General features: G+C 47.7%; 2 protein-coding genes and 1 pseudogene across 2 annotated transcripts; 1 reads left to right on the top strand and 2 right to left on the bottom strand.

The window, feature by feature from the left end:
- Nucleotides 1-1,789: 1,789 nt before the first annotated feature.
- LOC138489423 (zinc finger protein 551-like) lies at nt 1,790-28,570 on the bottom strand. Its single transcript, XM_069617141.1, has 2 exons — nt 28,350-28,570; nt 1,790-14,813 (listed from the first exon to the last, which is right to left on the bottom strand). The coding sequence occupies exons 1-2, from the start codon at nt 28,533-28,535 to the stop codon at nt 13,788-13,790; spliced, it is 1,212 nt and encodes a 403-aa protein (XP_069473242.1). The 5' UTR covers nt 28,536-28,570; the 3' UTR covers nt 1,790-13,787.
- A 145,883-nt stretch (nt 28,571-174,453) lies between these two features.
- Nucleotides 174,454-569,366, top strand: LOC138489425 (zinc finger protein 271-like; annotated as a pseudogene).
- LOC138489424 (gastrula zinc finger protein XlCGF7.1-like) lies at nt 261,232-273,217 on the bottom strand. Its single transcript, XM_069617142.1, has 2 exons — nt 272,975-273,217; nt 261,232-262,381 (listed from the first exon to the last, which is right to left on the bottom strand). Exons 1-2 carry the CDS (start codon nt 272,996-272,998, stop codon nt 261,980-261,982), a joined length of 426 nt encoding a protein of 141 aa, XP_069473243.1. The 5' UTR covers nt 272,999-273,217; the 3' UTR covers nt 261,232-261,979.
- Nucleotides 569,367-576,716: the final 7,350 nt, after the last annotated feature.

Below are 576,716 nucleotides of genomic sequence, written 5' to 3'. Positions count from 1 at the left end.
GAGGAGATGTTTTTGGTAGTCCAGGGTGATCCTGGTGGTCTATAGGTAATTATGATGTTTATGGTACAGTTAGGGGAGAGTGATAGTTTGGCAGTGAGGAGATCTGCATTTTTTCCCCAATGTTGGTTACATATTCTAAAGGTGAGGGGATCTTTGAATATGAGGGCTACACCTCCGCCTTTAGAAGTCTTGCGGTCCTGTCTCAGGATGGTGTAGACTTGAGGTAGGGCAAGGGATAAGGAGGGCCTGGATGCTTCATGGAGCCAAGTTTCGGAGATGGCTAGTAAGTCAAGATTATGGGACGTGATGAGGTTGTTGATCTCAATGGCATGGGCTGGGATAGAACGGGCGTTAATAAGTGCGCATTTTAGTTCAGTGTGCGCTGGTAAGGGTGGAGAAGGGTGTGAGTGCTTGGATTGAGGTTGGGGAGGGTGGTAGTGGGTGAGAGTTTGAGAGGAAGTGAATGGGTGGGGTTGTGCGTAGAGTGTTTGATGAGGGGAAGGATTTGGCGGTGTGTGTTATTGGATGGAGTGGGGATGCGAGAGCTAAGTCTCAGATTCCTAAAGTAGGTAGTGGGTGGGGAGCTGCGGTGAGTGATGTGAAGCTTGGTGGGTACGATAGTCTGTAGCAGCCTGGCTGGGGGGGCCTTGTAGTAGTCTATGCAGTGAGTAGACGTAGAGCAGACTCACCTAAGTGTCATGGAGAAGTGGTGAAAGTGCGGGCAGCAGAACAGCACCTACCGTCTGTAGTGCTCTGTCAGCTCCGTCAGAAAAGGCCTTCTTTCCTAAGCCTTACTTCATAGGCGGGCTAGTAGCCTGCCGGCTATTGGGGTAATGACTAAAACAAACGTGGCAGCCAATCCGATGCGAGGGAGGACAGGCAAACAGTGAGACAAGATCAGGCAAAGGTAGAAATCTGGGAGGCAGCCATCTTGGACGCTGTTTGCCTCGTGTGAATCGAGTGGATATAGGTCGGGAATCGAGATATGCACACAATATTGTGCGTGTAAATGGATAAAGGCAACAAGATTGTGTATGTCAGGGAAATCCCAACGGATGGTAGCGCTGATGGGGCGTGGATCAGAGGTGCACTGAGGGGCTTCAAGGCAGAGGGTTAAAATGCATGGAACTTACCTCCTCTGCACGGCGCTTCTGAGTTGGGTGTGCTGCTCCTGCAGCACATGGCGGCGACAACACTGGGGAGCTCCTGCTCCAGGGTAGGAAGGGATGGGAGTGAATCTGATTCACATCTGATTGACAGGGCTGTGCATGAGTGGGGGAGCTGCGAGCATGCCACATTTTTTGGTTACTTCATCTTTAGCAGCTGGGAGAGATCTGAAAAGTAACATCTGGCTTGATGTGCAGATGCTCAGTTCCACATCTGCACTATGGGAGCAAGGCCATTCTATGTATGTGTGTGATTGCCACCGGCCTCCCACTGGAAGATGTAAATGAAAGGTGAAGAGTACGAGTACAGATGCAGCAGGAGACCGATAGGTGTATTTGGGGGCAGTGGGACATGGGTAATGCAAATTAGGTTATATCCCTCCCGGAACATGCTCTTATTAACATTCAATTCTAAATACATGTGATGTAAATACGCGGGGGAAACACCTGTACATGTAGTCTGTCTAGCACACTCTGTTACATTTCCCTACCTCTTTCCCATCCTGGCTTTTTAGAGCACACCCCACACCACGGCTGGTTCTTGAGTTTGCAAAGCCTTGTGTTGCAAACAACGTGCAAAGCCCCCTAATTTGCTTAAATTTGCTGGAAGTGACACTTTTAAACCTTTACAAAAAATACATCACATATTTAAGAACATATACAAAAAGACAATCTGAAACAGTGTTATTAAAAGTTACTTCAATTCATCTCACATAATCGAATCTTACAATTTTACAGACAAAAAACACAGAACACATCCCTAAAAAGTACAAATATACAAAACAATTCATTATACCAACTAAAAGCAAAACAATATAACAATTCATACTCAATGGGAACATTCACAGCCCTACAATGTGCGATGCAATGATGGTTAAAAAGTTATCTAGAGATAAAAATCAAAGCAACATTCTCGCCCTGCTTAAGTCCAGACCAAAAGAGATTTTGGGTATGCTCAGGGTCAAGGTGTACCTCAGCCTTGAACAATCCAAGCCTAGTAGATCTTAAGTGGGGACAGCCATTTACCCAGTGTCTTAGGGTTTCCAGGTGTTCAATATTATTGCAGAAACAATAATTTGTGGTTAGACCTGATGCCTTAAAGGAAGCCCAATACTTGGTTCGTTCCCTGGTTGCGAATTGATTGAACCGAAAGCGCATATAAAGTGTGTGTGCTTTGTTGTATGAAAAAAGTTTTATATATGCACAAAGATGATCCCTCTTCCATAGGGAATTGGGCATATTCGCTATATAAACTCTAGGCTCTATTATTGTAACTGTACAGAGCCAATCATGACTGAAACGTTTCTATTTTACACTACAGGGACGGTGGAGGAGTTCCTCCTCACTCGAGTATGGAAGGATGGGTCTGTGAGGCCCCCCTCCCCTGCATTGTCCACCTACATGAGGCTCATGACTCGTCGGCAGCACGCACCTGGGGCCGGGAGGCAGGGCGGCTGCAGATCGACATGTGAGGCTGCACGGCCAGTAGCCTGGCATAACCTAGACACCATTTTGTAATAAAGAGGACTCCATTTTAAGCATGCTGAACCCAAGCCCATGCAAAATAGCTGGTGTACCGAGCTGCAGCTTGACCCCGACTTGACAGCACATGGAGAGGCCTGCGCTTCCCCCAACCTCCACCCCATGGCAAATCCGCTGAAAGCCCGTTCTCACGAGCAACTAGACACGAACAAGTAACAAAACAAACACTGTATCATTTACCTTCCGCAATACATCATTGCCCTAGAAGTGACCGGACTTGTAGTTGGAGTCTAGAAAAGAACAAACTCCCTCCCTCCCAAATGCACCCGACCCCGCACCTAACCCCTGTACGAATAATATATGGTGTACCTGACTCCCCTGCCCAGTTCCCCAGATGAAGCGTTGACCATACATACCAAGCCCTCGAGTTTCTCAGCCTAATCCTTGTTACTAAAGAATGTGCAGTAATGTATGGTAAATATGCAGTGCAGACTACTTATAGTAAAGCAAAGTGACCTCGGATAACTTCAAGATCCCCCCCCCCATGTTCTAAGGCCCAGTGTTCAACTACTCGATATATTCATGCTTGTGTATGATGTAACAAAAGATGACATATTACATGTAAGCCACGTAGGGTATTGAAGCAGATTGTAGTATAAGTGAAGCACCACATTGATTTGCTGCTCTTATGCTCTTGAACGTATGACTCAATCTTCTACTACCTCATGTTTTATTCGTCCACCTCTCTCATGAATAGCACGTATTAACATCGACCAATGTTATGAATTGTATGTGATATTGTTATCGTTATGAACTTAGTAATATAGACCATGTAAACAGCAAAACATATGTACTTTCCCTAACACTCCTGGCTTTAGCATTCGTCCCCTCCCAAATGGTAGAGTCCAGCACCGTGAATAGAAAGTTGCTTAGAACTACAAGGCCATCTCCACCTCCTCCCGCCAAGGCCCACAGGGGCTCGCTGATGAGCGAGCAGCACAGCCTCACCTCCCCACATTCCTGCTGGACCCACTTCAAGTATTTACCTCCCCCATGGCATAGACCGCCATGGCCAGGCCAAATGAATTATGAGCTACCTGGCCATAAATCCCACCGCCTTTGAGGTGCCAGCTTGGTGCCCCCACTGACCCAATGGTATCCCAGTTCACACCAAATCCAAAAGACCACAAAGGCAGTTATCAGTCCTTGTGCAAACATCCCTCGGAGTCATCCTTTACTGCATCAAACAGAGTAAAATGATGAAGACAGCCAAATCCATGCCCCCTGATAAGACACCTGGTCCCACGAGACTAGACCCCCTGCTACTGACAATTTTATGATGATGTATAGAAACAGCCTTGTATAGCATATTGTTTTCCTGTGTCCCCACACAGGCATTAGGTCAATGTGTTAGAAGTTTTAAATAACAACTTGGTACAAGTGAATGTGATGAATGGGTTTGAAAGGCCACAAGGGCAAGTTTCTAGAACTATTGTGGTAAATCTTCACTGACCGCCAGCGCTCACGAGCTCCACCCCGATGAGCCCAGCTGACCCAAGCACGTTGTGATGCCACCACGTGGACCTAGCTAGACATCGCCATTCAATCCCCAAGACTCTGTGGCCCCTATAGCTTACCTCATGCATGACGTGTATTTGTAATATAACTGACTGTCTTTGCTATTGTCAGACAGAGGGCTCTCAGAGTTTGCAGAGTCCTTTGCATTCCCTATTTGATTTAAATAAAAACCTTTTAACTTCACCCGCACTTGGTCGTGGTCTCATTCCCTCCTGGGGTGCGTCCTGTATTGCCTCTCACCAAGGGGGGTTTTCTACCTCATTGGGGGACGCTTACTTTCAGCGCATATAAAGTGTGTGTGCTTTGTTGTATGGAAAACGTTTTATATATGCACAAAGATGATCCCTCTTCCATAGGGAATTGGGCATATTCCCTATATAAACTGTAGGCTCTATTATTTCAACTGTAGAGAGCCAATCATGGCTGAAACGTTTCTTTTTTACACTACAGGGAGGGTGGAGGAGTTCCTCTTCACTCGAGTCAATATCACACAGAAGAGAACACATCCTCTGCCCATACAAATCGACGGAATAAGAGGAGGATTCCACCAACATTAGGTCCAAGTCCACATATAGTGAATTACAAGGTGGGTTTAGACATTTTGCAAAATGTAAGAACTATCTCCATCGGTATCTGGTACGTGGGGAGATTAGTGCCAACTCATGCCTGATAATGGCATTTGGCATAGAACTAGAAAAACCGAGCACCTCTTTCCAGACCTGTCCCTGCAAACAATTCATGTAATCACCCAAATCTAATAAACACAAATCTAATCCATAGAGTAGGATAAGCTCAATCTCCATCAAAGAGTAGGCAGGAGTGGCAGCAATGAGCATTGACACAGCCTAGCATATAGGCATTTCATGGGTGTTAAAAGCGCTCGAAATGCATCTAATAAGGAAGAATGATTAATTATATCCAAAACTCATTCAATTTTCTGTGTACCCATTGTTCAATACATTGGGCCTCATTACGAGTCCGGCGGTAACCAAGGCGGTAAAACCACCTGGTTACCGCCGGATTCGTATTACCATTCCGCCTCCATGATTCCTGGAATTACCGGGGCATTACAACCCGGTTTCCCACGAATCACTGAGGCGGAATGGTGTTAATCCCCATTCCCATTGAGTCCTATGGGACTCAATGGGAATGGGGATCATGGAAACACCGGCACCATCTCGTAATGCTGCCGGTGTCTCCTCGTCCGCCTGCAGGTGAGCAGTGTTAAACCTGCCAGGTCAGACCTGGCGGGAACATCACCTCCCGCCTGCAGGAGATGTGATCGCCCGGCATGGAAACAACGGTGGCGGCGGGTTTACCGCCACCGTTGTTTCCATACCGGCCGATTTGTAATGAGGCCCATTGTTTTGATTTTATAGGATTTTGAAAAAAGTACAATTTTGGAGTTGTTGGCATTAGCTTGCAAGTTATTAGCTACTGCAAATTGCAAAAAGAGATTTAATTTGGCTTGCAGCCCCAAATCCGTCCTATCAAAAAAGATAAGATCATCGGCGAAAGCCCACCAATGCAGTCTTAGCCTGCCCAATCTCACTGGTGTTTTGCTAAAAGCACTCCACAGGTCAGGAATATCACTAAGGTACAAGTTAAACAAATTGGATGCCAAAATACAACCTTGCTTAACCCCCGTGAACAAGGCAATAGATCTCCTAAGAGCCGCTTGAAGAGTGATCTGAATTTTAAATGAGGTATTGCGATGTAATGCTGCCACAAGCTGTACTAATTTGAGGGGGATTCAATACCTCACTAGTTTATTCCACAGTGCGGATCTGATCTCACAAAGGCAGATGAAATATCAAGAGATGCCATATAATTTGGACCCGATTACTATGCTTAAGATTATTTTAAAAAAATTAGCCAACATGTTAGTATTTAAGGGAGTCCCCATCTTTTTTCTGAAAGTCCACTTGGAAGCGTGACAGGAGGGCTGACTGTTGCATAACAATTTCTAAGTCCCTAAGAACCAAAAGTGCAAAAAGCTTAGAAGAGTCATTGGTAAGAGCTATGGGCCTATAATTGGAAGCAAGCAGGGATCACCTTGTTTAAAAATAGGGATTATAAGGGATTGAGTCCATGATATTCTAATACAGTTGGATATAAATATAACGTCAAATTTCATTTTCAGCAATGACGCCCAAAGGAGTGGGTCGATATTCAGAACAAATGATGGAAAACCATCCGGGCCACCGCTCTAGATGGATTAAATTTAGATATGGGCCATATAATAGCCTCCTCCTGCCAAGGACACGGACCCTGTATAAAAGTGCCCTCACATGCATCCAACACATCAGCAAATGCTTGCAGCAATTTATATTTGTCAGTAAAAAACTCAACCCATGCGTCCTCAGAAACCAGAGACTCCATGGTACCCCTGTTTTATTATTGCAAAGATGTTTAAGCATTATCTGATTATCCCATCTATGAATATCTATTCTCAAGGGCTTAAAAAGGTTTTTATGAATCTGACAAATACGTTTCTTTTCTTTAGCATAGTGCACCTGTAAAAGACTTTGATTCTGCAGATTTCTAATTTTCCTATTTTTTTTATCGTTTGGAGGCAGCCACTTTACCATCCAATGCATGTAGAGCTGGTTTCTCAGGTGCAGCCATAGTTGAGCCGCCAGTCCACTTTAGACAAAGCAGCACAATCTCAGATAAAATAGCGGCCCTACCCGAGGAAGACGGATCTTCAGTAGGCAACACCCCAGTTGACTCTACCCCTGCCCTACATTTATCACTTCATCTTTGATTCCATTTCAATGACATTCCCGGTCGATCAAATGAAAGAAAAGCGAGTGATGGATTAATTTCAAACACTGGCGCTCTAACAGCAAAAATCAACTCCAACATCAGATGGTCTCCCAAGCTCAGCTCCCCATGATTCATGGGTCCACAATTCACCTTAACAGATGAAGATACATACAAATAATCCATTCTAGAATAGAGGTTGCCCCTATGCTATGTATGTTTGTGGAAATCAGCTCTGATGGTCACCTCCAATTGCTGTAGATCCCATTCAGAGAGAAACTGGTCCCAACCCCTATCTGTTTGACCACTTAAAGAAGTTGCAGGGAAAGACATAGTACTTGAGTTAAACTTAAAACCCTCAGAGCAGTCACAATTAAAATCTCCCCCTACAATAATGGACAGTCAGGGCACGAAAGAACCAATTTCTCCAATAGATCTGATACATTTTGCTGAAATTCCTCCAAATTGTACTTAGCTGGATTCCAGTACAAATTAGCATATAGAAGTGACGATTTCTCTTCAAATGAATTAATACATACAGCTAGGTGGCCATCAGATGAAAGGACTAGTTGCGTTGCAATTTTTAGATTCCTATCAATTGCAATAGCTAATCCACTGCTTGGTCGACCTGAGTCAGCTTGTATCACAGTAGTAAAGGTCAAGTAACCTCTAAGTTCAAAATGGGAAGAGGCCATTGTTTCTTGGAACGCGAGAATTACATTACAGTTACATTTACATATTTTGCCATTGGTACGCAAAGAGACATCTTTTTGATAGGCACAGGAACTAATGGTCACTGTTTATATTATATATGGAGCAACACTATAATCTGTCTCAATAGGATTAAGATAGTATATTCAAAGGAACACACTGCAAAGTGCATCACTTCTATGGACTCGTCATTTTGGCTTACAAGACACAGGGCCTCATTACGAGGTTGGAGGTAGTCATGGCGCTTTTAGCGCCATGACTACCTCCAATACCGGTACCGCAAATTGCAGTACCGTTATTAGCTCTGAAGTCCCTTAACGGCTCCCTTCCATAACGCCTGGTTTAAGGGACCTCGTAGTAGGGCGGTAAGGGATTACCGGTGACGGTAATCCCTTACCGCACACCTCGTAATGAGGCCCACAGTTATCAAAAATGACCCTGACACCAAGGTTGTGTACCTAAGTGAAGGGATGAAGCTAGGAATTGAACCCAGTCTGCTGCTTATGAACTTGAACACATATTTCCTTAGGTCTGGTTGGTAAATATATATAACAGGCCAACCTGAGATGTGACATGGTAAGATTGTGCACAATGTAAACCACATTTGAAGTTCCTGAACAGCAAACTGTTATATTATATGGCATACAGAACCCCAGCCGTGTGTTTTGCTTCCCCAGCCTTGCATAGAGCCAATGGACATGCAGTCTGGGGAATGTGGGCCTAAAACTATGAAGTGGTGCACCTGTGCTTTCCTGTGCATTGCAAGGGACTGCGAAGCAAGTAAGGGAGAAAATCAGCTCCACATCAAAATGTGTTGGAAAAGGCTCCTGTGCACTGTTGGTGGCCTGGCATCAATTTGATTTTGTCCATTTGCTACCCTACAAATGTTATTGTCAACGGTGCCATTTTTCACAGAAAGTCTGCTGTAAAATGCACCATGTGAATCCATTATTTGAAAAGAAATTCTATGGGGAAGGATTCTTCCCAAACTCCCCTTGGTTTGATGAGGCTACCACGCTATGCTCAGTCGTTCATTTGCATTCATGAGCAATGTTTATGCCGCTTCAATTAGAATAATCACCAGCCGCCACTGCTCGAAACTTGCCGGGGATCATCTGCAGAATGCCCGGGTTGCACAGGAGCCCATGCAGTTGCGCTGCAGGTAGTGGAAGCCCATGTGAGAGTCAATAATCAAAAATGAACAGACAAATCAATAGTCTGTGTTTGTTGCCAGGGCCTTATTTTTCCTTTTAAAATGTGTTTTCTGGTCTTTAACTCATTAGTTTCTGGGCTGTTTCACTCATTCCAGGAGCTATTTGTGTTCTTTTGGCCAGAGTCCATCATTTCCAGGGTGTATTTACAGTAACTGTGAGGATGTCTGCCCATTAATGTATTTGATTGGTCCTTAGATCAACATGCGCGTCAGGGGCAAGCCGGGCGGTGCCGGTTATAAATAGATTGATATATATGTTATTTGCATAGCGCTCATACACAAGTGTTTCAGAGTGCGACAAGGCAAGAAAGGGGAACACGGGAGAACACAACAACGATCTTACTAGGCCCAGTGACATTGAGAATGCGCAAGTGCATGGGAGAGGGGGAGGGGAAAAGTGCATGGAAGAGAGAGTGGAAAGTGCAGAGCGGAGTAGAACAAATAAATAATAATAAATAAAAATAAATAGATGATGGGGGCAATAAACATTGGTAGTGCAGCCGGCAAGTGGCAAGTGCTGTGTTAATGGCAGCAGACTGGGTAAGTTTGATAAGTGCAGAAAAAGAAGAAAATGGGGGATGTTGGGGACTATATGGATACAGGTATAGTCCCCAGTGCAAGGGGAGGTCAGAAGGCAGTGCAGGAGGATGGCAGGGTGAGCAGGTACCTGGGCCCAGGGGACAGAGGGTGGCCGAGTGCACAGTGCCAAGAGAGAGCAGAATCAGCAGAGGCTAGGGGGGCGAAGGCAGAAGCAAAGAGGAAGGTCTTGTGGTGCTTAGGGTACCGGAGATGGCTCTCATCAGGTTTTAGAGTGGCAGGGAGGCTATTCCAGAGGCCGAAGACAGAGAACTACCCCCAGCATCTTTATTTGAGAAACAACTGACCCTGAGGGAGGTAAAGGTAGAGGAGCGAAGAGCTCAAGAGGGGCGGTATTTGCGGAGCGATAGCTGAAGGTATTTTGGACCCAGGCCCCAGAAAGCCTTGTGGACAATGCACAGGGTTTTGAATGTAATCCTTGCATCCACTGGGAGCCAGTGGAGAGATTTCAGAGCTGGAGAGATACGATCCCAGGGCTTGAGGCCAAGGTCAAGTCTTGCAGTCCTGTTCTGGATGAGTTGCAGAGGGCAGAGAGTAGAGGCAGGTAGATTTAGAAAGAGGCTGTTACAATAGTCCAACCTAGAGAGAACCAGAGCTTGGGGGACAGTGAGCTTCTGGGGGAAAGAGAGGAAAGGCAGAGTGCCTCTGAGGAGGTGCAGTAGGAAGTTTGACTTTTTTGAGACCTCAGAGATGTGGGCAGAGAAGGAAAGTGTGGAGTCAAAGATGACCCAGAGGTTATTAGCCTCGCAGGTGTGGATAGGAGGAGGGCCAAGGGAGGCCAAGAATTGCCTTGTACTCGCCACACTTACTGACTGCTTTGACACTTTTTAAACCTGTTCTGATTATTGTGTGATATTTAACGTGCTTTTAGAATTGTTAGATGCATTGTGAACCTTGTGTTTATTTCTCTTTTTCACCACATAGGTCCTCATTACAAGTTTGCTGGTCCCGAAACAAGGGTGTCGGTAAGTTCACCAGCACCATTGTTTCCGGACCGGCAAACTACGTGTTTGCCTGCCATGGCCACTGTGCTGGACAGGTCTAACCCTGCTGGGCACAGCGGCCGCAGTAGGCAGACCCTTCACGGAAGCGCCGGCACCGTTATTCTGAGTCACCACTCCCATAGAGTCCTGTTGGACTCTATGGGCATGGGGATTTAAATTTTACCAGCGCCTGACTTCCCGGGCTGCCAGACTTGTAATCTCCCGGTGGCACCGGGAAGTCAGGCGCCGATAGCTTTTTAAGAGTCTGTTCTGACTTGTTTGGTTCATAAAATTGCCTAATTTGAAATATACCTGCCCCCTGCTCTGCTATGTTTGGTAATGCGATAAGAACTACAATTCCCTTGCTTTTTGTAGTTCTGCGTGTTACATAATCCTTTTCAGGCGCATCAGCACCATTGTTTCAGGGGAAAAATCAGTCTGTGCTGTCCGTGTTTCCGCTAGTCTCGTTAAGCAATCTCGTTAAGTCACGGTACGCTGTTATTACTTTGTAATTAGCACGATACATCCATTAGAAGCAATACGTACTGCAAGAGTCAAAGGGCACATTACACGGATGGCGGTAAGGATTTACCGGTACCGGTAAAATACCGGTACCGGTAAATTCTTACCGCCTTACTACGAGGTCCCTTTGCGGGTTGGGGGATTTAACGCCTGCTTTTTGCAGGCGTTAAAATCCAACCCGCAAAGGGACCTCGGAGCTAATTACGGCACCGCAAAATTGCGGTGCCATAATTAGCGCCTTCCCCCTTCCCATAGAGCCCTATGGGGCAGAAATGGGAATGGGGAAGGGCAATGGTGGAAGGGGGATTTACTGCCCCTCCAACCTTGGAATGGGGCGGTAAATCCCCTTTCCACCAAGGCGGTGCCGGTATTTTACCGGCAAGAGCCATGGCGCTAATAGCGCCATGGCTCACCGCCTACCGTGTAATGAGGCCCAAAATGATTAATAACAATCAGAGTACTAAAATGATAACTACACACTATGCAGACATAGTAGTGAAGTACACGGGCCAAACGATTTAAAGAGAATTGGTCAGGGTACTATCAAGACTCCTGTTTCAAGTATAATATTATGGGGAGTGGAAATGTCCCAATGCCTATAGAGTCACAAAGAGGAGCAATAGCAGTGAGACATCTTGACACCCCTATATTACAATCTTAGATAGTCACTGTCTTCGTTTGCATACTGTTGAGGCTGGAGCTCGGGGGTCAGAAACACTGGAACCCCGTGCATTGGAGAGTCTGAATACCCCCGCCATCTCTATAAATGATCAAACTGCTCCGACAGACTTGTGTGGAGATAAGCTCCTTGTTGAGCCGACCACAGTGATGTTTGACAGCAGCAGGCCGAAGGAACCAGACCATGATAGGCAGAGGCCTGAGGGAATGATGAACTCTATAGGGACTGCAGTTACTCCAGGGGCAGAAGAACTGAATATCGTACTTTTGAATACGAGGTCTCTGTTCAAACTTGCAACAGATACGGCAGACCATATCTCTAAAGCTGGCAGCATGAGGCAGCGGGTCCTGCTTTGTCGTGGGCCATTTCAGCTCCATACAACTTGTCCAGAGTAAACAGATTGAATGGTGAAGGCGGGGGAGTAGCAGTGATCTAGAAGACAGACCTAGAGGCCTGGGAAGTAGATATTGCCGGAGCAGAAGGTTGCAAGACATTGCACATTGAAGTTATCATAGATGCTAATACTGCAATGCATCGGGCACTGGTTATAGACCCCCAACCTCGATGCCGGATTTTACTAACCAATTGGTGTCTGCAGTACTACCCATACTCAAATTAAATGCCACATTTTTACTCATGGGGGATTTGAACATGTGGCTAGGAAATTACTCAGATTCTGTTGCTTTGGAAGCTTTGCTATAGGAACTAGGATTCAGTCTGCTGGTTAACAAAGCAACTCGCGTTAAGCGTCATACCCTGGACTGGGTAACTACTTGTAATATACTTTTGAGTAATCCTATAATATCTCCTTGGCCATGGTCGGATCATTTCTTTGCTGAGTTTGACCTACTGCTCCCTGAGAAAGCAAGGCGCTTACTGAAGAGTAGTACATGGATTACCTCCAGGAGCTTAGGGAAACTTTCCCCTGAAGCTATTGAAGTCTTCATTGCACCATTAGCCAGGAATATAGCAATTCTGGACTCAGCCACGGAAGTAGCAAGTTTATATCAAAAGACTACTACTAAAGCCATTGATAGTATTGTTCTATTGAACACCAGACATGTACCATGTAAAAAAGTGAATACATGTTATTCTCCTGAACTGCAGAGGTTAATGATTGAGAAATATAAATGCTTTAAGATCTGGAACCATACCTATCATAGCGAGAATAAGGAGGTATATACTGCGAGACTTGTCCTTGGCCTCAAGCCCAGGAATTGTATCTCTCCAGCCCTGAAATCTCTCCATTGGCTCCCAGTAGCTGCAAATATCAAGTTCAAGACTCTCTGCATTGTCCACAAGGCCTTCTGGGGCCTGGGATCACAATAGCTCCAAATCTCTCTTCGGAAATATCTTCCTACTTGAGCTCTTCGCTCCTCCGCCTCCAACTCCATGAGGATCATTTGCTTCTCCAAGCAACGAGTTGGGGAAAGATCTCTTTCTTCAGCTGGTGCCTCCCTCTGGAACAGCCTCCCTGCCTCTCTGAAACTTGGGCAGTACCATCTCCGGTTCCAGAAGCACCTCAAGACTTTCCTCTTTGCTTCTGCCTTCTCTCTTCCTCTCCCCTGCTGCTCTCCTGTCTGTTACTGCACTGGTCACCTCGCTACCCTCTGAACTCGGCCCAGGTCTCCTGCCCGCCCAGTTGCACAACTGCCCTGCCCCCTGGTAAGCCCTGCACTTGGGACTGTATCTGCAAACCATACAGTCCCCTTACATGCACTTATTAGACAACTGTTGTCTGCACTTTTAACCCTCGCACTTGCCACCTGCTGGTCGCACTACTTGTTGTTTTGATCCTGTGTCTGGCACTTGCCCTTCCTCCCCTTTCCCTGGCACTTTTCTCCTCCCGTCTCCCCTGCACTTGCACAATCTCAATGTCAGTTGGCCTAGTAAGATTGTTGTCTTTGTCATCCTTCTGTTCCCCTCCCTTGCCCCGTCGTGCCTTGAAACACTTGTGTATAGGTGTGTTATAAATGCCATATCATATCATAGCCATTTTGTACAGAAGCATACAAAACCAATGTATGATACTAGAATTTACAATGCAGAGCAGGACACACATGAACTATTCAAAATTCTGAGAGAACCATTCAAGAAGCCATGTTCAACAAACTCTGGGTGAAGCTTTTCTCATGCTCTGTACACTGGTGTGGTCGCTCTCCAGTATGGATCTTCTGATGCCTGTACAGGGATGACTTATGACTGAAGCTTTTCTCACACTCTGTACACTGGTGTGGTCGCACCCCAGTATGGATCTTCTGATGCCTGTACAGATTTGAGCTCTGGCTGAAGCTTTTCTCACACTGCATACACTGGTGTGGCCGCACCCCAGTATGGATCTTCTGATGTTGGTACAGATGTGAGATACAAGTAAAACTTTTATCACACTCTGTACACTGGTATGGTCGCAGCCCAGTATGGATCGTCTGATGAGTGCGCAGATCTGAGCTCTGAGTGAAGTTTTTCGCACACTCTGTACACTGGTACGGGCGCACCCCAGTATGGCTCCTCTGATGCTGGTACAGATGTGACTTCTTAGTGAAGCTTTTCTCACACTCTGTACACTGGTACGGTCGCTCACCAGTATGGATATTCTGGTGCTGATACAGACCGAATTTCCGACTGAAGCTTTTTTCACACTCTGTACACTGGTATGGCCGCTCCCCAGTATGGATTGTCTGATGCCTGTACAGATTTGAGCTCTGACTGAAGCTTTTCTCACACTGTGTACACTGGTATGGTCGCACCCCAGTATGGGTCTTCTGATGCTGGTACAGATTTGACTTTGCAATGAAGCTTTTCTCACACTCTGTACAATGGTATGGTCGCTCCCCAGTATGGATCGCCTGATGCTGGAACAGATTTGTCTTTGCAGTGAAGCTTTTCTCACACTCTGAGCACTGGTAGGGTCGCTCCCCAGTGTGGATCCTCTGATGCCTGTACAGATCTGAGCTCCGACTGAAGCTTTTCTCACACTCTGTACACTGGTACTGTCTTTCCTCTGCGTGGGAGGTCTGATGCCTTGTCAGGTGTGCTGCATGATGAAAGTGCTTATCACGCTCCATGCACTCGTAGGACTTCTCGCCAGCATGGATCTTCTGATAGCTGCTCACTCTCTGTTGAAAAAAGAAAAGGCCCCTTGTATTATTTCATGTCAAAATACAAACTAAAAATCAAATGATCTAACGCATAACTGTTCATTCTCGTTTTACACAATCCAATTCTCAATAATTATAATAAAATAAACCTTTCTAAACCTTCACCAACCAGGAAAGTGAAAGGACAGAAATACTTGGTAGGAGAATACAACAATGATTTACATGTAGAATTTTGCATAGAGACATTTTGTATTTTATAAAATATTTGTGTCTCTGTTTGGGGATTTCATTAGTTAAGGGCAGTCCTCCAGATAAGGTGTGTATTGGCTCATTTTATGCAATTAAATCACGTTCATGCGCCCTATTTATGTTTTCCTTGCATATCATTTATGCAGGCAGCACACAGCGGTTGCTTGTGAAGTTCCCCGTTTTGTCTAGTGGTCCCTGGGGTAAAGGCAGAAGAGGGTGACAGAGGGAAAGGAAAACAATTTCCTGCAGCTCCCGCCAGGAGAAGCTGCGCACATGGTTTCACAGTGGGCACAGCAGTGTTCAGGGCAGGGCAGAGAACGCATGCCTGTTCCCAGTTCAGCTGCAGGACCAATCAAAAGAGCTTTCCTGGAAAGGTCCCCTCGTGCTGCAGGAAGCATCAGGAAAAGCAGAGTAAACTGTGCATGTCTTGCAGCTGATGAAAAAGCCATGACACCGTCCATATTGTTCCCAAGTGAGCCCAACGCCTGTCATTCCAGCATGAGAAGACTTTACACTGTGCCCTTTCATATTTTCCTTACTGCAGGATTGTGTTTCTTTTCTGCAAGTCCTCAGAAGACAAGGTGAAGGTGTCTGATGGGCTGAGACGCTGCTGCCAGACAAACTGAAGAATTGGTGCATCAAAAGCCCACAGTGACCAGGATTTCCATGAATGGGCCCCACAGCTCGCCTAAATGCTGAAGCAACCAATGCTACAGACAGGACACCTTCTTTGTTACCACTCTCCGGATTCATGTCTGTGACAAGAATCCACACCTGCTGAAAGATGTGTATGTGTGAAAGAGTGTTTGTAATCACTGCCTCATTGGTAGCTCAAGTGATTGGCCCTCATTATGAGTCCGGCGGTAGCCGTGCCGGTAAATCCGTCAGGCTGCCGCCGGACTGGTAAACAGTTACTGGCGCCTGGCTTGCCGGTAACACCGGGGTATTACAACACCGGCTGCCAGTAAGTCAGGCGCCGGTAACTATGTTGTTCCCCATTCCCATAGAGTCCTACAGGACTCTATGAGAGTGGGGACTGTTAGGGTGAATTCACAAAATATGCTAATTTCCCTTGCCTTTTGAGAACCCCAGCAACTTTGCTGGATTTCTAGAATTTTATTTTTTACCTGAGATGAGTGTGAGCCTTTTTTCCCACTCTTCCATGTATTTTGGTGTATGTTTTACTTTTGTGTTCTTTGGTTATGGGGTTTTTAAACAAACACCAAAGGCATCATCTTTTTCTTATGTGTCACACAGCACCTTCAGTGCAGTGGCACAGGGGTGTCTTTTAAACTCCCCAAGGGTTAAATACCTTCTCTGGGACTGACTACTGTCACCCAAAGCATGTAAAGTTAAATTGACTTTGCTAGTCTCTTTAAATTTACAGACCCAGCACACGCTATCTTACTATAGAGTGCTGGAGGGGTTGCCTAGCATCCCCTGGGTCTAAACACTCATGTAACAGTCAGATGTTACCCTTTCCTACTTAAAATGGCTGGTGGCAATGGTTTTAAACAAACTACCATGATTTTTTCGACCGTGAACACCGGTAGCTCTTCTTATTTGCCATTTCTTTTTGGAAAGGTCCTTCTAGTGTCCAACTCTGCGCACCAAGCCAGGTTTGGTCCCTTTGTTCGTTGGCCTTTAGCAGGCTTCAGTGCTGAAGCCCTCCTCTGGCGCCTGAGTGTCTGGGTTGGACAGGATGTGAGGGAGGTGCCAGAAACTCCCTGTGCTTAGTCTCCTAGCAGACCTGAATGCACTCTGGTGTGATTGGCCGGCTGGCTGTCCGGCAAGGACAGCCACCCTGCTGTGTGAGTGACAGCCAGGCTGGAATGAATGGGGGAAAACTGTTTAAAAGCAGGCTTCTGGGACTTGGAAAACAGAGTCAACCACTGGAACGAAAGAACCGAAGAGGAGCTGAAGGAAGACGACTGCTGCAACTCCTGGTCCACCGGTGAAGCCCTGCTGCAAGTCTGAATCACCTGAAACTCCATCAACAGAGAAGCCCTTCAAGGTTAACTTCTTCCCTTGAGTTTGGTGGGAACAACCAACACGTAAGCCGCCTGGACACCGTCTGCATAGTGGTAGAATTTTCTGCACAGTGCTGTGGAAAACCAGATAGCCAGTGGAAAGGATACCAGTTCGTGGTCTTCAAGGCACTCACACCTTAAACCAATGTTTATCCAAGCTTGTGGCCTCTTCCCTGGGCAGTGCAGGAACCTACCGACATCCTCCTTCTTGTCCCCACAACTGAAGCTCAGGAACAGCGAGATCTGCAGGAACTGCCAGGAACAAATGCCTCAGCTACAGCTCTTCTTCACTTTAAAGGTACTGTGCAAATGCAGTCAGGAAATCTTTTTGCCCGCTGTGAAAGTTTGTGAAACTTTCCCGACTTTGAAGGCTTGTCCTTCCCTAAACCAACATCTAACTTTTCGTCTGACCAAATTCTTCTAAGATCTGTGGCAAAGACTTAACTGTTTACTACCAGAACTGTGCTATCCTATACAAGACTCTGAACCATTGACTTTGGCCCAGGCCTATTGAATTGAATTGCTGGTTGTAGTTAACTGAAACCCTTTGCCCTGCCTATGAAAGTATTTGTGCCTTGATTTCTTTTAACCTTGTCTTTTTACTCCTTTTAAAAGTAATTGAAGTGCCATTTTGCTCCCACTTCAGGGGAGCAGAACTTGTTCAAGAACTTATGGGTTGTGTATTTGAAGTGTATTAGTATATGATATTGAGCTGCTCTTGCTAGTGTGATGTTTTCCAAATGACTGTGTAAATAAATGTATATTCTTTTACCAAGAAACCTTGAATAACTGGTTATTTGAATCACTGCAAGCGTTGGTCCCTTGTGTAACCCCTTGTACCGCTCACTTTACTCTTGAGATAAGTCTGGCTGCTCAGCCGCTGCTACCATAATACTGTGTAGTACAGGCTTGTACCAAAGGTCAAACTGTACTGTCACTTGTAGTCTTAAATGCATGTAGTGGTCCCAAAGGGTACTGCATGCAATTCCGCCTAACAGGGACCACTGAAACACTGGCACCGTTAACAGTGCCAGAGTTTCAGTGAAAATCTATGGGCGGGTGCCGTTCCGCCCGCCATGGCAGACCTGGTGGGTGGGAAGGAAACCCGCCCGCAGACTCGTAGTTTGCTGGTCCGGAAACAACGGTGCCGTTAAGCTTACTGGCACCGTTGTTTCCAGACCGGCAAACTTGTAATGAGGGCCATTGTTCCCAAAGGGTTCCTCATGACAGATGGATGCTGTTTCACCAACACACAGCAGTAAAGTCAATGGTCTTTCACTCGCACAGTAGCCCGTGAGCATCCAGCCTGCAGATTACACTCATTATTGTTTGAGGGTGAACAACTATTTTCACCTGCGTGCTGTACTACAGTACAGGGTTTCTATGCAAGCATCTATTCTGAGGACTGCACTATAAGGACTAAGTAAGCATGTCCTCTACAGGTTACACTATAGGGACTGGGTAAGCATGGCCTCTGCTGACTGCACCATACGGACTGGGCAAGCATCTCATCTACAGGCTGCACTATAGGGCCTGGGTAAGCATGGCCTCTGCAGACTGCACTATAGGGGCTGGGCAAGCATGGCCTCTGCAGACTGCACTATAGGGACTGGTTAAGCATGTCCTCTGCAGGCTGCACTATAGGGACTGGGCAAGCATGTCCTCCACAGGCTGCATTATAACGACTGGGCAAGCATGGCCTCTGCAGACTGCACTATAGGGACGAGGTAAGCCTGTCCTCTGCAAGCTGCACTATAGGGACAGGGTAAGCATTTCCTCTGCAGGCTGCACTATAGGGACTGGGCAAGCATGGCCTCTGCAGGCTGCACTATAGGGACTGGGCAAGCATGGCCTCTGCCTGCACTATAGGGACTGGGTAAGCAGATCCTCTACAAGCTTCACTATAGGGACTGGGTAAGCACCCCCTCTACAGGCTGCACCACAGGAGCTGTGTAAAAATGTCCTCTGCAGGCTTCACTATAGGGACTGGGTAAGCAAGTCCTCTGCAGACTGCACTATAGGGACTGGGTAAGCATGTCCTCTACAGGCTGCACTATAGGGACTGGGTAGGCATGTCCTCTACACACTACACTACAGGGACCGGGTACGTATCTCCTCTGCAGACTGCACTATAGGGACTGGGCAAGCATGGCCTCTGCAGGCTGTGCTATAGGGACTTGGTAAGCAGATCCTCTACAGGCTTCACTATAGGGACTGGGTAAGCACCCCCTCTACAGGCTGCACCACATGAGCTGTGTAAAAATGTCCTCTGCAGGCTTCACTATAGGGACTGGGTAAGCATGTCCTCTACAGGCTGCACTATAGGGACTGGGTAGGCATGTCCTCTACACGCTACACTACAGGGACCGGGTAAGTATCGCCTCTGCAGACTGCACTATAGGGACTGGGTAAGCATGTCCTCTACAGTCTGCACTATAGGGACTGGGTAAGCATGTCCTCTACAGGCTGCACTATAGGGACTGGGTAGGCATGTCCTCTACACACTACACTACAGGGACCGGGTACGTATCTCCTCTGCAGACTGCACTATAGGGACTGGGCAAGCATGGCCTCTGCAGGCTGTGCTATAGGGACTTGGTAAGCAGATCCTCTACAGGCTTCACTATAGGGACTGGGTAAGCACCCCCTCTACAGGCTGCACCACATGAGCTGTGTAAAAATGTCCTCTGCAGGCTTCACTATAGGGACTGGGTAAGCATGTCCTCTACAGGCTGCACTATAGGGACTGGGTAGGCATGTCCTCTACACGCTACACTACAGGGACCGGGTAAGCATCTCCCCTGCAGGCTGCACTATAGGGACTAGGTAAGCATGTCCTCTACAGGCTACACCACAGGGACTGGGTAAGCATCTCCTCTGCAGTAGAATGTCGTTTTAACAGAATTCCATATTTACAGATTTCTGATTGCAAAAAAGTCTAAATAAACCTCAACAAAAATGTCTGAAACAAGGAAATATAGCTACACAGGCCACAAACCTGCTGAATAGATTATTCATTTATGAATGCACCTGCTGAATAGGTTATTAATTTATGAAAGCACCTGCTGAATAGGTTATTCATGTATGATCATTAATGAATGCACCTGCTGGATAGGTTATTCATGTATGAATGCACCTGCTGAATAGATCATTCAATTATGATAATTTATAAATACACCAGCTGAATAGGTTATTCATTAATGATCATTTATGAAAGCACCTGCTGAATAGATTATTAATTTATGAATGCACCTGCTGAATAGATCATTCAATTATGATCATTTATAAATACACCAGCTGAATAGGTTATTCATTAATGATCATTTATGAAAGCACCTGCTCAATAGATTAATTTATGAATGCACCTGCTGAATAGGTTATTCATTTATGATCATTTATGAAAGCACCTGCTGAATAGATTATTAATTTATGAATGCACCTGCTGAATAGGTTATTCATTTATGAATGCACCTGCTGAATAGATCATTCAATTATGATCATTTATAAATACACCAGCTGAATAGATTATTCATTTATGATCATTTATGAATGCACCTGCTGAATAGGCTATTCATTTATGATCATTGATGAATGCACCTACTGAATAGGCTATTCATTTATGATCATTTCTAAATGCACCTGCTGAATAGGTTATTTCTTTATGAATGCACCTGCTGAATAGGTTATTCATTTATGATCATGTATGAATGCACCTGCTGAATAGGTTATTCATTTATGATCATTTATGAAAGCACCTGCTGAATAGATTATTAATTTATGAATGCACCTGCTGAATAGGTTATTCATTTATGAATGCACCTGCTGAATAGATCATTCAATTATGATCATTTATAAATACACCAGCTGAATAGATTATTCATTTATGATCATTTCTAAATGCACCTGCTGAATAGGCTATTTGTTTATGATCATTTATGAATGCACCTGCTGAATAGGTTATTTCTTTATGAATGCACCTGCTGAATAGGTTATTCGTTTATGATCATTTATGAATGCACCTGCTGAATAGATTATTAATTTATGAATGCACCTGCTGAATAGGTTATTTGGTTATGATCATTTATGAATGCACCTGCTGAATAGATTATTAATTTATGAATGCACCTGCTGAATAGGTTATTCATTTATGAATGCACCTGCTGAATAGATCATTCAATTATGATCATTTATAAATACACCAGCTGAATAGATTATTCATTTATGAATGCACCTGCTGAATAGGTTATTCGTTTATGATCATTTATGAATGCACCTGCTGAATAGATTATTAATTTATGAATGCACCTGCTGAATAGGTTATTTGGTTATGATCATTTATGAATGCACCTGCTGAATAGGTTATTCAATTATGATCATTTATAAATACACCAGCTGAATAGATTATTCATTTATGAATGCACCTGCTGAATAGGTTATTTGGTTATGATCATTTATGAATGCACCTGCTGAATAGGTTATTCATTAATGATCATTTATGAAAGCACCTGCTGAATAGATTATTAATTTATGAATGCACCTGCTGAATAGGTTATTCATTTATGAATGCACCTGCTGAATAAATCATTCAATTATGATCATTTATAAATACACCAGCTGAATAGATTATTAATTTATGAATGCACCTGCTGAATAGGTTATTCGTTTATGATCATTTATGAAAGCACCTGCTGAATAGATTATTAATTTATGAATGCACCTGCTGAATAGGTTATTCATTTATGAATGCACCTGCTGAATAGATCATTCAATTATGATCATTTATAAATACACCAGCTGAATAGATTATTCATTTATGATCATTTATGAATGCACCTGCTGAATAGATTATTAATTTATGAATGCACCTGCTGAATAGGTTATTCATTAATGATCATTTATGAAAGCACCTGCTGAATAGATTATTAATTTATGAATGCACCTGCTGAATAGGTTATTCATTTATGAATGCACCTGCTGAATAAATCATTCAATTATGATCATTTATAAATACACTCGCTGAATAGATTATTCATTTATGAATGCACCTGCTGAATAGGTTATTCATTTATGATCATTTATAAATACACCTGCTGAATAGATCATTCAATTATGATCATTTATGAATGCACCTGCTGAATAGATTATTAATTTATGAATGCACCTGCTGAATAGGTTATTCATTTATGATCATTTATGAATGCACCTGCTGAATAGGTTATTTGGTTATGATCATTTATGAATGCACCTGCTGAATAGATCATTCAATTATGATCATTTATAAATACACCAGCTGAATAGATTATTCATTTATGATCATTTATGAATGCACCTGCTGAATAGATTATTAATTTATGAATGCACCTGCTGAATAGGTTATTCATTTATGATCATTTATGAAAGCACCTGCTGAATAGATTATTAATTTATGAATGCACCTGCTGAATAGGTTATTCATTTATGAATGCACCTGCTGAATAGATCATTCAATTATGATCATTTATAAATACACCAGCTGAATAGATTATTCATTTATGATCATTTATGAATACACCTGCTGAATAGGCTATTCATTTATGATCATTTATGAATGCACCTGCTGAATAGATTATTAATTTATGAATGCACCTGCTGAATAGGTTATTTGGTTATGATCATTTATGAATGCACCTGCTGAATAGATTATTCATTTATGATCATTTATGAATGCACCTGCTGAATAGATTATTAATTTATGAATGCACCTGCTGAATAGGTTATTTGGTTATGATCATTTATGAATGCACCTGCTGAATAGGTTATTCATTAATGATCATTTATGAAAGCACCTGCTGAATAGATTATTAATTTATGAATGCACCTGCTGAATAGGTTATTCATTTATGAATGCACCTGCTGAATAGATCATTCAATTATGATCATTTATAAATACACCCGCTGAATAGATTATTCATTTATGATCATTTATGAATGCACCTGCTGAATAGATTATTAATTTATGAATGCACCTGCTGAATAGGTTATTCATTTATGATCATTCATGAATGCACCTGCTGAATAGGTTATTAATTTATAAATACACCAGCTGAATAGTTCATTCATTTATGATCATTTATAGATGCACCTGCAGATAGATTAATAATTCATGATCATTCATGTGGTGTATAGGCTATTCATTTATGAATGCACCTGCTGAATAGGTTATTCATTTATGATCATTCATGAATGCACCTGCTGAATAGATTTTTTATTTATGAAATGCACCTGTTGAATAGGTTATTCATTTATGATCATTTATGAATGCACCTGCTGAATAGGTTATTCATTTATGAATGCACCTGCTGAATAGGTTATTCATTCATGATCAGTTATGAATGCATCTGCTGAATAGGTTATTCATTTATGATCATGTATGAATGCACCTGCTGAATAGGTTCTTCATTTATGATCATTCATGAATGCATCTGCTGAATAGGGTATTCATTTATGATCATTTATGAATGCACCGGCTGAATAGGTTATTCATTTATGATCATCTATGAATGCACCTGTTGAATAGGTTATTCATTTATTTTATATATATTCTCTCACTTGACTACAAAATCCGACGTCCCCCTATCTAACTTTAACGTACTATGTTTACAAGAGACTTGGCTCATTCGAAAACCCTCTCTGGATGGATTCGAGCGGGCCCACTCCCCTGCCCACAAGGGCCCCGAAGGAAGACCGCGCTCGGGATTAATAACGGCGATAAAATCAGGCAGCACGCTGACTCTGACAAAAGTTATCAAAGGTACCGAATTAATCTGGCATCCATCATCGGCTGGTCCACCCCCTTTCCTAGTACCAAGAGAAAGTCCCAAGAGAAGATCTTACTCTTAAATATCTACTGGAACCCCCTGCGAATACCAAACGAGAGATTCTTGATGGAGCTGGAATCGACAATCGACTCGGCTTTAATTGAGAAAGACGTCAGACACATAATGATCGCAGGGGATTTGAATGACGATTTACTTACTCGTCAGGCAATTTCAGGAGGCGGGGCCGCGTTGTGGTCCAAATTAATGGAATCAAGAGATCTGCACAACTTGCATCTTATAACCGATACAAAGCTCAGTCATATCCCAACTTGGGAGAGAAACGGGGAAGAGGCAGCTATAGATTAAATCTACGTGTCCAAAAGCCTGCTGAAATTCTTCATCTGTTTCAAAGTGACAAGGACAGCCGACAGTGACCACAACCTACTGTCCTATGAGTGGCACACAAGCAGTGTGGAAAAACAGTTAATGAACATCACCTTAGATGTTAACGGCTACGGCACCCGCCTTCGTCTCCCGAATTTCGCAATCAATGCACTGACGCAAGACTACATAGGGTTTATAGTCAAAAAGTCAAAATAAAAAAAGTCGAAAGTCATAATCTCGAAAACAAAAGGTTGAGAAAAAAAAAATCGAATGTCTAATTTTGTATGGTTTTTGTTCGAAATGGGGGTGTTCCCCCAACCCCTGTTTTTTTTTTTTTATTAACTAAACGCAAAAAAACCATAAATAAAAAAAGAAAACATTTGATTTTTTTTTTCGACATTTTTTTTTCGACATTTTGGTAATTCGACTTTTTTTTCGACTTATTGACTGACCACCACTACGTAGCACGCACGATTCAGAACAGCACAGGCTCCAGGAACATTGCTGATTATTCTACAGCCCTGGCAGTCTTCAAAAGCACTGCAAAGAAATCCTTCAACTGTCTAACTCTGACAGTTCATGTCTTTAATAGACAACTGGTGGAAAAAAGGAAGTACATTAGAAAATTAAAAAGAGAAGCAGACAAATCAGGCTCCAAGACAAAAGGAGAGGAAGTAACGAAAGCAGTCAAACAGTACCAATCCTGGTTGAGAGCCACCAAACAGCAGAGAAATCCAGACGACGCAGAAATGATGCTGCGAACAATCTGCAGCAAGAAAATGAGGGACTTCTGGTCTTTAGTCAACGCCAAACCAAGGAGACAACCAGCTAGTAACCAACGCAGTGGGAGAACTGAGGTGGATTAAACACTTTGAGCAACTGTACAGAGCTCCCAAGAATCCTTCGGCACCCGCACAGCCAGCAATAAAAGCCGAATGGCAGATTCCTAGTGATAGAGAAACCATCATTAGTAAAATTAAAAAATGCAACGGCTCGCCGGATGGCATTACCAACTTTGACCTAAAACAAAGGGCCGAAAGCTGGGCAAAGTTTGTCGGAGAAGTATTTAAAAACTGCAATACATCGGCAGCCATTCCAAATAACCCTGCCAAATATCGCCCATCTCCCTTCTCCAACACTATATTAACATTCTAAAACACGCATTATTTAACCAAATAACTACATATCTGAAGTCTACCAGACTATGGGCCTCATCACGAGTTGGGCGGTAACACCGGCGCTATTAGCACCGGTGCTAATAGCCCTACCGCCAAAACCCTCTGCGATATTAGCGCCAGATCACGGGTTTGGCAGAAGGGTTATTGCCCATTCCCCATTAGGCCCATTCGGGAATTCCTCATTCACCATTGGGCCCAATGGGGAAAATTTGCGCTATTACCGCCGGCGGATTTCCCGCCGGCGGTAATCGCACCGAAAATCGGCAATTTTGCCGCAGATTTCTCCCCAGCTCAGAGCTGGGGGGAAATCCGCCAAAGCCATGATCTGGCGGACCCTTAAATGCAGCGGTAATAGCACTACCGCTGCATTTAAGGGTTACCGCCAGACTCGTGATGAGGCCCTATATCATCTCTTCCAATCTGGGTTTTTGCACAAAGCACTCTGAGAAAATAGCAATCACAGCTCCAGTGTTCTCACAATTGTTCAAAACTCCATACTCCCCTTGATCTCTCTGCTGACTTCGATGCTGTTGGACAACCCTCCCTCCTTCACACCCTCGCTAACATGGGAATCCAGAGCTATGCATTTGACAGGATCTCCTCCTATTGCACAGGTCACCCCTCGCCTCTGCACACCCTCCCTCCATAATCCAGAGCTCTGCACTTGGCTGGACCTACACCTATTACACAGGTCATCCCCCACCACTGCGCACCCCCCCTAACATGGGAATCCAGAGCTCTGTACTTGACTGCATCTCTTCCCATTATACAGGTCATCCCTCACCCTTGCTTACCCTACCTCCATAATCCAGAGCTCTGCCCTTGACTGGATCTCGTCCTATTACACAGGTCACCCGACACCCCAGCACACCCTCCCTAACAAGGGAATCCAGAGCTCTGCACTTGACTGGATCTCCTCCTATTACACAGGTCACCCCTCTGTCCTACATACCATCCCTAAAATGGAAATCCAGAGCTCTGCACTTGACTGGATCTCCTCCTATTCCACGTGTCACACCTCCCCCCTGCACACCCTCCCCAACACGGAAATCCATAGCTCTGCACTTCACTGGATCTCCTTCTATTACACAGGTCACCCTTCGCCCCTGCAAACCATCCCTAACATGGGAATTCAGAGCTCTGCACTTGACTGGATCTCCTCCTATTACACAGGTCACCCTCTGTCCTACATACCATCCCTAAAATGGAAATCCAGAGCTCTGCACTTGACTGGATCTCCTCATATTACACAGGTCACCCCTCCCTCCTTCACACCCTCCCTAACATGTGAATCCAGAGCTATACACTTGACTGGATCTCCTCCTATTACACAGGACACCCCTGGCCCCTTAAACCTCCCCTAACATGGGAATCTATATATCTGCACTTGACTGGATCTCCTCCTATTACACAGGGCACCCTGCACACCCTCCCTAACATGGGAATCCATAGCTATACACTTGACTGGATCTCCTCCTATTACACAGGACACCCCTGGCCCCTTAAACCTCCCCTAACATGGGAATCTATAGATCTGCACTTTACTGGATCTCCTCCTATTGCACAGGTCACCACTCAACTCTGCACACCCTCCCTGCATAACCCAGAGCTCTGCACTTGACTGGATATACACCTATTACACAGGTCACCCCTCGCCCCTGCATACCCTTCCTAACATGGGAATCCAGAGCTCTGCACTTGACTGGATCTCCTCCTTTTCCACAAGTCAACCCTGCTTCTGCACACCCTCCCTAACATGGAAATCCAGAGCTCTGCACTTGGCTGGATCTCCTCCTATTACACAGGTCACCCCTGCACAGACTCCGCAACATGGGAATCCAGAGTTCTGCACTGGACTGGATCTCCTCCTATTCCATAGGTCACCCCTAGCCCCTGCACACCCTCCCTAGCATGGGAATCCAGAGCTCTGCACTTGATTGGATCTCCTCCTATTCCACAGGTCACACCTCTCCCCTGCACACCCTCCCCAACATGGGAATTTGATTAGATTCCTCTCCCTTGTTACACAGTTCACCCCTAGCCCCTGGGCATCCTCAGTAACATGGGAATCCCGAGCTCTGCATTTGAAGGGATCTCGTCCTACTACACAGGTCACCTCTCACCCCTGAAAACCCTCCCTAACTTGGGAATTCAGAGCTCTGCAGTTGACTGGATCTCCTCCTATTACACAGGTCATCCCTCGCCCCTGCACACCCTCCCAAACATGGGCATCCCGAGCTCCGCACTTGACTGGATCACCTCCCTTGTTACACAGGTCACCTCTCGCCCCTGTACACCCTCCTTAACATGGGAATCCAAAGCTCTGCACTTGACTGGATCGCCTCCGATTCCACAGGTCACCCCTCGCCCCTGCACACCCTCCCTAACATGGGCATCCTGAGCTCAGCACTTGACTGGATCACCTCCCTTGTTACACAGGTCACCCCTCGCCCCTGTACACCCTCCCTAACATGGGTATCCAGAGCTCTGCAGTTGACAGGATCTCCTCCTATTACACAGTTTACCCTCACCAACATGGGAATCCCTATCTCTTTGCTTGACTGGATCTCCTATTACACAGGTCACCCCTCACCCCTGCACACCCCCGAATGGGTTCTCGTTTCTCTACAGTAAATGCGAAATATAAAAATAAGCGCTGATTTGCTGCCAACTGGCCCCATGTCACAAAGGTCACCTCCAGGATGTGCTGTTTATTTAGCCAACAGTGCAGTGCATGCTGGGAAGTTTAGCTTTTGGAGACCCATATATAATGGGACACGTGAAACTAAAACTCCCAGAATCCAAGGAGTGGTTGGCTAAAAGTCCAGGCATGGCTAAAGGGGCCCCATCATGGCATGGGTCCAGGTCGCAGCAATGGCCCCGGACCCCCAGAAAACCTCCCCACAGGCCTCTCACCTCATCTGGGCCCTGTCCAGACATCTCCCCCAGGGCTCTCGGGGGACCTTGGAGGGATGTCACGCCACTGGCTGCGGATGGGTTTCTCCCCAGTGATATTAAGGGGGTTCGTGCCCCTGATGTTGTTTGTATTTCTCCCCAGTGAATGATCGTTGGTCGATCTCTCCCTGGGATCTCGGGGGTCATGGAGGTGCTCTCCACTGGTGATGAAGAACCATGGTGGAGAGTAAGAGGCGGGACAGGAAACCCTCCTCCCCCGAGAGGCATCCGCCGAGCCGGCGCTGCACTGCGGCTGCGTAGAACAGTATGTGGGGCACTAATCACATGACCGGGAGGCGAGACACTAATCACATGACCAGGAGGCGAGACAGGAATCACCAAGAGGCGAGAGACTGATCACCAAGAGGCGAGACACGGATCACATGACCAGGAGGCGAGAGAGCAATCACGTGACCGGAAGCCCCGACACGAATTACGTGACCGGAGCATGCTCAGAACAGCCCAGCTTTATCCACAGAGCATGCGCAAGGCGAGATACTAATCACCAGGAGGGGAGACACTAATAATCAGAGCATGCGCAGAACAGGAGATGAAATCGCAAGAAAGCGAGAAACTAATCAGGAGAGCATGCGCAGCGAAGCCGTCCGAACTAAAGAAGTGAAAGTCTGCACAGCTCCGGGATCCGGTGTTGTATGGTATCCTGCATCCCCATGCCGCCGTGACGGGGTCAATGTATGCGGCAATCTGCGCACTACGCTCACTTGGATATCCCGCCCACCGAGAGATGGCTACAGCCATACAAACAGTGTAAAAATAAGATTGTGGAAATACAGCCTTATAGCCCGCCCTCCAACAGCACTCTTCCTGGGATTGGCCAGTGATGTCTTTGTAGCTCCGCCCCTCATTTGTGGGGGATGCAGAATATCATGGAAGGCGGGAGCGCGTCGTACCCCTGAACTCCTTCAAAGGAACAAGCTTCTTGGCACATTTTGTTTCTTCCAGGGAATTCTACTATATGCTCAGCTCATCAAGCACTACACATTTCCCTCCCCGAGTCACAGCCCCCGTGGGACACACAGGCTGCAATAAACTTGACAACTTGTTTCCTTTGTCATCAGCAACGTAGCCTTTCCAGTCACCCTGCAAATATGCGACAGTTAAAGCGAGCAACACAATAAAGCACCCATTGAAAATGTGTTTTCATGCTCTTAGTTCAATGTTCTAAAAACATAACATCACACCTCCAAACCTAAGTGAGTTTTTTACACCTCTTTTATTGCGTGTCTTTAAGTGCTGAAAATAGTTGGTACATTGATATTTTGCCTTTTGCATCTTATATCTTTCCATTCCGGATGTGGAAAATAAAGGTAGACTGATATTATTTTGGGCCAACATGCTGCTGCTAGTTACATGTTGTCATGATGCAGCTTGTGGGAGGCAGTGTTCGGCAATCTTCGGAGCCACGCTCACCCAGTAGTCTGCCCTCAGAGCTACCAGGTGGGCGTTGTTTCAGGGCCTTCACTCTGTCATGGGAAGCCGAATATCATACTGTATGGTATAATGTACGGCTTCCCATGTTGGGGGGTTCCCACCGTGTGTCGTAGAGAAGGGCACACAACAGTATGCTGCGCAAGTTATGTGAAGCCCCCGCTATACCCCCAATATGAATACTGTGCAAAGTTACATATTGCACACTACATTGGGAGAGTGATATGGGGTGTGCACTAACACGGCTTTCCCCACAGCAGGATCTGGGCAATACCTAGCATTCGCTCAGTTGTAAATTTACACATAGACTCGTCAGCATGTTATTATTTTAAACGGTATAAAGACTACAGTCAAAATAAGGAAAGTTGTACTGTGACAGCAGATGGGGCACTTAAACATTTATTATGGCATAATTAATTAACCTTTCTATATCTGATTCCAACATCAAAACACAAGCAAGTACTGCAGGAGCCTCTCTTAAGGATAAAGGGGAGGTGGGCTGTAGCAGCATCGTTTTATGTCACGGGGCTCAGTCACACAACTCTGTCATAATGCAGGGGGTGCACGGTAGGGTCTCGATTCAGCATGTGCCATTGGGAAGGGCAGTCAATAGTATTTAACAACATTTTTTGTTAAACTCCCTGGTCACCCCAAGCTTGGTAAACTGTTCACACGATCACACACTGCTGCAAGTGACGGGTATGGCATGCCCTATGTCATGGATACAGCACCATTGGGCTAATGAGGCTCTAGCCCCCTCCCTGAAATTTTGGGCTGTTCGTATGGGGATGAAATGCAGACTAGTGAGAGTCTGTGTAATTACTTTCCTTCTGTCCTCAGCAGTGCTGTTCTTCTGCCTGCATTCAGCCATCACGCACTACAATTGGGCATTTCCAGCTGAAAGCCCCCCTTCTCCTTACAGCTACAACTATCAATTCTGTGTCTGTTGCCAAGACAGATCTATGTGATTACTGTCCCCCAATGACTGTGACCCCCTAAATGTTCATTTCAACCCCATTTTCACCCCACATATATGCCGGGAGAGACACCAGCAGTCCACCTACATGTATTATGGTAATTCACATCCCTTGCATCCCTGGGGTTAACTCACAATGACACAAGTGGTCATCCTGTTTTACGTTTAATCTGGTCCCTACCAATGTATCAGCACCACCTATGTCCTCCCGGGACACCCCCATACCTTTTCATTGTGGGGGTGCATGATATCATGGCCTGAACGCACCTATGGTAATTCACATACCCTTTTTTTCTGGGTTTAACGTACACTGTCACACGTGGTCATCCTGTTTTATGTTTACTCTGGTCCCAAATGATGTAGAGGCACCACCTAGCCCCTCCCTGGATACCGCCATACCCTTTGATTGTGGGGGTGCAAGATATCATGGCCTGAATGCACCTATGGTAATTTGCATCCCCTATTTATCTTGGGGTAATTCACACTAACACAAGTGGTCTTCCTGTCTTATATTTACTCAGGTCACAACCAATGTATCAGCACCATCTATCTCCTCCCTGGACACCCCCATACCTTTTGATTATGGGGGATGCAATGTATTATGACCTGAAAGCACCTATGATAATTCGCATCCCCTGCCTTCCTGTGGTTAATTTACAGTGACAAAAGTGGTCATCCTGTTTTATGTTTAATCTGGACCTAACCAATGTAGAGGCACCATCTAGTCCCTCCTGGGACACCCCCATACCTTTTGATTGTGGGGGTGCAAGATATCATGCTCGGAACACACCTACAGTAATTTTCATCCCCTGCCTTCCTGTGGTATATTTACACTGACATAAGTGGTCATCCTGTTTTGTCTTTACTGTGGTCCTAACCAATGTAGAGGCACCATCTACCCCCTCCCAGAACCCCCATACATTTTGATTGTGGGGGGTGCAAGATATCATGGCCTGATTGCACGTATGGTAATTTGCATCACCTATTTCTCTTGGGGTAATTCACACTAACACAAGTGGTCTTCCTGTTTTATATTTACTCAGGTCCCTACCAATGTATCGGCACCATCTATCTCCTCCCAGGACACCTCCATACATTTTCATTGTGGGGGTGCATGTTATCATGGCCTGAATGCACCTATGATAATTCACATACTCTGTTTTTCTTGGGTTAGCTCACACTGACACAAGTGGTCACTCTGTTTTATGTTTACTCTGGCCCCAACTGATGTAAGGGCACCATCCCCTGACTTCCTGTGGTTAATTTAGACTGACAAAAGTGGTCATCCTGTTTTGTGTTTACTCTGGTCCTAACCAATGTAGAGCCATCATCTAGCCCCTCCTGGAACACCCCCATACCTTTTGATTGTGGGGGTGTAAGGTATCATGGCCTGAACGCACCTATGGTAATTCGCATCCCCTACCTCCCTGGGGTTAACTCGCACTAACGCAAGTGGTCATCCTGTTTCAGAATGCTATCTCAATGCAGGAAAGGAATTACCTTCGGGCATCAACGCCCACTCCGCAATGGGTGGGCGACATCTGCTGACCGGCAACTTGGTCCTCACTGCATACCTTCACCAAACATTGCTGCCAAGATGTAGCCCGCGGAGCTGATGCTCGCTTTGGGAGAGCGGTTTTGGAGAGTTTCCTAGTGTGAGGACTTTCATCCCGCCTCCTTAGAACATATTGCTTGGGGAGTCTATCTGATGAGGAATCTGAAAGAAAGGAGAGATTACTTACCGGTAATGTTCTTTCTATGGATTTTTTTCCCGCAGATTCCTCATCACCCTCCCATCCAAACCCACTGTGAAAGCTCCTGCAGTTTGATGAATACCTTCTTTACAGAAAGTATGAGGCAAGCTCCCTTTTCAAGGGCTATCTTATAACTTCTATGTGTTTTATGAAATATTTTATGGTTCCGTTCTTCACTTAAAAAAACAAAAAAGAAAGAAACAACCTCATTGGATGAATTTTTTCTTTGAGTTGTGGTTGTTGTCAGCTGAATCGTTAGATTCTTCCTCCACACCAGCTGAGCTCGGTGGAAAAAAGATGAGGAACTGAGGTACGGGGATATAGTGACGTGGTAAAAGTACGGCGACCGACATCACGTCCGGAGTCGATGACCACTGCATCGAGTCAAGAGGGATCGAAGACCAAGTGAAGGTACACTATGCCCCCTGTTGAAATGTTTTGGGCAACTGACACTGGAATCTCATGAGGAATCTGCAGGAGAAGAATCCATAGAAAGAACATTACCGGAAAGTAATTTCTTCTTCTGCACCACTTAGGCTGCAGAAGCGGCCGTGCTAGGCGGTGTGGCTTGACGTTGTTCCTCCTGTTAGGTCCTCTCCTCTAACCTCCCGCTACGACGGTGCATTGAGTAGGGAGCACAACGCTTTCTTGCAAGGAATTGAGGTCTGCAGCAATTCTTCCCAGCCTCATTAGCAGCCACCTAAATCTCTCTGTCTCGCTTAGGATACTTTCTACCCTACTTCCCCGCAGCGTACTACTTTCACCTTTAACACCTCGCTACTTCAAGCAGAGACCAGCAGTAAAAGCTAACGGCAGGAGGGCCAGATCGTTCCAGCCTCCCTGTCTGGGGTGGCCAGCGGTGGCCATCGACGGCCACACTTTCAGGGCCATAAAGGGCTTAGAGGCGTGTATGTGAGGTACGCATTTTTACCTACCTACTGCCTAGCCAGCTCTTTCTTGATTCACTTTTGGGGCTGCCTAACAGTGCCAGGCACCATTTAATTAGGCAACTTCACTACTTCTCGGATTACCAATGGGTGCTGACATTACCTCCATCCTTGGTGGGGTACGACCTAATGCCCCCCCCGACACCACAATAAGGGACAAGCCTTCTATGCGCTTCGTAACTCCGACCCCCGTAGAAGAAATAACACGCTATCTGAGGTTATAGCTCAAAGCGCCAAAAGGAGGCTGAAACTCCAGTCAGAGCAACATTCCAATTCAAAAACATTGCACGTTAATTAAAATCTTATGAGTGAACTTAAAAAAGTGACGAAAGGCGCATGTGTGTTCCCACGCATATCTACACCGCTCCACTTTAAAGCAGCTAATAGTACTGAGCAGGTAACTCTTAATGGGAGTAGCCCAAGGTACAAGGATCAAGAAGGGGTGTTAGTAGATTGCATCCCAAAAGTGGCGCATTCGGAGACACTACAAAACCCTTTAAATGGAGCTCAGATAGAGGGGCCATAGCCCTGTGTACGCATATGGGGATTGGTGACCCCACAAGTTCTCCGACCTGGCCAAGGTTTAAAGAACAGATTCTGCTGGATATTGCTGCCTGCACAAACTTGGAAGATTTCTACCAGTTGAGGACGTTCTCTGGTTTCAAGGACCGCACTACTGTAGCACACTATAAGCTGCAGACTATTCAAGCAGTAAAAGACCAACTTGATTAATTGACTCAAACCTCTTTGTTACCACAAGGGGTCCAGCAAAGCTGCCAAACGGATGGTGAACCGCTTTCCATACCTGGTTCCTCCTGGCAGGAGGAGCCTGGTTTACCCGTTTCCTTATTAGCGTTGGTACACCAACGGGCCGCTAACAATCTCTCTTCCTCCACTCCTGACTTAAATCCCTCCAACCAGTCATCAGTGCTGATAGCGAAACAAAGACCCTCTCGTTGTTTGAACATAAAGAAGAAAACCATGCCTAATATTGAGAACAATTACACAAAATCCTTTGTCATGGACTATAGGAACTTTGTAATAAATAACGTCGACAAGACCGAAAGAAAAGAAACTAGAGACTCACTACGTAACAAGATTCTTGCCTGGTTACGTCAACGTACCGGGCCTGGGGTGGTTAGATCACTAGACCTGAAATTTGTGCGCAGGATCGACTTGAGCAATTGGTGCTCTTCGAAATCAAAAGATTGTGTTATAGTGCGATGTGATTATAGGACTCTTCCTGCTTACCTTAGGCTTTGTAAATATATACCATGGGGCAGTTCACATTGTGAATTGATACTCTAGGCTCTCCCGTTGTTTGTATTTGCATTTGTATTTGTTTATTTATAACGCGCAGACCATCAGGCCCGGGGGCATCAGGGCGCAATTTGTACAGGGTTACAAGAAAAGAACATAGAGGCAGATAGATTACAATAAAAGTATACCAATACAGCATAATAACAATCTTAATAATTACATATATTACACATGGTACAGTGTCCCTAGGCTCCGCAGAGGAAGTATCCCTGAGGTAGTTGGGAAGGTAGCAGACCGGAAATCGTGCAGGGGAACAGGCGGGCTGAGTAAGTAGGACAGATGTCTAACACAACTATTGCTGGTCAAAGAGCAAAGATTTGGTTTTATTCTTGAAGGTGTTGAAGGAGTCTTCAGCTCTGATGGCAGCGGGGAGGGTGTTCCAAAGTTTGGAGGCTAGGACAGGGAAGCTAGTGCCTCCCGCTTTTTGGAGCTTAAACCTAGGGATAGTAAGGCAGTGAGTCTGAGCAATTCTTAGTGGACAGGCAGTGGAGTGTCGCGAAAGCCGACTGCAGAGATAGATCGGAGCCTTGTTGGCTAGGCATTTGTGCGTGAGGGCAAGCGTTTTTAGGGAAATTCTCTGCTTCAAGGGTAACCACTTTAGGCTAGTTCTGGCTTCTGAGATGTGGTGGTTACGAGGGATGTTCAGGGCCGCTCGAATTGCATTGTTCTGGGTGGTTTGGAGTTTGGACAGGTTTTCTTGGCTGGTGCCCAAGTATAGAGCACTGCAGTAATCTATTTTTGCCATGATAAGTGTTCTCGCTAGTGTGACGCTATTGTGGGTGGTGAGGAATGGTCCGCAGGCTGAAATGAGTTTGCACGTGTAGGCAGAGGTGGACCTGACTGCATTAGTTTGTCTTGACAAGGATAAGGTGGAATCCAAGTAAAAGCCTAGTGTTTTAGTGTCTTTCGAGACTTGTATGGAGTTGCCGTCTATGATGAATGACTGATAGGATGGCACAAGTTTGCTCAGGCGTTGTGATGTACCCAAGATAAGTAGCTCCGTCTTATCGTCGTTCAGACATAGCTGGTGCTGGGCCATCCAGGCCTGGATGACCAAGTAGACGTCATTGAGGGTCTTGGTGTCAGCAAGATAATCACCAGAGGTGGGAATGAGTATCTGGGTGTCGTCCGCATAGTTGGTGTAGGAGACACCCAGATAATCAAGCAGATCAAAGAGTGGTTTCGTAAAGATATTGTAAAGAGTAGGTGACACGCAAGAACCCTGAGGAACACCGCAATGAATAGGGGAGGGATCTGTGGCAGCGGAAGGTGCATAGACCCTCATAGATCTGTTGCTCAGGAAGGATTTGATCCAGGCCGCTGCGGAGGGAGAGAAGTTGGCAGCAGAGTGGAGGTGCCTGCAAAGGATCTGGTGGTTAACCAAATCAAATGCGGCGGAAAGGTCGAGGAGTAATAGCATTGCTAATTTGCCCTTGTCCTTCAGGACTTCGATCTGGGTTTTTAGGTCTAATAGAGCCGTTTCGGTCCCATGTCTGGGCCGAAATCCGGATTGTCGTAGACCTAACAGATTGTTTGATTCAAGGTAGTTTTGGATCTGCAGGTAAGTTGCACGGTCCAGTATCTTCAGCAGAAATGGTACTGTAGTAATAGGTCGGAAGTTCGTGGGTATGCTTGGGTCAAGGGAAGGTTTTATTTGTAGCGGGATCACCCAGGCGTCTTTAAGGTTGTCCGGGACAATACCTGTTTCAAAGGATGAGTTAATGAAGGCTGTAATGAATGGGGCTAAGTCATGGGCGCAGTCCTTAATGATGGGAGCTGGGCACGGGTCACCTTGGCAGTTGGATGGTTTCATCCTGAAGATGATGTTTTCTACTTCGGTGACAGTGAGCGGTGCGAAGGTGAAAGGTTTGATGTTGGCAGAGTTGGAGAGGGTGGGCCTAGTAGGGGAGAGTGAGCGGTTGTCACGCCTCAGGCAGTCCTGCTTTTCTTTTATTTTAGATTGGAGCATAGAGATTTTGTTTAGGAGGGCTGCTTGAATGTTAGCACACCATTTGCTGTCTTTCGTGCAAGTTTCTGGCGGGGAGACTGGGGTTTGAGTACTTTGTTCATACTATGAGCAATTTGGATGCTCTTAACAATTTCTTTTTGTCTGACACATTTTTCTAAATGTTCATCACAGTTGGAATTTACGCCAATAAGATCCTATGTTCTACTTATTTATTTTATGTTCTCTGTTGTCTTTTTACTTGTTGTATGTCTTGTACGCGCAATCATGCCTGCGGGTCAATTGTGCGCATAATAAATAATAAAAATTAAAAAAATAAGAAAACAAATGAATAAAAAAATCATTGCCCCATTCACATCTATGATATTGTGCATCTCCTGGTGCCAAAAGGGTACCCACTTATACAGCAGGTTTGCCTCTTTTCAATTAATCTGATTGCCAAAAGATGTTCTGAACTATGCTGCAACAACCATACATTCCATCAAACTTGCACACATACATCTATCAAATTCATATGCCAAGTATAGCCCCTATCGTACTACACCACCCAATCTGGGATTACTTATATTCTTATCCAGAAAACTCCACCCCCTCTCAATTCATCCTTGTCCAGCACCTCCTTTGACACCTCCGTTTCATTCAAAATATTTCTCCCTGAAGGCTCTCCATTCATACTCAATATAATTTCCGTTATCATATAGCATACCTGGTAGTCTTTCCATTTCAAAGATGTCTTTACCATTAGGTGCCCATTCTCTTTTTCCAGTAAGTTGCTAAGCACACCCTCGCTGCCAGCAGCCAGGCATGTGTCCCATCATATACCCTGGCAGTGAGTCTTTCCCATTCAGTGCCCGCTCTCTTTTGGTAGGTAGACCATCTCTTTTCCAGTAAGTTGCTAAGCACACCCTCGCTGCCAGCAGCCAGGCATGTGTCCCATCATATACCCTGGCAGTGAGTCTTTCCCATACAGTGCCCATTCTCTTTTGGTAGGTAGACCATTTCTTTTCCAGTAAGTTGCTAAGCACACCCTCGCTGCCAGCAGCCAGGCATGTGTCCCATCATATAACCTGGCAGTGAGTCTTTCCCTTTCAGTGCCCGCTCTCTTTTGGTAGGCAGACCATCTCTTTTCCAGTAAGTTGCTAAGCACACCCTCACTGCCAGCAGCCAGGCATGTGTCCCATCATATACCCTGGCAGTGAGTCTGTCCCATTCAGTGCCCATTCTCTTTTGGTAGGCAGACCATCTCTTTTCCAGTAAGTTGCTAAGCACAACCTCGCTGCAAGCAGCCAGGCATGTGTCCCATCATATAGCCTGGCAGTGAGTCTTTCCCATTCAGTGCCCGGTCTCTTTTGGTAGGTAGACCATCTCTTTTCCATTAAGTTGCTAAGCACACCCTCGCTGCCAGCAGCCAGGCATGTGTCCCATCATATACCCTGGCAGTGAGTCTTTCCCATTCAGTGCCCGCTCTCTTTTGGTAGGCAGATCATCTCTTTTCCAGTAAGTTACTAAGCACACCCTCGCTGCCAGCAGCCAGGCATGTGTCCCATCATAGACCCTGGCAGTGAGTCTTTCCCATTCAGTGCCCATTCTCTTTTGGTAGGCAGACCATCTCTTTTCCAGTAAGTTGCTAAGCACACCCTCGCTGCCAGCAGCCGTGCATGTGTCCCATCATATACCCTGGCAGTGAGTCTTTCCCATTCAGTGCCCGCTCTCTTTTGGTAGGCAGACCATCTCTTTTCCAGTAAGTTGCTAAGCACACCCTCGCTGCCAGCAGCCGTGCATGTGTCCCATCATATACCCTGGCAGTGAGTCTTTCCCATTCAGTGCCCACTCTCTTTTGGTAGGTAGACCATCTCTTTTCCAGTAAGTTGCTAAGCACACCCTCGCTGCCAGCAGCCAGGCATGTGTCCCATCATATACCCTGGCAGTGAGTCTTTCCCATACAGTGCCCATTCTCTTTTGGTAGGTAGACCATCTCTTTTCCAGTAAGTTGCTAAGCACACCCTCGCTGCCAGCAGCCAGGCATGTGTCCCATCATATAACCTGGCAGTGAGTCTTTCCCATACAGTGCCCATTCTCTTTTGGTAGGTAGACCATCTCTTTTCCAGTAAGTTGCTAAGCACACCCTCGCTGCCAGCAGCCAGGCATGTGTCCCATCATATAACCTGGCAGTGAGTCTTTCCCTTTCAGTGCCCGCTCTCTTTTGGTAGGCAGACCATCTCTTTTCCAGTAAGTTGCTAAGCACACCCTCGCTGCCAGCAGCCAGGCATGTGTCCCATCATATACCCTGGCAGTGAGTCTGTCCCATTCAGTGCCCATTCTCTTTTGGTAGGCAGACCATCTCTTTTCCAGTAAGTTGCTAAGCACAACCTCGCTGCAAGCAGCCAGGCATGTGTCCCATCATATAGCCTGGCAGTGAGTCTTTCCCATTCAGTGCCCGGTCTCTTTTGGTAGGTAGACCATCTCTTTTCCAGTAAGTTGCTAAGCACACCCTCGCTGCCAGCAGCCAGGCATGTGTCCCATCATATACCCTGGCAGTGAGTCTTTCCCATTCAGTGCCCGCTCTCTTTTGGTAGGCAGATCATCTCTTTTCCAGTAAGTTACTAAGCACACCCTCGCTGCCAGCAGCCAGGCATGTGTCCCATCATAGACCCTGGCAGTGAGTCTTTCCCATTCAGTGCCCATTCTCTTTTGGTAGGCAGACCATCTCTTTTCCAGTAAGTTGCTAAGCACACCCTCGCTGCCAGCAGCCGTGCATGTGTCCCATCATATACCCTGGCAGTGAGTCTTTCCCATTCAGTGCCCGCTCTCTTTTGGTAGGCAGACCATCTCTTTTCCAGTAAGTTGCTAAGCACACCCTCGCTGCCAGCAGCCGTGCATGTGTCCCATCATATACCCTGGCAGTGAGTCTTTCCCATTCAGTGCCCGTTCTCTTTTGGTAGGCAGACCATCTCTTTTCCAGTAAGTTGCTAAGCACACCCTCGCTGCCAGCAGCCAGGCATGCGTCCCATCATATACCCTGGCAGTGAGTCTTTCCCATTCAGTGCCCGCTCTCTTTTGGTAGGCAGACCATCTCTTTTCCAGTAAGTTGCTAAGCACACCCTCGCTGCCAGCAGCCAGGCCTGCGTCCCATCATATACCCTGGCAGTGAGTCTTTCCCATTCAGTGCCCGCTCTCTTTTGGTAGGCAGACCATCTCTTTTCCAGTAAGTTGCTAAGCACACCCTCGCTGCCAGCAGCCAGGCATGCGTCCCATCATATACCCTGGCAGTGAGTCTTTCCCATTCAGTGCCCGCTCTCTTTTGGTAGGCAGACCATATCTTTTCCAGTAAGTTGCTAAGCACACCCTCGCTGCCAGCAGCCAGGCATGCGTCCCATCATATACCCTGGCAGTGAGTCTTTCCCATTCAGTGCCCGCTCTCTTTTGGTAGGCAGACCATCTCTTTTCCAGTAAGTTGCTAAGCACACCCTCGCTGCCAGCAGCCAGGCATGCGTCCCATCATATACCCTGGCAGTGAGTCTTTCCCATTCAGTGCCCGCTCTCTTTTGGTAGGCAGAGCATCTCTTTTCCAGTAAGTTGCTAAGCACACCCTCGCTGCCAGCAGCCAGGCATGCGTCCCATCATATACCCTGGCAGTGAGTCTTTCCCATTCAGTGCCCGCTCTCTTTTGGTAGGCAGAGCATCTCTTTTCCAGTAAGTTGCTAAGCACACCCTCGCTGCCAGCAGCCAGGCATGCGTCCCATCATATACCCTGGCAGTGAGTCTTTCCCATTCAGTGCCCGCTCTCTTTTGGTAGGCAGAGCATCTCTTTTCCAGTAAGTTGCTAAGCACACCCTCGCTGCCAGCAGCCAGGCATGCGTCCCATCATATACCCTGGCAGTGAGTCTTTCCCATTCAGTGCCCGCTCTCTTTTGGTAGGCAGAGCATCTCTTTTCCAGTAAGTTGCTAAGCACACCCTCGCTGCCAGCAGCCAGGCATGCGTCCCATCATATACCCTGGCAGTGAGTCTTTCCCATTCAGTGCCCGCTCTCTTTTGGTAGGCAGAGCATCTCTTTTCCAGTGAGTTGCTAAGCACACCCTCGCTGCCAGCAGCCAGGCATGTGTCCCATCATATATCCTGGCAGTGAGTCTTTCCCATTCAGTGCCCGCTCTCTTTTGGTAGGCAGAGCATCTCTTTTCCAGTAAGTTGCCAAGCACACCCTCGCTGCCAGCAGCCAGGCATGTGTCCCATCATATACCCTGGCAGTGAGTCTTTCCCATTCAGTGCCCGCTCTCTTTTGGTAGGCAGAGCATCTCTTTTCCAGTAAGTTGCTAAGCACACCCTCGCTGCCAGCAGCCAGGCATGTGTCCCATCATATACCCTGGCAGTGAGTCTTTCCCATTCAGTGCCCGCTCTCTTTTGGTAGGCAGAGCATCTCTTTTCCAGTAAGTTGCTAAGCACACCCTCGCTGCCAGCAGCCAGGCATGTGTCCCATCATATACCCTGGCAGTGAGTCTTTCCCATTCAGTGCCCGCTCTCTTTTGGTAGGCAGAGCATCTCTTTTCCAGTAAGTTGCTAAGCACACCCTCGCTGCCAGCAGCCAGGCATGTGTCCCATCATATACCCTGGCAGTGAGTCTTTCCCATTCAGTGCTCGCTCTCTTTTGGTAGGCAGAGCATCTCTTTTCCAGTAAGTTGCTAAGCACACCCTCGCTGCCAGCAGCCAGGCATGTGTCCCATCATATACCCTGGCAGTGAGTCTTTCCCATTCAGTGCCCGCTCTCTTTTGGTAGGCAGAGCATCTCTTTTCCAGTAAGTTGCTAAGCACACCCTCGCTGCCAGCAGCCAGGCATGTGTCCCATCATATACCCTGGCAGTGAGTCTTTCCCATTCAGTGCCCACTCTCTTTTGGTAGGCAGAGCATCTCTTTTCCAGTAAGTTGCTAAGCACACCCTCGCTGCCAGCAGCCAGGCATGTGTCCCATCATATACCCTGGCAGTGAGTCTTTCCCATTCAGTGCCCGCTCTCTTTTGGTAGGCAGAGCATCTCTTTTCCAGTAAGTTGCTAAGCACACCCTCGCTGCCAGCAGCCAGGCATGTGTCCCATCATATACCCTGGCAGTGAGTCTTTCCCATTCAGTGCCCGCTCTCTTTTGGTAGGTAGACCATATCTTTTCCAGTAAATTGCTAAGCACACCCTCGCTGCCAGCTGCCAGGCATGCGTCCCATCATATACCCTGGCAGTGAGTCTTTTCCATTCAGTGCCTGCTCTCTTTTGGTAGGTAGACCATCTCTTTTCCAGTTAGTTACTAAGCACACCCTCGCTGCCAGCAGCCAGACATGCGTCCCATCATATACCCTGGCAGTGAGTCTTTCCCATTCTGTGCCCGCTCTCTTTTGGTAGGTAGACCATCTCTTTTCCAGTTAGTTACAAAGCACACCCTCGCTGCCAGCAGCCAGGCATGTGTCCCATCATATACCCTGGCAGTGAGTCTTTCCCATTCTGTGCCCGCTCTCTTTTGGTAGGTAGACCATCTCTTTTCCAGTTAGTTACAAAGCACACCCTCGCTGCCAGCAGCCAGACATGTGTCCCATCATATACCCTGGCAGTGCGTCTTTCCCATTCAGTACCCGCTCTCTTTTGGTAGGTAGAGCATCTCTTTTCCAGTTAGTTACTAAGCACACCCTCGCTGCCAGCTGCCAGGCATGTGTCCCATCATATACCCTGGCAGTGAGTCTTTCCCATTCAGTGCCCGCTCTCTTTTGGTAGGTAGAGCATCTCTTTTCCAGTTAGTTACTAAGCACACCCTCGCTGCCAGCTGCCAGGCATGTGTCCCATCATATACCCTGGCAGTGAGTCTTTCCCATTCAGTGCCCGCTCTCTTTTGGTAGGCAGAGCATCTCTTTTCCAGTAAGTTGCTAAGCACACCCTCGCTGCCAGCAGCCAGGCATGTGTCCCATCATATACCCTGGCAGTGAGTCTTTCCCATTCAGTGCCCGGTCTCTTTTGGTAGGCAGAGAATCTCTTTTCTAGTAAGTTGCTAAGCACACCCTCGCTGCCAGCAGCCAGGCATGTGTCCCATCATATACCCTGGCAGTGAGTCTTTCCCATTCAGTGCCCGCTCTCTTTTGGTAGGCAGAGCATCTCTTTTCCAGTAAGTTGCTAAGCACACCCTCGCTGCCAGCAGCCAGGCATGTGTCCCATCATATACCCTGGCAGTGAGTCTTTCCTATTCAGTGCCCGCTCTCTTTTGGTAGGTAGAGCATCTCTTTTCCAGTAAGTTGCTAAGCACACCCTCGCTGCCAGCAGCCAGGCCTGCGTCCCATCATATACCCTGGCAGTGAGTCTTTCCCATTCAGTGCCCGCTCTCTTTTGGTAGGTAGACCATTTCTTTTCCAGTAAGTTGCTAAGCACACCCTCGCTGCCAGCAGCCAGGCATGCGTCCCATCATATACCCTGGCAGTGAGTCTTTCCCATTCAGTGCCCGCTCTCTTCTGGTAGGCAGAGCATCTCTTTTCCAGTAAGTTGCTAAGCACACCCTCGCTGCCAGCAGCAAGGCATGTGTCCCATCATATACCCTGGCAGTGAGTCTTTCCCATTCAGTGCCCGCTCTCTTTTGGTAGGTAGACCATTTCTTTTCCAGTAAGTTGCTAAGCACACCCTCGCTGCCAGCAGCCAGGCATGTGTCCCATCATATACCCTGGCAGTGAGTCTTTCCCATTCAGTGCCCGCTCACTTTTGGTAGGTAGACCATCTCTTTTCCAGTAAGTTGCTAAGCACACCCTCGCTGCCAGCAGCCAGGCCTGCGTCCCATCATATACCCTGGCAGTGAGTCTTTCCCATTCAGTGCCCGCTCTCTTTTGGTAGGCAGAGCATCTCTTTTCCAGTAAGTTGCTAAGCACACCCTCGCTGCCAGCAGCCAGGCATGCGTCCCATCATATACCCTGGCAGTGAGTCTTTCCCATTCAGTGCCCGCTCTCTTTTGGTAGGCAGAGCATCTCTTTTCCAGTAAGTTGCTAAGCACACCCTCGCTGCCAGCAGCCAGGCATGTGTCCCATCATATACCCTGGCAGTGAGTCTTTCCCATTCAGTGCCCGCTCTCTTTTGGTAGGCAGAGCATCTCTTTTCCAGTAAGTTGCTAAGCACACCCTCGCTGCCAGCAGCCAGGCATGTGTCCCATCATATACCCTGGCAGTGAGTCTTTCCCATTCAGTGCCCGCTCTCTTTTGGTAGGCAGAGCATCTCTTTTCCAGTAAGTTGCTAAGCACACCCTCGCTGCCAGCAGCCAGGAATGTGTCCCATCATATACCCTGGCAGTGAGTCTTTCCCATTCAGTGCCCGCTCCCTTTTGGTAGGCAGAGCATCTCTTTTCCAGTAAGTTGCAAAGCACACCCTCGCTGCCAGCAGCCAGGCATGTGTCCCATCATATACCCTGGCAGTGAGTCTTTCCCATTCAGTGCCCGCTCTCTTTTGGTAGGCAGAGCATCTCTTTTCCAGTAAGTTGCTAAGCACACCCTCGCTGCCAGCAGCCAGGCATGCGTCCCATCATATACCCTGGCAGTGAGTCTTTCCCATTCAGTGCCCGCTCTCTTTTGGTAGGTAGACTATCTCTTTTCCAGTAAGTTGCTAAGCACACCCTCGCTGCCAGCAGCCAGGCATGTGTCCCATCATATACCCTGGCAGTGAGTCTTTCCCATTCAGTGCCCCCCGCTCTCTTTTGGTAGGCAGACCATCTCTTTTCCAGTAAGTTGCTAAGCACACCCTCGTGGAGAGGGCAGGAGCCCCCACATCCATCAGGAACGAGGACCCAGCCACGAGGACCCAGCCACGAGGACCCAGCGAGAGGTCCCTGCGAGGAGCAAGCTGCATCAACGCAGCAGCCTGCCCTCCCGTCTGCAGACACAACCAGATGCTGCATCCTGCCCCTGCTAGGGCACCCCATCGCTTCCACGGCTCCCTTTACCCCCAACATCGCCTTTAGACCGCACTCGCCGACATCTCCCAATTCCAAAATGTCGGGCGCGATGCTGCACGAAAACGAGGCTGAGACGCCTCCATGTTGCTAGGCAACGCTTGTTCGTATTTGTATTTAAATACAAACTCCCGCCGGCAGGCGGAAGAGCCGGCGGCCATCCAAAGGCCTCTTAAGGCCAGGCGACCCTGTTTGCCAACCATCTGCTTCCCCATTTGTGGAGAGGGCAGGAGGCCCCACATCCATCAGGAACGAGGACCCAGCCACGAGGACCCAGCGAGAGGTCCCTGCGAGGAGCAAGCTGCATCCACGCAGCAGCCTGCCCTCCCGCCTGCAGACACAACCAGATGCTGCATCCTGCCCCTGCTAGGGCACCCCATCGCTTCCACGGCTCCCCTTGCCCCCAACATCGCCTTTAGACCGCACGCGCCGACATCTCCCAATTGCAAAATGTCGGGCGCGATGCGACACGAAAACGAGGCTGAGACGCCTCCACGTTGCTAGGCAACGCTTGTTCGTATTTGTATTTAAACACAAACTCCCACTGGCAGGCGGAAGAGCCGGCGGCCATCCAAAGGCCTCTTAAGGCCAGGCGACCCTGTTTGCCAACCATCTGCTTCCCCACTTGTGGAGAGGGCAGGAGCCCCCACATCCATCAGGAACGAGGACCCAGCCACGAGGACCCAGCGAGAGGTCCCTGCGAGGAGCAAGCTGCATCCATGCAGCAGCCTGCCCTCCCGCCTGCAGACACAACCAGATGCTGCATCCTGCCCCTGCTAGGGCACCCCATCGCTTCCACGGCTCCCTTTGCCCCCAACATCGCCTTTAGACCGCACGCGCCGACATCTCCCAATTCCAAAATGTCGGGCGCGATGCGGCATGAAAGTGAGGCTGAGACGCCTCCACGTTGCTAGGCAACGCTTGTTCGTATTTGTATTTAAATACAAACTCCCGCCGGCAGGCGGAAGAGCCGGTGGCCATCCAAAGGCCTCTTAAGCCAGGCGACCCTGTTTGCCAACCATCTGCTTCCCCACTTGTGGAGAGGGCAGGAGCCCCCACATCCATCAGGAACGAGGACCCAGCCACGAGGACCCAGCGAGAGGTCCCTGCGAGGAGCAAGCTGCATCCACGCAGCAGCCTGCCCTCCCGCCTGCAGACACAACCAGATGCTGCATCCTGCCCCTGCTAGGGCACCCCATCGCTTCCACGGCTCCCCTTGCCCCCAACATCGCCTTTAGACCGCACGCGCCGACATCTCCCAATTCCAAAATGTCGGGCGCGATGCGACACGAAAACGAGGCTGAGACGCCTCCACGTTGCTAGGCAACGCTTGTTCGTATTTGTATTTAAATACAAACTCCCGCCGGCAGGCGGAAGAGCCGGCGGCCATCCAAAGGCCTCTTAAGGCCAGGCGACCCTGTTTGCTCCTGTTTGCGCTCTGTAGCGCACGTGTGGTCAGCCCCCCCTGGGGCAGTGTTTAAATCCTCTGCCCCCACAGAGCAAGCGCGACACGCTGCATAGTTGCATCTTCACACCATGAGGCTAAGGCCATCCAAATGGCCTGAGGCCGATAGCATCTGTAATCCACCAGCTACAACAACACGGCCACATGTTGACCGCCGCACCATTCTTCAATTCCAATGAAAGCCGACCTCCATACAAAAACTCCCCTGTCTTGAGCCTGTATGGAGCTGTAGGAGCCTGGGCCCACACCTCTGCCCTTCCTGCTCCAGGTAAGCTGCTATTGCTACCGTGCTGCACGATCAACCACTTACAGTTGGAACTCCTTACCTCCGTGTACCCACACACAGTCACTCCCCTAGCAAAGATCGTATTATAATGCCACTCCTCACCATGCTAACTAAAATCGACTTTTGGCCACCCATTGCCTGTGCACCTTGCTAGCGACCTATGCTCTTGTGCCCTCATTTGCTAAAATCGAATTATGCTTTTGTGCCCTGATTTTCTAAAATCGAATTTAGGTGAACCATTGCCTGTGCACCTTGCTAGTGACCTATGCTTTTGTGCCCTCATTTGCTAAAATCGAATTATGCGTTTGTGCCCTGATTTGCTAAAATCGAATTTAGGTGACCCACTGCCTGTGCACCTTGCTAGTGACCTATGCGTTTGTGCCCTGATTTGCTAAAATCGACTTTAGGTGACCCATTGCCTGTGCACCTTGCTAGGGACCTATGCTTTTGTGTCCTGATTTGATAAAAAATCGAATTTAGTTAACCCATTGCCTGTGCACCTTGCTAGGGACCTATGCTTCTGTGCCCTGATTTGTTAAAAATGAACTTAGGTGACCCATTGCCCATGCACCCCACCCAGGCTGATGCTGTGATTACATTAGAACACTGCCTGCCAGCGTTGGACTATTGCTCCCAGTCCACTAATATAATGCTGGCGCTCCTCAGCATCATCATGCTCCCTTTTTGTATAGTCCCTAATGCTACACTATGCACCAGAGGACATTTCATCAAGGTTGGCGAAGGACTAGTTAGACCAGGTTGCCCACGCCACTTCCCCATCCCCTGCCCCACCCCTTTCCTCCCCACACCATCTCCTCAGCCCCACATCTCACCCAACACCATCAAGAAGGTAGCAACCTCAGACCTCCCGTGCCGTAGTCCCAACCCGCCTATATACAATTACACCATACCTATCAGCATCAACCACACAACCACTCCCATCCTGGGTATTGAAAGATTCAATAGACTAATGTCTAGAACTAAAATGCCCCCACGAGCTACTTCACTCACTGCCACGCCCAATACGCCGACCAAACCAAACACCACGCCCGTTAATCTCCAACACAAAAGCCTCCACAACACACCACTCCAACACTAAACCAATAACATAACCACTGTTCCTCCCCCCATCGTAGATAACACACCACCCCCTGCCCCCCTCCAGCCTCAAAACTGCACTCATTAATGCCCGCTCACTAGGTGCCCATGCTATAGATATCCATGACCTCATTGAGGACCAACACCTTGATATGCTGGTGGTTACTGAAACCTGGCTTCACCCAGCAGCAGGACCACTTCTAACCCTTGCTATTCCCCCAGGATTCAGCATCCTGAGAACAGACAGAACAAATACCCAAGGAGGCGGAGTCGCCATAATAGCCAAAACCACCCTAGAAATCAGAGCTTGCCCAATAGAACAGATGCAAGGTTATGAACTCCTACTAGTCAAGTATACCTCCAACCCCAAAACCACTACCAACTTACTAGTGGTGTACAGATCACCCAATAAAAACACACACCCTGACTTGGCCATCCCACTACTCCTAACGCCCCTCATCAAGCCTAAAACTAAATGCATAGTCCTCGGAGACTTTAACCTAGGTTACAATGACCCCTTGGACTCGGAAGCATCTACATTTTATACAGCCATGTCAGAAATTAATTTCGTACAACTGGTAGATAAACCCACCCACTCAAAAGGAAGAACCCTAGACTGGCTTCTCACTCTTAACTCTCTAGTCACCATTGACTCCATCCTCCCAGTCAATTGGTTAGATCATTATGTATCAATTTCACTATAGACAACGCCAGTACAGAGCACATCACCCCTAAAAAACCAGAAACATTTGAAACTAGAAATATCAAAAAGCTCTCCTCTGACAAACTCACCCCAGCACTGAGTGCTGCCTTTGCCCATACGGTTCTAGGCACCAACAACCCCTCCTATCTAGCTGACCAATACCAACAAGGCCTTACCCAAACCATCAACCTACTTGCTCCCATCACCACCAAAATCCCTAGACCTGATAAACGCTCCTGCTTTTGGTTCAATGAGGAGCTTGTAACATTAAGACGCACAAAAAGATCACTTGAACACCTCCATAAGAAAAACAACACCCCAGAATCGGCATCAGCCTTCGCTGAAGCCAACAAAACCTATAAATCAGCAATAATCACCCAAAAAGCCAATGCCCTCAACCTCCGCATTACGAATGCGGCCTCAGATAGTAAAGAACTCTTTACTATCCTTAGAGAACTCGAATGCCCTTGTCAAACTTCAGCACCCTCTAACGCTAGCAAAGACTAGTGCACCACTATTCAAAACGCACTCTCATCTAAAATCCTCCTACTACAAAACAAAATTGATAGTAAAAAAACACTCCTAGCTGACAAATCTCCACCCACTATATCAATGACCACATCAAATGTCACTACTGGCCCCCCATTTCAATTCACTCCAGTGACTAACAAAGAGGTATTCGACACCATAATGAAACTCAAGGCTTCCAACTGCAAGGAAGACCAATTCCCCGCCCATCTAGTGAAACTATGCGCCCCCACTCTCACACCTATCATCACTGAATTCATCAACGCCTCTTTTCTCACAAACACAGTCCCCACTAGTATCAAAAAAGCTTGGGTGACACCACTTCTAAAAAAACCTTCCCTGGACCCAACAATACCCACTAATTACCGACCCATTACAACGGTCCCATTTCTCCTAAAAATAATCGACAAAATAGCCTACTGCCAAATCCAGAACCACTTGGAACAACATCACTTACTAGGAGACCGCCAGTCAGGATTCCGTCCCAACCATAGCACAGAGACAGCCCTCCTTGATCTGAAGATCCAAATGGATGCCACCAGAGAAGCAGGTAAAATCTGCCTTCTGATGCTCTTGGACCTCTCAGCGGCCTTCGATCTGGTTGATCACGATAAACTCTGTAACACTCTAGCAAACAATTTCAACCTAGCACAGAACGCTACCAACTGGATCAAATCTTTCTTGGCTGACAGGACTTCCAGAGTATCCATCGGCATAGAATCAGCAGACCCAGTGCCTGTCCCTGCAGGTGTGCCGCAAGGCTCCTGCCTATCCCCTACTTTGTATAATGCCTACACCAAGCTATTATTTGCAGCCTTGGATGCCATGGGTGTCATCTATACTAATTTCGCCGATGATACCCAAATCCTCATTCCCCTCTCAGGCAATCACGAACAAGACTCCCTCCTGGTTAACCAAATCTACTCACTCATCCAAAACTGGATGGCTAACAACAGTCTCTGTCTCAACGACGACAAAACCGAGCTCCTCATACTAGGCTCCTCCAGCAAAATCAACACCCTTGAGCCCGCTTTCAAATCATTCACCATCGATGGAACCTTAATCCCTGTTCTCAAACAAGTCAAGACCCTTGGCGTGTACTTAGATGCAACACTATCCATGTCCAAACAAATAAACACATTAGCTTCGTCCACTTCCTACACCTCCAACTCATCTCCCTCAGCCGTAAATTCCTCTCAACCAACAACTGTGTCACTCTAGCCAGAGCACTCATACTGTCTAAGCTAGACTATTGCAATATCCTATTCCTTGGCACATCCAAAGCCAACATAGCCAAACTTCAACTCATGCAGAACAAAGCCCTCAGAGCAGCTCTAGGCATCAAAAAATCTGAACATATCTCCAACACCAGAAGAGACCACCATTGGCTCCCCATACAAGCCAGAATTCTATTTAAAACCCTGAGCATCACCCACAAATGCAGGGCCAACAAAGCGCCCAAATACCTCAACAACACTGTCATGATGAAGCCCCAGACCAGACTCCTCAGGTCCAACAAAAACGCACTCCTCGAAACCCCCAGATACAAAAGAGAGAAAGCAGGGGGCAGTAGCTTCAAAACACTGGCCCCCAGACACTGGAACGCGCTACCCTCCCACATTATGAATGAAACCTCATTCCCCAAATTCAAAAGCCTCCTGAAGACTTGGCTCTTCAACAAGTTCTAACTGAACCAGAGCACCTACCTACCCCCTCCTAGTCACTACTTATACCTGACTGCTTTGTATATTTTGTATATTATTTATTCATTCCTGACTGCCCTGCATATTACTGTATATTTTTTGATTGCTACTCCTGTGTACCTCTATGTTCTTTCTAAGATTGCATTCTCTCATTGTCTGTAACTACGCCGTGGTACCTCCGGGTCTGGGCGTATAACAAATGTAATAAATAAATAAATAAAATACCCTGGCAGTGAGTCTTTCCCATTCAGTGCCCGCTCTCTTTTGGTAGGCAGACCATCTCTTTTCCAGTAAGTTGCTAAGCACACCCTCGCTGCCAGCAGCCAGGCATGTGTCCCATCATATACCCTGGCAGTGAGTCTTTCCCATTCAGTGCCCGCTCTCTTTTGGTAGGTAGACCACCTCTTTTCCAGTAAGTTGCTAAGCACACCCTCACTGCCAGCAGCCAGGCATGTGTCCCATCATATACCCTGGCAGTGAGTCTTTCCCATTCAGTGCCCGCTCTCTTTTGGTAGGTAGACCATCTCTTTTCCAGTAAGTTGCTAAGCACACCCTCGCTGCCAGCAGCCAGGCATGTGTCCCATCATATACCCTGGCATCATATACCCTGGCAGTGAGTCTTTCCCATTCAGTGGCCGCTCTCTTTTGGTAGGCAGACCATCTCTTTTCCAGTAAGTTGCTAAGCACACCCTCGCCGCCAGCAGCAGGACATGTGTCCCATCATATACCCTGGCAGTGAGTCTTTCCCATTCAGTGCCCGCTCTCTTTTGGTAGGCAGAGCATCTCTTTTCCAGTAAGTTGCTAAGCACACCCTCGCTGCCAGCAGCCAGGCATGCGCCCCATCATATACCCTGGCAGTGAGTCTTTCCCATTCAGTGCCCGCTCTCTTTTGGTAGGCAGAGCATCTCTTTTCCAGTAGGTTGCTAAGCACACCCTCGCTGCCAGCAGCCAGGCATGCGTCCCATCATATACCCTGGCAGTGAGTCTTTCCCATTCAGTGCCCGCTCTCTTCTGGTAGGCAGAGCATCTCTTTTCCAGTAAGTTGCTAAGCACACCCTCGCTGCCAGCAGCAAGGCATGTGTCCCATCATATACCCTGGCAGTGAGTCTTTCCCATTCAGTGCCCGCTCTCTTTTGGTAGGCAGACCATCTCTTTTCCAGTAAGTTGCTAAGCACACCCTCGCTGCCAGCAGCCAGGCACGTGTCCCATCATATACCCTGGCAGTGAGTCTTTCCCATTCAGTGCCCGCTCTCTTTTGGTAGGCAGACCATCTATTTTCCAGTAAGTTGCTAAGCACACCCTCGCTGCCAGCAGCCAGGCATGTGTCCCATCATATACCCTGGCAGTGAGTCTTTCCCATTCAGTGCCCGCTCTCTTTTGGTAGGCAGACCATCGCTGCCAGCAGCCAGGCATGTGTCCCATCATATACCCTGGCAGTGAGTCTTTCCCATTCAGTGCCCGCTCTCTTTTGGTAGGCAGACCATCTCTTTTCCAGTAAGTTGCTAAGCACACCCTCGCCGCCAGCACCAGGACATGTGTCCCATCATATACCCTGGCAGTGAGTCTTTCCCATTCAGTGCCCGCTCTCTTTTGGTAGGCAGAGCATCTCTTTTCCAGTAAGTTGCTAAGCACACCCTCGCTGCCAGCAGCCAGGCATGCGCCCATCATATACCCTGGCAGTGAGTCTTTCCCATTCAGTGCCCGCTCTCTTTTGGTAGGCAGAGCATCTCTTTTCCAGTAAGTTGCTAAGCACACCCTCGCTGCCAGCAGCCAGGCATGCGTCCCATCATATACCCTGGCAGTGAGTCTTTCCCATTCAGTGCCCGCTCTCTTTTGGTAGGCAGAGCATCTCTTTTCCAGTAAGTTGCTAAGCACACCCTCACTGCTAGCAGCCAGGCATGCGTCCCATCATATACCCTGGCAGTGAGTCTTTCCCATTCAGTGCCCGCTCTCTTTTGGTAGGCAGAGCATCTCCTTTCCAGTAAGTTGCTAAGCACACCCTCGCCGCCAGCAGCAGGACATGCGTCCCATCATATACCCTGGCAGTGAGTCTTTCCCATTCAGTGCCCGCTCACTTTTGGTAGGTAGACCATCTCTTTTCCAGTAAGTTGCTAAGCACACCCTCGCTGCCAGCAGCAAGGCCTGCGTCCCATCATATACCCTGGCAGTGAGTCTTTCCCATTCAGTGCCCGCTCTCTTTTGGTAGGCAGACCATCTCTTTTCCAGTAAGTTGCTAAGCACACCCTTGCTGCCAGCAGCTAGGCATGCGTCCCATCATATACCCTGGCAGTGAGTCTTTCCCATTCAGTGGCCGCTCTCTTTTGGTAGGCAGACCATCTCTTTTCCAGTAAGTTGCTAAGCACACCCTCGCCGCCAGCAGCAGGACATGTGTCCCATCATATACCCTGGCAGTGAGTCTTTCCCATTCAGTGCCCGCTCTCTTTTGGTAGGCAGAGCATCTCTTTTCCAGTAAGTTGCTAAGCACACCCTCGCTGCCAGCAGCCAGGCATGCGCCCCATCATATACCCTGGCAGTGAGTCTTTCCCATTCAGTGCCCGCTCTCTTTTGGTAGGCAGAGCATCTCTTTTCCAGTAGGTTGCTAAGCACACCCTCGCTGCCAGCAGCCAGGCATGCGTCCCATCATATACCCTGGCAGTGAGTCTTTCCCATTCAGTGCCCGCTCTCTTCTGGTAGGCAGAGCATCTCTTTTCCAGTAAGTTGCTAAGCACACCCTCGCTGCCAGCAGCAAGGCATGTGTCCCATCATATACCCTGGCAGTGAGTCTTTCCCATTCAGTGCCCGCTCTCTTTTGGTAGGCAGACCATCTCTTTTCCAGTAAGTTGCTAAGCACACCCTCGCTGCCAGCAGCCAGGCACGTGTCCCATCATATACCCTGGCAGTGAGTCTTTCCCATTCAGTGCCCGCTCTCTTTTGGTAGGCAGACCATCTATTTTCCAGTAAGTTGCTAAGCACACCCTCGCTGCCAGCAGCCAGGCATGTGTCCCATCATATACCCTGGCAGTGAGTCTTTCCCATTCAGTGCCCGCTCTCTTTTGGTAGGCAGACCATCGCTGCCAGCAGCCAGGCATGTGTCCCATCATATACCCTGGCAGTGAGTCTTTCCCATTCAGTGCCCGCTCTCTTTTGGTAGGCAGACCATCTCTTTTCCAGTAAGTTGCTAAGCACACCCTCGCCGCCAGCACCAGGACATGTGTCCCATCATATACCCTGGCAGTGAGTCTTTCCCATTCAGTGCCCGCTCTCTTTTGGTAGGCAGAGCATCTCTTTTCCAGTAAGTTGCTAAGCACACCCTCGCTGCCAGCAGCCAGGCATGCGCCCATCATATACCCTGGCAGTGAGTCTTTCCCATTCAGTGCCCGCTCTCTTTTGGTAGGCAGAGCATCTCTTTTCCAGTAAGTTGCTAAGCACACCCTCGCTGCCAGCAGCCAGGCATGCGTCCCATCATATACCCTGGCAGTGAGTCTTTCCCATTCAGTGCCCGCTCTCTTTTGGTAGGCAGAGCATCTCTTTTCCAGTAAGTTGCTAAGCACACCCTCACTGCTAGCAGCCAGGCATGCGTCCCATCATATACCCTGGCAGTGAGTCTTTCCCATTCAGTGCCCGCTCTCTTTTGGTAGGCAGAGCATCTCCTTTCCAGTAAGTTGCTAAGCACACCCTCGCCGCCAGCAGCAGGACATGCGTCCCATCATATACCCTGGCAGTGAGTCTTTCCCATTCAGTGCCCGCTCACTTTTGGTAGGTAGACCATCTCTTTTCCAGTAAGTTGCTAAGCACACCCTCGCTGCCAGCAGCAAGGCCTGCGTCCCATCATATACCCTGGCAGTGAGTCTTTCCCATTCAGTGCCCGCTCTCTTTTGGTAGGCAGACCATCTCTTTTCCAGTAAGTTGCTAAGCACACCCTTGCTGCCAGCAGCTAGGCATGCGTCCCATCATATACCCTGGCAGTGAGTCTTTCCCATTCAGTGCCCGCTCTCTTTTGGTAGGCAGACCATCTCTTTTCCAGTAAGTTGCTAAGCACACCCTCGCTGCCAGCAGCCAGGCATGTGTCCCATCATATACCCTGGCAGTGAGTCCTTCCCATTCAGTGCCCACTCTCTTTTGGTAGGTAGACCATCTCTTTTCCAGTAAGTTGCTAAGCACACCCTCGCTGCCAGCAGCCGTGCATGTGTCCCATCATATACCCTGGCAGTGAGTCTTTCCCATTCAGTGCCCGCTCTCTTTTGGTAGGCAGACCATCTCTTTTCCAGTAAGTTGCTAAGCACACCCTCGCTGCCAGCAGCCGTGCATGCGTCCCATCATATGTGGAAGATGTCCCCATTCCTCATCACTTCTCTTAAGACCAAACAGCACTTACAGAGAACTCTGCTCTCTGGAGATACCTTCTAGTTCTTGAATCCAGCCTAGAACCTTTTTCCAATAGGCCTGGGCTCTCTTACAGGACCACCACATGTGCCCGAAACATGCTAAAGCCCTACAGTTCCTCCAACACATTGTTGTATTGCTGTGATACCTTCCTGAACCCCCTTACATTCTTATTTTGGGGATGCAAGATACCATAGCCCCATACACAACCATGATAATCTGCATTTCCTGCCTTTTAGGGATTGACCCACAGACAGACAACAGGGTAGCCTGTTTATATTGATTGAAATCTCAAGATATGGTTCAGAATCATGTAGCATTTCCATGAATTACCCCCACCCTATTTTATTGTTGTGGTTCACGATATTATAGCTTCTTAGGAAAGCCTTACTCTCATTACAGTGATTTGACCATGTCAAGCAAAGCAAAAGAAAGCAATGGAATAATATATGCAGATCTCACCGGGTAACACATACAACACCTTTGATACCTCAGTCATACTTTACTTTACTTTATTATATTTATATAGCGCAGCCGTGGATCCTTAGGCATTAGGGCGCGTAACAAGATGGACAACAAGAAACACATGGGGGAATAAGAAGTAGGTGTGGTCAGAATACAGAATTAGTCAGATAGGAGGGAGGCAGGGGACGTGTCCAATCAAGTTACGAAAACAGCCACGTTTTCAGCTTTTTTCTGAAAAGACTCAGGGAGGTAAGACTGCGCAGCTCGGAAGGGAGCAAGTTCCAAGCCTTCGGCGCTGCAGCGAAGAAGGCTCAATTTTCAACTTTGTTTGTTTTACCTCTAGGCGTGACCAGCAGATCCTGATTATTGGGCCAAAGGGATCTGCTATTAACCCTTTAACAGATGAGGTTTTGCAAGTACAAGGGCAGAAGGCCGGATCTGCATTTAAACGTAATGACCAAAAGGCGGAAGCAGATGCAAGCTTCCACGAGGAGCCAATGCAGAGCCCGCCTCAATGCGGAGGCATGGTCACGGCGGGAGAGACCAACTACGACTCAGAGTGTGACATTCTGGACGAGCTGGAGTCTGTTGATGTCCGCTTTACATAGGCCCACCAGAGTACTACTACAAAAATCTATCTTAGAACAAATAATAGCTCTAGCTATGGCTGCTCCGTTATCCTGGGAAACAAAAGGTTTCAGGTGCACCAGAATCTTCACATAATAAACAGCTGACGAGACAAGGCAAGCCACGTGAAGCCTCATATTCAATAGTTGATGAAGAGTAACCCCTAGGATTTTTACTTTTGCCTGTGGATAAAGTTTCACGTCACCAAGCATAAAGCAGCAATAGTCAGGGTGCGCCGTTGCTAGCATTGATATGGTACCTACAGTCATTAACTCAGTTTTACTTCTGTTGAGGGAGAGATTATTGCCGTCCATTCAATTCTCAATCAGAGAGTAGACTCTATTAAGTTCACCTTCATCTGTGGCATGAAAGCCAGTCAGCGGGCTGACACATTGAGTGTCATCCGCATAGTTAGAAAACATGACTCCCTCCTGCTCCAAAAGGGCAAAGAGGGAGCCATGAAGATGTTATAAAAGCATGGGCAGATGCAGGCCCCCTGTGGCACCCCGAAGTCCACTGGCACTGGAGCAGCCTCTACCTCATCCACAGAAACCCGACTTTCTCTATTGGCTAAACACAACCCTATCTATTGAGCTGCGAGAGTTGAACGATTGGCCATCTCCACCATTCTGGAAACCAGAAAGGCGTGGTCAAACAAGTCAAATGCAGCTGACAAATCCAATGATATTAAGAGAGACGGAGATCCTTTATCCAATCGCTCCAAAAGTCTTGATTTCAATTCCAATAATAACGCCTCAGTTCCAAATCCCCTTCTGAAACCTGTTTGATAGGGATTCAAAATGGGGAATTCGTCGAGGTGTTTCGAAATTTGATTATATGCAATGCGTTCAAGGATTTTCAATAAGAACGGCGTATTAGATATGGCCTATATTTAAGGGGAACCTCCGGATCAAGGCCAAGGTTTTTTCAGTATGGGGGTGACACAGGCTTTTTTTTATATCCACTGGAACAGACTCTTCTGAGAAGGAAGAGTTGACGAATTTGCAGATAGCATCCAGGAGGATAGGGGGACAGGATTTAATTATCACTGAAGAGCATGGGTCTCCTTTGCACCTGGTAGCTTTCAGTGTATTACAACCATAGCCAGGTCCTCAACTCCGATAGGTATAAAATTAAACTGGGGAATGGAGGGGCATCTAACAAAACAAGCTCAACGGCATTAGGTTGGACATAGTTTCAAAAAATAAAAATAAAAACTGCTTGTCTACTCTGACAGATGTCAGGCGGGAGGCCTGACATCTGTCAGCAGATGTCAGGCGGGAGGCCTGACATCTGTCAGAGTAGACAAGCAGTTTTTATTTTTATTTTTTGAAACTATGTCCAACCTGATGCCGTTGAGCTTGTTTTGCATCGCATCTTGAATTTTTTGACACCAGGAGGCATCCTTAATTAAGGATCTTAAGAGAGAATGGGCCTCATTACGACCCAGGCGGTCCGGAAATAGCGGTGGCGGTAAACCCGCCGGCACAGTTGTTTCCGGACCGCCTGATCCCGACCCCTGCAGGCGGGAGGTGATGTTCCAGCCAGGTCTGACCTGGCGGGTTTAACACCTCCCGCCTGCAGGCGGACGAGGAAACACCGACAGCATTACGAGATGCTGCCGGTGTTTCCATGATCCCCATTCCCATTGAGTCCCATAGGACTCAATGGGAATGGGGATTTACACCATTACGCCTCCGTGATTCCCGGAAAACCGGGGTTGTAATGCCCCGGTAATTCCAGGAATCACGGAGGCGGAATGGTAATACGAGTCCGGCGGCAACCAGGCAGTTTTACCGCCTTGGTTACCGCCGGACTCGTAATGAGGCCCAATGATTTCAGTTTTTGCAGGTCCGGTGAAAACCAGGGTTTGCTTCCCTTCCCTTCCAGGTAGTTTCTGGGGTTCAAAGGGGCCAGGGAGTTGGTAATGGCGTCTAGGTTATCAATAAGAATTTTAGACATATCAGCAAAACAGGTGTGGAGTCCCCAAAGAGGGTATTAAGAGCTGATTATGGGTTCAATTTTTTCTCGGGTGAGCAATTTCAAGTTCCTCACCAGCATGGTATGGGGCTTTCTGTTTTTGACTTTTAAAGCGAGCGTAGCCAAAATCGAAAAGAGCACAAAGGCATGGTCGGACTAAGGACAGGGAGTAACCAGAAATTCCTGGCTATCCACGTTGTCCATTGCGACCCAATTTAATATGGGGCCCAGTTGGTGGGTGGGGACACACATTTTTTGCTCAAACCCAAAATCAGTGAGAGACAGCTCTAATTCTGCTGCCAGTGTGTCATCTTCGTGACGAAGCCAGTAGTTAAAAATCGCCTAGCAGGACGAAGCAAGAATTGGGCTTAAGAGTTGCTAGCAGATAATTAGACATTGCTAAAATGAAGTTTTCTGTTAGAGAGGGGGCCTAACTGTCAATTCTGCATTGAGACCCACTTTTATGTGCATGGCTTCTATACCGTCCATAATATGGCAATGTACAGGCAAAATGGTGAGGTCAACTTTATATATGAAGGCAACCCCCACACCTCTCCCTTCTGGTCTATGAGAGCAAGACATGACATCGCACTCAGGAATAGATAAATCTCAGGCAGGGCCAGCAGTATTGTAACCTCAGTGAGTGCTGCAATATCAATGTCATTATGTTCCACATAATCACAGACCTTGTGAGCATGTTTGATCAGGGATCTCGTATTTACGAGCAGCCGAGCTAGTTTAGGGCCCGATTTGATGACTCGTTTCACAAGCTCTGATGTAGTAATAACAGTTTCTGGGGTTAGAGTGTCAGACGGTGCCATGTCAGGCTGAGGGGGATGGTCAGCGCTAGTCAGAGTCCCCTTTAAGAATCCCAAATCGGTTGCTGCCCGTATCGGGGAAGTGACTAGGAAACACAAACATCCACACAGGGAGGGACGCCAAGCATCACGTAAGCAATAGGCAAATGAGCAGCTAATGAAATAGAGCATACCGCTGCTTCATCCACCATGCTAGCCATTCAAACGTTAGAGATGTTTCTTGCGGCTGTTATGTCCACCAATACTTCAGAGATTCCCATGGTTGAAGGCAACTCACCAGCAGCGTAGCTAGTTCCACACGTCCCGAACACGGACCGGCACAGACCGGTTTGCCCCTTTCATCCATCGGTGCCATGATATGAGTTAATAGTAGATAATGGGGTAATGGGCTAGTCATCTGTAGTAAGTGGGATACAGACAAGGTGGTTGACCAACAGAACACCTGCCAAATAAGTCAGGTGTTCAGAGTATTTATTGTAGACGTCAGGATGGATATGGGGTAAATGGGCATGGGTACTGGGATTGTTCTCATTCAATCAGATTTTGTCTTACAGCCTGGTATTTGGGATCGAGCAGGAGCTCTATGTGACTGTGCACAGAAGCACCCACCTCAGAAGAATATTCCCATACTGTGGTACCTTTATTAGAAGAGTTTACTAACCTGGATACCCAATACCTGCCCCCACTGGGATAGGTATGGAGGGGAAATGCAGCAGGGTCTATGGGAGAGCTCTGGAGTAGATATCAAGGCCCCACTGTGCATCTCAGGGGATCGTTCAGTTTGTGCACACTTTCCAAGGTCTTCAGAATGTGTCAGTGAGTTACATCCCTTCTGTACCTTCAGACGATGTCTGAATGAAGCCACTTGTACCTTGGGCTCTTGCATGATATAAACATCCAAAAGGGGATCTCAGAATGTAGATCCACTAAAAGGGTATTGGATAACAAGGTGCCTGTGTAGAGGAAACAGATGGTTCAGCCAGGTCAATAATGCCAGGGCCTGAGCCGCTGCTGTGGAAAATGAGGGAATATGAATGGCCTCATAACACCCCAAAATAAATGTGATCACATCACTTGCAACCTAGCAAGAAATGTCTTGTCCAGCCGAGAGAATTGAATGATTTTAAGAGCATCATGTATGACCTGAATGATGAAAGTCTCAGTGCTGAAACTAGATTGTTAATCACAAGAGGGCGTGTTAGTTGATCAAATCATGGAGTTGTTTGTCAACTGGCTACTGAAGGATTTTTCCAATGAATAGGAGGCTAAAAATCTGACAGTAGCTTACGAGATTGTCAGGGTTCAAAGTACTTTTTTTAGGAGGGAGGATAAATCCTGTTTTAGGGTCCTTTGAAAGATGCCTTGTGTGAGTGAGGTAGTTACTGTTTTGAGGAGGGAGGATGAGGGCATTCCTTTCCATGAGGCCAGGGAGGTGCAAGCTCTAACCAGTAGTCACCCTGGGAATGGTAACATGCAGGAGGATCTCATGGGGGGGAGTCCCTTCTTGGGGATAAGGACACGAGTCTGAGATACGTCAACTTTAACTCCCAAACCCTTGAGCTGATACCAATACCCCAGTACACTGGATGTAGGGTAAAGTCTGAAACAATGTGTTATTGTAACATTCTTTGGGCCGTGCATCGCCCGCTTTGCTTGGGTGCCCCCATAGTTTGGTGTCTCTGCTGCCCCTCCTCCGTCTTGTTCTGGACCATTCCCACAGTGATCTACCTCTGGGGGTTATTTGTCTGCATTTGGTTTCCTTCATCACACCCCAGGTTCATTACTGACAGGCTCTCTTCAGATGTCGTCCCCCTGTGCTGTCTCCCTTCCCATGTGAAGAGGAGGCCAAATGGGAACGTCCATTTGTAGGGAATGTTCTTATCTGTTAGCACTCTAGTTACTGGTTTCATTGCCCTTCGCTTCTGAAGAGTGGTGAGTGCTAGGTCCTGATACAGCTGGATTTGGAGCCCATTGATGGTCACTCCTGGGTGAGTTCTGGCTGCATGGAGTATTGTTTCCTTCATAGTATACGACATCAAGGCGACTAGGACATCTCTCGGCCTTGCTCCTTGGTCTTGTCTTTTGGGTCCTACTTTATAGATGCGTTCTAGTCACACTTCTCCAGGCGACATCCCCACAAGGAGACTCCCAAAGCATTGCTGCATTGTGTCCTTCAGGTCTGCATGTCCTTCAGGTTGCAAAAGTGATTTTCCAAATCTTCTGCCTGGAGTTCAAGGGTATGTGTGGCTCTCGCAACTTGTTCAAGGAGTTTGCTATTCTGCCTCACTTCTTCCGCCATTTCAGAGAGGCCTCTTTCTGTAGTATCCACTCTCGAGCCCAGGTCATGGATTTCTTTTCTCGCTTCTTGTAGGGTGATCTGTAGGTCCTCTTTCATTTTGGCAAATTGCATTTGGAAGGAGGTCACCATTCTGTCCTCCATTCCCTTGAGGCATTCCTTCAGGTCTTCTTTATTTAGTGCCATCATTGTTGGTTCAGTTTCTCCTAGTTTGTTCTGTGGTGGGGTCTTTGGTCGCACTGTCGAGGTGGTGTCAGTTAGCTGTCGCGAGCACTTCACCAACTGTCCTCCCTGTGGATCCACTGACCCTTTACCATTGACAGAGGCGGCCTTCCCTCTAGCTCCTGGCATCAGTAGGCCCCTCTTACTATCCCCACCAGTTGATTTCTTCTAAATCGAAGCTGAGGACTTCCTGATGATACTTCAGTTTGTCCCTCCCAGTCTCAGTACCTCCCTTCCTTTCAGTGTCTTAACAGGTAGTGCTCTGTCAATTGCTATCGGTCTGTGGGCTATTACATTCCGGATCTCTGTTGAAGGTACTGTGCTATATTTGCCTGCAGATTCTCAATCTCCTGTGTGGTTTTTGCCCGTGTCTTCCTGTGTCAGGGGGTGTGCTCATGTGGCTTCAGCAGTCTCGGTTAGTCTTCCTCGCTTTCTCCCTTATATGCAGTGAAAGGCAAGATTCTGCAGGCAGTGGGCATGTGGGTTTATGAGTAACATTGCTCTTGGTATGTGAGGTGGGAGAACAGTATTTTCCTTTTGTCTCAATGTGTTCTGTCCTTTTGTTTTGTGCCCCACTGCCTCCTCTATTCTGTCGTGCTCGCCCTGAGTTTTTTTTTTTTTCGCCATACCAGGTGCCTCTACTACACCGCAGGTCTTGCCTGCTTCAGGTTTATGCATCTTTCGTTCCGGTGCTACGTTCTCCCTCGCAGTTCTGTTTATCTGGTGGTGTTGCAGGCCTTCCCCAATGAGGAAGGCTTCCTCGCTTTGCTAAGTAAGTGCCTTGTTGAGAGGGAGGGGGGAAGCAATATATCCTCTGTAAGCCAATGCGTTATATTTTCGGAGACTCGCAACCCCTTCACCACTCACCGCTCTTTCAGCAGTTGCGTAAGTTCAGAGGACCCAGCGTGTGTTTGTTCCAGCATCGGGGGTGTTTCCAATGTCAGGAGTGTCCTCTCTGGTCCGGCTAGGGTCCTTTCCACAGACGACTGCACTGTCATCCATGCAGGTGACTCACAGTGCCGGGCTCCGGCACTTGCTGGGTCCTAGAGGGCCTTCTGTTCCTCAGGGGGGAGACAATCACTGCTTCCAGCGCCACCTCATTTGTGGTGGATGTCGGCTTTACCAGGGTCACTCCTCCACTCTCCCTCAGCTGTGCGCTTCCCTCTGGGGGCCTTACACCCTTTCCCGGGCTTTGGTGCTTGCTGGGTCCAAGAGGGGCCATTTGCTTCTTAGGAGAAGATAGTCACTGCCTCCAGCCACACTGTCCGTACTGGATGTCGGGTGCCTGCGCAGCTAACATGCAGGCGCCCGATGGACTTAAATGCTCAGGCTTTGGTTCCCTGAAGGGACCCTTATGCGAAATAACTCAGGATCACTGTATTGGTGACAGCCCGGATGCTTGCTATATCAGGCCCAGGCAGACGACTGTGAGTTACGTCCTCACATGCTGGCGACCATCTTGGAATCCAAGCCCTCACATTTTAACTACACTGTCATTAGTGGGCTTATCACATGTGATGTACAGACTCCTCATATGTCAGTGAGTCGCTCTGCTGTGCCCCTTTCACATGTGAAATGCAGAGCTGTCAGGTCTGTGAGTCTGTGCCTATAATGGACGATGCACAGAGCCATTACATTAGTGAATCTGTCGTGTATTTGTCACACACAGAGCCATGTCTGTGAATCTGTAGTGTACTTATCACACAGAGAGCCATGAGTGAATCTGTCTGCTGTGCTCCTTGCATGTTATGCACAGATCTATCACATGGCATTGAGCCTGTCTGCTGTGTGCAGACAGGCCAATACCATATCCCATACCATCCAACGGGGTCCTTCTTGGCCATCTTGGAGGCAATCTGATCAGAACCTAACAAGGTTTATAAATATGTCTGTGGGGCTGTGTAAGGAAGGCATGGTATCAAACAGTAAGACTGACACAAGTGATCACAGTTCAAGGGTGTTTATTAAATGTTAATTGGGTTTGAAAAATGCCTATCTTAGCCGAAATCTAAACATTGGAGCAAGCTATGAACATCGAAAAATAATAATGCAGCCCTAGTCGAGTCTGTCAAAATAAAAGGGTCTATACTGATAAACCTATTGCCAATCTTTACCTCTAAATATAAATAGTGTGGGAAATAATGCTATGCAAACGAGAAGTGTTCAGGAAATGATATGTCAGGATATTCAAGCCGTTAGCTTCCCTTCCCCACGTTTTCAGCACAGGACAAGGCATCACACTTGAGCTTACCACACTCTCTGGCTTCTCTAGCATGAGGATGCAGTTCAAACCATCAACATCCGGGCCTTCTGTGCCAAAGTCTCTTTGCAATTCAAAGGGCCTCATTACAAGTTTGGAGGTAGCCATGCCCTTAATAAGGGTCCGGGTCCGTGTCTGTGGTCCTTGACTGGGGAAATACCAGGCCATTCCGACTTTGGAGGGCCCAGTATTTCCCCATTCAGGGAACCTGGACCCGGACCATCCCCATTCCCATTTGAGCCCCCATAGGGCTCAATGAGAACGGGGAGAATGTTAACAATGGGCCCGTTAATGACAGGCCCATTGTTAACATGCTAGTCCCCTCACGGGACCCGCAAAGGACGTCTGGTTTGACCAGACGTCCAGAGCGGGTCTCGCAAGGGGACCTCATAATAGGGCGGTCTGGGTTTAATGGCGCCGGCAGCTCTACATAATGAGTCCCAAAGTCTTTTATTTCGGAGGGCCTGATGCAACACGATAAATATGAAAGTTCCTTACTTTTTAGGATTTCACTTATACAACTAATTGGGTTATTTACTGTTTACCTCGGGTCTTCCTCCACCTCGCTCAGACCCACTTTGACACTGACAGGCCGATTCATGGAATTAATGTGCGCTGAAAATTTCGGAGCAAGCATGCAAAAACGTGCAAATCGCAGTGCAAGTGCGAGAATCGCAGGGAAACCAGTGCACATTGATTCATGGAAGTCCGTGCGCGAATAAAATATAGAATGTGCGCTGAAAAACTAAGCGGCGCATGCCGGCGCACAGGTCATCTAACGGCGTGCGCCACGGCCACAGCGAAATCGCACATAGCGCGGCGCACATAACAAAAGTAGGCGGAACACGGGGCGTAACACTCGGAATGGGGAACAACGCGGGAAAATGTGGGCGTCACGGGGGAAGTACAGGAGGCAAGTGCGTGGAGCGCCCACACGCTCGCCTACAACACGTATTCATGGAATCGAATAAAGCAAACCAGCGTACGGTGAAAGACGCGCACAGGCCCCAACACGTCCGCCACACGAAGGCAGGCGGTAGCGTCCCTGGCAATGAAAACTAATCTGAGCCAAAATGTGCACTAACAAAAAGCAGGTATATACAGCCATGATGAATGTCCCATACTGTGGCCCTCTAGGACAAATGACGTGCAAAGGGTTACGTGACAATCACGGACACCCGCTGTGTCAAAAATAGCATGTGCGTGTATTTCGGGGGTGCACGGGAAGTATTACATGCGATTTGGCAGGGTACGTGTATTTCAGGGGTGCGCGGTTAGTTTCACACGCGATTTGGCTGGGTACGTGTATTTCAGGGGTGCGCAGGAAGTATAACACGCGATTTGGCTGGGTACGTGTATTTCCGGGGTGCGCGGGAATTTTAACACGCAATTTGGCTGGGTATGTGTATTTCAGGGGTGCGCGGGAAGTATTAAACGCGATTTGCCACGGTACGTGTATTTCAGGGGTGCGCGGGAAGTATTACTCGCGATCTGGCTGGGTACGTGTATTTCCGGGATGCGCGGGTAGTTTCACACGCACTTTGGCTGGGTACGTGTATTTCAGGGCTGCGCGGGAAGTATAACACGCGATTTGGCTGGGTACGTGTATTTCAGGGGTGCGCGGGAAGTATTGCAAGCGATTTGCCAGGGTACGTGTATTTCAGGGGTGCGCGGGAAGTATTACACGCGATCTGGCTGGGTACGTGTATTTCCGGGGTGCGCAGGAAGTTTAACACGCGATTTGGCTGGGTACGTGTATTAAAGGGGTGCGCGGGAAGTTTAACATGCTTGCCTACAACGCGCCAAAAAAGACGATCTAATCCGGAAACACGTACGCCAGCAGGAAGCAGGCGTACGTCGACCCGCGGGAAGCCGGCGTACGTCGACCCGCAGGAAGCAGGCGTACGTCGACCCGCACAGCATAAAAGTGCACGCAAACAACAAACAAGCCCAGACGCCAGGATGAATATACCGTTCCTAGCAGCAGTGACCGTGGGATACCGCAGGAGGAGGAGGAGGATAGTCAGGCCCAGAATTTTCACACCCAGAACCAGCCTTTTTGGGATGCCTGATGACCAGGTGTATGGGAGGTACAGGTTTCCATCTCACATAATACTCGACCTGGTGAGTGAGTGGGAGGATGACCTCGCATCACCCACCCTGTGCTCCCAAGCACCCCCTGGAGAAGGTCCTAAATGTACCTCACTTCTTGGCCACCGGATCATTTCAGCGGACAAGTGCCATAGTGGGTGGGGTGTCACAGGCCACGCAGTCAGGCTGCCTACACCAGGTGTTGGCCATCATCACTGCACGCCCATCAATCCGCAGGCACATATACCTGCCCAGAACACCTGCAGAAAGGCAGGCTGCCGCCCTGGATTTCTACGGGGTGGCACAATTCCCCAAAGTGCTAGGTGCCATTGATTGCACCCATGTGGCTCTACATCCCCCCAGGTCATCTGAGCACATCTATAGAAACCGCAAGCATTGGCATTCCATCAACGTCCAGGTAGTATATGATGCCAAGGGAATCATCACCTCAGTATATGCCAACTATCCAGGGTCCACCCACGACAGCTTCATTTAGAGAATGTCAACCCTAAACCGGGACATGGAAGCTGGGCGGCATGGCGATACATGGCTGCTTGGTGAGTATAAATGCCACTGCACATGCATGCATGTCAGATACTGAGTTATGTCACAACCCCACTAATGATACCCATCATCACCTCCCCAAGGGACAGTGCCTACCCTCTGAGCACCCACATGATGACGCCAATTCGGAACCCCACCACGCCACCCGCGGTAAGGTACAACACAGCCCATATTGCAACCCGGGGCATAGTGGAGCGCATATTTGAAGTGCTCAAGTCACGCTTTCGCTCCCTTGACCGTTCTGGCGGGCAGCTGTTATACGCTCCCCCAGTAGTGTGCAGGATCATAGTGGCAGCATGTGTCCTGCACAACGTTGCAACACGCTGGGGCCTGGCCGTGGACATGGTGGTGCCCCCACATCCCCAACCACATGCACGCCCGCTGCGAATGGGAGGGGAAAGGGCACGGGGTGAGGCAGCCCGTACGCAGCTGGTGGCTAATTACTTCACATAGAAATCACACCCCTGTGGAGTGCACACAGCCCTGGCACATACCATCTGACAATCAATGATGACTCAATCTGACAATGATGATGACTCAAAGGACAGTCAACTGTCACAACCATACCAGCCTGAGATTGTTCACCTGGAAGTGTTACATTGTGTGCATGACTACCTACACAAACACCACCAATGTTGTGTCATCAAAAGACACATCTATGGTGCTAAAATCATTACCCCCTTGCAAAATACAACATGAGAACAGTGCCATGTCACCCAACCCCTCCCCAGCACCGCCACACAACACACCATGGCATGTCATGCCATGTGAGAGCAAACAAAGTAATCCCCACAACATGACACAAGTGTCACAAAGTACAGTCTCTCTAATGGAAACTGCCCACACATAAAATGCTCCCAGTAATGTAGAACCAACAACACCCATTACCAAATATTAACCAACAATACAATTCAGCTACACAACCTCAAACCTAGCATAAACATGACAGTACTAACTTCAATTATTGGTAGTCTTACAACCTGATCATGCCAGCACATCGACCACTTCCAAGTGTTGCCGCCACGCAAAAGTGTAAGTGCACTGCTTACAACATGAACTCCATCTCCAAAGTAGACGGCCTTGTGAAGACATGAAGAATGACCCTGCAAATTAGGAGGAAGAAATTGATGCAGAGGCACATATCAATACACCATGCAGTGTACAATACAACTATAATATCCACTAGGAATGTATACACAGTATTGACTACAAACTCCCCACACAGCTCATGGGAGTCCAACGTCACTGTGTAAGTCACTGTCACTTGGGCACACCCTTTGCAAGCCCATGGAAACGGGAAGCAGGAGGGGTGTGTGTCTCACGAACCCAAGCATCTAACCCAAATTCAGGACAAGCCTGCATGTGCCCACCACAATACAATGGATGCCCACGGGAGCCACACAAGGCAACACACTGTAAAAAAAAAACGAAAAATTAAAAATGAAAAATCAAAAATGGCCATGTGTGGGCCAGAGGGGGTGGGGGAGGCCACCCAGGAGGTCCGAGGACAGGGTACACACCAACAGCCACCTGTGTGGATGTTGGGAAAAAAAAACACCTCCATGGGCCCATGGCCTGCACGGCTACGCTATAGTGAGAGAATCGCTGCTGTCGCTCTCCCTACCCTCTGCTGCTGCATCAGGAGGTGGTGGCACTATGGGAGGCAGCCCACGCAACGCCCTAGTCTGGTCCTCCATGGCAGCAAGCATGCGGGTGTGGAAGGTCTGGTTCCGGAGGATTATAGTGCGGAGATCCCCATGCAACAAATGACGTGATGCCCAGACCTCCTCCCGACTTGCCTGCATCTCAGCTGAGAGCGAACATGTGAGCCGCTCCAGCTGCTGTTCTGTCCTCATGGTAGCGGAAGCCTCAAGCTCAACAAGAGTCTCCCTGAGGTGACGGAGCTCTACCCTCAGGGCTTCCCTGTGGCCCTGGGACTCTATAGAAATGGCTTCCCGCAGAGTCTCCAGTGCCGCCCGTCTGTCCCTGTTGGACGCCAACATGTCCTCCATGTGGGATTGGCTAATGGAGTCTGTTGCCTGCTGTAGTCGCTCCATCAGCCTTTTGGGGGGGACAATGGAAGTGGCCACCCTATCCATGGCTTGAGCCATCATTTCAGCTGATGCTGCTTGTTGGTTTGCCATACCGTATATGGAATGCTCCCATGCGGTATTGCCTGGTGGCGTACGGCCACACCTTGGCGGTGCACGCGTTGGCGGGCACCACACCTGTCTGGGGCATGGCGAACTGCGCCTTCCTGTGCCAGCACTGCCTGAGGCTGCAGGACTGCATTCCCCCTCTGATCTGCTGGCCCAGGAACAGGATCAGATGTTGCGCAGTGTGACCCTGCATCCGTAACCACCAAAGGCGCCTCTACCAACACTGACATCCCCATAGAGGGTTCTACCCCTGGTGCAGGTGGGACGGACAGAACAGAATCCCTCTCAGTAAGACTTACCTGCAACGGCACATAGGTCTCATCATCCGAATAAACACCTGAATAGAGGTCTGGGGAGGTGCACCCAGAGACACCCCTTGAGAGAATGGTCTGCAGCAAGTGTGGGTTCTCACCCACCACCACACCACATCTCCCACTGGTGTCCGGTCGTGCCTGAGATCCCTCCTGGGTCTGCACCATCTCCTCAACCTCAACAGCATCAGGTGTGTCATCCCCTGCAAAAACATGAAAGACAAGAAATGGAAACAGGCATTAGCACCATCGCACACAATTAGGCCTGACAAGCTACAGAACCAATACTTGATTGACACATGTCCCACATGACTATAACCCTCCCATGCATGCACTGTCACAGAGTATGAAGGGGAGACAAATGGCAGACACTGATGACACCAAGATGGAAGATGAACACATTCGCTGCATGCTGGCTAGCAGTGCCATCACACATTGGCCTGTGAGTGGCATGTACAATCCACATACATGACACATGCCATGACACAGATGGCATGTACCATAGGCATGTCACATATGTGACTATAGGGCAGAGAAAAGCATAGTAAAAGTGGGGGAATTGAAACAATCCGCCGGAATAAACACTGAAAAATACGGAACAATGTTGTTGCAAGATGCCACTTCAAGGGCAACTGGCGTGATGTTGCGCAAAATGTCTACTGTGGGCAGAAGGGACACTGTAATACCCAAATCCGGGGCCCCAGAATGTCTTGGATGAAGCACATGGGTGACCCAAACCACTCAGGCACACACACCCTCACCTGGTGACAAATCAGAACCCCTCACACACACACACACCATACACATGGATCAAACACACACATGCATGTGCACTCAACGGACAATGCCTTGTAATCTGGCAGTTCTCCCACACCTTGGATTTGTTCCACTGTGATGGAGATCCCAGCAACATACTCATGTGGAGTGAGTTCAATGTCTTCTGGTGGAGACCCACCTCCAGTCACCAATGTAGCGGCATGACTTGAGGCCAGCTTTTTCTTTGCCCTGCGTTTAAGGTCATTCCAGTGCTTGTAGCAATCACCAGCTGTGCGCCTCACAAATCCAAGGGCACTTATGAGGTCCGCGATGGTCTGCCAGTGTGCCTGACGTTGAGCAGGTGTGCTCTTGCACCCTGGAGTAATCAACATTTCGCAGTCATGTGAGGTCACATACTCCACAAGTGCATCACGTTCGGCCTCATTGAAGCTAGGCTTCCTTGACGTGCCGGACTGTGTAGCTGTGTCTGGGGTATCAGCCTGTAGTGGACAAGCACTCTTCCTCTTTCTCTTCGAAGGTGGTTGGGATTGTGAGTGGCTTAGGCTGCTCTGGACAGTTGGTGCAGGAGCACTGGTGGACTTTGTAGTAGGAGTGTGTGAATGCACACTGACCTTGGGACTTGGTGCAGGCATTGTCTGAGGTGTGATGTTGGCAGGGGGACCGTTAGTCTGATGGACCAGGGCCGACACTGTCCTGGCTGGTAGAGTCAGAGCTGGGGTGGATGGTGCTGCAGCTGCCCCTGCAGCCTCCCCACGCTGCCTACTCGGGGCAGCAGATGACATAGCTGCCCCAGATCCACGTGGCCTGGTGACGCCAACTCGCACCGCCACACGTGGCCTAGACTTGCTGACCTGGAAGTCAGCCTGGGAGTCACCCTGTGCCAGGTCAGGTGCCACAATGGGCTGGTCCAACAAGGGCTGAGCTGGGATGGTCTCAGCCATGTTTCCCTCATCCATGGGGGGGTGCATGGGTGTCCCTGATTGGTCATCCACACATGGGGGGTACGGGCACCCTGCAAATCCTGGCCACGTCCCCTACCGCGCCCACCACGCCCACCTCTTGAGGCTCGGCCACCTTTGCCACCCTTAGCGCCTGGTCGCCTCCCAACCATGGCACTGATGTTGGTGTGCGTATGGGAGGAGCTGTAAACTATTGTCCTGGGCAATTGGGGGCCAAAGGGGTAGGGTACTAGATGGAATTTGTACCCTAGTGCTCTAACAAGGCTGTCTGTGACCCCTGGGGGAAGATGACGGGTCACGCAATGTACAGGCAGCCCAAAAACAAAAATAAACATGCACGCAACCCCTCGTAGACCACGTGCGTTGAAAAATAAACCCACACTACGCTGTGGCACCCAGAAAAACAAAAATAAGCGTACACGTAATACACGCAGCCTACAATGACCTCTGAAGGGGTACGCGACACACGGGGCAAGCACAGTTGCTAAGTACGTGCGGAACTCACGTCTTCCTGGGAAAAGAACGTGAAAAATATGTGCGTGTGCGCGTTGGCAACACCCCCGCCAAAAGAAGAATTGTACGCTGTCTGAGGAGACACGTCAGCAATTGGGGGTCAAAGGGGTAGGGTACTAGATGGAATTTGTCAGCTCGTTGACCACGTCAGCCTACTGGGACATGTCACCCAGGCCGGATTCCTCCGTTTGCTGGAGCTTGCTTCGACCCCCCTCCTCAACTGAACCCCCTATGCGCCAGTCGTCCTCCATGCCATCTTCCCACCCATGTGTCACCTAGGTGCCCTGTGGAGCTGCCTCTGACCCTGCAGCCAGGCTGGTGGACAACAGATCCCTACCACAGTCGGGAGTCGGACGTCCAGCAGGGGTGGCCACCTCAACAACTGCACCCCAGCTGGAGGAGGATGTGCAGGCAGCAGGAGCCAGGGCACAGACAGCGGCACAGCAGCAGCAGCAGCAAGGTGGGAGCCATGATGGCTCGGGGCCTTCATCATCGGAGGGGCAGGCATCGGCCGGAGGGCAGGAGGACCCTGGGCGGGAAGTGTCTTCCGTGTGGCAGCGGTTGGGCCATGCGAAAGATGCGGAGCGGCAGCGGGCGGAAGAGGCACGGCCCACGATGGTCAGGGCGGAGAACTCCATGCGGCTGGCCCTGAGGCAGGCCGAGTGCCTCGAGGCCATTCGCAGGGACCTGGAGATCCAGATGTCATCGTCCCTGCGAACCCTCTGGGCCATGGAAGAGGACCGCCTCCGGGACATCGAGCAGGAGTTCGATGATGCCCTGGCCCGGGACATCAACATGTGAGCCGTTAGACTTGCCCGCTGCCCTTGTAAATAGTTTGTTAGTTAGTATTAGGCTTCCTTTCATTTTTTCTTTATTTTGGACCGCTTGGACAATGGACCACTTTTTTGTATATAGTATTTTTATTAGGTAGTAGTTTTTGGTAGGTTTCATTTATTGAGTTGGGATCATGGACCCTGGATTCTTCAGTTGTACATAGTTCTGCATTGGATTCATATTTTTTAATATTTTTTTTGTGTTCACCATGGAGCAATGGTTTTTACTTTGTTTTTTGCCTTGGATTTGGATTTTTGGAATGTGACTTTGGACACCATTTCTTTTTGGATTTCTTTGGCTTATGATTTCTTGTTTTTCATTATTCCTCGGACATGGACCATTTCTTTAGTTATTCCCATTGATGTATGTTTAATTTGACTTACGTTCATGTTATCTTTAATATATATTTTTTAATTCTTCCATTTGTGGTATCATCTCATTGGTTTCATGCATGTCATGATATGGGTTTTGACATTCACTTGCACCTATTGTGTGTGTGTGACGGACATGTGTTCATTTGCATACTTGCCATTGGGGTTGTATCATGTCATTGCCTTTTCTATGTGGGGGGATGCAATACTTGGGTGGGTCTTTGGCCTGTGGAGGCTGGCCATAAGGGCCAGGGATGTAGATTCTGATGACATGTTGGCTGGGCGACATGAGTGGGGGCCTGCTGGCAGGTGCCCTGCACTGCTGGGGGGGGTGGGGGTGCAAGGGGACCTGAGTGGGACAAGAGTGGGGGCCTGCTGGCAGGTGCGCCTGACTGCTGGGGGGTGGGGGTGCTGGGAGACATGAGTGGGGCCTGCTGGCAGGTTCCCCTGACTGCTGGGGGGTGGGGGTGCTGGGAGACATGAGTGGGGGCCTGCTGGCAGGTACCCTGCACTGCTGAGGGGTGGGGGTGCAGGGGGACCTGAGTGGGACATGAGTGGGGGCCTTCTGGCAGGTGCCCCTGATTGCTGGGGGGTGGGGGTGCTGGGAGACATGAGTGGGGGCCTGCTGGCAGGTGCCCCGCACTGCTGGGGGGTGGGGGTGCTGGGAGACATGAGTGGGGCCTGCTGGCAGGTGCCCCTGACTGCTGGGGGGCGGGGGTGCTGGGAGACATGAGTGGGGGCCTGCTGGCAGGTGCCCTGCACTGCTGAGGGGTGGGGGTGCAGGGGGACCTGAGTGGGACAGGAGTGGGGGCCTGCTGGCAGGTGCCCCTGATTGCTGGGGGGTGGGGGTGCTGGGAGACATGAGTGGGGGCCTGCTGGCAGGTGCCCCTGACTGCTGGGGGGCGGGGGTGCTGAGAGACATGAGTGGGGGCCTGCTGGCAGGTGCCCTGCACTGCTGGGCGGTGGGGGTGCAGGGGGACCTGAGTGGGACATGAGTGGGGCCTGCTGGCAGGTGCCCCTGACTGCTGGGGGGTGGGAGTGCTGGGTGACATGAGCGGGGGCCTGCTGGCAGGTGCCCTGCACTGCTGAGGGGTGGGGTGCAGGGGGACCTGAGTGGGACATGAGTGGGGGCCTGCTGGCAGGTGCCCCTGACTGCTGGGGGTTGGGGGTGCTGGGAGACATGAGTGGGGGCCTGCTCGCAGGTGCCCTGCACTGCAGGGGGGTGGGGGTGCTGGGAGAAATGAGTGGGGGTCTGCTGGCAGGTGCCCTACACTGCAGGGGGGTGGGGGTGCTGGGAGACATGAGTGGGGGCCTGCTGGCAGGTGCCCCTGACTGCTGGGGGTGGGGGTGCTGGGAGACATGAGTTGGTGATCATATTGCAACGTGACATGTGGCTTGGCTGGGGTGCATGCCCATGGTGAATGGGCTGCCTGCGGGACATGGCCAGGGGATCAGGGTAGTCCCCTGTGGTGTGGGCTGCCTGCAGGGGCCGTGGAGGGGCTAGAGGGGACACCTGGCAGGACCCACACTGCCAATTCACGTGAAGGAATCCCCGCGCACCCCGGGAATACACGTACCCAGGCAAATCGCGTGTTAAAATTCCCACACACCCCTGAAATATACGTACCAAGGCCAATCACGTGTGGAACTTCCCGTGCACCCCCGTAATACACGTACCCCACTCGCACAGGCCCTTTTGCGTGTGTAACTTCCCGCAAATCCCAGTAATACGCTTTCCCTGCTTGCCGGTTGCTGTTTGGCAGCCCTGTGAACTGGTCCAGGGTTAGCGCAGCCCTTTGCGATGGTTTGGGGATTTTGATGGCTTTTCCTTGCGCGAGGGCGTTCTTGGGGGCGTAACTGGCACTGCTGCAGGGTCGCTGCGCCACTATGCGCCACGGCTGGATTTGGAGGCTGAAATCCATGAATACGCTGTGCGTGGAAATCGATTTTAGCGCACACGGCTGGCGCTGACATTCGCACGCGAACACTCTGTGCCAGCCGCGTGCGCCACTTTTGTGCGAAATTCTATGAATTACCCTGAAAATCTTTAATTGGTCTCCCTCTGCAGGGTCTTGACCAAATATTTCACATATACAACTTCTCTATTTCTTTAGAATCGAAGAGTTTCGACTGTGCACAGGATTTTGCTTGACCCGTCGCAGGGCCACTTCGATTTACAATTACTTGTTCTCTTGTTCTTGATATAACATTTTTCTCACTTTCACTTTTGTCACTCCTCAGCTGGATACCTTACAGAGACCTTCAATTGAGCACCCACGCGGCACCAGACCACTCTGTCAAAGGTATTGTATCTTGTTTTTAAAGTTCAGTCACTCATCAGCAATTCAACTTTACTCTTCTAATCACACATGTTTCAACAATGTTCGTTCCAGAGCTCGCCATACAATGTTGCTGCTTGCAACCTTGGCTTCCACACAGACCGGTCTTATAGCAGTCTCCCCAACTCACTGGCTGTGGTGATTTCACTGACACTGCTTTGTTCTTGGAGCCAAGGATGGTACCATGTTGGCTGGTGATTCTCCCTTGGTTATTGATGAAGGAGGGCCCCGGGTATCTCCAACACACAGTGCAGGATTCTTCAGCCTGGTTTCCTGGTCTTACGCTTTCTATTCTCGAGGTTCCTAGAAAGTAATAGTTCCTTGTCGAAAAGCTCAAGGGAACTTCCCTCCTTGAGATCCCCTTCAGCTTTTCCATCTTTCCTCTCTCGTTCAGCTGTCGTCTTGAAACTGCTGTTTCCTTGTGTGCTTTGCCTCACTCTGATTGTGCTCTCATGCCCCACCTTTTATCCGTTTGGGGAAGATTTTTGGAAGTCAGGTGTGTGTGATGGTCAGCAATTGCCTGATCTTGCCTGACCATTGTATTGGGACACGTCAGGTACACTGCTCGGGTGTAAGTCTGCTTTCTCTCATAGCGGGCTGTCCTTGAGAAAGTGTTTGTGTTGTAAAAGGGTGGGAGTAGAATTCCTAAATATTGTACCTGGTAGGATGGAGTAAAGGTGTAACAGGGAAGGAGATACCATGTTTCATTATCCAGTGTCCCACTCCACGAAGACTTCCTCACCCAGGTGATCCTCCCACACTGGTCCACCCCAGGGAACCCTCAAACCGTCAAACCAACCTACCACTTAGGACCACAACATGCCACGCCACAGAAAAGTATATTCGCCAGTGACAACAGCAATAAAAACGTTTAGATCGTTTCTACATCTGAACTACGGTGGCAAACTACGGTGGACTGTAAAGGACCTACAAAAGTTGGTAAAATGTGAGGACTGTCTCTGAGGTGGGGTCTGAGAGCCCTAAAGCAGCACAGCAAACTGCCATGCATTAGAGTGCTGATGGCCTTGGGCAGGAAGAGATGGGGTGCATGTAGTCTCTGAGGATATTTCAAGGCTTAGCAGGGTCCTGTCTGTGGAACGTGGAAAGGTGCAAACGCTGTAGAATCTGCTTGTTGTGGTTTTGTCCTCTTGACCTGAACAAGTGCAACCATATGCGCTTAATATGGGTAATAAGTGGTTGAAAACCATGACAAGCTACCTGCAAAAATGATAAGTGACTTTGGGCAAAAAGAAGCTCAAAGTTGCTTATAATAAGCGGACCTGTAGTGAAAGAAGATGATCAGCCATTTCCAGTGACAGAGCTGTTGGTCGGGGTCTATCCGCGTGGCCACGCTGTATTTTCATTTTCATGCTGTATTTATGGCTCTAAGCATCTGTGGGTGGGCGGGGCTACCCTGTTGCCCTATAGACCAGTTCGAGTCTGGTCCCTGCCCACAGCAGACAGTGGTTTACCATCTAGCATTGTCCGGAAGGCAAATTGCAGAACCGCTGGATTCCAGTCATGGTGGAATGTGCTCCTCTGCCAGCTGTAGTTTGGGAGTGAAGGTGGGGTAGAGCAGGCGAGCCCAGGGCTTTGGATGCCATGCGCCGCAAGGCACACTTGTTCGCACAGCAGGATTTCTTTTTCCCATGTGAACTTCCGTCTGGCTGCTTGCAAGATACTTTCATTTTCACACTATCATCTAGCACTGCACATTAAAGGGAGTTTTCTTTGGATCCCAACCACTTTTTGGGAAAGAAGTTTGCCATGGGCAAAGTTTAACCCTTAGGCGAGAAGCCTCTAAATGAAATCTTGTTAAAAAGGCACACGGGACTGACATGATATGATGTATGTTGCACTGTGCTTAAACTTGCAGCATGTGGCTAGTAAAGACACAGGATATGTGTGTGCTCTGTTACATGCGTAGAATGCATTTTAAAAGTATGGAAACCGGATTCCCGTGGGGGTGAGGACCACAAGTGAGCTATGCAGTCCCCATATTTAAGTCCTTCGAACAGCGGTGTTGTACAGGGGCGCTATGAAACCTACATTTCGGGGTGGGCTAAGTGGTGATGGGTGGGCCACTTCAGAAAATAGGCGGGGCAAACTTGGAGGCTCCGTCCCCACTGTGCTACCTCCACATTCCTCATGGTCTGGTGTGGGGACCAACTATCAAATAGTATATTTTAAAGCGCAATATGCAGAGGGGCGATGGAAGTCTTTCGTGAAAGTAGCAGCTTTAAAGTTTTACTGTGTTTCTTCAAGTACATTTTTCTGAACAAATACAGTAAAACTTTAACACTTTCAGTTTCGGGAAAGGCTTCCCTCACCTCGGTGCTTAACAAAATGCAAGTACGCACATCCAGGGGTGCACCTAGGCTAAAATTTATGCTGGGGCTAACCCTTCAAATGTTGGGAGAGGCGCTAAATTCAAAGACGGTGGAGGAGTGACAAACTTGTGTAGGGGCATCTAACTTCATTACTCATTGTAATGAGACTATTCTAGTGCAGCTTCAATGTTACAGTCAGTTAACTTTTTCCTTTAAGTCTGAAAACACCCACTTTTTGCAGATCCTAAAGGTCCTAGAAAGTGTGAAAATGGCAGATGGTGTGCAATGAAAGACTCAATATCATAGCATAACAGGACATTGCAGAGTGTGGAGCAGTACTCTGGACGGCCCAAGCAACCCCAGGGGCTGGGAGCAACAGGGGAGAAAATGTAATGTTGTTTCTTCCACAGTTAGTGCGCTACCCAAGAATCTCTGGTGCACTGACTGGTTGGTGAGACTATGGGCCTCATTACGACCCTGGCGGTAAGTTACCGCCAGGGCCGTGACTTTACCGCCATGGTGCTAACTACGTTAACGCCATGGCGGTAAGGGGATTTACCGCCCCATTCCGACCTTGGCGGGGCGGTAAATCCCCAATCCCCATTTACCCTTCCCCATTCCCATTTTTGCCCCATAGGGCATAATGGGAGTGGGGAAGGCGTTAATTACGCCACCGTAAATTACGGTGGCGTAATTAACACCAAGTTCCCTTACCGCCATGGTTTTTTACACCCGCTAAAAGCAGGTGTAAAAACCGCCATGGCGGAAAGGGAACTCGTAATTGGCGGTAAGGGGTCGGCGCAGCTAACGCTGGCGCTAACCCCTTACCGCCAGGGTCGTAATGAGGCCCAATGTCTGCCTGTTAAATCAAGTGTTACAGGACTGGGGGAGTGCCAGTGCAGCAATAATGCTATTCTATGTGAGAGTATTGGAGACACTAGCAGAGGAGCACCAGCATACACTTATTTGGGCCTACACTTATAAAAACGTCCCCATTTTAAGGGTGTAAACGTAATCACTTATAAGCACTCTAATTGTTGCAGCTGAAGTCAGCATGAGATTACATTATTTGCCTGGGATCACACACTTGTGCTAAACAGCGAAGCAGGGATTTTAACCCACTCTGCAATTTGGGAACGGCCACCTTCTTCCACGCTTTACTTGGAACAATTATTTAAGACCTACAATAATACTGTCCAATAGAGTTTACTTGCAAAATCCACAAATTGCATAATAAAGCATCATGACAACATGTAACTACTTATTGCAGCAGCAAGTTGGGCCAAAATAATATCAGTGTACCTATTTTCAACATTCTAAATGGAAAAATATAAGATGCAAAAGGCAAAATAGCAATGTACCAACTATTTTCAGCACTTTAAGACACAAAATAAAAGGTGTAAAAAAACTCACTTAGGTTTGGAGGTGTGATGTTATGTGTGGTTTTTAGAACATTGAACTAAGCATGAAAACACATTTTCATTGGGTGCTTTATTGTGTTGCTCGCTTTAACTGTCGCATATTTGCAGGGTGACTGGAAAGGCTACGTTGCTGATGACAAAGGAAACGAGTTGTCAAGTTCATTGCAGCCTGTGTGTCCCACGGGGGCTGTGACTCGGGGAGGGAAAAGTGTAGTGCTTGATGAGCTGAGCATATAGTAGAATTGCCTGGAAGAAACAAAATGCGCCAAGAAGCTTGTTCCTTTGAAGGAGTTCAGGGGCACAGCATACTCCTGGCTTCCATGATATTCTGCATCCCCCACAAATGAGGGGCGGAGCTACAAAGACATCACTGGCCAATCCCAGGAAGAGTCCTGTTGGAGGGCAGGCTATCAGGCTGTATTTCCATAGTCTCCAAGTTGTGGCTGCGAAGATTGCCGAACACTGCCTCCCACAAGCTACCATGGGGATGCAGGATACCATACAACACCGGCATGCAGTGGCATGCTGCATCCCTTGAACCATATCATGCTGCTCCCCTTCCGGGGTGTCTAGTGAAGCTCTGGACAATGGGGGAGGTGTAGATTTAGCAGTGCAGTCAGTGAGTGCTCAGAGAGGAGAGGATCACACTCAAGCTGGGAGTTAGGAGAGACATGAGCCTGGTTGAAGTTGGTAGAAGGCTTCAGGTGGGGTGGGATCTAGGAGAAGGTCTGGATCTGGAAAGGGGAGCAGGGGGCCAGGGGCCAAGTACATCCCGAGGGTGAGGAGGAGGGGGGCAGGGAGGAGTTGGGTGCCAGTGAATTGAAATGTCAGAGGGGAGAGGGTGGGAAGAAGGTGGGCCTTGCTAAGGGTCAGTCCAGCAATGCCACCTATTTTGGATGAGGCGGAGTCTGGCATTACCGCTTCTTTTGTTTTATGGGTGTAAACAGGCACAGTCATTACTCCTGATATGTTTTAGGGGCAAGGGAAACTGGGCCACCCGTATTCCCATGCCTTTTTTTTACACCCCAAACAATCATACAGAGAGGGGTGCGTGTTACTTTCCTTCTACTTTAGACACCTCTTAAAAGGAGGGGTTTGGACTAAACTCTGTGAGCACGAATGGCGTAGCACGTTCTGAATGACACAAGTTCTAGTAAGATTTTTGCCTTGTCCTCTCTCTGTCTTGCCTCCCTTGTCATGTCGCGCCTTGAAAAACTTGTGTATAGGTGCGTTATAAATGCCATATCATATGTTTGTTTGTTTGTTTGTTTCATTATTTATAATGCACGTCAGACCCAAAGATAACCGTGCGCAGCAGTACAAGAAATTGCAAAGCTTAGTTACAGGAATTCGTCAAGGTAAGAGGTAACTTTGTACATAATGTTTACAGGTATGGTAATATACATATAATTACTGATAAGCAGGAAGGCAAAAATATTTACAGAAATTACATACAATGTGTCGGTACCATCATGGAGGTACCCGCTAGGTCAGGGAGGCATTGACAGTTAAAGTACAGAATTTTGAGGTACAATTAGTGGTCATTAGATTTCAGCCATGCAGTGATATTAGTTCTAAAGTTTTGATATGGTTGGTCAATTCTCAGTGTGGAAGGCAGGGAATTCCATAATTTGGCTGCCTTCACAGGGAAACTATTACCTCCAATAGTGGATAGTTTGAATCTAGGGAGGGATGGACAGTCTGTCCCTATTTGCAGATCTGGTTGGTCTGGAGGATGTCATTTTGTGGAATCTGTCAGTAAGATAGATGAGGGCCGCATTATTGAGGGATTTGTGAGTGAGCGACAAGGTTTGTAGGAGGATTTTATCATTAGTCTGGAGCCAGTTGTTCTGTCGCCTACTCTCAGAGATGTGATCTCTTCTGGAGATGCTTAATGCCGCTCTAAGGGCATTATTTTGTAGAGTTTGGATTCTTCTGATGGTTGACTTGGGAGAGCCTAAGTAGAGGGCATTGCAGTAGTCCAGGCGTGATAGGATTAGGGCTCTAGCCAGGATAATGCAGCTGCTGTTGGAGAGGAATGGCTTACCCGGTCTGATAAGTTTTCACGTGTAGGCCGTTGTAGATGCTAGTGAGTTAACCTGTTTGGTAAAGGAGAGAGTTGAGTCAAGATAGACGCCTAGCGTTTTGACCTCCTTTCCTACCTTGATACAGTTCCCATCGATTATGAATGAAGAGTATTCGGCTCCTAGTCTTTTTAGATTGGTGGGGGTGCCCAGGATGATGATTTCTGTTTTATCATCATTCAGGCATGGATCGTGCAGGCCCGTCCATGCCTGGATGATGATGTATACTCTATTCACCAAGGCCAAATCCTTTTCCTAATTCCCTGAAAGCGGGAGGAGGATCTGGTTATCATCTGCATAGTTAGTGTAGGTGATACCAAGATGATCCAGATCATCAAAAAGGGGCTTGGTAAAAATATTGTATAGGGTGGGTGAAACGCACGAGCCCTGGGGCACTCTGCAGGTAATGGGCATGGGGTCAGCTGTTGATGTGGGCGAGAAAACCTTCATTGTTCTGCAACTCAGGAATGATTTAATCCAGGTTATGGCATCCTTGGAGAAGTGAGCTGCTGTGTCAAGGTGATTGCAAAAAATGGTATGATCAATCAGGTCAAATGCAGCTGAGAGGTCTAACAGGAGGAGCAGGGCTGATTTACCTTTGTCTCTAAGCTCGTCAATTTGAGTCTTGAGATCTATGAGGGCTGTCTCCGTTCTGTGTTGACGGAGGAATCCTGAATGTCTGGCTCCTAGTAAGTGGTGCAGTTCCAAATATTTTAGTATTTGCATATAGGCCACCTTGTCCAGAATTTTTAGGAGAAAAGGCACTGTTGTAATCGGCCTATAGTTGGTGGGTGTTGCTGGATCTAATGTAGGTTTCTTTTAAGAGTGGAAGTACCCAGGATTGTTTGAGGTTGGCAGGGATGGTGCCTGTGGCAAAGGATGCATTGATAAGTTTGGTGATGAAGGGTGAGAGGTCTCGGGCTGCATCCTTAATAAGCTGTGCAGGGCAGAGATCTCCCTGACAGTTGGATGATTCAAGGGATAGAATGATTCTTTCCACTTCGAGAATAGATACTTTGGAGAAATTGAATCGGGTAGGTTGGATTTCAAGGTTGTTCTGATCTATTACTGGAGGTGGAAGGTCCTTTAGAGAGGCTTTTTTGTTAGCTATTTTATTTTGAAGAGTGGAGATTGTATTGGCTAGTGCAGATTGGATGTCTGAACACCATTTTTAATATTTGAAGCGGGTATCTGGTATTTCTATTGGGGTCTCTATTTCTTTAAGGATGGTGAAAAGTTCCTTCATATTGGACTTGGCTTGGGATATGCGAGTATCGTAAGATATTCGTTTAGCTAAGCATATTTCTTTCTTATATAGGGATGATATTTTGGACAGCTTGAGTTTGTTGGCTTCAGATGGTACCAGTCTCCAGGCTGCCTCACTGTTTCTTTTTTGTTGTCTTAGGTTTTTTTAGGAATGGTGTGAGCCATTTGTTCAGGTGTGTTTTAGGCTTATTCGGTCTGAGTTTGAGGAGGGCAATCTGGTCCAAGGAGGAGGCCATCATTTTATTATATTCATTGACCAGGTTCTCAGGGTCAGTGCTGTCAGGCAATGTGTTGAGGGTGGGGAGTATGGCAGGGATAAACTTCAGATGGTACCAGTCTCCATGCTGCCTCACTGTTTCTTTTTTGTTGTCTTAGGTTTTTTTAGGAATGGTGTGAGCCATTTGTTCAGGTGTGTTTTAGGCTTATTCGGTCTGAGTTTGAGGAAGGCAATCTGGTCCAAGGAGGAGGCCATCATTTTATTATATTCATTGACCAGGTTCTCAGGGTCAGTGCTGTCGGGCAATGAGTTGAGGGTGGGGAGTATGGCAGGGATAAACCTGTCAGCTGTAATGCACTTTTTGTTTCTTGTTAGTGTGGGTGGAGCCCTAGGGGTAGGTGGAGGAGAGGGTCGGTTGGTAGAAAGCAAGAAGGAGAGTAAGTGGTGGTCAGTCCAGGCTAGCGGTAGGATGGAAAGCATGTTGGCGTGACAGTTGTAGTCAGCCATCCAGTCTAGAATTCTGCCCTTATTATGGGTAGCTTATTTGGATTCTCTCAGTGAAGCCAAGTTCTAATAGGATATTTTCAGTCACCAGAGCAGGCTGGTCTGCATGGTCATTAAAGCCCAAGTTGAAGTCGCTGAGTAGGAGTACTTGCGTGGAGCTTTTGAGATTGCTAGATAGTATAGAGTTGATGTCATCCTCAAATGTCCCTAATGGACCTGGGGGGCGATATATTAGGTGGATGTTGAGAGTTTTTTGTATTAGTCAAGGGTACTTTTATGAATAGTAATTCACACGAATGAGTGACAATCGGGGTGGCTAATCTCATGGCAAGGTTGCATTTGCAGATAATGGCGATCCCACCACCTCTGGCCCCTTGTCTATCCTGTCTCAAGATGGTATAGCCGTCAGGGACTGCTAGCATGAGCATAGGACCTGCTGCAGTATGTAACCAGGTCTCAGTGATAGCAAAGAAGTCTAGGTTATCCTTTTGGATCAAGTCAGCAATTTCCATAGCATGAGCTACTTAGGATCTGGCGTTTAGTAAGGCACCTTTTAGAGGGGGACTTCTGGTATTAGGCGTGTTCGGGTGGGGGGCTTGATTGGCTTATATTTACAGTGCAGGATTGTAGGTTTTTTTGTTCTAGATGGGCAGCTGTAAACTGGGTAAGTGCTTGCAGGTGCAAGGCTAGGCAAAGTTTTAGGAGTTTATTTTCAAGGTGGGGTCTGAGCTGATATATATTTTAGCTAATCTAGCTCTGAGACGGGTGTTTCTAGCTTGAGTGGTGCACGGGTTACTCAAAATTCAATATTGTCCATCATTAGTATCTGTGAGGGGTTTGGGAGTGTTATTGCTGGTCATGTTGGAAGTCATCATGGTTGGTATATTGCCAGAGGGAGGTGTAGGAAGTGTCATGAGAAAGAGTAAGATAAGCTGTATGCAGAACGCCAGGCCGACAGTCAAGCTAGAGGCTAAAGTGGGCATATTGGTTATAGGTGGGAATATCTTTCTAGAAGAGCCGAGGCCAGTGGACCCGGGCATGGTAATATATGTAGTATAGTTAGAGGAGTAATGCAGCTCTTGAGTACGGGTGGCTGTACTTAGTAGTGTGGTAATTCGGTGTGGGCAACATCAACATATGTCACAGCACCAATGTCATGTGGCAGCTAGCGATAGGCAGCGGTACAATGTATAATAGAATTTAGTTTATGACGCACCGAGGTGATGTAGCAATTCAGCAGCCGTGGCTCAGTGTGGCAAATCAACTAGGCTTAGCATAGCAACTCAGATAGGCAGCAATGCAAAGTGGGACTACAGTTAGGGTAACAGCAATGCAATGGTTCGGCAGCAGTGACTCAGTGTGGCACATCAAATAGGCTCAGTGTGGTAACTCAGATAGGCAGCAATGCAAAGTAGGACTACAGTTAAGGGTAACAGCAATGCAGTATTTCAGTGTAGCACATCAAGTAGGCTCAGTATGGCCACTCAAATAGGCAGCAGTGCAGAGTAGGACTGCAGTTAGGGTAACAGCAATGCAGTGATTCGGCAGCAGTGTTTCAGTGTAGCACATCAAATAGGCTCAGTGTGGCAACTCAAATAGGCAGCAGTACAGAGTGGGACTATGGTTCAGGATGTCAATAGTATGCAATAACAGTTCAACAAGGGGTGGCAAAGGGGGGAGGACAATGGATCAGCATAAAGTGTCAGTAAGGTGAGAGAGCCGTTCAACGTGGTAGATAGTTTGGCGTTGAGCAGCAGCAGGTTAGCTTAATGGGAGTGGCTATAATGCTATAGTTCAGAGTAAGGTGGTACAACAAGTCCTGGCCAGCACTCGAGGGGGAGTCGTTACAGAGCTGCGGCTGTGGGTGGCGGCAGAAGACTCAGGCGCTAGAACTTACTTGATGGTAGAAGTTTACTCGGTGCTGGTGGCCATACAGTGCGGCGACGAGCGGTCGGGCATCAAGCGTGAGGCTTGGGACTGTAGTAGGGCTGTAGCTGAGTGCCGGCACCAGGATCAGCAGAGTTGGGTGGCGTCGGAAAATGTGGGCATTAGATCTAGTCCTGGAGACGTGGGGGTGGTGGGAGTAAAGCGGCTGGGGTTAACTGTTAGCTCATCTTAAGGAAGCGGGTAGGTCGTCTGCATGGGAGGAAAATATAAACATTGGAGCTCTACAGGGCTCGGTCAGGTAGAGAGCCTTTCTCGGTTGCCTTCGTCGGGCCGGCTTTCGCCTGCCGGTGCCCCATGATTGGCTAACTAGCCCGGTGGCCCAATCACAGTGCGTGTGCTGCACAAAGGATATTAAAATGACCCAAGATTACGGCGGTGGCCATCTTGGAGTGGCAGAACCCTTGTGGTTAGGGCTGCCTAGAAAGCAAGTCAAAGGGTCCGTTTTTGGATCTAGATGCAGAGAGATCTTGATGGGGGCATGGATGTAATAAAGGCCGGATGCACCTTATTTGGGTGATTTTCAGGGGGAATTGTAACAGAGGACACGGCCTCTGCGCTAAGGAGGGGTAAAGCCTCCAGGCTTACCAGATGCACATCAGTGCCTGTGGGGAGGGGGGAACTGCTCCTGCAGTTACCTGGGAGAGGGAGCTCCTGCCCCAACCTTGGGATGGCTGTTGTGTTCATCAGGCATATCATAAGGCACGGCACACAAGGATCAGAGGTAACGGTCTTCTTTAGTCTTTCCTTCCTCTCCCAAATGACTCCAACTCGCTTGAACAACAAACAGAGAAACCGGACAGGATATTACGTCTCCCCCTTGTTGCATGTGAACCCCTCCTGGGAGCATGGTAGCTCCCAGGATGTTGTAATGGGTCACGTGGCAGTAGCCACGCGACCAACACAATAAAAGAGGCGAGCCGCTTCCGGCTCGCCAGTCACTCCCATCCTGGCTCCAGCGTCGTTCCTGTTCTGCACCAGGCTGGTGCTGCGCTGTGTGTGCTGGGCCTACGGACGGGGCCCAGCTTAAGGACGGTGCCCCTGCCGGGCAACGCCGTCCGGACGGTGCCCCTGCCGGGCAACGCCGTCCCTGTGGGTCCCCCGGCCATGTGAGGCGGGTTGGGGTTGCGACCCCGGCCTGGGTGCCCCCAGAGCCGGGGCCGCGGTAAGCCGGTTGCCAGCCGGCCATGTGTGGAGCTCCGGTGCCCCGGAGCGGGTGGGATGAGCCCCCACCCCTGAGTATGCGGCATGGGCGCCGCCAAGTGTCGATGCTGTCGGGTGCCACCCGACCCGAGTACGGGGCCGCCCGGTGATCCGGGACGGCCCCCAACAATGGCGACGAGGAACGGGCCTTTGCGTGCCCCGAAAGATCTTGGTGTGGCGGGCCCATCTACATCTGGGCCCGCGGAGAAGTGTTGGCGGGATGGAGGAAGTCCGCGGCTGGGCCGCAATGAGGTGAGGTGGCCCCGGAAGGCGCGTGCGTGCTGCGCCCCTCCCCCACCTTGGATGTGGACTCTGCCGCGGCGGGGGGAGGGGAGACGCATGGGCGGCGTCGGCCGCAAGAGGAAGAGGGCCCCTACCATCAGCGGCAGGAGCGGGGATGCTGGCTTTTCCTTTCCCCTGCGTGAGAGGGCCCGCGGCATCGGCCGCGGTGAGGAGGCGCTGCCCCTCCCCCACCCGCGATGAGGAGAAGCCGCGGCGTCGGCCGCAAGAGGCTGTGTTCCCCCTTGTTCCCGTGGGGGGAGGGATGATGTGCGGCGTCGGCCGCAAGAGGCAGAGGCCCTGCCCCTCCCCCACCTGTAAGCCGAGGGGACAGGGGGCGGCCAACTGCGCCGGGAGGAAAAAAAATAAATAAACAACGATGCGGGCCCAACTCCACTGGGCCCGCAAGGCAATAGGGAGCCGCTTCCCACCCATGAGGAGGGGGAGTGCCGGCGGCGTCGGCCGCCACGAGGAGCGGCTAACGGCGCCGCAGGAGGGAGGATGCCGGTTCCCCTCCCCAAAGAGCGCTGGTGCGGCTCACATCGCCGCAGGAAAAGAGAACGAGGCGGGCCCAACACCAGCTGGGCCCGCAAGGAAAACATGGTGGGCGAGCGGCCCGCCCGTCCCCCGAGGGAGACGGAAGAAGCCCGCGGCGTCGGCCGCGTGGGTGGCCCTCCCCCATCGTGGACATCTCCCCGGCATCAGAGAGAGGGGAGAAAAGATGATGCAGGCCCGATTCCAACGGGGCCTGCAAAAAGGGAACAAAGGCAGCGGGCCCAACACCAGCTGGGCTCGCAAGGACACGAGAGAGGAGGTGCACTGAGGGGTGTCGGCCCATACAAGTGGACCTAGCCGATGTGGCCCCTGGGCCTCCCCAGGTGCGGCTTTGCCGGTGTTTTGTGTGATCGTAGTAACTGTCCTAAATGAACTCTGGTGAGGGTGCGAGCTGGTTTCCGGCGACTCCATACTGAAGATGGACATCATGAGTGACATTCCCCGGAAGACTGTGAGCCGGCAGACATGGACTTGCTTAAAAATGGTCCAGTTAGTGGGCAATGTTGTGTGGTGCGCACCTGTAGGCTCGGAGTGCTTTATGTGGTGCCAGTACCCCCAGTGGTGCTGTTTAGTGACATGAAACCACTCACCCAGGTTAATAAAGGGTGTATTAGTAGAGTGGTTGTAGGAGTAATAGTGGGCAAGTAGCGGTATGTGTTTGCTTTGTTGTTTATTAAAAAAATGGAGTGGTGTTGCATGTGAACCCCTCCTGGGAGCATGGTAGCTCCCAGGATGTTGTAATGGGTCACGTGGCAGTAGCCACGCGACCAACACAATAAAAGAGGCGAGCCGCTTCCGGCTCGCCAGTCACTCCCATCCTGGCTCCAGCGTCGTTCCTGTTCTGCACCAGGCTGGTGCTGCGCTGTGTGTGCTGGGCCTACGGACGGGGCCCAGCTTAAGGACGGTGCCCCTGCCGGGCAACGCCGTCCGGACGGTGCCCCTGCCGGGCAACGCCGTCCGGACGGTGCCCCTGCCGGGCAACGCCGTCCCTGTGGGTCCCCCAGCCATGTGAGGCGGGTTGGGGTTGCGACCCCGGCCTGGGTGCCCCCAGAGCCGGGGCCGCGGTAAGCCGGTTGCCAGCCGGCCATGTGTGGAGCTCCGGTGCCCCGGAGCGGGTGGGATGAGCCCCCACCCCTGAGTATGCGGCATGGGCGCCGCCAAGTGTCGATGCTGTCGGGTGCCACCCGACCCGAGTACGGGGCCGCCCGGTGATCCGGGACGGCCCCCAACACCCCTTACATCAATGCACGTCACATTACTCCGTGTGAACAACAAACAGAGAAACAGGACAGGATATTACGTCTCCCCCTTACATCAATGCATGCCACATTACTCCGTGTGAACAACAAACAGAGAAACCGGACAGGATATTACGTCTCCCCCTTACATCAATGCACGTCACATTACTCCGTGTGAACAACAAACAGAGAAACAGGACAGGATATTACGTCTCCCCCTTACATCAATGCATGCCACATTACTCCGTGTGAACAACAAACAGAGAAACAGGACAGGATATTACGTCTCCCCCTTACATCAATGCATGCCACATTACTCCGTGTGAACAACAAACAGAGAAACAGGACAGGATATTACGTCTCCCCCTTACATCAATGCACGTCACATTACTCCGTGTGAACAACAAACAGAGAAACAGGACAGGATATTACGTCTCCCCCTTACATCAATGCACGTCACATTACTCCGTGTATTCCATCTGGATGGTCTCTTGCTCAGTCTCTTAGAAGGACTTTGTTGTACTATCCCTTCTTCTACCTCACTGCTTCTGCTACTATCAGTGTCCACATCGCCAGCCACGTGGCCAGAGCAGCTGTGCTGCGAGCTGGACACATCAGACGCCTCCTCACGAGTAGGGGCGCCTTCCACAAGTTTCTTAAAGGGTGATGGAATGACTCTGACCTTTAGCGGACAGCATTAACCCCTTTACTGCTTATCCTTCATGTCTTCGGGGCTTGAGGTGCAGGCTGACATAATTCTGTACATGATATGTACTAGCCCCGTTTGCAGAAATCTGAGAATACCTCCTCCTGGCACCTTTGCCTTGACGACATACATGAGCAATTTCCCGGGCTTGGCTCGGCCGGCCTTGTCTTTGTATGAGCAGGTTGTCTCAAACATCCCTTTCCCTTTGAGATGTGTTGTCGACCAGTAAGGATAGATGCCAATGTCTGGGTCCGGAGTTTGACAGCGTATTTCAAACCTTCATAGATCAATCACATTAACGGTGGCTTCCGTATGTCAGAAATTCATGCACGCTTCAGTTCAACTGCAAAAGCAGAATGGGACTGTATTCAATCGCCATCTTGTTGCCTATGGTGTGGACGTATCCTCTCTCTCGATTTCCGCTTGAGGAGTCTGAGTCCTGGTGCCGGGGCGATGATTCTATGTTATTCTAGGGGTATCTTCTGCTGCCTCAGTCTCCTTTAATGTTCTTCTGGAGTGGACTGGACACTTGTCCATATTCTTTCTGTCCTCCTGTTGCTCTTCTGGGCCTCTACTCCTCTGAGTCTTTACCTGCACATTCTCGATGCTTCAACATCTGCCAATTGCTCCAGTATCTCCCCCTGATCTGCTTCTAATGCCTTCTCCTCTCCATTCCCTTCACCCTTCTCCTTCCTTTCAAGGATGTCTCCCTCTCCTCTCCATTCCTTTCACCCATCTCCTTCCTTTCACAAATGTCCCCCTCTCCTCTCCATTCCTTTCACCCATCTCCTTCCTTTCACAAATGTCCCCCTCTCCTCTCCATTCCTTTCAACCTGCTCCTTCCTTTCACAGATGTCCCCCCTCTCCTCTCCATTCCCTTCACCCATCTCCTTCCTTTCACGGATGTCCCCCCTCTCCTCTCCATTCCTTTCAACCTGCTCCTTCATTTCACGGATGTCCCCCCTCTCCTCTCCATTCCTTTCACCCATCTCCTTCCTTTCACAAATGTCCCCCTCTCCTCTCCATTCCCTTCACCCTTCTCCTTCCTTTCACAGATGTCCCCCCTCTCCTCTCCATTCCCTTCACCCTTCTCCTTCCTTTCACAGATGTCCCCCCTCTCCTCTCCATTCCCTTCACCCTTCTCTTTCCTTTCACAGATGTCCCCCTCTCCTCCCCATTCCCTTCACCCTTCTCCTTCCTTTCACAAATGTCCCCCTCTCCTCTCCATTCCTTTCACCCTGCCCCTCCCATTCACAGGTGTCCCCCCTCTCCTCTCCATTCCCTTCACCCTGCTCCTTCCTTTCACAGATGCCCCCCTATCCTCTCCATTCCCTTCACTCTTCTCCTCTCTTTCACAGATGTCACCCCTCTCCTCTCCATTCCATTCACTCTTCTTCCTTTCACAGATATCCCCCCTCTCCTCGCCATTCCCTTCACCCTGCTCCTACCTTTCACAGATGTCCCCCCTCTCCTCTCCATGCCCTTCCCCTTCTCCTTCCTTTCACAGATGTCCCCCCTCTCCTCTCCATTCCCTTCACCCTTCTCCTTCCTTTCACAGATGTCCCCCCTCTCCTCTCCATTCCCTTCACCCTGTTCCTTCCTTTCACAGATGTCCCCCCTTCTCCTCGCCATTCCCTTCACCCCTCTCCTTCCTTTCACGGATGTCCCCCTCTCCTCTCCATTCCCTTCACCCTGCTCCTTCCTTTCACAGATATCCCCCCTCTCCTGTCCATTCCTTTCACCCTGCTCCTCCCATTCACAGGTGTCCCCCCTCTCCTCTCCATTCCCTTCACCCCTCTCCTTCCTTTCACGGATGTCCCCCCTCTCCTCTCCATTCCCTTCACCCCTCTCCTTCCTTTCACAGATGTCCCCCCTCTCCTCTCCATTCCCTTCACCCTTCTCCTTCCTTTCACGGATACTCCCCTCTCCTCTCCATTCCCTTCACCCTGCTCCTTCCTTTCACAGATGTCCTCCCTCTCCTGTCCATTCCTTTCACCCTTCTCCTTCCTGTCACTGATGTCTCCCCTCTCCACTCCATTCCCTTCACTCTTCTCCTTCCATTCATGCATGTCCCCCTCGTCTACCCATTCCCTTCACCCTTCTCCTTCCTTTCACGGATGTCCCCCTCGTCTCCCCATTCCCGTCACCCTTCTCCTTCCTTTCACGGATGTCCCCACTCTCCTCTCCATTCCCTTCACCCTTCTCCTTCCTTTCACAGATGTCCCCCCTCTCCTCTCCATTCTCTTCACCCTGTTCCTTCCTTTCACAGATGTCCCCCCTTCTCCTCTCCATTCCCTTCACCCCTCTCCTTCCTTTCACGGATGCCCCCCCTCTCCTCTCCATTGCCTTGACCCCTCTCCTTCCTTTCACGGATACACCCCTCTCCTCTCCATTCCCTTCACCCTGCTCCTTCCTTTCACAGATGTCCCCCCTCTCCTGTCCATTCCTTTCACCCTTCTCCTTCCTGTAACAGAAGTCCCCCCTCTCCTCTCCATTCCCTTCACCCATCTCCTTCCTTTCACCGATGTCCCCCCTCTCCTCTCCATTCCCTTCACCCTTCTCCTTCCTGTCACAGAAGTCCCCCCTCTCCTCTCCATTTCCTTCACCCTTCTCCTTCCTTTCACGGATGTCCCCCCTCTCCTCTCTATTCCCTTCACTTTTGATCCTTCCTTTCACGGATGTCCCCCCTCTCCTCTCCATTCCCTTGACCCCTCTCCTTCCTTTCACGGATACCCCCCTCTCCTCTCCATTCCCTTCACCCTGCTCCTTCCTTTCACAGATGTCTCCCCTCTCCTGTCCATTCCTTTCACCCTTCTCCTTCATGTCACAGATGTCTCCCCTCTCCACTCCATTCCCTTCACTCTTCTCCTTCCTTACATGCATGTCCCCCCTCTCCTCTCCATTCCCTTCACTCTTCTCCTTCCTTTCATGCATGTCCCTCTCGTCTCTCCATTCCCTTCACCCTTCTCCTTCCTTTCACAGATGTCCCCCCTCTCCTCTCCATTCCCTTCACCCTTCTCCTTCCTTTCACAGAGGTCCCCCCTCTCCTCTCCATTCCCTTCACCCTTCTCCTCCCTTTCATAGATGTCCCCCCTCTCCTCTCCATTCCCTTCACCCATCTCCTTCCTTTCATGGATTTCCCCCCTCTCCTCTCCATTCCCTTCACTCTTCTCCTTCCTTTCACAGATGTCCCCCCTCTCCTCTCCATTCCCTTCACTCTTCTCCTTCCTTTCACAGATGTCCCCCTCTCCTCTCCATTCCCTTCACACTGCTCCTTCCTTTCACAGATGTCCCCCCTCTCCTCTCCATTCCCTTCACCCTGCTCCTTCCTTTCACAGATGTCCCCCCTCTCCTCTCCATTCCCTTCACTCTTCTCCTTCCTTTCACAGATGTCCCCCCTCTCCTCTCCATTCCCTTCACCCCTCTCCTTCCTTTCACAGATGTCCCCTCTCTCCTCTCCATTCCCTTCACCCTTCTCCTTCCTTTCACAGATGTCCCCCTCTCCTCTCCATTCCCTTCACCCTGCTCCTTCCATTCACGGATGTCCCCCCATTCCCTTCACCCATCCCCATCCTTTCACGGATGTCCCCCTCTCCTCTCCATTCCCTTCACCCTTCTCCTTCCTTTCACGGATGTCCCCCTCTCCTCTCCATTCCCTTCACCCTTCTCTTTCCGTTCACGGATACCCCCCTCTCCTCTCCATTCCCTTCACCCTTCTCCTTCCTGTCACAGAAGTCCCCCCTCTCCTCTCCATTCCCTTCACCCTTCTCCTTCCTTTCACAGATGTCCCCCTCTCCTGTCCATTCCTTTCACCCTTCTCCTTCCTGTCACAGAAGTCCCCCCTCTCCTCTCCATTCCCTTCACCCATCTCCTTCCTTTCACTGATGTCCCCCCTCTCCTCTCCATTCCCTTCACCCTTCTCCTTCCTGTCACAGAAGTCCCCCCTCTCCTCTCCATTCCCTTCACTCTTCTCCTTCCTTTCACAGATGTCCCCCCTCTCCTCTCCATTCCCTTCACTCTACTCCTTCCTTTCACAGATGTCCCCCTCTCCTCTCCATTCCTTTCACTCTTCTCCTTCCTTTCATAGATTTCCCCCCTCTCCTCTCCATTCCCTTCACCCTTCTCCTTCCTTTCACGGATGTCCCCCTCTCCTCTCCATTCCCTTCACCCTTCTCTTTCCGTTCACGGATACCCCCTCTCCTCTCCATTCCCTTCACCCTTCTCCTTCCTTTCACAGAAGTCCCCCCTCTCCTCTCCATTCCCTTCACCCTTCTCCTTCCGTTCACGGATGTCCCCCCTCTCCTCTCCATTCCCTTCACCCTTCTCCTTCCTGTCACAGAAGTCCCCCCTCTCCTCTCCATTCCCTTCACTCTTCTCCTTCCTTTCACAGATGTCCCCCTCTCCTCTCCATTCCCTTCACCCTGCTCCTTCCTTTCACAGATGTCCCCCTCTCCTCTCCATTCCCTTCTCTCTTCTCCTTCCTTTCACAGATGTCCCCCCTCTCCTCTCCATTCCCTTCACCCTTCTCCTTCATTTCACAGATGCCCCCCTCTCCTCTCCATTCCCTTCACTCTTCTCCTTCCTTTCATAGATTTCCCCCCTCTCCTCTCCATTCCCTTCACCCATCCCCATCCTTTCACGGATGTCCCCCCTCTCCTCTCCATTCCCTTCACTCTTCTCCTTCCTTTCACGGATGTCCCCCCTCTCCTCTCCATTTCCTTCACCCCTCTCCTTCCTTTCACAGATGTCATCCTCTCCTCTCCATTCCCTTCACCCATCCCCATCCGTTCACGGATGTCCCCCCTCTCCTCTCCATTCCCTTTACCCTTCTCCTTCCTTTCACTGATGTCCCCCTTCTCGTCTCCATTCCCTTCACTCTTCTCCTTCCTGTCACAGAAGTCCCCCCTCTCCTCTCCATTCCCTTCACCCTTCTCCTTCCTTTCACGGATGTCCCCCCTCTCCTCTCCATTCCCTTCACTCTTCTCCTTCCTTTCACGGATGTCCCCCCTCTCGTCTCCATTCCCTTCACTCTTCTCCTTCCTGTCACAGAAGTCCCCCCTCTCCTCTCCATTCCCTTCACCCATCCCCATCCTTTCACGGATGTCCCCCCTCTCCTCTCCATTCCCTTCACCCTTCTCCTTCCTTTCACGGATGTCCCCCCTCTCCTCTCCATTCCCTTCATCCTTCTCCTTCCTTTCACGGATGTCCCCCTTCTCCTCTCTGCTCCCTTCACCCTTCTCCTTCCTTTCACGGATGTCCCCCCTCTCCTCTCCATTCCCTTCACCCTTCTCCTTCCGTTCACGGATGTCCCCCCTCTCCTCTCCATTCCCTTCACCCTTCTCCTTCCGTTCACGGATGTCCCCCCTCTCCTCTCCATTCCCTTCACACTGCTCCTTCCTTTCACAGATGTCCCCCTCTCCTCTCCATTCCCTTCACTCTTCTCCTTCCTTTCACGGATGTCCCCCCTCTCCTCTCCATTCCCTTCACCCTTCTCCTTCCTTTCACGAATGTCCCCCCTCTCCTCTCCATTCCCTTCACCCATCCCCATCCTTTCACGGATGTCCCCCCTCTCCTCTCCATTCCCTTCACCCTTCTCCTTCCTTTCACGGATGTCCCCCCTCCCCTCTCCATTCCCTTCACCCTTCTCCTTCCTTTCACGGATGTCCCCCTTCTCCTCTCTGCTCCCTTCACCCTTCTCCTTCCTTTCACGGATGTCCCCCCGCTCCTCTCCATTCCCTTCACCCTTCTCCTTCCGTTCACGGATGTCCCCCCTCTCCTCTCCATTCCCTTCACCCTGCTCCTTCTTTCACAGATGTCCCCCCTCTCCTCTCCATTCCCTTCACTCTTCTCCTTCCTTTCACGGATGTCCCCCCTCTCCTCTCCATTCCCTTCACCCTTCTCCTTCCTTTCATGGATGTCCCCCTTCTCCTCTCTGCTCCCTTCACCCTTCTCCTTCCTTTCACGGATGTCCCCCCTCTCCTCTGCATTCCCTTCACTCTTCTCCTTCCTTTCACGGATGTCCCCCCTCTCCTCTCCATTCCCTTCACCCATCCCCATCCTTTCACGGATGTCCCCCCTCTCCTCTCCATTCCCTTCACCCTTCTCCTTCCTTTCACGGATGTCCCCCCTCTCCTCTCCATTCCCTTCACCCTTCTCCTTCCTTTCACGGATGTCCCCCTTCTTCTCTCTGCTCCCTTCACCCTTCTCCTTCCTTTCACGGATGTCCCCCCTCTCCTCTCCATTCCCTTCACCCTTCTCCTTCCGTTCACGGATGTCCCCCCTCTCCTCTCCATTCCTTTCACCCTTCTCCTTCCGTTCACGGATGTCCCCCCTCTCCTCTCCATTCCCTTCACCCTTCTCCTTCCTTTCACGGATGTCCCCCCTCTCCTCTCCATTCCCTTCACCCTTCTCCTTCCTTTCACGGATGTCCCCCTTCTCCTCTCTGCTCCCTTCACCCTTCTCCTTCCTTTCACGGATGTCCCCCCTCTCTTCTCCATTCCCTTCACCCTTCTCCTTCCTTTCACGGATGTCCCCCTTCTCCTCTCTGCTCCCTTCACCCTTCTCCTTCCTTTCACGGATGTCCCCCCTCTCCTCTCCATTCCCTTCACCCTTCTCCTTCCGTTCACGGATGTCCCCCCTCTCCTCTCCATTCCCTTCACTCTTCTCCTTCCTTTCACAGATGTCCCCCTCTCCTCTCCATTCCCTTCACCCTGCTCCTTCCTTTCACAGATGTCCCCCCTCTCCTCTCCATTCCCTTCTCTCTTCTCCTTCCTTTCACAGATGTCCCCCCTCTCCTCTCCATTCCCTTCACCCTTCTCCTTCATTTCACAGATGCCCCCCTCTCCTCTCCATTCCCTTCACTCTTCTCCTTCCTTTCATAGATTTCCCCCCTCTCCTCTCCATTCCCTTCACCCATCCCCATCCTTTCACGGATGTCCCCCCTCTCCTCTCCATTCCCTTCACTCTTCTCCTTCCTTTCACGGATGTCCCACCTCTCCTCTCCATTTCCTTCACCCCTCTCCATTCCCTTCACCCATCCCCATCCGTTCACGGATGTCCCCCCTCTCCTCTCCATTCCCTTTACCCTTCTCCTTCCTTTCACTGATGTCCCCCTTCTCGTCTCCATTCCCTTCACTCTTCTCCTTCCTGTCACAGAAGTCCCCCCTCTCCTCTCCATTCCCTTCACCCTTCTCCTTCCTTTCACGGATGTCCCCCCTCTCCTCTCCATTCCCTTCACTCTTCTCCTTCCTTTCACGGATGACCCCCCTCTCGTCTCCATTCCCTTCACTCTTCTCCTTCCTGTCACAGAAGTCCCCCCTCTCCCCTCCATTCCCTTCACCCATCCCCATCCTTTCACGGATGTCCCCCCTCTCCTCTCCATTCCCTTCACCCTTCTCCTTCCTTTCACGGATGTCCCCCCTCTCCTCTCCATTCCCTTCACCCTTCTCCTTCCTTTCACGGATGTCCCCCTTCTCCTCTCTGCTCCCTTCACCCTTCTCCTTCCTTTCACGCATGTCCCCCCTCTCCTCTCCATTCCCTTCACCCTTCTCCTTCCGTTCACGGATGTCCCCCCTCTCCTCTCCATTCCCTTCACCCTTCTCCTTCCGTTCACGGATGTCCCCCCTCTCCTCTCCATTCCCTTCACACTGCTCCTTCCTTTCACAGATGTCCCCCTCTCCTCTCCATTCCCTTCACCCATCCCCATCCTTTCACGGATGTCCCCCCTCTCCTCTCCATTCCCTTCACCCTTCTCCTTCCTTTCACGGATGTCCCCCCTCTCCTCTCCATTCCCTTCACCCTTCTCCTTCCTTTCACGGATGTCCCCCCTCTCCTCTCCATTCCCTTCACCCATCCCCATCCTTTCACGGATGTCCCCCCTCTCCTCTCCATTCCCTTCTCCCTTCTCCTTCCTTTCACGGATGTCCCCCCTCCCCTCTCCATTCCCTTCACCCTTCTCCTTCCTTTCACGGATGTCCCCCTTCTCCTCTCTGCTCCCTTCACCCTTCTCCTTCCTTTCACGGATGTCCCACCTCTCCTCTCCATTCCCTTCACCCTTCTCCTTCCGTTCACGGATGTCCCCCCTCTCCTCTCCATTCCCTTCACCCTTCTCCTTCCGTTCACGGATGTCCCCCCTCTCCTCTCCATTCCCTTCACCCTGCTCCTTCTTTCACAGATGTCCCCCCTCTCCTCTCCATTCCCTTCACTCTTCTCCTTCCTTTCACGGATGTCCCCCCTCTCCTCTCCATTCCCTTCACCCTTCTCCTTCCTTTCATGGATGTCCCCCTTCTCCTCTCTGCTCCCTTCACCCTTCTCCTTCCTTTCACGGATGTCCCCCCTCTCCTCTCCATTCCCTTCACCCTTCTCCTTCCTTTCACGGATGTCCCCCCTCTCCTCTCCATTCCCTTCACCCATCCCCATCCTTTCACGGATGTCCCCCCTCTCCTCTCCATTCCCTTCACCCTTCTCCTTCCTTTCACGGATGTCCCCCCTCTCCTCTCCATTCCCTTCACCCTTCTCCTTCCTTTCACGGATGTCCCCCTTCTTCTCTCTGCTCCCTTCACCCTTCTCCTTCCTTTCACGGATGTCCCCCCTCTCCTCTCCAATCTCTTCACCCTTCTCCTTCCGTTCACGGATGTCCCCCCTCTCCTCTCCATTCCCTTCACCCTTCTCCTTCCGTTCACGGATGTCCCCCCTCTCCTCTCCATTCCCTTCACCCTTCTCCTTCCTTTCACGGATGTCCCCCCTCTCCTCTCCATTCCCTTCACCCTTCTCCTTCCTTTCACGGATGTCCCCCTTCTCCTCTCTGCTCCCTTCACCCTTCTCCTTCCTTTCACGGATGTCCCCCCTCTCCTCTCCATTCCCTTCACCCTTCTCCTTCCTTTCACGGATGTCCCCCTTCTCCTCTCTGCTCCCTTCACCCTTCTCCTTCCTTTCACGGATGTCATCCTCTCCTCTCCATTCCCTTCACCCTGCTCCTTCCATTCACGGATGTCCCCCCATTCCCTTCACCCATCCCCATCCTTTCACGGATGTCCCCCCTCTCCTCTCCATTCCCTTCACCCTGCTCCTTCCATTCACGGATGTCCCCCCATTCCCTTCACCCATCCCCATCCTTTCACGGATGTCACCCCTCTCCTCTCCATTCCCTTCACCCTGCTCCTTCCTTTCACAGATGTCCCCCCTCTCCTCTCCATTCCCTTCACCCATCCCCATCCTTTCACGGATGTCCCCCCTCTCCTCTCCATTCCCTTCACCCTTCTCCTTCCGTTCACGGATGTCCCCCCTCTCCTCTCCATTCCCTTCACCCTGCTCCTTCTTTCACAGATGTCCCCCCTCTCCTCTCCATTCCCTTCACTCTTCTCCTTCCTTTCACGGATGTCCCCCCTCTCCTCTCCATTCCCTTCACCCTTCTCCTTCCTTTCATGGATGTCCCCCTTCTCCTCTCTGCTCCCTTCACCCTTCTCCTTCCTTTCACGGATGTCCCCCCTCTCCTCTCCATTCCCTTCACCCTTCTCCTTCCTTTCACGGATGTCCCCCCTCTCCTCTCCATTCCCTTCACCCATCCCCATCCTTTCACGGATGTCCCCCCTCTCCTCTCCATTCCCTTCACCCTTCTCCTTCCTTTCACGGATGTCCCCCCTCTCCTCTCCATTCCCTTCACCCTTCTCCTTCCTTTCACGGATGTCCCCCTTCTTCTCTCTGCTCCCTTCACCCTTCTCCTTCCTTTCACGGATGTCCCCCCTCTCCTCTCCAATCTCTTCACCCTTCTCCTTCCGTTCACGGATGTCCCCCCTCTCCTCTCCATTCCCTTCACCCTTCTCCTTCCGTTCACGGATGTCCCCCCTCTCCTCTCCATTCCCTTCACCCTTCTCCTTCCTTTCACGGATGTCCCCCCTCTCCTCTCCATTCCCTTCACCCTTCTCCTTCCTTTCACGGATGTCCCCCTTCTCCTCTCTGCTCCCTTCACCCTTCTCCTTCCTTTCACGGATGTCCCCCCTCTCCTCTCCATTCCCTTCACCCTTCTCCTTCCTTTCACGGATGTCCCCCTTCTCCTCTCTGCTCCCTTCACCCTTCTCCTTCCTTTCACGGATGTCATCCTCTCCTCTCCATTCCCTTCACCCTGCTCCTTCCATTCACGGATGTCCCCCCATTCCCTTCACCCATCCCCATCCTTTCACGGATGTCCCCCCTCTCCTCTCCATTCCCTTCACCCTGCTCCTTCCATTCACGGATGTCCCCCCATTCCCTTCACCCATCCCCATCCTTTCACGGATGTCACCCCTCTCCTCTCCATTCCCTTCACCCTGCTCCTTCCTTTCACAGATGTCCCCCCTCTCCTCTCCATTCCCTTCACCCATCCCCATCCTTTCACGGATATCCCCCCTCTCCTCTCCATTCCCTTCACCCTTCTCCTTCCGTTCACGGATGTCCCCCCTCTCCTCTCCATTCCCTTCACCCTTCTCCTTCCTTTCACGGATGTCCCCCTTCTCCTCTCTGCTCCCTTCACCCTTCTCCTTCCTTTCACGGATGTCCCCCCTCTCCTCTCCATTCCCTTCACCCTTCTCCTTCCTTTCACGGATGTCCCCCTTCTCCTCTCTGCTCCCTCCTCTGCCTCCATCTCTTTCCAACCTCGAGCCTTCTTCACACCTCTTCTCCATCTTCTTCATCTCGAGAACAATTCATGATATACTGTGTGGCGCACACTTGGGTGGAGGGCCTTGAGAATTAGCCCGGTGCCCATCTTGGAGTTCCTTGCCCTGTGTCCAGCAGCGTGGAGTGAGCTGATATCCGCGAGATCAATGTAATGTGCATCATGGCGCATGCTTGAGTGCAGCACCATGAGTTTTAGGCGGCGGCTGCGGCTACGTGCTGGGATACACAGCGGCAATCCCATTTTGCATTGTGTCTCCAGCATTGTTACTCCTCCAATACACCATACACTGTGCGCGAGGCATAGCATGCTGAACGGGAACAAGCTCTTCAATGCTACTGGTGCTATTCTCTATGCCAGGCGCCAATGAGGGCCCCTTTCTAGTATTAGGGAGGACCTCCCGTCTGGCCCCACTTGATAGTTTTTGCTGTTCTGTACTCTTGGAGAGAGACGGGAGTACTCTAGCCTCATACAAGTCCCACCATTCTACTCATAGCGTGGGATTATTCCTAGGGGATCCTTCTTCACCACTCAAGGGCACAGCATCACAGAGTGGTAGCCCCTGCCCACGTGGCTACCACAGAAAGTCCATCTAGATTCAGACAGGGCACTTAATTACAGGAGACAAGATCTGGCCAACCTGAAGTTTGATCTTTAGAACAGTTGGTCTCATTGCAGGTTTGGCGGTCCCAAAATACAGGTGCTGATAGCAATATACCGGCACCCTTTCCGGACCCCCAAATTACGAGTTTGCCAGTAGGGGTACGGAACTCCCGGCAGGCCTGACCTGCCAGGAATTCAGTCCCCTCCCGGAAGTGTTTTCACTGTAGCACCGGCACCATTAACAAAGCCCACTAAAAACCCATAGAAAGCATCCTTTTAATTGCAACCAGGTGAGGCATTCCGGTATTATGTTAGCCTTGAGGTATTCCCTAAGGAAATGTCCATGTAGTTCGGTTCTAAAACATTCTGTTTTGGTTGAGCAAATCCTCTGGTGATACAACTCCCATGTGTGTTGTGTTGGACCCTGTGGGGTAAAAAAGGGAGGCCCCCTCAGGATTTTTAGAGTGTGTTCCTCTGTATAGCTGAGGGTGTTACTCAAGAGAGGATTTGCTCAAAACCCGAATTACGCAGACATTTCAATTGCAATTAAAAGGATGTTTTCTATGGGTTTTTAGTGTGCTTTAGATCACAATGGGATGGTGGCTGCAGAAACAGCAACTGGGACTTATGTTAGAATTGTTAACACAATTATAAAATGTGAATAACTACCCCACTGGTTTGAAAAATGTATGAAGACCAAGGGGCATCTTTGATGTTCAAACCTAGATGAACATATGAGTATGTAATATGCCACATACACGCCTTTGACAGCATAAATCATCAAAAATGATGGGAAAAACTATCCAGATGGAACTGCCCTATAGACATCCTGGAGCCAAAAAAAACTCTTTACATGGAAACACCAATCAGAGTTACACTCTCCCAGGGTGGCCCAGGATGGCGTAGTGTCAACTGTGATTCCTACCTGGAATGGTTTAAAGCAAGGTTGCCCTCTCGCAGCAACCCTGTTTAATTTAAATACATCAGACCCAGCAGATGCTCAAAATTCAATAATTGCAAATCCCCCATTTTGAATGGGACAACAATATCATAACTTATGTATGCAGAGGACCGTGTCATACTCGACAAAACTCAAGTGGGACTGCACAAGAGACTGAACAGCTTAGAAAAATATGTTGAGGTGAATTATTTGACTTTCAATACAACTTAATCGCAAGTGATGACACTGGCAACTCAGCCAAGACAAATGAGAAAAGCCCTTGCAGTTTTTTAAAAGGGAAAAAACTAGAACTGGTTAAATCAATCAAATATCTCGGAATATGTCTAAACCAAAGTGAAATCTGAAAAACAAATCACTTTGGCTAGCCTGACAAGCTGTCTTAATCCATAAGAAATATGGAAAATATTCCATGAGATTGTTAATCACTTTCTATCTTCAGAAGGTGGTAGCCATATTAACTTATGGTAGTGAAGCAATGCTTCATCTTCCTTGGCAAATGTGGAATCTAGAAGAAGGTATCTTTTGGCGGAAGGTATTGTCTCTACCAAAATCATATCCGATTTATCGAATCCGTTTTGAACTGGCCATCCAAATCTATTGTATCTTGCAATTGATGTATTACAAACAAAATCTAAAACAGTAAATGATGTAGTGCTGAATACATGCAAAGAAGCAAGTAAACAATACTAAGCAGATACAAATGTGGACACGTTGGTCATGCGTCCGTTGAAAGTGAAAAAGAGAATACTCCGTAATGATTGGATTAATACAATAGACAAGAAAGCTCAAGATCAACTTGCTCTAAATTGCTATTTGGAAAACAGAGCACTAAATCAATTACCGCACTATCCGACTCTTTTTCCGTCACAACCGATGAGACACATTTTTACGAATGCGCCTTAATGTGCTTCCCACGTGAGGAGTCCTAGAAAAATCCAGGCAAATATTTGCTAAGGAGAACTATTGCCGACTCTGTCAAAGATTGGAACAAACAGAATCAATGCATCATATCATCATGGAATGTCCAGCCCTTAGCGACAAAATACAACTCTTCTCTGCCATGTTACCATCAGAATTGCACACCAACGAACGATGGGCAGAGATCCTTTTAGGAAATAATAAAGCCATTAGTTGCAGAGGGTTCCAATTTTGGGACAATGCAATGGAAGCTATGCCATAAGGAAACAAAAATGAGCTGTTAAAAACTATGGACCAGAATATTACAGAATAAATGAATATTAGGTTGTGATAATTATTTTATTTTGATTACGATATCACAGAGATGGATTTCGTTTGAATAAGATAAAGAGAAGAACAAGTTAATTACCCACTGTAACGTTCTTTCGATTGTATGTTGCTCCCACTTATTCCTCATCTTAGATATTCGTATCTTTGGAAAATAAAATTCCACACCAGAGGGCGCTGTGCTTGATGTCGTGGTGTTGATGTCCCTTGAGGGCTGCTGTAAAGTGTCGACGTCATCTGCAGTATAAATGGCTCGAGCCGCACCCATTGGCTTCAGTTCTGTTTTTTCGATATTCTCAATTGATGAGTTGATAAGGCGTACCCCTTAGACCATAAGCTCTCAAGGAACATTGAGTGTAAAATACGTAAACTGTATGGCGGGGTAAGTTGGGAGGGTCGATGAGGAATACGTGGGAGGAACATCCAATCGAAAGAACGTTACAGTTGGTAAGTAACTTGTTCTTCGAATGGATTGTGTCCTCCCACGTATTCCTCACCTTAGAAAGACTCCCAAAGCAATGAAAATTTGGAGGAGGGAGTACTAATAAATTCTATTCATGGACCGTATATAGAACGGCCTCAGCAAAAAGACCCCCTTGGGATGAGGCTGGATCTAAACAATAGTGTTTCACAAAAGTGTGCATTGACGACCAGGTGGCCGCTGCACAAATATCTTGCACCGGGACACCCCTTTGAAGAGCCGTTGAAGTCGCCATGCTCCTAGTAGAATGAGCCCTAAGCCCATCTGGAGGTTCCTTATCTGCCAATCTGTAACACTCTTCAATGGCTAGAATTATCCATCTGGATAAGGTCTGTTTTGTTACTGCTAGGCCCAATTTGTAGCCGGTATATCCAATGAAAAGTTTGTTACTTTGCTGAAATTTTGCAAGTCTAGAAATGTAAAAGCTGAGAGCCCTTTTTGGGTCCAATCTGTGGAGCCTTTCTTCCTCCTTACTTGCATGAGGGGGAGGATAGAAAGATGGCAATGTGATCTTTTGAGACAAGTGAAAGTCAGAGAATATTTTTGGTAGAAATGAAGGTTTGACTTTAAGCATAACTTTGTCTTTATGAAAAATGGTGTGAGGAGGCTTACAAGAAAGAGCCTGTAACTCACTCATCCTGCGGGCTGATGTAATAGCAATTAGCAGGATTGTTTTCAAAGTGAGAAGCCTTAGCTGACAAGAGTGCAAATGCTCAAAAGAGACGCATGTAAGGAATATTAATACAAAATTTAGATCCGAAACAGGGACTTGAAAAGGGACTGGAGGTAATACGTTAGTGAGACCCTTTAAGAATCGCAAAATCAATGGTAAGACACCTCTTCTGAGGACCTTTAAAATAGAAAGTGCAGCTAAATATCCTTTTATTGTGCCAATATGAAGGCATCGATTGGCCAATTGTAATAGGAAAGAAAGTATGTGCTCTGATTAACCAATCGTCCAGTTAAGGGTAGACATGAATCCCACCTCGCCTGAGACTCGCTGCCACTACCGCCATCAGCTTAGTGAAAACCCTTGGGCGGAGGCCAACCCGAATGGCAAAACTCGAAACTGATAGTGAGAACCACCAACCGCAAACCTCAGGTACTTCCTGTCCTTGAGATGGATCGGCACATGAAAGTAAGCATCCTTATTGTCCAATGATACCCACCAGTCTTGGAGTTGGAGAGCCTGAAGGATCTGAGAAAGGGTTAACATCTTGAACTTGTCCTTCCTGAGGAATTTGTTCAAGTTTCTTAAGTCCAAGATGGGTCTCAATCCTCTGTCCTTTTTTGGGATGAGAAAGTACAGGGAGTACCAACCCTTGTTCCTCTCCGCTACAGGTACATGTTCTATTGCACCTTTCTCTAGCAGGGTTAACATTTCCTGCAACAGGAGCGGATCTGGAATTTTGACAGAGTCGGTTCCCGGTGGATGGTCCTGAGGCCTTTTTTGAAAGGGAAGGCAGTAACCTGGAGCTACTGTCTCCAGTGCCCAAGCATCTGAGGTAATGCCCCGCCATTCTTTCAGATGCTGAGAAATCCTGCCTCCCACCGGGGTCTTGTGGGTCAAGGCCTCAGAGTGGCTTTGCGGCGGCTGCAGGAGTGGGCTGAGGGCAAAGATGCCGCTGCTGGGGCTAATATAGCACCCTTTCCTCATCCACCACGAGGAAATTTCCTTTGTCCACTTTGACTGGCCTGTCCTCTTCCTCTTCCAAATGAGGAATAAAATGAAAAGGACGACAACCCCTTCAGGAAGAAGTGCCTGAGTAGGAGTGTTGCTGAGGTTGTCGTATGGAGGCGCTAAGTGACTTAGCCGCCGCCTTTGAGGTCTGCAGCTTCTCCAAACTTTCATCCGCCTTGCAGCCGAGCAACCGCAAGCCGTCAAATGGCATATTGAGAAGTCTGGCCTGCACATCCGGTGCAAAACCCTACTTTCTTAGCCACGCAAATCTGCGTAGCACTGGGCTAGACGCCAAGGACCTGCTGATGCTGTCAGAAATGTCCAGTCCTGATTGTAAGGCATTCCCACATAGCCTCCTTTCCATCTTTCACAATCGCAAGGAAGCCGTCACGCTCCTCGCCCTCAGGAATATGTTCAGCCACTGCAGTAATACAACCCCACAGGGAGTATGTGAATCTTGCAAGGGTGCAAATCACATTTGTTGACTTTAAAGCCATGTTGCTCAAAGAAATAATCTTGCGAGACCAGGCCTCAATTCTCTTATCGTCCCTATCTGGGGGAATAGAAGGGTATACCGATTGTATAGTGGATGTGGCTGCCTGTACTACTTAGCTCTCAGGTGTAGGATGCTTAGTTGAGTATTCAGGGTCAGAAGAAGAGGGCCTGTATTTCCTAGCAAAATATTTGTTCACTGCTGGTCCAGTCCAGATTCTGGGGTTTCCCATGCGGCCATAACCTTCCTCTGAAGTGCTGTGTGAAAAGGAAGAACAGGATCCTTTTGAGGACCTTGACTGAGAATGTCCGTCATGTCATCCTGTTCGTGGGTGGGTGAATTTCTGTTCCACCCCACAAACTCCACCACCCTATTCATAATATTTCTATATGCCGAGTCTGCATGATCAGCAGGGCCAGGTTTGTCGAATTCCAACTCAGGCGACGTGTCTATACCACTAGCTGTTTGTAGACATTCATAGAGGTCAGACATTTTGGACTGAAGGTCAATTAGTTCGTCAGGAACATCCCTTGTACCATATTTTACCCCAAAAGGGGAAATCTCCTCATCAGAGGATTGTTCCTCATAAACTTAAAAAAGTATTTTCTAGGCACAGGGTGAAAAATGTTACCCCTGGTTTGTGAAGGTATTAACCTTGGTTTCGCCAAAGGCATCAATATTGGTGCTGGAATCAATGTTGCCCTCGAGAAAGGCGTCGATGGTGTCGATATTATCGACACTCGCTTCAATAGGGTCGAAGGAGCCTTAGATGTAGGCGCCGTCGAGGAAGGTGTTGACGCTACCTTCGACACTGGTGTCGAGTAAGTCTTCGACAGATGCGTCAAGGAGACCTTCAATGTAGACTTTGATGATTGTTTGCCACCTGACACCATTTTGTCTGGAGTCGCCTTTGGTTTATGCATAGAGAGGACTGTCTTGCTCTTCTTATGAGGTGTCTGTTAGGCAGAATCACCTGCAGTACCCTTTGGAAACACTACAGGTAATTAGGACTACAAGTGTAAGCACACTTTCACCTTTGGTACAAGCCTGTACTACACAGTAAAGTGGTAGCGATGGCTGAGCAGCCAGACTTATCTCAAGAGTTTTAAAGTGAGCAGTAGACAAGTTACACAAAGGACCAACCAATACAGTGATTCAAGTAAACACTTAATCAAGGTTTCTTGGTAAAAGAATATACATTTATTTACTCAGTCAGTTAGAAAACATTACACTAGCACAAGCAGCTCAATATCACACACTAATATACCACAAAAATCCAACCGGTAAGTAATTGAACAAGTTTAGCTCAAAAATGAAGTGTGAGCATAACGGCACTTCAGATACTTAAGAAGGGAGGGAAAAGACAAGGTTATAAGAATAGACAGCCCAAATACATTCATAGACAGAGCAAAGGGTTTCAGTTAAATACAACCAGCAATTCTTCTCAATAGGCCTGGGCCAAAGTCAATGGTTCAGGGTCTCTTGTATAGGATAGCACAGTTCTGGTATGTAACTGTTAAGTCTTTGCCACAGATCTTTAAAGGATTTGGCTAGGCGAAAAGTTTGATGAATGTTTAGGGAAGGACAAGCCTTCCTAATTGAGGAAAGTTTCACGCACTTTCTCGATGGCCGAAAAGATTTCCGGACCACGTTTGCACAGTACGTTTTAGCAATTTGGACCTGCATCAGGGCTTCACCGGTCATCCAGGAGTTGCAGCAGTCCTCTTCCTTCCTCTCCTCTTCCGTTCTTTCATTCCAGTGGCCGACTCTGCTTTGCAAGTCCCAGAGACCTGCTTTTAAACAGTTTCCCGCGTTCATTCAGCCTGGCTGTCACTCACCCAGCAGGGTGGCTGTCCTTGCCAGACAGCCAGCCGACCAATAACACCAGAGTGCATTCAGGTATCCTAGGAGACTAAGCACAGGAAGTGTTGGGCACCTTCCTTACATCTTGTCCACCCAAGACACTCTAGCACCATAGGAGGGCTTTAGTATAGAAGCCTGCCAAAGAGCACGAACAAAGGGACCAAATCTGGTTTGGTGCGCAGAGTCAAACACAAGAAGCACTTATCCTAAAAGAAATGGCGAAAAAAGATGACTGGAGTCGGTTTTTTACAGATAGGTCTGGGGCACCATATTGAAAAACATGGCTACCCCTGATTTTGAGCTACCATTGTTAGCGGTTGTGAAAAATCACGGTAGTTGATCTAAACCACTACCACCAGCCATTTACAATAGGAAAAGGTCCAATTTTACTGTTACATGAGTGTTTTGACTCAGGGGAAGCTAAGCAACCCCTCCAGCACTCTAGAGTAAGATAGTGTGTGCTGGGTCAGTAAGTTTAAAGAGACTAGTAAAGTCAATTTAACTTTAGATGCCTGGGAGACAGTAGTCAGTCCCAGGAAAGGTATTTAAACATTGAGGAGTCTGAAAGACACCCCTGTGCCACTGCACTGAAGGTGCTGTGTGACACACAGAAAAAGATGATGCCATGGAGGTTGTTTTAAAAACTCCATTACCAAAGAACACAAAAGTAAAACACACACAAATACATGGATGAGTGGGAAAGAAAGGCTCACACTCTTCCCAGGTAAAAAATCAAATCCTAGAAATCCAGCAAAGTTGCTGGGGGTCTGAAAAGGTCAGGGAAATTAGCACATTTGGAGAATTCTCTCTAACACTCGTCCATCCCCCCCGCCCCAGACTAAGGGACAGGAGGATTTAATCCACTCCTGGATGAATATCCTTACTCCAGTCGGTCAAACATCCTGGAGAGACATTCAGCATTTTGGTGGTGACACACTGCCCTGTGTTCAATGGTAAAATCAAACTCTTGCAGGCTGATTGACCATCTCAATAGTTTTGGGTTTTCCCCTTTCATTTGCATCAACCATCTCAAGGGTTGGTGGTCAGTTTGAATCACAAAAGTAGATCCATGCAAGTATGGTCTAAACTTCTTCAATGACTACACAATAGCAAAACATTCTCTTTCAATAGTTTCCCACCTTGTTTCTGGTTCCTTCAGCTTCCCGCTGATGAAGCAAATGGGGTGTTCCCTACCTTTCTCATCCAGTTGACTAGGGACTTCACCTATACCTGTATTTGAAGCATATGTCTGCACAATGAAGGTTTGGTTATAGTCAGGAGCTCTTAGGACTGGAGCTTGACAAAGGGCTTTCTTTAGGCTTTCAAATACTTGAGTGTACTCCTCATTCCACCTGATCTTTTTAGGGAATTTAGGATAGGAGATCACATTCAAGGGAGAAGCTATCGTCCCATATTTCTCAATGAAGTTCCTATAGTACCCAGTGAGACCTAGGAAGGCTCTCACTTGAGTTTGAGTAATAGGGGTGGCCCAGTTTTGTACAGCTTGTACTTTGCTAGGCAATGGCCTGATTTCACCTCCTCCTACCTCATGTCCAAGGTAGACCACTTTACTCTGACCAATTTGACATATACTAGCCTTCATGGTCAGATGAGCCAGCTGGAGAGCCTGCAAAACATATCCTAAGTGGTCAACATGTTATTTTCAAGTAGGGCTGAAAACTGCAATGTCATCCAAGTATGCCATGCAGAAGTCTTCCACCCTATTCAGAACCTGATTAACCATCCTTTGGAATGTAGCAGGTGCATTCTTTAGTCCAAAAGGCATCACCATAAACTGGTAGAGGCCTGCTGGGGTGGAACATGTAGTTTTCTCCTTGGCATGGTCTGTCAGTGCTATTTGCCAATAGCCTGAAGTGAGCTCAAATGTGTCATGATGCCTACTCCCGGACATCCAGACCAAGTCCATCAGTCCAAGGTGCAGGCATCCAGGCACTCATTGAAAACCCAGCAGCCCTGGCTAGGGGCTATCTGGGTTCAGTCCTGGCGCCGTAGGCGCCAGGCTCATATATTGGATCAGTCCTGGCGCCATAAGTGCCAGGCTCATATGAGTAAACTTACATCATGCAGACCATGCTGCAAAGAATCCAAGCCAACGTGAGGCCTGGAAGGAATTATTTAACTTCAGGGACTATTTTTTTACTCAGGTGTGGTTTTTGGTAACTTCTTACCTGGGACTACTTTGGAGGCTATTTAAACCACGCCCGAAGAGCAGCACACGCTTCGCGTTATTCTGCATCCAGCCGCGTAACGCTCACCGTGCCTGCTAGTCCAGCATCCAGCCTTCTGCCACACCCGCCTCGAATCCGGAGCTCCTAGAAAAAAGGGGAAGAAGAAGGAAAGGTTAGAGCAAGATTACCTTAATTCCTCACCTGATTCCGGATCCTTCGCGCCTCCGAACTAGGAAAAATACTTTATTTGGTACGCGTCGCATCGCCAGCTGCAGCGCCGCGCTATACTCACCAGTCTCCACAGCATCTCCACGTCCCGGCGCTGCTCCATCACTCATCGCCGAACTCCCGGCACCTAAGGGGACAAAGAAAGACAACAAGGTGAGCCGAGAGAGCCAACAAAGACAACCTCTTTTACCACCATAGACTTACTTGAGTTTACCGCTGGAGATACTATTCTTCAACACGCTGCGTCTTCTTACGCCACACCTGTAAGGAGAGAGAAAGCAACAGGTTAAGTTCTGTCATTTTAACCGGATAATATTGGGTAATACAGACTCTTACCTAAACGCAAATCAGCTGCTACGGGACAATCTTCTCTCGGATCAAGCTGCAAGACAAAGGAAGGAATCGGACAAGAGTGAATAACAGACATTATGAACTCTTAAGAACTAAATACTTACGGCTCATCGCCACTTACCTCAGAGTCAATATTCATCCGAAACTCACCCAATTCCTTCGGACCAGTAGAGTAACTGGTTATCTACGCGCCCCTGCACCCCACGCAGGATGGAGAGCTCATCATTCGAAACCATAAGGTGAGATTGGTGAAAGGGCATATCGGAGGTGATTAGTGGGAAGACAGAGAGGGTGTGTTCTCTCAAATCCAAGGGTGGCTAATTCCTTTCTCCACTTTCAGGAGAATACTTCTACGAGTCACGTTGGTGGAGACCGCAGCTGTCCACTTCCGTTCGACGCCCCTGTGGGAGCCAGGTGAGCGTAACAAATGTACTGAGGTACTTGGCTGAACCAAGTTTATTCACCAGTTCATCTGTCCTTGGTAAAGGGTGGGCATCATTCTTGGTGACTGCATTAAGAGCTCTATAGTCCACACATAATTCCAACTCCTTGGATCCTGCCTCTGGTACTAGAACAACTGGACTAGACCATGGACTGGTAGAGGGCTCTATTACCCCGAGATCAAGCATCTTGTTGACCTCCTCCTTTATGTGGGATCTTAAATGATCTGACATCCTGTAACCTCTGTTTATGACAGGTAAACAGTCAGCAGTTTGAATATCATGCTGGCCCCAAGGGGTCAACCCTGATGATAGTGAAAACAGGGAGGCAAACTGATTTAACAGAAACTTGCACTCCTCATAGATGTATCCTACTATTTTGGGTCAAGGCTGGTGATGGAGTTAGTTTACTCTGAGCGATTGAAATGAAACAACTTGGGCTTTAATATTGAAAATTCGAAAGAACCAGATGCTGAAGCTGTTAGGCTCAATAGTGGGGGCGGGTATATAATTGTTCTGAATACAGATGGTATGCGATCCAGAGAAGTCAAAGAATACTTTCACAACCAGCATGCAAACAAAATAGATTGGACGTGTGTTACATCAACTTTGTGGCAAAGAGCTGACCCATTAATTGCTTAAAGGGAGTGAGCTCGCCATTAACAACGTTCGACTAAAGATATCATCGTGGAACTCAAGGGGCATTTTCCCATTTAGGGGCAATTTCCCATTTATTCTCTAATGTAGCAGTAACGTCTAACTGTGTACTCCTACAAGAAACTTGGCTCACTGTCCCTCCAGTGATTGAAGGATTTCAGGTCTTCTCTCAGTCCGTTGAGCCCATTCGTGGGTGAAGGGCCTTGGTGGGATTGATTATTGCTGAGGAGATCCCTAACCTTTCGATTGGTGTCATTGTGATTATGATATCTAGGTTGGGGACTCACTTACAGGCCGATTCATGGAATAAATGTGCGCCGAAAATCCCGGCGCAGAGGGGCCAATACGTGCGCTGCGCCGAAAATTAGCGAAAAGCGCAGGGAAACCAGCGCACGTCGATTCATGGAAGTCCGTGCGCAAGAAAAGCAGAGGACGTGCGCCGAAAAAGCGCGCGGCGCAGGCCGGCGCACAGGTCAACCAACGTCGTGCGCCACGGCCACTGCGCTATCACTCCGAGCGCAGCGCACAGCTCTAAAGTAGGCGGAACACAGGGCGGGACACTCGGAATGGGGAATAAAATGCGGCACAACACTCGGAATGGGGAAGAATGTGGGCGGCACGGGAAAGTATAGGAGGCAAGTGCGCGGAACGCCCACACGCTCGCATACAACACGTATTCATGGAATAGAATAGGGCAAAAAAGCGCACGCTCAAAGCAGCGCACAGGCACAAACAGGCACAAACACGACCGCCACAAGAAAGCAGGCGGTAGCGTCTCTGCGCCTGCAAGAAATGTGCGCTAAAAGGTGCGCCAACAAATAGCACCTATATACAGACATGATCAATGTCCAATACTGTGGCCCTCCAGGACAAATGACGTACAAAGGGGTACCCACAAACACAGACACGCGCTGAGAGAAAAAATAAACGTGTGCGTGCATACCGGGGTGCGCGGGAAGTTGCACACGCGATATGGCCGGGTACGTGGATTACAGGGGTGCGCGGGAAGTTCCACACGCGATATGGCCGGGTACGTGGATTGCAGGGGTGCGCGGGAAGTTCCACACGCGATATGGCCGGGTACGTGGATTTCAGGGGTGCGCGGGAAGTTCCACACGCGATATGGCCGTGTACGTGGATTTCAGGGGTGCGCGGGAAGTTCCACACGCGATATGGCCGGGTACGTGGATTGCAGGGGTGCGCGGGAAGTCCCACACGCGATATGGCCGGGTACGTTGATTTCAGGGGTGCGCGGGAAGTTCCACACGCGATATGGCCGGGTACGTGGATTGCAGGGGTGCGCGGGAAGTTCCACACGCGATATGGCCGGGTACGTGGATTTCAGGGGTGCGCGGGAAGTTCCACACGCGATATGGCCGTGTACGTGGATTTCAGGGGTGCGCGGGAAGTTCCACACGCGATATGGCCGGGTACGTGGATTGCAGGGGTGCGCGGGAAGTCCCACACGCGATATGGCCGGGTACGTTGATTTCAGGGGTGCGCGGGAAGTTCCACACGCGATATGGCCGGGTACGTGGATTTCAGGGGTGCGCGGGAAGTTCCACACGCGATATGGCCGTGTACGTGGATTTCAGGGGTGCGCGGGAAGTTCCACACGCGATATGGCCGGGTACGTGGATTGCAGGGGTGCGCGGGAAGTTCCACACGCGATATGGCAGGGTACGTGGATTTCAGGGGTGCGCGGGAAGTTCCACACGCGATATGGCCGTGTACGTGGATTTCAGGGGTGCGCGGGAAGTTCCACATGCGATATGGCCGTGTACGTGGATTTCAGGGGTGCGCGGGAAGTTCCACACGCGATATGGCCGGGTACGTGGATTGCAGGGGTGCGCGGGAAGTTCCACACGCGATATGCCCGGGTACGTGGATTGCAGGGGTGCGCGGGAAGTTCCACACGCGATATGGCCGGGTACGTGGATTGCAGGGGTGCGCGGGAAGTTCCACACGCGATATGGCCGGGTACGTGGATTTCAGGGGTGCGCGGGAAGTTCCACACGCGATATGGCCGTGTACGTGGATTTCAGGGGTGCGCGGGAAGTTCCACACGCGATATGGCCGTGTACGTGGATTTCAGGGGTGCGCGGGAAGTTCCACACGCGATATGGCCGGGTACGTGGATTGCAGGGGTGCGCGGGAAGTTCCACACGCGATATGGCCGGGTACGTGGATTTCAGGGGTGCGCGGGAAGTCCCACACGCGATATGGCCGGGTACGTGGATTTCAGGGGTGCGCGGGAAGTCCCACACGCGATATGGCTGTGTGCTCCCAGGCATTACCTGTACACCCTCCACGGCCCCTGCAGGCAGCACACACCACAGGGAACTACCCTGCACACCTGCTCATGTCTCCCACCCCCCCCACCCCCAGCACTGTGGGGAACCTGCCAGCAGGCCCCCACCCATGTCCATCCCATGTCTCCCACCACCCCCACCCCCAGCACTGTGGGGAACCTGCCAGCAGGCCCCCACCCATGTCCAACCCATGTCTCCCACCACCCCCACCCCCAGCACTGTGGGGAACCTGCCAGCAGGCCCCCACCCATGTCCAACCCATGTCTCCCACCACCCCCACCCCCCATCCACCAGGGACACCCTCCACCAGGCCCCCACCCATGTCTCCCACCACCCCCAGCACTGTGGGGAACCTGCCAGCAGGCCCCCACCCATTTCCCCCTGGCCCCAGGTCCTGACGATACACAATCATGGCAGTAATGGCCAGCATACCCAGCACAAACACCCAGGCAAGGATTGCATGCACCCACATAGTGAATGCAATCACATGACACAACCCCAAAGGCAAGTATGCAAAAGAACACATGTCTGTCACACACACATACACAATGGGTGCAAGTGAATGTCAAAACCCATATCATGACATGTAACAAACCAAAGAGAAAATAACACAAGTGTAAGATAATATAAAAATGTATTAAAAACACAAATCAAGTAAACCAATAAAACTTACAACTATGTGGCAAAGTAAATAAAAGGTCCATGTCCGAGAACAAAAATGATAAACCAAAAAACAAAGGATGAAAAAATCAATATAATTTGTCCAAAGCAAAACCATGTAGTAGGAAATCAAAGAAAAACCATTACGTCATGGTGTAAACAATAAAAAATTTAAAAAATGTATCTCCCAAAATATATCAATATATACAGGAATGTTCCAGGGTCCATGAGCCCAACAGCACAAATGAAACCTAATGCTAACTAATAAAATAAATATGTACAAAAAAGTGGCCATTGTCCGAGCGGTCCAAAATAATAAAAATAAATAAAGGAAACCTAGCACTAACTAACTAAAAAACTATATACAAAGGCAGCGGGCTAGTCCTGCGGCTCACTTGGTGATGCTGGCCAGGGCATCCTCGAACTCCATGTCAATGTCCTGGAGGCGGGACTCTGTCCTGGCCCCGAGGTCTCGCAGGGACAACCCCATGTGCTCACCAAAATCCCTGCGAGCCTCCTCGAGGCACTCAGCCCGCCTCAATGCCCGATGCATGGAGATCTCCGCCCTGGCCATGGCGAGCCGCTCCTCTTCCGCCCGCTGCCGCTCCGCACCTATCCGCTGGCCAAACTCCTCCCACACGGAACACACCGCCATGCCAGGGTTGCCCTGCCCTCCGGCCGATGCCTGCCCCTCTGATCTTGATGGCCCTGAGCCATGATGCCTCCCACGTCGAGCCCGCTGCTGCCTCCGACGCCACTGCCTCTGCCAGCACGACGGCATCCAGGCTGATGGTAACCACCGACGCCGTCGTGCACGTGCCCTGCCCGATGATGCCGGCACATCTTCCATCTGCTGGGGTCCACTTGCTGTGTCGTCCACCCCTGCTGGACCTCCGACTCCCAACTGTGGCAGGGATGGGATCCCCACCGAGCTGGCTGCATTGGTCGGGGCAGGTCCACAGGGGGCCATGGTGGCATCTGGGCCGGAAGACGGCAAGGAGAACGACCGTTGGATAGCCTGCACAGAGGAGGAGAGGGCCGTCAGATTGGCCAACACATGCAGGAACCCCCCGAACATGGCCGATCCCAATTGGGCCACGTCGGCACGGTGCACTTCGTGATGACGTGCGTGCTCCTCCCGGGAAGCACGCACGTCATCACGAATCACAGCCGTGCGCATCGCGACCCCAATCAGGACCTGCTCCACGCGGCCAGGGGTTCCCACGGCCGCAGGTGGAGGGGAGTCAGTTGACATGGACATCCCCACTACCTGCGGACGGGCCTGGGACGGGGCATCCCTGCTGGTGCATGGTGGTGCACTCACAGGGTCAGGGACAGCGACATGCACAGGCACCTCCACGGTGACCTGTGCTGCCTCCTGCCCCTGGCCCTGGACTGCACCACTTGCACCAGCAGGGATGCTCCCACCAGGCCCCATGTGTGCACCAGTGTCGGCCTCCTCCTCCTCTGTGCAAACCACCAACCTGGATGGCTCCTCACCGTCTCCCGCCGTAGCAGGCCCCTGTGGGGGCTCACCCACCCCTTCCGCTGCAGCCGTGGGGGCATCCCCGCCGCCTTGCTCCACAGCGCCGTCTCCGCCCTCTTCTTCACTAGCCGCTGCGTAGAGGGAGACAAAGGACACAAGCATCAGGCTACTGTAAAATGGTCCCCTAGACAGGAAGCAATAGCAGATGAGCACCCCTGTCAAAGTACACTTCCATCATGTCCCTCCACAACACATGGGTCAGTCCAGGCAAAACACACACAGTAACAGGCATGGTGCATGCCATGCACATTTCCATGCATGTCCAATTGACTCTTGAAACATTCAATGATATGTGACTCACATGCATCATGGCTCATGCATATCACATGCACACACTTCACCTCAGTCACATCCATCTGGCCCCAAACACAACGAACACAGGCGAAACAAGGGTTAGTTGGGTGCGTCACAGAATCTGTGCATTGTCACACACATGTGTCATGCATCCATGGCATGCACAAGTCACAGACACGCAGGTCAGGCACACAGACATGGCTACCATATATGTACCTGGCATCAGCACCCATCCTTCACCCCCATCCATGTCCAGGTACAGAGACTGGCATGCTCTCATGTCCTAAATCTGCATAGGGCTCCCCATGCCACATTTCAACACATGCAACAACCATGTGGGTCACACATCACTGGTCGCACATGCATTACCATGATGTCCCTGCGCACATACATGCATACATGGCCCATGGCACACATACAGGCAAGTATCATAGAACCAGCACACCGCAACATGCCCTGTCTCACACAGTAATGCTTGCACACTTACCGCTCAACTCCAGACGGGCCTCCCTCTCAAGGACCTGGGCGTGGAGCGCTGGGCGTACGCGTTCCAGGACCCTCTTCTGGATGGAACTCATGCGGCCCCGGCCCCCCTCCACAAGGCGCCGGGCCTTCACAAGGGTCCTGGACCTCAAGTCCTCCCAGCGCTTCTTGATCTTCTGGACGTTGCGGGTTGCCACCCCCTCCGCGTTGATGGCAACCACACAGTCGGCCCAGATCCTCTCCCGTCCTTCCTTGCTGGCGCGGGACGATCCAAAGAGGGCATCATACTGCCCCAGGACATGCTCCACCAGGACACCAACTTCGGTGGCAGTGAAGCTGGTGCCCCTCTGCCCCTCTGGCCTGGGGTTGCCACTGGTGCCAGATGTCGAAGTGCCCGACATGGCAACCCCAGAGGCAGGTGTGGGTGGGCAACTGGGTCCTGGGGCTGGGCTGTGGAGCGATGTAATCCCAGTTGGGAGTCTTCATTTCCAGCAGGGGTGGACACAGCAACTGGACCCCTGCAGATGGCTGATGTGCAGGCACCAAATGGCAGGGCACGGTGGCAGCAGGCAGGCAGGCAGGCAGGCAGCAGCAGATAGCACGTGGGAGGCTGCTCAGGGCACTGGGGGGGGCAGTAACTCGGCCTTCTGGGCAGGAGTGTGGTGTTCCGTGTGTTTTCGGGTGGCCAGCTTGATACGGAGTGATTTGGCACGTGAAATTCCTGCACGTCAGCGTGAAATCCGAGGAAAGGGCCTTAGCGCGTAAGTGCATCAGCACGCATACGCGATTCTATTGGACCAGAGTCCCTCACCGCGTAAGCGCGTCTGACGTGATCCGCACGGGCGTTCCCCACTCAGCACGTGATGACGGAGCACACGTGGAAATACTGCACGTCAGAGTGTCATCGCGTGTAATTGGCCAAAAGTGCGCGTACACGCGATTGGCCAATGTACGTGTATTACATTGCGTGTAATTGGCCAAAAGTGCGCGTACACGCGATTGGCCAATGTACGTGTATTACATCGCGTGTAATTGGCCAAAAGTGCGCGTACACGCGATTGGCCTATGTACGTGTATTACAGGGGTGCGCGGGCACTTACACACGCAAGTACGTCAGCGCACCTGTATGCCTGCTGCGTGGGAATTTCCACACGCTATTGGAGTGGGAACTAGATTCCAGGGGTGCGAGGGTCACACGCTCGCCTAGAACACGCACAAGGCATTAATTTGCGCACTTATCAATAAACAAGCCAGATGCCAGGATGAACATACCGTTCCTAGCAGCAGTGGCAGTGGGCTACCAAAGGAGGAGGAGGAGGAGGAGAGTCAGGGCCAGAATATTCACACCCAGAACCAGCCTATTCGGGATGCCTGATGACCAGGTGTATGGGAGGTACAGGTTTCCAGCACACATCATACTGGACCTGGTCAGTGAGTGGGAGGATGACCTCACATCACACACCCTGTGCTCCCAAGCACTCAGCCCCCTGCAGAAGGTCCTGAATGTACTGCACTTCTTGGCCACTGGATCCTTTCAGCGGACAAGTGCCATAGTGGGTGGTGTGTCACAGGCCACGCAGTCACGCTGCCTACACCAGGTCTTGAACATCATCACTGCACGGCCATCAGTCCGCAGGCACATATATCTCCCCAGGACTCATGCAGAAAGGCGGACGTGCATCCAGGAATTCTATGGTGTGGCTCAATTCCCCAAAGTGCTTGGTGCAATTGACTGCACACATGTGGCTCTACGTCCACCCAGGGCAACAGAGCACATCTATAGAAACCGCAAGCACTGGCATTCCATCAACGTGCAAGTTGTATGCAATGCCAAGGGAATAATCACATCAGTATATGCCAACTATCCCGGGTCCACCCACGACAGCTTCATCTACAGAATGTCTACACTATGCCGGGACCTGGAGGCTGGCCAGCATGGAGATACATGGCTGCTTGGTGAGCATGAATGCCACTGCACATGCATGCATGTCAGATACTGGGTCATGACACAACACCACTAATGATACCCATCACCACCTCCGCAGGGGACAGTGCCTACCCTATCAGCCCCCACATGATGACCCCAATCCGGAACCCCACCACGCCACCCGAGGTAAGGTACAACACAGCCCACATTGCAACACGGGGCATAGTGGAGCGCACATTCGGAGTGCTGAAGTCACGCTTTCGCTCACTTGACCGTTCTGGCGGGCAGCTGTTATATGCTCCCCGAATAGTGTGCAGGATCATAGTGGCAGCATGTGTCCTGCACAACGTTGCAACACGCCGGGGCCTGCCCGTGGACATGGTGGTGCCCCCACATCCACAACCACATGCACGCCCGCTGCGCATGGGAGGGGAAAGGGCACGGGGGGTGGCAGCCCGTACGCAACTGGTGGCCAACTTCTTCACCTAGGAATCACAGTGCTGGCTAGTGCACACTGCTCTGGCACATACCATCTGACAATCAATGATGACACTACCTGACAATGTCACAAAATTACTCGACAATAAACTGTCAGATACACATCAGCCTGAGATTGTTAACATGGAAGTGTCACTATGTGTGCACCCCTACCTACACATACACCAGCAATGCATCACAACGAGAAGACACAACTCCATCAATCAAATATGCATTGCCACAGGCGATTCACTACATGACAACATTGCCATGTCACCCATCCCCTTCACAGTCCCGCCACTGAGGACACCATGTCATGGTATGTGAGAGCAAACAAACTGGCCATCACAACATGACACCGGTGTCACAAATAGCAGTGCCCCAAATGGAACATAGCCGCACTTGAACAGCTAACCGCGCTGGAGCCACTGCTACACACCTGTGTAAGAGTAATTTCAATCAAATTACACACCAACCCACCCTGAAGCCCACCCAAACAAGACACAATGCATGTAATCAATGGTAGTCTCATTACCTGATTCTGCTGGTATGTCCTCACCGTCCAGATGTACAGTGATGGCGCCACGCAAAAGTGTCAGTGCACATCTACCGACATGTAGTCTGACTCCAGAGAGTATGCCCGTGTGAAGAACTGTGTGAAATACCTGCCAAACATGAGCAACATATGTAAGTAGAGGCACATATCAAACCATCATGCATAGTTAGGTGCAACAACAATGTACACTATGAATGTCTACACAGTATTGACTATGGACTGGCCAACAGCTCATGGGAGTCCAATGTCACCGTGTAATTTGCTGTCACTTGGGCACACCCTTTGCAAGCCCATGGAAAGGGAAGCAGGAGGGGTGTGGATGTCTGCTACCCAAGCATCTAAACCAAACTCAGGACAAGCCTGCATGTGCCCAGCCACAATACAGTGTATGCCCAGGTACCCACACAAGGCAACACTCTTGGAAAAGAAAAAAGAAAATTGAGAAAAAATGGCCATGAAAGGGCCGGCGGGGGGGGGGGGCCACCTATGAGGTCCGAGGACAGGATGCACGCCACAATCCACCTGTGTGGATCATGGGAAACTAAAACACCCCATAGGCTCGTGGCCCACACGGCTACTCTGTTGTGGGAGATGAGTCGCTATCGCTCTGGCCAGACCCTGCAGCTGACTCAGGAGGTGGGGGAGCTGCCTCAGAAGATGGTGTGACAATGGGAGGCAGCCCACGCAAAGCACGAGTTTGCTCCTCCATGGCTGCAAGCAGGCGGGTCTGGTAGTTCTGGTTCTGGGTTATAATCATGCGGAGGTCCCCATGCAGTAACTCCCGGGATGACCTGACCTCCGCACGAGTTGCCTGCATCTCGGCCGAGAGCGTCCGTGTCAGACGCTCCAGCTGCTCCTCTGTCCTTCTATGGGATGAAGCCTCAAGCTCTAACAGGGTCGACCTGAGGTGACGGAATTCTTCCCTCAGGCCTTCCCTGTGGCGCTGGGACTCCATGGAAAGTGATTCCCGCAGAGTCGCCAGTGCCGCCCGCCTGTCCTTGTTGGACGCCAACATATCCTCCCTGTGTGCCTGGCTGATGGACTCTGTAGCCTGCTCCAGTCGCTCCATCAGCCTTTCTGGGGGGACAATGGAAGTGGCCACCCTATCCATGGCCTGTGCAATCATCTCGGATGATGCTGCCTGTTGGTTGGCCATACCGTAGATGGATTGCTCCCAAGCGGTATTGCCAGGTGGCATACGGCCACCACGTTGACGGGCACCACACCTGCCTGGGGCAAGGCGGACTGCGCCTTGCTGTGCCGGCAAGGCCTCAGGCTGCAGGACTGCATTCCCTCTCTGATCTGCAGCCCCAGGAACAGGATCAGAGATTGTGTGGTGTGGCCCTGCATCCGTAACCACCGGAGGCTGAGCTGCCGACACTGACATCCCCATTGAGGGCAATGGCCCGGCTGCAGGTGGGTCGGACAGAGGAGATTCTCTCCCAAGAACACTCACCTGCGACTGCACATAGGTGTCATCCTCCGAGTCTACACCTGAATACTGCTCGGGGGAGGAACCCCCAGAGACACCCCTCGACAGCACGACCTGCAGCACTTGTGGGTTTTCACCCACAAACACACCACGTCCCTCACTTGTGGAAGGTCGGCCCGGGTTGCCCTCCTGGGACGGCTCAACCACCACATCCCCAGCATCAACAAGTGCTTCGTCCCCTGCAAAGACATGAAAGAGAAAAATGGAAACAGGCATTAGCACCATGGCATGCAACAAGGGCTGATGAACAACAGAGGCAGTAGTTCTACGACACATGTCCCACATGACTGGGAGACCTCCTATGCATTCACCATCACTGGGTCTGTAGGGGAGGCTCAGGGCATACAATGTACAGATTGGAGAGCAACGCCTGCTCACCATGCTGCCTAGCACTGCCATCACACATTGGCCGGTGATTGCCATGTCAAAGGCACATGCCATCACACACATGGCATGTGACATAGCCACCAAGTGAAGAGGGAGAGGAGGGCAACTTTTTTGGATTTCTACCACTCTGGTCCTGACATTGCATCATCACATCAATAAGTTGACATGTTGTACATGGATCTGCTAGTCCAAATTGGCCACGATGCACAGTGCCTTGTCTACATCAACAAAATGCAGTAAACAATGAGATTCCACCTCCCCATCACCTGTAAAGGAATCATATAGCATTCGTGAAGCACCGGTCCAGAAATGTATGAAGGTACAGCGGAGCACTGAGGGGTGGTGGGGCAGTAGGGGATGCCAGTCAACAATCCTACTGGTGCTGGTGTCATTCATGTCACGCAAGTGCAGGGGTGGGTGGCACAATGATGTGCAAGGGGAAGTGGCGGCTGGAAGTGCTGTACAAGGTAAGTAGGACTTAACGTCAAGGGCAGATGGTGTTAGGCGCAGACAAGTGCTGGGGGGGTGGCCTATAGGGGTACAGAGACAATCATGCAGTGCTGTGGGCTCGGAGGGGACAGGGGAGGTACACACTGCATCTGGCTCGGCAAGGTCCTTGCAGATTTCTATCTGTCCTGCAGAGTTGTCACATGCCGCAGATATGTGCCCTTGGATTGGGGATCTCATCTTGGTGAAAAGGGTGAGGCGCTATTGCCTTTGGAGCATGTGGCAGGCCAGTTTGCCAGAGGATGAGCATGATGCAGGACATTCCCTCTCTGCCACCCGGCACCTGTGGTCTGGGTTCACATGATCCGAGTCATGCCAGGACTCTGCATTGGCATGGGGCTTCAGACAGGTGGTCATGACCGTGGCAAAGACATCCAGTGTACCTGACATAGAGTGGAGCATGGAGTGGGCCCTGTCAGGATGGGAGTGAGCCTAAGGGGGAGCTGGATGGGGGGGAGATTTTGGCAGCATGAGCCTCGACTGACACACACTTCATGGGTTGGAATACCAAGAAGGTGTGTGACAGTGGTGAGGGTGGCTTTGCCTCTGGTGTGGTGAGGGTGAGCTGGGAGGAGAGGAGAATGTGATCACTCCAGGAGAGAGGAGTGCAGAGATGGACGGAGAGGGGAAAGTCAGATGAGATCAGAGCATCAAGAGTGTGCCCTGCAGAATGAGTAGGGACAGACGGGAGACTAGAGGGTGAGAGGGAGTTGCTGAGGTCACAGAAAGGTCACGTGGGGGGGTCAACAAGCATGCAGGTGGATGCGTACAGCAACAAGGAAGAGGATTTCTGTGTCTGGGGACATGAGTGAGGAGGAGAGGTGAGGACACTCAGAAAGGAAGTAGTACATTTGACCAGTTTTCCCAGACACAGTACGCACAGTTTGTGAATGTCAAGGTGTGGTAGAGAGAGACGTCACACAAGCCATTCCAGAGTGGAGTAGGTCTAAGTAGGAGTGACAGTGGCAGGAATACCCTCAGGGAAGCCAAGGGCACACACCCCCTGCACAGTAGTGGCGGGCAAAGGAGAGGGACTCCTGAACATCAGGTAGGAGTGTGTGAAGGATGCAGACAGAGCTGGCCGTCAGACATGTTTCCATGAGACCAAGGATGTCAAGGTGCATAACCTCATGTAAGTGACAGATATCGGAGGAATGCCTGATGCAGCCGCAGTGAAAGGAGTGTAATTGTGGAGGAGGTTGACAGCCTTGGAGGACTTACGGGGAGTGCTAGAGATCAGAGGTGCAGCATGTGTAGGAGTTGGAGTGGGAGGCGGAGAAGGATCATGGGAGGGTGCAGGGAGGCAGTGCAGGATTGATGAGGAGAGAGGAGGGGGGACAGCAGGAGAGGTAAGGAAGTTGATGAGATGTGGCTAGCATTTCTCAAGGAGAATGAGGTTGGCCTAAGGGCCTTGGACTGAGATGCTCCCATTACCATGCACATCAATTGTGGCCTCTGAGGATTGGAAGGAGGCCAGGAGTACACCCCAACGGGTCCCACCATTGATGGTGGAAGAGGAGCAAGGAGAGAGGACAGGGACCATGTGAAGGGTCTATGGGACAGGCAAAGGCATGTATGAGCAGATGTCAGTGAGAGTTGGCTTTGAGTAGGCTCAGATGCACTTGTCAGCAATAGGGTGGGTCGCATTGGAGGGCAGGGTGCCCTCATTTGACTGTTAGCAAGCAGGTGTCGTGAGTAGGGCACGATGGTCTGAACTGTAGAAGTCAGGGAAGATAGACCATGAAGAGCAGCATGGAGTGTGAGGGAATGGGGCTCGAAACCAGACGGTACCAAAGCACACAGGTAGGAGGTGGATGTCAAGGCAACATCCACAGTATGACAGCATGTTGGTTGGCATTTATATACAGAGGACGCATTAGCATGTGGTATCATTGCATGTCAGGCATGTGAAGATGAAACTTGATTGGCTGGGGGAAAGTATAGGAATGGTATGTAAGACATCAGATGAATAGACAGGGGAGTATGAGCAACAATGTAGTGACAAAATGACAATTCAAGGGCAACTTCCATGGTGTAGGGCCATATGTGCACTGTTGACAGTTGGGATAGTGCTGTGGGCAGATGGTGTTGCACTGAACATACTGGATGAGGCACATGGGTGCCACTATCTACTCTGCCACACACCCCCTTGACAGGCACCCAACATGGATGCTTCACACACACACCATGCACATGGATAATACACACATGCATGTGCACTCACCGGATGATGCCTCGTAATCAGGGAGATCTCCCACACCTTGGAGTTGTCCCTCGGTGACGTAGGATCCAGCTACGGACTCGTGTGGTGTGAGTTCTATTTCCTGTGCTGGGGACCCACCTCCAGTCACCAAGGTTGCGGCATGACTTGAGGCCAGCTTATCCTTTGCCCTGCGCTTAAGGTCATTCCAGCGCTTCTGGCAATCACTAGCTGTGCGCCTCACTACTCCAAGGGCACTTATTCTGTCAGCAATGGTCTGCCAGTGTGCCTGGCGTCTGGCATGTGTGGTCTTGGACCCTGCAACGATGACCATTTCCCTATCATGATCTGACACATACTGAACAAGTGCATTCAGTTCGGCGTCTGTGAAGCTTGGCTTCCTTGATGGGCCGGACTGTGCAGCCGTGCCTGGGGAATCAGCCTGTGCCGGACGTGCACTCTTCCTCTTGCGCTTGGAAGGGGGTGGGGATCCAGAGTGTCCTACGCCGCTGTGGACACTAGGGGCAGGAGCCGTGGTGGACTCAGTACTGGGTGTGTGGGATTGCACACTCAGCATGGGAGTAGGTGCAGGCATTGGGGGTAGTGGGATGGGGTCAGGCCTGATCTGAGGTGCATGAACTAGGACCGACACAGTCTTGGCAGGGTGTATGAGAGGTGGGGTGGATGGAGCCACACCCTGGATACGGGGGCCAGCAGATGACCTATCTGGCATAGATGCGCGTGCCCTGATGACACCAATGTGCACCGGTGCACGTGCAGTGGACCTGCTGACCTGGATGTCAGCGATGGGATCACCCTCGGACAGGTCTGCTGCCACAATGGGCTGGTCCAACAAGGGCTGATCAGGGTTGGTATCAGCCACATGACCCTCAACTGGGGGGGGGGGCATGGGTGTCCCTGACTGGTCCTCCAGACTGGGGGGGACAGGGGCACCCTGCAAGTCACAACCACGTCCCCTAGTGGATCCTCCACGGCCACCACGTGTGGCTCGCCCACCTTTGCCACCCTTACGGCTTGCACGCCTCCCAACCATGGCACTGATGTTATTGTGCGTATGGGAGTCGGTGTGCACAATTGTCCTGGGCAATTGGGTGTCAAAGGGGTTGGGTACCAGATGGTATTCGTACCCTAGTGCAGTGGCAAGGCTATATGACACCCCTGGGGAAAGATGACGGGTCACGCAACGCACAGGCACCCCAGAAAAGTTAAGGAACGTGCACAATACCCCTCCTAGACCACGTGTGCTGATGGAAAACCCTGCACTACGCTGTGGCATCCAGTAACACAATGAACGTATGCGTGTCACACGCAGCCTAGAATGACCTCTGAAGGGGTAGGCTACACACGGGGCAAGCACAGAAGTTAGATACGTGCGTGACTCACCGTCTGCCAGGTAAAAGAGCGTGAAAAATGAGCGCGTTTGGTTGGCAACACCCCCGCCAAAAGAAGATGTGTACGCTGTCTGAGGAGACAGGACAACAGTAGAAGGGGACACTGTTTGAGGGAACAGGCCCAGGTAAACCAGTACAAGAGGAAAAAGAGAAAAAGCTGTCAGAGGTAACAGGGAGTACGAACTGGAAACGCCGTGAAGTAAATCGCGTGTGAAACGACAAGAAGTACAGAATTCACCCACTCGCTCTCCACGAAAAGCACGTACAAGGAAATGGTGTTCAACACTACCTTATATACAGGCCCACACGTACAGCGTCACTTACGGCGTGTACGTGCTTGGCCCATGTTCACCAATCACACGCTTTGTCACTTCTGCGTGTGGATCCTTTTTCACCAATCACACGCTTTGACACTCCTGCGTGTAGCTCACTTTTCACCAATCACACGCTTTGTCACTCCTGCGTGTAGATCAATTTTCACCAATCACACGCTTTGTCACTCCTGCGTGTAGATCCATTTTCACCAATCACACGCTTTGACACTGCACGTGCAGGTAACTATAGACGCACATATGCTGGTGACGGGTTTTCGCGCGATTCGCTGAGTGTGGGGTTTTCACGTGCTAAATCACTCCCTATCAGGCCGTCCACGCGTCCAAACACGAAAGACCACGCTCCTGGCCAGGAGGCCGAATTACAGTCCCCCAGAGCCCTGAGCACGCTCCCACCTGCCATCTGCTGCTGCCTGACTGCCTGCTGGCCACGTGCCCCACAGTGCTGGTGGGTGGGGGTGGTGGGAGACATGGGTGGGGGCCTGGTGGACGGTGCCCCTGGTGGATGGGGGGTGGGGGTGGTGGGAGACATGGGTGGGGGCCTGATGGCAGGTGCCCCTGCACTGCTGGCGGGTGGGGGTGTTGGGAGACATGGGTGGGGGCCTGGTGGAGGGTGCCCCTGGTGGATGGGGGTGCAGGGGGACATGATCAGGTGTGCAGGGTAGTCCCCTGTTTTGTGGGCTGCCTGCAGGGGCCGTGGAGGGTGTACAGGGTACACCTGTGAGGGCCCACCCAGCCTATTCGCGTGTGATAATTCCCACGCACCCCTGTGATACACGTACCCTGGCCAATCGCGTGTTCTACTTCACGCGTACCCCTGTAATACACGTTCCCTGGCCAATCGCGTGTTGAACTTCCCGCTACCCCTGTAATACACGCACCCTGGCTGTTCGCGTGTGATAATTCCCGCGTACCCCTGTGATACACGTTCCCTGGCCTATCGCGTGTTCTACTTCACGCGTACCCCTGTAATACACGTTCCCTGGCCAATCGCGTGTTGAACTTCCCGCTACCCCTGTTATACACGCACCCTGGCTGTTCGCGTGTGATAATTCCCGCGTACCCCTGTAATACACGTTCCCTGGCCTATCGCGTGTTCTACTTCACGCATACCCCTGTAATACACGTACCCTGGCCAATCGCGTGTTGAACTTCCCGCTACCCCTGTAATACACGCACCCTGGCTGTTCGCGTGTGATGATTCCCGCGTACCCCTGTAATACACGTTCCCTGGCCTATCGCGTGTTCTACTTCACGCGTACCCCTGTAATACACGTTCCCTGGCTAATCGCGTGTTGAACTTCCCGCGTACCCCTGTGATACACGTACCCTGGCTAATCGCATGTTAAACTTCCCGCATACCCCTGTAATACACGTACCCTGGCTAATCGCGTGTATAACTTCACGCGTACCCCTGATATGCACGTTACCCGCTTTGCGTTCCTTGTTTGGCAGCCCTGTAAACTGGTCCAGGGTTAGCGCAGCCCTTTGCGATGATTTAGCGATTTTGATGGCTTTTCCTTGCGCGAGGGCGTTCTTGGGGGCGTTACTGGCGCTGCTGCAGGGTCGCTGCGATACTCTGCGCCACGGCTGGTTTGGGTGCCTAAAATCCATGAATACGCTGTGCGCCGGATTCGGTTTTGGCGCACGCGGCTGGCGCAGACTATCGCACGCGCACGCTGTGCGCCAGCCGCGTGCGCTACTTGTGCGCTGAATTCTATGAATTACCCTGTTAATCTTTTGCTGATTAATAAATATCGGCATAAGAAGTAGGAGCACTAGAAGACTTCCTAAATGTTATTTTGGAATGAATTTAGTGTTGGCAGACTACAGTTTAGAAAGGTTACATTAGTCTAGCAGGCGATTTGAATGCCAGCTGCTTTCCACATAACACGGAGGGTGAACCCTGGAATATAACTACTGATATGGTAGCCCCCAACTTCAAAACTAAAGCGGGTAGGAAGTGGTACCTTGCAATAGCTTCAATTGGGCTTCAGATATTGGACCTTGTCACAAATTGGGCGGTACTGCCCGGGATAATAGCGTTACCACCAACCGGTCTGGCGCTATTAGCGCCGGATCAAGGGTTGGGCGGTAATGGGTATTCCCCATTCCGCATTGGGTCCATTGGACCCAATGTGGCATTTTCTGCGCCACTATCGTGCGCTAATAGCGCTGCACTAATTGAGCTTGATAACGGGCATTAAGTTGGCGCATTTACCCCCAGCTTATAGCTGGGGGTAAATACTGCCAGACTCGTGATTGGGCGGACCCTTAAATGCGGTGGTAATAGCAGTAATCTATGCTACATAATGCCCTCTGACCTTAGCCCCCAAAGACTGCTTCCAGAGAGTGGGTTCGTGATGGGTGTTTTGTTATGTGGGCTGGGCTGCATATCGCTTCAGCAGATTGGAGGCTGTAGCATGGAATCCTCTGACACTGTGACTAAGTGCAGCCGGCTCTGCAGGTGTGTCAGCAGCTCGTAATGGTCACTGTTTTATTAGGATAAATTGTATTGATACATACATGCAGAGTAACAGACAAGTTAGATGCAAATAAACCTATGTGGCATGATCCCTCCTGAAGTCAGAGAGATGGATATTGTTTTTTTGTTAAGCACATTTTCTCTGCCAGTTTGTGAATTCACCTACATATGAAATTGATGAAACCTCTCAAAGGTTACACTCGTGCAAATATTAACAACAGAAAGGGAAATGAGGAGAAGGTATTGGAAAGTGAACACTAAACACCGTAAAGCAGACTCATGACTATAGGTCAAAATCTGATTGACAGAGCTGTGCAGGAGTGAGGGAGCTGCGAGCACGCCACATGTTCTGGTCACTTCATCTTTAGTAGCTGAGAGCGATCTGAAAAGTAACCCCTAGCATCAGTTCAACATCTGCACTATGGGAGCAAGGCCATTCTATGCATTTGTGTGATTGGCACCTGCCTCGCACTGGTAGGTGTAAATGAAAGGTGAACAGTATGAGTGCAAATGCAGTAGGAGATGTATAGGTGTATTCGGGGGCAGTGGGACATGGGTAACCCAAATTAGGTTATATCCCTCCCGGAACATGCTCTTATTAACATTCAATTCTAAATGCATGTGATGTAAATATGCGGGAGGGAAAATACCTGTACAAGTAGTCTGTCTAGCACGCTCCGTTACATTTCCATACCTCTTTCCCATCCTGGCTTTTTAGAGCACACCCCACACCACGGCTGCTTCATGGATTTGCAAAGTCTTGTGTGGCAAACAATGTGCAAAGCCCACTAACTTGCTTAACTTTTGATATTGCTGGAAGTGACAGTCACATTTGAATAATTTGCCATTAGTAGGCATAGAGACATATTTGTGACATGCACAGGGAATAATGGTCACTGCTTATATTATAAATGGAGCAACACTAATCTGTCTCAATATGATTAAGGTTTTAGTTCCAAAAGAACACACTGCAAAGTGCATCACTTCTATCAGGCATCCAGATAAGGGTCGTACCAGGCCATTTTACGTATGAAAATCTTGTAAATAAAACAGCTTTATTTTCCTGCGTACATTTATGCAAAGGTTTAGAGCAAAGAGGGCAGTGCAAAGGTCAGGTTACTTGAGGGAAACCAGAACTCATCTTTTGATTTTTATCTACATGGATGTAATTTCAAACCATGGAGAAAAGCCTCTGAAACTCAGCAAAACCTGTACCTGTGATAATCCAGACAAGCATTTTACTTTATGTAGCGCTTTATGCACGGTTCGTCCAACATCTAGGCACTGTGATTATTATACCTCAGTCAATACTCAGTTTACTGACCTCTGAAGGATGGTAGCCAATAAGATAGCTCAGCTGGTTGAGTGCTTGTTGCTGCAATCTGTGTGTGATCTCTAGGTTGCAGGTTTGAATCCCGGCAAGGCCAACTCAGCCTTTGTATCTTTTCGAGGTCTATAAAAGGAGTACCAAATGCAGTTTGGTGATAAATACGTTCTATGTACAGCGCTTTGCAGATTGACAGAGGCTCACAAGACTGCGGAGCACTGCCTAGAAGACAGCCAGAAGGCATACAAGACCCAAGCCGACGGACACCGTCAGGAGGTACCCAAATGGAAGGTGGGCTCCAGAGTATGGCTCTCTACTAAATACCTGCCACATTGGACATATCCTTCAAAATTGTCCCCCCACTTCATTGGTCCTTACACCATTCTAGCTAAAATCAATCCGGTGACATTTCGCCTGAAATTGCCTCCAAGCTTACAACGCATACACCCAGTATTTCATTCCTCTCTCCTCAAGTCAGCCGTCCAGGACCATGGGTACCGTCCCTTTCCACATCAGATATGTGTCAGTCCGGCTGCAGAGTATGAGTTGTCACAGATATGCGATTTCTGTTAGAAATGGTCGCCTGGAGTATCTAGTCAATTAGGAAGGTTATACTAGATCTGAAGATTCTTGGAAACCAGCTTCACATGTGTCACCTCCAAAACCTACTCAGAAAATTCCATCAGGCTCATCTGGGGAAACCGGGTGGTACCCGGTTTGGTAGGGGGCATACTGTCTTGCGCCTGTCTCCATGGTGCCTGTGGTCCAGGGTGCGCTTAGGTGGCCATTAGATTGTTCCACGTTATGTCAGATCGATCTGTAATGGTCTAGTTATTTAGTCAACAGCCATTGCTGGAGGTTCTTAGCCACGCCTCCTCCAGCAATCTACGCATTGCATCCGTTGCGGTTAGTCCCTGCAGCCTTTGGTTTGATACGCTAGTTTTCAATTTCGTTCTGCTTTGGGAACCGTTATTCTTTCTTCTGCCTCTTAGCACGGCGCCCTGCATCCCTGTCAGGTTCGCTCACGCTCTCCTCCTTCTCTCTTCTCCCTCTTCCCTTCCGCTACGCGCCTCGGCGTTCCAGTCTGTTTTCCTCCCTGCCTTCCTGCCGCTTGCTGTGGGTCCTCTGATTCTCTGGTCTCTCTCTTGCTTGTCCTGATTCACGTTCTGTCTCTACTCTCGCAGTGTTTACACAATATTGTAGTGTCTCCACTTTCTTTTTTGGTGCCTTACTCTTCGGAATCCCATTCTGTTGATCCTTTACCTTGTGTTTGGATTCCACGAATATTACCATAGCAACATCATGGAGCCTACCTTCCGGCGGATCCTTCCTAGAGGTGCTGATTACAGGAGTCCTGAAACCATTCCAGTCCTGCCTTCCTTTGGGGTTTTTTGTGCCATAGTGTGGCTTTTTCCCCAACTGTCCATCTTGGAAGAGGAGTCACAGGTTTGCATTTGGGAGAGCATTCACTGTGGCTTCCTCCCGGGGTAGACCCTTTCTTCATTAAAGTAAAGGACTACTGTTCCCGGCGACCACTGGTACAGAGCAGTCTGGATTCCAGTCTCTCAGGTGAGAAGGAGGAGGAGAGTTGGGATTCCGGGGAGGATCAGGCCAAGGGGTCTGACAACCTCTGGAAATGCCTGATGAGCCAGAGGCCCATTGAGAGGAGTGGAAACGCTTGACTCGAGGGGCAGACCTATAGAAGAGCCTCATGAGCTAGAGACCCATTGAGGGGACTGGAAAATGCTCAGCTCAAGGGGAAGACCTATAGAAGAGCATCATGAGCCAGAGACCCATTGAGGGGAGTGGAAAATGCTCAACTCAAGGGGAAGACCTATAGAAGAGCGTCATGAGCTAGAGACCCATTGAGGGGAGTGGAAAATGCTCAACTCAAGGGGAAGACCTATAGAAGAGCATCATGAGCCAGAGACCCATTGAGAGTGTTAGGCAGCATCATATGCAGTACCCTTAGGGAACACTACATACAATTAAGACTACAAGTGACAGTACAAATTCACCTTTGGTACAAGCCTGTACTACACAGTAAATTGGTAGCGATGGCTGAGCAGACAGACTTATCTCAAGAGCAAATGAGCAGTAGTAGGGATTACACAAAGGATTACACTTACTGTGACTCAAGCAAACACTGACTCAAGGTTTCTGGTTAAAAAATATAAGTACATTTATTTTTAAATCATCTGTTCATAAAACACTTCATTTCTACTATATAAAACCACACACTAAATATACTACACGCAACCAATTCATTTTGTTCAGGTCAATTCAAGGTAAGTACATTAGGATTTGACAGACCAGTGTTTCGAAACAAAGACGTTACTGTGGGTTAATACGCAATCACTTTTTGACAGTAATGACAGTTCTGTCTTACGAAAGAAAAGCGTACCCGCGGGAAGAAATGTAACCATATTCAAACACACTTAGCACATAGAATTAAAACAAGGGAATAGTGGATAAAAATCATAGGCAATACTTTTGTCAAGGCAATAGAATCAGAGGATGTGTTCTAAGAGGCAGATAAAAGTCAATAGGCCTGCGCCAGTGTCAAATGGAGCAGGGGCTCTGTTGTCGAGGATCACACGGTGAGAACAGTTCAAGATTAACGTTGCCAGGAGTAGTGGATATTGTCAAAGGGAGGCAAAAGTTTTAAGACAGAAGAAAGAAAGGACAAGCCTTCGGAAAAGAAAAGGGTTCACCATGATTCTCATGGTCGGACGGAGAGAACGACCAAATGGACACAGTGGGCCTCATTACGACTCAGGCGGTAAGGGGTTTACGGCGGCGTAAACAGCGCCGAACCTTACCGCCTGAGTACGAGGTCCCTTAGCGCCATGGAGGTTTTAACACCTAAAATCCATGGCGCTAAGGGACCATGGAGTTAATTACGCCACCGTAATTTACGGTGGCGTAATTAACGCCTTCCCCACTCCCATTATGCCCTATGGGACAAAATGGGAATGGGGAAGGGTAAATGGGAAAATGGGGATTTACCGCCCCGCCAAGGTTGGAATGGGGCGGTAAATCCGCCAACCACCATGGCGTAAACATAGTTTACGCCATGGTGGTAAAGTCACGGCCCAGGCGGTAACTTACCGCCTGGGTCGTAATGAGGCCCAGTACCTTATTCGGATGAAGAAAGCTGGTTCTAAGGCAGTTGATCCTGGTAGTTCCTGCAGACTCACGGTTCCTGAAGCTTCAGTCGTGGGGACAAGAAGGAGGACGTCTGGAGTGATCTGCACTACCCAGGGATGAAGCCAACAGCAGCAAAGACGCGATGAATAAAAGGTGCGCTCCCTAAAAACAGGAGAGGGTTCTTCTGATAGCTATCCGGAACACTACAGCACAGTGGAGTGATTTCAACCGAGAAGAGGATTCTCTGGCTGTAGAAGGTGAGCTGGTTGATCCCACCAGGGTCAAGGGAAGAAGACTCTGGACTGGATCTTCTCTGTCGTTGAAGGGTAGATAGCTCAGAACTGCAGCAGGGCTTCACCGAGATCCATGAGTTGCAGCAGCCGTCTTCTTCTCCACTTCTCTTGTAGTTCCAGTGACGACTCTGACTTCCAGCCCAAGAGTCCTGCCTTTTATGCCAAAATCTCCCATTCACACAGCCTGGCTGTCAATCACACAGCAGGGGGGTTGTCCAGCCCGGACAACTTCCTCAGCCAATGGACACAAAGTGCGACTTGGGTCACCAAAGAGACCCTGTGCAGGGGGTTACAAAACCCCTCCCTCACATTCAGCCCACCTAGACACCCAGACGCCAAAAGAGGGCTGCTTTGTAGAAGCCTGCCAAAGGACGGCGAACAAGGAAACCAAACCTGGTTTGGCGCGAAAAGCAAACAACAAGAAAGACCTTTCCAACACGAAATGGCGAAAAACCACGCTAGGACCCACGATAAAAATGATATGTGGTAGCAGGTTTTATGTTCCCGTCTGTCACCACAGCCAGAACACTAACACGGGAATCTGTGTAAAAATGATAATTATCACTGCCACCAGCCATGTCGAGTCGGGAAGGGGGACACAAAGTGCCCCTTGAGATACAGAAGGACAGGGGAAAGATATTCCCCTCCAGTACTCCATTGTAAGATTGCTTGTACTGGAACTGTATTTTTAAAAGGACTAGTAAAGCCAATGATGACTTTATATGTTTCTGGGGGACAGTAGTCATCGACAGAAAAGGAGGTCACAAGGGAAGTCTAAAAGACATCCCTGTGTCACTGCACTAAAGGTGCTGTGTGACCCACAAGTAAAAAGATGATGCCTAGGGAGTTGGTGACACTCCATAGCCCATGAGCACAAAAAGTACAACACACACAAAAAATACACTGTAAGAGTGGGAAAGAGGCTCACACTCTTACCAGCTGGAAAAAATAAGCCCAAGAAATCCAGCAAAGCTGCTGAGGGACTCACTAGGTAAGGGAAATTAGCCATAAATGAGAATTCTCCCAACAGAGAGGAGTGGAAAATGCTCAGCTCAAGGGGTAGACCTATAGAAGAGCCTCATGAGCCAGAGACCCATTGAGATGAGTGGAAAATGCTCAGCTCAAGGGGTAGACCTATAGAAGAGCCTCATGAGCAAGAGACCCATTGAGATGAGTGGAAAATGCTCAGCTCAAGGGGTAGAGCTATAGAAGAGCCTCATGAGCCAGAGACCCATTGAGAGGAGTGGAAAATGCTCAGCTCAAGGGGTAGACCTGTAGAAGAACCTCATGAGCTAGAGACCCATTGGGAGGAGTGGAAAACGCTCGACTCAAGGGGTGGACCTTTAGAATAGTCTAATGAGCCAGAGACCCATTGAGAGGTGTGGGGCATGCTTGCCTCAAGGGTAGACATTTTGAAGAGCCTCATGAGCTAGAGACCCATTGAGAGGAGTGGAAAACGCTTGACTGAAGGGGTAGACCTTTAGAACAGCCTCATGAGCCAGAGACCCATTGGGAGGTGTGGAACATGCTTGCCTCAAGGGGTAGACGCATTGAAGAGGCTCATGAGCCAGAGACCCATTGAGAGGAGTGGAATATGCTTGATTCAAGGGGTAGACGCATTGACGAGCCTCATGAGCCAGAGACCCATTGAGAGGAGTGGAAAATGCTTGATTCAAGGGGTAGACCTTTAGAAGAGCCACATGAGCCAGAGACCCATTGAGAGGAGTGGAAAATAATTGACTCAAGAGGTAGACCTATAGAAGAGCCTTGTGCGTTACAGGCAATTGAGGGGTCCTCCTCACAGCTTTATCTTCCTGGAATGTAATCTGCTGAAATTGCTGCAAGGTGTGTGATTCTGACTGTATTTCAATTTGGGTACCCAAGAAGTGTAGGGGTTTTGAGCGGGTAACCCCCAACTTGTTCATATACGATTTGGCTGTGACATTGTCGGTGAATCCAGCTTGCAGGTCACACAAGCAGTGGTGAAATAATTTATTCTCTGCTTTTAATGGTTGCTAGGTGCAGAAGCACCTCGCTTGTATTGTCACAGGTAGGAAGGAACTAGGAGGGTACCACATTGTGATAAAAGTCGATTACAGTGAGTATGTGCCAATCAATAGACCAGAGGGGACCCCAGACTCCTCAAAGTCTCCTTCTGCCTCTGGCTGTCCATCGCAGTTGGTTGTTTTGTGACATTCTCAGTTGGTCTATCAGGGGTCTGGTGGTTATTGAAAATCTGGGAATTAATCAATGATAATATGTGACATCCTGAGAAAGGCTCATAGGTCCTTCCTGTTTTGGGGTAGTGGTATCGTCTGTGCAGCTTATTCTTCCCTTCTTTAGGTTGCATAATATCTTTTTCAATGCTGTGGGCAGCAGTCCCTACCCCACAGGGTCTATCCCCTACCCTCTCGAATGTGACCTGGTCACAGTCCCCAAATTATCACCTTCCTATTATCCCAAGCCCTCCACATAAAGCTTTAGTATTTTCTGTTCTCTTTGGTGGGTCCAATACCACTTCTAACACAATATGCAGCATTTTCCAAGTAATGATGTTGAAGGGCTTTGGAAGCAGATACGTGCAAGTTGTAGACGTATCAAAACATATTGCTTTATTCATTCATTCATCAGATCCAGTACTCTTCAGGTTGCAAGATGACTGGGGAGATGCCCACCGGCCCATCCTCAGGCGTACACGGCTTGCCAGACCCACTTAATCTTCAGGTTACAATATGATAGGGAAGCAACGCACCGGGCCATGCTTGAAACACTTGTGTATAGGCGTGTTATAAATGCCTTATCATATCATATTATGCTCAGGCCTACACAGCTCAGCTCCAGAATCATAACACGCATGAAACCCACCCAGCCAACTTTCTCTGAGCTGCCATTCATCACCATTCACCAACATTCAAATGACATAATGGACGAGCAGTGAGACAGCACATACACCATACCAGAGACTCTGAACACTCAAGACCAGACGCCACACACTTTTATTTTTCTCACAAGATTTAGTAGTGTGGGTGGAATCCTTACTCCATCTTTCTCTTTAGTCTTTTTCAGGATCAGTCTCTCTGTGTATTTTCTAAATGCAATGAATCTTATATCATGGTCTCTTGGCTTTACCAATCTGTGAGTCTGCACCACTGCCCCTTGTCATTTGCTCTTTGTGCAGGGGCAATAAGAGTATCTCCTAGATCATTCGTGGCAACTGGCTTTGGCCATTGGTATTCTCAGACCACAACATCCACGAGACCATTCTTCTTTGTCTCATTCTTTATCTGTGCTCCAGCCCTGAACTAGAAAATGTTCTGCTCTGATTTACTTCTCTTTGTGAGTGTTTCAGTTTTTGGTGTGAGTCTCTTTATTTGTCTCTCATCCGGCAAGGGCAGGACATTGGGGTGGAGTCATGGACAAATTATGAGGATATTTCTCTGTTTTTGTGGGCCGCAGTGTGAACCCTGTCTCTTGTAAAGGGTTGACTCATGCTGGGGAGTAAAACGGACACTCGCAGGCCTTTAGGTGTTTCAAGTGTTTCCCAAACACTTCTTTCATGGCAGCTGTCATGATCTTATCAGCTCAGTTCTGTCAACATGTCCAATTGTTCTTCTCAGATTTGCTGCTACTTGGCATCACCAACCAGCATGTCTTTTGTCTTGTTTAGGGTAACGTGTGAGATTCTTCAGCTGTAGGTGGTTGTTAGGCAGAATCACATGCAGTACCCTTTGGGAACACTACACACAATTAAGACTACAAGTGTAAGCACAATTTCACCTTTGGTACAAGCCTGTACTACACAGTTATGTGGAAGCAGTGGCTGAGCAGCCAGACTTATCTCAAGAGGAATGTGAGCAGTACAAGGGGTTACACATAGGACTAACAATCACAGTGATTCAAGCACTTACTCAAGGTTTCTTGGTAAAAGAATATACATTTATTTACACATTCAGTTGGAAAACATTCCACTAGTAAGAAGCAGCTCAATATCATAAGCTAATATACTACAATACACAAGCAATCAGTTTCTGAACAAGTTCAGCTCCCCTGAAGTGGGAGCAAAATGGCACTTCAGATACTTTAAAAAGGGGTAAAAAGACAAGGTTATAAGAATCAACAACACACATACTTTCATAGGCAGGGCAATTAGTTTCAGTTCACTACAACCAGCAATTCAATTCAGTAGGCCTGGGCCAAAGTCAATGGTTCAGAGTCTTGGATAGGATAGCACAGTTCTGGTAGTAAACGGTTAAGTCTTTGACATGTTTTTTTTGTTTTTTATTATACTTGATTCAATTGAAATTAAAACAATTTTTACAAGTCTTATCCCAGGAGATAAAGAGGTCCCTTTTGTTTTATTTCTTTAATTCCTTAGCTTTGCTTCTGTCTCTACATTTAGTGGAGTCGGACTTCTGCTGATTAATCCGAGGTTTTCTAAGAAACCTACTACAGCTATTATCCAGGTGGTCTTCTCCCCGCTCATTAACTGACTCCCCCATTCTTCTTTGTTGTAGTACAAGAGATTACTGAGCAAGTGGCCTAGATGTCGAGTGTGCATAGGGATCAGCCCTGAACACTTTAACAGAAGATGTTTAACTGTTTCAATCACTTCGGGTTCGGTAACAGCATGTGTTTGTATCAGATTGTTTTCTTCTGGCCTGGATTTCATTCGTATGCAGGATGTTTAAGCAAATACGCAGGACATTTTCACAGAGTTTCCTGTCTAGGCATCTCATCAGGTAAGTTCTTGTTACGTTGATTTTTGTTGTGTTTACTGGGAAGTCGGAAATCAGCTTGGTGGAGCTGGCCTCCTCCAGTGTTTGAATCCAGTCCCTCACCTGTAAGCGTTTTTTTACCTTTTCAGGGTTAGAAATGAGCTCTTCCCTTGAGCTGTCAACCCATTCCAACAGCAGATCGTTCTTTGTTGCCCATTCGTGGAGCATGGAGCAGGATCCGGCACAAATTTCCTGGTCTATTGCCTTCAGAATGAACAGTGGTGAAGGTAGCAGTGTTTTTCTGTACAACATGAGACCGTTGCGTGCCACAATTGAGCCCAGTGATTGCAGGATTCATTCCCATCTTATCAAAGAAATCAGGAGAGATTATGGGAGGTTTAGGACCCTCCTCCAATATGTCCCTTCTATCCTTGGCCAAAACTTGGCCGGGATATTAGGCATAGCTTCAGCCCCGTAGGTTAAGCAGGGGGTCACTTTGCTTTTATAGAAGATCAAAGTGAAAGACAAGGTGAATTGCCCAAATTTCTTTGCAAGGACTCGAGTCTGGGTAGTCAAAAGGCCCACTTTCTTCTTTAGGCTCTCTTGCATCGGAACTTCTTTGTTGTTTTTGTTGAGAGTTATTCCGAAATATCGAAAGTCGTCCACAAGTTCCAATGGTTGTTCTTCAATTGACCAGACAAAGTTCTCACCTTACCTCGTGTTCTTTTCAAATGCAATGATTTTTGTTTTCTCTTGATTCATCTGAAGCTTGTTCTCTTTCAGGTATGAGGCTAAGTTGGTGATTTACCTCTGGAGTCCAATTGGCGTTTGGTCCATGAAGATTATGTCGTCTGCATAAAGCAGTCTTGAGATTTTAGACTCACCCAGGGTTGCAGGAAAGGATCGAGCTCTGTGCTCGTACTCCATGTAGTCTGCGGTGTAGGCATTGTACAGTGCGGGAGCCAGCGGGCATTCTTGTTTTACTCCCCGTCCCGTTTTTATCCATGAGGATAGTAAGCCTTGGTGATTGAATCTGAGGCACATTGAAGTGCCCGAGTACAGCTCCTTCTTTGGGTTCTGGATCTCAGGCGGGCAGGCACGTCGTTCTAATTTTTCCCCAAGGAGGGTTCGGTCGATCCGGTCGAAGGCCTCGACCATGTCGATGAATTGCATGTAGATCTTCATCCGTCCCTTTTAAACTTTGGCTTTTAAGGCGCTCAAGGCCAGAATGTTCGCTATCATCCCCAGATTTTTTGCAAAACCTGCTTGAAGTGGGTCTGCCGTATTGGATGTCAGTATCCATTTCTGGAGGTTTTCAAGAAGCAGGGAACCAAAAAGCCTCCCTATGCAATCGAGAAGAGCTATTGTCCGATGGTGGTTTGGGTGATCTTTCGCGCCTTTCTTGAAAATTGGCACTACTATAGCCTTTTTCCATGAGGGCGGGATAGCAGTGGACCGAATGCAATTTTTGAAAACCTCCGTTATGAAGACTTACCAGGGTCCAGCATTTTTTAAGTCAAAGTTAGTGATACCATCCGAGCCTGCTGCCAGAGATCTGTTTAGTTTCTTTATTTTCAAGAGAATCGTGTTTTGATCCACAGGGATCTGCCATTTAACGCCACTTCTGATGGCGCTCACAGGCTTTGATTTCTCAGGTGTACTGTAAAGCTCCTTGAAATGTTTTTCCCATGTTAGGTCACCCACTGAGTTCTGGAGTGCTAGAACCGCTCCTTGGGCGTCACCCTTGATTAGGGACCAAAAGCCCCTCGACTTCTTCCCACAGATGGTGCGGAGCATGGCTATGGCGTCTTCCTGATATCTTTGAAATTTGGTGTTTCTCAATCAGGCACGGTAACTCTTTAGTGTGTTTAAGGCCTCTGCCTTCTTAGTTTTTGAGTGGGACTTGTTTGCTTCCCGTCGTAATTTTCTAAGGCGCTTTCTTCTCTCCACCACTTGTTCATCGAAGACATGTCGAGTCGCAAGTGGGTGTGATGGAGTCTTTGTCTTTCTTGGTTTAAAGACTGAGAGAGCTGAGGAGTAGTCAGCAAGATTAGTTTGATTTGTAACCCCAGTTGTTTTTTTCGCAAGACGTAATTCTGTGTAAGTGAAATAATGGCTCTTTCAGTGAGTCTCAGTCTGGTCCCGCTGGACTTAGCTTCGTAACTAACATTCATGTGACTTTCCTCGGGTTTGTAGGAGAGTCAGGCGCAGGTCCGCATATTGTGATCACTATGTTTGGCCCTAATCACTTCGAAGGACTACATGATTTTCAAAAGGCTTCGTGAGACGTGGATGTAGTCAATTGTAGCTGCGTGGCCATGGTTCTCCCACGATGGAGTCTTCTGGGAGATAAGTTCTGATAGCTGATGAAGGTTATGCAGGTCTCTTGTTTCCATTAGTTTGGTCCATAGGAAGGTTCTACCTCTGGAATTACCCAGGCGGGTGAACAGATCGATGTTCAAGTCGCCCATAATGATGATATGTTGAATCTCCTGCTTGATCAAAGAAGAGTCAATTAAAGATTCCAATTGATCTAGGAAGATCTCATAAGTCATGCGTTTGGGATTCCAATAAAGGTTGATCAGTAGAATCTCATTATGCTGCCTGCCGGCATAACGGTCGGGCTGCCCTGACCAAACAATGATAGTGGCCAAAATTAATTCGGTAGCCTTTATCAATTTTTTCAGGTGAAGACCGCTGCACGGTTTTACTGCTGTGATTAGACCGGGGCCTCATCACGACCTCGGCGGTAACCCTTAAATCCGGCGGTAGCGCTATTACCGCCGGATTTAAGGGTCCGCAAAATCAGGGCCTTGGCGGATTTCGCCCCAGCTCTGAGCTGGTGAGAAATCCACCGAGAATTTGCGCTATTACCGCCGGCGGGAAATCCGCCAGCAGTAAGAGCGCGAAAATTCCCCATTGAGCCCAATGGGGAATGGGGCATTCCCGAATGGGCTCAATGGGGAATGGGGACTACCAAGTCTGCCCAAGTCGTGATCCCGCGCTATTAGCACCGGGGGCTATGGCGGTCGCGCTAATAGCCCCCGCGCTAATAGCGTTACCGTTACCGCCCAAGTCGTGATGAGGCCCCTGATCTGGGTCTTCCCTTGGGGACCTTTTCGCTGGTGAGAGGGCTAGTTCGAAACCATCTAATGAAGGTTTTGTAGAGAGCCAAGTTTCTTGTAGACACAGCACGTCGAATTTTGTCAAGTTTACACCCGACTTGGTGGTCAAGTGGGAGAAGCCCCTAGTGTTCCAGGATCCCAAATTCAATTTGACCTGCTTCTTGGGGGTCTCTGATGTTTCTGCGTGTGGTTGCTATTTGCGTCTTAGGGTGGCAGATTCGTGCTTTGGCCCCACTATTTTGACTTTATCCATTAAAGCCCTGATCACCAGAGGACTATACCTTGGCACCCTTTTGTAGTCCCGGTTTGCTTCCTTTACGTGTGGAAGTGTGCGAATACTAGGGCCATTGGGGTTGCATTCTCTGTCCAGTCGACTTTGGAGAGTGCAGTGCGTTAGTCTGTAGCTACCGTCTCTGCTGTTGGTCTTCGTAGATGGATCCCAAATGCCATGGTCTGTGATTTTTCCTTGCCGCGATGAGGGTGCAGCCAGAGGGAGGGGAGTTGGACATAGGCCGATGGTAGTTGGATGCTCTTGCCGCTCTGACTGGGGAGTCAAGCTTTCTGTTCAATCTGTCTCTTTGCAGCGACAAACTCTGGTGAGGAGTTGGGATGGACCGCCCGGGCCGGCGAGGATTAATTTGCGTGGCGTCGGTCTTGTCAGTTGCCTCACTTAAGGCAAATCCCAGACTGCGCATGTTTTCCTTTGCGCTCCATATCTGGTTTTGAATGTGGATTGAGTCTATATGTAAGTAGGAGCTGTCCTTCCTTCCATTCGTATTTGGTTCCAAGATGGTAATAGCCTCCGTGGAGCACGTCCGAAGAGATTTGATCTCATAGAAAATGGTGGATAGTGCCCTACGATTCAGGATCCAACTGTCTTTCGTCTGACAAGTTCTCTGGAGTCTAAACGTTATTGTTGATCTCTCCTGTTTCTTGGTGGTATGGGGCGTATGATGAAGTCCGTCCAGTTTGGGGCCTCTTCCTTCTCTGCTCCTAAATTCATGTACGTGTGACTTATAGTGTATTTTAGCTACTGTGGATGACGTTTCACTGTCCTTGCTCCTCTTTTTCAGAGAGTATTCTTCATTTGATCTTGATTGTCTTTCTATTGGGGGGCCATTGGACATGTCCCTAGATATTTTTTTGATCACTTTGTGGGGATACATTGGGCGGTAACACGCCCTTCTTAATGCCTTCCTTTCTATGTGGAGAGCCCACACAAGGGCTGGCTTTACTCTTAAGTTCGACCCTCTTGGTTAAGGACCAGTATTTAGGGGGTCGGGAGTCAGTGACCTGGACTTTTTTTACATTCACCCCCATTTCCATCCTCCTGAGATTCAGATCTTTTTCTCTTTTGCTGAGGAATGTCCAGGAAATCCGATACTGAATCATCTACAGAGTATACACTCATGTCCATTATATCAACAGGAATCGTTGTGTAGTCCTCTTCCGAATCACTGGAGTTGTTATTGGGCATGTTGGTCTGCTCTGGGGACTTCAGCTTGAGTACCCCTCCGGTATGGATCACTGGCCCTTCGTTGTCCCAATTGATTGTTTCTGGGTTTTTTCCAGAGGTGCCGTTGAAGAGCACTGCACTGCCCTGTGACTTACGATTTCTTGGTTTTGCCACCTTCTTTTTGCTGGGGGCCTGTAGAGCAGCCCCTTTGTGATTAAAAATCTCGATGGTGGACGGTATCTGAAGAGCCGTAAAGGTAAAGGCTTTTGGTGCAGGTTTCAAGGTGAGGCTATCTGGAAGGGACAGGGCCACTGAGCCATTTCCCTTGGGAATGTTTGTCTTTGTTGACATTGGTCTAGTGGAAACGGCTTCCTGCCGTTGCAGTTGTACTGGTAGGGTCACATTAGGACATTTTCCTGCAGCACTATGGTTGCGTAGACCCTCGCGTGGGTCTTCCTTGCTCAAATTCACTGGGGCAGTTATTGGGTCCGGAAGAACGAAGACTTCTGTTTGGGTTCCCTGAGACGACACTATTTTAAGTTCCGCGACATTTGGGATTAAGGACCGGGGCTGGGGCAGTGAGCCCGATCTTGCTTCATTTCGAAGGTCACGGCCGGGTTGGGGATCCTGGGATTTGGCTGTCACAAAACCTTCCAGATAGTTTAGTTTAGTATGCATTAAGGCTATCAGTGTAGAATGACCCTTTAGAGCGTCGTACAGTGATTCATACAGTTTCCCAAATGGGGCCAGAGCGATGGTGACTGTCGAAAGAATGGTCATAGCGTCACATTTCTTTTGGGGTGATTCAGTGTTGGGTTTAAAGGAAATTTCGCGTAGGCGTCTATTCACCGGTGGCAAGATGTTTCTTGTGTTCCTATTTAGAGGTAAGTCAGAAGTTGTGGGGTGGTGTCTCTTTTCAGTGAGACGGGACGGCGAAGATGTTTATTCAAGTAGCCGGGGGCCCGGTGGGGTGTCGAGTGGAGTACACACCCCTGTGGGGTCTCCCGGATCTCCTGATCGCCAGATTCATTGTGGGTGTCTGCCAATTTCCTCCCGGATGGGTAGTTGAGCGCTTTGTCACTTGCCCTCGCCTCAGCTTGTTCTATTGAGGGTTCTTGGGGGGGTGGCGTGCGAGTGCCCAGCTGCCTTACAGGTGAATTACCACTATCCGCGGGGGCTCTCAACGTCGGGGTCGCCGGCCTCCCACTGCCCGCCTGGTCGCTCGGGGGCTTACCAAAATGCCATTTTTGAAGATTGGAGGGAGGGGTTGGTGTAAGGTTGACATGACTAAGTCCGTCAAAAAGTGGCAAGCCTGTTAGTGGTAGGTTTAGATTTGTGAAATGAATAGCCGTATCTTCGACGATAGCTAGCAGCTCAGCGTCAGAAAGGTCTTGGTGAGGTGTTCCGTTTCGCTGAAGATCTTTTCCAAAATATTCTTTTAGGGTGGACATTGAGGCTGAGGGGTTTGCGGGCAACGGTCTTTTCAGGCCTCTGGCCCCTCTCTTGTATGGGGCTTTTGTCCGCGTTGTTCTGCGGGTAACCATTTTGTGGTTAATAAACAGCAGTCTGGAAGCCGGTGGTTGCGCGGCTACCCATTCGTCAGCTGTCCTCTGAGGGCAGGAGCCCTCTCGTTGGATAAGTTCACTTGTGTTCTTTGCCAGCTCTGCTACGTACGGGCGCATATGCGGGATGGATAGATTTGGGCTCTCCGACGGTTTCATAGGGGAATTGGCCTCTGTGTTTGATCTTGAGTCACTGCTAGGGCTTGATTGCTCACAGGGAAGATTATGGTCCCCACTCGAAGAGTCAGGAGGGGAGGCAAATTGTTGCCCTATGTCCCCAGGTGGCGTCAGCAAGTCAGCTCCTTCCGCGTTGGTGTGAATAGTTATAAGCTCTTCCACGCTCGTACTCACCAGCCCCACCGCCTGTGTGACCTGGAGGGCTTGTGGGGCGGTAGTATCTTCTCCTTCACTGCAGCTGATGTTGTTGTCGCTGATGGTAAGTTCCGGGGGCTTATTTCTTTGTAAGGAGTCCTTTTGCTTGTGTCCCCGCTTGTTTGTGAGATTACTTGTTTGGTGCATTTCGGGCCGCTCCTGTTCCTGGTCCTTAACCAGGATAGCCGGCTGATTGCACTTGTCAAAGGCAGGGACCGGAGCCACTGCTCCTCCGTTTAGGGCGTCCTCTGCCTCCTGGCGCGACGGGCTGCCCGTAGCTGGCTCGATCGGAGGGAAGCAGAATGATGCTGCAGGCAGCACGGCTGGAGCGCACTTGGCCACTGCTGGGGGATTGCAATGGCGATGTTTCTGCCGAGTATCAGGCAAGTCGTCTTGTTGGTCTGACATGTTCGGTGACTGAGTTTCGTCCGGGCTGCTCCCAGACAAGCTCGGTAGACAGGATCTGGTGCTCCTCAGGTTTTGGGGTTCCCCATCTCCAGATGGCACTTTCCTTCTTGCCGGAAGGGGGTTAAGAGTCCTCCCCCTGCAGTGAAACTGTCGGAAGACTCGAATTCAGCATGTAAATACTGGAACACAGAGACACTTCCTCTAAAAAAGAAGTAGACTGCCTCTCGACCTGTAATCAGGTTCTTGTACCGAGGCAAGTGTACATTCGCCATTACATTACATGCGGATGTAATGCAGTCCAATATGGCCGCCCGACTAACGCTGCCAACCATAGAAGCCTAACTAGGCTCACACCCCTGCATCTGATTGCCCGCCGTCCCATTTACTGTGGCCATTGGTCACCGGCAGGCGAAGCCGGCCCACCAGCACCACAGCGAAGGACATCGCCTGTTTGCTGCCTGTTTCGTGCCGATTCTGGCTCTGCCAGTCCCCCTGGTCCATTAACGAAAGCGCCAGCACGAAGGTCCCGCTTCCACAGGTCCACTCTCGAGTGCCTACCAGTGACTCAGATCTTCGGGTAAGACCACTACCTGTTTAATAGGTGCACCTAACGTTTCCAAGCTGCCAGTCAGGTTTCCACTGGCCCATAATACTTTGGTCACTGCAGCTACCTATCCACCATCCACCACACAACCGTTCTGCATGTGAGTAATGCCCCTGATTCTGAATGCCTGCATTTGCACGCCCTGAACTATCCAGACCTATGCAATGCCTTCTTGAATCATTGAGTGCATGCACTGTCTGTTCGTGTACCTCCATAGTCAACTATGTTTGAGCAATGCCTCTCTGAGTCATTGATTGCCTGCACTGCCTAGCCTGTCATACCTGAGTATTGCCTCCTGAGCCATTGATTGCCTGTACTGCCTAGCCTGTCACACCTGAGTACTGCCTCTTTGAGCCATTGATAGCCTGCACTGCCTAGTCTGTAATTACTAACGTGGTACCCTAGACAGGTTACCTCCATACAATTATGTATCTACCAGCTATTTACACAACCTTACTGAGGACTATCCTACAACTACTCACCATGCCTGATTCCAAAGCATTTAACTCCTTGCCACCTCTTAAGCCCACAGTACACCCCAACACTAACCTTCCTGACTCCTATGTATGCCCGAGTCATGAGCCCCTTGTGATATCGCACCCATGCGACACTCCCTGTAGGAACTTCAGACTCCGTGCTAGACTCTCGAAATTGCATGAACCCACCCGCAGATCCCTGCCCTCTAGCAATATCAAAACTAATCTCAAGCAAACTGGTAAACCGCGTTATACTGGACAACCCTTACAACTTAATCCAATTCAATGCAATATCTTAAACACACCTAATATGTCTACTACCCCACCTCTTCAAGCCACAGAGGTCACTAAGACCCCAACTATTGTGGGAGCACTCCTCAACGTGAGATCGCTTGTTGCCCATGCCCTAGACATTGCCGACATAATAATAGAAGGCAACCTTGATTTTCTCGCTATCACCGAGACCTGGCTACATAATGCAGCAGGACCAGCGCTCATGCTAGCCATCCCCGATGGCTACACGATAGTTAGACACGACCGAGTAGGAGCTAGAGGTGGCGGCATTGCGATAATCTCTAAAATAAGCCTCTCTCTTAGACTAGTACCCACCCAATCGATTCATTCTTGTGAGACGCTATCGGCTAAACTCCAACTAAATAATAACCAAACCCTTATCATTCACCTCCTATATAGACCCCCTGGCCCATTAGGCACTTTCGAAGATGACCTCCACAACCTACTTACAAATAACCTTAAACCTTGCTCTCAATCGATCCTTCTTGGGGACTTTAACTTAGGCCTCCATGACACTACAGATACTAAAGCTACACTGGTAGCTAATTCTATTCATTCACTCGGCTTAACTCAAAGAGTTGATAAGCCTACGCATCTGAAGGGAAGAACCTTGGACTGGATAGCTGACTGTAACTGTACAACGACTATCTCATCTATAATGCCCCTACCCTGGACAGACCATTCCCTGGTGTCCTTTAATTTAGTTACCGCCAGACCCAACCCCACGGCCCTTCCACCAGCACCTCCTTGCTTAACCAGAAATAAAAAATGCATCACCCTAGAGAAAGTAATCCCAGCTATATTACCAACCCTTAATGCGCTATCAGAGAACCTAAACCCCAGCATCCTGGTGCAAGAATGTAACACTATCATGCTCACTACCTTAGACAAAGTGGCCCCTCTCAAACTTAGACCGAATAAGCCGAAAGCTCATCTAAACAAATGGTTTACTCCACAGTTAAAATATCTATGTATCTTAAAAAGAAAGAGTGAAACCGCTTGGAGGCTTTGCCCGTCAGCTGACAACAAAGCCAAACTTTCCACTCTATCCTCATTGTATAAAAAAGAAGTCTGCCAGGCAAAACGTAATTCATATGATGACCGCATAGCGAAATCCAACTCCAGTATGAAAGAGCTCTTCTCGATTCTAAAGGAACTCGAGTCCCCCATTGCCATTCAGGACACCTGTACCAAGGACAAACCTTGGTGTACGGATGTCCAGCAAGCCCTTACCAATAAAATCATCACACTCCAAAATAAAATCAAGCAAAAAAAAATGCACTCAAAATTCAGGATCCGCCTCATACCAAGAACTCATTGGTGCATAGTAACACCTTCCACTTCTCCAAAATGACCACCCTGGAAGTAGAAAAAGTTATCCTGTCGCTTAAACCTTCAAACTGTAAAGGTGACATCTTCCCAGCACAGCTGATAAAAGACGCTGCCAGAGAATTATCCCCCTTTATTGCTAAACTGATCAACGCATCCTTCGCTTCAGGTACGATCTCGGCCAACCTTAAACAGTCCTGGGTTCTCCCTCTCCTAAAGAAGCAGACATTAGACCCTCTCATCCCTACTAACTACCGCCCTATCACGATGGTACCGTTTCTCCTTAAGATTCTGGATAAAGCTGCCTATATCCAAATTCAAAGGCACCTGGAACTACACAACCTATTAGGAGAAAGACAATCGGGCTTTCCGACCCCTACACGGAACAGAAACTGCCCTCATAGACTTGAAGTCCCAAATCGATGAGCTAAGAGACAAAGGGAGAACAGTACTCCTACTACTCCTGGACCTCTCAGCGGCCTTTGATTTGGTGGATCATAGCGTCCTCTGTAGCCACCTGGACTCCACCGCTCATTTCTCGGCAGAAGCCATTGGATGGACCAAGTCCTTCCTGAGCGAGAGAACAATGCGAGTCTTCTACCTCCGCGGAGGCAGATCCCACCCCGATCTCGTGTGGTGTCCCTCAGGGCTCCTGTGTATCCCCAACTCTATACAACATTTTCACCAAGCCCTTGTTTGACGATCTGGATCATCTTGGTATCACCTACACTAACTACGCAGATGATACACAGATCCTCCTCCCGCTTTCTGGGGATCATGCTAAGGACACGGAATTGGTGAAGAAGGTATACCTTATCATCCAGGCATGGATGGCCACTCACGGCCTTTGTCTAAACGATGATAAGACAGAGTTGATCATTTTAGGTACCTGAGCCAATATCAAAACACTAGGACAGGAATTTGCCTCCTTCAACATAGACGGGAATATCATCCAAGTATCCAAGGATGTAAAAACCCTGGGATTCTATCTTGATTCTACCCTATCTTTTGATAAACAGCTAAAATCCCTTGCCTCCTCCACGGCCTACACGTGCAAACTGATTAGAGCCGGTAAACCTTTCTTCTCCAACAAGAGTTGTCTAATCCTGGCCAGAGCCCTAATTCTTTCCAGAGTAGATTATTGTAATGCTCTATACTCTGGAGCTAATAAAAAAATAACCCAGAGATTACAAACATTACAAAATAATGCCTTGAGAGCGGCACTAGGCATTAACAAAAGGTCCCATATCTCGTCCACCAGACGACATCACAACTGGCTGTCTACAGAGAACAAAATAAAACTCAAGATGCTATCCTTGACCCACAAAGCCCTCAATAACTCTGCCCCTAGTTACTTGTCTGACAAATTCCACAGAAGAACATATTTTAGACCCACCAGAGCTGGTAACTTCAACTGTTTGACAATACCGAACTTTAGACTCAACACTATTGGAGGAAACAGTTTCCCAGTAAAGGCGGCTAAAACTTGGAATTCTCTACCACAAGACCTGAGAGCAGACATGCCCTACCGTTGCTTCAGGAAAAAAGTTATTCAACTCCTTACCTCGACTGACCTTTGTTGACCGGGGGTTCCTACTTCCCACGGGTATCTTGACCCCCTTGAACCTGTATACCTGCTGTAATTACTGTATGCCTGATCTGTCTAACCCAATGTAATCTTAATGTACATTTTGCCATGATGTAACCTGTAAGTTTCGTATTTTCTTGCCACCGCGCCCTGCTACCCCTGGGTCTGGCGCGCATATAAAGTGAATAAAACAAACAAACAAACAAACAAACAAACACTGTAGTGAAGTGATAAATTCAACGCCAGAGCTGTTCCTTATGAAATAAAACCGGCGACGGGGATCAAAGGGCTCAACCCCGCAGTCTCCCCGCAACCTTCTTACTGTTTCTTATCAAGTAAGCAATCCAATCCTTGTTACATAGACTCTGGGTTGGCGAGGTAATTACTGTGCTTACAGCAAGTTGCAGATGGTGCGCAACAGTGTTTCCATCACGATCGAGCGGGTAAAGCCACGCCGAGCCAGCAGCCTGCGAACTGCAAACTGCTAGCCACTTAACCCCACTTCGCCAACCAAGGAGCTTTAGAGGTGGTGGCTCGGCACGGGGGAGGGGCTCCCGCAGCTCCCAGCAACTCCCGGCAATCAGCTGTGATTTAAAGTTGTAGCGCTCTCTATAATGCGCTTTCACACGTTGTAAAAAAAGTTACCTGCAGCGTTGTAAAGCACCTCTTCAGAATGGGCAGAGTCACGAAAGGCACAGCAGTTTCCTGCAAACTGCTAGCCACTTCGCTCCGCTTCGCCAACCAAGGAACTTTTGAGGTGGTGGCTCAGCGCGGGGGGGAGGAGCTCGCGCAGCTCCCAGCAACTCCCGGCAATCAGCTGTGATTTAAAGTTTTAGCACTCTCGGTAATGCGCTTTCACTTTCACATGTTGTAAAAAAAGTTTCCTGCAATGTTGTAAAGCACCTCTTCAGAATGGGCAGTCACGAAAGGCAGAGCAGTTTCCTGAAAACTGCTAGCCACTTAACCCCACTTGCCACGGTTTTTAGAAGTAGTTGGTCGGACGAAAAGTTAGATGTTGGTTGTAGGGTATTTTGTGGAGATTTGGGGCCTGACGGTATTTTATTACCGCCGAAAAATAACTTAGCAATAATCACTCTTTGTATTCAGATTTGGCCATGTGCAACAATAATACAACGGACATGCATTATTTCAGCACCCAGACCTGCATATTTGGTATACGTGGTTGGTGGTATTTTGGTGAGCATAATTCCCTTGTTTTATTTGTGGCCCCAATGTCCAGAATCCCTTATCTTTGCTTAGATTTTTCGTGTGATCACTAGAGAGACCCCAGACCTACATTTTAGGAATACCACATTTTTCAGTGATAGTGTTGGTGTGCCACCATGGGCGAACTCACTGACTTATTTACGACAGAGAGCTATATATGGTAGTCTTGTGGTAATTTCCACTACCTTATATACGGTAGGGAGCTATGTTCAGAGAGTCTCTCTTCCCGTTGGCTCATGTACCTCCAACGAGCTATGCTACAGTCACTCACAATTATTCATACTGATTCTGACATGCACACATCTGTCTTAAAATGACCATTGCACTGTTTAAAAATCTCCCCACATCATCGGCATTGTAATGGTAAATAGTAAATACACCACCCGTCTGTTTTCAAATATTTTTCTGTATTATAAAAGTTGCATTTAAACACGATCTCATTCTTTACAGAAATAAATAAAATGGTACAGTAAAAGCATTGTCTATGACACACTGCAAAGAGAGTGGCGGAGAACAGAACTCAAATTGCAACATTGGTATTTGATTAAGACACGCACAGGAATCCCCTTTCCTACACTGACTGCATATTTTCGTACACACACGGCTCCCACGCTTATGTAATTACCTTATCTGTTCAGAGTTTTCTTTAGCTGTTCTCCTTCGGAATGTGGTTCCCTTGAAGATTAACTCCAGCAAAAAGGAACGCTTGCCTTCTCAAACCGGGGTCATTGCCTGGAATTCTCAGCTTTTGCAGATAGGAACGCCTCAGCCAGTGGAAAGGTCCTTCTTTCAGCTCTCCCCAATCTCGACTGCAGCAGGACGCAGGAATCTCCATTCAGTCAGGAGTCCCACAGCCAGGTCTTCTCCCCAGTAGTGCAGAAAAATGTCTGCCTGTCTTTTTCCCCGATACTTCCCACTAAAACTTTCATCTCAGCCCTCTGTATGACGTGTCCCAATGAAATCCATCATCTCTCATCCTCCTACTCTCAACAATAGCTTCGCTTATACATTTGCAATTGTTGCAAATCTGACTTCCTTCTTCCTGCAGTTACTGTGCACAAAAACACGGAGAATCAGGCAGAGAAGAGAAGAAAAAAAAATCTGCACACACATTTAAATGGCTTTCAGAGTATGCCTAATTCTGCAGTGGAGAACACATTTTATTAGTGGGTTATGTTAAATAAGGTTTTATTAGTCAGGTTAATGGTTAATAGGTTAGCTGTTAATTTTCAAATGTGTCTCTAGCAATATAGGCAGAGTATGCATTTTGAATGTAAAAATGTGTGCTTTTACAATGAGGGACTGGATTTGCATTTTATATTTAAAATCGTTTTTGACTGAATAGCCTGTCTTTCCTTGTTAATCTGGTAACCCATATAGCAATGCACCGCACCCTTGTGGTGGTGCTGCGAAAAAAAAAAATTGCTACCTGTGCAGTAGTGCTGTACTCTGTGCTGTTTGCTGCCTGTGCAGTAGTGCTGTACTCTGTACTGTAACACGCCAAATATCCTTACATATACCCTCCTTTTGTTTTTAGAACTTGGCTATAATCCAAGCCAATTCCTAAAAACAACTTGTTCTCTCTTTATTTTTTTACAATATAGCAATCCAACAAAATGAATATTCATGTGCATCAATGAAAATTTGCAATCAACATTTCATCTGAGTCCATCAGTTCATAAAATGTTCCACATTTGCCTTCACAGTGGAAGTGGCATTACTTTAAGTTTAAATTTTCCAAGTCAATTAAAAACAACGAAATAAAACAACTAACTAAAACAAATAATTAATATAACAAATTAAAATAAATAATTAAAATAATAAATACGTGGAACTTCATATGCCGGAACTTTTGTTTTGTCTCTTTTGGTATGTCCCGACCAGCGATGTTATTCGGTTCATTCGAGTACTCTTTCATCTTGGCAATCTTGAATCCACAGCAGTCATCTCTTTTGGCATTCTGGTTATCTTGTCTTCACCTCCACCTGGAGGCAGGCATCTTTTGGTCTTCATCCAGGGGACTCCAGGACTCCATCGTCTCCCGTGGCCTCTGATCCCGGAACCTCCAAGCAAATAATGTTAATTGTCTAAATCAAAATAGAAAATAAACAGATTAAGTACATAGCACAATACTAACTTCATCCTTTTGCCAAAAATAAAACATACTTGGTAAAAATATTTCATTTTTTTTTTCTGAAATTAAACACAAGTTAAAAGAAAACAAGCAGATTTTCAATATTTAACACACTTTCTCTCTGCACACCAACCATGAGCTTCCGTTATATGTGCATTTATTTATTTATTTATTTATTTATTTATTTATATTTATTTTATATTATATATTTTACATATACTACAGTGTTTATGTGCCATCATAACAATCAACTTTTTAACTTCATTGTCACTGCCTCCTGATTGTACCCATTTATTTTCTCTTTTTGTGTTCAAGGGACTTTATCTGTTTCTACATGCTCAAGCCGCCTGATCTCATGTCTGGGATGGCATGGTTTGATTTGATTTACATGGACAAACTGCTCTATTGCTGTTTCACCTTCATTTTTCAAAATTTTATACACTACAGGAGAGACCTTATCTATAATCCGAAATGGCCCCTGCCAGGCTGCTAGAAATTTAGAATTTTTCTGTTTACTTTTTCCAAAATGAAACTTGTACACCTGATCCCCTACACTGTATTCCTTTGCTGATGTCTTTTTATCATAATATGACTTTGCACTGTCAGCAGCTCTTTCCAGATTTCTCTGCACAAAAGCAAATGCATGTTGCAAATGCCTCCTCAGTTCATCAATATATTCATGAACTGTGGATGCACTCACTAGAGTTTGCTCATGTGTTCTGTATAGTAGGTGTTGTGGTAACACCATTTTCCTACCTGTCAAGACCTCATGGGGGCTAACACCTGTTGCTTTGGCAGGAGTCGACCTGATTGCCATCAGAACCAACGGTAAACGTAAATCCCAGCTGGAACCTGCTTCTGCCACAAATTTCTTTAAAATATCCACAACAGACCTATTGCTTCTTTCAACTGTACCTGAAGACGCCGTCCGATATGCGATATGTAGTTTCCTTTTCACACCTAGTATTTGCCATACTTTACTCATTAGAGTACTTGTGAAATGACTTCCTCTGTCTGACTCAATTCTTTGTGGCAACCCAAGCCTTGAGAACACATGGTTCACCAGCAATGTGGCTGCTGTTTGCGCACTACAATCTGGTGCAGGAATGCATTCAATCCACTTTGACATCAAACATACCACACTCAAAATATAACGGTGTCCCCTGCTCGACCTTTTTAAAGGACCTACATAGTCTATTTGCAAATCTGACCATGGAAGAGTTAGGCCTCTTTTCATCAATGGTGCTCTATGCATTGGTGAAGCAGGTTTAAATTGGGCGCATACTAGACATCCTCTAGTATATAATTCCACATCTTGGGACATATGTGGCCAGTAAGCATAATCTTTTAGTATTTCTAATGTTTTTTGTGAACCTCTATGGCCTGCAGTTATGGCATCATGTGCATGGTGTAGCATCAGTCCTCTGAATGAAAGGGGTACTACCCACTGTATTTGCCCTGTTATGGACTCTCTAATCATGAGTCCATCCTGTAATCTGATTCGTGTTTTGTTCTTTAATAACACCCTCAACTCTTCTTTTCCCATGCAATCTTTTTCTGTTAAAGGATTTTGTTCAGGATCTATCAAATGATTATAATAGATTCCCAAAATTTGATCATTCTTTTGTGCCTCAATCAAATCTTGGTCTGGCGTGTCATGACTCCACTGCACCACCGGTTGATCTACCTCCTTTGGTGCTTTAGAACGTGTCACTGCATCAATTTGTATTTCACCCATTAAATAATCAATATGTAGCAATTCTCCCATCACAGCCCCAATCTTAGCCAGATGGTCTGCCTTATCATTTCCCTCCTTATCCTCTCCTGGTGTTTTTAAATGCCCACGAATTTTTCTCCAGTATATTGTTAAATTATTTTCTGACACCAATTTGTCTATGGCTTGTATCATTTTTCCATGTTTAAGTGGCTTTTTGTTGTATGTAACCATGCCCCTTGCTTTCCAACCAGGCAAATACTCCACAAAGCTATTCCGTGCATAGTCAGAATCAGTCACCAGGACAATTTCACTGAACTTTTTATCAACTGCAGTAGCAATTGCTTTATAAATGGCTGCCAATTCCGCCACCTGACTGCTCCTATCCCCAATCCTCATCCCTATACTGGGGACGCCTTCACATTTCAACCAGACATTTCCTATTCCTGCCACTAACTGTTTATTACTGTCATTTTCAATGTGAAAAGCACAACCATCCACATATACAGTTGGCAAATCCTTGCATGTTTTTTCATCAAAAGCTTTGTGTGGTGATTGTTCAAATTCCTGCAAACTAGTTTCCACTTCCATTTCATTTGGTATTTGTTCAGCTGCACAATCATGTAAGTCAGCTAACCCTTGAGCAATTGGGCTCTTTTTATTTTGTCCATATCTCACTTCTACGGGAAAACCTTGTAATGCCAGCGTCCATGAAGTGATTCTGGATTGCGCTAGATTGCCTGATCTAATTCTTTTACTCTCTAAAAATTGCAAAGGTTGATGATTTGTTTCAATAATCACCTTTTCTCCCTGAACAATGGGGCGGAAATGTTGTAGCGCCCACACAGTGGTTAATAGGGCCTTTTCACATTCATTAAATTTCATTTCAACTTGGGAAAATGCCTTACTTGCATATGCAATGGTTTTGTGATTCAAATTGTGTTTTTGTGATAACACTGCTGACATACAATGTTCAGAAAAACCTATTTCTATAAAGAAATCCCTGTCCTTTATGGGGTATGCTAAACATGGTGCCTTTACAAGACATTCCTTTAATTTAGCCACTGCATCAGACTGCTCTCTTTCCCATCTCCAGGGAGTATTTAGTTTAAGCAGTTTAGTCAATGGTTTAGTGATTTCTGCATAATTCTCAATGAACTTTGTTATAGCCTGTCATCCCTAATAAACTTTTTACTCCTTTCACATTTTTAGGATCTTTTAATCTTTGTATGGCCTCTATTTTCTTCCTTTGTGGATTTAGCCCATGTTCAGTCACTTCATGCCCTAGAAAGTTCACTTTTTTCTTGCACCATTGTGCTTTTTGCAAAGATACTTTGGCGCCTGCTTTCTGCAATTGGCCAAGTACATGTCTTATTTCATCAAAATGGCTTTTAAGGCTTTCATTTTTTATCAGGACATCATCCACATAAACTATTGTTCCTCTTTCCGCTGCATCCGGCATGGCCTTTCTCAAAAATATGCCAAATTCACTCCCACTATTGATGTACCCGAACGGAGCTCTAAGCCAGGCATATTGAGTCCTGTCAAATGTAAAGGAAAATAGGTGTTGTATCTCCTCTGCCAATGGCACACACCAATATCCAGATGTGAGATCTAATGTGGTAAATACATTTGAACCATGTATCTGAGCTAGGCCCTGATCAATGAATGGTAGTGGCCATCTAGATACTGGTACTCTTTTATTTAACTCTCTTAAGTCTGCACACAGCCGCCATTGACCATTTGGCTTTAACACACCTAAAATAGGCGTATTGGATGTGCTATGAATGGGCCTAATTATTCCCCGTGATTCCAAATTTTTAATAATCTCTGCCAATGATTCTAAACATGCCAGCGGTAGTCTATACTGGCGTACAAACACTGGATTTCTGCTACAACCTTCTGGTAGTGTGGCCACATGTAAATCAGTTAAACCACAATCATAAGCATCTTTTGCAAATACATCCTTAAACTCCATAAATATTTCCCTCAGGTCGTCTCTATCCTTATCGCTGTCACATGCATCCGCTAAGGAGATCTGCTCTTCTACCATTCTGGAAAATTCTGGAAACTGTTCTGGTAAAGGAATCTCAGCGCTTTCCTCTAACTGTGTGGCTGTGTCTTTTTGTAGAGCTGCCACTTTTAAATATTTTGGCATATCAGCTTCCACTTCAATGGGCTGATTTCCTGTTTCATTTTCATTTAAATTAAATATTATGCAATCCTCTTGATGGCAGCACACTGTCTCATTTGAATCATAAGGGTACACAGAATGAATTTTAAATATTCCTTTGGGCTGAGAGTCCAGGTGTTCTGGCAACTCGCCCTTGGCATCTACATATTTTTTAGGAATATTCCCAATCACCATGTTATTTACATCTGCCGTATAATGTGATTTTTGTATGGCCATTCCTAATGGGGAGTTTTCCTCTAAATGAATATCCTGACAACCTTTATTATTTACCATGATTTTTACAGATCCCTCACCAATGTCTACCAATGGAATGTATTCATAATCCAGGCCTTGCTGTTTTATGGATTCATTCAGGCATACAAATGCATCAGAGCCTTTCATCTGCTGTCCATTTTTGCATTTCAGTGTTATTGCAAACTGTTTTGTAAATGCAGGAATAATAGTATCCTTCCTCATTTGTAGTTCAATTGCATAAGGGACCAGTTGTGCACAGTGATAAGCCCTTCTTTTGTCTTCAAATTCAGGTGCCGGACCACCTAGGCATGACCATATTTTTTGATTAAGGAAATCTAACACCATACACATTCTGTGCATGATGTCATTGCCCATGTAAAATTCATTTTGTGCTCCACTCACTATCCATACATTATGGTAAATTGTTTTCTGCCCAATGCTAATTTTAAGCATGCATCTGCCTGCAATTCGGTTTTCAAAGTCTGGACTGTCCAACCCAGAAACATATTGGTTTTTAATCCTAAATTTCGGGATTTCTTCCCTCTCCATAATTTTTTGCAACAATTTCTCATTAATGAAACTCCTTTCATGTTCAAGTGCTAAAGTGGTTTTTATTGTTTTAAGATAATCATTTATACCAACATGAACCCATGGTTGCTCATCTTCCATGTGTATTTCTGCCAGAGTGGTAATGTGTTTTTCTGAATCTGTTTTAGGAGCAATATTCTGTTTGCATGTTTTCTCTTTTAAATAGAAACGTAATGTGTGCTCATCTATGGCAGTCTGCCAATCTTTCCTTGGGTCCAAGTATATTTGTACAGGTAGTTTTTCATTGTCGCTCTGCATTTTGTCTTGACACATTAATATAACAGTGACACTAGGTATGCAGCTATTCTGGAGATATACCTCCACAGCATCATTTGTTCTGGCAACGGTGTGACATTCATTTATATTGCTGTTTTGTGATTTTAGTTTCTTAGGCCTCAATGGTTTTTTGGTTAAGGACCACAGCACTCCATTCACCCCATCTATGAGAGGAGACAATCTTTTCAGGCAATCTGTCCCCATCAGAAATGGAATTTCACAAATAGATGTGATCAATACCTCTTGTTTCATTCTGTGCTTTCCTATTTTTATGTCAACCTCAGTTACACCTATGATGGGCACCTCCTCCCCATTAAAGTTATGCACTGGGCCTTGATTTTCCTTCACTGTGATCTGACTCTGTGGGGGTCTCCCTTCATTGATACTCTTTACCAGCTCCTTGGACATAATTGTGGCCTGTGCGCCAGTGTCAATCATAGCGAAGGTGTGGCATTTTTCTTCTACAGTGATGGGTGCATAATATCTGTCCTCAACTTCCTCTAATACACATAAGAAATGTGAATTCTTACTGATTTCAGGGCTCACCTTTCTCAGGTCTTTTTGACTTTTGGCTAAGCACATTGGTAAATGAAAAGACATTTTTCCCTCCTTTTTACCCATTTCTGTGCGAGATATTTTATTCATTTCTCCATGTTCAGAGGTTTTTTGGAGTGTGGCCACTGTTCACCCATCCATCTGGGTAACATCAGAGACCACCTTACAACCTTCCAACTGAACATGTGTAACAACATCATTCAGCAATTTGTCATTTTTTAATTCTGTGCATTTGTGATCATTTAGTGTAATACCAGCCCTTTCAGCCTCTTCAAAAATATGTGGCTCAAAGAATTCTTCAGGTGATTGACTTGTACCCTCCTTGTGAGTATTTCCTTTTTCTGTCTGTGTTTGGTCATTGTTTTGCTTGCCCAGGGAAGGAGCTATGGCATCCCCACTTACTCCCTGTTCACTGGTATTCCCCATGCATTAGTCATTTTTCTTAAATCTGTTCCTTTGTTCTTTTGGAATTCCTAATGTTTCTTTTTCATTTGTGCAAATCTTTACTGTTTTATTTAGCTCTAAGTTAAACCGTACCTCTTTTTTAGAAGTATTTGCACTTTCTATCACAATTTCATTTACTGGTACTTTCATTTTTAATCCATTAGGCATCTCAGAGTTGTTATGCAAAATTATATCAGAGCAATCTGTCATTTTGGCACTGCGATTATCATGAGTACTTAGTCACTTTTCGGAAGCCCCCCGGTCATTGCTATGGCCATCAGCCCCCTCTTTGGAAGGTTGTTTTTGCGCTGTATAGAGCTTTCCTATTTGCTCAGCTAACATTTTCACTTGGGCCTCAAGGCACTGGAACCTTTCCATCTCTCTAGGATCCTCTTTCTGTGGCCTAGGTCGATATTGGTTGTTTTCCCCCTGATTGGATCTATTCTGATACCTCTCAGGTGATTGATGTCGGTTGGGGTTTCTGAACTCTTGATTCATTTGTGGAGGGGGGCGGGTTGCACCCATCCTTTGATTATAGTCCCCTGGTGGGGAATCATTGTACTGGCGTGGATTGTAGTTCACGTTTTGCCTCATGTCCTGTCTCTCAGATTGTGGGTACTGGCCCCTATGTTGATTTCCATTATCAGTAAATCGATCCACATATCGGGGCCTATCCTGATTACCATATATCATGGTGCTGGGATCAAATCTGCTCTGTGTCCCCAATGACTGGTAGGGACCATCATTTCTTTGATCTTGATTTTGTCTCTGGTTATTGTTCATACCTGCCATATCAGGCCGATATCCTACCCGGGGTCTATCCCCTAAATATCTAGGGCTGATGTAGCTCTCTCTATTACTAGGATCATGTGTTTGGAACATTGGTACAGGAAATGGCGATCTTTGTTGATTACCCCTTTGTTCAGGTGTCACATTATTTTTACCTTGGCTTTGAGCAGACTCAAGGGACATTTTGGCTGACCTGATTTCCATTACTGTGGCTGAGGGTTCTTTAGATTTAGGCCTGGTATCTTTCATTTTATCACTTTCTCTACCCTGACAATAGAGTACCTCATATAGCTTTGTGCTTTGATGTACAATCCATTCAAGGGACTTGTCACGGTCAAATTCACGGACCAATTGGGATTTGATGTCTTTCTGTAGCCCATAGAAGTATGCGGTTTTAAACTCATTGGAATTTGAGTCAAAAGATACATCAAAGCGAGAGAATGCTCTTTTTAAGTCTTGTAAAAATTGGCGAGGGGATGTATTAGGTCCAGCAGTAATTGTGTACGCGACTTTCTTTGCCTCCTGCAATGACTGAAAAGGAGAAAAATGACGCCTAATTTCTTTTTCAAACTCCAGCCATGTCATATTCTGCTGTTCATTTAATCCCCTTATGATGCTGGCCGTCGGGGCATCTAAAGTTAAATGAAAATATTGTCTGTACTGTTCCCTAGGTTTCTGGAGTGCTTTAAAAATGTCATGTACCGCTTCTAAGTGATCCTCAATGCAGCATTCACCTCCCTTTTTAAATGGTTTGATCAGGGCTTTAATGGATTTCATTATTTTTATGGGGCTACTTGTTGCAATGCATGGAATTGCACTATTTTGTGATTCAATCCTGTTTTCAGGTGTATGAGATTGGTGGCTGCCCCCAATGGGAGTATCAAATCCCCCAAGGGCGCTGCAACCAAGTTCAGTCACCGGCCCAGTCACTGGGGCACTAGCTCTTTGGGCAGAGCTAGAATTCACCTCCACTCCATTGAATGTGGTACCCTGCCGCCTCTCCTGGGACCTGGGAATGCACATTTGCTGTTCTAAGTCCTTACACTTTTTAAGGAGTCTGTTGGCTTCATCTTGCAAATAATTATTTTTATCATTCATTTTATTAATCACCTCCTGCATATCGCACATTTGCATTTGGCATTCATTGAACTCTTTATTTCTCTTGTCTCTTTCTTGAATCATTTTAATCATTTCTTGTTCTGCACTCTGGAGATCACCTTCTTTTTCGCAATGTTCTTTTTGTAAAATCTGCATTTCTGAAACAACCTCATCTTTATCCTGCCTAATGTGATCCACTAAGGCTTTTAAGTGTGCCAATTCTTGCTCACTATCTTCAAATTGTTTCTTGCTTTTGGATAACTGAGTATCAAAGTCTCTGCATTTTAATTGCATGTCTTTTTGGCATACATCCAATTCTGCTCTCAACATTTCCTGATTTTTACTTGCCCCCTCTAATTCAGTCTTTAACCTGTTAATTAGCTGAGTATCATTCTCTTGCATTCGCAGGGACTTGTTTAAAATAAACCATATTTTGCCGCATAGCCGTATTAAACAGTCTTTCTCTGCACTTTTATCGGCTGCATTCAATAATCTTGTAAGGCAGACCTGAATTATGCTGCCTTCTGCAAACATATTGTCTAGTTTTTCTTTCTGCACCTCACCCTGAATGCGGTTACTCCATTCTAACGTGCTATTCGAAGACCAATTCCCATGTGCAAATAACTTTGCCTCTAAATATTGCACTAGATCTGAGAATGTGGTTTCCCTTTGTGACATTCTGAAATTCGTTTTTAGTGGCACACTGCTATTATAAAATGGGTTCCCTTTAATGTGCAAATGGCAGTGTGAGACACGCTTGCCACGCCCAGTAGGTACTCTATGATCACTTTCCCGGCCAACGCACCATAAATATGTAGGGTATTTTGTGGAGATTTGGGGCCTGACGGTATTTTATTACCGCCGAAAAATAACTTAGCAATAATCACTCTTTGTATTCAGATTTGGCCATGTGCAACAATAATACAATGGACATGCATTATTTCAGCACCCAGACCTGCATATTTGGTATACGTGGTTGGTGGTATTTTGGTGAGCATAATTCCCTTGTTTTATTTGTGGCCCCAATGTCCAGAATCCCTTATCTTTGCTTAGATTTTTCGTGTGATCACTAGAGAGACCCCAGACCTACATTTTAGGAATACCACATTTTTCAGTGATAGTGTTGGTGTGCCACCATGGGCGAACTCACTGACTTATTTACGACAGAGAGCTATATATGGTAGTCTTGTGGTAATTTCCACTACCTTATATACGGTAGGGAGCTATGTTCAGAGCGTCTCTCTTCCCGTTGGCTCATGTACCTCCAACGAGCTATGCTACAGTCACTCACAATTATTCATACTGATTCTGACATGCACACATCTGTCTTAAAATGACCATTGCACTGTTTAAAAATCTCCCCACATCATCGGCATTGTAATGGTAAATAGTAAATACACCACCCGTCTGTTTTCAAATATTTTTCTGTATTATAAAAGTTGCATTTAAACACGATCTCATTCTTTACAGAAATAAATAAAATGGTACAGTAAAAGCATTGTCTATGACACACTGCAAAGAGAGTGGCGGAGAACAGAACTCAAATTGCAACATTGGTATTTGATTAAGACACGCACAGGAATCCCCTTTCCTACACTGACTGCATATTTTCGTGCACACACGGCTCCCACGCTTATGTAATTACCTTATCTGTTCAGAGTTTTCTTTAGCTGTTCTCCTTCGGAATGTGGTTCCCTTGAAGATTAACTCCAGCAAAAAGGAACGCTTGCCTTCTCAAACCGGGGTCATTGCCTGGAATTCTCAGCTTTTGCAGATAGGAACGCCTCAGCCAGTGGAAAGGTCCTTCTTTCAGCTCTCCCCAATCTCGACTGCAGCAGGACGCAGGAATCTCCATTCAGTCAGGAGTCCCACAGCCAGGTCTTCTCCCCAGTAGTGCAGAAAAATGTCTGCCTGTCTTTTTCCCCGATACTTCCCATTAAAACTTTCATCTCAGCCCTCTGTATGACGTGTCCCAATGAAATCCATCATCTCTCATCCTCCTACTCTCAACAATAGCTTCGCTTATACATTTGCAATTGTTGCAAATCTGACTGCCTTCTTCCTGCAGTTACTGTGCACAAAAACACGGAGAATCAGGCAGAGAAGAGAAGAAAAAAAAATCTGCACACACATTTAAATGGCTTTCAGAGTATGCCTAATTCTGCAGTGGAGAACACATTTTATTAGTGGGTTATGTTAAATAAGGTTTTATTAGTCAGGTTAATGGTTAATAGGTTAGCTGTTAATTTTCAAATGTGTCTCTAGCAATATAGGCAGAGTATGCATTTTGAATGTAAAAATGTGTGCTTTTACAATGAGGGACTGGATTTGCATTTTATATTTAAAATCGTTTTTGACTGAATAGCCTGTCTTTCCTTGTTAATCTGGTAACCCATATAGCAATGCACCGCACCCTTGTGGTGGTGCTGCGAAAAAAAAAAATTGCTACCTGTGCAGTAGTGCTGTACTCTGTGCTGTTTGCTACCTGTGCAGTAGTGCTGTACTCTGTACTGTAACACGCCAAATATCCTTACAGGTTTAGGGAAGTACAAGCCTTCAAAGTTGGGAAAGTTTCACAAACTTTCACCGCGGCCGAACGGAGTGCTGAACTGCACTTGCACAGTACCTTTAAAATGAAGAAGAGCTGTAGCTGAGGCAGTTGTTCCTGCAGATCTCGCTGTTCCTGAGCTTCTGTCGTGGGGACAAGAAGGAGGATGTTGGGAGGTTCCTGCACTGCCCTGGGAAGAGGCCACGAGCATGGCAAAACGTTGGTTTAAGGTGCCAGTGCCTTAAAGACCACAAACTGGTATCCTTCCCACTGGCTATACGGTTTTCAACAGCACTGTGAAGAAAATTCGACCAGGATGGGGATGGTGTCCAGGCGGTTTACGAGTTGGTTGTTCCCACCAAACTCAAGGGAAGAAGTTAACCTTGAAGGGCTTCTCTGTCGATGGAGTTTCAGGCAATTCGGACCTGCAGCAGGGCTTCACCGGTGGACCAGAAGTTGCAGCAGTAGTCTTCCTTCAGCTCGTCTTCGGTTCTTTCGTTCCAGTGGTCGACTCTGCTTTCCAAGTCCCAGAGGCCTGCTTTTAAACCGTTTTCCCCCATTCATTCCAGCCTGACTGTCATTCACACAGCAGGGTGGCTGTCCTTGCCGGACAGCCAGCCGGCCAATCACACCAGAGTGCATTCAGGTCTACTAGGAGACTAAGCACAGGGAGTTTCGGGCACCTCCCTCACATCCTGTCCACCCCAGACACTGGGGCGCCGGAGGAGGGCTTCAGCACTGAAGCCTGCCAAAGGCCAACGAACAAAGGCACCAAACCTGGTTTGGCGTGCAGAGTTAAACACAAGAAGGACCTTTTCTAAAAGAAACGGCGAAAAAAGTCAACCGGGGTCTGTTTTTACAGATAGGTCTTGGGCGCCATATTGGAAAACATGGAGTGGAAAAATGTTCTGATTTGTAGCTACCAGTGTTCGCGGTCGGGAAAAATCATGGTCGTTTGATCTAAACCACTGCCACCAGCCATTTCAAGTAGAAAAAGGTAACATTTGACTGTTACATGAGTGTCTAGACTCAGTGGATGCTAGCCAACTCCTTCAGCACTCTATAGGAAGATAGTGTGTGCTGGGTCTGTAAATTTAAAGAGACTAGTAATGTCAATTAAACTTTACATGCTCTAGGAGACAGTAGTCAGTCCCAGAGAAGGTATTTAAACCCTGGGGAGTCTGAAAGACAACCCTGTGCCACTGCACTGAAGGTGCTGTGTGACACACAAGAAAAAGATGATGCCTATGGAGTTGTTTTAAAACTCCATATCCAAAGAACACAAAAGTAAAACACACATCAAAATACATGAAAGAGTGGGGAAAAAGGCTCACTCTCTGTCCTGGTGAAAATTAAAATCCTATAAATCCAGCAAAGTTGCTGGGGGTCTCAAAAGGTAAGGGAAATTTGCACATTCTTGAGAATTCTCCCTAACAGTGGTCCCCAGGGTAACGACTTATTCCCCCTGATTGGCTGTTTTCTCAGTAGTTTGTATCACACTGCCTTAAACCGGGCCCTAAACTGCTCTGTGCTCCCCAGCTTCCTAAGCACCCATCTTGCCCAGTTCTTTCCCATCCACTCCCTGCTAGCCATTACCTCTTGCACTCCTCCATGTAATCTCTGTCCTTCTTCCTTCTTCTTCTCTCTCCTTCCTCCTGCATGTATGCCTTATCTTCCTCTCTGCCCTCTATCTGCCTCTACTCCTCCCCTGCTGCTCTCCCTCTTCTCCTGTTTTCCTTGTTCACTTCCTCTAGGTATATTCTCTCCTCCTCTATCGTCCTCTGCCCTTCTTGTCTTTTCTCTCCTTCGCTTCTCTCTCCCTCTGCCTTTAAGTCTCCAGATGTTCACTGTCATCCTCTTATCTTTCTCTCGCCTTGCCCACACTCCTCGCTGCTCTCCGGCACTACAATCTGTTCTTGCCTTCTCACCTCCAACACCACTGTCCAACTCCTATGTCTCACCCTCTCTCCTCAACCGCCTTTTTTTTATACTCTTCCCCAAGCCAGAATGAGTATCTCATTTAGGTAAGTGTGTGTACCTGTGGTTATGAAATGTGTAGTCTCTTATTGATTAGGGTTGTGATCAACATTTCCCTGGGTGTGCTTGCTCTGAGTCTATGCATGGCCACGTTTGTCCATACCAAGACCATAAAAGGACTGCCTGCTATTTTGGAGCCAGGCTGCCCTGACTAAGTGACCACCTGACTCCAACATGGTGGACCCTGAGGTCACTGATGTACCGATGTTGGTGGTTTACCGAGTGTATCGCTCTGATCATGCGTTTCCCATATTGAATGAGGGTGACTTGAGGGATGTCACTTTGTGGACTGCATCTCTTGGTGCATAACATTCTTCCCTGCTGTGGATGAAGTGCAACCCCAGTCACTGCCCATGCTTTCTTTTCTGTGATCCGATAAAGAAGTAAGTTTGTGGTTGGCAACCACCCTCTCCATGGGGTGGAGGGTGTAGAAAATGGGATGAGGTCTCTCCTGAATTATACAGGACCATGGACCTGCTGGGTGAGAGTGGGCATAATGCTGGGGATGGTGCTCAGCCCCCAGGGTCGCCAGGACGCCATCTGCCAGCCTTGATTGAGTGAGATCACCTGGACCCCTATCTATCAGCCTTGATAGAGTGACTCTGTCATTCCCAGGAGGTGACAAAGCTTTTCCACACTGTCCGACTCACACCTACTGCACTGTCAGGAAGCCAGACCTTATGGGGTGCTGATAAGAAGATGGGGGTGCTTGGCAGGAAGTCAGGTACACCTTTTCTTCATGAGGGAGGGCAGTGAACATCATTGTTTTTTGTGTGCAAAGCTCCAGCTTGGACCCTGCTATATTATCCCCCGAGAGTTAGGGGACTGTAGGGATGCATGGGAGTGAGCCACAGAAATTATACAATTCTGTATGGGAGGTTATCGACTATCGGGGTACATTCTGTGTCAGGGTATTGTGATGAATCCCGTGGAATCCTCACAAAGACCCTACGTAAAGTCTCCCCTCGGGTGGCCAGGGAAAAGCAGACGCTGTCTGATCCTACCCTTGGGGGCAGTGTTCTGTGGGTGGATCACCTGGTAGTCGAAAGGGACCAGGGGAATAAGAGGACTCTGTTGAGCATCTTAATCTGGCTGAAAACATTCATAGATCCTTTGGCCTTTCAAGAAATGAAAACCCTTTTAATAACAGGGTTGGTCTTAAAATGGAATGCTCCCCTACAACCCAAAGGAATAGTAAAGAAAACAATACCAATTTAGAGTGTAAAAATCTGTATTCCTCTGTAAAAACAAGTCTGTCTAATTATCCTTGTGATATTCACTCAAGGAGTATAAGTAGGAAAATAAATAACCATAAAAATAACATTACCATTAGAAAAAATGTTTTTCGCATTATGGACTTCAAGTCCCATAATCCCCAAAGTACTGGAACGAAGAAGAGGACTGCAGAGGAACATAACTGCAAAGTGCAGCTTGTTTATGGGAATAACCCACATCTGAGGGAGAGTGGGGGTCTTAAAAGGCTCCCTCAGGCGCAGGCCATGAGGAAGGAGAAGGAGCGGAGTAGCAGTCGTAGGTGGAGGAGTTCTGAACTCTCCATGTTGCAGCAGAAGTAGAAACTGGAGGAGAGAGAAGACGCCGGGACCACTGTGAGGGTCTTCACCTCCAGAAGCCTTCATTGAACAGGTTGTGCAGTGGGAACTGTTGGAGAAAGGAACTTGCCCCCTGGAGACCTGGACTGCAGAGGCTGCACAGCGTGACGCAAAGGTTTTCAAAGCTTCCCCCTGAATAAGGCAGTCTTCGGTGGCAGGCGAGCACCGGAGAGCCTTTGGAGCAGACAAAGCTTTGTGTGCTGCTGGCAAGTGCTGTGGCAGCCTGAAAGCAGCAGATTGCCTGACCGCGAGGAGCAGCTGAGGCAGAAGACCTGGGAGCAGCTAAGGAGAGGGATGTGCACGCCATACCCGGTGAGTTCACCAAGCCATTTTGACACTGAATACCGAACTGACAGAAAGCATAGAAAACATTATTTTGTAGAATTGATTGACTGTAACTTTAAGCATTCAAGTTTATTTAAAACCCAGCAACACGATGGGGCATTATATTCAGAATGTAATGCAAACTGCCATGCCAAGGCAAAAGAAAGCGAAAGCGAAGCCAATAAACTGTGCCAAAGTCAGAAAGGATCAAATGAAGGTCCTAGGGATTGTAATGCTTATTGCCCGTATTTGAAGAAGCATATAACGGAAGCTGGTATAAACCAACATTACCAACATCAGAAGGAGGCAAATCAAAGTTTTATTGTAAAGCGTATTGTCCCTGTTTGAAGAAGTGCATAACAGAAGCTGTTATAAACACACATTGCCAAAGCAAAGAAAGAATCGGAATAAGACCATATCGTTGCCAGTGTTCGGTTGATGAAGTGGGGAAACCACAGTGGCAAGAAGGCTGCCCTTCTGGTAAAGGCTACCCAGAAGGAGACGAGCATAACTCGCAGAGGTTGCAGAAGTCACAAAAGTGTAATAAAGAACACCAATGTGAATCCTGCATTCCCTGAAGAATCGCTTAAACCTCAGTGTTGTGAGATTAAACTCTGCAAAGTTGTTGCAAGCTGATCTTAAGCACAGAGGCACTTGTTTGTAATTTACTGATCTGGCAGGGGAGTATACCAGGTCAGAGGATGAAGTTGAACAATTTATGCTGCTCGGCCAGGGGAGTATATCTCGACAGAGAACTTATAAGTTATAGTCCCAGCATGGGAGTAAACCAGGTATAATTGAAAAGTAAGCCTGGCATGGTAGTAAACCAGATGGAAGTTGATGAAGTGGTGTTAACAAATCATCCTGACAAACTTTCCTTTTTGAAGAAAGTGTTATATAAACTGTTGCAGAAATATATATGTGTTTCTAAAGAAATATGCTGTGACAAAACAACCCTGATGAAGGCAATTCATGTTGATGCTGATGGACTGAGGAAATGTTCTTGGTCTATGCGAAGAAGGCTGTTTAAGTTCTCACTATTACAAGTGGAAGAGAACGAATCTTACGTGAATGATATGGTATCAAGTGGGAACCACAAAGAACTGTGTTGAAACTTTTGTTCTGAAGTGTGGGCATTTGTGTTATCAAGTTGGAACTTAAAAGAACTGTGTTGGAACTTTGTTATAACTTTGTTATAAGACAGGATTTCCTTATTCTTTTGGAACTGTTGAACACAATCCTGCATGAATCTGGGGAAGGGGAATTCACCCAGATTATAAGGAGAGACAGTTATCGTGTGGTGAACTTTACTGTTATATTTGTTGCGTTTGAACTGACATACATTACCTTGTTGATTTATTGTATGTATAAGTGTGAGTGTTTCCTTTAGTTTATTTTAGGCTTGGGAATCCTCATCATGGTACAGATAGTGAGACATGTATCCAACCTTTTGAGTTAATAAAATGCTATTTTTTTTTAAAAACCTTCACAAAGTTGTCCGCCTCACATTTCTGACCCCTCACAGTACACTCCACCTCGGGGTACACTACACCTCAGGGTATACTCCACCTCGAGGTACACTCCACCTCAGGGTATACTCTTCCTCAGGGTATGTTCCACCTCAGAATTCTCAACTTGCTCAGCTGAGCACATATAACTCTGAAGCCTCTGGCTCTTGTTCCATGTCGCTTTAGTCCAGTTGTAGGATCCTAGTGTCAGTTACAGGGTCAGGGTAAGGAAGGTGTCCCAGAGGTCACACCATCACGTCCAGCTCCGAGGCACCTGCTTACTCTCCCGTAACATTCACTCGGGGCACTCTCAGAATTCCGTGCACCCATCTCACTCGCTCGCAACACCACTCATTCGCAGGATGCATCAAAAGCCCCTGAACCTTTAGCTGGACTATATATACCTGTAACTGATAACTTGCAACCCATAATTCTCTATTCATACCCAGAACTCACCCATTCATGTCTGGGGTAAGGGTGGGAGGAGCATTCTTCTAGATTTGCTGACAATATTGTACATGTAAATCAGTGTAGTATTCTCCCATCAGGTATATTTTGTCAATTTCTTTATATTGTTATATGTATTGAGAACTGGACTGTGTTGAGGTTTCAAGATCCTGCTTTCTAACTTTGAAAATGTATCTGCAGCCAGACACAAATGCCTTAACCCAGGATCACTCAGTGAGTTTGTGAGTGGGGAGTAAAATGAGAATGAAAAGCTCAGCACTAGGTCTATTGATGTTTAGGCTGCACAGTGACGTAAATGTAACGCCCCTAACCTGTGGGATCAACCGTCTTCTAAGGTGAAGGGATCCTTAGACCTGGCAGGTAATCGACGGAGGCAGCCTGCCTCAAACCTTCCTTATTTAATTTTATTTTTTGAATTTGTAGAGCGCGCTGCAGCCCTCTCGGCAACGAGGCGCTATAAGTATACGTAAGGAGGCTTGCTTGTGGGTTACAATAAGCGGCCCAAAGTGTGAAGCTTAACAAAATGCAGTTATTTATACAGTAGTTACTGAGTACAATGTTCTACAATACAGAGCATGTGGTATAACAGTTGTATGGACATTGTACACGATGAATAATACATTAGACAAAGAGCCTTGTTTTTAGGGCCTGCGGAAGGCGGCATGGGGCTCGATAGATCTAATTTGGTCTGGGAGTTTGTTCCAGAGAGTGGCGGCCATAGTTGGGAAGCTAGAGCCTCCAGCACGCACTCTGCGTGTGTGAGGCACTGTGATGCGGTTAGCATATGCAGTTCTTGCGGGTCTGACGGCTGTTTGTCTGGAGATCCTTTGTGTAAGGTATCTGGAGGCGAGGCCGTGGATACATTTGTGGGTAAGGGCTAGAGTTTTGAAGACGGCCCTTTCCTTAATAGGTAGCCAATGGGCCTGTCTTCTGATCGTAGAAATGTGTTCCCTGCGTGAAAGGCCAGTGGCAGCCCTTAGGGCGTTGTTCTGTGCTATCTGAAGTTTGGCCAGGTTCTTTTGAGATGTGCCAATGAGGAGGGCATTGCAGTAATCCAGTCTAGAGCCGATGAGGGCTCTAGCTATGGTGATACAGTTCTGTTGGGTTAGGAATGGTCTGACAGCGTTAATCAGTTTGGCGTGGTACGCTGCAGAGGATGCGATGGCGTTGACCTGCCTGTCCATGGTGAGGTTAGGTTCAAGGTACACACCAAGTGTTTTGATCGTTTGTGATACTGTGATAGGGATGTTGTCAATTGTGAAGGTGTGGTATTCTTTGGCAAGTTTATTGAGCGTGAAGGGGGATCCTATCAGCAGGAGTTCCGTTTTGTCACTGTTTAAACATAGCCAGTTGTCTGCCATCCAAGATTGTATGGTGGAGTAGATGAGGTTGAGGGTGTTGGAATCAGCTATATAGTCTCCTGTGAGAGGTATGAGCACCTGGGTGTCATCTGCATAATTGGTATATGAGATGCCCAGCGAGTCTAGGATTTTGAATAAGGGTCTGGTGAAAAGGTTATACAGCGTAGGGGCTATGCATGAGCCCTGTGGGACCCCACATTTGATATGGCTCGGGGTGGCATTGGCCGATTCAGAAAAGACCTTCATTACTCTCTCTTGAAGGAAAGAGTTGATCCATTTGCAAGCCTTAGGAGAGAAGTTAGCCGTGGAGGTGAGATGGTGACATAAGGTTTTGTGCTCAACGAGGTCGAAGGCCGCGGAAAGGTCTAGTAACAGGAGGAGAGCAGGTTTGCCTGCATCCCTGAGGTCGTCTATTTGGTTTTTCAGATCTAGCAGTGCCGTTTCTGTTCCATGGCGAGGACGAAAGCCCGATTGGCGAAGTCCAAGAAGGTGATTGTCCTCAATACATTTTTGAACTTGCAGGTAGGCCGCTTTGTCCAGGATTTTTAATAAAAATGGAACTGTGGTGATGGGTCTATAGTTCCCTGTGTCATTGGATTGAGAGAAGGTTTCTTTAGTAGGGGTCTCACCCAAGCTTCTTTAAGGGAAGTGGGTACATGGGCTGTTTGGAATGAAGAATTAATGAAAGCAGTAACAAATGGCGCAAGTGCAGGTGCACATTCTTTGATGATGTGAGCCGGGCATGTGTCCCCCTTGCAATTGGAGGGCTTAATGGATTTTATGAGGGCCGTGACCTCTGTTTCATTCATGGCCGTGAATTAAAATGTTGGTGTCCGGTTGTCTACCTTGGGTGTGCAGGGTGCTATGTGGGAGGCAATGAGGCCGGCGAGGGCTTCTTGATGGGCAAGAATTTTGGTGTGCAGGGTGTCAAGTTTGTCAAGCATGGCAGATTGGATTTGGTTGCACCATGATTGATCTTGTAGACGCCAGTACCTGAGTACCAAAGAAAAATGTGGGTTTGAACCATAGCTCGATTTTATCCAACCCTCATATGCACAGTCACTTTATTTAGATCTAAGAGCTGGTACTCTGATAATTGCTTCCCACACAAAGTATTGGTCCCTGCATAATACCATAGAGTGCTTGATCTGCGGTGCACTCATAGAAACAGTTACCCACTTTATGCTGCTCTGTCATGGGTACGATGCCTTAAGACCCAAATGCATATTGCCTATGTTAAAATCAAATGGAATCTGAGAATTTCAGATGCACTAAACCTTTGTATAACCAAGTATGAGCCACTTGTGGCCCCTCCAGTGGCCAAGTATCTACATAGGGCATGGCTAAGGAGATCGAGAGTTTTTAAAGTCATAGATAAAGCAACTACTGGTGATCCTTAGATGTTTTTTTTGTAGCTGTTCCTAGTCGCTATTTTAATGTACATCGCGGGTGAAGAATCTTTCCTATTCTGCGCAGCTGCAGTGTATCGCTAGTGTCCTGCCTCTCCTGTTCGGCGCAGATGTAAAGCTCTGGGTTCCCAGTGATGACTCTGACATCTCTTGATGTTCTAGTTGTTCCTTTATTGAAGTTCCAGTACATCTTTTAGGTTTATTATGTCAAGTTAATCTGAGCTCCAGGCAACATGCACCGGCATCCTCTCAGGTAGGCTACATAACTCCAACTGACTAACTCAGAACTCTCAACCATACAACACCATTCTCACAGGCAGCATTCCACGTCACTCATCCAACATTTCACTCATACTTACAAAAGCAAAAGCAACCAAATCACTACATATCGCCCTCCTTAAGGAACACAAACTACAGCTACCAAAACCAGGTCACACTCACAACACACACTGCACACACACTCCAACCCCTGCGCGTGCATCACAACCGAAAACTACAATCACCACACTTGTACACTCTGAAGACGTCACCATCATAAATGGTACCAAAACACATACCAACAGTGCCCTTCCCCTTTTCTAAACAGTGGAGAAAGAACACCAACCACTGAAACTTGCACCACTAGAAATCCCCACGTCCTCAAGCATCTCACTACTCTCCACTTCAACACAGCTTGCACTGCCTAGCCAATTAACCATACATTACTCTCATCACAGCCACACCACACACACAACTCTGAGCTGTGCACCCACACAAATCCAAAGAACCAGCCTGGGCATTCCAAACACCCGAGTGAAACGACACAAAACAACATTACACCTAAAGTGCAATAGCCACCACCCCCTTCCGTCACCTGTGTCCTCATGAACCAACATACAGGCCAACCACTGATATGAGGAAGCATCATCACATCACACACCACATCACCAAATGCTTTGCATTCACCACAACAACCGCACACTACTTGGACTACACATACACTCCTCTCCTCACAGCCTCAATAAATACACAACACCCTGTTGTGCACCCAACCTTACAAAGAACCAGGCTGGATGTTCCAAATGCCCGAGTGAAACAACATACAACAACAAAAGCACCCAAGATGCAGTGTTGCCTACCCCTATCTGTCACCTGTGTTCTATGAGACCACACTTGCCAACTCACTTGCTGTGAAGAAACATCACCATATAACACACCACTCATCAAAAACCTCTAGCACACAGGCAAACCATCACACATCAAATTCACACCTTGCAATAACACAACTACATTAAAAAACTAAAAATTTCTAGAACATCCAAGTGAACTACTTAATTTTCCAGCTAAAACGAAAGTCCCACCTGCAAAGCAAAACATTAGTGTGGCAAAATTAAATGCATTTCTGACTCCTTTTAACATAACTGTGACCAGTCCACACTACTGTTTAAAAAGAGTCCATCTGTGGGGAAAAAAAACATGTGTTAAACAAAACTATTCCATATCTATTAAAAACACATTGCTCCACATAAACATGTGTTTTCCAACAAAGGCCACAAATTCCAATTATTAGGCTCACACCATTCTCACCAGTCTAAAGTGTCACATATCATTCAGGCCTCACTTCACAACTATATAATGTAACATTTAAAACAAAGCATTATCATCATAATCTCCAATTGGTTTTCCTGTTACCAGCTCCCCTTTGAAACTAAAATATTCCTTTGGAGACACGGCCTCATCCACTTCCATTTGCTGTCTATCCAGACACCACCCATTCAAACAAAAGTACCTTAGGGGACACAGCCCCTCTTCCCACAGCATACTTTGCCAGTAACAAATATTGCCAACTACTCTTATTTCCTTTTTCGAGCCATTCTCCAGTCATACGCCGGCTCCTCGGAAACGTCAGCGGCATTACCCGCATTGACTGCCGCCGACTGCTGGATTAAATCTACGGCAACTTGCAGGCCCAACCACCAGTATGCTGTCAAATATTCAATGTCCCACATGGCTTGACCTTTTTCAGTACCTCCGACAACTCTCCTTCCAAGCCGCCTGCTCCGACAGCGCTCTGTTTACTTCCTGTTTGAAGTTGATGACACTCCACAAACTCTGCCAATAAGAAATCTCGCCACTGCCTCTCCTCACACACGCAGCGTGACCATGTTCACCAAATGTGCGGGTTCTTTACTCTAACAATCCTCCGCTTACACTGCTGCGGAGTATCAGCACCATGCTCCATCCCTTGTAATCACTTTTGCATTCGTACCAACGATCAAAGTCCTGTTACGTGAGAACAATGCAACTGTTCTGCTTAACACCTTTGAAATTCCAGGACAATCACCATCACCCCAGGTACATCGGGTGACGTCACCATTCGCCTCAAGGTGTCAGTGACTACAGAGCTCTGGGATCCAAACTTAGTCACAGTCACGCTGGACCTGTGCTGCGCCCCAACTCATCTGCAGCCTCCACTGCACTTCATCTGCGCATCACATGAGTCGTAGGGAAAGACTCCCATCACCTGTGACCCTCCAGCTCCCTCTGCAGGACCGCAGCCCACACAAAGGTAAGTCTCAAGGCCCCTCCACAGCACAGCATATGGACTCCTGGTCCCTCCAGGCGCTATAATGGGCTCCCAGCCCCACCAATGTCCTTATAGGCCCTCATCTTGTCCAAAGCTCCTCCGTGGGCTTCAAGCCCCCTTCTGTTGTTGCTGTGGGCTCTAAGCCCCTCCTAAATGTTCGACTACTGGGCCCCAAGGCCCTCTGCTGCACAGCAGTGATTTCCCAGTTTCTCCTAGGCGCAGCTCAGGCTCCAAGCCTCTTCACATGCTGCTGCCATGGGCTCCAAGCCCCTCCATGTTTCACTCAATGGCTCCAAGCCCCTCAGCTGCACAAGCATGGCTTCAAAGTTTCCAAGACGCAGCTTAGACTCCAAACCTCATCAAATGCATCTGCCAGGGGCTACAAGCCTCTCCATGCCGCAGCTTTGGGTTCCCAAACCCCTTCAATACAGTCTCTGGGCCCTCAGCCCTGCCAAAGTTCCTCTGCCAGTCTCTAGGCCCTCACAGTGCTTAAATTGCCCAACTGTTGGCACATCAGCTGGGCCCTGGCGCAGCTCCTTATCTCCTACGCCTGCACCCTTTGTGCTGGGCCCTTCTGCGCCTACTATAAAAAGCGCTTGCCCTACCCGAGAGGATCTTCTTTGGTTGGGGGGCGGTGCATGTGCCCTCCTTAGTGCTGCCTCCCTAGCACAGCCAGCATCCTCGTTGCCAATGTAAATCTCTGGGTTCCCAGTGATGAATCTGACATCTGGTGATGTTCTAGTTGTTCCTTTATAACTAGTAGAATGCTGAGTGAGTGACATGGAATCTTGCTGGTGAGAATGTTGTTGTATGGTTGAGAGTTCTGAGTCAGTCAGTTGGAGTTATGTAGCCTACCGGAGATGATGCCTGTGCATGTTGCCTGGAGCTCAGATTAACTTGACATAATAAACCTAAAAGATGTACTGGAACTTCGATAAAGGAATAACTAGAACATCACCAGATGTCAGAGTCATCACTGGGAACCCAGAGCTTTACAGCAGACTTAGTACATCACACTAACAACGTCTCTTGTTCGGTAAAAATGACTCCTGTTCTGCGCAGCCTCAGTCCATCACGGGTGAACACATCTTCTGTTCTGTGCAGCCTCAGTCCATCACGGGTGAACCTATCTCCTGTTCTGCGCAGCCTCAGTACATCACGGGTGACCAGGTCTCCTGTTCTGCGCAGCCTCAGTCCATCACGGGTGGACGGTCTCCTGTTCTGCGCAGCCTCAGTACATCACGGGTGAACAGGTCTCCTGTTCTGCGCAGCCTCAGTCCATCACGGGTGAACGGTCTCCTGTTCTGCACAGCCTCAGTACAGCACAGGTGATTAGGCCTTCTGCCTCCGGTTTTGTGCAGCCTCTGTACAGCACAGGTGAATGTGTCTGGAGTTCTGCGCAGCCTCAGTAAATCACAGGTGAATAGGTCAAAGCCTCCTGTTCTGCGCAGCCTCGGTACTTCGTATGGCCTTTTCAGTTTTACGCAGCCGCAGTACATCGAAGCAGCACCGTATCCCTAGTGACCCGCCTCTCCTGTTTTGCACAGACTCAGTACCTCGCTTCAGACCCCGTCTGTTTGATCGCAGCATTAGGGTGCCGTCGGTGACCCCTTCTCCTCTTCTGCGCAGACTCAGTACCTTGTTTCTAACCCCCTTCTTCTGTAATGCGCAGCCGCAGAATATCCCGCGTGACCAATGTTTCTCTTCTGCGCAGCCGCAGTACAGCGCCTGCATCTGCAGAGGACGGCAGTGGGGGGTGGGGGAGGAGGGGTTTCCTATCCCGTGCCCTCTGCTCTTCCTCATTATTCTGAATGATCCGTGGAGAGGTCCAGTGAAGAACCACCAAAGATCCCGGGAGTCTTCCAGCCACGGCCATTACTGAGAAATCCACCCGGGCATAAACACGCTTAAAAATGCCTGGACCGGCCCAAGATGAGGTGAGAGGCCTTGGGGTCAGAGGTCATTGCTGCCAACTGGGCCCATGTTCTAGGCCCCCTGCAGCCATGTGGGAGTTTTAGTTTCACGGGTCGCATTAAATATGGGGCTGTAAGGACAAAACTTCCCAGCATGCACTGCACTGCTGTCTAAACGAACAGCACTGGTTAGAGGTGATCTTTGTGCCAACGGACAGCATTGCAGCGCTTATTTTCCTATTTTGCATTTACTGAAGAGAAAGGTGAAGACTAACATCAGGAATATTGTGAATACGTTATGAGTGCCTAGAGCAGAGCAATACCGTAACGAGGCGCTTTACAGTAGTAGATGGTGAATAGTGAGCAAGAAATGGCCCCCACTCACATCTCCAGATCCTCACAACTACTTCCCACCTCTTCAAACTCTTTTATTCCCATCCCCACTTTGGCAAGTTTTCTCTGCCTCCCCTCCTCATGCTATCAATCACCCCACCCACTTACCTGCTATATCTCCCCTCCTACACCAGCCTCCTACGCACCAACTCTCCCCACCTGCCTCATGCTATCCATCACCCTACCCTCTTACACGCCTTCTCTCCCCTCCCACACCAGCCTCCTACACACCAACTCTCCCCACCTGCCTCATGCTATCAATCACCCTACCCTCTTACACGCCTTCTCTCCCCTCACACACCAGCCTCCTACACACCAACTCTCCCCACCTGCCTCATGCTATCAATCACCCTACCCTCTTACACGCCTTCTCTTCCCTCCCACACCAGCCTCCTACACACCAACTCTCCCCACCTGCCTCATTCTATCAATCACCCTACCCTCTTACACGCCTTCTCTCCTTCCTGCCCCATACTATCAATCACCCTACCCTCTTACACGCCTTCTCTTCCCTCCCACACCAGCCTTCTACACACCAACTCTCCCCACCTGCCTCATGCTATCCATCACCCTACCCTCCTACACGCCTTCTCTCCCCTCCCACACCAGCCTCCTACACACCAACTCTCCCCACCTGCCTCATGCTATCAATCACCCTACCCTCTTACACGCCTTCTCTCCCCTCCCACACCAGCCTCCTACACACCAACTCTCCCCACCTGCCCCATGCTATCAATCACCCCACCCTCTTACACACCTTCTCTCCTTCCCGCCCCATGCTATCAATCACCCCACCCTCTTACACACCTTCTCTCCTTCCCGCCCCATGCTATCAATCACCCCACCCTCTTACACACCTTCTCTCCTTCCCGCCCCATGCTATCAATCACCCCACACTCCTACATGCCTTCTCTCCTCTCCCACACCAGCCTCCTACACACCAACTCTCCCCACCTGCCCCTTGCTATCAATCACCCTACCCTCTTACACACCTTCTCTCCTTCCCGCCCCATGCTATCAATCACCCCACCCTCTTGCACACCTTTTCTCCTTCCTGCTCCATGCTATCAATCACCCCACACTCCTACATGCCTTCTCTCCTCTCCCACACCAGCCTCCTACACACCAACTCTCCCCACCTGCCCCTTGCTATCAATCACCCTACCCTCTTACACACCTTCTCTCCTTCCCGCCCCATGCTATCAATCACCCCACCCTCTTGCACACCTTTTCTCCTTCCTGCTCCATGCTATCAATCGCCCTACACTCTTACCTGTCTTCTCTCCCCTCCTACACCAGCCTCCTACACACCAACTCTCCCCACCTGTCCCATGCTATCAATCACCCCACCCTCTTACCTGCCTTCTCTCCCCTCCTACACCAGCCTCCTACCCACCAACTCTCCCCACCGGCCCCATGCTGTCAATCACCCTACCCTCTTACACACCTTCTCTCCTTCCCGCCCCATGCTATCAATCACCCCACACTCCTACATGCCTTCTCTCCCCTCCCACACCAGCCTCCTACACACCAACTCTCCCCACCTGCCTCTTGCTATCAATCACCCTACGCTCTTACACACCTTATCTCCTTCCTGCCCCATGCTATCAATCACCCTACCCTCTTACACACATTCTCTCCTTCCCGCCCCATGCTATCAATCATCCTACCCTATTACATCCCTTCTCTCCCCTCCTACACCAGCCTCCTACATACCAACTCTCCCCACCGGCCCCATGCTATCAATTACCCTACCCTCTTACACACCTTCTCTCCTTCCTGCCCCATGCTATCAATCACCCTACCCTCTTACCTGCCTTCTCTCCCCTCCTACACCAGCCACATACACACCAACTCTCCCCACCGGCCACATGCTATCATTTACCCTACCCTCTTACCTGCCTTCTCTCCTTCTTGCCCCATGCTATCAATCGCCCTACCCTCTTACCTGCCTTTTCTCCCCTCCTACACCAGCCTCCTACCCACCAACTCTCCCCACCGCTCCCATGCTATCAATCACCCCACCCTCCCACATGCCTTCTCTCCCCTCCCACACCAGCCTCCTACACACCAACTCTCCCCAACTGCCCCATGCTATCAATCACCCCACCCTCCTACATGCCTTCTCTCCCCTCCTACACACCAACTCTCCCCACCGGCCCCATGCTATCAATCACCCTACCCTCCCATGCTGTCAATCACCACATCCTCCTACACTCCTCTACCCACCTTCCCACCACAACCTTCTAAATGCTCTCTTATCTTACCCTCGTATACATCAACTCTCCACATGCTGCATGCTATAAATCACCCACCCTCCTACACGCCTTCTCTCCTCACCCTACCCTCCCACACCAGCCTTCTACACACACACATACCCCTGATAGTCTGCTGCAACTTGCAGGAGTCTTCAGCAGAGGGAGTCACACTCGAACCCGCCTAATAATAATTAAAACCTCAATGCAATCCTATGGGAAAATTCCTTTTGCCCGCTTTCTGGAGCAAAAGCTCCATCCCACCTAGTCGAGACCCCACCCTCCTATACATCAACGATGCCCACCCGCCCCATGCTATCAATCGCCCAGCCCTCCTACACCAGCCTTCTGCACACACACTCAACCCTCCATCCCACACACCCGCTGTAACATGGGCCTCCGTGGCTCTGCCCTTGACTGGGCCTCCCCCTACCTCTCAGACTGGTGCTTCTGCAGCTCATGGAACACTGGCACCTCCACCCCTCTCCCAGTGGGGGCTCCCAAGCGATCTGTTGGCCCCCATCAGCTGTGCACAGGAGTGTTAAATGTTTGAATGGAGTGGTAGATTAGGTGGGGGCAGACTTTGCATCTGTTCAGTGGGCTCATCTTGGCAGCCATGTCAGTAGAAAGATTCTATGTGGTTTTATGGAGGTAAATTCCCTTGTGGTCATTTACTTTGCTTAAACGGCCTTGAGGCATATTTGTGTTGCCTTTTCTTTTATGGGGGTGGACCCATAAAGAACCACGCCCCTACACTTCCCACCCTCAGTACCCCTAAAAGAGGTAATTTCAGTAAAGTACATTTCTGCAATGTAATTTACTTTGATGAAACAACGTTGAACACTTTAGAGGTAGTGAGCGGCTGAAGCTATGTTTGTGGTAAAAGAAGATCCCTGGGTTGCGAGCCATGGGGGATGTGTGAAGTAGGACAGGGTACGGGTGATGGTCGGGGCAGGATGCGTGAGTGGTTGTGAGCGGGGAGAGGTCTTGGGTCCTAGAGGAGTGTAACAGTAAGCACTGAAGTGCTGGCCAGTGATGGGAGCCAGTGAGACTGGTATCCAGGCGGAGAGCTCAGGGGTGAAGAATGGGAATCATCAGAAGGATTAGGATCTTTCAGCAAATTGGGGATAGTAGAAGTTTAAACTGTGGTTAGTTTGCTGAAAAGATGTAGAACAAGAAGAGATTCCTGTGGGAGCTCCACTGGGAGAGGGTGGAGGAGCCAGAGTTCCCAGAGCTGGAGATCATTCCTGGGGAAGTTCCACTGAGAGAGGGCGGAGGAGCCATAGTTCCCAGAGCTGGAGAGAAGCCAATCTAATAGGTAGAACGTGATCGAGTCAAGGGCAGGACCACAGATGCTCATGTTAGAGAATGTGTGCAGGACGTAGGGGCGATTGACAGCACCATAAGCGACAGTGAGTTGAAGAATGAGAGGAATCGGGGAGAGTTTGGAGTTGTATGTGGTTGTGAGTAAGTTAGACTGCATGCAGCAAATATCCAGAATGGAGAGGAGGGAGCACCAAGTCCAATGGGCCCCCATGTAGGTGGCATTGTGGCTAACTTATGTGCATTCTAGAATTTTAGATTCGTGTGGGAGAAGATGGATGAGCCGATAGTTGGTAGGGTTATTGAGATCAGCCGGGTGCTTCTCACGATGGGTAGTACATTATGTTATTTCAAAGCTTATTTGTAAAGTACATGCACACCAAGACGGCTTCATGGCGCTGATGGTGCAAGTGAACACACACAGTAGCAGTTTCATAGCAGGCCGGGAAGATTCTGGAGGTGAGAGAGCAGATAAAGATGGGGGGAGGCTAGGAGTCCCGGGCAGTAGAGGGAGCATGAAGCGTTTCCGTGTAAGAGGCAAGGAGGGCAGGAGAGCTGAAGATGGAGTCACATGGTCATCCTCCGCTGGTAGATTAGGTGGGTGATCACAGATTCGGGGTAAGAGAGAGTGGGAAATCGAACAGGATATCTGTGCTCAAAGGGGAGGCGAGTGCAGAGTTGGAATCCTTGAAGGTCTGCTGAATCTGGAGGAGAGAGTCTAGAAGGAAAGACATGACTTTGGCTAGATATGGAGCTAAAGGGTTAGGTTTCAATGTGTGCTGATCATTGTGGGATGGCGAGGCAGGGAGAATGGAGGAAGGACAGAAAGGGTAAGGTGCTGGAGGAAGTCGGCAGAGAGCGCAATGGAGCGAGCAGTAGAGGTGACGGATAAGGAGGGAAGGGCAAGGTCAAGAGGGCCAGAGTTGTGCGTGGGTTGGATGGGAAGTGCGACCAGGGAGTGGTCCAATCTGATGAAGTCAAGATGAAGACAATGGATATTGGGGACTTTTGGGAGGTTGAAATTACACATGGAAGCATTATGGGCCTCGGTGGGTATGGACTCCAGAGTGAGGTCAAGGTCAGGAAACAATGACTTGCGGGACTGGTTGTCCGTTCGATGAGGAGGATAGCATGCAGGGTAGGAACGAGGAGGTGAACAATAATGTGAACAACGGATGAGGGGAGGAAATCAGAGGGGTTAACAGCGGTTTGTTTGTTTATGTTATTTATATGACACACCTAACCTGGAGGTATCTGGGCGCCTTTCACACAAGAGGTTACAGGTATACTTTCAGCTTAGTTACAGTAGGTACAAGAAACATGCAATAGTCACAATAGATACCAAAATACGAGATCCAGTGAGATATGCTGACATAGTAGGGAAAAAGCACAGAATGTAGGAGCGGAAGAGGATAAAATGGTAGTCTGGAGTAAAATACTTGGCACGGTCATAGAAGTCGGAAATCCGCGTAAATGTAGGACTAGAGCTAACCTTTAGTGTTGTTCGTGATGAGCCACTTTATGCTATTTCACCTGAACATGAACAAGGTTGGTTGGCTCTCAGTGTGAGAGGTAGAGAGTTCCATACTTGTGCTGCCAAAACAGGTAAACGGCTTCCTCCTGCTTTTTTAAATCTGAATCTAGGCACGACAAGACAAGACAAGCTGAGTTGACTGTCCTTGTAGGGTGTGAAGTGGATTTTTTAGTTATTCTCTTGGATAGGTAGCTAGGGGCTGCTTGATTAAGGCATTTGTGTGTTAATGATAGGATTTTGAGCAACATTTTGTCTTTGGTGGAGAGCCATTTGTTTTGTCTTCCCAGGTGCGATATGTGTTCTCTTCTTCAAATGCATTGTTTTGAAGTATTTGAATTGTATTGGTAAGGTTCTTGTTTGCACCCAGATATAGGGCATTACAATAATCCAATTTGGAGACTATAATTGCTCTCGCTAGAGTCTTGCAACTTTCTGTAGACAGAAATGGTTTAGAGGCCCTAATCGGCTTACAGGTGTAGGCTGCGGGGGATGCCATAGTTATAACTTGTTTGTTGAATGAAGGCTGAGTCGAGGTAAAAACCTAGAGTTTTTACTTCTTTTACTACTTTAATGTTGTTGCCATCGATGTTGAAGGAGGTTTAATTCAAACTCAGTTTGTTGAGGTTGGTTGTGGTGCCGAGTATTAAGAGCTCGGTCTTATCGTCATTCAGGCATAGGCCGTGTGCGGCCATCCAAGCCTGGATGATCAGGTATATTTTGTTCACCAAAGCCAGGTCCCTGTTATAGTCACCCGAAAGAGGTATGAGGATCTGGGTGTCATCTGCATAGTTAGTGTAGGTGACACCCAGACAGTCCAGATCATCGAAGAGTGGCTTGGTGAATATGTTAGCGATGTGCTAACAGTGTGTGTCTGGTGTTGGTGGAGCAAGACGCTGTTTCTTTTCTGCAAGAATTACTGAACTTGTCTCCAGTGGAACTACGAGGTACTCCTGTCCTCTTTCTATTTCCGTGAACTGCTGCTTCCAGACTACAAACACACCGCACATGTGCGGAGTGCTAGCAGTGTGTGTCTGGTGTCCGGTGGCTCGGAGCGAGAGGGCAGGAGAGGCCGTAGCTCCTAACCTACTGAAGATCCTACGTGGATAAGCCCAAGATCTTCAAAGGTGAGCCGCTATACGCATTGAAGGGCAAGGCATTTGCATTTTGAGACAACACTGCTGCTGATTCCGTTCACTGCTTTTCCTTGTGCTTGACTGCGACTGTGGGGCAAGGCCCTTTGAGCAGTCGAGCGAATCGTTATAATGCACTGCCAAAACGGTTGCGCACGTGGGAGTACACGCATTGAACTATTGTCTGCTTCAAAGGGCTTACAAAGTGTAAATGGTTTACAATATTTACACATTGAAATCTAACATGACATTGAGAACAACAAGCTAGTTGATGAGTGCCCTAAAACGCAAGATGGTTGATTCTGTTCCTGACTTTGGGGAAAAGAAACCCTGTGCTGGGGATATACGCGATTTATGCAAACCCATGTGTCCAACTTCCTTTGATGTGAAAGAAGTGGATGTGAACTGTATAGTTCTCCCTGACGATTCCCCTGCAACAGTCTCTAAAAGTATGTCGATAAGTGACACGCAATTACTGGAGGTAGAAGCACTGCTGGTTTCCTTGCTGCCAAGTCCTTTAGAATCGGTGCCCTCTGCGACCTGTAAATGAGGTAGACTGTGCCAATATCCCTGCCGTCATCTCTGTGCCAAAGCTTGGCAGCAGTTTGGAAATGTGAGTGCACAACATTAGTGTCAATGTTTCTACATCTGCATCGACCCTCATTCCAGCGAAATGTCCAGAGCACTGTAGCGTATGTATTGGTGACATTTCTATAATTGCTTCATCTTCCTCGATAGGTGAACATGATAACAGCTTATCCGTCTCCAAGCTTATTTGATGATTCTGACAAAACGGTTCACTTGTCACTCGCACCATTACCCATGGAGGGTCAAGTATCAAGGGGATTAAGTGAACTACCGACTCCTATTTGAAATCCATCGAGTTTTCCATCTTTCAATTTGTACGAAATTACCATACAGGCCATGAATACGACAATTAATACGTTAGTAAAATTGTTTGAAACATTAGACTATAAAATTTCAGCTGAAGCCAAACAAATCGGTTTAATAGTGAGTTGGATGAGTAAGAATGTGTTACGAAATGTGAACCACTGAGTTAAATGCACAAAGGAACCTGTAATAGTTCACAATGCTCTTATGCAAATGCCTTGTGTTGTTGATTATGGCATTGAGTTGGAAAAGCCTGTGGTGTGTGAAAAGTCACTTGTTATTGGTATGGACAAAAAGTTGGTCTCGTCTGTTGATGCTTCTAATAGGAGCATGAACAACTCAGTCATTGACCTCGCAACGCAAGTTGTGATTAGTCCTTGTTCTGAAATTGTGGTAGCTAACAAATCAGTGATCTGTCATGAAGTTGACGGACCTGTGACGTATCAAAACTTAGAGTTGTCTGTAGATATTGAAGGGCAACTTGAGCAAAGCAAAAAGGCACCTTACAAGCTATTTCAAAATAACAGGTTTGATGCGAAAGAGTGGGAACTTAGGTTTGACTAAGAAATCAAAAAATCAAACAGTTCCTCCATCTCAATCTAGAGCCAATCTTAAACAATTGTTAAAATGTCTGATCCCACAAGTGAATACTGGATCCAAATTGAAAACAACTATTTGTAAAAAAGCTCCCAGCACACTTGCTAATACAAGATAGGTTGCACATACTGTTTCTACCATTGAAGACTATCAACCATTGAATGAGCTTATAATGTCTATTTCTGATGTGAAATCTAGCTCTACTGACACTCCGCATGCTGCTAAAGTTAGCACTGTTGAGACTCCAGATGCTGTTAAGACCAGCACTATAGAGACTCTGGATGCTGCGATAGTGAGCTCTGCTGAGGTGTCCAATGTCATGAAAGTGAGTGCTATTGGGATTGTGGACGGTAGTACAACATCTAACCGTATCCAAAAAGGAGTGGTAGCCCCAGTTCAGGAGGCTAGTAGCAATTTTGTCCTGACAGATATTCAAGAGCAAATTTAGCCCTCCATTCAGAAATATATTGAATTTCAACGTACATGTGTGAATACCAACTTCACACAGCCTCAAATACCAGTGGCAAATCAGGATCTTTGCATACTAGCACAGCCCCCCCAAATAACTGACGTTGAGGCACTGAGTGTCCCTGGCAAAACACCTACTGTGGCTGATTTGATGCACTCATCAGCGGTGTGTTATAACCAGGAAGTAGACAAATTAATGCCAATGTATGCAGTATCTCATGCACAGGCGACAAGAGAAGTAAATACACATTTGGTGGACCCTCGATTGTCACAAGCTGAGACATGTCAAATCAACATGCATACGGCAAAGTTAAGAGAGTCTCTTTTAAATTCTGAAGCCCACTGTCCGCAAGATAATGCATCTAAGTATATTAATTTGACAACCCAGCCTAAAGTTCAGGAGGCTCAGGTACACACGGGCTATCAAATTGGCAATCAAATTGCCAAAGCGGTGCAAAACTATTTTGACCCCAATCAGCCACACTATGATTCTGTGAATCAGGACTCATCACTGTCTAAGAAACAATCTATTAAATTGGCACATGTTTCTAATTCTTGCTCCCATGAAGCAAGCACCATTCCAAGAGTCCATGAGACACCGAGAACAATTACCAAACAAGCAAAAATCAACATGGTTAATATGAAACGTACTAATTTCTACCGTCTCATTCTCGAGTGTCGTCCTGCACCTTTCACTGCCTACGCAATGAACAGAATGAGTATTCTGGCAATTTTCGACGAGACCAGTGCGCTGAGAGGTATAACATCGGCGGACATAGACCAAGTCGATTTTGTCCAGAGCAATGACAGTTCGATTGCCAGAATATGGCTACAATCCCGCTTTGTAAGAAACGCCCTGTGGCAGGCCAGGATGGACATCTTTGCTCTGGATTTTGTTGTAGCGGTTGATCCGTTTATGCTGGACACAGCGGGCAACTTAATTCTGGCGACTAATGCCAAAAATTCTGAGAGAGTGAAAATTCAAAATAACATCTATGGAGTGGGTCAGCAAATAATGAGAAAGCATCTCAGTACCTCATCTCAGACAATGCTAACTCTAATCGAAATTCATAACCAAGAATTGAAAAAAGCAAACACGAGATCTTAACAATTAGTTGGAACACATGCAGAAATTCACATCTGTTTGGTGAAAGTGCAGCCGTCTTGTCTAATTATGATATAATTATTTTGCAGGAGACGTGGCTAAAGGAAAAGCCAGTATGGGAAGATCACTCAATAGTGTTCCACCCCGCTAAGGCCTCTGCTTTGGGACGTCCCTCGTCCGGTATGTTACTAGCAATTAAAAATCATAGGAATTGGCAGCTCACTTGGTGGGCTGCTCCTAATCCTTATGTACTACTCACCAAGCTTAGTCTCCCGGGAGAAATGGTGGCAATTTTGAATATATATCGCAATCCAATGGCAATGTCGTGTGACAACTTTTTTGTGATCTGGAGTGCATACTCAATGAAGTCTCTGAATCCTCCGATATTACAAACATCATTGCCATGGGAGATTTAAACCTATGGATTCTTCCAGAAAATAATCCGAAATTTAATTTGGCCTGTTTAAGATGGATTCTTTTAGCACAAAAAAGAAGACTCTATATTTACAATGGTGCACTTCCTGGAGATACGATTCCGCAAACTACATGGCAGAGAGGAGAACATACATCAATTCTCGATTATGCATTTGTCGACCTAAGCACGTTTGAGGTGGCCACGAGTTTTAGGGTAATACCCCAAGTTTTTAGTGACCACAACATGTTAATTCTTGCGTGGTCTGTCAACTTGGGGGCTCTTAATAACGATCATTTTGGCTTTCCTCAGAGGATGACAGTTAACAATGCACAAATGCGTCTGAGTTGGAACCCTCAATCATTATTGGCTTTTCACAAACAGGTGGCGAATGGCTATCATGATGAGTCAGTGATAAACAATGACTATACCGCTTATTTGCATAGTTATCGTGAGAGGGTTATATCTCGTTCGAAAGTGCAATTTCAACTGTGACATGAATTTGATCCCTTATTATAGTCTAAGAAGGCGCTTTTGTGCAAAAACAAAAAGCTTGTTGCTTCCTCCAACTGTGCGAACAAACATGAGCGTTTCTGTGCTTTACACTGCCAATATCGAAATTGGTTGCGAAGCCATCAAACACAGTTGCTGCAAGCTGATGGCGAAAGTATGTTGAAGTATTCAATGTAAAAATTCAGCTCAAACCTGGGCTTTGATAAATATTACGAACAACTTAACTCAAAAATAAGTCCAGATAAATGGCGTTAGTGAGTCAGACTGGATAGCACATTTTGCTACTTTGTATCAAAGACCGATTGGGCTGGAGTCTTATGCTTCCATGGATGTTTCAAACTATGATGGTCTCATTATTGATGAGGAGGACATTCTTATGGAAATCAAAAAACTCAATAACTCTCGTACCCCTGGCTTAGCAACTATGTGTTGAAGCAAAATGGTGAATTGTGGGCAAACATTTTGCATAACATTTTTAGTCAAATCTTGGCTAGCAACAAGATTCCTTCCTCCTGGCTTTCTGCAATAATTGTTTCAATCTTCAAGAGGGGGGATCGGTCTGTGGCTAGTAACTACAGGCCGATCTCTCTTTTGGATGCTCCCGGCAAGCTGTTTGCTAAATGTATATTAAGAGACTTTAACAACTGGACCCGCACTGAAGGCATTAGAGATCCCTTTCAAACAGGTTTTATCTCTGGGATGGGCACCTGCGTTAATCTTTTGACTCTATCATCAATCATTCATAGTCATCAAATTAGAAAACAAGCTTTGTATATGGCATTCATAGATTTGAAAGCAGCTTTCGATTCAATCTCGAGGGAATTGCTGATACATAAACTAATGCAACAAAGTGTTCTGCGTTACATAATTTCCCTTACTAAGGACCTGCATGACAATAAAACGATTCCGGTAAGGTTGTCCGCTAATGGTAAACTTTCAGCACCAATTACTGTTTATCGTGGAGTAAGACAAGGATGCACTTTGGCATCCGCTATTTTTAATTTCTTTAATTTCCGATGTCAGCAAGGTATTTCAAAATATACTCTCTGATCCTCCCAGAAAAAAATACCCTTTTTAATGTATGCGGATGACTTGTTCATTATATCTAAAACACTAAGAGGACTTCAAAATGCATTGGTTGCGCTTGCTGTATACACTCAAGACAATTTCCTGATCATTAATCTTGATAAATCTAAAATCATGGAATTTAATGTATTTGGCAAACACAGATTTAAGGGAAAATTGTGGACCCTCGGAGAGCAAAGCTTGCAAGTGGTTCATCTGTATACCTACCTGGGTGTCCAAATAGCTAGCCAAGGGGCAACCGAAGTCTACAAACAACTTCTGATTGATAAGGTCAATACAGCTAAGCATCAAACGATCATTATCCAAAGGAGATACAGCAAATTTTCAGCCGTTCCTGCGTTGACCTATTACCAACAGAAAGCCACTCCAATGCTGCTAAAACCAGACCCATAATGTCCAAGGAGTTTTGGTCTCTAATAGAGGGGAAATTCTGGCGAGGAGTCTTAAACCTGCCTAACTGTACACCGCTTCCTCTAATATAATATGAACTTGGTCTCATTTCGCTGTACAGCAGTGTCATGATGCCTACCCCCGGGCATCCAGAACAAATCCATCAGCCCCGGGAGCAGGCATCACGTTCCCTGGAAAGGGCCCAAAAACCCCTGTTAGGGGCCATCTGGGCTCAGTTCTGGCGCCTTTGGCGCCAGGCTCATAGGAAACATCAGTCCTGGCGCCATAGGCGCCAGGCTCATAAACTGGAACTTACCTGAGGCAGACCATGCTGCAAGGGAACCAAGCCTATGTGAGGCCTGGAGGGGACTACTTTACCTTTGGGACTATTTGTTACTCGGGTGTGGCTGTGGAGGAATACTTACCTGGAACTACTTTGAAGGCTATTTAAACCACGCCCGAAGAGCAGCACACGCTTCGTGTTATTCTGCATCCAGCAGCGTAACGCTCACCGTGCCTGCAGCAGCATCCAGACTTCAGCCACGCCCGCCTCGGACCCGGAGCACCTAGAAACAAGGGAAAGAAAGAGAAAGGTTAGAAGAAGATCAAGACCAGCTTCTTAACTGATTCCAAAGCCACCGCATCATCGAACCAAAGGAAAGGCCTTATTTTAAAGGCGTTGCATCGTCAGCAGCAGCACCGCGCTACACTCACTGTTTTTCGCAGCATCTTCACGTTTTGCCGCAGTCTCCGGCATGTTCCTGCCACACTCCGGCTCCTAGGAGAAAGCAAAAGACAATAAGGTGAGCCAAGGGAACTTAAAGAGGATTACCGGTTACCACCTAAAGACTTACCTGATTTACCACCGGGGGGAACCAACCCTCTTCTCGGGTTGGCGCAGCTCCCACTGCACCATCGTCGCACCCCGGCCCCTAAGGGGAAAATACAAAGCACTAAAGGGTGAATCAAAGGGACTATTAAGAGGAGCCACCTCCCGCCATAGACTTACCTGATTTTACCGCCGGAGGTATTCACCTCGACTCTTGTCTTAACTCAGCACCTAAAAAGGGAAAAGACCACAGATTACGGAATCGGTTAAGAGTGAAGGTCTGGCAATTGAACTCTTACGAACTGCATACTTACGGCGTCTTGCCGGGAGAGTCAAGATAGCTCAGGAAGGTTTATAGTCATAATGTCGACAAACAAAAATGTCGAAAAAAAATGTCGAAAATAATAATGTCGACATCCTATACTTATAATGTAAAAAGTCATTTTTTCAAAAATAAAATGTCACTTAAAACTATCAACACCTCACCCAACACCCCCCTGCCACCCCCCCACACCCCCCACCACCACCCTCCCACCCCTCATACTCAACACATTCTAATTATATATTTATTTATTTATTTTTTCAATACATAAATAACCAAAGAGAGTATCATTTACTAATGGGGGGGTCCCCCCCAACCCCCCTCACCCAACACCCCCCTGCCACCCCCCCTGCCACCCCCCCACACCCTCCCCAACCACCCTCCCACCCCTCATACTCAACACATTCTAATTATATATTTAATTTATTTATTTATTTTTGTAATAAATAAATAACCAAAAAGAGTATCATTTACTATTGGGGGGGGTCCCCCCCAACCCCCCCTCACCCAACACCCCCCTGCCACCCCCTCCCACCCCTCATACTCAACACATTCTAATTATATATTTATTTATTTGTTCTTACAATAAATACAAAATTTCGAAAAAATATCGAAAAAATGTCGACATTTTTGTTTGTCGACATTATTGTTTTTCGACATTTATTTGTCGACATTTTGACCGTCGACATTTTGACTGTCGACATTATGACTGCCCACCCTCAGGAACTCGCCAATTCCGTCGACCAGTGAAGCAACTGGTCCTTCTTGCGCCCCTGCGCTCGAAGCAGGATGGAGAGCTCATCCTTTCAAACCATAAGGTGAGACTTTTGAGGGAACACCAGAGGTGGTCGGTAGAGATGACAACTGGGGGTTGGGGGGGTGTTTCACGCTATACTCCATAGGTGGTTAATTCCCCTTTCTCCATTCACAGAAGAATATTCCTACGGGCCAGACAAACAAAACTAGGAGGGCCAGTCCAGTCCGTCATCTCAGCCCTACGCATTACACTGGAGGAGGCCACAGCAGTCCAGACCAGATCGGCGCCTCTGTGGGAGTCAGGTGAGCGTAACAGAACGCGAAGCCTCAACACAATTTCCCACCTGGGCGTTATGGAGACCTCAGAAACTGACCAACTAGCCCAATTACTAGGGGAATTGAGGGCTGAAGTGCATTCTGCTCGTCAGGAGACCAATGCTCTTAGGAGAGAACTGATCCTGTCAAAGGAGCGAACTGATGACCTTGCTAGGCAACTATTGCAAAATCAGGCAGGACAAGCACCCCTGCCTGGTTCCGGGGGAAATCCAGCTCCTGCGGTATCAAGCAACCCTGTGCAAATAAATCTACCTGGAAATATACCATTGGCCCCACCCGAACCTTTTGCCGGTGATCCCAAAAGGTTTGCCGTGTTTATGAACCAATGCCACTTGCACTTTTTATGCAGACCTGGGGCCTTCCCAAATGATCAAGCCAAGGTAGCTTTTGTATTGTCATATCTCAGCGACAGTGCAGCCGATTGGTCAATCCCATTGGTTACTCAGGACGACCCAATTCTCCAGAACTTTCAGGGCTTTCAAACAAGCATGGAAAGACTATTTGCCCGGCACTCCCAGGGACAGGCCCTGGATAACGAACTTCTGTCCCTACGACAGGGTAATCAGGATCTCCTATCCTACATCGCAACCTTTAATAGGTTGATCGTGGAAACGGGGTGGCCTGAGGAAAAAACAATCATGTTATTTCATCGCGGACTTCGAGGGGAACTCGAAGATGTCCTGGCTCAAGTCGTGAACCCGCCACAAGACTGCACTGAATATATACACTTAGTGGTCCAGTTAGATCACAGACTTCAGAACAGAAAAGCACATCAGGCCAAGTTTGAGAATCGGGTGTTGGTCAAAACCCATGTTAACCCCAAAGGAGCCGATGTTTCAGAACCCATGCAAATCGGAGGAGTAAAAGGACCCTTAACCCAGAAGGAAAGAGAGAGGAGACGACAAATGCAATTGTGTCTTTATTGTGGTAGCCCCGGGCATTTTCTACGGGATTGCTCTGTAAAACCGCCCAAGAAGGCGGTAGGAGCCGCTGATAAGAGTCATATGGAGTCAGATTCGGGAAACGACCACACCCGACAAGCGTAGAGGTCTGCTTGCCTAGCTCGAAGAAGGACACTCAGACCTTGCATTTCATCATGCCAATGGTCCTCATAGATCCAGGGCAGCCATCACGTATGCATGCAATAAAAGCATACATCGATAGTGGTGCCATAGGAAACTATTTGGACTACGAATTGGCTTCCAGGATGAATCTGCCTCTCTGCCGGAAAGCCACCTCCGATGTCATCACCACAGTCGATGGGACCGAAATTGCCTCTGGGCCTGTAACTCATTCCACCGCAGAGATGACACTAGTGGGTCAGGACGGGCATCGAGAGACTATTGTGTTTGATGTAATCAAAACTCCACAGTTCCAGATAATACTGGGGATACCTTGGTTAGAAACACATAATCCTTGTATTGATTGGAGAGAGAAGAGTATAACCTTCCCGGATTGTGCACAAACCTGTTATCCAAAGGAAAACCTGAACGCAGGCCTGGCTACCGCAACCACTGCAGTCGTGCAACTACCTCCAGAATTCCAGGACGTCTTCCAAAAGGAACAGGCTAACATCTTACCTCCCCACAGATCGTACGATTGTCAAATCGATCTTGTTCCCGGTGCACAACCCCCTTGTAGCAGGATTTATGCCCTTACGGAACCCGAGAATCTTCACCTACGACAGTATTTAGACCAGTACTTTGCAAATGGTTTTATTCGCCCATCCAAGTCCCCTGCATCTTCAGCTTTGTTCTTCGTGCCCAAAAAGGAAGGAGACCTTAGAACATGTATAGACTACCACGCGTTAAACCAAATTACGGTAAAAAACCGATACCCTTTGCCTCTGATTCCCGAATTACTGGATCAAGTAAAAAATGCCTGCATCTACACCAAGTTGGACCTCCGAGGGGCATATCATCTGGTACGTGTTAAGAAAGGCGATGAATGGAAGACTGCCTTTCGCACTAAGTATGGACTATTTGAATATCGGGTGATGCCTTTCGGGTTGTGTAACGCACCGGCAGCCTTCCAGTATTTTATGAACGATGTCCTTCGTGAACTCATCTACGTCTGTGTTGTTGTATACATAGATGATATCCTAGTGTACTCCTCCTCAGAATCCGACCACGTGAAGCACGTTCGAGCCGTTCTTGAGAAACTACGCCATCATAAGTTATATGCAAAATTGGAAAAATGTGTTTTTCATTCTACGGAAGTCGAATTCCTTGGATTTATCTTGACCCCAAAAGGAGTTCGAATGGATTCTCAAAAAGTGGACGCTATCCTCAAATGGCCTTCGCCCAGCTCAGTTAAAGGAGTACAAAGCATGCTTGGATTTGCTAATTTCTACCGCCGGTTTATTCCTGAATTTTCACATATTGTGCATCCCATCACTGCACTCTTGCGAAAAAACAAACGCTTCCTATGGACCGAAGAGGCAGAAGAGGCCTTCCAAAATCTGAAAAGAAAATTTACCTCTGCACCTGTTTTAAAACACCCACGTCCTGAACTTCCATATGTAGTGGAAACCGATGCATCCAGTTTACCCATGGGAGCTGTTCTTTCTCAAAAGGACCCTGAAACCGGCCAACTTCACCCAGTGGCATTCTGGTCGAGAAAGTTTTCGGCGCCTGAATTAAACTATGCAGTCACCGATAAGGAATTGTTGGCCATCAAATCTGCCTTCAAAGCTTGGCGACATTATCTCCTCGGTGCCGGACATACGATCACAGTAATCACCGATCACAGGAATTTGCAATATCTAAAGACTGCCAAGGCCCAATCTTCACGCCAACTTAGATGGGCACTATTTTTTGCAGAATTCGACTTCGTGATCACCTATCGACCAGGTAGTAAAAATGGCAAAGCAGACGCCTTATCCCATATAGGGATTGGAGAAACTTATTCGAACCCCGAAACAGTGCCTATCATTTCTGAAAAAAGGATTCTGGGTGCAACCACTCTGCACCCACTGGAAGATATCCACCTAAAGGTTCAACAACTTTTTGATTCAGCTGCCCTGCAAGACTGGTTAAAGAAAGGTCAGGATTATTCTGTCAGCAATGTCTTACCTTACTATCAAGGTCGTCTATTTTTACCGCACAAAGAACTACAAGAACTGGTTATTTCTAATTACCACGATGCGCTCATTGAAGGACACCCAGGAATTGCAAAGACAGAAGCTAAAATCAGGAGACAATTTTGGTGGCCCACTTGGCGAAAGGACGTGAAATCCTTCGTGCTCTCTTGTGGTATCTGTGCCCAAAACAAAAGCCAAAAAAAGAAGCCAGCTGGCCTTTTACAACCTTAGGATGTTCCGCCTACACCTTGGCACACCTTGTCATTAGACATTATTACAGATCTGCCCCCATGTAATGGATTTAACACTATTCTAGTTATAGTGGATCTGTTTTCCAAAATGGCTCACTTTATTCCCTTAAGAGGGTTACCTTCTGCTTCGATCCTGGTGAAGGTGTTTCTCGAAAACATTGTACGAATACATGGATTTCCTTCTGTATTAATCTCTGACCGAGGTAGCCAGTTCATTTCGCAGTTCTGGAGAAAATGCTGCCAATTGGCGCAAATTGATGTGAGGTTATCAACCAGTCACCATCCCCAGACCGATGGTCAAACGGAGAGGGCCAACCAGACGCTTGAGCAGTACCTGCGTTGTATGCTACACCAGACTGAAGGTAATTGGAAGGATATTCTTTGGATTTCTGAATACGCATACAACAACTCTGTACATTCAGGAACTGGACAAAGTCCCTTTTATACTCTATATGGGCATCATCCGCGAACCTCAGAACTTGACTCACCCCAATACTTAGAAATGCCCGCAGTAAACCATCTGCATGCTACTATTACACAAGCCTTTAAGGAAGCAGCGGAACATTTGAAGCAAGCAAAAGAAAGGTACAAGAAAAATGATGATCAACATAGAAGTGATGCTCCATCATACCAGATTGGGGACCAAGTTTGGCTGGCCACAAAGCACCTACCTCTAAAAGGTACACGGACCTTCAACCCTCGATATTTGGGACCTTACACTATTAAAGCTATTATCAACCCGGTGGCCGTCAAATTGGAGTTACCTGCTAATATGCGAATTCATCCCGTCTTCCATGTCTCACTTCTAAAGCCAGTACAACCCGGGACAAGATTAACCAAGCCACCTGACCCCATCCTCATAAACGGGGAACCTGAATTCGAAGTTAAGAGTATCCTGGACTCCAAAAGGGTTAAATCAAGACTTTTTTATTTAATCGACTGGAAAGGTTACGGGCCACAAGAAAGGTCATGGGAACCTAGTGACCATGTTCATGCTCCTTGGTTGGTGAGAACATTCCATCGGGATTTCCCAGACAAACCCAGACCAGAGGGAAGAACGACTTTAGGAGGGGCCTTGGGGGGGGGGGGGAGTGCTGTCATGATGCCTACCCCGGGGATCCAGAACAAATCCATCAGCCCCGGGAGCAGGCATCACGTTCCCTGGAAAGGGCCCAACAACCCCTGTTAGGGGCCATCTGGACTCAGTCCTGGCGCCTTTGGCGCCAGGTTCATAGGAGACATCAGTCCTGGCGCCATAGGCGCCAGGCTCATAAGCTGGAACCTATCTGAGGCAGACCATGCTGCAAGGGAACCAAGCCTATGTGAGGCCTGGAGGGGACTACTTTACCTTTGGGACTATTTGTTACTCGGGTGTGGCTGTGGAGGAATACTTACCTGGAACTACTTTGAAGGCTATTTAAACCACGCCCGAAGAGCAGCACACGCTTCGCGTTATTCTGCATCCAGCAGCGTAACGCTCACTGTGCCTGCAGCAGCATCCAGACTTCAGCCACGCCCGCCTCGGACACGGAGCACCTAGAAACAAGGGAAAGAAAGAGAAAGGTTAGAAGAAGATCAAGACCAGCTTCTTACCTGATTCCAAAGCCACCGCATCATCAAACCAAAGGAAAGGCCTTATTTTAAAGGCGTCGCATCGTCAGCAGCAGCGCCGCGCTACACTCACCGTTTTTCGCAGCATCTTCACGCTTCGCCGCAGTCTCCGGCATGTTCCTGCCGCACTCCGGCTCCTAGGAGAAAGCAAAAGACAATAAGGTGAGCCAAGGGAACTTAAAGAGGATTACCGGTTACCACCCAAAGACTTACCTGATTTACCACCGGGGGGAACCAACCCTCTTCTCGGGTCGGTGCAGCTCCCACTGCACCATCGTCGCACCCCGGCCCCTAAGGGGAAAATACAAAGCACGACAGGGTGAATCAAAGGGACTATTAAGAGGAGCCACCTCCCGCCATAGACTTACCTGATTTTACCGCCGGAGGTATTCACCTCGACTCTTGTCTTAACTCAGCACCTAAAAAGGGAAAAGACCACAGATTATGGAATCGGTTAAGAGTGAAGGTATGGCAATTGAACTCTTACGAACTGCATACTTACGGCGTCTTGCCGGGAGAGTCAAGATAGCTCAGGAACTCACCAATTCCGTCGACCAGTGAAGCAACTGGTCCTTCTTGCGCCCCTGCGCTCGAAGCAGGATGGAGAGCTCATCCTTTCAAACCATAAGGTGAGACTTTTGAGGGAACACCAGAGGTGGTCAGTAGAGAGGACAACTGGGGGGGCGGGGGTGTGTGTTTCACGCTATACTCCATAGGTGGTTAATTCCCCTTTCTCCATTCACAGAAGAATATTCCTACGGGCCAGACAAACGAAACTAGGAGGGCCAGTCCAGTCCGTCATGTCAGCCCTACGCATTACACTGGAGGAGGCCACAGCAGTCCAGACCAGATCGGCGCCTCTGTGGGAGTCAGGTGAGTGTAACCAGCAGATACATCTGGCATGTGATAGCGTTATTCAGAAAGTGCATACTGGCCATTGCTAACAGCTCTGTTTTGGGTTTTCTAGCAGATTTTGTGTGTTCGTCAACTGATCCGTTCATAAGCAAATGGCGATCTTATGTGGTTCAGGCAATGGCTGCAATAGATGTATCACTAACAGTTTTGCTTCAAAATCCTATGCAAGTGAAAACTAGATTGTATGCTATGGACTGGGCCAATAATTGTGAACAGTGCGCAAACTATCGTGACTGAGATCCAGAAGTGTATGGATCTAAAAAGCACAGCATACCTCAGGCATATTTGGTCCAATCTCCATCTACGGCTCATAGAAATGACTTTCTACGGTTAAGACTTAATCTATGGTCGACAAGACAGGTCCTGATGCGTAGGAAGATCATTAATGAATCCCTGAACCTTTGTCGCTTTTGCCTGGATGATACCAAAAGAGAAGATCTACAACACCTACTGACTGAGTCCAAGGCACTTCTGCCGCAGCGCCAACAGCACTTCAAAGCAATTGTAGATCAATATGAAGTTAAAAGCTCTATCACTCTGTGGCAAATGACCTACTCTGGCTATTCTGTTAAAGTGAGAATTCGATCTTTGGCGCTGTTGTGTGGTCTCAAACTTCGAGAGAATACTGGGGTACTTGGTGAAGAGGCTTAAAGTTGGTATATAGGCTCGAAAGTTCTGTGTACAAAAGTGTGTGTTTTCTTTTATGCTTTTCATATAGGTGAATGAATGTATGTTGTGATTTCTTTTTTGTTTGTAATTCTTAGATGCTTTCTTTTCTTATGTTTTAATGTTGTAAAGTTGACATTTTTCAGCTATATCAATAAAAACAAATAAGAATATATTATACATTCTGGGGGAGACACAAGAACCTTGTGGCACACCACAGATTATTTGGATTGGGTCGGCAGCTGCTAGCGGAGACAAGACTCTCATAGTCCTATTGTTCAAAAAGGATTGAATCCAAGTGATGGCATCTTGTGAAAAGTGCGCCGCCGAGGCCATGTGTTTACATAGCACTTGGTGATCCACCAGGTCGAAGGCCGCTAAAAGATCGAGGAGCAACAGCAGGGCTGTTTTTCCCTTGTCCTTCAGCTCATCGATCTGTGTTTTTAAGTCTATTAGAGCTGTCTCCGTGCCGTGGCGTGGTCTAAAGCGGGATTGTCGGGCTCAGAGGAGGTGGTTGGACTCTGAGTACTCCTGTATTTGGATGTAGGCCACTTTGTCAAGGATCTTGAGTAGGAATGGAACAGTAGTGATTGGCCTGTAACTGGTTGGAATTGAGGGATCTAGTGACTGTCTTTTCAGGAGGGATGGGGTGGGTGTGCAAGCCTTGTTGATCAGTGTGGGGAGCTGTTAGCTTGACTGCATCTTTGTGGAGAGATACTAGTGTGGCAGGGTCAGTAAGGGGAGCTGCTAGTGTGGCAGGGTCTGTTTGGAGAGCTGCTAGTGTGGCAGGGTCTGTTTGGAGAGCTGCTAGTGTGGAAGGGTCTGTTTGGAAAGTTGCTGGTTGGCATGGTCTATGTGGAGAGCTTTTTGTTGGCAAGGCCAGTGTATACAGCTACAGGAGTGGCTTGGTGTGTGTGTATAAAGCGGCTAGTGTGGCACAGTCTGTATGGAGATCTGTTAGTGTGGTAGGGTCTTTGTGATGAGCTGCCAGTGTGGTTGTGTGTAAAACTGCTAGTGTGGAAGGGTCTGTTTGGAGAGCTGCTAGTGTAGCAGGGTCTGTTTGGAGAGCTGCTAGTGTGGCAGGGTCTGTTTGGAGAGCTGCTAGTGTGGCAGGGTCTGTTTGGAGAGCTGCTAGTGTGACAGGGTCTGTTTGGGGAGCTGCTAGTGTGACAGGGTCTGTTTGGGGAGCTGCTAGTGTGGCATGGTCTGTTTGGAGAGCTGCCAGTGTGACAGGGTCTGTTTGGGGAGCTACCAGTGTTCAGAATCTGTGTGGGGTGATACTAATATGGCAGAATCTGTGGAGAGATCCTCGTGTGACAGTGTGTACAGCTGCTTGCATGGCAGGGTCTGTGTGGAGAGCTGCTATTGTGGCAGTGCCATGTGGGTGATTCATGCCTCCGTGATTGTCATGATAGAAAGTAGGAGTCAGCATACACAGAGGAAAAAGAGGGCATTCCATAAACCAAGGATACGATTAATAGGGGATTATTAGAGGAGGTGGAGGGAGGATAGGAAGTTCCTTAGGGGAGAGGAGGGGGTAGATTTAGGTGGTGGAAATGGGTACAATGCCTTTTGTGAGTAGCTTGAAGGATTGGCATGGGATTGAGCATCAATATGGGGAGCATGTGTGTGGGCATCTGAGGGGGCGAGAGGTGAAGGACAGCTCAGTATCTGTCGCAGGGTTTGGGGTGGCCACGACCAACAGGGCAAGGCAGTGGGCCATGATCAGCATTACCAAAGCAATGGCAGTGCAGAGGTGACCAAAGAGTTAGAGAACATTGGGTACCAGCAATGCAAAGCTGCCTGCCGGTTGCCACTAAGCAAATGAAATAACAGGTCAATAGATGATACAGTTTCCACAGTCGCCTCCCACCAGGGTCCCCGGGTCCTTAACCTGCTGCGCGTGCACTCATTCTCAGGCCGGGGTTCACAACTCTGCGTTTGCAGAGCAGCTCTGGATTGATCTGGCTTCTTGCCAGACCTGGGCCTTATGTTCTGTGTGTTCGTCTTGGTTATTATGGATCTTTGCACTATCTGGCTGCCCATAGGTGTAAATAGCATCAAAAAGTGAACTAGATGGCCAGAAAAAACTGAGCAGGATTTCTCCAAATTAGCACAATGACAATAGGCCTGACGAGTTAAATGGAGCACTCAGGCTCAGAATCCCTGTGTATTTAAAATAAATTAGTACCAGGCTAGGGGGGTGTGGCAGCCTCCCAGCCAATGCTGAGGCTCAGTATGTGGTCTTTACCACACCGGGAAAGACCCCACTCCGAGCCCCCTCGGAGCAGGAGACCACCATTCCCCCATGCCGGGTTGATGGTAAGTGCACTTCCCCTGTGCTCACCCGGACCCCTGGGTCCCATGCACCCACCCTAACCCCCTTTTCCACACCTTTAAGCCCCCAAACCCCATCCCCAATTAACTTCTGCTTTCTTGTCCCTCGCCGATGCCGGGATCTGCAGTGTTTCTAGCCCGTCTCTGATGCCCAAATGGCTGTCATGAAAAGGGTGAAGGGACTACATGTAGTTCCTTCTCCACAAGGCCATCTTTTTTTGTAATTTTTAGCGTGATTTGAGAAATGCCAAAAAAGCTGTCTCTCGGCTTGTGTAAAAATAATATTAGTACCCCGGAACAAAGTGCCAGTGTACTAATAGCAACTGAACGCTCGGAGGGGGGGTTGCCAACCTGCCAATGGCCAGGGCTTTTGTTAAGGCTGACACCCTGTGGCATTGCCAGACAGTTAATGCACCCCCTGCTCGGGTTCTCTTGCTTAAGTAGCCATTAGTCACAGAGGGCACAATTCTGAGCTTGTGAGAAAAGTAGTGTAGAAAGCCAACATTCTCCACTCATTTCCAAAAACACCATTCTGAGGTGGGTGGTAGGTTTGGGGGGAGCACTCGTGCAACCTGCTAAAATCTTTAATTATGTGGGTAGCGTGTGCACCAGTGTTACTGCGAGAATTTCTAAAAGGTCTCTCGCTTTCCTGATTTGGAAAGTGTCCTGAAGCCTTCAGTACTTCAGAAAAGTGGTGCAGCCATCTGGGAAATGCCTTGATTATGAGAAAAAAGTAAGTTTGTGCAGTAGATGTTAACAACATCTCACAGGTGCCGTATATCAACAGTTCCTTTCTTCACATGCACAACCAGGGCTTTGCAAGGAGAATCTCCTGGCAGTGTCCGCCCTGCATTACTGACGGTTATTAGGGCTGCTGGCGGGCTGTAAATTGATCACATGCAAAACTCAAGTTTTTGAATCTACACGCCACATTCTTTTATTAACAGAATATGGTGCTTAAAAGAAAAAGTGTTGTTCCTTCAGGAACAACACCTTTCTGTTTTTGTATGCACCTCAGAATCTGGCCCTGTCAGTTAGCAACAAGTGACTTGTTGGATTCCTGTTTCACAAGTTACTTATGAATGCAAGTGCATTTTAAAGCCATTAAAAAAGAAGTCTCCTGGTGCATAGCACCGAGAGTGCAGCTAAGCTCTTTGCATCAAGCAAAGTTTATGCACATCTCCAACGGACCTCAGGTCTCCAGTTTTGCCCTTCGTGTATATTTTAAAGCTATGCACAAAGATAATCACATCAGTGATTATCTGACGAAACAATGCAAGGCTGGATGGTATTGCACAGCCTCTGCCTGAACAATGAGAAAACAGAGCTCCATCTAATCGGAATTCTATCCTGCCTCGCTAGACTTGACAATGGGCCTCATTATGAGCCTGCCAGTCAGGAAACAAGGGTGCCGGTAAGCTTAACAGCACCGTTGTTTCCGAACCAGCATATTACTGCCATGGTAGGCAGACCTGTCACAGAAGCATCGGCACAGTTGACAATGGTCCTGGTGCTTCAAGGTCCCCTCTCTCATTGAGTACTGTGGTACTCTTCCGGGATGAGGACTTACATTTTACCTGTGCATGACTTTCCGGACCACCGGGGTTTTAATCTTGTGGTGGCACTGGGAAGTCAGATGCCGGTAAATATTTACGGGTCCAGGAGCAACCCGCCAGTAGCACCGGCACTGTTACCTCCCGAACCGTAATGAGGTCCAATGTCTTCCGTTTTTGCAACATCCATGGTCACAAGATCCCCATCCCCTCAACTGTAAAAACCTTGGGTGTCGATTTGGATGCGACACTCAACATGTCACGTCACATTAAGCACATTGCTTCCACATTAGCATACGCCACTAAGCTTATTTATGTATTTATTTATTCATATTTGTTGAGCGTGCATCAACCTGTGGGCACTGTGACGCTTGTTACAAAGAGAGCAAAAAAACATAGTTGCAGGGTTAATACAATTTTTACATTTTTGTACAGTGAATCAGAAAAAGTACATATAGTACAGATGGGTTCTGGGCAGGGGGCGTGAGAGAGGAGCAGTAGAGGCAGGATGAAGGAGGGCGGGTGTTAGTTGAAGAGGGAGGTTTTTACGTTTTTTCGGAATGCAAGGAGGGAGGTCTCCGCTCTGAGAGCTGTGGGGAGCGAATTCCAGAGTTTGGGTACTAACAAAAGGAAGCCGATCCAACCTGCTTTGACCCTAATGATGTGTGCGGTGTAGAGTTGATTAGAGTAGCAAGATCTTGTGGGGCGACTATATGTGGTTCTAGATATGGTTTCTGATAGGTATGAGGGGGCAGTGGGGGCGAGGCATTGTGTGTGATGGTGATGGTGAGGATGTTAAAGGTAATGCAGTCTTTGACAGGGAGCCAGTGAGCTGCCTGCCTGGCCTGGGAAATGTGGTCCATTCTGGGGATGCTCAGTGCTGCTCTTAGGGCATTGTTTTGGGTGATTTGGAGTCGGTTTAAGTTTTTCATAGAGGTGCCGGCTAGGAGGGCATTGCAATAGTCAAGCTTGGCACCAATAGTTGCTCCAGCTATTGAGAGACAATTGGGCTTAGAGAGTGAAAGTGAGCAATCCACAAAATACAATACCAACTCCCCCACGAGAGTCAATAACAGACACACCCCGCTAGGGAATGAGACCAAGTGCGGGTGAAGTTAAGAGATAAAGATTATCTAAATCAAATAGGGCATGCAGAGGACTCTGCATACTCCAAGAGCGCTCTGCCCGAACATCAGAAAAATACACATTTTATTACAAAATCACATCATCCATGACGTGCTATAGGGGATACATAAAATTGTGGTCATTGGACGAAGGGGACAGGACAGTATTCATGCTGTAGGGGTGGTGCTCCTGGATTGGCTGGTGTTGAACTTGTTACTTCATGGGGAACGTGGGTCAGCTGGGCTCAACTGGGAGGGGTGCAGGGCCAGGCGATGTCCGTGTCGCTGTATTTCTCTCTATCTAACTCTTTGCCCTTTTGGCCAACCATCTTTTAATATCACACAAAAATGTCAATGCACTATATATATATATATATATATATATTTTTTAAGCATTTGACCTGAGCCGCCAAGAGTGAGGGTACTTTGGCTCAGGTGCCTTATCTAACACAGTATTTCAAAAACACATACATCGAGCATCCCCTTGAATCTAATGCAGGTGTTCTACTCTATATGGCTGCATGGGATTAGTGATATGAGGGTGAACTAGAGTGGCACATGGGCTGGGGGCTTGCAACTGCTATACAAACAGTTATCTTATAACCATAGTTTATGCAAAATGAGACGGGTTAATCACAGGTCCAGGTGCCTTTTCTTGAGGTTACATTCTAGGATTATCTACAACCATTACTTTGTTAGATCTATTGGGGGACAGCTTAATAGTATGCTGGTATAAGAGAGAATATATTGCCTTGTGGACTTTGAACGGTGGGGTGAGCTAGGGTGGCGCTTGGTCAAAGAGTGCACAACTGGAACATCAAATAGAATGTGGGGTCAAGGGGGAAGGTGGGCTGTGTTACTGAACCTGGGGGTCTGTTGGTGCCGATTCAGAGTTATGGAGACGGATGTTTTTTCTACATTGGAGCTGCGGAGGGGTTCATTCATAGGGCAGTGATGTAAAAGGAAGACGTGAGATACAGTGTTTGAAGTGTTACATTTTACACTCAGCCTTCTGTGAGAACAGGCTTGCTGCAGAGACAGAACAGGGGAGAAGGAGGGGGAAGTGGTTGGCTAACTGTTTGCGGACCCAGGGGAGAGGTGCAGGCCTGCAGGCTGGCACTTCTGTGAGGCCTACTAGAGCCGGTACAAAATGGAGTTGGTGTTCGTACAAAATGGAGTCCGTAATCAACCTTCTCATGGGTGTTTGCACCTGTATGTGTCACCCCGATGCTGTCCAGTACCTTGGCTAGAGGCGCGTGGTCAGCCATGGAACGAGCATAGTGTGCATGCAGGGACGCAAATAGAGGGGAGGGGGGCCTGAACGACCCTGTCTCCTATACGTTTCCCCCCTTTCGTTACCTAAGTAATGAATACTGTAATTCTCCCAACCTCTTACGTTCATTTTCATCCGCTATTGCTTCATCCCATGCAGGTGTTACCTTTCGTGGCATCCAGGCCCTGCACACTGCCCTTAGGCTTTCACCTGCCTGGGCATACTCATCAGGGGTACATGTCATGTAGATACAACCCCCATCCACTTCCAGCCAAACCTCATCATACCGTTGCAATTCACAGGGTTGTAGGGTGGTAGTGTGATACAGTGTGTCTACAATGTACCCAGTGTTCTATATATATATATATAGCTGTCATTCTATATTTTGGCTCTGAGTCGTCCCCTGTTTGTGCTTGCGCCTCATGCGTCATGTGCACCACTCCTTTTGCACTGCCCATTGTCACCATCATCATTGCACTGTTTGGCACCGCATTTGCACAGCACCTAAGACCTAATTGGCACACACAAAAAATCAGAAGAAGAAAAACGATGGTGGGTATTAATAGCTTGACAGTCATTCCGAGCCAGGACAGGACCGATGAAAACAGATTGTCGAACCATGTGCTGGGCTGCACTCCTCCTTCTTTCATTAGTTCGCCACGGTATGTACTGCTGCTATTACGTGAGATAGTGTTCCATTGTCTGCATCTGCAGAGGGTACCATTGTACAACATGCGCTCCCAATATTTCAGCAAACTCCACCGTCCATGCCTGTTAACAAGTCTAGGACATACCTGTTCTGCATTGTCATTAGCCGCCGGGCTCTTAGCTCCACCTTTATCACATTGAACCCCTCTTCTGTGTCGTTGGCCATTTGGATCAGCTCCGCTCGCACCTGGATGCTTGGAATGAGAGACGCGAAAAACGTCTCAGCAGATGTGAAAAGTTTGAAACGATCAGGTACCTGTGCCAAGAGTTCAGAAGATGCTTTGGAGATGTAGTTTGACGATCTTCTTTTTCGTGACACTGTGCTTTGTGCTTTGCAGCTGTTCTTCGGAGAGGGCGAATGTGGGGGGTTCTTCAGTTGTTGGCAGTGGCTCAGGATACTTGTTTGCCGGCAGCCCCCTCCCCCTGTTAGGGAGAATTCTCTTATAAGGCTAATTTCCCAAACCTAGTAAGTCCCCCATCAGCTTTGCTGGATTTTTGGGGTTTGTTTTTTTCTCCTGCTAAGAGTGAGACTCTTTTCCTCCCACTCTTAGGCATGTGTTCATGGGCTATGGGGTAACCTCTTTTTACTCCATAGGGCATCATCTGTTTTCCTATGTGTGTTACACAGCACCCTCAGTGCAGTAACACAAGGGTGACATAGCGACCCCCAAACATAGACTCCATACCCTGGGACTGACTACTGTCTCACAGGGCATGTAAAGTCACCATTGGCTTTACTAGTCCAAAATTGTGAACAGAACCAGTACAAACCATCATATTGTGGAAGTACTGGAAGGTGTTAATATATTTGCTCCTGGTTCTGTTTTCAAGGGTGCACTGTCCAGTCCCCCCTTGTCGAGTTTCTGGCTGGTGGCAGTGGTTACCATGCAAAATATTCAACGGGAATATTCTCTATGGGATTTTCCCATTGATTTTAAGCGCACCACTTTTTGGTGCAATGTTAAATATACCGCTGGTTTTTTATTTAATATTAATTCCCCTGTTGGGTCTTTTTGCCAGAACTCGGTTCCAAAATGGCGTTTGTGTCCGTCTCTGTAACACTGACCAAGGTCGAGTCCTTTGTTCCACTATTTTGGCGGGCTTCTCCACAGAAGCCCTCCAAGTGGTGCCACTCTGTCTGGGTTCCATAGGAGGGGTGGAGGGGGGAATAGGCACCTTGGACTGCGTTGCCTCGGCAACCCAAGTCGCACTCTACTCTGATTGGCCCAGTGGTGAGCTGCCGGCTCACCACTTAGCATGTGTGATTGACATCTAGGCTGATGAATGGGGGATTTTCTGCATAAAAGCAGGGCCTTTGGGACTGGAACTTCAGAAGTCGCCACAGGACCTAAGAATCTGACGAGGAAGAAGCTGAGCCGCCTGCAACCCGACGACACCGCCGGTGAAGCCCTGCTGCAACGAACTCACCACTTTTCCAACGACCGGGTACAATCTTCTGCTGGAGAGTCTTCTCCCCTTTGAGCTGGTGGGACCTACCAGTTCGCCCTTTTTCGCTTCCAAAGGCGTTACTTGCTCGAATCACCCATGCCAAGCACCCCGGCGGCCGGATAGCCAAGCTCACCACTTTTGACCGCGAATAAAAGGACCGCACCTTTTAATCGGGAACCCCGCGGCTGGTTTCACCCCTGTGCAGTGCAACGACTCCAAACTTCCTCCACAACGAGATCCTCTCTGCCTCTGGCTGGAACAACGAACTGCAATCACTGCCAGGAACAACTGCCCCCTCTGGAGCTTCCTTCCCATTTAAGGTCCTGTGTCCTGCCTGGCCTCCCTTTCTACAGATTGCTCAAGGTGACCCTTAAATCCTTGACTTCTATACTGGGTTGGCCCCAGACCTCTAACTATATCTTTTTGAATCACCCCAACCTCTTTTGAACACTCTGCAAAGACGTCTAGTGCACTTTAAACCGTGTGATACTGGGCACATTTTGCTTGCTCCACTTAAAGTGGGCCTGGCCTATGAACTTTGGCTCTACAGTATAACCTGCCTTTCTTCTCTTTGCTCTGAACTCTTAAAAAGTGTTGGGGACTGTTTTATTTTATGCTCCGCCTTTTCTCTCCCTTTTTAACCTAAACTATTGGAGTGCCATCTAGGTTAAGCGCTCACTTCTGTCTTAACAAACAGTGTGCTTGAACCCTGACGTGTCTGATAGTTATTAAGGAAGGTGGTGTATACTTTACCTGACTGTGTATTTAACTTGCTTTTGATTGAGAGTGCTAGTATATTACTTCAAGTGTGTTTTTAAATAAATAACTCTATACTTTTATACAAAGCTCTGGTCAGTGTTTGTTTGCCCTACTGTACTTTTGTGCCTATTGTGTATACTCCACATACTGCCTAACTCTTCTTGAGAGAAGTCTGACTGCTCAGCCACAGCTACCAGGTAAATCTGGGTGGTGCAGACTGCTACCAATTGGGTTTACTGCTTACTCCTGTAGTCTTAATCTTTTTGCAGTGCTCCCTAAGGGAACTGCACAGGATTCTGCCTAACACCCCCCTTGGATGTGCCTCTCGGGTATCACCATCAGGATGGAATGCAGCGTTGCCAGAGCGCATTTGCCCCTCCAAGACTGTGGAAGGTGCAAATCTGCCTGTTTGCCACAAACCCAGTAAGTGTTCATGTCTGGGATCACAAGCGTTTTATTACAGTTCTTGTGTGTGCCCACGTCTGTTTTTCCTTCTCCATAGAAGCACAACTCGTACTAGATTTCGCGCTGTAGCTTGAATGGATTTTCGAGAGCTGTGACCCACGTTAGTTTTGTGATATGGTGTGACCATATCAGGGTGAATGTTTTTTGAATCCACTGCAATTTTACATCATAGAGTCCTTGCAGTGCTTCTGCTTAGCACATTATTTGCTCTTCTTGCCACTTATTGTCCAAAAATAACGTTCCTTTTATCACGAGAAAAGGCTCCTTCATGTAAACCACTCCTTTTGGTTTGTGGTAGCACGTCTTCTCGTTCTGCAGCATTACGAATGAAACAGTGTGTGCTTGAAGTGTTTTTAATTCTGCACAGTGCAAGATGTAGGAGACACTGGGCCTCTGTAACGGGCCACTCTTGTGGCAACAGCACTTTAGGAATTCCTGAGGCATGGGGTATTAATGAGCACACATAACAGTTCTCATTTGTGGTCTGCTATTTCAGTAGGCCCTGCCCTTGGATGCAAAGTAGGGTCCAAAAGGCAAGAATAGCTAGGAAGCGCAGGTTAACCGAGCCAAGATCAAATACTTTTAAGGGATACTCATGCGTAAAAGTGATCGGTTGTGCCAGGGGGCCACGGTAAGTGATACAAGTACTCACTGACCCTCCAGTCTGGACCAAACTTTGCAAGTTTAGTCACGGTCGCTAGTAGGTTCGAGTCCTGCAGTTTTGCGGCTCTCCGGCTCACAGCAGCTGCGGGGAGAACCATTGTCTGTGACAGGACAGTTGCCTTTTCTCCTCTTCTGAAGGAGGTATGAAGAAAATTCTGGTGCAGCAGGCTTCAGGGCACAGGAGAGTAGAACAGCAAGGGATCTACAGCGACCGTCAACAACAGGAAGAACTAACTGGTTGTTGCAGAAGGCCCTCTGAAGGAAGAGACTTTGAGAGGCAAAGAGAGTTGAGCACAGAAGGCCCTGATGCTAATGATTGAACTGTATCCTTGTGGTAGAGAAGCCAGAGACTGCTAAACTCGAGTGTAACACCCTGTCCCGTGCTGAAAACATGGGGAAGGGAGGCCTGACATATCATTTTGTGAACGCTTCTTTCTTTTTGTAACGCTGTTTCCCACACTATTTGTATTTAGAGGTAAGGCTTAGGAATATCTTTATTAGTATAGGCCCTTTTATTTTGTCCAGACACCACTAGGACTGCGTTATTATTATTTGATGGTTGTAGCTTGCTCCCATCTGTAGATTTAGGATTCCAAACCCTTTTGAAGTTCAATAAACACCCTTGAACTGTGGTCGCTTATGTCTGTCTTACTGTTGATACCATGCCTTCCTTACAGCTTGCTCTGAGTCTCTACAAGGCTATTGTTATCCTTGCCAAGTCCATAAAAGGGCTACCTGCTATTTTGGACATTCCCCTTTTGTAATGGCTTGGCAGGGGAAGAACGATGGTCTGTAGGTTTGCCCAGAGCAATACCAGAGGTTAAGATGAATTCTAAACCTTCCAACCATCACTTCTTTTGTTTTGCTGTAGTCAAACTTGCAACCCCAATCACTGACCATGCAGTCCTGTCTGTGATCCGATAATGAAGTAGGTTTGTCTCTGCCAATCGCCTTCTCCATGGGGTAGATGGTATAAAATGGGATAAGCTCACTCCTAGATTAATAGGAGGCCATGGACCTGGTGGGTGAGAGTGGACATAATGCAGGGGAAGGGGTGCATGCCCTTCCCCCCCTTATACCAGCTACAGATCCTTAATCCCACTGTAGCCTGTGATGCTCAGCCCCCAGGGTACCCAGGCCCCATCTGCCAGCCTTTATTGAGTGACTATCATTTAGGTTATCCGGACCCCTATCTACCAGGCTTAATTAGGCGACTGTCATTCCCTGGAGGTGACACAGCCTTTACACACTGTCAGGAGACCATGCTAGGAGGTGGCTGGTGATAGGGAGATGAAGGTGCTTGGGAGATGTCCGGTACACATTTTGTTCCGGGGGTCGGGGGTTTACTTTATCATTTATGGTGTACAGGATGGTCATAGTTCCCTAATGATCCCCACTATGGTAGTCCCTTAGGGAGTGTTAAAGGGTTTCAGGGGAGTCACAGAAACCATACAATTCTAGATGGGAAGCTATCAACTATGGAGGTACGTTCCACCTTGGGACACATTCCACCTTGGGGTACATTCCACAGCAGGGCACATCATTCCACCTCAGATTTCTCTACCTGCTTGGCTGAACATAAATAACTCTGAAGCCTCAGAGACTTGTTCCAAATCGCTTTAGTCCAGTTGTAAGATCCTAGTGTCAGTTACAGGGTCAGAGTAAGACAATCTGAAGGTGACCCAGAGGTCACACCATTACATCCAACTCTGAGGCACCTGCTTACTGTGAGAAACCTGAGGGTATTCTCACTCCTACTCTCCTTGGATCCTCTTCTCAGGTGGCCAAGGGCCGGCCATCACTATTGTCTCCAGACCTTGGGGGTGGAGAAGCGAGGAAGTATCACCTGGGTGGAGGTTCCTTGGGATAGGGATTGGGAGTGGGGTGCCCACAGGCGAGACATGGTTCCCGCTTTCCCTATTGATGACCTACCTACCGCTCCTCTGGCCTTTATAGGCTACTTTAAAACAGCTCCCCTTATTTCCCCAAATTTAACATCTGAAAGTACTCTGAGGAGGAAGAGGTGACTAAAAGTATTAAACACTCAACTTTCATTTCACTACTTTGGTACTGGGACGAGGAAGATGGCTGCAGAAAGCTGTGAGGGTCAGGCATGTCCCTTTAATTATGGATAGGCAAATCCAATTGTGAGTCCACACCTGCAACCTGTCAAGTGGTTGCAGGTGTATAAAGGGAGACCCGTGAAACAGAAGGGAGAGGATCAGGGAGGCCTGTGTGGGAGATACCAGGGAACCCTTTACGTGAAGAGGCAGCCGTGGTGGGACCTGAGGAGGAGCCAGGATGTCAGCCGACATCCCCAAGCTGGGGGAGCCTCTGTGGCAGAGATCGAGCAGCTGGGGCTGCAAACCAGCAGAAGAGAGAGAGGACGCTGTCAACGTCCTCACCGAAGCAGTGAAGTTGCCATTGCAGGCAGGATTCCAACCGGCATACAAGTGGGACTTGCAGAGGCTGGAGCACAGCTGGAGAAGTGAAAGGAGGCAGCAGGAGCCACCAGACAAAGATGCTGAAGACCAGTGAATGCTGGTGAAGCCACTTGGAATCCAGCGCGCTCCGGGCGGGCATCAAAGGAATAGCGAAGCGCCGCACAAATGAAATCTTCAAACTCAGATGAGTTACACTATATTGAATACTGAACTGAATGCAAGTTTAAAACCAGCGCTGTATTGACTACCAAACTGAATACAAGTTTAAAACCAGCGCTATATTGAATAGCGAGCTGAATGAAAGTTGAAACAACGCTAAACGGTGCACATTGAATGTCAAATTGATTGAAAACCTGTAACTAAACGTGGTGAACACAGAGTTAAAATACACCTTGATGGGGAAAGCAAATAGGCAAAGTGCCCACACAACTGCAACATATGGGAAAGCAAGCAAGTGTAAAAGAGTTTAACAGGTGGGGCATGAACAATACCACCACAAAGTGAATCCTATGAATGAATGGAGTGCGACAAGGGCAAAGACTGACCAGTGATGGGTGATACGTTATAGCGCAGCTACGAGGTGGACTAGGGAAAGCCAAAAGAGAATAAGACTACACATGAAGTCAAGAGGCTGAAAAAGGGAAACACAGGAGCAAATGCAGAAGAGCCTGTTGTGGGCTGAAGAACTAAGCGGTCCTGGTTGCACAATCTGTGATGGGTGATACGTTATAGCACAGCTGCAAGGGTGACTAGGGAAAGCCAAAAGAGAATAAGACTGCACATGAAGTCGAGAGGAAACACAGGAGCAAATGCAGAAGAGCCTGTGTGGGCTGAAGAATCAAGGTGTCCTGGTTGCGCGACCTGAGATGGGTGGACCGCGTGGTCTGACAACTGTACCTAGAACAGTGAGCTCTGTGTTGTGAAAGCCAAGGACATTGTGAAACAAACTAAAAAGGAGCACTGTAAGTGATCTGGTGACGCAAACCATGAGTAGGGTCAGGTTGACCTGGAGTTAAGTTGAATTTTGAATAAACTAAATGAAACATTGGTTGCTACGTCAAAGTCTTTGGGAAGGGAACCCTGAGACTTGGGGAACTGTAAATGCTGTCTTGAGGATAGGACCTCAAGACCCTTTTTCATTTGAACTGTTAATCTGAACTTGGGGAAGGGAGCCCCGAGGATTGTGTGGAACTGTAGTGCCTTTAACTTGGGGAAGGGAACCTCAAGGTTTGTGGAACTGTTTGAACCTGAGAAAGGTCATCTTAAAACCGTTGTGGAACTTTCTTGAACTTGGGGAAGGGGAGCTGAAGAGGAAGCTAGGAGCTAGAAGAAGCTCAGAACTTTGTGTTGTTCGCCATTTCCTTTATGAATGACATCCATACACGTTGTTTAGCTTTCGTTGTGAGGGCAAGGATAGGTTTTGGACACAGACAGACTTTTAAGTTGAACTCTTTGACTCAGACTTTTGTTAATTTCATTCAGGTAGGGACATTCCACCTTAGGATAGGGCGAGTTAGGCCTTCTACCATCTGGACATTTAAGTTAATAAATCATTTTGTTTTGAACCTGGAATCTTTTGTATGTGTCGTACTTCAAGATGCCTTCACATTACTCTCACATAATATTAACTCAGGGCACTCTCAGAATTCCATGTCACTTGTAACACCACTAATTCACAGGATGCAGCAAAAGCACCCTGAACCTTTAGCTGGAATATATTCCTGTAGATGATAACTTGCAACCCATAATCTTCTATTAAATAATGTCTTCTGTTATTTGAGCCCAATGGGTATGAAGCTCTATATAAGAAGTGTATTATTGTTATTCATAACCAGGTCTCACCCATTCGTGTCTGGGGCGAGGGTGGGGAGAACATTCTACTAGATTTGCTGTCAATATTGTACATGTAAATCAGTGAAGTATGCTCTCAGCAAATATATTTTGGCAATTTCCCGCTCTTTATTGGTGAAGGCTCAGGAGGGTTTATACTGTTATATTCATTGAGGATTGGACTGTGCTGAGGTTTCAAGCTCCTGCCTTTTCACTCATAAAGTTCATCTGATGCAAGACAGAAATGCCTTAGCTCGGGATCACTCACTCTGTGAGTTTGTGAGGGTACAGTAAAATGAGAATGAACAGCTCGGCACTATCTTTGATGTTTACATTGTACATTGACATAAAATAATGCATGTTGCCTCTGCTTCTTTCAACAGAGATTGAGCAGCCATCAGAGGATCCAGGCTGGGGAGAAGACCTACGAGTGCACAGAATGTAACAAGCACTTTAATTCTGTGTCACACCTGAGAGTACATCAGAGATTTCACACTGGGGAAAGACCGTTCAAGTGTTCAGAGTGTGATAAAAGCTTCACCCAGATTTCACATTTGTGCCAGCATCAGAGGATCCATACTGGGGAGCGGCCATACCAGTGTACAGAGTGTGATAAAAGCTTCACTAGAAGCTCAACTCTGTACCAACATCTGAAGATCCATACAGGAGAGAAACTCTATCAATGCACAGAGTGCAAGAAAAGGTTCACTCATACCTCAAATCTGTACGAGCATCTGAAGAGCCATACAGGAGAGCGACCATACAAGTGTACAGAGTGTGATAAAAGCTTCACTAGTAGCTCGAGTCTCTCCAAGCATCAAATGATCCATAATGGGGAGCGACCACACCGGTGTACAGAGTGTGAGAAAAGCTTCACAAGGAGCTCAACTCTGTACCAGCATCAGAGGATCCATACAGGGGAGAAGCCTTATCAATGCACAGAGTGCAAGAAAAGCTTCAGTCAAGCATCGGCTCTGAGGGCACATCATAGGGTCCATACAGGGGAGAAGCCATATGAGTGCACAGAATGTAAGAAAAGTTTGAGCAACGCATCAGCTCTGATGACCCATCAAAGGATCCATACTGGGGAAAAGCCCTATGAGTGCACAGAATGTAAGAAAAGTTTCAGTCAAGCTTCTGCTCTGATGAACCATCATAAAGTCCATACAGGGGAGAAGCCCTATGAGTGCACAGAATGTAAGAAAGGCTTCAGTCGGTCCACATTTCTGAGACGCCATCAAAGGATTCATACTAGGGTAAAGCCCTATGGGTGCAAAGACTGTAAGAAACATTTCAGTAAAGTATCAGCTCTGACGACCCATCAAAGGATCCATACAGTTGGGAAGCCCTATGAGTGCATCGAAGGTGGTAAGCACTTTAATCAGGCACCACACCTGACAAAACATCAGACATCCCACACCGCAGAAGAACCCTACCAGTGTATGGATGATGCGGAGGAGGTGGGGGTGCAGTAGTACACAGCGTGTCACTCCAAACAGGGCATGTATCACACTGGTGCAGCCCCTTATTGGATACTGAAGCTACCACCTTCCAGAGTTCCATAGACATAACTGTACAGGATGGGAGGGACACAGTCTGGTTCCCTGCACAATTCACCTCATAGCTGCTGATGGTCTCCTCCAATGGGTTTCTGTGCTAATCACGGAGGCAGTCTCCACTTGCAGACAACAGCCAGTGCAGGTGTAGATAATCAGTGTTAATTCTGCTGCAAGGACTTCTTGCAGCTGTAGTCATCAGGCTGCAGGGAAATATATAGGGAGTCCTGAAAGGTGAGAGTTCCAGACTACAACGGGGAGCTGCACCAGGGTTACTCATGCCCTGCTTTAGAGTGCCACACTGTGTACTACTCCCACCAACCACCCCTATGTGGATGAATTGATGGGGGTTGAACAGGTTCCTTGCAGGCTGACAATACAGCTGCAAAATGTACATTCATTGAGTCCTTGTTGCAAAATGTACATTCATTGAGAACATCCGCACTGAAAGCTGCAAGTAAGGACTGCCTCCCTGATGAGGTGATGAGCACCGAAAACGTTTGGAGGAGAAGATCAAGTAGCGGAGAGGCATACTGAGCAGGGAACCAGAGTGCGCCCATCCCTCCTGTTTTGTTATAACATATATAATGTATGCTTTGTGATAGGTGTGCATTGTTGAACATGAACATTTAGTCTCGGGAGTATAGCTCAGGGGCAACGTGCTCGCCTTGGAAGCAATACGTCACAGAGCACCACAGGTTTGATCCCCGGTTGCGCATTTGGAAACTTCTGGGTATTAAGCACATTATATATAACCTATCATATCATGTAGTGTTCATATGTGTTTAGTTAGGCTATTAATGTTAGTTGCCATAATGTTCTGTTTACTTATCATGTTTGCTTTTCTATGCAGTGAACGACAGTCTGTGTATGAAGTAATTGCTGATACTTCAGAATTTGCAGCCGAAAGGATCACTGTACAGCATCTGCTAACCCAAACTATTTAATGTGAATAAAATTTGAATCAAAATGGATGGTCTAAATGTTAATGAAATTCTGTTCATAAAACCTAGTTATGTCTTTATGTTCAGCGGTTATTACATGAACATGTATGTGGTAAAGTTGTCGAGCATATTTTACGACAAAGGGGTGTTGGTAGTTATGGAAGGGTTTAGGGCCTGCATCGTCAACTGTAAACTGTTGAGTGGCTTCACCTATGGTGAACACCTAGTGTCTCGTTAAACAAATAGCAAGTTACTTCTTTCAACCAAAGATCACTCAAAATCACCATGAATAACTTGGAATATTTAAAATTAGGAGGGGCCAGGAGAGCCGTTCAGTAGCAGGCAACTCCAAATAGTGATTTTCCCCAACTATCCCATGGTGTGGACTACATCTTCTTTACAGAAAAACATAGCATTCAATATCTGCCAAACAATGTAGTGTTACACGTAGGAATAACATCTTTTTTCAAATAAACAATCAGTGTGTGCAATTAAACACAATAAATGGGATAATGTTATAAAGAACGGTCCATTTTATGAATTGAAAAAATATTTATTAGAAAAAGTCATATTTAATACAGAAAGCGTAAAGGTTATCCTTGTGCAGACAGTTCATTGTAGAAAGGAAAAAATACATATTTAATACATAAAGGAAAGAAAAAGTTCTAACATGGGCAAATTAATATAAAAGGAAAATTAAACCTACACAATCAAACAACCAACTCTCGGACAGCCAGTTAGGAGGAAGGTGTCTCATGCGGGCATAGGTCATTCATAAGTATAGGCAGCAGGGGCACCGTGGAATAGTGAGGGGGTGGGTAAAGAGTAATATGAACTTAAAAGCCATAGGTGTGCATCGAGCCGCCCGGTGCCAGCGTCCTTTTATCAAGCCCAATGCTGAATGTCTAATTTTCCATTTGTTTTTATCATGCACAATACACGGCTGTGTAACGGCGATAGACCACGGGGTGCTACATGCAACCATGCAACTCCCTGTACAAACGACTTCACCAGATCTTTCAAACTGTCAAAATGTATCTCGGCTATGTTGTTAACGTTCAGCGGTATGCCTTTCAATTTCATTCTGACGGCCCCTAGAGATGTGCGATTGGGATATGTTTTAGGTTCTGCAGATACAAACTCCTCGATGTAATTGCCGGGTGGTAGCTCCGAAGTTAGATGCTCTAGATAATCGCTGGGGGGTGGGTTGACATCCCTGGGCTGGCAGACAAAGATAACACTATCAATGTTGTGATACAGATCCTGCTCTTACAATTGCTCAATCTCAGTGTACAGCTTCAAGCACACATGAGTGGCTGTGAATGTGGCTATGAATATGCTGGTGTTGTCTGAAGTTGTTGGATACTCCGCAGCGTAGCACCAGGATAGACAAGCCATTTCATCATCTATGAACACGCAGCTGCTCACGTCGTAAGAATGATCGAATACCGGGGTCTGTGATGATGGTTGTGTTTGGCAAATTAACTCTTTGTGCAAACGTACCCCACAACAAAATAAGGCCAAGCTTTGCCAATAACCACAGAGCAGGGCTGTCCTCAATGTGTTCCATAGGCAAGCATATGCCCTGATGTTTTGTAATGATCATCTATGTCGGCCTGTTTAGCAGCATCATCCACACACCATGCTGAGAAGCCAGACGCTCCTTGTTTCCGCTGTAGGAACATTTGAATACTACTGCAGAAGAGCTTGAGGGTGATTATTTTAAAATGTCATATCTTGTGTATGCGCCCCAGACATTAACCCTGTTTCAAAGCGACCTGTATCTCGATCATATGGAAAGTCACTGTCAGCCTTCGCTCCTCATCAGTGTGCCCGCGCCCTGCCTGTTTTGACTCAACGCATGTACGGCAAGGTGGTGTCATGATTTACAAAGGTTACAAACGAGCTAAGGCAGGTGTGCCACAGATTAGACCACTTCACTCACTGTGTGTGTGGTGAATACGAAGAACACGGTTGCACGTTGTACAGCAAAGGCCACTGTCGAAAGACAAAGTAAGACATTTACTGTAGACAATATATTGTCATTGATAAACAACGCTTATGAGTTCCACGGAATGCAAGCGCATAGCTTGTTCCGTGGCTTTAGCAAAAGCGGTTAACAAGACATGATAGATGCCTCTTCCTAACCACAGAATAGCAGCCGTTTGTCTTCAATGACTTAATGCCTTGAAAATAAACGTGGTCTTGGCACCATCATAGTAATAAGCTATGGATGTTCTTTGGGCAAAAAACACTCATTCACACACAATGCAAGTGTGGCTTTCAAAAGACAGAAGCAGACACTAACTGTAAACCCACAGGCACTTGCCGTTTGGGTCAACTAAAGGTGAACGGTTTCCCCCTTAAGCCAACCACAAGTATCAGCTTCCTGTGTTAGATGGGCTCGTAGCAGAAAGCAGCCATAGACAGGAAGCAGGGTACCAAAATACATGTGTGGTTAAAGCGTGGTTAAAGCGTCCAAAGCAATAAACCCCTTCAGAAATGCATTCGATATAATGCATACAAAGTAGGCCAGGAAAAAACACAGCACCTTGCCTGTTCATCGAGCGGAAGGCCATGCATTTCAATGGAAATAACCGAGAAGCAAAGACATCACCTTTCACTTGAGTTCTCACATAGGTAAATAATGTGTGCACTGCAAACTGAAGCATAAGAGCAGATTCAGACTCTAGACTTTCTCTCCAGACCTAGGAAGTGACGCACATAGTACATGTAGGCTAAGTCACTGGGGTTAATATAAAAGCACAACAGACTAAGGCTAGGGAGATTCCGCAGCAGGCAAACCACGAGATTGTGGGGGGCTGGGAAGAGCAGTCAATAGCAGGTCGGAGCAGGAAGCCCAGGAGACCGGGAGTTTCAAGTGTGTTGGTTGAACCTCTTTTGCATATGTTAGGCTGACGGCGTGTTTTATTATGTCACTCCACTCCTGATCATACCACAGTATAGCTTAGACAAACATAACATGAACTCCATGATTGCTCAAGCTGGTGTTTCAGAATGATGAATTGTACTTTATCTTTGTTAAATGCAAATCATGCTTATAGCTTATGCGACAATGCTGGCTCTCTATCTGACAGTATTCTACATTTTTACTGTGTTAATCATAGCTGTTGTAATGATGATCAAATCTGGTAGACATCAGAAATTATATTAAATATATTGACTTGCTACCTTCCAGTGTCAGCTTCACATTTTTGAGTAATGCTTCAAAATGAGGTCTCTCTGAGTCAAAACGAACTACACAATATTCTCTGGCTGAATTTTGGTAAATTATGACAAGAGGTGCAAACACTCAGGGAAACTGTCAAAGCGCTAGACCGGAACCCCTGAGGCGCCTCTCATCATAACTTGAGATTTTTGATTCTGTGCCCACACCACACAGCCCTACCTAGGGTCGAGGGGTGCGGGCAGGGAATCACGCCCTAAGGGGCAAACAAGTCAGTGGAAACATCAGCTTGCCATTGCATTTATAGGGCAACACAGGTAAGTAAACGCCACGCACCTGATCAGACCGGAATATTGGTCTATATCCCCATAATTGTTGCAGATGATCTAGGATACCCCACAGACTAGGGTTCGTCATTACTCACAGAGGGGTATAGACTGGTACAATTTAGGTAGTGTATTTGCTCACCATCGGATGCAATGTTGTAACTTTAAAGCATCGTATGGCCACTGCACAGTGCATCTCGGGGCTGTATTGGGTCAGGCAGTTTCCTCTCTTTAAGAAAACACCCCCCTTCTGGATTGTTCTGCACCATCGCATGCCACTCATGTTCCCAGATACTGATGACTCGAACACCCTGACTGGATAGGAATGTCTGTTTCTACAGGATGTCTATACAGTTGTTCATAAGTAATACCCGTCAAAATATTGAAACCCCTGACAGGGTAACAATCGGAACAGCCATGCTAAAAGCAACCATTGAATTCGTAGGCTGTTTTCACCCCCTGAACCAGTGCATAGCTGACCAGCCAGTATGTACTGTAGCGTTTCCAACCGCTGCCACTTAGGGTGTGTTGAATAGCAATGTTCTTGGTTTCTGTAACGCATAAAAGCCACTGAAAAGATGCTGTGGAATAAACTTTCTCACACCCGTGGTATGAACCCTAGAGCACCAACGCAATTGTTTCAAGTTTTAGATGCAGTTGTCTGTTGATCTGCATACAACCAATAGCCAGCATGATACTTGTGAAAGGTCGACATATGACATGTGTAACCCACCCTTTATAAGTGTTTCACGAAGGGTCATTTGATTGATCCTGTCCCTGAACACATTTCATGCCTGTCTTAAAATGTTGACAGTTTCCCTTAACTCTTAGTGAAAGTCAAACATGCCGTGTTTGTTCGCTTTTTTTATCATGCCATGAACTGTTTCCTGCTAAGTATCTTGCATTGTACGCCATATTGATCCAGGGTGGGATCAAGCCTATGTATTTCTGGTTAGCCGCCATGTTGAAAGAAGCCCTTTGAACCGGGGAAAACTAAAAGCTTTTGGGGGCTTGTTGACCTTCATGGGTAAAAAGTTCAAGGAGTCAATAAATTGTATTTGTAAAGGTACCACAAAGACAACCAGTTTAGCACCCTGAGTGATAAGTTTCACTTTAATTCACTCCCACACCAGCTGTTTAAGTATAAAGTAGCCATTGTAGCTTTTTGCATTATGAGCTAAAAAAATGTAGCCTGTGAATTTGCTTCTTACAAAAGTGCTAACAAAATCAGCGGTTATAGGTCAAAGGCTCGACTACAAAAGGATTGAATGGTCAAAGGATCGAAACCAAAGGACCGAAAACAAAAGGATCGAAAATGTGTATCTTTCTTTTTTTACATTTTTTTTTTGTGGGGGGGGTGGCTGTGGGGGTCCCCCCCAACCCCTGTTTTTGTGTTAAAAACCACTTTTCTTCAGCCAAATCAGCCAAATATGAGTACCCCTCAAATTCCCAGCAACTGTCATCAGTTAAATGCCAGACATAAATATAGTTTGTCTGGTGGGTTACATTCTCTTGGCTGTCCTCTGTCGTTTCACAATGTTATCCTCGGTTTGATTTTGAGGTCTACCAGTCGTCATGTAACACAGTTCTTTATCCATGTTGACAAGGGTACTTTGCACACCCGAAAGATTATCCCGGAACACTTGTGACTCGCCGGGAGACATTTCCAGCACGTGGGACAGTCGATGCTTTGTTTACACACAACCATCCCCACAGCAGCTTTCTGGATGTCTGTTTCTAGCTATGCCCGCAACCTTTTGAAGGTTTCTCCCTAAGCGTTTGACTCTCTATTGTTAAAAATAAATGGCAGCTGTGTCTGTTTGTTATTGAACACGTGGTAGCAATGGTTTGTAGCCCTTAGGGAGCGATTTAGATTGGTAATAGCGTAGAAATCGCTGTGTACAAAAAATGTCTGCTTCATATGTTAGCAGGAAATACTGCCACACCCATTGTTAAGTAGAGTATTTTGATGGATCTATAGAAATACTCCTCAAAGAGAGCCAACTGTGCAACCTTACAGGGGTGTCCATTGAGAAATACCCAGCTCTTGGTGGGCTTTCAAAGCTTTTTCATGTGTATCAGCGTCGGGTATGCTCCGCAGCTCGATTTAGCCATATAGTTTTAAGGGCCCAGTATCGAAATTTAACAACCATCTGCCTTTGGATTTTATGATCGGGCTGTGGATAACTTTGCTTAATGGCTTATAAGCACCTTCAGAATGAAGTCTGACAACTAGTGCAACGATTCTTAGCGGCCGAAAAACACACGCTCTTGGTCTTACTCTGGAGGAGCCTCTGCACATTTTCCTAAAGCATTCCATAGCGATAGCCTTGTAAACAAGGGTGTGGTTAAGTCCTCCGCATCCATTTTTATCTGGACAAAATCATTGGCACAACATTTTCCAGTATCTGGAGGACCAGTGTTGCCACGGCTTCTGTTATGGCCGCTAGTCCATGGCCCAGGGAGCGCAATTATGATATGATATGGCATTTATAACGCGCCTATACACAGGTGTTTCAAGGCATGATGAGGCAAGGGGGGGGGGGGCAGAGGGAAAACAGACAATGATCTTACTAGGCCAGGTGTCATTCAGATTGAGCAAGTGCAAGGGAGGGGGAAGAAAAGTGCAGGGGGGGGTGAAAGAGCAGTACATGGGATAATAAATAAACCAGATAAATAAAAGAGCGGCCAGCAGGTAGCAAGTGCAGGGTGAGTGCTAAAGTAAGTGCTGGTGGGGGGAATGTAGGGATACAGAAAACAGTCCCCAGGTACAGGGGTTGCCAGGGAGGTAGTGCAGGTGTGCATCTGGCTGGGCTCGAGATCAGAAGGGGCCAGGTAACCAGTGCAATCTCAGTATCAGCCAGGAATTCAGCAGGGGAGAGGGGGAGAGAAAGCAGAAGCAAAGAGGAGGGTGTTAAGGTGCTTCTGGAACCGAAGGTGGTTCTCCTCAAGTTTCGGGGAGGCTGTTCCAGAGGGAGGCCCCAGCCGAAGAGAGAGATCTACCACCAACTGAGGGAGTTGGAGGTGGAAGAGCGAAGAGCTCGAGAAGGAAGATATTTTGGAAGAGAGAGTTGAAGGTATTGAGGCCCCAGGTCCCAGAAGGCCTAGTGGACGATGCAGAGTGTTTTGAACTTAATCCTCGCAGCCACTGGGAGCCAGTGCAGAGACTTGAGTACTGGAGAGATATGATCCCTGGGCTTGAGGCCAAGGACACGTCTCGCAGTCCTGTTCTGGATGAGTTGCAGAGGGCAGAGGGTAGAAGCAGGCCGATTTAGATAGAAGCTGTTGCAATAGTCCGGTCTAGAGAGAACCAGAGCTCTGGAGACAGTGAACTTCTGGGGGAAGGAGAGGAAAGGAAGAATACCTCTGAGGAGGTGCAGCTGGTAGTGTGACTTCTTAGAGACTTCAGAGATGTGAGGAGAGAAAGAGAGTGTGGAGTCGAAGATGACGCCAAGGATTTTGGCCTTGCAGGTGGGAGCAGGAATAGGGCCAAGAGAGGCCAGCCAGAGAGTTACAGGAAAGGAGGGAGTGGGTGTGCCGATGAGGAGAATCTCAGTCTTACTGGCATTAAGGCAGAGGTCGTTGGCGGCACACCACTCCTGGATAGCAGACATGCAGTCAGAGATGAGGGACGGAGAAGAGGTGGCCGAAGGAAGCCTGAAAATGAGCTGAGTGTGGTCCGCATAACACTGAAAGTTAGGGCAGAGAGCAGCAATGCAGTGGGCAAGGAGATCCAGGTATTGGTTGAACAGCCAGGGAGAGAGCTTAGACCCCTGGGAGACACCACAGGTAAAGAAAAAGATAGCAGATAGGAAGGACCCATTTTGGATCTGGGAGGGTCGGTCAGAGAGGAAGGAAGTCAGTCATGCCAGGGCCTGACCGGTGCTACCCAGTTTATCACGGAGACAATTTAGCAGGATGGAATGGTTGACAGTGTCAAAGGCAGATGAGAGATCAAGCAGGATGAGGACACAGGGGGTGTTGGAGTTGAGGTTGGAGAGCAGGTCTTCACGATGTTCAGGAGAGCAGTTTCCGTGCTTCTGGCAGCTCTGAAGCCAGACTGATGATAATGAAGACAACCAACAGATTCACAATTGGTCCAAGTTCATAAATCGAAACTCCTCATAATGTTCCATGACTGCAAAGGTTTTATAAGTTTTTTGGTAGGTCTGAACCCTCTCCAAATAAACTACAGCCTCTGGTGCCTGGGGGATCGCGTCTGGATATAACTAACTAGGCCTTTTCAAGATTTTAAATAGCCGATGCCTCTGAGCTCGAATCTTGCCCCATTTTAAGTTTTACTCCGTGTCTTTAGGGCTCCTCCGAAACAGATACCCACCCGCACTCTGGACAGTCAACCCGTCTGTAACAATTTCTGTGTTTATATTTTCATCCATGCCCCCGGGAGCTGTGACTTTCCGGACGAAGAATTCTCTGAGAGGCAACAGGTAATTCATGGCCTATCCTCAGAAAAACTCAGAAGATCTATCCTATCGGAGACTGACCTCTCACTGGACACCATCCTGTCCATGGGACGACTAAGGGAAAGAACAGATGAACACGTGTCTGAGATGGAGCAAATAATCAGCCTCTTGCCGCTGGACTCCGAAACGCCCTGCAACAGCATGACAACTGCTAACGCCCTGCGGCAACATAGGCCCCCACAAGGGCCATCAGCGACCCGACCAAATAGCTACCCGTCGTGTGGTGGACAGCCACACAAGTGAGAACCTTGCCCGGGATACGGCACAACCTGCTACAAATGCGGCAATGTAAACCACTATGCCTCTGTGTGCAAGAGTTCCCAGAGACCCAAAGATCAGAGAAATACCTAGGGCTGGAGAAAGGACGCAAAACCACGCAACACTCCACCAGGCCAACCAGAGCAGCACGACCGCTAGACAGTGGAGAAAACCAGGCAAGACCCGAGAAACCAGAAAAGGTCAAGCTCGAGCAATAGAAGGGGAAGATACCGACAGTGACAGCAGCGATGACTGACAGTCAAGCAGAAAACAGTCCCCTAACTATGCATACAGGCAACGAGATGCACGGCGGGGAAAGGTCCATATGATATCAGCAGTCAAACCCACACATGGCAAGCAAGCCAGTGATAGCAAAGCTGCATCGTGACAGTAGGAGATATCCCCGTAAGGATGATGATCGACACAATGGCCACGGTGAATGTCATGCCGACCACCAGGTATGACAAGCTTGATCCCAACCCCCCACTCCCTTCGGTGGTGACCCATACTGCTATATGCCTACGGCTGCAAAAAGCCACTCCTCATAGTGGGGTATTTCAAGCCAGTTCTCACACACCATGGGAAAGACTGCAAAAATCGCATTCATGTTGTAGATGCCAGCCTAGAGACCCTGCTCAGCTGCCTGACAGCAGAACGACTGGAACTCATACAGTTCAACTATGCCATCCAGTCCAAGGAGATTGATCAACTGTTAGCAAAGCACAAGAAACTGTTCAAGGGCATTGGATGCCTTAAAGGAAAGTCAGTACAACTCCACATTGACCCCACAATAGAACCACGTGCGGTACGGAATCGGAGAGTACCTTACCACATGAGAGCAGCGGTCGAAGCACAGCTAAACAAACTTGAAGACCTCTGGATCATTGAAAAGACCACTGGGCTCACCCCTTGGGTATCACACATGGTAGTAACAGCGAAGCCAAAACAGCCCCAGATGGTGCGCATATGCTTCGACATGCGCCTAATGAGCGATAAGAAGAGAAAGACACATAACACCGACAATAGATGAGATGATCGTCGATCTGATTGGTGTCACTGTCTTCAGCAAACTTGACCTACGGTCATTTTACCATCAAATTCGCCTGCCGAAAGAATCGCGCTACATTACGACATTTTCTTCACATCTAGGGCTACGAAGATACCGCCGTCTTAACTTCGGCATATCGTTGGCTGCCTAAGTTTTCCAAGATGAGATACGCAAGGTACTCCAGGATCTTCCAGGAGTCACGAATGTCAGCGATGACATATTGATCTACGGCAAAACCGAAAAAGGACACAGCACTCGGCTAGCAGCTACCTTGCAAAGGCTAGAAGAGTCGGGTTTAAGACTACACAAAGAAAAGTGTGAATTTGGGAAGTCCACACTGAACTTTTTCGGCTATGTCTTCAACGAGAAAGGTGTGTCACCCGACCCAGGGAAAGTTCAAGACATCAAGAATGCGCAAGCCCCGACCACAGCAACAGAGGTTAGGAGTTTTCTGGGGATGGCGACATATTGTTGTTGATTCAATACCGACATGGAGACCATCGCCGCTCTTCTACGAGAGCTCACGAAAACAAAGACAACATGGGAGTGGGGAGAAACACAGGAAAAGGCCTTCCAGAGAATCAAAGACTCTCTCTCCAGTGATGCCACCATGGCATTTTTTGACACAACGCGTACCACAGAACTACTCGTGGATGCCAGCCCGGTAGGGCTCGGAGCAATCCTCTCTCAAACAGATAAGGATGAAACAGTAGTTCCCATTGCATTCGCGAGCAGAGCGCTCACCCCGACTGAACGGAACTATGTTCACATTGAAAAATAGGCACTAGCAATCATAAGGGGATGCAAGCACTTCCACGTGTACATCCTGGGACATCCTGTAAAAGTGCTGACACACCACAAGCCGTTGGTCCCCATATTCAAAGGGTCAGCACTGCATCGCACAGCTAGGATTGAACGCTGGTTGCTCCAGCTGCAACAATTTGATTTTGAGGTACAGTATCAGGCCAGCGCCGCAACCCAGCAGATTTCCTGTCGCGACACCCCGCCGGCAGAGCGAGAAGCAGCCAAGGAGACCGAAGTACATGTCTGCCAAGTTATAGCATGTGCCAAGCCCAAAGCCATGAACATCGAGGAAATCACAGAGGAGACTGATAAAGATCCCTACCTCCAACTAGCAAAGAAAGTAATCCTGACGGGAGAGTGGAAAATGTTTCTCACAGCAGTTGCTCAGAAGACACCCCAAGCACAAGAAATTATACGAGCATTGTTTGGAATACGCCATAAACTGTCTGTGTCGCTGGAAGGCCTCATCCTCAAAGGACACGGCATAATACTGCCAACCACTCTCCACGAGAGAGCTCTCAAACTGGTGCATGAAGGCCACCAAGGAGCGGTAAAGACACAGGCATTCCTCAAATCCTGTGTGTGGATGCCAAACATACAACAGAAGGTCATGCACCTCATTGAAACCTGCACAGCCTGCCTGGCGACACGACGGCCAGGACCTCCTGAACCCATTGCCTGCTCCCTGAGGAGCAAACGCCGCTGGTATGCCCTAAGCATCAATTTTTGCACCATCGCCAATGAGGCATACCTCTTGGTGGCCATCGACGAGTACAAACGATACCCCGAAGTGGAGCCAGTGCACTCAACAGATGCTGCATCAGGGACCACTGCGCTAGAGAAGATGTTTGCAATTCATGGCACACCTAACTCCATTTGAAGTGACAACGGCTCACCCTTCAGAAGCAAGGACTTTAAGCGTTTTGTTGACAACCTGGGAATCAAGCACCACCACCTCACCCCATACTGGCCTCAAGCAAACAGGAATGCCGAGAGGTTCATGGCCTCCATCAACAAATCAGTGAGGATTGCAAAAGACAAGGGACGCCCCTGGCTACCCAAACTTTACAGGTTCCTCTGGTCATAACTGCAAACACTGCATTCGGCAACCCGTGTGAGCCCTGCTGCCTTGATGTTTGGGGTACCATTCAGGCAAGCCTACTTCTACACCACTCATGGAAGCCACCACCAGTGGACCTCGAACTAGTGGAACGCCGAAGACAGGAACATAACGCCAAAGAAGATAAAGTCTGGAGAGTGACCCCAAGTGACCTCCAAGTAGAGGACACAGTACTTGTGAGGAACCGATTGCAAAAAGGGAAGATGACCCTCCCCTATGAGTCTCTCCCCTGGACAATCGCTCGCTGAGAACATGGTCTCGCCACCACCGCACGAGGGCTCGAGAAAGTGACCACTAAATTCAAGCAAATGGCTAACCAAGCAACTTGGTCAAATGAGGCCTGTATAATATTATACAGAAGAGGCATATCGGAAGAGCTAAAATATTAGATCTGTAGAGTTCCTTGACCTCATAATCTTGATGCCTTAATCGACTTGTTGTACAGATTGACTTTCACCTACAAGAGCGTAAGGCTGAGAGAAGAAGAAACAGAACAGTACCTCCCAGAACAACACCTACTCACCAACACTCAGCGGATACGAACCAAGACTCCCCTGAACCAATGCAGATAGGAGCTGCCAGGGGTCCTTTAACATCTGAAGAAAGAAACCGATGTCAGGTTCAAGGACTTTGCATGTACTGTGATTATTCCGCCCATTGGCCACTTGGCCCCTCCTAGAAGGAAGGAAAGCTTCACCTCCCGGACCTAGATGGGACTATGATCCAGGAGCAATCAACAAGTCACAATGTATTCAAATTTGTGTCAGTCTGCACTGCTAACATGGAAAACAGGCAGCTGTTAGTCCCCTTGGTCTCACTTCAACTACCTGCAGACCACACAATCAAAGCTCCTGCCTTAGTGGATTCAGGGTTGGCAGGCCTCTTTATGGACGTCACCTGTGCCACTCAAAACCATATTCCTAAGAGTGGACAGTAGGGAACTGGTTAGCAGTCTGATTATCCAAAATACCTCTCCCAGTCATATGTGATAAATCATCACTCAGAAATAATCGTCTTTGATATGATACAGACAGCTCATTTTCCCTTGATTTTGGGGATTCCTTGGCTCATGCTCCATAATCCTTACATTGACTGGAGGGCTCGCACTGTTTTTCTGGGATCTGAATACTGTATGAAACATTGTGTACAGGAGGCCCGTCCGGTTTCTGTGGTGGCAGTATCCACAACACACTTTGACGCAGAGGTACCTGTTTTGTGTTCTACCATACCTGTGTTCTATCAGGAATTTCATAAATCCTCCATTCAGTACTTACCACCTCACAGACTGAAAGACTGTGCCATAAATTTGCTTCCAAACAAATCAGTGCCATTTAATGGGATGTTCCGTCTAACTCCTCTGAAGAACTATCTACAACAAAATCTGGCAAATGGTCTAATCGGGGGAATCTGTATCTCCAGCAGGTGCCTCCATGTTTATATATCCACGAGAGACACCTCGGAGTTAAGACCCTGTTTGGATTAAAGGACCTAAATGCTGTCATAGTAAAAGATAAATATCCACTTCCACTTAACTCTAACATCATCAATGCAGTACAATCGGCCAAAATCTTTACCAAACTGGACCTGAGGGTGGGCTACCATTTGATTCACATAAAACCCGATGATGAGTGGAACACGCCCTTCCGAACACCCTTTGGTCACTTCGAGTATGCAGAAATGCCATTTGGTCTCGCAAATGCACCGGCTGTCTTTCTGCGATATATGGACCACTTATTCTGGGAACATTTGTTCCACAATGTCATTGTGTACTTGGATGACATCATCCTCTATTCCAACTCCTCTAAACAACATGTTTCTCACTTCAAGGCTGTCCACCGAAGATTGCAAGAAAACCATCTACAGGTGAAACCCGAGAAATGTTATTTCGACTCCTCCACAGTACCTTATTTGGGTTATGTTTTGTCCTCGGAGGGTGTTGCAATGGATCCTCCCAAAGACTTAGCTATTCTTCACTGGAACTGCCCACGGAATTTCAAAGAAGGCCAAAGGTTCCTAGGACTGGCGAACCTTTCTAGGGAATTAATTCCTTCCTTCTCCCAGGATGTTCTTCCCGTCACCTGACTCTTAAAAAAGAATGTTCCATTTCTCTGGCACCCTAAAGCGGAGAACACTTTTGTTTCACTAAACAAGAAGTTCACTTCAGCCCCCTATCCTGTTTCCACTGGAAACCCAATAGGATGTTTATAGTCAAGGCGGATGCTTCAGACAGAGCCATAGGAGCAGTCCTTAATCAACAACAATCAGACCAAGAAGAACACCCACTGGCCTACTACTCCAAGACTCTTTCACCTTCCGAAAGGAACTATTCAGTTCTAGAGAAATAACTCCTGGCTCTGAAATTGGCCTGCAAAGAATCGAGACACCATTTACAGCAAAACAAGAAACGGAACTGAGAACTCATTACCGCAATTTCACCCTTTTTTCAATCATGAATATAGGAACAGCCGCCAAGCTCAATAGCATATTTCTTTTCTCAGTTTCAGTTCCACCTTACTTTCATTCCAGGGCCAGAAAACACCATAGCCGATGCGTTGTCACGTAACGATTCCTTGTCTCTGAAAAAATTAGAAACCCTGAAATCGGGCGTTCTTGTATGTCCTCCTTTGGCCTGCAGTGCTACATGTGAGGTGGGGGCCTCAGACACCCGTAAGACACTCTTCAGTCTGTACCACTTGCTTTTGCTCCCTATGATGCTGTATATGTGGGTGGGCTTGCACTTATCTTCCAGGGTGAGTTGGAAGTCCACGGGGCCGCTGCACGCTTCACTCCCACTGTCAGCTCCCCCGCCGCAGGACGCACCTGTAGAAGGACCAGGAGCCACCCCCCCAGCTTTCTTCGGAGCCTAGTGAACTCTGCTGTTTCTTCCCTGTTCGTCCGGTGACTGCTGTTTCAGTCGCTGCCGGTCCGCAGGTTCCCCGTTGGGATTCCGCAGCTGCTCCGTGTTATTAGCTGCACTGTACTCCGGGGGCGGACATGGGGTGAGTCAGCGAGTCGGGCAGGGAGCTGGTCTCATGTCTGTCTGCCCCGCCTTGCCTCTAGGGCTCCCAGCTCCTCTTTTGCGCTGCCAGTCAGGGACCGGGGCTCATCCGCCGCGCACAGCCCCTATCCCGCACCTTTATCTCCGTCGAGGCCGTGGGTCCCGCAGTGGGGTTCCCCCCGGCCGTTTCCTGTGCCCTGCCACAGCCGGGGCACTGCTGCCAGCAGGTGTCTGTCTGGCCTGCCTCCGGTTTTGTCCGCTCACCATTATCTTAGGTACACGGCTCGCCGAGCCCACCAAGTTGAGCACAGGGCTTACGGCTCCGCTCCCCGATTGGGACAGACGTGAAGTCGATCCTCCTTTCTGCTCGGCTTTATGGCATCCGGGTCCAGCCTCACAGAATTGTCAGGGAGCTCTGCTAAATGTCGCCGTGGAGATCCTTGAGCTGCCCCCAGCCTCTACGCCGTTCGAATCGTTGGGCCGACTTTTGCTTCCTCCAGAATGGGACCGCATGGCGTGGGACAGGCCCGGCAAGTTCCACTCTGTATTCGCTGCTCGGCGGCTTCCTCACCAACCGTTTGTTCTCACGGGCTACCGTGGCGCCTGAGGTCGGGCGATGGAGATTTCACCCTCCGCCACGCGGGTCCCCTGGGATCGCGGTGAACCAAGGTAAAGTCGCTCTCTGTTGCTGTATTTGCCTTTTGTCTCTTGCCGGTGCGGAGCTCAGGGGACGTGCATCCTCTTCATCAGGCAGCCACCTTGTAATCCGTACTTGGAGTAAGTTTATAGATCACTGACCATTTGAGATCGTCAGGTACATGCATTTTCACTATCCAGTGGCGACCATGGGGGCATTGGCGGTGCGATTCTTTTTAAGACAGCTTTTGTGCTCTCCAATTCTGAGTTTGATTTTTCTGTCAGTTTTCCCTATGTAGATCCGATTACAGGGGCACCAGATGGTATAGATAACCATGGATGAGTTGCAGTTAGTGTGTACGTTCTGTTGCCAAGGAAGGCGTAAACCCAAATCAACCTTGGTGCTCTTAAAGGTGAAACGGCAGTAGATGCAGTGACCGCATGGAAAATGACCCTTAACGGGTGGGAGTCCCCAATGTGCTGACAGCGTGGTTTGTTTGCAGGGTTTGAGACTTATGTCATTTCTTGTCAGCTGTTCCTTAGTATCCTTACTCTGTTTAAAGACTATCAGAGGTCTGGGTACCGGGGTATCACACTTTTCTAGCACTTTCCAGTTTTTTATGGATATTTTTATAATGCATTCGAGGTGTGACTGTAAAAATGCGTGGCTAGACTCAGCCCAGGGGACGTTCGTGAAGCCTTTCAATCCATATTGGGCTGGAGCTGAACTCAGGTGGGAACTGTGGCTACAACAGTTCGAACTACACGCAAAGTCAGGCAAGGTCACAGACACTGGGGACAGGTGAACACTCCTGATAATCAACCTCGGGACCCTTGCACTGAGATTATTCAACACCTTACCCAACAGGGGCACAAACAATGACTATGATCCAGCAAAAATGGTGCTAACCAGGAAGTTCAAGCCGCAACTCAACCCAGACTTTGAAAGGTTTCAAATGAGCCAAGCACAAAAATGGCTGAATGAAAAGTTTGATGATTTTCACAGCCACCTCTGAGAAATGACAATAGAGTGTGACTTCCCGGATGAAGAGTTAGCGGTTCACCAGCAGGTAATCCACAGACTCTCATCAGAGAAGCTCTGCAGGGTGCTACTGTGGGAAGCGAACCTACACTAGACCGCATACTTACCATGGGACGTCAATGAGAACAGACAGACGCACAAGTAGCCGCAATGGAGACCACAATCATCCGACTGCCACTAGACTCTGAGAACCCGCAGAATAGCATAGCGGCTGTAAACTCCCTCTGAAAAGGACAAGACAAGCCCACTGTGAAGCCAAGATGATCTGAGTCTTGCAAGTGGTGCGGAGGAACCTGGCACAGAGAAGAACCATGCCCAGCATAAGGAGTTACCTGCCACAAATGTGGAAAGCTCAATCATTTTGGAGCAGTATGCCTTGGCGCCAACGCCGACTGCCAACCTGACCACAGGACAACAGGACCGCCAGGGTACCAACACAACGACTTCCACCATGAGAACAAGCATGATAGTGCTCATGACAGCAGACCCCCTGCAAAGCCACACCAACGAAGAGACAGAGGATGAGCATGAGCAGTGGATGCAGATGACGAATACAGCGACAGAGACAAAGAAGATCACTCGGACTGGAGTCATCTCCCAATAGGTCATCGCGACACCGGAAACCGAGGAGTGAATGAGTGCACATGATATTGCCCATAAAAACATGCTACAGCAAAATAAACAGGGAAAGAACACCCATCTGACATACATGATCTTGGGTGATGGCACACCCATGAAAATGATGATTGGCATGGGTACCACCGTCAAGGTGATGCCCGCAGTCCGCTATAAGAAGCTCTGTCCATGCCTGCCACTACAACACAAGTCAGTACAGTTGTACGCCTTTGGGTGCAAGAAACCCTTGCCAGTGAAGGGCTCCTTCAAGATGTATCTTGCATACAAATGGGAAAGGTGCAAATCACACATCCGCCTTGTTGACGCAGGTATCAAAACACTTCTTAGTTATATATCCCACAGTTCCCACTGGAGAAGAGGACTGCCCTCTTCTATTATAATCAAAACACTTCTCAGCTGTAAGACAGCCGAAAGACTAAAGTTAATCCATTTTGCATTCAAAATACGCACCAGAGGGATTGAGCACCTCCTAGAAAAACATGCTAAACTATTCCAGGGCATTGGGTGCCTGAAAAAACACACAGTAGAGCTACACATTGACTGCACGGTAGATCCTCGGGCTGCCTGGCACTGTCTGGTCCCGTTCCACATGAGGGCTGCAGTGGAAGCCGAACTCAAGAAGCTCAAAGACTTCAACATAATGGAGAAAACCACTGGCCCAATGCTGTGGGTGTCGCCAATGGTTGTGACTGCGAAACCCAAGCAACCCCAGGCAGTATGGACGAGCATAGACATACAGCTGCCAAATGTAGTAATCGGGAGACAATGACATATCACCCCCACCATAGGTGAACTTATTGTAGACCTAACTGGGACAACTACGTTCAGCAAAGTAGACCTATGCTCAGGATACCAACAGATCAAATTAGCCAAGGAATCAAGGTATATTACGAGCTTCTCATCACACCTTGGCCTACAGAGATATCACCACCTTAACTTTGGGATTGTTGTGACTAACCACCTATGACTCCCCAATTACTCCAACCAGCTCCGAGATGACACAGAATGCCAGAACCCAGACCAGTAAGTCTATGTCTCCTCGTCGGGGAAGAGTTCTACCTATATATGTACCCCTCTGTTGTTCAAGAATAACAATCAGAGGAATTAATTAATCGGAAGAGCTGGGTACACGCACCACGAACATCGACAGCTGTGAATAGAGAGAACAGCAATTAGTGGCACTAACTTGTCGTTCCAAAAATTCAAGAGGGAGAGAGATAGCAGCAAACCTCTGAAGGAGAAGTGGGCTCCCGGAGCGATCTTGCAACCAATGTTGTAATGAAAGAGTGGTGGAGAGAGAGAGAGAGAAAAAAAAAATATATGTTCCACAACATGCAGATTGCAGATCCCTGACAGTATCCTCCCCCAATAGTGGCAAGACCAGTGTTGGAAAAGACTGCCAGAGAACAAGTCTGATGTCTGATGCCACTGTTGAGCTGAAGCAGTGGGGGTGCAACTGTGGAAAAGAAGCCAAAAGAAGCCAATCAGGTGTGTCGGTGCGTGACATGTAATGGTAGGTCAACTGTACCTAAACTGAATACACCCCACTGAAGAGATCCACTTGAATCATCTATAAGTCTATGGTTGAATATACAGAAAAGCCTGAGCTTTGTGAACCTAAAGAGTTCAACTTTACGACTTTGATGAAAGAGCTAAGAGCCTGAAAGCTGGGAAGAATCTCAAGGAATTGTGTTGATGTGAAAACAGTGAGAGGCTTGAAGGATTAGGGATGGGAACCCTTATTAATGGACATTTTCCAGCTCTTTGGAATCCTGTCGAACGGAGAGTCCCTTTCCGTCCAAGAGCTGGAAGAAGCTCTGAACCTTTGAACACTTATTCATTTGAAGTCGACATCTCTACATAGTTTGAACATATAGATGTGAGGGAGAGTATAGGTTTCGGACATAGACAGATATTTACTTTGGACGTCCTGACACAGACTTCCAGACAGGCATTATCCCCACTTTATGGTGATTTTAATAAATGTTTGTACCCCCAAACTTATTCTGTTGTCTGTGGCTGCTTCCTGATGCCTTCACGGGATGCACAGAGCCAAGGGGATGCAATGGGATTGTGGTAGAGGGGATATGATTCTATAAGTAGGGGTGCATGTGTAATGCTAGGCAGGGGATCAGGAAAGGGGATGGTGAAGCAGGAATAGGATAGGGCTGCACAGAGCTAAGGAGATGTAAAGGTTGTGTGGTAGAGGGGATGGGATTGTATACGCAGTGGTGCATGTGTAAGGATAGGTAGGGTAGCAGGTGGGGGAGAGGGGAAGCAGGAATTGGATAGGGATTCACAGAGCTATGGGGATGCAATGGGAGTGTGGTAGAGGGGATAGGATTGTATAAGTAGGGGTGCGTGTGTAAAGGAAGGCAGGGGATCAGGTGGTTGTGGAGGGAGCAGGAATAGGATAGGGCTGCACAGAGCTAAGGAGATGCAATGGGAGTGTGGTAGAGGGGATGGGATTGTATAAGTAGGGGTGCCTGTGTATTGAAAGGCAGTGGATCAGGAGGGGGTGAGGGGAAGCAGGAATAGGATAGGGCTGCACAGAGCTAAGGAGATGCAATGGGAGTGTGGTAGAGGGGATATGATTGTATAAGTAGGGGTGCATGTGTATTGGAAGGCAGTGGATTGGGAGGGGGCGAGGGGAAGCAGGAATAGGACAGGGATGCACAGAGCTAAGGAGATGCAATGGGAGTGTGGTAGAGGGGATGGGATTGTATAAGTAGGGGTGGCTGTGTATTGAAAGGCAGTGGATCAGGAGGGGGCAAGGGGAAGAATAGGACAGGGATGCACAGAGCTAAGGAGATGCAATGGGAGTCTGGTAGAGGGGATGGGATTGCATAAGTAGGGGTGCATGTGTACTGGAAGGCAGTGGCTCATGAGGGTGCGAGGAGAAGCAGGAATAGAAAAAGGGATGCACAAAGTTAAAGAGATGCAATGGAAGTCTGTGCCTGTCTTGCTGCTAGGCTGCCAGGTGATTCCGGCGTGCATTGTGCAGTTTCTCCATCCCTCTGTTTCTCCCCCCTCCATCTCTCTGCTCTCCCCTCCATAGTACTTTCCATCTCCCCTATCTACTCTAACTGCTACTCTGTCACCTACCCAATCTCTCTTTTGAAGCCTGGAAGGAAAAACTGGCCTACAAGCCGCGTCTACCCATCGCTGACACCTACATCAGTGCTTCTTCCAGGCAGGCTGTCACTGACATCCTCTTTGCCGTTTCCTCGCCTGACCTTTGGAAACCCCAATATGGTTTCAGTCCTCTCCCCTTTCTCTTCTTCGCCCATTAATGCTGGAACCCGATGTACGTTTGGCATATTTCTCATCCTCTAGGGGCATCATTAATGTCTACCAAAATGGCACTGATATGATATGTCATTTATAACGTGCCTATACACAAGTGTTTCAAGGCGCGATGAGGCAAGTGAGGCGGAACAGAGGGAAGACAGACAACGATCTTACTAAGCCAGGAGTCATTCAGATCATGCAAGGGAAGAGGGAAAAGGAAAGTGTGGGGGGGAGGAGAAGGGGAAAGTGCAATATATGGGATAATATAATAACAAGATAAATAAAAGAGCGGCCAGCTGGTGGCAAGTGCAGGGTGCGTGCAGACATAAGTGCTGGTGGGGGGACTGTAGGGATACAGAAAACAGTCCCCAAGTGCAGGGGTTGCCAGGGAGGCAGAGCAGGCATGCAACTGGCAGGGCTTGGGCCTGAGATCAGATGGGTGGCCAGGTAACCAGTGCAGTATCAGTATCAGCCAGGACTTCAGTACGGGATAGGGGGAGAGAAAGCAGAAGCAAACAGGAAGGTTTTCAGGTGCATCCGGAACCGAAGATGGTTCTCCTCAAGTTTCAGGGAGGCTGTTCCAGAGGGAGGCCCCAGCCGAAGAAAGAGATCTACCACCAACTTGTTGCTTGGAGAAGCGACTGACCTTCAGGGAGTTGGAGGCGGATGAGCGAAGCCGACATCTCCATAGACCAGGGCTCTTAGCCCAACCTCCTCCTTCTTAATAGGCATCTTTTATCTCTCATCAACTTCCTCCCTTCTCCTGTCACACATCCTTCTGTGACCCCTCTGGCCCCTATATCACCACTGACGGGTGTACCACATTCCTGTATCCGTCCTCAGAAGACTGTCAAAGGTTGCAACCTGTTCCACTTAGCTACTCTCAACTCTCGCTCTGCCGTTAATACTCCTCTGACATCTGCCACCTCCTTGAAGACTTCGACCTTGACATCCATGCTCTCACCTAGACGTGGTTCACTGCCAGCTGTGTTACTATTTTTGACACACTCCTCCCGAAGAGCTACAAGATCCTATCTAATCCCAGGCCTAACTGTTCTAGAGGCAGACTAGCCCTGATCTTCCCTAAATGGGTCCCTGCTCCTATCATACCCACTCAGACCTACTCTTCCTTTGAATACCTTGTCTGCAGGCTTGGTGTCTCTCCCATCCGCTTGCTGACTCTTGCTACCATCTACAGGACCCCATGTCCAGTCTCTCTCTTCCTTTCAGAGTTTTTTTACCTCACCTCTTCTCTCCTGGCCTCCACCTCCAAGCTTCTCTTCTTCAGAGACTTCAATATTCACCTTGGCTCCCCTGATGCGGCCTCTGGACTCTTCTGCAACCTCTGTGACTCACTTTACCTAATCATTCTTCCCTCTGGTTCGACACTCTCAGCTGAACACAACTTGGATGCTCTCATATCAGCAGACATCCCCATCTCGAACCCTCTCACTACACCTCTCTCCGTGTCTGACCATGCTCTCCTGTCCCCTCATCAGGATCTCCTGGGCCCCCCTGCACTCTGATGCCTGCCGGCTCCGGCGCAATATAAACAACATAACTATAAGCTGCCGGCACTGACAGTCTCCTTCTCCATCATTCGACCGATGAAGCAAGTGTCAGTTGCTGCTTTTGCCACCACTTTCATTTTCCCCTTCCACTCCGGCCACTGACTCTCACACTGACAGAGCCCTTTCTAACCTTTACCTCTCCATCTCCAAAACTCTGGACATGCTTGCCCCTGTCATGAGCATACGCATGAAGCCTCCCTCCAAGCGCAACACCTGGTATGATTTTGACCTGGCCTCTCTGAAACGCAAGTGCAGAGTTGCTGAGCTCCGAGAACATCCTCTGACCAACTGGCCTGCTGCCTGCTCCAAAGGCAATAGAGACTCTCCATCTGCTCAAGAAAGAAGGCCTTTAACCAAACCTACATCTCTGGGACACTAACAACACGGGTGAACTATTCAAAATCTGTAAGGAGCTTGCCAATCCTACTGCAGTCTCCACTTCTCCTTTACAATCCCTGACCCTCTGCACTGCACTGCCTCTCACTTCAAACCCAAAACTCAGGACATCCTGTCCTCTCTCTCCTCTACACCCCTCCAGTACCACCCACCCACTCTCGGGCCTCCCCCGGCCGCCCTCCCCTCCTACTCACCTCTTCCCACCCATACCACCGGATGATATCTCTAGGAAAGTCCTTTATGAAGGTCTCCTCCAAAGAGTTTCTCCCCTGCTCCTCCAGAACTATCAAGGACAACATTGCCTCCTTTGAACCAGCCTTGGCTGATTTCTGCGATCACTCCTTTCCTATTATCTCCTTCCTGCTACCCCTCAAGCACTTCTTTGTGCACCCTCTCCTCAAAAAGCCTTCTGCCGACCCTTCCTGCCCAGCTAACTACCACCCTATCTCCATTAGCTCTTTCCTGGGCAAACTCTTGGAGAATCTAGTCATCTCCCAGCTGATCCACCACACTGAATCTGTTGGTTGTCTCCACGACCACCAGTCTGGCTTCAGAGTGGCCAAAAGCACGGAAACTGCTCTCCTGAACAACTGTGAAGATTTGCTCTCAAATCTCGATTCCAACTCTCCTTCTGTCATTCTCATCCTTCTTGACCTTTCCTCTGCATTTGATATGGTCAATCATGCCACCCTTGTAAATTGGCTCCATGATACCCTTGGCATCAAAGATCTTGCACTGGACTGTTTGACCTCATTGCTCTTTGACTGCCAACCTAGGTACAACTGGACCATTTTCTCTCCTCCAACACACTCTCTACCTGCAGCTTCCCTCAGGGCTCTATCCTCTCGCCATGGCTCTTCAACATATACCTTGCCCCTCTAGCCCATCTGATCTCTGCTTTCTCTGCTCACTTCCAGTGTTATGCGGACGACATGCAGCTCTCCTTCAAGCTTCCCTTTACTGCCTCCACGTCCTCCTCTCTCATTCCTGACTGTTTGACTGCTCATCCAGCCCATCCTTACACTTAGTATGTAGTCCTTCATTCGCTGCTATTCAGGCATGGTGTGCAGCTAACGATCTCTGCCGTAATGCCAGTAAGACTGAGATCCTTCTCATTGGGACCCCAGCTCCCTCCTTCCCTCCTACTCTATGGCCGCCCTCTATGGGCCGCCTCCCCTGACCCACTTGTGAGGCAAAAAACCTTGGTGTATTTTTTGACTCCTCTCTCTCCTTCTCCCCACACATCGCGGACATTGCCAGGAAGGCCCACTTTCAGCTGCACCTCCTCAGAGGCATTCTCCCTTTCCTCACCTTCCCCCAGAAACTCAATGTTTCCAGAGCTCTGGACCTCTCTAGGCTGGACTACTGCAACAGCCTCTTCCTAAATCTGCCTAAATCCTCCCTTTGCCCCCTTCAACTAATCCAGAATCAGACTGCAAGACGTATCCTTGGCCTCAAGCCCAGGGTCTGCATCTCTCCAGCCCTACAATCTCTCTACTGGCTCCCAGTTGTTGTGAGGATTAATTTCGAGACCCTCTGCATTATCCACAAGACTTTCCGGGGACTGGGACCCCGCTACTTCCAACTCTTTCTCTCTAAATTCCTCCATGCAACAGCCTTTCGGTCTTCTAACTCCAACTCTCTGCAAATCAGCGATTTTCCAAGCAGAGAGTGGGCAGTAGATCTCTCTCTTCTATAAGAGCCTCCCTCTGGAATGGCCTCACTGCCCCCTCAGACTTGAGCCAGATCTCCTTAAGATCCAGAAGCATCTCAAGGCCCTCCTCTTCTCTTTCTCCTTCTCGCTCTTCTCCTCCCATGCTATTGTCTCCCTCTGCCGGAATTTGATTGGCTACCTGGTTTCTTCTGATTCATACAGGGCACCAGATCCTCCTCGCCCAGCCTACCCCAGCACCTCGGTCTCCCCTGCCCCCCGCCCTCCAAAGCCTGCACTTGCCCTACCAGGCTCTCTCCCCCTGTACTAGCATGGTGGGGCCTGCCCTCCCATTGAGCCCATCCAGCCCGTCCTTGCACTTAGTATGTAGTCCTTCATTCCCTGCACTCTGCATTCCCTGGGGCACTTGTCCACTTGGCCCCCCTTAGCACTTGCCTAGCCCAGGGGCCCTCTTCCTCCCTCCCACCCAGCACTTGGACGCTCTCCACCCCGATCTGCACTTCCTTTCCCTCTTTAGCATTAGCGCATTCCACTCTGACCGACACTTTCCCCCACCTCCCCACTCCCCTTCACTTCTTGTTACTATACTTGCACCATCCGAATGACGGTATGCAATGATTTTAACGGATGCAAAACAACAAATTGAATTTTCAATGAACTGAAAACATCTACAAAAAAATAAAACATTTAAAGAAATGATATATGTGGTTGGGATTGGGATTAGTAGTGTTGGGGGTGGGGGAAGTATCAATAAAAGAGGAGTGGGGGATGCGAACCCCCAAAAACAAAGAAAAGTATGACTTATTTATTTGTATAGATATTTTTGGTTCAATATAAATTATTTGTTGTTTTGTGATTTGTTAAAATCACATGTAACCCCGAATGACGCATGGCCTAGTAGGAGTGTTTTTATTATTCTTCATCCCTGTTCCATAGGCACATTATAAATACCCAATTAATAAATAAATAAAAAGTAGAGGGGATATGAGTGAATAAGTAGGGGTGCATGTGTAATGGTAGACAGGGCATCAGTAGGGGCGAGAGGAAGAAGGAATAAGAAGGGGATGCACAGAGCTAAGGAGATACAATGGGAGTGTGGTAGAGGGGATAGGATTGTATAAGTAGGGGTGCATGTGTAATGGTAGGCAGGGGATCAGGTGGTGCGCAGGGAAGCAGGAATAGGATAGGGATGCAGAGAGCTAAGGAGATGCAATGGGATTGTGGTAGAGGGCATAGGGCATAGGATTGTTTATGTGGGTATGCATGTCTAATGGTAGGCGGTGTGTAGCACAGTGTGTCTGGTGAAGGACAGAGGACAGACCGCTGTGCATTTTGCTCCGTGATTCCTTCGTGACTCCTGTGCGGCAAAGTCCTTCTTCTATTGCAACTCTAACTGGAGCTGAACTCTCTACTTCCTACATAAGCACCGCGCATGCGCGGAGCGCGGCGCAGTGTGTCTGGTGTCCAGTGGCCGGAGACAGGAGACAGGAGGTGAGACGAGCCCAGCGAGCCCTTTCCTTCCCTTCCCTTCCCTTTCCTTCCCCTCCCTTCCCCCTCCTTCACGCCCTCCCTACCAAGCCGGGTCTGAAAACAGACACGTACCGGCTTGTTCAGGACTATCTAACATCACCGAAGAATTGCAAACTGCTCCCCTATGCCGCTATCTCACGCTGACATTTCACTCCTGTAGCTTCCATCCTCCCTCTCCCACGTGGCCAACACGGACCGATGGCACCGCTATCACCTACGGAATTAGACTCAGGCCGTTGGATGCGAAGCAACAAAATGCAGCCTGAGTCCGGCGTGAGAAAGCCAAGCTCGCAAATGAACAGTTCAGTATCAGAAGCCAACATGAGCGAGCCGGACGCCGTGCGCGGCGGCCCAAGCCCGGCCCTCGCCCTCCTGGCCCCAGGAGAGCAGATCAAGAGAGGTTTGGCCCACGCGTACACTACTTCCCCCCAAAGCACCCAGAGCGCTGAAGAACGCGTGGCATTGAACGCCCCACGAATGATAATCCACCAAGGAGCGGATGGTGACAAACAGAAAACGAAAGCAACCAACAGCACCAGAAGCCCAGAACGGACAGTTCCTTCAATTGCCACATTACAAACTCCCCGCCGGCGTACCGACTCGGCGAGTGACATCCTGCCAGAGGCTGCTGGAGGACGGCTCGGCAGGGGTCTGCATGGCGGGGGGTGCTTTCTGTGGAAGGGGACATTGAACAGCACCACTCTCAACAACACCTTCAACCCACCCACCCCTGTAACCAACTGGCGGTTTTTGAAAATCGCTGTGGCAGGGGTGGGCAACCAACGACCTGGTCGGGAAATGGCCAGGCTACTGCAGCCACAATTCACTACAGCGCCAGTACTTCGTGTGACCAGACAACAGGCTGTGAAAAACCGGCCACAACAACCACGCTTAGCCCTACTGAACCTTGGGCATCAGACAACGAAGACATGGTGGAGTCTCCAACCAGGGGAAACAATGACGACTCAGTCTTTGAAGTGCCAGAGGGAGTGAACGTATCTTACCAAGCCCCTCCCTCTGAAAAAACAGAGATCTGAAACCTAGCGACAGAAGATGTACGAGCAAAAAGCGCAGAAGGCTCAGAAGATGTAAGAGCAAAGAGCACTGAGGGCATAGAACTCGTCGGACTGTCGGTAAATCACGAGTCTATTTCGCCCTCTGAGCAGTGCTCATCACAAGATGGGGAACACACAAAAGCTAAAGATGCCGCCACTAGGCCCAAAATCTTCAAAAAAACTATGAAGAGCAGGGCCAAAGTTAAGACAATGGGCAACAAGTCGCAAAAATAAAATGGCTGGAAAGCAGGCCCAAAAACACCAGGAGGCACAAAGGGTTTATCAGCACCACTGCTATCGGCTTCCTTGAGGGACTACTTTATAAAACACAACAAGAGGAAATTGTGCTCAGAGCAAGTGATGTCAGACGCCGAAATACTGGAGGCAATTCAGGATCCATCGCCACTGAGCAAAGCCCGAAAAATCGACCAGAACCAGGAGAATCCAACGTCAAGAATTAAATGGCATGCCCGCAGCACAACCGTAGCGGACCGGGACACAGAAGTAGTGAGGGCAAAGTCCCTCCATGCAACTGTCTTCCAAGATCTTGCACTACCAGCAGAAATCGTAAAACCCGCGACCGCCCTGAAGCCAAGCGCAAGGCCCAGCATTGAATCAACGAGTGCGGGGCCCCATCCGCCAGGTGAACCTAAAAAAACATCAACACAACAAGACCCTACATATCCTCAGAATGGTTCCAGGAAAAGCAATCCGATCATAGAGATCGAAAAAGAACCACCAGCTCAATCACAATCCCAAGACCTCGCGTCCTCCTACAGCCCAGTGGCTCGGGACAGGCCAAAACTCATCAGCAGACAGTCGCAGGTCGAACATCCTTACGTATGGACTCGGCCCCATATCCAGGCCAATAGCAACAGAACATGGGCAGAAACATCAGTCAACACTCAAGACACAGCGGCAGTAGCCGAAAAAAGACTTTCCGAGAGATTTTCCCAGCACCAAAACGAAAGAGGATCACACACGCCAATCAGAAATAGAAGACAAAGTGAAATCTCTGGAGTATCTGACAAAGAAACACCATCATCAAAAAAAAAGATAGACCTCTTATCCATCATGTCGGCTCTCACAATAGCGCTAAATCCCTTTAGCAAACTCTACGAGTCGATTCATGAGGCCCTAAAGGACAACACATCTATGATAGCCTCACTCAAGGATAAACTGACCTTCATTGAAGGGTATGTCACGGCCGTTGAACGGAACTCAAACAACATGCAAATGAGTCATGAAGACAAAATAACAAAACTTGGGAGTGAACTGGCAAACATGGGGCCACAAACTCGGTACACTAGCACACCGACCTCTCGAAGCAACCAGGCGGAAGATGCAGAAAAAAAGAAGGATTGGGCACCAATCTTCGTGAAAGGACTGGCTAAGTCACCAGTATCACGACCTGGCTCTAGACGAGCTCCCTGGACCCAAATTGTGGATACAAATTTGACGGACGGCCCGAATACTGTGCGTTCCAGCCAAGTGTCCATCTGATCACCTAGTGAGAGCGGCAGGTAGTACCCAAGTAGGGCAGGTAAGCTCCTCAGATGGCAGGCCAGCTAAAGCCAACGAAAACAAGGAACGCAGTCGTTTGGACATGGCTAGCAACCAGCAATGGCAAGACCGGCCTGCCCTCACACAAGGGTCCCCCGTCTCGAGCCCCGCCTCAGACTCACTGAACCTTTCCCACCATTCTGACTGTGTTGAAGTGATCTCTACAACTGCTACACAACAAACTGAAGAACCGAAGCAGACACTGACAGGCGTCCGGATACAAGTGGGGCAGCCTTTGCCTACGGAGGAACCCAACGGAGGAAAGGGTGTGACAAGTAGATTTGAAAGACCCCGTTCAAGCACGCCCAGCATTGGATTAGAGACCATAAAATCCCTAAAGAAAACAGAACTGAAGCCGGCACAGATCAGAGAGTCAGACAGGAGCTCAGGGCAGGCCCGAAAACATGACTTAAACAACCATCAAAGACACTCCCACAAGGAAGACCGTAGACCAACAAAACCCATAGCTAAAAATGACCTAATACTCGCCGGAACGTTATTATTCAAACTGGAACAAATCTCTTCTAAAGACAGCTACATGGTTCTGAATAGAAGGTCAGTTTTAAAAATAATGGCGAAAATCGACAAACTACGGCATCTTTCGACAAACGACCTGGTCCTGGTGGAACCCTATCATAGGGACCACAGAGCCAAAGCATACTTGCACATAAGATCAAAGGCCTTAAAAGAATGGCCCCTTGAAGCATCAAAAGATCTCCATCGTCTGGGCTTGAAATTAGAAAAACTAAAGAGAGTGGGAGAGGAGCAAGAAGAGGCGGAAAGAACAGAAAGGAACCTCCCAGTAAAACCCGACGATGAGATAAGACCAGAAACCCCCACAAAAGAAAACAGAAGAAGAGAGGCCTCGCCTAGACGAGAAAGAGAAGTGAGGGGAAAATCGGCGGACCATCCTCCTAAGTGGTCTAGGATATACCACACAACAGCAAAAAAGTCAAGACGATGAGAGGAAAGTCCACAGAGCTACCGTACGAAGAGGGAACAGACGATTTACCCTAAGCCAGCTCCAACTCCATCTACATGAACCAAACCATGGAAATGGATTTCCGACACCTTCGGTCGTAAGAAGAAGGGCTAGCAGTCAACCCATGACGACGTCGCTAACAAGAATCAGCCAACGAACTCTGACCAACACATGAAAAAGACCGTATTACAGATTGTGTCATGGAATACAAGAGGACATCTTCATCTAACCAAACCCAGCGACATAAACCTGAACCGATTCGACCTAATCTGTCTTCAAGAAACATGGCTAGCGGAAAAACCAACGCTCGAGGGATTCACAATCGAAGTCTCTCCAGCTCAGAGGCCCATTTCGGGAAGACCGTCAGCGGGATTATTAACCGCAGTACGACTGGGATCAGGAATCGTACCGAAGAGCAAAATCAGTGAGGAGTACGGCATGCTAGCAACTCTAACGAGATGGCACCATCAAGACCAGGGGGAAAATTGTCGGACTAGCTCCGATCTCGCTATAATAAATCTATACTGGAATCCAGAAAGAACATCAACAAAAGAATTCTGTGAACAAGTAGCCAACACCATTGACGAAATCAGAGTTTAACTATGACATCCCCAATATAATCATATGTGGGGATTTGAACGCAAAATGCGGATCACACTCGGTAGACAATACGATCCCCCTGGCCCTGAGGAAAACCGACGAAAGAGGCCAAGCATGGCTGACCTTGATGAAGTCTAGACAGTTCCACAACGTCTCAACATTCCAAGATGGTGTTGTGCACATTCCAACATGGGAAAGAGCGCCCTCATTCGCCAACCTAGACTATGGCCCTCATTACAACCTTGGCGGAGGACCATGGTGCTATTAGCACCATGGTCCATGCCGCTAAGGTTACGATTCCGCCATGGTGGATGGTGGAATTACCGCCCCATTCCAAGGTGAGTGGGGCGGTAATTCCCCATTCACCATTTTCCCTTCCCCATTCCCATTTTTGCCCCCATAGGGCATAATGGGAATGGGGAAGGCGCTAATTACGGCACCGTAAATTACGGTGCCGTAATTAGCTCCAAAGTCCCTTTGCGGGTTGGATTTTTAACGCCTGCTTTAACACCAACCCGCAAAGGGACACTTGTAATCAGGCATTAAGGGTTAACGGCGCTGACGGCGCCATTAAACCCTTAACGCCTAAGTTGTAATGAGGGCCCATATCTTCATCACAGAAGGCCTAATTCCATATTTTGTGGAATTCAAAGTCCAAAGAACTAGTGAAAGCAATCATAAACTTTTACACCTGTCATGGGGAGGAGAAGTCAAAGATCGATTATCCTATCACTTTGAAATTGACGTCAACAAACAACAAAATCGAATCCGTCTAACATCCGAAAACACAAAAGCATTGGAGTCAAAACTACGCAGAAAACAAGTCGTCCCAAACAGTGGCATGGAAGGACCCCGGCCAGAATACGTTTCCCTACTGGTGCCTCACAAAGTGAGTTTTGGGGGGAAGAATCGGCACCAGCCCAAACACAGCCACACATTCAATACAGCACTAGTAACTAAGCGTAAAGAAATCAGAAAACTGAAAAGAGGGGCGACAAAAAGCAACACCAAAGAAGCCTGGACAGCCTACCAAAAGGGGCAAGCAACCTACAAAACATGGCTTAAGCAAGAACGGCAAAACCTATACCAGAACGACGCCGAGGCCATGCTAAAAGTCTTTGCCTCAAAGAGCAGCCGTGACTTCTGGTCCCTGTTAAAAACATCTAATGGCCAGAATTCCCATCAGATCCTCAGTGATGTCACAGAACAACAGTGGATCGCTCACTTCACGGAACTTTATGCGCTGCCACCGTCCAGCACTCTACCCACTACGCAACTCCAACTCTTAGTGGGCCAAAATGAACGCTGGACCAACGTGGCAATCATGGAAGACATCTTGAGGGTAATCACAAGCCTAAAATCATCTAGGGCCCCGGGTCCCAACGGGCTGTCCAAAATAAATCTGAAACAGCATCCTAAAGCCTGGGCTGGAATGATCAGAGAGCTGTTCGACCAATGCATCAAACGAAAACAGATCCCGAAGAGCTGGACCGAGGCAGTCCTTGTGCCAATCTATAAAAAGGGGATCAGAAGCAACCCGACCAACTACAGACCTATCGTCTTACTTGATATCATTGGGAAAAGTTACGCTTCACTGATACTCATCAAGTTCAAAGAGTGGGCCAATAACTCACCGGCCTCTGATATCTTCCAGACAGGCTTTCAAAAGGGCGCGGGAACAGCAATAAACCTTTTGATCCTTAACACCATTAAGGCTAAAGTGAAGGGAGGCGCGCCAAATGTCCATATGGCCATGATTGACTTATCGCAGGCCTTCGATACAATGGACAGACACAAACTTTGGTTCAAATTAACAAACTGGGAATGTCCGGAATCGATCCTCGACCCAATTATGGCCCTGCACTCGAAGACATCTTTGAGAGTCCGCCTAAGCCAACAAGGAACATTATCGGACCAGATTGAGACGAAAAGAGGAGTTAAACAAGGTTGCCCGCTAGCGCCCGCACTGTTCATAGCCTTTATTGGCGATTTTTCAACAACAGAAGAACAGGTGCGATCCTTTCCGCCGAAGCTCGGAGAAGTCAAAGTATCAAGATTGTGGTACGCGGATGATTTGATCTTGCTGGATCAGACGGCTATAGGCCTCCAAAGACAGCTAGCCAACCTATCGACATACATGGAAAACAATAACCTAAAGATCAACATAAAGAAAACCAAAATAATTTCACTCTGCAAAACCACATAGGAGACTCAGATGACACACCCATGGTTTCTGGATAAGACAAAAATCGAGACAGTAAAAGAATTCAAATACCTGGGCGTTGTGATAGACATTACAATGAAAGACAATTCCCTCCTGAACTCTCTGTGGGAAAAAATCGGAAGCCTTGCAGCCCAAACTCGTGCTGTAGACAACAAATTTGGAAAATTCTCTTGGTCACCAGCGCTCCAGTACTACAAATCCAAAGTAGTACCAGCACTAACCTATGGAATGACGGCGAATCTGAATCTGCCCCCTGAAATCTGGACAAAGCTCGAAGGATACTTATGGAAATCAGTGCTGGCTCTGCCCAAATCCGCACCCATGCCAGCCATACAGCGCGACTTAGGCTTACCATCTCTAGCCTCAGTGGTAACCCAAAGTTCTGTACAACTCTACAGGAAAATTCTGTCTCCCAGTTCGCTGCCGATATTCCGTATCATGGAAACGGAAATCTCCAGGGGAACCTGAAAACCTCTGGCAGAATGGATCAAAAAAATACACAAAAAACTGGAAGAAGTGGCATGTACGACCGAAACGCTACTAAATAACCCTGGGAGGGTAAAGAGGAAATTGGAAAACCAGGATTGGATCAACACCATCGAAAAGATCCTGCAGTACAAATCGTTAAAGCATCTACCACCTACTTTCAACCGGCCAAAGGTCCCATTGAAATACTGTGAGAGATTTCCAGAAAAGAATTTGAGAAAAATCTTCATGAGAGCTCGGCTAAATCTACTGAACACAAGGGAAATTTTGGCCTCACGAGCTCACGTGCCTGTCTCCCACTGTCAGCCTATGTGAAGCTACAGACCAAGTTGAAACGATCCGCCACCTTCTCATGTCATGTCCAGCCTTAGCAGTAGAAAGGCAAACATACTTGGCACCACTTACCTCAGACATAACTGCACTCGACGAAGAAACTCGCTGGTTTCGGCTGATCGCAGGAGACTCGCCCAGATGGTCCAGAATGACAGCCAAATTCCTGGACGTAGCACTCAAAAGAGCCAATTCTCCTGACGCCAGCTGGCCTCCGGCAAACACGGAGTTGGGCTGTCTGCAACCTTGGCATGGACTCTGCTCGCACGATAAAAGTGGTGTCCTAAGTTTGAAGTTTCTTTTGTAAAAACCAAAGGGGTTAAAACAAAATAAAAAAAAATAAAAAATAAAAAATGGTAGGCAGGGGATCAGGTGAGGGGAAGCGGGAATAGGATAAGGATGCACAGAGCTAAGGAGATGCAATGGGATTGTGGTAGAGGGGATATGATTGTATATGTTGGGGTGCACGTGTAATGGGCAGGGGATACGGTGGGGGTGGCAGAAGCAGGAATAGGATAGGGATGCACAGAGCTAAGGAGATGCAACAGGATTGTGGTAGAGGGGATATGATTATATAAGTTGGGGTACATCTGTAATCATATGTATTATTATTATTACAGTATGTATTGAGAACTGACCTAGCTTTGAGAGGCGGCGGAGCAGTTTACACAGGTAAACAACACTATAGATACATAACAGAGCCCTTTACAGAGGTTTACAACAGTACAGATACACAGCAGGGGTAGGATACAGAGCGGCACAGAGGAGGGGTACAGCTGTACCGGAGGTGGGGAAGAGATGGGGAGGCAGCATCTAGCAAGTCAGGATGGGCGAGGGGTGACTTGATGGCTTAATTGTTGAGGAGGAGAGATTCTTAAGGATGTGAATCTTGAGTTCTTTTATGAACGTGGGGAGAGTCTGATGCTGATGGGGAGGAGGTTCCATAGTCTTGGGGCATAGGCAGAGAAGACTTGTTTTCTAGTCCTTTTCTTTTTGCAGCAGCAGATTTCAAGTCTGCACGTGTCCTGGCTTCTGGTGTTGCTCTGTCCGCCAGAGATGCTGAGTTTCTCCAGGAGGTAGCTGGGTGACTTGAGGGTGACTGCCTTATAAATGATGCATCAAGGCTTGAAGGGGATGTATGCGTGCAGTGGGAGCCAGTGCAGGTCTATGAGGGCCAGGGTGATCTTGTAGTATCACGCAGACTCTTGATGAGGCGTGCCACTGTGTGTAGGACACTTATCAGGGGCACATGGGAGGACAGCGGGAGGCCTTTGAGGAGTGCGTTGTCCCCATTCTGGTGGGATAGCACCAGTGCTTGAACTGTGGCTCTTAAGCTGACCGGAGGACGGTCTTGACTTTCCACAGTAGGGAGAGCCGATACCCAGCTGTCTGAGTTTTCTTAGCTATGTGCGTCTTGAAGGAGAGTTGTTTGTCAATGTGGAACTTGAGGGACTTGGCGCAGGAGGTGAGCTCAAGCGTGAAGCCCTCAGGGTTCATGGTTGATAGCCAGGTCTGCATGTTTGGGTGCTCAGTGTTGTTAGTGAGGAGAACGAATTTGGTCTTGGAGAGGTTGAGCTTCAAGTATGCACTTGACATCCAAGACCGGATCAGTGAGAGGAAGTGTTTGAGCCTATGGATGTCATTGGTGGAGTCGATCTTGAAGTATAGCTGTGTGTTATCGGTATATTGGTGGATGTGGATTTTGTGTGTGGCTAGGAGGTCTCCCAGCGGCTCCATGTATAGATTGAAGATCACTGGTGAGACAATGGAACCCTGCAGGACTCTACAGGTGACTGGTAGCATTGGCGATCCAAAGGAATCCATATGAACAAACTGCTGACGGTTGGCAAGGTAGGTCTTGAGCCAATGTAGGACAAGGTTGCTGCTCCCCATGCACTGATGTAGGGTCTATGTAAGCGCCTGGTGGTCTGCTGTGTTAAAGGCGGCTGAGAGGTTGAGTAGAACTAGGAGGCGGTGTGGCTGTTGTCAAGGATGTTGGCGGCATCGTCAACCACCTGTATGGTCGCAGTCTCTATTCTGCATCTGGGCAGTTGAGTGGCTACCACTTTGTTGATGATCTTACCTAGGAAGGGAAGATGGGTGATGGGGTGATCGCTACGGTTGTCGGGCTCCAGAGTGGGTTTCTTTAGTAGAGAGAGGATTTGTCCTGTTTTAGGGTCAATGGGAAGGTGCCTTGAGCTAGGGAGCTTTTGATGATCACAAGGTGGGGAAGGAGAGCTTCTGATGGGAGGGTATGGGGATGGATGTTCAGAGGATATTGTCTGTATACGATGTGGCTTTGAGGATGGCCATGGTTTCTACCAGGTCCTTGATAGAGAGTGGGCCTCATTACGAGCATGGTGGTAGCCCTGCCCGTATGGCAGGTACGGCTACCGCCATGCTCGCTACCGGCCTCGCCACCAGCGATTGGGCAATAACCGGCCAATTACGAGTTGAATGGGCCAGTTATTGGCCATTCGCGGGTGGCGGTAATGCCGGGCTCCCGATCCCCATTCTGCCCCACAGGGCTGAATGGTGGTGGGGAGCATGGTTGCACCAGCACCGTTGATAATGATGCCGGTGCAATCACGAGTTCTGCTCGTGGGTGCTGCACAGCCCGCCAGGCAACACCTGGCGGGCTGTCAGGAACCCGCGAGCAGAACTCGTATTGCGGAGGCACGGTAGGACGGTGCCTTACAGGCACTGTTCATACCGTGGCCGCCACCCTTTTAATGAGGGCCAGTGTCTTGAATGTTGTTCAGGGTGTAGAGATTCTGTGAGGAGGGATGTGGGGTGGGTCTGCGGATGCAGAGCTGGGGTCTATGTGCTGGCGGATCTTGCTGATTTTGTCGGTGTTGATGGTGGTGGATTTTTCAATGGAGTGTGGTATGGCGGGTGCGCAGGGAAGCAGGTTGACGCAGTGCTTGACCATTTTGAAGAGGGCTCTACTTTTGCAGTCAGCTTTTGCTATGGTGTTCTGATAGTAGGAGGCCTTGGTTGTGTTCATTAGTTGTCGACGGGTTGCTCGGAGTTACTTGAGAAGCACCAGGTCGGATACAGTCCTGGAGTGGCGCCAGGTTTTCTCTTGCTTCCTGATGACTCTCTTGATGAGGTTGAGTTCATGCGTGCACCAGGGTGCTGACAGTTTTGGTTTGCAGGTGCGTTGTTTCAGAGGCGCGTGCCAGTTGATGGAGGCTGAGAGGGTGGCGTTCAGTGCTTCCAGTAGAGAGGCGCAGTTCGGTTGGGGGTGTTTGTTCCATGTAAGGTGGAGATTGGCAAGGTCTTCTGTGAGGGCTTTCACCGGGAGGTTCTTGAAGGATCTCTATGTTTGTCTGAAGGGTTTCTGTTGGGAGTGCTTGACTGTGGTGGTGTGCAGGATGTTGAAAGGCACGGCTAGGTAGTCAGACAAGTCCAGCGGGAGAAGAGAGCTGCAGTGGAGAGAAGACAGTGCAGTGATGATTAGGTCAATGATGTTACTTTCTTGTGTGTTGGGACTTTCGTGTGCTGTGTGAGGCTGAGGATGCTTGGAAGGCCGAGAAGAGCTTCCTTCTTTGGTTTGGTGGCCTTGCTGCTTGGGAGGTTGAAGTCGCCTAGGAAGATGTTGTGGGCGTTCCTGAGGGACATGGTGGTGACCAGGTCTGTGAAGTCTCAGTTGAAGGCAGTGTTGGGTTTGGGTGGTTTGTAGTTGAGATGAAAGGTGAATGCGTTAGTCAGGGAGAGCGGGAAGTGGCAGGAGAGGACTTCAAAGGAGCCAATGCTGTTGATGTCAAATCTGGAGCCTGGCCATGAGAACTTGTGGACAACTAAGAGACCTCTGTTTGTCTTGTTCGGCCGGTCTATGTGTTGGATGATGTAAGCAGGAATAGGACAGGAATGAACAGAGTTAAGGAGATGCAATGGGATTGTGGTAGAGGAGATTGATTATATGAGTAGAGTTGCATGTGTAATGGTAGGCAGGGGATGAGGTGGGGGTGAGGGTAAGCATGAATAGGATAGGGCTGCACAAAGCTAAGGCAATGACATGGGATTGTGGTGGGGGGTAGGATTTTATATGTAGGGGTGCATGTGTAATGGAAGGAGGTGGATCAGGTGGGCATGAGGGGAAGCAGGAATATGATGGGGGTCCACAGAGCTAAGGAGACACAATAGGAGTGTGGCAGAGGGTATAGGAGTGTATAAGTAGGAGTGCCTGTGTAATGGTAGGCAGGGGATCAGGTGGGAGAAAAGGGATGCAGGAATAGAATCCTTTTTGTACACTAAGTGCACTAGTAAAGTTTATCTCCCATGTGGGATTTCAGGTGTAATATCATGTGTGTTGCCAGATTAAAGTGCCTACCAGAGGGCTTTGCCACTGTATGGGTCCTTCTATTCCCACGCAAGCATGGGGTGGGAGGGTCACTGAAGCTATTCTTTGCTTGTGTGCATTGTTGGGGCTTTTTCCCCCAGTATGGATTGTGTCTGATGATGGGTCAGATGTGAGCTCCGAGTGAAGCTTTTCTCACAATCCATACAGTGATACAGTCACTCCCCAATATGTATCGTCTGATGATGGTACAGATGTTAGCTACACGTGAAGCTTTTCTCACACTCCCAACACTGATATGGTCAGTGGTCGAAGTGCATGGAAGTGTTTGGAAATGCTGCTTCTCTACTTTATTTTCCTCCAGATATGCCATTCCTGTACTTTTATTTTAAAAAGAAAATATTCCGAAGCAGCTTCTTTTCAAAATAAAGTATAGGTTACACATGGGACGCTCAATGTGGCAGCTATATAGTTTAGAAATGTTTAATTGAACGTGAAACATCATGTTGCTTAGACATAGGTTTATCACAGGTGAAGCAGAAGACATCACAACCCGAGTCACTTCACTGCTGCCTGCTGTTTGTGCCCTCCCCGTCATACACGTGCAAAGAATACAACAGACACACCCCGGACGGAGAATGAGGCAAAGAGAGCAGGCTGCGAAAGTTCAAGGCAAGGTTTATAAGTAAATGGCATTCAAAGATCTCTGTTGCCTCTGAGAGCGCTCTGACAAAAATTAACATTACAATACATTTTATAGGGCAAATGATGCAACTAACATAGGATAAAACGTTGGTCCTGGATTGGTGAGTTCATGTGGTGCCTTAGGTGTGGGTGGCATCTCTTCCTCCGGGTTGGTTGCTTGATTGGCGGGAGGATGGACGTCAGACACCTGTGCTCCGAATGGGTGAAGGTCAGGTCGCTGTGATGTGGGGTGGTCACTAACTAAGCTAACATAATATATTCTCAAGAATGCATGCACTAAATAACAATGGTTTGAAGTCTTGCATTAACTTATCATGTCTCTATAAAGGTCACACGTATATCTATACGATCAATTACATTGGATTATACAGGCCTTAGGTTACAGGTCTTGACCACTATAATAACACTGGTCGAAGTGTGGGTCTGTGCTCGCAAGAATCTCTGGTATGTGGCATTTGTTAGTGGTAGGCAACAATATACTGCAGCAGAGGTCTAATGTTAGTAGGGGATCTGTTGGGTGGGCATCATGGCTTGGTCAACGGTCTGGCACATGAAAGGAATACCTTGCAGGGGCACAGGGTCACAATGGCAGTAAGTTTTCCACTGGTGAGGGTGCTGGGGCAAGGACACATTTGTGGAGATGAACGAGGTATGTGCTTAGCTCATGCTGGTTCACAGGCAGTACAGTGATCTCAGAGGAAGAGTGATGTGTTACATTTATTATTTGTTGCAAGTGCCTCTGGCTTCAGCGTGAGAATGGAGCCACAGAGTTTTCCAGTCAGAGTGGGAACGATGGTGGGGGCCATGAGCCCTGCACGTCTGGCCGTGGCGAGAAAGGGAAGAGAAGCATTTTGTACTATCGCAGTGAGGTCCAGTTACCAAGATGGAGTCGAAAGGGGGTACAAAAATGGATGCCCTGTGTCCTGCTCAGTGGGCCCATCTACGCGAAAATCAACCAAAGTTGACATTGCATAAGGGCAAGGGGCGAACCCACTACTGGAGGCACTTGGTCCACGTTTTGTACTGAGAAGTAAAGGATGCGAGGGGCCAAGTGGCCCCTCGCTCCTACACACTGCGACGAGGATCCCAGTAGGACTCCTTAGTCCCTGCCGCTCTCTCTCCTGACTTTCCCTTGGATTGCAGAGGCTTTGTGTTGTGTGAACCCTGCCCTTTGCCTTGGCCTCCAAAGACTGCTTCCTGATAGTGGGTGCGTGACAGGTGTTGTTGTTATGTGTATTGGGTTGCAGATAGCTTCAGCAAATTGGAGGAATCCTCAAAAGGCCACTGTGACTAAGAGCAGCCTGCTGTGCAGGAATGTCAGCAGCACGTAACGGTTTCATTAGGATAAGTTACATTGATTACATACATGCAGAGTAACAGGCAGGTAAGATGCAAATAAACGTATGTGGCATGATCCCTCCTGAAGTCAGAGGGGTATACATTTATTTCTTAAACACATGTTCTCGCCCTGTTCAGGAATCCACCTACAAATGAAATTGATAAATCTTCTCAAAAGTTACACTCGTGCACATTTACAAAACAGAAAGTACTGGGAATGAGGCAAAGACATTACAAAAGCGAATGCTGAACACTGTAAAGCAGACTCATGACTACAGGTCTTAATCTGATGGACAGCGCTGTGCAAGAGTGGGGGAGCTGCGAGCATGCCACATGTTCTGGTCACTTCATCTTAAGCTGGTGGGGGTGATCTGAAAAGTAACACCTGGCTAGATGTGCAGATGCTAGAATCCGTTCCACATCTGCACTATGGGAGCAAGGCCATTCTATGTGTGTGTGTGTGACTGGCACCTGCCTCGCACTCGAAGGTGTAAATGAAAGGTGGACAGTATGAGTGGAAATGCAGTAGGCGATGTATAGGTGTATTTGGGAGTAGGGGGGATGGTAATGCAAATTAGGTTGTATCCCCCTGGAACATGCTCAAATTAACATTACATTCTAATTATATGTGATGTAAATATGCGTGGGCAGAGGGAACCCCTGTACAGGTAGTCTGTCTAGCAGGCTCTGTTACATTTCCGTACCTATTTCCCATCCTGGCTTTTTAAACCACATCCCACACCACGGCTGGTTCATGGATTTGCAAAGCCTTGTGTGGCAGACAATGTGCAAAGCCCACTAAGTAGCTTAATTTTTGATATTGCTAGAGGTGAAAGTTACATTTAAAGTTGTTGTCATTGGTAAGCAAATAGACGTCTTTGTGACGGACACAGGAACTAATGGTCACTGTTTAGATTATATATGGAGCAACACTATAATCTGTCTCAACAGGATTGTTTTATTTCCAAAATAAAACACTGCAAAGTGCATCACTTCTATGGACTTGTAATTTTGGCTTCAAAAGGCAGTTAGTAAGAATAATCTTGTGGCCAAGGTCACAGCCTTAAGTTAAGTGATGCAGCTAGGATTAGAGCCTAGCCTGCTGCTTAGGAACTTGATCTCATATTTTCTTAGGTCTGGTTGGTAAATATATATAATAGGCCAACCTGACATGTAAATAGTAATATGGTAAGATTGTGCTCAATGTAACCAACATGTGAAGTTCCTAAACGGATATATTTGATGGTATACAGAACCGCAACCATGTATGCCCCATGTGCCATGCAGAGTCAAGGGTGTTTTGCATCCCCAGCCTTGCATAGCACTAGACATGCAGTCTGGGGAACTGTGGGCCTAAAAGTATGAAGTGGTGCACCTGTGCTTTCATGTGCATTGCAAAGGACTGGGGGGCAAGTTAGGGGGCTAATCAGCTCCACTGTGTATGTTCGGAACCAGGAGGGGTGATTTGCTTGATAAACATCTCCTGATTCCTGTTTGCAGGGTGTGCGGAAGATTACGGTTCTTGCAGGTAGCTTGAGGTGGGCCTGGAGATGGTGGGAGTTCTGAGGCTTTGTCGTCACGCAGGTGGGGAAATAAACAAACCTCTGTGTATGCGTGCATCCCTACACTTGGTTATCTGTGTAGCGCACTTGTGAATAAGGATGCAGTGTGTATGTTGCAGCATATGGCAATTCGTGTGAATGGGGGCGTGAGAGTGCATCATGTATGTTGTAGTATATCATCATACTATATAATAAAAGGCCAGATGTATGTGTGCCCAAAGCCGTAATGTGCACACTTCACCTGTTACCACTGCTAGAGGGAGCTGTTGCCTTACATATACAACAATAAGACTTCAAGTTCATCTTCCTCGCAAACAAAATGTGTATTTCAACAATAACATACAAATAGCTACAGAAAAGGCCCAACACAGGGACACCACTTTAACAGCATACTTCAAGTTGCATGAGAATCATGCCGCATGTGAATTGTATTACTGACATCCTTCAACATTATATATTCGAGGCTGTATGTACTATATTGAACTTTAAATGGATTCTGAGAGTTGAGGTTACTACTCCTCCACATGAAAGGCACAAGAACCTTCACAAACATGTTTTTTTCTGTTAACATAAAGTACGTTAAAATACACCACATAGGATCCACCAGGGGGCTCAGAGATGGTCGGACGCATCTCGGCTCGTCTCCACACAGGGCGCTGTTTGAGGGTCCCGAGCCCCCCCCGAAACCCCCGGAGCGAGGAGCCGACACCACCCCCACCCACACGAGTGCCGCGGGCGCCCCCAGCCCGAGTTTGGGTTCCCGAGGTGGAACTGTATCGGAGAACGAAGCCTCCGAGTTTTGAGGGACGGAGGCCCCTCCCCCCTGCGGCGCCGTGGCACCGCGGAGATCTACTCTGCTCCCGGGCCTGAACGAGGCCTGCGCGGAGGTCGGCGACCCGGGCTGGCGGCCCCCCCCCAGCCGTGTGCAGTCCAACGGGGGTCGGATGTGCCTGGTGGCACCCGCAGTGGGCCCGGGAGTGTGAGGCGGCCCCGCGAGGGTGCGGCGGAAGTGTGGGCCTGGACAAGGCCTATGGGACCAGGTGAAGAGCGGCGCACAGCGGCCCCCGAGTGAGTTGGTGGAACTTGAGGAGCCCGTGTAGGGCGTACTGGAGCCTCGGGTGAGGGCTTGCATTGGCCAATGCTGGCAACCCACGGCCTTCCACGTTTTTTTTTTTCCACGAGTGGCTACCCCGCACCCAGGAGGTGAGGCAGTGCTGGCCCGATCCGGGCAGCCCCCCTGGGGACCGACGACACCGCGGGAAGTGACAGGAGCGAGGCTGGGGTGACACAGCGACACACATATAAGCCTCGGAGGGGTCACGGGAGTCGGAGTGGCCCCCGAGCGCCGCATTTCCTAGGTGGACCGTCCTACCGCGCGGGGCCTTATTGGGAGAGCTGGGCCCCGGCAGGCCGCACCCCGGGTCCGGCCACCGGTGCGCTGAAGGCCCTCGCAGCTCAAACAGGAGCACGGTCGCGCGAGCTGGGGAGGAGAGAGGCAAGGAGAGAACCCTGCGGAGGACAAAACAAAACCTACGGGAGCGAACGGGCCCGGGACTGGGACCCCAGGTGCTGGGGCTGCGCTCCCAGCCCCCCGGCAGCGCCGCCTCTGGGTGGGCCAGCGGGTCACGTTGATCCTGAATTTCTGGGGGAACCCCCCGCCGAACAAGGATGCCTGGGGAGAGTCGATGAACTGGAGAGAATCCCTACAGAAGTTTCGCCGGTCGTCCCATGATCCCCCGAGGCCAGCTGGAATGGCGACCCAGACGCAACAGGAGCCGGCCGATGCCAGCACGGTCACCAGAGGCATGGCAGCCCTACTGGAAGAAATCAGAGGCTTTAGGGCGGATATTGCTCTGAGACTGGACACCTTAGACAAAAAAGTGGACAATATTGACGACAGAGTCCAGGCACTAGAGAACACCAAAGCCTCGAGTGACATCTTTGAAACACAATTCGATATGCGCCTGTCGGAGCTCGAGAGGAGAGAGGAGAGATGCTCTTTAAAAATGGACGATCTGGAAAATAGGGAACGACGCTGTAACTTACGTTTCCTAGGCTTCCCGGAACACGAGGGAGAAACTCAAGCAGACGTCATCAAGGCGGTCAATACAGTAATAGGGGTGCTCTTCGATGGAGCCAACACCAGCAAACCCACCATTGACAGGGCCCACAGAGCAGGTGCACCCTCCAGAGGCCCCAGATCCGTCTTAGTTCGCTTTCATTACTTCTCAGAAAAGAGCAGGATCCTGGAACTGGCTCGTAAGAAGGGCCCTGTGGAGTGGGAGGGGGCCCGGATTTCGGTGTATCAAGACCTGTCGGCCTTCACCCTTGCAAGACGCCGCCTCTGCTCCCCGCTGACAAAGATGCTCCAATCCAAGGGGGTCCGCTACAGGTGGGGATATCCCTTCTCCCTCTCCTTTGAATTCGAGGGCTACAAGTATGCCCTGATTACTGAAGATGATATCCAGAGAGTGTCAGGTGAACTTTTGGACAATCCCAACATGGAACTGGGGGAGCAGGAGCGCGAGCGAGCACCGACAGGCCCCAAAGGGAACAAAGCTCCCAAGGAGAGGCGCAGGGTGCGAGGTCAGAGGAAATTTAGGAGAATGACCCCAGCTTCGCCGGGCCCTCCAAACAGTTGAAGCGAACATCTGGTGCCTGACGTCTAAGCCGGCATCTGCCTATGTGAATGGAGGGTGATGTAGCTATTTCTACTTAACGTTAAACATGGGGGTGGGGGGGGCTCGGAGTGTTGATTATGGCGAGTCATTGAGCCTGTGGAGGGGAAACAATGGTGGCCTGGACTGGCGATCGGATGAAGCCACGGAACGACCAGGCGATTAGGGGGCTGGGGGGAGGAGGGGAAAAGGGGAAGTTATGTTTTTGGGGTTACAGTTACAATGTGCCGAGTTTTTTGGGTATTCTCACACCCCTGGGGCTGCCTTATATCGTCAGTGGGTTGTGGAAGTATTGTGGGAGTAAACACGCTTGCTTTTCGAGGAATGGAGCTATGAGCTTTTATCTGTACTGTAATGGATGATCCGCTCCAATTCTTGACAGTGGGGTCATTGAATGCTCGCGGACTTAACTCGCCTACGAAGAGGTCCCTAATTGTGAGGGAATTTGCGAGGCTGCGACTTCACTTTCTTTTTGTGCAGGAGACTCACTGGGTTCGGGCAAAAGAGCCTAAGCTCAGGGCCAGATCCATAGCTCAGATGTACTCGGCTTCTGTTCAGTCTAAGAAGCGGGGAGTAGCTTTGCTGATTTCTCCTGGGGCCCATTTTGCGTTCAAAGCCTTAAAAACAGACCGGGAAGGCCGGTATCTCATGGTGAAGGGGGAGGTGAGGGGTCGTTTGTTCACATTGGTTTGCATATATGCTCCGAATGAAGCGCAGGATACCTTCTGGGAGGGGATGAGAGGGGTAATAATGTCATTTTCTGAAGGTACCCTTCTGGTTGGGGGAGATTTTAACATGGTGCTTTGCCCCGAGAGAGATAGGAAATCTGATAAGCCTTGCCCCAATGTCCGTCACCACAAGAAGCTGGCGCTGGCCTTCCAGGAAGTGAATGGGGAATTAGGTTTGGCTGACACGTGCACCCCCGTGCCGGGTCAGAACCCAGACTACACCTATTATTCAAAGACCCATTCAGCCTTCTCCCGTATCGACTACATCCTAGTTGACGCCTCGCTGCTGGGAGAGGTCACCGACTCAGGAGTGGAGATTGTCCCCTGGTCGGACCACGATATGGTAAAGATTAAGATTGGCCTTCCTCCTGTCCCGGTGGCCGGATCCCGATGGAGGTGTAATGACCTGCTTTTGCAGGACAGGGAGATTCACCAATCCCTCCTGGCAGCCATTGAGGAATACTTTACTCTCAATGACAATGGCGAGGTTGGAACTATGGGAGTGTGGGAGGCATTTAGGGCAACTATTAGAGGCACCCTCATTGGTATTGGCTCCAAGAGAAAGAAGGAGAGGGAACATGAGGAGAAAGGGTTAAAGGACAAAATAGCAGCCCTCCAGCCGGGGGGGAAGTTAAGGTCACAGATGTTCCCCGGACATTGGGAGGAACTACAGGGGTTGCGAACCAGGCTGGCAGACCTCCAGGTGGGTCAGACTGAAAGGAAGCTCGCTTTCTTGAAGCAGAGGTACATGGAAAGGGGGGAAAAGGCGGATAAAATCTTGGCTTGGAGACTCCGAGACATGAGAAATAGCAGGAGAGTGAACTCAATCCACACCTCGGAGGGGGACTCGACCGCGAGGGACACCGGGATAGCTGAACAATTCAGACTATATTATGAAAAGCTGTATTGCTCGGAATATACAGGGGATGGGAATGACGTTGACAGCTTCCTGGACTCCCTCCCGGTCCCGGGCCTTCTACCGGACAAAGCGGACACTCTCGAGAGTCCCATCTCCCCGGAAGAGGTAATAGATACTATATCCTCTTTGAAGAGCGGCACAGCCCCGGGAGACGATGGTTTCACAGTCAAATTTTACAAGACGTATAGGTCCACGCTTGCCCCATTCATGGCTAAGATGTTCAATGCGGCTCTTGTCCAAGGTTCCCTCCCCCCCACGATGATGTCAGCCTTGATTGTTGTCCTGCCTAAAGAGGGCAGGGATCCCTCATATTGCCAATCATATCGCCCCATATCCCTCCTTAATACCGATGTGAAAATATTAGCCAAGCTCCTAGCGAATAGACTGGCCAAACTGCTCCCCACCCTAGTGCATGGTGATCAAGTGGGTTTCATCCCGGGCCGCCAGGGGCCAGACAATATAAGGAAAACCCTCGACCTCATGCATGAGACAACTAGGCAGGGAGTGGAAGGGTACCTCCTCTCACTGGACTCAGAAGAATGGCCGTACATGGGCAGGGTCCTCCGGAAGATGGGGCTGGGTGACAATTTCTGTGGGTGGGTCGCGGCACTCTACAATGGCCCTTCGGCGAGAGTCCTGGTCAATGGGGGCACCTCAGAGCCCTTTTCCCTCTCCAGGGGCACTCGGCAGGGATGTCCCCTGTCGCCCTTATTGTATGCCTTGGCAATGGAACCTCTAGCCATAGCGGTTAGAAATGACCCGGAAATCACGGGCATACGGTGTGGCGAGTGCGAGTTTAAGCTTTCCCTCTTTGCAGACAACATTTTGAGCTATCTAACCAACATCCAAGACTCCTTACCCCGGCTGTTTGATCTTATACACCTCTTCGGCTCTTTTTCTGGACTGAAGATAAATGCGTCCAAATCAAGTATCATGCCCATGGGCTTGGGGGATCATGACATTGGAAACAACACCGATATTCTTGGGGTTAGAATTGAACGAGTATCCACTAGGTACCTCGGCACCACCATCCCCAGGGATCTATCCCAACTATACCAGAGCAACTTCCCGGAGATCCTCGCTCAAGTCAGTAATGACCTTCGGCGTTGGGCACCCCTCACGCTCTCCTGGCTTGGGCGCATGGTCACAGTGAAGATGAATATCTTGCCCCGCCTCCTCTATCTATTCGCAGCGCTTCCCATTGTGATACCCGAGTCCTTTTTCGAGGTGCTCCAATCTAGAGTTCTCATGTTCATTTGGAATGGTAAGAGACCAAGGGTCAAGACCTCCACCCTGACCCTCCCGAAGTCCCATGGTGGTTTCGGCCTCCCCGACTTCCGGCTTTACTACAAAGCTGCTCAGCTCAGGGTGATGTTGGAACATATGCGGGACGACATGGGCATTTATTGGACTTATATTGAAGACGTTCACACCCACCCGAAAAAAGTTAGAGACCTCTTATGGGCCTCTCCAAGGGCTCTCCCCTCTCAAATCAGAACACACCCCACCCTGGCGGCCCTGTGGGCACTATGGAAGCCCAACAAAGCTAATAAACTATTGTCATCATGGCCCTCACCGCTGTCCTCGCTCTGGGGCCCCCCCATGGATCTGGGCTTCATAGAGTATGGTAACTTGACCGAGGCTTTGGCAGATAACCCCCCCACGGTCTTTGAATACCTGCGGATGAAAGGAATTTTGACCCACCCTAGGTGGGCCGGCCAGCTTGGACGCCCCCTCACTCCATTTGAAACCATATTGGCTAAAAGTACGACTCGGAAGGGCTCGATATCCAAATTTTACGGGGTTTGATAACTGCTGATCTAGAGGGTAGACAGCCCTTCAAAAGCATATGGGAAGAAAGGCTGGGCATGCCACTGGATGACCATACTTGGAGGGCTGTATTTAAAGGTATTTTCTCGGGTTCCCTGTACACCGCTGCCATGGAACATAGTTTCAAGATCCTTCATTCATGGCATCGCCCCCCGGCCTTGTTGTCCAAGATGTTTCGGGATGTGTCCCCCTTTTGCCCAAGAGGCTGCCACCAACGGGGTACCTGGTTTCACATGTGGTGGGGTTGTCCGGCCATACAGGTTTATTGGTCGGAGCTGCTCAGTTGGATTAGGGATATTGAGGGGTTTAGCCCGTCTCTTCATCCCCTGGAGGTTCTGTTGGGCACTCCCACGCCAGAGACTGAAGCTAATGTGTATCCCAAGGTCATCGGTGCCATGCTGCGAGCAGGGAGATTGGCGCTGGCCCAAAAGTGGAAGAGCGCACTGGCTCCCTCCAAAGAGGAATGGCTCTGCAAACTTAGGATGATCTTTGTATATGAAAAAATTACGGCAATTGCAAATGATACCTTGACTGATTTTGTTCAAGAATGGACTGCAGTTCTCCTGCACGATGATTGTGTTTCCATGAGGCTGTAAAACGAATACTGAGCTAGGTTGTGATGACATACCCTCCTACACCTCCCAATTACCCAAGATGAATCCTGATCGATGGTCCTCTTTTCGAGCCCCGCTGTCTCAAGTAATATGTTTTGCAACCATATGATAAGCAAGTGTTCTCCCCTAAGGTTTGAGAGTTTGCAACACCCCTAGACTTGGCATGTTATTTGTTCGGGGGGGTGGGGTGGGAGGGGGGCAAGGGGAAAGGGAGTTAATGTAAAAAAAAGTGAAAATAATACTGACAACTTGGTTTACATTGATGTTTTTTTTTTGCCGGTTGGGTCAGCATTCTTGCTCAACCTCATTTGCGTATTGTCAATAAAAACAATTTGAAAAAAAAATACACCACATAATATATTTACACTATGAAAAGGTGTTCCTTTATGCACATTAGCCTTTGTGCACAGGTTTTTCCACTAGTTATTACATATGTGAATAGGAGAATGAGCGCAATGTGTATGTGTATGAACGTGTGTATGGGCTGCTGGCTGGGAAGTAGGTCCTCTGATTGGGGGTGGTTGGGAAGACAGTATGCACATGTTTTCTAACAGTGGTATGACCCTTTTATTGGCATTAAGGGCAATGCTAGAGAATATGTTCTTACACATGTTTCTTATAATATTCATGCTGCCACTATAGACAAAGCACACACAAGTATGTTCGTCACTGGGAATATTGGCATACATGTGCACGACCAGCATGAGTTTATTTCAGACCTATCCAATACTGGCCTATATTGTGGGCAGAGGCATCATCAAAATGTGTTGGAAGAGGCTCCTGTGCACTGTTGGTGGCCTGGTATCTATTTAATTTTGTCTATTTGCTACACTACACACCTGATTGTCAACAGTGCTGCTTTCACAGAAGATGTGCTGTAAAATGCACCATTTGAATCCATTATTTGAAAACAAATTCTTAGGGGAAGGACTCTTCCCAAACTCTCCTTGGTTTGATGAGGCTCCTACGCTGCGCTCAGTCCTTCATTCACAATCCTGAAAAACGTTTATGCTGCTCCAATTAAAATATTTACTAGCCGCGACTGCTAGAAATGCTCAACTTGCCAGGGTCTCTAGAATGCCGAGTTGCACAGGAGCCCATGTACATTTGCTGCAGGTAGTGGAGGTCCATGTGATAATTAATAATAGAAAATTAACAGATTAATCAATAGTCTGTGTTTATGGCCAGGGCCTTATTTGGGCCTAAGGGTGTTTTCTGGTCTTCAACGTATTAGTTGATGGGCTATTTCACTCATTCCCAGAGCTGTTTGTGTTATTTTGGCCAGAGTCTATCATTTGCAGGGTGTATGTACAGTAACTATGAGGATGTCGGCCCATTAATGTATTTGATTGGCGTTTAGACCTACATGCCTTCTATAGAGCAATGCAGTCATTAACAGGTGAAATTGAGCCCTAATTGCTATATACATGCTGGGTGATTATCTGCAATTTCCTATAGTAGTTGTAAATAAGTGAAAGACAAAGAAGAAATAGTCCATAAAGACATGTCTGCATGAACTAGTCACACAACTACCACACAGCAATTATCTTTCAACAAATTTCACAGTTCCACTACTTTTTATTTTGCACTTCAACCACTGGATATGGTCGCTCGCCAGTGTGGCTGCTCTGAAGTAGGTTCAGATATGAGGTCCAAGTGAAGCCTTTCTCACACTATGTACACTGATATGGTCGCTCCCCAGTATGGATCTTCTGATGATTGTACAGAGATGAGCTGTGAGTGAAGCTTTTCTCACACTCTGTACACTGGTAGGGTCGCTCCCCGGTATGAATCGTATAATGCTGGTACAGCTCTGACTTTTTAGTGAAGCTTTTCTCACACTCTGTACACTGGTATGGTTGCTCGCCAGGATGGATCTTCTGATGCAGGTGCAGACTTGTGCTCCGACTGAAGCGTTTATCACACTCTGTACACTGATATGGTCGCTCCCCAGTATGGATCTTCTGATGATTGTACAGAGATGAGCTGTGAGTGAAGCTTTTCTCACACTCTGTACACTGGTAGGGTCGCTCCCCGGTATGAATCGTATAATGCTGGTACAGCTCTGACTTTTTAGTGAAGCTTTTCTCACACTCTGTACACTGGTATGGTCGCTCCCCAGTATGAATCTTCTGATGCTGGTACAGCTCTGACTTTTTAGTGAAGCTTTTCTCACACTCTGTACACTGGTATGTTCGCCCCCCAGCATGGCACCTCTGATGATGGATCAGATTTCAGCTACAAGTGAAGCTTTTCTCACACTCTGTACACTGGTACGGTCGCAACCCAGTATGGATCTTCTGATGCCTGTACAGATCTGAGCTCTGCGTGAAGTTTTTCTCACACTCTGTACACTGGTATGGTCGCGACCCAGTATGGATCTTCTGATGCTGGCACAGATTTGACTTTTTATTGAAGCTTTTCCCACACTCTGTACACTGGTATGGTCGCCCCCCAGCATGGATCTTCTGATGCTGGTACAGATTTGACTTTTTAGTGAAGCTTTTCTCACACTCTGTACACTGGTGTGGTCTTTCCCCTGTGTGGGAAGTCTGATGCCTTCTCAGGTGCTTATTGTGTTCCATGCACGCGTAGGACTTCTCCGCAGCATGGATCATCTGACCGCTGCTCATATTCTGTTGAAAGAAGCAAAGACCTGTTTCATTATTTCATGTTATTGTACAAACTACAAATCAAAATATCAAATTCAGAGCTGTTCATTCTCGATTTACACAGTGCAATACTCAATAATTATAATAAAATAAACTTTATCAAGCCATCACCACCCAGGAAAGTGAAAAGAACAAGATTATTTACATGTAGACTATTGCCTAGGGACATGTTGGATCTCAGTTTGGGGATTTCATTAGTTAAGGGCAGCACACAGCAGCTGCTTGTGAAGTTCCCTGTTTTGTCCAGTAGGTGGCACTGTGCCACTACAGCTTAACAAGAAAGGAACAAGTTACTTACCTGTAACTGTTGTTCTCCAGCATGGGTCTGGCATGGATTCACATGCTCATGAATATTCCCTGTCGTCAGGCTGGGAAACCTCAGTAAAAGAAAAATCAGTTTCAGTTTCATTTCTGTACTGTCTTTCTCCTAACAAGCAATCATTGAGCTCTGGGTCATACTGCCTCCAGCCAATGACTGCCCTCCACCTAAGCCCCTCCTCTAGCAGCCATTTTCAGATTTGGTAGCATGTAAAGTGGCAGTAGGACCAAGAGAAGAGTCGCAGAGGGGTAGGCGGGAGGGTTCGCATGTGAATCCATGAATGACCCATGCTGGAGAACAACAGTTACAGGTAAGTAACTTGTTCCTTCTCCAGCATGGGGTCTGGCATGGATTCACATGCTCATGAATAAAGAATACATAGGAGTACCAACATGCACAACCACTGGAGGTGGCAGGGCTCAACTAAGCATCTCTTACCTCCTCACCAGGCTCACCTTCAAGCGAACAAGTTGCGCAGCACTTCTTGGCCGACTCTGGACACCTCCCTGGAATCACTGTCAATGCAGTAGAATCTCGTGAAGGTGTGCGTTGACCACCACGTAGCAGACCTGCAGATGTCCAGCAGGGGCACACCAGACAGCAATGCTGTTGTAGCAGCGATTGCTCTGGTCCAGTGGGCTCTCGGACGACCATGCAGCGGTCGGATTGCCAACCGGTGATAGTGGGTGATACCTGGAAATGGAAGCCTTGGACAGGGCCTTCCCATGGTTCACAGGACCAAAGTTCACAAAGAGCTGACAGGTTTACAGGAAACTCTTTGTGCGTGCCACATAAAACTTCAGCGCTCCAGCCACACCCCTCGAGTGCAGAGTCATTTCAGCTGGAGACAAAGGCATCGGAAAAAACACAGGTAACACCAAGGGCTCGTATAGATGAAAGTCTGATGGCACCTTGGGCATGAAGGAGGTGTGCATTCGCAGTACCACCCTCATCTTGTGAAAAGTCAAGTACGGAGGTTTACAGGAGAGGGCCTGGATCTCCCCTATTCGTTGTGCAGATGTGCTGGTCCCAAGAAAAGCTGTTTTCCACGGCAAAACCTGAGTGGTGCAGCATGCAGAGGCTCAAACAGAGGTTCCATGAGCCTAGTAAGCACCACATTGAACTCCTATGCCGGGGCAGGAGCCTTCACCGGCAGGAACGAGCGGAATAGTTCCATGACAAATTCCTTGACCAGTCGGTGCGACCATAAGGATGACCATCCTGGGAACCTGGTGTAGCGGGAGATAGCCGCCAGATGAATCTTGATGGAGGTGTGGGCCAACCCCGATTTGGCCAATGACAGCAAATATGGAAGTACCTGAGGAGCCATATCCCTCAGTCGGTCGATCTTCTGAGAACAGCACCAAATAGCAAATCTCTTCCACTTGAGTCCATAGCATTTCAAAGTAGATGATGCTCTAGCCTTAGCGAGAACTTACTTGCAGTCCGCCGGGAGGTCGTAGCCACCAAATTCTAACACTGCAGGAGCCAGTCCTTCAGGTTCAGAGACCCTGGATTGTGGTGAAGAATCGCGCCTCCTCTGCTTAGAGAGTCAGCGACTGTGTTCTTTACTCCTGCCAGATGAAACGGGATGAGGAACATCCCCTGAGCGATGGCTCAATGCCATAAGTCCTGCGCCTCTTTGGGGAGCGACAGGTACCCTGTGCCCCCTTGTTTCCTGATGTAAAACATTGTGGTGGTGTTGTCTGTCAAGATCCGCACCACCTTGCCCTTGAGGGACCGCAGGCACGATTTGAGGGCCCAAAACACTGCCCGAAGCTCCAGAACGTTGATGTGCAACACCTTTTCATATGATATGATAGTTTATTTATATAGCACCTTTACACAATGTGTTTAAAAATGCTTCAAGGCAAGGGAGGGAACAAGGGAAAACATGACATTCTTACAGGCCATGAACAGTAAGGATGTGAAATGAACTATCGTACTCGGCCTGACAACATTTCAGATAGTGCAAGAGCTAAGACATAGATAAGGAAGGGAGGGGAAGAGTGGGAAGGAAATGGAAACAGACAGGCGACTACCGTACTAGGCCTGATGACATTTCTGGTAGAGCCGGAAGAACACAAAAGGTGAGGCAGAGGGGTGTAGAAAGGGAGGGGAGGAACAAAAACAAGCAACTATCATACTAGGCCTGACAATGTGTCAGATAGTGCTGGAGGAAGAGGGGGACAGTAAGGGGATGGGGGAGCGACCGACGAGGTTGCTATCATACTAGGTCCAGGGACAATTCTGATAGAATAAGTGCATAGAAGAAAGTAAGGGGAGGAGGGGAGGAGATAGGAAAAGAGAGAGGGGCAGGGAGGAGAGAGCAGAGACTAAGCAGTCAAAAAGAGTGGAGAAGCAAGAGGGGAGAGTGAATACAATTGCAGAAGTCAGTAGTAAAACATAATGTTGCAAGCCAGGATACAAGATGAAGATGGGAACAGCATGATTCAGGGCCACCATGAGTACAAGATGTAAAGGAAGTCCAGCATGAGAGTTGAGAAAGGGTGACGCACCGTGAATCAATGAAGTCCATAAAAGTAAAATCCAGCATTGGCCACAAGACGGTCATGGTGAAACCCAAATGTATCAGGACAGACTCCTGTGTGCAGGAAAGGGGTGAGGGGCACAGGGGACAACACGGGGGGACCAGAGAAACAAAATGAGAGATGTATATAACCGGTTTTATGGACCACACAATGAAACAAGTCAATATAGCAACAATGACTCTCTCAGAACGTCTCCAAACGATGATAACTACAGAGATATGGAATGTAAGCCTCACAGACCCTTACCGAAACTTACATTTATGCTCAGTCATGACAAGCCGAGTAGATCTATGTATCTCCTGCCAGAGCACACCTGAAAACTCTGCCTGACGAGGATTTGAAGAGATGGGCATGGATTCCACGCGCCTTTACATGGCAACCGCGTAAATAGCAACCAAACAAAACCTTTACGCCTACTCCTTTGGAGGCCAAATTGGCTAACTCTTCGATCAAAAACGTAATCCTTGGGTCATGGAACACAAGAGGCTACACTCATCTCACTATGGCTGGAGAAACTAAACAGGGAGCTTTCGATCTGCTGTGCCTACAGGAAACTTGGTTGATGACCACTCCAAGCCTCGATGGGTATGAAATAAGTTTATCAGCAGCTTTCAGGGGCATCAAAGGCCGACCCACTTCAGGCCTTCTAGTGGCGGTACATTCTGGCAGCCCCCTGCGCATGGTACGAGAACTCTCCCTAACCACGTCTATACAAGTGGTATTGATCTCTTGGACCCACTCTGCAACAAATACCTCAACATGCGAAACGGAATTACTCCTGTGATGAACATTTATTGGAAACCTAAGATCCAAGGTCCTAAGGTCCAAGCACCCGAGACCTTCATAAACACCACGGATTCCGTCATCGAAGCAGCAACTGCATCAAATAACATAAGTCATATATTTATATGCTGGGACCTCAACGCTACCTGCCCTAACATGAGGTGGACACGAACAGGAGGCACACAGCCCCTAGCACTGCAAGCAACTGGCATAACTTTGAATCAAAGAAACGGGGCATCGCTTGGACTGACCTAATTGATTCAAGAGACCTCCACAACCTCCATTCATTGACGACAAAGAACATACCAGCAGTTCCCACCTGGGAAAGAAAGGGCCTGGGGAGTTCCAAAGATCACCTATATGTTTCAAAGGAGCTTTTTTTCAATTATCTCTTCATTTGATGTGGTCAAAACGTCACACAGTGACCATGACATCCTAACAGCCTCTAGGCCTACTTCAAAGGTCACACTTCAACCAATGAAGACTCCAATAATGAGTTCTACCCAGGGATCACAGTTAAAATTGACGAAAGAAACACTCTGTTCCATTACCAAGGTATATACGGCGCAGAACGATCACAGGACGAGATTCCAACCTCACCGGAACTGGATTATCGCCCACTCCTCACCCCGTACCTACATCCAAGAAAGACACAGAAACAACTTTCACAACAACATCTACATGTCTATAATTCGGAGTTAAAGGAGAGGAGAAAACTCATGTGACGAGCCAGAAAGCGCGCCAAAAAATATCTGTCGGCAAGAAACCACTCCTTAGTGACAAAAGCCACAAGCACCTACAAAAACTGGTGAGTAAGCTTCCGCCGAGTACTTTGTCAAAAAGACTATGAGACCATACTCCGTGCTCTCTGCAATAGAAACTCCAAAGACTTCTGGTCTATAGTAAAAGCCACATCATCCTCCACAGACGTCCCACATGAGAGAGCTTTTCAATCAAACACCTGAAGCAGCAAGTACAGATCAAAAACACCAACAAAGTGCCTGGGACTTGGAACATGATAAAGACTCGATCCTGAAGAAAATCAATAACCTGAACAGATCGAGAGCACCAGGCCCAGATGGCGTAACGAACATCCAATTAAAAGCATACTCGGAAGAATAGGTGGACCTCATCCATGAAATCATCGGTAGATGTAAAGTCCTGAAACCATACCCGACTCGTGGAAAACAGACAACATCGTCCCCATCTTCAAAAAAGGAGGGAAAAGCGATCCCAAAATCTACCACCCTATAGCTCTGCTCGACATGTCGGTAAGTTGTTGTGATCCCTACTCCTTGACAAATGTTCAACTTGGGTCAAAACGGCTGGTCGTGCCGGCCCATACCAGTCAGGATTTGTTAAAATCTTGGGCACAACTCGTTCGACAGGGTAAACAGAGAGACGCTGTGGTCAAAACTAACATCCGGGAACAGTCCCACCTCACTCCTAGAGCCTGTCAAATTGCTTTACACTGGAACCTCCATGCGAGTGAGACTCAATGGAGCAGGTCAACTCTCAAACTCGATAAACACCACAAAAGGCATCAAGCAGGGATGCCCCTGGCTCCCAGTCTTTACAATGCCTCAATGGTTGACATTGTTGACCTGGAAAACAACACCAGATCTTTCCCACCAACTGTAGGAGAGGAAAAGATCACACAGCTCCTCTATGCGGACGACATCATCCTTTTGGAGCACACAGCAATAGGCCTTCAACGCCAACTAAACACCCTCTCATTATACATAAAAAAGAACGATTTGGAAATCAATACAAACAAGACAAAAATCATGATCCTGGAAAAAACAACTAGAAGGTTGGAAAAGCTACGCTGGTACCTTGAAGCCGAGCAATTGGAAACAGTACCGAATTTTAAATATCTAGGAGTGACAAACAACAAGAGTCCAGTGGAAATCCTGATGCAGAATTCACTTTATGCCAAGATCAACACACTAGCCCCGCAAACCATGGTACTCGATAGAAAATTCAGGCAGTTTTCTCTGCTCCCACCACTCAACTTCTATAAAGCTAAGGTCATTCCGACCATATCATACGGAAAGGAAGCAATGCCACAAATTCCGGTGGGGATCTGGAACAAACTGGAAGGCCTCTTCTGGTGTAAATTCTGAAATTGCCATCCTCCACGCCAATTGCCTCAATTAGAAGAGAACTAAGCATGTCATCATTAAAATCAGCTATTGACAGAAACACTCTGCTATTTTTCAGGAAGATCCGGCAAGTTTCTCGCCCAGAAATACTCCAAACCATCAATAAGGAAATAGAGGGAGGCAGAAACAGAACGCTGACAGACTGGGCTAATAAAAACTTGACTTTACTATCTGCCATTGGAAGCTCAGAGGAGGAATTGGATCACAACCCACATAAAGTCAATAATAGACTTAAAACCTGGGATTGGACACAATCTCTGAAACAGCTTCAAATAACAAATTAACTGCACACCTGCCTCCAAACACACAAAAAATAGATCACCTGGTGAAATATCTGACTAAATTTCCCGGCAGAACACTGTGTTCCACATTCCTTAAAGATCAGCTGAACGGCCTACAAACAAATGAGATTCTAGCAATTCGGGGGCAATCCTCCTCTAACTCTTGTTGTTATGGTGAAGATAAGTCCCAGATAGAAACAACATGATATCTCTTACTGTCATGCCTCGGAACAGCAAAGCCACGAGATGCTTATTTGAAACATCATTTGGAGGCAGCATATAAACTGGAGGAGGAGGCCTGGTGGTTCAGAATGATCAAAGGGACACGACATCCCTGGTCATAGCCACGGCTAAGATCTTACAGAGTATCGGACTAGAGCAAGAAACTGGCAGTAATCCGTAGTTCTCGTTAACCAAGAACAAGGCTAAATAGACACTTGACCAGCAGGGCTCAACATGTCAAAATAAAAGGACAAAGGAAAAACACTACCGCTAACCAAGAAATTTGACATTGTGAACGTTTTGTAAAAATTGCTCCTATAACAATGAAATTCAAATAAAAAAACATAATAATAAACTAAACTTGAAGTATGCCAACTCTTTGTTCAACTCCTTATTCCACCTCGCCACAGTAGCAACCATCAGGTGTGCGACACCTCATCACAGAGTTACTCAGCAACTTGAATAATTGGGTCCAGTAGCCAGACAGCAGGAAGCCCTCACATACCTATCACATAAAGAGGCAGAAGGGGTAGAATGAACCAGATGATCCTATAGGAGTAGCAACCATCAGGTGTGAGACACCTCATCACAGAGGTACTGCGCAACTTGAATGATTGGATCCAGTAGCCAGCCTGACGAATCCAGGAAATTCAGGAAATTCATCCCTTCTTCCCGTCTTATCTGGTGGTGAGACACCGCTGCAGCCGTGGTGGGCCCACGAACAAGCACTAAGACAAAGAGAGAAAGACGAATGAACCCTCCATTCCCAGTCCGATACCATGTTATCCAGAGACTTTTCCCTTTGTATCGATTCTGAGGGTACCTAGCCGCGTAATCTGGGCACTGGGCGTTCTCCAGAGTTACGTACAAGTTGATGTCTGGATGAACTCATTCAGCAAAGACGTTGAGTAGAATATGTTCGTGCAAGCACAACTCGTGTTCTACGGGTAGGTAGACGTTTCTGCTGAGCACGTCTGCCAGAGGATTGCGTTCCCCTGGAAAATGTTGTGATAGTAGGAACATGTTGTGTCTGAATGCTCACTTCCAAATGTTCTGTGACAGTTTGGATAGAGCTGGACAGGGAGTACCTCCCTGCTTGTACAGAAAGTACATGACTGTGGTGCTGTCTGTGAGGATCAGGATCGTCTTCCAATGTGGAAGTGTTTGGAATGCTTTCAGTGCTTTGAACACTGCTAGTAGTTCCAACAGATTGATGTGTTTGGAGGCAACTGATAGAAACCACATGCCGTGCGCTGTCTGTTCTAGGAGGTGTGATCCCCATACTGACAGAGATGCGTCTGTGGTCAGAGTGTCTTCTACTGTGAGAATGGTAAAGGGCTTACCCTTTCGGTTTTCCTTTGACCACCACTGCAGAGACTGAGTGAGGGCTGCCAAGACAACCAGTAAAACGTCCCACTGACCGTTGCCTGACACCATTGGCTTGAGAGCCACTCCTGCATGGGGCGCATGCTCAGACGGGCATGTGGAACCAGGTAGATGCAGGATGCCATCATCACTAATAGCTGCATGGCTTTGCGTACTATTATCTGGCAACTGGCTATATCGTGAGGGATCTGGACCAGCATGTTTTTAACACTCTCGAAGGAGGGGAAGACGAGGCAGTCTTCTGTCCGAATTAGGGCCTCCAGACACTGTTTGACTTGACTGGGGACCAGACTTGATTTTTTTCCTCATTGATTGAGACACCCAGATTGAAAAAGGAGATCTACTGTCCTTTGGGTGTTCTCCAGACACGTTCCGTATAAGTTTCTGGTTATGAGCCAGTCGTCGAGAAAAGGATAGACTGGGATGGACTGCTGGTGCAAGTGAGCAGCTGCTACCGCTAGAACCTTCATGAACATCCTTGGGGCTGAGGCAATGCCAAAGGGCAGCAACTTGAACTGATAGGGAGTGTTCTCTATTTCTCGATCTTGAACCTGAGGTACTTTGTGTGCACTGGCAACATTGAAATATGCAAGTATTTGAGGTTTGACAACTTGTTTGTGGGACACAGGTCTAAAACAGGGTTCATGGTTAGATCCTATTCGGGTACAAGGAAGTATATTGAATAAATACCCTTGTTTACCTGACGATGAGGGACAACCTCAATTGCTCCTTTGTCCAGATGGATCTGGACCTCTTTCAACAGGATCTGCAGACGCTTTGTTGACAGTTGTCTGCCCCTGGGTTGATGACAGCAAGGTAGGTGCAGGAATTCTATGCAGTACCCATGGGCGACGGTCTGGAGTACCCACTGATCTGAAGTGATCCCCTCCCATGCATGGGTAAAAGATGTTAGAAGTCCCCCGATAGGGGAGACATAGGAGTGGACCCATACTGAAAAGTCATTTGCTGGTAGGGGAGCCTCTGGCTGCAGAGTTTCTCCCTCTACCCTTCTCACGTCCAAAGAAGCCACTGGAGATACCCTGACTGTAAAACCAAGGGGCTCCACCTAACCCGTACTGCCCCTGGGAGGAACAGAAGGACTGCTCCGAAAGCGCCGGCGGACATTGAATGCCCCTCACTGGTCAAAGTTTGGCAGAGAGAGTCCTGGTCTCTTTTTTAGTGGTTTCCAGGGCCTCATCGCCCACTTTACCAAAAAGAGCAGAGTCTTCCACCATCGTATTGTTGAGGGAAGCCTCAGTCTCTGGCTTGAAACCCAAATTCTTCAGGCAAGCATGGCGCTTTAGGAGAGTCACTTGTGCGAGGATGTGTCCCGCTGTTTCAACCAAATCCAAGGTGATTTTTAGGATATTCTGAGTTACTTGGCGATCTTCAGCGACCACCACTAGGAGTTGGGTGCGGGTCGGTTATGGGACACTCTTGAGGCCCTACTGTAGGAGTACCCATTGCACATCAAAATAGCTTGCAAGTAGTACGGTGTTATTTGCGATCAGGGTTCAAAACCCAGCAGAGGTGGTGACACGTTTGCTAAGAGCGTACAGTTTTTTGCAATCCTTGTCCGGCGAACACTCTGACAAGGATAGTGGCACTCTCAACCTGTTTCCTTGTGGTAGAAACAACCAGGGAGCCCGGGGCTGTGTGGCCTCTGATGTACAGAGGGCCTCGGGGTGCCAGGCAGAACTTCTTTTCTACTCAGGCATTTACTGCCCAAGTGAGTGATGGCATCAGCAAGGAAGGGGCCATGTGTTTCTTCACTGAATTTAGGAGTGGAATAGCTTGGCTGACCGGGACATTCTCTTTAAGAATGTCCTCCATGAAGTCGGAGTCAGGGACGGCTTCCTGGGGGGTGATCTTGACATGGTCAGCCGCCTTCTTGAGAAGGTCATTAAAAAGCATCTGGTCATCAATAGGTGACAGATCCCTGGGTTGAAAAAAGGGAGGAGTGTCCGGGTCATGGGTTGGGGTAGTGTGCCAAGTGCCTTGATCATCAGTGGGGTCCCAATCTGGGTCTTGAGGGGGCTGGTCTGGGTCAGAAGCAAAGTAAATGTCCTGGTTAGAGTTGTCCTGGAACACAGCAATGGGGATCCACACTGGGAGATGGCTTGGGGTGGAGGTGCTGGTGTTCTATGAGCTGGAGAAAGACCTATCCCTTGGGAACCCCCACTGGGAGAGGGCTTGGGGTGGAGGTGCTGGTGTTCTATGAGCTGGAGAAGGACCTATCCGTTGGGAACCCCCACTGGGAGAGGGCCTGGGGGGAGGTGCTGGTGTTCTATGAGCTGGAGAACGTCCAGTCCAATGGGAAGGAGGAGACCCAGTCAAGGGCAGAGGTGGGGCGGCCAATGTTAGAAGGTGTTTGCAGGTGGGAGGCCTGAGCGTGTGCATAGAAGGCTGGTGTGGGAAGATGTAGTGATTGGCAGCATCGGAAGGTTGGGGAGAGGGTGTGTGGAAGGCTGGTGTGGAAGGGCGTGTGAGTGACAGTTTAAGGAAGGTGGGGACAGGGAGCGTGTAGGAGAGGGGTTATCAACAACGTCAAAGGCAACAGAGATACCGAGGAGAATTCTGTCTGAAGTGGTGAAAAGGAGTTGCGAGGAATTGGACATGTGAGTGGGAGACATTTCTTGCTCTCTATTCCTTTTCTACCACTGTAAAGCGCCTTGCTATCTACCACTGTAAAGCGCCTCGTTAAGGTATTCCTCTGCTCTGCCCTCTCATAACTGATTTACACAATTTCTGATAGAGGGGTTCATCCCTACCTTTACAAATACCTTAGCACTACCCACACCTATATTTTAATAAAATGATGAGAAATGATATCACCAGGGGCCACTCACCTCATCTGGGCCCCGTCCATGCATTGCTCCTCCGTGACCGCTAATGAGTCTCTTTGCAGTGATCTTTAGTGGATCTCTCCCCGGTGATCTTGGGGCGACTGCTCTCTACTTATGATTCGGCTGCGCAGAACAGGAGAGACGCATCACCAGCAATGTTCTGAGGCCAGATTGAATCACCAGCGCATGCGCAGAGACGGTCTCACCGCTACATAAAGCCCCACAGGCTTTGGAACTTGTTTTCGCTGTAACTTTACCTTAACTGCAGCATTGTGTGTAAGCACGTTTGCAAATGAGCTAAAATGCCAGTTCTTTGCCCCAGGAAACGTCTTTGTCAATATTAAAATGTTCCTAATAACTTATTGTATAATCACTTCTAAGGATACCTATTTAACAGGACAAGTGAAACTACAACTCACAGAATCCAATGCATTGTTGGTAAAAATGCCAGGGATGGCTGAAGATGAGCCCCATGACATGGGTCCAGTTGGCAGCAATGGATCCTGACCCCCAAAGAAACAACCCAGGAGGCCCCTCACCTCATCTGACTCTTTCCCAGCCATTTCTCCCCAGTGATCTCGGATTGATTACTCTCGAGTGATCTTGGGTGGATGTCTCTCCTGTGATCTTGGATGGATTCCTCTCCACTGACCTTGGATGGTGATCTGTGATGAGTCATCCCCAGTAAGCTTGGGTGGATGTCTATCCTGTGATCTTGGATCGATTCCTCTCCATTGACTGTTGGGGGTCGCCTGCCATGGTCATCCGGCAGGCGCCCCTGGGCGCTATCTCTGCTGGCGCCGTGCAGTCCCACTATGTGTGGGGGTGGGGGCCTGCCATGGACATCCGGCATGGCCCCGGGTGCCAGGGCCCCTGGCACCCTGGCGTGGGGTCACAGCCTGCCAGGCCTCTGACCGAGGGGACCTCGGCTGCCATCCTGGCATGCGGGTCCCTCGGTGTCTGGGCGTGCAGGCCTGCGCCTCCACGTGTAGGCCTGGGCCTACATTAATAATGAGACACGGACTCAGTCGTTCCTCTTTGGGAGTCTGCAGCCGCTCTGTCTCACGTGCCTGCAGGAGCTCCTTTTATTGACTTGGGCCATGACACAGTCATGGCCCCTCTTAAAGGGGCAACACACGTGGGAGGAACACATCCCCTTAAAGGGGCAATGCACATTGGGAGGGTCACCCGTAACACTCCTCCTTTTTCATAACAAACAAACAAACGTGGCTGAACATACTTGTGTCCCAGTGGTTACAGAGCGACAAACTACTTTCTTGCTTCAGACCGTGCTGAAACAACCACATGCTAAACTATGACACGGCCACATGCATAAATGACTCAAGATAATAACAAAACATCACACCAACACTTCTAAACTTCATCCGTGGGGAAACAGTTGCGGGGTGAGCTGCCGGTTGAATGTAGGCATTTCCCCACAGTTTACAAACCCTTTATTAACCTGGGGTTAGAACTTGCAATCCTTAACAAAACACCATACTCTGCGGCTGGCGCTATGTACGCCTCGTATATGCGGGGCCACCGCTTCACCTTAAGGCTCACTACGGAGACCACTCTAAGCATGTTAGTAAAATACAGATCCACAGCGGCAATGCACCAGATTACAGAGTCCTCTTTACGCAATCGTAGGACCGCAGGATATCATCTCGCCTACTCCTGGCATCAGCTCAGGATTCACTTCCCGGGTCCAGGTCCAGTGACAGTACAGTCCATGGCCGGCAAAGCCGCACCTGGGGGTGCCAGGGGCCACATCGGCCTCGTTCCCTGATGTTCACCGGCAAAGCCGCACCTGGGGGTACCAGGGGCCACATCGGCCTCGTTCCCTGATGTTCACCGGTCGATCAGCGGGACACCGGTCACCAGTCATTGCGCTTCTCCTCGGGCTGTTGGCGGGGCACGGTGCTGTTGACCGGGCACTGGGTGATCGGTCATCACCTGCCCCCTCTCCGGCGATGTTCCCTGGTCCGAAGTGTCTCCTTCCACCAGGACCGCACACGGGCGCCCAAACCCCCATGCTGAGCAGCGACACACTTCTATCCTGATGTACTGACCCCTGGGGTTGGAGTCCAGGGCTTTCTGGTTTGCTGGTAAGTCACACGGACCTTCGATGTCTTAGCATGCAGGGTGTCCTTGGCGACCCGCTGTCTGAGCCCACCAGTCTGGCAGGCAGGGTGGCTCTTGTTCCGCTGGCACTGTGCCGGGAGATGACCACCTCACTGTGGGTCGACCTCCCCTTGTCCTTGTTGCCACCGTGCCCCTTCCTTGTCTGGCTGGCATCGCTGCGGGATTTCGCGCCACCGGTCACCCAGTGCCCCTTCCCCGGAGTTGGGGCTCCCATCTGTTGTCAAGCCCTGTCGCACCCAGAATACTGGACGTCCCGGTACTCACAACTGTGACCCGTGAGTGGCGTGAGGGTGACAAATCCCACATGGGCCATGGTGAGACCATGGCTGGCGCTGGGTCAATGCCGGCCCTCAATGGTACAGGGCAGTCATTGGTGCACAGTCCTTGTGTGGCCCTGGGTGATGCTTGCAGGCCGGCAGGGCCACCAGCTCCTTGCTCCTCCGACGGTCCAGTAGGGGATCTTGGTGGGAGGGTGTCGAGGCCGTCTGCAGGGCCGGCAAGACGTCTTCGTTGTCAGGGTGGTCTATCTTTCTCTGGCCTTGTCACTACAGTGTCCAGAGTGCTGGGCGTCAGATGCTGAAGTGTCCTGGCTTGGAGTTCTGAGGAGTGTCGATCAGCAAATTGCCACCGTTTGTGCGCCGAGGCCATTTATTCTTCAGGCAGTATGGCACAACCATGGCCATGGGACACCCGTGACAGTTTGATGTCGACAGCGGGGTTCTGTGAGTGGGGTCGGCAGGCACCCGAGTCTTACTCGGTTCCCGGGGCAGGCGTCTGCGTTTTTGATGCATTTCGATTATCCATGCACTGCCACACGACCGCCACCGCTTCCTTTCTTGTTTTCTTGCTGGCACTGTGCATGGAGGTGACCACCGGTGCAGGGAGGTGATCGCCAATGTAGTGCACAGCACTTCGCCGCATTACTTATGTTCTCTGAGTTCTATTAGGAACCTTTGCGTTTAACTTTGAAGCATCTCACCGCCACTGGGGGGCCCAGAATCACTATTGGGGCTGCATATGCTGAGTGGTTGGAGCACGTTACCTGCCCTCAATCATTACCGACTAGGGCTGGGATCGCTGGAGGGCCCTCACTTCACAGCCCGCCTGTTCCAATGGCAGGCGTAGCAGTCGTCACCACTGGCGCCCCAGAATCACACTGGGGGCGCCGGCATCCATCGTGCCCACAAGTGTGGGCCTCCATTTTCCTGCTCTCGACCGGAGCCTATCTCCATCATCCCGCCCAGCAGCCCGGGACCTCCCGCAGTCGCGTTCTGTTCCCTCATAGGGGCGGAGGAGGCGGGGCAAATAGGGGCGGAGGAGGCGGGGCAAGCACGGCCTCCCTTTTCGCAGCAGATGCTACTCATGATCTTTTTCGCTGGGGGCGGGGCACGCCCAGCCTCCCCTTTGTCGGCATGGGGAACGCCACCGGGGCACAATGAGGGCTCCGGGCAGCGTAACTTTGCTGCTGACGCACCCCCCACCTCCTTACCAGCAGATGGCCCCAGATCACGCTATGGGAGGGGCAGCAGTCCATCCCTCTGCTCCGGTGGAGGTGCCGGGGCAGCCGGCGCTCACCCGAGGCGTAGTCTGGGTGTTTTCGTTGTATTTATTTTTCTCTTTTTTCTATTTTTTTTTTTTTTTTTTCTCCGGCGGCGTGTGCCACGTTACGCAGATTGCCTCCACAGCACGGAGGAGCCTGCTGGGGCAGGGCGTGTCCCGCCCCTCCACACGGCGAGTCCACCACCTCCATCTTCCTGTTCGCCGTGGCCGACGGGCCGGCCTCCTCCCTGCACGCAGCGGGTGCTGCGGGGAGCCGCTCTTGGACCCCCACACACACACAGCGGGCGTCATGGGCACAGGCCACGCTCCGGATCTTCACCCTGGCCGCACGAACACCCTCTTTTATGAGGACCGCGGCCAGGAGAACGGGACCGCCATCAGGGCGCTGGGATGGCCCACCTCTCTTCCCCACGGGACCAGGGCAGACAAAGGGCCTCGGTGTGCGGCGGATGCCGCAGGGGAGCGGAGCGTCACTCTCCCTTCTTCACGGCATTGGCCGCTCACCTCGCAAACATCCCGGCCGCACGAGCACCCCCTCTCAGAGGGCCGCGGCCGGGGATAATCCAGGGCGGGGCTCTCACGTCTTCTCTCCCCTCCCCGCAAAGCCAGGGGAGCGTACCGCTCTCCGCGGTGGATGTCGTTGGGGGGGGGAGGGGCCTCACCCTCTCCCCGCAGGAACCTTCTTTTCTTCGCGGGAGCCGCCGCTCTCGTTCTTCTCTTCGCGGCCGCCGCCGCTTTCGTTCTTCTCTTTGCGGCGGAACGCCGCGGGGTGTGTGTCCCACCGCAGGGCAGCCCGGGCCTCCATCGCCCAAGCTGTGGCGGTGAGGCGCAGGCCACGCTGGACCCGCGGTGGGGTCGGACGCTCCTCTTTCCCCCTCCACCACTTACTGGTAGCAGGGGGCCACGCGGACTCGTTGTCCTCGTCGCCATTGTTGGGGGTCGCCTGCCATGGTCATCCGGCAGGCGCCCCTGGGCGCTATCTCTGCTGGCGCCGTGCAGTCCCACTATGTGTGGGGGTGGGGGCCTGCCATGGACATCCGGCATGGCCCCGGGTGCCAGGGCCCCTGGCACCCTGGCGTGGGGTCACAGCCTGCCAGGCCTCTGACCGAGGGGACCTCGGCTGCCATCCTGGCATGCGGGTCCCTCGGTGTCTGGGCGTGCAGGCCTGCGCCTCCACGTGTAGGCCTGGGCCTACATTAATAATGAGACACGGACTCAGTCGTTCCTCTTTGGGAGTCTGCAGCCGCTCTGTCTCACGTGCCTGCAGGAGCTCCTTTTATTGACTTGGGCCATGACACAGTCATGGCCCCTCTTAAAGGGGCAACACACGTGGGAGGAACACATCCCCTTAAAGGGGCAATGCACATTGGGAGGGTCACCCGTAACATTGACCTTGGATGGTGATCTGCGATGAGTCCTCTCCAGTGAGCTTGGGTGGATTCCTCTCCAATGAGCTTGGGTGGATTCCTCTCAAGTGATCTGTGATGAGTCCTCTCCAGTGATCTTGGGTGGTGATCTGGGATGGCGTCCTCTGCAGTGATCTTGGGTGGATTCCTCTCCAGTGATCTTGGATGGATTCCCCTTCAGTGATCTTGAGTGGATTCCTCTCCAGGTATCTTGGTGGATTCCTCTCCATTGACGGTGGGTGGATTCCTCTCCAGTGACCTTGGGTAGTGATCTTGGGTGGATTCCTCTGCAGTGATCTTGGGTGGATTCCTCTCCAGTGATCTTGGGTGGATTCCCCTTCAGTGATTTGGGTGGATTCCTCTCCAGGGATCTTGGGTGTATTTCTACCTGTGATCTTGGGTGGATTTCCCCTTAGAGATCCTGAATGGATTATTCTGCAATGACCTCTTGCAGTATTCAGAGCAAACCCACAAAGGAAGAGAGGAGGGTCATGGGAGGCGGGGCGATCCGGAGGGTGTCATGACTGCACTGTGGCTGCGTAGAACAGGAGATACTAATCACCGAGAAAAAGAGACAGAAATTACAAGACCAGGAGACACTACTCTCCTGAGCATGCGCAGAGTCTATCACTGCGAAGCTTCCCAAAGTCTGTGTTAGAAGTTATTAAAATCTTCCATGCACGATATGCTTGCTATGTAACAGGATCTGCCACGCCAGGTCAGTGTAACATATCATGTTCCGCCCCCTTTCCTTATGGAGCCTCTAATGAGCTCAGGGGAAACCTAATGTGACCTCAAGAGTCTTTCAAGGGCTCCCCCGAGCTGGCGTGGTTGGATAAGGCATGGCAAGCGCCTCATTGTCATTGAATGCACCCGCGATGGCAGGCTCATTCAATGACAATGGACTGCTGACACGCCCTATTCCTATCATTACCTCCGCGCCAGACTATTTTTGAAACTTTAAGATTCCTACAGATTTTTGGTCACAGAATGTTGGCATGTATGGGGCCGTAGTCTGCACTTTACAAGTACTATACATAACATTACATACATTACACACATCCACTAATGTTATTGCCCAATCATGTAGCCTCTGCAGGCCCATTTCTATGGCGTCATCTGCAAAAGGGGCGTATGTAACACGTTCCGCCCTGTAACTTTTGTGATATTTGCAAACATTTACAGCTGGGTGCAAGCAGGAGTTGGGGAATAACTTTCCACCAGGGGAGCTGACATCGGTAGGTGTGGTGGCCCTTAAAAGAACCTTTGTTTTTTTTTGTTTTTTGTTTTTGTTTTAACAGTGCTTCCATAGAAACACTTTCTTTGCGCTTTTCATATGTAAATGTGTGTTTTCAACGTCAGCTCACATTCTTACAATAGGGTCTTCACTGCAGTGTGTAGATTGTTAAAGAACATTTCATTGCCACTGTGCGACAAAGACATGCCATTTGCCTTGAAAAGGTGTATCGCGAACCAATGTTCTCATTCTCACAGGAGAACATCCCAGCAGCACTCAAGAAGTCACACATGCTTCTGTTGATGAGACCCCTTCCAAGCTCTGGCTGGCGACAGGAATCATTGGAATACTTCCACACTATTCTCGGAGGTATACATGAGAAAAGCACCTTGGCAGTAGGAAAAGTGTGCTGCACTGCTTTCATCATAATATTCAGTTGACTGAACACACGGGAACAAGGCATGTAACCCATAAAGAAGGCTCCAAAGTGCACAATCACAATCACAACGTGTATAGTTGCCGAAGAGGCCTTAATTAACAACAAAAATTCTTCTCAAATTGCTCTCCAAACATCGACCATATCGTCGACTTTCTGGGAGACTTACTTTTCTGACAACATGTCTCTATGCACTCCCCCAGTGATACATCTGGATCACAATATTCCATGGACTCGAAGTATAACTGAAGTGGATATTTTGACAATAATTAAGCAGCTGTCGAAATCCTGCGCTTCTGGTCCGAATGGAATAACTAATGCTCGGAACCTAACAACTGGGCAGTAATATTAACTAAACTTTTCAACATGATAATTAAGACCCAAAATATACCGACATCATGGCAACAAGTAATTGTAATTCCAATCTACAAAAAGGGACCAATGTCAGATCCTGTTAACTACCGCCCTATTGCTATGACACTGATAGTAAGATCTTTACCAGGCTAGTTCTCCGAGACCTAGAAAGATGGGCCACGAGTCAATCTATACTTTCAAAGTTTCAAGTGGGTTTTCGTAAAGGGCTTTCAACCATCCTGAATGGGGTAATGCTTAACACTCTAAAAGCCCAATCTCCGAAGACAAAATCGTTACCTGCCTATATTGACTTAATCGATCTATGTTAACAGATCAAAACTATGGACCAAACTAAAATCTTGGAACATTCCCATGGGCCTACTTCAAATCATTGTGTCTCTTTATGACCACACATTTATCCAGGTTAGATTAAATTTAGCGGGTGACCTAATCCCCCACCCCCGAAAGCCACGGCTAACGGGGTAAGACAAGGGTGCCTATTAGCAGCTCTCTTATTCAATCTTTATTTTGCCGATTTACCCTCATTCTTGCTAAATTCCATCTTTGTTTCTCCTGTTATAGGTGATTGTAAGTTACATTTTGGCATACGTAGACGACATAGCCCTCATTGATAACATCAGTATAGGGCTACATCATTTGATTAAGGCTTTAGAGATAAATGTCAAGGATAATTACATTATTATAAACCCCAAGAAATCAAATGTAATTATGTTTGGTAAATCAGCTAATAAAACACCAACATTTCAGTGGGTATTGGCCGATCAGATCATTCCAAAAGAAAAAAAAGTAAAATATCTCGTACTCCTGCTTAGTTCGAATGATTCAGCTCCGGAGTTGACTTTAGACCTTGAGAGTAAACTCCATCGATTTATGTGCAAGATGAAAAAACTATTAAGTGCTTTGATGCAAATTCTCTTATATGCCGCTCATCAAGTTCTAGAAGGGCAAGATCATCCCAGTGATTTTATATGTATGGAATGTCAACTATGTGCTCGCAATATTGATTGGGATTGGCTCAAAGGCTTTTTATGGAAAAAGACACTCTCCCTACCTCCTTGAGTTGGGTCTGTTCTCCTTAAAATCTTACTATCCCTAGAAGGTTCTTGCTCTGTATAGATTGATCCTAATGTGTGTGATGTTGGAAATGCATCGGAGGGACAGGGCCTCAGTATCCTTGTCCTTTACTGCTTTTTATCGTGTGTTCTGTCGTGTTTTCTGCGCAGGAGTTCATGTGTGGCGGTGCAGCTCTCTCTTTTGGTTTTGGTGAACGGACCCATGGGATACCCTTATGGCACCCATGGGTGGGGGTACAACCCTGTGCCCCTAGTGTATGTTTTTGGGCACCTGTGTGTGGCCCACAGAGCAGGGTATGGGCTGGTGGCAGCTCTGTGCTGAAATGACTGGTGCCCTGAGCGTCTGCCGTTTTGGGATGCCCAGGCCCTGTCATTGGAATCGGTATATTCCTGATGGAGACAAAATGGCCCCCGTGGCCTCTTACCTACCTTCACCTGTTACCTTGATCTTCCCGAAGTCCTGCGAAGCCCTGACTCTGTCCCTTCCCCCTGACTGGCTGTTGGGTGGAAGTTCCATATATGGTAATGTGGGGAAGTGCCAACCAGATTGGCTGGAGCCTTCCCAATGACCATATGTTTTGGGTACACCTGTGGGTGGGACCTGGATGAATGGAGTGTGTGATGAATATGCACTTCTTGTTGTGGATGTCTGGTATCTAGTGTTCGACACAATGACTGAGACAGCCCTGCCCGAAACTGGTATGAATGCAGTGTGTAGTGTTGAATGGCGTGGTACTTGTCCGAATCCACATTCTGTGTTATGAGTGCCTGGATGGAGAAGAATGGCCTGAATGCACCGTGCGCCTGATTTGCTGACAGACTGCTGAATGCCCTTCGTAGTGATTGGATGCTCGAGTGTGACTCAGTGGAATGAATGGGGGAATCAACAGTATATCTGGGGACCTCTCACTGCTAGGAATCGTGTTCAGAAGTGTTCAGAGCTGAAGTCCAAACTACGAAGAGTAACTGGAGTAACTGGAGTGAAACTGACGCTTGACCTTGAAGCCCTGCTGGACGAGAAGAATTGCTGTTGCTCTCTTTCATCAATCTCAAAGATGCTGTGTCTCCAAGGACTGACCCAGAGAGGGCCGGTAAGGCACCCTCTTCCCGAGCTACGAGGGACCATCGTGCACTAGCTGATCTTTGCCAAAGCTCCCTGGTAGACAGACCTTCGACAGGCTCCCGACCTGAGACGGGGACTGCCGCGGAATCCCAAGGAGAAGTGCCCGGACTGTTGTTCGCCACTGTCGACGACCGCCGTCGCCGACCAGAGCCGCCGTGCTCCCTTTGCCCAAGAACATTTGATCTAAAGACGCTCTCGTCTGCATCATCGCCCGTCTGATCCCACTGGAGAAGGCCAGGCCATCGACGCGCCGAGGAGCATCCGCCGGTAGGTTTCCCACCACCCAAAGACCACAGAGACGCAGACGACTTGACGCTCTTGCTGGGCCACAGTTCTTTAAACTCTTTGCGGTCCAGAACTATCGACATCGAGTTGCCCCGCACGCCTCTTCCTTGCAGGACGTTTACGCTTCCCCGTCAACGATCACCACTATTAATGAAGCTGCCACTTCACCGTCGTAGTTCACCCTATTCTCCGTCAGATGTTCGACGACCCGTGACTCCTGCCTTAAAGGGAGGACACTCAAGAAGGGCCGTCGATTCCCCGACGAGGAACGCTGCAACGTCATGTACTTTGCGGTTGCAGAACTAATGGGAAATCGTTAGTGAACAATATATGGACTGGGCTTGTGATATCTCTTTATTCTACAGGTTGCCCAGGTGGGGGGATCTCCACACAGAACTGTGTCTCGGTAGGGGCCAGTATTCTGCCAATTGACTTAACCAACTGCTTTCCTATTACCTCTATTGCTGGTTTCCTTTGTGACTTGATGTGTGTGCTATTTAACCATACAGTTCATGCACTTTAAAGAGAGCGAGCCTGGCCTCCCCTGACGGCGGCTGCACACCAGGTAGAGGGGAGCTGCGGCCTGCGTGAGGCCCACGTCGGCAGGGGGCTTCTGGGACCATTGACGCCCGGGTGAGGTCACGTAGTGTTTTGGGCTGACTTTTCTCCTCTGGGACCACTGCCTGGGGGCGCGAGCTGGGCCCTACGACTTGGACTCCCCCACGGAACACGGGAGGCCCGGGGAGCTGGCGTAGGAGCTTACGCAGGGGGCACGGATGGCGCCATTTTAACTATTGGCCTCCTCCCGGCCTGCAGGCCATTTTACATCAGAGGACCCTGGGAGCAGGGGCCCCTGCGGGCGGAGCGGGAGAACGGGTGCCCCCCGCGGCGGTCTCACTGTCCCCTCCCCGTCGGGCTCCGCCCGATTCCAGCGCTGACCAGGAGAGGGGAACCGGACTCCGAGGACCCCATACGGTACGAGGGTGCCCCAAACCATACATCAACACCCAGGGCAGGGAGGATCACCCCGGAGCTACCTACCGCGCCTGCTACTGGGCCCCACTACAGTGTCCACCCTCAGGAGAATATCTCAAGCAGGGGTGTCCCGACGGAAAGCAGGGACAGAGAGCGATAGACCCTTGCGGGCCGCGGCCTGGAGTTTTGCTGCAAGCAACCCCCCGCCTGAACAGTGAGCACAAAGTTTAGGTCCTATACAGTGAAGACCCCTGGTGGCCCCCCCCCTGGAGTTGCATGGAGGCCCAGAGACGCAGCCCACTTGGTCTGAGACGTTCAGGAGGAGACCTAGTGGAAATGGTCGGGGTGAGCCCATGAACTGGAAGGAATCCCTGCAGAGATTTCGACATCGGATCCCGAGCCCGCCACCCAACCTGGAGATGGCGGCCCCGACTCATCAGGAATTGTTGGATACTAGTACAGTCACTAAAGGTATGGCAGCCCTTCTGGAGGAAATAAGAGGCTTCAGAGCGGACATAGCGGTACGGCTGGACACCCTGGATAAAAAAGTGGACAACATAGATGACAGGGTCCAAATGCTCGAAAACAACACAGCCTCGAACGACATTTTTGAGACTCAATTTGACATGCGCTTATCAGAGCTCGAGAGGAGAGAAGAGAAATGCTCCCTAAAGCTTGATGACTTGGAGAATAGGGAACGCCGCTGTAACCTGCGCTTTTTGGGCTTTCCTGAGCGGGAGGGAGAAACGCAAATGGACATTATCAAAGCTGTAAATGCGGTGGTGGGAATTCTTTTTGAAGGTGCAAATACGAATGAACCTACTATTGATAGAGCCCACAGAGCCGGTGCGGCTAACAAAGGCCCCAGATCCAGTCTCGTACGATTCCATTACTTCACGGAGAAAAGCAAAATCCTGGAACTGGCACGCAAGAAGGGTCCGGTGGACTGGGAGGGGGCCCGGATTTCGGTGTTTTAGGATTTGTCCGCCTTCACCCTGGCAAGATGTTGTTTGTGCTCTCCGCTAACGAAAATGCTCCAGGCCAAGCGGGTTCGATACAGATGGGGATACCCTTTTTCACTTTCTTTCGAACTGGAGGGATACAAATATGCCCTGGTCACGGAGGATGATATTCGTAGGGTGTCAGGAGAGCTTCTAGATGAACCGAACATGGAGGTCGGAGAGCAAGAGAGTGTAAGAGAACCGGTTGGCCCGGGGGGGACAATGGCTCCACGCGAGAGACGTAAAGTCTGAGGCCACAGGAAGTTCAGAAGAGTGGCTCCGGCATCCCCGGGTCAACCTGACACTTGAGGAACCACAGGACGCTTCACGGTCAAGTTTGTTCTTTATTCTGAACGGGGGGGCGCTGTAAATGTTTACAATCTAAATGCAAGAGGGGCGTGGGGGGGCTCAAGTTGTTGGTAATTGAAGAGTTCAAGAGCCCGGAGGGGGGAGACACTGGTGGCCTGGCTCAGCGACAGGATGAAGCCGCTGGATTCCCAGGCGTTCAGGGGGGAAGGGGGAGGGGGGAGGATAAAGTTGGGGTTTGTTCAATGGGGTTTAAGTTGGGGCAAGCCAAGTCTTCTGTTTCGTTACGTAACTACAGTTCTGTCTTTTGAATACAGCAGGGGGCGGAAATACTGTGGGAGCACTGGAATTAGTTGCTTTGTGGAGGGAGATAGGAGCTTTCATCATCGCTATAATGGATGACTCAGTACAATTTTTGACAGTGGGCTCGTTAAATGTACGGGGGCTCCGGCTCCACTTCCTATTTGTGCAAGAAACTCCACTTCCTATTTGTGCAAGAAACTCACTGGGTTAGGGGCAAGGAACCGAAGCTGAGGGCTAAAACCATTGAACAGATGTACGCAGCGTCCTATTTGGCGAAGAAACGTGGAGTTGCACTACTGGTCTCACCTGGGGCCCATTTTGTACACAAAGCTCAGAGGGGAGACCCGGAAGGGCGATATATCATGGTCAAAGGGGAGGTGAGGGGTCGGCTGTTTACCTTGGTTTGTGTATATGCTCCGAACGAGGGGCAAGATAGCTTCTGGGTGGGGATGAGAGAGAAGATTATAGCTTTTTCTGAGGGTACTTTATTGTTTGGTGGGGATTTTAACATGGTTCTCAGCCCTGAAAGGGACAGAAGGTCGCCCATCCCATGTCCTAATCAGCGACTCCATAAAAAACTGGCTGAGGCTTTCCAAACAGTTAACGAAGAGCTGGGCTTGAGCGATACACACCACAGTAGGCGAGGCCATGACCCCGACTTTACATTTTTTTCAAAAACTCACACTACATTTTCCCGTATTGATTATATCCTAGTGGATTCCACGCTTCGGGGAGAGGTCACAGACTCGGGGGTGGAGGTTGTCCCTTGGACGGACCATGACTTGGTTAGAATAAAAATAGGTATCCCCCGAGCCCTGCCACCTGGCTCCCTATGGAGGTGTAACAATCTCCTACTGCATGACAAAGAGGTACGCCAATCCCTCCTAACAGATATTACAGAATTCTTCTCTATAAATGATAATGGAGAGGTCGGGGTCAAGGGAGTCTGGGAGGCATTCAAGGCAACCATTAGGGGCATTCTCATTGAAACAGGTTAGAGGAAAAAGAAGGAGAGGGTTCATGAGGAGAAACGATTGAAGAAAAAGATAGAGGCCATCCAACCGGGAGGGAAATTAAAAACGCAAATGTTCCCCGGAAAGTGGGAGGAGCTTCAAAGGCTGCGCTCAAAGTTGGCTGATCTCCAGGTGGGTCAAATAGAAAGAAAACTGTCCATCTTGAAACAGAAGTATATGGAAAAAGGGGAAAAAGCGGATAAGATATTAGCTTGGAGGCTTTGCGAACTTAGAAACAGTAGAAGGGTGAATTCCATCCGCTCGCCGGGAAGGGAATCGACGGTTAGAGATAGTAAAATAGCTGAACAGTTTCGGCTGTATTATGAGCACCTGTACCGTTCGGAGTACGCAGGAGACGGAACTGAGATTGATAACTTCCTGGATTCGCTCCCGATTCCCGATCTCTCTCCCGAAAAAGCAAGTACATTAGAGCTCCCCGTAACCTCAGAGGAGATAATAGACACCATATCCTCTTTGAAAAGTGGTACAGCTCCGGGGGATGATGGGTTTACAGTCAAGTTTTACAAGACCTACAGGTCAGCGTTGGCCCCGTTTATGGCTAAGATGTTTAACTCCGCTCTAGTTCAGGGCACCCTTCCACCCTCGATGATGTCTGCTCTGATAGTAGTGCTCCCCAAAGAAGGGAAGGATCCCTCCCTGTGTCAATCATATCGACCTATATCCCTTCTTAACGTGGATGTTAAAATCCTGGCTAAACTTCTAGCGAACAGACTGGCGAAGCTCCTCCCCTCCTTAATACATGGAGACCAGGTAGGCTTCATCCCGGGCCGTCAGGGTTCAGATAATATACGGAAGACCCTAGACCTCATGCACGAGGCTTCTAGGCAGGGGGTGGAGGGCTACTTGTTGGCATTGGACTCTGAAAAGGCCTTCAACCGTGTCGAATGGCCTTATATGGGTAGAGTTCTTCAGAAAATGGGCCTGGGGGAAAATTTTTGTGGGTGGGTCTCAGCACTATATAATGGTCCTATAGCAAGAGTTTTGGTCAATGGTGGCACATCGGAACCCCTGGACTGTCCAGGGGAACCCGGCAGGGCTGCCCCCTTTCACCTATTCTGTATGCTCTGGCAATGGAGCCCCTGGCCATAGCGATTAGAGCGGACCAGGAAATCTCAGGGATAAGCTGTGAGGACTGCGACTTTAAACTCTCCCTATTTGCTGACGATATCTTGGGTTACCTGACCAACCTCCAGGTTTCACTACCCAGGCTGTTCGAGCTTATAAACTATTATGGTGCTTTCTCGGGACTTAAGATAAACGCATCCAAGTCTAGCATTATGCCTATGGGTCCGGGGGATCACGATATTGGGAATAGTTCTGAAATATTGGGGGTAAGAATAGAACGAGTATCCACTAGGTATCTGGGTACCTGCATTCCTAGGGACCTTTCACTACTATACCAGAGTAACTTTCCCGAAATTTTGGCCAAGATTAGCAATGATCTCAAGCGATGGGCACCACTTACACTCTCCTGGTTTGGGCGTATGGTCACGGTGAAAATGAACATCTTGCCTCGCCTACTTTATCTCTTCGCGGCCCTCCCCGTGGTGATCCCTGATGCCTTTTTTGAGGTTTTACAATCCCGAGTCCTTCAATTTATATGGGACGGGAGGAGAGCAAGAGTTAAGTTCTCCACCTTGACCCTTCCGAAATCTCATGGTGGATTTGGCCTCCCTGACTTTAGGCTATACTATAAAGCAGCTCAGCTCTGGGTGATGATGGAACACATGCGGGAAGACATGAGGACATATTGGACATATATGGAAGATATCCACACCCACCCGAAAAAAGTCAGAGATTTGCTCTGGGCCTCTCCTAAAGCTCTCCCCTCCCACCTCAGAACACACCCTACATTAGTGGCCCTATGGGCAGCCTGGAAACCAAATAAAGATAACAAAGTACTGTCATCCTGGCCGTCCCCCTTAACGTCACTGTGGGGCCCCCTGATCAATCTAGACACCAGAGGCTTCCGGGATACCCAGGCATGGTCGGACATGGGTTTGGAGAGGATTTCCCAATTATCCCGCGAAGAGGGCTTCATAGACTATGACCAACTGTGTGAGGCATTGGGCGACAAGCCACCCTCGATCTTTGAGTATCTACGCCTAAAGGGAATCCTGACTCACCCTCGGTGGGCTGACAACCTTAAATGCCCCCTCACCCCCTTTGAAGATGTAATAGCTAAAAGTGTCTCTCGGAAGGGCTCCCTATCTAAGTTTTACAGTGCACTGATAACGGCTAACCTGGAGGGCAGACAACCCTTCAAACAAATTTGGGAGGAAAGGCTGGGTATGACGTTGGATGACCACACATGGAGGGCAATATTCATGTCTATATTCACGGGTTCTCTGTATACCGCTGCCATGGAGCATAGCTTTAAGATACTCCATTCCTGGCATCGCCCCCCGGCCACCCTGTCCAGAATGTTTGCAGAGGTATCCCCCTTCTGTCCGAGGTTATGTCTCCAAAGGGGCACGTGGTTCCATATGTGGTGGGGATGTCCGGTTATTCCGGTATACTGGTCGGAACTGCTCAGCTGGATAAAGGACATAGAGGGGTTCTGCCCATCCCTACTCCCCTTGGAAATTCTCCTGGGTACCCCCATGCCGGAGACGGAACAGAACACATTCCCGAGGGTCATTGGGGCTATGTTGAGGGCGGGGAGGTTAGTGCTGGCCCAAAAGTGGAAAAGTGCTCTAGCACCATCCAAGGAGGAATGGCTCTGTAAATTAAGGTCGATTTTCACCTATGAAAAGCTTACAGCAGTGAAAAATGACTCAGTATTGGAATTTACGCAGGAATGGACTGCGGTGCTCCTCCACGATGACTGTGTTTCGATGCGTCTGTAAAAAAAACATTTCAGCACTAGCCCCAGAGTTAGAGTTTGGCCCTCAGTCTGCCTTGAATCAAGCAGACCCCACGATGTCAAAGTTTATAACAATGTACATGGCGATGTCCGAATGTGCTCTCGGCAACTTCAATAACCTGCAAAACCTCAAGACTTGGTATGGAGCAAAGTTGGGGGGATGGGGAGGGAGGGGGGAGGGGGAATGGGATTAAAAGATTTAAAAAATGTTGACACTCTTGTTTGATTGTTATATGGCAGGCGGGGATTGCCGTCGCACCCTACCTTGTATGTATTCTGTCAATAAAAAACAAATTTAAAAAAAAAAAAGAGAGTATAAAAGAAAGGAATGTATGACGCATGTCACTTTTGTTGCAGATTCCTTGAAAAACGTGTGTGGCTGGGTAGAGGGCTGTCAAGTAACCACCTTTGAGGGTATGATCAATTCAGTCATGCTTGAACATAGTTTTGTCTCTTGTTCCCCAGAGCTTAAGCAACATTTGGCTGACTCAAAGGAGTTAAATCCAAAGAGGCTAGCCATTGCTGCTGACTTGTGGGTGTCACATAGAGTGTCCCATAAGGACACGCCTGCTTCAGGTAAGCAGAAGGAGGGAAAGAAGCAGAAAGAGAAAGAGAAAGAGAGTTGGGGTACAGATAAAACTATGTCCAAGAAGGCCCACAACAAGTTTATGAAAGGGAAATCACAAGAGTCAAGTCAGGGTAGTGGCACTAATCCTCCCAAGCATACAAGTGTTTTCTCTAAGCCTCCCTATTTGTCCAGTTCACGTGGGACTTGTTACACTTGTGGAGCCAGTGACCCCACGATGGGTGCCCCAAATATAAGGGTAAGACCTTGGGGGTCAACTCTGCAAATCTGGCCTTCACTCAGTATGAGGTAGAAGAGTTTGCAGGGGTATTCTTCCCTTTAGATTACTTCCCCACAGATGAAGAGTCAGAAGATAGACTAGATTCTGTGGAATATAGTAGTGCTTGAGTTTCTTCTCCCATCCCAGACCTGTCCCTGGGATAGGAGCAGAAGATAGTGTTCAGGTAGAAGTGGAAGAATTCCTTTTGTCAAAAACAAGAGAATTCCAAATCCTGACATTTCTTCTTCAGACATATCAAGCGGTAAAACTGAATCTGCCACCCAGTGGGACACACAGGTGGCAATTACATCTCAAAGAACTACTTCTTTCTCATCTGCTTTTTTAGACCGCATCAGACAAGAAGAGGCAAAAAGAAAAAAAAAACACTTGAAAAGTAAATCTTCCTCCAAAGAAGACCTAGTTATCAACATCTCCAGCCATTCATTAACGAAATTTGAACGATTGACCCTATAGAAAGCGATGACCCAGAAGATGAAATTGAAAATACTTTTTGATTTATGTGAATTTTTTGATAAGACCATGGAGGAACCAGAATTTCTTGAAATGAAATCCAAAAGTACATTTATCTCTCCCGTTCAGAACTTCATTCTGGACCCAAGTACTGAAGGACTTTCAAAAAGGTACTTTTAAAAAACGTTCACGATCAGATCAGCCGATAAAGGAGGAGACTTGTACTAATGGATACTACGAAGTACAAAACTGAAATCAAAAACCAACTTGCAGACCAAGACACCTACTTGGAAGTGTACAATGACCCTACTGAACAAGTACGGAACATCATTACAGCAGTCCTTGATGAAGCTGTAGCGGATGAGCTAATTACTCACCGCACCAAACAGTTCCTCACAAACCTATATCCTTCCATGCCTGTGATTTACACCCTCCCCAAGGTTCATGAAAAAGTACAAAATCCACCTGGGAGACCTAAAATAGCGGCCAACAATAGCCTGCTTGAACCATTGGCACAATATATTCATAGCGCCATCCAACCATTGACACACAGATTCAAGACATTTATTAAAGACACCAATGATTTCCTCACAAAGCTATGAAAGATAACATTTGATGAGAATGTGGCTATTCTATTTACCATGGATGTTTTGAGTCTTTATACCAACATTACACATCATGGTGGCTTAGAAGCCATTGAATGGCTTCTCTTGACCACCAATGAAATGTGGAGCACAGATCTTGAAATTACTCTAAATTGTTTTGAGCAATAACTTTTTTATCTTTGAAGACAGGTACTTTGTACACATTTCAGGTTCCTCAATGGGCGCCGCCATGGTGCCCAGTTATGCCAACACATACATGGCATATCTGGAAGAAACCTACATCCTTCCTAACCAAAAATGGAAGAATTAACTAAAACATTTAGTCAGATACATAGATGATCTGTTTGGTATCTACAAATGCACACATGAAGAATTATTAGAATTCTTTAAATATATGGACTCCATTGCGCCCAGGATTAGGTTCACCTCAAAAACCAGCAGGACTTCTATTGAATCTCTGGATGTAAAGATTTACACCAAATGTGGTGTTCTACAAACCACAATTTTTACTAAAGCAACGAATAGAAACAGCTTACTACACGCCACAAGCTTCTACCCCAAGAAGACCATTGAAAGTATTCCTCTTAGCCAATTTCTTAGGTACAGGTGCATCATTTCTGATAATCATGACTACATCAACAAGGCAGAATATCTTACAAAAAAATTTCTCAAGCAAGGTTCTAATCCGGACTCTGTAAAACGCTGCACTGAGAAAGTCAGAAATGTCACCAGAACCGATCCTTTAACACCTAAACAATGTAACATTGCAGAAAACGTAGTATACATAACTACCTATCCACAACAGAGCATCCAGGTCATGAAAAACTGGAACACGTTGTTACTGGACCCAACATTGGCAAAACCTTTTCCGAATTCTTCAATATTTGCCTACGACAAAAGCAGATCAATAAAAGAGCATTTAGTTAAGGCTGATTTTGCCACCAAGAGGGCTACAGACTCGAATCACAAAGGTACAATGGCGTGCAACAACTCATCCCCACCTGGGCTTAAAAATCACCCTTCATCACACCCCGACCTGTGATACCAGGAACATAATCTATGGAATCAAATGCCCCTGCAGGCTCTACTGTGTTGGCATGACAACAGGAAAGGCCAAAATACGATGGTCTGAGCATAAATCAAACATAAGATTAGCATCTGAAAGATCCACTGTGGCCCAACATTTCACCAAAGACAGACATTCAATTGTCCAAATTAAATTCCTTATACTTGAACATGTACATCTAGCAAGGAGAGGCGGCAACCTTACCAAGTTATTAATACAAAGAGAAGTCTATTGGAGAGATTGCTTAGATTCGATGTCCCCTCGAGGGATGAATGTTGAGTGGGACCTAAGCTGTCAACTTTAATTTTGTTCACACCCCACTGCATTCAAACCTATTCACTCCAGTTGATTCCATATTTGAACATCATCCTCGATGCTGAATTCACACCACAGTAATTTGAAACATTACTCCATCACATATTGTCTTTCTGGTATATAATTCACCATATTGGGCAGAACTGTTTTTTAATTGCTTTTTAACCATTCTTTATCATCATTATCGCAGACTTTGAATTGTTGCACAGTTTTAAACATCCAATGTTGGCTCCATGCCCTTTGAGCTTAATTGAGACCCACTGTCGAAATGCAATCATTCAGCTTTCTGAATGCATGTTTTTTTCCCCATACTTTTCCCACATCATGAATATGTGTCCGTTGTTTTGGATTAATGCATACTTCATTATGCATTACAACACTGGTTTTAATATTCAAAGATGGCGCTCTGCTATTCGCGCTATTCTGATCCTCATTGTTTTAAGGCAATACAAAAATACGCGTGCCGGTTGCCAGGACAACCGCTCGAGTCACCGTACATGGAAGACACTACCTCGCTCCCCAAAGCAAGCACAGCCAGAAACCGAGCCATCTTTCCAGTAAGTTCAGGACTACCCAACGATCATGTTAGTGAACGCACAAGTCTCTGTTAGCTTCATTCTTTCACACTTCGCTCAACCCGCTTTTTGTCCCACAGTACACGCAGATCGGAAACACTTCTCACAAATTGAGTTCATCAGACTGATTGTTGTCTCTGTCCCACGGGACAGGCACATTGCAGAAAGATTATTTCTTCCAAGTCAATGAACTTCACCGCCCCCCATTGGTGAGGGCATTATTGGTGTACCAGCTCACCCTTTTCCTTCAATATGCTGACACTGATGGCCATTTCGTGGGACACAATGCTTTTCCATAGCGACTGATCCCATGACTGGCCATCCGTTACCATACTTATCCACTGTAAATGCCTCATTTACTTCCCCCCTCTAGTATCCACGGTGCTGGCTAAGAAGTCTTTACTAATTAATGAAAACGCTCATAAAAGATTAATGGGGTAATTCATGGAATTAAGCGCAGAAGTGGCACACGTGGCTGGTGCACAAAGTGCGCGTGTGACAGCTTGCGCCAAAACCCATTTTGGTGCACAGGGTACTCATGGATTTATACATCCATAACCAGCCGTGGCGCAGAGTGGCGCAGCGAGCCTGCAGCAGCGCCAGTTACGCCCCAATCCCCGCCCCGTGTGCCTAAAACATTGCACAAATCCCCTACATGGCGCAAAGGCCAGGGGACCAGTATACAGCCCCCCAACCACGAAAACATGCTAAAAATGCCACACAGCCCTCCCGTGCCAGCAAAATTGCGTGTAAAAGTCCCTGCACACCCCTCGGAATACGCGTACCCCGCTTGTGCCAGCGAAATCGTGTGTAAAAGTCCCCGCACACCCCTCGGAAGATGCGTACCCCGCTCGTGCCAGCGAATTTGCGTGTAAAAGTCCCTGCGCATCCCTCGAATATGCGTACCCTGCTCGTGCCAGAAAAATCGCATGTAAAAGTCCCCGCGCACCCCTCGGAATACGCGTACCCCTCTCGTGCCAGAGAAATCGCATGTAAAAGTCCCCGCGCACCACTCGGAATACATGTACCCCGCTCGTGCCAGCGAAATCACATGTAAAAGTCCCCGTGCACCCATCGGAATGCGCGTAACCCGATCGCGCCAGAGAAATTGCGTGTAAAAGTTCCTGCGCGCCCCTCGGAATATGCGTACCCTGCGCGTGCCAGCGAAATCACGTGTACAACTCCCTGCACACCCCTCCGAATACGTGTACCCCACTCGCGCCAGGTAAATTGCATGGAAAAAGTCCCCCCTGTAGTGTGGGCTGCCTGTGGGGCATGGGGAGGGTGGATGGGCTGCCTGCGGGGCATGGACTGGGGTGATGGGCTGCCTGCGGGGCATGGGGAGGGTGGATGGGCTGCCTGTGTGTATTCCGGGGGTGCGTGTGGATTTCACACGCGATTGGAGTGGCACGAGCGTGGTACGTGTATTCTGGGGGTGCGCGGGGAGTTTTACATGTGATTTCACTGGCGCCAGAGGGGTACGTGTATTCTGGGGGTGCGCGGGGAGTATTACATGCAATTTCGCTAGCGCGAGCGGGGTACGTGTATTCAGGGGGTGCGCGGGGAGTTTTACACGTGATTGGCCTGGCGTAAGCGTGGTACCTGTATTAATGGGGTGCGCAGGGAGTATTACATGCAATTTCGCTAGCGCGAGCGGGGTACGTGTATTTCGGGGATGCGCGGGGAGTTTCACACACGATTTGGCAGTGTGTGCCCCCTCCTCATGCCCCGCAGGCAGCCCACACCACAGGGGACCACCCCACACCCCTGGCCATGCCCCGCAGGCAGCCCATCACCCCATACCATGCCCCGCAGGCAGCCCTTCACCCCATACCATGCCCCGCAGGCAGCCCATCACCCCTGGGCATGCCCCGCAGGCAGCCCACACTACAGGGGACCACCACACACCCCTGATCATGTGTTACGCTCACCTGGCTCCCACAGTGTCGTCGGTCAGACCCGGACAGCTGCGGTCTCCACCCACGTGATGCGTAGTGCAGCGATGACTGACTGGATCTGCCCTCCTAATCCTGTCTGATTAACCCGTAGAAATATTCTCCTTATATTCTTGAAAGATGAGCTCTCCATCCTGCGTGGATTTGCAGGGGCGCGTCGATTCCAGTTACTTCACTGGTTTGAAGGCTCGGGAGAGTTCCGGAGAGTATTGACTCTGAGGTTCCTGGTGAGGACCAGTAAGTATTAAGTTCATAGAGTTCAATACGTCCGATGTTCACTCTTGTGCCCCCCTTCCTTTCTTGTCTTGCAGCTGGCTCGTGAAAAGATGCTCTTGTGGCAGCTGGTGGCGCTCAGGTAAGAGTCTGTATTACCCGACGCTATCCGGTAAATGTTGCACGAGGAAAACGTGTTGTTTTGTCTCTCTTTACAGATGCGGCACATGAAAATATGGAGAGTCACAAAAGGATGCCTGTGGTGGTAAATCAGGTAAGTCTATGGTGGTAAGAATTATATTTGTTGGTTCCCTCGGCTCACCTTGTGGTTTTCTTTTGTCTCCTAGGTGCCGAAGTTTGGCGAAGAAATGATGGAGGCAGCGCCGACCCGAAGGATGCTGTGAAGACTGGTGAGTATGGCGCGACGCTGCAGCTGGAGGTGCGGCGCGTGCAGAAATGATGTTCTTTACAGGTCTGGAGACAAGATGGATCCAGAATCAGGTGTGGAATAGAAATAAGTTCGTTTTCTAACCTTGTCCCTTTCTTTCCTCTTTGTTTTAGGAGCTCCGGATTCGAGGCAGGCGTGGCAGAAGACTGGATGCAGGCTGCAGGCCCGGTGAGTGTTACGCTGCTGGATGCAGAATAACGCGAAGTGTGTGTTGCTGGTCGGGCGTGGTTTAAATAGCCTCAAAAGTAGTCCCAGGTAAGAAGTCCCTAGAACTACACCCGAGTAAAAAATAGTCCCTGTAGAAAAATAGTCCCTTTCAGGCTTCATGTTGGATTGGAGTCATTTGCAGCATGGTCTGCCTGAGGTAAGTAATGACTATGAGTCTGGCGCCTTAGGCGCCAGGATTGATTCCTACTATGAGCCTGGCGCCTAAGGCGCCAGGACTGAACCCAGATAGCCCCTAGCCGGGGCTGCTGAGGTTTTACTAAATGTCTAGATGCCTGCTCCCGGGGCTGATGGGCTTGGTCCGGATGCCTGGGGGTAGGCATCATGACAGCACGACCTCCCCCCCACCCCCCCAAGGCCCCTCCTAAAGTTCTTCTTCCCCTGGGCCCTGGTTTGTCTGGGAAGTTCCGATGGAATATTTTCACCAACCGAGGTGCATGGACATGGTCACTAGGTTCCCATGACCTTTCTTGTGGTCCATAGCCCTTCCAATCGATGAAATAAAAAAGTTTTGATTTAACCATCTTGGAGTCCAGGATATTTTTTACCTCGAATTCAGGTTCTCCATCTATCAAGATGGGGTCGGGTGGTTTGGTTAATCTTGTTCCTGGTTGAACTGGTTTTAAAAGTGAAACATGAAAGACAGGATGAATGCGCATATTAGACGGTAATTCAAATTTGACGGCTACCAGATTGATAATGGCCTTAATAGTGTAAGGTCCCAAATATCTAGGGTTAAAAGTCTGAGTTCCCTTCAGAGGTATGTGTTTTGTAGCCAGCCAAACTTGATCCCCAACCTGGTATTGTGGAGTTTCACTTCTATGTTGATCAGCATTTTTCTTATATTTCTCGCTTGTTTCAAATGTTCTGTTGCCTCTTTAAATAGAGCACATCCAGAGAACATCCAGAGAACATATTTCGGAAGTGAAAGCCACTTACAAAATGCAATAGCTTTACAACAGACTAGCAACAATTGTACAGATGGCAACCTTCTACTACACACATACAAAAAAGGAATACTAAAATTTAAAAGTACATCTGCTGAAGTACCAAACCATGTGTGTGTGTGTGTTGCCACAGAACTTTTTATAAAAGTAACACAAAAACTATAGACGTAACATACAAAATAGAAGACAATGAAGATTCCAAATGGTTTGAATTAGCTCTCTAGCTTATAGCAGAAAACAAATACGAAATAACTGACCCCTTAATACTTTACGGTTACTGCACTACAAAACTTGACAACAACCAAACTCCTCCACGTACTATCACAAAAAACGTACAATTAATCCCATTACCAAAACCCCTGCAACAATTCTGATGACCCTTACCTTTCGAGGGTCACAGTTGTATGTATGTACTGTGACACAGTACTCTGCAGGGGGGAGCGACTTCGGAGTGCTTTTGAGACTATCGTCTCAGAGCACGAGAAGACCTGCTCACTACCCAAATAAAACCCACTCTACATCTTCCTCTCTCAGCTCGCCCTTTCTTATCCCTGTGGTTGGTGTCACCCCCTTTCCCCGCCTTTCCCCTCCTCTCCTAGTGTGTTGTGTCTAAAAAAACCAAAAAAAAATACAAAATTACAAAAATCAAAAAAATAAGGCTCTTTTCAGAGCCGCCTTTCACAGTTAAAAAATAGAAGTGAAGATAAATAAACCAGGGCCCTTTGTATTTCTTAAAAGTCTGCGGACAGTTCACGAACATTAAAAGAATTGGGGTGCTACCCTATTGTTACCATTGCATTTTTCTCTGGGAGGAAGTGGTGGCTCTGAAAAGAGCCTTTGGGAGGTGTTTGTATGTCAAAAATTATAAATATTTAATACCTACTTCAAAATGGATGCTTTATTTCTAAAAAAGGTCGCAATGCATTTTGTACATTTCTCAGAAAAATCTGATTGCCAGCATAAGTAAGATGGACTCCATCTCAGCGAAAAAGGTATGTACTACGAAACATAATATTTTCATTGTGAAAAGAGGACATGCCAAAATCTCTTAGAAAGCCACAAACAGCCTTATTAACATTGTGCCTTGCTTTTTCCATTTGTGGACCAAATGAAGAAGAACGAAGCCACATTTGTCTCTGCGCAATCCGTGAAAATATTACTTGAGAATTAGGAAACATGTCCATGACTTTCCCAAGTCCTTCTTTCATAGCAAATTGCAAAGAAATTCCAGACACATGTCCTAAACTGTTCCCTCCACAATGAATTACAATTATGTCTGCATGTTGCTTTGTTTCCAAAGTAGCACAGAGAGGTAGCAAGTCCAACCACTTCATTCCACGTACTCCATGCCAGTGCACCTCCACATGTGGAAATCAAGATCTACAGCTACTCCACAGCTTTCTGCATGCACCTTCAACCAATGTATCCACGAATCTCCCAAAATCCAAACAATCTGTTTTCTGAAACACACAGCCATAGCTATCTGTTGTTCTTTCAGCAAAAAGAGTATCTGAGAAACTCTCTCCTGGCACAACACACCCACTAAACTTTCCTGACCAATCCCTTTCACTGCTCATTCTCATTTACATGACTTCTGAACCCAAAAATCCCCGGATGTAACTCCCGATGTCCGCGAACTACCGCCATGTCCGCGGACATATCGTAACATGAACAGCCCTTCTACCATTTCCACTTCACTCTCTGTGCCATTCCCTCATTGGATGTAGCTAAGAAATCACATGACCATGCACCAATCACATTCAAGACCTCTACATCTAACTGCATCATCATAGATCAGCACTGCAAATGTACTCTGAATCTCTCTGAGTACAAGTGTCATATCATTGGCAAGCACCATCTACAAGAAATACTGTACAAGTCTCCAAGATTTCTACTTGCAGCTCCATGCATATCCATATGCATGAACACAAACTACAGGTATGCATATTTTCTGTACAGTACATGAACACATTTTCAAACTGACATTTAGCTTGTGTAATCTGTAAAATGAATCTACTGTCTTTTTTCCAATTTCCTAAAATCAACTATCACTTATAAACCTTTATACTGTTTACTTTCTTAATACACACACACTCAAATCATGTTAAACTAACATTTTTTAAATGAAATGTATAAACTACATATATTCAAACAAAATTGCATGCATGCACACTCTATGTTCCAATCTCAAAAAATAATACTTATACAATCACATTTATTTATTTATTTGATTACTTTAATTTAAGCATGTCATTAAGGCACTATTACCTAGAACAGCTTAGTTACAGAAATGGTGGTATTCAGTGGTACATTATGAATTTCACAAGACATACTAAAGATATTTTGTTTGTTACAGTTACTCATTGCAATACAATTTGTTAATTAAGAACATATCATATGTATTGAACTGGTGCAACGTATCTTATGTGAATAAGATAGTTTTAATGGTTTTAAGGAAGGAACTGAGGATTTCAATTAGAAAAATCAATATCTAAATTAAAAACAATGCTATATACAAACAAAATTACTAATTTGTTTCTTTTACAATTGCAGTGAAGACCAGTCTCCTGAAAAGAAGCAGCCGAATTTCAAGAACAAAGAAGAACTAAGAATTAAACTGCTCATTTTAGAAAAAAAGTAAGTAGAATATCACCATAATATTTGTATTATTACTCAAACATACTGTAAAGTTAATCGTGCTATTTCTGTGCCTAAAAATAGAGCTTGTGCACCATTCTGTCCAAAAATCCCCATGTCTTAAACAGCAATTTACAGCCAGAATGGCGCACAAATTCCTACTTTTGGACACACAAATTACCCAACTCAACCGCTAGAATTTTCATATTATAGAACAAACAACAGTTTTTATTGTATACATTTGATTTACTATTTGTACTTCTCCACACCACTAGCTTATTTTTTTTCTGTCATCTGAACCTGAGTTTAGTAACATATGAATTGAAGAATACACATCCCTACTAGTTGTAGTTCCCAATGCACAATAAGATACCATTACATACATCATCTTACTCAAACACTCATGCACACAGCACACCTACATTGCAGAACACCCCAACGCATACCTTCTTTATTTTTTTCAACAGACCCTAAAGAATGCCTACCAAAAGTCAAGTCCGTAGAAAGCAACGCAGAAGTAGAGAAAATGAAAATAAAAGTGTCCAAAATAAGCATCCATCTCTAGAAGAATTTGTAAAAAAAAGTTGAAACAAAACAGCTAATACAGTCATTTAGTGAAACACAAGAAGCTTCAAGTACAAAAACTTTGCCTCCTCTATCAAAATGTAAAACAAACCAAAAAACAATTAACAGAAAATCAGCTATCACTACAGATAAAACTACTTCTTTAAATTTTAATATAGTGCAAAGTAAGCATACCAAGAAAAGTATTTTAGCCAAAATGTTCCGTCACAAAGTCCTTCAAAATCTTAAAAAACAGGAGAGAAATCAGGTTCAATGCTTAAAACCTATCGTAGGAAATTAATTTTAGAAGCGTTGATAGATAGTGCAATTTTTCTCAAAAGAAAGTTATTTATTTTAGTGTTAAACAAAATGAAACCACTAACAAAACTAATAACTAAATTACAAAAAAGACTTCTCAATAAACGAAATGTCAACAGAAAGAACTTCTTAAGTATCTGCGGAGGTGAATGGAGTCACACTACGAGCACAGAACCATACTTTAATGAAGAAGCGTACAAACAAAAGCAAACAAATACAATTGCCATACATAGCAGTGGTCGAGGTTATGAAAAAGTTAATAATACCATAATGGAACAAGAAGTACTCCTTACAAAAATATGCCCTGAAAACTTAGAATTACCCCTCCATTCAACTGAATCAGAATGTCTAGTGTACAAATGGCCATGCACGTCAATATGTAACATTCCTAAACAATTTTTCAAGTCTTTACGCCAATTCCTCAATCAATATGTAAAAAGCAAAGACAAAATCAAAATTAAACTACTGCAAAATATGGATACCTGTCCAGTGTGCAAATACACAGGACTACAAGGACATTCATTGGCCTGCATTACAGGACCTACTTGTAAAACCACCTGACATGATATCAAAAGAATATCAACACATCATTCAGCTATAAGAAATCTAGTCTATAAACTGTACTATGCTAAAAGTCCTGCTTTAGCACTAGCACATTTAAATAACATTCTTCTACATGGTACAGCGAAAGACCTACTTCAAGAAATTGACTATATCCAGAAAAAATATTTTACAGAATTAAATAGCTTTAAACCAAATTAGCAATAATTCTACACATGGCAACCTTTTGCTAAACACATACAAAAAAGAAATACTAAAATTTAAAAGTACATCGGCTGAAGTACCAAACCATGTATGTGTATGTTGCCACAGATCTTTTTATAAACGTAACACGAAAACTGTAGACCTATCATATAAAATAGAAGACAATGAAGATTCTAAATGGTTTGAATTAGCTCTCTACCTTGTAGCAGAAAACAAATACGAAATAAGTGACCCCTTAATAATTTGCAGTTACTGCACTACAAAACTTGACAACAACCAAACTCCTTCACGTGCTATCACAAATAATTTTGAATTATACCCACTACCAAAACCCCTACAACAACTTAATTTATATGAGAGCATCATAATTCAGACAGTACACCCATTTCAAGCAATAATATGCCTTCAACCAAAAACAGTAAAATTACCTCCCTCTGAATTGGTAAAAGGCATTCATGGAAAAGTAGTTTATTTACCATTAGATCTAAAAGAAAATGTGCATAGTCTAGGAGTGCAACGGAAACGTACCAAATGCGTCAAACAAAAGGATCACCAATCAGCATATGGGGAAAAAGTAGAGAAGCACGTGCTTTTCCTCTACTCTTTCCTACTGGCAAAGGAGGAAGTTATGATGATAGACCTATTCAAATATCAGCATCAGAATACCACTCATTACGGATGTATTCTGAAGATCCCCGATTTAGACAAAATGTGGAATACATATTCCACCTACTCTTTGAAAGTGAACTAGCAACTTTATGTTATGGAGTTGCACACATATTAAAATCAGGATCCCACTTTCAAATACAAAAAGTGCAACAAAAGGATGAGGTTTTACAATCAAATATTACAAATCTATTAGCAAATATGCGTGGTACTAAAGAGTACTGTTTTCGACGTCATGGAGATGTACGTTGTATGATCAGAAACCTTGGCCCACCCACTTGGTTTGTTACATTAAGTTGTGCAGAATATGGATGGGAAGATTTACATGATTTCCTATGCATATCAAATAAAAACAAAACAAACATAGATATACTAACACCAGGAGAACTTTTTTCTTTGGATCCTGTTAATGTTTCAAGATATTTTCACCATCGCTTCATTGCTATGCTACATTTTATTTGTAATAAAACTGTTCCTCCCCTTGGAGAAGTGCAGCACTTCTTTTGGAGAAAAGAATACCAAGCCAGAGGAGCACCACATATCCACATGCTTTTATGGATTAAAGATGCTCCTAAATTTGGTCAAGACAGTGATGCCACTGTTTTACAGTTTATTGAAAAATATGCCACTTGTGAAATTCCATCAGAATCCACAAATAGTGATCTTCATGCACAAATTTTACAATTTCAAAGACATAAATGTGGCAAATATTGTCGTTGCAAATACAAAAACAAAGGGAAATACTACACCAAATGCCGATTTGGTTTCCCTAGACCAGTTACAAATACAGGTCAAGTGAACAACCTCATGTCTTCAGTTAGACATGGGGCCTCTTTACGAGTCATGCCGGTAAGGGAAAAATGATGCCGGTATGTAAATACCGGCATCATTTAACGTTCCGTAGCATTCTGACCCGCAAACCCGGTATGAACGGCACCGTTATTTACGGTGCCGCTAATAGCGGCATAGGCGCGTACCCGCGCCTCTTCAGGTAGTAAATACCGGCATGCCGGTAATAGGGGGTAATCACAACCCACGCAAACATGCAAATACCGGCATCGCGAACACGGTAAAAACGGGCTGCATGATGCCGGAAAAACAGGCATCGCGGACCACCCGCAAACAGCAACCAAGATACAAGGCAGCTGCCACAGGTGCACACAATCCCCACAGGTGGAGTCAAAGGAGGCTGCGCCAGAATGAACTGAGCACACCCACACACCACAACACCCCCCCCAGGTGTAGGCAATGCAGAGTGGGCCAGTACAAAAGGAGCACACACACACACCACAACCCCCCCACAGGTGTAGGCAATGCACAGTGGGCCAGTACAAAATGAGAACACCCCCACACCACACCCCTTCCTACACCAAAATGCTACCACTAGCATTTGCAATCATGGCGCAGGAAGACATGCCTATACTGCTACAACTACAGCAACAACAACAATAACAACAACAACAACAACAACAGCAGCAAGAACAGGCAGTACAGAGGAGACGCAGGAGGAGAAGGAGGGTGAGACAGGCCCAGCAATTCCCACCAGCGCAGCCACCAGTGCCTCGTAGGCAGCCACCAATCCCTCGCACCAGACCCAGCCCATTCAACCTAACCCCTGAGCAGATCCACACCCTGTACCGGTTGGACCGTGACACCATCACCACCATAGTGGACATGATACAGAACGACATTGCCAGCCACATACAAATACGCACTGCCATCCCCCCACTACTGAAGGTGGTGTCTGTGCTACACTTCCTGGCCACAGGCACCTACCAACACACAGTGGGCCAGCTGCATGGCATTTCACAACCACTATTCTCACGCATGCTGAACTAAGTGCTGGATGCCCTCCTGAAGCACGCAAGCACCCACATATCCCTACCACGGACTGCCCAGGAGATAGCCGAAACCAAAGTAGGCTTCCATGCACTGGCAGGCATGCCCAATTGTGTCGGTGCCATCGACTGCACCCATGTGGAATTGGTAGTCCCCCATGCCACAGAGGCGTCGTACCGCAATCGCAAGCAATACCACTCCATCAATGTGCAAATGGTATGTGACTCCAGCAAGATCATCACTCATTGCTGCGCCCGATTTCCTGGATCCACACATGATGCCATGGTACTGCGCAACTCCACGCTACCCCGTCACATGGAGCGACATGCTGGACCACGTGCCTGGCTGCTCGGTGAGTTGCACAACAGGCCCATGGCCATGCTGTGGGGTACTCATGTGTGCGGATGCAGAAGGGGGGGATAGTACACCTGGGTGGGAAAGGGGGGGATAGTACACCTGGGTGGGAAAGGGGGGGGGGTTGTACACCTAGGTGGCAATAGCCAGTGAGTGTAGAATGAATGCAGAGCTAAACACTCCTCACCTGACACAGCCAAACTGAAAATGACACATCACTGGGCCACATATCACAAATGATGCAAATGGATGACAACAAGTAAGAGGCACAACCAGGCCACCATGGTGATGGCAAGCAATGCATGACTGAATAGGATGGCAACTGTGCCAATGCGGCCAGTGTGACCATGCATAGCAAAGAGTATACTGCATGAATTGGAGGCTAAACATTGTCGCACTGCCACAGCACATCTGCCTCAGCATGCATGCTTACACCCTTCATCATCTATTCAACCCCATCCAGTGTTCCACACCTCTTTACAGGATACATTCCATATAGGTGACTATTTGGTACACGTACAGGGACATGTGCATGCTCACACCTAATAGCTGCTGGCATGACCGTGCTCCCTGAAGGTGTCAGTTCAGAGTGACACACACCTATTTGTATCTGCTTGCAGGTGATGGAGGATATCGCTTGAGGCCGTGACTACTTACCCCTGTGCGGAACCCGCAGAACAGCCATGAAGAGGAGTACAATGGTGTGCACACTCGAACCCGTGTTGTGATTGAGCAGACCTTTGGCCTGTTGAAGGCGCGGTTCCGCTGCCTAAGCAGGTCTGGAGGAGCACTCCTGTATAGGCCTGAGAAGGTGGCAAAGATCACCATGGCCTGTGTCATGCTGCACAACATGTGCGTCCGAAGGAATGTACCACTGCCACCTGACATTGACATGCATGGCCCGGGTGAGGATGAAGGGGATGGAGATGGAGGCGAAGGAGCCCCCCTGCCAGTACGTGATGCACAGGACGGCCATGCTGTATGCCAAGCACTAATTGACGAATACTTTTAAGACACAGGGATCATGAATGACTTTTGTCAGTCAGACACTGGGCCAATGTGAACATGCACAAAGGGAATGTTGTAATTTGGATACTGAACACCGTAACACATTAAATGGATGCACACCAAAAATTACAATGTCCAGCCAGGGATTGTTCTCCAGAAAACTTGTGTATTATATGAAAATGCAAAACTGTGCCCACTCCCCCTCCCACAATCCCAAAACAAAGTCCCTCACCCACCCCACAGATCCCAAATGTCCCCATGTGCGCAACAAACAGTGTTGCCTTCACCAATGTTACTACTCACATTTTTTCCAATTTTCAGAAAGTCACTTTTTGGCGACTTTAGGGTCTGGGGGTTCCATGGCCATGCGCTGTGCGCTCCTGCGCGTTAAGCGCACAGGGCTAGATTGAACAGAGGTGGAAGGTGTTGACGTGGTGGATGTGTCAATTGTCAATCCCCTTGCAGACCCATAGTGTGGCTGCTGCACTTGCCTGATGTTGGCTAGTAGGGCCTCGGTCAGTGACCCCATGCACTGCCTGAATGCAGACGTGGACGCCTCCACGGCAGCTGTATTTGCAGCAATGGCCGTGGCTATGGCCTTCATGGCCTCATTACCGGCAACGACCTGTTGCTGCATAATCTGCCTGGGATGTGTGTTTTTTGGTCAGGCGTAATTCACTTCGCCATGTTGAAGTAATTTTAGAACTTGTATTAGGTGACACTGCTCCATGGAGTATTTCTGTGACTTGTTAGCCAGATAGGGCCAGGAAGACAGCATGTGTGCCCGGTCTCCCCCATCTTAGAGAATTTTGGCTGTGTCACCTCGAGCTTTTATGAATTAACCACAAAAATGCTATTAGATGTATATATACATTCTCCACATTAATATATGTGTGTATGTGACTTGTTTTATTCTGTGAAACGTAGGACTCATGCCTATTTAATAAAATTAAAAAAACTTTTTTATATTAAATGAAAACTCTAGTGCACTGTGTATTACATTCTGTGTGGTGATGTGAATAACCTACGGAGTGGGACCCAGCATGAGTTAAGACTGGGCCACTAAATTTGTATTTGTTTTTGAATGGTTCATCCGGGGTACACCCCAAAGTGTGTTGATGCTGCATAATCTGCAGCATCTCGTCTTGGCGGGCCTCCACCCTTGCAAGACGGTCCTCAAAGGTGGTTTCTGTCGCAGGTGTACCGGTGGCTGGTGGGGTGGTGGAAGGCAGGGTGGTGGAAGGCAGGGTGGTGGAAGGCAGGGTGGTGGAAGGCTGGGTGGTGGCAGGCACCTGCGTGGGGCCCTCGTCCTGGGCACTGTCGTCCGCGAAAATGCCGATGTCCGAATCTCCTAGGTCGGAGTCATGGAGACATGGGTCATCCAGGCTCTCTGTCTCCACAGGGGGGGAGGGGGTGCCAATGGGTGTTGGGCTGGGCAATCCCAAAGATTCTTCGGCCTCTTCCACCACCTCTGTGGACACGACGTCCGTGGTGGCCGGTGGTACAGCTGGCACTATCGCAGCAGGTGCACCCTGCAGAGATGATGCCTTGTGTGGCACACTGGGAGTGGTCGCAGGCAATTTTTCAGAGGAGGGGGTTGCGGTGGCCCTGGTCCCCTTGTGTGCACTGGATGTGCTTGCCCCCCTGTCCCGGGTTCCACCTTCCTCATCGGTGCCTGGGGGATAGAAGAGATGCAGGTCATCAGTGAGATTGCCAAATGGCAGCTGTGATTTGTTGCAGTGTAATATCCTGATACATTCAGGCATGATTTCATTTCTGTTGTGTGGCATTTGGTGTACTGAGGGGACATGTTGGCAATGATTGCATGGCTGGTGGCAAAGGATTGTCTAGGTGGGGGGGGACATGGGCATGGATGGGTCATGTTGCACCTCTTTTGGGTTTACATATTTCACGCAGCATGCATGTGGTGCAGGGGGTGGCAATCAGTATTCTGTTGGTGAGTTGATGTTGCCTTGGGTAAAGGAATAGCCTTGCCTAATCGGACTCCCACCTCACTTGTGTCACATCATGTTTTGTTATTGGTGGATGTGATGGTTCACTCACCTTCCTCTGTTGTGGTAGCTGCCCCGAACTCCTGCTCTCCGATCCCCTCTATGGATTCTGGATCGATGAATCCACTTGCAATCTCCTCCCATGTGGTGAGCTTAACAGGGGAGTGTGTGCCACCGCCTGTCACCATTGCGGCCCTCTGGTGCTCCGCAAGGATCTTCCGGACACGGAGGCGGAGGTCGTCCCAGCGCTTTCTGCAATCCCGGACACTCCTTGGAGGGCACCCCACTGCTGTTACCCTCTGCGCAACCTCCTACCAGACCTGTTTTTTACGCGTTTGGGCCGCATGCTTCAGGTCCGTGCTTCGGATTATGTCAGCATGCTGTTGTAGGGTGTCCGCTAGCATTGTCAATTCTGCATCTGAAAAGCACTGCTTCCTCTTCCTTTGTGAGCTTTTTCCAGTGGCCTTTGACATCCTGGTTGTGTTTTGGCACTCAACAACACAGGTGTAGTGGTAGTAATGGAGGATGGCAATGGATTGTGTTTTTAAAGATGGCCGCCGGCCCATTTCCCGTTCCTGCGCGATGACGTAATTTCCAGGTCTGTTTTTTGCAAACACAGTAATAACATGACAGTATTACCGTGCCGGTATTTACGGGTTAGTGTGAGGCGGTAGCGCAATGGGCGGGCCCTGCGATGCCGGTATAGGGGGCTTGGAGGCACTTTGCCGGCATGGCGGTATTGCCACTACCGGCATGGGGGAACGCGCGTGCTCACGCTCTCGTGATGACCCGCAATTAGCGGGTTCATACGTGCACGGACACGCTCATTCCGGCATGCCGGTAATGAACTCGGTTTTACCGGGCAACTCGTAATGAGGCCCATAGTGTTAAAGGTAAGTCACCTAAAAATACATATTACACAAAAAGAAAAGAAGAAGAAAAATATATCAATGATTATAATGCAATCATTGCCCACTTATGGAATGCAAACATAGATGTGCACAGCATACTTAACGAAAGCAGAAAAGACAGAGCTCCAAGACCCCTGGAATGACCTGTCATCAGATAAAACAGTGTCTCAGAAATTATACAGCTTGGGCATAAAAATGCTCTCCGATAGAGAATGTGGATCATATGAAGCAGCTGATCGATTAACTGGTACTGCATTGTATGGTAAATCTGAAAATATAGTATGGCTAAGTCTTGGTCCAGCTAAATCTAGAAAAAGAGTTCTAAAAACATACAAAGATATAGAAACAATAGCCAAACATGATCCCAACAGCCAAGACATTAAAAAAAAAAATTATTGGACACATACTACCCAAACAGAAGTAAGACTTTGGAAACCATGTGTCTATACCACATACCCCAAAACTACACATACAAAAATAATATAAAACCTGATGAAAAAAAAGGTAAATACAGAGTGACAAACTGTGAAAGCAGCTTAGTTCAACTCACTAAACCAAATTGAATTAATCATATCAAATTGTCATTGAAGACTCCTCAACATAAAGAAATATATAATATGTCCCTGCTACAACTCTTTAAACCATGGAGAAAAGAAGAAGAAATACTAGAAAATTATGACTCATATGAAGATGCTTTCAAAGCAAATGAAAGCACTATAACCGATGTAAACTTTACACAGTACAAAACAATGTTGCACAATGAACAGCAACACGAAGAAGAACTCCAGGCCCAACTAGATAAAGACACTCCTGACAGTAGTCAACCTTCTGTAACAGGAAGCCAAGAATCACTGGGAGAACCACTAATAATAAATGAGGCAGAATTAGCTATGATAGAAGTAGAAAACACCATGTGCCCGTGTGAAGATAAAGAAGACTTAACTAAACTACAATCAAAACTAAACAACGAACAATGTAGCATTTTTGAAGAAGTAACAAAACAAATTGCACATGGTGTAAAACATGAAAATAAAGAATGTTCCTGCCATAATTATAAACCTATACTACTGTACGTCAGTGGTGAAGCTGGTTCTAGCAAAACATACCTAATCAAAATCATCAGTAAATTCCTTCAACAATCGACAAACAACAAACTGTCAGCTGTTGTCACTGCCCTCACAGGTTTAGCTGCGTACAACATAGGTGGTGTCACTTTACACCGATTACTACTATTGCCAGTAGAACACCAGAACAAATTAGACTATTACAAACTTTCTGCAGAAGCTGCAATGGAACTACGCAGAGTATTGAAACAAATGAAAATGCTACTAACAGATAAAGTGAGCATGGTCTCCAACCTAATGTTGGCTTTGATTCACCTCAGATTACAAGAAGTACTGAAAACAAACTATGAAGAGCTCTTTGCAGGAAAACACATTATTGTTTTCGGAGATCTTCTTCAATTGACACCAGTAAAAGGTGAGCCTATTTTTAAAACATTAGGACACAAACTCTGCCGTAAAACTGTTGGCAGCATTGGAAATGTCAACCTTTGGCAACATTTCCAATACAGAGAATTAACAGAAAACATGCGGCAATCTGCAGATCTCACTTATGCCAACATCTTAAAAAGTATCAGAGTTGGTATACTTTCTAGAGGAGCAGAAGCAATATTGAAAACCCGGCAAATTAATGCACTTTATGGCGATAATGCATGTGCTACAGATGTTATGGAACAATTAGCCCACAAAAATGTCAATTGTATGGCCTTAATGCCAACACTTGCAAGCTGTTTCAAATTCAATGAAATAATGTTAAGTAAAGAAATGCAACCAATAATGGAAATTAGTGCCACAGACAAACTAGATGTACATGGTATGACACTACCTATGTGTGACCAAGCCATAACAAGACTAAATAGTTTAGAAAAATCAATCTCAAACACAGCAGGCTTAGAAAAGATATTAAAATTATCCTTAAAGTGCAGAGTAATGCTTAAACGTAACCTTGACGTGGACCAAGGACTAGTTAATGGAGCACTGGGTACAGTTGTTGGCTTTCAAACATACCCACGTGACAACAAAATTCAGTTTGTCAATATACTCTTTGACAAACTTTCAGAAGTTAAAAGGATAGGACGCTCAACAGCTCGATTCCTTCTCTTCAAAGACATGTATGTACGCAGAGAACAATTTTCTCTAACTCTTGCATACGCAGTCACGATTCATAAATCACAAGGTTTTACCCTAGACAAAGCAATGATAGATATTGGTAACACAGTCTTTAAAGAAGGCATGAGCTACCTAGCACTATCACGCTTACGTACACTTGACGGTCTATTTCTAATCAACTTTGATGCAAGTAAAATAAACGCTGATATTCCTTGCATTTTAGAATACAATAGACTTCGCTCACTATACACTCCCTATCTAAACACATATTCTGTTCCACAAAAAGTAAAAGATTATAAAAGAAAAATAAATAAAACAGAAAAGCAACAGGATGTCACTGCACATCCTCTAAAGAGAGTAAAAGAAAGTAATACTTCATCAAGTACCACCAGCAAAAAAGAATCAATGAGGGAAAGTAAACCAGGTACTTCTTCAAAGAAGGAAGACAAACTCCAAAAAAGCAGTCAGATACAGAACTACCTGGTCCATTTAAACTCTCAAATATAGTTGGTGTAAGTTGCTACGCAAATGTAGCAATGAATATTCTATTTCAATTACCAGCAAGTGTTGACAACATTTACTTACACAGTACAGACCCATTGTGTTTGCAAATGTTAGTACTTCACAGAAATGCACCAAACAATCCTGACAACAGGTATAGTGTTTATGGAATAAGACAACAATTGAACTACTGTGCTGGAATGGTGAAATTCACTATAAACTCACAGGAAGATCCACAAGAATTTCTAATGTACTTACTACAAGTACTGGAAAACAAAAACATACCTATAAATGAAATCTTCCAGATGTCATACATGTGGAAACATACATGCACTCTCTGCAACAATGTGACACAAGAAGAAATCCCCAGTGAACGCTTCGTATATATATAAATACCTAATTGTGAATCCATTCCATTTCAGCAACTTGTACAAAATGCAAACCATGGTAGATTATGTTCTACCTGCAATTCAGATAATCGCTCCACGTTAGTAATACAAACACATAGTAAATACGTAATACTAATGCTTCTACGTTACAATGCAGATGGTACCAAAAACAACTGCAAGCTGACTGGATTCACACATGGTCAAATATCACTTGGTAAGAAAACCTTCACAACAATAGGTATAATCTACCACGCAGGAGCCACAACCAATTCAGGGCACTACACTGCATATATAAAAAAGAAATGTGGATGGTTTCAGTGTAATGATAGTACCATTACTCTAAAGCAGAGATTACCAGCAAATCTTACAAACGCTTATTTAATGTTCTTAAGACCAAAATTTGATAACTAAACTGTACTTAAACCTCAAGTAAACTTGTAGTAAAAAATATAAACTGTTAAAATATTCCAAAAGCTATCTAACTGCCCAAAGATTCTACAACAATTAATCACATAAATGAATACCACTAAATTAGAGCAAAAAATAGACAATTAGAATACGCCAATTGGTATCTAACTGTCCCAAAATGTAACAATATCCAATCAGATAAATCAATACCACTAAAATATATAAAAAAATAGACAGTTAGAATACGCCTACTGGTATCTAACTGCTCCAAAATTTCATAATATCCAAACAAATAAATAATATGTTACTGCTCCAAAAAAAATACAACAACCCAATGTATAAAGCATTAGCCAGAAACAACAAGTGAACACTGAAAACAAACAAACAAATAAACTGTAGCATAACAGAAAAAGGTTTTTTTTTAATCCGACATGGATTTTTTTTCTCCCACAGACCCAATGATTTTAGCAACGAACACAGAAACTGAGCAAATTTCAAAGTATTCTGGTTTGTAATCTACTAAATATGAGGGTCCAAAAAAAAAACTGTTGATTATACAATGTAAAAAGTCATTACAAAATACTAATATTAACATGCTATTTTCTTTTATCACAGAAATTAACAAGAAATACATGTATTCCAGTTACTAAACCAAACAGTAAGTAAATTATACACTCTATGCCCTGGCCACAACCATCACAGCATATCACACCCATAGTATCTTATAACTTTGTTCCTTATAAATTTGTTTTTGTCCCAAAGTTATAAGCAACTATAAATGTGATATGCTGCGGTGGTTGTGGCCAGGGCATAGAGTGTTGGGTGCATGGCCAAATGGCCATGCACCCAACACTCTATGCCCTGGCCACAACCACTGCAGCATATCACACCCATAGAGTAAAACATTTCAACTATGGCCTATGGAAACTTTTAATGTCCGCAGACATTACCAGTGTTCTTAGAACACTTTCAATTTGCCAGCGAACAATACGGATAGCGTCTTCAGAACACCCCCTACGAACATTTCAGGACAACGCGAAAGTTCTTAGAACACTTTCAACTTGCCATCGAACAATACGGACAGCGTCTTCAGGACACCCACTACGAACATTTCAGGACACCGCGAGAGTTCTTAGAACACTTTCAACTCGACAACGAACAATATGGACAGCGTTCTCAGGACACCCCCTACGAACATTTCAGGACAACGCGTGTGTTCTTAGAACACACCCCCATTTTGTTTATGTGCGAACATTTCAGGACAATGCGAGAGTTCTTAGAACACTTTCAACTTGACAACGAACAATACAGACAGCGTCCTCAGAACACCCCCATTTTGTTTATTTGCGAACATTTCAGGACACCCCGAGTGTTCTTAGAACACTTTCAACTTGCCATCGAACAATACGGACAGCATCTTCAGGACACCCCCTGTGAACATTTCAGGACACCACAAGAGTTCTTAGAACACTTTCAACTCGACAACGAACAATACGGACAGCGTCCTCAGGACAACCCCTGCGAACATTTCAGGACAACGCGTGTGTTCTTAGAACACACCCCCATTTTGTTTATTTGCAAACATTTCAGGACACCGAGACAGTTCTTAGAACACTTTCAACTTGCCATCGAACAATACAGACAGCGTCTTCAGGACAACCCCTACGGACATTTCAGGACAACGCGTGAGTTCTTAGAACACTTCAGGACAACGCATGTGTTCTTAGAGCACACCCCCATTTTGTTTATGTGCGAACATTTCAGGACAACGCGAGAGTTCTTAGAACACTTTCAACTTGACAACGAACAATACGGACCGCGTCCTCAGAACACCCCCTACGAACATTTCAGGACAACGCGAGAGTTCTTAGAACACTTTCAACTTGACAACGAACAATGCGGACAGCGTCCTCAGAACACCCCCATTTTGTTTATTTGGGAACATTTCAGGACACCCCGAGTGTTCTTAGAACACATTCAGCTTTCCACAGAACAATACGGACAGCGTCCCCAGAACACCCCCATTTTGTTTATTTGCGAACATTTTAGGACACCCCGAGTGTTCTTAGAACACATTCAACTTGCCACAGAACAATACGGACAGCGTCCCCAGAACACCCCCATTTTGTTTATTTGCGAACATTTCAGGACACCGCGAGTGTTCTTAGAACAGTTTCAGCTTGCTTGCGAACAAAACGGACACATATTGAGTCCTCAGAACACCCCCCATTCAGTTTATTTAGAACATTTCAGAACACCTGTGATGACCGCAGACAAATCGAACACAAAAAGAACGTGTACCACATAAAAAAGCACAACATTTAACCTATCTCATACCCTTCCATCCTCCCCAAACACTTCTACACACCAACACACTCTACTAAATACACATGTTGAACAAACTTTCACTGCGCCGTCCGCGGACGTCCGCGAATCCAAGATGGCGGGCGCTACCGAATATCTGACGCGCTTCACGCTTAACACCGTCCAATCAGTGAACACGTCACATGTCCGCGGACATCACGCAAGCCGATTGGCCAATCAGGACACTGTCCACGGAGTGAACAGGGAAGTGTGTCCGCGGACCAAACACAGATATCACAAAATTTTTTTTACCTACTTTTTGGTCATTTTAAAAAAAACTACTGGACGGATTTTCACCAAATTTGCAAAAGCACGCTTCCGGTACCAAGCCGCTACTCCTGGTCCAAATTTGGTGAAAATCCGTCCAGCGGTTTGGGCTGTAGGCGCGAGCAAAACAAAATTCCCATTCAGTCTATGGGAAAAAAAAAGTTTTGGGACCCCCCCTATAACTTTGCCCCCCCTGGACGAATCCTCACCAAACTTTGCAAAACAATTCAGAGTGGGCCAAACTTTTTGCAAAGTTTGGTGAGGATTCATCCATGGGGCGCGAAGTTATAAGCCCCCCAAAAAGTGCTCTTCCTATGGAAACAGCAGCTTAACCATAACTACATGGCCACTACCGTGGCCATGTAATATATATATATCACATGGCCACGGTAGTGGCCATGTAGTTATGGTTAAGTTGCTGTTTCCATAGGAAGAGCAATATATATATATTACATGGCCACGGTAGTGGCCATGTAGTTATGGTTAAGTTGCTGTTTCCATAGGAAGAGCATTTTTTGGGCGGCTTATAACTTCGCTCTCCCTGGACGGATCCTCACCAAACTTTGCAAAAAAAGTAGTTGGGTCACTCTGAATTTCATTGCAAAGTTTGGTGAGGATTCGTCCAGGGGGGGAAAAGTTGTAGGAGGGTCCCAAAACTTTTTTTTTTCCATAGACTGAATGGGAAAAAACTTTGCGCACGGCTACAGCCCGAACCGCTGGACGGATTTACACCAAATTTGCGGCAGGCGCGGCGGCCTGGTCCCAAAAGCGTGCTTTTGTAAATTTGGTGTAAATCTGTCCAGTAGTATTTTAAAAAATGACCAAAATGTAAGGCAAAAAAATTAGTGAAACGTGGATAAAAAATTGTATTTAGTGCCGTGTGTTGGTGTGTAAGAGTGTTTGGGGAGGGTGTGGGAGTATGAGATAGGTTCAATTTTTTTTTTTTTATGTGCTAGACCTTTTTGTTGCGTTCGATTTGTCCGCGGAGAACACGGCTGTTCTGACATTTTGTAAATAAACTAAATGGTGGGGTGTTTAGAGGACGGAGTATGTGTCATTTTCGTTCGCAAGGAAGGTAAAAATGAGCTATGAACACTCGCGGTGTACTTAATTGTTCGTAAATACACAAACTGGGGGTGTCCTCAGGACGCTGTCCGTATTGTAATCTGTCTAGTTGAATGTGTTCTAAGAAAACTCGCAGTGTCCCGAAATGGTTGCAATTACACAAAATGAGAACGTTGTTTGTATTGTTCGTTGTCAGGGTGAAAGTGTTTTAAGAGCACTCCTTTTGTTCGCTAATAGTACAATTTCCTAGGGGCGTTAACCGACTTTTTGTCCACTAAAGAAACTATAAATCCGGCTGGTGTGCGCCGACATTATGTGATAATCCTATGACTGGCGCTATTGACTTGGCTGACTTGCTTTTGCAACACTAAATCATATCTCCCGCCCCTAAGCCTGATATTATCAAAGCATTCATATTCCCCGCCTTTCTCCGTGACGTTACAGGGTGCGTCATCAAACGCGCCCAGTCGTCTCCAGTCCTACGCGACTTTACACAGAACCCAGAAGACAACACACATTATGTCACAACACAGCGCGCCACAATTCGGTATATGAAACTGTGATTTAAAAGCAAAGAGCAAGATTGTAAATGTTGTAAAGTACATTTATTTGACATCAAATGTTTAGAGAATATTCAGCAATTTGCATTTGTCTTTGTTGTCGATCCGCAAAAGTTCATGTTGAGACACGCGATGTTCCTTTGCGGTACAGAGAGTGTTAGATCAGCTTACAACTCAGTGCGCCACAATTCGGAATATGAAACTGTGGTTTAAAAGTAAACAGTAGGATTGTACATTTGGTAAAGTACATTTATTTCACATGAAATATTTAGTGAATATTCAGCGATTTGCTATTGTCTCTGCTGTCGATCAGCAAAAGTTTATTTGGAGCCACGCGTTGTTCCTTTGCGGTAGATAGGCTGTTGGTTTATGACAAAAGCAGTAAATGGTCGCTCTGATAATCGAAAGGTTGCTCCAACAACGAGCCATTAGACCACCCTATTGGTTGGTATGTTGTTTGTAGCCGCTAGTACTGCGTAAGGGCATACTGGTCCTTGGCGATTGTCCCATAAAATGGTGAGGCTCATGAAGTTGCATATTTGGACCTGCACCTGGCAGTTGAAGACCCCATCCGCTGGAGTCTGTAAATCGTGACATAGACAAAATGGGGCCACGTACCTGTTTTAAAAAACATAAATTAGTCTCACCAGCTGATCTTCATTAAAAATCATCATTTTATTTATTAGGGCGTGAAACTATTTGCTATCGAAGATAGTGCAACAGAGTATGTTAATAATAAAATAATAATATTTTCCCATTCATATAGTGCTAAGAACCGTGAGGTATGTAAGCGGTGCTTATTATTAACCACGGTGTGTGGTGCTCATTTATCGACCACGGAAGGATGAAAGGCTGAGTTTGGCCTTGCCGGGATTCAAACTTGCGTTAGCAAGCTGTGCACGGATGTCAAAGCAAGCGCTGTACTCGCTGTGCCACTTGACAGGCTACAGTGAAGTGGCACAGCGAGTAGAGCGCTTGACCGCCTATAGACCGGTTAAATTATTTCTATTAACCCACCCTGTGTCGTCTGCCTTTTTCAGAGCCCTCTAAACGACAGGGGATCAAATCGGCGGTGATAGTGCGCGGTAGAAAACATTATGCCACTTTCAACGAACAAGTTCAACTTGAGCGGTCTTTAATGCTACGCTATTGTAATTATATTTGGTATAAAGTAATCTAAAGGGTTACTTACAGTACAATTGCAATTTCCATTGTCTACGAGTGGTGCAGTCCCAAAATACGACTCCGCGTGTGCCAACGATCTTTCACATAGTGATATAATATATAAAAGTGGTTTCGTTTCAGAAATGTCATCTTTATCTTCTCTTACGTTTTAGCAACACTCCTTCAAGAGAAGTCTTTCATCACAATCTCTGTCTGTCAAGGTCAAAACACAATACAACCTTATAGTCTGCTTCGTGAGCCTCTCCGGGGCCCGAGAAAAAAGTGGAAGCAGCTGACCTTCACTGTGAACGAGCATAAATTCTTACTTTGCAACATTCTGTGTAAAGCCATCTGTAGAAGTTGGTTTTTGCACGCCATGTTTGTATATTGTTTGCGTGATATTAAAAAAAGTTTGTTTAAAGGGACGTTATGGTTCTAAGTACAGCCGAAAGACCCCTGAAAATAGCAAGTTATGGTAAGCTATGAAAAATAACTCGCGCCACCACCGTGCACTGCTAAGACTAACACCCAGGACATCAAAGATGACATCACAAATGTCATTGATGAAATCACTGATGACATCACATGTGTATGTACTTTTCATGGAATTTGTGTACTAGGGATTTTTATTATAATGTTCCGAAAAAAGTGTCAAGGATATTGCAATAAATATCATACCGTTATTAGTGCTTTGAACGATGCATTGATATAAATAGCATTGTATTATGGGATTCTATCTAGTATACTGAGCTTCTAATGGAGAAAGATAGCATTGTGTGCAGAGTACAAGATAAAAGTATAATATTTGTAATGTTAATATGTTGAATAATGAAATGATAATTGTCCTGAAATGTTCGAAAATTCACAAAATGGGGGTGTTCTGAGGACGTTATTCGTATTGTGTGATTGCTTAGCTGTATGCAATGAGGGAATGGCACAGAGAGTAAAGTGGACGCCGTCCGCGGACACCGCGGCTGTTCGTGGACAGGGCGTGGTTCATCGGGTTTTTCCAGGAAATCCAACATGGAAAGAAGACTGTACGGATCAGCCAATCAGATGTCGAGGTTGTGGATTTGTGTTGAAAGAGACTGTGTGTGGTGAAGATGGCAGAAGTGGAGAAAGTCATGGTGTTGGTGCTCGGAGATATGTTTGTGCATGGTTTACAGCAGTACGCTGAATGCAGGCATGTTGCAAAGAACTTTGATGTGAAAGGAGTGGAGGTGGTGTGGAGCACTGTGCCTGATTGCAATGTACAGGGAATTGTACAAGTTTGTGCGGATATGGCCACGATGAACAGTCCGCATGTGGTAGTTTTGCACTATGGTGCTTTCCATTTGGGCAACGTCAGTGCCCCTACTTTGTTGGATGATTTGGAACGCTTGGTTCAAGCCGTAATGAAGATCCTTCCAAATGCGAAAGTAATTTCTTCTGGATTACTACCTAGGGCAATATGGGACAATAGTTCAGTTTTTTGTCCTCAGCAAAACATTACTAGGTGTGTCATCAACCGATGCATGTGTGCCTTCATGCTTAGAGCTGGTATGTTCTTCTGTAACAATGAGAATATTGATGCCAGTAATGCTGTTAATTTTAAAGAAGATGGCATTTCTTTATCTTTTAACTGAATTTTTTTTATATTTTGGAATATAAGGGTTGCTTTGGAGAAGGTTATGTGAAGATTTTAGGAGTAAAATAAGAAAAAAAACAAGAAAAAAAATATAAAATAACAGATGTCTGTCAAGCATCTGTAAAAAAAAAACGCTCTTTTCAGAGCCAACTTCAAAGGGGAAATGGGGCACACTATTTAAATTTACATTCACCACGCTCAGATTTTTGATGTGTCCGCGGACATGGCGGTAGTCCGCGGACATGAAAATCACTACGAGGGGGTTAGTTCAGTGAAAAAACTTTGTTAAAGGGACGTTATGGTTCAAAGTGAAACCGAAAAACCCCTGAAATTCGGCAGTTATGGTAACATAAGCAACCATAACTCGTGCCACCGTGCACTGCTAACACTAACACCCAGGACATCAAAGATGACATCACAAATGTCATTGATGACATCACTGATGACATCACATGGCGGGCTCTCCCTTTTTATCCTTTACTGACATATCGAAGCCACATAGTTTTCTTCAGTAACAGTGAGGAAGTAAAAAAAGTATATTTGTGGACTTAGGGTCAAGTCACATCATATGAAACGTATACATAGCGGAAGACACAGGCTTGAAAGAGAGCAATCCTTTCTGTGCATGAAGATAATCATTAGGGTTATCAGCACTTTCTCATAGTTTTATTTTTATTACTCTACCTTCCCTGTATATGCTCATATTTGTATACATTATACTCACTCTCCTTTCCTTTGGGTGCAGTCACATCATGTGATACACATACATATGGTAAGTAGCAGCTTTGAAACAGAGCAATAGTTTCTCTGCATAAAGACAATCAGTTAGGTTATGAACTCTTTCTGCTACTACTTCTGCTTTTTTGTTTACTTCACTGTCCCTGTATATACTCATATTTGTATGTGTTGTTGTCTCTTTGTGTTTTGTCTGTAATAATTATGTATTAAGTGAGTTTTATTATCTACTTATTACATGTTTCACAGTACGCAAAACTCTAATAAGAAAGCAGTTATCATTTCAGTATTCAACATGGCAAGATTATGAATATGGCACCTTCATCATGTATGCTGCACACACTGCCTATGTTTCTACATGAGTAACTTAGTATGCTGGATAGAACTTCATAATACAATGCTGTTTACATCAATGCATTGCTTAATGCACTAATTAGCTCATGATATTTATCCCAATGATCCTTGACAGTTTTTGGTCAGCATTATAAGAATCCCTTGTACAGAGTTTTTATGAAAAGTAAATGCACATGTGATGTCATCAGTGATGTCATCAATGACATTTGTGATGTCCTCTTTGATGTCCTGGGTGTTAGTGTTAGCAGTGCACGGTGGCGCGAGTTATGGTTGCTTATGTTACCATAACTGCCGAATATCAGGGGTTTTTCGGTTTTACTTTGAACCATAACGTCCCTTTAACAAAGTTTTTTCACTGAATTTCATAGGTTTTTAGTAGCGCAACTTAACCATAACTTAACCGAAAAACCCTTGAAATTCGCCAGTTATGGTAAGCTAAGCAACCATAACTCGCGCCACCACTGTGCACTGCTAAGACTAACACCCACGACATCACAAATGTCATTGATGACATCACTGATGACATCACATGTGTATTTACTTTTCATGAAATGTGTGTACAAGGGATTCTTATTATAATGTTGAGAAAAAACTGTCAAGGATCATTGGAATAAATATCATGAGCTAATTAGTGCATTAAGAAATGCATTGATATACATAGCATTCTATTATGAAGTTCTATCCAGTATACTAAGCTACTCATGCGGAAACATAGGCATTGTGTGCAGCATATATGATGAAGGTACAATATTCATAATGTTGAAATATTGAATAATGAAATGATAATGGTTTTCTTATTAGAGTTTTGCGTACTGTGAAATACATAATAAGTAGCTAATAAAACCCACGTATTACATAATTACATTATTACAAATAAAACACAAACAGACAATAACACATGCAAATATGGTTATATACAGGGAAAGTGAAGTAAGCAAAAAAGCAGAAGTAGTAGCAAAAATAATTCAGAACCTAACTGATTATCTTTATGCAAATAAATGATTGCTCTGTTTCAAAGCTGCTATTTATCCTATGTACATGTATCACTTGATGTGACTGGACCCTAAGGAAAGTAGTGCGAGTACAATGTATACAAATATGAGCATATACAGGGAAAGTACATTAATAAAAAAAAAACAACAGAACTATCAGAAAGTGCTGATAACTCTACTGATTATCTTCATGCACAGAAAGAATTGCTGTTTTTCAAGCTTGTGTCTTCCCATATGTATATGTTTCATATGATATGACTGGACCCTAAGGGAATTACTGTAAGAACATACTTGAAGGATAAGTCTACAAATATAGTACGTTTACAATTTTTAATTCATGACTGTTACTGAAGAAAACCATGTGGCCTAGATGTGTCAGTAAAGGAAAAAAGAGGGAGACAGACATGTGATGTCATCAGTGATGTCATCAATGACATTTGTGATGTCATCTTTGATGTCGTGGGTGTTAGTCTTAGCAGTGCACAGTGGTGGCGCGAGTTATGGTTGCTTAGCTTACCATAACTGGCGAATTTCAAGGGTTTTTCGGTTTTACTTGGAACTATAACGTCCCTTTAACAAAGTTTTTTCACTGAATTTCATAGGTTTTTAGTAGCGCAACTTAACCATAACGTCCCTTTAACAAAGTTTTTTCACTGAATATATATATATATATATATATATATATATATATATATTCAGTGAAAAAACTTTGTCAAAGGAACGTTATGGTTCCAAGTAAAACCGAAAAACCCTTGAAATTCGCCAGTTATGGTAAACTAAGCAACCATAACTCGCGCCACCACCGTGCACTGCTAAGACTAACACCCAGGACATCAAAGATGACATCACAAATGTCAATGATGACATCACTGATGACATCACATGTGTATGTACTTTTCATGAAATATGTGTACAAGGGATTCTTATTATAATGTTGCGAAACAAGTGTCAAGGATCATTGCAATAAATATCATACCCTAATTAGTGCATTGAACGATGCATTGATATAAATAGCATTCTATTATGGAGTTCTATCTAGTATACTAAGCTACTGATACAGAAACATAACATGGTGTGCAGTGTACAAGATGAAGGTATAATATTCGTAATGTTAATATGTTGAATAATGAAATGATAATTGTTTTCTTAATAGATTTTTGTGTATTGTGAAATATGTAATACGTAGCTAATAAAACATTACTATAGACAAAACACAAAGACACAAGAACACATACCAATATGGGTATATACAGGGAAAGTGAAGTTAGCAAAAAAGCACAAGTAGTAGCAGAAACAATTCATAACTTAACTGATTATTTTCATGCAAATAAATGATTGCTCTGTTTCAAAGCTGCTATTCACCCTATGTATATGTATCACTTGATGTGATTGGACCCACAGGGAAAGTACAGCCATAAAAAAAAACAACAGAACTATCAGAAAGTGCTCATAAGTCTATTGATTATCTTTATGCACAAAAAGGATTGCTGTCTTTCAAGCTTGTGTCTTCCCGTATGTATATGTTTCATATGATGTGACTGGACTCTAACAGAATTACTGTAAGAACCTACTTGAAGGATACATCTACAAATAAAATAAAATGTTTAGTTTCTGACTGTTACTGAAGAAAACCATGTGGCCTAGATATGTCAGCAAAAGAAAAAAGAGTGAGCCAGACATGTGATGTCATCTTTGATGTCCTGGGTGTTAGTCTTAGCAGTGCACGGTGGTGGCGCGAGTTATGGTTGCTTAGCTTACCATAACTGGCAAATTTCAAGGGTTTTTCGGTTTTACTTGGAACCATAACGTTCCTTTGACAAAGTTTTTTCACTGAATTTCATAGGTTTTTAGTAGCGCAACTTTACCATAACGTCCCTTTAACAAAGTTTTTTCCCTGAATTTCATAGGTTTTTAGTAGCGCAACTTAACCATAACGTCCCTTTAACAAAGTTTTTTCATTGAATTTCATAGGTTTTTATTAGTGCAACTTAACCATAACATCCCTGTAACATTTTTTTTAAACTAAATTTTAAAGGTTTTTATTAGTACAACGTGACCATAACATCCTTTTCAATAGATGAAGACCACTAACATCTTATGTCCTCAAAGTGGGAATGCCGGGTGGTAAAAAAAACAAAAAGATTTTCCTTCCTACGCCGGGACGCCTGCGGCGTCTCGGTGTAGGAAGGAAAATCTTTTACCAAGATGGCCACCATGGAAAGGGAAGGCGGGGTGTATAAAGAACACAACGGCGCATGAGCGGGGTTGGGGGGGGGCACAGGGGAGACACATGGGCATGAGCGGGGGGTGAGAGGGAACAGGGTACAAACGGGGCATGAGCAGGGGGTGGGGGGAAAAGGAAGGAAACACAGGGCATGAGCGGTGGTGGGGGGAACACGAGAGAGACACGGGGCATGAGCAGCGGGTGGGGAGGAACATGAGGGAGACACGGGGTATGAGCAGGGGGGTACAGGGCACATATGGGACATGAGCGGGGGTGGGGAGGAAAGGAGAGAGACAAGGGGCATGAGCAGGGGGTGGGGGGGAACACGAGGGAGACACGGAGCATGAGCGGGGGGCGGGGGGTAACACGAGGGAAACACGGGGCATGAGCGGGGGGTGGGGGGCAACAGGAGACAGACACGGGGCATGAGCAGGGGGTGGGGGCAACAGGAGACAGACACGGGGCATGGGTGGGAGCAAGAGGATACAGACACGGGGCATGAGCGGGGGGTGGGGGGAACAGGAGACAGACAGGGGGCATGAACGGGGGGTGGGGGTACAGAAGACAGACACGGGGCATGAGCGGGGTAGTGGGGGGCAACAGGAGAGGGACATGGGGCATGAGCGGGGGGTGAGGGGGTACAGGAGACAGAGACGGGGCATGAGCGGGGGGTGGGGGGCAACAGGAGAGAGACACGGGACATGAGCGGGCGGGTGGGGATACAGGAGACAGACACGGGGCATGAGCGGGGGGTGGGGGGCAACCGGAGAAAGACACGGCACATGAGCGGGTGGGGGGAACAGGAGACAGACACGGGGCATGAGCAGGGGGGCAACAGGAGACAGACATGGGGCATGAACGGGGGGGTACAGGAGACAGACACGAGCATGAGCGGGGGGTGGGGGGGTACAGGAGACAGACACGGGGCATGAGCAGGGGGTGGGGGGCAACAGGAGAGAGACACGGGGCATGAGAGGGGGGTGGGGGAACAGGAGACAGACACAGGGCATGAGCGGGGGGTGGGGGGCAACAGGAGAGAGACACAGGGCAGGAGCGGGGGGTGGGGGGCAACAGGAGACAGACACGGGGCATGAGCGGGGGGTGAGGGCAACAGGAGACAGACAGGGGGCATGAGCAGGGGGTGGGGGGAACAGGAGACAGACACGGAGCATGAGCGGGGGTGGGGAGAACAGGAGACAGACACGGGGCATGAGAGGAGGGTGGGGGGCAACAGGAGAGAGACACGGGTATTGAGCGGGTGGGGGGAACCGGAGACAGACACGGGGCATGAGCGGGGGGGCAACAGGAGACAGACACGGGGCATGAGCGGGCGGTAGGGGGTACAGGAGACAGATATGGGGCATGAGGGGGGGTGGGGGGCAACAGGAGAGAGACACGGGGCATGAGTGGGGGGTGGGGGGCAACAGGAGACAGACACGGGGCATGAGCGGGGGATGGGGGAACAGGAGACAGTCACGGGGCATGAGCGGGGGGTGGGGGGAACAACAGAGACAGACACGGGGCAGGAGCGGAGGGTGGAGGGCAACAGGAGACAGACACGGGGCATGAGCGGGGGGCAACAGGAGACAGACACGGGGCATGAGCGTGGGTGGGGGGCAGCAGGAGTCAGACACGGGGCATGAGCGGGGGGTAGGGGCAACAGGAGAGACACGGGGCATGAGCAGGGGATGAGGGGCAACAGGAGACAGACACGGGGCATGAGCGGGGGGTGGGGGCAACAGGAGACAGACACAGGGCATGAGCGGGGGGCAGCAGGAGACAGACACGGGGCATGAGCGGGGGGTGAGGGGCAACAGGAGACAGACACAGGGCATGAGCGGGGGGTAGGGGGCACAGGAGACAGACACGGGGCATGAGCGAGGGGTGGGCGAACAGGAGACAGGCATGGGGCATGAGCGGGGGGTGGGGAGAACAGACACGGGGCATGAGCGTGTGGGGGGAACAGGAGACAGACACGGGGCATGAGCTGGTGGGGGGAACAGGAGACAGACACAGGGCATGAGCGGAAGGGTGGGGGGCAACAGGAGATAGACACGGGGCATGAGCGGGAGGTGGGGGGGAACAGGACACAGACACGGGGTATGAGCGGGATGGTGAGGGGAACAGGAGACAGACACGGGGCATGAGGGGGGGTGGGTGGGAGGGAGAGAGACATGGGGCATGAGCGGTGGGCGGGAGGGGGGAAGACACAAGGGGCCAAGAGCGGGAGGGGTAAAGAGACACGGGGCCAAGAGCGGGGGTGGGCGGGAGGGGGAAAGAGACACGGGGCCAAGAGCAGGGGTGGGCGGGAGGGGGAAAGAGACACGGGACCAAGAGCAGGGGTGGGCGGGAGGGAGACAGACACACGGGGCCAAGAGCGGGAGTGGGGGGTTACAGGAGACAGACACGGGGCATGAGCGGGGGGCAACAGGAGACAGACACGGGGCATGAGCGGGGGGCAACAGGAGACAGACACGGGTCATGAGTGGGGGGTGGGGGAACAGGAGACAGTCACGGGGCATGAGCGGGGGGTGGGGGGAACAACAGAGACAGACACGGGGCAGGAGCGGGGGGTGGAGGGCAACAGGAGACAGACACGGGGCATGCGCAGGGGGTGGTGGGCAACAGGAGACAGACACGGGGCATGAGCGGGGGGCAACAGGAGACAGACACGGGGCATGAGCGGGGGGTGGGGGCAACAGGAGACAGACACAGGGCATGAGCGGGGGGCAGCAGGAGACAGACACGGGGCATGAGCGGGGGGTGAGGGGCAACAGGAGACAGACACAGGGCATGAGCGGGGGGTGGGGGGCACAGGAGACAGACACGGGGCATGAGCGAGGGGTGGGCGAACAGGAGACAGGCATGGGGCATGAGCGGGGGGTGGGGAGAACAGACACGGGGCATGAGCGTGTGGGGGGAACAGGAGACAGACACGGGGCATGAGCTGGTGGGGGGAACAGGAGACAGACACAGGGCATGAGCGGGAGGGTGGGGGGCAACAGGAGATAGACACGGGGCATGAGCGGGAGGTGGGGGGGAACAGGACACAGACACGGGGTATGAGCGGGATGGTGAGGGGAACAGGAGACAGACACGGGGCATGAGGGGGGGTGGGTGGGAGGGAGAGAGACATGGGGCATGAGCGGTGGGCGGGAGGGGGGAAGACACAAGGGGCCAAGAGCGGGAGGGGTAAAGAGACACGGGGCCAAGAGCGGGGGTGGGCGGGAGGGGGAAAGAGACACGGGGCCAAGAGCAGGGGTGGGCGGGAGGGGGAAAGAGACACGGGGCCAAGAGCAGGGGTGGGCGGGAGGGAGACAGACACACGGGGCCAAGAGCGGGAGTGGGGGGTTACAGGAGACAGACACGGGGCATGAGCGGGGGGCAACAGGAGACAGACACGGGGCATGAGCGGGGGGCAACAGGAGACAGACACGGGGCATGAGCGGGGGGTGGGGGCAACAGGAGACAGACACGGGGCATGAGCGGGGGTGGGGGGAACAACAGAGACAGACACGGGGCATGAGCAGGGGGTGGGGGGCAACAGGAGACAGACACGGGGCATGAGCGGGGGGTGGGGGGCAACAGGAGACAGACACGGGGCATGAGCGGGGGGTGGGGGGCAACAGGAGACAGACACGGGGCATGAGCGGGGGGTGGGGGGCAACAGGAGACAGACACGGGGCATGAGTGGAAGGTGGGGGGCAACAGGAGACAGACACGGGGCATGAGCGGGGGGTGGGGGGCAACAAGAGACAGACACAGGGCATGAGCGGAGGTGGGAGGAACAGGAGACAGACACGGGGCATGAGCGGGGGGTGGGGAGAACAGGAGACAGACACAGGGCATGAGCGAGGGGGTGGGGGGCAACAGGAGACAGACACAGGGCATGAGCGGGGGGGTGGGGGGCAACAGGAGACAGACACGGGCATGAGCGCAGAGTGCGGGGGTACAGGAGACAGACACGGGGCATGGGTGGGAGCAAGAGGAGACAGACACGGGGCATGAGCGGGGGTGGGGGGAACAGGAGACAGACACGGGGCATGAGCGGGGGGTGGGGGGAACAACAGAGACAGACACGGGGCAGGAGCGGGGGGTGGAGGGCAACAGGAGACAGACACGGGGCATGCGCAGGGGGTGGTGGGCAACAGGAGACAGACACGGGGCATGAGCGGGGGGCAACAGGAGACAGACACGGGGCATGAGCGGGGGTGGGGGGCAGCAGGAGACAGACACGGGGCATGAGCGGGGGGTAGGGGCAACAGGAGAGACACGGGGCATGAGCGGGGGGTGAGGGGCAACAGGAGACAGACACGGGGCATGAGCGGGGGGTGGGGGCAACAGGAGACAGACACAGGGCATGAGCGGGGGGCAGCAGGAGACAGACACGGGGCATGAGCGGGGGGTGAGGGGCAACAGGAGACAGACACAGGGCATGAGCGGGGGGTGGGGGGCACAGGAGACAGACACGGGGCATGAGCGAGGGGTGGGCGAACAGGAGACAGGCATGGGGCATGAGCGGGGGGTGGGGAGAACAGACACGTGGCATGAGCGTGTGGGGGGAACAGGAGACAGACACGGGGCATGAGCTGGTGGGGGGAACAGGAGACAGACACAGGGCATGAGCGGGAGGGTGGGGGGCAACAGGAGATAGACACGGGGCATGAGCGGGAGGTGGGGGGGAACAGGACACAGACACGGGGTATGAGCGGGATGGTGAGGGGAACAGGAGACAGACACGGGGCATGAGGGGGGGTGGGTGGGAGGGAGAGAGACATGGGGCATGAGCGGTGGGTGGGAGGGGGGAAGACACAAGGGGCCAAGAGCGGGAGGGGTAAAGAGACACGGGGCCAAGAGCGGGGGTGGGCGGGAGGGGGAAAGAGACACGGGGCCAAGAGCAGGGGTGGGCGGGAGGGGGAAAGAGACACGGGGCCAAGAGCAGGGGTGGGCGGGAGGGAGACAGACACATGGGGCCAAGAGCGGGAGTGGGGGGTTACAGGAGACAGACACGGGGCATGAGCGGGGGGCAACAGGAGACAGACACGGGGCATGAGCGGGGGGCAACAGGAGACAGACACGGGGCATGAGCGGGGGGTGGGGGAACAGGAGACAGTCACGGGGCATGAGCGGGGGGTGGGGGGAACAACAGAGACAGACACGGGGCAGGAGCGGGGGTGGAGGGCAACAGGAGACAGACACGGGGCATGCGCAGGGGGTGGTGGGCAACAGGAGACAGACACGGGGCATGAGCGGGGGGCAACAGGAGACAGACACGGGGCATGAGCGGGGGTGGGGGGCAGCAGGAGACAGACACGGGGCATGAGCGGGGGGTAGGGGCAACAGGAGAGACACGGGGCATGAGCGGGGGGTGAGGGGCAACAGGAGACAGACACGGGGCATGAGCGGGGGGTGGGGGCAACAGGAGACAGACACAGGGCATGAGCGGGGGGCAGCAGGAGACAGACACGGGGCATGAGCGGGGGGTGAGGGGCAACAGGAGACAGACACAGGGCATGAGCGGGGGGTGGGGGGCACAGGAGACAGACACGGGGCATGAGCGAGGGGTGGGCGAACAGGAGACAGGCATGGGGCATGAGCGGGGGGTGGGGAGAACAGACACGGGGCATGAGCGTGTGGGGGGAACAGGAGACAGACACGGGGCATGAGCTGGTGGGGGGAACAGGAGACAGACACAGGGCATGAGCGGGAGGGTGGGGGGCAACAGGAGATAGACACAGGGCATGAGCGGGAGGTGGGGGGGAACAGGACACAGACAAGGGGTATGAGCGGGATGGTGAGGGGAACATGAGACAGACACGGGGCATGAGGGGAAGTGGGTGGGAGGGAGAGAGACATGGGGCATGAGCGGTGGGCGGGAGGGGGGAAGACACAAGGGGCCAAGAGCGGGAGGGGTAAAGAGACACGGGGCCAAGAGCGGGGGTGGGCGGGAGGGGGAAAGAGACAAGGGGCCAAGAGCAGGGGTGGGCGGGAGGGGGAAAGAGACACGGGGCCAAGAGCAGGGGTGGGCGGGAGGGAGACAGACACACGGGGCCAAGAGCGGGAGTGGGGGGTTACAGGAGACAGACACGGGGCATGAGCGGGGGACAACAGGAGACAGACACGGGGCATGGGTGGGAGCAAGAGGATACAGACACGGGGCATGAGCGGGGGGTGGGGGGAACAGGAGACAGACAGGGGGCATGAACGGGGGGTGGGGGTACAGAAGACAGACACGGGGCATGAGCGGGGTAGTGGGGGGCAACAGGAGAGAGACATGGGGCATGAGCGGGGGGTGGGGGGGTACAGGAGACAGAGACGGGGCATGAGCGGGGGGTGGGGGGCAACAGGAGAGAGACACGGGACATGAGCGGGGGGGTGGGGGATACAGGAGACAGACACGGGGCATGAGCGGGGGGTGGGGGGCAACCGGAGAAAGACACGGCACATGAGCGGGTGGGGGGAACAGGAGACAGACACGGGGCATGAGCAGGGGGGCAACAGGAGACAGACATGGGGCATGAACGGGGGGTACAGGAGACAGACACGAGCATGAGCGGGGGGTAGGGGGGTACAGGAGACAGACACGGGGCATGAGCAGGGGGTGGGGGGCAACAGGAGAGAGACACGGGGCATGAAAGGGGGGTGGGGGGAACAGGAGACAGACACAGGGCTTGAGCGGGGGGTGGGGGGCAACAGGAGAGAGACACAGGGCAGGAGCGGGGGGTGGGGGGCAACAGGAGACAGACACGGGGCATGAGCGGGGGGTGAGGGCAACAGGAGACAGACACGGGGCATGAGCAGGGGGTGGGGGGAACAGGAGACAGACACGGAGCATGAGCGGGGGTGGGGAGAACAGGAGACAGACACGGGGCATGAGAGGAGGGTGGGGGGCAACAGGAGACAGACACGGGGCATGAGCGGGGGGTGGGGGGCAACAGGAGAGAGACACGGGTATTGAGCGGGTGGGGGGAACCGGAGACAGACACGGGGCATGAGCGGGGGGGCAACAGGAGACAGACACGGGGCATGAGCGGGCGGTAGGGGGTACAGGAGACAGATATGGGGCATGAGCGGGGGGTGGGGGGCAACAGGAGAGAGACACGGGGCATGAGTGGGGGGTGGGGGGCAACAGGAGACAGACACGGGGCATGAGCGGGGGATGGGGGAACAGGAGACAGTCACGGGGCATGAGCGGGGGGTGGGGGGAACAACAGAGACAGACACGGGGCAGGAGCGGAGGGTGGAGGGCAACAGGAGACAGACACGGGGCATGAGCGGGGGGCAACAGGAGACAGACACGGGGCATGAGCGGGGGTGGGGGGCAGCAGGAGACAGACACGGGGCATGAGCGGGGGGTAGGGGCAACAGGAGAGACACGGGGCATGAGCGGGGGGTGAGGGGCAACAGGAGACAGACACGGGGCATGAGCGGGGGGTGGTGGCAACAGGAGACAGACACAGGGCATGAGCGGGGGCAGCAGGAGACAGACACGGGGCATTAGAGGGGGGTGAGGGGCAACAGGAGACAGACACAGGGCATGAGCGGGGGGTGGGGGGCACAGGAGACAGACACAGGGCATGAGCGAGGGGTGGGCGAACAGGAGACAGGCATGGGGCATGAGCGGGGGGTGGGGAGAACAGACACGGGGCATGAGCGTGTGGGGGGAACAGGAGACAGACACGGGGCATGAGCTGGTGGGGGGAACAGGAGACAGACACAGGGCATGAGCGGGAGGGTGGGGGGCAACAGGAGATAGACACGGGGCATGAGCGGGAGGTGGGGGGGAACAGGACACAGACACGGGGTATGAGCGGGATGGTGAGGGGAACAGGAGACAGACACGGGGCATGAGGGGGGGTGGGTGGGGGGGAGAGAGACATGGGGCTTGAGCGGTGGGCGGGAGTGGGGAAGACACAAGGGGCCAAGAGCGGGAGGGGTAAAGAGACACGGGGCCAAGAGCGGGGGTGGGCGGGAGGGGGAAAGAGACACGGGGCCAAGAGCAGGGGTGGGCGGGAGGGGGAAAGAGACACGGGACCAAGAGCAGGGGTGGGCGGGAGGGAGACAGACACACGGGGCCAAGAGCGGGAGTGGGGGGTTACAGGAGACAGACACGGGGCATGAGCGGGGGGCAACAGGAGACAGACACGGGGCATGAGCGGGGGGTGGGGGAACAGGAGACAGTCACGGGGCATGAGCGGGGGGTGGGGGGAACAAGAGAGACAGACACGGGGCAGGAGCGGGGGGTGGAGGGCAACAGGAGACAGACACGGGGCATGCGCAGGGGGTGGTGGGCAACAGGAGACAGACACGGGGCATGAGCGGGGGGCAACAGGAGACAGACACGGGGCATGAGCGGGGGTGGGGGGCAGCAGGAGACAGACACGGGGCATGAGCGGGGGTAGGGGCAACAGGAGAGACACGGGGCATGAGCGGGGGGTGAGGGACAATAGGAGACAGACACGGGGCATGAGCGGGGGGTGGGGGCAACAGGAGACAGACACAGGGCATGAGCGGGGGGCAGCAGGTGACAGACACGGGGCATGAGCGGGGGGTGAGGGGCAACAGGAGACAGACACAGGGCATGAGCGGGGGGTGGGGGGCACAGGAGACAGACACGGGGCATGAGCGAGGGGTGGGCGAACAGGAGACAGGCATGGGGCATGAGCAGGGGGTGGGGAGAACAGACACGGGGCATGAGCGTGTGGGGGGAACAGGAGACAGACACGGGGCATGAGCTGGTGGGGGGAACAGGAGACAGACACAGGGCATGAGCGGGAGGGTGGGGGGCAACAGGAGATAGACACGGGGCATGAGCGGGAGGTGGGGGGGAACAGGACACAGACACGGGGTATGAGCGGGATGGTGAGGGGAACAGGAGACAGACACGGGGCATGAGGGGGGGTGGGTGGGAGGGAGAGAGACATGGGGCATGAGCGGTGGGCGGGAGGGGGGAAGACACAAGGGGTCAAGAGCGGGAGGGGTAAAGAGACACGGGGCCAAGAGCGGGGGTGGGCGGGAGGGGGGAAGAGACACGGGGCCAAGAGCAGGGGTGGGCGGGAGGGGGAAAGAGACACGGGGCCAAGAGCAGGGGTGGGCGGGAGGGAGACAGACACACGGGGCCAAGAGCGGGAGTGGGGGGTTACAGGAGACAGACACGGGGCATGAGCGGGGGGCAACAGGAGACAGACACGGGGCATGAGCGGGGGGCAACAGGAGACAGACACGGGGCATGAGCGGGGGGTGGGGGCAACAGGAGACAGACACGGGGCATGAGCGGGGGTGGGGGGAACAACAGAGACAGACACGGGGCATGAGCAGGGGGTGGGGGGCAACAGGAGACAGACACGGGGCATGAGCGGGGGGTGGGGGGCAACAGGAGACAGACACGGGGCATGAGCGGGGGGTGGGGGGCAACAGGAGACAGACACGGGGCATGAGCGGGGGGTGGGGGGCAACAGGAGACAGACACGGGGCATGAGTGGAAGGTGGGGGGCAACAGCAGACAGACACGGGGCATGAGCGGGGGGTGGGGGGCAACAAGAGACAGACACAGGGCATGAGCGGAGGTGGGAGGAACAGGAGACAGACACGGGGCATGAGCGGGGGGTGGGGAGAACAGGAGACAGACACAGGGCATGAGCAAGGGGGTGGGGGGCAACAGGAGACAGACACGGGGCATGAGCGGGGGGGTGGGGGGCAACAGGAGACAGACACGGGCATGAGCGCAGAGTGCGGGGGTACAGGAGACAGACACGGGGCATGGGTGGGAGCAAGAGGAGACAGACACGGGGCATGAGCGGGGGTGGGGGGAACAGGAGACAGACACGGGGCATGAGCGGGGGGTGGGGGGAACAACAGAGACAGACACGGGGCAGGAGCGGGGGGTGGAGGGCAACAGGAGACAGACACGGGGCATGCGCAGGGGGTGGTGGGCAACAGGAGACAGACACGGGGCATGAGCGGGGGGCAACAGGAGACAGACACGGGGCATGAGCGGGGGTGGGGGGCAGCAGGAGACAGACACGGGCATGAGCGCAGAGTGCGGGGGTACAGGAGACAGACACGGGGCATGGGTGGGAGCAAGAGGAGACAGACACGGGGCATGAGCGGGGGTGGGGGGAACAGGAGACAGACACGGGGCATGAGCGGGGGGTGGGGGGAACAACAGAGACAGACACGGGGCAGGAGCGGGGGGTGGAGGGCAACAGGAGACAGACACGGGGCATGCGCAGGGGGTGGTGGGCAACAGGAGACAGACACGGGGCATGAGCGGGGGGCAACAGGAGACAGACACGGGGCATGAGCGGGGGTGGGGGGCAGCAGGAGACAGACACGGGGCATGAGCGGGGGGTAGGGGCAACAGGAGAGACACGGGGCATGAGCGGGGGGTGAGGGGCAACAGGACACAGACATGGGGCATGAGCGGGGGGTGGGGGCAACAGGAGACAGACACAGGGCATGAGCGGGGGGCAGCAGGAGACAGACACGGGGCATGAGCGGGGGGTGAGGGGCAACAGGAGACAGACACAGGGCATGAGCGGGGGGTGGGGGGCACAGGAGACAGACACGGGGCATGAGCGAGGGGTGGGCGAACAGGAGACAGGCATGGGGCATGAGCGGGGGGTGGGGAGAACAGACACGGGGCATGAGCGTGTGGGGGGAACAGGAGACAGACACGGGGCATGAGCTGGTGGGGGGAACAGGAGACAGACACAGGGCATGAGCGGGAGGGTGGGGGGCAACAGGAGATAGACACGGGGCATGAGCGGGAGGTGGGGGGGAACAGGACACAGACACGGGGTATGAGCGGGATGGTGAGGGGAACATGAGACAGACACGGGGCATGAGGGGGGGTGGGTGGGAGGGAGAGAGACATGGGGCATGAGCGGTGGGCGGGAGGGGGGAAGACACAAGGGGCCAAGAGCGGGAGGGGTAAAGAGACACGGGGCCAAGAGCGGGGGTGGGCGGGAGGGGGAAAGAGACACGGGGCCAAGAGCAGGGGTGGGCGGGAGGGGGAAAGAGACACGGGGCCAAGAGCAGGGGTGGGCGGGAGGGAGACAGACACACGGGGCCAAGAGCGGGAGTGGGGGGTTACAGGAGACAGACACGGGGCATGAGCGGGGGGCAACAGGAGACAGACACGGGGCATGAGCGGGGGGCAACAGGAGACAGACACGGGGCATGAGCGGGGGGTGGGGGCAACAGGAGACAGACACGGGGCATGAGCGGGGGTGGGGGGAACAACAGAGACAGACACGGGGCATGAGCAGGGGGTGGGGGGCAACAGGAGACAGACACGGGGCATGAGCGGGGGGTGGGGGGCAACAGGAGACAGACACGGGGCATGAGCGGGGGGTGGGGGGCAACAGGAGACAGACACGGGGCATGAGCAGGGGGTGGGGGGCAACAGGAGACAGACACGGGGCATGAGTGGAAGGTGGGGGCAACAGGAGACAGACACGGGGCATGAGCGGGGGGTGGGGGGCAACAAGAGACAGACACAGGGCATGAGCGGAGGTGGGAGGAACAGGAGACAGACACGGGGCATGAGCGGGGGTGGGGAGAACAGGAGACAGACACAGGGCATGAGCGAGGGGGTGGGGGGCAACAGGAGACAGACACGGGGCATGAGCGGGGGGGTGGGGGGCAACAGGAGACAGACACGGGCATGAGCGCAGAGTGCGGGGGTAACAGGAGACAGACACGGGGCATGGGTGGGAGCAAGAGGAGACAGACACGGGGCATGAGCGGGGGTGGGGGGAACAGGAGACAGACACGGGGCATGAGCGGGGGGTGGGGGTACAGAAGACAGACACGGGGCATGAGCGGGGTAGTAGGGGGCAACAGGAGAGAGACATGGGGCATGAGCGGGGGGTGGGAGGGGGTACAGGAGACAGACACGGGGCATGAGCAGGGGGTGTGGGGCAACAGAAGAGAGACACGGGACATGAGCGGGTGGGTGGAACAGGAGACAGACACGGGGCATGAGCAGGGGGGCAACAGGAGACAGACATGGGGCATGAGCAGGGTAGTGGGGGGGGTACAGGAGACAGACATGGGGCATGAGCGGGGGGTGGGGGGCAACAGGAGACAGACACGGGCATGAGCGCAGAGTGCGGGGGTACAGGAGACAGACACGGGGCATGGGTGGGAGCAAGAGGAGACAGACACGGGGCATGAGCGGGGGTGGGGGGAACAGGAGACAGACACGGGGCATGAGCGGGGGGTGGGGGGTACAGAAGACAGACACGGGGCATGAGCGGGGTAGTGGGGGGCAACAGGAGAGAGACATGGGGCATGAGCGGGGGGTGGGAGGGGGTACAGGAGACAGACACGGGGCATGAGCAGGGGGTGGGGGGCAACAGAAGAGAGACACGGGACATGAGCGGGTGGGGGGAACAGGAGACAGACACGGGGCATGAGCAGGGGGGAAACAGGAGACAGACATGGGGCATGAGCAGGGTGGTGGGGGGGTACAGGAGACAGACATGGGGCATAAGCGGGGGGTGGGGGGTACAGGAGACAGACACGGGGCATGAGCAGGGGGGCGCAACAGGAGACAGACACGGGGCATGAGCGGGGGGTGGGGGGGTACAGGAGACAGACACGAGCATGAGCGGGGGGGTACAGGAGACAGACACGGGGCATGAGCAGGGGGGAACAAAAGAGACAAACACGGGGCATGAGCGGGGGGTGGGGGGCAACAGGAGATAGACACGGGGCAGGAGCGGGGTGTGGGGGCAACAGGAGAGAGACACTGGGCAAGAGCGGGGGTGGGCGGGAGGGGCAAAGACACACGGGGCAAGAGCGGGGGGTGGGCGGGAGGGGCAAAGACACACGGGGCAAGAGCGGGGGGTGGGCGGGAGGGGGAAGACACACGGGACAAGAGCGGGGGGTGGGCGGGAGGGGCAAAGACACACGGGGGCAAGAGCGGGGGTGGGCGGGAGGGGCAAAGACACACGGGGCAAGAGCGGGGGTGGGCGGGAGGGGCAAAGACACACGGGGCAAGAGCGGGGGTGGGCGGGAGGGGGCAAAGACACACGGGGCAAGAGCGGGGGTGGGCGGGAGGGGCAAAGACACACGGGGCAAGAGCGGGGGGTGGGCAGGAGGGGCAAAGACAAACGGGGCAAGAGCGGGGGGTGGGTGGGAGGGGCAAAGACACACGGGGGCCAAGAGCCGGGGGTGGGCGGGAGGGGCAAAGACACACAGGGGCCAAGAGCGGGGGGTGGGCGGGAGGGGCAAAGACACATGGGGGCCTAGAGCGGGGGTGGGCGGGAGGGGCAAAGACACATGGGGGCCAAGAGCGGGGGGTGGGCGGGAGGGGCAAAGACACACGGGCCAAGAGCGGGGCTGGGCGGGAGGGCCAAGAGCGGGGGTGGGCGGGAGGGGCAAAGACACACAGGGGCCAAGAGCCGGGGGTGGGCGGGAGGGGCAAAGACACACAGGGGCCAAGAGCGGGGGGTGGGCGGGAGGGGCAAAGACACATGGGGGCCTAGAGCGGGGGTGGGCGGGAGGGGCAAAGACACATGGGGGCCAAGAGCGGGGGGTGGGCGGGAGGGGCAAAGACACACGGGCCAAGAGCGGGGGTGGGCGGGAGGGCCAAGAGCGGGGGTGGGCGGGAGGGGCAAAGACACACGGGGCATGAGCGGGGGTGGCCGGGAGGGGCAAAGACACACGGGGCAAGAGCGGGGGTGGGCGGGAGTGGCAAAGACACACGGGGCAAGAGCGGGGGGGCAAAGACACACGGGGCATGAGCGGGGGTGGGCGGGAGGGGCAAAGACACACGGGGCAAGAGCGGGGGTGGGCGGGAGGGGCAAAGACACACAGGGCAAGAGCGGGGGGTGGGCGGGAGGGGCATAGACACATGGGGCAAGAGCGGGGGGTGGGCGGGAGGGGCAAAGACACACGGGGCAAGAGTGGGGGTGGGCGGGAGGGGCAAAGACACACGGGGGCAAGAGCGGGGGTGGGCGGGAGTGGCAAAGACACACGGGGGCAAGAGCGGGGGTGGGCGGGAGGGGCAAAGACACACGGGGGCAAGAGCGGGGGTGGGCGGGAGGGGCAAGAGCGAGGGTGGGCGGGAGGGGCAAAGACACACGGGGGCCAAGAGCGGGGGGTGGGCGGGAGGGGCAAAGACACACGGGGCAAGAGCGGGGGTGGGCGGGAGCGTCAAAGACACACGGGGCAAGAGCGGGGGTGGGCAGGAGGGGCAAAGACACACGGGGCAAGAGCGGGGATGGGCGGGAGGGGCAAAGACACACGGGGCAAGAGCGGGGGTGGGCGGGAGGGGCAAAGACACACGGGGCAAGAGCGGGGGGTGGGCAGGAGGGGCAAAGACACATGGGGCAAGAGCGGGGGGTGGGCGGGATGGGCAAAGACACACGGGGCAAGAGCGGGGGGTGGGCGGGAGGGTCAAAGACACACGGGGCAAGAGCGGGGGGTGGGCGGGAGGGGCAAAGACACACGGGGCAAGAGCGGGGGGTGGGCGGGAGGGGCAAAGACACACGGGGGCCAAGAGCCGGGGGTGGGCGGGAGGGTACAAAGACACACAGGGGCCAAGAGCGGGGGGTGGGCGATAGGGGCAAAGACACACGGGGCAAGAGCAGGGGGTGGGCGGGAGGGGCAAGAGCGGGTGGGTGGGTGACAGGGGCAAAGACACACGGGGCAAGAGCGGGGGGTGGGCGGGAGGGGCAAAGACACACGGGGCCCAGAGCGGGGGGTGGGCGGGAGGGGAAAGAGCGGGGGGTGGGCGGGAGGAGCAAAGACACACGGGGCCAAGAGCGGGGGGTGGGCGGGAGGGGCAAAGACACACAGGGCCAAGAGCGGGGGGTGGGCGGGAGGGGCAAGAGCGGGGGTGGGCGGGAGGGGCAAAGACATACGGGGCAAGAGCGGGGGGTGGGCGGGAGGGGCAAAGACACACGGGGCAAGAGCGGGGGGTGGGCGGGAGGGGCAAAGACACACGGGGCAAGAGCGGGGGGTGGGCGGGAGGGGCAAAGACACATGGGGCAAGAGCGGGGGGTGGGTGGGAGGGGCAAAGACACACGGGGGCCAAGAGCGGGGGGTGGGCGGTAGGGGCAAAGACACACGGGGGCCAAGAGCGGGGGGTGGGCGGGAGGGGCAAAGACACAAAGGGGCCAAGAGCGGGGGGTGGGCGGGAGGGGCAAAGACACACGGGCCAAGAGCGGGGGTGGGCGGGAGGGGCAAAGACACACGGGGCAAGAGCGGGGGTGGGCGGGAGGGGCAAGAGCGGGGGTGGGCGGGAGGGGCAAAGACACACGGGGCAAGAGCGGGGGTGAGCGGGAGGGACAAAGACACATGGGCAAGAAAGGGGGTGGGCGGGAGGGGCAAAGACACACGGGGCAAGAGCGGGGGTGGGCGGGAGGGGCAAAGACACACGGGGCAAGAGCGGGGGGTGGGCGGGAGGGGCAAAGACACACGGGGCAAGAGCGGGGGGTGGGCAGGAGGGGCAAGAGCAGGGGGTGGGCGGGAGGGGCAAAGACACACGGGGCAAGAGCGGGGGGTGGGCGGGAGGGGCAAGAGGGGGGGTGGGAGGGAGGGGCAAAGACACACGGGGCAAGAGCGGGAGGGGCAAAGACACACGGGGCCAAGAGCGGGGGGTGGGCGGGAGGGGCAAGAGCAGGGGGTGGGCGGGAGGGGCAAAGACACACGGGGCCAAGAGCGGGGGGGTGGGCGGGAGGGGCAAAGACACACGGGGCAAGAGCGGGGGGTGGGCAGGAGGGGCAAGAGCAGGGGGTGGGCGGGAGGGGCAAAGACACACGGGGCAAGAGCGGGGGGTGGGCGGGAGGGGCAAGGGGGGGGTGGGAGGGAGGGGCAAAGACACACGGGGCCAAGAGCGGGGGGGTGGGCGGGAGGGGCAAAGACACATGGGGCCAAGAGCGGGGGGGTGGGCAGGAGGGGCAAAGACACACGGGGCCAAGAGCGGGGGGGTGGGCGGGAGGGGCAAAGACACACGGGGCCAAGAGCGGGGGGCTGGGCAGGAGGGGCAAAGACACACGGGGCCAAGAGCGGGGGGTGGGCTGGAGGGGCAAAGACACACGGGGCCAAGAGCGGGGGGTGGGTGGGAGGGGCCAAGACACACGGGGCCAAGAGCGGGGGGTGGGCGGGAGGGGCAAAGACACACAGGGCCAAGAGCGGGGGGTGGGCGGGAGGGGCAAGAGCGGGGGGTGGGCGGGAGGGGCAAAGACACACGGGGCAAGAGCGGGGGGTGGGCGGGAGGGGCAAAGACACACGGGGCAAGAGTGGGGGGTGGGCGGGAGGGGCAAAGACACATGGGGCAAGAGCGGGGGGTGGGTGGGAGGGGCAAAGACACACGGGGGCCAAGAGCGGGGGGTGGGCGGTAGGGGCAAAGACACACGGGGGCCAAGAGCGGGGGGTGGGCGGGAGGGGCAAAGACACAAAGGGGCCAAGAGCGGGGGGTGGGCGGGAGGGGCAAAGACACACGGGCCAAGAGCGGGGGTGGGCGGGAGGGGCAAAGACACATGGGCAAGAAAGGGGGTGGGCGGGAGGGGCAAAGACACACGGGCCAAGAGCGGGGGTGGGCGGGAGGGGCAAAGACACACGGGGCAAGAGCGGGGGGTGGGTGGGAGGGGCAAAGACACACGGGGCAAGAGCGGGGGGTGGGCAGGAGGGGCAAGAGCAGGGGGTGGGCGGGAGGGGCAAAGACACACGGGGCAAGAGCGGGGGGTGGGCGGGAGGGGCAAGAGGGGGGTGGGAGGGGCAAAGACACACGGGGCAAGAGCGGGAGGGGCAAAGACACACGGGGCCAAGAGCGGGGGGTGGGCGGCAGGGGCAAGAGCAGGGGGTGGGCGGGAGGGGCAAAGACACACGGGGCAAGAGCGGGGGGTGGGCAGGAGGGGCAAGAGCAGGGGGTGGGCGGGAGGGGCAAAGACACACGGGGCAAGAGCGGGGGGTGGGCGGGAGGGGCAAGAGGGGGGTGGGAGGGGCAAAGACACACGGGGCAAGAGCGGGAGGGGCAAAGACACACGGGGCCAAGAGCGGGGGGTGGGCGGCAGGGGCAAGAGCAGGGGGTGGGCGGGAGGGGCAAAGACACACGGGGCCAAGAGTGGGGGGTGGGCGGGAGGGGCAAAGACACACGGGGCAAGAGCGGGGGGTGGGCAGGAGGGGCAAGAGCAGGGGGTGGGCGGGAGGGGCAAAGACACACGGGGCAAGAGTGGGGGGTGGGCGGGAGGGGCAAGGGGGGGGGTGGGAGGGAGGGGCAAAGACACACGGGGCCAAGAGCGGGGGGGTGGGCGGGAGGGGCAAAGACAAACGGGGCCAAGAGCGGGGGGGTGGGCGGGAGGGGCAAAGACACACGGGGCCAAGAGTGGGGGGCTGGGCAGGAGGGGCAAAGACACACGGGGCCAAGAGCGGGGGGTGGGCTGGAGGGGCAAAGACACACGGGGTCAAGAGCGGGGGGTGGGTGGGAGGGGCCAAGAGCGGGGGGTGGGCGGGAGGGGCAAAGACACACGGGGCCAAGAGCGGGGGTGGGCGGCGGGTGGGGAGAGACAACACGGACATGAGCGGGCAGCGGGTGGGGAGAGACAACACGGACATGAGCGGGCGGCGGGTGGGGAGAGACAACACGGACATGAGCGGGCGGCGGGTGGGAAGAGACAACACGGACATGAGCGGGGGGTGGGCGTAAGGGAGAAAGACACACGGGGCAAGAGGTGGGAGGAACAGGAGACAACACGGACATGAGCGGGGGGTGGGCGGCGGGTGGGGAGAGACAACACGTACATGAGCGGGGGTGGGCGGCGGGTGGGGAGAGACAACACGGACATGAGCGGGCGGCGGGTGGGAGGGGCAAAGACACACGGGGCCAAAAGCGGGGGGTGGGCGGGAGGGGCAAAGACACACGGGGCCAAGAGCGGGGGGTGGGCGGGAGGGGCAAAGACACACGGGGCCAAGAGCGGGGGGTGGGCGGGAGGTGGGGAGAGACAACACGGACATGAGCGGGGGTGGGCGGCGGGTGGGGAGAGACAACACGGACATGAGCGGGCGGCGGGTGGGGAGAGACAACACGGAAATGAGCGGGGGTGGGCGGCGGGTGGGGAGAGACAACACGGACATGAGCGGGCGGCGGGTGGGAAGAGACAACACGGACATGAGCGGGGGTGGGCGGCGGGTGGGGAGAGACAACACGGACATGAGCGGGCGGCAGGTTGGGAGAGACAACACGGACATGAGCGGGGGGTGGGCGTAAGGGAGAAAGACACACGGGGCAAGAGGTGGGAGGAACAGGAGACAGACACGGGCATGAGCGGGGGTGGGGGACTCACTGTGCAGGCGGGATACAAAGCCTCTCATGCGAGGAACAAAGATGGCGGGCGTCTCTGAAGCCAGACGCACTGCACGCTTCCACGCATCCAATGAGAGAGCATGTCAGATGTCTGCGGACGTCACGCAAGCTGCTGGCCCAATCACCGTCCTGTCCGCGGAGCGAACAGGGAAGTGTGTCCGCGAAGCGAACACAGATATCACTAATTTTGTTCACTTACATTTTTGTCATTTTTTAAGAAACTACTGGACGGATTTACACCAAATAAAGCAAAGCACGCTTTCGGGACCAAGCCGCCGCTCCTGCCGCTAATTTGGTGTAAATCCGTCCAGCGGTTTGGGCTGTAGGCGTGAGCAAAGTTTTTTCCCATTATGTCTATGGGAAAAAAAAAAGTTTTGGGACCCCCCCTATAACTTTGCCCCCCCTGGACGAATCCTCATCAAACTTTGCAAAACAATTCAGAGTGACCCAACTACTTTTGGTGAGGATCCGTCCAGGGAGAGCGAAGTTATAAGCCACCCAAAAAGTGCTCTTCCTATGGAAACAGCAACTTAACCATAACTACATGGCCACTAACCTTTATAAACGGGTCATTATGGTTCGAACCCCTGAAATTCACAAGTTATGGTAGGCTAAGCAACCCTAACTCGCGCCACCACCGTGCACTGCTAAGACTAACACCCAGGACATCAAAGCTTAGCTTTAGCTTACCATAACTGGCAAATTTCTGGGGGTTTTCGATTTTACTTTGAAACCATAACGTCCCTTTAACAAAGTTTTTTCTTTGAATTTCATAGGTTTTTATTAGTCCAACATAACCATAACGTCCCTTTAACAAAGTTATTTCAGTGACTTTCAAAGGTTTTTATTAGTGCAACTTAACCATAACGTCCCCTTAACAAAGTTTTTTCATTGAATATATATATATATATATATCTATATATATATATATATATATATATCACACAAGAAAACTTTATAAACGGTACATTATGGTTCACAGTAAAACCGAAAAAACCCTGAAATTCGCCAGTTATGGTAAGCTAAGCAACCATAACTCGCGACACCACCGTGTGCACTGCTACGACTAACACCCAGGACATCAAAGCTTAGCTTTAGCTTACCATAACTGGCAGATTTCTGGGGTTTTTCGATTTTCCTTGAAACCATAACGTCCCTTTAACAACGTTTTTTCTTTGAATTTCATAGGTTTTCAATAGTCCAACATAACCATAACGTCCCTTTAAAAAAGTTTTTTCAGTGAATTTCAAAGGTTTTTATTAATGCAACTTAACCATACCGTCCCCTTAACAAAGTTCTTTCATTGAATATATATATATAACTGTGTTTAAATCCATTATTGAAGTTGGGTAATGTTGGATAGCCTATTCCCTCACATTGCTGTTTATATTGATTGTTCTTGTAACATTTTTAATACTCCTGCCTTTATGAAATCAATTGTAAGTTTGCACAGAGCTTTTTAGGAGTAACTTTGGACACTCTGTAGGATTCCGGATATTCCCCTTCTTTTCCCTTTAGAGTGAAATCTAGTACTTACCACTTAGGTCTCTATAGATGGGCATTGAGCCAACAAAGGGTATTAGTTGGAATCTAAGTTGTCTAGTATCCTGATGATTCTAGTCCAGAGTAACAAATCAGAGAGATGTAATGCACTATGCACTTTATATTTATATCTCATTTAGATACCAATGAGTGTATTGATATGGTTATTGAGTATATTCTTAATGCATATTTTTCCTGTGTAATTTTCGTGTTTATTGAACATGCATCTAGACGTGATGTCCGGAGCCTACAATTGCGAATGCACAGGATGGATGGCAGTGTATATCTATAAACGGTTGTAGTTACACAGATAATGGGGGACCAAAGAGTTTAGCCATCCATACTCATAGACTTTTGCATTATCCTGGACACCCAAAATACTGTGGGACTCATTAGGACATTCTATTTGACAAATAGATAGAATTATATTCTCCACAAACAACGGGCAACATTACTTTCCTCTACAAACACCATGATGTAAATTATGATACATGGTGCTATTTTTGAATGCAAACGTGAGGTTTATATTGAAATTTATAATCTGTATTTTTGAGAATTTTAAACAATTATGGATGTGATTGTATTGGATATTTGATATTGCAAATATATACAGATCAAGAATATATTAGGAGGAATAAAGGGTTGCTTACGTAATCATACGGCAGTGGAACACGCCTGAAGAAAAAATCTGGAACACAAAACACGAGATTTTCGAATTGGTCCCTTGTTTGTTTCTATGCCCACTATGTGGGGGAAGGGGAACGGAAAAAAAGAGTGACTAGAAAGTGCACAAGATCATGTGACCAAGCTACAAGGTGTAGCGAAACGCGTCATCTGTGGAGCGCCTTTGCTCGGCTGGGCGAGGGTTGGAGGTTTTTCCTATGAAATTGTTTTTAAACCTAAATTTTGAAAAATAAAGCCAAACTTTTTATTCTATTTGGATTTTGGTGCAGTTTGTGGATTTGAGCTGGGAGCCTGCAGTCGGAAGTTCACTCCGTGAGTGCGGCTCAACATCACTCCGCGCAATCGGAGTGAAAGGATTGGAGATATATATATATATATATATATATATATATATATATATATATATATATATATATATCACAAACAAAAACCTTTATAAACGGGACATTATGGTTCGAACCCCTGAAATTCACAAGTTATGGTAGGCTAAGCAACCATAACTCGCGCCACCACCCTGCACTGCTAAGACTAAAACCCAGGACATCAATGATGACATCACAAATGTCATTGATGACATCACTGATGACATCACATGTCTGTCTCCCTCTTTTTTCCTTTACTGACACATCTAGGCCACATGGTTTTCTTCAGTAACAGTCATGAATTAAAAATTGTAAACGTACTATATTTGTAGACTTATCCTTCAAGTATGTTCTTACAGTAATTCCCTTAGGGTCCAGTCATATCATATGAAACATATACATATGGGAAGACACAAGCTTGAAAAACAGCAATTCTTTCTGTGCATGAAGATAATCAGTAGAGTTATCAGCACTTTCTGATAGTTCTGTTGTTTTTTTATTACTGTACTTTCCCTGTATATGCTCATATTTGTATACATTGTACTCACACTTCTTTTCTTAGGGCCCAGTCACATCATGTGGTAAGTAGCAGCTTTGAAACAGAGCAATCATTTCTCTGCATAAAGATAAGCAGTTAGGTTACAAACTCTTTCTGCTACTACTTCTGCTTTTTTGTTTACTTCACTTTCCCTGTATGTACTCATATTTGTATGTGTTGTTGTCTCTTTGTGATTTGTCTGTAATAAAGCAATTATGTAGTAAGTGGGTTTTATTAGCTACTTATTACATGTTTCACAGTACGCAAAATTCTAATAAGAAAACAGTTATCATTTCACTATTCAACATGGCAAGCTTATGAATATTGCACCTCCATCATGCATGCTGCACACAATCCCTATGTTTCTGCATGAGTAGCTTAGTATACTGGATAGAACTTCATAATAGAATGCTATTTATATCAATGCATTGCTTAATGCACTAATTAGCTCATGATATTTATTCCAATGATCCTTGACACTTTGTGGGCAACTTTGTAATAAGAATCCCTTGTATATAGTTTTCATGAAAAGTAAATGCACATGTGATGTCATCAATGATGTCATCAATGGCATTTGTGATGTCATCTTTGATGTCTGGGTGTTAGTCTTAGCAGTGCACGGTGGTGGCGCGAGTTATGGTTGCTTAGCCTACCATAACTTGCGAATTTCAGGGGTTTTTCCGTTTTACTTCGAACCATAATGTCCCGTTTATAACGTTTTTTTAGTGAATTTCAGAGGTTTTTAGTAGCGCAACTTAACCATAACGTCCCTTTACACATTTTTTTGTATTGAATTTCACAGGCTTTTAGTAGGGCAACTTAACCATAACGTCCCTTTAACCAAGTTTTTTTAGTGAATTTCATAGTTTTTTAAAAGGGCAACTTAATCATAACATCCCTTTAACAAAGTTTTTTTACTGAATATACACTTTCATCATGTGAATTTGGGAGATATGTACTATAATTCCCGTACTTTATATACATGTAACATAGAACATACTGAACCCCCTTGCTAACGATATTTTAAGGGCACGGACTGAGCACCTGTCTGCGGACAGGCGCGGACGAGATCAACACTACCCAAACAGTCAGGGGGCATCTGAAATTGTTCTATTATGCCATATGAAAAAAGCACAAGTTTAAAAAGGAGCACATAAACACATTATATGTAGTAATAAGTAACCATTCGAACCTACACGTCTCACGCATTACCCATTCATTTAATTACCATGTAGAATAAAATGGATCATACCATAACAAAAAAAGATATGCCTCCAATGTAATTACCTCACAGAAGCTGTGCAGCTAGGAGCGACAGGAGACGAGCATAACACAACGAAGACAAATTACAAGAAAGGAGTAAGTGAACTTCATTTTTCTTATATGTGTGTATACTTTTTGTATGAGCTTCAGGACAAATAATTATTTCGGTTGTTTTGACACAGAAATGTGCAGTACTTTGGAGTGGCTGGAGGAGAATTTTCCGCATGGCGAAATGTTGGAAGATAGCGATAATAATGGTACACACTTCTCTGCATAAGCAAATTAATAGTCAGTATTTTGTGGGCATTTAACATATATATATATATATTTGTATTTTTAACAGACCAGATAAAAAATGAAGAAATTCCACCAAAGGACACAGTGGAAGACACCCTGAAATGAATAGAAGGCAAAGTGGACATGCTAAAAGAGAATTTTAATGGTTTAAGGCAATTTGTGGAGGAATTTGTGAAAGGAAAAATCAGATATCACTGTCCCACCTGTACCTGTCCCCCTTCTCCATTTCCTAGTGAACTATCCCCAAACCCTCAAGAACAACCTAAATGTTTTGACAAAACTTCCATTACCTTCATCCCCTCACAACCAGCCTGTGGAAACCCTAATTCCCCTATATTTGTTTCAGTGTCTGCTTCCCCCTCTCTCTCTTGATTGATGTATATGTGTTTAATAAAAAAAATTATGTGGTGGTTTGGATCAATTTTTTTTTTAAAAAGAGATTAAATGTCTGCGGACAGCGCGCCTGTTCTGCTTGTCCGTAATCAATTAAATATGGATATTCTAAGGACAATATACCTACCCGTACCATTCGCAACCAAGATGGAACTGTTGTTCGAACACACCAGCTGTGCAAGATGTCCGTAAATCAACAGTATGGGGGTGTCCTAAGGACATTATATCTCTCCGTACTGTTCACAACCAAGATGAAACTGTTCTTAGAACACACCAGGTGTCGGGGATGTATAAATGAACAACATGGAAGTGTCCTAAGGACACTATGCCTGTCCGTACCGTCCTCAGCCAAGGCGGAACTGTCCGTAGAACAGGCGCGGTGGCCGGCATGTCCGTAGTCAAACAAAATGGAGGTGTCGTAAGGACACTGTACCTGGCCGTACAGTCAGCAGAAGATCTACGCACATGCGCACCATACCCGTAAGTCTTGTGAACATTGTGCCTGTCCGTAACTGTCTGTCTCACTTGTGTCGCACTTTGAATTAGTTTCAGGACCAGAACACTGTCCGTAGAACACCCGCGCGCATGCGCACGACCGTTACTGTGCATTTGGTGTCCTGCGGGCACCCATTTCCTTGGATGTGTTCATGACGTCATCATGTGACCGCACCCATGCTGAGCGTGTATCCTAATTTGCGCACTTTGTCCGCTTCCGCAACATTTCAAAAGAACTTATGCAGACATGCCAAATTATTTTACAATACATAATCACCATTTCACATGTCCCATACAATGGCCCCAGCTTTCAACATATTGTTTAGAAGTTTTTCAACGCTTTTGAGTGATCGATATGGTCACAAGGTGCACCCCTCAACCCCTATAAAAGGCCGCACCCCGAGCTCATCTTCATTGTACTTCTGGCTATAGCAGATTGAGGTGTGCTGCCTTTAGTGCTGTAGCAAATATTATCTGACCAACCCTAATGGCATCCATGGCTGCTGTTGCTACATCAGCCTCAGCACCACCCCCAAACCCTCCACCACCACCACCTCCTCAAGGGCCTGCAGAGGGAAATACGCATGAGGATGTAGAGAGCGAGGAAGAAGAGGATGAAGAGAATGAGGTGGGGGAACTCCCTACTACCAGCACTCACCGGGAGTCGTGGGTGTAGCAGTTGTTTACCGTTTTTGGTAACGTACCAAGAGCACGTGCGAACCTGGTCACCTGTAAACAGTGCAACTTGGTACTGAGTCGTGGGAGACCTGGTGTGTACAGCTTTGGTACGACAACCATGACAACCATGAAGCACCTAACTTCGTTCCACAGTGCGGACGTTCGCAAAGTGGTACCATGTAAAGAACGTAGTAGGTTGAGTTCCTCCGCAGCATGCTCTGTGTCTGATACTCTCACCACAAGAGACACTCCTGTGGGAGAGCGCATCCCTCCAGCTGCCTCACAGGCCATTCGCGATGAAGTTGACCCTTACCTTTCGAAGGTCCCAATATTGTGTATGTACTGTGACGCAATACTCTGCAGTGGGGAGAGTTTTCGAAGTGCTTTCGAGACCACGGTCACGGAGCACCAGAAGACCTGCTATCTACCTGAATAAGGCCCACCCTACATATTTCTCTCTCCACCTGCCCTTTTTTATCCCTGTGGTTGGTGTGCCTTCCTTACCCTCCTTTACCCTCCTCTCCTAGTGTGTCATGTAGAAAAAAATCTAAAAAATATAAAACAACAGAAATTTAAAAAAGGCTCTTTTCAGAGCTGCCTTTCTCAGTTTAACAATGAAACTAGCAAGTGAACTGTGTAGGCCCCCGCGCATTTTTCAAAAAGTCAGCGGACAGTCTTAGGACGCACAAAAATGTTGGGTGCAACCGTTGCAAATCCAATGCACTTTTCTCTGGGAGTAAGTGGTGGCTCTGAAAAGAGCCTTTTGGTGGTGTTTTGTGTGTTTGAGAAATTTGGATTTGTCAAAATTGAATGCAAAATAGGTGACTATGAATCCAAAAAAGGTTGCAATGCATTTTGTACATTTCGAAGAAAAATCTGATTGCCAGCATATGTAAGGTGGACTCCATCTCAGCGAAAAATGAATGTGGTACGAACCTAGATATTTTCATTGTGGAAATAGGACATGCCAACATCTCTTAGAAAGTCACAAACAGCCTTATTGACATTGTGCCTCGCTTTCTCCATGTGTGGACCAAATGAAGCAGAACAGAGCCACATTTGTCTTTGTGCAATACGGGAAAAAATTACTTGGCAATTTGGAAACATGTCCATGACCTTTGCAAGTCCTTCCTTCATTGCAAATTGCAAAGAAATTCCAGAGACATGCCCTAAACTGTTTCCTCCACAATGAATGATAATTATATCTGGATGACGCTCTGTCTGTAAAGTAGCACAGAGAGGTACCAAGTCCAGCCACTTCATTCCACGCACTACATGCCAGTGCACATCCACATGAGAAAATCCAAGATCTGCAGATATACCGCAACATTCCTCATGCACCTTCAGCCAATGTATCCATGAGTCTCCCAAAATCCAAAAAATCTGTTTTTGAGCACACAGAGCCATAGCTGTCTGTTCTCCTCTCAGGAAAAATACGTTCTCACTAAATCTCTCCGTTCAGAACACACCCACTGAACTGTACTGACCAATCCCTAGCTTCGCCCCTTCTCATTTGCATGCATCTCCACCCCAGAATCCCCGTTGGTAATACGCGCTGCCTGCAGACTACCACCATGTCCGCGGACATGTGGAGGATCTGAGCCTGACGACTGTGCATTTAAATAGTATTCACCTTTTCTCCTCTAAGGTGGGCTCTGAAAAGAGCCTTTTTTTGTGCTTTTTGTGTTTTTTGCAGATGCCTTTTGTATTTTTTTTATTTTTTTTCTTCTTAGTTTACTCCTACAAGCATCACAGAACCTTCTCCAAAGCAAGCCTTACATTCCAAAAGAACATGGCATTTCCCAAAAAAGACAAATAAACACCACCTGCTTCAAAATAAGCCGCATTACTGGAAACAATGTTCTCGTTGCTGCAGAAAAACATACCAGCTCTTAACATGAAAGCATGCATGCCGCGATTGATGGCACACCTACCAATACTTTGATCTGGACAAAAAACAGAACTGTTGTCCCATTTTGCTCTAGGGAGTAAGCCAGAAAAACTTACTTTCGCAGTTGGAAAGATGTTAATGACTGCTTGAACCAACTGTTCCAAATCTCCCAACAAAGAAGGTGAACTCACATAGCCCAAATGGCAAGCATCATGGTGCAAAACTACCACATGGGGACTGGTCATCCTACGCATATCTTGGCAAACTTGGAGAATTGCCGCTACATTGCAATCAGTCGCAGCGCTCCACACCACCTCCACTCCTCTGACATCGAAATTGTTTGCCACATGCCTACATTCAGAATAGTGCTGTAAACCATGGACAAAAATATCACCAAGCACCAACACCCTGACTGTCTCCACCTCTGCCATCTTCACTACACACACTCTCTTTCGACACAAATCAACAATGTCATCATCTGATTGGCTGATGCCTACAGCCCCCTTTCCATGCTTGGTTTGCTGTAGAACCCCATAGGTGGCACGCCCTACCCGCGGACAAGCGTGGTGTCCGTGCGGCACGTAACTCTGAGCCAGTCCTTCTACCCTTTCCACATCCCTCGTGAATCCATTCCCTCATTGGACACAGCTAAGCAGTCACACAACCATCCACCAATCACATCCAAGACCTCTACATCAACTCTGTCATCAGAGTTCCGCACTTCAAATGTACTGTTGATCGCTCTGAATACAAGTCGCATATCATTGCAAAGCACCTACCTCAAAAACTACTGTGCAAGTGTCGCGGATTTCAATTACAGCTCCATGCATACTCACATGCATGAGTACAAAGTACAAGTATGCATGTTTAATTCAGAGAACATGTGCAAATCTTATGATTCCATTTAAACAAATGAATGGCACTAAATCTGCATAGCCAATGCATACCAACGCTCCCGCTGTAAGTACAAGACTTCCAATTTTTCATTGAGAAATCACACTACTTCTTACTGTCTCCCGCATAACCTGTACATACGTACCAACTCTCCCGATTTATGCGCAAAACTCGATTTTCCATTAACGAATTTCACTATTTTTTACTGTCTTCCGCCTAAATTGATGCTACTTCCAATGCGATCGGATGAGAAAAATAAATGTTCCTGATTGCTGTGGTGAAATCTCCCTCTCAGGTCCTCTACATTTTTCGCATTCCTACTTATAATATGAAAGTATTGAAATGTTTCCCATCTACTATAATGACCTATCACTTCCAAACCTCTCTGATATGGACAACACAGCTTAAAAAAAACAAGGGAATTTCATGTACTGAAAATTGTACTCATTTGCGAAGCAGGTTCAACTAACATACTGCAAATAACATATAAAGGCTGCACATAGTGAAATTAAATGCACACATACACTGTGTTGAGATATAAAACGAGAATACTCCCACGAAAGTTGAAAAATGAACGTGTACATTAACATCACTGCTTTAAGCACACAACATTACTAACTTCTTCCTTTTTCAATTGCAATGAAGACTACTCTCCTGAAAATCAACAGCATCTACACTGCAAACAGCATATCCGAAAAAACTTGGTCATTGCACAAAAAAAGTAAGTACAGTACTGCCTTTATATTCTTACTGTTCCTCAAAGAGACTGTGTGGGCTATTTATGTAATTTGCCCAAAAAAAATAAAAACATCGATTTCTGAACCATTCTGCCCACAAATCCCCATTTATTAAACAAAGAATAACAGGCAGAATGGCACACAAATCCCTGTGTTTTTGGAACACAAATAACGTATACAAGCCTTAGAATGTTAGTGGTACAAAACAAATAGCTGTTTTAATGTTATACCATTACGTTTACTATTAATGCTTCTCCTCACCACTAGCTCACTTTCTACTCTCATCTGAAGCACAGTGTAGTAATATACAAACAGAAAAATAGCCTTCTCAACTCATTGTAACTGGCCAATGCACATGCACACACCACCACAAACATCTTCCCCATCAAATTCATACACGCATGCACACAGCACACATACATTGTAACACAGACCAACCCATACCTTCTTTTTTTCAACAGACCCCAAACAATGCCTACCAAAAAGCAAGTCCATAGAAAGGAATGCCGAAATAGAGCAAATAAAAATAAAAGTGTCCAAAGTAAGCATCCATCTCCAGCAGAGTTTGTACAGAACGTTGAAACAAAACAGCTAAAAGAGTCATTTAGCGAAACAAAGGAAGCTTCAACTACAGAAACTTTGCCTCCTCTATCAAAATATGGCACGAAACAGAACATGCTTTACAAGAATTTGGCTACCACTTCTGATAACAATGCTCCTACAAATCCTGATATACTATACAAAATGCAATAGTTTTAGAACAGACTAGCAACAATTCTTCACATAGCAACCTTCTATTACACACATACAAAAAAGAAATACTAAAATGTAAAAGTAAATCAGCTGAAGTACTAAACCATGTGTGTGTGTGTTGCCACAGAACTTTTTACAAAAGTAACACAAAAACTATAGACGTAACATACAAAATAGAAGACAATGAAGATTCCAAATGGTTTGAATTAGCTCTCTACCTTTTAGCAGAAAACAAATACTAAATAAGTGAACCCGTAATATGTTGCAGTTACTGCACTACAAAACTTGACAACAACCAAACTCCTTTGTCACTCTAGAAAAAGTAGACTTCCCCTCGATCATAAGGCAATGTACTTTGTTGGCCGAAGACCAACCGCCTCATGTGTTCAGTATTAGAAAGGTGTAGCCATAAGCTTAACTAAAGTGTGGACATTTTGAGGTGACTGAAATCGCCATTCTGTTTTCTCTAACTTTGCATTTTGCTTCATTTAAAAACTGCTTTGCTGAAATATTATTCTGCTTCCCTGGTGCATAATGCAAGGCCGCGAGAGGCATGTCAAAACATAATGCAGTAACCCAGACAGAAATGCCCGGTCTCCTCCCTCACATATCCTTGGAAAGTGAGCAGCGAGGCATTCTAATCAGTATAGCAGGTGCCAGCTAGTCTCTGTAACACAGTAGAAATGCTAGAAGCGAACATTAAATGACTTGAATTATGCTCTTCTTTGCGGCCCCCCTTTTCTCAGCCCTGTAGAGCCCTGGAGAGCAAGTTGACCCCCAGCACACAAATAGAAACCAGGAGATAGTATGGCCTGGAATGTGTCTCTCCCCTACGCACAGCTTGCTTGCAGAAACAGAGGCACTGTGTTCTTTAAAACAAAGACTTATGTCTGCGGGCTCACAGAATTGCGAACTGTTGCAACATGAATGTTTAAAAGTGTTATACTCGTCACCATTGTCAATCGTCATGCCTAGTTCTAAAGGAAATGTATTAGGGGTGGTATTGAATGTGTCACTACTGATTACAAGATGCTTGTTTTGTATATATGTAACTGTTGTACAATTTCCGCTTCTTGCATCCCCCGAGGTCTGGTAGACACACGTCGTGGGGTGTGGGTCCCAGTTGGCCAACGGAAACTATTTGCTTTGCAATAAACCCTAGATTTTGGGAATACAACCTTGTGTCTGGCGTATCAGTTCGTGTGTGGTGATTGTGCCTTGTTTCCATGCGCGAGGGTCCCTCAGGGGCCCCTTCACCTTCACGTGCTAACACAAATAATTTGGAATTATTCTCACTACCAAAACCACTGCAACAACTCAATTTGTATGAGAGCATCATAATTCAAACAGTTCACCCATTTCAAGCAATAATACGCCTTCAACCAAAAACGGCAAAATTACCTCCCTCTGAATTGGTGAAAGGCATTTGTGGCAAAGTAGTTTATTTGCCATTAGATCTGACAGAGACAATGCACACTCTAGGAGTGCAACATCCAATAGAGCATTCTTTAATTGTCTTAGTAAATGGTGTACCAACAAAAGACAAAAAAATGTGGCAACAACTCGTGGGCTTACATAAAGTTAGACAAGCCTTGCAATATCTGAAAGACAATAATGAATAATACAAAGAAATACATATTGAAGAAAGCTTAATGGAAACAACTGAAATAATCACGAGTCATCAGAAACTGGTCAATTTGAACTTCTGGATCCTGCTGCAGTATCCACTCTTTTGGACCATTACAAAATTCCTCCATTGCACTCTAATGAGAGCATAGGTGATGCACTAGAAACTTACCAAATGCGATAATCTAAAGGGTCCCCAATGAGCATATGGGAAAAAAGTTTAGAAGCACATGCTTTTCCACTGCTATTTCCTACTGGCAAAGGTGGAAGATACGATGGTAGACCCACTCAGATAACAGCATCAGAATACCGCTCATTACGAATGTGTTCTGAAGATCCCAGATTTAGACAAAATGTGGAATACATATTCCACCTACTCTTTGAAAGTAAACTAGCAACCCTATGTTATGGAGTTGCACACATATTGAAATCTGGAACCCACTTTCAAAATATGTCAGTTACGCAATTAATACAAAAAGTGCAAAAAAAAAAAGATGAGGTTTTACAATCAAGTATAAGAAATCTTTTTGCAAACATGCGTGGTATGAAAGAATACTGGTTCCGGCGGCCCGCAGATGTACGTTGTATGATCAGAAACCTTGGACAATCCACTGGGTTTGTTACATTAAGTCGTGCAGAATATGCATGGGAAGATTTACATGATTTCCTACGCATATCAAACAAACACAAAACAAACATAGATATATTAACACCTGGAGAACTTTGCTCTCTAGATCCAGTTAATGTGTCAAGATATTTCCATCACCGCTTCATTGCTATGCTAAACTTTATTTGTAATAAAACTGTTCCTCCCCTCGGAGAAGTGCAACACTTCTTTTGGAGAAAAGAATAACAAGCCAGAGGAGCACCACATATCCACATGCTTTTATGGATCAAAGGTGCACCTAAATTTGGTCAGGACAGCGATGCCACGGTTTTGCAGTTCATCCAAAAATATGTCACTTGTGAAATCCCTTCACAAAGGACAGATAGTGACATTCATGGACAGATTGTACAATTTCAAAGACACAAATGTGGCAAATATTGTCGTCGCAAATACAAAAGCAAAGGGAAATACTACACCAAATGCCGCTTTGGTTTCCCAAGACCAGTTACAGAAACTGGTGAATTGAACAACTTCATGTCTTCAATTCGACATAGTGCTAAAGGTAAATCACCTAAGAACACGTATTACATAAAAAGAACAGAAGAATCAAAATATATCAATGATTACAATGCAATCATTGTCCTCTTATGTAATGCAAACATAGATGTGCATTACATTGCAGACATTTCCACTGCAGTTGCACAATATGTTACAGCCTACTTAACAAAAGCAGAAAAAACAGAGCTTCAAGACCTCTGGAATGACCTATCATCGGACAAAACAGTATCTCAGAAATTGTACAGCCTAGGCATAAAAATGCTCTCCCATAGAGAATGTGGCAGCTATGAAGCTGCAGATCGTTTAACCGGTACTGCTTTGTATGGAAAATCTGAAAATATAGTATGGCTATTTTATGTTCCTGCTAAATCTAGAAAAGTTGTTCTCAAATCATATGAGGACATAGAAACAATTGCCAAAAATGATCCCAACAGCCAAGACATTTTAAAAAACAATTTACTAGACACATACTACCCGAACAGGAGTACCACTTTGGAAACCATGTGTCTATACCACATAGCCCAAAACTTTGCATACAGAAATAATATAAAACCTGATGAAAGCAAAGGTAGATATAGAGTGTCAGATTGTGAAGACAGCTTAGTGAAATTTACCAAACGAAGCTTAATTAATCATGTGAAATTGTCATTAAAAACTCCTCAACAGAAAGAACTATATTACATGTCCCTGCTACAACTTTTTAAACCATGGAGAAAAGAGGAAGAGATACTAGATAACTATGACTGCTATGAAGAAGCTTTCAAAGCAAATGAAAGCACTATCACCGATGTGAACTTTACGCAGTACAATACAATGTTGCTTCTATAACAGGAAGCCAAGAACCACTAGGACAGCCATTAATAGCAAATGAGGCAGAATTAGCTGTGACAGAAGTGGAAAACACCATGTGTCACTATGAAGAAGATATAGAAGACTTAACTGTACTACAATCAAAACTTAACAGAAATCAGCGCACCATTTTTGAAGAAGTAACAAAAGAAATTGCACATGGTGTACAACACGACAATAAAGAATGTACCTGCCAAAATTACAAACCTATACTGCTCTACGTCAGTGGTGAAGCTGGTTCAGGGAAAACATTCTTAATCAAAATCATCAGCAAGTTCCTTCAACAATTGACAAACAACAAACTGTCAGCTGTTGTAACTGCCCCCACAGGTTTAGCTGCCTACAACATAGGCAGTGTCACTTTACACTGATTACTACTCCTTCCAGTAGAACACCAAAACAAGTTGGACTATTACAAACTTTCTGCAGAAGCTGCAATGGAACTACACACAGTATTAAAACATTTGAAAATGCTACTAATAGATGAAGTGAGCATGGTCTCTAACCTAATGTTGACTTTGATTCACCTCAGATTACAAGAAATACTTAAAACAAACTATGAAGAACTCTTTGCAGGGAAACACACTATTGTTTTCGGAGATCTTCAATTGACACCAGTGAAAGGTGAACCAATTTTTAAAACCTTAGGACACAAACTCTGCCGTAAAACTGTTGGCAGCATAGGAAATGTCAACCTTTGGCAACATTTCCAATACAGAGAATTAACAGAAAACATGCGTCAATCTGCAGACCTCACTTACGCCAATATTTTGAAATATATTACAATTGGTGTACTACCTCAAGAAGCACAAGCAATATTGAAAAAACTGCACATTCATGCACTTTATGGCGATAACGCATGTGCAACCAATAATTGAAATTTGCTCCACAGACAAACTTGACGTACATGGTATAACACTACCCATGTGTTAGCAGGCCACAACAAGGCTAAATACCTTAGAAAATTCAATCTCCAACAACGCTGGGTTGGAAAAAATATTAAAATTATCCTTAAATTGTAGAGTAATGCTTAAACGTAACCTTGACATGGAGCAAGGGCTAGTTAATGGGGCACTGGGTACAGTTGTTGGCTTCCAAACATACCCACGTGACAACAACATTCAGTTTGTCAATATTTGCTTTGACAAACTTTCAGAAGCAAAAAGGATAGGGCGCTCAACAGCTCGATTCCTTCTCTTCAAAGACATGTATGTACGTAGAGAACAATTTTCTCTAACTCTTGCATATGCAGTCACCATTCATAAATCCCATGGTCTTACCCTAGACAAAGCATTGATAGATATAGGAAACACAGTCTTTAAAGAAGGCATGAGCTACATAGCACTATCACGCTTACGTACACTTGAAGGTCTATTTTTAATCAACTTTGATGCAAGTAAAGTGAACGCTGATATTCCTTGCATTTTAGAATACGATAGACTGCGTTCACTGTACACCCCCGATCTGAAATCATATCCTGTTCCAGAAAAAGGAAAACGTTGTAAAAGAAAACTAATTCAAACAGAAATGCAACAGAATCTGACTGCAAATCCTTCAAAGAAAACAAAAGAAGATAATACTTCATCAATTACCACAAGCAAAGAAGAATCTATTAGGAAAAGTAAATCAGGTACTTCTTCAAAGAAGGATCAGAAACTCCGAAAAAATCACTCGGAGGCAGAACTATCTGGACCATTCAAATTTTCAAATGAAACTGGTGTAAGTTGCTACGCAAATGTAGCAATGAATATTCTATTTCAATTGCCACCAATTGTTAACAACATTTACTTACATAGTACAGACCAATTGTGTTTGCAAATGTTAGTCCCATAGAAACGCAATAGAAACGCAACAAACAATCCTGACAACACGTATAGTGTTCACAGAATAAGACAAGAATTGGACTACTGTGCTGGAATGGTGAGATTCACTGTAAACTCACAAGAAGATCCACAAGAATTTCTATGTACTTACTACAAAAACATACCTATAAATGAAATCTTCCAGATTTCATACATGTGGAAACATACATGCACTCTCTGTAACAATGTGACACAGGAACAAATCCCAAATGAGCGATTTGTGTATGTATCCATACCTAATTGTGAATCCATTCCATTTCAGCAACTTCTACAAAATGCAAACCATGGCAGATTATGTAATTCAGATAATCGCTCCACCTTACTGATACAAACACATAGTAACTACGTAATAGTAATGCTTCTAGTTACAATGCAGATGGTACCAAAAACAACTGCAAGCTGACTGGATTCACACACGGTCAAGTGTCACTTGGTAAGAAAACCTTCACAACAATAGGTATAATCTACCACGCAGGAGCCACAACCAATGTAGGTCACTACACTGCATATATTAAAAAGAAATGTGGGTGGTTCGAATGTAATGATAGTAGCATTACTTTAAAGCAGAGATTACCAGCAAATCTTACAAATGCATATTTAATCTTCTTAAAGCCAAAATTTAATAATGAATGTGTACCTCAACATTAACAAAAATTCAAGTAAGAGAGTATAAACAGTTAGAATACGCCAACAGGTATCTAACTGCCCAAGATTGTATAACAACCACACAGATAAATGAATACCACAGATTCGTAACAAAAAATGCACAGTTAGAATATGCCAACAGGTATCTAACTGTTTAAAAAATCTGCAACAAGCCAACATACATAACATTAATCAGAAACAACAAGTGAACACTCAAAGGAAACAAAGAAATAGTTTGTAGCATAGTAGAGAAAGGTTTTTTTTAATCCTACAAGGATTATTTTTCCCCCAGACCCAATGATTTGAAAAACAAACACAGAAACTGAGCAAAATGCACAGTACACTGCTTTGTAAACTAAATATGAGGGTAAAAAAAGCTAAAATGTCTATTATACAATGTAATAAGTCTTTATAAAATACAAACACTCACATGATCTTTTCTTTTATCACAGAAATAGAAAAAGGATATTTCCTCCAAGTACTAAAGTCATGTAAGAAATATATTGAATCTCAACGAAGTAAACAGTAAGTATAATTTCACACATTTCATACATATTCGAATCTATACGTCTGATCTATGGCAGTAATATGCTGCAGTGGCTGTAGGCAGGGCCTAGAGTCTTGGATGTATAACCTACGACCTACACCCTGTGGCCATGCAACCAAGACTGTAGGTTCTACCCACAACCATCGCAGCATATGAAAACCATGGTGGCTTATAACTTCAGTGCTTATAACTTTAGTGTTAGGTGCATGGTCTGCGGCCATTCACTTAAGACTCTAGGTCGTGCACACAACCACCGCACAACATCACACACATGCTGATTTATAACTTCACTGCTCATAACTTCAGTCTTGGGTGCATGGCCTCTGGCCATGCACCCAAGACTCTAGATCCTGGCCACAACCACTGCAGCATATCACAACCAGTGTGGCTTATAACTGCAGTGCTTATAACTTTGTTCTTGGGTGCAAGACTCTAGGCCCTCCCCACAACCACCTGATCGATATGTGATACTACGGGTATATCTATTGCTGTGATATCCTGTGGTGGTTGTGGCCAGAGCCTAGAGTCTTGGGAGTATGGCCCACGGCCTACGTCCAAGCACCCAAGACTCTAGGGCCTGGCCACAACCACCGCAGCATATCGCACGCATGGTGGCTTATAAATCATTAGCACACCCATAGAATGAAACATTTTAACTGCAGCATACACTCAATTTTCACCCAGGACTCTAGGCCCTGCCCACACCTACCAGATAGATATTCGGTGTGATGTATCAATGTGACATGCTGTGGTGGTTGTGGGCAGGGACTAGAGTCATGGGTGTATGGGCTGCGGCCTACGGCCTGCGGCCATGCACCCAAAACTCTACGTCCTTCCCACAACCACCGCACTATATGAAACCCATGGTGCCTTATAACCGCAGTGCTTATAACTTTGGTCTTGGGTGCATGGCATTCGGCCATGCACCCAAGTCTCTAGGTCCTGGCCACAACCACCACAGCATATCACACCCATTGTGGCTTATGACTTAAATACGTATACATTTGGTCTTGGGTGCATGGCCTTGAATGTAAGCGTCCCCAAAAAACGCACCCCCTTAGTGAGAGGCAATAAAGGGCACACCCCAGGAGGGAATGAGACCAGGACCAAGTGCGGGTGAGATCAAAAGGGTTTTTATCTAAATCAATATAGGGCATGCAAAGGACTCTGCAAACTCCGAGAGCGCTCTGTCTGACAATGGCAAAGACAGTCTTATTTATTACAAAATTTCGTCATAGAAGCCTACACACTATAGGGGGCACATGATCTTGGGGATTGGGTGGCGTCGACTAACTATAGGTGCATTTGTGACGAGCCACTCCGTGGTTTGTGGACATCAACGTGGTGCCAACGTGGGGCGGATAGTTCAGCAGGGCTCATTGGGGTGGGGCTGCCAGGCCAGGCGTGATCAGTGTCGTTGATGGATGATTGCCCTAGCATTCTGCTCTTGTGGCCTCACACACAACATTCATTTGTTTAGACGATTCCAGTTGTCCTGTACATCCTGCAATGTGTTATTCTAAGAGACAATAGGACACATGAGAAATGCATATAATGTGAAGCTGTACCAATACATCAGGGCACTGTTACTTCTGACCTGTTGACCGGGTGTCATAAACTTGGGTGTCTGGTCTGAGGGCACGAGGTGAGCTGCCCTGTCATTCGGGTCTCTTTAGATGTAATGAAGAATTACTTTATGATATGTTAGTACAGGGTTGAATATCTGCTCTCCAAGGCCCATTAACTTGGGGTGAACCGGAGTACCACTGGATCAGCGTGGGTGTACCCTTGGCCCCTTGAGGTGGTGGGGTTTAGGACCAGGTTGTAAATAATTCATTTGGCTGACCATGGCGGTCTCGGACATGGGGGAGGTGAAATACTTGAAGCGGGTCCAGCCGAATGGGGGGAGGTGAGGCTGTGCTGCTCGCACACCAGCTTGTCCTGCCGTGCCTTGGTGGGAGGGGAGATGGCCTTGGGTGTGTGTGTGTGTGTGAGCAATTCTCTGTGCTTGAGCTGTACGCTATGTAAAACACAGAGATGATTAATTAAGTTGGTAATATACAAAACGATCACACATTTCTACCGTCTATACATTTGTATATTATTTTATATGTGTCTACGTTGATTTGGCATTGTTACATACATCATTAATCATTGGACGACTATATTTTAGCAAGGTCACACGGTCGTAGCTGAGTAACACATGAGGTAGCATTAGGTTTGATGGTGTACTCAGAAGCATGGAAGCAATACATTCAAAGACGATAATAAATTTTCATTCTGGCTTATACATGTATACGTGTCCCTCGATGTACATACACACGCACGCACATGCTTGCAGTAATGCTCCATTTGCCTTCCTTTGTACTTAGCAGCATTCGTTAGTTAACCCTAGGTGGTCAGTATCACTTTCTTTCCATTACACATGGTACCGTATATGAGCTAAAACCATGCTTGTTTTACCAAAACTTATGAATTAGTTATTTCTTAAACATGAGTGTTTATATTTGATATAGCAACCTTTGTTAACCATCAGGCATTGGAGTGTGTTTAAACATTGAGAAGGGTTCATACAAAGTGGGTATTGACATCATATATTTTTACATGTTACGGGTTAGATGCAGGGTCGAGGCCTATTCTGATAGGATGGTTTTCTGTTATTTTCCAGACTTGATCCGTGAGTCAGGTCACTTCGCGGACAGTGATGTACTGCGGAAGGTAAATGATACAGTGTTTGTTCTGATACTTGTTTGTGTCTGGTTGCTCGTGAGAACGGGCTCTCAGTGGATCTGCCATAGAGTGGAGGCACCAGGGGAAGGGCACGGCTCTCTGTAAGTGGGGGCCAAGCTGCAGCATTCGCAGGCAGGTTGTCTCGTTGGGTCTCAGGTTGTCAGTATCTAAAATGGAGCCCTGATGCTTCCCAAAATGGTGTCTGCGGAACAGCATGATCAGTCCTGTGTGTCGATCAGTAGTCACCCCACCACCTGGACCCTGGTGACAGGGGGGCCCCTGACGAGCCATGAACCTCATAAGGTGGGGTCATGCAGGGGACGGGGGTCTCCTGGACCTATCCTCCCATTTATTTCCCCCCTTTCGTTGATTAAGTAACGAATACCGTAACTCACCCAACCTTTGGCGCTCTTTTTCATCTGCAACAGCCTCGTCCCATGCTGGTGTGCCTTTTATTGGCATCCAGGCTCTACATACTCGTCGGGTGTGCAAGTCATATATATACATCCCCCATCTCCCTCCTGGTCTACCCATACCTCTGTGTACCATTCTAGTTCCAAGGGATCTTTTATTGTTGTATGATATAACCTATCTACTATATTCCCATCATAGTATATGGGCACCATTCTACACTTTGGCTCAGAGTTCTCGCCAGTCTGTACATGTACCTCCTGTTGCATTCGTGCCACTCCTCTGGCATTGCCCACTGTCACCATCATCATTGTTCCATTGGGGACTACGTTTGTGCAGCAGCGAAGACCCAGCTGGCACACACAAAAAATTAAGAGAAAACACACGATGAGGGGCATCAGTATTTTGACGACGAGTCCCATCCAGGAAGGCACCCATGAAAAAATGCTGTTGAACCATGTGCTTGACTCCGCACCGCCTTCCTTCTTCATGCGTTCGCCAGGTTGTGCACTGCAGTGATGACATGTGATAGTGTCCCATTCTCTGCATCTTCAGAAGGCGTGAATGTGCAACACATGCTCCCAATTTTTCAGCAAACACCTCCATCCGTCTAGGACATACCTGTTCTGCATTGTCATCAATCTCAGAGCCCTGAGTTCTACCTTGATCACATTGAACCCTTCTTCAGTGTCGTTGACCAGTTGGATCAGCTCCCAGCATGTTATTTGAAACCACTTCACGTTCGTTTGTGCCTGGATGCTAGGCACAAGGGAGGCAAAGAAAGTCTTGGCTGAGCTGAACAACCTGTATCGGTCTGGGATTTGCGCCAGTAGCTCTGAAGAGGCCTTGGATATATAGTTTGACAACCTTTGTTTCCTGGATACTACCCCTTGAATGTTATCCTTTAACAGGGCATACAGCGGTGGCTCCTCAGGGTTTATAGTCATAATATCGAAAACATAATGCCGAAATACAAAAATGTCGAATTTTTTTTTTCGAAAACAAATATGTCGAAAATGTATACATATAATAGAAAAAGACAATTAGTCGAAACAAAAATGTCGAAAAATAAAGTCGAGCAACAGTACTAACATACCAATGTGAAGTATTGGTAATAGTCCTGTTTTTATGGGGGGGTTACCCATCCCCCAACGCCCCCTTAACTGTACGCCCGCAATCACCCACCCCCCACTCGCCCACCAACACATAACCATTTGCCTATCTGTAAATAAAATACATTATGACTAACGAAAACACCATAGAATGAAGAGTAGTAAGGGTTAAGCCAATAGGTGACACCCACGAGTAAAGAACCTTGCCTAAACACCAAGGAACAGATGACGGTTGTGGACAACTGTCATTACCTGACAGAACCAGAGTCAGAGCGAACTACAGTGGATTCGATTTGGCTATGTCAGGCAAACAATCAGGTAATATAAACATAAAAAAATATGTAACTAGATATTTAATTCGAAAAATATATTATTATTAGTGTATGACAAACATAGTAAAACATTTTTTTCCATTATTTTAGATTGAAAATGACAGAAACAGTTGAATACATAACCTCGCAAAAAGGAGGAAAACAGCTGGTTTTGAAAGGACACATTTATAATAAGGAATTGGAAAAAAATGAACGCACGTACTGGAAGTGCATTGAATATGGACGATTAAAATGTGCCGCACGAGTTATAGTTGAGTGTTCCAATACAAAAATAATGGGAGAACACAACCATCTACTGGACAAGACAAGTATAGTAATAAAAAAAACTCTCCACGAGCTAAAAAGAAAGGTAATAGAAAACCCCGGTCAGGCAAGCGGTTTGGTAATATCAACGGTATGTGACACGTTACCTTCGCACATATCAGCGCAGATGCCTAGTGAAAAACAGATGCAAGGAACAGTAAACCTCAAGAAACAGCAAAAGGAAAATCTGCCACCAGCACCTACAACATACAATGACATCACCATACCAGAAGTGTTTAGAGTGACAGCTAATGGAGAAAATTTCCACCATGCTACCATTGAAGTAAGAGACGAAAAAATATTGATATTTTCAACTGCGACCAATTTCAAGCATCTAAGTGAAAGTGCTCAATGGCAAAGTGACGCAACCTTCAAAGCATGCCCACAACCCTTCCAACAATTTTATTCGATACATGGAATGATAAATAACAAACTCATTTCACTTGTTTATGTTTTAATGCCCAAAGAAATGAAGAAACATACAGAATCGTGTTGAACAAAATCAAGGACACTGTACCAGATTCGAAACCCAAAAACATAATCATGGATTTTGAATTAGCACAGATTAAGGCATTTTCTACAATATACACTGATTCTACAATACAAGGGTGCTTTTTTTATTTTACTCAGTCAATATGGAAAAAACTGCAGAAACTTGGACTAAGTACAAAATACACAGACGACAGCACTTTCCAACATAACATAAAAAAACTATTCGGATTAGCATTTGTGAGAGAAGATCAGGTTATACATTTCTACGAACATTTAATAGACAATGACTATTTTAAAAATCATGAGCAAGACAATTCAGACATGTTAGATTACATGGAGAATACATGGATTGGACAATTAACTAGGAATGGCACCAGAAAGAAGGCCAAAATACAGTATAAATTTATGGAATTGCTACAAAGCCACCTTGGAAGGGCGACCTAGAACAAACAATTCACTGGAAGGATGGCACAGCCGTATTAATACAACTTTTAGCACAAATAACCCCAATTTGTGGCATTTTTTGAAAGAATTACACAGTGAACAATCGCATCAGGAATTTCGAGTATCACAAACGATTTCACTCGCAAACACAGAGTTAAAAAAAAAAAAATACAGAGACTATGAGCAGCGACTTGAGCAAATAGTACGTAATTTTAACCAAGATGACAAAGAGAACTACCTAGATTCAATAGCGTATAATTTAAAATGTTGACAATACTCACATTTTTGAAGAATCACTGATCCACCATGAGAAATCCAAGCAGTAACCATAAAAAAAACACAACAGCAAAATCCAAGGAACCCAAAATCCAGAAGGCAATCCATGGAAAAATAACATCCAAAAGAAATCCACATCTGCGATCCATAACAGTGAAATCCAGCAAAGAAAAAAAGTTGAAAATCCAAGAAAGCCCAGGAAAAAAAATCCACAATCCAACCCGAAAAAAAATCCATAGATCAGAAAAACCAATACGCCCATCGAATCCAGCAAAAAAAAAAAAACATTGCATCCATGAAATCCGGTGAAAGTCCATGAAAAATACAAAAAAAAACCAAACGAAAACACGGAGACCCGAACGCGATGGAAACGCTGTAAGAATGAACTTTAAAAATGGCGCCTACGCATACGTAGAGTTATGCAGCCTTACGTAGACATCAATGACATATATCAACAAAATGAACAATCTCCTTTCTTATACAATAGCGCCATCTATTGGACAAAAAGTATACTAAATGTTCAACGTTAAAACTACTATTACCAGTTTGTAATTTATTATTTATTTATTAACATTTCATGTATAAAGTAAATATATAATTATTTAACCTATATATATATATATATATATATATATATATATATATATATATTAAAAATACCTATTACATGGTAAATACTATTAATGTTAAAAAATACTTAATAAACCATGGTAATACTATCAATGTTGACAAATGCTTAATAAAACATATATACATACATCCATGGAAGTGAAATTATTAAAAAAAATAATCAAAAAATATTTGAATTTTTGGTATTTCGACATTATTATTTTCGAATTAATATTTTCGGCATTTTGACTTTCGAAAATATTGCATTCGAAAATATGACTGGACACCGCTCCTCAGTGGGTGGTGCAGTCTCTGTGTTTCGAGCTGCTGGTATTCATCCCTCTTCAATGTGGCTCTCCGGGATTACCATTAGAGCAGAGTGCAGCGTCGCCAGAGAACATGTGCCCCTCCAAGATGGCGGGAGGTGCAGTTATGCCCATTTGCCACACACCCAGTAAGTGTCCATGTGGGCTGCCGTCCCTTTTCTCATGTCAGGAATCGTGAGTGTTTTGTTACAGTTCTTGTTTTTCCCCATGTCCATTTTTCCTTCCCCTTGGAAGCATAGTTCAGAGTCTATTTCTTTTTTTACTTGGATGGCTTTTCAATGGCGCTCACCCATGTTAGCTTGGAGATATGTTCTGCCCAGACTGGGGTGCGGGTTTTCTCGATCCATTGCAATTTCTCTGCTGACAAACCTCGCAGTACCTCTGCTTTGCATGTTATCACGTCATCCTTCCATTTGTTTTTGCAGAACAATGTTCCTTTTATGATGAAAAAAGGTTCTTTCAAGCACACCACTCCTTTGGCTCTTGAGTAACATGTTGCATCATTTTGAAGGATACTGTGTGTGCCTGGAAGGTGTTCTTAATTCTGCACAGGGTAAGATGAAGGAGACATTGGGCATCTGCAAGAGGCAGTTCTTGTGGCAGCAAGACCTTAGGTGTGCCTAATTAACGAGCACACATAACAGCTCTCGTTAGTTGTTTGCCTTGCCGTGGAGCTCGTGTCTGCATACCATTTATTCGATTGGTGTGGGTGTCTGGGGTCTTCTATTGTGTCTAGACCCAGACCATAGTACTCATCATATTTCCTCCTCGCCACCTCCCTCTTCCTCCTATTGCTTCTAAGGTAGCCCCTTGCTTCTCGGGCTATGTGTGATATTGGCCCGCCCTTTCCCCGCCCCCCTTTTCCCATTCATCATATAGAGACATAACCTTCTCCAACATTTCTTCATTCTCTTCCTTTTCTCCTATAGGTACTGTAATGTCTGTTGTGGGAGTCGTTTCTAATGAGGGCGGTGTGGCAGTAGTATCATATAGGGCCTCATTATATGGTAGGCGGTAAGGGTTAACGGTCACCGGTAAGGGTACCGGTGACCGTTAACCCTTACGGCCTTGTTACGAGGTCCCTTTGCGGGTTGGTACTTTAACGAACCCGCAAAGGGACCCTGGTGCTAATTACGGTTCTGCCTTCCCCATTCCCATTATGCCCTATGGGGGCAAAAATGGGAATGGGGAAGGGCCTTGGTGAATGGGGAATTACCGCCCCCGCTCACCTTGAACTAGGGTGGTAATTACGCCATCCACCAAGGCGGACACGGTAAAATACCGGCAGCAACCATGGCGCTAATAGTGTCATGGTTACCACCTACCGTGTAATGAGGCCCACAGCCATGACACATACTTGCCAACCCTACCGATTTAGGCGGTAGGATACCGCTTTTTAAGCAGTCCTACCGCCTACCGATTTTTTGACATGAAATACCGATTTTTTTTTGTAAAAAAAAAAAAAAAAAAAAAAAAAAAATTTTTTTACATTTTTTTTTTTTTGACCACGCCAGCTCGGGGAGTCTTTCAAGGGCTCCCCCGAGCTGGCGCACCGGGAGAATGCCCGGCATGCAGGCTTTTAATGTCAAAGGCACCCACGGCGGTGGGCTAAAAGCGCCCTTCCGCCGCGGGTGCCTTTGACAAAAGGCGCCATTAGCCCCCCACCACGCCAACTCGGGGAGTCTTTCAAGGACTTCCCCGAGCTGGCGTAGCGGGAGAAGGCGCAGCATGCAGGCTTTTAATGTCAAAGGCACCCACGGCGGTGGGCTAAAAGCGCCCTTCCGCCGCGGGTGCCTTTGGCAAAAGGCGCCATTAGCCCCCCACCACGCCAACTCGGGGAGTCTTTCAAGGACTTCCCCGAGCTGGTGTAGCGGGAGAAGGCGCGGCATGCAGGCTGTTAACGTCAAAGGCACCCACGGCGGTGGGCTAAAAGCACCCTTCCGCCGCGGGTGCCTTTGGCAAAAGGCGCCATTAGCCCCCCACCACGCCAACTCGGGGAGTTTTTCAAGGACTTCCCCGAGCTGGCGTAGCGGGAGAAGGCGCAGCATGCAGGCTTTTAATGTCAAAGGCACCCACGGCGGTGGGCTAAAAGCGCCCCTCCACCGCGGGTGCCTTTTGGTCAAAGGCGCCATTAGCCCCCCACCACGCCAGCTCGGGGGAGTCTTTCAAGGACTTCCCCGAGCTGGCGTAGCGGGAGAAGGCGCAGCATGCAGGCTTTTAATGTCAAAGGCACCCACGGCGGTGGGCTAAAAGCGCCCCTCCACCGCGGGTGCCTTTTGGTCAAAGGCGCCATTAGCCCCCCACCACGCCAGCTCGGGGGAGTCTTTCAAGGACTTCCCTGAGCTGGCGTAGCGGGAGAAGGCGCAGCATGCAGGCCTTTGATGTAAAAGGCGTCCACGGCGGTGGGCTAAAGGCGCCCCTCCGCCGCGAGTGCCTTTCACAAAAGGCGCCATTAGCCCCCCCACCACGTCAACTCTGGTGAGTCTTTCAAGGGCTCCCCCGAGCTGGCGTGATGGCAGAAGGCGTGGCAGGCGCCTCATTGTCATTGAATGCACCCGCGGCGGCGGGCTCATTCAATGACAATGGGCTGCTGACGCGCCCTATTCCTATCATTACCTCCTCGACTGACTATTTTTGAAACTTTAAGATTCCTACAGATTTTTGGTCACAGAATGTTGGCATGTATGCATGACATGACAGAAGGGTTGCGGTCATTTAAACTGTAAACATTATATTCTGAGACATTTGGCAGTGTGGTTGGGTTTATACTCGAGCTGCTATGGATATTATTTGAGGGCTGTGCTTTGGGTGGGATTGTACCATAGCCCCATACAAGCTGAAATCCATGCCATATTAAGTAATCACCCTCTTTGACCACTTTGGTTTCATTTTTCATGCTGGTTTGTTCCCCCTGCCCCCTCATTCATCTAGATAGAGATGAATGCAATGAGCCTGTACATAATGAGACCAAACATCATTGTAAAGAATAAAACAGCACACACAGACAGGCCACATTCATATGAATATCTACACCAATTAAATACATTATTTACAATTCTAACTGCCCCAATACTATTCTTTGAGGGCTGCCCGTTCATTGCCATTGTTTCTCCTACATATTAAAACATAAAGGCATATTAAGCATACAGTTGTATTGAAATTTGCATTCCTTAACTTTTAATAGTATAGACAAGAACTGGAGTATAGAAGGAAAGAGAAAGAAAGAAAGAGAGAGAGACATTTCACTTGTTTGCATTCTTTTTTCAAAACTTGACATATTCAAATATTTTGGTCATACATTGTCATTCAGTATATTCTACATAATGATGTGACATTCAGTGTGGCTATGGTGTCGTTGCTCTACTCTTGTGCATTCTGTACGTTATAATCTTCTGTGCTGTTTGCTTGTGTCACGCTGTCATAAGCTCTTTGGACGTCTGTCAAATGTATCCAATACCTCAGGCCCTTTACTTTTACTGCTGTGGGCGTGCAATATACTACCTCGTATGGGTCATATTCCACCGCCGTACAAAACACCTGACATAAACCATGTCCCCTGGCTCTAGCTGACCTGTCGGGTGTTCCTTTTCTATGTTTGATGTTTCCGCCTCTCCCTCGCCTGTGAATGGTGGTGCGAGCTGTCTTGCTATCATGCGGGCTGCTTCAGTAAGTTTTGTCAGATACTGTCATGCGATGAAGTATTAGTTGCTTGACAAATACCCTCCTTGGTTCCCTCCTCCTACTCCTCACCTGTACTGAGTTCTTCTGAGGAACTGTCTGTGTCTATGGCTCTCCTTTCTCTCCAGAGGTCCAGTCCTTTCCTGTTGAGTTTGGGACGAGCTCCACTGGAAGCCATCCTGCTCGCTGTGAAACAGCAAGGCAGAAGGGACCCTCAGGGGGTCCGCCCCCAATTCCAGGGAAAAGCGTGGCTGAAAAACCCTGGTGTGCTTGGATGTAGTAGCACTACGAATATCAAGGCTGAAGGCTTTCCGTTGAAGTAGATGAGAGGACTTCAATTCCCAGAAGACACTGCTGGAGTCGAGCTAGCGTACGTAGCGCTGTTTGGATGGAGACCGTAGCCGAGGAATGAGGAAGAGGTCTGCAGAAGGCTGCGGTGGGAATGAGCATACAATCATAGATGTATGTACAACAAGTTAGGGAAAAGCACTAGAGCGGAAGAAGGAACAAGGACTACAAAGCGGGAGGAACAGAGGAGTGGAGGAAGCACCATGAGAGATCAAAGGCTAGGAGCTGAGCGGGCAATCACTGAGGACTTGAGAAGAGAAAACAAGCGGGAATAAACAAGGGGAGTCAGAGAGGAGCACTAGCGTACGAACCTGGCGAGGAAAGCAAGGTTGCAACGCCTCGATTACCGCGTGTGACGCCTGTATATATGCGCCATGACGGTAACGTGCAGTGCGTGGGAGACTAGACCGCTGGTGGAGGTACGGAATCAGCCCTTCCATCGGCTCCATAGCTTCCATGGAGCGCGCGTCATGACAGTATAACCCCTTCGCCAAGGCCGTCCTCCAGGCTTGCCTGGATGGTGTCTGTGGAATATGCGTAGGAGTCTGGTGGCATGTAGATTTTTGGCTGGTTCCCAAGATCTTTCCGTCCAAGGGTATCCTTTCCACAGTACGAGGTATTGTAGGACTCCGTGTTTGTAATGTGAGTCTAAGATGCGTGAAACCTCATACTCTTTGGCGTCATCATCCACACTGGGTATCTTTCTTCTGGAGGTTCTCAAAAAAGGATCAGGTTTATACTCCTTAAGAAGCGAGGTATGGAACACTGGATGTATTCTTCGAAGAGAGTGCGGGAGGTTTAGCCGAAAGGCCACAGGATTGATCCGTTGTTTTATGGAAAACGGTCCAATATATCTCGGAGTGAATTTACCTGGGTGGACTCTCCGGGGAAGGTATTTAGTGGATAACCATACCTTGCTTCCTTTCTTCCAATCAGGATTAGGTCTTCTGTTTTTGTCAGCCCATCTCTTGTAGGTTGGCGACTGGCTAACAGGGTTTCTTGAGCAGACTTATGAGTTTGTTTCAGAGTGTCCAGTAGTAGGTCTATGGTAGGGACATTAGTGGGTTGAACAGTAGGAAATGGGATGTGTTTGGGTTCGTACCCATATGTACATTTGAAAGGACTCATTCCTATTGCAGTATGTTTGGTGTTGTTATACGAGAATTCTGCAACCGATAAGAGATGATACCAGTTATCCTGAGTCTGGTTGCAGTAACATCTTAGAAACTGTTCAAGTGTAGCGTTGAGGCGTTCGGTCTGTCCGTTTGTTTCTGGGTGAAAGCCAGAAGACAACGCTCTCTGAATCTGCAACTGTTTACACAAGGTTGTCCAAAACTTGGAGGTGAACTGGGTTCCTCTATCAGATACAATTGAGGAAGGTAGACCATGGAGACGGACTATCTCCTTTAAGAACATGTCTGCTGTGGTAGTGGCAGAAGGAGTGCCTTTAAGAGGAATGAAATGAGCCAGATTACTGAAGGAGTCGACCACTACCATGATAGCAGAACATCCTCCCGATCTGGGTAACTCAACGATAAAATCCATAGATATATGTTGCCAAGGTCCGGCAGGTGGTTCATCTTGTTGTAGCAGCCCCAATGGTTTAGCCGAACTGTGTTTGCTTTGAGCACAGACTGGACAGGAAGAGACGTACTCCACAACATCCTTATTCATCTTTGGCCACCAGAAATGCCTCTTCAGTAGTTCCAGTGTAGCAGTACGGCCCTTGTGACCAGCCATGGGCAGATCATGGCACCACGAAAGAGCTTGGTTCTGGAGATCTTGGGTGGGTAGCTAAAGCAAGTCATCTTTAAACAGATATTCTCCTTTGTAGGTTAGAGAGGGTTCTCTTGGAAGAGAGGTGGTTTTTTGGGCTTGCAGAACTTGTTGTAAATAGTTATTTACTGTTCCTATGAATCTCTTCCCATTGAGCAGCCATTCCTGTTCGGGGTGATTCCCTGATCCTTCTTGATGGCTGCGGGAGAGTGCATCAGCTAAGTGATTGTCTTTACCCGGTAGGTATGTGAGTATGAAATCAAATTGGGAGAAGTAATACGCCCAACGAGCATGACGAGAGTTCCTGCATTCCATCTGTTGGAGAATACTTAGGTTCCTGTGGTCTGTTCGTACCTGAAACGGGTATTTCGCTCCTTGCAACAAATGGCGCCATTCCTCACAAGCCTGTTTAATTGCTAACAGTTCCTTTTCAATCACTGAATAGTTTCTTTCACTGGAGGTGAGTGTTCTGGAATAATAGGCATTGGGATGTTCGTGTTGATCCTCCTTCCTTTGTAGTAGAGCTGCTCCAATAGCCCCTTGTGAGGCGTCAGCTTCTACGATAAAGGGTTGAGACTTATCAGGCTGCCTGAGGATAGGTGCGGAGGTAAATGCTTGTTTGAGCTGATGAAAAGCGAAATCTGCTTCTGGCGTCCAACGGAACTTCACCCCTTTCTTTAGCAAAGCTGTGATAGGTAGGACTATGTTGGAGAAGCCTGTGATGAATTTTCGATAGAAATTTGTCAGCCCCAAGAACCTCTGGATGTCCTTGACTGAGCTGGGAACAGGCCAATTGTTAATAGATGTAGTCTTGTTAGGGTCCATCTCAATGCGGTTTTCTGACAGAATAAAGCCCAGATATGAAACTGTAGAAACCTCAAAAGACATTTCTCTGGCTTGACTAGCAGGTGGTGGTCTCGAAGACTCTTGAGCACTTCTCTTACGTGTAGACGATGTTGTTCGAAAGTGTGAGAGTAAACCAAGATGTCATCCAAGTAAACTACAGTGGACTTAAACAGAAGATCACTGAAGACCTTGTCCATAAACCTTTGGAACTGGGCTGGCGTGTTAACCAACCCAAAGGGCATTACCTTGTACTCGAAATTACCTAATGGAGTACGAAAGGCGGTCTTCCATTCGTCCCCTTGTTTGATTCGTAGGAGATGATAAGCCCCTCTGAGGTCTAGTTTGGTAAACCATTTTGCCCCTTGTACTGCTTCCATGATCTCCTTTATCAGAGGCATCGGGTATCGATCTCGAAAGGTTTGACTATTTAGCCCCCTGAAGTCAATACAAGGTCTGAGTTCCTTGGTTCCCCTCTTTGGTATAAAGAACAGAGAAGCTCCAGCCGAGGAAGTAGATTCTTGTATCAAGCCATTCTGTAAATTGCTGGCTAGGTAGTCTCTTAATGCTTCCTTCTCCGGGAGGGATAAGGGATACATTCTCCCAAATGGAACCACCGCATTAGGTATAAGGTCGATCTTACAATCCTCAGCTCGATGTGGAGGAAGAGGTCTGGGAAGAGTATCTGCAAAGATGTCGGTAAATTCTTGATAGGCAACAGGAATGGAGTTAATACTCCTTGCTGGCACTGTGTCACCCTGATGTGAATGTTGCCCTTCCTCCTTCAAACAGGACTGCATACAAAGGTCTGACCTGAACTCTATAATGTTAGTTACCCAGTCGATTCCCGGATTGTGTTTTCTTAACCAGGGTATCCCGAGTATCACTGGAAAGTGGGCAGCCTTAATCAGATCGAATATCACGGTTTCATGGTGAGTCTTCATCTTAACCATGACTTCTGTTGTTTCTTGTCGGATAAGACCGGAAGACAAGGGGGTACCATCCACTCCTTCTACGGGTATGGGTTGAGGCTTTTCTCTCCTAGGAATGGCGTATCTACTGGCTCATTGGTCGTCCATAAAGTTCCCAGCTGCACCACAGTCAAGCATTGCCAGACACTCAACTGCTTGGGTAGAGGTCCATTCCAGGACGATCTTTAGGACCATAAGTTGGTTTGAGGGGGTACATGGTATAGGTGGATTTGTAACACAGGGATTAGCAAGAGAAGCCCCTTCCGTGTCCCTGCTCAGGGTCGGGGTCTGTCGTTTCCCGATCTTCGGGGAGGTACTTCCGGACAGTCTCTTAGAAGGTGCTTCTCAGAACCGGAATACATGCACAAGCGCAGGTCTTTTCGTCTCTTTCTTTCTGCTGCGCTGAGGGGACCCCTTGCTGCACCTATTTGCATGGGCTCTTCAGTCTGGGAAGAGATCTGTCTGGAGCAGCTGGCGTGTAGGAGGACGGTGTAGAAGGCGGATTGGATCTGGTCTTCCTTCTTTCTGCTCGTCTCTCGGAAATTCGAAATTCCATCTGGAGGGTCAGAGCGACCAGTTCTTGGAAGGAGGAGGGTCTTGCTACTCGAGAGAGTTCATCCTTCAAGTCTTCATGTAGCCCTCTCCGAAAGAGAGTCTGCTTAACTGAGTCAGGCCATCCTGTCTCTAAAGCTGTCCTCTGGAAGTTCGAGGCATAGGTTTGTACATCAACAAGACCCTGTTTGAGGTCTAGTATGTTTTCATAGGACGCGTACAAAGTCTCGGTCCTTTCAAAGCGTTCTCTGAATTGTAGTACAAAGGCATTGTAATCATTCAGCACAGGATCAGTTTCTGTAACCAACGGGGTGGCCCATGCTAGAGCGTTACCCCCCAGGTTTGAGATGAGGAAGCCAACCTTTGCTTTGTCGAATTCATACATCTTTGGGCGAAAAGTGAAGTATACTCTACAGGCATCGAGGAATTCCTTAATCTTCTTGGGGTTCCCTTCATACTTCCCACAAGGTAAGGGCATAGGTGGGAGATCTCCCCGAACTTCTTCTCACAGAATCATTTGTTTTCTCAGAGCGGCATTGTCAGCCTTAAGGGCGGTGTTTTCTACCCTCATGGTTTGGAGCTCAGTAGTTATCCCCTGTATGGCATTGACCAGTTCTTTATACTGCTCTAAGCTAGCCATCCTTTGGCGTTGCAAACTGTCATGCGATGAAGTATTAGTTGCTTGACAAATACCCTCCTTGGTTCCCTCCTCCTCCTCCTCACCTGTACTGAGTTCTTCTGAGGAACTGTCTGTGTCTATGGCTCTCCTTTCTCTCCAGAGGTCCAGTCCTTTCCTGTTGAGTTTGGGACGAGCTCCACTGAAAGCCACCCAGCCCGCTGTCAAACAGCAAGGCAGAAGGGACCCTCAGGGAGTCCGCCCCCAATTCCAGGGAAAAGCGTGGCTGAAAAACCCTGGTGTGCTTGGATGTAGTAGCACTACGAATATCAAGGCTGAAGGCTTTCCGTTGAAGTAGATGAGAGGACTTCAATTCCCAGAAGACACTGCTGGAGTCGAGCTAGCATACGTAGCGCTGTTTGGATGGAGACCGTAGCCGAGGAATGAGGAAGAGGTCTGCAGAAGGCTGCGGTGGGAATGAGCATACAATCATAGATGTATGTACAACAAGTTAGGGAAAAGCACTAGAGCGGAAGAAGGAACAAGGACTACAAAGCGGGAGGAACAGAGGAGTGGAGGAAGCACCATGAGAGATCAAAGGCTAGGAGCTGAGCGGGCAATCACTGAGGACTTGAGAAGAGAAAACAAGCGGGAATAAACAAGGGGAGTCAGAGAGGAGCACTAGCGTACGAACCTGGCGAGGAAAGCAAGGTTGCAACGCCTCGATTACCGCGTGTGACGCCTATATATATGCGTCATGACGGTAACGTGCAGTGCGTGGGAGACTAGACCGCTGGTGGAGGTACGGAATCAGCCCTTCCATCGGCTCCATAGCTTCCATGGAGCGCGCGTCATGACAGATACTCATTAAATTCTTCTCCTCGTACAGTTGCGCTCTTGTGGGCATCAGAGTGTCTGTGGAGTGGTGAGTTTGCTGTGTGCATTCGTCTTCCTGTCACAATCTCATGCGGTGACAGATGGTGGTCCTTGCTGGGCTGATTTCTCAGCTCGAACAAAAACAAAGGGAGACAGTGCACCCAGTTCTTTTTGAGAGTGAAGCAAAGTTTTGAGAGTCTCCCCTTCAGCAGGCTGTTTATTCTTTCCACCACGCCGTTGCTTTGTGGGTGATAAATCGAACACAATTTGTGTTTTATGCCCAACATTGATGTTACTTCCTTGAAGAGATCATTAACAACGTGCGTGCCATTGTCTGAGCGAATTACGTCACAAATTCCCCAGCGGGGGAATACCTCCCTCGCCAAGAACTTTGCAGCGCACTTTGCATCTGGAGGTTCACATGGTCCTGCCTCGACCCACCTGGAAAAGGGGCAAACCACCAGTTAGGCAGAAACCTGTGCAGTTCCCTCTGGGACGACTGCAAAAGATTTAGGACTACATGTGTTTGGCAGTAAACCCACTTGGTAGCAGTCTGTACCACACAGATTCACTTGGTAGCTGTGGCTGACCAGTCAGACTTCCCTCAAGAAGAGTTAGGCAGTATACAGAGTATTCACAATAGGTCAAGAGCACACAATAGAACAAGTAAACACTGACCAGGGCTTGGTGTAAAAGAGATATAATTATTTATTTAAAACCACATCTAGAAAAACACACAGGCACTAATAATAAGTAATTCAAAAACACGGTCACTAAAAGATATACACTCCCTTAAAAGAATATTAAACAAGTCTTAAGTAAAGTCCCACTTATTTTCAGACAGCGGTGAGTGCTTAACGTAGATGACACTCTAATAGTTTGTTTTAAAAAGGGAGAGAAAAGCAGAGAACAAATTGAAACAGATCCCAACACTTTTTCAAGAACACAACAAGAGAGGAAGGCAAGGTAAAACCGTGAAGTTAGGGTTCAAGAGGCCGGATCCACTTTCAGAGGATCCAAACGAAATGTGTCCAAGGTCACACGGTTGCAGTGCACAAAAGTCTTGTAAAGGTTCAAAAAGGAGTTGGACCTCAGAAACGGACCAGTTAGAGGGTCAAGGTGGCCAGCCCAGTCCAGAAGGTTAAGGGGTTATTATTACCTTGTAGCAATCTTTAGAAAGGGAGGCCTGGCGGACACGGTACCTTAAAGCGGTGAGAACGCTCCAGCGGGTGCAGTTGTTCCTGGCCGCGGGTGCAAGTCGGTGCTTCGTCCGGGGGAAGAGAGGATCTCGTCGTGGAGGAAGACAGGAGTCCGTTGCATTGCCAGGGAAGAAACCCACCGCAGAGTTTCTCAGGTACAAGGAGTGGTCCGGGGATTCGCGGTTCAGTGGTGAGTGGCTATCCGGCTGCCGGGGTGCTTGGCACGGGCAGTTCGACCACAAACCGGGCTGGGGTGTGAAGAAAGAATGGAAAACTGGTTGTGCCCACCAGTCAGGGGAAGAAGCCTCTCCAGCCAGGAGATCTTCTCTGTCGTCGGGAAGTGGTGAGTCGGTTCTGCAGGGCTCCACCAGTGGTGTCATCATGGTAGGTCGGCTCAGCTTCCCCCTCATAGGATTCTCAGGTCCTGTGGTGACTTCTGAAGTTCCAGTCCCCAAAGCCCTGCTCACCACTTGGGCCAATCACACCAGAGTGCGACCTGAGTTACCAAGGTAAAACGATCCAGGGTGCCTAAACCCCCTCCCACAGCCCCTGTGGTACCCAGACAGAGTGGCACTACTTTTGGAGGCTTCTGTGGAGAAGCCCGCCAAAAAGTGGAACAAAGGGCTCGACTTGGGTTGGAGTCACAGAAGAGAACATAAACGCCATTTTAGAATCGAGTCTTGGCAAAAAATACCAACCGGAGAATTAATATTAATTAAATAAACCGGCGGTATGTTCGAGGCTATTAGAATTACATAATTAAAGTTGGTAGCCTCGAACAATGGGAAAATCCCATAGGAAAATATTCGCGGTCGAATATAAAAAGTAGTTTCCACTGCCACCAGCCAAAACTCGATCATGGGGGACGGAGACGTGCCCCCTCGACTAACAGACCCCGGGGCAATCGAATTGCCCCGACCAGTACATCCACAATATGATGGTTTGTACTGGTTTCTGTTAATAATTTGGGACTAGTAAAGTCAAAGGCGACTTTGCATGCCCTGGGAGACAGTAGTCAGTCCCAGGGTATGGAGTCTATGGTGGGGTGTCACTATGACACCCCTGAGTTACTGCACGGAGGGTGCTGTGTAACACACATATGAAAAACACATGAGACCCTATGGACTAAAGGACCCCATAGCCCATAAAACACATTACCAGTCAAAGGAATACCATTAATCATGTCCAAGAGTGGGAGGAAAAGAGTCTCACTCTTGGCAGGAGGAAAAAAACAAACTCCAGAAATCCAGCAAAGCTGCTGGGGGACTCGCTAGGTTAGGAAATTCAGCCTAAAGAGAGAATTCGCCCTAACACCACCACTATCATGCAGCTTGCTCCATTGCACCTTTCCCCCATATCTGCATAGTCTATATGCAGCTCCCTGAATGGGCCTATCGGTTTGGGTATCGTTCCTCTCAGTGTTCTGAGAGTCATGCCTGAATTGTATATCTGGCACATTGTACATTCCATTGCCAATTTTAAAAGTTGTTCCTGCAACCCAGGGATGAACCAGTGTTCTTGTATTTCTGCAGCAATGTGTTGTTTTGCATTGTGTGCTGGGAAATGCAACTGCTGAAATGCTATTTCTAAAAACTTAGTTGGCATGACCACCTTTCCTGTGTTGTTTTGTCGCCATAACAGATCAGTTGCTGATTGGCTGCATCCCCTTTTTCCCACAGTACCTTTTCATCTGCTGGTGCCCCTTCTTGCACTCTAATATTTGTGACACAGGCATAGTGTTGTAAACATCCGGCAGGTCCTCCTCTGTTTGCTTTCTCACTAAGTATTCACCTGTTCTTTCTTTTACCAAATAGCAGGCTTCTTTTGCGGCAGCATCCGCTGCCGCGTTTCCCAAAGAGCTGAAATCTGTATTATTGGTATGGGCCTGGCATTTCACTATTGCTACTACAGTGGGATCTTTCAATGCTTTGATAAGTTCTTTCTAAAGTTCTGCATGTTGCACGGGTGATCCGTCAGCTCTGTTGAATCCCCTCTTCCCCCACCTGGCAAGTTCTCTTTGCACTGTTGTGGTCATGTCTGCTGAATCTGTGTAAATTGTGACTGCGCACCCCTTTGCAGCACACAGGGCTTCAATCAGTGCTATAAGTTCTGCTGCTTGTGCTGAAAAGTAAGCGTGCAGGGGCTGTTGTATTGGTAATTCGTACTCACCTTCTTCTAACCGCAAGACAGCTACCCCCACATGCTTTTCTCCTGTGTCTGAATTTATGGAGGCTGACCCGTCTATGAAAAATATTTCACCTTCAGCTAGTGCATTCTCACTCACAGTCACCGCCCCACTCTCTTCTCTTGATATGTTGCACAATCATGCGCTTGCATATCTTCCACAGTGCAAGGCTCTGAAATGAATCTAGCATGGTTGACCACCTTACATCTCACTACGTGTATGTTGGCGCTGGATAATATTACCTCATACGCTGTGACTCTCTGTGTAGTCAGTGTGCTTTTTGATCTTTCTAATATGGCGAACAAGGAATGTTCCACGTATAGTGTTACTGAACACCCCATTACTATGGTGGTGCTTTTCTCAATGGCGAACGCGGCGGCTGCGAGGGCCTGCTCGCACGCGAAGTGTTCCTGCAGTCCTGCATCTAGTGTTCCACTGTAGTATGCCAGAGGCTTGTGACCTAGTGATGTCTTTTGTGTTAGGACTGCTGTCATGAGTGTTCCCTTGCAGTGCGAGAACAGGTAGAACTTGCGTTCATAGTCTGGGTTCGCGAGAACTGGTGCGCTTGAGAGGAGTTCTTTGAGTGAGGTGAATGCATCACATACTTCTGAGTCCCACTGTATCTCTGTATTTTCTTTCTGTGCTTCTGTCATGCCACGCGGCACTTGGCGCCTGTGGAACCGCTGGCGGCGCGGACATTATTCCTCCTTGTCCTTGTCCTCTTTCTCCTTGTTTTGCCTGCTGCCCTTTTTTCTTCTGCTATTTTGCTTCCTCACTCCTCGCCACCCTCCTTCTCCTGGCTTTTCTCTGTTTCCGTTCTTCTACCTTATTTTTCCCCTTCCTGTTTTTCTCCTTCTGCCTGCCTCCTTCTGTACCAGACCTAGGCCTGTTTTCTTGGATTGCTGATTCTACTGTTCGGATACCTTCCTCTGTGATCTCCTGTGTACCAGATCCTGGCCTGTATAAGGACTGCCTATTCTATTGTGCTACACCTATGGACTTGGTTCCCCTTGTGAGATTCCGTACTCTACTTACTGACTACCTTCCTCCGGAGCATCATCCTTTCTACCACGGAGTTCAGCTTCAGCCGACTGCATTCTCCCAGCATACCAGCTCATTCCTTAGGAGAGTCACGCAGGTCGCTTAGGGGGTTTTTGTGCCTTTTGGCTTTTTCCCCTTCCCGGCGTTCCCGGGAGGAGGCACCGGGAACCCTTCTTGGGTGACACGGTGGCTTCCTTCCGTGGGCACCCCTACCTACATAAAAAAAAGGAGCGACCAAGAAGTAAAGGAAAGAAGGGTACAGGAAGAAGAGATGAAGGTGAGGATTTAGGGGAGGGTGGTGAATCGGATTCTACATTCTCTGACGAGGATATCACCGATCCTGGTGACAGTTTGCAACGCCCAATTGAAGTTGAAATGGCTACGCCACAGCAAGTACAGGAACTTGTAGCAGCAGTCCAGAGCTTAAATGTGGAAATGCAGAATCTCAAGGCTGCCAATGCCACCCTACAGCAACGGATAACGGAGAGAGAACGAACTTCCACCGATCTACCACCGCTCCCCCTTGTGTCGGGCAAGTTTGATGGCACTCCAAAAAAGGTAAAAGAGTTTTTGGATGCGTGCCATTTACACTTCTCATTCCGCCCTCAGACCTTTTCCTCTGACCATGCCAAGGTGGGGTTTATGATAACACACATGTCAGGTAATGCCCTGGCATGGGCCACTCTGTTGGTGAACCTGCCGGATCCAGTCTTACAGGATTATGATGCTTTCAAGGGTTTGATGCAACAAACCTTTCTACGTACCGAAAGCACCTACTTGGCTTCAGAAGATCTGCTGGACATCCGTCAAGGGAATTCGGATCTGCTAACCTACATTACAACATTCAAACAGGTGGCAGCTGAAGCTGGGTGGCAGGAGCAGGCTCAATATGCAATCTTTCGGCGGGGTCTGAGAGAAGACTTAAAGGATGAGCTAGCCAGGATAGAAAGACCTGTATCCTTTGCTGAACTTCTTACGGCTACCCTCAGGATAGAATTCCGCCTGACTGAATGACGCATGGAAAGAAGGAAGACCAAGACAAATGCTCCCCCTCTCCTGGAAACACACCGGTCTCCTTCTGTACCCTTCTCACGCTCCTCCAAAGAGGAGCCCATGCAAATTGGGGCAGCGCATGCTCCGCTCACCCCTGAGGAACGCAAACGGCGCAGGGACGGCTGCCTGTGCATGTACTGCAGTGCTTCCACTCATATGTTACGAGACTGTCCGGAGGTACCACCCAGAAGGCCGGGAAACGCTCGCCCTCGGTAAGTGTTGGGACTCACTACCGAGGGGCTGGTCCAAGTCCTTACGCTTCTCTATCTGTGTCATCTCCCGAAATCCCTGAAGACTCTCGTCTTATGGTGTTCACAGTTACCCTCAAACTAGAATCTACAGAGGTGACCACATTAGCTCTACTGGATTGTGGTGCTGCCGGCAATTTCCTTGACACTCACTGGGCCAAACAAAAAGGTCTTAAAAGAATTGCCAAACAGGAAGACCAGAAGGTTGAAGGAGTGGATGGTGAGCCTTTGAGCTCAGGCATGATCACCCACACCACCGAGGAACTCACCTTGTCGATACAGCAGCACACAGAAAGAATTATGTTTGACATCATCAGAGCCGCGCACTTCCCCATCATTCTGGGAATCTGCTGGCTACGCAAGCACAACCCCAGCATTGACTGGTCTAAAAATCTATTGAATTTTCAGTCTTCATTCTGTAGAGCTGAGTGTTTACCCGAGCCAAGATTCGAAACTGTCAAGACATCTAATATTTGTGAGACCAAGTCTGTCCATTGCTTGCCCCATTACCTAAGGGAGTTCACAGAGGTTGTGAAAGAAAAGATACCTATTGAACTACCTCCACACCGGCCCGAGGACTGTTGCATCGAACTAACTCCGGGAGTTTTAGTACCATTTGGCAGAATGTTTCCTCTGTCACCGGAGGAAAGGCAATTTCTCAGAGGTTATCTGGACGGTAACATGGCTAATGGGCTGATCCGACCTTCAAAGTCTCCTGCTGGAGCTTCCTTGTTTTTTGTTTCCAAAAAAGATTCGAAGGACCTAATTGATTATCAAGGCTTAAATAAAGTCACTGTTAAGGATCGTTATCCGATGCCCTTGATAACTGAGATCTTACAAGCAGTCCACGGTGCAACAATTTTTACGAAGCTTGATTTAAGGAACGCCTACCACCTTCTCCGAGTGCAGAAAGGAGAGGAATGGAAGACTGCCTTCCGGACTCCGTTCGGGCTCTTTGAGTATCAGGTCATGCCATTTGGGTTGGTGAATGCCCCTTCTATTTTTCAACGGTTTATGCCCTTTTTTCTTCTGCTATTTTCCTTCCTCACTCCTCGCCACCCTCCTTCTCCCGGCTTTTCTCTGTATCCGTTCTTCTACCTTATTTTTCCACTTCCTGTTTTTCTCCTCCTGCCTGCCTCCTTGTGTACCAGACCTAGGCCTGTTTTCTTGGATTGCTGATTCTACTGTTCGGATACCTTCCTCTGTGATCTCCCGTGTACCAGATCCTGGCCTGTATAAGGACTGCCTATTCTATTGTGCTACACCTATGGACTTGGTTCCCCTTGTGAGATTCCGTACTACTTACTGACTACCTTCCTCCGGAGCATCATCCTTTCTACCACGGAGTTCAGCTTCAGCCGACTGCATTCTCCCAGCATACCAGCTCATTCCTTAGGAGAGTCACGCAGGTCGGTTAGGGGTTTTATGTGCCTTTTGGCTTTTTCCCCTTCCCGGCATCCCCGGGAGGAGGCACCGGGAACCCTTCTTGGGTGACACGGTGGCTTCCTTCCGTGGGCGCCCCTACCTACATAAAAAAAGGAGCGACCAAGAAGTAAAGGAAAGAAGGGTACAGGAAGAAGAGATGAAGGTGAGGAGTTAGGGGAGGATGGTGAATCGGATTCTACATTCTTTGATGAGGATATCACCGATCCTGGTGACAGCTTCTTTGAGTGCCTGAAGCAATGGGCTTGTGTATGCAGCATAGTCTAATATCCATGCACGGCAGTAGTTGCACATGCCTAGGAATTTTTGCATATCCTTCACTGTTTTTGGTCTTCCTACAGCTGAAATGGCTGCTACTCTGTCTGGTATTATTTTCTTGTCGTCTTTTGAAATCAATTGCCCTAGGTATAGCACTTCACGTTGATAGTATTGCAACTTTTCCTTGTCAACCTTGTACCCTTTCTGGGTCAGCAATGTCAAGAGGGCAATGTAGTCGTTTCTACATTCTGCTTTGTTTTTACTGCAGATCATCAGATCATCCACGTACTGAATTATTGTGCTGTCTGACGTCATATTGCCAAGATCCTCATGCAATATTCTATTGAATATGCTGGGGCTTTCACAATAACCTTGGGGCAGTCTACAGTGCTCGTACCTCCTCCCCCCTAGGGTGAATGCTGTCAGGTATCTGCACTCTTCTGCAAGTGGTGTTGAAAAGAATGCATTCTTCAAATCCATCACTGTAAAGTGGGATGCATCTTTTGGGATACTGCATAGGATAGATGCAGGATTTGGGACCAAAGGGAACTCTTTCTGGATGACGTCATTAAGTGGACGTAGGTCTTGGATCATCCTCCATGCCCCTCCTTTTGCTTTTTTAATGGGGTAAATACATGTGTTACACGGGGAGTTTGAGGCTACTATAATCCCCTGTGTCAATAGGGCATTGATTGTTTCCTTTATCCCTTCCTCTGCTTCCCGGGACAGGAGGTATTGTTTCACTCAGGGCAGTATGGCTCCAGGCTTGAGGTTAATTTTTACTGGAGTGACCCCGTGTAGAAGCCCTCCGTCATGTGGGTCTGCTGTCCACAATTGGCATGGCACTGATTGCATGTCGTCATTGAAAAAGGATGGTGGGGCTCCCACTACCGCCATTAACTGCACTGGCACTTGTCTCTGTTGTATCATTATTTCACAAGGGATGGTTATTTCCATTATTATCTCCCCGTCACTGTCTGAGTTTGTGAAAAGCTCCTCATCTTTTAAATCTTGAAGTGCAATGTCGGCATTTATGCATAACACTGTACGCCACTCGCAGCCATGTATGTCCATTGCAATCACAGCTATTCTTTTCGCCGAAATTTGTACTGCATTTATGTCCAGTGACATCACTGTCCCTCGCACTATCTCTGGGCGGGCTATTGGGTGAAAAACTAATTCTGCTGGTACCCTCCACTCCAGCTTTTTTAACTCTGGGACCACCCGGGCCAATGTTTTTAACCCATCGATGAACATATTTGGGTCTACTGGTATGCCACGGATCTCTGGACATGTTGCTCTCGAATATATCACTAGCATTACACGCATGGGGCACATCCCTGGTGTTGAGCAAACAATTCCTCCTCTTCTCATAAATGAAATAGTCATGTTTAGCTTACTGAGGAGATCCCTCCCTAGTAGGTTGACAGGGGATTGTTCATAATACAAAAGGGGTGCTCTTACTGTTTTTCCCCCCACTGTTACATCCAAATCCTCTGTGTAAGGAATTTCGACCACCGCCCCAGAGAAGCCCTGCGTCTCCAATTTGCAATTAGATAGCGGAAACCGGCCTTCATGTATACATGACTTCTCGGCTCCGGAATCAACCATAAAGATGAACTGTTTATTCCCTATCTCCGCCCCTATCAATGGTTCCTCAGTTGCATTGATGGTCGTCGATAGTATTGGACACGCAAGTGCTCCCTGTGGGCTGTCCTATGCTGGGTGTCTTGTGGTTCCCCCTTGGTTGAAAACATTATCTAACACTACCGCCACTCCTCCAAAAGGTGCAGGTGCGCCATTTGGTGCTGTGGCGAAGGTGTTGTTTTGAGTGTAGGGAATATGTTCGCTACTTTGTGGGTGTTGTTGGACATTGTGTGGACGCTCCCTAGATTGCTCTTGGCCTCTTTGATCTTGTTGTTCCCTTCCCCCGTCCCTGGGCAATCCGTATGGGCTCCCTGGGTGTGGGTGCCCATAGTACTGGTCATCTTGATACGCTGGGTTTGGTCGGCTTCTGCACTCACGTGACAAATGTCCCCACCTCCCACAATTCCAACAGTTTCCTTGCCCCCCTCTGGGTCCTTGTCCCCCATTTCTGCCATTCCCTCCATACCCTTGACCCCCTCCTCGGCGCCCTCTGTACCCACCTCTTCTGCTGCTGGGGTGCCACGCTTGCCACTGCTGCCCTCTGTAGTCCTCCTGTCCATTCCACTGTCTTTGCCCGTTGTCTGCCCAGTTTGCAGCCATCCTCGCCTGTATTGCTACGAGTCCCTCTTCCTCCTCTGCGTCTCTATCATGGGGGAGTGCAACTACAGCTGCAGCGACCTTCACTAGCTCTGTTTGTATTAGCTAAGCTTCATCTGCCAATCTTTTTTGTACTACCTCCTTCTCTCTTTCTTTAATTCTTTTGCAATGGTGCACTATTATGCTTTGTATTTCTGGCCAGCCTTTCACTTCAATCCCTGCTATTTTGTCAAGCACTTTTTTAACTTCTTTTGGGAGCCCCCTCTTTATTATGAAGTAAAATAAGGATGTCGATTGGTCATATGGCGTTCCCGTTTCTGCTCTCCACATCTCCTGTACCCGGAAAATATAATCCATAGCCTCTTCCCAATCATTCATCGTGCATTGCATTACTGACTGTAAATCTGGCGTGTCTGGAAATATGTTCCTTAACGCGTTCCATACTCGTGCACGCACTTTATTGAAAGCAGTGCCATCATGCCTATCACTGTCCAGTGTTATTCCCGGGAAACCTGCTTTTGCCCACACCCTGTCTGATTGGTCACCCACTGCTGATACAAGCAAACTCTTGACATCCCCTATGGCCAAGGGTACCCCTGCGGTATGCTTCTCGAAGGCATATATCCATTTACTAGCTCCTCCCGATAGCGGGGGCAAAGATTTTAGCAAGTTTGCCTTATCCATCTGTGCCCAGCGTATGTAATTTGGTCTTCCTGCCCCCCGATGTATTAGTGGGAGCTGTAGGCGTCCCTTGTTCCCTCTTCCGATACTCACCTTTAATCCTTTCTTTCCCACCAGGGCCATCCTCCCCATCCTATTTCTTAGTCTCTCTGTCCATTCTTGTTCCATTACTCTTCCCAGTGGTGTCTCACCGAACTCCACTAAGTCTCCCCCTGCAGCCATTCCCAGTCTCCCCGCTTCTTGCTCATCTTCTTCCACATCACACCATAGCTCTTCTCTCCCCTCATCCGCCGCTGTTCCCTCCACCTATGCACTTCCTCCGAGACCGTGTGTCCCCAACTCTGCTATCCGCGTGGGTTCTTCCTGTATTCTGAATAGTATCTCCCCCTTCTTCCACCCCTCCTCAGTTGATTTATCTAGAGCGTACGACCGGGACAATCGCTCTGATCTTGACATGCCTGGCTCACCTTGTTCACATATGTTTTGTATTCTTGACAGTTCTTCTCTGGCTATCGAGAGTCAGGTGTCTAAGTCTTCTGTTAGTTTACATATGTTCACTGACGGAGTACTTACCTGCCCACTTGTTCGGGGGCAATCGTATGGTGGTGGTGCTGTTGGCTGTGCTATGGGGGATGGGGTACTGGTGGGCACATATGTGGGGTCACTATAAGCTTCAGCGGGTGCAGGCTTATTCAAGATTGGGTACAATCGGGTTACTTCTACCGCTCCCTCTTTCCCCCCATCCTCCCTACCACCTTCTGCTTTTGCTGACGGGGTGGCAGTGAGGGCGGGTTGATCGAGAGTGGTGTCTTGCTTCTTTGGTGGGGGTATTTCTTCAAATAACCGCCACAAATCTAATATCTCTCTCCTGTTATGGAACTGTTTCCCCTTGTACTCTGTAAATGTGCAGGTTGCTACCATGTCCAAGACGCTCTTATCAAAGGATCCTCCTTGTGGCCATACCTGAGGGAGACCCTCCCCCTTTAGCTCCATGACCCACTGGTCATGGTATGTAGTTATTCTTTCTGCATATCCCGGTAAACTTCTACAAATGTGCGCGAAGGGTGTCTCTGCCCCCATTTTTAGACCTATGTTACTCTCTTCTCCTGAGTCAATGGGCCTCATTACGAGTTGGACGCTAAAGGATTACTGGCACCGTTAAGGGCACTGGTGCCGGTAATCCCTTAGTGCCCTACTGTGAGTTCCCTTTGCGGGTCCTCCCTTAACTAACACCTGGTTTTTCCAGGCGTTGAGGACGGGACCCGCAAAGGGACTCCAGAGCTAATAACCGTACTTCAATTTGTGGTACCGTTATTAGCGCATTCCCCATTCCCATTGAGCCCTATGGGGGCTCAAAAAGGAATGGGGAATGGCCCTGGTGAATGGGGAATTACTGGTCCCTCCGACCTTGGAATGGACCGGTAATTGCTCCATTCACAAGGGCGGAGTCAGAAGGGTTTTGGAGGCAGCCATGGCACTAATAGCGCCATGGCTACCTCCAACCTTGTAATGAGGCACAATGGCTTCTCTCACTATACGTGTGTAGCTGTATATGTGGGGCTCTATTCACTGTCAGTTCTTAATGATCACTTATATTTGCTCAAAAAACATTTCTTTGTCAAATCTTACCAGGTCACACTTACATTGACCACACCACCTGGAAATCACTTAAATCAATAGCAATGTATGTGGGCAATCAATTAAAAAAAACACAATGTGCACAACATAAGACAGGCATTCGTCATGCTTTAACATACAACACATAACATTTACCCTCCCTGCCTGGCCCTGCGCCTTTGTCTATGGTGACACCCCCTGACTCTCACACAACCTCTTTCTGTTGAATTGTTTCTATCCCCTTATGCAGACCTCATTTACCCTAAATAAAAGAAGAAAAAGAAAGCTAGTTCTAACTTATTCACTGTCTCTTTTGCTCTTAGACACCCTTAATTTATTTTTCCACTGTTTCTCTTATTCCCAGCACTAGTCGAGATAGCACTACGCTGCGCCGCCTTCTACCCCCTTGCAGTGTTAGGTTCCCATCCTCTTTTCCCTTTTTCACTTTTTTGTCCTAATGGCCATATGCAAAGAAAGAGAAAGCATTAGAAATTGAAAGTCCCCTCTATTTTCCCAACTTATTTCCCTTGTCCTCTCAATTTTTTCCCCCTTTTAGTATCGCTCGCACTTAATACTCACGTGCCCGTCTTGATCCGAGACTCTCCGGACTTGGTCCATCCAAGCGGCATGGCCTCGCACTCAATGACCCCACCCGGCTCCGGCGAGCGGTACTAAGGGTTTTTTCAAACGGGACCCGTACTGCGTGTGCACGTCTCTGCGTACCAGTTGCCGTAGCTGGGCGGCTCTGTTGAGCGGGCGCACCGTGCGTCTCCACTGCGACCGGGGCTGTCTCGTGTCAAGGAGATAATTTAAAACAAATCACGTCAGGGTCACCACTGAATGTAAGCGTCCCCAAAAAACACCCCCCCCCCCCGTGAGAGGCAATAAAGGACACACCCCAGGAGGGAATGAGACCAGGACCAAGTGCGGGTTAGATCAAAAGGGTTTTTATCTAAATCAATATAGGGCATGCAAAGGACTCTGCAAACGCCAAGAACGTTTTGTCTGACAATGGCAAAGACAGTCTTATTTATTACAAAATTTCGTCATAGAAACCTACACACTATAGGGGGCACATGATCTTGGGGATTGGGTGGCATCGACTAACTATAGGTGCAGTTGTGACGAGCCGCTCTGTGGTTGGTGGACATCAGCGTGGTGCCAACGTGGGGCGGATAGGTCAGCTGGGCTCATCGGGTGGGGCTGCCAGGCCAGGCGCGGTCAGTGTCGTTGATGGATGATTGCCATAGCATTCTGCTCTTATGGCCACACACACAACATTTATCCGTTTAGACGATTCCAGTTGTCCTGTAAATCCTGCAATGTGTTATTCTAAGAGACAATAGGACACAGGAGAAATACATATAATGTGAAGCTGTACCAATACATCAGGGCACTGTTACTTCTGACCTGTTGACCGGGTGTCATAAACTTGGGGGTCTGGTCTGAGGGCACAAGGTGAGCTGCCCTGTCATTCGGGTCTTGTTAGATGTAATGAAGAATTACTTTATGATATGTTAGTACAGGGTTGAATATCTGCTCTCCAAGGCCCATTAACTTGGGGTGAACCGGAGTACCACTGGATCAGTGTGGGTGTACCCTTGGCCCCTTGAGTCGGTGGGGTTTAGGACCAGGTTGTAAATAATTCATTTGGCTGACCATGGCGGTCTGGGACATGGGGGAGGTGAAATACTTGAAGCGGGTCCAGCCAAATGGGGGGAGGTGAGGCTGTGCTGCTCGTACAACAGCTTGTCCTGGCGTGCCTTGGTGGGAGGGGAGATGGCCTTGGGTGTGTGTGTGTGTGAGCAATTCTCTGTGCTTGAGCTGTACAATATGTAAAACACGGAGATGATTAATAAAGTCGGTAACATACAAAACGATCACACATTTCTACTGTCTATACATTCTTATATTACTTTATATCTGTCTACGTTGATTTGGCATTGTTACATACATCATTAAACATTGGACGACTATATTTTAGCAAGGTCACACGTTCGTAGCTGAATAACACATGAGGTACCATTAGGTTTGATGGTGTACTCAGAAGCATGGAAGCAATACATTCAAAGACGATAATACATTTTCATTCTGGCTTATACCTTTATACGTGTCCCTCGATGCACATACACACATACACACGCACGCACGCACATGCTTGCAGTAATGCTCCATTTGCCTTCCTTTGTACTTAGCAGCTTTCGTTAGTTAACCCTAGGTGGTCAGTATCACTTTCTTTAAATTACACATGGTACCGTATATGAGCTAAGACCATGCTTGTTTTACCAAAACTTATGAATTAGTTCTTTCTTAAACATGAGTGTTTATATTTGATATAGCAACCTTTTTAAACCATCAGGCATTGGAGTGTGTTTAAACATCGACAAGGGTTCATACAAAGTGGGTATTGACATCATATATTTTTACATGTTACGGGTTAGATGCAGGGTCGAGGCCTATTCTGATAGGATGGTTTTCTGTTATTTTCAAGACTTGATCCGTGAGTCAAGTCACTTCGGGGACAGTGATATACTGCGGAAGGTAAATGATACAGCGTTTGTTCTGATACTTGTTCGTGTCTGGTTGCTCATGAGAATGGGCTCTCAGCAGATCTGCCATGGAGTGGAGGCGCCAGGGGAAGGGCACGGCTCTCTGTAAGTGGGGGCCAAAAAGTGTTCTTCCCATGGAAACAGCAACTTAACCATAACTACACAGCCACTACTGTGGCTCTGCAATATATTACATGGCCACGGTAGTGGCCATGTAGTTATGGTTAAGTTGCTGTTTCCATAGGAAGAGCACTTTTTGGGTGGCTTATAACTTCGCTCTCCCTGGACGGATCATCACCAAACTTTGCAACAAAAGTATTTGGGTCACTCTGAATTTATTTGCAAAGTTTGGTGAGGATTCGTCCAGGGGTGGCAAAGTTATAGGGGGGGTCCCAAAACTTTTTTTTTCCCATAGACTGAATGGGAAAAAGATTTTGCTCTCGCCTACAGCCCAAACCGCTGGACGGATTTCCACCAAATTTGGACCAGGAGCAGCGGCTTGGTCCCGCAAGCGTGCTTTTGCAAATTTGGTGAAAATCCGTCCAGTAGTTTTTTTTTAAATGACCAAAAAGTAGGTAAAAAAAATTAGTGATATCTGTGTTCGGTTCGCGGACACACTTCCCTGTTTGCTCCGCGGACAGTGTCATGATTGGCCAATCGTCTTGCGTGATGTTCACGGACATGCAATGTGTTCGCTGATTGGACGGCGTGGAGCGTGAAGCGCGTCAGATTTTTCGGTAGCGCCCGCCATCTTGGATTCGCGGACGTCCGCGGACAGCGCAGTGAAACTTTGTTCAAAATGTGTATTTTGTAGAGTGTGTTGGTGTGTAGGAGTGTTTGGGGAGGGTGGTAGTGTATGAGATAGGATGAAAGTTGTGTTTTTTATGTGTTAGACGTTCTTTTTGTGTTCGATTTGTTTGCGGACATCACGGGTGTTCTGAAATGTTCTAAATAAACTGACTGGGGGGTGTTCTAAGGACTCAATATGTGTCCGTTTTGTTCGCAAGCTAAGTGAAACTGTTCTAAGAACACTCGCGGTGTCCGGGGAGTGTTCGTAGGGGGTGTCCTGAGGACGCTGTCCGTATTGTTCTCTGTCAAGTTGAATGTGTTCTAAGAACACCCGCGGTGTCCTGAAATGTTCGCAAATAAACAAAATGGGGGTGTTCTGAAGACGTTTTTGAGAACACTCCCGGTGTCCTGAAATGTTCGTAGGGGGTGTCCTGAGGACGCTGTCCGTAGTGTTCTCTGTCAAGTTGAATGTGTTCTAAGAACACCCGCGGTGTCCTGAAATGTTCGCAAATAAACAAAATGGGGGTGTTCTGAAGACGCTTCTAAGAACACTTGCGGTGTCCGGGGAGTGTTTGTAGGGGGTGTCCTGAGGACGCTGTCCGTATTGTTCTCTGTCAAGTTGAATGAGTCCAAAGAACACTCGCTGTGTCCTGAAATGTTCGCAAATAAACAAGATGGTGGTGTTCTGAAGACGCTTCTAAGAACACTCCCGGTGTCCTGGAATGTTCGTAGGGGGTGTCCTGAGGACGCTGTCCGTATTGTTCTCTGTTAAGACGAATGTGTTCTAAGAACACCCGCGGTGTCCTGAAATGTTCGCAAATAAACAAAATGGGGGTGTTCTGAAGACGCTTCTAAGAACACTTGCGGTGTCCGGGGAGTGTTCGTAGGGGGTGTCCTGAGGACGCTGTCCGTATTGTTCTTTGTCAAGGTGAATGTGTCCTAAGAACACTTGCGGTGTCCTGAAATGTTCGCAAATAAACAAGATGGTGGTGTTCTGAAGACGCTTCTAACACTCCTGGTGTCCTGGAATGTTCGTAGGGGGTGTCCTGAGGACGCTGTCCGTATTGTTCTCTGTCAAGTTGAATGTGTTCTAAGAACACCTGCGGTGTCCTGAAATGTTCGCAAATAAACAAAATGGGGGTGTTATGAAGACGCTTCTAAGAACACTTGCGGTGTCCGGGGAGTGTTCCTGGCGGGTGTCCTGAGTATGCTGTCCGTATTGTTCTCTGTCAAGTTGAATGTGTCCTAAGAACACTCGCGGTATCCTGAAATGTTCGCAAATAAACAAGATGGTGGTGTTCTGAAGAAGCTGTTCGTAGGGGGTGTCCTGAGGACGCTGTCCGTATTGTTCTCTGTCATGTTGAATGTGTCCTAAGAACACTCACGGTGTCCTGAAATATTCGCAAATAAACAAGATGGTGGTGTTCTGAAGACGCTTCTAAGAACACTCGCGGTGTTCGGGGAGTGTTCGTAGGGGGTGTCCTGAGGACGCTGTCCGTATTGTTCTCTGTCAAGTTGAATGTGTTCTAAGAACACCCACGGTGTCCTGAAATGTTCGCAAATAAACAAAATGGTGGTGTTCTGAAGACATTTTTGAGAACACTCCCGGTGTCCTGGAATGTTCGTAGGGGGTGTCCTTAGGACGCTGTCCGTATTGTTCATTGTTAAGTTGAAAGTGTTCTAAGAACTATCACGTTGTTCTGAAATGTTCGTAGGGGGTGTCCTGAAAACGGTGTCCGTATTGTTCGCTGGCAAGTTCAAAGTGTTCTAAGAATACTCACATTGTTCGCGGACATTAAAAGTTTCCCATAGATCATAGTTGAAATGTTTGACTCTATGGATGTCTAGGGTAAGAACTTGTGATTTATGAATCGTGACTGCGTATGCAAGAGTTAGAGAAAAATTTTCTCTGCGTACATACATATCTTTGAAGAGAAGGAATCTAGCTGTTGAGCGTCCTATCCGTTTTACTTCTGAAAGTTTGTCAAAGAGTATATTGACAAACTGAATTTTGTTGTCACGTGGGTATGTTTCAAAGCCAATGTTCTGACTTGAGTGTCGTGTAGACCGATGAGACCTCCGTCCCCAAGTGACGCACAGGGTAACAAATAGAAACCCGCTGTGCGACCCTTGAGGCCACAGGTGAGAGATGTCTTCCCAGATCCACGGAGCCTCTGGAACACCGATGCTGCTGTTAAGAAGGAAGGAGGTTAAGCACCAGGCAATCACAATACAGCAGGTAAACAAAGAATCTAAAATGTCTTACCTATCTGGTGTAAGGGAGACCCAGGAAACCTAGTAGGGAGGTTCGAGGCTCAACAAGATACAGCGGTCCCTGGAGTGGTAGAACCGCAGGTAAGCGTGGATACTGGTAGGCCACCTGTAAGATAGGGCTTGACTTGGGCGTAGGAGTACAGCAAGATACTCAGGGATGATCCAAAGACAAGTCGATGTGCAGTCCAAAAAATCCGGCAACAGGTAAACAGTTCCAAGCAAAGGTACAAAGGGGTGTCCAAGAGAGTCCAAGATAGAGTTCCGTGGTCGAGGTAGCAAGGAGCAAGTAGAAACGCCAAACAGGGTCCGAAGCCAGCTGAGAAGCAATGATCGTCCTGCCTCTCAGTTCTTTATACTGTGTGTCCCTGGGTCATGTGACGTCTCTGGGTCATGTGACGTCCACCAAGATCACGTGAGGAACGCCACACCGAATCACATGATCGACGTGATGACGTAACGCCGCCCCTTCTGCGATGTATTCTCCAAGGCAGTTGCCAATGCAGGAAAGGTTGTAATCGAGCCCGTACACCAAAGGAGGTACGGTGTTTTCGGTTCTGTGGGTTCACCGAATCCCTTGAGCCTCGAAGCTGGGGTGGAGAAGTTGGGGGAATGTGAGCAGTGTTCTGATGTGGGGAGGCCTGATGTGCCGAGGATCGCCTAACATAGCCCCTCCCCAACGGCCCATGACCCCGTGGGCAAGAAGGATGGTCCAAATGAAAACGGGCCACCAAGCGAGGGGCGTTCAGGTCAGAGGCGGAAACCCACGAACGCTCCTCCGGGCCGTAACCCTTCCAATCCACCAGATACTGGATCCCACCCCTAAACCATCTGGAGCCCAAAATGGCCGACACCTCGAAAACATCAGGAGAGGTCAAGGACACCGGCGCAACAGGGGTACGAAGACGGACAGAGTCGGGACAAGGTTTGAGGAGGGAGACATGAAACACAGGATGGATGCGCCAAGAGCTGGGAAGCACTAGACGGAAAGCCACCGGATTCACAACCTTGGATATCACATAAGGACCGACAAAGCGAGGTAGCAACTTCCGACAACCCACTAGGCGAAGATGACGTGAAGACAGCCAGACCCTGGAACCCACCACCAGAGGGGGAGCAGCCCGACGTTTGCCATCCACACGGGCCTTCATAGCAGCCTTAGCTTCAGTGAGATGGACCACTGTACTAGCGTGTAAGGCAGAAAGATCCCTAAGACATGTCGTGGCCGCAGGGTTCGCAGAACCAGAAGCATCAGGGACCGGCAAGACCTTGGGATGCTGGCCATAGAGGGCGTAAAAAGGAGAATAACCAGTGGCTGAATGAGCCGCGTTATTATATGCGAACTCTGCAAGCCGTAAAGCGGCCAACCAAGAGGTCTGATGTTGCAATATAAGGCAACGAAGGTATTGTTCCATAGATTGATTCGTCCTTTCGGTCTGTCCATCGGTCTTGGGATGATAGGCCGAAGAATACCTGGTATCAATGCCCAATAGCTTAGTCAGGGATCTCCAAAACCGAGAGGTAAACTGTGACCCTCGATCAGATATGATGACCGAAGGAAGGCCGAATAGCATAAACACATGTTCAAAAAACAACTCCGCTAATACAGGAGCCGAAGGGATACCTTTGCAAGGAACAAAACGGGCCATTTTAGTGAACGTGTCCACCACCACCCAGATGGAGTCAAAGCCCTTCGACTTGGGGAGATCAGTAACGAAATCCATCGTCAACGTATGCCAGGGCCTGGGAGGTACCGGCAGCGGAAGCAACAACCCAATCGGTCGACCCATTTGATGTTTAGCCTGAGCACATACTGCGCATGATCTAACATAACATTCTACATCGCGCCTCATAGAAGGCCACCAACACCAGCGCTTGAGAAGATCTAGAGTGCGCTCTTGTCCGGGGTGAGCGTTAAAGGGAGCGTCATGAGACCACTCAAGGGCCAGATTACGTGTGTCAGGAGTGGGAAGGAACAGGCGTTCATGTACGAACGGCAGTCCATCAGAATACACTGGATCCCATTCTCGCAACTGATCAGAATGATTACTAGTCCAGGATCGAACCGAGTCTATCAGTGACAATGAGGGAGTACATAGACAAATCACATGACTCTTTCCGAGAACAGTGTCAGGGAATGTAGGCAATTGGACCCCCCCCGGGGAACGTGACAAGGCATCCGCCTTCCCATGTGCCGTTCCAGGACGGTGCATAATACGGAAGTCAAAAGAGGAAAAGAAAAGATGCCATCGGACCTGTCTGCTATTTATGCATTTCAAAGAGGCCAAATCCTGTAGATTCCGATGATCGGAGTATACTGTGATGGGATGTTTAGCCCCCAGAAGATGATGACGCCAAACACGGAATGCGTCCATGACAGCCAAGAGTTCTTTCTCCGTAACGGTATAATGAGACTCATTACTGGAAAACTTACGGGAGTGGTATGCCACTGGATGTAATTTGCCTGTATTAGGACATGATTGTGACAGTACCGCCCCGAGGGCAAAGGAAGAGGCATCTGCCTCGACTATGAACGGAAGATCAGGATTGGGATGTTGGAGTACCGGTGCGGTAGTAAAGGCGGTTTTCAAAGTATCGAAAGCCTCCTGCTGTTCTCTCTGCCACTGATATGGTACCCGAGGACTAGTCAGGGCCGTGAGTGGGGCTACAATCGTAGAAAAGGAAGAAATGAAACGCCTATAAAAGTTGGCGAATCCTAAAAAGGCCTGCAAGGACTTGAGTGTTTGAGGTACTGGCCAATCTAAGACTGCTTTGACCTTGGACTCGTTCATGGATAACGCCCCAGGGGTGATGTGAAAACCCAAAAACTCAACAGAGGTCTTATGGAACTGACATTTCTCAGGTTTGGCAAATAAGGAATGTGTTCTTAAACGGGTTAATACTTCTCGGACGTGTTTTACATGGTCATCAGGATCACGCGAGAAGATCAGGATGTCGTCCAAATACACAACCATGTACACATCCAGAATATCCCTGAAAATGTCATTCATGAATCGTTGGAACGTGGCCGGAGCGTTACATAAGCCAAAGGGCATGACAAGATATTCGTACAAGCCGTAACGAGTACAGAAAGCAGTTTTCCACTCGTCTCCCTCGCGAACGCGTACTAAATTGTATGCGCCGCGTAGATCGAGTTTGGTAAAAATGGAAGCATGTGTTAGATGATCTAAGAGTGGAGTAATTAACGGGATGGGATATCTATCCTTCTTGGTGATCGCGTTAAGACGCCGATAATCCACACAAGGACGTAGATCCCCCTCCTTCTTGGGTACAAAGAAGATAGGACTAGCCGCTGGTGAAGTGGAGGGGCGGATGTGTCCTAAACGCAGGGCGTTCTGTACATATTCTTTTAACACCAGTTCCTCCGAAGGAGACAAAGAGTAGATCCTGCCCGAAGGAACAGTGGAATCGGGAAGTAATTCGATTGGGCAGTCATATGTTCTATGTGGAGGAAGTACCTCAGACGAGCCTCGATCGAAAACTGATTCGAAAGCCCGATATTCTGGCGGAATCCCAGACACCAACCCCCCAACAGTATGGGACTGTATGACTTCTGAATCGTCAGCGGTCAGTGTGAGTTGTGCTAAGGCTCCCAAGAACCGAGAGGGCGTGTCAGGGACTTGATGGACCGGGAGACAATAATTCTGACAAATCTCGGACTCAAAGAGTACAGTGCCTGCTTGCCAATTGATCAGGGGATTATGTTCACGTAACCAGGGAATTCCTAGTATGACACCGAATTGAGGTGCGGTGATCAGATCAAAACTTATTGTGTGTATGTCTTGGATGTTCAACAAGAGGGGTGCAGTTTGTTGTCTAACAGGACCAGAAACCAACGCGGAGCCGTCTACGGCTTGGACATGTTCCGGTCGTGTTTTTACCACTAAGGGTAGATTGAGGGTATGGGCCAAGTCAATATCTATGTAATTACCAGTGGCACCGGAATCAATAATGATATTGACTGCATGAAGAAGGCCAGTAGAGGGACATAGAGTAGCCTTTACGGATATGGGATGAACGCGAGCAAAGGCAAGAGGGGTACCCGGAGAAGATGAAGGGACACTCGACCTGTTCTCCGGTTCTAAGGTCGAGCCACCCGAAAAACCTGACTCTTCTTGGGACGTCGAGGACACTCTTTCACGAAATGTCCAATGGTGCCACAATAAAAGCATGCATTATCTACCCTTCTACGTTCCCTCTCAGATGTTGTAATAGGACTGCGTATTCCTCCCACTTGCATAGGTTCTTCAGTACTGGAAGCGGGAGTACTAATAAGAGTAGGAGAGGAAGAGGCCCCCAATTCAGCTCTACGCTCCGATCGTCGTGCATCTACCTGCAGGACGAGATCAACCAATTCATGATACTGAGTAGGCATAGAAGGGATCACTGCTAGAGCGTCTTTCATGGTGTTACTTAACCCCCTATAAAAGACCACCGCCCGCTTGTTTTCTGGCCATGACGTTTCTGCAACCAGCTGATTGAACCGGGTGATGTAATCTATCAGAGTCCTTTTGCCCTGAGTCAATTCCAACAACTCCAGATCCCTAGACTGTGCCTTGTGTCGGGTATCGAATACTCGGGACATTTCTAGGATCAACAAATCAAAGTCATAAAGAACTGGACTATTGTTCTCTAACAGGGGATTAGCCCAAGCGGCAGCTGTTCCAGCTAAATGGGAAAGGGCGAAGGCGGCCTTAGCAGTGGACGTGGGAAAAGCCAAAGGCCTGCATAAGAAATGTAACTTGCACTGGTTAACAAAGGTTCTGAATCTCTTGGGATCGCCCTGGTAGCGTTCAGGAGCGGCCAGGGGGGAAGGAGTTGGGAGGATTATTGGAGTCGGGGCTGTAGAAGTAGCCAAGGGAGGGGGTGTAGTGGAGGAGCTGCCATCTCCAAACTCAGGGTCTGCAGGAAGGGAGTGTTGAACGCTCTGTATGGTGTCCAACCTTTGATGGATCACCGTGTTCGCAGCGGCCATATCTGCCCTTAATATTGTAATTGCCTGAACCAAAGCAGTTATGGGTTCGTCCGTGGATCCCTGCATCGTCTAACACGACTATACGGCTTCTCAGTCTGTTCTGACTTGAGTGTCGTGTAGACCGATGAGACCTCCGTCCCCAAGTGACGCACAGGGTAACAAATAGAAACCCGCTGTGCGACCCTTGAGGCCACAGGTGAGAGATGTCTTCCCAGATCCACGGAGCCTCTGGAACACCGATGCTGCTGTTAAGAAGGAAGGAGGTTAAGCACCAGGCAATCACAATACAGCAGGTAAACAAAGAATCTAAAATGTCTTACCTATCTGGTGTAAGGGAGACCCAGGAAACCTAGTAGGGAGGTTCGAGGCTCAACAAGATACAGCGGTCCCTGGAGTGGTAGAACCGCAGGTAAGCGTGGATACTGGTAGGCCACCTGTAAGATAGGGCTTGACTTGGGCGTAGGAGTACAGCAAGATACTCAGGGATGATCCAAAGACAAGTCGATGTGCAGTCCAAAAAATCCGGCAACAGGTAAACAGTTCCAAGCAAAGGTACAAAGGGGTGTCCAAGAGAGTCCAAGATAGAGTTCCGTGGTCGAGGTAGCAAGGAGCAAGTAGAAACGCCAAACAGTGTCCGAAGCCAGCTGAGAAGCAATTATCGTCCTGCCTCTCAGTTCTTTATACTGTGTGTCCCTGGGTCATGTGACGTCTCTGGGTCATGTGACGTCCACCAAGATCACGTGAGGAACGCCACACCGAATCACATGATCGACGTGATGACGTAACGCCGCCCCTTCTGCGATGTATTCTCCAAGGCAGTTGCCAATGCAGGAAAGGTTGTAATCGAGCCCGTACACCAAAGGAGGTACAGTGTTTTCGGTTCTGTGGGTTCACCGAATCCCTTGAGCCTCGAAGCTGGGGTGGAGAAGTTGGGGGAATGTGAGCAGTGTTCTGATGTGGGGAGGCCTGATGTGCCGAGGATCGCCTAACAGCCAACAACTGTACCCAGCGCTCCATTAACTAGTCCTTGGTCCACGTCAAGGTTACGTTTAAGCATTACTCTGCAATTTAAGGATAATTTTAACATCATTTCTAAGCCTGCTGTGGTTTAGATTGTTTTTTCTAAATTATTTAGTCGTGCTGTGGCTTGGTCACACATGGGTCGTGTCATACCATGTACATCTAGTTTGTCTGTGGCGCTAATTTCCATTATTGGTTGCATTTCTTTACTTAGCATGATTTCATTGAATTTGAGACAGCTTGCAAGAGTTGGCATTAAGGCCATACAATTGACATTTTTGTGGGCTAATTGTTCCATAACATCTGTAGCACATGCATTATCGCCATAAAGTGCATTAATGTGCCAGGTTTTCAATGTTGATTCTGCTTCTTTAGAAAGTATACCAACTCTCAAACTTTTTAAAATGTTGGCATAAGTTAGATCTGCAGATTGGCGCATGTTTTCTGTTAATTCTCTGTATTGGAAATGTTGCCAAAGGTTGACATTTCCAATGCTGCCAACAGTTTTACGGCAGAGTTTGTGCCCTAATGTTTTAAAAATAGGTTCACCTTTTACTGGTGTTAATTGAAGCAGATCTCCAAAAACAATAATGTGTTTTCCTGCAAAGAGCTCTTCATAGTGTGTTCTTAGTACAGTTTCATGTTGCTAGCGAACACTACGAACAGTTGTACTGTTGTTCAGGACACATCATTTTCGTTTATTTACGAACATTGTAGGACACCAATTGTGTTCTTAGGACAGTTTTAAGTTGATAGCGAACATTATGGACAGATATAGTGTTCTTTAGAACACTTTAATTTTTGTTTCTTTACGAACATTTCAGGACACCACGTGTGTTCTTAGAACAGTTTCAACTTGCTAGCAAACAGTACGAACAGGTGTGGTGTTCTTCAGGACACCTCCATTTTCGTTTATGTATGAACATTTCAGAACACTCGCACTGTCCGCGGACACTTTTATTGTTTTAAAAAAAAGAAAACGGAAACTATTCACAATACAATATAAAATTAAACTTTATTTAACATATATTAATAATTTATGACAGAGAAGGTGAGGCAGAAACAGAAACAAAAACAGGAGAATTTGGGGTTTCAACATGATTGGTATTAGGTGAAGAAGGGATGGAAATCTCATCAAAACGTTTTGGATTATGGAGAGTGTCGGGGGGAAATTCTCCCGGGGTCGGCTGGGCCGTCCGGGCAGGGAGGCCCCAACTCCTCCGGTATATCCCAAAAGAGTATGAGACACACGCAAGAAGCAAGGTGAATCTGCTGTTTATTAAACAAAACGGCAGGGATGGGTCAAGGATCGTACGCGTCCGTCCTGACACTCTCTCAACATCGTGGGGCTCGCAGGCCCTTTTTACCTTAGTATGACGCGCTACTTGCGTCACCTGAGAAAGTTAGCAAAAAACCTATCGCCACTCTGGATTGGTTCTCCGAGTGGTAGGGTTAGTATAGCATACGTATAGAGAACGTTGTTATTGGTTAAGGGTCAGTCAGGTGGTATACTTGGGTTGTCCCTTTAGTTTGATACATAAAAATTGTTACATGAAGACCCCTGAGGATTGGTCAATGTTAATGGCGTCAGTGATAAGAGCCCAACGTTCTGATTGGTTCACCCGCGAGCCCCCCAGTCTGGGGCCATCGCTGTTCCCAGCTCGCGGTGCACCTGTCACTTGCAACAATGTTTCACTATGGGTATGTGCAGACAATGTGAGGATTTATTCATAAACAGGAAGGCCGACTACCCCCACCGCCGCAGATGTCCATTGAGTCGCTTAATTGTATCTGCCTGTGTCTTGAGACGGGGGATCCAGGCGCCTTATTCCTCCTGGGCTTGGCATTCTATCAAGTCCGGCTTGGTCACGTGAGGTGGGACCGTGGTTGAGGCAGAATTCTGCACAATTAATATTGCATTTCTCACTGTGTGCCTGGCTTATCTTGCAGGTGCGACCTTGGCGTCGGCTTGCGGTATGAGAGTTTGCAACGTTGTGCCCTTGACTGTCTGCTTTCGCTGGGCTCATTCTGCAGGGTCAGCAACCGAACTCTTGCTCATTCAATGTTCATGGAGGCTTTTGCTTGCGGCCTACTTGGGCCTGGTGCATAGGTGGGACCGTTTAATACACAGGTTCTTTAGGTTATGGTATCATATCGCTTCATCCCCGGTATCGTGTCTTCGTTATATTTCTCATTATGGTACATGGGTTTAGAAGAAGCGTGAGCAAGCCTTTTTAGATGAGTTCATTATGCGTCTTGCGTTTCTGCATTTTGAAAAGCCTATGTGGAAAATAATAAAGATGCACGTCCGTGGGTGTGTCCGTCACCTACGTCATAGCACTGAGTATGTTCTTCGTGTGGATTGGTGTGGGAGTGTCCGGTGTGTATGTTTGCACGAGTGTGCTGACCGTTGGCTAGGTCGTCATGGCATCTCTAACGATGTGTTGATTTGGTGCTGGATGGTTTAGTCGAGTCCATCCATGCCGCAGGTGTCGGCATGTGCAGGGCAGGCTGGTGGGCAGGCGGGAGGGCACACGAGTGGGCACATCCGTATGTTCTTGTACCAGGGTATTTGGTCGTCTGGGAGATGGGCAAACTCCTCTCGTGGTGGGTGTCTGGCCCGTGATCCTCTAGGCCAGGGTTGAGAGGGGATCGGTGGGAGCCTTTTGTTCACTTTTCCCACTTCAGTCCCCCCTCTGGTCGACTTGTCGACCACAAACATATCCTTTTCCTTATCTCCTCTCACCCTCCATATTTTAGTTACTCCTCCCAGATGTCCATAGTGATTAACATGGTCTTCAAATGACCAGTACATATATACACAGGTACCTCCAAGTGTGCAGTATACCCATTTCCCTATGTAGCTCCTTGGGTTTCTTGGGTTTTCGAGCTTCACAGATGGTGGGTCCAGGTGGTTAGTGATGATCTGGTTGCGCAACCTCTCTCTCTCTTTTATTATTGTGCCTGTGTGTTGGCCGTCATCTGCTGGCATCAAGGGGTGCATACCGACCATTTCGATCATCTCGTCTGTGGTGCGTGCCTTCCGGGCCTTCCAAAATCTTATTATGATAAGTGCAGCTCCAGCCAAAATAATGCATCCAACTATGATCTTCAGTCCATCTGACAGCCAAGATGGCATCCATGACCATAGCGTTGAAAACCAGCTCTCATCCTTTTTTACACCTTTACTTTCATCCATCATTTTGGAGTGCATCTGGGACAATTGTGATACTGCTTCTGTCAGTGTACCATTGTCAGCATCGTTAGCAGGAATGAAAGTGCAGCATGATTGTCCTATCTTTGCGCAAACTCCTCCTTCCATTGCTGTGAGGAGGTCCAGTACATATCTGTTCTGTAGTGCTACCATCCTCACTGCTCGCAGTTCCTCTTTTATTGCGTTGAATCCATTTACTGTAGAGTTGATTGTCATCATTAGTTCCCATCTAGTTATCTGGAGCCATTTTGCGTTTGCGTAAGCCTGTAGTCCCGGATGTATTATTGAGGAGAAGAACATTGCTGCTCTGCTGAATAGTCTGTGTACTGGCGGAATTGAAGTGAGTGCTATTTCCGACCTTCCCCATAGGTAATTTCCTGTCAGAGGTGTTCCTTGTCTTTTCTTTCTATTCAGGACAGTGCTGTTGCCGTTGTTTCGGTGCTCTGGCCCCTTCTGAAGCTGTGCAGATCTCTTCTTCCTCTTGTTTCCTTCATCCATTTTGGTGAAGTTCGCCACATTCACATGTTTCTGGGGCACCACTAGTGATGGTACATTATCGTGTACTATTGTGCATACACCGTTCCACAGAGGGGGCAGTGTGTGGTATGCCTTGTCTCCACAGGCCCAGTAATGGTCCATTACTACTGCTGTTCCTGCTCCCCCCTCAGGTAGCTCTGTCACGCTTGCACAGTTGGTGTTGTATCCTACGTCCACTTCTCCTTTGTGTTGGTAGCATACCTTAGGTGCAGTCATCGGCAGTATTGTTATTGGGTCTTCATCCTTCTCTATCCACGTTAGCATGGGTACGTACTTGACCCAAGTCATCCAACATCTGTTGTTGTGTTCAGCAATAGTTGTAGTATCTTCTCTCATTACCATGTTGCTGCCAACCACTCCTGTGTCCCATTTGTCACCCAGGTACACCTTCCCTGTTATTATTATCAGTGGTCTTTCCCAACATCCTTGTTTACCAGGAACTTCAGTGGCGTACCAATCACATGGTAGGTACTGTAGTGTAACTTTCTTTGTTTCTCCTTTTTCAGGGCCACTTGTTATGTATCTGAATGCTTCAGCATGTAAACTGCCCTTGTGGTAACTCAAATAACTCTTAAGGAAGTTATTTTCGTACGGGTATGTGTCTCGTGATTTCCATACCAGGTGCACCGTGTTCCCTTGAAATCTCCCTTTCGTTTGGAACAGTGCCAGGTATATTATACACCGTGCTGTTTTTTCATCTATTTCCGTGGCAACGAAAGTTCTGGAAGCACTCATGGCATATGGGATCAATGAGCAGACGTAGCAGCTGTCTTCTGTTGTTTGTTTACCTATTTGAGTCATGTGTTGGTACCACATGTTGTTAGAGACGTGTGCTGAATTTTGTATGTAGTTGTCAATATCTTTATTGTCTGAGTATGTGCTGCGTTTAACTCTATTTCCCTTGTATGGAATTTTGCTAGTACCACCTGACGTAACACCTGTTGCAGCTGGGGGTGAGGGTATGTTAGGTTTGGGTACAGCAAAAATATTTATAGCATAACTGTTCCGCCATACAGAGGCAGCCACAAACCCGGTGATCATCAAAATCCCTATCATCTTTATTACAGAGGCTAGTCTCACCGGCATTTTACTCTTACCTTGCTGCGGTCCGGCAGCTAATTATTGCGACGTTAAAGTTGCCCGCCTGAAAATTCTCAATATGCTTGTTATTAGTGTTAGTTGTTGTTTTCAAGCTCTCCCTATCAAGTAGTCGTTCAGTGCCCATGCGAAGAGCTGTTCCCACGCCAATCTAAGCGATCTATCTCTTAGGACAGGCAAGTATGGGTGGAGGTGGGCCATTGATTGTTCTATGGCCAAGAGAAGTGCTGTGTAGTAGACACGTACCCTCCTCCTTTTCAGGTACTTTGGCCTTTTTATGTAATAGACAAATTGGTGCGATAATTCTTCAGGGTAGTTATTGTCTGAGGGTATCATCTACTCCTGGGCAGTGAACTTTGTTAGTTATCTGTTTTCTTAGCAGTACAATAATACACCGTACCTGCATGTGCGAGAGAAAAAGAGAACATTCAAGTGTTTACATGTGTATGTGCAAAACAATGTCCTTCAGTTGGGTTATTATTGCAGTGGGTAGGGGGTCAATGGGCAGAGGGTTTGGGGCTCAACTGGTAGAGGTTTCTTTACTCTTTGATCGTGTGACCATGGGGTGGGCGGTATGGTAATAACCCCTCTCTATTTCAGTAGTTGTCTCTGGGGAATCAGGGGGGTGGCAGGGTATGGGGACACTTTGGCCGTTAGTTGCGGTAGAAGTCCCTTCCTCCGTTGGCGACGCTGTTGCTGCTCTTCCAATGGCCCTGTCGGTGACGCTAGGGCGGGTGTGGAGTTTGCAGATCTTTACGTCGTGTAGGTGATTCCAAGCACGTTTGTCCTGTAGCTTTACTGCTCTTGTTGATACTTCCTCTACCAGGTGGGGGCCAGTGAAGCGTGGGCTATTCCACTTTCTGTTGAAATTGCGGAGTAGTACGTGGTCACCTTTGGCAATTTTGCACAGTTTTCCCTTTTCCAATTCTTCATCCGTGCCTTCTTGTTGATCACTCTTAGACCCGCCCCGCGTGCGCTCGAGCTGTTGAGACACAAACACTACACTAGTAATCAAAGAAGACACATATTGGTACATTTCATCACCAAGGACACTTGCAGTACTCTCATGGTCGGTGAATGCTCTTGATGTTGGCGTCAGAGGAAGGCGCATTTGGCGTCCGGTCACCACCTCGTGAGGAGTGAGGTGGTGGTCGGAGCCTGGTCTAATCCTTAGCTCAATTAGGGCTAGCGGAAGCCAATACAGTCAACTCTTCTTTGTTGTTTGCTGTATTTTTGCAATTGCCTCTTTTAATAGGCCATTCAGGCGTTCGCATACACCGTTGGCCTGCGGGTGATATGCACATGCAAATTTATGCTTGATGTTCAGTAAGGAGGTGATATGCTGGAACATTTCATTGGCGAAATGCGGCCCATTGTCTGACCGCAGTATTTCGCACACTCCCCACCTGGGGAAGACCTCCCTCACTAGGAATTTAGCTGCTCGGAATGCATCTGGGTGTGAGCAGGGCCCTGCCTCAATCCACCTCGAGAATGGGCACACAACTACAATCATATACCTATTTCCTTGACATACGTTGATCATATCAACATAGTCAATATGGATGTGTCGGAAGGGTCCCTCTGGCCGGGGTATAGTACCTTTTATCACCTTCAGCGTGTGACCGGCCGTGAACTGCTGACATGTGAGACAATTGCTGATAAAATTTGACACATGGGAATTTAACTCGGGGCAGAACCAATCTTCCCTAATTCGTGCTGCGATTACTTCCTTGCCTGTGTGGGCTGGGTGGTGTAGTTGGCTCAGGGCGATGTTCAATAGTGCCAGTGGCATTACCATCTTTCCAGTGCTACCCTGGTGCCATAGTGCGTCAGTTGGCGACATTGTACATCCTCTTTTTACCCATATTTCTTTTTCTGCCATTGGTGCAGCCGCTTGTAGCTCCATTATCTGTGTGGCTGGGAGATGGGTGTACCCTTCTCTTATTAATATCTCCTTAGCTATTCCCCTCCCTCTCCCTCTCTCTGACTCTGGGGGGTTCCATATCTTGCCAAAATATGCAGCATACTTCGCGTGTGCGTCTGCTGCTGCATTCCCTTTTGAAATATGGTCTTCTCCATTAGTGTGTGCGGTGCATTTGACCAAGGCTAATTCTTGGGGGTCATTTATTACTTCAATTAGTTCAGCCAATAAGAGGGCATGTTGCACTGGGGTGCCGTCAGCACGCCTAAACCCTCTTCTCCTCCACTTGGACAACCCTGAGTGGACAGTAGATGTGACATATGCACTGTCGGAATATATGGTCACTCGCTTGTCAAAGCTTTCCTTCAACGCCAAGATCAGTGCGACCAATTCCGCTGCTTGGGCAGAGTAATGCTGTGGTAATTGTACGCATTTCATCGCCACACACACCGGTACCTCTGTCATTTTTACCACTGCTGCCCCAGTTCTCCTAATCCCGTCACTTTGGTCAATTGTTGATGACCCATCAATGAACAAGAGATCACCTCCGTCTAGTGCATTCTCTTCAACCCTTCTAGTGCATGAATACATTTCAGTAGTCTTTGTACAATCGTGTGCATAGTCTCCTTCCTCAATTGCTTCTGCTATAAACCTTGCAGGGTTGACTGTGCTGCATCTAACAATTGATAGTTCACCTCTAGATAACATTATCTCGTAACCTGACGCCCTCTGCGTTGTTAGTGTGGACTTAGGCTTGTTCAATATTGCAAATAGTGCATGTTCCACAAATAGTGTGGTTGGGCACCCCATAGTGATTGCTGATGCTTTCTCTACCGCAAAGGCAGCTGCGGTGAGACCTTGTTCGCAAGGAAAATGACCTAGCATCACAGGATCTAAGTGGCCGCTGTAAAACGCTACTGGTTTGTAGCCCATGCTTGTTTTTTGATCCAACACAGCTTTCATTACTGTTGAGTCGCAATGTGAAAATATAAAAAATTGTCGTTCATAATCTGGGGTGGCCAGTACCAGAGCGGTGATATTGCATCTTTCAGTTCATCAAAAGCTTCTTTCATTTCCATTGTCCACCCCAACTTTTTCTCCCCTTTGTTAGCTTCTTTTAACCCCTCAAGTAGGGGTCGTATGTATGAGCTGTAATCAAATACCCATGCTCTGCAGTAGTTGCACAGGCCCAGGAACTGCTGTAATTCTCTCACTGTTTGTGGCAATGGCGTTTTTAAAATTGCCTGTGCTCTTTGTGGTGCAATCTGTCTTCCATATTGGGATATGAGCTGTCCAATGTAAAGTACTTGTTCCTGACAGTATTGTAACTTTTCCTTGTCTACCTTGTAACCTTTTTCAGCCAATATTGTCAGCATCTTTAATGAGTCCTCTCTGCATCTTTTGTCGTTTGTGCTGCAAATGATTATGTCGTCAACATACTGTAACACTGTGCTTTCTACTTCAATGTTACCCAAATCCATCTGTATTACTCTGTTGAATATTGAGGGTGACTCGCAGTACCCTTGTGGCAATCTGGTGTGTTTCCACTTTGTGTTTCTGTAAGTAAAGCTTGTCAGATCTTGTGAGTCTGGGTGCAGTGGTATTGAGAAAAAGGCATTTTTAAGGTCGATCACTGTAAACCGTGATGCCTCTGCTGGAATGCCGCACAATATTGTGGCCGGGTTTGCTGCTATGGGGTATTCTGCTTCTACTATGTTGTTCAAAGGCCTGAGGTCCTGTATGAAGCGCCAAGATCCACCTTTAGCCTTGCGCACTGGGTATACAGCTGTGTTGCATGGAGATTCTGATGGGACCAATATGCCCTTATTTATAAGGGCCGTTATTGTTTCACATATGCCCTCATCTGCCTCTTTTGATAGTGGGTACTGTTTCACTCTGGGGAGTATTGCACCCTTTTTTAATTTTATTCTTACCCCCCTATGCTTTTTATGCACCCCACGTCATAGGGGCTAGTAGTCCATAATGATGTGGGTACTTTTGCCATATCCTCCTCAAAAAAGGGATTATTATTAAGTGCCATTGCAATTTTCTGTGCCACTTGTTTGTACGTCACCCTTAGCCATATTTCCACACTCATCATAAATACCATTTCACCTTCTTCCTTTTCTCCTGAGAAGAGCTCCTCATCTGACACCTGGGTGAGTCTACATCCCTCTGCTAGTGCTATCACTGCCCTCCATGCTCTTCCTTCTCTGTCTTGGGCATGCACTGCAATGTAATCAGCGGTTGCTATAATGCTCTCTATGTCCACTGAAATCACCTTTCCTTCTGGTTCGTTGGCTGGTGTTTCTGGTCTAAACAAGTAGGCTGCTGGCCTCCTCCAGATCTTTCCCTCTATCCCTGGCATCCATGAAAATGCCATGTCCGTCCTGTACTGGAACAGTTCACCATCTACTGGCTCAGCCCTAATCACTGTCTGTCCACAGTATGCCTGCATAATCTGTCGTGCAGTGAGCATGTTAATTCCTGGAGTGGAGCAAATTATGCCGTCCTCCGTAAAGGAGATCGTCATATTCAACCTGCTCATTATGTCTCTCCCCATTATATTTACTGGTGAGGCCCTAGAATATAAAAGTGGGACTGACATGTCATAATCCCCTATTGATAAGGGAATGTTATCAGTAAAGGGAACCAACCCCTTAGCCCCAGAGAATCCTTGGGTGTTCATGGCTTCACCTGACATCTTAAATTTACCTTCCCTTATGCAAGACCGGGTCGCCCCGGTGTCAACAAGGAATGATAATTTTTTGTCACCTATCGTTACCTCTATGCGTGGTTCCTCCGCACTATTAGGTGTTACCGACAGAATGGGACACACCAAGGTCGTCTGTGGGCTGTCCTATTGGGGGCATAATGATTGACCACTTCCCGTGTAAGGGTTGTGTCCCAGGACTGTCACCCTACCCAGTTGTGTTTGCTGTAGTTGGGTATTGGTTGAGGTTATGTTATGGTCTTGGACTTGTGCAGGTGGCTGTACTTGCTGTGCTTGGGGTTGTTGTGTAATCGCTACCTGTTGTTGAGGCGGTGGATATGTCCGTGGCTGTTGTTGTGTTACTAGTTGTTGCTGTCCATTTCCCTGTTGCAATGTCTGCTGTTGCTGGAGGCCCTGCTGTTCCTGTGTGAGCTCTTGTTGTCCCTGTTCACTCCACAACGGTGTGCCTGGTCTCACTCTACACGTACGTGACATGTGGCCTACCAATCCACAAATCCAACACACAAGTGGTTCCATGTTCTGCCATGGAAAGCTTCCTGTGTTGTCCTGGTATACTGGGTGCCCGGTGGGGTAGGAATTTCTAATTCCCCCCACCTGTTGTTGTGTGTTAAATCCGTATCCTCTCCCTCTCATTATTCCTCCCCTTCCCCGGTTGTAATTATAATACCCAGCCCCTGGCGTTGAGTATCCTCCTCCCATGTTAGTCGTGTATGGTTGGAGTGGCGGCATCTGTTGTGTTACAGTCTGCGATGATTGTATTTGGGAGGGGTCTTGTGCAGCCACTACTTGTGTGGGGCTTTGAGTTATTGTGGCAGGTGTAGTTATTAGTGCACCTTCCATCGTGTATTTAGTGAGTTTCTTCTGTACTAGTTTAGCCACTTCCGTTTTCCTATCCTCTTCCTTTTTTTCATTTTTTCTTGCCATGTCCTGCAATGATGTACTATAGTCAGTTGTATTTCTGGCCATGCTTTTGCTTCCATCCCCACTACTTTCTTCAGTTGTTTCTGGACTGCTTCTGGGAGCCCCTGTACTAGTATTTGATAGAATATTGCTGGTGTTTTGTCCCATTGTTCTCTAGTTTCCATACGCCACTTCTCTTGAATTTCCTGGATATAATCAACAGGATCTTCATTCTCACGCATCTTGCGCGAGGTAATTGTTCCTATGTCTGATGTGTCTGGATACTGTACCCTCAGTGCCTGCCATAATGCATGTCTGCAGTTTGCGAATGGTGCCCCATCGTGAGATGTGTTTGTTATTGTTACCCCGGGGAAGCCTGCTCTCTTCCAGATGTCATCTGCTGCATCCCCTAATATTGATATGAGAAGGCCCTTTACATCTCCCACTGCCAATTTCTGTCCTGCGGTGTGTTTTTCCATTTCATATATACATTTACCCACACCTCCACTTAATGATGGGAGTCTGCACTTTATATTTTCCTTGTCTGCATGCTTCCAAGGGACGTATTGTGGCCTAACCCCTCCCCTCTCTAGAAGAGGCATTAAGTTGTGTCCCTTTTTACCCCCTGGGTTCAACAAAATCGAGTCCTCACACCCCTCCTCTTCTTCCGTCTCTTCTACATTGTCAGTTTCGTCCATATTTCTCCTGGTCTTTACTCTTTCTCCTCCACCACTTCCCCTTCTTTCATCATTTCCTTTATTTATTGTGGGCGTGTGTATTCGTTCTCCCTGCCTGCGTCCAGGGAGGTCTCTAAGCCTTCCTGCATAGGGTGTCAGTTCGCTTGTGAAGGGCGCGAGTTTAGATGGGCATGTTGCATGTACTGAGCGTGAGGTGGTGGAGCATGTATGACGGGACGGTGGCGGCGTGGCTTCACGTGTCTGCCTTTCCGCCATTCCATGCTCCTCCTCCTCACTTCTCTGCAGTTCTTCCTTTCTCCTGCAGATCCATGGTGAGTCTTTATTTGTCCGGGTGATGTATAGTTTATCTAGGCTTTCCCTTTCACTATTTCTTCCTTCCTTCTCCTTCCTTCTTCTTCCTTACTACAAAAGACGTTCATAAATGGCAACCCCCAAACCGTCTTTCTCCCCCCAGTCGTTACTGTTCTTAAGTCTATTAGGTCCGTTCCTCCCTTTTCTTCTTTACTAATCGCTCCCCTTTGTGCCGATGTTGTTGCTACTTCTGTGCCTCTATATACATGCCTCCTTACTTCACTCTCCCCCCTCCTATCTTCTCTTTCCCCTTCATTTCTCTCCGCTATTTCTCTACCAATTTCCTCTCTTTTCTTTTTTAATTCTTTCATTACTTCACAACTCATTTTTTCCAATATCTTTTCATCTTCTTTCTTCCTTTCCCATCTCTCCCTCTCCCTTTCTAATATACTCTCTGTCATCCTCCCTTCTTCGTATTTCCTTGTCGTTTCTGACAGTAATCTCTTCTTCCATATTGCCATTTCTTTTTCTTTCTCCTCTTCCTCTTTTTTCCTGTCGCGCAGTGCTGCTCTTGATATCCTTTCTGCTGCTGCCTTTAACCTTTCGGCTTCTCTCCTTTGCTCCTCAGTTCGTTCTCTCATTTTTACCAACTCATTCTTACCTTCTTTCCTTTCCCGTGCTCTCTCTCTTTCCCCCCTCTCGAGCTGCTTGATCAGTGCATTCTGCTCATCCCTTAATTCTGCTAATCGTTCCTCCAAAGTCTCTTCCTTTCGTCTTAACAGCTCTTCCCCCTTTCCTTTCCCCTCTTCTCTTTCCATTTCACTCTCCCTGGTGTTATCCTCGTCCATTTTCCTTACCACCTCCTTCTCTTCTCCTGTTAATGAACCTCGTAATTTTAATAGTATCTGCGCAGCTACCCACTCATCATTTCCTACGTCCGTAGTCTGCTCTTCTTCAGTCCTCCCCTCCCCTGCTAGCATCTTCCTATGAGCTGATCCCGTTGTACTAGTCCACTCCCTTCCCGGGTGGCCACCTGTAGCTGTATATGGAGGCGGGCTGTATGCCGGGTTCGAGTACCCCTCAGCCGCCCTTAATTGTTCTCTTGCTACTTCTCCTAGTTCTCTTAAAGGATACAACCCCCCTCCCTCTGTTTTCACTGCCTTCGCTAGGGGTGTATCGTCGCTCTGTTCCTTTTTTATTTCATTTTCGGTTGAGTTGTCACACTTTTCTCCTCCCTCTTGTCCTTTCCCCGTGTTCTGTGTGCCTTCGCTCTCCTTTTCCCCATTCTCTCCCTCCTCCTTAATCTCCTTATCTCTCGTTGTTTCCCCTACAATGAACATTCCGTTTGGTCCTGGTCGGGACCCTTGGAACATCCTCCATAAGTTGAACACCTCCACGTGGTGCGTCAACTTCTTCCCCTTGTATGTATTGTGCAGATGGTTTAATAGTGAGTGTTGGGTATATGGATCGAAGCTACCATTAGGCGGCCATGGTGTCGTCATTTTGTTGTCCGTCCCCTGTGTCCATTCTATGCTGTACTTGATCAATTTCTCCCTATGGGGTGATAGTGTTTTACATATGTGTTGCAGCGGGGTAGTGAGGGTGTTCCCCCACCCCCCGATCCTGTCCCGTATGACATAGTAGCGCTCCACTTGTTACCCTTCCCCTATTTGGTAGCGGTTACCTCACTAGCAGTTTACAATATACAGCCTTATATCTTTACCTGGCCCCGTAAATTTGGGGACTTGCGATAGTTTGCTAAGGAAAAATTAGTAAAATATAGTATTTACATTTGTATATTCTTTTCTTTCGTTCCTTCCTTTATACAACACCCTTACGGCCCCCTACGGCCGAGGCGCACGTAGCCCCCTGCGGCTGCGTGCCCCTTGTGACGATCTTATACTGCCGTCCTACTTTCACTTGCTCCTCCTCCCTCCTCTACACTTGCCGTGGCCAGCGTTCTCCGTGCGCAGCCACGTCCCCCTTTTCACCTTCCCCCGATCAACTCATTACCGTGTACCTCCATTTCCACGCCCTTAACACAGCTCTCCTCCCCACCACTCAAAAATAAAGATGCCTGGTTCTCGGGATGTCCTATGTAAGCCCTGCTGGTGACGTCACCGATCTCTTCGAACTACTGGTAAGTTCTTCATATATTCTTTAAGTCCAAAATACACTTGCAATCTATCCCCGTTAACCCCACAGCTGTCTTCCTGTCACTCCTGGAACAAGGTAATCAATAATATAATCGGACTGCGCACGCTGCGTCGCCTCGCGTGTGATACGCCCCTCGACAGGAGGGCTTAACCAGCCAATTATCTTCCGTATTGGGCAACTAGCTAGCTACCGCCTACAGGGAAACGTCATCTATCTATCGAGGTTCCTGCTCGATCAATAGGGATCCTCATCTACTCATTGATCAATAATTGCCAAATCGTAGGAAGCCACGCACACACACACACCCTTACACATGGTCGCGAACTAGGCCAATCAGTGTCTATGAGCGGCCGCACGTGATGTTTTCGTGCTCCGCCCCCTTCTCTCCCGTAACGTAGCGGGCTGCTCTCGCACTCGTCCGGCTACCATTCATTTCATTGCCAACAGTAAATTATCAAACTTTCACCGCGCACCTGTGCAATACCTCCCGTATTCAATTCCTCCCCCCTCCCTCACAATTTCACATTGCTTGTTGTGTGTGGCATACTCACCAAGTTCTCTTGATGCGGGCCGCTCGACTGCGTGCACCCCTCCAAGCGGCTCGCCACCTCCCCTCGTCTGGACTACGTCTGGACACTCGCCAACCGCGGGCGGGATACTTCTCAACCGGCTCCTGAGGGCCAATATCCGGATTGCGCTGTCCGGTCTTCTCGCAGTTCCGCGATGGTCCTGTAGTCCTCAAAAGGGGGCAGCGGCAGAGGGGGCCGCGCCGCTGGGCCTCCTCGCAACGTGAATACTTGGAAAAATAAAAATAAAAGTGGACCTTAAACAGATCTCAGCAGTGCCTCCAACTTGTCGGGGGGAAATTCTCCCGGGGTCGGCTGGGCCGTCCGCAGACCTCCGGGCAGGGAGGCCCCAACTCCTCCCGTATATCCCAAAAGAGATAGAGTATGAGACACACGCAAGAAGCAAGGTGAATCTGCTGTGTATTAAACAAAACGGCAGGGATGGGTCAAGGATCGTACGCGTCCGTCCTGACACTCTCTCAACATCGTGGGGCTCGCAGGCCCTTTTTACCTTAGTATGACGCGCTACTTGCGTCACCTGAGAAAGTTAGCAAAAAACCTATCGCCACTCTGGATTGGTTCCCCCGAGTGGTAGGGTTAGTATAGCATACGTATAGAGAACGTTATTATTGGTTAAGGGTCAGTCAGGTGGTATACTTGGGTTGTCCCTTTAGTTTGATACATAAAAATTGTTACATGAAGACCCCTGAGGATTGGTCAATGTTAATGGCGTCAGTGATAAGAGCCCAACGTTCTGATTGGTTCACCCGCGAGCCCCCCAGTCTGGGGCCATCGCTGTTCCCAGCTCGCGGTGCACCTGTCACTTGCAACAATGTTTCACTATGGGTATGTGCAGACAATGTGAGGATTTATTCATAAACAGGAAGGCCGACTACCCCCACCGCCGCAGATGTCCATTGAGTCGCTTAATTGTATCTGCCTGTCTCTTGAGACGGGGGATCCAGGCGCCTTCTTCCTCCTGGGCTTGGCATCCTATCAAGTCCGGCTTGGTCACGTGAGGTGGGACCGTGGTTGAGGCAGAATTCTGTACAATTAATATTGCATTTCTCACTGTGTGCCTGGCTTATCTTGCAGGTGCGACCTTGGCGTCGGCTTGCGGTATGAGAGTTTGCAACGTTGTGCCCTTGACTGTCTGCTTTCGCTGGGCTCATTCTGCAGGGTCAGCAACCGAACTCTTGCTCATTCAATGTTCATGGAGGCTTTTGCTTGCGGCCTACTTGGGCCTGGTGCATCGGTGGGACCGTTTAATACACAGGTTCTTTATGTTATGGTATCATATCGCTTCATCCCCGGTATCGTGTCTTCGTTATATTTCTCATTATGGTACATGGGTTAAGAAGAAGCGTGAGCAAGCCTTTTTAGATGAGTTCATTATGCGTCTTGCGTTTCTGCATTTTGAAAAGCCTATGTGGAAAATAATAAAGATGCACGTCCGTGGGTGTGTCCGTCGCCTACGTCATAGCACTGAGTATGTTCTTCGTGTGGATTGGTGTGGGAGTGTCCGGTGTGTATGTTTGCACGAGTGTGCTGACCGTTGGCTAGGTCGTCATGGCATCTCTAACGATGTGTTGATTTTGTGCTGGATGGTTTAGTCGAGTCCATCCATGCCGCAGGTGTCGGCATGTGCAGGGCAGGCTGGTGGGCAGGCGGGTGGGCACGCGAGTGGGCACATCTGTATGTTCTTGTACCAGGGTATTTGGTCGTCTGGGAGATGGGCAAACTCCTCTCGTGGCGGGTGTCTGGGCCGTGATCCTCTAGGCCAGGGTTGAGAGGGGATCGGTGGGAGCCTTTTGTTCACTTTTCCCACTTCAAGAGGGTTTGGGGATAATTGACTGGGATATGGTGAGGAGGGACAATTACATGTGGGGCAATGGTACGAGGTTTTTGGTTTGAAATGATTTTCTACAAAAGTTTTTTAAATTATTAAAATTAGCCAGCAATACATCCATTTTTTCTTCTATATTGTGAAGACTGTTATCCATAACAGGGTTTTCTGAAGTTTTTTCTATTTTGGTATGCTCTGTACAAAAAAATAATATATATGTTAAATGTATATAAAAAAATAATAAATAAATGGTTTATATTATAAAGTTTTTACCATTAGTTTCACTATCTTGTGACATTTCTTCATGTGGGAAATTGTTCTCTAGCCATTCCAGAGTAGTAGACATTTCTGTGAGAAAAAAAAGATAATATATTTTTTAATCTAATACAGAAAGTTTATAAATATATGAGTAAAATGAAGTACACTTACTATTTCTGGTAAGATAAGTCCTTTGTATTCAGTGGGTCTGGTCTTGTTCTCAGTTCTGTTGTGTCTGTGAGGTAATTATGTTGGAAGCCAATTTATGTTCTTGTGGTATATTCCATTTCAGAACATATTGTATTTAAATGAATGGTTAGTGTGTTACATATATGGGTTACATTTCTTATGTATTACTATATATAATGGGTTTGTGTGCTGCTTTTTGAATTTGTTAAATGTTCCTATATTATGATATAACAATCAAACATACCCCACCACCCCACCCCCCACAGTTTTGAGGTAGTGGTACTGTTCTCCGAACATGTCCGCGAACATTAAATAAGTTCGCGGACATCAAGTTCATAAGAAGAGATCTAGTCAGTTCCATATGACATGTATATAAAGTCAAAGTCATTATTGTTAAGTTGTGCTACTAAGAAACTATGAAATTCAGTGAAAAAACTTTGTTAAAGGGACGTTATGGTTAAGTTGCCCTACCAAAAACCTATGAAATTCAGTGAAAAAAACTTTGTTAAAAGGACGTTATGGTTAAGGTGCGCTACTAAAAACCTATGAAATTCAGTGAAAAAACTTTGTTAAAGGGACGTTATGGTTCCAAGTAAAACCGAAAAACCCTTGAAATTCGCCAGTTATGGTAAGCTAAGCAACCATAACTCGCGCCACCACCGTGCACTGCTAAGACTAACACCCAGGACATCAAAGATGACATCACAAATGTCATTGATGACATCACTGATGACATCACATGTCTGGTTCACTATTTTTTCTTTTGCTGACAAATCTAGGCCACATGGTTTTCTTCAGTAACAGTCAGAAACTAAGAATTGTATTTTATTTGTAGACATATCCTTCTAGTAGGTTCTTACAATAATTCCCTTAGAGGACAGTCACATCATATGAAACATATACATATGGGAAAACACAAGCTTGAAAGACAGCAATCCTTTTTGTGCATAAAGATAATCATTAGACTTATGAGCACTTTCTGATAGTTCTGTTGTTTTTTATGGCTGTACTTTCCCTGTATATGGTCATATTTGTATACATTGTACTCACACTACTTTCCTTAGGGTCCAATCACATCAAGTGATACATATACATAGGGTAAATAGCAGCTTTGAAACAGAGCAATAATTTATTTGCATGAAACTAATCAGTTAAGTTATGAATTGTTTCTGCTACTACTTGTGCTTTTTTGCTAACTTCACTTTCCCTGTATATACCCATATTGGTATGTGTTCTTGTGTCTTTGTGTTTTGTATATAGTAATGCAATTATGTAATACATACATGGGTTTTATTAGCTACTTATTACATATTTCACAGTACACAAAAATCTATTAAGAAAACAATTATCATTTCATTATTCAACATATTAACATTACAAATATCATACCTTCATCTTGTACGCTGCACACAATGTTATGTTTCTGTATGAGTAGCTTAGTATACTAGATAGAACCCCATAATAGGATGCTATTTATATCAATGCATCGTTCAATGCACTTATTAGGGAATATTTCATGCAATGATTCTTGACACTTTTTTCGCAACATAATAAGAATCCCTTCTACACATATTTCATGAGAAGTACATACACATGTGATGTCATCAGTGATGTCATCAATGACATTTGTGATGTCATCTTTGATGTCCTGGGTGTTAGTCTTAGCAGTGCACGGTGGTGGCGCGAGTTATGGTTGCTTAGCTTACCATAACTGGCGAATTTCAAGGGTTTTTCAGTTTCACTTGGAACCATAAAGTCCCTTTAACAAAGTTTTTTCACTGAATTTCATAGGTTTTTAGTAGCGCAACTTAACCATAACGTCCCTTTAACAAAGTTTTTTTCACTGAATATATATATATATATTACATGGCCACGGTAGTGGCCATGTAGTTATGGTTAAGTTGCTGTTTCCATAGGAAAAGCACTTTTTGGGCGGCTTATAACTTCGCTCTCCCTGGACGGATCCTCACCAAACTTTGCAGAAAAAGTAGTTGGGTCACTCTGAATTTTTTTGCAAAGTTTGGTGAGGATTCGTCCAGGGGGGGAAAAGTTATAGGGGGGGTCCCAAAACTTTTTTTTTCCCATAGACTGAATGGGAAAAAACTTTGCGCACGGCTACACCCCGAACGGCTGGACGGATTTACACCAAATTTGCGGCAGGAGCGGCGGCCTGGTTCCAAAAGCGTGCTTTTGTAAATTTGGTGTAAATCTGTCCAGTAGTCTTTTTAAAAATGACCAAAATGTAAGGCAAAAAAATTTGTGATATCTGCGTTCGCTTTGCGGACGGACTTCCCTGTTCGCTCTGCGGACAGCACCCCGATTGGCCCATGGGCTTGCGTCATGTCCGCGGACATGCAACGTGTTCGCTGATTGGACGGCGTGGAGCGTGAAGCGCGTCAGATTTTTCGGTAGTGTCCGCCATATTGGATTCGCGGACGTCCCCGGACAGCGCGGTGAAACTTTGTTCAAAATGTGTATTTTGTAGAGTGTGTTGGTGTATAGGAGTGTTTGGGGAGGGTTGGAGTGTATGAGATAGGATGAAAGTTGTGTTTTTTATGTGTTAGACGTTCTTTTTGTGTTCGATTTGTTTGCGGCCATCACGGGTGTTCTGAAATGTTCTAAATAAACTGACTAGGGGGTGTTCTAAGGAGTCAATATGTGTCCGTTTTGTTCGCAAGCAAAGTAAAACTGTTCTAAGAACACTCGCGGTGTCTGGGGAGTGTTCGTAGGTGGTGTCCTGAGGACGCTGTCCGTATTGTTCTCTGTCAAGTTGAATGTGTTCTAAGAACACGCGCAGTGTCCTGAAATGTTCGCAAATAAACAAAATGGGGGTGTTCTGAAGACGTTTTTGAGAACACTCCCGGTGTCCTGAAATGTTTGTAGGGGTTGTTCTGAGGACGCTGTCCGTATTGTTCTCTGTCAAGTTGAATGTGTTCTAAGAACACTCACGGTGTCCTCAAATGTTCGCAAATAAACAAAATGGGGGTGTTCTGAAGACGCTTCTAAGAACACTCGCGGTGTCCGGGGAGTGTTCGTAGGGGGTGTCCTGAGGACGCTGTCCGTATTGTTCTCTGTCAAGTTGAATGTGTCCTAAGAACACTTGCGGTGTCCTGAAATGTTCGCAAATAAACAAGATGGTGGTGTTCTGAAGACGCTTCTAAGAACACTCGCGGCCATGCACCCAAGACTCTATGCCCTGGCAACAACCACCACAGCATATCACATTCATATTTGCTTATAACTTTGGGTGAAAAACAAATGTATAAGGAACAAAGGTATTAGATACTATGGATGTGATATGCTGCTATGGTTGTGCTTATTATTGTATACTTACTGTTTGGTCTAGTAATGGGAGTCCATGTTTTTCTTCTTCATTTCTGTGATAAAAGAAAATAGCATGTTAGTATTAGTATTTTGTAATGACTTATTACATTGTAAAAGCAATATACTTTTATTTTTTTTCGACCATCATATTTAGTAGAGTACAAATCAAAGTACTGTGCAATTTGCTCAGTTTCTGTATTTGTTGCTAAAATCATTGGGTCTGTGGGAGAAAAAAAAATCCATGTTGGATTAAAAAAAAAACCTTTTTCTGTTATGCTACAGTTTATTTGTTTGTTTGTTTTCAGTGTTCACTTGTTGTTTCTGGCTAATGCTTTATACTTTGCTTTGTTGTATTTTTTTTGGAGCAGTAACAGATTCTTCATTTGTTTTGATATTATAAAATTTTGGAGCAGTTAGATACCAATTGGCATATTCTAACTCTCTATTTTTTTAATATATTTTAGTGGTTTTGATTTACCTATTTGGATATTGTTAAATTTTGGGACAGTTAGATACCAATTGGCGTATTCTAACTGTGTATTTTTTGGTCTAATTTAGTGGTATTCATTTATCTGATTAGTTGTTGTAGAATCTTTGAGCAGTTAGATAGCTTTTGGAGTATTCTAACAGTTTATATTTTTGTAAAACAAATTTACTTAAAGGTTTAAATACAGTTTATTTATGAAATTTTGGTTTTAAGAATATCAAATAAGCGTTTGTAAGATTTGCTGGTAATCTCTGCTTTAGAGTAATGGTACTATCATTACATTCAAACCATCCACATTTCTTTTTTATGTATGCAGTGTAGTGCCCTGAATTGGTTGTGGCTCCTGCGTGGTAGATTATACCTATTGTTGCGAAGGTTTTATTACCAAGTGATATTTGACCATGTGTGAATCCAGTCAGCTTGCAGTTGTTTTTGGAACCATCTGCATTGTAACGTAGAAGCATTAGTATTACGTATTTACTATTTGTTTGTATTACTAACGTGGAGCGATTATCTGAATTGCAGGTAGAGCATAATCTACCATGGTTTGCATTTTGTACAAGTCGCTGAAATGGAATGGATTCACAATTTGGTATTGATATATATATGAAGCGTTCATTGGGGATTTCTTCTTGTGTCACATTGTTGCAGAGAGTGCATGTATGTTTCCACATGTATGAAATCTGAAAGATTTCATTTATAGGTATGTTTTTGTTTTCCAGTACTTGTAGTAAGTACATTAGAAATTCTTGTGGATCTTCCTGTGAGTTTATAGTGAATTTCACCATTCCAGCACAGTAGTCCAATTGTCGTCTTATTCCAAAAACACTATATGTGTTGTCAAGATTGTTTGCTGCATTTCTGTGAAGTACTAACATTTGCAAACACAATGGGTCTGTACTGTGTGAGTAAATGTTGTCAACAATTGGTTGTAATTGAAATAGAATATTCATTGCTACATTTGCACAGCAATTTACACCAACTATATTTGAGAATTTAAATGGTCCAGGTAGTTCTGTATCTAACTGCTTTTTTTGGAGTTTGTCTTCCTTCTTTAAAGAAGTACCTGGTTTACTTTCTCTAATTGATTCTTTTTTGTTTGTGGTACTTGATGAAGTATTAGTTTCTTTTACTCTCTTTGGAGGATTTGCAGTGACGTCCTGTTGCATTTCTGTTTGATTTAGTTTTCTTTTACAACGTTTTAGTTTTTGTGGAACAGAATATGTGTTTAGATGGGGAGTGTATAATGAGCGAAGTCTATTATATTCTAAAATGCAAGGAATATCAGCGTTTACTTTACTTGCATCAAAGGTGATTAGAAATAGACCGTCAAGTGTACATAAGCGTGATAGTGCTACGTAGCTCATGCCTTCTTTAAAGACTGTGTTACCAATATCTATCATTGCTTTGTCTAGGGTAAGACCTTGTGATTTATGAATTGTGACTGCGTATGCAAGAGTTAGAGAAAATTGTTCTCTGCGTACATACATATCTTTGAAGAGAAGGAATCTAGCTGTTGAGCGTCCTATCCGTTTTACTTCTGAAAGTTTGTCAAAGAGTATATTGACAAACTGAATTTTGTTGTCACGTGGGTATGTTTGAAAGCCAACAACTGTACCCAGTGCTCCATTAACTAGTCCTTGGTCCACGTCAAGGTTACGTTTAAGCATTACTCTGCAATTTAAGGATAATTTTAACACCTTTTCTAAGCCTGCTGTGTTTGAGATTGATTTTTCCAAAATTATTTAGTCTTGTTGTGGCTTGGTCACACATGGGTAGTGTCATACCATGTACATCTAGTTTGTCTGTGGCGCTAATTTCCATTATTGGTTGCATTTCTTTACTTAGCATGATTTCATTGAATTTGAAACAGCTTGCAAGAGTTGGCATTAAGGCCATACAATTGACATTTTTGTGGGCTAATTGTTCCATAACATCTGTAGCACATGCATTATCGCCATAAAGTGCATTAATGTGCCGGGTTTTCAATGTTGCTTCTGCTTCTTTAGAAAGTATACCAACTCTCAAACTTTTTAAAATGTTGGCATAAGTTAGGTCTGCAGATTGGCGCATGTTTTCTGTTAATTCTCTGTATTGGAAATGTTGCCAAAGGTTGACATTTCCAATGCTGCCAACAGTTTTACGGCAGAGTTTGTGCCCTAATGTTTTAAAAATAGGTTCACCTTTTACTGGTGTTAATTGAAGCAGATCTCCAAAAACAATAATGTGTTTTCCTGCAAAGAGCTCTTCATAGTCTGTTTTGAGTACTTCTTGTAATCTGAGGTGAATCAAAGCTAACATCAGGTTGGAGACCATGCTCACTTCATCTATTAGTAGCATTTTCCTTTGTTTCAATACTCTGCGTAATTCCATTGCAGCTTCTGCAGAAAGTGTGTAATAGTCTAATTTGTTCTGGTGTTCTACTGGTAATAGTAGTAAACGGTGTAATGTAACACCACCTATGTTGTAGGCAGCTAAACCTGTGGGGGCAGTGACAACAGCTGACAGTTTGTTGTTTGTCAATTGTTGAAGGAACTTACTAATGATTTTGATTAGGAATGTTTTGCCAGAACCAGCTTCACCACTGACGTACAGTAGTATAGGTTTATAATTATGGCAGGAACATTCTTTATTTTCATGTTTTACACCATGTGCAATTTGTTTTGTTACTTCTTGAAAAATGCTACTTTGCTCATTGTTTAGTTTTGAGTGTAGTATAGTTAAGTCTTCCTTATCTTCATACTGACACATGGTGTTTTCTACTTCTATCATAGCTAATTCTGCCTCATTTGTTATTAGTGGTTCTCCCAGTGGTTCTTGGCTTCCTGTTACAGAAGGTTGACTACTGTCAGGAGTATCCTTATCTAGTTGGGCTTGGAGTTCTTCTTCATGTTGCTGTTCATTGTGCAACATTGTTTTGTACTGTGTAAAGTTTACATCAGTTATAGTGCTTTCATTTGCTTTGAAAGCATCCTCATATGAGTCATAGTTATCTAGTAATTGTTCTTCTTTTCTCCATGGTTTGAAGAGTTGTAGCAGGGACATGTAATATACTTCTTTATGTTGAGGAGTCTTCAATGACAATTTGATATGATTAATTAAATTTGGTTTAGTGAGTTTAACTAAGCTGCCTTCACAGTCTGTCACTATATATTTACCTTTTTTTTCATCGGGTTTCATATTATTTGTGTATGTGTAGTTTTGGGCTATTTGGTATAGAAACATGTTTTCCAAAGTATTACTTCTGTTTGGGTAGTATGTGTCCAATAAATTGTTTTTTAAAATGTCTTGGCTGTTGGGATCATGTTTGGCTATTGTTTCTATATCTTCATATGATTTTAGAACTCTTTTTCTAGATTTAGCTGGACCAAGACTTAGCCATACTATATTTTCAGATTTACCATACAATGAAGTACCAGTTAAACAATCAGCTGCTTCATAAGATCCACATTCTCTATGGGTGAGCATTTTTATGCCCAAGCTGTATAATTTCTGAGATACTGTTTTATCTGATGACAGGTCATTCCAGAGGTCTTGGAGCTCTGTTTTTTCTGCTTTAGTTAAGTATGCTGTGACATATCGTGCAACTGCAGTAGAATTATCTGCAATGTACTGCACATCTATGTTTGCATTCCATAAGTGGACAATGATTGCATTATAATCATTGATATATTTTTCTTCTTCTTTTCTTTTTATGTAATATGTATTTTAGGTGACTTTCCTTTAACAGTTTGTCTAACTGAAGACATGAGGTTGTTTACTTGACCTGTATTTGTAACTGGTCTAGGGAAACCAAATCAGCATTTGGTGTAGTATTTGCCTTTGTTTTTGTATTTGCGACGACAATATTTTCCACATTTGTGTCTTTGAAATTGTAAAATTTGTGCACGAAGATCCCTATTTGTGGCTTCTGATGGAATTTCACAAGTGACATATTTTTCAATAAACTGTAAAACAGTGGCATCACTGACTTGACCAAATTTAGGAGCATCTTTAATCCATAAAAGCCTGTGGATATGTGGTGCTCCTCTGGCTTGGTATTCTTTTCTCCAAAAGAAGTGTTGCACTTCTCCAAGGGGAGGAACAGTTTTATTACAAATAAAATGTAGCATAGCAATGAAGTGATGGTGAAAATATCTTGAAACATTAACAGGATCCAAAGAACAAAGTTCTCCAGGTGTTAGAATATCTATGTTTGTTTTGTTTTTATTTGATATGCGTAGGAAATCATTTAAATTTTCCCATGCATATTCTGCACAACTTAATGTAACCAACCAAGTGGGTGGGCCAAGGTTTCTGATCATACAACGTACATCTCCATGACGTCGAAACCAGTACTCTTTAGTACCACGCATATTTGCTAATAGATTAGTAATATTTGATTGTAAAACCTCATCCTTTTGTTGCACTTTCTCTAATAATTGTGTAGCTGTCATATTTTGAAAGTGTGATCCTGATTTTAATATGTGTGCAACTCCGTAACATAAAGTTGCTAGTTCACTTTCAAAGAGTAGGTGGAATATGTATTCCACATTTGGTCTAAATCGGGGATCTTCAGAATACATCCGTAATGAGTGGTATTCTGATGCTGATATTTGAATAGGTCTATCATCATAACTTCCTCCTTTGCCAGTAGGAAAGAGTAGAGGAAAAGCACGTGCTTCTATACTTTTTCCCCATATGCTGATTGGTGATCCTTTTGTTTGACGCATTTGGTAAGTTTCCAGTACATCTTGTATGGTGTCATTACAGTGCAAAGGATGAATTGTATACTGGTCTAAAGTATTTGATATTGTAGCAGGATCTAGTAGCTCAAATTGACCAGCTTCTTGTGTTTCTTGAATTATTTCAGTTGTATCTTTCAAGTTTTCTTCAATATGAATTTCTTTGTAATATTCATTATTCTCTTTAAGATATTGGAAGGCTTGTCTAACTTCATATAAATCTACCAGCTGTTGCCATATTTATTTGTCTTTTGTAGGTACTCCATTTACTAATATAATTAAAGATTGCTGCATTGGACGTTGCACTCCTAGAGTATGCACATTTTCTTTTAGATTTAATGGTAAATAAACTACTTTTCCACAAATGCCTTTTACCAATTCAGAGGGAGGTAATTTTGCTGTTTTTGGTTGAAGGTGTATTATTGCTTGAAATGGGTGTACTGTTTGAATTATGATGCTCTCATATAAATTAAGTTGTTGTAGAGGTTTTGGTACTGGGTATAATTCTAAATTTTTTGTGATAGAACGTGAAGGAGTTTGGTTGTTGTCAAGTTTTGTAGTGCAATAACTGAAAAGTATTAAGGGCTCAGTTATTTCATATTTGTTTTCTGCTAGAAGGCAGAGAGCTAATTCAAACCATTCAGAATCTTCATTGTCTTCTATTTTGTATGATAGGTCCACAGTTTTTGTGTTACTTTTATAAAAAATTCTACGGCAACATACACATACATGGTTTGGTACTTCAGCTGATGTACTTTTAAATTTTAGTATTTCTTTTTTGTATGTGTTTAGCAAAAGGTTGCCATGTGTAGAATTGTTGCTTAATTGGTTTAAAGCTATTTCATTCTCTAAATGGCTTTCACTTCCAAAATATTTTTCCAGGATATAGTGAATTTCTTCAAGTAAGTCTTTTGCTGTACCATGTAGAAGGATGTTATTTAACTTTGCTAGTGCTAAAGCAGGACTTTTAGCATAGTACAGTTTATAGACTAGATTTCTTATAGTTAAATGATGTGTTGATATCCTTTTGATATCATGGAAAGTGGTTTTACAAGTAGGTCCTGTAATGCAGGCCAATGAATGTCCTTGTAGTCCTGTGTACTTGCGCACTGAACAGGTATCTATATTTTGCAGTAATTTAATTTTGATTTTGTCTTTGCTTTTTACATATTTATTGAGGAATTGGTGTAAAGATTTGAAACATTGTTTGGGAATGTTACACATTGACGTGCATGGCCATTTGTACACTAGACGTTCTGATTCAGTTGAATGGAGGGGTAATTCTAAGTTTTCAGGGCATATTTTTGTAAGGAGTGCTTCTTGTTCCATTATGGTATTATTCACTTTTTCATAACCTCGACCACTGCTATTTATGGCAATTGTATTCGTTTGCTTTTGTTTGTACGCTTCTTCATTAAAATATGGTTCTGTGCTCGTAGTGTGATTCCATTCACCTCCGCAGACACTTAAGAAGTTCTTTCTGTTGACATTTCGCTTATTGAGAAGTCTTTTTTTGTAATTTAGTTATTAGTTTTGTTAGTGGTTTCATTTTGTTTAACAGTAAAACAAATACATTTCTTTTGAGAAGAATTGCACTGTCCATCAATGCTTCTAAGATTAATTTCCTACGATAGGTTTTAAGCTTTGAACCTGATTTCTCTCCTGTTTTTTAAGATTTTGAAGGACTTTGTGACGGTATATTTTGGCTAAAATACTTTTCTTGGTATGCTTACTTTGCACTATATTAAAATTTGAAGAAGTAATTTTATCTGTACTGACAGCTGATTTTCTGTTAATTGTTTTTTGGTTTGTTTTACATTTTGATAGAGGAAGCGAAGTTGTTGTACTTGAAACTTCTTGTGTTTCACTAAATGATTGTATTAGCTGTTTTGTTTCAACTTTTTTTACAAATTCTGCTAGAGATGGATGCTTATGTTGGACACCTTTATTTTCATTTGCTCTACTTTTGCGTTGCTTTCTACGGACTTGTCTTTTGGTAGGCATTCTTTAGGGTCTGTTGAAAAAAATAAAGAAGATATGGGTTGGGGTGTTCTGGAATGTATGTGTGCTGTGTGCATGAGTGTTTGAGTAAGATGATAAAGATGTATGTAATGGTGTGTGATTGTGCATTGGGAACTAAAACTAGTAGGGATAGGTATTCTTGAATTTATGTGTTACTAAACTGGGGTTCAGATGACAAAAAAAAGTAAGCTAGTGGTGTGGAAAAGTAGAAATAGTAAATCTAATGTATACAATTAAAACAGTTGTTTGTTCTATAATATGAAAATTGTAGTGGTTCAGTTGGCTAATTTGTGTGTCCAAAAATAGAAATTTGTGGGCCATTCTGGCTGTAAATCGCTGTTTAAGACATGGATATATTTGGACAAAATGGTACAAAATCTCTATTTTAAGAAACCAAAATGGCTTATATTAATGTTATAGTATATTTGATTAATAATACAAATATTATGGTGATATTTTACTTACTTTTTTTAAATTAACAGATAACTTCTTAGTTTTTCTTTCTTCTTCGAATTTGGCTGCTTCTTTTCAGGAAACTGGTCTTCACTGCAATTGTAAAAGCTTCAAATTAGTAACTTTGTTTGTATATAGCACTGTTTTTAATTTAGATATTGATTTTTTAAATTGAAATCCTCAGTGCCTTCTGTAAAACCATTAAACTAATTTATTTACATAAGATACATTGCATCAGTTCAGTACATATGATATGTTCTTAATGAACAAATTGTATTGAATGACTAACTGTAGCAAAAAAAAATATCTTTACTATGTCTTGTGAAATTTATAATATATTAGTGAATACCAATATTTCTGTAAGTAAACTGTTCTAGGTAATAGCGCCTCAATGTCATGTCTAATTTAAAGTAATTAAGTAAATAAATAAATAAAAACAAAAAATATGAAATTGTATAAGTATTTTTATAAAGGTTTAAACATAGATTGTGTTTGCATGCAATTTTGTTTGAATATATGTAGTCTATATATTTCATTTAAAAAATGTTAGTTTAACATGATTTGAGTGTGTGTGTATAAAGAAAGTAAAAAGTATAAAGGTTTATAAGTGATAGTTGATTTTAGGAAATTGAAAAAAGTACAGTAAATTCATTTTACAGATTTTACAAGGTAAAAGTCTGTTTGAAAATGTGTTCATCTCATAGCTCTCAACTCAGACACTTTTGGCTGGTGTCACACGCCTTGTAAAGGGCAGACTCACCCGCCAAGCCTCCTGCACGCCCATTCATTCCAATGGGCGTCTCACCCGCCAAAAACAAAATCGGGTGATTTCACCCGCCTGTAAAACAAAAATGGTTGAGAGCTATGTCATCTACTATACAGAAAATATGCATACCTGAAGTTTGTGTTCATGCATATGGATATGCATGGAGCTGCAAGTAGAAATCTTGAAGACTTGTACAGTATTTCTGGTAGATGCTACTTGCCAATGATATGACACTTGTACTCAGAGAGATTCAGAGTACATTTGCAGTGCTGATCTATGATGATGCAGTTAGATGTAGAGGTCTTGATTGTGATTGGTGCATGGTCATGTGATTTCTGAGGTACATCCAATGAGGGAATGGCAGAGAGAGTGTAGTGGAAATGGTAGAGGGCTGTTCATGTTACGATATGTCCACGGGCATGGCGGTAGTTCGTGGACATCGGGAGTTACAACCGGGGATTTTTGGGTTCAGAAGTCATGCAAATGAGAATAAGCACTGAAAGGGATTGGTCAGGAAAGTTTGGTGGGTGTGTTGTGCCAGGAGAGATTTTCTGAGATACTCTTTTTGCTGAGAGAACAAAAGATAGCTATGGCTGTGTGTTTCAGAAAACAGATTGTTTGGATTTTAGGAGATTCGTGGATACATTGGTTGAAGGTGCATGCAGAAAGCTGTGGAGTAGCTGTAGATCTTGGATTCCCACATGTGGAAGTACACTGGCATGGAGTACGTGGAATGAAGTGGTTGGACTTGCTACCTCTCTGTGCTACTTAGGAGACAGAGCAACATCCAGACATAATTGTAATTCATTGTGGAGGGAACAGTTTAGGACATGTGACTGGAGTTTTTTTGCAATTTGCTATGAAAGAAGGACTTAGGAAGGTTATGGACATGTTTCCTAATTCTCAAGTGATATTTTCACGGATTGCGCAGAGACAAATGTGGCTTCATTCTTCTTCATTTGGTCCACAAATGGAAAAACAGGGCGCAATGTTAATAAGGCTGTTTGTGGCTTTCTAAGAGATTTTGGCATGTCTTCTTTTCACAATGAAAATATTATGTTTTGTAGGACATACATTTTTCGCAGAGATGGAGCCATCTTACTTATGCTGGCAATCCGATTTTTCTGAGAAATGTACAAAATGCATTGCGACCTTTTTTGGAATTACAACAACGATTTTGAAGTAAATGTTAAGCATTTACAATTTTTGACTTACAAACACCACCCAAAGGCTCTTTTCAGAGCCACCACTTCTTTCCAGAGAACATTACAATGTTTGTGATGGAGTAGCAACCCAATTTTTTTAATGTTCGCGGACCTCTAAAAAATACCAAGAGCCCTGCTTCATTTATTTTCACTTCTATTTTTTAACTGGTAAAGGCGGCTCTGAAAAGAGCCTTATTTTTTTTTTATTTTTGTAATTTTGTATTTTTTTTGGTTTTTCAGACACGACACACTAGGAGAGGAGGGTAAAGGAGGGTAAAGGGGGGGACACCAACCACAGGGATAAGAAAGGGCGAGTTGAGAGAGGAAGATGTAGAGTGGGTTTTATTTGGGTAGTGAGCAGGTCTTCTCGTGCTCTGAGATGATAGTCTCAAAAGCACTCCGAAGTCGCTCCCCCCTGCAGAGTACTGTGTCACAGTACATACATACAATGTGACCCTCGAAAGGTAAGGGTCATCAGCATTCTGTATGGCCTTTGAGGCAGCTTGAGAAAGACGCTGTCCCACAGAGGTGGTCCTTGTGGTGACAGGATCAGAAACAGAGGATGAAGTAGAGGAAATCAACCTGCTACGTTCTTCGCAAGGTACAACCTTGCGAATAGCCCCAGAGTGAAATGACCTCAGGTGTCGCTTCATAGTAGTGGTCCCAAAGCTGTAGTTACCGTGCTTCCCACGACTGAGTATCATTTTGCACTCATTGCAGGTAACATGGTTCGCACGAGTCTTAGGACCATTCCCATGAATAGTAAATAACCGCCACACCCAAGACTCACGCCTAGTGCGGGTAGTAGGGATTTCCTCTGCCTCATTCTCATCATCCTCTTCTTCCTCCTCCGCATCCTCAGTCCTGTTCCCCTCTTCAGGCCCTTGGGGAGGTGGTGGTGGTGGAGGGGGAGGTGGTGGTGGTGGAGGGGGTGGTGGTGGTGCTGAAGCAGGTGCAGCACCAAGTGGCAGTTCAGCAGCCAAGGATGCCATCTCGATGATGGTGTAGTCTGCAGGTGGCAGCAAAAATCACTGTGTTGTGAAGAATAGCCAGAAACACAATGGGAATAAGCTCTTGGGTGTGGTCTTTTATAGGGGTGCTTGTGCGCGGTCCGCGGACATGCGCACTGTGCGCGTACAGATCGACCACAAAAAAAGGATCGGAAAGTTTCAAAAGGTATATAGAAACTCAAGATTGCTATGTGGGACTTGTGGCATGGTGAGATTTTATTGAAAAATATTATGGATTAACTGAAAATGTACTTTTAAATTTTTCGGGGACACGAACAGTGTCCGAATTTCAGGACACACGATGAGCGTGGGTGCGGTCATATGATCCATTTGCAAACTAGTCCGCGAAGGAAGCGCCTGTCCGCAGGACACAAAGTGCACAGAGATTGGTTAGCGCATGCGCATTGATGTCCTACGGACACTGTTCGGGTTCTGAAGTAATTAAAAGTGCGTCACACGTGAAACTAACATTTCAGGACACCGCGTGTGTTCTTAGAACACTTTAAACTTGGTAGCGAACAGTAAGGACAGATATAGTGTTCTTCAGGACACGTGTAATTTAGTTTATGTACAAACATTTCAGGACACCAATTGTGTTCTTAGAACAGTTTCAATTGCGTAGCTAACACTATGAACAGGTATAGTGTTCTTCAGGACACCTCCATTTTCGTTTACGTACGAACATTTCAGGACACCAATAGCGTTCTTAGAACAGTTTAAACTTACTAGCGAACAGTACCTGACAGGTATAGTGTTCTTTAGGACACTTTAATTTTTGTTTGTTTACGAACAATTCAGGACACCGCGTGTGTTCTTAGTACAGTTTCATGTTGCTAGCGAACACTACGAACAGTGGTACTGTTGTTCAGGACACATCATTTTTGTTTATTTACGAACTTATCAGGACACCAATTGTGTTCTTAGGACAGTTTTAAGCTGATAGCGAACATTACGGACAGATGTAGTGTTCTTTAGAACACTTTAATTTTTGTTTCTTTACGAACATTTCAGAACACCACGTGTGTTCTTAGAACAGTTTCAACTTGCTAGCGAACAGTACGAACAGGTGTGGTGTTTTTCAGGACACCTCCATTTTCGTTTATGTACGAACATTTCAGAACACTCGCACTGTCCGCGGACACTTTTATTGTTTTTTAAAAAAAAAAACGGAAACTATTCACAATACAATATAAATATTTACATTTATTTAACATATATTAATAATTTATGACAGAGAAGGTGAGGCAGAAACAGAAACGAAAACAGGAGAATTTGGGGTTTCAACATGATTGGTATTAGGTGAAGAAGGGATGGAAATCTCATCAAAACGTTTTGGATTATGGAGAGGGTTTGGGGATAATTGACTGGGATATGGTGAGGAGGGACAAGTACATATGGGGCAATGGTATGACGTTTTTGTTTTAAAATGATCTTCAACAAAAGTTTTCAAATTATTAAAATTGGTCAACAGTAAATCAATTTTTTCTTTTATGTTGTCAAGCGTGTTTTCCATAACAGCTTCTTCAGAGGTAGTTTCTATTTTGTTATGCTCTGTACAAAAATATATATATATGTTAAATGTATACAAAATAATAATATTTAAATGGTTTATATTATAAAGTGTTTACCATTAGTTTCACTATCTTGTGACATTTCTTCATGTGGGAAATTGTTCTCTAGCCATTCCAGAGTAGTAGACATTTCTGTGAGAAAAAAAAGATAATATATTTTTTAATCTAATACAGAAAGTTTATAAATATATGAGTAAAATGAAGTACACTTACTATTTCTGGTAAGATAAGTCCTTTGTATTCAGTGGGTCTGGTCTTGTTCTCAGTTCTGTTGTGTCTGTGAGGTAATTATGTTGGAAGCCAATTTATGTTATTGTGGTATATTCCATTTCAGAACATATTGTATTTAAATGAATGGTTAGTGTGTTACATATATGGGTTACATTTCTTATGTATTACTATATATAATGTGTTTGTGTGCTGCTTTTTGAATTTGATAAATGTTCCTATATTATGATATAACAATCAAACAAACCCGACCACCCCCCCCACAGTTTTTAGGTAGTGGTACTGTTCTCCGAACATGTCTGCAAACATTAAATAAGTTTGCGGACATCACGTTCATAAGAAGAGATCTAGTCAGTTCCATATGACATGTATATAAAGTCAAAGTCATTATTGTTAAGTTGTGCTACTAAAAAACTATGAAATTCAGTGAAAAAACTTTGTTAAAGGGACGTTATGGTTAAATTGCGCTACTAAAAACCTATGAAATGCAGTGAAAAAAACTTTGTTAAAGGGACGTTATGGTTAAGTTGCGCTACTAAAAACCTATGAAATTCAGTGAAAAAACCTTGTTAAAGGGACGTTATGGTTCCAAGTAAAACCGAAAAACCCTTGAAATTCGCCAGTTATGGTAAGCTAAGCAACCATAACTCGCGCCACCACCGTGCACTGCTAAGACTAACACCCAGGACATCAAAGATGACATCACAAATGTCATTGATGACATCACTGATGACATCACATGTGTATGTACTTCTCATGAAATATGTGTAGAAGGGATTCTTATTATGTTGCGAAAAAAGTGTCAAGAATCATTGCAAGAAATATACCCTAATAAGTGCATTGAACGATGCATTGATATAAATAGCATCCTATTATGGGGTTCTATCTAGTATACTAAGCTACTCATACAGAAACATAACATTGTGTGCAGCGTACAAGATGAAGGTATGATATTCGTAATTTTAATATGTTGAATAATGAAATGATAATTGTTTTCTTAATAGATATTTGTGTACTGTGAAATATGTAATAAGTAGCTAATAAAACCCATGTATTACATAATTGCATTACTATAGACAAAACACAAAGAGACAAGAACACATACCAATATGGGTATATACAGGGAAAGTGAAGTTAGCAAAAAAGCACAAGTAGTAGCAGAAACAATTCATAACTTAACTGATTAGTTTCATGCAAATAAATGATTGCTCTGTTTCAAAGCTGCTATTTACCCTATGTATATGTTTCACTTGATGTGATTGGGCCCTAAGGAAAGTAGTGTGAGTACAATGTATACAAATATGACCATATACAGGGAAAGTACAGCCATAAAAAAAACAACAGAACTATCAGAAAGTGCTCATAAGTCTAGTGATTATCTTTATGCACACAAAGGATTGCTGTCTTTCAAGCTTATGTTTTCCCATATGTATATGTTTCATATGATGTGACTGTACTCTAAGGGAATTACTGTAAGAACCTACTAGAAGGATATGTCTACAAATAAAATAAATTCTTAGTTTCTGACTGTTACTGAAGAAAACCATGTGGCCTAGATATGTCAGCAAAAGAAAAAATAGTGAGCCAGACATGTGATGTCATCAGTGATGTCATCAATGACATTTGTAATGTCATCTTTGATGTCCTGGGTGTTAGTCTTAGCAGTGCACGGTGGTGGCACGAGTTATGGTTGCTTAGCTTACCATAACTGGCGAATTTCAAGGGTTTTTCGGTTTTACTTGGAACCATAACGTCCCTTTAACAAAGTTTTTTCACTGAATTTCATAGGTTTTTAGTAGCGCAACTTAACCATAACGTCCCTTTAACAAAGTTTTTTTCACTGAATATATATATATATGTATATATATATACACAATAACACACTTTATGCTCAGGCAATACCAAAAGGATAAATATGTACAATATCTATGTGGTACCACAATTCACACTTGTCTCCCTTAAAATGTACCAACTGCTGACAGTTGCAATGACATACAAGTCTAATAGCAATGTGAACCAACACAAGACATAGGAGGCAAACAAGCAGTTAAACAATTGTCAGAATACTTTGTCCCTACCCAAGATACAGTTCTGTGTGAGGATCCCCCCCCCTGGGCAACCTGTAAATAATGTATATTGACAAGCCCAGTCTATATATTGTTTAGCAGAGACTTATTTCTTTCTACCAATGTTCTACTACCACAATGTACCTGGTTTAGCAGAGTTCGACGACGGGTCGTCGACGGATCCTTCTTGCGTGCACTCCCTTTAAGGCAGGAGCCACGGATCGTCAAGATTCCTCAAATAAAGGGGTGAATAATGTTGTCAAGGCAGCAACTTCGGTCCTTGCGGTGCTTGTCGACGATCGGTCGTAGACGTCCTGCAAAGATGAGGCATCCGGTGCACCTCGACAGCGATATTTTGTTGCCGCAAAGAGTCAGTGAGGAACGTAGGCCCAGCAAGGGCATCGGGTCATCAGCGTTTGGCATCGGAAAACAGGACTGAACCACGGCTGGCTTAAGGTTCTTCGTTGGCATCTTTGAGGTCTTCGGGGGGGGGAACCCACCAGTGGATTCTCCTCAGTTCATCTGCGACCATGACCTTCTCTGGCAGGACAAAACGGTTGACGGTGATGTGCAAGGGAGTCCTTGATTTCAAAGTGTCTTAGGTAATGGAGCGTTGTGGCTTCGGTCGACGAGATTACAGCGTTACCTCAGAACCTCAGTTGACGGTGATAGACTTCAATGTCCGGGCACTTCACTTAAGATTCCTCGGCGGTCCCTGTCTCCGGTCGGCAGCCTTTCAATGTCTGAATTCTAGGGAGTCTTGGTGAAGGTTAGCTGGTGTATGATGGTCCCTCATAGCTCGGGAAGAGTTCTGCTAACCAGTTCCTCTCTTGGATCAGTTCTTGGAGACACGACAGCTTTCGGATTGCGTCGAAGGAATTCAGCAGCAAAACGTTCTACTTCTACCTGGAAAGGAAAGGTAGTATGTATTATGTATTGGAATAAAGACGTTTTCTGTTCGTCTGGTGCCGCGTCCTTCCTATCGATAGGCCATCCGGCCTAACACCTGGTGACGAGGCTGTCTACCGTGACACAGAGTCCTCGCCCTACTCGGCAGGTGATCCCACCGTGCCAAACCGCTGCTCTGGCATACTCCTCCAGCGCAACTCCATGTGAGATGCCTACTGCGCACCTGCTAACCCGCTGCATGTCCAAACACCCGATTCTGGGTCCTGTAAAGAATACAGCCAAACGTCCCACACCCAGGGTGCATCACACCGGCTCCAGAAACAAGCACTGCACAGCATTCCACAGTGGCTGCACATCACTCCACGTGCAGGAGCACAAATTCCCATGCGGATACACCAGGTGGGTGCCTCCTCCTCCCATACCAGTGCCTCTCATGCCAACGTGATTCGGCGCCTTCGTCACACGAGAATCAGTGGCATTCTACGGCGACTTCCACATGCCTCACGGGTTGCTCCCGCCCGCATATGACAGGAGGGTTCTTCATTCTGCTGCAACCACAGTGCACCTCCTGTCGCAACAAAGACATTGTCGCTTCACAAGTGTACAAGGCTCACAAGTGTCACTCTGCAGTCACGCACTGCCTAGATCAGACGCTGGATGCTATAGCCACCCATGGGAGACCACATATCACAGACTGAGCGCCGCTCACATAGCCCTCAGCCCTCTGATGACCACACTGTCACAGACCTTCACAAACAGTCAGCACCGGTACCAGCCAAACCGCCAGCACTAAGGAACCAGTGCCAAACAGCAGAGGAATACCTCAACTGCTACACTTGATACAATGATTGACTCAACGCCATCAACTCCCCCTACCAAGTCCACAGTGACAGCATGGTGCATGCCGCCCCCATTCACTATGACCCCACAGGCAGTCAAAGGCCTGAGGTGGATCGAATGGTTAGACGACTTCAACAATTTTATAAAACTGGCATGCGAAGAGAAGTCATCAAATCTACAAAACATGTTTATTAATATTGTGGCAGCGAAGTCAAAACGTTGATCAAAACCATTACCCCAGAGGAACAACCAGATTTCACCTCACTGATAACTGCATTAAATAAGATACTTGTGTTCAAACCCAATCGCGTCTATGAATGCTACATGTTTAACCAATGCACACAACGAGGTGAAGAAACAATTGATGAATTCATCACTTGCCTAAAAGTCAAAGGCGCACACTGTCAATTCCATGCCTTTTCACTAGACGAAGCAATAAGGCTACGGGTGATAGAAGGGTGCCTATCCCAGACACTAAAGAAGTCACTGTAAAGACTGGAGGGGGGTGTCTGTATTCCTGCTCTATATGTGGCAAAGGAGAAGCACAGAGGATCCCAGCTGAGATTCTCTATGCGGTAGCGAAGTTGAGCAATCAAAGGCTTCAGCTCTCAGGAGGTGATGCAGACTGGTTCTTAAGTATAGTGTAGTCCCCAAGCACCCACAATGGAATGTCCACACACTATGTTAGTGAAAACAGAGCTCTTTATATAAATAAGGTTCACATTACGTACACAATCACAATAACGCACTTTGTACACTGGTAATACTATAATGGCAAATATATACAAGTCTACGTGGTACCACTCTTAAATATTGATTCCCTTGAAATGCATAATCTGCTAACAGTTCAAATGGCATCCGAATCAGATTGTTAGATGAATCACGATAGACACAGAAAGAACGAAAGTTGAATCAAGCAATGGCAGAATACTGACTCCCGATTACCTAGAGACAGTTCTGTGTGAGGATCCCCCACCTAGGCAACCTGTGATAAAGCGTATCTGACAAGCCCAGTCCAGATATGCTTAATATATTCTCGGGTCTTTCTAATAGTTCTGCAACCCCAATGTACCTGGCATTGAAGAGTTCTTCATCAGGGAATCAACGGGCCCTTCTTGAGTGTACTCCCTTCAGGCAGGAGCCACGGGTCATCAAACTTCGAACGGGACGGGACCACGGCTGGTTTCAATAGCTACGTCAGCATCTCTGAGGTCTTCGGTGGTAGGAAACCCACCGGTGGATTCTCCTTGGTCATTGGTGACCTTGACTCTCTCCGGCAGGAGGAAAGCGGTTGACGGTGATGAACAAAGGAGTCCTTTGACCAAATGTTCATAGGCAAAGGAGCACTGCGGCTCCGGTCGGTGATGGCAGTCGTCGATGGTAGATGGCTGTCCGGTGCTTTTCTTCATTCTACTCAGCGGTCCCCTTCTCCGGTCGGCAGCCTTTCATAGGACTGATAGGTCTGACTCCCAGGAAGCTTTGGCAAAGATCAGCTGGTGCATGATGATCCCTCAAAGCTCGGCAAGAGTACTCTGTAACAATGATGGACCACCAGTACTCCAGGTAAGTTGTCAGGTTCTTTATTGTCCTTGTCCTGTACTCCTCCACAAGACACAGGGATTTTAGGGGACACAAGATGATAAGGGAAACACCGGGCTCACCCCCACACCCATCTTCACTGCTGACAGCTTTCTCTCTCTCTGCCCAACCGTCACCAGCAGAACACTTCCACACAAACATTCCACTGCAGATGACCTCACACTCACTGCTAATCTGTAAACCAGATTACTACACTTCTCCTCCCCTAGGAAACACAAAAGCCAGTTACTACACCTCTCCCTCCCTGGGAAAACATAAAATGATAAGTAATGTGACCAGCACTGGACCTTAACATCCCAACACAACACACTACCAGAAATTCCACAACACAGCGGCCGCCTATGTACAGAACCCATGGTAACTCAAATAATGGGAACCACACAAAAAGAAAGCATTTGCAGAACAACCCTGGACCAAGTAGAAAATGCCAACGGCATGCAACCGCAAAACACAACCCACCGCTACCTCGGTCCACACTTCGAGGCCTCAAAAATAACAAACAGAGCACTTACGCCTGTCCCGAGTTGCCCCTCAGGACATAGGGCTGCCACCCCTAGCCAAACTATTGTTAGCTAACACTAACACAACTACTACCTAACCAGCTTACCCTCCTTAGCACAAAACACCTTCCACTCCGGTCTGCCACCCGAAGTCTCAGAGCTGCCCCTCTGAGCACTAACCAACCGCCCCCAAAGGAAGTACCAACAAATGCCCAACAATAACCGAGGGACCACACACACAATCTTGACCGCAGTATTAGGAAGAACCACAACCCAATACTGCTCCTCTGCACAAAACTGTTAGCCATTCCCTCTTTCTACAAAACACCATTTTTGAACACGCCAGGAGACAACCTGATATACCAGACTCAGAATCAGGAGGCACACTGGCAAAGCTAAATTCAAAACCATATTAACCCATCCCGGCCAAAAGGCCGAAGACTATGGAGGATCTGAAAAATTCAACACAACCCAGGCACAGCGACAAACTGAAGTCAAACACGCTATGAAAACACTGCAGCAAACAACTGCCCTGGGAACAAGGCCCACACCAAAAGGGACCAACCCTGACAACCCTCAGGCACTAATGACGGCACATCTAACGCCAAAAGCGACCAACCCTGACAACCCTCAGGCACTGATGACGGCACACCTATGCCAAAGGTGACACCCTGCAACCTCCGGCACCAAAAACCACAACACTCGGGCTGATAGCTACCTACCCTGACAACGTTCAGGCACTAAAGGCCATAACACACAAAACACCACAGCCACCTAACCTTGGACTATACCAGGCAGAATGAAACCTAAAATCAGGAAATCAACAACCCCTGAAATACCAAAACATAGCGACCTACCCTGGCCTAAACCCGGCACCACATAAAAGGCATAACTGCAAAGAGGACATGCACTCCTAAAACGTTAAACACGAAACATGGGCACAACAACTCAACCCATGACTACACGCACACGAGACTACCACGCCACACATACATGGCGCCAAGATGCTAATGCAGAACAACAATGTGACCACAGGTGCGCCAAACTACTTCCATGGACCCGTACATCGCACTCACACCCCAAACACTGATAACATCGAACATCCACAAATGACCTTTGATGACATTGAATAATAAACATGACAGTCGAATGCTGAGAACATTGCATAAACATGTGAAGCACATGGAAGGTGACCCCTCAGCACCGCCCACAGATGTGAAACGGCATGAACTCCTGGGCACCAAACCATGTCAAAATTGCATGAAAGTCAGTATTCCAAACGAAGAAAGTCACATTAATGCATTTTTGCATAATTTCCCATAATTAAGTTCAAACCCCAATCCACACTCCTTGAGGTTAAGGTGTTCCACGTTCCACCCGTAAGATGAAACACATGCAATGGTACTAGACATTTGCAGAATTGATTACATTACACATTTGCTATTAATTACATTACAACCCGCAATTAATTAAATTACAACCCCACCCTGGAGATGAAGGAGGGAAAACACTAAAACCCACCCACAGTGTTCTATTCTCCCACGAAAGGCCACAACACTTGACACCACAAGGAAACGCACAACGGCCTTCAAAACCTGACTCAGGACACCCCCCCGGGACTTTATTAAAGGCGCTTGGTACCTCTAAAACAAATGGGCCACAACATGAAATATGCACCCATGCTCACTCACATGGCCCAAAACACTAACCTGACCCATGTCCATGCCGTACACCAAGCAAATTTCAAACCAATTATTGCCCAGTATGGAATCAGCTACTCTGCAACAGATGCTCCAACTGCTCCCGCTCCATGGAAAGACAGGCATGCGTTCGCCACCACAAAACCCAGTTCAAATCCAGTGATGCACTCTCCAGGGGTCATCTAATCCAATGTACACTCCATCAGAGGCGAGTTCCTGCTTCCTGCGAACGAGGCTTGCAACGCACAAACAACGTTCACAGCACAGATGACAGAATGGTAACGCCTCTCCCAGCCATGACATCATAAATATTGCATGGACCGCCGTGCAGGCGATATCGCGGAGCTTAAACACTCCACAATGTAATTCTCACGCAACTGGTTCAAGGCCCGACATGAGTACCACCCAGCTTGGCCTCCCTGGGAGATACTGGCACTGGATTGCGTATAGCCGTCTGATCAGGACCATAGGAGGCCCCCGGGAGGAGCACCCGAATCGCAGTTCCTCTTCGCTACAGGGTGCTTGCCTGACCGGTACCTCAACGCCACACTGAGCATAACGATGCACAGCAGTCACCCACCAGCCCTGAGTCGCTACGCCGGGCGAACAGTGGCACACCTACACAGCAACTCCACGGCCAATTGTACTGTACATCGTATTGGGGAACACCGCACTCCACTAGCAAACGAAAAGGGCACAAGATCATGTCCAGCCCCAAATGAAGCAAGCTCAGTCATTGCTCATCTTCCGTCGATGAGGTGGAGGTCCCTTCACAACAAAGGGCAACTCCACGACAGGCGCAGATCGAACAACTCCTCAGATGACCCACAGGAACGCTGGCACCAACGCAATGGCATCACATAATACCGCAGCACCGGCCTGCCGATGACAGGGCAACAGGAGGCGCTGGGTCGCAAAACAGTTGGGGCTCCGCACATGAACAACGACCACATGGATCAACCCACAAAGCACAGGGGAGCGGTGCATGAACTTTAGAGACACCAACTGCCACTAGTATGTTCATCCACCGGACGTGGATAACAAGAACCCCAGATGGCGGGCCGAACTCAAGTACCCACCTGGGTGTGGGGGGATCTCACGGGGGCGGTGTTCCAGAAGTGCTGCACCCCCCAGCAGCGCCAGTGAAGAGGCAGTCCACCTACCATCCCATCCTCGTTGCCAGTGTAACAATGATGGACCGCCAGTACTCCAGGTAAGTTGTCAGGTTCTTTATTGTCCTTGTCCTGTACTTCTCCATAAGACACGGGGATCGTAGGGGACACACGATGACAAGGGAAACACCGGGCTCACCTCCACACCCATCTTCACTGCTCACAGATTTCTCTCTCTCTGCCCAACGTCACCAGCAGAACACTTCCACGCAACATTCCACTGCAGATGACCTCACACTCACTTCTAATCTGTAAGCCAGATTACTACACTCTCCTAGCCAGGTCCTCTCGTGGATCAGTTCCTTGAAGGCACAGCAGCTTCCAGATCAGTGAAGGACAGCAGCAGCAGTTCTTCTTCTTCCAGGGGCTTCAAAGTTAAGCGTCAGTTTCAACTTCAGCTTCTGAACGAATTCTAGCAGTGAGAGGCCCCCAGAAATACTAGTTGATCTCCCATTCATTCTACTGGGTCACAATCAGGCAACCAATCGTTCAGAAGGGCATTCAGGCAGTCACGTAGCCAATCAGGCGCACAGTGCATTCAGGCCATTCACTTCTCTCCAGACACTCACAACAAGTTATGTGTATTGGGACAAGTACCCAGCCATTCAACACTCCACACTGCATTCATACCAGTTTCGGGCAGGGCTGTCTCAGTCTTTGTGTCACATATACTAGACATCCACAACACGAAATGCGTATTCATCACACACTCCATTCACACAGGTCCCACCCCCCAAATGTACCAACAACATACAGTCGTTGGGAAGGCTCCAGCCAGTCTGGTTGTCACTTTCCCACAATACCATATATGGAACTTCCCCCCAACAGCCAGTCAGGGGGAAGGGACAGAGTCAGGGCTTCCAAAATGGAGGACGCTCAGGGCACCTGTCAATTCAGCATGGAGCTGCCACCAGCCCATACCCTGCTCTGTGGGCCACACACAGGTGCCCAAAAACATACATGAGGAGTACAGGTTGAATTCCCACCCATGGTTTCTATAAGGGTATCCCAAGGGTCTGTTCACCAAACCAAAAGAGAGAGCTGCACCCTCAGGACTCCCACATGAACTCCTGTGTGGAAAACACCACAAAACAAATGATAAAAAGCAATGCATTTCTAGCATCATAGTCAAACCCACCCCCCCGCCCCCTAGACTGAGGTTAGGGCGTCTAATCTCCCACAAGATTGACGCTCTCATCCAGATGGTCAACATACCTTCTGGAAAGGCCATCTGCATCATTGTGACTCTTCCCTGGTCTATGCTCTATGGTGAAGTCTAGCCCTTGCAGGCTAATGGACGACCTGAGCAGTTTAGGTTTTTCACCCGTCATCTGCATAAGCCACTTTAAGGGCTTATGATCTGTTTGGACCTTGAATGTAAACCAGTAAGGTAGGGCCTAAAATGCCTAAGGCTCCAAACTATACTGAAACATTCCTTTTCAACAGTAGCTCACCTAAGTTCTCTACTACTGAGTTGTCTGCTGATGAATATGATCGGATGTTCCCTCCCTTTGTCATCTAACTTGGACAACTCCAATTCCGGCGTTGCAGGTATCCGTCTGGATGATAAAGGGTTTTCTGTAATCAGGCGCCCACAACACAGGTGCCCTACACAGACTTTCTTTCAAGCCAGCAAAGGAACTCTGACAGTCTTCTGTCCAATTAAACGTACTTGGTTGTTTGGGTGAAGTCAGAGCTTTCAGAGGTGCAGCTCTGGTTCCACAGTCTGCCATGAAGTTGCGATAATAACAAGTGAGGCCCAAAAAGGCTCTCACCTGGGTTTGAGTAGTGGGAGTCTCCCAGTCATGTACATATTGTACCTTACTGGGGAGAGGTTGGATTCAACCCCCTCCTACCTCATTACCAAGATAAGTGACTTTCCCCTGAGCTATCTGGCACTTGGTGGCCTAGATAGTGAGGTTAGCACTTTTCAAGGCCTGCAACACCTTATCCAGATGTGTCAAATGCTCTTCCCAGGTGGAACTGTAGATGGCAATTTTGTCTAAGTAGGCCACACAAAAGGCCTCCAGCCCACAGAGCGCATGATTGACCAATCTCTTGAAGGTGGCAGGTGCATTTTGCAACCCAAAAGGCATGACTCTAAACTGGTAGAGCCCCTCAGGTGTTGAAAATGCAGTCTTTTCTTCGGCATGGTCCGTTAGAGCTATTTGCCAATAGTCTGAGGTAAGGTAAAAGGGGCTCACAAATTTAGCAGCACCGATGGTGTCCATGAGCTCATCAGCCCTGGGCAATGGGTGTGCGTCAGTTTTGGTGATGGCATTAACTCCTCTGTAGTCCACACAAAACCGCCAATCATTGGTACCTGCCTGGGTATTTGCCTTGGGGACAAGGACCACTGGACTGGACCAGGGACTGGTTGAGGGTTCAATTACACCCAGATCCTACATCTTGGTGACCTCAGCCTGGATGTGGTTCTTAACGGTATCTGACATACGGTAGAACCTGCTTTTGACAGGCACACTGTCACCAGTGTCAATTTCCTGCCTACACCACGGTGTGAGGCCTGGCGTCACTGAGAACAGAGGCGCATACTGCTGGAGCAAAGCCCTGCAGGCCCTCTGCTGCTCTGGAGTCAGATCTGGAGAGATATGCACTCCCTCCACTGAGCCATCTTGAGGGTTGCTATGCAGCGAATCAGGAAGGGATTCACTCTCATCCTCTTCTTGCTCTGAAGCTAGCAAGAGACATGAGACATCTGCTCGCCTATGGAAAGGCTTAAACCTGTTGATGTGGAATACCTGAGAGGCTACCCCAAAGACTCCCATGACAACCAGATAATTGACTTTGCCCATCTTCATAGCTCTCAACTCACACGCTTTTGGCGGGTGTCACCCGCCTTGTAAAAGGCTGACTCACCCGCCAAGCCTCCAGCACTCCCATTCATTTCAATGGGCTTCTCACCCGCCAAAAACAAAATTGGGTGATTTCACCCGCCTTTGCAACACAAATGGTTGAGAGCTATGCCATCTTGGAGATGATCCTGAAGGGTCCAGTCCATTTGTCTGCCAGAGCTCGAGGCTTGGTAGGCTCCATCACGAGGATCTCCTGTCCTGGAGTCCAATCCACTTGCAAGGCTTTAAGGTCATGCCAGTACTTGTTCAATTCCTGGCTGGCCTTAAGATTTGCTGTTGCCTGACCCATCATCTGTGTCATCCTCCATCTGAGGCCTAACACATAGTCCTCCACTTGCTTGACAGGACCTGGAGGTTTGGCTTCCAAACCTTCTCTGATCAAGGCTAGGGGCCCCCTCACAGGATGTCCAAAGAGTAACTCAAAGGGGCTGAAACCAATACCCTCTTGAGGTACCTCTCTGTAAGCAAACAGCAGGCATGGCAGGAGGAGATCCCATTTCCTCCTTAGGGGCTCTTCCAAAGCGCCTAACATGTCCTTGAGAGTTTTATTAAATCTCTCGACCAGACCATTGGTCTGGGCTTGGTAAGAGGTGGAGAACTTGTAGGTTACCCCACACTCTTTCCACATGGTTTTCATGTAACTCGGCATGAATTTGGATCCTCTGCCAGAGACAACCTCCTTAGGGAATCCAACATGGGTAAAAATGCCCAGGAGAGCCCTGGCAACCACCTTGGCAGTAACCGTCCGAAGGGATATAGCCTCAGGGTACCCGGTAGCATGATTTACCAAGACCAGGATGAACCAATGTCCATCTGAAGTGGAAGGGTCAAGGGGACCAACAATGTCGATGCCCACCCTCTCAAATGGAGTGCCAACCATGGGCAACGGCTGCAGTGGGGCAATAACACTACCTCCAGTCTTGCCAGCCAACTGACAAGTGGGGCAGGTCTTGCAGTGGGACTCTACTCCCATCTGGGGCCAGTAGAAATGGGCAGAGAGCCTCTGCTTAGTCTTCTTGGTACCAAGATGACCAGCCAATTGCACCTCATGCAGCAACTGCGGTAGGAAGGGCCTGTAAACCTGGGGTATTACCAATCTCTTGAGGGCACCAGGTTCAGGCTTAGTGGGCTCACTACAAAGGAGCTCACCCTCCTAATCGATCTTGAATGACCAAGGCCCTTCACCTTGTGCCTGGGCCTGGGCCTGTTTCCTCAGACCTTCGAGAGTGTGGCACACTCTCCGACCCTTAGAGAAGACTGCCTGGGAGGGTCCCCCTTCAGCCAACAGGCATTGAAGGTCGGGGTAGTCCTCCGGGTTGAGCACCTCTCCCACAGGAGGGGCTTCTGCCTCTTCTCAGTCAGGAGTTGAGTTTGGGTTTACCACTGGACCCAGCCTGTCTGGAGCATGAATCCCAATGGGTGCTGCATGAGCAGCAGGAGGATAAGGAGCCCCCTTCACAGAGGTGGCCTTCTTGTTCCTCCTTCTTGACTTAGGCCTCACCTTTGGCTTGAATACCTTGGCTCTCAGTCAGACCCTGTGTCACCTGTGACCTAGTGACTGCAACAGCAGTCAAGGGGAGACCATCAGAGATCAACCCCAGCTCTACTAGATTGTTGCCTAACAAAATGTTGGCAGGGACATTGTCCTGAACCAGGGCTGGAAGTATTGCTGTCTTGTCTCCAATCATGATTGTGACTAAGGCTACAGGTGATTATTTGGGAGGCCCACCAGCTAACCTGGTTGTTCTCAGAGGAGCACCTACATAGTCCTCTGACTTGAGGTATGGGGTAAGGGCAGGTCAGGCTGACAGCCTGGACTCCAAGTGCCCTACCTTTACACTTGGGGGTCACACTTCTTGTGATCCAGAGCCCCCCAGACCCAACAAGTGCCAGGAATGCGGAGTACAGTACTGGATCCACTGGGAGCCTGCTTTGCAGCAGGTGGACCACTACTCTTACTCTTACCCACATAAGACTACTAGATTTTGGGGTTTTAGGAGAGGATGGTTTTGGTTTACCCGACTGTGATTGCTTCTGGGACTCATCAGCCTCTGAGAGGTCCCCTTCTCTTTGTCCTTGTCCTTCCCACTGGGTTCCTTAGGGGACATGCTGTGGGAGACCCACTTGTCAGCCATAAGGGATATAAAATGTTCTGGTCAGCAACTAACCCAGTGAATCCAAAACACATTTTCCCTTTTCTTAAATTCCCTGAACCTTTTAAAGGAATGGTTCGGTCAGAAATATTTATTATCCCGATGGGTCGGCCATGTGTTTTTAAGCCTAAGTCGGTCGATCGTAGAAAAATTCCTATGGACCTTACCTGAGTTTTCGTCTCTTGAACAAGCGAAAACTGCCATTTTGTGATAATCTTATCACTTGCCCCATCGCCCTGGGTGACCTGCTTTGCGGCACTAAATCATATCCCCCGCCCCTGAGCCTGACATCAGCAGACGCGTACCACCCATTTCCCAACGCCAAAGCACGTCTCATGTCAACAATCGCTGCGCTTCAGGTAATGACGTGTCGCCATGGAAATGGCAGGACGCCTCTTTACTCAATAAGTATAAACAGACCGTTTGACAACACACAGCAGCAGATTTTCGATTCCATTCCTCTCTCTGTGTTACTTTGAGTATTCCGTGACTCGTTTCTGTGCTCTGGTCAGCTACCTTCGCCGCTTGTAGCCCGTGTGAACAGATACCTGTACCTTCGCTATAAATTATTTTAGTTTGTTTACCACACAATGGCTACAATAATGCCCTACATGTACGAGCCCGAGTATACCAAGGAGGAACTACTGGAAAGGGAAACATGCGAAAACGATGGGGCTTCGGACGGCAGTTGGCAGGACGAATCAACGGATGAAGACCTTGGACCTAGTCGCATGGACAGTGTTTCCACCTGGTGTACATGCAATCGGTGCGAGCTAATGCCAACCGAGGACGAGAACTGCTGCTGCTGTGAAAACTCTGGATGCGTGGCCTACATTTTCGGAAGGCGAGCCACGGCCGCAATGCATCACCGAGCTGCATGACTTCAGGGCAGCCTGCCTCACACGGTCCGTGTTGAGGAAAATGATGGTGCTTATGCACAAACTTCGCGCAACTGTTCATCCTCGTAATCCGAGTAACGAGTAACAATTGTGATACCACTACTATTTCATGGTCGTCTCCTATATTCAAAATTACATCTACATATCATTGGAACGCATGGAAGTCGTTCAATAGTGTGCAGTGTCTAGATAGCATTTGTCCAAGCAGAATGCCATTAGTTACAAGAATTGTCATTGACAACAAAGGTTTAATAAACTTACCTTGGTCATTTAAAAACAGTTTGTATCATTCTTTTTCACAGGTGGTACAGGCTGGTGGCCTATCGTTCCTTTACATGGTGGCTTCACGGGAGGCTTCGACACCGCGTTCGAAGAGTAATACCCGCCTGTGTCGTTGGTGCCATAAGGCAAACTTTCCCCAGTGACAGCGGTCAGTACAGGGGATTTTCCCTCGCTGTGCTGCAACCTGACCTGTACAATGTGTAAAGTTTATTATTTTTGTGCCCTCAAAATAAGAAAGAAAATAAAACACAACATATATTTTAACAACGGTTGTTTCGATTTTTTAAATGAATCAAGTGTGTCTCCATTCAGCAGTGTTCCAGTGCCTTGTCTGCATGCCCCCGGCCCATCGATCCCACCCCCCTCTATCAATGGCAGTTCGCGCCAGTGGATGTGCGCTGCCATGGGGGGCTGTCAGGGGCGCGAACGGCCAAGGTGCCAAACAACATGTACACTTCAAAAGGTATCCTACGCCCAGGGGCCATTGCTCACATGGCCTCCTCAGACCCCGTGTCTCCAGGCAGGACTCCCCTGAAGCAGGCCACGCCCCTGCAATCCACATAATACCAAGACATATATACGTCATTCATTCATAAACACACACCTGTTTCTAATACTTTATAAACCACTTGATATATCTCATGAGAACATCTTTGTGCTTTGCAAGTCCACTCCTGAACGTGCTACCTGAGAACCACTGAGATCGATGCTAATCTGCTCGTCGTCGTGCTATCTGTGAACCTCTGTGACCGCTTCGAGCAAACTTGTCAGTGTGCTACCTGTGGCCATCTACCTGTTCTCCTGCCACAAACTACTGGCTTGCTGAATCTAACTGTTTGTTGGTCAAGGTAAGGCCATGTATCCTAGTCATATTTCGTTCATTTATGTTCATTGGTCTCATTGCTATTGACTTGAGTTTTAATTGTTATGCTATCAATAGATCTATTTATTTTCATCTGTGTCAATTGTCATCGAATTGCATCCTTCGCGGGTCCTGTCTATAATATTAGCATGCTTCCTTTCCGTGCAAGACAGTACATCCAAGGGACGAGTCACATGTTCAGAGTTTAGTCACATCATTTATTAATTTGTGGAAGTTATGCAAATAACACACATGATGAAACACTATAGTTCTGGCGACCAAAACAAACCTTGCATCGAACATTGTATGGTTCATTTACTTTTTTATCACATTTTTATTCATCAAGAATTCATAATAATGTTGATATTTACTTTTCAGAATTTTCAACAATGCCTGCATGTTCGATTAGCGGTTGCCCTTCGAAGACCCATGATAAATCTGAAGGCATTACAATGCATGTATTCCCTAAGACTGTAGATCCAATAAGAGAATGGGTCCGATATTGCAGATATGCACCGTCAGAGCTTGAAAGTAGAGTCCAAAAAGTCTTTGAGGACAAGAGGGGTGATCGATACTGCATCTGCAGCCGGCACTTTCCCTCGAACATGTACGCCACATCCTGGGTAACAAAGAAGAATAAACGGCGAATGACACGAAAATTACTCGCAAACGCTATTCCCACTCTATTCGTCCACATTCCGCCACTGGTGAGTCAAGTGTCAGGATTTAGCTTTAGGCCTTGCGGTAGTGTGTAGTTAGCCGAATGGATTAATTGATATTTTAGGTGTTGTGTCCCTTGTAATACTTTCGATATTGATATGAGTGTATAGCTTTTTGAATAATGACATTTATCAATAAATTATTTATCGGTTTTATAACCCTAAAAGGAAATCTATTAATGGGCACAGGGAACTGTGCTATATTGCGCATTTTCAATAGCATTATTCACAAGTAATCTGTCGCCTTACATGGCAATTTTTGATATTGGCATTTCATTATCAAACAATAATTTACCTTTACAACTGCTTGACTATCCACTGAATATGAAGCAACAACATTCTCCATCCGTGACGTGCCTGCAGTTATCAACCTCTTCTAGCATGTATCTGGTAATCTTACTTAGCTATTCCACTACAGACTTGTTTTATGCATGTCAAGTAATAGTTTTTATGTATCGTGTAATTGTTTTACCAAATGTTTGGTTAGTGCTTCCCAATTGATATACAACTTAGTTGTCGTCCCCTAGTGTTTGTTTTCAGTTATAATTAGTGTTATCCATACTAATGCAAGTACTGTCTTTCAGGGAGATGCTGAAGCGTCCACCACATTAACAACATCCCTAGATGTTCTTCAGGAGCATGAGGTATGGATACTGACAGTTCCACCGAACGAGATCATCAGATCTTGTATACTTGTAGCGTGATTATTCTACACAATGTTTCATTCGTAGTTAGCCATTGATATGTACCTGTGTCGTCGACCCCAAATGTGTGTTATGTTTTCAATATTGTAATCCTTACTAATGCAAGTACTATGTTTCAGGCAGTACATGGAGCGTCAACCCCTGCACTTGATGCAGAGCCTGACATTCAAGTAATTCCTGGGGAAGTGGAAGCGGGAGCATGCATATATGATTTGGTGCAACAGCTTTCGGAAGTGCGCACTACATTTACAACATCCCTAGATATTCTTCAACAGCACGAGGCATGGATACTGACAGTTCCATCAAGCGAAATCATATAATGTGATTCAAGGAGACGACAGAGCTTCCTCTACAATCACAACATCCCTTGTAGTTGATGCAGATGTAAATAACGCGGAGAAATCGAGAAAATCGGATCATATTTAGATATCCATTGATTCTTTGAGACAATGGATCATTTGTGGTTATCTTTTTATATGTACCTGTGCCATCGACCCCATGTGTGTGTTATGTTTACAATATTGAAAACCATACTAATGCAAGTACTGTGTTTCAGGGAGTTGCTGAAGCGTCCTCTCCAATAAAATCATTCGTGGCAGTCTATAGGGAGCCAGAGGTATGGATACTGACAGTTCCATCGAACTAGATAATCAGAGCTTGAATACTCTGTTCTACACAATGTTTCATTCGTGTTTAGCTATTGAGATATACCTGTGTGGTCGTCCTCAAGTATGTATTGTATGTTTTCAATATTGTGATACATAGTAATGAAAGTACTATGTTTCAGGGAGTCGGTGGAGTGTCATTCCGTGCCGTCCATGCGGATCCAGAAATTATAGTCGTTGCAGCGCAAGAGGAAGGGGAGACATGCCAATACGAATCGGAGCGACAGCGTGCAGATGTTGAAGTTCGAGTCAAGAAAGTTGCAAAGAAAATAAACAAAAATAAGGTCAGTTACAAACAGTTAATATTTTTAGAAATTGTTTTGTACTGGGGACTATATTATGTTTTTTTTCTGTCATTTGTACAATACTGTATCTTGGGTTTAAACTCAACATCATTTTAACAATCTGTCCTCTAGTTGCCTGTAGGTGTACGAAATATACATACACAGACAGTGAAACAAATGAGAGCTGTTGCTTGCCAAACCATTTACACTATGGGGGCTCGAGATGCATTTGTCCAATGGCCAGAACATGAATTGGATGTGTCCGGAGAATCCAGCAAAGTTTTATTGGACCATTGCTACAGTGCGACTGCACCAGCACAAGAAGATGATACTGAATGTATTGAAGATAGCTCTGAAGTTGTCGCATGTCAATTCACACAATCTACACCTGCCAAATAAATGCCACCGAAAAAGCTGTCGACATTGTTGTGTTCTCCCATCAACGTTCAAGTAACAGATGTTGAAATGACAGAGAATGAACCAGCAGCACTATTCACCAACACATCAGAACATGATATCAGCGATATCAGTTTCAATTTGGTTGATATGTCCACAACGGTACAGTCCGAAACAACTTTGATGCAGGATGACAGTCTAATGAAAGAGGGCAAATACATAGTATTCGACAGTTGTTTGATGGATATTATAACTATGCTGAAATGTGGGCATTCAGTTAGAGGGCAAGTATGTGGTAAGCCATTGAAGAATGTGACTCGTCAAACACAAGGCAGTAACGTCAAAATACATGCCACCTGTATATTACATCATACGTTCTCATGGTCTGCACAACCGATGCTGGGAAACTGCCAGCAGGCAATCTACTGTGTGCAGCTGCCTCACTTTTTAGTGGGTCCAGTTTTAGAAAGTTAGAGTCTTTCTTTCAGTTTGTGGGACTCCATTTCATTTTGAAAACGCAGTACTACAAATTCCAACATGATTATCTATTTCCGGCCACAGTGATGCTTGGAAAATTGAACAATTGTCTATAGAAAGTACATTCAAAGGCAAACGGTTCAGGCTAGCCGGTGATGGACAGTGCGACAGCCCTGGATTTCAGGACATGGATAGTAAGAAAATTGTGAGTTTGGTGGTCATGCAGGTGTCCCATTGTAAATCCCCAGTGGCCATGGAGAAACTAGGATTTATAAAATCATCGGAATATCTACAATCGAGGGGAATGCACATCGACCCCATAGCCACACACAGACACGTTTCAATAGCCAAGACAATGAGAGAGCAGTTCCCACATATTAAACATCAATTTGACATATGGCATCTTGCTAAATCAATCAATAAGAAAATCTCGGCTGCAGGAAAAAAAAATGTTGCCCAAGGGCAAAAAAAATTTTTGGAAAGTATTTCACAGTGGTCCCAGTCTATCAGCAACCATCTTTGGTGGAGCTCCAAAAGTTGTGAAGGGTCTGTGGAAATTCTGCTTGAAAAATGGCGGTCACTAATGCACCACTGTACCAACGTTCACCGCTGGACAGAAAACCTACATTTCCACCAATGTGAACATGGCCTTTTGTCCCCAGAGGAGGCACGGAAGAAGAAATGGTTGATTCCATCTTCACCTACACACAAAGCCATTGAGAAGATTGTGTTCGATAAAAATCTATCAAGAGATTTGAGGGGACTGACAGAATTCTGTCACATAGGAGGTTTGGAGGTGTTCCACAATATGTGCCTAAAGTACAGGCCAAAGCGATTGCATTTCGGCATACAGGGCATGAAACATAGGACTCTACTTGCGGTCTTGGCACATAACGAGAATGTGTGCCGTGAACAATCTAGGACCATGGGAAATGTAGGGATGCTTCGCTACACTACAGCCTTTACAAAAAGAAGTAAGAAATGGGTGGTCAAACCAGTATATGAGGAAATGGAATTAAACTTTGTTAAAGGCCTTATTGTTAATGTACTAGAGAAGCACACACATGGAATTATGAGTGATTCTGTGCAGAGCACAGATACATTGCAACCAAACATTGCCACTGTGTCATGTCTACCCAAAGCAGAGCTCGTTGAGAAGTACACATCCCGGTATAAATGATTATAATCTGATTGTCTTTTTGAAATTCTTTTTATTGTACAGTGTACATATAAAGTATGCTAACCCTAACCACTCCCTTCACCATCCTGGGTGGCGAACAACCTGGGTGTCATCTTTTACTTCTCTCTCTATTCACCTCATATCGCTGACCTTTTCAATATGTGTATATTTTTGTTGTTGTAACTAAGCTTCGCAATCTCATGTAAATGCTGCGCACTGTTATCTGAGGGGAGGCTTGCGCATTACAAATAATAAAACAAACAAACAATAAATCTCACTTTCAGCTAAACTCCTCAGGTACTTTATACTTTTCCTCACCTTCCCCCAAAAAGTCAATGGCCCTCATTACGACCCAGGCGGGAAACCATGGTGCTAATAGCACCATGGTCCATGCCGGTAACTTACCGACTCCGCCATGGAGGAAGGGGGAATTACCACCCCATTACAAGGTTGGCGGGGTGGTAATTCCCCCTTCCTCCATGGCCCTTCCCCATTCCCATTTTTGCCCCATAGGGCTCAATGGGAATGGGGAAGGCGCTAAGTACGGTACCGCAAATTGCGGTACCGTACTTAGCACCAAGGTCCCTTTGCGGGTCCCTACTTTAACGGCTGGTGTAGACCAGCCGTTAAGGTCGGGTCCTGCCAAGGGACCTCGTAATCAGGCGCTAATGGGTTAACAGCGCCGCAGCCTTTTACGGCGCCGTTAAACCATTAGCGCCTGGGTCGTAATGAGGGCCAATGTCTCCATAGTTATGGTTCTCTGGGGCTGCAAAGCTCACGGACAACGAGGACAAACTTGGGGGCCTTGGAACGTGCCAAGCGGGGCCTTGCAGATGGGAGAGAAGCCAGTTCGCATTAGCACAGTGAGGCCTAGTACAAAGATGAGTCCAAAATTCAAGTTCTCACGGATGGCTTTACACGGGATGTTGCAAAGTAGGAATGTATGCTCATTCAGAATGAAGGTCACCAGCTTTGATTTTTTGCTCGCGGGCTGGAGAGGCCCACGACTCGCACTGGCAATATAAGGTTCTATTGTTTTTTGACCTTGAGAGACAGGGACCATACCCAAAGGACTTCATTTGAAGGAGGGGTGCAATAACGTAAGAGATGAAAAGGCAGAAAATTCTGAAACTAGACCGAGTTTCATGTTAGTTCAGTATATGAAAAATCATTGGCACAAACAAAGTGGGATTTACGGACTGCATTATGCAGAGACAATTGAAATGGCAAATATAATGCAAGTAACTCTTTAGACAATTTTATACCGGAATATAATACCAATAGAGTACCGTTAAAGCCAGGTTAAGTTGTACTTGTTTGTTCTGTGTGGCATATTACAATGAAGAGCAAGTAAACCATTTGTGGGAATGTCTTTCTACCGGGCACATAGGCATGCATGTCCCCATTCGACACGTATTTAGACAAACAGTCGTTTCTCCGTCGTTCAACGCTAATAAATCATTACATTGTGTGTTATCCTCGATTTCTTTCGTCAGTTTTCGCATTGCTTTTAGAGCCGAACATACTCCATTGCACTATCCTCGCAAGCAAATAGTTTCACCTCGGCCCTAATACATAAACTGAATAATAGCAATAAAGATCGGCTGGTGAGACTAATTTCAATTTTTATTTTTTCAAAACAGATACATCCTACCGTACTGCGACTGCCACCTATTCCAGACCCCGGCCGACGGTTTCTTCAATCGCCAGCTGCAGCTTCTTGTAAACAAATGCACTACCTTGACTATTTTATGGGACGATCGCCAAGGGCCCATATGCCCTTACGCAGTACTAGTGGCTAGAAGCAACATATCAACCTTTACGGTGGCCTAGTGCCCAGCTGATGGAACAGCCTTGCGATTCACTGTGCGACCAAAGTGCTTCTTTTAACAAAAACCAACACGCTGTGTACCATATAGGAACAGAGCGTGACTCACGATAAATTTTGGCGGATTTGCGGATCGAGAGCAAAGAAAAATATTTCCATTCCGATTTAATATGCCAATTGCTGAATATTCTCTAAACATTTAATGTCAAATAAATGTACTTTACCAAATGTACAATCTTGCTGTTTGATTTTAAACTACAGTTTCATATTCCGAATTGTGGCGCGCTGTGTTGTGAGATGATCTGTGTTGGTTTCCGGGTTCTGTGTGAAGTCGCGTAGAAGACAACTGGGTGCGTTTGGCTACGCAGCCCAGTAACGTCACGGAGAGAGGCGGAGAATATGAATGCTTTGTTGATGTCAGGCTCAGGGGCAGTGGATATGATTTAGTGCCACAAAAGCAGGTCACCCAGGTCGATGGGGCAAGTGATAAGATTATCACAAAATGGCAGCGCCCTGCTGCCTGTTTTCACTTGCGTTCAAGAGACGAAAACTCAGGTAAGGTCCACAGGACATTTTTCTATAATCGACCGACTTAGGCTTAAAAACACATGGCTGACCCGTAGGGACAATAAACATTTTTGACCGAACCATTCCTTTAAGCTATTGGGTAGGTGTCTTGCCAAACTTGGCAATCAAAGCAGATTTCATGCACTCGTACTGACCCCTTTCTTTCAAACTCAGTTTCAGAATACAGTCATATCCAGTCTGAGGCACTCTGCTTAACAAACACTTAGCCCAATCTCTCTTATCAACATCATGAATGGCACAAGCCATCTCAAACGCTTCAATCCATTGGAGGATATCTGAACCCTCTGCATACAAACCCACCAAATCTTTCATGAACCTGGTGGCAGGGGACCAGACACTCTAAACGGGTTTAGCTGAAGTTTCCACTCTAGCTTTCTCTAGCTGGATTCGCTGACATTCAGTGTCCTTGTCTTTGAGTTCAAGATCACTATTCTTGAGTTCCACTTGCTTTGCCAGCTCCTCTTTCTTAAGCTTAACTTCTATTTCCAACTTGCGGTATTCAAAGGCCAACTTAATAAATCAAGTTCCAAGGCATTCCCTGAAAAAACATTGCTTGAGGTCGGAACAGAGGCAGCAGGAATGGTGGCATTCCCAAGAAACAGATTCAACAACACCCCCAGTGTTAGGGGCCTCAATGGTTGCACCCCTCCACCCCTTTAAGAGCTTCACAATCAGTCTGGTAGTCCACCAGGGTAGCTATAAGCTCAGCCCTAGACTTATCCTCAAAGTCTAACTCCCTGACTTCACAAGCAATCTGGAGATCCTCTAAGCCAGCAGTATTCAAACTGTGGGGCGCTCCCCAACAGGGGGCCGCGGGTGCATCCCTGGGGGGCCGTGAGAGCCCAGCATCAAATGTAAAAAAAAAAAAAAAAAATAAAAACACACACATATATATATATATAGATATATATATATATATATATATATTTTTTTTTAGATTGGAACAAATGGGCAGGGGCGGCTCACATGGTTGGGCTGAAACATGAAACTGTCTCAGGCTCCATTGAAAAAGTGGCCGCAGTTGTACATGGATATTCATTCCTTTAGTCACAGACTGTTTCAAAAGTGCCCAAGGGGTGCTTTGTGTTAAAATATAAGTAAATTGTGATATTTAAAGAATATTTATTCAGCAACAATGGTCAAAATTACTAACTACATAGTGAAGTAACTCATCAAACTGGCCCATATTGGCCAAAAAGGTGGCCCATTTTGACTGGCACACACTAGCATTTTGCATGTTTGGTACAGGCATTGCACAATTACCCTATAGGCCAGTCCGAGTCTGGCGGCTCATCCATAATGGCGAGGGGGCGCCCACCCAGTTGCCCCCTGACTCAATATGGAGGAGCTTAGGAGTCAGCCCAGTGAATCAGTGAGCACTCCCTCAGCTGCTTTGTCCAGCTGAGGGAATGCTCCTGGGCTGGCTGAACTGTCAAAGGGAAACTCTGTTTTGACAGTTAAGTTTAGTTCCCCAGCCGCACATGCTCACTGAGCCATGCAAGTGCTGGGGGGTTTTGCTTCGCCAGCATTGCATAGCTCATTGGAAATGCTGGCTGGGGCACTGCGTGTCTGTATGTGCGAGGGGGAACTCCTGCACTTCTTCGCACATACAGACAGAGCAGCCTGGGGCAGGGCGCTTCAGCACCCACACACAGGCCAATGCAGAAGGTACGTTTATGTTCATTTTTTTTATGTAAACATGCGTATGGATGCATGTATGCTTGTGTTGTGAGTGAATGTACGGTGATGGATGCTCACGTGAATGATAGAGTGATTGCTGTATGAATGTGTGTTTGGGTTTGTTTTGGTCCATTGAGCTGATTTTGGCAAGTGGTGGATAGAGAGGGGAAGGAGGGTTGGACAGCCAAGGCATTTAAAAAAATACCTAAATGCCTTTGTTGCACAATCCCCCTGCCCATCTGCCAACATCAGCTCTCCTTCTGAGGTGCTGTGGAGCCCAGAGGACAGGGATTGTATTTCGTTTACTGGATTTCTATCATAGATGTCCAGTAAAAAATGTCATGCCTGCGTCCTGGGCACCCCAGCACCAATTGCAAACTGTTTGGCTTTTACACATTTCTTTTTAAAGTATGCTCTACAATGTAACATTGTAAACCATTATTTAAAAAAAAATCACGGGGGAAACCCCCCCACCCCAAACCTCCCTTGATTGGTTCGGGTTCCCTCACTGCGCCCAGTCACTATCGCATTTTTGGGGGAAATAGTTATGCCCCTCCACTTAAAAATTTCACCATCCGCCACTGGCCCTCGGACTGTGTTGGGAACGGGATGGGGGAGCCCAGGGACTGTGGTGGGAGCAGGATGGCCGGGAACCATGGGATAGTGGTGGGAGCAGGGTGGGAAGAGCCCAAGGTGTGTGATGGGTAGGGGAGAGCCCAGGAAGTGGGTAGGAGTGGGATGAGGCAGGCCAGCAACTGTGATGGGAGCAGGTGACGGCGCACTATACATACTGTCCACTTGGCAATTTTGTGGGGGCCTGGCCTGCCCAAATTTTGCTCAGGGGGACCAGGGCCAAAAAAGTTTGAAGACCACTGCTCTGAGCTCATCCGAGTCAATTTACAATTTGCAATAGATTCCATTGCTTGTAATGTAGTTATCTAGTACACAACTAAACCTCAATTTAACAAAGTGTACATATTTTGAAAGTGGCAAGGTTATACACTGATTCTTAAAACTATAAGCATCTCACCACTGCCACCAGTGTAAAGACTGGAGGGGGGTGTCTGTACTCCTGCTTTCCATATGGCAGAGGAGAAGCACAGAGGATCCCAGCCAAGATTCTCTATGCCGTAGCAAATGACGAGCAATCAAAGGCTTCAGCTCTCAGGAGGTGATGTGGGCTGGTTCTTAAGTACAGTGTAGTCCCCAAGCACCCAAAAAGGAATGTCCACACACTATGTTAGTGAAAACACAGCTCTTTATATAAATAAGGTTCACGTTATGTACACAATCGGAATAACACAATTTGTACGCTGGTAATACTATAATGGCAAATATATACAAGTCTATGTGGTACCACTCTAAAATATCAATTCCCTTGAAATGCATCAACTGCTAACAGTTCAAATGGCATATGAATCAGATTGTTAGATTAATCATGATAGACACAGAAAGAATGAAAGTTAAATCAAGCAATGGCAGAATACTGACTCCCGTATACCTAGAGACAGTTCTGTGCGAGGATCCCCCCACCTGGGCAACCTGTAATAAAGTGTATTTGACAAGCCCAGTCCAGATATGCTTAATATAGTCTCGGGTCTTTCTAATAGTTCTGCAACCTCAATGTACCTGCCGTTGAAGAGTTCTTTAGGGAATCGACGGGCCATTCTTGAGTGCACTCCCTTTCAGGCAGGAGCCACGGGTCGTCGAACTTCTGTGATGAAGAAAAGGTAAACGTTGTCATTGAGGCAGCAGCTTTGGTCCTTGCGGTGCTCGTTGACGATGAGTCACAAACGTCTTGCAACAGATGAGGTGTGCAGGGGACCTCGACGACGATGGTTCATTGCTGCAAAGAGTTAGAAAATAACTTTGGCGCAGCAAGGTCATTTGTTCGTCGGCGTCGGATGTCGGCGAACGGGACGGTGCCATTGCTGGCTTCATTAGCTTCATTGGCATCTCTGAGTATTCGGGTGGCGGGAAACCCACTGGCGGATTCTCCTCAGTCGTCAGTGGCCTTGACTCTCTCCGGCAGGAGGGAAGCTGTCGAGGGTGATGAACAAGGGAGTCCTTTGATAAAATGTTCATAGGCAGTGAAGGTGGTCGTCGACAGTGCATGGCTGTCCGGTGCTTTTCTTCTTTCTCCTCAGCTGTCCCCTTCTCCGGTCGGCAGCCTTTCGTAGATTTGACTCCCAGGCAGCTTTGGCGAAGATCCACTGGTGCACGATGATCCCTCGTAGCTTGGGAAGAGCACTCCTAGCCAGGTCCTCTATTGGATCAGTTCCTTAAATGTACAGTAGCTTTCAGATTAGCGAAGGACAGCGGCAGCGGTTCTTCTTCTAGTGGGCTTCAAAGTTAAGCATCAGTTTCAACTTCAGTTTCTGAACGAATTCTAGCGGTGAGGGGCTCCCAGAAATACTAGTTGATCTCCCATTCATTCTGCTGGGTCACAAACAGGCAACCAATCATTCAGAAGGGCATTCAGGCAGTCAGGCAGCCTATCAGGCACACACAGCATTCAGGCCATTCCCTTCTCTCCAGACAATCACAACAGGTTTTGTGTATTGGGACAAGTATCCAGCCATTTAAAACTCCACACTGCATCCATACCACTTTTGGGCAGGGCTATCTCAGTCTTTGTGTCATGAATCAGAAACTACACATCAACAACAAGAAGTGCATATTGGCCACACACCCATACACCCAGGTCCCACCCCACGGATGTACCCACAACATATTGTCATTGGGAAGGCGCCAGTCTGTCTGGTTGGCACTTCCCCACACTACCATACATGGAATTTCCACCCAACAGCCAGTCATGGGGAAGGGACAGAGTCAGGGATTCCCGGGTCCTCGGGAAAACCAAGATTCCCGCTCCTCTTCAGGGGATTAGGCAAACTGAAAGGACCCCCCATCAAACATTATTGAACCGGCAACAGGACCAACCTCCTAGGTTTCACCACTAGTCATTGTGCCCAAAGAAGGGGGATGGTTGAGATTATGCGTGGACATGCAAATTGCCAATACCACCAACCAAAGAGAGAGACACCCGGCACCCCACACTGAAGACATGATTGTCCAACTAAATAAGTCTGTGCTATTTTCCAAGTTGGACCTCAACCAGGGGTACCACCAGATGGAACTGCAGATGGAACTACACCCAGAGTTGAGCGCCATCACCAGTTTTGCCACCCACAATGGCCTATTTTGGTACAGACGCCTCAACTTTGGCATTTCATTGGCTGCCGAAATCTTTCAAGAGGCAATCAGACAGATCATCAAAGCAATACGAGGGGCACTGAACTATAGCAATGACATTCTTGAATTTGGCAAAACTCTAGAGTAACACGACACTGCACTGATGGCAACATGCACCGCTGTCCAGGAAGCTGGTTTCACCCTCAACATCGAGAAGTGCCATTTCAGTAAGTCCAAAATGAAATTCTTTGGACACATCTTCTCTGCAGACGGCATGACACTAGACGCCGACAAGGTCAACACCATTTCCAACCTCCGAGAACCATTACAAGTGGTGGACATTGGCTTATTTCTGGGGATGGCCAGTGCTGCGCTTGCTACATTCCCCACTACGCTTTTATCATGGAACCATGACGAAGAATACTGCAAAAGGAGATTGATTTCACCTGGTCAGCGGAGTGCCAAGAAGCTTTCAACACCATAAAGATGGCTCTGGCGGAATCCCGTTGTCTGGTATACTTTGACCTTTATTGGCACACGGAAATAGGAGTAGATGCAAGCCCAGTAGGGTTAGGTGTAATCCTCGCCCAGATGAGTGGGGAAGGCACATGCCCCTGGCCCATCATTGCCTATGCAAGCAGGACCCTGGCCCTACCCAAATCTACTTACTCTCAAGTAGTAAAAGAGAGCCTGGTGGCAGTATGGGCCTGTGAATATTTTCACAACTTCATCATAGGGAAAAGGTTCACCCTTATCAAAGACCAACAAGCCCTGCTGTCCGTGTCTGGAAATCCTCACACCAAAATTCCCCCCAGGATAGAACGGTGGTCCATCAGACTACAAGAATGTGACTTTGCTATTGCCCATAGACCCGGGGGTGAAAACAACCCAGTGTACTACATGTCACGTCATCCAGCTGGCAAGCCCCTTTCCAGAGCCGGCGACGCAGACTACATTAACTACGTGGTTTCCAATGCACTCCTGCCAGCAGTATCCCTACAGATGTTGCAGCAGCATCCACGGCAAACACCTCCATGGCGTTGGCGATCGGCCTGACAGAAAACAACAAATGGAAAGACTATCAACGTGCCGCTCAAAACCATCCGGGGTTGTGCAGGGACGAGATGGACAAGCTTGCCAAGATACATACAGAACTAGCCATGAAGGGCCACGCAACTTTACTAAGAGGATGCCGGCTAGTCATCCCGCGACGCTCAGAGCGGAAGTAATTAAGACGGCACACAAGGGACACAGGGGTGCCGACAACACGAAGTGGCAACTCCGGTGCCACGTGTGGCTTCCTTTTCTAGACTCGATGGTGGACAGATGGGTGAAGAACTCCATAGCCTGTCAGTGCACAGCCAGAGGGGAGCCACCAGTCCCCCTCCAATCAACTCACATCCCTGATAAGCCATGGGAAAGGGTAGCCATTGACTTTTATGGAACCATGGAGTTGTGTTACGCTCACCTGGATCCACAGGGACGCCACCCAGCAGTTGGGACTCAGGTATCCTTCTCTGCGGTTCACAGGTGTGACCAGCGGGAGGGTTCTGCCTTGTTTTTAATGCAGGTGTGTTCTCCGTCCTGCCTTCTTGGCAGGGGCACGTTGTGCTTGGTGGGTGATTGCGATCAAGTTACTTCACTGATGCAGGCCCGCTTTGAGTCTTTCAGGTAGTTCTTATTGCTGTGGTATATTGTTGTCCTTGCATGCCTTTTTTGGTTTAACTAATGTCCTTTTCTCTTCCTTAGGTGCGCGGAAGTCCAATATGTGGCATAGACTGAATTGGGTCTCGCCGGTAAGTAATGGTGTATTTAGAGCCATTACTCTGCAGTGAGTAGGTGCTATGCGCAGCGCTATGATGCCTTGCTTTTGCTAGCCTGTTGTCTTTTCTTCCCCACAGGTCGTGGTGCTCACCCGGTGCATGGAATTCCTGAGGCAATGCTGGTCGAGGAGCGGCTTGCGAGGTATGCTTTTCGGCACTGTTCATTGAATTGTAAAATGTCTAATGCCTTGTTTCTTCCTTTTTTGCATATCCACCGGTCCGGGTGGAGCGCTGGTTCCGGAATGCTGATTGCAAGAGCTGTAGACAGCTAACGATGAAATTACAGGTAAGCTGCTGCTGCTAACAATGTCCTTTTCCTTCTTAACAGATGCTGTTCTTCCGAGGTTCACGGGTGCAGCTGAACACGGTGAGCATCACATTGCAGAATTGGAAAGTAACGTGAAGCGTGTTATCCCAGATGGGTGTGGTTTAAATAGCTTCAAGAAAGTAGTCCAGGTAAAATAGTTCCTATGGTACCACACCCAAAAATACTATACCGCGTAGCTTGGTTCCAAGGAGCCAAGCTATGTGGATGCCTCCATGTTGACTGGCACTGAAATAAAGTAGTTCCCAACACAAGTCCTTTATCAAGTATGAGCCTGGTGCCAAAGGCGCCAGGACTGGCCCCAAGAAGGCCTAGGCCAAGGATGCCTGGGTTTAGTGGAGACCCAAGTCAAGACCCTTCCTGGCCCATGGGTTTGCCAGGGGGTCTTCTGGATGGGGGTTGTGACAGCACTCCCCCCCAAGGCCCCTCTCAATGTGTTCCTCCTGTCCGGCCAAGGTTTAGTTGGGAAGTTTCGATTATATGTTTTGATCAGACGTAGCGCATGAACAGGGGTTTTCACGGGGTTCCCAGGATCTATCTTGGGGTCCAAATCCTTTCCAATCAATTAGATAGTATAGCCTCCCCCTTGAGTACTTAGAATCCAGTATGCCTTTAACTTCGAATTCTGGTTCTCCGTCAACACGTATGGGTATCGGTGGTGTTCCAATCCGTGTACCAGGCTTCATTGGTTTTAAAAGGGACACATGAAATACCGGGTGGATGTGTAGATTGGATGGTAAATCTAATTTGACGGCCGCTGGATTAATAATCGCCTTCATGGTGTAGGGCCCTAAGTACCTGGGTTGAAAGGTCCGGGTTCCTTTGAAGGGTATAAACCTGGCGGCCAGCCAAACCTTGTCCCCTACTTGATAGTCTGGGGCCTTTTACCTGTGTTGGTCAGCAAATTGCACGAATTAGATGTTCTTTGGCCTTTTTGAAAGCCTGATTGATGTTGGTGTGAAGGGTTTTTATTGCTGGCATTTCCAAGCTGGTTGGGAGATCCAGTTCCGAGGTACGTGGGTGACTACCATATAGGGTGTAAAAGGGTGTTTGTCCGGTACTAGAATGCAAGGAGTTGTTATATGCGTACTCGGCTATCCATAGTAAGTCCTTCCAGTCTCTTAGTTCATGGTGCAACATGCATCGTAGGTATTGCTCAAGGGTCTGGTTGGTCCTCTCGGTCTGACTGTCCGTTTGGGGTTTATGGCTAGTGGATAGCCAGACGTCAATTTGCGCCATTGCACAACACTATCTCCAAAAGTTGGAGACGAACTGGCTACCTCGATCAGAGATCAGGACGGATGGGAAGCCATGTAGTTTAACAATACCGTCCAGAAATACCTTGGCTAGAGTGGATGCGTCAGGGAGGCCTTTGAGCGGAATAAAGTGTGCCATCTTTGAGAATAGGTCTACGACAACACGAATGGTGTTAAACCCTTGACTGGAAGGTAGGTCAGTGATGAAGTCGAGGGAAAGAGGGTGCCATGATGCAGGAGGTATGTATGTCCAAAGGCTTCAGAAGGCCAGATGGTTTTTGTTTTTGCGACTTATTTTGTGCACAGACTCCACAAGACTGAATGTATTGGATGAAACTTCTACACCAGGTAGGCCACTAGAAGTTCTGTTTTACCTTGGCTAAGGTCTTGGTAATTCCAGGGTACCCTTCGATCAGAGAATCATGATAACTTGAAATGACTTGTTGTTGTAAGTCCTTGGTGGGTATGTACAGATGACCCTTCAAAAAGGGTAAGTGATCTTTGATGGAATATTGTTCCTCCTGCCCTTGCCATGCAAGGAGGGTATCCGGATTCATGGTTTGTTGAATTTCTTTTCTCAGTTCCATTTGGGTAAAGGCCGTAGTGAGGCCTAAGAGTTTGTCTTCGGGTATGATGGGGACTGGGTCTGTGGCCGTATAAACTATGTCATCAGTGCCAGTACGATAGAGTGCGTCAGCTTTTCCATTCTTGACCCCTGGTCAAAAATGTAATGACATAATCATATTTGGCGAAGAAAAGAGCCCACCGCAACTGGCGTGAAGACTGGGCTTTAGCTGTTTTAAGATATTGCAGGTTTCGGTGGTCCGTGATAACTTTAATGGTGTGTCTGTCCCCCAGAAGGTAGTGTCGCCAGGTTTTAAAGGCAGATTTGATTGCCAAGAGTTCTTTGTCCGTGAATGCGTAATTTGTTTCTGGAGGTGAGAACTTCTTCGACCAGAAGGCCACTTGATCTAGCTGCCTGGTTTCAGGATGTCTTTGTGAGAGGACAGCTCTCATTGCTGTACTGGAAGCGTCCGTTTACACGATATAAGGAAGATCTGGACGTGGATGTCGCAAGATTGCCGCTGAGGTGAACCTTTACTTAAGTTCCTGAAAAGCTTTTTCTGCTTCCTCGCTCCAGACACATTTTTTGTTACTTTTTCGTAGCAATACGGTGATCGGGTGTACAACTTGGGAGAAGTCTGATATGAACCGGCGATAGAAGTTCGCAAAGCCCAACATACTTTGTACTCCTTTTACTGATGTTGGTGAAGGCCACTTCAGAACGGCGTCAACTTTGTACAGGTCCATCCTTATGCCTCCGGGAGTAAGGATAAAGCCTAGAGACTCTACTTCGGTTATGTGAAAAAAACACTTTTCAAGCTTTGCATATAAACGATGTTCACAGAGCTTGGCGAGGACTAAACGGACATGCTTGATATGATCCTGTTTTGAGGTTGAGTACACTAGGATATCATCTATGTACACTAGGGCGCAGACATCAATTAACTCTCTCAAGACGTGATTCATGAAATATTGGAATGCTGCCGGAGCGTTGCATAACCCAAAGGGCATGACTTGATATTCGAATAAACCATATTTGGTACGGAAAGCAGTTTTCCATTCATCTCCGCTTCTGACCGGACCAGGTGGTACGCTCCTCGAAGATACAATTTGGTGTAAATCTGAGCATCTTTGACCTGGTCCAGCATTTCCGGGATAAGTGGCAAGGGGTAACGGTTCTTTACAGTGATCTGGTTTAATGCGCGGTAGTCAATACAGGTCCTTAAGTCCCTTTCTTTTTTCAGCACGAAGAACAAAGGACTGGCTGCAGGGGACTTCGATGGATGGATGAATCCGTTTGCAAGGTATTGGTCTAAATAAGACTTCAGATGAAGATTTTCAGGCTCCGTAAGAGCATAGATTCTACCACAAGGGACTTGAGCACCAGGAACAAGGTCGACTTGACAGTCATAGGGCCTGTGCGGCGGCAGGGTGTTTGCTTGGTCCTTCTGGAATACATCCTGGAAATCGCAGTATTCCTCTGGCAAGGTATTAGTTACACCCAGGGTTGATGTTGTCGTTCTGGGAGTTGTAGAAATACTGAAAGCTGGTTTCTGTTCTTGATAATAACAGGCTGGAGAGCAGTCACTGGGGAAGGTTAATTTCCTGGCCCGCCAGTCAATCAAAGGGTTGTGAGCGACTAACCATGGCATCCCTAGTATAAGCCGGAATTGAGGTGCTTTGATGAGAGATCGAACGAAATGAGTTCCCGATGCCCGTCCTGGCACAGCAAGGTTATCTCGGCTGTGCATTGGGTAACAGGTCTGCAAGCGATTTCTGTCCCATCCACCGTAGTCACCTTGTCTGTAGTCGGCTTAGAACATAAGGGAAGCCTCATCTCTGCAGCCAGGTCTTCATCTATATAATTCCCGACTGCCCCGCTGCCGATGTACGCCTCAACAGCATACATTCTTGATGACCGTTGGTTATTGATTAAGATCACTGGTATTGCAAAGTGTGAGGTCGGCGGCTCTTTCCTCTCACTCGACAAACTGACCTCTACGTTTGCCGAGCTGGGTAGTTTTCCGATTTAGATTCCTTCTCTTCATCTTTTTCCGTGGCCCTGACGATCTTCCTTGGGGGTTTCAACGGGCAGTCCTTCAGGAAATAACCAGGTTTTGCACAATACAGAGATAGTTGTTTTTGCCTTCTTTTATCTCGCTCTTGTTTTGTTAATGGAGGTCGCACCCCCCAATTTGCATGGGCTCCACAGTGCTTTCTTGTGCTCGAGTTACAATGGCCCTCATTACACGGTAGATGGTAAAAAACGGAATTTTCCGGCATGGCGCTATTAGCGTGTCCGCCCTCGCAGGCGACCGTTAATAGCCCCCCATTCCGAGTACGCGGACACGCGCATAGTGCCATGCCGGTAAATTACCCTACTGCCATGCCGGAAAAGTCCCCCAAGAGCACCTTACTGGCTTTGACCAAAGTGCTGATAGCACCTCCGCCCTCACGCTACATGGAAATAGCGGTTACCGCTAATAGCGCTTACCGCTATTAGCGGTCACCGTAAAAAAGCGGAACCGGAAATAGCGTCATCGCACAGAAACTGGAAAGAGCTCGGTGGCCATCTTTAAAAACACAATCCATTGCCATCCTCTGCACACAGGACCTGCAGCAACACACAGCTGGAAAAACTTCTTCCCACGACATCAAAGAATGCCCAAGGCCTTAAAGAAAGGTGATGCGCGCCAGCGCAAACAACGCTTCTCCGACGAGGAGTTGACAATGCTAGCAGACACACTAGCTGAAAACGCAGATGTAGTGTTTGCAAGCGACATGCGGCGTCCCGCACTGCTGAGAAAAAAGGAGATCTGGGCAGAGGTGGCGCGGAAAGTCAGTGCGGTGGGCACCACCCCCCGCACCGTAAAGGACGTGCGCAAGCAGTGGGACGATCTGCACCTCCATGTACGCAGTATACTATCGGCCAACAGGAGTCTGGCCATGGGAACAGGAGGCGGAGGAGGATCCCCGATGAAGATGCAGGAGTGGGAGGAGACATGTGCCAGCACCATTGGCATTGAATCCATCGAGGGAGTGGGCCAAATGGAGCGCGGTGTGGCAACAACGTCAGATGGAGGTGAGTGTCCACGCAAAACACTGCAATGCAAAGCATGAGGTCCTCCCCCAAATGTGACATGGGAATTATCTAATGGATGGGGGCACCACACACACATGTATAGAACCCTGCACATATGCCGTGCACATCCCCACACAACCACATGCATGCAGCACCTCACACACGTGTCACCCTGACTCATGTCTGGATGACCCGCCCATCTGGCCAACAACTGCATGTCCAAACTAGATGTCCAAATCCATAGAACTGCAGCAACAACAACATATGCATGATGCACGTTGACCCATCACTGATGCTATCCTTGTCTTGCTCCCCCACAGGCTCACAATCTGACAGTGAGGAGCTAGACTCTGCAACGCAGGCCCCACCACCCAAAAAGCAGGCCAAGGGCAAGGATGCAGGCACCAGGCCCAGTACATCGAGGGGCACTGGGAAATCTGGAGTGGCCCAGCGGTCCAAAGCCACACACGCACCGACTACACCAAGGGTTGATATCCCATCTGACACTGTGGTAGCACCCACACCACCCACCCCCACCACTCAGGAGCCAGTGGCAGAAGGCACGCTGTCCGCAGCCAATAGCTCCGTCGGGGAAGCAGCTACCACGGCACCCATGAGTGATGTGGAGGACCCATGTCCGACACCGGAAGTGCAGCGTACACCCAGTCCCCAGCTGTCTTCACACCACAGCCCATGCAACACACCAAATGACAGCATCCATGAGGTGTATGCCGGAGAATCACTGGCAGTGTTATTGAGTCCCGTGGCAAGCTCACCTGATAGCGCCACATGCAGCAAGCTGCGCCGAGGAGAAACAGGGGCAGGGCCACAGACGTGAGCATAAGCCTAATACGACAGCGCCAGGAGGAGCTCAATGCCCTGGTTGGCTGGCAAGTGAGCGAGGCTGCCTTGTCCAGGGAGGAGATTCGGGAGTTTTCAAGGGACATGAAAGCCGCCATGGACAGCAACACGACACGCTTATGTAATGAGATGGCCGCTGTGAGGCAGGTCCTAACCCGCATTGCTGAGGCGATGGAGAGCATGCGTCACACACAGGGACCTGATCAACCAGGCACCTCCTCGTCTGCCTGCTCCGACCAAACAAGCAACCTGCGCAGGTCCAGCCGGTCCTTGCGGCGGCCAGACTCACAACCCCCCAATGGTGGTAGTGGAGAAGGAAGTAGGGCCAGCCTGTCACTGTTGACACTTGCAGACTAATGCAGCACTGATGTGCACACCATGTTTCTGGGAGTTGTGGAGGAGGGGGGTGAGGGTGTTTGGGGGAGTTGTGGGGGGAGGGGGATGAGGGTGTTTGGGGGAGTTATGGGGGGAGGGGGGGAGGGTGTTTAGGGGAGTTGTGGGGGGAGGGGGGGAGGGAGAGGATGTTTGGGGTGGAGGGTACATGCACTTTTGATTCACATAATGCTCAATACACATTTTATGGCATGGATAATCACATGACTGGACATTGATTATTGTGTATGTGTGCTTTATTGGTGAAGGGTGCACAGTCTCAATGTCCTCCCAATACCCAGTGTCCTGAGCTCCACATCAATTGTACCCTCCTAATCCATGTGTATCAGAAACAATGGTCTATCAGGTGCTGGCGCACAGCACGTCCCTCCTGGGCATCGCCACCTGCATGACCTGCAGCCCCCTCTCCTCCATCCTCATCCCCGTCATCATCCTCAGCAGGTGGTTGCAGTTCAATGTCAGGGGGCATTGTCACATTCCGTCTGATACACATATTGTGCAGCATGACACAGGCCATGGTGATCTTGGCCACCTTCTCATGCCCATACAGGAGTGCCCCGCCCGACCTGCTGAGGCACCAGAAGCGTGCTTTCAAAAGGCCAAATGTCTGCTCAACTACCACACGGGTACGGATATGTGCACGATTGTAGTCCTCTTCGTGCCTGTTCTGTGGGTTCCGTACAGGGGTAAGGAGACACCTCTTCAGGGGATAACTGGCATCACCTGGATGGGTGCAACAATGGGTATGTGTAAGTGTTTACATCCAGTGGAACCTGTACATATCACACAAACAATCATAGCATTGTGAATGACATCCACTGATCCAAGCACACATGGCAATCAGGGTAACTGCAATGTGGGAAGGTGAGGTAGTCCTTGCAAGTGGACATGCACCATGCATGCATACGGCAGAGATTGCCATGTCCTGGCTGAGTTTAAGTCATTCATGTTTCCCGCCCCTGGCAACGTTTGTACCACACTGCTAGTATACTGCCATTCCTCATTTGAAGTCCCCATGCTGTTTAATGGCAATTCAGTAGTGTTGTACGGGTGTGGCTCACTTCAATGGCTACAGGAGATCCATTTGTATGCACTCATGGGCGCGGATCATTTCTGATGTTGTTCAGCGTACATTTCTGATGTGATTTTTCCATGCATGTTGCTGATTTGTGTTATGGGGCAAATGGTGTGTTGTGCGGTGTGCATGTGGTTGGAAATGGCATGTTTGGCGGAATGGATTGATATCTTTGTCCGGCAAATCACAACTTGCATGTGGTTTTGTGTCTGGTCCATTGTGGGCTGCCTCACTGGACAGTGATGCTAATATGTATTTCCATTCTTCTCCTGACACCAGTTCACACCCAGTTAGGGTATGCATCTCCCACCCCCCGCCACTCACACCCAGTTGGAGTATGCATCTCCCACCCCCCCACACTCACACCCAGTTGGAGTATGCACCCCCCCCACACTCACACCCAGTTGGAGTATGCATCTCCCACCCCCCCCCACTCACACCCAGTTGGAGTATGCATCTCCCACCCCCCCCCACTCACACCCAGTTGGAGTATGCATCTCCCACCCCCCCACTCACACCCAGTTGGAGTATGCACCCCCCCACACTCACAATCCACATCACACTGCCATGTGGTTGGCCTGCTACTCACCAAGTAGCCACAAACGTTGTCCAGCATGTCTCTCCATGTATCGTGGTATTGTCGAGTTCCCCAGGACCATTGAATCATGGGTTGATCTTGGATATTGGGCACAACAATGTGTGATGATCTTGTTGGAGTCACATACCATTTGGACGTTGATGGAGTGGTATTGCATGTGGGACCACCAGCTCAACATGGGTACAGTCGATGGCCCCGATGCAACTTGGGATGCCTGCCAGTGAATGGAAGCCAATCTTTGGTGTTGGAGATCTCCTGGGCAGTCCGTGGCATGGCTATGTGTTGACTTGTGTGCTTCAGGAGGGCATCGAGCACCGGGTTAAGCGTGCGTGAGAATACTGGTTGTGATATGCCATGCATCTGACCTACCGTATGCTGGTAGGTACCTGTGGCCAAGAAGTGGAGCACAGTTACCACCTTCAGTAGAGGGGGGATGGCAGTACAGATGTCTATGAGACTCACAATGTCGTCGTATATCATGTCTACAATGGTGGTGATGGTATCCCGGTCCAGACGGTACAGGGTGTGTATCTGCTCAGGGGTTAGGTTGAATGGACTGGCTCTGATCCTAGGAATTGGTGGCTGCCTCTGTGGTATCTCTAGGTGCACTGGTGGTGCTTGCTGCGCCTGTCTTGCCCTCCTCCTCCTCCTCCTGCGTCTCCTCTGTGCTGAAAGTTGTTGTAGCTGCTGCACTGCAATCATGTCCTCCAGCCCATGTAATGCTGCTAGTAGTGCATCCATCTTGGTGTGGAAATGGGTGTGGGAAGGGGTGTGGTGTGCTCTTTTGTGCTGCCAGTCTCCATTGCCTCCACCTGTGCTGATTTTGTCAACCTGTGGCAGGTGGGAACACTGCTCAGGTCTTTTAACGGGTGGTTCGCGATGCCGGTATTAGCGCCTTGCCGGTAAGGGGTTTTTGGGTCTTCGCCATGCCGCTATTGCCATGTCCGCATGGCTTGTGATGGCGTGCTATTAGCGCTATGGCGCTATTTCTGGACTGAGGGGTCGCGCGCCCACGAACTTGCCGCTAATAGTGACACCGTACTTAGCGGTGCCGCTAATAGCGGTTTGTTCGGGTCGTGATTGTGGAGGGGATTTAACGATACCGGTATTCCCTTACCGGTACCGGTAAATCCCTACCGCCTACCGTGTAATGAGGCCCATTGTCTCTAGACCAAACATACACAGCCCGAGGATCCATTTTGGAACTATCTGCTTTTCGGTCTTGCAACCGGTGGTCTAGTTGTACGACCAGATTTATCAACTCAGAACATTCTCGAGGAGGATCAACTACTTGAGCTAGAACGTCTTTTAATTCGCCTTGTAAGCCCCGATGAAACAATGGGGTTCTTTTGTTTTCAGGCCACCTAGCTTCGGCAACCAATCTGTTAAAGTAGCAATGTACATTAACAAGTCCTGATTCCCCTGTCAGAGGGAAAGGAGTTCATTGTGCACTGCTTGCTCTTGGGTATGGCGAGCAAAATGTTTCTCCATTTACCTTTGAAATCCCCCAAAGCCATGTAATAAAGGATCATCATGGGTCACCAATGGTACAGATCAATCTGCTGCGCTACCACTCCAGTATGATAAAACAAAGGCTGCCCGAGCTTGGTCATTTGGGAATGCTCCAGGCCTGCAAAGAAAGTGAAGGCGACACTGATTCATGAAAGCTGCGTATTTCCGTGGATCACCCGTAAACCGCTCCGGTGGTGCCAAAGGAACTGTTCCTGGTAGCATAATTTGTACCGGAGTAGAGGAAGTGGATGGCAGGGTAGGATTCTGCATCGTTGGGTTGCTTCCAAGTAGAGGTGACTGTCCTGCTTGTGATTGCAAGTATTGTCTGCTAATGTCCTCAGTGCGCTCCTTAGTCACTATTAAATCTCTTCGGAGAGCGTTAGTCTCCTGTCGGGCAGAATGAACCTCGGCGCGCAGTTCTCCTATTAATTGGGCCAATTGGTCTAATTCTGAGGTCTCCATGGCGCCCAGGTGGATTGGTTTGGCAGGCTTCGCGTTCTTTTACGCTCACCTGGTTCCACGGGGACGCCACCCAGCAGTTGGGACTCAGGTATCCTTCTCTGCGGTTCCCAGGTGTGACCATTGGGAGGGTTCTGCCTTGTTTTTAATGCAGGTGTGTTCTCCGTCCTGCCTACTTGGCAGGGGTGCGTTGTGCTTGGTGGGTGATTGCGATCAAGTTACTTCACTGATGCCGGCCCGCTTTAGGTCTTTCAGGTAGGTCTTATTGCTGTGGTATATTGTTTTCCTTGCATGCCTTTTTTGGTTTAACTAATGTCTTTTTCTCTTCCTTAGGTGCGCGAAGTCCAATATGTGGCATAGACTGAATTGGGTCTCGCCGGTAAGTAATGGCGTATTTAGAGCGCCTTGATGCGGTGAGTAGGCGCTATGCGCATCGCTATGATGCCTTGCCTTTTGCTAACCTGTTGTCTTTTGTCTTTTCTTCCCAACAGGTCACGGTGCTCACCCGGTGCATGGAATTCCTGAGGCAATGCTGGTCGAGGAGCGGCTTGCGAGGTAAGCTTTTCGGCACAGTTTGTTAAATTGTAAAATGTCTAATGCCTTGTTTCTTCCTTTTTTGCAGATCTGTCGGTCCGGGAGGAGGGCTGGTTCCAGGATGCTGATCGCAAGAGCTGTACACAGCTGACGATGAAATTACAGGTAAGCTGCTGCAGCTAACAATGTCCTTTTCCTTCTTACCAGATGATGTTCTTCCGAGGTTCGCGGGTGCAGCTGAACACAGTGAGTGTCACATTGCAGAATTGCAAAGTAACGCGAAGCGTGTTATCCCAGTCGGGTGAGGTTTAAATAGTTTGAAGAAAGTAGTCCAGGTAAAATAGTTCCTATGGTACCACACCCAAAAATACTATACCGCATAGCTTGGTTCCAAGGAGCCAAGCTATGTGGATGCCTCCATGTTGACTGGCACTGAAATAAAGTAGTTCCCAACACAAGTCCTTTATCAAGTATGAGCCTGGCGCCAAAGGCGCCAGGACTGGCCCCAAGGATGCCTGGATTTAGTGGAGACCCAAGTCAAGACCCTTCCTGGCCCATGGGCTTGCCAAGGGGTCTTCTGGATGTGGGTCGTGACAATTTGGGTCAATACTTCCTCCTATTCATAGGCAAATACTCAAGGTTCCCAATCGTCAAGAAGGAAGCGACCACAGCATTTGCCCATGTAGTGGCAGCATTTGATGAAATATTGAGTGAATGAGGAATCTGTGACACGATCAAGTCCGACAATGGGCCAGTGGCCGCAAGTTCACATCCTTCACAAACCACATGGGGTTCACCCATCAGAAGATCACCCCAGATGGCCACAAGTCAATGGAATGGCCGAACGATTTATGGCCTCCATTAAGAAAATGATAGAGAGAGCTTGCATTGAAGTCACTGACCCACATCAGGCGCTGTGCCGTCTACTCTGGAACTACCGGCACACTCCCCACAAGGCCACCAACAAGACACCGGCAGAGCTAATGATGCAATATAAAGTTCACACCCGCATTGTGAGACATTCGATGATCCAGCAGGAAGGAGACCGCAAAGTCATACGAAGGGACACTGAGAGGAAACAGAAGACTTAAGCAGACACAGACATGAGGAGAGGGGCAAGGCCCAAAGAGTTCCAAATAGGGGATAAAGTTCTGGTGCAAAAAGCAACCTCCAAGAAGACGGATGTCCAGTTCGCACCAAAGCCATTCAGCGTCACAGCTATCAAAGGCACCATGATGACAGCAGAGAACGCAGACAGAGAAGTCACGAGAAACAGTTCCCAATTTAAACATTTTGTTAAGAGAGAGAACGAAAGTCCTCCGCTGCCAGATCCTGACCCGCAACCCTGAGAACCCAGAGAAGATCTGTGGAGGCCCCCAGAGGAAACCTGTCACCGAGTAACAGAGCCGGTGGAAGCAAAAGGGCCACACATGAGTGGCGAGAGGAGTGAGAGTCCTCATTGGATCATCAGGAGGCCAACCTGCTTGGTCGAGGAATGTTAAGCAGATGTCAGGATATTCTTCCGGGGGTGATGTTGTGGGGCACTGTCCCTTTAAGACAGAGACCACATGGGAAATGACGTGGAAGAGGGGAGGAGGAAAGGAAAGGTAGTACTTATTATGTATTGTAATAAAGAAGATAGTATCTGTTCCTCCGGTCTCACGCCCTTCCTTTCGATAGGCCATCCGGCCTAACACATTTTGTGCTGGACACGTGATCAGGATGGGCCGGAATGTACTTAACAGGCAGATCGCGTGTCTATGCATGTTCATTACATGTTAGCCCATTCTGTACCAGCTACAAAACAAGGTTCAAAGACGCTGTGCCAGAATGAACACTCATCCTGCGTTACTGCAGTGAGAAGAACTATGTTATAATGAAGGATGCCAGAGCGTGGATGCAGGAAGAGTGGCCACAGTAAGAGCCAATAATGAACCCGCCACGCGCTCTCAGAATGACGTATCATTACACATGGGAGTCCTTATACTTGAATCCTAAATTGCACTGGGGGAGGGCGTGTCTGTTTGCATGAATGCGTAAAACGTTCCCACCATGCAATTTTGGTAAAGTGAAGCTGAAATCCAAAGTGTAAAACAACAGCGAAATCGCCTTTACGCGACACTTTTCCAATACGTTTTTGGAAAAGTGTAAATGCTGCATGCAAATTACATGTCACATGCAATTACTTTCTTCCATGTGGCAAAGTCAAGCGGATTCAAAGAGAATGGGCTTCATCATGACCCTGGTGGTAGGGGGTTAACGGCCCGGTAGAGCTTCCCGCCCTGTTAATCCACTAACGCATCATTACGAGGTCTCCTCACAGGACCCGCTAAGGACGCCTGGTAATTAACGGGCCCGTTGTTTGCATCCTCCCCATTCCCATTGAGCCCTATGGGGGCTCAAATGCACATCCTGTTCCACACGCCCAATCTGACACCAAATAGCATGAGAATCCCCAGATCATAAAAGCAAAGGTTGAAGTGCTTACACCTTTGCTTTACACTTTGATTGTAAGATCCAGGAGCTTAGACAATGACCCTTATATAGAGCTACCCAATGACCAGCCTGTGAGAAGGGCCCTTTAGCTGATCTCTGGCAGCTAAATTAGTTTTCCCTGAGCGCCCCCATGGTTTGGCATACTTGCCAACCCTACCAATGTAGGTGGTAGGCTATTGCTTTTTATGCAGTCCTACCATCTACAGATTTCAAGTACAGATCCTACCGCTATGTGTAGAGCCTGTCATGATGAGTGGCAGCTGTATGGGGGTCTGGCCTGGTCCCGAATAGGCAGCTGATCTGCAGCAGCTATCATATTCATTCTACTGATGAGGCACCTGACCTGGCAGCTCACCAGGCGAGAGCATGATCCCACACAGCCATGCCTCAGCTACCTGCCCGAAGCCTGCTCACAGTGTGTTTCCTGCAGTGAGTGCACTGCAGACATGTGCTTCCTGTCTGCAGTGAGTGCACGGCAGACTTGTGCTTCCTGTCTGCGGTGAGTGCACGGCAGACATGTGCTTCCTGTCTGCGGTGAGTGCACTGCAGACATGTGCTTCCTGTCTGCGGTGATTGCACTGCAGACATGTGCTTCCTGTCTGCGGTGAGTGCACTGCAGACATGTGCTTCCTGTCTGCGGTGATTGCACTGCAGACATGTGCTTCCTGTCTGCGGTGAGTGCACGGCAGACATGTGCTTCCTTTCTGCAGTGACTGCAGTGCAGACATCTGCTTCCTGTCTGCAGTGAGTGCAGTGCAGACATCTGCTTCCTGTCTGCAGTGACTGCAGTGCAGACATGTGCTTCCTGTCTGCAGTGTCAAACGTTCCTTGTCTGCCATGTCGCAGTGATTCTTCTGCAAAGTTAGTAAGGTTAATTATCTGGTAACTCCTAATTACACTAAGAATACATTTAATATTTGACATGCAAGGTATTCTGCACAATATTAATTCTAAAGCCCACCAAAGCTAGAAATGCAGATACGCTTAGCCACTGTCCACTCATTTAATCTTAGAGCAATACTTCACTCACACCTTTCAACATTAAACATTTGCAGAAACAGCTCTAAAATAACTTTCTGCAAACCCTGACAAGTCATTTTGCATTCCTCTTCAGATTAAAAATGCTGAACTATAAGTACCAAAATGCAACATGATAGAAACATAAGCTCCAAAGAAGCCCACCCATAAGCCTACAAGTGAGCCACACACACGTGAGACATGAGCTGAATAGACTAAGGAAGGAAAAAGGAAGCAAGCATACAAACAGCACCACAACAGCGAAGATAGAAGGTACAGACAGGGCAGCTGCAAATGACCTAGCGCTAAACACAAATCTTCTGACACACCTATCCCTCACGCAAGCATGTCAGACCCAGCGCTAGCAACAGCGTCATCCTCAGGGGGTGCAGACAACTCACAAGGAAATGATCAACAAGCACAGACAGCCAGTGGCACGTCACAAATCATGCACATGCCAAGCCCATTTGAAATACCGGACACCTCGAACTTGGGGCCTCGTTGGGTCACATGGCTCTGAGACTTTAAATTCTATGCTGGAGCCATAGGCCTAACGTACGACGAAAGGCTCAAGAACACACTCTTTATGGCAGTAGGACCGGCGGTGAGAGACATTGCAGGTGAATGTGGACACTGTGACATATGGAGAACTTCACGCCAAACTCTCATAATACTTCGCACCACACACCAACATTGATTATGAGCGCCACATATTTCACACTACCAGACAGGAGAAGGGCGAATCCATAGACAATTTTGTCATGCGCCTCCCCATCAAACTGAAACATTGCGTTTTTCACAAATATTCAAATGAAGAAGCACTCAGATCACGGGATGTCTCTCTCGACCATTTCGCAAACAACAATTACAAAAACAGAGGTCATTAGAAGAAATCGTAACGCTGGCCCGCCTGGAAGCAGCGGTGGAGTCACAACTCTACAACCCGGGCAAAGTCTCTATACAAACACTATTTGGTTCATGAAAAAGGAAAAAGAAAAAAAGAAAAAAATGTTTTGCTTACGGAGGGACTACATTGCCCAGAAGCCTCTGGGAATTGGGGCTCAAGAGTCCTTTCACCATGTTGATGGCATATTTAAGGAAGCCACGCCCAGGAAACAGCACGAAATTTGGAGTGTATGCAGGACAAGAGAGAAGGAACCCATGGTAAGTAAAATGTGTGTGTGGGTTTGAGTGTTTAAATCCACAAAGTTTGTTTGCTGTTTTGAAGAGAGAGAGAGTGCGAGGGTAAACGTAACCCTTTCAATTCCATTTCTACTGACAATCAGCATGCATAGCACATGTAAACAGATGCTGGATGTGTCTGTTTTTTCCCCTTTTCACTCGTATAGAGGCGTTTGAACAGCCATGGAGCCCAGTTAAGGCAGCAGTTGTGTGTTTTTTTATAAGCATTAGAAGCTGTTTGGCAGTCACTGTGCACGCTGACCCCTTATTATTTTTAGGGTCATAAAAGCCTAATATGAGAGTGGGGTTGTTATAGAACTCCAGCATGATTGAACAAAGGTTCATAAAGGGAATTTAAATCTGTTTCCTCCACAAAAGTCTATTTGGGGAGGGGCAGGGGAGTGAGACAACAGCATTAAAAAAAACCTTGATAATGCTTTGAGCTAGTTACATATATGGGCATGACGTTTTGTTCCATGTATCCCTTCAGGAACATTGAACTGGAATCACCGCGCAGTGAGAAAAAACTGGGGTACCAGATTAGAACATTTCTGGACTCGGCCACATGAGGTGAGGCGAATTGATAGGAGGTTTTGATTACCTCCAGTGTGGCCAAGATGAAAATATTTGAGTATTGAGTGTCTGGGTTGCATTTCAGGCGAGAACAGGGATTCTTCCTCTTTGGATTTATTTACTAAAGACGCAAGACACCCCCATACCTGAATCTTTGATCAGGTAAGACAGTGTGTCCAGACCGTTTATACAATGGTGTATTGTTTATAGGGCAGGCTTACTAAGATGCTTTGTCCTCCTCTTACGTTGCAGTATAGGCGCAGAGTTATCTAGCACCACTGCAGGATTTAGTCCATCGTTGACACGCGTCTCCATTATTTCCCGTGGAGGTGAGTGCCAATCTGTATACACATAAACTGAGATATATACACAATATATATCTGTGTCTAAACAAATAAGAGATCGGAATTCTGATGTTATGTATATTGTTTGTTTGTAGATTGAGTTTTGATGACATCCTCCACCTTTTGACATTTCGAAGTGGTTGCAACAGAACCATCCGTCTCCTGAAGAAGGTCGCTTATATTTACCGGCTTAAATTAGGGGCCTATTGTGATGACCGAAACATATGTTGAGTTACAGCAAATAAGCAGGATGCTATTTGTTTTTGTATTAACACTTACTGTAATCACCAAGAGGTGTTGAAATATATGTTAATATATTGGTTCTAGGTGGTCTGAGTACCACAAGTGTGGAATATTGACATGTATAGTGAGAGTGTGAATGAATGATGGAATGAATGGTGGTGTTTAAATGGGGATGTTGAGAACAATAAATATTTGTGTAAATTGTTTATAAATAAATATATATATTTTTTGACAAGACCTGGTATTGTTTAAATGTGTACAGATGTTCTGATCTCATTTCGCCCAGGTTCATTTTTGTTGTTCCTCTATACAACAGCCCACAGAAAACCCTGACACCATCAACAAACTGTACGCAACCCCCAACCAAGGAGGGAAGCGCCCTGACGCTACATGTTATAAATGCGGATACAAATACCCACACGCGGGGGAGTGCCCTGCAATAGGACAACAATGCGCCGCATGTGGGGGAATGGACCACTACAGGGCATTGTGCAAAAACGCACCAGGACCCATTCCAGGCAAACAGCAAGCCCAAGAAAGGCTCAGAAACACCCGCCAAAGCCCACCAAGCTCTAGAAGGGAGAGCGAACGCACAACCTCCAGGAGAGAAGACAGAGACCGGAGGGGCTTCTATCCACGAGAGGACAGGCGACTCTAGACACTCTCAAAGAAGGCGTTTCGTCAGATACATTGAGATGCGATCCCCACCAGCAGCAAAACCCCATCTTCAGAAGAAGACCAGAGAAAAAAAGGATACGTGTGGCCCCTCAACAACACCACGGCCACCCAACACAGCCCAATCCTCACATTGCATGTCAACAATACCCCGCTAAAATTCCTGACCGATACCGGTGCAACAGTCAATATCATTAGTGAACAAGCATATGAGTCTCTCACGCCACCGCCAAGAATCAGGAAGGCCTCTGTGGACATATAAAGCCCTACGGTGCCACAACCCCTCTACCATGCAAAGGCACGATCACGGCATGGTGCACTCATAACGAGCACGCATAAAAAATTCCCCTACACATTTTGAAAACGGAGGCCAACAGTGGTTGCATTCTAAGTTTTCAGATGGCAGTGGACATGGGTCTAGTGCACATATTGTACCAACTGATGGTGCACAAATACTTTGCCAAACCACAGGCGATCGAACAAACCTTCCCCAGATTGTTCACTGGTCTCAGGAAACTAAAGAACAGAAAAGTGCATCTTAACATTAACCCACTCGTCAAACCCGTAGCCCAACATTAACATTATCGGGGCATTCCAATCAACATTCAAAGGCAGGTGGAGGACGAACTAGACAAACTCATCAAAATGAACGTAATTGAACCCATCTCAGGCCCCACGCCCTGGGTATCACCCATTGTCCCCGTCCCCAAGAAGTCCCCGGACGGATCCATACGCTTGTGTGTCGACATGTGCAGAGCCAACATCGCCATCGAGAGAGAGACACCAAGCTCCCAGAATCAGGGATATGATTCACCTCCTCCACGGGGCAAAAATGTTCTCAAAATTAGATTTAACAAAAGGGCACCGCCAGATTGAAATTGCTTCAGAATCCAGATACATCACACATTCGTAACCCACCTTGGCCAATACAAAAGGCTCAGCTTTGGCATCTCTTCAGCTGCTGACATTTTTCAAGAAGGAATACACTGGGTAATTAGACACGTACCAAACTGTTTGAACTATTCGGATGATGTACTGGTATACGGTAAAACACAGGAGGAGCACGACATGGCACTACACAGGGTATGCCAGGCCCTGGAGGTAGCAGGACTCATGTTAAACAAGGCCAAATGTGAATTCTCAAAAGGGTCACTAAGATTCTTTGGTCATATCTTTTCAGAAAAAGGGATGAGACCAGACCCCGACAAAGTCAAAGCTCTTAACTCAGCCACACACCCCAAGACCACGACTGACTTGCGCTCCTTCTTGGGGCTGGCCAGCTACTGCTCGAGGTATCTGAAGGACTATGCCGCTGTAAGTAACCCCCTGCGCCTGCTCACATGCATAGATACACCGTCCACCTGGTCGACAGAGTGCCAGAAAGCATTCAAGGCAATCCGGAACGCCATCTCGCAAGCGGACGACATGGCTTACTTCGACACTCGTCGGGACACTGAAATCATCGTTGATGCCAGCCCAGTGGGACTCGGTGCCATCCTCACCCAAAAAGACTCAGCAGAACCGTCCAACATCCACATAGTGGTTTATGCCAGCAGGAGTCTGACCGCCACAGAACAGGCATACTCCCAGGCGGAAAAAGAAAGCCTAGCGGTGGTATGGGCATGCAAGTATTTTCACTTGTTCTTATTCGGAAAGGAATTCACAATAGTCACAGATCACAAGGCACTGCTCACCATTTACGGCGACCCCAAAGCTAGAATGCCCCAGAGGATCGCCAGATGGGGTCTGCGTCTACAGGACTACAAATTCACGGTAAAGCACCGCCCTGTCAACAAAGAGAATCCAGTGGACTACTTGTCCTGTCATCCAACGGAATCAGCTGAGTCACAACCCTCTATCGCAGACGCATACATAAACTATGTAGTGCATCATCTACAACTACTGCCGGTAGGATGGGCAGAACTGTCCACACAATCAGAGCTAGACCCAGCCCTCCGAATTGTGAGACACTGTCTGCAGACGAACATGAAAACACTCATGAGGCAGCAAGCAAGATCAGAGGCGAAAACCACACGAGAAGACGTCAAGTGACTCGATCTGGTCAGAGACGAACTAACCGTAGTGTCTGATCACATATTGCTAAAAGGCTGCAAAGTGATCATTCCAAGGACACTTCGAGAGAAGACAGTGCATCTGGCTCAAGAAGGACACAGAGGGGTGGTAGCAACAAAGCGCCTCCTGTGACAAAAAGTGTGGTTTTCCACAGCTCGACAGACTGGTAGAAGACATTGTGGGGGCTTGCCACATCTGTGCACAAGTAGCACCACCTCCACACCCAAACCCACTGCAAACATCATCATTACCGAAGCAGGTGTGGGAGGAACTTGCAGTAGACCTTTTCGGACCACTAAGTGAACGCACACATGTAGTAGTGCTCATGGACGAACACTCACGGTTCCTGGACGCACAGATAGTCAAAAGCAGCTAGATCGAATGCTGTCGGCGTACGGAATCCCCAAGATCATAAAGTCGGACAACGGCCCCACATTCGCAAGCCACGACTTCCAGAACTTTGCTAAATATATGGGTTTCCAACACTGTAAAATAACCCTTCGCTGGCCACAAGCAAATGGCATGGTTGAGAGATTCATGGCCAGCATCAAGAGGACACTCCAAATTGCTAACATCCAAAACAAACCTTTCGAGCAGGTGCTCAACCAACTCCTAAGAGAGTACAGACACACACCCCACCGCACGACAGGGATATGCCCCGCGGATCTGTTGTTCCGGAGGCCGGTCAAGGCGAGGCTACCTGAAGATCGCAGGCCCCAAGAGCTGACGGCTCTGGAACAAGAGGCAAGAGTCAACGATGAAGTGGGAAAAGCAAAAATGAAGGAGGTCACAGATCGCAAGAGACGAGCCCGCGAGACCCCCATGCAACCGGGAGATGAAGTATGGCTTCGACAACCAAAGAACAGAAAGGAAGACGCCACATCATCTACTCCACTCATCGTGACACACAAGAAAGGCACGATGGTCACGGCACAGAGAAGCGACTGCTCGTCAGTGACACGAAACATATTGTACTTCAAACGTGCGACTTCCAACCAGGGAGAGGCCTGGGAAATGAACAGGGACAGCGAAGAAGAAAGAATACAAGATGAACCATACCAAGGAGACAGGGAAGAGTCCGAAGGTGAGCAAAACACCGCCCCACAGACAACTGAGTGGGCGACCCCCCGTAGCTCAAGGAGACCTCACAGAAGCCGCATGAAGCCGCTTTGCCTCATAGAGGAAATGGGGTAAATCAGCGAGAATGGACTAGCATGTTAAAAAGGGGGGAGATGCCTGCATGTCCACATCGTTATGTGGGCGGGCCGTCGTTGCGGCCTCAGCGCAGAACAGACAGGATGTTACGCAGGGGTTTGGGAGGGGTGGGACCCGGGTTGCGGTAGTTGCCGCGTATGTTACAAATAAAGTAGGTTGTGTTTCACGTTAGCTCCGCGTTCCTCATTTGCAGTTTGCGCCACAGGATCTAGCGGGGTTCTAACAACCCCTACAACAGCGAGTGTGGACATGTTTTCTAATTGTGGCATTTCGCTCTCACTAACAAAACCAATATGACGAGTGTTCTTACGTGGGGGTAGTGGCATATCATGGACATGTGTGAGCACAATCAGCATGATAATGTTTTTGTACTAGAATATATTGCATAGCTCTGAACCTTGCATGGCCCTTGAGCGGGTGAAAACACCTGACTTTTGCATTTTGCGGGTGAAAGCCCATTGATTCATATGGGTGTGTAGGGAGCTTGGCGGGTGAGGGAGCTGCCTAAGTGGCGGGTGACACCCGCCAAAAGCGTGCGAGTTGAGGGGTATGATATTGTGGGAATGCATCATGAAAATATTCCGAGAAGGGGTAGGAGCCGAATGTGACATGTGGCACATGCCACAGCATGCCATGCATGCCACCAATCTCTGGACTGGCTGATGAAAAATGTGCAGTTTTAAGGAGTTCAAACACATTCTACAAGTGAAAAATACCCTCTCAATCAGTGTGGGATTGTTTTAAATTGAAACACTTTCAGCAAATGCATATTTTAAGCACTTATCATGCCACAGCATGTCACCAATCTCGGGACTAGCTGATGTCAAATTTACTGTTTAAATGACTTTAAAGACATTAAACAAGTGAGTAAAAAGCCTTACAATCATTTTGCGATGTCAATAAATCAAATTTAAAAAAAAATGTGGATTCTGACAGCTGCCTAGAACTTTCAACCTCACGCACTGTAGTCCGGCAAATCTATAGTTACACCAACGATTTCCATGGGAAATCTCTTATGACCTATTCAAACAGCAGGGCCTGAAAGTCCCTTTTCAGTGTCAATTCTAACGTGGCATGCCACCTAGATATGTCTTTATATCTACTTCAAATCAGTGTTTTCATTGCTTCAAAATTACTTCAGGCATCTCACCTCTTAGTCTCTTGTCTTATGTTTCATACCTTTCAGCAATTGAATGTTTGAAAGCACTTGGAACTCCAGCATGCCACAGCATTTCACCCCTCTCGGGACTAGCTCATGTCAAATTTACTATTTAAATGACTTTAAATACATTAAACAAGTGAGTAAAAAGCCTCACAATCATTGGGAGATGCTATAAATGAAATTTAAAAATAAAATTGAATTTTGACAGCTTCCTAGAGCTTTCTACCTCGTACACTGTAGTCTGAAGCTAAACCATTGCACCACTGCTTTAGATGGGAAATTTCTGGTGCTAGTTCTTATGACCTATTTAAACACCAGGGCCTGAAAGTTCCTTTTCAGTGTCAATTTTAGCGTGGCATGCCACCTAAATATTTCTTTATATCTGCTTCAAATCAGTTTTTTTCATTGCTTCAAAATTACTTCAGGCATCTTACCTCTTAGCCTCTTGTGTTATATTTCATAACTTTCAGCCACTTGGAACCCCAGCATGCCACAGCATGTCATCAATCTCTGGACTAGCTGATGTAAACTGTACTGTTTAAATGACTTCAAAGACATTAAACAAGTGAAGAAATAGTCTCAAGACCATTGAGAGATGTTATAAATTAAATTTAATAATAAGAAGCCTGTACGTCACCTTGCGGCTGCTAGCTGTTTGTCTCCTGTGCATTACACAATATGGCCTGGGTATAAGTAGAATCCTCTGACAGCGAGTAAAGCAGAGAAGGGCCTTCAAACATTCTGCAGGACCCCTCTTTGGGACAGCTGATGGACAAAGCAGCATGGGCAGGCATAGTACCGCTATCCCATAAGCTGGACTGTCTAATGGGCTGGTTCGCCTTCTCGCAAAGGCCGACAGCTGTGAGGCCCAAAGCCTGCAAGAGACAATGGCAGGAGGAACATAAGGCCAGTGGCGAACCACTGTCCGAATCACGCAAAGGACACACACAAGAGAGGCATGCTAAGGGAAAGGCGTGATCGAAGGGACAAGGTGACATACCCCTTAGCCCACAGGAAGACCAAGAGGCACTGAATGGGATTCCAGCAGCACTGAGAGTTCTCACCTTTCTGTGAGCTTGGCCACTTCTCAGGAAGGAGAACCGTGCAAAAGGCACAATAAGAGCGTTTAGAAATGCAGAGATAGTTCCCTGGTCGACCCCTTTCATCCAGACCTGCTACTCCACCCGAGATCCTTGGAAGGGAAGCTCTCACTTAAGGCCAAAAGGTACTTGAGCAAGTGACTGCGCACGCCTTTAAATAAGGAGGTGAGAGGCTAATTGAAGGCACAATATCCCAGACCTTCTCTGCCGGATAAAGTAGCAGACACTCTGGAGGTGGACTCATTCATGGTGAAGCACACCAAGGACCTGAAAAGGGCATTGGGCCTCATTACGACTCAGGCGGTAAGGGGTTTACGGCGGCGTAAACAGCGCCGACCCTTACCGCCTGAGTACGAGGTCCCTTAGCGCCATGGCGGATTTAACACCTGCTTTTAGCAGGTGTTAAAATCCATGGCGCTAAGGGACCATGGAGTTAATTACGCCACCGTAATTTACGGTGGCGTAATTAACGCCTTCCCCACTCCCATTATGCCCTATGGGGCAAAAATGGGAATGGGGAAGGGTAAATGGGGATTGGGGATTTACCGCCCCGCCGACCTCGGAATGGGGCGGTAAGTCCGCCTACCACCATGGCGTAAACATAGTTTACGCCATGGTGGTAAAGTCACGGCCCAGGCGGTAACTTACCGCCTGGGTCGTAATGAGGCCCATTGACCACTCATGGATAGCATGCCAGGACACGCTCCCCGATTCCATAGGTCCATTGGCCAAGATCATTAAAATGGCGGAAGAGACCAAAGAGGCCCTGCCAATGGATGTGCATATTCTGGCTAATTGGGCACAAAGAGCAGTTTGTTTAATAAGTAATGCCAACTGTACAATAGCAGCGGAGAGCAGATGGTCGATTGTAGTAAAGATCGACCTGAAACTCAGGGAGTTGGCATCCTCTGAGGCCACTGCAGCAGCTAAAGAGCTTTTGTTTAGAGAAGCATTTGTCAAAGACATGTCCAGATTTGTTAACACCTTTGCTGCTCTGGACAAAGGTCAGACATCGTTAAAAAGAGTGTTTGTGCCCTGTGTATCTGCCAGGGCGGCAGAAGCAGAGGCGTCTCCGCTAGCCACTGAGGAGGCCAGAGGCCCTATAGAGGAAACAACTAGTGACAGCAGGAAGACAGAAGGCTGAATCCTTCCTTCCCCTCCCGTGGAAGAGGCAGGGGTAGGGGTTGGCACTGCAGCAGCATGTGAGAGTACAGTCGTATGCACACAGCGCAGCAGCAAGCAATGTTATGATGTGATATGGCATTTGTAACGCGCCTATACACAAGTGTTTCAAGGCGCAATTCCCGCAATAGTTGGTAGGCTAGCGATGCACCTAAGTGCTTGGGAGGAGCTTACCGTGGACTCTTGGGTCGCAGAGACTGTGCAGGGGTGTTGTCTGTAATTTTTAAAGAGCACAAACTAAACCGCAGCACCCTTTCGCAATTTCAGAGTGTTAGGCAGAATCACATGCAGTACCCTTTGGGAACACTACATGCAATTAATACTACAAGTGTCAGTACCATTTCACCTTTGGTACAAGCCTGTACTACACAGTTATGTGGTAGCATTGGCTGAGCAGCCAGACTTATCTCAAGAGTTGAAGTGAGCAGTAGAACAAGTTACACAAAGGGACCAACAAATACAGTGGTTCAACTCAAGGTTTCTTGGTAAAAGAATACACATTTATTTACACAGTCAATTAGAAAACATTACACTAACAAAAGCAGCTTAATATCATACACTAATACACCACAATACACAACCAATAAGTTACTGAACAAGTTCAGCTCTCCTGAAGTGGGAGCAAAATGGCACTTCAGTTACTTTAAAAAAGGGGAAAAAATACAAGGTTATAAGAAATGCAGCCCAAATACATTCATAGGTAGGGCAAAGGGTTTCAGTTAACTACAACCAGCAATTAAATTCGATAGGCCTGGGTCAAAGTCAATGGTTCAGAGTCTTTGTATAGGATAGCACAGTTCTGGTAGATAACAGTTAAGTCTTTGCCACGGTTTTTAGAAGAATTCGGCCAGGTGAAAAGTTAGACAAATTTTTAGGGAAGGACCAGCCTTCAAAGACAGGAAAGTTTCACAAACTTTCTCTGTGGTCGAAAAGATTTCCGGACCGGGTTTGCACAGTACCTTTAAAGTGAAGAAGAGCTGTAGCTGAGGCAGTTGTTCCTGGCAGTTTGAGCTGCTCCTGAGGTTTAGTCGTGGGGACAAGAAGGAGGACGTCGGGAGGTTCCTGCACTGCCCAGGGACGAGGCCACAAGCTTGGCTAAACGTCGGTTTAAGGTATGAGTGCCTTAAAGAACACAAACTAGTATCCTTCCAACTGGCTATCCGGTTTTCCACAGCACTCTGTAGAAAATTCGACCAGGAGGGGACGGTTTCCAGGCGGCTTGTGAGTTGGTTGGTTCCACCAAATTCGAGGAAAGAAGTTAACCTTGAAGGGCTTCTCTGTCGATGGAGTTTCAGGCAATTCGGACCTGCAGCAGGGCTTCACCGGTCGTCCAGGAGTTGCAGCAGTCCTCTTCCTTCAGCTCGTCTTCGGTTCTTTCGTTCCAGTGGTCGACTCTGCTTTCCAAGTCCCAGGGACCTGCTTTTGAACAGTTTTCCCCCATTCATTCCAGCCTGGCTGTCTCTCACACAGCAGGGTGGCTGTCGTTGCCCGACAGCCAGCCAGCCAATCACGCCAGAGTGCATTCAGGTCTCCTAGGAGACTAAGCACAGAGAGTTTTGGGCACCTCCCTCACATCCTGTCCACCCCAGACACTGAGGCGCCAGAGGAGGGCTTCAGAACTGGAACTCGCCAAAGGACAATGAACAAAGGGACCAAACCTGGTTAAACACAAGAAGGACCTTTCCTAAAAGAAACGGCGAAAAAAGTCGACCGGAGTCTGTTTTTACAGATACGTCTTGGGCGCCATTTTGAAAAACATGGCTGACCCGATTTTTTGCTACCATTGTTCGCAGTCTGGTAAAATCATGGTAGTTTGATCTAAACCACTGCCACCAGCCATGGTAGGAAAGGGTAACATTTCACTGTTACATGAGTGTTTTGACTCAGGGGATGCTGGGCAACCCATCCAGTACTCCATAGGAAGATAGTGCGTGCTGGGTCAGTAAATATAAAGAGACTAGTAAAGTCAATTTACCTTTACATGCTCTGGAGACAATAGTCAGTCCCAGAGAAAGTGTTTAAACCTTGGGGAGTCTGAAAGACACCCCTTTGCCACTACACTGAAGGTGTTGTGTGACACAAAGAAAAAGATGATGCCTATGGAGTTGTTTAAAAACACCATAACCAAAGAACACAAAAGTAAAACACACATCAAAATACATGGAAGAGTGGGAAAAAAAGGCTCACACTCTTCCCAGGTAGAAAAATCAAATCCTAGAAATCCAGCAAGGTTGCTGGGGGTCTCAAAAGGTAAGGGAAATTAGCACATTTTGAGAATCCTCCCTAAACACAGAGGAAGAACAAAGCCTCATGGACAAGGAAGTAGGAGAGTTTCTAAAGAAAATGGAGATAAGGCCAGCGCAGCAGGTGGCGCAACGCTTCCTAAGCAATGTCTTACTGGTGAAACAGAAGCAAAAGGTCAGGCCGGTGATAATCTCAGACAATTTAACGCCTTTCTCGTGTACCGACACTGCAAGATGGAGGAAATCCATCTCTTCAGGGACATTTTGCAGAAAGGGCACTGGCTAACCTGCATAGATTTGAGGGATGCCTATCTAGCAGTACCCATTCCTGAGATGCACCAGCAATTTTTAGAATTCCTCTGGTGATGGCAAAGGTGAGAGTTTATGTGTCTCCCTTTTCAGACTAACTTCAGCACATTGGTGCTTCACAAAGCTACTCAGGAGTCAGACTGATTTTATACATCGAGGATATTTGTCTCATGGCGCAGGATCCGATGTGGCTACCAGAGCAAATGGTCCCAATGACGAGTCTCCTAGAGAAACTGGGGTTCTCATCAATTGGGAGAAATCCGAGACCAGACCACAGCAGAGAATGGTGTTCCTGCGGTTTATCACAGACTCAAAGCTGGGGCACTATCTCTGCCTCTGTAGAAATTGAACTACCCTTTGAAACATCACAGTATTGACTTTCCATTAAAGACTAAACTTTACTTGACAGTCTTATGTTTGCTCAATCACCTCTTCTGTTTACAAGTTCTTTTAACTAACTGATCAATTTTCCATCAATCATATGTCATAACAAGTTGCATGTGTCAGTAATTTTACAGTCACTTATCTAAGAAGGAATCTGCTGAACCTCCAAGGGAACCTGACAGCAGGTGCGGACACTAAACAGGCAGACAACACACGGCGGATCCCTGCTGGAGTTGGAAGGGGTTCATTACAGGTTTTGTTCTTCGCTATACCCTGTTCGAGATGGAGTCATTCATTAGGAAGCTACAGCGAGACAGTGAAAGAAAGAGGAATTGGGGATGAGGAATTGTGAGGCGATAGGACCATAATGCTGTGATTCATGGACTAGGACAAGTGTCATGCCTTAGGGCAATAGAGTTTCAAACTGCAAAGACTACATTGACACAGAAAATGTTTTTTCTTTGATTTTTGTTTAATGTTTTTTTTCTTTTTAAGATTGCTGCTTGAGTTTTAATAAAGAAGAGTATGCATAATACGAGCCTCTGTGTCTTTAATAGAATCATGACTTTCCTGAAAGAAAGTATTGACAATCTGGACTCTACCACAGTACCAACTGCCTCAATGGAGTTTACCATCAGACAGCATTTCTGGCTAGTCCCTTTTTTCTGGCAATGTATTCCATATCGTGTCATGGAGTGCCCCCTACATTATTACAATTTTTTTTTTATTTGTATTGGATAATAAAATCATCCTTTCAAATTTTTACATCATCATAATTTCATTACTATACACATTTATGACATCATACAAGTCATAATTCATACTATTCAAAACATAATTCATACTATTCATAATTCATACAAGTATAAGTCATAATTCATAATTCATGCAAGGAAAACACCAAATAAAATGTCAACAGCACAAAGCAATCACCCTCTAAAATCAAGGATCAATCAAAATGAGATTATATCCGGAAAAATGGTCAATAAAAAATGAATGATTGCTATACGAACCGTTAGCTTTCCATTATTAAATAAAAGGTGCCACACTGCCTCTGGTTCCATGTTACTACATGAACTTACAAATTATTTACTGAAGTGTCTACTCCTCAGCTCTAGGTTAGGGCACTTAGTTAAAACATGTTCTAAATTTTCCTTGCTGAATTTGTTACTACAGAAGTGACAATATTCCAAATCTCTGGAAATCATCCTTCTTCTCACCAGGATTTCACGTGTTGGCCACAGATTCAGCGTGAACCTTTGGTATAGGTTACACATTTGAGGGTTAGGGAATTTGGAGAGATAGTCTGCCATACTTCAAAAATGCTTATGTACAAATGGATTGGACTTAAAGTCAATATATCGAAAACATAAATTCCGATTTACAATCCAATCATTTTGATATATTTTGGCTTTTGCTCGATCAGGATTCTCAAGCAATAAATCCAATGTTATTGATGCATCGGCCAACGCGTGCAATACATATTCACACCATTCTTTGGTAAAAACCTGATCACGAGCAAGCAGATGTTTTGCCATTATTCCCAAAAGATTCAAGGTTTTTAGACCTAAAATGCTTTTTCTCAGTGTGGCAGCCATTTTCCACTTCACTTGTACTTCGAGAGATAATAAGCCCAATGCATGCCTAATCAATGGCAGCGGGACGGATTTTGGTAACATCAGTAGCTCTTTCCAAAACCGGGATTCACATTTTTGCCAGCTTATGCTTGCCACAATTAGACACTCAGTTCCATATATCGTAGGGATGATCTTTTGTTGGTAAAAAGTCATTATATGACTTATAGTAAATTTCCCAAATTTCCCTTTTAACATTTTCGCTTGTTGTATTAGCGTCTCAAGTTTATTATATCTCTCAAGTTCATTAATTTTATTTGACACTGGGACTGCAAACATTAGACCCAAGTATCGATACTGCTCTACCTTAGAAAGACTTCTGTTTTGTAGCTGCCACTTGTAATTTTTGACTTTAGTCTTAAAATGTGGACGACAAACCATAATCTGTGTTTTAGGCAAATTAATGATTAGATTGTTTTTCATCACAAAGTCATTCAACTTATCAAGGAACCACTGTAACCCTGCTGGAGTTTGGGATAAGAGAATGAGATCATCCGCATACAATATGGGCGAGATGTTTTCTGTCCCTAATTTTGGTGGGTCACATTTCAGAGATCTCATCTCCATGCCTAATTCTAACAAGAAAAAGTTAAAGACTGATGAGGCCAATATACAACCTTGTTTTACCCCTCGGAATGTATTCAATTTGTCAGACAGTTTTCCATCCAAGGTTAATCTTACTTGTACTGTGGTGTTATTGTGAAAGCGCATAATCAGCTACAGTAAAGACTGAGAGCAATTGTTTTGTACTAGTTTTTGATACAAGATGTTCCTATCAATTGAATCAAAAGCAGATTGAAAGTCTATGTACGCTATATACAGCACTTGGTTCTTTTTAGCATATTTAGTGCCATAAGATTTGGGATAGTACCCAACCCAGCTACAAAGCTTGTTGAAAGGGTCATGTAGCTCATTCTTCAATGTCCATTCTCTGAAGTCTCTCAACACCAATCTAGTAAAGATCTTGCCAGGCGAATCAAGTAACGCAATGGGTCTATAGCTAGACAGGCTCAAGCGGTCACCTTTTTTATATATAGGGACCAACAGAGAATGTGTCCAGGAGGCAGACAGGGATTGATTCATATTAATTATCCTGAATATTTCAAAGAGTATCCCGGCCTATAGCTCAGGATGCTTTTTGAAGGTCCTATTTGATAACCCATCAGGTCCACAGGCACCTTAGTTACTGATTTTATTTATGAAGAATTTAATATCTTCCAGATCATACTTTTGGAAAAAATGACCCAGATCCTGCGGAATAGTCACTATTGAGTTGGAAGGGGCTGCATAATACTCCAATATATGGGCACACCACACCTGGTCGGTAACATTATTTGCTTGCATGATGTTTTGTGAGTAATGCGTTGACTTACTCAATAAGGCACAGATTTGTGCTAGGTTTTTCGACTGTATTTTCGCCAGCATATTTTCACCATCCTGCTGCAGTCTAAGTCCTCTAGTAGCTCTGAGCCAATTTGTATATGTTGTTTTAATATGGGCCAACGCAAGTCCTCTTTCCTTCAAGGTCAAACAATTAGCTGCCCTTATTTGACGCTGATACTCAGCCTTCCTTGCTCTGGTGGCAGCATCATACACATGTATCTGGGGACGATCTAGGTGATCCCTACACCCTCCTTTGCCTCTTCCGTCGGCTTGAAGGTATTGTAACATGTCAGCATAACACGGCTGCAAATGATTCCCCCCTGTACACCTTTGACTTTCAAGTTGATCTTTGAGCCATTTTAACGATCTCTCCGACCATCATAGCCTATTACCATTATTATTTACAACAAGATTTACTCTCATTAGATTTTTTTTGTCCGGTTGTTGGTTCGCCACTGACTGTCCATTGCATCACAAGTTGGTTGTGATCACTCTGTGTATTTTCCACAATGCAAAACTTATTGATCCCCTCAAACATATTCATATTCACATAAATAAATTAAATTATGGAAACACTACCACCACGATGCCAAGTTGGATGAGGGGGAATATCGGAAGGAAAAGCACCATTCAACTGTATCAAATTATTTGATGAGACAATTCAGCCCATTTATTCAGTCTTGGATTATACTTTAAGGGCTGGTCATTGGTGCAATCCAAATTAAAATCTCCAGCAATTATAATTCGTGAAATTGATGAGTCCATTACAATAAGACTACATAGGTCTCCAAATGATTTGATAAAGGACCCGTCCGATATTCCCACTGGATTACAGTAGACATTTATCAGCCCATACGATTCATTGTTGACTTTTACTTTAACCAGTTGGAGAAATTCATTCGGCGTTTCCCATGCCTACGCGCAGATCCCCCCTTTAGATTTAATGGCTATGAGTAGGCCAGACATCGGTCTTCCGTGCAAAGCCTGTGATGCAGGATTTTAAAAAAGATCAAAGCCATCCCACACGGGTACCGACATTAGCCATGTTTCCTGTAACATAATTATGTCGAATTGCACTAGATCATTGTTGTCATTATTTAACAGATGGACAAAGCTCCTTGTATTCCAACTAATTAATGCCAGATTTATATTTGCGGCTGATCGTACTAGTTAGGCTCGATCTTTTCTTTGATTACAATTACAATTACACACTTCACCCTGTTTAGTATTTCTTTTCCGTGAGGCAAGGTTAGAACCATTGAGATTGTAATTCAGCAGTACCTCATTTTTGATTTCGACATTTGCAGTTGTTTCAGTGAATACTGTAAATCCCAACAATGTCAAATCAGTTTTAGCAAGCCAGATTGTATTTTGCACCAACCTCGAATTCATCCATATTCTTACACTTTGGCGATTCCCTTTGTCCGGGAATTCCTCAGCTCCAAGTCTGTGGAACAAATGTCCTCAAGACTTGGTATATCCGAGAATATGGCTAAAATAGCTCTTCTATTTAGTTCATATTGCACTGCCGGAGAGGCATTACAAGACAGCCTCAATGAATAATTTGCCAGTGATTTTTTCTTAATGGTCGCGGGTTTAGTCGCCGACCCAACTTTTGTAACTGCTGCCATTGAGGGCATGGAACTTCTTTGTCTGCCACTGGTACTCAAAGCATTTTGTATAATGTTTAAAAATTCTGGCGTAATCTGTGAGATCAAGGAATTCTGAGGTATTACAGGACTTATGTACTCTTTGGCCTTTTGGCAGATTTCTGGATTTACCATATGGTTCTCTCCCAGTCCCAAAGGCAAATTATTTAACTCTATTGTTGTAGGCATGTTTATGGGTGGGACAAAATTTGTTTCCACCCTTTGTTCTTTAAAACTAACACTTTTAATCTTTTTACATAAGGGCATTGGCTCCGGCTTATCCATGTTAACCACCAAATTGCTACTCATGTAGGCATCTACTGGCTTTCTTATCTCCTGGCGATGGAAATCTCTTATATTGAGGCTCGGCACAGTGGCCCTCACTTCTCCAGAATTAGAGGATTTCTCAACTGGAACTTTTTCCCTCTTGGACCCAGTCCGGAGATTCTGATCTGTTACCTCATCAACCAGAGCATCAAGGGGGGCATGTGCTAGTACTGGTTGCAATGAACTACTTCCCGTTCGATCATCCTTTGAGTAAGTACGCATGTGATATTTTTTTGCAATAGCTTGAGCAGTTGTGATTGTATTGTTAGTTGGAATGCTTACCTTTTTGATAAATGTTCGTATTTTAGCCCCCTTCTTATTTGTTGGCATTGGTTGATTTTTTGGTAGCTTTTTACTCACATGGTTACTCTGCTTTGTACCACTTTTTGCCTGTTTGGTGACGACTGTATAGGCAACTTTGTCTTCCTTCATCACAGTGTCACTAGCGAATCGCCTCCCTACAACTTCATTCTCTGTACACTTACCCTCCTGCGTAGCTATTTTGTCAGGCACATTACATTCCAACACCTCACCTATAATACAATCCATTTGTGGGATAAGTTTGTACCCCGCCCCAACACCAATGTTCCCTGCTATTGAACATGTAGTTAGATCAGGGCGCGTTATACCTGGACTATCACTTTTCAATTTCAATTTGTGCATAGCTTTCTTTGCCATAAAAGCAAATGCTCAATTTGAAGGGCTTGCTTACGGACCTGTTCAGCCAAGGTATCATATAATTTAAACAGCACAGCCAATGAAAATTGAGTAGCTTTTAGCACAATTTCCATGAGTACAACACTATTTGGGACCTGGTTGCCTATTTCTATTTTCTGCAATGGTTCCACATCATTGGGTACTGTTGGTTCCTGCCCTACCTCCCCACAGCTTGGTGCCTCCTCATCTACACACACATATGGAGTAACACATTTCCTCGGAGTTGGAGCACAATATGACACATTTACACTCGAATAACCAGAACCAATAGTAGAAAACATATCAGGTGTTTTCGATAAATTATCTGTGAGCAATTGTGCAGAAAACCCAGAATTAAGAAAGTTCAAATCAATTATGGCATCATCTTTTTCACCACTATTCACTACGACTTTAGAGGCATTATCAACGGCTGTACATTGCACCGTATTCAGCAAACTAGTGTCCGTTATTGAAATATTCAGATTTGCCATTATGGTCCTCGGGACTGTGCCCAACGTGATGTTTTTTTTACTTACATTTGTTTCCTGCTGTTGTGGTTTACCATGATTACCATTTCTCCTAGACAAGGCATCAATCACATTTACATTGGAGTCATTAATAGTAATTGGCTGAGTACCTACACCCGCCCCCCCGGCCAAGGGCGGTTGGATCCTTGGCGGTAATGGATCTTTGCAGAATTCTCTAATATCCGTCCCATGATTTAAGACGGTTTTCACCTTATTTGCCTTTCGCAAAACCTTTGGCGTGGATGTATTACTTAAATGACAGTTTATGACATTATTACTCGTCCGACTCGCCACACACGGTCCGCTAAGCGGACATATGCCCTTTGGCATGCCTGCCTTCAAAGACATGACCATGAAACCACATGCACCCTCACCCGCGCAAGTCAAGAAAAATTAAAGGATGGACGAAATACACCTCTCCCACCTCTCCGCTCCACTCTGCTCCGAGGCAAAGAGGGAACGATGGGCCTGACGGAATTTGCTCGGAGCGTTCCAATCTATTACAGAGATCCCAAATCAATAATCACATAGGTTTGGGGATAGGCACCTTGCACCGAGAACTGCAAACAGCCAACAGTACTTAGCTTGTACTTTGCAGTGCGCGGCGCGGGACAAATCGTTGCACAAAACCAAGGACGGGGCCAACCTCCCAAACACACACCCTAGGAAATAAATAAATAAATAAATAAATAAATAAATAAATAAGGGTTTTTAGATATATGACTTCAAAAAAATAAGAAAATTAATTCTCAGTTTTAACCCATCCCAAGGCTATACAGATTTCAATGGGCTCCAAGTATGGATATGATTGCGAGCACACAGTTTTCAAATGGGCTCCTACTATAAATGGCAATGCGGCCACACAGTTTTCAATGGACTCCACTATGAGCCCTACGTGCAAGTACAAAAGTCACCTCCTACTTCCTGAATGGAGGGTCAGGCACTTCGCGTGTCTCCAGCAAAGATGTCTTCCAGGGCTGAAATAAACAGTACGCCACGAGTGCCGATCCGGATTCAATACATCTGAAATGCGTAGGCAATCAGAAACGTTAGTCCGGGATAGTGTCGCGAACAGCCAACAGTACTTAGCTTGTACTTTGCGGTGCCTGTCAACAGAGCTGCCAAGTGTCCCTAAAATCGTGGGAGTCTCTAGCAAAAGGAGGCGGACACCTGCACTCTCGTATTTGAGCAGGATTTTCTTTCTACATCTGCAAAGATCTTCAGCTGTGCCTCAGACAGTCCCTTTGTTTGTGGCAACACTGGGTTGAAGTAAGTAACACACTGCTGAACACAGCACTCAACAGCACATGCTGGTCTGACTGGGGCTAAGCTGTGTCCTGTACACCTCTGCTGCTGAATTTCCAGCTGATCTCAGTGGCAACTTTGGATAAAGAGGGATAAATGGTATAGATAAGATGATCATTTGTGTAATTTCAGCACAGGTGGTGTGCGAGAGGCTACACAGCCCATGTGATGGTCTGACATGCATATTCTGGCACACAAACATGACTGTAGTGTCTGACAGGACATATTCTTGCTTTGCTTCTAAATTATATTAGAAACCACATCCTGCAGTCTCATATGAAGCACAGTTTAGGGTCTCTAAGCCAGTACTTTCGTTTTTTAATGTTACATAAGGAGAGGAGAGGACCTTGCAATTCTCTTATTGATTTCATGTGCAAGTTCATCACTACCAGGTCGGTGCTGCGGGCCCCGGTCAATATCAAGGGATAGGCTTCACGGAGGGACTACTTCACCTTAATGTCTACTTTCCTTAAGCCTCAGCCTGAGGAAAATCCAGACACTTCCCAACAGACTGGTCCCTCTGAATGTCGCTGTGGCTCATATGTCTCACACTCTACACGACCTCTATTGTTCTTCAAAATCATGCATGAAATAGACAACTGTCCTCAGGGCCACAGCTTTATGGAAGAAATGGCAGCAATTATATGGCTTTTCCCCTAGTCCATGTTGGCGAGAGAGTAACAATATTCTTATACTGCAGGCCCATGTGAAATATAGCTTTCTCTTAAAATCTATGTATCATATGTTTGTCCTTCTGTAGGCTGTTGATTTCTTGGAGTCATAGATGTGTGTGATGTGTTGCATTTTGATAAGTTGTTCATTTTGTGAGGCCCATTGCTTCCAAGTCACATTTTACATGTTACTGTGTGGGATCTCAGCAGTGGGTCAAAGAATAGAAGAAAAGCATGACAGGGTTTAGTTAAAAACAATATTTCCAGAGACACATGGGCTAGATGGAGCCTGGGGTCCCCTGGTATATTAAACAGGCCAGGCATTTCAGGAGCCACATAAGGAAAGAAGGGAGGCCCTTTACCCTGGAATAGGGGGTGCAGAGAGTGGGGGCTCCCAAAGCATTGATACGAACAGAAATGCGACATTCACAAATAGAGTGTGAGGTGTTCCTTGGTCTGTTGTGGTGTCGTCATGTCCACCTTTACATTTTTCATCATCCTAACATGATCGTGATGGACCCAAAACCCCTACTGCCAATTTTCCAAGGGTCATTTCTTCGCACACCACTCCCATTAGAGCACTTGACTGCAACTGTCAGATTACATGGTAACTGTCCATTTCGATGCAGTGGCTGGCAACCCCATGGACTACCTGCTCGGTTATCCAGGTCTTCGGGCGTCGACATCAGAGGCAGTGGAAGTTGAGGCAAAAGCTCTGGTTAGCATGGTCAGATCGATGACTCCTCTAAAATATTTATCACTTTGATTGTCCTGCTGCTGTTTAAATTCGCTTTTATCTGTGTGCACATTGTGATTGTCCTGCTGCTTTTTAAATTCGTTTTCAGCTGTGTGCCCATCTTGATTGTCCTGCTCCTGTTTACATTTGTTTTTAGCTTTGTGCATAACCTGCTTTTCATGAGAATGTGTTAACAAGTCCACCCCTCTGTACTCTGTCTAGTCTGCCACCGGTTACCACACCCTTCCTCAGTCCCATTGTCCCTCTGTGCTGTTATTCCCCTCAGCCATACAGCCACTACGTCCCCTTCCTCTGCGTGTTCACTGTTCTTCTGTGCATATTACCTCCCCCAGCTCCCATTGTTTTTCTCCCATTCTTGTTCCCTGTCTCCCCCCCCTCTACCTTCTGCTCTCGCTGTGCCTCTGTGGCCTCAGTCTGGTTAAGTGTACCTCACTCTCTGCAGTTTGCTACGGTGCTATCTATCTCTCCTATCTTCTCCAACTGCTTCTCTATCTCTTATCCTTCACCCCTTACTAAGTCTGTCAGGAAGAACCTCAAGAAGGACATACTGAGCTCTAACCCAGGCCTTCCAATTGCAGGCACCTACATCATTTCCTATGCCAGAGAGACTCTCACAGACATACTCTGTCGTTCCCTCACCCGTCCTATGGACTCTCCATATGATTGCTCTTCTCTCTCCTTTCTCTTCTTTGCCCATCAATGGTGGCACCCGCTGCGAGGTCATTCTTGCCCTCTCCACCTCCAGGGTCATCATCAATGTCTACTGCAATGGTACCATCATGGTCCATGGTCCTCAAACCAACCTTCTACTCTTTCATAGGCTCCTCCCCCGCCTTATCAATCTCCCTCCGCCTTTTGCACCAGCTCCTTCAGCTGCCCTGCCTCCCATGCCAGCTGTGCCCACCTTGGCTCCCTTGCCACCTCCTAACCACCATTCTACCCTCGCCATGGTTTCTTGCCACCACCCCACACGTTGACAATCCCATCTACCTTCTCCTCTTGGGTGAACCAGTCACCCACTAACACTGTATCTGGGGCTCCCTTGCCCCCTGTGGTGCCTCCCGCACCGGCTCCCTCCTCACCCATTATGGTCCCGTCTCCCTTACCGGCCTTGGCTCCTCTGCCCCCTTCTACCTCTGTCCCTCAGGTACTATCGTTACTTAGGGGGGCCCACTGTCCCCTGCTCCCCCCATAAGTCTTTCACTGATTGCAAGCTGCTCCACATTGCCATGGTAAGCACTCGCTCAGCTGTCAAACACTCCTCTGACATCTGCAACCTCCTTGAACTCCTGGATTGTGATGTTCTTGATCACTGAAAACCTGGTTCAAGGATTGCTCTGTCACAAGCTTTGACACACTTCTCCCAGAAGGCTACACAATACTCTCTCTTCCTAGACCAAATAGACCAGGTGGGGGAGTAGCATTGATCTTCCCTGAGTGTATCCCTGTGTCTGTCATTCCCACTCAGGCCTACTCATCCTTTGAGTGCCTGATCTGCAGGCTGTCCCTCTCTCCAAGCTCTTCACTACTGCTGTCCACCTTCTATCAGCCACCTGGTCAGCCCTCCCTCTTCCTTTCGTAATGGGCTGACCTGGCCTCCTCTCTCCTTTCCTCCTCTTCTCATCTCCTCCTACTGGGTGATCCCAACATCCATCTCGACTCACCTGATTCCTTAAGACCTTTATGCAACCTTTGCGACTCTCCCTTTCTTTCCATCTTACTGTCTGGCCCAACGCACAGCGCTGGCCACACCCTGGATGCTCTCTTCTCAACTGACATTCCGCTATCTATCCCTCTCACTACTTCTCTTTCCTGGACTGATCATTTTCTCCTCTCTTCTCACTTGAAGCTCTCTTCTCCCGTTGCATAGGTAAGCCCGGCACTGCCTCCCGTCTACAAGGTCATCTGACCCATGAAAAGAGTCTCAGTAGCTGCCTTTGCCTCCACCTATTATACTCCTTCCACTCCTGCGACTGACTCCCACCCTGCTACAGCCCTCTCAAACTTTAACCTCTCTGTTTCCAATACTCTTTATATTCTTGCCTCTGTCATGAGGGTACGATTGAAGCCTACCAAAAAGTGCAACTCTTGGTATGACTCCAAATCAGCTTCTGTTAAACACAAGTGCAGGGCAGCCAAATAGAAATGGGATTCCTCTGGCGCACCCTCTGACAAACTGGCCTGCTGCCTCCTCCAAAGGCAGTATAGACTCTGCATCTGCTCCCAGAAAAGAGTCTTTATACAAGCCCGCATCTCTGCGGTATCCAATAACACGGACACACTTTTCAAAGTCTGCAAGGAATTAGCCAACCCTACCGCAGCCTCTTCCACCACCTCGCACCACCACCTCGCACCGTCCACCACACATGACACAAAGTCAGGCACGCACGCAGTGTCAATGAAAGGGAAGGGGCGCCTGAAAGCAGACATGGATGTGTGTCAAACGGTAAAATAACACATATACTGCATAGCACCTGCATCACACACAAGCATGTGACTGGCATAGTCCTTCCACAAACATGACTGATGCCAATACACAGATGGCACGTAGGATAGCCATGCCGGAATTGTCAACTAGCCTCATATGGAAGTTGAATACTCCTGACCATGAGCCATGTACAATGCATGTCAGATGACATTTAATGGAATTCACTATTAGAAAACACACATGTGTCACAGGGTGCAACAGCGCTAGGGTGTTGTAATACAGTGAGGGCAGGCATACGGATTCAATAATGCTAGGTCACATTGACATCACGCAAGTGAATAGGCATATTGAAGGGGATAACAGGGTTTAGAATTTTGTGGGTGCAGTGCAGTACATGGGTACGGCCTCAACTATGAATAAAAACACAGATCCAGTAATGCAATGTCGTGGCCTGATGGCAGTGTAAGGGTAAGTGCCGTCTTCATGTGTAAAGTGTTGGTAGTGGGTTGTAGGGATACAGTAATCCCCACCCCCAAGGGCGGGGGTGGCTGGGAGGCAGTGCATGGGTTAAAATGGTTGCTCAGAGTACCGTGTCGTAGCAGACAGTGTGGGCAGGTGGCAAGTGCATTCTCTCAGTCATCTGGGACTACAACAGGGGAGAGGAGGACAGAAGGCACAACACATGAGGAAGCATCAGAAGTGCCTGCAGACCCGGAGAAGCTACACCTCCAGTTACATAGAGGCAGGGAGGCTGTACCAGAGGGAGGCCCCAGCTCAACACAGATGTGAACCACAAACTAATTTCCATGAGGAGCAACTGACCCTGAGGGAGTAAGAAAGGGATGATCAAAGACCATGAGAATGAAGTAAATACTGGAGGTGGAGTTGAAGGAATTGCTGGCCCAGGACCTATAGGGGCTTGCTAAGAATGCACAGGGTTCAGGAATGAACAGTCATAGCCACTGTGAGCCTGTGCCATCATCACAGTCCTAGGGAGATACCTTGCACCAAGCCTAAAGGACTTTTCACACAGTCCAGGACTGGCAGAGTTGCAGAGGGAAGAGTGTAGAATCATAGAAATCCTGGTAAAGCCTGTTGCAGTAGTCCATCATAGGAATTACTAGTCCTCTGGAGACAGTGAGCTGCTGGGGGATGAAGAGGAAAGGAAGAATGCCTCTGAGGAAGAGCAACTTGCAAGGTGACCTCACAGAGATGTCAGTCATGTGATGATAGAAGGCGACTGTTGAGTGGAAGATCATCACAGGCTATCCGCGACCACAGGTTGGAGCAAGAATAGGGCCAAGAGAGGCTGGACAGAGAGTGTCATGGAAGGAGGGAGCAGGTGTGGTGATGAGGATTGCCTCTGTGTGCAGCATATGGTTTGTATGCAGTCTGCGTGATAACAAGCACGTATCAGTCCAACATCACACGGGTCACACATGGCAGTCATTACAATGTAGCCTGAACTGGCAGACAATCATAACGCATCACCACTCACCGGACATTCCCTCATACATTGGCAGGTCTCCCACGCCTTGGATCTGCTCCACTGCAATGAAATCACTAGTGATCTCCTCATGTCCAGTGAGTTCATCGTCCTCTGGTGGTGACCCACTGTCAGTCACCAGTGTAGAGGCAAACTTTGAAGACAGCTTGTCTTTTGCTCAGTGTTGGAAATCATTCCAGCGCTTCACAACATCACCAGCTGTGCGCCTCTCATAGCCCAAGACGCTAATACGGTCAGCGAGGCACTGCCAGGGGGGTCATACGCTGAGCAAGTGTATGTGTACTCCCTGCCTGCACCAGCATGTCACGGCCATGTTCCAACATGTGGTCCAAGAGTATCTTTAGTTCCTCATCACAGAAACTCCTCATTCTCGATGTGTGGGACTCCTGTGTCGTGTCTGGGGTCTTAGCCTGTACTGCTGGAGCATGCTTCTGCTTCTTGTGAGGTGGTGCAGACCCTGAGTGGAGTGTACTGCTCTGGTCAGTAGGGGCTGGAGTACAGGTGGACTGGCCTATGGAATCAGCCACCAATGTAACTACAGAAGGTCAGCTTGCAGGTATCAGTAGCTGGGTGCTGTTGCCAGGACTATGCGCCACAGGTGCTTGGCCTTAGTGACAAGGGACTTGGCCCCTGAGTCACACTGGGCCGGGACCAATCCATTCCTGGCTGGGTGACCCTGAGACAGGGTGCCGGTTGCTACAGCTGCCCTTGCAGCTTCCAGACACTGGCCGGTGTGAACAGCAGATGACACCGCTGCTCCAGATCTCCGTGTGCCGGTGCCTGGAACTTGCACCGCACGTGTCTTGGCCTTCGGGACATGGAAATCGGCCATTGAGTCACCCTGTCCCTGTGCCAGGACCACTACCATCCGGGCTGGCTGACCCTGAGCCTGGGTAATGATAGCCCCAGCTGCCCCTGCAGCTTCCACTCTCTGGACAGCAGATGGCACTGCTTGTCCGGGACCACGGGTGCTGGGTATGTCAGCAGCTGCTGCATCTCCCTGGCCCGGTTGGGTGTGGGGCATAGTTCTCCCTGCATGGTCCTGCACACCTTGCCCATGTGGACCACCTTGGCCACCTTGGCCACCCTGGCTACGTCGCCCACCTTGGCCAGCTTGGCCACCCTGGCCACGTCGCCCACCTTGGCCACCTCTGGCAAGTCGCCCACCTTTGCCTCCCTTCCCACTTGTTGCCCTCCCAGTCATGGCACTGATGGACTAGCGCAATGGGAGGCGCAGCCAACAAATGTCCTGGGAAATTGGAGTGAGTGGCCAGGGTACGTGATGGCAAATGTACCACTGTGCTCCAGAAAAGCTCTATGTGACCCCTGGTGAAAAAATAACAGGTCGCGCAATGCTCAGGCACCCAAAAAACAAAAATCAACGTGTACGGGACACCTCGGTAGCCCACCTTGAGTAAAAAACAGCCTGCAACACAAAAAATATGTACGTGAGGAATACATAGGCTACTATGACCTCGAAAATGGTGTACGCGTCACACAGGGGCAACCACAGTGGGAAAAATGTGTGCACGACTCACTGTCTGTCTCATAGAATGAAAAAAATCACACCTGTGTCTGCGCGTAGGCAACTCCTGCGCCAAAACAAGAAGTATGCACTGCCACAGTAGTGAACTATTTGCGTGTGAACCCACAAAAATATGAAGTTCACGCATCCGTCCCCACGAAAAGCATGTACAGTGCAGAGTCACTCTGTTTCTGGCTGGCCACGCAAAAGAATATGGAAAACCCACGCTCCTGCCTACAAGGCCATTTACCTGTTTCCAACTGCCCAAGCTGCCTCCTACGAGCCATCTGCTGATGCCAGCCCACTCTGTGTGCCTGCTGCCCACATGCCCTGCATTTTGGTGCCTACTCATCAGCCATTGCCTGTGATCCTGTCATTGTGACCACCTCTGCTGATCCTGAAGACTCCTGACTGCCATTCCACCGCTCCACAGCCCAGCCCCAGGACCACCTGGCCCACCCACACCTGCCTCAGGGGTTGCCATGTCTGACACCACACCATCTGAGGCAAGTGGCAACCCCCTGGCAGAGAGGCAGAGGGCTGTCAGCTTCTCACCCAGGGAAGTTGGCATCCTGGTAGAGCAAGTCCTGGGGCATCATGATGCCCTCTTCCACTGCCCATCGCAAGTTGGCAATGAAGGACGGAAGAAGATCTAGGGGGACATAGTGGGTGCCATCAATGTAGAGGGGCTGGCACCCCGCGACTACCATCATGTCCACAAGTGCTGGGAAGACTTCAAGTCCAGGACCCACAACAAGGCCCGGTGGCTCATTAAGGCTGGTGATGATCGAGTGAGGTGCCGGGGCCGGTTGACCACCAACGAGATGTGGGTCCTGGAGCCTACCCAGTGCTGTACCCCCAGGTCTTGGAGTTGGTGCTCCTTCTGGAGTTGAATGGTTCATGTGTTCTTGTCCACCATTGAGCATGTGCATGTTGACATGTGGCTGGAGTGTGCACCTTGGCCTTATGTCTGGCATGCCTCCTGTACAGATGTCTGTATGCATGTCCCTGACAGTGCTGCATGAGAGTCCATTCAAGTGTGTCCCACATCAATGGTGTATGGGTTGCGCACCGGCATGTAACTTGCGCACATGTTTGCATACCTGTGTCTGGTCTGGGGCATATGAGAGGTGTGACGCATAGGTGCTTATGTCATCATCATGGACATGCATGGTGTACATGTGCGTGTGTCTGAGTAGTGTAACTGCCCAACACTCCGCACGTATGTTACTTGAGTTTTTGATTTGTGATTGCCTCACGCTGCCAATTTGCCCTTGAGTGCACTGTGACGTGATAGCTCCATGGCCTGCCTCATGACTGTCAGGTGATGTGTGTGAATGAGATGTGTATGTCCCATGATGTGTGTGAGCTGAATACAGAATTATGATCTTGTGTCAGTGCCTTGTCCATGGATGTGAATTTCTGTTGTGAATGATAGACATGTTTGTGAATGTGTGTGAATGGCACTTCCCTGTGTGTAGTGGAGGGTGATGATGGTTGTGACCTTTGACAGTACCACTGATGTACATTTGCATTGTGACAAACACACATACACACATATGTTCAGTAGCCTGATGTTTGTGTTCTATGTTTCCCTATCCACAGTGACGATGGAAGAAGAGGGCGGAGAAGGTGCTGTGGAGCACTGCAGCAGGGATGCCTCCACCAGGCACAGACGCAGGGCCCAGTCCTCCTCCCAGGTATCGTCATCTTCCGGGAGCGAGGAGACTGGTGCTGCGTCCATGACAATGGCCTCAGCTACTGAGGGGAGTCCCAAGAGTGTGAAGTTGGTCGTGGGCACCTCAGCAGTGGGAGGGACAGATGAGCCCACACAGGGGCAATCCTATGCAGAAGACAGTGGGGAGTCATCCAGGTTGGTGGTGGTGGAGGAGGAGGAGGAGGCCATATCAGCCCAGCACATGGGGCTCAGCAGGGGTGATGAGGTAGGTGTGAGTGGTGCAGTCCAGGATCAGGGGCCGGAGGCAGTGCAGGTCACCGTAGAGGGGCATATGACTGATCTTGTCCCTGGAACTGCGACTGCCCCAGTATGCACCTATGGGCATGCCTCAGGCCGGACCCATCCGCAGGTGGCGGATGTATCCAGGCAAACAGATCCTCCACTACCTGTGGATGAATCAATTTGTCACAGGGTGGAACCGTTGCTAGCCGTTGCTAGCCGGTATTGCGAGGCATACAGGCACCATTAGTGATGATGTGCAGGCTTCCAATCGGGGGCTTGCACATCATCACGATGAGGTCTATCGCCTCATTAACTGGCTAGCTCAGTTCCTGGTCACAAATCTGGTACATGTGCTGGCCACTGCTGCAAACCCCTCTTCCTTTTCCTCCTCTGTGCGCCAGTCCTCCTCCCTGCCGTCTTCCGGCCCAGATACCACCCGGGCCCCCTATGTACCTGTCCCAACCCCGGTGGCCAGTCTGGTGGAGATCACATCCCTGCCACAGTCGGGAGTCGAAGGAGGATCAGCAGAGGTTGTCACTACAGCGACAGGAGCTATGGCAAGGGAGGAAGTGCAGGCACCAAGAAGGAGGGCAAGTGCATGACAGCCCCGGGTTGTATCATCATCCCGGAGGCTGTCCTTGTGGCGCAGGCTCCAGGCATTTTGACAGCAGCAGGCTCAGGAAAGGAGGCAACAGGACTCGGGGCGTTCATCATTAGAGGGGCAGGTATCGGCCATCGGGCAGGAGACAAACGTGGACCTTACGACAAGGATGTCTTCCGTGTTGGAGCGTTTGGACCGCCAAAACGGGTAAGAGCGGCAGCGGGCACAGGAGAAGCAACTCACCATGGCCAGGGCGGAGAATTCACTGCGTCGGGCAGAGAGGCGGGTGGAGGTCCTCGAGGAGACTCGCAGGGAGTTTGAGAGGAGCATGAAGGAGTCCCTGCAATCCCTCGAGGGCGAAGCCGAGGCCCGCCTACTGGAAGTGGACGCAGTGTTCGATGACGCCCTGGCGGAGACTATGAGAGAGCATGGTGAGGAGATGGACTAGCCTGCTGCCTTTGTATATAGTTCTTTAGGAGTAGGTTTCATTTGTTTTTTTCTTTTTATTTGGAGTTCCTGGACTTTGCTCCGCATCTTGTTTATAGTTATTTTTGTATTGTATTTTTAGGATTTTTCTACATGTTTTGGGACCATGGACCCTGGATCTTTGTAAATATTTGGATTTTAATTTGGAATGGTTTTCACATGATATGTGATTTCATTTGCACATACATTAATGGACAAGGACCACATTCTTGACTCCTTCATTTTTTACATCACATTGATTTTGGTTTTCACTTTATTTTGATTTTTCATTTGGTTCATGCATGTTTAATTTGTTGTTTTTACTGTGGGTGACTTAGATACATGTTTTTTAATATAATTTTTTGACATTGAAATCGAAGTGGTATCTGGTCTCAACGGTTTAGTGCATGTTTCACTCCTCCATGACTCATTTGTGTGTCTCTGCTGTTCACCAATGTTGTTCATGTGTGTGCACATGCATGCATGTGTGATGTTAGGATTCACATAACATAGGGAGCATGACTAATGGATGGGTGTTGAGGTGCACCAGGGGGATGCAGCGTGTGGTGGCATTTTAGTTGGCATGTGCTGCGTGGTTGTATGTTGGTCCAATGTGTTTTGGGGTGGGGGGCGGGGACATGTGGCAGGGCCTGCCTGCAGGTTGCGGTCACTGGTGGGGTTGGGGACATGAGGCGGGGCCTGCCTGCAGGTTGCCATCACTGGTGGGGGGTGGGGACATGAGGCGGGGCCTGCCTGCAGGTTGCTGTCACTGGTGGGGACATGTGGAGGGGCCTGCCTGCAGGTTGCCGTCTCTGTTGGGGGGTGTGGACATGAGGCGGGGCCTGCCTGCAGGTTGCCATCACAGGTGGGGGCATAAGGCGGGGCCTGCCTGCAGGGTATGGTCATGGGTGAAGGGGTGCCTGTGTGGTGTGGGCTGCCTGCGGGGTATGTTCATGGGTGATGGTGCTGTCCCATGTGGTGTGGGCTACCTGCGGAGTATGTTCACTAGTGATGGTGTGGGTCCCATGTAGTGTGGACTGCCTGCGGGGTATGGTCATGGGTGATGGTGGGGGTCCCATGTGGTGTGGGCTGTCTGCAGGGTGTGGTGATGGGGGAGCCATGTGGTGTGGGCTGCCTGTGGGGTATGTTCACGGGTGATGGTGGGGGTCCCATGTGGTGTGGGCTGCCTGCGGAGTATGTTCACAGGTGATGGTGGGGGTCCCATGTGGTGTGGGCTGCCTGCGGAGTATGGTCATGGGTGATGGTGGGGGTTCCATGTGGTGTGGGCTGCCTACAGGGTGTGGTCACAGGTGATGGGTTGGCCATGCAGGCTATGTTCACAGGTGATGGTGGAGATCCCATTTGGTGTAGGCTGCCTGCGGGGTGTGGTCACGGGTGATGGGGGGCCATGTGGTATGGGCTGCCTGCGGGGTATGGTCCACTGCTGGGGTCTGGCTGTCCCGTGAGGAGGCATCTGCCTCCAGGGGAGTTGTGCATGTTTCACAGGGTACACGCAGGCCTTTCCACGTGATTTGGCTGGTGCTAGCGGGGTACGTAATTTCGCTGGGGCGCGGACGGGGTACACGCCGGCCTTCCCACGTGATTTAGCGAGTGGGGTACATGATTTTGCTGGGGTGTGGATGGGGTATGTGCAGGCCTTCCCACGCGATTTGGCTGGTTGCGAGCGGGGTACGCGATTTTGCTGGGGTGCGGACGGGGTACGCATGGGCCTTTTCACGCGATTTGGCTGGTGCGAGCGGGTTACGCTCTGATTTTTCATGCAATTACAATGGGGTGGATGTGTGCTGGGTCACGGATGGTGTGGGGCGTTGCGCCGTATTGGGCATTTCACTGTCTTTTGCCTGCGCATGGGGGTGTGTTGGGGGCGTTGCTGGCGCTACTTGATGTTCATTGCGCCACGGTTACTGATGCCTCAGAAAATCCATGAATACGCGTGCCGTGCAATTGCTGGTTTGTGCCACAGCTGGTGCACGCATGGCACATGCTCCTTCTCGGCGTGCAGCACTTGTGCTGCTTCTGCGCTGGATTCTATGAATTGGGCCCTAAATCTGAAGATTTAGCAACATTTGTAAATTATGTTTTCATGCTCGTGTATATACTCTGATATATAATTTATACATATTATCAGTAGGATATGGTTGTACTGTATTTATCACAGTTTGTACAGTCAAGTGTGAAACGCATGAATTAATGTACAAACACACACTTTAATATTGCGACCATACTGTTTTGGAAAACATGTACACAATACATGATTGACATTTAAAGCATTACACAGTAACAAGTTTTGGACTGAACTGTTTTTTACATTTAGTATTATGCAAGAAAAGCACAAGATGCAAAAACTTTCAGTAAATTGTTTCTATGCTACAAACTTTCATAATTGTACATGTAGTTTGTTTTAAGATGTAACTTAAAATAAGAAAAGGAGCAGCTTTGAACCATGTAAGAGTTCACATTAGAGGTAGAATTTGATTGAACCTTTAATATCGTGAGACATAATGGTGCAGTGGTTAATGGAGCTGTGCCCATAACAGGAGGTTATGAGTTTGAATCTTTCGTAGAGCCTTTTAATTTTATTTTTAAAAAAAGGGAATAAAATTGGCATTTCGTATTTTTATTTTTTAAAAGGAGGATTATAATTTTAAAAACGAAGAGACACCGTGACGCGTGAAACCTTTTTTTTGGGGCATGGCATGTGACAGCTGTTAGTGGCACGTGTCACTTGTAGTGGTGACATGCAGTGGCACGTGTCACTGGCATATGACACATATGACACATGCCATATTCGGCTCCAACCCCTACTGAATACTCCTGTGTACTGCTGGAGACTTGCATATATTGGATCAGTTACCCTACAAACCCGACTGCAAACTGTGTGGCTTTTTACTCATTTTTCCAGAGAGTGTGTGTCAAATGCATCATTTTAACCCATTATTTTATAAACTTCCATGCCCTCACCCGCCTCCACAGACTCCCATTTCTCGGGTACAGGCTCCCTCGCTAGGCTCAGATTCCTGCATATTTGTAGGAAACATTGCACCCCTCTAAACATGAAAAGCCACTACTGCTCATTTAGTCATCTGATTTCTTATGATAGCTTAGCAAGGCTAGACCACAGCAGACAGTCATTTACTGTATGTAGTATGTTCAGGCTCATGTGTCAGGTGATGCCATGAAGTGAGAGCTCATCTGATGCAATGTCTTGGAACCTCAAGAATCCCACCGCTTTTTGGTCACAGAATGTTGGCGCGTATGGTTTCGGGAGGCGCGTTAGATGTCCCATAAGGAAAGGAGGAGCATGACATGTGACGCTGACAGCATGCCACATTCTATTACATAGCAGCTCGTACTCCTAATAACTGTAAACACATTAATAAAGTGAGGTGACAGCAGGTGAAGCATTGCGGGGAATTATACATTAAATACATTTTCCTGGAGCAAAGCCTTGACATTTGGGCTGATTTGCATACCCACAATGCATTGCGCAACTGGCTCTTAACTGGAAGTGAACTTCCAGCCATCGCTACTGGGTGGCGCGGTGATGGGTTGACTTTGGCCAAACGGCTTAATTCACCTACACGTTTCAGATAGAAGTTCCCCAACATAACTTTGCTGAAACCCTGCAAAGAGAAAGTTCCAAAGACTACCTTCTCTGCGCATGCGCTGGTGATCCCTATCATATCTTCTGCGCAGCCGCAGAGCAGCGTCGGCATCTGGCCATCACTCACCCGGGAGGGGAGGCTCCCCCGCACCCCCCACCACCCCCACCCATGCCCTCCAGTTCTCATCACTGGAGATCATTTAGGAGAGGTCGAAGGAAGAACCATCAAAGATCCCCGGGAATCTTTCAGCCACGTTGATCACTGAGAAATCCACCCAAGATCTCTGGAAAGAAATGCTTCAAAGGGCAGGGGCATGAATCCCCTTAATATCACTGGGGATCATATCTTCTGCGCAGCCGCAGAGCAGCGTCGGCATCTGGCCATCACTCACCCGGGAGGGGAGGCTCCCCCGCACCCCCCACCACCCCCACCCATGCCCTCCAGTTCTCATCACTGGAGATCATTTAGGAGAGGTCGAAGGAAGAACCATCAAAGATCCCCGGGAATCTTTCAGCCACGTTGATCACTGAGAAATCCACCCAAGATCTCTGGAAAGAAATGCTTCAAAGGGCAGGGGCATGAATCCCCTTAATATCACTGGGGAGAAACCCATCCGCAGCCAGTGGCGTGACATCCCTCCAAGGTCCCCCGAGAGCCCTGGGGGGAAATGCCTGGACAGGCCCCAGATGAGGTGAGAGGCCTCTGGTGAGGTTTTCTGGGGGTCAGGGGTCATAAATGCCAACGGCACCCATGTCATGGGCTCCCCTGCAGCCATGCCTGGCCTTTTAGCCAACCACTCCTTGGATTGTGGGAGTTTTTGTTGTACGGGCCTCATTAAATATGGGCCTACAATACATGAACAGGAGTGGCTGGAGCTGACCTTTGTGACATGGTGCCTGTTATGCACCCTTGTTTTTGTATTTATTGAAGAGACGACTGAACCAATAGGTGATGAGAGCCTAGAGCAGAGAACTACCTCTTCAAGGCGCTTTAGAATGGTAGATAGTGAATAGAGAGCTCCCACTCGCATCTCCAATTCCACACAAATACTTTTCTGCTTCAGACTGTGCTCTTTCCCCATCCCCCCTTGACCTCTCTGTTGCCCCTGACACTTTGAGAAGCATTCTCTCCCGCCCCATGTTGTCAATCACCCAGCCCTCCCACCCTTCCACACACACGGGGGTGAGGAGCATGCAGTTATTGAGGGAGCGGACGGAGGGGACAGCTAAATGCTCAAGCGGCCCCAAATGCAAAACGGACATGTACCTTCTAAGGCACTGGGTGCGCAAGCACTCCGTCGTGTAAGATTACACGAGCCCAACCGGTCAATCCAGGATATAGATACCAACTAACCAATACCACTAACAATTTCCTTCTCTGCTCTCAAACTCCAAACCAAACACAACCACAAACCTCCAGCACAACAAACCGCATGAACTTCACTACACTGCAACAACAAAACAATAAACACACATAGACTCGCACATCAGCACACGACGACTACCGGCCGCGTACACCCCAGACCCAGCCGACGGAACCACCGGGCTGAGGCTGCCAACAGCACATCACTGCAATCTTGCACTTTTCCAGCCTCCACCCACTAACCCACCTCTCCCTCCCTCTTTCAGAGCCGCCAGAGCGCCAGGGGACCACTCTGGTGGTGATAGTGTGCGGTACAAATATCCTTTAACATTAACTCTTACCCCTGACAGACATGCCAAGTCTCCCGCAACTCGTGGTGGTCTCCAGCAGACAGAGACACACTCCAGCACTTGCCCCCACCTAAAATAATTACAACCCCAATGCAATCCTGTGGGGAAATTCCTTTCGCCCGCTTTCAGGAGCAAAGTCTCCCTCCCACCTGGTCCTGAAACTTTGTCATGTCGGACCCCACCCTTCTACACACCATCTCTCCCCACCCTCCCCATGCTGTCACTCTCCCCACCCTCCTACACACCTTCTTTCCCTCCCATCCCCATGCTGGCAATCACCCCACCCTCCTACACGCCTTCTCTCTTCAGCTTCACCATGCTGTTAATCACCGAGCCCTCCTGCACACCTTCCATTCCTCCCTTCCCCATGCTGTCAATCACCTCACCCTCCCACACACCATCTCTCCCCACCCTCCCCATGCTGTTAATCACCGAGCCCTCCTGCACACCTTCCCTTCCTCCCTTCCCCATGCTGTCAATCACCTCACCCTCCCACACACCATCTCTCCCCACCCTCCCCATGCTGTTAATCACCCAGCCCTCCCACACACCTTCCCTTCCTCCCCTCCCCATGCTGTCAATCACCTCACCCTCTTACACGCCTTCTCTCCTCAGCCTCCCCATGCTGTCAATCACTCTTCCCTCCTACACACCATCTCTCCCCATGCTCCCCATCCTGTTAATCACCCAGCCCTCCTGCACACCTTCCCTTCCTCCCCACCCCACGCTGTCAATCACCTCACCCTCCTACACGCCTTCTCTCCCCAGCCTCTCCATGCTGTCAATCACCTCACCCTCCCACACACCATCTTTCCCCACCCTCCCCATGCTGTCACTCTCCCCACCCTCCTACACACCTTCTTTCCCTCCCATCCCCATGCTGGCAATCACCCCACCCTCCTACACGCCTTCTCTCTTCAGCTTCACCATGCTGTTAATCACCCAGCCCTCCTACACACCTTCCCGCCCTCCCCTCCCCACGCTGTCAATCACCTCACCCTCCAACACACCATCTCTCCCCACCCTCCCCATGCTGTTAATCACCGAGCCCTCCTGCACACCTTCCCTTCCTCCCTTCCCCATGCTGTCAATCACCTCACCCTCCCACACACCATCTCTCCCCACCCTCCCCATGCTGTTAATCACCCAGCCCTCCCACACACCTTCCCTTCCTCCCCTCCCCATGCTGTCAATCACCTCACCTTCTTACACGCCTTCTCTCCTCAGCCTCCCCATGCTGTCAATCACTCTTCCCTCCTACACACCATCTCTCCCCATGCTCCCCATCCTGTTAATCACCCAGCCCTCCTGCACACCTTCCCTTCCTCCCCACCCCACGCTGTCAATCACCTCACCCTCCTACACGCCTTCTCTCCCCAGCCTCTCCATGCTGTCAATCACCTCACCCTCCCACACACCATCTTTCCCCACCCTCCCCATGCTGTTAATCACCCAGCCCTCCTGCAATCCTTCCCTTCCTCCCCTCCCCATGCTGTCAATCACCTCACCCTCTCACACACCATCTCTCCCCACCCTCCCCATGCTGTTAATCACCCAGCCCTCCCACACACCTTCCCTTCCTCCCCTCCCCATGCTGTCAATCACCTCACCCTCTTACATGACTTCTCTCCTCAGCCTCCCCATGCTGTCAATCACTCTTCCCTCCTACACACCATCTCTCTCCACACTCCCCATGCTTTTTATCACCCAGCCCTCCTGCACACCTTCCCTTCCTCCCCTCCCCACGCTGTCAATCACCTCACCCTCCTACACGCCTTCTCTCCCCAGCCTCCCCATGCTGTAAATCACCCAGCCCTCCTGCACATCTTCCCTTCCTCCTCTCCCCATGCTGTCAATCACCTCACCCTCCCACACACCATCTCTCCCCACCCTCCCCATGCTGTTAATCACCCAGCCCTCCTACACACCTTCTCCTCCTCCCCTCCCCATGCTGTCAATCACCTCACCCTTCTACATGCCTTCTCTCCCCAGCCTCCCCATGCTGTAAATCACCCAGCCCTCCTACACACCTTCCCTTCCTCCCCTCCCCATGCTGTCAATCACCCAGCCCTCCTACACACCTTCCCCTCCTCCCCTCCCCATGCTGTCAATCACCTCACCCTTCTACATGCCTTCTCTTCCAGCCTCCCCATGCTGTAAATCACCCAGCCCTCCTACACACCTTCCCTTCCTCCCCTCCCCATGCTGTCAATCACCTTACCTTCCTACACGCCTTCTCTCCTCAGCCTCCCCATGCTGTCAATCACTCTTCCCTCCTACACACCATCTCTCCCTCCCATCCCCATGCTGTTAATCACCCAGCCCTCCTACACACCTTCCCTTCCTCCCCTCCCCATGCTGTTAATCACCTCACCCTCTTGCACGCCTTCTCTCCTCAGCCTCCCCATGCTGTCACTCGCCCCACCCTCCTACGCACCATCTCTTCCCACCCTCCCCATGCTGTTAATCACCCAGCCCTCCTACACACCTTCCCTTCCTCCCCCCCATGCTGTCAATCACTCCACCCTCCTACATGCCTTCTCTCCCCACACTACAAATGCAGTAAATCACCCCACCTTCCCACCCTCATACACAACCCTCTAACCCTCTGCCCTTGACTGGGCCTCCCCCTACCTCTCAGACTGGTGCTTCTGCAGCTCATGGAACTCTGGCACCTCCACCCCTCTCCCAGTGGGGGCTCCCACGTGATCTGTTGCTGGCCCCCATCAGCTGTGCACAGGAGCGTTAACGAATATTTGAATGGAGTGGTAGATTAGGTGGGGGCAGACTTTGCATCTGTTCAGTGGGCTCATCTTGGCAGCCATGTCAGTAGAAAGATTCTATGTGGTTTTATGGAGGTAAATTCCCTTGTGGTCATTTACTTTGCTTAAACGGCCTTGAGGCATATTTGTGTTGCCTTTTCTTTTATGGGGGTGGACCCATAAAGAACCACGCCCCTACATTTCCCACCCTCAGTACCCCTAAACGAGGTAATTTTGGTAAAGTAAATATCTGCAATGCAATTTATTATGATGAAACAACGTTGAACACTTTAGAGCTAGTGAGCGGCTGAAGCTATGTTTGTGGTGAAAGAAGATCCCTGGGTTGCGAGCCATGGGGGATGGGTGAAGTAGGACAGGGTACGGGTGATGGTCGGGGCAGGATGCGTGAGTGGTTGTGAGCGGGGAGAGGTCTTGGGTCCTAGAGGAGTGTAACAGTAAGCACTGAAGTGCTCGCCAGTGATGGGAGCCAGTGAGACTGGTATCCAGGCGGAGAGGAGAGCTCAGGGGTGAAGAATGTGAAGGAGAAGGAGGATTAGGATGTTGCAGAAAATAGGGGATAGTAGAAGTTGAAATGGATGTCAGTATGCTGAGAGAGGAACTTAGTAGTGTAAAGAGATGTAGAGCAAGAAGAGATTCCTGTGGGAGCTCCACTGGGAGAGGGTGGAGGAGCCAGAGTTCCCAGAGCTGGAGAGCATTCTTGGGGGGAAAGCTCCACTGGGAGAGGGCGGAGGGGCCAGAGTTCCTAGAGCCGGAGAGCATTCCCGGGGAAGCTCCACTGGGAGAGGGTGGAGGAGCCAGAGTTCCCAGAGCTTGAGAGCATTCTTGGGGAAGCTCCACTGGGAGAGGGTGGGGGAGCCAGAGTTCCCAGAGCTGGAGAGCATTCCTGGGGAGAACCAGAGGTCCCAGAGCTGGAGAGCATTCCTGGGGAAGCTGCACTGGGAGAGGGTGGGGGAGCCAGAGTTCCCAGAGCTGGTGTGCATTCCTGGGGAAGCTGCACTTGGAGTGGGTGGGGGAGCAAGAGTTCCCAGAGCTGGAGAGCATTCCTGGGGAAGCTGCACTGGGAGAGGGTGGGGCGCCAGAGTTCCCAGAGCTGGAGAGCATTCCTAGGGAAGCTCCACTGGGAGAGGGTGGAGGAGCCAGAGCTCCCAGAGCTCCCAGAGCTGGTGTGCATTCCTGGGGAAGCTGCACTCGGAGTGGGTGGGGGAGCAAGAGTTCCCAGAGCTGGAGAGCATTCCTGGGGAGAGCCAGCGTTCCCAGAGCTGGAGAGCATTCCTGGGGAAGCTGCACTGGGAGAGGGTGGGGAGCCAGAGTTCCCAGAGCTGGAGAGCATTCCTGGGGAGAGCCAGAGTTCCCAGAGCTGGAGAGCATTCCTGGGGAAGCTGCACTGGGAGAGGGTGGGGAGCCAGAGTTCCCAGAACTGGAGAGCATTCCTGGGGCGAGACAGAGTTCTCAGAGCTGGAGAGCATTCCTAGGGAAGCTCCACTGGCAGAGGGTGGAGGAGCCAGAGTTCCCAGAGCTAGAAATTAGTGTGAGGGAAGGTGGATGACCCAATAGTTGGTAGGGTTATTGGGATCAGCTGGGTATTTATCACAATGGCTAGTATGTTATGTTGTCTTGAAGCTTATTTGTAATGTGCATGTACGCCAAGTCGGCTTCATGGTGCTGTGGGTGCAAGTGAACACACACATCAGCAGTTTAATAGCAGGCTGAGAAGATTCTGGAGGTGCAAGAGCAGATAAAGATGGGGGAGGCTAGGAGACCCGGGGGGCAGTAGAGGGAGCATGAAGCATTTCTATGTAAGAGGCAAGGAGGACAGGAGAGCAGGATTTAAGCCAGTGCTGAAGATCGAGTCACATGGTCATCCACCGCTGGCTGGTGGGGTGAGCAGACATTTGGGGCAAGAGAGAGTGGGAAAGCGAGCAGGATATCAGAGCTCTAAGGGGAGGCGAGTGCAGAGATAGAATCCTTGTAGTTCTGCTGAATGGATCAGATGTCTGGAGGGGAGATGTCCAGGAGGGACGTCTGGAGGGGAAATGTCCAGGAGGGACGTCTGGAGGGAAGTTGTCCAGCAGGAACGTCTGGAGGGGAGATGTCCAGGAGGGACGTCTTGAGGGGAGATGTCCAGGAGGGGTGTCTGGAGGGGAGATGTCCAGGAGGGACGTCTGGAGAGGAGATGTCCAGGAGGGACGTCTGGGGGAGAGATGTCCAGGAGGGGTGTCTGGAGGGGAGATGTCCAGGAGGGACGTCTGGTGGGGAAATGTCCAGGAGGGACGTCTGGAGGGAAGTTGTCCAGCAGGAACGTCTGGAGGGGAGATGTCCAGGAGGGACGTCTGGAGGGGAGATGTCCAGGAGGGACGTCTGGAGGGGAGATGTCCAGGAGGGACGTCTGGAGGGGAGATGTCCAGGAGGGGTGTCTGGAGGGGAGATGTCCAGGAGGGACGTCTGGAGGGGAGATGTCCAGGAGGGGTGTCTGGAGGGGAGATGTCCAGGAGGGACGTCTGGAGGAGAGATGTCCAGGAGGGACGGCTGGAGGGGAGATGTCCAGGATGTACATCTGGAGGAGAGATGTCCAGGAGGGGTGTCTGGAGGGGAGATATCCAGGAGGGACGTCTGGAGGGGAAATGTCCAGGAGGGACGTCTGGAGGGACGATGTCCAGGATGGATGTCTGGGGGGAAGATGTCCAGGAGGGACGTCTGGAGGGGAGATGTCCAGGAGGGGTGTCTGGAGGAGAGATGTCCAGGAGGGACGTCTGGAGGGGAGATGTCCAGGAGGGGTGTCTGGAGGGGAGATGTCCAGGAGGGACGTCTGGAGGGGAGATGTCCAGGAGGGGTGTCTGGAGGGGAGATGTCCAGGAGGGACGTCTGGAGGGGAGATGTCCAGGAGGGGTGTCTGGAGGGGAGATGTCCAGGAGGGACGTCTGGAGGAGAGATGTCCAGGAGGGATGGCTGGAGGGGAGATGTCCAGGATGTACATCTGGAGGAGAGATGTCCAGGAGGGGTGTCTGGAGGGGAGATATCCAGGAGGGACGTCTGGAGGGGAAATGTCCAGGAGGGACGTCTGGAGGGACGATGTCCAGGATGGATGTCTGGGGGGAAGATGTCCAGGAGGGACGTCTGGAGGGGAGATGTCCAGGAGGGGTGTCTGGAGGAGAGATGTCCAGGAGGGACGTCTGGAGGGGAGATGTCCAGGATGGAAGAGGAGATGCCCAGGAGGAAGACCTAACTTCGGCTAGATAGGAGCAAAGGATTAGGTTTTAATTCGTACTGAGTAATGGGGGATGGACAGAAAGAGTGAGGTGCTGGAGGGAGTCGGCAGAGGGCGCAATGGAGCGAGCGGTAGAGATGACGGATAAGGAGAGAAAGGCCAGGTCAAGAGGGTGGCCACAGCTGTGCCTGGGTTGGATGGGGAGTGCGACCAGGGAGTGGTCCAAACCGATGAAGGCAATAGGCATTGGGGATGTTTGATAGGTTGAAATTACACTAGGAAGCGTTATGGCCCTCATTGGGTTTGGACTCTCGAGTGGGTCAAGGTCAGGAAACAATTACTTGCGGGACTGGTTGTCCGATCGATTAGGTGGATAGCATGCAGGGTAGGAACGAGGAGGTGAACAATAATGTGAACAAAGGAGGAGGGGAGGAAATCAGTGGGGGTAAGAGGGGTGGATGTGCAAGCCTTGTTTATCTGTGTGTGGAGCTGCTACAGAGCCAACATGTTTGTGAATAGATACTAGCGTGGCAGGGTCTATGTGGACAACTGCTAGTGTGGCGGGGTCTGTGTGGAGAACTAGTGTAGCATGGTTAGTAAGGAGAGTTGCAAGTGTGGTAGGGTCTGTGTGATGATCTGCTGGTGAGGCAGTGTTTAGGGCCGCTTGTGTGGCAGGGTCAGTGTGGAGAGCTGCTAGTGTGGCATGGTCTGCTTGGAGAGCTGCTAGTGTGGCAGAGTCTATGTGGAGAGATCATCGTGTGGCAGTGTGTAAAGATGCTTGCATGGCAGGGTCTGTGTGATGACCTGCTGGCGAGGCAGTGTTTAGAGCTGCTTGTGTGGCAGGGTCAGTATGGAAAGCTTCTAGTGTGGCAGGGTCTGCTTGGAGAGCTGCTAGTGTGGCAGAGTCTGCTTGGAGAGCTGCTAGTCTGGCAGGGTTCTGTGTGGAGAGCTGCTAGTGTGGCAGAGTCTGTGTGGAGAGATCCTTGTGTGGCAGTGTGTAAAGATGCTTGCATGGCAGGGTTTGCGTGATGACCTGCTTGCGAGGCAGTCTTTAGAGCTGCTAGTGTGGCATGGTCTGCTTGGAGAGCTGCTAGTGTGGCATGGTCTACATGGAGAGCTACTAGTGTGGCAGAGTCTGCTTGGAGAGCTGCTAGTGTAGCAGGGTCTGCTTGGAGAGCTGCTAGTCTGGCAGGGTTCTGTGTGGAGAGCTGCTAGTGTGGCAGAGTCTGTGTTGAGAGATCCTTGTGTGGCAGTCTGTTAAGATGCTTGCTTGGCAGGGTCTGTGTGAAGACCTGCTGGTGAGGCAGTGTTTAGAGCTGCTAGTGTGGCAGGGTATGCTTGGAGAGCTGCTAGTGTGGCAGTGTCTATGTGGAGAGATCCTCGTGTGGCAGTGTGTAAAGATGCTTGTGTGGTAGGGTCAGTGTGGAGAGCTGATAGTGTAGAAGGGTCTGCTTGGAGAGCTGCTAGTGTAGCAGGGTCTACTTGGAGAGCTGCTAGAGTAGCAGGGTCTGCTTGGAGAGCTGCTAGGTTAGCAGGGTCTGCCTGGAGAGCTGCTAGAGTAGCAGGGTCTGCTTGGAGAGCTGCTAGTGTAGCAGGGTCTGCTTGGAGAGCTGCTATCGTAGCAGGGTCTGCTTGGGGAGCTGCTAGAGTGGCAGAATGGGTGTGGACGGGTGCTAGTGTAGCAGGGTCTGCTTGGAGAGTTGCTAGTGTAGCAGGGTCTGCTTCCAGAGCTGCTAGTGTGGCAGGGTCTGCTTGGAGAGCTGCTAGTGTGGCAGGGTCTGCTTAGGGAGTTGCTAGTGTGGCAGAGTCTGTGTGGAGAGATCCTCGTGTGGCAGTGTGTAAAGATGCTTGCATAGCAGGGTCTGTGTGATGACCTGCTGGCGAGGCAGTGTTTAGAGCTGCTTGTGTGGCAGGGTCAGTGTGGAGAGCTGCTAGTGTGGCATGGTCTGCTTGGAGAGCTGCTAGTGTGGCATGGTCTACTTGGAGAGCTACTAGTGTGGCAGAGTCTGCTTGGAGAGCTGCTTGTGTAGCAGGGTCTGCTTGGAGAGCTGCTAGTCTGGCAGGGTTCTGTGTGGAGAGCTGATAGTGTGGCAGAGTCTGTGTTGAGAGATCCTTGTGTGGCACTCTGTAAAGATGCTTGCTTGGCAGGGTCTGTGTGAAGACCTGCTGACGAGGAAGTGTTTAGAGCTGCTAGTGTGGCAGGGTCTGCTTGGAGAGCTGCTAGTGTGGCAGTGTCTGTGTGGGGAGATCCTCATGTGGCAGTGTGTAAAGATGCTTGTGTGGTAGGGCCAGTGTGGAGAGCTGATAGTGTAGAAGGGTCTGCTTGGAGAGCTGCTAGTGTAGCAGGGTCTACTTGGAGAGCTGCTAGAGTAGCAGGGTCTGCTTGGAGAGCTGCTAGGTTAGCAGGGTCTGCCTGGAGAGCTGCTAGAGTAGCAGGGTCTGCTTGGAGAGCTGCTATTGTAGCAGGGTCTGCTTGGAGAGCTGCTAGCGTAGCAGGGTCTGCTTGGGGAGATGCTAGAGTTGCAGAGTGGGTGTGGACGGCTGCTAGTGTAGCAGGGTCTGCTAGGAGAGGTGCTACTGTAGCAGGGTCTGCTTTCAGAGCTGCTAGTGTGGCAGGGTCTGCTTTGAGAGCTGCTAGTGTGGCAGTGTCTGTGTGGAGAGATCCTCATGTGGCAGTGTGTAAAGATGCTTGTGTGGCAGGGTCAGTGTGGAGAGCTGATAGTGTAGAAGGGTCTGCTTGGAGAGCTGCTAGTCTAGCAGGGTCTACTTGGAGAGCTGCTAGAGTAGCAGGGTCTGCTTGGAGAGCTGTTAGGTTAGCAGGGTCTGCCTGGAGAGCTGCTAGAGTAGCAGGGTCTGCTTGGAGAGCTGCTAGTGTAGCAGGGTCTACTTTCAGAGCTGCTAGTGTGGCAGGGTCTGCTTGGGGAGCTGCTAGCGTAGCAGGGTCTGCTTGGGGAGCTGCTAGAGTTGCAGAGTGGGTGTGGACGGCTGCTAGTGTAGCAAGGTCTGCTTGGAGAGCTGCTAGTGTAGCAGGGTCTACTTTCAGAGCTGCTAGTGTGGCAGGGTCTGCTTGGAGAGCTGCTAGTGTGGCAGGGTCTGCTTAGGGAGCTGCTAGTGTGGCAGAGTCTGTGTGGAGAGATCCTCGTGTGGCAGTGTGTAAAGATGCTTGCATAGCAGGGTCTGTGTGATGACCTGCTGGCGAGGCAGTGTTTAGAGCTGCTTGTGTGGCAGGGTCTGCTTGGGGAGCTGCTAGTGTGGCAGGGTCTGCTTGGGGAGCTGCTAGTGTGGTAGAGTGGGTGTGTTACATCTGAATGCAAGCACATTTTAAAGCCCTAAAAAATGGGGAAGTCTCCTGGTGCATAGCACCAACAGTGCAGCAAAGCTCTTAGCTTTGAGTAAAGTTTACACACATTTCCATCTGCTCTGCGGTCTCCAACTTTGCCCTTAGTCGATATTTTGAAATGACCACCAACGGTAACCAAATCAGTGACATTGTTTTTTCATAAAGCATTTTATTTTAATTCTTTAGCTCATTTTCTAGAGTACTCATTAATCAGCATAATTTCATTAGGCAATCATCATCACCATTTTACCAAACCAATCGTTAGCTCTGCTTTCTAACCCATTCATAATATTTCAGTGGAATCATCTGTATATTAAAGACACGTTTTTGTTAACAGCTTTCTAGCCATACATACACAACCTATAAAGTGCATTGTGAATAGCTGATTGGCATTACCTCGTCTTGCATTATGTTATGTTCCTTGTGACAAGTGCTGCGGTGAGTAACTTAGCGTGGCCCTGAGGCATGCATCCATGTAATTTTCTAATTGCCATTTTTAGGCAATCCACACCCGTTCCCCTCTCTTTCCCCATCCCTGCTTCCTGGTCTACCTCCTTCCCCTACTCCCTCCTGCCCACCGCAGTCCCATTGGATAGCAAGCCCTTATAAGACTAATATTCTAGGCAGCCTGTGCCTGGGCAGCCCCCTGGCTAAGGACCCCAAGGCAATGAGCAGCTCCTAAAGAAGCAGCTCCAGTCGTGTTTGCCCGTGTTTGCCAGGAGAAGCCAGCTGCCGCCAACCAGCAGAGACTGATGATGTAAGTGTGGTAATTACTGTATTCCAAAAAGCCCTATCACTCTTCATACCTGTATAACATAGCACATTAAGGTTAGCCAGCTAGTAAATAGTTTTCTTATCACTGCTGTGTAGCAACCTCCATGTGGTTTATTTCACTGTTGTGTCTCCAATTGTAGGTGTTTTACCTATATCAAGGTATCTATAATCTAGATGATTTGCATTTACTGTTGTGTATCCAATTTTAGGCGTTTTCCCTCTATCCAGGGTCCTCATGAGTTGGCCGGTATCTTGTGTAAGGAAGTCATGGTGGCAAAAGCAAAGACAGACACAAGTGATCACAGTTCAAGGGTGTTTATTGAACTATAAATGCAGGATGGAAAAACGCCTAATCTAAACCTAAATCTAAGATGGGAGCAAGAGTCAACCATCAAATGAAAAATAAGGCACTCCAAGTGGCTTTGTGTCAAATTAAAAGGGCTTATACGGAGAAAAACATATTGCCAATTCCTTACAACTAACTACAGAAGGAGTGTGGGATAGGCTATCAAAATAAAGGAAACAGAGTTCTCCCTTCCCCACATTTTTAGCATGGGACAAGGTGGGACTTTGGAGCACAGCACACGCTCGAGCCTTCCCAGCATGAGCTGACAGTTCCGTTCGAGCTATCAGATTCTTCGATGGGAAAGTCTCTTTTCCATAAAAGTCTCTTGCCCTCGAGGGCCTGATGTATTCCACAATAAACAAACACAAAGTTCTGCTACACGTAGACTTTGGGTGACGGCTTCACCCCTGTGTCCCCCCACTTCCGGGCGCAGACCCTTCACAATATCACTTTCAACAAATCCACAAAACAGTTGCCTTCTCAGTGAGCTTTGGGTGATAGCTTTCCACCCCTGGATCTCCCTCGTCCGGGCTCGGATCCCAAATGACAAGAGGGACACTTTCCTTCACCTTGTCTTGCAATACGTCTGGCTTTCACAAATCTTAATGTCTTTTTAAACAGGTTTCACCCTGCCGGGTTGACTCTCGCAGACTTTTCCGATATTCAGTTCATGTACTAACTTTTCACCATGCGGGATTCACTTCCCTTAGCTTTCGCAATCATGTGCCGGTCAAAGACTTTCAATGGTTCAGAGGATTTTCCAAGACCCCTGTATGACCACTTTGACATCTTTAGACCTCTTCCAAAGGGCTTCTGGTTACAGTAGTCTTTCTAGCATTGGGTAATCACCCAGAGTTTCCTGCCTGAGCACTCATGTGGTGCCAGTCTCCTCTGTTTCTGGTTTTACCCCTCGTTAGCTTCTCAAAGTTCAAATTAGCTTTTGGCTACTGTTCGTTCAACACAGTTCGTTTTTTTTATCAATCCTCCACCTCAACTCACTGACTGCAGTGAACCGTTTGCCTTTCTTTATCCTTGGAGTCAAGGTTGGTACCACCGAGACCGACGTCCTTCTCCGGCTTGGTTGTCAGCGGAGGAGGGTCTCATGTACCGTAGACATCTGCTGCAAAACACGCTGGCCTTTGTTCACAGTCTTATGTCTTCGTTTGCAGAGGCTTCACTGGCCTGGCTCAAAAAGGGCAACGTCACTTCTCTCCTCGTCACACCCTCGGTCTGTGCTGTCTTTCTCCTCCTTTTGAACTGCCATGCTGAGTTAGCTCTTATGTTGTGCAGTCTGCCTTGCTCGTCTTGTGCTCTTGTGCTCCACCTTGTATCCCTGTGGGGAAGGGAAAGGGTCGTCGGGTGTGTGTGATTCAGGACTATTGCCTGACTTTGCCTGACCCTGGTATTGGGACACGTCAGGTAAACCGCCCTGGTGTTAGTCCATTGTATTTTATATTGTGCCAAAGTGTTTGTGTGGAAAAAAGGGGGGCCGTGTTTTGAAATGTCCTACGTGGTAGGATGGGGAAAAGGTGTTGAAAGAAGGAGAGGGATACCGCGTCTCGCCTGTCGTTGTCCCGCTCCCACTCCCCCTCCCACTCCCCAAGGAGCTCCAATCCAGGTGATCCTCGCTCACTGGTCCACCCCCAGGAACTGGATCCAATAGCGATGGCCACGTCCTGGCCACCTGGATGAAAGATCCTCGGGCACTAGCTAGGGAGACACCTTAGGGTTTCTCACACCTGGCTGCAAATCTGCCGGGATACCGCCCAACTCAAATAGCGTTACCGCATCTCGAGCCAGCACTATTAGCACCGGATCCCGAGTTGCAGTGGGGCGGTAAGTTCACATTCATATTTTTCCACACAGTAATAGCGCCGAAAACGGGTGGTAAGTGGCCAGATTTACCTCCAGCTGTAAATTGGAGATAAATCTCCAACTTTCCGCCCATCTCATAGTTGGGGGGAGATGTAATGAGGTGGTAATAGCTTTACCTCTGTATTTTTACTGCTCCGTCAAACTTATGATGAGGCCCCAGGTACTCCAAATCTAGATGTTACAATTCTAGGGTTTTCCCGGCCATCACTGTGTCCACAACGTAGGGTTTTGCCCACCACTCCTTTTTCCCAACCCTATGCATTGTCTCACTAATGATATTGCTGTGTGTCCATGATCTGCATGTTTCTCCCAGGTATATCAAGTCTGTGTGTTTCTACTTGCTGCTGTGTTCCTAATTTAGGGGTTTCTCCCACTTGCTAGGTGCCCCAGGTCTGGGTGTTACTATTTACCACTGTGACTCAGACTGTGGGCATTTCTCCCACTTGGCGTGTGTCTCGAATCTAGGTACTTCTACTTGCTGCTGTGTCGCTAGTTTGGGTGTTTCTCCTACTTGCTAGGTGTCTCAGGTCTGGGTGTTTCTGGTCGCTTCTGTGTCTCTTGTCTGGGGGTTACCTCCACTTGCCAGGTGTCCGAGACTTAGGTATGTATAACTTGCAACACGTCTGTGGAAATATGCCGCAGGCACGGCTCCCAATCCATGCACTCTAGAATGCAGCTATGGCTATGCTAGTCTGATCTAGCAGCTCGCATAGCCATCCACACTGAAACCACTGACGTACCTCAACACATCTGGCATTAGTCTACAGCGACAACGGATGCAAAAACAATTGGTTTAGCTGGGCACACATCGAAACTCCTGCACTACCACGCTATACTAATCCAACAATGGACCCACCCACTTGCCTGACTGCAGGGCTGCTTACTGGGGCCCAGCCAACCCTTCTAAATTCTAACCTGGCAGAATGCACTCACGCATTTTAAACGTAACTGTTAGCTTCTCCCATATATGGACTTCGGTTTGTGAGGGCGTTCAAAGCGCATTGAGGCCATACAAATGGGTAAAGAGCGCTATATAAATGATGATTACAATTACAACATCTTTTTCCACCAAAACACAGACGGCACAGAAATATACTTCAAAATCTCATCCTCTTCACTAGCCCACACCCTCAAAAGTGGCCTCTCCACCATCACCACCTGGATGGCCACCCACTTCCTCTAACTCAACTCTTCCAAAAGAAAGTGCCTCCTCATCTGCCTCCCTCTGTACAAACCCGACCTTTCCTCTTGGATCGAAGAGCTCACGATGGACAATGCATGCATATCCCTCTCCACACCTGTCAAATCCCTTGGCTTCAGCATCCCCCCACCTATGCTTTACACACCAAAAAGCTGCTGTCTCCAAAACATGCAATCTACAGCTACACCTCCTACGCAAGATCAGACACATCCTGCCCTCTGAAGACTTCTTCACCGCAGTCCAAGCACTGGCTCTCTCCAAGCTGGACTATGGAAATGCTGTCCTCACTGGACTCTCCAACAGCACAATCCCTCTGCCCAAGCTATTCAAAATGCAGCATCCAGACTCATCCCCCATCTACCCAAACATTCACATATCACCCCGCTCTCGCCCTGCTCCACTGTTTACCCATACCACAGAACATTGCATTCAAAGGACTCTGCATTGTATTCAAAGCCATCCACCAACAAAACCCAGCCTACTGTGAGACAGGCAGGGTCTGAAGAGAGACGCAGACTCAAATATGTTAGTTGCAAAACCTGTATTTTCTAAGGTTCCTGGAATGGAACGGAATGGAAAAAAATTAATAGGGCGCATATCCGAAGATCCAAGCAAAAACATGCATCTGGGCGCAGTTGGTATTTAATGATGTACAGTCAGCGGCAGTAATGAACCAGATTATTGAATACGGTGGTTTCTAAGATTCTTCCTAAACACCTCCCGTGATTCCACTCTCCTTAATCCACATGAAAGGTTATTACACAGCTGCGGAGCCTTGCAAGAGAAACATCTGTTCCCATAGCGATTCAGAGGATGGAACCACAAGTAGGAGCCCCTCCGAGGACCTCAGCGGTCGACTTGGTTGATGGGGAACAATTTTAGCTGAAAGGTAAGCTGGTGTCAAACAATTAATGCATTTAAAAACAAGACCCAGGGTTTTATACAGAATATGCTGCTGTACAGGGACCCAATGAATGCTCCTACGACGGTGTGAAATGGATGCCCTCCTTGGCAGTGAGAAGATGAGTCTCACTGAAGAGTTTTGAGCAACCTGCAATCGCTGAACCTGGGTGTTTGGGAATACCCAGGAGAAGGGAGTTACAGTAGTCGAGCCTTGAGTTAACAAGGGCACCGATCACTGAGCACCGTTCTTTGTCCAGAACAAGAGACATGAGAGGTTTCAACAGTCTGAGTTGAAAGTGAACTGTTTTAATGACCTGATTAATCTGGCCATTGCAGTTCATGTTAGCTTGCCAGATTCAGCCAAGATTCTTGACTTTTTGCGAATAGTCTGTCTGGACATTAAAAAGGGGAGGACACGGGATTGGCATAAGATTGGTTAATTTGTTTTTTGGGACAAATATGATAATCTCCGTTTTAGACGGGTTTAACTGCAGCTTATTCTCCAGAATCCAGGTTTTGATTGCCCCAGCACATTGTAAAACGCGGGATGTTGCATCCGCCGTACTTGTTAACCGCACATAGATTAGTGTATCGTCCGCATATGAATGATATTGTAAATTACTGAAATAATGTAACTTCTGTAGTCTTCTGTAGCTTCTTACCATAGATTTTGTTGCACTGGTGTAAGTGTCAGGGGTCCTCTATGGTATCCAATCCTAACCCATAGTACTCATCATAACTTTTCCACCCCACCTCCCTTTTCGCCCTCCTTGTCACCCGTGGACTGTCAACCTTTGTTACATAGAAGGGTAGGGTGCCATAATCACCCCGCTTTTCTCTTGCTTGCCCTCTTCTGTATGGGTATATCATATAAATAGGTTTTGTCTGTATCACTTGATGTAGGTTGTATATCAGTATAGAGTTAATTCTTTGGCCATGGAGTTGCTGCAGGTTTTGGGTCATTAATTTTGAAAACTGTGAACTTATGCTCGTTATTGCCAATTCCATTATTTAAGACATCATGCATTGTTTGCAGTGTGGCAGTGGTAGTCTTGTTAGTGGTAACATTAACATGGGTGCCATGTGCCCAAATGAGGTGGAAACCGTTCCATATTTGATGGGTTCCCTCTTTTACTATATTTACCCCTCCTCCCCCCTCGAATGACGCCAACCAGTAAATAATGAGGCCAAACATCATAGTTGAGAAAATCACTGCCACACCGCACCGGCGAGACCGCATTCGTAGGAATACAATCTCAGACCATTCACGCTCCTTCAATTTCTAACTACTGTTGCTATTTCGGTGCTGGGGGCCCCCGTTGCCATGGTTTATCCTGTAGTATGAAATACAATTGTGTTAAGTATACATTCTGCAACAGTATTTATCACAGAATTGCAAGTATTGCATAACTAATTTGATTTACTTATTCACAACCTTTCATCATTTTTTTGTTGTTGATGTATCTATTTTAACATGGAGAGATGGGGAGGGAGAGAGAGAGAGAGAGAGAGAGAGAGAGAGAGAGAGAGAGAGAGAGAGAGAGAGAGAGAGAGAGAGAGAGAGAGAGAGAGTGTTTCCCTCTGGAAGCAATCACTAATAGCTGCTCATTCATTATCACACTATCTGTACATTTTCGTATTTACATTTGCAGTTCTCCATTTTCCATTTAATTGCACCTTATGTATTTGCATTTCTGCTGTTTCACTTATTTTGTGCTTTGTGCCACTTGCATGCCAGTTTCCTTTTTGTTCCCTCGTATGCTTTGTAACTGATCAGTATGCTTATATCTCCTGTACTACATTGTTGTAAGCCTTTCGCACATCTGAAAGGTGTACCCAGTATCTCAGGCCCTTCACTTTAACTGCAGTTGGGGTGCAATGAATCACCTCATATGGGCCGTGAAATCTGGGGGCCACATTACGAGTCAGGCGGTAAACGTGCCTGAAATTCCGGCAGGTTACTGCCAGACTCGTATTACCATTCCCCCTCCGTGATTCCCGGAATTACCGGGGCATTATAACCCCGGTGACCCGGGAATTCTGGAGGCGGAATTCGGTAAATCCCCATTCCCATTGAGTCCCATTGGGACAGCTGTATATTTGATCTTTTGAAAAGTGTAGCTGTGATTGACCACAGGAAATACACAGACACATTGGAAAACAATGAAATAATCCCAAAGAGGAAAGTGAAACGCGATTGGTAGGTTGGATGGAAACTGGATGGGAATTTTGGATGGAAGCTGGATTGGAATGTAGCCAGAATCACTTCTTTTTTTTTCTTCTTTTTTTATGATGCAGTTTAATTATAAAGTTTTTCATTTGACGGGAAGGAGATTTAAAAATTCTGGAGTAAAATGTGTCTCTGATAGTTCTCTTGTTAAGTACTAAGACCGTTTGAAGGAATAAAGTGATCGTATACATGTATTTGTTGTTGTGACCACTAAGTAGCGCAGCCCATCTTTCTTATGTGCCCATTTGCTTTGCTGAGAGGTCGAAAAAGGCACCAAATTGTTCTTGTTGGGTAGAGAGTGACTGACATTCCATCACGAGGTGGAATAGAGTTTCAGGCGTGGTTTGTTCCTTGCAGAAGCAGCAATAGTTGTCCGTGAGGGGTATCTGTCTGGTTACTGCAAGGTTTGATTTTGTAGGTAACAGATTTAGACGTATTCTTAGGAACATTGTTCTGATGGTTGGGCCTGGAAAAAGTTGAAGATATTGGGGTAGTTCGTGAATTGTTCTAATATCGATGGTACACTGCAGATTCTGTTGATAGGTGTTTTTAATTTGGATAGTTTTTATCCAGTCGTTGCATTGAAGTTTGATTTTTGCTTGTTGGGGACGCAGAGTTAAGAGTTCTTTTGTAATGTCCTCATTCTTCCAATATGTTCCGTTTCCATTCTTGGAGCACCGTGTTGTTGAAGGTGTTTGGATGGGACCTCAAAATTTGAATGGCCAGTGTTTTCTGATCAGTCAGGATTTTCCGGAATAGGTCAAGTCTCTTCCAGAGTACGACGGAAGCCATGGACTGAGTAGCCATCTCGTGTCTTATTCTTGGCATCGGGTATGACGATGGTAGATGTGGAATTTTTCGCCAAAAGTTTGCCTCATAGCTCATCCAGTTTATGGACCTTACATTCAGCATTGCCTCTGTTCCGTATGTGATGATAGGGATGAATTTTTGTCTGTAATAGGCAATAATTGGTTTGAAAGAAAATTTCCCATATTTGCGGTGTAATAAGCATCCTTGTCGCACGAGTGTCTGTGATTTCTGTTCAAGTTTGTCTAGCCATTATTCTTCCAATTTAGACTGATTTATTGGAACGCCAAGCTATTTAAAAATGGTGACAGGTTCCAATTGTTTCCCGTCATGGGTAAAGGTGGGTTCTTTCCTTTTTTTGGATGGATTGTTGGCTAGGATCATTGTCTTTGTTTTTGTGGTGTTGATTGCCAATTAGTTTATGGTCATGTATCTGCTTAGTGCTGGTTCTGTCGAGGAGGATGATGTCATCAGCGTAGGCCATAAGAGGAACTGGAATGGAGTTTATTTTTGGTGGATTCGTCAGGGTACTGAGCATATGTTGTTCAATATCTGCGGTGAAAAGGTTATACAGGGTTGCTGCAAGTGGGCATCCTTGCTTTAGGCCGTTTTCCGTAATGATGGAGTTGGTGGTTGCACCTTGTTTCGATAATCTGACTTTAATTGATGTTTCAGAGTATAGTAGTTTAATTGGCGTCAGGATGTTTTGAGAGCATTTCCATGCTTTTATTTTGGACCAAAGATTTTCTCTTGATGTGGCATCAAATGCCATATGGAGATCTATGAAGGCAGTGTATACAATGGTGTGGTTTCTGATGGCCTCATGCTTGATTAGGTTGATCAGTAGCAAGTTGATGTTGGTTCCTATGTTGCAAGTAAAGCCGGTTTGTCTTGCCTAAAACCTGCCAGTGTCTGTTGCCCAGATGGTCAGTTCTTTTAGGAGAATCGCTGCAAATAGTTTTCCGAGGGGGTCCAGTAGAGCGATGGGGCGAAGGTTCGCTGGATCGTCACGGGGTCCTTGTTTGCGTATGGGGACGATTATGGCAGTCCTCCATGATTTGGGAATTTGGTTAAGTGTATTAATCTGAATGAGAAGGTTGCACATAAGCGTTGCCCATGCCGGCGGATCTTCTTTGATGACGGCGTTTGAGGTGCCTTCTGGTCCAGGTGCTCTCAAGGCGTTTAAGTTTTTGATCATGTGAATGAAATCGTCGTAATGTGCATTTACTTGCCAATTTGGTTTGTTTGAAGCATTTTTATCATGTTCATGCGTTGGTCGGGTATTACCCAAATTGGTTGTTTACAATTGTTCAAATGAACAATTGACAGAATTTAAAGGGTCACAATTGACCTTTTCACAATTGACCGAATATATATATATATATATATATATATATCAGTGAAAAAACTTTGTCAAAGGAACGTTATGGTTCCAAGTAAAACCAAAAAACCCTTGAAATTCGCCAGTTATGGTAAGCTAAGCAACCATAACTCGCGCCACCACCGTGCACTGCTAAGACTAACACCCAGGACATCAAAGATGACATCACAAATGTCATTGATGACATCACTGATGACATCACATGTGTATGTACTTTTCATGAAATATGTGTACAAGGGATTCTTATTATAATGTTGCGAAACAAGTGTCAAGGATCATTGCAATAAATATCATACCCTAATTAGTGCATTGAACGATGCATTGATATAAATAGCATTCTATTATGGGGTTCTATCTAGTATACTAAGCTACTGATACAGAAACATAACATGGTGTGCAGTGTACAAGATGAAGGTATAATATTCGTAATGTTAATATGTTGAATAATTAAATGATAATTGTTTTCTTAATAGATTTTTGTGTACTGTGAAATATGTAATACGTAGCTAATAAAACATTACTATAGACAAAACACAAAGACACAAGAACACATACCAACATGGGTATATACAGGGAAAGTGAAGTTAGCAAAAAAGCACAAGTAGTAGCAGAAACAATTCATAACTTATTTTCATGCAAATAAATTATTGCTCTGTTTCAAAGCTGCTATTCACCCTATGTATATGTATCACTTGATGTGATTGGACCCACAGGGAAAGTACAGCCATAAAAAAAAACAACAGAACTATCAGAAAGTGCTCATAAGTCTATTGATTATCTTTATGCACAAAAAGGATTGCTGTCTTTCAAGCTTGTGTCTTCCCGTATGTATATGTTTCATATGATGTGACTGGACTCTAACAGAATTACTGTAAGAACCTACTTGAAGAATACATCTACAAATAAAATAAAATGTTTAGTTTCTGACTGTTACTGAAGAAAACCGTGGCCTAGATAAGTCAGCAAAAGAAAAAAGAGTGAGCCAGACATGTGATGTCATCAGTGATGTCATCAATGACATTTGTGATGTCATCTTTGATGTCCTGGGTGTTAGTCTTAGCAGTGCACGATGGTGGCACAAGTTATGGTTGCTTAGCTTACCATAACTGGCGATTTTCAAGGGTTTTTCGGTTTTTCTTGGAACCATAACGTTCCTTTGACAAAGTTTTTTCACTGAATTTCATAGGTTTTTAGTAGCGCAACTTTACCATAACGTCCCTTTAACAAAGTTTTTTCACTGAATTTCATAGGTTTTTAGTAGCGCAACTTAACCATAGCGTCCCTTTAACAAAGTTTTTTAATTGAATTTCATAGGTTTTTATTAGTGCAATTTAACCATAACGTCCCTGTAACATTTTTTTTTACTACATTTTAAAGGTTTTTATTAGTACAACGTGACCATAACATCCTTTTCAATAGATGAAGACCACTAACATCTTATGTCCTCAAAGTGGGAATGCCGGGTGGTAAAAAAAACAAAAAGATTTTCCTTCCTATGCCGGGACGCCTGTGGCGTCTCGGTGTAGGAAGGAAAATCTTTTACCAAGATTGCCACCATGGAAAGGGAAGGCAAGGCGGGGTGTATAAAGAACACAACGGCGCATGAGCAGGGTTGGGGGGGGCACAGGGGAGACACATGGGCATGAGCGGGGGGTGAGAGGGAACAGGGTACAAACGGGGCATGAGCAGGGGGTTGGTGGGAAAAGGACGGAAACACAGGGCATGAGCGGTGGTGGGGGGAACACGAGAGAGAGGCACGGGGCGTGAGCAGCGGGTGGGGAGGAACATGAGGGAGACACGGGGTATGAGCAGGGGGTGGGGAGGAACACGAGGGAGGCACAGGGAATGAGCGGGGGGGTACAGGGCACATACGGGACATGAGCGGGGGTGGGGAGGAAAGGAGAGAGACAAGGGGCATGAGCGGGGGGTGGGGGAACACGAGGGAGACACGGAGCATGAGCGGGGGGTGGGGGGTAACACAAGGGAAACACGGGGCATGAGCGGGGGGTGGGGGGAACACGAGGGAGACACGGGGCATGAGCGGGGGGTGGGGGGCAACAGGAGACAGACACGGGGCATGAGCAGGGGGTGGAGTCAACAGGAGAGAGACACGGGGCATGAGCGGGGGGTGGGGAGAACAGGAGACAGACACGGGGCATGAGCGGGGGGGTGGGGAGAACAGGAGACAGACACGGGGCATGAGCAGGGGATGGGGGAACAGGAGACAGACACGGGGCATGAGCGGGGGTGGGGAGAACAGGAGACAGACACGGGGAATGAGAGGGGGGTGGGGGGCAACAGGAGAGAGACACGGGGCATGAGCGGGGGGTAACACGAGGGAAACACGGGGCATGAGCGGGGACAGGGGGAACACGAGGGAGACACAGCATGAGCAGGGGGTGGGGGGCAACAGGAGACAGACACAGGGCATGAGCAGGGGGTGGGGTCAACAGGAGAGAGACACGGGGCATGAGCGGGGGGTGGGGAGAACAGGAGACAGACATGGGGCATGAGCGGAGGGGTGGGGAGAACAGGAGACAGACTCGGGGCATGAGCAGGGGTGGGGAGAACAGGAGACAGACACGGGGAATGAGCGGGGGGTGGGGGGCAACAGGAGAGAGACACGGGGCATGAGCGGGGGGCGTGGGGGGCAACAGGAGAGAGACACGGGGCATGAGCGTGGAGTGGGGGAATGCAGGAGACAGACACGGGGCATGGGTGGGGGCAACAGGAGACAGACACGGGGCATGAGCAGGGGGTGGGGGGAACAGGAGACAGACACGGGGCATGAGCGGGGGTGGGGGAACAACAGAGACAGACACGGGGCATGAGCAGGGGGTGGGGGGCAACAGGAGACAGACACAGGGCATGAGCGGGGGGTGGGGGGCAACAGGAGACAGACACGGGACATGAGCGGGGTGGGGGGCAACAGGAGACAGACACGGGGCATGAGCAGGGGGGTGGGGGGAACAGGAGACAGACACTGGGCATGAGCGGGGGAGTCGGGGGCAACAGGAAAGAGACACGGGGCATGAGCGTGGGGTGGGGGGTACAGGAGACAGACACGGGGCATGAGCAGGGGGTGGGGGGCAACAGGAGAGAGACACGGGGCATGAGTGGGGGGGCAACAGGAGACAGACACGGGGCATGAGCGGGGGGTGGGGGGGTACAGGAAACAGACACGGGGCATGAGCGGGGGTGGGGGGTACAGGAGACAGACACGGGGCATGAGTGGGGGGTGGGGGCCAACAGGAGAGAGACACGGGGCATGAGCAGGGGGTGGGGGGAACAGGAGACAGACACGGGGCATGAGCGGGGGTGGGGGAACAACAGAGACAGACACGGGGCATGAGCAGGGGGTGGTGGGCAACAGGAGACAGACACAGGGCATGAGCGGGGGCTGGGGGCAACAGGAGACAGACACGGGACATGAGCGGGGGTGGGGGGCAACAGGAGACAGACACGGAGCATGAGCGGGGGGTGGGGAGAACAGGAGACAGACACGGGGCATGAGCGGGGGGTGGGGGGCAACAGGAGACAGACACAGGGCATGAGCGGTGGTGGGAGGAACAGGAGACAGACACAGGGCATGAGCGGGGGTGGGGGGCAACAGGAGACAGACACGGGGCATGAGCGGGGGTGTGGGGGGCAACAGGAGAGAGACACGGGCATGAGCGCGGTTTGGGGGGGTACAGGAGACAGACACGGGGCATGGGTGGGAGCAAGAGGAGACAGACATGGGGCATGAGCGGGGGGTGGGGGAACAGGAGACAGACACGGGGCATGAGCAGGGGGTGGGGGGCAACAGGAGAGAGACACGGGGCATGAGCGGGGGGTGGGGGGAACAGGAGACAGACACAGGGCATGAGCGGGGGTGGGGGGAACAAAAGAGACAGACGCGAGGCATGAGCGGGGGGCGGGGGGGCAACAGGAGAGAGACACAGGGCAGGAGCGGGGGGTGGGGGGCAACAGGAGACAGACACGGAGCATGAGCGGGGGGTGGGGAGGAACAGGAGACAGACACGGGACATGAGAGGGGGATGGGGGGCAACATGAGACAGACACGGGGCATGAGCGGGGGTTGGGGGGCAACAGGAGAGAGACACGGGACATGAGCGGGTGGGGGGAACCGGAGACAGACACGGGGCATGAGCGGGGGGGCAACAGGAGACAGACACGGGGCATGAGCGGGCGATGGGGGGTACAGGAGACAGACATGGGGCATGAGTGGAGGGTGGGGGGCAACAGGAGAGAGACACAGGGCATGAGCGGGGGGTGGGGGGAACAGGAGACAGACACGGGGCATGAGCGGGGGGTGGGGGGAACAACAGAGACAGACACGGGGCATGAGCGGGGGGTGGAGGGCAACAGGAGTCAGACACGGGGCATGAGCGGGGGGTGGGGGGCAACAGGAGACAGACACGGGGCATGAGCGGGAGGTGGGGGCAACAGGAGAGACACGGGGCATGAGCGGGGGTGGGGGGCAACAGGAGAGACACGGGACATGAGCGGGGGTGGGGGGAACAGGAGACAGACACGGGGCATGAGCGAGGGTTGGGGGGAACAGGAGACAGACACGGGGCATGAGAGTGGGGTGGGGGGTACAGGAGACAGACACGGGGCATGAGCAGGGGGTGGGGGGCAACAGGAGAGAGACACGGGGCATGAGCGGGGGTGGGGGGAACAGGAGACAGACACGGGGCATGAGCGAGGGGTGGGGGCAACAGGAAAGAGACACGGGGCATGAGCGTGGGGTGGGGGGTACAGGAGACAGACACGGGGCATGAGCAGGGGGTGGGGGGCAACAGGAGAGAGACACGGGGCATGAGTGGGGGGGCAACAGGAGACAGACACGGGGCATGAGCGGGGGGTGGGGGGGTACAGGAAACAGACACGGGGCATGAGCGGGGGTGGGGGGCACAGGAGACAGACACGGGGCATGAGTGGGGGGTGGGGGCCAACAGGAGAGACACACGGGGCATGAGCAGGGGGTGGGGGGAACAGGAGACAGACACGGGGCATGAGCGGGGGTGGGGGAACAACAGAGACAGACACGGGGCATGAGCAGGGGGTGGTGGGCAACAGGAGACAGACACAGGGCATGAGCGGGGGCTGGGGGGCAACAGGAGACAGACACGGGACATGAGCGGGGGTGGGGGGCAACAGGAGACAGACACGGGGCATGAGCGGGGGGTGGGGGGTACAGGAGACAGACACGGAGCATGAGCGGGGGGTGGGGAGAACAGGAGACAGACACGGGGCATGAGCGGGGGGTGGGGGGCAACAGGAGACAGACACAGGGCATGAGCGGTGGTGGGAGGAACAGGAGACAGACACGGGGCATGAGCGGGGGGGAGAACAGGAGACAGACACGGGGCATGAGCGGGGGGTGGGGGGCAACAGGAGACAGACACAGGGCATGAGCGTGGGTGGGGGGCAACAGGAGACAGACACGGGGCATGAGCGGGGGTGTGGGGGGCAACAGGAGAGAGACACGGGCATGAGCGCGGTTTGGGGGGTACAGGAGACAGACACGGGGCATGGGTGGGAGCAAGAGGAGACAGACATGGGGCATGAGCGGGGGGTGGGGGAACAGGAGACAGACACGGGGCATGAGCAGGGGGTGGGGGGCAACAGGAGAGAGACACGGGGCATGAGCGGGGGGTGGGGGGAACAGGAGACAGACACAGGGCATGAGCGGGGGTGGGGGGAACAAAAGAGACAGACGCGAGGCATGAGCGGGGGGTGGGGGGGCAACAGGAGAGAGACACAGGGCAGGAGCGGGGGGTGGGGGGCAACAGGAGACAGACACGGAGCATGAGCGGGGGGTGGGGAGGAACAGGAGACAGACACGGGACATGAGAGGGGGATGGGGGGCAACATGAGACAGACACGGGGCATGAGCGGGGGTTGGGGGGCAACAGGAGAGAGACACGGGACATGAGCGGGTGGGGGGAACCGGAGACAGACACGGGGCATGAGCGGGGGGGCAACAGGAGACAGACACGGGGCATGAGCGGGCGGTGGGGGGTACAGGAGACAGACATGGGGCATGAGTGGGGGGTGGGGGGCAACAGGAGAGAGACACAGGGCATGAGCGGGGGGTGGGGGGAACAGGAGACAGACACGGGGCATGAGCGGGGGGTGGGGGGCACAACAGAGACAGACACGGGGCATGAGCAGGGGGTGGAGGGCAACAGGAGTCAGACACGGGGCATGAGCGGGGGGTGGGGGGCAACAGGAGACAGACACGGGGCATGAGCGGGAGGTGGGGGCAACAGGAGAGACACGGGGCATGAGCGGGGGTGGGGGGCAACAGGAGAGACACGGGACATGAGCGGGGGTGGGGGGAACAGGAGACAGACACGGGGCATGAGCGAGGGGTGGGGGGAACAGGAGACAGACACGGGGCATGAGCGGGGGGTGGGGAGAACAACAGACACGGGCTTGAGCTGGGGGTGGGGAGAACAGACACGGGGCATGAGCGGGGCGGTGGGGGGCAACAGGAGACAGACACGGGGCATGAGCGGGGGGTGGGAGGAACAGGAAAAAGACACAGGGCATGAGCAGGGGGTGGGGAGAACAGGAGACAAACACGGGGCATGAGCGGGGGGGTGGGGGGCAACAAGAGAGAGACACGGGGCATGAGCGTGTGGGGGGAACAGGAGACAGACACGGGGCATGAGCGGGTGGGGGGAACAGGAGACAGACACGGGGCAAGAGTGGGGGTGGGCAGGAGGGAGAAAGACACGGGGCAAGAGCGGGGGTGGGCGGGAGGGAGAAAGACACGGGGCAAGAGCGGGGGTGGGCGGGAGGGAGAAAGACACGGAGCAAGAGCGGGGGTGAGCGGGAGGGAGAAAGACACGGGGCAAGAGCGGGGGTGGGCGGGAGGGAGAAAGACACGGGGCAAGAGCGGGGGTGGGCGGGAGGGAGAAAGACACGGGGCAAGAGCGGGGGTGGGCGGGAGGGAGAAAGACACGGGGCAAGAGCGGGGGTGGGCGGGAGGGGGAAAGAGACACGGGGCAAGAGCGGGGGTGGGCGGGAGGGGGAAAGAGACACGGGGCAAGAGCGGGGGTGGGCAGGAGGGGGAAAGAGACACGGGGCAAGAGCGGGGGTGGGCAGGAGGGGGAAAGAGACACGGGGCAAGAGCGGGGGTGGGCTGGAGGGGGAAAGAGACACGGGGCAAGAGCGGGGGTGGGCGGGAGGGGGAAAGAGACACGGGGCAAGAGCGGGGGTGGGCAGGAGGGGGAAAGAGACACGGGCCAAGATCGGGGGTGGGCGGTAGGGGGAAAGAGACACGGGGCAAGAGCGGTGGTGGGCAGGAGGGTGAAAGAGACACGGGGCAAGAGCGGAGGTGGGCGGGAGGGGGAAAGAGACACGGGGCAAGAGCGGGGGTGGGGGGAGGGAGACAAACACACAGGGCAAGAGCGGGGGTGGGGGAAGGGGAGAGACACGCGGGGCATGAGCGGGGGGTGGGCGGGAGGGTGAGAGACATGGGGCATGAGCGGGGGGTGGGCGGGATTGGGAGAAACACACGGGGCTTGGGTGGGGGGAGAGAGACACACGGGGCATGAGTGGGGGATGGGGGGAAGGAGAGAGAGACACATGGGGCATGAGCGGGGGGTCGGCGGGAGGGGGAGAGACACACGGGGCATGAGTGGGTGGTGGGGTGGAGGGACCGAGAGACACACGGGACATGAGTGGGGGGTGGGCGGCGGGTGGGGAGAGACACACGGACATGAGCGGGGGTGGGCGGGAGGGGGAGAGACACATGGGGCATGAGCGGGGGGTGGGCGGCGGGTGGGGAGAGACACACGGACATGAGCGGGGGTGGGGAGAGACACACGGACATGAGCGGGGGTTGGGCGGCAGGTGGTGAGAGACATACGGACATGAGCGGGGGGTGGGCGGCGGGTGGGGAGAGACACGGACATGAGCGGGCGGCGGGTGGGGAGAAACACACAGACATGAGCAGCGGGTGGTAGAGACACACAGGGGTGGGAGAGACACACGGGCAAGAGCGGGGGGTGGGCGGTTGGGAGAGACGAGCGGGGCACAAGCGGGGCATGAGCGGGGGATGGGCGGGAGGGAGAAAGACACACGGACATGAGCGGGGGGTGGGCGGCGGGTGGGGAGAGACACACGGACATGAGCGGGGGGTGGGCGGCGGGTGGGGAGAGACACACGGACATGAGCGGGGATGGGAGAGACACACGGGGGGTGGGAGAGACACACGGGGCATGAGCGGGTGGTGGGCGGGAGTGAGAAAGACACATGGACATGAGCGTCTACAACCTACTAGAAGGATACGTCTACAAATGAAATAAAATTCTTAGTTACTGACTGTTACTGAAGAAAACCATGTGGCCTAGCTATGTCAGCAAAAGAAAAAATAGTGAGCCAGACATGTGATGTCATCAGTGATGTCATCAATGACATTTGTGATGTCATCTTTGATGTCCTGGGTGTTAGTCATAGCAGTGCACGGTGGTGGCGCGAGTTATGGTTGCTTAGCTTACCATAACTGGCGAATTTCAAGGGTTTTTCGGTTTTACTTGGAACCATAACGTCCCTTTAACCAAGTTTTTTCACTGAATTTCATAGGTTTTTAGTAGCGCAACTTAACCATAACGTCCCTTTAACAAAGTTTTTTCACTGAATTTCATAGGTTTTTAGTAGCGCAACTTAACCATAACGTCCTTTTAACAAAGTTTTTTCACTGAATTTCATAGTTTTTTAGTAGCAAAACTTAACAATAATGACTTTGACTTTATATACATGTCATATGGAACTGACTAGATAACTTCTTATGAACGTGATGTCCGCGAACTTATTTAATGTTCGCTGACATGTTCGGAGAACAGTACCACTACCTAAAAACTGTGGGGGGGGGGTGGTGGGGTATGTTTGATTGTTATATCATAATATAGGAACATTTAACAAATTCAAAAAACAGCACACAAACACATTATATATAGTAATACATAAGAAATGTAACCCATATATGTAACACACTAACCATTCATTTAAATACAATATGTTCTGAAATGGAATATACCACAAGAACATAAGTTGGCTTCCAACATAATTACCTCACAGACACAACAGAACTGAGAACAAGACCAGACCCACTGAATACATAGGACTTATCTTACCAGAAATAGTAAGTGTACTTCATTTTACTCATATATTTATAAACTTTCTGTATTAGATTAAAAAATATATTATCTTTTTTTTTTTCTCACAGAAATGTCTAGTACTCTGGAATGGCTAGAGGACAATTTACCACATGAAGCAATGTCACAAGATAGTGAAACTAATGGTAAACACTTTATAATATAAACCATTTAAATATTATTTTGTATACATTTAACATATATATATTTTTTTTGTACAGAGCATAACAAAATAGAAACTACCTCTGAAGAAGCTGTTATGGAAAACACGCTTGACAACATAAAAGAAAAAATTGATTTACTGTTGACCAATTTTAATAATTTGAAAACTTTTGTTGAAGATCATTTTAAAACAAAAACGTCATACCATTGCCCCACATGTACTTGTCCCTCCTCACCATATCCCAGTCAATTATCCTCAAACCCTCTCCATAATCCAAAACGTTTTGATGAGATTTCCATCCCTTCTTCACCTAATACCAATCATGTTGAAACCCCAAATTCTCCTGTTTTTGTTTCTGTTTCTGCCTCACCTTCTCTGTCATAAATTATGAATATATGTTAAATAAAGTTTAATTTTTATATTGTATTGTGAATAGTTTTCGTTTTTTTTAACAAAAAAAAATATAAAAGTGTCCGCGGACAGTGCGAGTGTTCTGAAATGTTCGTACATAAACGAAAATGGAGGTGTCCTGAAGAACACCACACCTGTTCGTACTGTTCGCTAGCAAGTTAAAACTGTCCTAAGAACACAATTGGTGTCCTGAAATGTTCGTAAAGAAACAAAAATTAAAGTGTTCTAAAGAACACTATATCTGTCCGTAATGTTCGCTATCAACTTAAAACTGTCCTAAGAACACAATTGGTGTCCTGAAATGTTCGTAAATAAACGAAAATGATGTGTCCTGAACAACAGTACAACTGTTCGTAGTGTTCGCTAGCAACATGAAACTGTACTAAGAACACATGCGGTGTCCTGAATTGTTTGTAAACAAACAAAAATTAAAGTGTCCTAAAGAACACTATACCTGTCCGGTACTGTTCGCTAGCAAGTTCAAACTGTTCTAAGAACGCTATTGGTGTCCTGAAATGTTCATACGTAAACGAAAATGGAGGTGTCCTGAAGAACACTATACCTGTCCTTACTGTTCGCTACTAAGTTTAAACTGTTCTAAGAACACACGCGGTGTCCTGAAATGTTCGTTTCATGTGTGACGCACTTTTAATTACTTCAGAACCCGAACAGTGTCCGTAGGACATCAACGCGCATGCGCTAACCAATCTCCGTGCACTTGGTGTCCTGCCGACAGGCGCTTCCTTCGCGGACTAGTTCGCAAACGGATCATATGACCGCGCCCACGCTCATCGTGTGTCCTGAAATGCGGACACTGTTCGTGTCCCTGAACAAATTAAAAGTACAATTTCAGTTAATCCATAATATTTTTCAATAAAATCTCACCATGCCACAAGTCCCACATAGCAATCTTGAGTTTCTATATACCTTTTGAAACTTTCCAATCCTTTTTTTGTGTTCGATCTGTCCGCGCACAGTGCGCATGTCCGTGGAACGCGCACAAGCACCCCTATAAAAGACCACGCCCAAGAGCTTATTCCCATTGTGTTTCTGGCTATTCTTCAGAACACAGTGATTTTTGCTGCCACCTGCAGACTACACCATCATCGAGATGGCATCCTTGGCTGCTGAACTGCCACTTGGTGCTGCACCTGCTTCAGCACCACCACCACCCCCTCCACCACCACCACCTCCCCAAGGGCCTGAAGAGGGGAACAGGACTGAGGATGCAGAGGAGGAAGAAGAGGATGATGAGAATGAGGCAGAGGAAATCCCTACTACCCGCACTAGGCGTGAGTCTTGGGTGTGGCGGTTATTTACCATTCATGGGAATGGTCCTAAGGCTCGTGCGAACCATGTTACCTGCAATGAGTGCAAAATGATACTCAGTCGTGGAAAGCACGGTAACTACAGCTTTGGGACCACTACTATGAAGCGACACCTGAGGTCATTTCACTCCGGGGCTATTTGCAGGGTTGTACCTTGCGAAGAACGTAGCAGGTTGATTTCCTCTACTTCATCCTCTGTTTCTGATCCTGTCACCACAAGGACCACCTCTGTGGGACAGCGTCTTTCTCAAGCTGCCTCACAGGCCATACAGAATGCTGATGACCCTTACCTTTCGAGGGTCACAGTTGTATGTATGTACTGTGACACAGTACTCTGCAGAGGGGAGCGACTTCGGAGTGCTTTTGAGACTATCGTCTCAGAGCACGAGAAGACCTGCTCACTACCCAAATAAAACCCACTCTACATCTTCCTCTCTCAGCTCGCCCTTTCTTATCCCTGTGGTTGGTGTCCCCCCCTTTACCCTCCTTTACCCTCCTCTCCTAGTGTGTCGTGTCTGAAAAACCAAAAAAAATACAAAATTACAACAATCAAAAAAAATAAGGCTCTTTTCAGAGCCGCCTTTCCCAGTTAAAAAATAGAAGTGAAAATAAATGAAGCAGGGCTCTTTGTATTTTTTAGAAGTCCGCGGACAGTTCGCGAACATTAAAAAAATTGGGTTGCTATGTCATCACAAACATTGTAATTTTCTCTGGAAAGAAGTGGTGGCTCTGAAAAGAGCCTTTGGGTGGTGTTTGTAAGTCAAAAATTGTAAATGCTTAACATCTACTTCAAAATCGTTGTTGTAATACCAAAAAAGGTCGCAATGCATTTTGTACATTTCTCAGAAAAATCTGATTGCCAGCATAAGTAAGATGGACTCCATCTCTGCGAAAAATGTATGTACTACAAAACATAATATTTTCATTGTGAAAAGAAGACATGCCAAAATCTCTTAGAAAGCCACAAACAGCCTTATTAACATTGCGCCTTGCTTTTTCCATTTGTGGACCAAATGAAGAAGAACGAAGCCACATTTGTCTCTGCGCAATCCGTGAAACTATCACTTGAGAATTAGGAAACATGTCCATAACCTTCCTAAGTCCTTCTTTCATAGCAAATTGCAAAGAAATTCCAGTCACTTGTCTAAAACTGTTCCCTCCATAATGAATTACAATTATGTCTGGATGTTGCTCTGTCTCCAAAGTAGCACAGAGAGGTAGAAAGTCCAACCACTTCATTCCACGTACTCCATGCCAGTGTACTTACACATGTGGGAATCCAAGATCTACAGCTACTCCACAGCTTTCTGCAGGCACCTTCAACCAATGTATCCACGAATCTCCTAAAATCCAAACAATCTGTTTTCTGAAACACACAGCCATAGCTATCTTTTGTTCTCTCAGCAAAAAGAGTATCTGAGAAAATCTCTCCTGGCACAACACACCCACCAAACTTTCCTGACCAATCCCTTTCAGTGCTTATTCTCATTTGCATGACTTCAGAACCCAAAAATCCCCGGATGTAACTCCCGATGTCCGCGAACTACCGCCATGTCCGCGGACATATCGTAACATGAACAGCCCTTCTACCATTTCCACTACACTCTCTCTGCCATTCCCTCATTGGATGTACCTCAAAAATCACATGACCATGCACCAATCACATTCAAGACCTCTACATCTAACTGCATCATCATAGATCAGCACTGCAAATGTACTCTGAATCTCTCTGAGTACAAGTGTCATATCATTGGCAAGCAGCATCTACCAGAAATACTGTACAAGTCTTCAAGATTTCTACTTGCAGCTCCATGCATATCCATATGCATGAACACAAACTTCAGGTATGCATATTTTCTGTATAGTAGATGACATAGCTCTCAACCATTTTTGTTTTACAGGCGGGTGAAATCACCCAATTTTGTTTTGGGTGGGTGAGACGCCCATTGGAATGAATGGGCGTGCAGGAGGCTTGGCGGGTGAGTCTGCCCTTTACAAGGCGTGTGACACCCACCAAAAGCGTGTGAGTTGAGAGCTATGGTAGATGAACACATTTTCAAACAGACTTTTACCTTGTAAAATCTGTAAAATGAATTTACTGTACTTTTTTCAATTTCCTAAAATCAACTATCACTTATAAACCTTTATACTTTTTACTTTCTTTATACACACACACTCAAATCATGTTAAACTAACATTTTTTAAATGAAATATATCGACTACATATATTCAAACAAAATTCCATGCAAACACAATCTATGTTTAAACCTTTATAAAAATACTTATACAATTTCATATTTTTAGTTTTTATTTATTTATTTACTTAATTACTTTAAATTAGACATGACATTGAGGCGCTATTACCGAGAACAGTTTACTTACAGAAATAGTGGTATTCACTAATATATTATAAATTTCACATGACATAGTAAAGATATTTTTTTTTGCTACAGTTAGTCATTCAATACAATTTGTTCATTAAGAACATATCATATGTACTGAACTGATGCAATGTATCTTATGTAAATACATTAGTTTAATGGTTTTACAGAAGGCACTGAGGATTTCAATTAAAAAAATCAATATCTAAATTAAAAACAGTGCTATATACAAACAAAGTTACTAATTTGAAGCTTTTACAATTGCAGTGAAGACCAGTTTCCTGAAAAGAAGCAGCCGAATTCGAAGAAGAAAGAAAAACTAAGAAGTTACCTGTTAATTTTAAAAAAAGTAAGTAAAATATCACCATAATATTTATATTAGTAATCAAATATACTATAACATTAATACGAGCTATTTTGGTTTCTTAAAATAGAGATTTTATACCATTTTGTCCAAAAATTTCCATGTCTTAAACAGCGATTTACAGCCAGAACGGCCCACAAATTTCTATTTTTGGACACACAAATTAGCCAACTGAACCACTACAATTTTCATATTATAGAACAAACAACTGTTTTAATTGTATGCATTAGATTTACTATTTGTACTTTTCCACACCACTAGCTTACTTTTTTTTTGTCATCTGAACCCTAGTTTAGTAACACATGAATTCAAGAATACCTATGCCTACTAGTTTTAGTTCCCAATGCACAATCACACACCATTACATACATCTTTATCATCTTACTCAAACACTCATGCACACAGCACACATACATTCCAGAACACCCCAACCCATATCTTCTTTATTTTTTTCAACAGACCCAAATGAATATAAAGGTGTCCAACATAAGCATCCATCTCTAGCAGAATTTGTAAAAAAAGTTGAAACAAAACAGCTAATACAATCATTTAGTGAAACACAAGAAGTTTCAAGTACAACAACTTTGCTTCCTCTATCAAAATGTAAAACAAACCAAAAAACAATTAACAGAAAATCAGCTATCAAGGTATCAGTACAGATAAAACTACTTCTTGAAATTTTAATATAGTGCAAAGTAAGCATACCAAGAAAAGTATTTTAGCTAAAATATACCGTCACAAAGTCCTTCAAAATCTTATAAAAACAGGAGAGAAATCAGGTTCAAAGCTTAAAACCTATCGTAGGAAATTAATCTTAGAAGCATTGATGGACAGTGCAATTCTTCTCAAAAGAAATGTATTTATTTTACTGTTAAACAAAATGAAACCACTAACAAAACTAATAACTAAATTACAAAAAAGACTTCTCAATAAGCAAAATGTCAACAGAAAGAACTTCTTAAGTATCTGCGGAGGTGAATGGTATCACAGTACGAGCACAAAACCGTATTTTAATGAGGAAGCGTACAAACAAAAGCAAACAAATACAATTGCCATAAATAGCAGTGGTCGAGGTTATGAAAAAGTGAATAATACCATAATGGAACAAGAAGTACTCCTTACAAAAATATGCCCTGAAAACTTAGAATTACCCCTCCATTCAACTGAATCAGAACATCTAGTGTACAAATGGCCATGCACGTCAATGTGTAACATTCCCAAACAATGTTTCAAATCTTTACACCAATTCCTCAATAAATATGTAAAAAGCAAAGACAAAATCAAAATTAAATTACTGCAAAATATAGATACCTGTCCAGTGCGCAAGTACACAGGACTACAAGGACATTCATTGGCCTGCATTACAGGACCTACTTGTAAAACCACTTTCCATGATATCAAAAGGATATCAACACATCATTCAACTATAAGAAACCTAGTCTATAAACTGTACTATGCTAAAAGTCCTGCTTTAGCACTAGCAAAGTTAAATAACATCCTTCTACATGGTACAGCAAAAGACCTACTTGAAGAAATTCACTATATCCAGAAAAAATATTTTGGAAGTGAAAGCCATTTACAGAATGAAATAGCTTTAAACCAATTAAGCAACAATTCTACACATGGCAACCTTTTGCTAAACACATACAAAAAAGAAATACTAAAATTTAAAAGTACATCAGCTGAAGTACCAAACCATGCATGTGTATGTTGCCGTAGAATTCTTTATAAAAGTAACACAAAAACTGTGGACCTATCATACAAAATAGAAGACAATGAAGATTCTAAATGGTTTGAATTAGCTCTCTACCTTCTAGCAGAAAACAAATATGAAATAACTGAGCCCTTAATACTTTGCAGTTATTGCACTACAAAACTTGACAACAACCAAACTCCTTCACGTTCTATCACAAATAATTTGGAATTATACCCAGTACCAAAACCTCTACAACAACTTAATTTATATGAGAGCATCATAATTCAAACAGTACACCCATTTCAAGCAATAATATGCCTTCAACCAAAAACAGCAAATTACCTCCCTCTGAATTGGTAAAAGGCGTTCGTGGAAAAGTAGTTTATTTACCATGAAATCTAAAAGAAAATGTGCATACTCTAGGAGTGCAACGTCCAATGCAGCAATCTTTAATTATATTAATAAATGGAGTACCTACAAAAGACAAAAAAATATGGCAACAGCTGGTAGATTTATATAAAGTTAGACAAGCCTTCCAATATCTTAAAGAGAATAATGAATATTACAAAGAAATTAATATTGAAGAAAACTTGAAAGATAAAACTGAAATAATTCAAGAAACACAAGAAGCTGGTCAATTTGAGCTACTAGATCCTGCTACAATATCAAATACTTTAGACCATTATACAATTCATCCTTTGCACTGTAATGACACCGTACAAGATGTACTGGAAACTTACCAAATGCGTCAAACAAAAGGATCGCCAATCAGTATATGGGAAAACAGTATAGAAGCACGTGCTTTTCCTCAACTCTTTCCTACTGGCAAAGGAGGAAGGTATGATGATAGACCTATTCAAATATCAGCTTCAGAATACCGCTCATTACGGATGTATTCTGAAGATCCCAGATTTAGACAAAATGTGGAATACATATTCCACCTACTCTTTGAAAGTGAACTAGCAACTTTATGTTACGGAGTTGCACACATATTAAAATCAGGATCACACTTTCAAAATATGACAGCTACACAATTATTAGAGAAAGTGCAACAAAAGGATGAGGTTTTACAATCAAATATTACAAATCTATTAGCAAATATGCGTGGTACTAAAGAGTACTGGTTTCGACGTCATGGAGATGTACGTTGTATGATCAGAAACCTTGGCCCACCCACTTGGTTTGTTACATTAAGTTGTGCAGAATATGCATGGGAAGATTTACATGATTTCCTACGCATATCAAATAAAAACAAAACAAACATAGATATTCTAACACCTGGAGAATCTTTGGATCCTGTTAATGTTTCAAGATATTTTCACCATCGCTTCATTGCTATGCTACATTTTATTTGTAATAAAACTGTTCCTCCCCTTGGAGAAGTGCAACACTTCTTTTGGAGAAAAGAATACCAAGCCAGAGGAGCACCACATATCCAAATGCTTTTATGGATTAAAGATGCTGCTAAATTTGGTCAAGACAGTGATGCCACTGTTTTACAGTTTATTGAAAAATATGTCACTTGTGAAATTCCATCAGAAGCCACAAATAGTGATCTTCATGCACAAATTTTACAATTTCAAAGACACAAATGTGGAAAATATTGTCGTCGCAAATACAAAAACAAAGGCAAATACTACACCAAATGCTGATTTGGTTTCCCTAGACCAGTTACAAATACAGGTCAAGTAAACAACCTCATGTCTTCAGTTAGACTTAGTGTTAAAGGTAAGTCACCTAAAAATACATATTACATAAAAAGAAAAGAAGAAGAAAAATATATCAATGATTATAATGCAATCATTGCCCACTTCTGGAATGCAAACATAGATGTGCAGTACATTGCAGACAATTCTACTGCAGTTGCACGATATGTCACAGCATACTTAACAAAAGCAGAAAAGACAGAGCTCCAAGACCTCTGGAATGACCTGTCATCAGATAAAACAGTATCTCAGAAATTATACAGCTTGGGCATAAAAATGCTCACCCATAGAGAATGTGGATCTTATGAAGCAGCTGATCGTTTAACTGGTACGTCATTGTATGGTAAATCTGAAAATATAGTATGGATAAGTCTTGGTCCAGCTAAATCTAGAAAAAGAGTTCTAAAATCATATGAAGATATAGAAACAATAGCCAAACATGATCCAAACAGTCAAGACATTTTAAAAAACAAGGTATTGGACACATACTACCCAAACAGAAGTAATACTTTGGAAAACATGTGTCTATACCAAATAGCTCAAAACTACACATACAAAAATAATATGAAACCTGATGAAAAAAAAGGTAAATATAGAGTGACAGACTGCGAAGGCAGCTTAGTTAAACTCACTAAACCAAATTTAATTAATCATATCAAATTGTCATTGAAGACTCCTCAACATAAAGAAGTATATTACATGTCCCTGCTACAACTCTTCAAACCATGGAGAAAAGAAGAACAATTACTAGATAACAATGACTCATATGAGGATGCTTTCAAAGCAAATGAAAGCACTATAACTGATGTAAACCTTACACAGTACAAAACAATGTTGCACAATGAACAGCAACATGAAGAAGAACTCCAAGCCCAACTAGATAAGGATACTCCTGACAGTAGTCAACCTTCTGTAACAGGAAGCCAAGAACCACTGGGAGAACCACTAATAACAAATGAGGCAGAATTAGCTATGATAGAAGTAGAAAACACCATGTGTCAGTATGGAGATAAGGAAGACTTAACTATACTACAATCAAAACTAAACAATGAGCAAAGTAGCATTTTTCAAGAAGTAACAAAACAAATTGCACATGGTGTAAAACATGAAAATAAAGAATGTTCCTGCCATAATTATAAACCTATACTACTGTACGTCAGTAGTGAAGCTGGTTCTGGCAAAACATTCCTAATCAAAATCATTAGTAAGTTCCTTCAACAATTGACAAACAACAAACTGTCAGCTGTTGTCAGTGCCCCCACAGGTTTAGCTGCCTACAACATAGGTGGTGTTACATTACACCGATTACTACTATTACCAGTAGAACACCAGAACAAATTAGACTATTACAAACTTTCTGCAGAAGCTGCAATGGAATTACGCAGAGTATTGAAACAAATGAAAATGCTACTAATAGATGAAGTGAGCATGGTCTCCAACCTGATGTTAGCTTTGATTCACCTCAGATTACAAGAAGTACTCAAAACAGACTATGAAGAGCTCTTTGCAGGAAAACACATTATTGTTTTTGGAGATCTGCTTCAATTAACACCAGTAAAAGGTGAACCTATTTTTAAAACATTAGGGCACAAACTCTGCCATAAAACTGTTGGCAGCATTGGAAATGTCAACCTTTGGCAACATTTCCAATACAGAGAATTAACAGAAAACATGCGCCAATCTGCAGATCTAACTTATGCCAACATTTTAAAAAGTTTGAGAGTTGGAATACTTTCTAAAGAAGCAGAAGCAACATTGAAAACCCGGCACATTAATGCACTTTATGGCGATAATGCATGTGCTACAGATGTTATGGAACAATTAGCCCACAAAAATGTCAATTGTATGGCCTTAATGCCAACTCTTGCAAGCTGTCTCAAATTCAATTAAATCATGCTAAGTAAAGAAATGCAACCAATAATGGAAATTAGCGCCACAGACATACTAGATGTACATGGTATGACACTACCCATGTGTGACCAAGCCACAACAAGACTAAATAATTTAGAAACATCAATCTCAAACACAGCAGGCTTAGAAAAGATGTTAAAATTATCCTTAAATTGCAGAGTAATGCTTAAACGTAACCTTGACGTGGACCAAGGACTAGTTAATGGAGCACTGGGTACAGTTGTTGGCTTTCAAACATACCCACGTGACAACAAAATTCAGTTTGTCAATATAATCTTTGACAAACTTTCAGAAGTTAAATGGATAGGACGCTCAACAGCTAGATTCCTTCTCTTCAAAGATATGTATGTACGCAGAGAACAATTTTCTCTAACTCTTGCATACGCAGTCACGATTCATAAATCACAAGGTCTTAACCTAGACAAAGCAATGATAGATATTGGTAACACAGTCTTTAAAGAAGGCATGAGCTACGTAGCACTATCACGCTTACGTACACTTGACGGTCTATTTCTAATCAACTTTGATGCAAGTAAAGTAAACGCTGATATTCCTTGCATTTTAGAATATAATAGACTTCGCTCACTATACACTCCCCATCTAAACACATATTCTGTTCCACAAAAACTAAAACGTTGTAAAAGAAAACTAAATCAAACAGAAATGCAACAGGACGCCACTGCAAATCCTCCAAAGAGAGTAAAAGAAACTAATACTTCATCAAGTACCACAAACAAAAAAGAATCAATTAGAGAAAGTAAACCAGGTACTTCTTTAAAGAAGGAAGACAAACTCCAAAAAAAGCAGTTAGATACAGAACTACCTGGACCATTTAAATTCTCAAATATAGTTGGTGTAAGTTGCTATGCAAATGTAGCAATGAATATTCTATTTCAATTACCACCAATTGTTGACAACATTTACTTACACAGTACAGACCCTTTGTGTTTGCAAATTTTGGTACTTCACAGAAATGCAGCAAACAATCCTGACAACACATATAGTGTTTTTGGAATAAGACGACAATTGGACTACTGTGCTGGAATGATGAAATTCACTATAAACTCACAGGAAGATCCACAAGAATTTCTAATGTACTTACTACAAGTACTGGAAAACAAAAACATACCTATAAATGAAATCTTTCAGATTTCATACATGTGGAAACATACATGCACTCTCTGCAACAGTGTGACACAAGAAGAAATCCCCAATGAACGCTTCATATATATATCAATACCAAATTGTGAATCCATTCCATTTCAGCAACTTGTACAAAATGCAAACCATGGTAGATTATGCTCTACCTGCAATTCAGATAATCGCTCCACGTTAGTAATACAAATACATAGTAAATACGTAATACTAATGCTTCTACGTTACAATGCAGATTCTACCAAAAACAACTGCAAGCTGACTGGATTCACACATGGTCAAATATCACTTGGTAAGAAAACCTTCACAACAATAGGTATAATCTACCACGCAGGAGCCACAACCAATTCAGGGCACTACACTGCATATATAAAAAAGAAATGTGGATGGTTTGAATGTAATGATAGTACCATTACTCTAAAGCAGAGATTACCAGCAAATCTTACAAACGCTTATTTGATGTTCTTAAAACCAAAATTTGATAAATAAACTGTATTTAAACCTTTAAGTAAATTTGTGTTAAAAAATATAAACTGTTAGAATACTCCAAAAGCTATCTAACTGCTCAAAGATTCTACAACAACTAATCAGATAAATGAATACCACTAAATTAGACCAAAAAATACACAGTTAGAAAACGCCAATTGGTATCTAACTGTCCCAAAATTATAAATTTGTGTTAAAATAATATAAACTGTTAGAATACTCCAAAAGCTATCTAACAGCTCAAAGATTCTACAACAACTAATCAGATAAATGAATACCACTAAATTAGGCCAAAAAATACACAGTTAGAATACGCCAATTGGTATCTAACTGTCCCAAAATTTAACAATATCCAAATAGATAAATCAAAACCACTAAAATATATTAAAAAAATAGACAGTTAGAATACGCCAATTGGTATCTAACTGCTCCAAAATTGTATAATATCAAAACAAATGAAGAATCTGTTACTGCTCCAAAAAAAATACAACAAAGCAAAGTATAAAGCATTAGCCAGAAACAAAAAGTGAACACTGAAAACAAACAAACAAATAAACTGTAGCATAACAGAAAAAGGTATTTTTTTTAATCCAACATGGATTTTTTTTTTCTCCCACAGACCCAATGATTTTAGCAACAAATACAGAAACTGAACAAATTGCACAGTACTCTGATTTGTACTCTACTAAATATGAGGGTCGAAAAAAAATAAAAGTATATTGCTTATACAATGTAATAAGTCATTACAAAATACTAATACTAACATGCTATTTTCTTTTATCACAGAAATGAAGAAGAAAAACATGGACTCCCATTACTAGACCAACAGTAAGTATAATAAATAATAAGGACAACCATAGCAGCATATCACATCCATAGTATCTAATACCTTTCTTCCTTATACATTTGTTTTTCACCCAAAGTTATAAGCAAATATGAATGTGATATGCTGCGGTGGTTGTTGCCAGGGCATAGAGTCTTGGGTGCATGGCCCATGCACCCAAGACTCTATGCCCTGGCAACAACCACCGCAGCATATCACATCCATAGAGTCAAACATTTCAACTATGATCTATGGGAAACTTTTAATGTCTGCGAACAATGTGAGTGTTCTTAGAACACTTTGAACTTGCCAGCGAACAATACGGACACCGTTTTCAGGACACCCCCTACGTACATTTCAGAACAACACGATAGTTCTTAGAACACTTTCAACTTAACAACGAACAATACGGACAGCGTCCCAAGGACACCCCCTACCAACATTCCAGGACACTGGCAGTGTTCTTAGAAGCGTCTTCAGAACACCACCATCTTGTTTATTTGCGAACATTTCAGGACACCGCGAGTGTTCTTAGTACACATTCAACTTGACAAAGAACAATACGGACAGCGTCCTCAGGACACCCCCTACGAACACTCCCCAGACACCGGGAGTGTTCTTAGAAGCGTCTTCAGAACACCACCATCTTGTTTTTTTGCGAACATTTCAGGACACCACGAGTGTTCTTAGGACACATTCAACTTGACAAAGAACAATACGGACAGCGTCCTCAGGACACCCCCTACGAACACTTCCCGGACACCGCAAGTGTTCTTAGAAGCGTCTCCAGAACACCCCCATTTTGTTTATTTGCGAACATTTCAGGACACCGCGAGTGTTCTTAAGACACATTCAACTTGACAGAGAACAATACGGACAGCGTCCTCAGGACACCCCCTACGAACACTCCCCGGACACCGCTAGTGTTCTTAGAAGCGTCTTCAGAACACCACCATCTTGTTTATTTGCGAACATTTCAGTACACCGTGAGTGTTCTTAGGACACATTTAACTTGACAGAGAACAATACGGACAGCGTCCTCAGGACACCCCCGACGAACACTCCCCGGACACCGCGAGTGTTCTTAGAAGCGTCTTCAGAACACCCCCATTTTGTTTATTTGCGAACATTTCAGGACACCGCGCGTGTTCTTAGAACACATTCAACTTGACAGAGAACAATACGGACAGCGTCCTCAGGACACCCCCTACGAACACTCCCCGGACACCGCGAGTGTTCTTAGAACAGTTTCACTTTGCTTGCGAACAAAACTGACACATATTGACTCCTTAGAACACCCCCTAGTCAGTTTATTTAGAACATTTCAGAACACCCGTGATGACCGCAAACAAATCGAACACAAAAAGAACGTCTAACACATAAAAAACACAACTTTCATCCTATCTCATACACTCCCACCCTCCCCAAACACTCCTACACACCAACACACTCTACAAAATACACATTTTGAACAAAGTTTCACCGCGCTGTCCGGGGACGTCCGCAAATCCAAGATGGCGGCGCTACCGAAAAATCTGACGCGCTTCACGCTCCACGCCGTCCAATCAGCGAACACTTTGCATGTCCGCGAACATCACGCAAGACGATTGGACAATCAGGACACTTTCCGCGGAGCGAACAGAGAAGTGTGTCCGCAAACCCAACACAGATATCACTCATTTTTTTTTTACCTACTTTTTGGTCATTTTAAAAAAAACTACTGGACGGATTTTCACCAAATTTGCAAAAGAACGCTTTCGGGACCAAGCCGCTGCTCCTGGTCCAAATTTGGTGGAAATCCGTCCAGCGGTTTGGGCTGTAGGCACGAGCAAAATTTTTTTCCCATTCACTCTATGGAGAGTGAGTATAATGTATACAAATATGAGCATATAGAGGGAAGGTAGAGTAATAAAAATAAAACTATGAGAAAGTGCTGATAACCATAATGATTATCTTCATGCACAGAAAGGATTGCTCTCTTTCAAGCCTGTATCTTCCGCGATGTATATGTTTCATATGATGTGACTGGACCCTAAGTCTACAAATATAGTACCTTTTCAATTTTTACTTCCTGACTGTTACTGAAGAAAACTATGTGGCTTTGATATGTCAGTAAAGGATAAAAAGGGAGAGCCAGCCATGTGATGTCATCAGTGATGTCATCAATGACATTTGTGATGTCATCTTTGATGTCCTGGGTGTTAATGTTAGCAGTGCACGGTGGCGCGAGTTATGGTTGCTTATGTTACCATAACTGCCGAATTTCAGGGGTTTTTCGGTTTTACTTTGAGCCATAACGTCCCTTTAACAAAGTTTTTTCACTGATTTTCATAGGTTTTTAATAGCGCAACTTAACCATAACGTCCCTTTAACAAAGTTTTTTCACTGAATTTCATAGGTTTTTAGTGCACAACTTAACCATAATATCCCTGACTTCATATACATGTAACATAGAACATACTAACCCCTCGTAGTGATTTTCATGTCCGCGGACTACCGCCATGTCTGCGGACACATCGAAAATCTGAGCGTGGTGAATGTAAATTTAAATAGTGTGCCCCATTTCCCCTTTGAAGTTGGCTCTGAAAAGAGCGTTTTTTTTTTTTTTTTTTTACAGATGCTTGAGCACCTGTTATTTTCTATTTTTTTCTTGTTTTTTTTTCTTACTTTACTCCTAAAATCTTCACATAACCTTCTCCAAAGCAACCCTTACATTCCAAAATAGAAAGGCATTTCCCGTAAAAGATAAAGAAATGCCATCTTCTTTAAAATTAACAGCATTACTGGCATCAATATTCTCATTGTTACAGAAGAACATACCAGCTCTAAACATGAAGGCACACATGCCTCGGTTGATGACACACCTAGCAATATTTTGCTGAGGACAAAAAACTGAACTATTGTCCCATATTGCCCTAGGTAGTAATCCAGAAAAATTACTTTTGCATTTGGAAGGATCTTCATTACTGCTTGAACCAAGCGTTCCAAATCAGCCAACAAAGTAGGGGCACTGACGTTGCCCAAATGGAAAGCACCATAGTGCAAAACTACCACATGCGGACTGTTCATCGTGGCCATATCCTCACAAACTTGTACAATTCCCTGTACATTGCAATCAGGCACACTGCTCCACACCACCTCCACTCCTTTCACATCAAAGTTCTTTGCAACATGCCTGCATTCAGCGTACTGCTGTAAACCATGCACAAACATATCTCCGAGCACCAACACCCTGACTTTCTCCACTTCTGCCATCTTCACCACACACAGTCTCTTTCAACACAAATCCACAACCTTGACATCTGATTGGCTGATCCGTACAGTCTTCTTTCCATGTTGGATTTCCTGGAAAAACCCGGATGTAGCACGCCCTGTCCACGAACAGCCGCGGTGTCCGCGGACGGCGTCCACTTTACTATCTGTGCCATTCCCTCATTGCATACAGCTAAGCAATCACACAATATGAATAACGTCCTCAGAACAACCCCATTTTGTGAATTTTCGAACATTTCAGGACAATTATTATTTCATTATTCAACATATTAACATTACACATATTATACTTTCATCTTGTACTCTGCACACAATGCTATGTTTCTCCATTAGTAGCTCAGTATACTAGGTAGAATCCCATAATACAATGCTATTTATATCAATGCATCGTTCAAAGCACTAATAACGGTATGATATTTATTGCAATATCCTTGACACTTTTTTCGCAACATTATAATAAAAATCCCTAGTACACAAATTCCATGAAAAGTACATACACACGTGATGTCATCAGTGATTTCATCAATGACATTTGCGATGTCATCTTTAATGTCCTGGGTGTTAGTCTTAGCAGTGCACTGTGGTGGCGCCAGTTATTTTTCAAAGCTTACCATAACTTGCGATTTTCAGGGGTCTTTCGGCTTACTTAGAACCATAACGTCCTTTAAACAAACTTTTTTTAATATCACGCAAACAATATACAAACATGGCGTGCAAAAACCAACTTCTACAGATGGCTTTACACAGAATGTGCCAAAGTAAGAATTTATGCTCGTTCACAGTGAAGGTCAGCTGCTTCCACAACTCCTACAGATGGCTTTACACAGAATGTTGCGAAGTAAGAATTTATGCTCGTTCACAGTGAAGGTCAGCTGCTTCCATTTTTTTCTCGGGCCCCGGAGAGGCTCACGAAGCAGACTATAAGGTTGTATTGTGTTTTGACCTTGACAGACAGAGATTGTGATGAAAGACTTCTCTTGAAGGAGTGTTGCTAAAACGTAAGAGAAGATAAAGATGAAATTTCTGAAACAAAACCACTTTTATATATTATATCACTATGCGAAAGATCGTTGGAACACGTGGAGTCGTATTTTGGGACTGCACCACTCGTAGACAATGGAAATTGCAATTGTACTGTAAGTTACCCTTTAGATTACTTTATACCAAATATAATTACAATAGCGTAGCATTAAAGACCGCTCAAGTTGAACTTGTTTGTTGAAAGTGGCATAATGTTTTCTACCGTGCACTATCACCGCCGAATTGATCCCCTGTCGTTTAGAGGGCTCTGAAAAAGGCAGACGACACAGGGTGGGTTAATAGAAATAATTTAACCGGTCTATAGGCAGTGAAGCGCTCTACTCGCTGTGCCACTTCACTGTAGCCTGTCAAGTGGCACAGCGAGTACAGCGCTCGCTTTGACATCCGTGCACAGCTTGCTAACGCAAGTTTGAATCCCGGCAAGGCCAAACTCAGCCTTTCATCCTTCCGTGGTCGATAAATGAGCAGCACACACCGTGGTTAATAATAAGCACCGCTTAGATACCTCACGGTTCTCAGCGCTGTATGAATGGGAAAATATTATTATTTTATTATTAACATACTCTGTTGCACTATCTTCGATAGCAAATATTTTCACGCCCTAATAAATAAAATGATGATTTTTAATGAAGATCGGCTGGTGATACTAATTTATGTTTTTTAAAACAGGTATGTGGCTCCATTTTGCCAATGTCACGATTTACAGACTCCAGCGGATGGGGTCTTCAACTGCCAGGTGCAGGTCCAAATATGCAACTTCATGACCCTCACCATTTTATGGGACAATCGCCAAGGACCAATATGCCCTTACGCAGTACTTGCGGCTACAAACAACATACCAACCAATAGGGTGGTCTAATGGCTCGTTGTTGGAGCAACCTTCGATTATCAGAGCGACCATTTACTGCTTTTATCATAAACCAACAGCCTATCTACCGCAAAGGAACAACGCGTGGCTCCAAATAAACTTTTGCTGATCGACAGCAGAGACAATAGCAAATCGCTGAATATTCACTAAACATTTCATGTGAAATAAATGTACTTTACCAAATGTACAATCCTGCTGTTTACTTTTAAACCACAGTTTCATATTCCAAATTGTGGCGCACTGAGTTGTAAGCTGATCTAACACTCTCTGTACCGCAAAGGAACATCGCGTGTCTCAACATGAACTTTTGCGGATCGACAACAAAGACAAATGCAAATTGCTGAATATTCTCTAAACATTTGATGTCAAATAAATGTACTTTACAACATTTACAATCTTGCTCTTTGCTTTTAAATCACAGTTTTATATTCCGAATTGTGGCGCGCTGTGTTGTGACATAATGTGTGTTGTCTTCCGGGTTCTGTGTAAAGTCGCGTAGTACTGGAGACGACTGGGCGTGTTTGATTACGCACCCTGTAACGTCACGGAGAGAGGCGGGGAATATGAATGCTTTGATAATATCAGGCTTAGGGGCGGGAGATATGATTTAGTGTCGCAAAAGCAAGTCAGCCAGGTCAATAGCGCCAGTCATCGGATTATCACATAATGTCGGCACACACCAGCCGGATTTATCGTTTCTTTAATGGACAAAAAGTCGGTTGACGCCCCTAGGAAATTGTACTATTAGCGGACAAAAGGAGTGCTCTTAAAACACTTTCACCCTGACAACGAACAATACAAACAACGTTCTCAGAACACCCCCATTTTGTGTAATTGCAACCATTTCGGGACACTGCGAGTGTTCTTAGATCACATTCAACTAGACAGATTACAATACAGACAGCGTCCTGAGGACACCCCCAGGTTGTGTATTTACGAACAATTAAGTACACCTTGAGTGTTCATAGCTCATTTTTACCTTCCTTGCGAACAAAAATGGCACATACTCCGTCCTCTAAACACCCCACCATTTAGTTTATTTACAAAATGTCAGAACAGCCGTGTTCTCCGTGGACAAATCGAACGCAACAAAAACATCTAGCACATAAAAAAACAAAACATTGAACCTATCTCATACTCCCCCCACCCTCCCCAAACACTCTTACACACCAACACACAGCACTAAATACAATTTTTTATCCACGTTTCACTGCGCTGTACGCGGTCGACTGCGAATACAAGATGGCGGGCGCCAAAGAAAATCTGACGCGCTCCATGCCCCTCGCCGTCCAATCAGCGAACACGTTGCATGTCCGCGGACATGACGCAAGGCCATGGGCCAATCGTGGTGCTGTCCGCGGAGCGAACAGGGAAGTCCGTCCACGAAGCAAGCACATATCACTAATTTTTTTGCCTTACATTTTGGTCATTTTTAAAAAAACTACTGGACAGATTTACACCAAATTTACAAAAGCACACTTTTGGGACCAGGCCGCCGCTCCTGCCGCAAATTTGGTGTAAATCCGTCCAGCGGTTCGGGCTGTAGTCGGCGCAAAGTTTTTTCCCATTCAGTCTATGGGGAAAAAAAAAGTTTTGGGACCCCCCCTATAACTTTTCCCCCCCTGGACGAATCCTCACCAAACTTTGCAAAAGAATTCAGAGTGACCCAACTACATTTTTTGCAAAGTTTGGTAAGGATCCGTCCAGGGAGAGCGAAGTTATAAGCCGCCCAAAAAGTGCTCTTCCTATGGAAACAGCAACTTAACCATAACTACAAGGCCACTACTGTGGCCATGTAATATATATATATATGGGTTTTGGGGTGTTTGGCGTTGGGTGGGGGGTTGTGGGGGGTTTCCCCCCACATATGGTACAATTGACGTTCACAATTCGGTCAATTGTTAAAAGGTCAATTGTCATTCGAGCAGTTGTAAAACGATCAATTCGTATACAACCGTTGGTCGGGCTCTATAGATGTTTGTAAAGTACAAGGTCCAGTTTCTGAAGAGATGTTGGCTGTCAGTTTTTGTTGGTTTTGCGAGTTGTCGTTTAACAAGTTCCACAGTTCTCTTGTGTTATGGGACTAATTGATATTTTCCGCATCAAGTTGCTGGAGGATTTTTTGTTGAGTCTTCCTCCAATTCGAATACGATTGCTTCATTTTTTTTGCCAGTGCATTGATTTCTGCAGTTTTGATTTTGTTCAGACTGCGTAATGATTTTGAGTTTTTTCCTTTCGGCTGTTCCCTGATTGTATGTGTGTCGATGATATTTCTGGTGTTGGGTGCTGGTCGTTTTTTGAAAGGTATTAGGATCCATTCGTAGTTCAGTTTGTCTGCATCTCTCAGGGTGGAGGTTTGGATCACCGTTGCTAATCGAGACATCGCTTGCTGTGATATGAGCAGTCTGGTGGATTTACTAGTCAATTCTAGTGGACATTGAGGTGCGAGTTTGACTTCTGTCAAGAGAGCATTACAGTGCATGGTTAGTTGATTGTGGTCACTTTTGTCCGCGAGTATTGTTTGTATTTTCAGTACGGATGTGTGTAGTTGGTGTGATAGAAAAATATCGTCGATTATTGCACTTGAAGTTCCTCTAGACCAAGTCGGAATAATTTTATTTGAGTTGTCAGTGGCGTGGTCAAGGAGGATGAGGTTGCGAGTCGTGATTTCTTTTTTCCAACTTCTGGCTTGTGGTGATAGTTTTGTTTGGTTTAGGATGATGCTGTCTTTATTGTGTAAGTGGATGTTCAAATCTCCACAAATTATTATTTCTAAAGCTGGATGTTTCCTGGCAATTCTGTCGATAAATATGAAGACTCCATCAATGAAGGATTCTGTTGCAATTGCTGCTGGATTCCAGTAAAGATTTAGTACTGCGATTACAGGTCCTTTGTTTGTTGTGGGTGGAGTCCCGTTGGATGGTCAATGTAGGTCTGTGATAGTTATTATTTTAATTTGAATCCAGGGGTTGTTATTTTCAGTATTCGATACATACCATTGTGGGTTGATTTTAATCAAGGTAAGGAGACCTGACGCTGGTCTTCCTTGTTTTTTGACTTTGCTGGATTGAGGAAGGTTAAGAAGCTGTTGCAGGCTGGTGCTTCGGTAAGCCAAGTTTCTTGAAGACAAATGATTTGGTGGTTATCGAGTTTGTGTTAAGGGTTAATGAACAGATGTGAGTTTCCTCTGGTGTTCCACGAACATAATGACCATGGGATATCTGAGTTGGTTAGTGGTTATGATCTCGTGGTTGTGGAATTTCCTGCGCATGAGGTCTCTCCATATTAAGTCTCTGAGTCACAGTATCTTCTGAATGGTTGCTCCTGTCTGGTAGATTGTCCCGGTTGCACGGCTCGAGTCTGGTAGGAAACTGATGCAGATTGATGTCTCGATGCGTTATAGAAATTGGATATTTGGTTTCCTGGTAGAGGTGACAGGGAATAGGTTTCAGGTCTACCTTGTCCTGGAGTACGCTTAGTAGTTGTGGCGCTGTCTGCGGTAGACCAACATTTGAAGCCAAGTTTGCTGAGTTGATTGCGCATAGATAGTATCAGATCTATGTTGGTTGGATCGCGCAACTCTACGTAAGTTTTATGCAGGTGGAGATCATCTTTGAATGTTATCAGGTTGATGTCTCGTGTAGATATTCGTGCGAGCTGTGGTATTGCATGGAAGAGTCATGGAACATTTGTTCTATTACGGATTAGTGGGTCTTGTCTGGTGAACACATTTTCAATGCAGATTGCATGAGAATGTGTTTGTTGTAGAGGATTTACAAAGGAGATAAAGGTGCAGTTGTCCTCGATTTGACTATGGATTGGTGATTTGAATGTATCAATTGAGATTTGATCATAAGTTACATTGATTGTTGTGTCGATTGTTACATCATCCAAGGTTCCATCCAAAATTTCTTTGTAGTTGTCCAGTGGTGAGGAAGGGAGTTTGGAGCAGTATTCATCTATTATTATGAAGCTTGAAGCAGTTGTGGGTTGTACGGGTGGCAATGAGATCTCCAGTGGTGGGGCATCATGGACAGTTCGATTAAGGAGGTCATTCGTCAGTTGGTGTGGTATCCTGAGGTACTATAGGTACTGTAGTTTTTAGTCGAGTTGCGTTTGTTTGTTGATTTTGGTTGGAGCTTGAAACGAGCCGGGTATGTGGGTTACCTCTCAGAGGAATCTTGAGTGGTTCAGAGGTTTTCACTGTTCGTAGAAAGGCTCTTGATCCGGTTTGCTTTTTATTGCAATGAATTAATTTTTTGGATGATGCTAATTTGCTATCAGCAACTTTCTTCCCTTTTGCGAAGATCTGGTATGAATCTGTGTTGCTCTTGGACAAGGAGCTAGGTAATTGAATTGTGGGTTGTAGAATAGAAACATTTTCAGTGGTTTCTTTTGGGAGGGATTGTCTAATGGGTGAAGTCGCAGTTGTCGATTCTTGTGCTAGGTGCGGGATGAGAATAGATGTTGTAGGTTGTTCAATCAGCTGATTCGAGTGTAGTAGCGATTGTTGTTGGTGTTGCGCTTTCAGGCGAGAGAGGACTTCGGATGTTAGCTTGGATTTTTCTTGTCGGTCACCTCTTGCAATTTCAGCTAGTCTTTGTTGGCAACGGTTTGATTGTTCTGCCTCTGTGTTGAGACGGGTTTCAATGGTGGTGATGAAGTTTTCTGTATAGGTTTGTTTAGCATGGATCATAGCTAGAAGAGTGGCTTGGTCTTGAATATTGTCTTTCATGTTTTCTTGCAACTTGAGGAAGGGTATCATTGATTGCGACAGTACTGAAATGAGCACTTTTTGGAGATCCAACATGGTTGTGGGAATCCTTGGATTGTTATGGTCATCAGGAAACAATTCTTCCAATGTTGTGTTTGTCGTTTTGTTTTGTAAGAGTTTAAACGGTGGCTGAAGTTGTTGGTTTTTAGAAGTTATATCTGGAGTGTGGTAGGATTCATCTGAGTCATAGATGAAATGCGTCGCCGGTTGTTGTGTGACAGAAATTGACTTTTGATGTTCTGTTTTAATGTCCAGCTGTGTGGGTGTTTTGAGATTTGACGGCTTTGTACAGGGAGTTGAAGTTAGATGCGTTTGTTGGTTGTCGGTTAGAATGCCAAATAGTTCTTTTCTTTTGTCTACATTTGTCATAATTGATTCGATTTCAGTGATGTCCATTGAGAGTCTTGCTGCCTTAGCTGTTTGTGCGATTAGTTCAGTTTCGGTTGAGAAAGTTTTAGAGAGTTGTGGGTTTGTAGCCAGGATAATTTTGCCAACCTTGCCTTTTCTTTCTTTCTTGAGGGGGCTGTTAAGGTTGGTGAGTGGTGGGAGTTGGTGTTAGGAGTAAGGCCCTTTTGTTGGTTTCTTGAGGTATTTGATTTCTCTTTTCCAGGTCCCTGCTTGCTGCAGTCGTTGAGAGTTGGAGTGGGGGGTTTTTTGGTGGCAGTGTGGTTTATGGTTTCTGTTCTTTTTTCTGGTATTTCAGTAGTCAATTCAATGTTCTTTAGATTGTTAGATTGTTAGACTCAATTGCAGGTTGATCGCCAGTGGGCACAGATGTTGGATCAGCACAAGGCGTTAGCTGTTTTGTTTGAGGGTGAGGCTCGTCTAGCTGGATTGATTTGATGGAGCTGTGAATCTGTGCTTGTGTATACTTTAAGTTGTTGAAATTCTCTTCCAGATGCGACCAGGATTGGTCAGAGGAGGTTGTTTGTGCAGTCTCTAGTTGTGGATTCCTCTGTGTTGTAGCAGTGGAGATGTTAGAGTCAGGTGAGCTATTGGTGGTCTGGTGATTTGAAAGGGTCAGTTCATGGTTTCGCATGGGATGGTCAGCAACTCCTTTTTGGTTGGTTGATCTCAGGAGTGATTGTTCCATAGTTAGTTGAGAAGAGTCTAGGTGTGACGTAGCAGCGACTCCCAGTTTAGTCTTGTTTTAGGGCTGCCAAGGGTGGAAAGTTTGGTGTGGCGACTTGTAGACATCCTGGCGAGGGTTGCAGGGTGGGTTAGTAGTGTTGCTTTGGCATTATTTTGTCCACAATGCTTCATTTTTCAAGTGTTTTAGGAGTCGAGACGCGGTATCTGTGCTAGATTGTACACACAGGTGCTCGGGGGGATGATACGTTCAGTGAGCTGTGATGCTTGGTGGGTGGTTGCTTGGTAAGTTTAAGACTAGGAAAGTTCTCATTGGTCTGATTCAGGTAGGTATAGGCAGGCTGTGCAAGTGTGTTCAGATTTCCTTTCCAATCTCAGGTAGCAAAAAGTTGTGTTCTCCACGGAGTTGACGGCTGGATCCAAGGGTCGTGCCCTTTTGGTCTCCTGCCGGTCATTTTGGTGCGTATTCAGTGTTTCGTGGAAGGTTTGTGGTGTTTAACGTGGTTGCTGGGTGGATCCAAGGGTCCAGCCCTTTCGGTCTCCCGCCCAGGTGCGTGGTGTGTCCACAAAATGCACTGATGCTAGCAGGATCCAAGGGACAAGCCCTTTCGGTCTCCTGCTAGTCTTTCCGGTATATAGTCGCAGGAGATGAAAAGTATACACTCTGTTGTCAATGTTGAATCTTTCCAAGGATCCAGTCGATTCGAACTTCTGCCTGGCCTCTGGGAAGTAGCTGGAAGGATGCAAGGGCGAGGCACTTTCAATCTCCTTCTGGGTTTTTTCCAATGCTGGAAGAGGCTGCCTTGCCGAGAAGTGTGCTTGGTTGATGGTGTTGGAGAGGGCTCGAATTCGTGGGCTTCTCGTCGTGTGATGAATGTTTTCTGTGGCGAAGGTGGAGGAGCTGAGTCGCCGTCGATGTCAGAGACGCAATGACCAGGATCGGAGCAGTAGCCACTCACATGAGTGCCAGAGCCGAAGAGGTGTGCAGGAGCGATGCCGTGTGTAGGGAGCCGGAAGCATCAACAAAGAAGAGGCAGCGGCGGGGCTCTGGTGGAGAAGGGTAGACGTCGCAGGATCGCAGCAGAAGCCCCTCACAGGAGCGCCGTAGCTAAAGAGGCACGCAGGAGCGATGCTGTGTAAAGGCAGCCGGAAGCGTCAGCAAGGAAGAGGCAGCGGCGAGGCTCTGGTGGAGAAGAGTAGGTGTCGGAGGCAGCAGCGGGTTCCTCTGATGTGATGGGGGTTAGAGATGGAGTGGATGGAGTGAACATGGTCAAGGCGCCAGTTCGATTAGTAGCAGAGTGGGTGAGTTGACAGTTCTGCTAGCAGGGGATATAGCTTCCACGAGGTGGGAGGAGATCTTGCAATGGGTGGGAACGGGGGAGGGGGGCAGAGGTGGTTCGGTTGTTGCTTGGATACAGGCAGGGGGCTGGGGATGCGGGGGGTGCCTGCGCTGCTGTGCTCTGGTGAGTGTAGGTGGTTTGCTGCACAGTATCACTGAAATCTTTGTGGCGGCGCAGGCGGTGCCGTGGAGCCTGCAGAGCCCAAAGACCAAAAGACTCTGCACCCGACTCCGCGGCCCGCTCTGCGGTATGCCAGATGTTTTGAAAGGAGGGTTAAAGGCAATAGAAAGCAAAAGTTCTCACTTAGTGTAAGTCCGCAGCAGTAGCAAGAGAGATCCTTCCCTTGTGCTCTCCAAAAGACTCTGCAGCCGACTCCACTTCTTCCACAATACATGCCTCGTTCTGGACAGGGACCGACCTCTCCGGCACTCTGGGTGGCCACGGTTGGCCTGGGTTGGCCACCGATGGCAGGGATAATGATTCAGCACTACTAGGCCTAGTGTGGCCATCTTGAAAAGGGAGTCTCTCAGCAGGCAAAGCAAAGCATTTTGGTGGAGGTGTGACAAAAAAGAAAAACAAGTGATGAGTCTTCAGGATATGTCTCTATGTCTTAGTGGGACGTAGTGCGAAGCCTGTCCCTGATTCAGGGTTGTCTCATTCTGGGGAATAAAACTGCCACTCGTGGGGCTTGGGTGTTTCAAGTGTTTCCCAAACACTTCTTTCATGGCAGCTGCCGTCATCTCATCCACTCGGTTCTGTCAGCATGTCTGGTTGGTCCTAACATAATTGCTGCTACTTGGCATTGCCAGCCAACATGTCTTTGGTCTTGTTCGGGGTAACGTGTGAGACTCTTCAGCTGTAGGTGGTCCCCAGGGTAATGTTTTGTTCCCCCCTCCTGACTGGATGGCTTCTCAGTAGCCTGTGTCACACTGCCTTAAACCAGGCCCACAACTGATCCAGGCTTCCTATGCACTCATCCTGCCCAGTTCTTTCTTATCCAATCTATGCTGGCCACCAGCTCTTGCACATCCTCCCTGGGATCTCTCTCCTCCTCCTTCCCTCTTCATCTTTTTCCTTACCCCCCACATATGCCGCCTCGTCATATCTGCTCTCTTTTCTGCCTCTCCTCACATTGCTCTGCCTCCTTCTCTCCTGTTTTCCTTGTTCACATCCTCTAGGTATATTTTCTCCCCCTCTATCACCCGTTGCCCCTCTTCCTTCATGTGTTTTCTCTCCTTTGCTTCTCTCTCCCTCTGCCTTTCCCCGCCCAGATGTTCTCTCTCATCCGCTCACTCTCACCTTCCCCTCATTTCATATTTTCTCTCCTCACTGCTCTCAGGCACTACGATCTGCTCTTGCCTCCCCGCCTCCTAAATCTCACGCTTTCCCATTCAGCCACCTTTTAATACGCTTCCCTAGGGCAGAATTGGTATCTTATTTAGGTAGGTATGTGCACCTGCGGTTATGAATGTGTTATTGATTAAGGCTGGGATCACAATTCCCTGTGTGTGGTCGCTCTATGCAGGACCATGGTTGTCATCACTAGTCGCCCTCTCCATTGGGGTGGAGAGGTGTAGAAAATGGGATGAGGTCACTCCTGAATTAATATGAGGCCATGGACCTGCTGGGTGACAGTTCACACAATGCCTGGGGTGGGGTGCAAGCCCTGGGGGATCCCACATATACCAGCTCCAGAGCCTTCATCCCATTTCAGGCTGTAGTTCTCAGCCCCCAGTGTCACCATGGCCCCATCTTCCAGCCTTGATTAGGTGACTCTGTCATTTAGAATCCCCAGATTCCTATCTGCCAGCTTTGATTGAGCAGCTCTGTCATTTAGAACCCCAAGACTCCCATCTGCCAGCCTTGATTGAGTGACTCTGTCATTTAGATCTGGGATGCCTATCTGCCAGCCTTGATTAGGCTACTCTGTCATTTAGATCCCCCGGGCTGCTTTCTGCCAGCCTTGGTTGAGTGACTGTATTTTAGGTCACCCGGGCCACATCTGCCTGCCTTGATTAGGCGACTCTGTCATTTAGATTCCCCTGACCCCATATGCCAGCCTTGATTAGACGACTCTGGCATTAAGATCCCCCTGGGCCACATCTGCCTGCCTTGATATGGTGGTTCTGTCATTTAGATCTCCCTGGCCCCATCTGCTAGCCTTGATTAGGTGACTATGTCATTTAGATCACCCTGGCCCCATATGCCATCCTTGATAGTGTGACTGTCATTTAAGTCTCCCACAAGCCACAAGCCTTGATTGAGTCACTGTCATTTAGATCCCCTGGGCTCCTATATGCCAGCCTTGATTGTGTCGCTGTCATTTAGGTCACCAGGGCTGCACGCATCTGCCAGCCTTGATTAGGTGACTCTGTCATGTAGACCGCACAGGTTCCTATCTGCCTGTCTTGATTGCGTGACTCTGTCATTTCAATCCCCTGGGCCCTCTCTGCCAAACTTTATTAGGTGACTCTGTCATTTAGATACCTGGGCCCCATCTGCCCACCTTGATTGAGTGACTCTGTCATTTAGATCCCCTGGGCCCCATCTGCCAGCCTTGATTAGGTGACTTTGTAATTGAGATCCTCCTGGCTCCATCTTCCAGCCTTGATTGAGTGACTGCCATATAGATCCCCATGGCTCCTATATGCTAGCCTTGATTAGGTGACTTTGTCATTTAGATCCCCCTAGCCCCACCGGCCAGCCTTCATCAAGTGAATATGTCATTTGGGCCATTTGGGCCCCCATCTGCCAGCCTTGTTAGAGTCATTACCATTTAGATCCCCAGGGCTCCTCTCTGCCAGCCTTGATTGAGTGACTGTCATTTAGATTCCCTGGGCTCTTACCTGCTAGTCTTGATTAGGTGACTCTGGGGGTCATTATAACCCTGCGGTAGCCGTGCCGGTAAATGCCGGCACGGCTGCCACCGGAGTCATGAATTTACTGGCACCCAGCAATAGGGACGTACCGGTGCATTACAGCCCCGGCAGACCCGTTACATCCCCATTGCCGGGTGCCGGTAATTATGACTCCCCATTCCCATTTGAGTCCCATTGGACTCAATGAGAATGGGGAGGCCAGATGCACCGGCACCATTCATGAATGGAATGGTGATGGTGCATCCGTCGAGGTCTGCTCGCATGTGCCGGTCCGCCCGCCAGTTCAGCCCTGGCAGCCGGAAAGGCACCCGCGAGCAGAACTCATAGTTTGCTGGTCCGGTAACGACGGTGCCGGTAGCTTACCGGCACCATTGTTACCGGACCGGAAAACTTGTAATGAAGCCCTCTGTCACCGGTCAGATAGCATATCAAGCTAAGCGCTCGCCCCTGAAATCTGTATTCAAGCTGCTGTGACAGGTTCAAATCCTGGCTGGGTCATCTCCACCATTTATCTTTCCGAGGTCGATAAATTGAGTACCACTCTGTGGCATAATAATGTTTTCTGTTATTTCAACACTATGAGACCTATGGGTGTGTAGTGCTATATAAGAATTAAAATTATTAATTATTATTTAGATCCCCGGGCCCCATCTGCCAGCCTTGATTGAGTGACTCTGTCATTTATGTCACCCAGGCCCCATCTGCCAGCCTTGATTGAGTGACTGTCATTTAGATCCCCCTTGCCCCATCTGCCAGCCTTGATTGAGTGACTCTGTCATTTAGATCCCCCGGAGCCCCATCTGAGAGCCTTGATTGAGTGACTGCCATTTAGATCCCCAGGCACTCATCTGCCAGCTTTCATTGTGAGACTCTGTCATTCCCCCGAGGTGATACAGCTTTTACTCACTTTCGACTGGCGCCTACTGCACTGTCATGAAGCCATGCCTGGAGTGGGCGGGTATAGGGAGATGGGGGTGCTTGACAGGAAGTCAGTTATACCTTTTCTTCATGAGAGAGGTGTACAAAGTTCCAGCATGAACTCTACTATGCTAGTCCCTTAGGAGACTGTAGGGATTCATGGGAGGGAGCCAAAGAGGTACGACGTCCTTTCACCGCAGGATGTTTTTTGGTGGGGTTTTTTACTGCACATTTTTTTCGAAAAAACCCATCAAATTTTTTAGTGGGGTTAGTCAATTATATATATGGGGTGTGGGTGTTTGGGAATAAATACAAATTAAAGAAAATGAGGGGGGCTCGTAAACAAAATCACGGTAAAAAACCCAGCGAAAAAACATCCCGCGTTGAAATGACATGGAACCGCCAAAGATATCATACAATTCTAGATGGGAAGAAATCAACTATAGGGGTATAGTCCACCTCCGGGTATAGTCCACCTCAGGGTATATTCCACCTAGGGGTATATTCCACCACAGGGTAGATTCCACCTCCGGGTATATTCCACCTTAGATTTCTCTCCCTGCTACTCTGAGCGCATATAACTCTGAAGCCTCTGGTACTTGTTCTAAGTCGCTTTAGTCCGGCTTTAAGATCTTACTGTCAGTTAAAGGTTCAGGGTAAGACATTACGAGGTCAAACAGAGCTCACACCATCACATCCAACTCCCGAGGCACCTGCTTACTCTCAGAATTCCATGCCGACAGGTCACTCCCTCGCATCATCAATCATTCACAGGGTGAATCAAATGCCCCTGAACCTTTAGCTGGAATATATGCATGTAGTTGATAACGTCCCCCCCATAATCCTCTATTCATACCCAGGTCTCCACCATTTGTGTCTGGGGCGAGGGTCGGGGGAACATTCGGCTACATTTGCTATCAATATTGTACGTGTAAATCAGTGTAGTATGCTCCCAGCAAGTATATTTTGTCCATTTCCCGCTTGTGTTTGGTGAAGGCTCAGGCGGGTTTATACTGTTTAGTCATTGAGGATTGGTCTGTGCTGAGGCTTCAAGCTCCTGCTTTTTCACTCCTTAAGTTGATCTGAGGCAAGACAGAAATGCCTTAACTCAGGATCACTCTGTGAGTTTGTGAGGGGAGAGTAAAACCAGCATGACCAGCTCGGCACTATGTGTATTGGTGTTTAGGCTGCACAGTGACATACAATAACACATCTGCTTCTTTCAACAGGGAATGAGCCACCATCAGAGCATCCAGGCTGGGGAGAAGTCCTTCGATTGCACAGAATGTGATAAACACTTTAACTGGATGTCGCACCTGAGAGTACATCAGAGATCCCACACAGGGGAAAGACCGTTCAAGTGCACAGAGTGTCAGAAAAGCTTCACCCGAAGCTCAAATCTGTATGAGCATCTGAAGAGCCATACAGCGGAGCGGCCCCATAAGTGTACAGAGTGTGAGAAAAGCTTCAGTAGCAGCTCGAGTCTCTCCAAGCATCAAATGATCCATAATGGAGAGCGACCACACCAGTGTACAGAGTGTGATAAAAGCTTCACTAAGAGCTCAAATCTGTACCAGCATCAGAGGATCCATACAGGTGAGAGACCCTATGAATGCACAGAGTGTAAGAAAAGCTTTAGTCAATCATCAGCTCTGAGGACCCATCAAAGAATTCATACTGGGGAGAAGCCCTATGCATGTACAGAATGCAAGAAAAGCTTCAGTGACTCTTCAACCCTGAACAGTCATCAAAGGATCCATACAGGGGAGAAGCCCTATCAATGCACAGAGTGCAAGAAAAGCTTCAGTGACTCCTCAGCCCTCAGCAGTCATGAAAGGATCCATACTGGGGAGAAGCCCTATCAATGCACAGAGTGCAGGAAAAGCTTCAGTCAAGCATCGGCTCTGAGAACACATCATAGGGTCCATACAGGGGAGAAGCCCTATGAATGCACAGAGTGTAAGAAAATGTTTAATCAAGCATCAGCTCTGAGGACCCATCAAAGAATCCATACTGGGGGGAAGCCCTATGAGTGCTTAGAATGTGGTAAGAACTTTATTCAGGCATCAACCCTGAAGAAACATCAGAAATCCCATTGCTGAGAGGAAACATACCAGTGTACAGAGGATGGGCTAAGATTAAGTGAGTGCACCCCACTAAGCAGCCATCGAAGGACCAATTCTGGGGAGATGCTCTCTGGGTGCACTTTAATTGGACTCCAAAACTGAGGGCACACCATCCATCACACAGAGGGTGAAGGCGATACACAATTAGATCGTTTGAGGAAAGCTTCCTTTACTGCTCAAATCTTTACATGCATGGAGGCCATGTAGGGAAGACGCTGTGCAGGGCCACAGAGTGCTGAAAGCAGTTTAGCCTGGTATCAATCCTGAAGCTGTTGATGTCATGGCTGTTTTTCTTAGCAGTACACAGTGGTGGCACGAGTAATGGTTGCTTAGCTTACCATAACTGGCGAATTTCTGGGGGTTTCGGTTTTACTTTTAAGCATAGTATAGATAGGTTGTTGTTAGTGCAAAGTAGCTGTAACATTCGTGTAACAAAAGTTTTTGCACTGAAGTTGCTAGGTTGTTCTTAGGGCAACTGAAGCATAACGTCCCTTCACCAACGTGTTTTCACTGAAGTTGATAGGTTTTTAGTAGGCCACTGTAACCAGAGCCTTCCTTTAGCATAGTTTTTTCAGTAAAAGGGGTAGGTTTGTAGTAGTGCAACTTAATCATAACGTCCCTTTAACAATGTTTTTTGTTAGTGAATTTCATAGATTTTTAGTAGGGCATTGTAACCGGAACGTTGCTTTAGCATAGTGTTTTCTGTAAAGATGATAGCTGTTTGGTACTGCAATGGAACAATAATGTCCCGTTAACAACGGTTTGTCACTGATTCCTTGGCTTACCTTATGATGAACTTGTGGAAAGGCCAAATTATGTGGTGTATGTATCCATTTGTGCTACCCCTTCCTTTTCCTAATAGTGTTGATGTATCTTAGCAATTACAGATGTACATGGTAAGTGTTGGTGAGTGTTTGAGTGGTTTCTCTTTTTGTGTTAACATTGCATGGTGAATATGTGCCGCACAGTACTGGCCGAGATGACTGCAGGTGAGCAATATGGACGTTTCCTAGGGAGACTGCACCTGGCCGGCATATGTGCAATCACACTGCAAGTATCCGTAGGACTCCATTAGTGGCTGCATGCCTGCATCTTCTAATGCACTTTTAAATAGTTGTGGGAATGCACGTGCATCCGTTGTACAGCTATACCCATGCGTAGAGCATTCTCTGTGTGCTGGTAACACCGCCCCTGGTGCCAGCCCTACGGATTCATACGGTAGGCTACTGCATTTCAAGTACTCCTGATGACTACGTGGGTAGCTCTGTAAACCTACCAATGTATGGCTGCTGCACGCCTGGCTTTATGAGGCCCACTGGTAAACAAGAAACATCAACCTCCAGTGTAAGGTGAGCTTGTTAAATGTTGCTTAATTTGATTGATAAGCTGCTTGCCTTTCCATGACACGTGAAACAGACACACCGTATCTGCACTGAACACTTTGACGGAAAGTGTCAAGAGGTCGCCTGCGGGCGGTACAGTTGAAGAAAACATGTAACTGCAGGTGTGACAGTTTGTAGTGTGTCTGCAAAATGGCAAAGCTGGTGCGGCTTGGTCACACACATACTAGTACATGTAAAGGCAAGTAAGCAAACAGCAGAATGTTCAAAGTGCAAACAATGTCAGTGGTGGTTAGAAAAGTACTGTAGCCGCATGGGTCGCGCTGAATAATTATCTTCCTGCTCCACATAAAGAAGCTGTGTTTTGCATTGCTGTAAACATCCTTGTATTCCAGAATGTATGCATCTCTGTGAATGCTACTCCTACGGCTAATGGCGTAGCATGACGTTTTTGAAATGCATGTGACGACAACTGAAATGGAAACAAAAGGGACCAGTGAGCAGTCTACCACAATTCCAACAATGCAGTACGGTAATTTCCAGTACAGCATTTTCCACATCTGCTGAGGCTAACTACAGGGGCACTTCTGTAGGGCAGCAGAGCTCTAAAACATCCTCGCAGACCATATTTCCCGGGCTACAGACCCTTACCCGGCAAATGACACTGTATTGTGCATGCACTGCAACACGCTACTCTACAGAGGGAAGGTACTTGGAAGTGCGTGGGAAGGGTCCGTCCGGGAGCACGACAGTGACTGGCGCCTATGTAGGTGAGGGCCACCCAATATTTCCGTCTCTCGGCACGTCCCCTATGGCATCCATGCAGGTGCTGCCCCTTCCGTACCGGACCTTACCTGCCGTTCCTTCTGTGGCGTGTGTTAGAAGACCAGAATAAATAGAAATGAACTGGGAAAGGAATGAAGGGAAAAAAAGAAAGCTCCTTTCAGAGATGAACAATGGAATTGCCAATGAATGGATGCAGGGCTGGGCGCATGGTATACACTCCACACAATGTGCGCAAAATCTAGGGAGGCATGGCACTGTGCAAAACACTGTAGTGGAATCGGGTGGAAAGTGGTTTGCTGTAGAAAGCGATTTCTTTATGTGTTGCAGAGCGTTTTCAAGAGTTTAAGTGTGCAACACTTACTACCAAAATTCTTCCACTACTTTCAAGAAGGGCAACAAGGCAATTTGGATGGGGTGTGCAGAAATTGGGAAGACAGGAATAGTCAGATGAACATTTCTGCTGGGGAAAACTGTTTGTGCCTGTGAAACGTCATATTCCTGTGTGTGAAGTACACCATTGGCACATGTCGTAGAAAGGCACAAATAGACTTCTTTGCAATGTACCGCACTTTCTCCATTTACAGACCAAATAAAAAATAATGCAACCACATTGGTGTCTGCGTAATGCGATAGAAATGTATGCAAGAGATGGCAAACAGACGCATGACCTGGGCAAGTGCCTGCTTCATCGCAAACAGCACTGAAACTCGTGTAACATGCTGGGAAATGTTCCCTCCATAATGAACAACAATAATGTCGGCATGATCGCGCGTCACCAAAGTGTCACACAGACAAACCAAAATCAGTCACTTCAGTGTAGGTACTCCATAGCACTACACATACACATAATAGAATCGAAAATGAGCAGCCACTGCACGGTGTTTTCCATTCACTTTCAATCAATGAATTTCAAACTCCCCCAAAACCTGCACTCTGTGGCTCGTGAAACACACAGCCATAACCGCACCCTCTGCATTTCTGTTGACCAATACACCATGTACCACAGTCTGGGCGTACACACCACACCCAGAAACCTTATTGACCAATCCTGTAGCCTCTACAGGCCAATTTCTATGGCCGTCATCTCCAAAAGGGGCATATGTAACACGTGCAACCCTGCAACTATCGCAATGTCTGTGGACTTTTCATGCTGTGCGCGCGCAGGAGTGTGGGAATAGCTTTCAATGAGGGTAGGGGATGTCGTTAGTTGTGGCGGCTCTGAATAGAACCTTTTTTGTTTTTTCTAAAGGTGCTTCCATTTTTATAAGTATTTTTGTGTTTTGTACATCAGCTCACATTCTTACAATAGGGTATTCAGCGCAGCCTGTAGATTGTGAAACAAAATGTCATTGCCACTGGTCGACAAAGACAAGCCATTTGCTTTGAAAAGGTTTATATATCGAGAACCAATGTTCCCATTCTTACAGGAGATCATCCCAGCAGCACTCAAGAAGTCACACATGCTTCTGTTGATGAGACCCCTTCCGACGTCTGGCTGGCGACAGGAATCATTGGAATAGTCCTATACTATTCTCGGTGGTATACATGGGAAAAGCACCTTGGCAGTGGGAAAAATGCGCTTCACTGCTTTCATTACTTTCTTCAGTTGACGGTACACACGGGAACAAACCATGCAACCCAAATGGAACGCTCCATAGTGCACCACCACACCATGTATGCTAGCTAATGTGGCCACTCGTCGACATACTGCAAGCACAGCACCGAAACTGCACATATCGCCACAGCACCACAAAGCCGCCACTCCCTCCAAATCGACATTGCCATGAAAGCCTTTTTCGACGGCATACTGGAACAGATCTTCGACAAAGGCATCGCCGACTATCAAGATAGTGCGTCTCGCCATCTCTGCCTGCCACCATCTGTACACAGAGTAATGAAACAAAATATTGCCGCCTTTGAAAGCTGGGATTCCCCAGCATTACAGTGAAATAACCAAATAAGAGACACTAATGGACGCACCCCAGCAGGGAATAAGACCAGGACCAAGTGCAAGTGAGGTAAAAGATAAGTCTTTATATAAAGTTAAAATGGGGCACGCAGAGGACTCTGCTACTCCGAGAGCGCTCTGTCCAAACAACAGAAAAATGCACATTATATTACAAAAACACCTTATCTATGACGTATGCTATAGGGGTTACAGTGAGTCGTATTCATTGGATGAAGGGGGCTGAACACTATAGCATGTTTAAGGTTGTTGTTCCAGGATTGGTCAACTCTGAACTTTGCAACTTCTTGGAGCATGCAGGTCAGCTGGGCTCATCTGGGAGGGGTGCAGTGTTGGGGGATGTCCAGGTTGCTGTGATTTATTCTAACTAACTTTTGGCCCTTTTGGCCACACAAATTTTATTATTATACATACATTACAATGCATAATCCTCTAAACATTCGACCTGAGCCATCAAGGGTGAGTGTACATTGGCCCAGGTGCCTCATATAACACAGTATTTCAAACACATTAGTCGAGCATCTGTTTGAATCTAGCGTGGATGCTTTACTCTTTGTTAGTACAAGAAGAATATATGGCTACATGGGATTAATGCTATGGAGGTGAATCAGAGTGTCATACAGGCAAGGGGCAGGCAACGGTTACATCAAAAAGAGGTGTGAGGTTAGTGGGCTTGTAGTCTATATTTCTTTATAAGGGGTCTGCTGGTGTGAAGGCAGTTTGTGGAGATGGATGTTTTTTTCCAGGACCAGGCTTTGGCCCGGTTACACCCCGGTCAGTGATGTAAGAGGAAGAGGAGAGATACAGTGTTTAGCTCTCTACACTTCGCGCCCAAGCTTCCGTGAGAACAGGACAGCCGTGGATATGGCAGAGGGGAGAAGAGGGGGTTGGCATGCTGGCTGTGCGCAGAGAATGAAGGCGAGAGGTGCAGGCCTGCATTCAGCGTTTACCTGCGGCCTACTAGAAAATGGAGTTGGTAGTTAACACAAAATGGAGTCTTGTGGCTCATAGGCCATGCACAGTTATGGGTCATTCAATGGTAACCTCGCACCTTGGCCAGAGGTGTGCTGTCAACCTCGGCATGAGCATATCATGTGCTTTGTTAGGAATGAAGGGGGACCTGGGGGAGCCTTCCTCCCTTACAACTTTTAATGTGACACAACCCTGAGCACCTGATTGGACAATCCTGATTTCTGACCCAAGCCCCTGCTCCTGCCTCAAATTTGGTACAAATCCGTCCAGCCGCTCGGCCTATAGCCTTGCGCAAAATGTTTCCCCATTCAGTCTATGAAAAAAAAAATTGGGACCCCCCTATAACTTTGCCCCCCTTGCACGAAACCTCGCCAAACTTGCCAAAAAAAATTCAGAGAGGGAATGTACTTTTTTTGCAAAGTTTAGTGAGGATTCCTCCAGGGGGAGCGAAGTTATAAACTGCTGAAAAAGTGGTCTTCCTATGAGTTTACCAACTTAACCATAACTACAAGACCGCTATGGCGGGCCGTGTAATATCTATATATTATTTTTAAAAAGTATATGGCCCGCTCTGAATTCGGCAGGTTTTGTGAGATTTCATCAAGGGGGGGGGGGCAAAGTTATGGGGGGTTAACAATTTTTTTTTCCATAGACTGAATGGAAAATAACATTGCTCCCTCCTACAGCTCAAACTGCTGGACGGATGTTCATCAAATTTGCATCAGGGGCGGCGGCTGGGTCCCGAAAGCATGCTTTGTAAATTTGGTGAAAATTTGTCCAGTAGTTTTTTTTTAAACGGGCAAAATGTAGTTCCAAAAAAATGAGTGATATCTGGCTGCGCTCCACGGAGCATGAAGTGCATCAGATTTTTGGAAAAATCTGCCATGTTGTATTCGTGGACATTCGCCGGTGTCCGCGGACACCGTGGTAAAACATGTAAAAAAACGCAACATTGCACTTGGGAAATGTATCAAACAATCTCTGGAGAGGTAAGGGGTGATGAGGATTGGATGGAATATGGCCATAAGAAGCCTAAAAGACTGGTGTTTTTTGCCCCTGAAAAGTCTGCAAACACTGCAGATGTTCTGGGACAGTCCTGTGATGGATTGCAAGCAAACTCATTTAAGGAGCATTAGCAAGGACCTTAAAGCATGGTTTTGCAAATGTGCCAGTGTTTTATTTTTTGACAAGTGTCATAATGTAGGTACAAAAAATTGAGATAAAGCTTTGGTGACTGAGGTATAGCCTGTGGCCATGGGCATGACCCGGACAATCTGGCTACTGGGCTTGACCCAGAGGGATGAAAAATGGTGTTAAAGTGGCCATGTCCACCTGTGACCAGCTATGTGATAAAGTTATTCAAAAGTAGGATAGGTTTGAAAGGGAAAACAATTGTGCTAGTGGTAATATGGTCACAGGGTTGTGACTTCGCCTTCTGCGGGCTGCTATAGAAAGGGAAGAAGGGCTCTGTACTGAGCCCTGCCTTCATTTTCCATGTTGGCCATCTTGGAAAAGGATTTTCCTTCCTACAGCGAACGCCGCAGGCGTCAGGCTGTAGGAAGAAAAATCTATGTTTTAGCACCCGGGTTCCCACTTTGGGAACTAGGGGGGCTAATGGCCTTTATCCCCCATGCAGGGGCTGCAATGGAGGATAATGGCCCCGAGCCCTCGTTATTTTATTTATTTATTTATAACGTGCCGAAGCCCGCAGGCATCAGGGCTCACGCAGAACCACTTTGCTTTATTTTTTGGCAAGTGTCATAATCTAGGTACAAAAAATAGTGATATACCTTTGGTCACTGAGGTATAGCCTGTGGCCATGGACAGTGGCCAGAATGTCCGGGTCATGGTATAAGGTCATGACACTGACAATCTGGCTACTAGCCTTGACCGCAAGGAATGGAAAATGATGTTAAAGTCACCATGTCCACCTGGGATAGTTATGTGATAGTTATTCGAAAGTAGGATAGGTTTGAAAGGGAAATAAATGTGCTTGTGGTAATATGGTGATAGGTTTCTGACTTTGCCTTCTGCAGGCTGCCATGGGAAGGGAAGAGGGGTTCTGTACTGAGCCCCACCTTCTCTTTCCATGGTGGCCATCTAGGAAAAGGATTTTCCTTCCTACAGCGGGATGCCTACGGCATCCTGCTGTACGAAGAGAAAATCTATTTTTTAGCACCCGGGTTCCCGCTTTGGGAATCAGGGGTGCTAATGGCCGTTATCCCCAATTGCAGGAGCTGCAATGGAGGATAATGGTCCGGGGTGCTCATTATTTTTTAATTTATTTATAAGACGCAGACACCTGCAGGCATCAGGGTGCACACAGACACACTTTGCTTGGGCCGATAAGAAGCCGTAACTCGTGCCACTACTGTGGACTACTAAGACTAACACCCAGGACATCAAAGATGACAACACATATCTGGCCCACTTATTTTTGTTCACTAAAATATCTAGGCCAGGTGTTTTTTTTTCACTGACAGTCAGAATATTAAAATTCAAAAGGTGCTGTACATATAGACGTTAACCTTGTCATATGTTCTTAAAGTACTTTCCTTAGGGTTTGGTCTCAGCTCATGGTACACATACATGGGGCACTAGGCAGGCCTCAAACACACAATTCATTCCTATACATGAGGATAAACTTTAATGCTATTAACATTTTCTGATGATGCTGTTTCTTCCTTCCTTACTTTAGTTTCCCTGTATGTGCCTCTGATTTGTATGCATTGTAGGTCTACATATGTATTGTTTGTACTAGCACAAGTATGTAGTAAGTCTTTAATTGTTAGCTAGTTATTACATGTTTAACATTTCACAATCACCCATGACATCTTGTTACCAACATTATAAACACAACCCCTTGTTGGGACTTTTCATCAAAATAAATTTCACATGTGATGTCATCAGTGATGTCATCAATGACATTTGTGACATCATCTTTGATGTCCTGGGTGCTAGTCTTAGCAGTGCACGATGGTGGCACGAGTTATGGTTGCTTCGCTTACCATAACTTGCAAATTTCTGAGGTTTTTCGGTTTTACCTGTAACCATAACGTCCCTGTAACAATGTTTTCCCATTGAATTTCATAGGTTTTTATTAGTTCAACTTAACCATAACGTCCCTTTAACAATGTTTTTCCATTGATATATATATAGCAGGGCCTGCAGTATCAGCCCTGTAGTTCTGG

The sequence above is a fragment of the Ambystoma mexicanum genome, chromosome 9 (assembly GCF_040938575.1).
Source record: "Ambystoma mexicanum isolate Mex_15411 chromosome 9, UKY_AmexF1_1, whole genome shotgun sequence".
Lineage (NCBI taxonomy): Eukaryota > Metazoa > Chordata > Amphibia > Caudata > Ambystomatidae > Ambystoma > Ambystoma mexicanum.
Note: the sequence above shows the minus strand (reverse complement) of the source record. Positions and strands in the feature narration are given on the sequence as shown.

Coding starts and splice junctions, on each gene's coding strand:
- LOC138489423 (XM_069617141.1), bottom strand. CDS start 28,535: ATGACCCCCGAGATCCCAGGGAGAGATCGACCAACGATCATTCACTGG. Junction 14,814..28,349: donor CTGGACAGGGCCCAGATGAG/GTGAGAGGCCTG, acceptor TTTTTTCAACAG/AGAGTGAGCAGCTATCAGAA.
- LOC138489424 (XM_069617142.1), bottom strand. CDS start 272,998: ATGCATGGACGGGGCCCAGATGAG. Junction 262,382..272,974: donor ATGGACGGGGCCCAGATGAG/GTGAGTGGCCCC, acceptor TTCTTTCAACAG/AATATGAGCAGCGGTCAGAT.